At 39.2% G+C, this 576,716-nt stretch overlaps 3 protein-coding genes across 17 annotated transcripts; 2 read left to right on the forward strand and 1 right to left on the reverse strand.

The window, feature by feature from the left end:
- The first annotated feature begins 61,983 nt into the window (after positions 1-61,983).
- Positions 61,984-370,397, forward strand: FMNL2 (formin like 2). 7 transcript variants are annotated; one of them, XM_030325636.1, is made up of 28 exons: positions 61,984-62,489; positions 239,833-239,916; positions 264,965-265,045; positions 270,364-270,440; positions 280,421-280,504; positions 283,532-283,684; positions 302,615-302,723; positions 306,862-306,938; positions 308,662-308,755; positions 331,752-331,826; positions 336,776-336,886; positions 339,311-339,460; positions 341,939-342,040; positions 343,958-344,270; positions 344,610-344,822; positions 347,652-347,672; positions 349,836-349,960; positions 350,594-350,796; positions 352,591-352,825; positions 353,765-353,833; positions 354,011-354,091; positions 356,043-356,172; positions 358,478-358,641; positions 359,556-359,657; positions 361,863-361,961; positions 362,682-362,805; positions 364,746-364,871; positions 368,318-368,363. In XM_030325636.1, the coding sequence occupies exons 1-27, from the start codon at positions 62,373-62,375 to the stop codon at positions 364,835-364,837; spliced, it is 3,285 nt and encodes a 1,094-aa protein (XP_030181496.1). In that variant the 5' UTR covers positions 61,984-62,372; the 3' UTR covers positions 364,838-364,871; positions 368,318-368,363. The 7 variants fall into 7 exon arrangements, with proteins under 7 accessions (XP_030181496.1, XP_030181494.1, XP_030181499.1 ...); XM_030325635.1 differs by lacking the exon at positions 364,746-364,871 and adding an exon at positions 366,415-366,508 and having other exon boundaries at positions 61,986-62,489; positions 368,318-368,388; XM_030325634.1 differs by lacking the exon at positions 364,746-364,871 and having other exon boundaries at positions 61,985-62,489; positions 368,318-370,397.
- A 5,663-nt stretch (positions 370,398-376,060) lies between these two features.
- On the reverse strand, positions 376,061-429,833 carry PRPF40A (pre-mRNA processing factor 40 homolog A). 9 transcript variants are annotated; one of them, XM_030323542.1, is made up of 26 exons: positions 429,455-429,833; positions 428,153-428,284; positions 415,813-415,893; positions 414,390-414,420; positions 412,287-412,303; positions 398,549-398,659; positions 397,125-397,245; positions 396,837-396,890; positions 394,966-394,990; positions 393,910-394,284; positions 391,094-391,202; positions 390,616-390,680; positions 390,101-390,265; positions 389,243-389,351; positions 388,042-388,192; positions 387,160-387,293; positions 383,369-383,483; positions 383,105-383,208; positions 382,876-382,992; positions 382,418-382,555; positions 381,987-382,082; positions 379,769-379,855; positions 379,584-379,680; positions 379,431-379,492; positions 378,473-378,604; positions 376,061-377,111 (listed from the first exon to the last, which is right to left on the reverse strand). In XM_030323542.1, exons 1-26 carry the CDS (start codon positions 429,662-429,664, stop codon positions 377,019-377,021), a joined length of 2,931 nt encoding a protein of 976 aa, XP_030179402.1. In that variant the 5' UTR covers positions 429,665-429,833; the 3' UTR covers positions 376,061-377,018. The 9 variants fall into 9 exon arrangements, with proteins under 9 accessions (XP_030179402.1, XP_030179403.1, XP_030179410.1 ...); XM_030323543.2 differs by having other exon boundaries at positions 383,105-383,196; positions 429,455-429,811; XM_030323550.1 differs by lacking the exon at positions 429,455-429,833 and adding an exon at positions 429,193-429,341.
- Positions 429,834-430,243: 410 nt separating this feature from the next.
- ARL6IP6 (ADP ribosylation factor like GTPase 6 interacting protein 6) lies at positions 430,244-471,534 on the forward strand. Its single transcript, XM_030323551.2, has 4 exons — positions 430,244-431,279; positions 432,868-432,918; positions 443,982-444,114; positions 470,024-471,534. Exons 1-4 carry the CDS (start codon positions 430,880-430,882, stop codon positions 470,115-470,117), a joined length of 678 nt encoding a protein of 225 aa, XP_030179411.1. The 5' UTR covers positions 430,244-430,879; the 3' UTR covers positions 470,118-471,534.
- The last annotated feature ends 105,182 nt before the right edge of the window (positions 471,535-576,716 follow it).

Below are 576,716 nucleotides of genomic sequence, written 5' to 3' on the forward strand. Positions count from 1 at the left end.
AAATTCACCGTATGTGGCCAACAAAATGTGTTGGAAACAAAGGGGAAAGTTACTGATAAAATGTGATGAGGTTTTGAGACAGGGGCAATATTTTCTACTTAAATTTCAGAGACTTTATTCACAATCACCAGCAAACAAAGGAATATATAAAGTATACAGATTTGTTTTGGAGTATTTGGGAGATGGAAATAGTCCTTCTACTCCCGGTACCTGAGTTTTGTGATCAAACTTTATGCCTTACCACTCCCCTATCTGATCTTTATACCCTAGCAGGGCTAGTTTCCTAACTATTTTCTAAATTTATGATCTTCAGTGCAGGCTTCATGTCCTTGCTCATATATTCCTCAATGTTCTATTTTCTATCCTTTGACTAATCAACCTAAGTTCTTATCTGCTCTTTATTCTCCAACTAAGTCCTATCACCTTCAAGGAAAACTCCTCCAACTATTCTGGCCCGTATGAATAGTACCTTTTCTGATTTTCCACAGCTCTCATGTAGCCTCTTCTCATATCCTGATTCCAACAGTCCGCATACTGGCTGGAATCTACAATTCATTGGCACCTTTACACTGTCCCACATCCCATATGTCTTCCCTTTCTACCTGGTGCAAGTGACCTTCATGATCAACCACTATAATCACTCTCTTGAATATATTTCAACTGTACTTATGATGCTTACTTAGCAAAACCCCAGTCCAGGTCCGGCACTCTCTGCCTGTGGTACAACTGCGCTCACATAGCTGAGCATGACTAGAAAATGTCACCAGGCCAACAAGTCTCATTTGAATACATGAACACTAACCTTGAATGGGTTCTTAATACTGCCTGGCAATCCTTTTATATTTCCCTATTTGCATTCACTGTCCCATTCTCCTAGACAACTGTATCATGTTGTCATGTGATTATATATTGGCCTGTCCTCTGATTATTTAAAGAAACCTGTGTTTGCAAGGCTGTATATCACTTGAAGGCAAGAGCCCATTGTCAGAGGCCCCCTTTATATCCTTAATGATGGTAACCAAGCACAGGAACAGCGTCCTGTAAATGGGCCAAGGTCCTTGAAAAGCTCCCATCCCACCCTCAGGATATGGCAAGAAATTCTGAGAGGCTCAGAAGTTCAGCTAAAAGTAGAAGGCCTAGAGCCATTTGAAATTGCCCCTTACAGAGAATATTGATAGTGAGGGTGACAGGAGAGAGAAAAATGAGAGAGTACTTTATGTTCACTGGAGGTTGCCATCAAGGAGGCAAAAAAGCTAATTATCTGGACAACCGGCCATAGATTCAGACTGCCTGAGTTTGCTCCATTACAGTTGCTCTATTACTAACCAACCATGTGATCCTGGGTATGTTCTTTTTTTTTTATTATTAAAAAAATTTTTTAATGTTTATTTATTTTTTAGAAAGAGAGAGACAGAGTACAAGAGGGGGAGGGACAGAGAGAGAGGGAGACACAGAATCTGAAGCAGGCTCCAGGTTCTGTTAGCACAGAGCCCGATGTGGGGCTCGAATCCACAGACCACGAGATCATGACCTGAGCTGAAGTCAAAAGCTTAACCAACTGAGCCACCAGATGCCCCAATCCTGGGTATGTTCTTAATTGACCTTCATATCTATTTCCTCTTTGGCAATGAGACTAAAAGTAATACTTAGCACATAAAGTTTAGAAAGTTTTGGTGAGATACACATGTCAAGCACCCGCACATACATTTAAATGTCCAATAAATACTAACTATAATTTTCAGGAATCAGGGGGAGGCTGAACAGTTTTGCTTGAGCTTCTCCAGCTTAAAGGCAGTGTCAATCCTCTCATTCTGGTTACAATGAGCGTTAGTATATTATGGGGCATTAAGTTTTTGAGACCCTAGACACTTTGTTAACCTCTCTAACGCCAGCTTTCTCACTGTCACCCAGTTCATGGACCTTCAGTTAAAGAGGCCTGTGGGGCATATTTGAGCTATTTAACTCTTCACATCAGACCTGGGTCTTCCAGTTGGTACCACTAGCAGCTGGCCTAGGTGATAATAAAACTTGATGGAGTAAATTGGATTTTGAAGAAGGATATAGGAGTTGACCCTGGCTGCGATAGAAATTTATAGAATTCCCCTCACTTCACATTATGGTAATTTGAATGAACAAACATACAGACAACTTCTGATGAGCAGAGAGAACTCTACAATGGGCCAGTCAAAATCCCGGAAGATGACAGAGCTGACAACCTGAGCCAAAAAGAGCTTTGATGCTGTTTGGATTCAGTGTATGATAGTCCTCTCTGTGCATCTGATATGTCCTCCCCTTAACATCTATCAATCTCTTGTTAAGTTTTGTGCTAGGTGCAATGGAGAATATAAACCAATGCACAACATTGTCCTGTCTTCAAAAAACTCACAGCCTGGCTGGGTCAGAGACCCTCAAATTCACGCACTCGAAGTTGGGGATATGGCGTGGAGTCAGGTGTTAGACTATGAGATAGTGCTCAGAGAAGAAAGCAATCAGAGCCTACATGTGGCAGGAAGGATTACTAGCTGACCCTCATCCGTAATATTGCTATGTATGTATCTGTTTAGAAGTTTGTGTGTGAATGTCTGCAAAATTTAAGTGTTTGATCTAGAGATCTAATCTTCTGGTAAACACCGGCTAGGATAGCTTTCTGCTTTAAAAAGCAATATAGAGTCTCAAGGGTCCATCAATTTCACATGTATACAAAGTTCTTACCACTTTCTTCAATGCCAGACACACATACAAAGGCTAGACCATCCCATTATATGCCCCGGTTGAGAATACATTGATAATGTTGTCATATACTAAAGGGTAAACTCTAGCTGCTGCTCTGTGAGAGAATATAGAGAGAACAGTTGTATAAAATAAGGGAGAGAAATGAGTGGGGACGGGTGATCCAAGGACACACCCCTCACATACACCTTTCCTTTTGCTGCTTGTCTCTGCTGTAGCCCTTCGAGGTGGACTCAATGGAATCGGGTAGTGTTCGTATATGACAAAGTCTCCAGAATTCCTGCCTCCACGGAAAGTGAGGGAATAAGTGGTAGCTTGTGGGTACCCAAGCTTAATTCACTTCTTTAAATCATTTGTTCTTTTTCTATTCAGTCACTGCCTCTCTAGCCTCTTTAATGTTGAAATGTTATATTTGTCTGGGTAAAGATGGAAGGAACAAGTGATATTAATAACTAAAAGTGCACTGTAGAGAGAGGCAGTAATGAGACACATTGTCCTTATAACAGCATTCTTAAAAAACATGCCTGGCCTATAACTTCTGACTGAAGTCACTCATCTCAGTAGGTTTTTCCCTTCCCTATTAACTCTGCCACAGTCTGATAAACTAGTCCACACTACATTTTATGAGATTTCTTAAAGGAAAAAAAAAAAGCAAAACCTTCTTCTGTCCAATAAAAATTTTCCTAAAATTTAATACTGGATGAGGGAAAAGCCAATGACCCAATTAGCATTATTATATATTTGGGAAGAATCTGAGATCTGCATCTGGTTTGAATTAATTTGGAGCAGTTAATAATCATCATTTAACACTTATTTTCTCAAAGTCATGTCCCAGCAGTTACTAGTCCTAACCTCATCAAATGCAGATGATAATAATACTTGCTAATGTTTTGAGCTCTTATTATGTGCCAGTCACTTGCTGAGCAAGGAGCTCTAATTGTATTGCTGTTGATTTAAGTGAACAGGGGCTATGGGGCGCCTGGGTGGCGCAGTCGGTTAAGCGTCCGACTTCAGCCAGGTCACGATCTCGCGGTCCGTGAGTTCGAGCCCCGCGTCGGGCTCTGGGCTGATGGCTCAGAGCCTGGAGCCTGTTTCCGACTCTGTGTCTCCCTCTCTCTCTGCCCCTCCCCCGTTCATGCTCTGTCTCTCTCTGTCCCAAAAATAAATAAACGTTGAAAAAAAAAATTAAAAAAAAAAACAAAAACAGGGGCTTTAGGCCTCGTTGTGAATCAGCTCATCAAAGAGAGTTGACTGAAGTGGAGAATCACCAAAAAAAATGTTGCATATATCTCTTAAAACATTTTGTTTAATTAAAACATAGAAACTCATATTCATCTGCCAGTCTTTTGATGCTTACCAATAGCTTTTCTTTTAGTATAGGTCTGCTGCATGGAGTTTTGGATGTTTTTGTTTTGTTTGTTTACCTTTCATAAACAACACCCATAATTAAAGGTCTGTCGTTTCCACATTTATTTTCTTTTTTTTTTTTTTAATTTTTTTTTAACATTTATTTATTTTTGAGACAGAGAGAGACAGAGCATGAACGGGGGAGGGTCAGAGAGAGGGAGACACAGAATCTGAAACAGGCTCCAGGTTCCGAGCTGTCAGCACAGAGCCCGACGCGGGGCTCGAACTCACGGACCGCGAGATCATGACCAGAGTCAAAGTCAGCTGCTTAACCGACTGAGCCACCCAGGCGCCCCCACATTTATTTTCTTTAAAGAGCAGCAAGAACGTCGGCATACTTGGGAAGCATCTTAAATGCAGAATCCTTCCAGATTTTTAAGATTGTTCCCCAATCTTTTACAGTCATCCAATTCACATAGCAATTGCTTTCCTTTTTTTCCTTTTCTTTCTTTTTAATTTTTTAAAATTTCAGTATAATTAACGTATAGTGTTACATTAATTTCAGGTGTACAATATAGTGATGTAACAATTCTATTTCTCAGTGCTCATCATGATAAATGTATTCTTTTTTCAAGTTTATTTATTTATTTGGAGAGAGAGCACCAGTGGGGAGGGGCTGAGAGAGAGGGAGAGAAAGAGTCCTAAGCAGGCTCCATGCTCAGGGTGGAACCCAATGCAGGACTGATCCTATAACCATGAGATCACAACCTGAGCTGAAATCAAGAGTTGGTCACTTAACCAACTGAGCCACCCAGGTGCTGATAAGTGTACCTTTTTTTTTTTAATGTTTATTTATTTTTGAGAGACAGAGCACAAGCAGGGGAAGAGCAGAGAGAGAGGGAGGCACAGAATCTGAAGCAGCCTCCAGGATCACAGCCGTTGGCATAGAGCTGGATGGGGGGGCTGGAACTCACACACCAGGAGACCATGATCTGAGCTGAAGCACTTAACCAACTGAGCTACCCAGGCACTCCCCGATAAGTGTACTTTTAATCTTCACCTCCTCCAGTCATTGCCCCACCCACTCCCCTCTGGTAACATAGGTTTGTTCTCTTGTAGTTAAGAGTCTGTTTTTCTGTTCTCTTTTTTACCCTTTGTTTGTTTTGTTTCTTAGATTTCACATATGAATGAAATCATATGGTATTTGTTTTTCTCTGATTGAATTATTTCACTTAGCATTATACCCCTTGATCTGTCCATTTTTGTTGCAAATTTGGCAAATTTCATTCTTTTTTAAGGCTGAATAACATTCCATTGTACATATATACCACATCTTCTTTATCCATTCATCTATTGATGGATGGACACTTGGGCTGCTTCTACGATTTGGCTATTATAAATAATGTTGCAATTAATATAGGGATACATATATCTTTTTGAACTAGTGTTCTCTAGTTCAAATAGTGAATATTTGTTCTCTCAGTCCATGAGCATGAAATATCTTTCCATTTGTGTATATCATCTTCAATTCTTTCTTCAATTCTTTTAATCTTTTATAGGTTTCAGAGTACAGGTCTTTCACCTTGGTTAAGTTTATTCCTAGATATGTTATTATTTTTGGTGCAATTTAAATGGTATTGTTTTCTTAATTTCTCTTTCTGGTATTTTGTTAATAATGTATAGAAATGCATTGGACTTCAGTATACTGATTTTGCATCCTGCAACCTTACTGAATTCATTTATCAGTTCTAGTAGATTTTTGGTGGAGTCTCTAAGGTTTTCTATGTATCTGTCATATGCAAATAGTGAAAGTTTTACTTTTCCTTACCAATATGAATGCCTTTTATTTTTGTCCAATTGCTGTGGCAAGGACTTCCAGAACTATGCTGAATAAAAGTGGAGAGAGTGGACATCTCTTATCAGGAATTTTGTTTCTGATCTTAGGGGGAAAACTCTCATTTTTTTCCCCATTGAGTATAATGTTTACTGTGGGTTTTTATTTATTTATTTAGTTAGTTAGTTAATTAGTTAGTTAGTTTTAGTAATAGAACTTCCTTTTTTTTTCAATATATGAAATTTATTGTCAAATTGGTTTCCATACAACACCCAGTGCTCATCCCAAAAGTGCCCTCCTCAATACCCATCATCCACCCTCCCCTCCCTCCCACCCCCCATCAACCCTCAGTTTGTTCTCAGTTGTTTTTTTTTTTTTAATTTTTTTTTCAACATTTATTTATTTTTGGGACAGAGAGAGACAGAGCATGAACGGGGGAGGGGCAGAGAGAGAGGGAGACACAGAGTCGGAAACAGGCTCCAGGCTCTGAGCCATCAGCCCAGAGCCTGACGCGGGGCTCGAACTCACAGACCGCGAGATCGTGACCTGGCTGAAGTCAGACGCTTAACCGACTGCGCCACCCAGGCGCCCCTGTTCTCAGTTTTTAACAGTCTCTTATGCTTTGGCTCTCTCCCACTCTAACCTCTTTTTTTTTTTTTTTTCCTTCCCCTCCTCCATGGGTTTCTGTTAAGTTTCTCAGGATCCACATAAGAGTGAAAACATGGTATCTGTCTTTCTCTGTATGGCTTATTTCACTTAGCATCACACTCTCCAGTTCCATCCACGTTGCTACAAAGGGCCATATTTCGTTCTTTCTCATTGCCATGTAGTACTCCATTGTGTATATAAACCACAATTTCTTTATCCATTCATCCGTGATGGACATTTAGGCTCTTTCCATAATTTGGCTATTGTTGAGAATGCTGCTATAAACATTGGGGTACAAGTGCCCCTATGCATCAGTACTCCTGTATCCCTTGGGTAAATTCCTAGCAGTGCTATTGCTGGGTCATAGGGTAGGTCTATTTTTAATTTTATGAGGAACCTCCACACTGCTTTCCAGAGCGGCTGCACCAATTTGCATTCCCACCAACAGTGTGAGAGGGTTCCCGTTTCTCCACATCCTCGCCAGCATCTATAGTCTCCTGATTTGTTCATTTTGGCCACTCTGACTGGCGTGAGGTGATATCTGAGTGTGGTTTTGATTTGTATTTCCCTGATAAGGAGCGACGTTGAGCATCTTTTCATGTGCCTGTTGGCCATCCAGATGTCTTCTTTAGAGAAGTGTCTATTCATGTTTTCTGCCCATTTCTTCACTGGGTTATTTGTTTTTCGGGTGTGGAGTTTGGTGAGCTCTTTATAGATTTTGGATACTAGCCCTTTGTCCGATATGTCATTTGCAAATATCTTTTCCCATTCCGTTGGTTGCCATACTGTGGGTTTTTAATATATGGTATTTATTATGTTGAAGTATGCTTCCTTTAAAACAACTTTACTGGGGTTTTTTATCATGAATAATGTTGTACATTGTCAAGTGCTTTTTCTGCATCTATTGAAATGATCATATGCTTTTAATGCTTTCTCTTATTGATAGGATATATCACATTGATTGATTTGTTAATATTGAGCCACCCTTGCATCCCAATAATAAGTCCTACTTGATCATGGTGAATGATTTTTTTAATGTATCATTAAATACAATTTACTAATATTTTGTTGTGGATTTTTACATCTATGTTCACTAGAGATATTGGCCTGTGGTTCCCCTGACCCCTTTTTTTGTGGTGTCTTTATGTGCTTTTGGTATCAGGGTAATGCTGTGCTCATAGAATGAATCTGGAAGCTTTCCTTCCTCTTCTATTTTTTGGAATTGTTTGAAAACAATAGGTATTAACTCTTCTCTAAATGTTTGGTACAATTCACCTGTGAAGTCATCTGGTCCTAGACTTCTGTTTGTTGGGAGTTTTTTGATTACTGGTTCACTTTCATTGCTAGTAATCAGTCTATTCAAGTTATGTATTTTGTCCTGATTCAGTTTTGGGGGAATGTATGCATTTCTTCTAGGTTGTCCAGTTTGTTGGCATGTAATTTTTCATGATACTGTTTTATAATCCTTTGTATTTCTGTGGTGTCAGTTGTTATTTCTCCTCTTTCATTTCTGATTTTGTTTATTTGGGTCCTTTCCTCTCTCTCTCTCTCTCTTTCTTTCTTTCTCTTGATGACTCTGGCTAGAGGTTTATTAATTTTGTTGATCTTTTCTAAGAACCAGCTCCTGGATTTATTTATCTGTTCTATTGGTTTTTTTAGTTTCCATTTTGTTTATTCATGCTCTAATCTTTATTATTTCCTTCCGTCTGCTGGTTTTGAGTTTTGTTTGTTCTTTTTCTAGCTACTTTAGGTGTAAGGTTAGGTTGTTTATTTGAGATTTTTTTCTTGCTTGAGGTAGAGCTGTATTGCTATAAACTTCCCTATTAGAACAGCTTCTGTCTCATCCCAAAGATTTTGGACTGTTGTATTTTCATTTTCATTTGTCTCCATGTATTTTTTTATTTCCTCTTTGATTTCTTGGTTGACCCATTCATTATTTAGTAACATGTTACTTAACCTTTATGTATTTGTGTTCTTTCCAGATTATTTCTTGTGGTTGATTTCTACTTTTATAGCATTGTGGTTAGAAAAGATGTATGGTATGACTTAGATCTTTTTGAATGTATTGAGACTTGTTTTGTGGCCTAATAGGTGATCTATTCTGGAGAATTTTTCTCATGCATTGAAAAGAATACACATTCTGCCGTTTTAGGATAGGATGTTCAAGATACATCTATTGCATCCATCTGGTCCAGTGTGTCATTCAAAGCCACTGTTTCTGTGTTGATTTTCTGTTTGGATGATCTATCCACTGATGTAGGTGGGGTGTTAAAGTCCTCTACTATTATTGTATTACTATCAATTACTTTCTTTATGTTTGTTATTAGCTGTTTTATGTATGTGGGGACTCCCATTTAGATGCATAAATATTTATAATTGCTTTATCTTCTTGTTGGATTATTCCCTTTATGATTATATATTGCCTTTTTGTCTCTTATTACAGTCTTTATTTTAAAGTGTCTTTTGTCCAATATAAGTATTGCTATCCCAGCTTTCTTTTCACTTCCATTTGCATAATACACTCTTTTTCATCCCTTCACTTTCAATTTGCATGTGTCTTTAGGTCTGAAACAAGTCTCTTGTAGGCAGCATATAGATGAGTCTTGTTTTTTATCCATTCTGTCACCCTATGGTTTTCAAATGGAGCGTTTAGTCCATTTGCATTAAAGTAATAATTGATAGGTATGTACTTATTGCCATTTTGTTAATTTCTCTTTTGCTGTCTTCTCTCATAGTTTGCTGGATTTCTTTAGTGATGTACTTGGATTCCTTTCTCTTTATTTCCTGCATATTTATTACCAGGTTTTGATTTGAGGCTACCATTAGGTTTATATATAACATCTTATACATATAGCAGTCTGTATGAAATTGATGGTCACTTAAGTCTGAGCCCATTCTTTACTCCTGACCCTCCCCCTACCCACATTTTAGGTATATGGTGTCATATTTTACATCCTTTCACTTTGTGAATCTCTTGACTGATTTTTATAGACATACTTAATTATTGCTCTTGTGCTTATTTTTCTTACTCCTGCTTATGGTTTTTCCTTTCCACTCAGATCTCCCTTTAACATTTCTTGTGAGGCTGGTTTAGTAGTAATGAATTCTTTCAACTTTTGTTTGTCTGGGAAATTCTTTATCTCTCCTTCTATTCTATATGATAGCCTTGCTGGATAAAGTATTCTTAGTTGCAGGTCTTTTCCTTTCAGCACTTTGAATATATTATGCCATTCCCTTGTGGCCTACAAAGTTTCTGCTGAAAAATTAGCTGATAGCTTTATGGGATTTCCCTTGTGTGTAACTGTTTTCTTTTTTCTTGTTGTTCTTAAAATTCTCTATTTATCACTATTTTTTTGCCATTTAAATTACCATGTGCCTTGGTGTGGACTTCCTTTGGTTGATTTTGTTGGGGATTCTCTGTGCCTCCTGGATCAGGGTTTCTGATTCCTTCCTGAAATTTGGGGAATTTTGAGGTATTAATCCTTCAAATAAATTTTCTGCCTTCTTCACTGCCTTTTCTCTCCCTCTGGGATCCCTATAATATGAATGTTATTATCCTTGATGGTATCATTCAGTTCACTGAATCTATTTTTCTTTTTTTCTTTCTCCTATTTTGCTTGATTACTTTCCATTACTCTGTCCTCCAGATCACTGATCCATTCTTCTGCTTCCTCTAGTCTACTATTTATTCCATCCAGTATATATTTTTTAAAGTTTATTTATTTTGAGAGAGACAGTATGAGTGGGGGGAGGGGTAAAGAGAGAGGGAGAGAGAGAATCCTAAGCAGGCTCCACACTGTGAGCACAGAGCCCAACACAGGGCTCCAACTCATGAAACCATGAGATCATGACCTGAGCAGAAACCAAGAGTCTGATGCTCAACTGACTGAGCCACTCAGATGCCCCATCCATCCAGTATATTTTAAATTTCAGTTATTGAGTTCTTCACCTCTGATTGGTTCTTTTTTATGTTTTCTATCTCTTCAGTAAGGATATCACTGAGGTCCTCCAGTCTTTCCTCAAGTCCAGTGAGTATCTTTATGACCATTTCTTTCAATTCTCTACGAGGCATCCTACTTATCTCCATTTGGTTTAGCTCTCTTGCTGTGATTTTTGCCCTGTTCTTTCATTTGAGTCATATTCTTCTGTCTCCTCATTTTGTTTCATTCTCTCTGTCTGTTTCTATGTGTTAGCAAAGTCAGCTATATGTCCTGCTCCTGAAAGTAGTGGCCTTATGAAAAAGAGCTCCTGTAGTGCCCTGCAGTGCAATGCCCACTGTTCACCAGAACCTGGTGCTTCAGGGGTATCTCCTATGTGTGTTGCATGCACCCTACTGTTGTGGTTGAGCCATGTTTGCTTTCAGTCCAGTCATCTGCAATGCCTCTGTTTGCCTATTGTAGGAAGGTTTGTATCCCTGTGTTGTTAATGGACCAGTCTGGAGTCTCCCTGGGCTCAAGCTCAGTTGGACCACGTGTTTGGCAGAGATACAGTAGCATGGAACTGCATCTTGCCCCTCATATTTTTCCTTGAGAGGTTTTAGTGGGCAGACCCTGTGGTCAGATCAGATGTCTGCCCCCCCCAACACTGCAGGGGCTGCAGTTGAACTTGTATATGTGGTTATTTTCCCATCTTCCCAGGGCAGAAGTCACTTTGGAGTAGTGCTGCCCCCTGTCGGAGCTGCTTCCATACTGCCACACATGTGGTGGCACTTTGGTGGACTCCTGTCAAAGATGTGTTGGAGGGAGTGGGTCTGCAAGAGAACATGGGAGTTGGGTGTGTCATTAGCAAGCTAGGTAGAGAATGTTGGCGCTGCACTGGTTCTTGTGTCTGTGTATCTAGGCTGGGGAGGGAAATTGTGCCCACCAGGTCTTTTGTTATTGGAGAAGTCTACAGATCTTTGCCCCTCCAGTACATGTTCTGAAATTAGTAAATAGATTTCCTTCCCATATACCCTGGGCATTTTTAAAACTGCCGCTTCTGTGCTATACTTCAGCGGGGTTATTTGTTATACTGTCTCTTTAAGGGTGGGGACTCAGTTTCCTATTGCCCTCTAGATCTCCCAGTGTTGGGGCGCCTGGGTAGCTCAGTCAGTTAAGCCTCCAACTTCAGCTCAGGTCACAATCTCACGGTCCGTGAGTTCGAGCCCTGCGTCGGGCTCTGGGCTGATGGCTCAGAGCCTGGAGCCTGTTTCCGATTCTGTGTCTCCCTCTCTCTCTCTGCCCCTTCCCCGTTCATGCTCTGTCTCTCTCTGTCTCAAAAATAAATAAACGTTAAAAAAATTTTTTTTTTAGATCTCCCAGTGTTGAGCCCTACTGATTATAAGAGCTTATGAAGTTAAGCCCTTCTGGTTTTCAAAGCCAAATGTTATGGGAATTTGTCTTCTAAGTGTGGGTCTCCTGTGTCTGGTGTGCCTGGTGTAGGGTCTGCTCCTTTCCCTTCCTTGTGCTTTCAGTGTCCCTCACTCTCACCAACAGTCTTGCAGTTCCTGACAGTTTGGTTCCTGACCATGTCTCTGCCCTTCCGATCCTTTTGATGTGGCCTGCTGTCTACATTTAGTTGTGGACAGACTGTTCTTCCAGTCTTCAGGTCCTTTTCTCGGTTATTTACACTGTTGTGGGTGTTATCTAGGTGTGTCCATTGGACAAGGGGAGCTTAGATCCTCCTACTCTGCCAACTTCCCAGGAAGTCCCCCACATAACAATTACTTTTCAATGATTTGCCTTTCCTGAAATTTTTCAAAAGCATTCAACTTGATTACATGCATTTTTTACATTAAATTTTTTACAGTTTACATGTACTTTTTAATCTCTTTAATTAAATTAACTAATTGCAGTAAGTACAACAGTCATAAACAGGTTTGGGAATAAACACAATGACTTATTAAGAATTATAATTTTTAAAAAAAAATTTTTTTTTCAACATTTATTTATTTTTGGGACAGAGAGAGACAGAGCATGAACGGGGGAGGGGCAGAGAGAGAGGGAGACACAGAATCGGAAACAGGCTCCAGGCTCTGAGCCATCAGCCCATAGCCCGACCCGGGGCTCGAACTCACGGACCGCGAGATCGTGACCTGGCTGAAGTTGGACGCTTAACCGACTGCGCCACCCAGGCGCCCCAAGAATTATAATTTAATTGGTGGGGGCAGAAGTGTGCATGCATGCAAGAGAGTAGATTACTAGCTTCAGCCGATAACTCTGCAGTTACCCCAAGATCATTGAGAAGGGCAATTATTTAGCCTCTCTTAACCTTAGTTTCTTCATCTTCAAAATGAGGAAGATAGTCCCTACTTGTAGGATTGCTACTGGGATCAATGAAATAATTTATAACATACTGGCACACAGAAGGAGCTTAATAAATAGTGCCTCAGAGGAAAAAAGAGCCAATGAATTCCTCCCCTTTGTTCACCATTGTAATTATAACAGAGCTATTTTTCTTGCCTGAAGTGCCATTCCTCTGTCATGGTTCATCTTATTCCTAATTCCTACCTATTGCTTCATTTGGCTGGGTTATTCCATATTTATTCTTCCCTTTTAAATAACTTACCATATACACCACATTTTTTTGCAGTTCAATTCAATAAATGTCAAATTCTTACCATAAATAAGACTGTAGTCATAACTTCAAGAGATATAATGGAGAACAAGACACAGACTCTGTTTTCAACAATTTCCAGTCTAATTAGTGATATAAAAGATGTACATAGTTGGACTTCATTAAAATTAAAAACGTCTGTCAAAAGATGACATAAGTATTTAAAAAGGCAAGCCACAAACTGGGGATATGTTTTTTGTAGAATATATATCTGACAACGTTTACACCCAGAATATATAGAATTCCTACAAATCATTGAGGAAAATAAAGACTTGACTGAGTACTTCACAAAAGAGGATATATCCAATAAAAGTGTGCTTCACATCATTAGTCATCAAGGAAATTTAAATTAAAATCACAATGTGATACCACTTTGTATCCAACAAAATGGTTAATAAAATATTTAACTGAATATTTAATTCTTGAGGATATGAAGCTACTGGAGCTCTTTTCCACTGCTGGTCAGGGTATAAATCAGCACACCCCTTTTGGAAAACTGTTTAGCAGTATCCACTACACCTGAATGAACACTTACCCTATTACATATCAGTTCTACTCCACAGACACACTATCAAAAATATGTATCAAATATATGCACCAAAACATATGTACAAGAATGCTTATAACAGCATTATTTATAATATTAACAAACTAGAAACCACCCAAATACCCCTTTTAAAGACAAATTGTGATGTATTCATAACATAAAATGTAATATACAGCAATGAAAATTTAAAAAATTTTTGCCACACTTAAAAACATGGATGAATTTCAAAAATGCAATATTGCGTTAAGGCAGACATACATAAAAGAATCCAAACTGTATGATTCCATTCCATAAACTATAAAAGCAGTTAAACCTAATCTGTGGTGATTAGTTACCTTTGCAAGCAGCGACAAAGAAGGGAATTAAAGGAAGCTTCTAGGTTGCTGTGATATTGATCTGCATGGCTGTAACACAGATGTGTTAACTAGTAAAAGAATCATCAAGCCATTCACTTACAACTTGTGTACTTTTCTGTATGTATGTTATATATCTATAAGAATCTTTACCAAAAAGGGAAAAGAATTAGCTCTTCAGGGAGAAAAAAAAGATGAGCACAAGAGACAACATGAGAAGTGCCATAAAAAGATTACAAAGTGAAATGCTGTGGAGCAAGAGAGACTGTATCAAGATAGACAAAATCATGGAAGCTGAATTTAGTTTGCCTGGGAAGGACAAGGGTGAGATACAACAGGGCAAGAGTATTTCCACTGGGAGGCATAGGAAGCATGAAGATATAGTACATGTCCAGGGAACCACGAATATTCCAAGTTGGCTGGAGTATCACAAGAGGAATAATGGGGGAAAACAAAGTCTGAAAAATAGGTTACAATTCCATTGAGTGAGGCCTTGACAATCTGGTTCAGGAATATGCATTCTGTTCAATAGAAAATAGAGAGCCATTGAAAAATTTTGAGCAGTTTACACCTTTGTACAATCACACGAATGTAGTAGGAGAAAAATGTAGGAGCACAGGAAGTAGAAGCCAGGCCATCAGTTAGGAGTTTATCTCAAATGGACTTAAACCTTAGGACTTGAACAAAGTTGGAGGCAGTATGCATGGAAAGGAGATGTTGAGTGCAGGTGTTGACATAGACACTTCATAGAACTTGCAAAACTGATTGGACATTGGAGCAAGGGAGACAGAGTGGTCAAACACAGATACCCAAACAGTCTGTGCAGCAGGATAAGGGTGTATTCACTGTGAGAAAATGTTAAACTATTAAATCTTCTTATTTCCCAATGTTCTATTTCAAGCTTCAGATTTTCTAAGAGCAGAGCACATGTTATAATTTCTTATATTCCCAATTCTTAACCTGATGCCTTTCATATAAAAGTATTCATAAGGACATTTGTTTTTGATTGTTATCATGACAGGGACAGCATGTGGCCAAGACTTCCCCTCACTGCTTCTAGGTAGACTACAAGTTTGACTTTGCTTTCAGTTTTAGCATTGCCAAATTCAATAGTGCTCTGGCCCTACAAACTAGTTGAGCAGGAAAGTATTTCCAAAAACAATCCAAGAGTTATCACATGTCAAACACTCTTGAGTTAATACCAAAAGACATCTGGATATATGAGTCAGGATTGTTCTCCCCAAAAAGTTCTTTATTCAACCAATATGTATTAAATATCTTCTATGTGTCAGGCACTTTAAGGAACCCACAAGATTTGTAAAACTCTTTTTAAGTGGATTTATGGGGTTTCAGATTTTAGACATCAGAAACAAAGATGTCAATGGGTACCATTAATGACACTTGGTTGGCAGAATATCCTTAAGTAACCATATGTTCAGGCCCCAGGGACAATTTATATTTGTCCTACAGTCATCTTGGTTCACTGTTTTGTAAATATAATCCTTAGACTTTGTATTATTTTCTTTAACTTCAGCACCTGGGCTATTCATTAAGCCAGAAACTGACCTTCTAAAATACCCTCTGAAAAGCTGTGTTGAGTATTTGGTCTACAAAAACAACTTTGAATTGTTTCCTAAACAAGACTGTGGTTTTTGTTTTCTTTGGATCTTATGAGCTAGACCAGTGCTGTCCTAAAACATTCTGTACTGATGGCAGATGTTCATTTTGAGCTGGCCAGACAATAGCCTGTAGCTACTACTAAGCACTTAAAATGTGGCTAAGGTGACTAAGGAACTAAATTTTTATTTTATTTAAATTTAACTATATTTAATTTAAATTTTAAATAGCCACATGTGACTAGTGACTACCATATTGGACAGCACAGCCCAGGGTGTTAGTAGTTAGCTCTCTCAAGGGTGCTCAACCATCCTACAAACAACACAGCTTAATGTGGAGTATATTCTGTGCAGAAGATGCTGGCTTTCGTGTTTAGTATCATGCTGAAGTTTCTCAGGAACCTGGAGGAATAATAAGAACTTCTGTGTAGTTCATTGATTTGACTCCACAAGCAATTATTGGCCACTTCCTCAGTACTGGACCCAGTACTAGTAAAACGGTTCTTGTTTGGAGGAAGCCCACAAACTAGATAGAATCAAATAAGCAGATAATATACATTCAATGTGGAAAAGGTAGAAGAACACCGGAGGAGAATACTTCACCAAGGGCTTTCTGGTCAATCCTGAACTGAATCTTGAAGGCTCAGTATGAGTAAGCCAGGCAAAGGGGCAAGGGATAAAGATGGAAGGAGAAGAGTATTTAATTAAGGCAAAGGGAGAAGTATGGGCAAAGCTCAGTACTGAATCAACATTTTGTTGTTGCAATGAAAAGTACAAGGAGAAGAATGGCAAGAGATGAAGCTAGAAATGTAGACATGGACCCAGATTCAAGGGGTTGATTCATTTAACAAATATTTATTGAGGACATGCTATGTACCAGACATTATTTGAAGCTAAGTTCTGAGAACACAAAGATGATCTCATGACTTGTCCTCAGAAAGCCCAATATCCATTAAGGAATACAGAAACATACGCAACTCTACAAAATTGTGAGATACTACAATAGACTAAAAACAAGATGCTTTGAGGACACATAAAAGGGGTACATATCCAACATCGGTGTGGGGGAAAACCTTCCTCAAACATTCCCAAGAGTTACAAAAAGTCAAAATGAAAAGGCAGAGGTTGTAACTCTTGTTGGAGAGAGAGTTGGACAACTTTCCTTAGTGGCAGGATTGTGGAGTACAGAACAAATGGGTACATCCCAAACAACATTTCACTTAATTTTCACTTATATATGTAATGTATAAAAATTGTACTGCCCATTAATTCCTCTGGTATTTTGGATAATTCAATATCCCTGCTATAGACTGTGGAAGGAAAAAGAGATCTAGTAACTGATAGACAGTTGGGACTTTTGAAATAAAGTATCTTTTAGGTATCATCTCTTTATTTTCACCAAAAATTGCTCTATGACTTATGATTATGTTTGAAAATTAAACTACTAAGTTCTCTCATTTGTATATTGCTTCATCCAACATTTGCTGAGGGCTTTTTTTTAATTAGAGCTTTTTGAGGACCGAAACCCTATCATTCACCTCTTTTTCCCCAAGCATGGAGTCCAATATACAGAGTTCAAATAATATTTGTGGAAAAAAATGAACGAATAAGTGAAAGAATGCCAGGCAGGTACTAGATGTTACAAATATAAGAGTTCAATATAATGGCTTCCATTGACAAGCTCATGGTCCAAGAGGGAAACTGGAGACATACTTCCATCTAATGTAAAGTTGCATTTTTTAGAGTGTGTTTTATGGAACTTTGGTCTTGAGACATGATATAAGAAAAGATAAGTCCTGGGTCAATTAAGTATGTGGAAAGTCATGTGTAACATATCTCTTCTTTTATGGATTTGCAAATCACACTAAGATATAAAAAACCCTGAGAACTCCTGTGATAAAGAAACCTGTTTAGCCAACCATTTGCCAAACTAATGTGATCTATTCTTTTTGCATAATATCCATTAACATGCCACAGAGCTAATGTCCTAAAGAGAACATTTTGGGCATTTCTGATAAAACGTGATAAACACTTTTTTACACTTTTCAGAGATATCATAAATATATAATGATGTTATCTGTTTTTATGAATGCAATGTTTATTTAACATTTAAAATGCAATCAAAGTAATTCACCATAGTAACAAACTAAAAAGAAAAACATGTGATCATCTCACTATATGCAAAATAAGCATTTGACAAAATTCAGCACATTTTAATGATAAAATCTCCTGGCAAACTAGAAAAAGAAAGGAACTTCTTTAACCTGATAAAAGGCATCTATGGAAAACCTATAGCTAACATCTAGACCAAATGCTGATCTTGGTAATCACTTTATAATGCATATGCTTATGAAATCATCACATTGTACCCTTCCTATATTTTTCAATTATTCTTCAATAAAGCTTGGGGAAAAAAGACTAAGTGCTTTCCCACTAAGATCAAGAAGAAGACAAAGATATCTGATCTCACTGCTTCTATTCACCATTGCACTGGAGGTCCCCAATGGTCAATGAGGAAAGTAAAAGAAATAAAAGGTATCCAAATTGGAACGAAGAAGTAAAATTCTTTATTCACAGATGTCATGAAACTCTATGTTGAAAATCTGACAAAACCAACAAAAAAACCTTTTAGAACTAATAAATGACCTAAGCAAGATTGCAGGATGTGAGATCAATAAATAAAATTCAATTATATTTCTATATACTAGCAATAAAAACCAAGAACCAAGTGATAAAAATATCACTTACAATACCATCAAAACATAAAATACAGAAAGATAAATTTGACAAAGATATGCAAATTATAGAACATTGCTGAGAGAAATTAATGAAGAGAATAAGTGGAAAGATATACTCTGCTCAGAGATCAAATAGTCAATACTTTAAAAATATCAATTATTGGGGCGCCTGGGTGGCTCAGTCGGTTAAGCGGCCGACTTCGGCTCAGGTCATGATCTCGCAGTCCGTGAGTTCGAGCCTCGCATCAGGCTCTGTGCTGACCGCTCAGAGCCTGGAGCCTGTTTCAGATTCTGTGTCTCCCTCTCTCTCTGACCCTCCCCTGTTCATGCTCTGTCTCTCTCTGTCTCAAAAATAAATAAACATTAAAAAATTTAAAAAAATATATCAATTATCCCCCGTTTAATCTATATATTTGAGGCAATCCCAATCAAAATACCAGAATTTTCTTGAAGAAACTGACAGCTTGATTCTAAAATTCAAAAAGAAACACAAAAGACCAAGAATAGCACCTCTCCCCCCAAAACCTTTATAAAGCAGCAACAAAATCAGAGGACTTACAATGCCCAATCGCAAGATGTATTATAAAACAACAGTAATCAAGACATGGTATTGACATAAAATATTTGAATAGATCAATGGAATAGAGTATATAGAGTATAGAAATAGACTGACATATATAGTTAATTGACTTTTGACAAAGATGCAAAAACAGTTTAAAGGAGAAACATGTCTTTTCCACAAATGTTTCAGGGATAACTTGAAATCCATGTGTAAACAATCTAGTCCATACTTCATGCCACATATAAAAATTAATTCCAAATAGATCATAGGCCTAAACATAAAACCTGAAACTGAAATTTCTAGACAAACACACGGAAGAAATCTTTGAGATCTTGAGTTAGGCAAAGATTTCCTAGACACAACACTAAACGGAAAACATGATGAATGAGATTTCATCAGAATTAAGAATTTCTGCTCTTTGAAAGACACTGGTGAGAAAATTAAAAGATAAGCCACAGACGCTAGAAAATATTCACAAATCAGAAATCTGAAAAGACTAAAATCCAGAATGTATATGAGTATCTCAAAATTCAATAGTAAGAAAACTCAATTTTTTTTTCAATATATGAAATTTATTGTCAAATTGGTTTTCATACAACACCCAGTGCTCATCCCAAAAGGTGCCCTCCCCAATACCCATCACCCACCCTCCCCTCCCTCCCACCCCCCCATCAACCCTCAGTTTGTTCTCAGTTTTTAAGAATCTCTTATGCTTTGGCTCTCTCCCACTCTAACCTCTTTTTTTTTTTCCTTCCCCTCCTCCATGGGTTTCTGTTAAGTTTCTCAGGATCCACATAAGAGTGAAAACATATGGTATCTGTCTTTCTCTGTATGGCTTATTTCACTTAGCATCACACTCTCCAGTTCCATCCACGTTGCTACAGAGGGCCATATTTCGTTCTTTCTCATCGCCATGTAGTACTCCATTGTGTATATAAACCACAATTTCTTTATCCATTCATCAGTTGATGGACGTTTAGGTTCTTTACATACTTTGGCTATTGTTGAAAACTCAATTTTTTAAGTGACTAAAAGGTGTGAAGAAAACTTCATCAGACAAAATATGTGGACGATAAATACGTGGATGATAAAAAAAATGCTCAACATAATTTTTTACTAGGGTAACATAAATTAAAGCCACAATGACATACCACTGCATACCTTTTAGAATGGCAAAAATGAAAAAGCTGATCATACCAAGTGTTTTGAGGTTTTGGAGTGACTGGAAACTCTCATACACCACTGTTACAAACTCTTACCTACCACTTTGGAAAACAGTTTGACAGTTGCTTAAAAAGCCTATCTAGTCCAAAGAGATGGAGCCAACATACTTTTTCCTATTCCTTCCACTACGTGCAGCTATAACCCCTGCACATTATGTATAAAATAAACATAATAAAATTCTGAAAGGTAACAAGAAAACAGACTGGTTAGGAATCTTGGACCTGGTGTGGCAGTGAATTCCCTGGGTTATTTGTCTGTTTGTTTGTTTTTTCCTTCATATACCTGTTGCAAGAAACTTATAAACCAGAAAAGCCACTAAGTATGGTCAAAACAAAAACAAAAACAAAAATGCCTCAAGAAAGGCGTGATCACGCTAGCCAAAGAACAGGAGAGGGGTATCCTAACAAGACAAAAAAAAAAAAAAATTACATAATAACTGCTGTATTGCAGCCAAACACCACAGAAAAACTATGACCCTATCCATGACCATGTGGAAAACCTTGCCAGGCTGTAGTGAGGTACCCAAATGCCATTGCTGGGATGGTGTCAGGAGGCCAAGTATGGAACTGGGACTTTCATCTCTGCTGGATGGTAATGAGGTCCTTCTTCCTCTGCAATATCAGTAGAGACTCCTTAAGGAATCTGGACTTGTACCTCCACACAGAAGTGACAAGATACCCCTCTCCCTTTTCACTAGGTGATATCCAAAAAAGTCAAGGGCAAAGTTAGGACTTTCCTCATAGACCACAGTGGAGAGCTGGAACTACTACCCCATGTAGCAGTAATAAAATTGAGTGTGGAACGTGGATTTCTACCTTCATCTTCCAATAATGAAGCATTACCCTCTTGCCTTCTCCTACTGGATTAGTGTCAGAGGAAGTCAGCTAAAACAGAATATTTTACCCAGAGTCTCATAATATCCTAAATATTCATATTTCAATTGGAAATCACTACTCATATCAAGAACTAGGAAGGTCTCAAACTCAATGGAAAAAAACCTCAGTAGATGCCAACATTGAAATGAAATTGAGATGTTAGAATTATCTGACAAGGATTTTAATGTATCCATCATAAAAATGCTTCAACAAGCAATTATAAATACACTTGAAACAAAATGAAAATGTAGCATCTTTCTAAAGAATTAGAAGACATCAGCAAAGACATAGAAATATAAAGAAGAATCACATGAAAAATTTAGAACTAAAAAAATACAACAAACCGAATCAAAATGTCAGTGGGTGAGCTGAACAGCAAAAGAGAGGGGGCACAGGATGAAGATAGAACAATAGAAGTCACCCAAACTGCACAGCAGAGAGAAAATAGACTGAAATAAAGAGAGCTTTAGGCACCTACAAGATTATAACAAGAAATCTAACGTTCATGTTATTGGTATCTCAGAGGGAGAAGAGTACTATCCCAGTACTTGTTGTGGTTTCCACAGGACCTTCCCACCATGCAACTGAGATAATCAAACAATAGTTTCATGGACATTAAAGGATGCAGGAGATTAAAGCATAAAGTTGGGGTGTTCTCTTGCAAATGAGCACCAACATTCAAAAACTGAGCAGTGCCTTCTCAAATGTTTAACCCTATGAACAGCAAGGATGTAGGCCAGTGTTCCCCAAAGTCTGGGACATACACATAAGGACAGGCTGAAAAATAGGGGTTGGAAACTTTCCAAATTTAGCAAAAGATATAAGCCTACAGATTCAGGAATCTTGGTGAATTCCAAACAGGATAAATTCCAGGACATCCATACTAAGATGGAGTAGAATCAAACTGCTGAAAACAAAGAGAAAACAGAAACAAAATCTTGTGGTATTTGGTGGGTTATAGGACTACAGGAGGATAATGATATTTGTCTAACCCAGGAGGAAAATTATAAATGTATAATGCTTTGAGAACCTTCATGTAAATCTCCATATTCTCTTTCCAAGCTTCTACTATGGTTTTGAGGCATGTGATAGACACTGACCAGTGCTAATCATGACAAATGAAACTATTCATTGTAGAGATCACTCACTTAGAAGTAAAGGTCAATCTAAATGCAGCAAATTCAAAAAGTCTTTTTAATAATTTGTGCTTACCAGGGAAGGGATCAAAGACTTGGAACAGAACTGAACCTATTTTATTACATAACCCATTGCATATGAAGTATCTTCTAAAACAGTCCTTCTTCCTGGTAGTAATTGTTGGCATCATATTTCAGGCCACATGAATTTCTAATATTGACATATGAGCCATGAAAGCAGGCTTTTAAAAAATGAAGTGATACCTCTATGATATATGTGCTGAAGGCCATAGCTATCAGTTGCTTAACACTTACTGTGTAGGTAGAAACTGCTTTAAAAAGAGCATTATAAACGCTGGTTCTTTCTTTTTTTCTTTATCCCACCTCTGGTATTATTGGCAACAGTCGGATAATTGAATTCTTTATGGGAAAATTCTTGTTCTGTTACATGTTCTGGCTTTATTGATATGAAAATCTCAAAGGCTTTCCCTTACTGAGGCTTTGGCTGGATGGCTTCAACTCTGAGAAGATGCTTAATCATGAATGGCTGTGTCCAAATTCCATTGTTAATTTTGTGATTTTGCTGTGAGCCATGGTGGGGTTTTGCGGAACTGTCATGGGTTTTTGTTGTTGTTGTTTGTTGTTTGTTTGTTTGTTTGTTTTGCCCTTGAAACTGCTTCCAGGTTTTACTTCATTTGTCTGTAAAACATGGACTATGTCCATGACCTCCCATGCTTCGTAGCTTGGGATGATCACAATAACATCATGTATTTTATATAGACCATTATATATACATAGATATTTATTGTCTTCATACTCTTCAAGGCAGAGATTTTGTAATTTATCCAAGTAACACATTAAGTCAATGGCAGAGCCAAAATATGAGCTAGAATTTCTTCAATTGCACTGTTTTGCTCTTATCACAACCCTGAATTTGCAGACATTGCAAATAAGAATAAGGAAGAAAAGAAGAGGCAGCTTACTGGATTGAAGTAACAATGTTTTCCTAGTGACAAAGAAACTTCTAGTGAGAAAGAAATACAAGGTCCTGCCCACTCTCTAGCTTCATCTCTTGCATTCTTGCCAGTTGCTTTCTCACTGGCCTTCTTTCCATATTCTGGAAATAGATCAAGAATAGATCTGGAATAGATCAAGCTACTTTCCACAGCAGAACTTTCAAACAAACTATTTGCTTCAGGTGGATGCTCCTTTACTCCCTCAGCCTCCCTCACCTGACCTTTCATGTTTTTGTTGACTTGTCCCTAGTTCCCAATCTAAGTAAGACCCATGTCACATTTAACTCAAATATCCACCAGAGCAGAGCTAGAGACAAAGACTATTGTATAGTAGGAGTGAGAACAGGAGAGTAAAAGAGGGAGGGCATTACCGAATTGACCGCAGCTATGGGCGACTAGTTGCTTGGTCACAGAGGACTTTCTGGGAATCTTATGAAATGCATTTGGCCACTTAGCCATTGACTTCTGTGGGGCATTGGCTGAAAGAGGTTTGGCCAGTAGCTCAATGCTACATGAGGTTTAAAAGTGTCTAAATAACACTCTATTTTTAAGATAGTGCAATCTCGAAAACAGATGGGACTGCTGATCACTGGGATCTCCTATACCTTTGGGCCTCTCAGCCATAACTAAAGCTGTAGCACACGGATAGAACCAAGACCCGCAAGTTCTACAATCCTTTTACTTACCATACTACATATTGCTTGTGTTACACCTACCACATAACCCAGTGGTTCATGTTCCATTTGAATTTCCTCCAAATCACCAAAAGTAGTAGTCTCAGTAATTGTGATGCTATGGTTTATCAGCACACTACCAGCAGCAAGTTGCTCATTGCCCTCTAATTGGCAAGTCGATCTAGTTCCAAGTTCACATTCTTATCCTTGGTTTCCCTTCCACCCAAAGCACAGTCTAAGATAAAGACTTTTGGGGCACCTGGGTGGCTCAGTCGGTTAAGCATCCGACTTCAGCTCAAGTCATGATCTCACACTCCGTGAGTTCGAGCCCCGCATCGGGCTCTGTGCTGACAGCTCAGAGCCTGGAGCCTGTTTCAGATTCTGTCTCCCTCTCTCTCTGACCCTCCCCCGTTCATGCTCTGTCTCTCCCTGTCTCAAAAATAAATAAACATTAAAAAAAAAAGACTTTTATATGAATAAGGAACAATGGGATGCTGATGAATGTTTAACAACCAGCTCTCCAGAAAAAACATATATGTATATACATACATGTGCAAAAGTACTACAAATTTTTATGGACATAAATGATGCACAGTAATTCCTCCTTATCCGCGGTTTCACTTTCCCCAGTTTCAGTTGCCTGCAATCAACCATGGTCAGAAGTAGATGATCCTCCTTCTGACGTATTGTCAGGTCAACAGTAGTCTAACGCTACGTCACAGTGCCTACATCATTCACCTTGCTTCATCTCATTGTGTAGGCATTTTATCAACTCATGTCACAAGAAGAAGGGTGAGTACAGTACAGTAAGATATTTTGAGAGACCACATTCACTTACTTTTTCTTGCAATATATTGTTATAATTATTCTGTTTTATTGTTGTTTGATCTCTTACTGTGACTAATTTATAAATTAAACTTTATCATAGGTATATATATATATATATATATATATATATGAAAAAACATAGTAAATATAGGGTTTGGTAGTATCTGCAGTTTCTGGCATATCCCTGCAGATAAGGGGGGGCTACTGTATAGTACAAAATTCCCAATTTATGATAAAATGTACAGTTCTCTTTACAGTAAATTCCGTACAGCTTATTGACCCACAGAATGCTTTCATTGATTTTTGGTTATGGTTTTATATCCATAACCAAACTATGTTTGTAATTGACAAGAAAGTGCAGTTTCAATATGACTGTTGATTTATTTACACTAACAAGTAAAATAAAAGGGAAACTGGGAAGGTGTGTTCAATTTCATTCATTCATAAATTATGTGAATGACTTGCTGAATCAAGTGATAGTTTAGGACACAGTGTTATGTGCTATTCACAATGTAATTGCAGGAGACACAACACACTTCTAAGTTCAACCTACATTATTAACATTTTCTCCATCATTTCCTAAAGTCTAGACAATCAAAAAAAATCAAATTTTAATTTGTAGCGTTTGCCTATTTCTGTGATACAGATACTTCAGCTATGGCTAATATCAAGCTACTAACATAATGTCACTGAATATGCAGGTGGGAAGAGATGCAACATTACACACTGTTGAATAGTATTTCCACCAAACAGATACAATAATAGATGTCAATAACCTCAAGAGTACAGATAATAATAAGATGGAATAGAATAATTAGGAACCTTGAATATTTATTTGTTTTTAAACATAATTTAATTTTAAATTTGTATGAGTTAATTTTAAATAATGCCTGTGTTTACCACCAAATGGCAAAATTCCTGAGATTTGACAACTGGCTCTCGCCTCACACCGCTGGGGTAGGGGAGTGAATGGTGGAATGAGGGAGAGACAATACAAGGATGCATTACTGAGTTGAACACTGCTATGAATGACTGTGTACTCAGTCTCACAGGACCTTCTGAGAATTCTTTGAAATGTGTCTTGAAAGCTCCTGCCATCAGACTTCAGAAAGAGGGAAGCATTGATGCAGTGGCTCCCCACATGGCATTAATCCTCCCACACTCTTGGTTGCACATGCGTGAGTCTTCAGTGGATTCTCAAAGTCATGCTACACCATGAAAACTGAGAAGCTCCGGCTCAGGAGCCTGGACACCAGTAGCACAGGCCTCGTAGAGTTGCAGTCACCGTTGTACTTGCATGGAACTCATTGAAGCCTGCTTGGAACTAATTACCATAGCAGTCCCTGGAATAGGACATGAGGCCAGATGGATTTGAAGTAGCAGGTAGGCAGCACCTGATTAAATCTTTTACTCTCTCACACAACACAGCTCTTTCCTTTATTTTTTTTTTCATGGCACTCATTTATGTCAGTAGGTTTTTTTTTTTAATATTTGTTAATTTTGAGAGAGAGTGTGTGTAGGTGCACCCACACAGCCACACCCCCCACACCTCCCCCGCCCCCAACACACACATAAGCAAGGGAGGGGCAGAGAGAGAGGACAGAGAATCCCAAGCAGGCCTCGCACTGCCAGCACAGAGCCTGATGTGGGGCTCAACCCCATGAACCTGAGCCAAAATCAAGTGCTGGGGGCCCAGCCTACTGAGCCACCCAGGCACCCCTCAGTATTTTCTTTATTACAGTCATTCCACTGCTTGGCTATAAGTTCTGTGATGTCAGAACTCTCTCTTTGCCTTCTATGGCCCCCAGTACCTGGCACTTGCACTTTCCCCATTATAGGTGATGAATACATTTGTTGAGAAACAAATACATAAATAGGACATGACAGGAACTCTTCAGTCATCCTTTAACCTCTCCTTCCCTCCCACAGTTACCTTCCACCTTGATAAACAACAGCACAAAAATCAAGTTTTGGTATGTAGTAAACATTACTAAAGTTGGGAGTAATGAAAAGATGCAGCCACATCTGTTTCCTCCTCTGTCCATTTGGGCGGGGGGGTGGGGGGTGGGGTTCCCGTCATCAGGCTCCTCCCACTAATGGGAACGCAATTAACCTTTCTTCCAGTAGTTGGCTCCTTCTCCGCTCCCAGAAACACTAACATGCTCTGCCCAGCAACAGTGAATTTGCTTCCTGTCCCTGTCTCTAGAAGCACAGAAACCTCACCAGGAGGATTGAAATTCCCTTCTTTTCATTTTCTTCCCTCTTTCCCCAGTCTCCTCTTGGAAATGAGCAACACGGAGATTTATTTCCCCACTGATGTGAATTATGATACTTCCCCCAGTGAAAAAATTTCCAGAAGGAAAAAGCACCTATGGCTAGTTTGGGTTTGAATTGTCAAAATTTCCAGTCTTCATCACAAATGCCTAATACTTGGGAGAGTACTTCACACATAGCAGAAACCAATATCAATTCTGTTTACTTTTGCCAGTGTTTCTCAAACCTCAATCATTCCCATGCAATTTTCACATTTTTGACATATTTGTATGCCACCAGAAAGACTGCTTGTTTCACAGTTTCTTTCAATCATGTCACTTTTTTATTTAAATAAGTTTATTTAAGTGGTGAATTGTATATGCCTACCATAAATAGAGCTTTTTGAATTACCTGTTATAACTAGAAAGCAACCATAAAACATATTGTTATGGATTGAATGTGTGTCCCTCCAAAATTCGTTTTTTGAAGCTCTAACCATCAATGTGATGACCCTTGGAAGTGAGAACTTTGGGAAGTAACTGGATTTAGATGAGGTCATGAAAGTGGAGCCCCTATTATGGGACTGGTGTTCTTATAGGAAGAGGAACAGTCCAGAGCTCACGCTTTCTTGCTCACTAGAGTGCTCAAGCTTGTGTGCACATAGTCTCTCTTTCGTCTCTCTCTCCTTTCTCTCCCTCCCTCCTTCCCATGTGAGGATAAGTCTAGAAGGTACCCATCTGCAGACTAGGAAGATGGCCTGCCCCAAAACCTGGATCTGCCAGGACCTTGATCTTGGACTTCCCGGCCTCCAGAACTGTGAGAAATAAATGCCTGTTGTTGAAGCTCCCCCTGTTTGGGTATTTTGTTGTAGAGCCTGATCAGACTAAAACACATGTATATCATGGCAAGCAATTCATTAATCAAGTACTAGCTTGATAAATACCTGGTAAGTGCCTGGAGTGTGATGCCTGTTCTCTCATTGTTTAAAAAAATAGGTTAGCAAATGTGAGAAAAGTTTTTAAGAACATGGGAGATTTTTCTCTTGACATCATCAGAAAGATTAAAATAGAATTTAAAAGGGGGTGACTTCCCCACTATGGAGGCCTATGATTTGTAAAATTGTATTTGTGTACTCCCCCAAATTGTCTTATGCATGCATATGTCCCAGACTTTGGGAAACACTGGCCTATGTTCTTGCTGTCCCTAGGGGTAAACATTTGAGAAGGCACTGCTCAGTTTTTGAATGTTGGTGTTCATTTACAAGAGGACACTCCAACTTTACGTTTTAATCTCCTGCTTCCTTTAACGTCCATGAACCTATTGTTAGATTCTCTCAATTGCATAGTGGAAAGGTGCTGTTCTAAACCACAACACATACTGGCAGGGAGGGGGGCCTGTCCTTCCTTCAGGCTACATAAAGTGGGCAGATCCCTGAGTTCCCTAGCTTTGGTTGCTCTACCTATAAATGAGGTGTCACAATCAGTGGGAGAAATGAGGCAAAATGACAGGAAGGGGATGTAGAGATTGGTCCTACCCCATGTTCTGACTGATCTATGTCAAAGCTTTTAAAACGGCTACGTATAACCATGGGAAAGTGCGTTGTTGTGAACCTTATCTATCACTAGTATTGTAGCAGAAAAGCTGCTGAGAATACGGAACCAAATCATTATTCCCAAAATGTGACAGGCATTGTTTTGCGAACTGATTTGAGGTAGCACACACGTACAAACGTATCCGCAGTCGTAATAGTTCTGCATCAGTTTTTACAACTGCCTTGCTAATTATGGAATAGAGGAAGTTTCTATTTAAAATGAATGCACTTAAGGGGTGCCTGGCTGTCTCAGTTGGTAGAGCACGCAACTCTTGATCTTGGGGTTGTGAATCTGAGCCCCATGCTCGGTGTAGAGGTTACTTAAAAATAAAATCTCGGGTGCCTGGGTGGCTCAGTTGTTAAGTGTTTGACTTCGGCTCAAGTCACCATCTCATGATTCATGAGCTGGTGCCCTGCTTCAGGTGAGCACAAGCCTCACTCTGGGTAAGCTCGAGCCCACTTGGGGTGAACAGGACCCCCACTTCAGGTGAGCCCCTCTTCTCTTTCTCTTTCCCTCTCTCTCTCTGCTCCTCCTGGGATTCTCTCTTTCTCTGTCCCTCACTCACTTGCGCCCCCCCCCTCAAAAAAAATCTTAACAAGAATAAACAAATAAATAAAATTCATGCATTTAAGTAATACAGGTGAGTCAGTTTAAAGAAATACACTCCACTGATGAACTAGGCATGACATGTGAATATGACCAAATCTATGAGGTGGACCTCAAGCGGCTGAAGCTTAGGAAATGCCAGCTCAGTCTTTAAGACACTTTTCATCTAAAGCAGTAAAATTCTGTGCCTTAGTTTCCCCCAAAGTATAGTAGAAATTAAGACGCTCATCTATTTTCTAAGATGCTGTGAAAAGTAATTAATAAAAAATAAGGTTGCAAGGGCAGGAGGCTTATGGGAACTCTGTACTTTCTGCTCATTTTTGCTGTGAACCTAAATCTACTGTCACAGATAAAGTCTATTTTAAAAGAAACCAAGGGGTGCCTGGGTGGCTCAGTGGGTTAAGTGTCTGACTTCAGCTCAGGTCATGATCTCGTGGTCTGTGAGTTCGAGCCCCGCGTCGGGCTTTGTGCTGATAGTTCAGAGCCTGGAGCCTGTCTCCGATTCTGTGTCTCCCTCTCTCTCTGCCCCTCCTCCACTCACATTCTGTCTCTGTTTCTCAAAACTACATAAACATTTTAAAAAATCAAAATCAATAAATAATAAAAGAAACCAAAAAACAAAACCAAAAACCAAAAAGTGAATGGTAAAGCATTTCATGTTATAGGCACAGGAAACTTAGTAACAAACACTCTCCTACTGCAGTTACATGAATAACCCTTTGTTATATAGAGAAGATATGTGTTTTGACCTCTAAATATGCAATCTTAATGACTCACTCTTTACTGTATAATATTCCTCCTAGGTTACATAAGCAACGTATGTATGTATGTATGTATTTAGTGCTTCTTTTTTATTTTTTTTAAATATTTTTTTAATGTTTATTTATTTTTTATTTTTGAGACAGAGAGAGACAGAGCATGAACAGGGGAGGGTCAGAGAGAGAGGGAGACACAGAAACTAAAACAGGCTCTGGGGTCCGAGCTGTCAGCACAGAGCCCGACACGGGGCTTGAACTCATGGACTGCGAGATCATGACCTGAGCTGAAGTCGGATGCTCAACCGACTGAGCCACCCAGGCGCCCCAGTGCTTCTTTTTTAAAAAAATGTTTATTTATTTTTGAGAGAGAGACAATGACAGAGAGTGAGTGAAGGAGGGGCAGAGAGAGAGGGGGACACAGAATCCAAAGCCGGCTGCAGACTCTGAGCTGTTGGCACAGAGCTCCATGTGGGGCTTGAACTCACAAGAACTCACAAATGGTGAGATCATGACCTAAGCTGAAGTGGGACGCTTAACCGATGGAGCCACCCAGGCACCCCATTATTTATTTATTTCTAAAAAATGTTGATTTTTTTATTTTGAGGCAGGGGGGAGGTGGGGTTGGAAAGGGCAGAAAGAGAGGGAGAGAGAGAGAATCCTAAGTAGGCTCAGCTGTCAATGCAGAGCCCAACACGGGGCTTGCTCCCACAAACCATGAGATTATGACCTGCGCCAAAATCAAGAGTTGAACGCTTAACTGACTGGGCCACCCAGGCACCCCTACTATTTATATTTTCCAATGCCAGTGTTAACCATAAGAGCATGAACTCCTACACAGAATCACTGAAATTACACAGTTCTTATGTCATGGCTCCTACATGCATACGCATTTCATTCTTACCAGAATTCTAGAAAAGCTGCACAAAACTAATTCAACTGTTTCTATTTCACTTCATGATATTGGCATATTCTACCAACACACTACTTTGCCTTACTGGTGAGTAAGGAAGAGCTGAAAGGAACAGGATCTATGGGTTACCTTATCTTCCCCTTTCCTTCTATGTTGTCATTTCGAGTGTCAGTGGCTGGCTAACAGAGAAGTCCTATGAGGGAGAAAGGATGTGATAAGGTTCCTTGGTTTTCATGTTAGAATGCCATCACCTTCGGGTGCCTGGGTGTCTCAGTCGGTTACGTGTCAGACTTCGGCTCAGGTCATGAGCTCATGGTTTGAGGGTTCGTGCCCCATGTTGAGCTGTGCGCAGACAGTATAGAGTCTGCTTGGGATTCTCTCTCTCCTTCTCTCTCTGCCCCTCCCCCATTTTGTCTCTCTGTCTCTCAAAATGAATAATCTTCAAAAAAAACTAAAAATATAAATACTAAAATTCATGCTAATAATGAAGAAAACTTTTTTTACTTAGAATAACATTAAATAGCAAATAAAAATCATCACAAGTCAAAAGAGAGATCACAAAGAAAGGAAGAACCTTTATATTTCAGTACCTTTAACACTACTTTTTTTCCTCTTTTTGAGCAAAGGGTTCCACAAATGATGTAGGCTTCCCTGTTTGTGAGAATGGTGTATATATACAATCTTGGCTAAACACAGAAAGATAGTGTGGTTTCTAAAGATACTTTTCAGCCCAAATACTTCCTAATTCCTTGTACCTTAGGTAATTCTCATGGATCCTTAAAGGATCTTCTAGGCCTGCACTACTGAATGGGACATTTAGAGGCCTTCCCTGAGCATCTCTGCCCCAAGAGAAAGTTAACCAGTACCCCTCTGTGCTGCTACTGTACCCCCTACTCAATTTTCCTGTTGTACTTTGAATAAGATGTTATAATATGTTTATAGATGTGTTTTCTGTGATAGGCTTTGGGCTTCTTGAGGAGAAAGACTTAATTTATTTATGTCTGTAATCCCAGGAACCTGGCTCAGAATAAATACTCAGTAACTGTTTATTAATAAATCATTCAAATTATTTTTTAATTACTTATGTATAGAATAGATTAAGGAATGTCTCTAGAGTAGGTTATTTCTCCCCTGAAATATCTGTCCATTTGTGCCAGAGCAGCTCTGGACAAGCACAATACCAAAGAAAGTGTTACAGTGGGATTTGGATTCTAGTGTCTCCAAAACCGATATTCTTTTCACTATATGGCACTGTTTGCAGTCAGGGGAGAGCAGAATAGAAAAGCAGGAGACTGCCGATTGTGGTTCTACCCCTTGGCTAGAGCTTTCCATATGGCTCAGGGGCCCGACAGTGACCTCATCTGTCTTCAAGCCTGCCCTATATAACAAAATGGAGGGTTGGTTAGAGATATCTAAACCCCACACAGTGTTGAGTTGAGAGTCAACCCTATTTCAGTCAAATGTCTTACATTTGGAAAAGATGCTCATTTGTTAAAGTTATGTCAGCTATCAGAAATTTAGGTAAATCACGCACATAGTGTGACTTGCATGGGAAAATGCAAACGGTATCGGCGACAAAGATATCTTAGAGCAATCCAGGAGCTGTGGAGAATAGTCAGGTGGCCTCACGTTTTAGGGCGTTTGGACTTAAAGTTAGCAACAGTCAAGAAGGCATTTCTGAATGTCTTGTCACCACATAGATGATATGCTTCCTGTTAGTCTAAACCCGTGGTGGCAGAAATAAGAGCTGAGTGAGCTCTCAGTGGAAAGGGAAGGTAAAGGATGGGATTAGGCAGACCATCAGATCCCTATCTAAGATAATACAGAGTGAGGAAATCATGTTATAATCCAAGTTACCCAGTTAATAAACCAAATCATTATGCCCAAATCATTTTTGGCTTGACACACAGAAATAATTAAATCAAAAAATAAAAATAAAAAATAAAAATAATTAATTCATTCTTCCCTTCCGTCTGTGAGTGGTAGAAATGGATAAATCCTAACACTTTGCAGAGAGCTCTCTCTGATTTCTGTGTGTAGCTGTTCTCATGAGGCACAAATCATAACACCTTCTTGGAATCCTATAACCCCTGGTACAAATGAGCAGTAGCTTTTCTTTTTCTCTCCCCCTTTTTCTTGTTTCCTTCCATCTCACATCCTTAGCCTAAATATATTTACATAGATGCTATAAGCCAGGTTCACTTTTGTAAAGTAATTATGTATATTCCTTTAATGACAAAATATCTGGTTCTGACTGTCGTAAAAAGGAACGTCACTGGACTTGATAAATAATAAAACATCCACTGCAGCAAACATAACTTTTATTCTCAATGCTCCTTTCAAGGTAACAGCCTTGGGCATACTAATAGGCTCAAGTCAAGCAAAGCCAGGAAAATTCCATTGATGTAGCAGATAATTTGCCCCTGGCAAAATCCCAGGCCTAAGACCAGTGTTGACTTGGCAAATCAACCTGTATTTTTCAAGTGCTCGTTAACTGTAAGTCTTTTAAAAATTGCTTGGTTAGTGTATTTTAGATCACAACCTCCAGGTATAGGCTTAAGAGGACAGCACGAGAAATGGTAGCCATCATTAATGGTAACGCTTGGATCATCTTCATACTCAAAGTCTGTGGGGTGTGTGTGTGTGTGTGTGTGTGTGTGTGTGTGTGTGTGTGTGTTGTGTGATAGAGACAGAGAGACAGATAGGTAGGCAGGGGAGGGAGGCAGGGGAAGAGAGATAGCCAGTTACCATCCCACAGTTCACAAATGGACCAGTTGTCTTCACAGCAGCAGTGCAGCAAGGAGAAACCACCAGACTTGCTCTCAGGAGACTTGGGCTCTGGTTCTGCCTCTGCCACAGGATGTCAGGGAGTCTGTCAAATCCTGCCCCTTCTCTGGGACTCTGATGTAATGAAGAGTTTGAATAAAATATTTGAGTTTCCACCAGCATATAATATTCTGATCACTAATTCTGAAATTATTGAAGAGACTTCAGATTCTCTTCTTTCTGTGCCTAGTTCATCCCTCTCCAACAGGAGGTTCAAATTAGCATAAGGGAGCTTCCTTTGTCATTATTCCTCCTGCCTGTGCTTGCTCCTGCACCCCAATCTGATTCTGAATCTTCTGATTTCTCATATACGTAGACTATATTACAATGTACTTTGTTTCTGAGCCAAGAAACAATTTGCAGAAGCCTCTCTTCCCCAGTTAGGCCAGGCTTAGTGTGGCAGGATGTGCTTCTAGGCACCAAAACATGGTGCCCGGTACTAACCACGGGGCATGTTCACTGTGCTCCACGTTGCAAGTGCCCTAACATTCTCAAGCTTCTTACAACAGGCCCCTGAATTCCTTCTCTTGACTACCAAAAATTTGAAAAATTAAAGGAAAAATAGAGAAGAAACCATAAACCGTAATCCCATTACCCAGGCAACCACCCTCAAATTTTTGGTGTTTATCTGTAGCAAATTGTTGCAGCAAGGACCCCAAATGTATCCCCACCTCCCTGTAGGCGCAGCCTTGGGTTTTCCTTTCTCACCACCGACTCAGGGATTGGCCAATGGGACAATAGCTAATGTATCACAAGCAGAGACTTAGAAAATGCTTATAACTGTGCTTACCCTCTCTTGCTGCCCTTGCAATGTACTGCCATCCTATAAATCAGCCAACGCTAACTTTCTGAGTGACAAGAGATACATGCCTAGTTACCCCTGTCACATCAGCCAACACTCAGCTAATCCCCATAAGCAGAGCTGCCTAGGGGAGTGGCAGGTGAACACAGACACTTTAGTGAACCCAACCAAGACCAGCAGAAGAACCACCAGTAAGCCCAGTCCAGAGGTCAAATTCCCTGAATCCCAAGCTAGATAAATGGCTCTTCTCTAAACCAAGAAGTTCTATAGTCTGTTATGCAGCAAACGCTAACATAAAATAACCCTTTAATCTTTTCATATATAATAAAGTCAAGTATACCATACATAGTATTCTACACCAGCTTTTTTCCACATGATATTTCCCAAATCTTTAATAGTATTTTCCTTCTCACATAAATTCCACCAGAGTGAGGAATTATACTTCTTTTATGCAATGCTGTATTTCTAATACATAGAACATACTGCAAACATAGTCGGAACTCAATAAACATTTGTCGAATGAGTAATAGAGGATACGATTTTTTTTTTTTTGGTTGATTGAATAGTGTTATACAGAGTTAATCACCTTTGCCACATTCTGAGTTCTTGCTGCTCTCATAGAGTTGGTGTCTCAGTTTTCCACTCGCACTGGAATTCAGCTGTGTTCTTCCTATCACCTAGAAACTGGACTTTTGATCCTAGATCATAGCCAGGAGGAGGGCTTTGTTAAGCAACCTTCAAACTTTGGTTCAAATAGCATGTCCTGTGAGGGTGTACTTGTCCCTTATCAGGGTTTACATATTGTGTGATGCAGATCTCTACCATGGCAAGTACATGTCATTGTATTTAATTTATGACTCTATTTCTTCTACTGCTTTGTGAATTTCTGAGGGTAAAGACTCAGCTCCCAAAGTGCCTGGGACATGATAAGCACTCATTCAGCGCCTGTGGGACAAAGGAAAAAATTAATTCACACATTGCAAAGGACTTCTCTGACAGCAGTACACCTGCAATTTCACTCATTTTTTAAAAATGTTTATTTATTTTTGAGAGAGAGAGTGTGCACATGCACGTGAGGAGAGGAGGGGCAGAGAGAGAGAGAGAGAGAGAGAGAGAGAGAATCCCAAGCAAGCTCCATGCTGTCAGCCCAGAGCCTGATGCAGGGCTTGAACTCATGAACCCTGAGATCCAAACCAAGAATCGGACACTTAACCAACTAAGCCACCCAGGTGCTCCACAATTTCACTCTTTTTAAATAAGAAATGCACGTTTACTACAAACAATAAGTACATTAAGGATTATAATAACATTGTGCAAAAGCATACTTATATCCAAAAAAACCTTAAATAGGAAATACCACCATGGAGGACATTTCTTCTTTTTTCTTAAAATTTTTTTAACGTTTATTTAGTTTTGAGAGACAGAGAGACAGAGAGGGAGACACAGAATCTGAAACAAGCTCCAGGCTCTGAGCTGTCAGCACAGAACCCAAAGAGGGGCTTGAACCCACTAACCATGAGATCATGACCTAAGCCAAAGTTGGATGCTTAACCAACTGAGCCACCCAAGTCCCCCTCTATTTGGATCTTTTTAAAGACATGAGGAAATGAAACTCGGAAAGGGGGAAACAGAAGTGGGACATAGAAAGAGAGCCTAATACTCTAGTTTAAGTTTACAATGGTCCATTATCTGCCATCGATAGGAGGCAGACAATATCAGTTTGCATATTGGTTTAAACACAATTAAAACATAGAGGTTAAAGCCTGAACTCGGGCTAATGTCAAACAAAGGGGATACTAGGTCTGCCATTGATTAGAATTCTTTTTGGGATTCTTTGTTGAAGAGAAAATGCCGTGCTTTTGTGAAAACAACCATTCTGTGAAAAACTATCTAAGAATAGGACTTTGCCAAGGAATGTTAAGACTTGCATTATTCACGCACATGTACACATGTGAAATTCCAACACATTACTCTGATTGCTGTAATAAACTTAAAAGACTTTGGTTTAGACAAGAACGGGGCTTTGTTATAATAAGCATAAACTCTAATTAATTAATGTGTTGCAGTTCTCTCCTTTTAAAGGACATTGGCTTAAGTTCTGACTTCAACTGAGTATAATTCATACACGTGAACATTTTAATATACTCACCATATGTAAGTCTATGCCAACAACATTGTTGGTCATTCTTTAACTATCAGAGGGCCGAGACAACATTCTTTGAAACTCTCTTAGGCCATGGAAGCAGCATTTACTAAAAGTCAGCTTTGGTTCCAGCCAGGGTTTTATTTTTATTTTTTTTTAATTTTTAAATGTTTATTTATTTTTGAGACAGAGAGAGACAGAGCATGAGCGGGGAAGGGGAAGAGAGAGAGGGAGACATAGATCCGAAGCAGGATCCAGGCTCCAAGCTGTCAGCACAGAGCCTGACGCAGGGCTCGAACTCGTGAACTGGGAGATCATGACCTTAGCCGAAGTTGGATGCTCAACCAACTCAACCACCCACGGCCCCTGAGTTTTATTTTTATAGCATAAAAATGCTTTTATTGTATTTTAATTATTTATTTCAGTTACTCTTTGACATATTCAGTTCAAGTAAATTGGTAATTCTATTTAAAAAATAATAAATTAAATGGGTCCAGGAAACAGGAAACAAGAAAGGGATGGAGTTAGGAAAAGATTTTAGTTGTGAGAAAGAGATGAGTAAGACTTTCAAGTTTTTATCTGGAAATAAGTGTTAGTTAGAGCACTGTAAGTACCAAGATGCTAGCATTTGATCTTAGAGATTTTGATGCTGATTTCTAACTTTGTGCTCATTTTGACAAAACAACAGGACACAAAATTTTCAGTTAGCTCACTTTTTTTTTTAATTTGTCACTCAGGTTTAATAACTTAATATTTGGTATTGTTTGCTTCAGATTTTTTTTACACTTTTAAAAAATTGCAGTATAGTTGACACATAATGTTACATTAGTCTCAGGTGTACAATATAGTGATTCAGTAAGTCTATACATTAGGCTACACTCACCACAGTGTAGCTACATCTGTCACCATACAACACAATACCACTGCCTATATTCCCCCTGCTGTACCTTTATACCTGTGAGTTATTCATTCCGTAATTGGGAACCTGTATCCTCTACTCCCCTTCACCCATTTTGCTCATTCCTCTAACCCCCTCCTCTCTGGCAATAATCAGTTTGTTCTCTGTATTTATGGGTCTGTTTCTATTTTTTTTTCTTTTTTAAAATTTATTTTATTTTATCTTATTTGTTTAATTTACATCCAAGTTAGTTAGCATATAGTGCAACAGTGAGTGATTCCAGGAGTAGATTCCTTAGTGCCCCTTACCCATTTAGCCCATCCCCCTTTCCCCAACCCCTCTAGTAACCCTCAGTTTGTTCCCCATATTTAAGTCTCTTATGTTTTGTCCCCCTCCCTGTTTTTATATTATTTTTGCTTCCCTTCCCTTATGTTCATCTGTCTGTGTCTTAAAGTCCTCATATGAATGAAGTCATATGATATTTGTCTTTCTCTAATTTCGCTTAGCATAGTACCCTCTAGTTCCATCCACGTAGTTGCAAATAACAAGATTTCATTCTTTTTTGGTTGTCAAGTAATACTCCATTGTATATATATTATATATATATATATATATATATATATATAATATATATACACCACATCTTCTTTATCCATTCATCCATCGATGGACATTTGGGCTCTTTCCATACTTTGGCTATTGTTGATAGTGCTGCTATAAACATTGGGGTGCATGTGTCCCTTTGAAACTGTACACCTGTATCCCTTGGGTAAATACCTAGTAGTGCAATTGCTGGGTCCTAGGGTAGTTCTATTTTAGCTTTTTGAGGAACTTCCATACTGTTTTCCAGAGTGGCTGCACCAGCTTACATTCCCACCAATAATGCAAAAGAGATCCTCTTTCCCTGCATCCTCGCCAATATCTGTTGTTGCCTGAGTTGTTAATGTTAGCCATTCTGACAGGTGTGAGGTGTATCTCATTGTGGTTTTGATTTGTATTTCCCTGATGATGAGTGATGTTGAGCATTTTTTCATGTGTCAGCCATCTGGATGTCTCCTTTGGAAAAGTGTCTATTCATGTCTTTTGCCCATTTCTTCACTGGATTATTTGTTTTTTTGGGTGTCGAGTTTGAGAAGTTCTTTATAGATTTTGGATACTAACCCTTTATCTGATAGGTTGTTTGTAAATATCTTGTCCCATTCTGTTGGTTGCCTTTTAGTTTTGCTGATTGTTTCCTTCGCTGTGCAAAAGCTTTTTATTTTGATGAGGTACCAATAATTCATTTTTGCTTTTGTTTCCCTTGCCTCCGGAGACGTGTTGAGTATGAAATTGCTGCAAGCAAGATCAAAGAGGTTTTTGCTTTCTCCTTGAGGATTTTGATGGCTTCCTGTCTTACATTGAGGTCTTTCATCCATTTTGAGTTTATTTTTGGGTATGGTGTAAGAAAGTGGTCCAGGTTCATTCTTCTGCATGTTGCTGTCCAGTTTTCCCAGCACCACTTGCTGAAGAGACTGTCTTTATTCCACTGGATATTCTTTCCTGCTTTGTCAAAGATTAGTTGGCCATACGTTTGTGGGTCCATTTCTGGGTTCTCTATTCTGTTACATTGATTTGAGTGTCTGCTTTTTTGCCAATACCATACTGTCTTGATGATTATAGCTTTGTAATACAGCTTGAAGTCCATGTTTCTACTTTTTGTTTGTCCATTTGTTTTTTGTTGTTGTTTTTTAATTCCACATATAGATGAAATTACATGGTATTTGTCATTTCTCTGTCTGACTTGTTTCACTTAACATAATACCATCTGGGCCCACCTGTATTGTCACGGATGCCAAGATCTCGTTCTATCTTACAACTGAATAATATTTCATCTGATATATACATTACATCTTCTTTATTCATCTATCAATGGACACTTAGATTGTTTTCATATATCTTAGCTATTGTAAGTAATGTTGCAATAAACATTGGGCTGTGTATATACTTTTGAATTTGTGTTTTCATTCTCTTTGGGTAAATAAGCAGTAGTGGAATTACTGGATCATATGATGATTCTATTTTTAACTTTTTTTTTTTTTACAAGTCAAGAGAGCTCTATCAGATCCTTTTTGCCACGTTTTTTTCAGACCTTGTCATTTTTTAAATTTATTTATTTTTTAATTTTTTAATTAATTTTTTTTTTTACGTTTTATTTATTTTTGAGACAGGGAGAGACAGAGCATGAACAGGGGAGAGTCAGAGAGAGGGAGACACAGAATCTGAAACAGGCTCCAGGCTCTGAGCTGTCAGCACAGAGCCCGACGCGGGGCTCGAACTCACGGACCGCGAGATCATGACCTGAGCCGAAGTCTGCCGCCCAACCGACTGAGCCACCCAGGCGCCCCTATTTTTAACTTTTTGAGGAAATGTCATACTGTTTTCCACAGTGGCTGCACTACTTTACATTCCCACAATGTAAGAGTTCCTTTTTCTCTACATCCTGTCAACACTTGTTCTTTCTTGTTTTTCGATTCTAGCCATTCTGACTAGGTGTAAGTTAATACCTCATTGTGGTTTTGATTTGCATTTCCCTGATGATTAGTGATGTTGAGCATCTTTTCATGTGTCTTTTAGCCATCTGTATTTCTTCTTTGGAAAAATGTCTATTCAGGTTCTCTGGCCATTTTGTAATTGGATTTTTTTTCATGTTAAGTTGTATAAGTTATTTATATATTTTGGATACTAATGCCCTTATCAGTATATCATTTGCAAGCATCTTCTCCCATGAAGCTGAACTGGATTCCAGCCAGGATGTCCTGGGATGTTTCACGCAGGGGGTGCCCTTGCGAGGTGGCTAGACCCAAGGTGAGGCATGGACAAGGGGTTTTAGGGTACTTCATGCAGGGGGTGTCCTAGCAATTGCCGCCCAAGGCTTTTAATTGTTCCAGAAGAGTGTAGGGGAGTTGTTTCACCTCCTTTTCCTGGATTCAGGCAAGCAGCTCTAATGGTATCTAATTCATTTGTTTACATTTCCTCATAAAATTTCATTCAAAGACAAAAAAGGTTTTATGCCCTGGGTGCCAATAAGGATAAAGGTTTCAACAGAATCCTTCAAACAGCAACTCTGGCCTGTGGCTGCAGTCCCATGACCACAGGCTGCACCTGGAACCCTGGCTGTCCATTTTGTAAGCAAGAACCCTAGACTCACAAGAGGTTGAAGAAGAGAGGCTGGGTCAGAGCAGATGGCAGGGAGGCCAGGCTAGAGTCCTTTGGCTGTTCTTTCAGTACCAAGATTGGAAATAATGGGAAGCACCTGTACGGTAGACACTGTTAGTGATATAACATACATCTAGTAAAAACAAAAGGTATTACAATAACATTGTAAGGAAGCATATTTATATACAGAAAAAAAATTAATTAGGAAGTACCATCAAGGAGGAAATTTCCCCACTTCTGCCTTGCTAATAAAACTTTAGTTTAGTTCAGGGCATCAGTGTTCGCAGTCCCGGGCAAAAATAATAATGACTGATCTAAGTCATTCTTGGCAATCCTATTTTCTCCTTTCTCTGCCTTTTGGAGGGGGCAGACTTTATTTTTTAGGACAGTTTTGGGATTACAGCACAATTGAGCAGAAGGTGCAGAGACTTGCCATATACCCTCTGTCCCCACATACTTCCCACCACCCCAACTATTGACATCCCACACCACAGTGATACATTTTTTACATTCAATGAACCAACACTGATACATCATTATCACTCACAGTCTATAGTTTACATTAGGGCTCATGCTTGGTGCAGTGCATCCTATGGTTTTTGACAAATGCAGAAGGACATATATCCACCATTTAATATCATACAGAGTAGGTTTATTGCTCTAAAATCCTCTATGCTCTGAATACCCATCTTTCTGCCTCCTCCACATCCCTAGCAAGCAACTATTCTTTTACTGTCTCCATAGGTTTGCCTTTTTCAGAATGTCATATGGTTAGAATCATGTAGTTTGTGGCCTTTTCAGATTGGCTTGTTTCACTTAGTAATATGCATTTAAGTTCCCTCCATATCTTTTCATGGCTCAACAAGTCATTTCTTTAATTTTTAGGGTTTTTTTAGGTCATTTCTTTTAAATGCTGAATAACGCTCCATTATCTGGATATACCACAGTTTGTCCATCCGTTCATGTACTAAAGGGCATCCTGGTTGCTTCTAAGTTTTGGCAATTATGAATAAAGCTGCTATAAACATTCATGAGGTTTTTATGTGGATATAAATTTTCAATTCATTTGGGTAAATAACAATGAGCACTATTGCTGGATGGTATGGGCAGAGTATGCTCAGTTTTATAAGTAACTGTCTTCCAAAGCAGCTGTACCATTTTGTATTCCCACCAGCAATGAATGGGAGTTCATGTTGTTCCACATTCTACCAGCATTTAGTGTGGTCAGTCTTTTGGATTTAAACATTTTAATATGTCTATAGTAGTGTCTCATTGTTTTAATTTGCAATTCCCTAAGAAGATATGATGTTGAACATCTTTTCATATGCTTACTTGCCATCTGTATATCTTCTTTGGTGATGTATGTCTTAGAGTATATTGCCCATTTTTCTAATTGAGCAGTTCATTTTCTTATTGCTGAGTTTTAAGTCTTAGTGTATTTTGGACAGCTGTCCCTTACCAGATGTGTCTTTTGCAAGTGTTTTCCCCCAGTCTGTAGATTGTCCTATCAATCTCTTGACAGTATCTTTTTCAGAGCAGAAGTTTTTAATTTTAATGAAGTTAAATATCAAATATTTCTTTCATCGATTAATTTCTTTGGTATTGTATCTAAAAAGTTATTGCCATATCCAAGGTAATCTAGATTTTCTCCTATGTCATCTTCTAGGAGTTTTATACTTTTGCATTTGTTTTAAGTTTTACTTTTTTAAGTAATTTCTTCATCCAACTTGGGCTCAAACTCATGACCCTGAGATTAAGAGTCATGTGCTCTTCAGACTGAGCCAGCCAGGTGCCCCTCTACTTTTGCATTTTATATTTAAGTCTATAGTCCATGTTGAGTTAATTTCTATGAAGGGTGTAAAGTCTGTCTAGATTTATATTTTGCGTGTAGATGTCCAATTGTTATAGCATCATTTTTTGAAAAGATTATTTTTGCTCTGTTGTATTGCCTTTGCTTATTGTCAAATATCAGTTGACTATATTTATGTGGCTGTATTTCTGTGCTCTCAATTCTATTTCATCAAGTTGTTTATTTCTACTGATTTATTCTTTCACCCATATCACATTGTCATGACCATTGCAGCTTTATAGCAAATCTTGAAGTTGGGGAGTGTCAGTTCTCAAACTTTATTCTTCAATATGTGGTGGCTACTCTCATTCTTTTGCCTCTCCATATAAACTTTAGAACCAGTTTGTTAATGTTTACAAGATACCTTTCTGGGATTTTGATTGGGATTGTACTGTATCTATAAATCAAGTTGGGAAGAATTAATATCTTGACAATATTGAGTCTTCCTATCTATGAACGTGGAATATCTTTTCATTCATTTTCTCATCAAAGTTTTGTAATATTTTTTCAATTTTTTAAAATATTTATTTATTATTGAGAGACAGAAACAGAGTGTGAGCAGGGGAGGGGGAGATAAAGAGGGAGGCACAAAATCCAAAGCAGGCTCCAGGCTCCAGGCTCCCAGCTGTCAGCATGGAGCCTGATGTGGGACTTGAACTCATGAACCATGAGATTATGACCTAAGCTGAAGTCAGACACTTTACTGACAGAGCCACTGAGGCACCCCATGTAGTATTTTTTATTTTATTTTATTTTTTTTAGCGTTTATTTATTTTTGAGACAGAGAGAGACAAAGCATGAACGGGGGAGGGTCAGAGAGAGGGAGACACAGAATCCGAAACAGGCTCCAGGCTCTGAGCTGTCAGCACAGAGCCCAACACGGGGCTCAAACTCACGGACCGCGAGATCATGACCTGGGCCGAAGTCGGCCGCTCAACCGACTGAGCCACCCAGGCGCCCCACCCCATGTAGTATTTTTTAATACATAAAACTTATACATATTTTACTAGATGTATACCTAAATACTTAATTATTTATATCAAAATATTTTATTGGGGATGCTAATGTAAATATCTATATTTTAAATTTTATGTTCCACTTATTCATTGTTGGTATATAGGAAAGCAACTGACTTTTGTATATTAACTGATGTAAAATGCTGGGGTCTGGGAGCAAACAGTCAAGCAAGAATTCTTGAAATATCCTCAGTGCAAAAAAGGTGGGTTTTATTAAAGGACAGGGACGGGACCCATGGGCAGAAAGAGCTGCACTGGGGTTGTGAGGAGTGGCTGATTATGTACTGTAAGTTGGGAGGGGGCTAGAGGAAGCATAAGTCTTTAAGGAATTTGGTAGCAAGGTTTCCAGGACCTTGAGGGGTCATTTACTACTGTCTAGTTAAACCTTAGTGATGAGACCCATCAGATGTATATCAGTGGGCCATATGTTTGGAGGATGATTCCTAACATATATCTTGAGGTGGGTAGAGATGAAGTTTCCAAAGGGGGATGTTCATATGTTAAAGAAGACTTACAGGATCCTGGAGTTTGGGCTATTGTCAAGCTAATGTTAATATTGAGGCAGTTGTGTTACTGGAGGAAGGCCACTCTGCCTGTCTCAAGTACTTGACAATGGGCTGTAAGTTGTAAGGAAGTTTTTTTTTTTCTCCTATATTTATTTTGCCTTTGTTTTCCACATCATTAACCTAGTATCCTGAAACTGTATTATAATCTTTTATTAGTTCCTGGAGGGGTTTTTTTGTTGTTGTTGGTTCTTTCACATTTTCTGCATAGTCATGTCATCTACAAACAAAGACAGTTTTATTTCTTTCTTCCCAACATGTATGCCTTTCATTTCCTCCTCTTGTCTTACTGCATTAGCTATGACTTTTAGTATGATGTTGAAAAGGAGTGGTGAAAGAGGACAATCTTGCCTTGTTCCTGATCTTAGCAGGAAAGCTTCTTGTTTCTCATTATTAGGTATAATGTTAACTTTAGAGCTTTTATATATGATGATCTTTACCTAGTTGAGGAAGTTTCCCTCTGCTCCTAGTTTGCTGAATTTTTATCATGAATGAATGTTCAACGTAAAAAACAATTATTTTAATGTTTATTTATTTTTGAGAGAGGGAGAGACAGAGTGCAACAGGGGAGGGGCAGAAAGAGAGGGAGACAGAACCCAAAGAAGGCTCCAGGCTCCCAGCACAGAGCCTGATGCACGGCTTGAACTCACAAACCCTGAGATCATGAACCGAGCCAAAGACAGACACTTAACCAACTGAGCCACCCAGGTACCCTGGGTGAGTGTTCACTTTTGATAATGCTTTCTCCATTGATATGATAATGTGATTTTTATTCTTTAACCTATTGATGTGCTGTTTGCCCTAATTTATTTTCTTCCTTTTTAACAGCTGGTTGGTGGTGGGCCTTGTGACCCATTCTGTTCAACATGGCCCTAGGGGAAGTCTGCTGGGCTTGTGTAGGAGGATGTGTGAAAATACCACTGCCACTGCCCTTTCCTCTTTCGTTTGGTTTTGAATGTGGATGCAATAGCTGGAGATACAGCAGCTGTCTTGTTATCAAATGGAAGGAAAAAGTAAGGGGATCAAAGGTGGCTCAGTCGGTTAAGCATCCAACTCTTGACTTCAGCTCAGGTCATGATCTCACAGTTTTGTGGGTTCAAGCGCCAGGTCGACGGTGCAGAGCCTGCTTGGGATTCTCTGTCTCCTTCTTTTTTCTGCCTCTCTCCCACTTGTGCTGTCTCTGTCTCTGTCTCTCTCAAAATAAATAAACTTAAAAAAAAGTCAGTAGAATTGCAGAGACATTAACTGTGAAGTCATTATGGAATCTTGTGTGAACACTGACTTCTAAACTTCTTGTTATATGAGAAAAATAAACTTTGTTTAGCAACTATGGTTGGGTTTTATGTTATGTGCAGCCAAACCTACTTTCAACTGAAACTCATGTCATATCTATAACAAGACAAATGGAAGTCATCAAAGAAGACTACATTATTGCTTTGTTTCTGAAAGTGGTACTCTATATTTGTGCAAGACTGGCCATGAAGAAGCTGACAGGGTAGGAAGGAAAGTGTCTGAGTAACAGGAAAACAATAGAGCATCTGATTGCTAGGGAACTCCTGGGTGAGACCAATTCAGAATAGGAAGACTAACACATGGCCAAGAATAAGGCACATGTCTTGGGGAGGGCAGAAAGGTGTTTGAGAGGTCGCAGAATAAAGTGAAGAAGCAAAATGGTAGAGTAGAAAGTAGATGAGCCTAGGGACCAAAGAAATGGTAAATTAAGTCCTGGATCTGCCATTTCTTAGCTATATAATTTGGTCCAATTATACAAACACTATTAGCCTTATATTAGCCTATCTTTTCTGTAATATGGGAAGAAAACAGTATGCCTCACAGTCACTGCAAAGATTAAAAACAATGACATATTTGGAGTTCACAGTTATATCACATTTGCTCCATTTCTCTCTTCACATGTTCAATGTCAAAGTAAGTTTAGCGAAAAGATCAAGGTGACATCTGTTAGGAAAACAGACAGGAGGGAAACTTGAGTGTTAACGAGTTATGCTGATAGGAACTAAAGGTCTCTTAGAGTCAGCAATCCAAAGTGTCTACCTGGAGTCATCCAGCATTGAATGACTTGCAACTAGGGAGCATAAAGAGCTTTCAAACTTAACTGAATCAAGAAGTCAAAATTAATATTCCCAGAAAACAATAAGAAATCATTGGCTTCCTTGTACGCACTGCCTGTGAAAACAATCTGAACATCTAAGTACAGTCAATATTTGTTGAATTAATGATATGTTAAAACACTAAAACCTATTTAGTAGTCCCTATAACAATATTTACCTGGCTTATAAAACCGTTTTGGTATTTCCTTACAGTCATAATTGGAGAAAACTCTTATAGCTTTTACCTAGGAGGAGGTCTAAACCGAATTAAAGAACACCTTGAGAGTTTTGAACCAGTTTGATATGATATTTCATCGCAACCAATGTAAATTAAATTACATTATTTTAGGAAGAAGCAAAATCCAAAGGAGATTTAAGCAGTTTAACCCATGAAGGAATGAGGATTATACTAATTGAAGTTGGTATTATGGTCACATTTAGTGATAATTGCAAATATTTCCTTAGAGTAGGGAAGATTTCCCATGACTGGATTTCCTTCTAACATTAGATTTATTCATTCTTTGACCCAAGAAGCAATTAGTGATAATCTTCCAGGTGCTAAGCACAGAACTGGAAGTACTTGGAATATAAAACAAAAAACAACAACAACAAAAAACACCTTATGATTATAGTATCTGTTCTTACAGTACAATGGTCCCAAGCTCTGTATGCATAAGAATCACCTGGTAGCTTATTAAAAATGCATTCTAGGGGCACCTGGCTGACTCAGTCAGTGGAACATGCAACTCTTGATTTCAGGGTTGTGGGTTCGAGGCCCACATTGGGTGTAGAGATTACTTAAAAATAAAATATGAAAAAAAGTATACTTCTTGGACTTATCTTAGAAATTCAAATAGAATTTCGGGATGGAGCTAAAAATGTTTACTTTCATAAAGCACTCCAGATGATTCAAGGGCAGATGGACTGAGAATCACAATGTGAAGCACATTGTTCTACAGGTAGAATATATAAGCTAGTTGGAAAAAATAAGAAATATATATTTCAGGAGGTCAAGAACACAAGATGGCAGATTAGAATGAAAGGTGTCAAGACAGAGGCAGAAAATCAGAACAAGCTGGTTTAGGGAGCAGATGTACCTGATATTTTCTGGGAAGCTGCGATCATGAGTAGCTTAGAGCGAGACAAATAAACAGTCTCAATTAGAACATATAATAATCCTACAAATTAGGGCAAAGCAATAATTGAGACTAAGCAGAAAACAGAAGAACCAAGGGCAGTCAAGAATTACAGATTTTTTGGGGCGCCTGGGTGGCGCAGTCGGTTAAGCGTCCGACTTCAGCCAGGTCACGATCTCGCGGTCCGGGAGTTCGAGCCCCGCGTCAGGCTCTGGGCTGATGGCTCGGAGCCTGGAGCCTGTTTCCAATTCTGTGTCTCCCTCTCTCTCTGCCCCTCCTCCGTTCATGCTCTGTCTCTCTCTGTCCCAAAAATAAATAAACGTTGAAAAAAAAAATTTAAAAAAAAAATTACAGATTTTTTTTAAAAAAGACTAAAAATAGACTCTGATTTGGGTGATAGTCCTATTGAAAAAGTCCTTACAGGGGCGCCTGGGTGGCTCCATTGGTTGAGCAACTGACTCTTGATTTCAGCTGAGGTCATGATCTTACATTTCATGGGATTGGGTCCCACGTCAGGCTCTGAGCTGATGGCGTGGAGCCTGCTTGGGTTGCTTTTTCCCTCTCTGTGTGTCCCTCCTCCACTCATGCGTGCGTTCTCTCTCTCTCTCTCTCTCTCTCTCTCTCTCTTTCTCTCAAAATAAATAAACAAACATTTTAAAAAACTACTAAAACCCAAAGGTCCCTACAGGCCTCCCACTGGGAAAGAAAGCAGTTCTGGGGTGAGGCTTGCCAACAGGAACAGAGGAGTGGTACAGAGAAGAAAGTGAAGGATTGAAATGGAACCATGGAGCCTGCTCACTTTAGAAGAGCAAGAAGGAAAGCAGCCTGGGAAAGGGAAATATCCTCTGGCTTGAGTTTAAACTCCTTCAGTGTGGTAATGTCCATTTCACCAACTTAGCAACCAACCAGTAACTAAGACATGCTGATGGACAGAGGTGGCAGAGAAAACTGAGGAACAGCCACTTCTCTTAAATCCAACGGGCCAACTGGGATCTCGGTGAATAGTCTTCTTTGAAGGTAGATTTCAACATCACTCATCAGTTTCCTCATCCGCAAAATAGGAATAATACCAAATTCATCTAGTGGCAGTAAGTATTAAGGATGTAAACCACTTAGCTTCCTGCCTGGCCTACCACTTAGCTTCCCAGAAAGCCTGGCCTACAGTTAGCACTCAGGACAAACTGTTTATTTGTTATTATCTTTATTAACCCTGCTTTGGGTTTCCACTTTTCACCATGCTTGAGGTTTTCCTCAGGTTAAAATTGTAGTCAAGTGTCAACTTAATTTGGGGATATTTTTCTTTTCTTTTCTTTTCTTTTCTTTTCTTTTTTCTTTTCTTTTCTTTTTTTAAGTTTATTTGGTTTGAAGGGGGGAGAGAGAGAGAGAGACAGAGGGAGGGAGGGAGAGAGGATATGAGTGGGGGAGGGGCAGAGAGAGAGGGAGAGAAACAATCCCAAGCAGGTTCTGCTCTGCCAGTGGAAAGCCTGATACGGGGCTCAGACTCACTAACCACAAGATCACGACCTGAGCCAAAATCAGGAGTAGGATGCTTAACTGACTGAGCCACCCAGCGCCCCAGGATATTTTTCTAATAAACAGTGCCAAAGCTTTGTCACATCTTGTCTTTTGAATGCCGGTCCCTCTCCTGTAGCTTACTCTACAGGACCTCAGGTCTAGGGGTGCTTACTGGTTGACATTTATTGAGTTCTGTCCATGTGTTGAGTCCAGCATTCAGTGATTTGTATAATTTATCACAATTTGGGGCACCTGGGTGGCTCAGTCCGTTAAGCGTCGGACTTCAGCTCAGGTCATGATCTCACAGTTCGTGAATTTGAGTCCCGCATCAGGCTCTGTGCTGACATCTCAGAGCCTGGAAACTGCTTTGGATTCTGTGTCTTCCTCTCCCTCTGCCCCTCCCACTCTCACCCTCTCTCTCTCTCTCAAAAATAAATAAACATTAAAAATAAAGGTTTAAAAAAATTATCACAATATTCCTCACAAAAACCACTTGAAATAAATTCTACTACAATTACCTTGATTGTACAAAGAAACTGATTCTTAGAGAGTTTTGAAAACTGTTCAATTTACCAACTACGTTGTTGTTAAGTAGGATTTCCAGACTGATCTTTCTCCCCATTTCCACCTCTCCACTTTTACATCTGCTTCTTTTCTCTCTGCTTATCAGTCACCACTGTCATCAACCACATTTCAACTTTATAGCCCATGGCTTCAGCCACCTGAGAAAATGTAATCTGATATTTTTAGCCCCAAATCCAAAAATCACAAAGGAGGGAGAAATCCCACCTTTCAACAGGTCAACTGTGGCCAAGATACCCACAGAAGTATGGCAGCTCCAGGGATCTGGGTGGCTCAGTCCGTTAAGCATCTGACTTTGGTTATGATCTCAGGGTTTGTGAGTTCGAGCCCTGCATCAGGCTCTGTGCTGACAGCTCAGAGCCCGGAGCCTGCTTCGGATTCTGTGTCTCCCTCTTTCTCTCTCTCTCTCTCTCTGACCCTCCCCGGCTCTCACTCTGTCTCTCTCAAAAACAAACAAATGTTTTAAAAAAAATAAAAAAAAGAAGTATGGCAGCTCCTTTATTAATAATAGCATGAAATAGAGGGAAGAGCAGTTTGTCAAAGAGGGTGGTTTTCTAAAAAGGGGTGTTGGACAGCCAAAAAACACATGTCCACTGCATCAATCTGGGCTATGCATTCCCCACAACCTCACTGCATTTTTAATGTTTTGAACTTCCATTTTTAATCATTTGCCAGTGCAACAGAAACTTAAGAGAAAAAAATACAATGTTTTGGTGAGTTGCTTCTTTCTCAGAGATTTCAATTCAGTATTTTGAATGGTTTTTTAAGTAATTTTAACACCTTCCATTCCCTAAAACTGACAAAACAAAGAAACCAGGCAATGAGAACTGGACCTGAGACAAGTCTGTCTGGCCCCAATTGTAAGCACTTTTCTAATAGAGTTGGATAAGGTTAGCGGAGTTCAGTTCTCTTGAGGGAGGGTAAACTCTGCAGGTGTTTGTCACCAGTGATTACAGAGCAGGCAAAGGGCTTGATCCTTTGAGGGAGATCTTTAGCTCTACTAATTAGCCACCTAGCCCTCTCCCCTTCCTTCCACGAGCGAATTTCCCTTTGATCTTAATTGTGTACAGAAAATGATTGTGATTAGAATGATATAGTACAACAAACATTTGCTAGTAAAATAATTTGATAAAATCAAAATGCAAAATGGTGTAAGTAGCATTCAGTAGCTCTGGACAATTTTAGTTCTTCCATGCATAATGTAATCTTTGGCATCTATTCAGTCTATTTTTGCATATAAATGTGAGTTTGAGGGCAAGAAGAAAACAGCATACCCAAAATTCCTCCTCAAAATTTGGACACCTGACAAATCCTCTTCTGGATAAGTCACGGACAATTTATACAATGATGCTTTGTCCTCTCCCAAAACGTAAAAAGCACAACAAATACAAATATGAAAAAGTAGTGACATTCAAAAAAACTTTAAAAATTTGTGTAAATGTATTCTAAATGGAACAATCCCTCTGATTGAAATAATAGCTAATTCAATTTTTAGAGCAGTGTATATAATTATTCAATGGCTTTAAAATAACTTGGCATTGTTCCTTAAGCAGAGGCATTATTGCTTAATTGCAGATGAGTCATTTCCCAAGTCCCGAGTAATTAATCAGTGTTTCCTAAACTTGCCTAAAATAGGAACCATCTGGGGTTTTTGTTAAACATACAGATTCCCAGGCCCACCCTAGACCTACTGAATTAGAGTTTCTAGGGAAGGCACATGGGAATCTGCAAGTTCAATAAGCATCCCAGGTGGATCTTATCAGACAGGTTTGGGAAATAGTTTGGATTCCTTTGCCAGTGGCATTAAATTTTTCAATTACTATTGTACTGGGTCACCAGGATAGAGCTTTATCATTGGAAGAAAAGAAAGCACTCGTGGGCTGTAAACCAAAGCATGTTCTATTTTATATAAATATATTTTCCTGTTACCTAAAACGAGTACTATGTGTTTACGTATTTTCCCTCTACCCATTCGGGTACTCAGAAGTTGTTATTGCTTTATGAATAACCCCAAGATTAAATTCACGACCATCTTGAAGAAAAGAGCATAAGGAGGAAAATATGTCTTATTGAGACTCTCACCGTACATCAGGCATAATTTTGATAGCTGGTTTACATAAGTTATTTCCCTTAATCTTAACAGTTAATGGGTGGTGTAAGTATTTACTTTCATTTTATAAATGCAGAGGGGCACCTGGGTGGCTCAGTCGGTTAAGCGTCTGACTTCGGCTCAGGTCTTGATCTCGAGGTATGTGAGTTACAGCCCCGCTTTGGGCTCTGTAGCTCAGAGCCTGGAGCCTGCTTCAGATTCTGTGTCTCCTCCTCCCTCTGCCCTTCCCATGCTCATGCTCTGTCTCTCTCTGTCTCTCAATAATAAATAAACGTTAAAAAAATTAATAAATGCAGAAATTGAGGCTTGAAGAGATTAATGAATTTCCCCACGATCACCCAGTAAGCAAGAGAAGCTGGTGTCAAATCCACTTAGCACTTGCTCTTACCGTGATACTGGCCTTTAGTATTTAAATTGGAAGTCCAGGAATTCAAATTTCATCAGGCAGAATAATCATGGGTTTGTGAAAATTTCTTCTCTTAAGGTCAAAAAAGAGCAATTTTTTTATATATTTGGGCTGAGCCGGAGAGGGAGGAAAAGACAAACTTCTGAAAGTCTGATTGCCTCTTACAGGATGATAAGCCTCCTTTTTTCTTGCGATCAGAAAAAAATCTATGGTTCTTCCCTAAAAAGTAACTCTCCCAAAGGGCAAATGAGAAAAGCAAATAAAATTGTAAATCTAGATGTGCTCTATGTGTAGTATACATCTGTGGAACTAGATTTTACTCTATCCAACTCATTCTCTGTCTTATTCTCCCTGTGCCGTTTATTCTGGTTGAAATGGTTGCAGCCGGAAACAAAAATGCCCCCCTTTGGGCTTTCTTGTTTTAAAAAAACCTTTTTTAAAGGGTTTGTTTTCTCAGGCTTGGAAGCTGTTGAAAGGTGCCAGATGGATAGCCATGGACGCTGTGAGTTCTGTGTTTATCTGCAGAGCAGGCTGGTGTGGATGGGGCTCCCTGGGCTTCCCACGCAGCCGGGCTTAGGAACACTGGCCTCCTTGATGACAGTTAATATTAAGTTGGGAAGCTGGAGGACTCCCTGAAATAAAAGCAGACACTACAGGTCAGCAGCACATTCCTTCATTGTTGCCATTGTTGTTGGTATCACAGGCTAAGACCTGGCCATCCAATCATTTTTAAAGTAGGTTGTTAAGGAGGATTTTGGAGGAGGTAATCCAGTACAGGAATGCAGGAAGAAGGGAGAGAGTAGGTGACAGAGGGGAGAGTATGGCAAAAAATAGTCTGAACTTGACTTTTCACACCAGGCTATCCATGTTTTGTGATGCCTGTTTGCCTGCTTGCCTTTCTCTCCCTTCTTTTCTTACCTTCTTCCTTCCTTCTTTTCTCTTTCTCCTCTTTCTTTCTTTCTTTCTTTCTTTCTTCATGTATTTTTATTTCTATAGAGATATACCTTTTTAGTATATTAGCTTTTTTTACTCTTTTTATTTTCATTGTTTTGAAAAAAGTTTCAGTATGTTCTTTATGTATATATATGTGTGTATATATATATGTATATAAACAAGTGCATATTAAACTTATATAAGTGAAATTAAGTTTCTGTGTTACTATTTCCATATCATTCAAAAATGACCCAGATGGGAGTGCCTGGCTGGCTCAGTCAGTAGAGCATGGGTGACTCTTGATCTCGGAGTTGTGAGTTAAAGCTTCATGTTGGGAATACAGAGTACTTAAAAATAAAATCTTAGAAAAATAAAAAGACCCAGATGGATTTTTACCAAATTTGAAGATATGTTTATGTGACATGGTGTATACTGTGGGGCCTAAAGGAGGTGGAATTGCAGAGATAGAGTCAAATAAGAGCTGGGATTTGAAAGCCTACAAATAGTGGGGATGCCTGGGTGGCTCAGTTGGTTAAGTGTCCAAATCTTGATTCTGGCTCAGGTCATAACTCACAGCTCATGGGTTCGAGCCCCACATTGGGCTCTACTGACAACAGGGAGCTGGCTTGGGACTCTCTCTCTCGCTCGCTCTCTGCCCCTCTACCACTCGGTCTCTCTCTCTCTCTCTCTTTCTCTCCCTCAAAATAAAAAAAATAATGAATGTTAAAAAATAAATAAAATAAAAGCCTACAAATAGTTAATGATTCCTGGAACAATGTTGGAGATGATAGAACCTACTAAAATTTTTTAAATTATAAAGGTGGCATTATTTAATGAAGATATAGTTAAAATAAAATTCCTAATGCCTATTGAAACAAACCAACCCAAAAGAAGCAGATGATAGGTTTCTATCAAAATGGTGAACAGAATATATATCTATTTTTTCTCTCTTCCCCAAATCTTTTAGAGTGATGGAATAGAGCAGTGTTAAAAAAGAACAACCAGGGAGTAAAGTCAATGATATTGTAATAGTGCTGTATGGTGACAGATGGTAGTTACCCTTGCGGCCAGCATAGTGTAACATAGAACTTGCTGAATCACTAAGTTGTACACCTGAAACTAATGTACCATAGTGTGTCAACTATACTCAAAAACATTATAAAAAAGGAGACTAAAAAATAATAAATAAAGGGAAACAGGCAGACCTGGCAAAGAACTGGAACTTCTACTAGAAAGTTCTTCAACTAGAGCTTCTACCAAAATATCATCAGTGACGTTTAAATCTCCATGAGTAAGGAAACCAGAAAGAAAATGACACAATATCTGTGTTTAAACAGAAATCACAATTACAGGGACAGTAGATTTCTCATCACCAACGATGAGGGCTGGGAGATAATGGAAAGATGTCTTTAGATGGAGAGGGAAAAGAACTTTCAGCCTGACATTCTACAACCAAATAAACTATTCAAGAGTGCGGGCAAAAAAGGCGTGGTTAGATAATTTTGTCATTCACAAACTCTTACTGAAAGACACACTGAAGATTGTTCTTTAGGAAAATGAAATCTAAATCCAGAAGAAAAAAGGGGAATGAAAAAAGCAAATGAATTTCTAAGCATGTTGGTCAACCTAAGGATTGGCTATACTGGTAATATTACTACTACTAAAGGCTAATGTGAATAAATAAAGAGGAGTTAAAATAATAGACAATATTAACATGGGAGGCAGGAGGGGAGAGATTTGTTAAAGTTCCTAAGTTCCTTGAAGGATGAGGAGAGAGAAAATTATTGACTTGACTTTTATTTTTTGTAACAGCTTTACTGAGCTATGGCTAACCAACAACAGACTATACATATTTATAGTTTATACTTCGATAGATTTAACATATGTCTATGCTCATGAAATCAGCACTGTAATCAAGTTAATGAATATATCCATACCTCCAAAAGCATTGTCTGGTCCTTTGGAATTCTCCCTGTCTCTTTCTCCCAAACAAACATTAGTGTGCTTTCTGTCCATATAGACTAATTTGCATCTTCTAGAATTTTATATAAATAAAGTCATACAATATGTCCAGTTTTTTTGTCTGGCTTATTTCACTCAGCATAATTATTTTGAGAGTCAACCATGTTGCTTGTTTATTTTTGACAGAGAGAGAGAGAGAGAGAGAGAGAGCGCAAGTGGGAGAGAGGCAGAGAAAGAGGGAGACACAGAATCCAAAGCAGTCTCCAGGCTCTGAGCTGTCAGCACAGAGCCTGATGCGGGGCTCGAACTCATGAGATCATGACCTGAGCCCAAGTCAGACGCCTAACCGACCGAGGCCCCTGGGTGCCCCAGTAGTTCATACTTTTTTTTATTGCTGATTAGTATTCCATTCTGTGGATATACCAGTTTCATCTGTTGATGGACACTATCTGCTATGAACATTATGTAAAAGCCTTTGTATGGACATATGCTTTCATATTTCTTGGGTAAATATCTATGAGCAGAATGGCTAGATCACATGGTAGGCGTAAGGTTTAAATTAAAAAAAAAAACTCCAAAGTCTTGTCCAAAGTGGCAGTTTACAATCCCATCAGCGACATATGAGAGTTCTAGCTGTCCCACATCATTGCCAACATTTGGTATGGTCAGTCTTTTTAATTTTTGCCATTTTAATTGATGTGTAGTGGTATCTCATTGTGGGTTTAATTTGCATTGTTCTGTTAAGGCATGATGTTGAACAGCTTTTTACGTGCTTGAAGCTATGGATGTATTTCCATGTGTGAAGTGTTTGTTAAAATTTTTGTCCATTGTTTTCTTTTTATAGAGTTCTTTATGAACTAAGAATTAAGAATTCTTTATGTGTTCTGGGTACAGGTCCTTTATTGAATATACAATTTACTCACATTTTTCTCTTAGTCTGTGGTAGGTCTTGATTCTGTTAATCGTCTTTCAAAGAACAGATGTTGCAAAATTTGATGAAGTCTAATTTATCAAATTTTTTCTTGCTGTTTTTTCTAAAAAATCTTTTAGATTTTTCTATTTTCTTCCACATTTTCTTCTAGAAGCTTTTTAATTTTATGTTTTGCACTTGGGTCTCTTGTCTATTTTGAGTTGTTTATCAGATGGTGTGGGGTAGATACTGAAGTTCATTTTTCAAAAGTAGATATTTAGTTTCTCCACAACCACCATTTCAACCACTTGTTGAAAAGACTACGATTTCTCCCCAGAATTGTCAATACACTTTTGTCAAAATCCATTGTCAACGTATGTGTGAGTTTGTGTGTGTGTGTGTGTGTGTGTGTGTGTACTGTCCATTCTATTCCATCAATCTATCGGCCTATCTTGATATCAGTAATCAGTACCATACTCTCTTGATTACTGTACCTTTACAATAAGTCTTGAAATCAGGTAGAGTTAATCCTCCCATTTTGTTCTTTTTCAAAGTTGTTTTGGCTCTTCTAGGTCCTTTGCATTTCCACATGATTTTTAGAATTGGCTTGTCTATTTTTACAAAAAAGTCTGCTGGGATTTTGTTTTGTAATACGTGAAATCTATAGATCCATTCGGGGGAATTGGCATCTTAAAAATGTTGAGTCTTCTGACCAATGAACACAGTATACTGTAGTTTTCAGTGTACAGGTCTTGCATATCTTTTGCCATATTTATGCCTGGCAAAAGGAGAAATTTTATGTTTTATGTTTTTATATTTTTGATGTTATCATAAATGGTATTTTATAATTTAAATTTTGAAAGCTTCATTCTGTATAGTTATAGCATATAACATTTTTTCCACCCTACAATGCTATTAAAATACCACTGACTATATTCTCTATACCTTTCATCCCCATGAGTTATTCATTCCGTAACTGGAAATCTGAACCCATTTTGCCCGTCCCCATATTTTAATTTCATATATCAATCTTGTGTCCTGAAACCTTGCTAAACTCACGTATTAGTTCCAGTTACTAATTTATAGATTCCTTAAGAATTTCTACATAGAAGATCATGTCATTGTGAACAAAGGCAATTTACTTCGTTTTTTCAAAACTGGATGGCTTTTTGTTTGTTTGTTTTGTCTCTTATTACACTGGCTAGAACCTCCCACACAATGTTGAATTAAAATGCTAAGAACGGGGATACCTGGGTGGCTCAGTTCTTTATGCATCTGACTTCGGTTCAGGTCATGATCTTATGGTTCATGAGTTTGAGCCCCACATCGGGTTCTCTGATGTCAGTGTGGAGCCTGGTTTGAATCCTCTGTGTCTGTCTCTGCCCCTCCCATGCTTGTTCCCTCTCCCTCTCCCTCTCTCTCAAAAATAAATAAACATAAATAAATAAAATGGTGAGAACATATATTCTTCCCTTTTTCCTGATTTTAGGGGAAAGCATTTAGTCTTTCACCATTAATTATGATATTAGTAGTAGGTTTTTTGTACATGCCTTTTATCAAGTTGAGGAAGTTCCTTTCTGTTCAGACATCTGGAGTTCTTGCAGCTTTTTTTCCCCCAGTACTCTGTCCTGAGAACACTAGCCTTTTTAGGTTCTCTGGACTCTCACCCCTGCCTTCTCAAGTCAGGGACTCCGGTAGGCCCAGTCTGGGTTTCTTCTCTGTGCACCGTGATCTAGAAACTCTCCAGGAAGTGAACTGGGGTGATTGTAGGGTTCACTTCATTTTTTTCATTGCCTCCCAGAAGATAGAGTTGAATTCAGTCTTCTTTGTAAAACACTGGGAACAAGGCTGTTATGGAGGAATAAGATAGCTACAGTCAAAGATCATCTCTAAAGCTTCCCCAAATACTCTTTCTATCTCACATAACTCTTGAGGGACATCGTTTAATATATTTTGTCCTGTATTTTATTACTTTCAAATTCAGTCTGGTCCCTATTACTCTATCTTGATCAGAAACAGAAATCTCATTATGCTTCTAACTCTAAATGATAATTTTAGAGAACTACTTTTTAAAAGTTTATTTATTTATTTTGAGAGAAGAGGAGGGGCAGAGAGGGAGAGAGAGAATCCCAAGATGTGGGGCTCCATTTCATGAACTGTGAGGTCATTGGCCTGAGCCAAAATCAAGAGTCAGACAATTACCTGACTGAGCCACCCAGCTGCCCCAAGAGAACTATTTTTTTTTTTTTTTTTGAAGAAAGGATACTGGTTTGGGAATCAAAATACATAACTTGTAACTCTGTCACTTGTATAAACTAGGGAAAAATCACCTTGTTGAGCTTTAAATTCCTTGTTGTTGTATTGACAGGATGAAATAAGATCAAGCAAGTAAAAGTATTTTGTAGAATATGAAGTCCTATGCAAATATAAAGTCATATTCAAAGATGTGAAATGTGGGGGTAGGAGTTAGAAGATGTTGCTGTCTCCCCATTTCTTACTCATATCTATTCCATTTACCCTTTTATCTGAACCTTGATTCTATCCAGTTGAGGAAATGTGACCCTCCCCAGGTTTTATCTCAGTCTCCCAGGTCTTCCTGTAGCAAGGGATGACTGTCTCATTCAGTTCTGGAACATGAGGAATAACGGACTTCTGATCTCCTGATTAAAGGAACAGACCTCTGGGGCGCCTGGGTAGCTCAGTCGGTTAAGCGTCCGACTTCGCTCAGGTCATGATCTCACAGTCCGTGGGTTTGAGCCCCGCGTCGGGCTCTGTGCTGACCGCTCAGAGCCTGGAGCCTGCTTCAGATTCTGTGTCTCCCTCTCTCTCTGACCCTCCCCTCTTCATGCTCTGTCTCTCTCTGTCTCAAAAATAAATAAACATTAAAAAAAAAATTAAAAAAAAAAAAAAGGAACAGACCTCTGAACAGACCTGAAATCACCTCTTCCCCACTAGTTGTCCCGAGCACATCCTTGATTCATGGCACTCTAGTGGCAATTTTGTAAGTATGTAGGAAAGACCAAGCCATCACAGAAATACTGGTCCTAGCCTTCCTAAGTTGCTGCACTAACACTAGCATCCACCTTTTTCAGGATTTCAAGTTTAATGAGAATATATTATTGAAGCCATCATTACTTGGGTTTGGAAACTGAATAAACCATGTTTACACTTTGTTTAAAATCAATGGGAGTATCAGGTTCATAGTAAGCGCTCAATAAATATTTAAAAAAATAAATATAGATAGATAAATCTTTCAGGACTCTTGTGGATGTAAATTGACATAAAGCAATCACTCTAAAATCCCAGCTATCACTATTTCACAGTTTTGATTCAGGGCTATTGATGGCTTTGTTCATCGTAGGGTGCTTGTCTCATTTCTTATAATTACACACACAAGGAGAATCTTCTTACACCAGTGCCTTTTTAAGAAGTTAAGTGAACTTAGCTATAGAGCACCTCCTTACATTTAAAACTTGAGAAGATACCAATGAAACTCAGCTGACCTTGTAGGAGGAGTATTTGTTTTGAATGGAAGAGCTTCTTTGAAAGCAATTACACCATTATGGGGGAATTCCTGATCAAGCCATCCTTGGCATAACTTGCAAATGCCTAGTACATAGAATATAAAGTTCTAACACTTCATTTTCCATGGAAGGTGAATGGATAGTTTTAACAGTTAATTTTTTGCCAATATTTTGCAACAGCAGCTATAACAAGTCGCATGTCTTAATAATCAGAAAACGAAATACATATTTAAAAATGATCACCCTGGGCTGCCTGGGTGGCTCAGTCGGTTAAGTGTCCAACTTCAGCCTAGGTCGTGACCTCATGGTTCGTGAGTTCGAGCCCCACGTCCGGCTTTTTGCTGACAGCTTGGAGCCTGGAGCCTGCTTCGGATTCTGTGTCTCCTTTTCTCTCTCTCTGTTCCTCCCCCGCTTGTACCTAGACTCTCTCTCTCAAAAATAAATAAACATTTAAAAAAATAAATAAAAATGGTCAACCAATTTAAATTTTGTGGGGAGAGTTTAAGAGTGTTACAGTCAAAGAAATGTCTTCTTCCTCCTCCTCTGCGCCCTCCTCCAAATATTGTTTGATAGAAATTCTTACAGAAATTGTATAATGGAGTGTTTTGTTTATTTTTATGTTTAATAACACTCACAAATAATAACCAAATATTAAAGATTGCAAACCTTGAAGTGGCTGAGTTCTTTTGGTTCATGGATTTGCACACTTTGTCCTTTGGCTCCTCTCAAAGTGTGACATTATGAGAGAGACTAGATGTGATAAGACTTAAGGGGAGAAAAAGGTCCTGGTTACTGGCAGAAATATGGCCAGAGGGAGTCATAAATGTAATAAAAAAGGATTTCTCAAGTGCAGAAAAGAACTCTAGCTTCTCCGTGCAGACGGTCAACCCCCTGGGTGGGCTGATTTTGTGTCAATCAGATCCAAAGTATATGTCTAGAGATTGGAAAGAAAACAAATACGTTTGTGGGTCAGAAATGTTTCACTTGGTTTGAACTAACTGCTTTTCTTTCTCACTCATTTTCACTAGTTGGGGTCTGTGTATGTATCTATATTCCTGTTTTTCTTTCTTTGATGGGTAACATGCTTACCGTTAACTTTAATACAATATAGTTTTGAAATACAGGTTGCATCTATTCAGACTTTTCATTTGAATTTATTTATCCTCTCTTCCTTCTTTTTAAAAAGACCAGAAGTCATTTATTTAATAGATGATACCCACACACGAAGTATTTATGTGTGTATTTGCTCCATAGGCTTTTGGTAAAACCCATTTGTCAATTCAACAAATAGTCATTGAACATCTACTATGCTCAAGGTATCATGGGCTTTATAAAGCTAAATGAAAAATGGGGTCCTTGATGTTTAGTCTTGGTGTGTTACCTTCTCCAGAAGCAGTTGCTTTTTAACAATAGGGTAACAACCTTGGTTGCATATCAGAATGACCTGGGGAGCTTGTTAAAAATACACCTGTCCGTGCTCCAGCTCTCAGCTCCGGGAAATTCTGAATAGGCAGGGTCCAAGGTGTGTGGCGTTTCCACAACAAGCTCCCCAAGTGACTCTGATAAACCAGGATTAAGAAACACGGCTCCAAGCGCAGAAAGAACGAATTACAGTCGTTCAGCCACAAGTCAACCAGGTGGATGCCCTTGAAATCTACAACATGGGCACCTGGTTAAAGTCGTTTATAAGGTTGGTTCTATTTCCACTGCTTTAATGTCGGATAGTGATAATCTGGAAAGCATCCCAGAGATAAGGCTGGGTCCAATCTTCTTTGTAAAACACCTGGAACAAGGCTGCTATGGAGGAATAAGGTAGCTACAGCCAAACGCCACCTCCCAAGCCTCCCCAAATACTCTGTCCTCCTTTCTATCTCACATGAGATATGGTTATTTGTGTAAAATTTCTCCTGCACTACATTGTGAAGTATTCCGGAGCAGGAACAATCCTCTTTTTCTCCCACGAAGGAACCCGGTAACCCATACATAATAGCTATTGACCGGTGTTTTGAATCGAACGGAATCCTTCTCTTCCAACTTCTAGCGTCTGACCATATATACATATAACTATAATGGATATTTATAAAGAAAACCCATACAAGTACGTATTTGTTTAGAAAACATTTCAATCACACAAAAATGATTTACATAAGGAAGAAAGAACAATCAAATAAGCACCCACGGACCCACTCCCCAAATCATGAAGCAGGACGTTGCCAATACCTTTCAGGCCACCTGTTAAGCTAGAGCCTTTTGAACAGTAACAAGCTTCTGAAATTTAAATCAGAATGCTTGCGTTCAATCACCGGTTGATTGGATCATGCATTCACTTGTCAGGTGTGCCTTCTACGTCTCAGAACCCACGTAGACGAGGTGGTTATTTCTACCGTGGGAGTGCGGAGGGGTCTAAAGGGACGTAAGCTACAGCCAGAAGCGTGCACACTGCCTCTGCGGCAAACGGTCCTAACCCAGCTCGGCCCTCTCCGGAGCGGGCGGGGTTTGCTGTGCGGACACTTTGGGCAGAAACTACGCGTCCCGGCAGTCCGCGGGGCGAGTGGGCGGGGCCGGGCCGGGGGCGGGGGCCGGGCGAGGGGGGCATTGTGTCGGGAGCGCCGAGCCGCATTTGTCTGCTCGAGGTGCTTCGCGAGAGAGCGTTGTTTTCGCCGGCCGGGGGCTGCAAGTGTCAGCGGCGGCCGCGGCCCGGCGCAAGACCGAGTCCGAGGACGCACGCGCCAGCTGGCCGCGATCGCAGGCAGGGGGCGGCGTGCCAGAGGAGCAACATGCAGATAGGCGCCCGGCGCCCTGACGACCCCTCCCGAGGCAAAGAGGCCGGGGCGGCGCTGGGGCGGTGGAGAGCATGAGGGAGGCCGGGGGGCGGCTCGGCTCGGAGCGCTGCTAGGGAGCGGTGCGCGCTGCACACTCGCCGGGGCGCAGCCGAGAGCGGGGAGCCGGGCGGGTCGCGCCACGGGGCGGGAGCCGGCCGCCGGGAGCTGTTCTGATTTCCGAAGCGAACGCGAGGGGCCCGGAGCAGCCCCCGGCCCCGGCGTGCAGCCAACATGGGCAACGCGGGGAGCATGGATTCGCAGCAGACCGATTTCAGGGCGCACAACGTGCCTTTGAAGCTGCCGATGCCCGAGCCAGGTGAACTGGAAGAGCGATTTGCCATCGTGCTGGTGAGTGCGCGGCGGGGCTCCGGGCGGGGAGGCGCAGCTGACCCCCGCCCCCTCTTCTTCTCCCGGCGCCGGGAGCGAGCCTCCTGTCCCAAGGGGGAGGCGCCCACCTTCCCCATTGTGGCCTCCCCAGCCTTACTTTTATCCGCTCCCCTCCAGCCCCCGCGCTCAGCTCTCTCGGGGTCCCGGGATGGGGCCGGGGGCTCGGGGCGGGCTGCCTGGCCAGCCCAGAGCCCATTGTCTGGCGGGAGAAGCACCACGCAGCGCGTGTGCCGGGGAGGTGCGGCGTGGGCGTGAAGGGAAGGTGGCGCGGGCCGGGGAGAAGGGGGCGGCGTGCCGCTAAGGCTTTTTGTTAAAAACAACAACAACAACAACAAAAAAAAACAAAACCCCAAAGCCCCGCACCCCCCGAGTCCCTGCGGACCGTCCAGCGTGCGGGGTCCCTGGCAGACGGGTGCATGTGGCCGGCGGCGGGTGGCGCGCGAAGGCGAACTTGGAGGCGGACGTAGCGGCTTGGCCGAGGGGAGCTGGCCCGAAAGGGAAAGATAAGGAAACCCGCGGCAGTGCGGCGCCCCGGTCCCTAAGCTGGGAGGGGCGGGATCTGAAACCCGGGCGGGAGAGCAGCTTTGCCTCAGCTCGTTCCTTTTGGTCTTAAACCTTAGACCACAAGAATGTGCAGTTTTGCGGGGACGTGTTTCGAGCTGTTCTGACATCAGGGTCGACCCCTTCCCTCCCCCCCACCCCCAGTCCCCGGCACACACAGCAAAATCCCCGGCTCCCTCTTGAAGTCTGCTTTTAGCTTTTTAAATCCAAGACACTGAAGACTCCCTTCTTTCTCCCTTCTGCTGGGACTAAGTTTCTGAGCCCCTCCCAACCACAGCTTGTCAGTGCTGTGAGCTCCGGAGGGTGTGGCGGCCTCCCCCTCGACCCAGCCAGAGTCTGTACTACAGCTGGTCCCCAGACTTCCGATTTTTAGTGACCCAGCCTCCTTAAAGGGATGTTGGAAGGGAAACCGGCAAGATCCGACGCGTTCCTATTCCTTACACTTGTACATTTACCTTTTCTTAGCTAGTTACCTCTAAACTCTACGAGGCTAGGCAGCAAGAGAACCTTGTGCTCAAGGCAGTCAAATTTGCGTGTGCCTGCGGGTGTTTGGTGTGTAACCTCCTAACTTTGGGAAGGGTTCTGAGTCTGAACACCGGGACATTTAAATTTGCCTTTCTTCAGGCCTTTTAAAAGGGCAGGTTTGACAGGGGGTATAACGTTTTGGAGGCTAGGTTAGCTTTGTGCTCTTCGAGACAACAGAGGGCAAAAGCTTTTTTCACGCCACCCGGAAAGTCTGGTGTGGCAGTCGGGAGATAGATGAGGCCGCCTGTCTTGCTTTGCATCTTCTGTGATCTCCCACAGCTGCTCCCGTCGTTGTGCAAGATGGGACACACTGAAATGAAACAGCATAGGCTTAATTACTTCTCAAGGCAGCCTGGGTGCATACTTGACCTGTCTTTCCAGAGACAACGTTTTTATTAAAAATCCTCTTCCTTCCAGACAGATGGTTCTTACCTCCTAGCTCTGGGCTTTCTGTCTTTTCATCCTGTGGTGCTGTGTGTATGTACGTGTATACTGGAAATGGAAGGGCCAGTGACACAGGAAAACCAGATCACAATAATGCAATTAAGTTCTGCTCAATTGGGCTAGCGTGTTTTGCCTGAGATTTCAGTTATGCTGTTGATTAATAACACATGATATGAATTAATCTTTAGAAAAAATGTTTCATCATTAGCATGGTGGATTTGTGTTACTCAAGTCTAGCAGTCACAGACTTAGTATGTCACATTTATGATTCTGCATCACAAACTCCTTGGGGCAATGGTTGGTTGTTGTGGTTACTTTTACTCTACTGTGTGTCACACACAATTGCTGGATGTGGTTCTTAATTGTTGATGATATTTTAGTACCTCACAACAAAAAATGAAACCAAAAAATATCAGGCTGACCTTTTCGGAATAGAGACAAAGCTTTTGGAGAAGTCTCAGCTTGGGGACTGCCTTGTTGGTGATGCACTTGGACGTTAATGTGTTTATTGTAACTCCCCCTAGTCAGCTCTAGCTGCTATTTGGAAACCTACAAGAAGAATTAAAAGGTGTCCTCTTTATGCGCTAATGGAAGTCCAGAGTTAAGGTGATTTCTTTTAAGATAATTTTTTTTTCCCTGAAGTTATACATGTGATGCTCTCAACTTTGGTTTTCTTTGTGAATTGCTTAAGTAGTCAACTCAAACCATTTAATTCTAGAGATCAAGGTAGAAGGATAAATTTTAGGTGGCATATTTTAAAGTACATATGTGGAGAAAATTCTTTACCCTGTGACACAGGGAATCATATTGGCATTATTGATACTAGACTTATTTCCTTATATGATAAACATCATATATGTGATTTGGGAGGAAAACTGGATAGTAGTACTGTACAGGAAAGCATACAAGCACCTCATTGTAAGTAAGTATGGTTTACGTCAATAATTAATGAGACATTTCAGACATGGAAAACAATTACACTCTCAAGCTCTAGAATACTTAAAGCATTGGGAAGGAGTAAATAAAAATGAAAATGACAAGTCCATCTATTTCTGGAAAATCTTGAGACCAAACCTACTCAGAGACTGTTTCCTTACCCCTTCATCAGTCTAAGTTACATTGTATGACTCTAAAAAACTAATAGATATGAATGGAAAGAGGAAAGGAGTGAGAGATTGTGGAATTAAGATCAGTGGAGGGGTTAACTAAAAAAAAAGTAATTTTTATAGGAAAAGTTTTGAAATAGATTTGAATTCCTGAACTTCCTGTAATTAAAGACTAGTAAAAATTGGATCCAAATCTTAGGAGCTTAATCTTCCTAAGGAGAGTCTCTCTCCTTGAGCTTGTCTTCAGCACTGTCATAGTAGTTGTAAAATGTATTTCTGGGAAAACATTACTCCTTGTATACATGTAACTGTTTGCATCTTTGTACCTACCTTTCAGATAGGGCAGTAAAGTGATGTGCCTTTGTGCATATGTGTGTGATATTTTTGTTAAACTGTTCGATAGAAGTATTTCATAAACTCGGTCACCTACTTTTATTCCTTTAGGGTGTGTATGTCACATATTTTACAGGTAACATTGGTGTGTGTATTTTTTGGGTCCTACACATTTATAATTAAATATCCATGTGGCTCTTCATTGTATTAAACATTGCCTAAATGTTGGAAATATACGTACATACACATACACCCTCCTCTGCCCTTTATTTTCAAAGATGATGCTATGAAGTTTATTTTGGGGTGGGGTGAAGAATTGATGGTCTCTGTCCAAGAACACCTTTTTCTACATTAGACATTCTGTATCATTCACTAATTTTTGGCTTGAAGTCATTGTTTACAAATAAAATATGAGTTCCCTAATGCCTTTGTCAAGGAGCTGTCGCAAGGATTCGTTCTTTGAATGTCAGAGGAGAGGATAATTTTAAGCCCTCTATCCTAGCTGCTGTATCTCTGTGTGATATCAGATATCAGGCTGCTGTGCAAACAGATTCAAAAAGACGGATTAGAAAGTGATGGTTTAGGGCAGTATTATGTCTGTGAGAACTACTTGGGTGTGTGAATAATTTGAGTCGATTTCTTTCCAGTTTTTTTTCCTTCTTGCCCTGAGGTTGAACATAGTCATTCTGCTTTAGGAAGAAGTAGGAACGTTTTCTGAGTACCTATTATTAGCCCCTCCCCCCCCCCCCCCCATGCTTACATTATTCATTTAATCCTCACAATCATTCTGGAAATAAAATTACCTAAGTTGCCCACAGTCCTACAGATATGGAATAACTGATCTAGGATTTTTAATCCAGATTGGGCTTTCTGCCCCCTCTCCCCCACCCCATATTATACTTCCTGAGGCCTTTGAACTGGAAAGGGGGAAAATGCCTGGAGCTAGCAGTAAAGCTGTTTAAGAAAAAAAAAAGAAATCCCTAAATCTGATAAATGCAAGTTTCAACTGTAGAAAATAGACAAAAATGTCTTAGAAGTGACCGCTGTGAGGTGCGCTTGATGTTTTATTTTCAATGTCAAACATTTTGGCATCCTCACTATGCCGTTCCATTTTTCAGGCATGGAGTTAAATACTGATTTGGTCTGAAAGTGTGCTCTTTGGTTTTTTCTATCAAGGCAGACTTGAACTACCTTGGTTGGGAATTTAGGATTTCCAAATCAGAGGAGAGACAATCTGTCAGTGCCGTGCATATACTGTGAATGTAATTCCTTGTGAAAGGACAAGGAAAGTCAAGTTTTAACGTTTAAGTTTATTTCCCTTTGCAAGGTGTTGTTCTCTTTTAACCACTTCCAAGGAGAGCTCTTGCCATGCAGTCTGCTGAGCAGATGGATGGGTGAGAGTGTAGTTAGGTCATCGTCAGATGCTTGCTGACTTTTCTCACATCCTTTCTCCTATTACGGAAAGGAGGTAGAGAAGTTGGGCTGGGGGCAGGGTGGAGCATTGTAACTTTGAGCCATTCTAGCTCATCCTAGGTACTATCACTGAGCCACTTTATTTTACCAAAGTTGGGAATATATGCTTCTTATTGGGGTGCATTCCACCTCCCATAATGCCAGTATATTTGGATATCCAGTACAGAAATCAATCCGAGGTTATTATCTGAATACAAATGTTTGGCTCCAGTAAGAGACTGGCAGCAACACAAACTGATGACCTTTGGGAAGAAAAGGTATGCATGCCCTTAAGTCCTTAGGCGATAAGAATTACTTTTGCTGGTGGCCTCTCATTTAGCAAATAGAATTGGCCTGGGAGGCAGGAGACCTAGTTTCTAGGATTAATCTGCTGCACCAGGTTGAGCAAGTTAAAATCTTTCCCCTGGTCCTTGATTTTCTTCCTCTGTAAGTTGGAATAAAATTTGACACAACTATTAAGATAGGAGATTTTTTTAGATGATAGCACTTGAAAGTGTAAAATTTCCAGAATCTACCGTCCTGTGCTGCATCAGCTGACTTTGCATTTTGAAGAGCTTTGTGCAGGACTGTGTTTTAGCTGTATTCTGTGTGGTCTAGAGAGTAGAATTGCCAGGGTCATTGACTGAAAGCCACCTAAGCTTAAGGAAAAGTGTATTAACATTTAGAGTTGTCAAGGAAATGAACAGTGAGCTCTCCGTTAGAGTTGCTCACACAGAAGCTGTATGAAAAATGCTGGTGACTGGAAGTTCTTTGCAAACCCAAGACCTGGCTAGTGGCTATTGGCTTCAGTGGTGCCCTCTTTGAGGTTAGCCTGCTGTCGGCAGTTTCTAGACCTAGAATCCTAGCACCTGAGAGTGGGGAAGGATCCCCCCCCCCCCCCCCCCCCCCCCCCCCGCCGCATAGAGTCCTCCTGGGCTTAAGAAAAAAGTGTGGGCTCATGTTTGTTCTGGAAATTCATTTTACTTTACAGAAACTGTTGCTTGAAGGGCTTGGTCTTAGAAGTGTGCTCCTTTTTTTCATACTTAGGACTTGGGGCAAAAGGGCAAGGTGAAGTGGGCTTCTTTATGCTTACGGGTAACATGTGGCATGAAGATGGCTGATAGAAGCAGCGCTGATTCCAGATGATCCTTTCCACTTGGCAAGAGTGCTGGCAGTTGGAAGCCTCTTAGGAACAAAGCACTGACACCTTAGAAAAGAACAGACTGAATTGCTTAAGAGTGGGGGAGTGAGTTGCAAACTGTCTCTTCCCTTCTAGAATGGGGGTGTTTCTTCCCTTTCCCCACCACGAGAACTATGTCCCCAGGCTTTGGGGTCATGGTTTGTATAGAGAGGCTTCATGCACCTTGTTCGCTCTCATCTACTTGAATACTGCTGGCAGAGATAACTCCTGTCTTTTCTTTCCTTTAAGATAGTGCCTGCACAGACTGCAGGTGGTCTCCCCCTTTCCCAGTTACCCTGTCCTCTTTTCCCGGAGCTTTCAACCAAACACCAAGGAGTATGCAGTTTCCATTGGATATAATTTGGAAGCAGTGTCTAGGGAAGAGCTGGTAGGCCGGAGAGCTGTGATGCAGCGGAGGCCCACAAATGTGGGCCAGGATGGCTGGGAATTCCTACTCGAGGTTTAGTGGTATTTGTTGTAAACAGGAGAAGTGTACTTTCTGCTCACAGTCTTAATAAAAAAAACAAACTGAGTCACATCTTCGTGCCCACCACACACAAAACAAAAACCCATGACCAGTGGCATAGCTTACAGATAGTCACCTCATAACAAACTTTTTCTAGCTTTTAGGACACACCAAAGGTGTTCCTCAGATCACATTTTTGGTGTTCTTGTGCAGCCTGTAATGGGCTTTAGTGACTTGGAATTCACACATAGTCTACTTTGTTCTTTGAGGAGTTGCTGTTTGTAAGCCCCTCTGTCCGTTGCTACAAAAGCCGAAAGCTTTGAGGTGTTTAGATCCTGCTATAGCCGCAAGTAATCTCTCTCGACTGATTTCTGTGGGGTAAATGGTGCCCGTGCCTGGTTTATACTAAGAACTTGTTGGCTTTGGGAAAAGTGTCCGATTATTTACATTTTTGGCCCTGTGGCTCATGTTGGGCACTAAGGTATGCCTGTTACCTGAAGGTCCTGCCTTGAATTAAGGATTTGCTCTGGAACCTGACTTCTTTTCTGTGTTGTTCTTTTTTTCCCTTGGGAGTTGCATTGAACGCTTTAAGGCAGGATAATGAAGGGATTGACAAGCCGAAATGGTAGTCCTCAAACTTGGCTGTATATTGGCATCACCTGGGAGCCTCAAAAACCATAGATGCCTGGGTTGATAAATTGGGTGTAGTAGGAAAGGAATTGTTTTAGAAGTACCAAAAATTATGGGGAAATTAGGCTAAGTGGAGAAGAGGTAAAAAAACAAAAAAACAAAAAAACAAAAAAAAAACCCACACACACAAAATTTTCCCCCCAAAATCTTAAAGACCTTTGATTCAACTGAAAGCATCAAGATGAGAAATAAGAAATGGATCCAAGTCTGTTGAATTTTAGACTCATTTAACTATTTAAGAAATGATCATCAAATAATCATGATGAAAATTGACGGAGAAAGTTCTATATATTATAGCTCAAGAGTGAACAGTGGCCCTGAGGTGTACTTCTGGAGTAGGAAAATCAATAAATCAATTGTATTTTTGCTTAGGCCTCTATTCTCAAGCTTAATTGTTTGTTGGTTCAATGTAGGCCTTTTGCTTTGATCTCTGGTTTTACCACTTACAAAGACTTGATGAGCTTGGCTTCCCGGAGAGAAATTCAAATACACTTGTGAAATGTAAACAACATTCATTTATTAAGAATCCTATAATCAGGGCAAATTGGCATGCTTATATAAGCAATTAGCTTTGAGAATAGAAAGATAAATAGGATGGTAGGTCAAGAATGAGCTGATTGTTCTCCATGCAAGACTCTAGTTATTTCTTCAGTAGTTATAACATAAGCAAATAGACATTCCTCTTATTCATAATCTTTAGCATTTGTGGTTTGGGATTTGAGGACAGCGTATGTGGTTTTTTGAATTGAGAGGGTAGAAGCAATTATTGTCTCATTTTCATCTAGAAATATAAATAAATCATTCAAGGAAATGTAGGTAGTTTATAATCAGATAAAACTTTGCAGTAATTGGGAACAGGGCAAGAGAAGGTTTGGATTTAGATGGGAATATTAAAGAATGATAATGGAGTTATTTTTATTTTGGTGGGGAAGGTAAAGAAGATGACTTACAATGGCAGAAAGATGGAAAATAAGCTCATTTATTTACTTTTAGGGAGTGTGTGTGTGTGTAGAAGAAAGCATTAGGATAACTAATAGGAGACGTTGGTAGGACACAATTAGATTTGTTCCATGGCAACATTGCCCGGTGAGGTCAGTACTGCCCCACCTCATCTCTGTGGAAGCTGGGGAGCCTACTTGCAAAGGCTAAGAATCCGGTCAATCGGTTTTGTAGGTTAGTTTCACTTCTGGCCCTTTTAGTCCCCAGTATGGTCAGTCTTGTGGTTCTTCCGAGGAAGCTGTCTCTTTTTAGTGACAGTGGGCTATCTTGAATAATTGGGATTTGTTATCCCCGAGGACTTCTGCCTGGTGAACTTAGAAGTTCAAGTCAGTCCAAATGTCTTGGGACCGGGAAGCTATAAACTTGGAATTGGTGAGTCCTCGGGCCTTATCACACAATCCTTATTCCACTGCCAACGAATGGGGCCCTCCAGATGTGAACCAGTAGGGACTGTTTAGAACTATGTGGCCTCCTGGGTTTGTGGAACCATTAAGCTTGCCAGGTTCATTCTCTTCAGTGTCCTTTCTCAAAAGCAGTTTTGAGTGTCAGAGTTGTCGGCCTTGTGGAAAGCATTTGTTTGCTTTAGAAATTTCTAGATTGTGAATTTACCAGATCCTCATTTAATGGAGTACTTCTTTAACATTAGTATTTTTTAAAAATAGGTTTTCTTTTGTTAAATTTTTTTTTTTTTTTTTGAGAGAGTGCTTGGCATGCGTGAGTGCCAGGGGGTGGAATGGGGGGGGGGAGGGGAGAGCATCCCAAGCAGGCTCAACACTGTCAGCACAGAGCCTGATGATATGTGGCTCAATCCCATGAATTGTGAGATCATGACCTGAGCCAAAATCAAGAGTTAGACATGTAACTGACTGAGCCACCCACACACCCCTTGAAAACTTTTTTTGGTTGTTATGGAGGAGGATATCTCCAAATCAGCCTTTAGAAGATCTTTTTATTGAAGAAGAAGATACAAACAGAAATGGGCCCATATCATTAAGTATGCAGGTTGATGGATTTTCACAAACTGAATGCACTGTTGTAACTGGATCAGGAATCAGAATCTGTTTTCTGGTTTTTTTCTTCAAACGTGGTTCATCTTGGCTCCCTGCTGCCCAGCCACTGTCACTCACCTGAACTTAACTTTCTGCATGGTCAGACGTACGTGAAAGAGAGTAGACCACAGGATTGTGCCTTGCGGTCTTCTTGTAAGTGACTCTAACCATGAGGTTTCCACTACTTCCTTTGAGAGATTTCCTCAGCCCAAGTAGGCCTGACCGTTAGGAAATATTGACATTGTAGCATCTTCTTGTTGTTTGTGGTTATCTCCTCATTGATAACCCTAATGGTATTTCTTTTGTGTGTGTAGCATCTCTCTTTTTCATAATACTGAGAGGAGGACATTTTGATTTGTGTTCCTAGAGCAAAGCGTGAATGGGGAGCATTTGCACTGGGGTTTCACTACTTGGAATTCTGCACCCATAGATACAAATTTTGTTTATTCATTGTAAGCCTAAATTCTGGCCTTTAGCTTTTGCCATCTTCCTTGATTCCTTTGAAATATTGAAAGGTATCAGAGTGCAGATTTAATCTTGTGGCCCAGTTTTCCTGTCAAAGCCCTATCGTGTTATTCTAGACATTGGTGTGATTTGAGAGGCTCTTCAGCCATGTTTGTTGTTAGGGTTTCCCTTCCACACTCACCTCTGTAACTTCTGTATCCCTCCCAGAGCTGTCCTCGAAATCGTCCACAGTCTGGCCAGACCCCTCTCCTCTTCTGTCTCCTTGCTTGAACACTCCCTGCATACAGAACTTTCCCTCCATTATGCCTTTTCTCGCAGTGACTCTCCTGCATGGCAGGTGCTTCTTGGCTTCTCTCTTTCTAGGATTCTATCCAGCCTTCAAGGCTCTTCTGAAATCACTCCTCTTCCCAGTGTCCTTGTAGGCCAGCATCAGCTTGGAGGAGGTGGGAAAAACAGTTCTCCTCTTTTTGATCTTTTTATTGTATGAATAGTATGAATTATTTCTCTTACTCATCGGGCCCTTGATTAAATACCACCTTGTATGAGGTGTGATTGTAAAATAAAGGGATGCTTTTATGTGTAGCTTCGTAGCCATTCATTATACTCTTAGCCATCATTTATGTCTGTTTTATTTGCCAATTCACATTGTGGGCTCCTAGAAGACCAGGATCATATCTTACAGGCCCTGGCACTTTTCCTTATTCAGCACAGCGCTTGGTCCAGGGAAGAGTCTCAGCAGGCATTTACTGACTTGGCTAGAGAAGGATATGATATGGGCTGAAACAGGACGGGAACTGAGTAGCTGACCACACTGGGCTGACTGTTAATTGCACATAACTTGCCAGTTGTGTTGAAGTGACACTTTGTAACAGATTCTTACTCATCCTGGTATTCTCCTTATCACTCCTTTGTAGTAGGTGCCCAGGAATACTAAGCGTTCATAGTAAGTTGACATCATGCTTCACATGACTCCTTGTGGAAAACTGGTGAATTAAAAGAGGAGGAGGACAGTGAAATGGCCAACAAAATCTATTTTTTTTCACTGTCACCAAGCCATATCAGTCTGTCATGATGTACCATCATCGAGGGAGTAGTAGTAGCCCAGTAGTCTAGGGCTTTCTAAAAGCAAAATGTTCCTTATGATGCTTTATTTGGAGTCAGGCACGTTTAAGTGAGCAGTATTCCCTATTTGGGCAATTTGGTGCTTTGCTGTTTGTGAAATGCTTTCAAATTATCTTTTGTGATTCTATGAGTTCTTTTATTTTTTAAGTTTATTCATTTTTGAGAGAGTGCGAGCATGCAAGTGAGAGAGGGGCAGAGAGAGGGGCAGAGAGAGAGGGAGACAGACAGAATCTGAAGCAGGCTCCAGGCTCTGAGCTGTCAGCACAGAGCTCGATGTGGGGCTCGAACTCATGAACCATGAGATCATGACCTGACCCGAAGTTGGATGCTAAACCGACTGAGCTACCCAGGCGCCCCATGATTCTAAGAGTTCTCAGTAATTGAGGCAAATGTGGCATGAGGGTGTGTGGCTTGAAGTTCTACAAGAAGGTAGGGAGGTTTGTGATCCCATCTAGGTCCTTAGCACCAGAACTCCAGTGGGGTTCTTAGATTCCATTGTAAGATAAGCCACTCAAGTGCTTACTCATGTTCTGTCTTGTGCCTCATAACCATTATCTCTGATGCTCTCAGCAACCTTTGGAGGGAGATACCTTTTGAGGCAGTGGGGCTCAGAGTGATGTACCAAGTGATGGAGGCAGGATTGGAATCCAGGCCTGTCTCATGAAAGAACCTGCTGCTTTCTCCTGTACCACCCTGTATTTTCTGAATTAGCTGTGAGATGTCATTAAATTTGTGTTTTTGTTCTTCATTTTTCATATACCTTCTGGATTAAATGCATTAATTCATACTCTTGATGTAATTTGTGAGTCCCGTGTCCATATGGTTGTGGATACACTAAGCTCTAAGGGTTCAGAGGGAAAGTGCTGTTTCTGTATTTTGAATATTTAGCAAAAGTTTCCTTGGAATAGGAAGTAGAGGGATGCCAGCTTGGTTGTGCCCATCGTGAGGCTACGTTTTTATTCTACATTATGCAGTTGTGCCCATTTGTCATTGCTTAAGAAGGGATTGTACTTGAATCGGGAGTCCAAGAACATTTATTGAGCACTTACTATGTGCCATGTAGTGTTGTAGGATGCAAAGGTGCATGAGGTTGTCTGGTCATCTGTCCTCAAGGAGTTGATGATCTAGTGGTAGGGGAGGACAGTGGGTGGGTCGGGAGCTAGACATGAAAAGCGTATACACGTACGTAACCGTAGCTGTCCCGTTGCTGCAAATTGTTATATGGAGTATAAAATAGGAAAATGTAAGGTGGTGCCTTGTCTGTAAGATCTGAGGGCTGGGGAGTAGGCAGCCCAGCCCGCGTGTGAAGATCAGGTAGGAGCCCTCCAGCAGGAGTAGCAGCCAGGGCTCCTTTTGTTTCTTCCCTTTATGGCTCAGTATGGGGTTCCGCGGACCCTGGAGCAAACGAAGGGTGTAGCATGTGGATGTCTACTCGGCTTTAGACATTACCTATGGGGAAGCCTCACGGTGGAAGCCCAGGAGTCTATTTCCTTTGTCCTGACAGAGCTGTTTCTTGTAAATGGCGTTGTGCAGTCACAACTCTGCTGCTTGTTAAATTCAAATGACTTTTTTTTCCCCCACCTGACTTCTAACAAATGATCATTGCAATACTATCATTGTTCTAGACCCATGGGACATACCATTTAAGAATGGAATATTTGATTAGTATGAACAGTGCCCTTGTAAGTAAAGACCCTCTGAAGGCTGGTACTTGGAATGGCGCATTTTATCTGCTTGAAACCAAAGGTTGACCTGGGTCAGGTAAGGTATACAGAGAAATTGCATTTTTGCTGTAACTTGCTACTAGCTTATTGCTCAGATTCTTTTTTTTTTTTTAACTACTTTTTTGATATCTGATTTATTTTTAATTTTAAGGGCATCTAAGAGGTTTGATTCTGAAGTTAAAAATAAAAGTTGTACGTAGCTAAAATTATCCCTAAAATCTCCTGAGTTGCTGTGAAGGTACAGCATGCACAGTGCTGGGAGATACAAGCCTAGGACGTAATTGTTACACATGTTAAAGTTGGAGAAGCTGCAAAACTGTACATGCAGATGTCTGGGCATTCAGGCCATTCTGTCTTTCTCAAACCTCTGACCATGACTGGACAATGGGTGGAGAATGCTAACATCTTGCTTGCCTGTGGATTTACTCCATTCCTATCACAGGGATCCTTTAAGTCCATACTAGTGAATTTGTTTGTTTCTTTTTTTGGGAATTTAAGAGAATTTTAAGGCAGTTCTCAGGTTAAAGGTTGTTTTGATGCATGGATAGCAATAAAAACAATTTCCGGCACTTAATGTACATTTCTTTATTTATGGCAGTAAGCATGAAGGTAACTCAGGATCCCTGGAAGGTTGGTGTCACCCCTGTTTCATATGAGAAACTCAGAGGAGTTAAGGGACTTGCCTGAGGACACACATTTGTAAAAGACATTGAAGCTGAAAATCAACCACATTGACTCTAAAGCTGTTACTAACATACTGGTTTTTTTTTTTTTTTTTTTTTTTTTAAGTTTATTTGAGAGAGAGAGTTTGCCCGCACATGTTGGGGAGGGCCAGAGAGAGAGAGGGGGAGAGAGAATCCTAAGCAGGCTCCGCAGTGTCAGCACAGAACCTGATGCGGGGCTCCATCTCATGACTCTGAGATCATGACCTGAGCCGAGATCAAGAGTCGGACGCCTGAGTCAGGCACCCAGGCGCTCCTTTAACATACTGTTTTGATTCCCAATTGCAAACATATAAATATGATAAACAGCAATGTAACGGTTCAAAGTAAATTGAAAGCCCTGTGAGGGTAAGTTCATCTTTGTAGCCTGGATTAATTTTGTTGGTACCTACCCAGAGCCAACAGTAACTATATATACCCTTCAAAAAAGTTAAAGATAAAATAAGAACTGGATGAATAAGCCACTGTCCACTGTTGAAATAGTAAAGGCCAAGTAAGCTTGCAATCAAATTGGCTTTTTTCTAGTAACAGTTGTCCTCTGAAGCCTTTCTGAAGGCTCTCTTTCAGACAACTGTCTCTGAACCTTTGTATTTTTTTTTCCTTAATGTCCCTAGTAAAATGGCTGTGTTGTTACAGCTTGAAGCCTGTGTGGTAAGCCTTTTGATCAGCCCTCGGTGATAACCCACAGACTTGGGCTTCCTTGTGCTGGGAACAACCATTATCTTGTGTTAATTAGTGGGCTTTGTGTTGGGGGTTGCTTGTTTTTAATATACAAATTTCATGTAATCCCATTCACTTATTTACAAAATAATTTGCTCAAAGCCATACGCTCTTAAGATGCTGGGACACAAAAGTGAAAAAAGCATCATCTCTACCTTTGAGGAGTTGACTGCCTGGTGGAGGAAATAGATGTGAAAATGAAAATAGGACTTTTAAAGGCATTTATCATGCGTATAAGTGCTACATACATAATGCGCTATGGATGTACCGGTATATTAAAAGCAAAGTCTTAAAACATTTTAGGTAAGCTGATGAATCTGGACAAGTTAGTTTGGCTGAAAGGTGTAATTCATAAAGGCTAAACAAAATGAATTCTCTGTGACTGAATGCTTAAAGATTCAGGTGTGTTTGTGCAGATCATTTGGAAGGAACTGGTAAAAAGTCCTAATTCCCAGGGACAGATTTTCAGGTGGTGGACGATTCTGCCCCAAAGAGTAATGGACTGTGAGGCTTATTCCCCTGCCTTGCATGCGTCGGAAATGGAATCAGCTGCTTCATTTATGCTACACTCACTTTGCTAGAAAGCTTGCAGTCATATCTACAAAGCTTATCATGGGAAGCAATGGCATTGGATCGTTAGGACCCAGAATGGGCATTTAACTGAACTGTTGAAAAAAGTTTAACTTAAAAAAAAAATGCTTGTTTATGGATACAGTGTTTGGAATCCGACCTGAGTTGGAATCAGGATGTTGCTGCGCGTTAGTGGAGTGTCCTAAGTCCGGGTAGCCGTGCCTGTCGCATGAGCTCAAGCACTACCTCTTTGGCTTGCTGAGAATATTAAATGATGTTGCTTAGTACAGTCAAGTTGTGGCGTTCAGGTGGGCACTTCACAAAAAGTGGTGGTTCTGGTTATTTGGCACCTGTCATTATTTCACTTCGTTAAAGTGCTGACGTTAGGGGTTAGGCTGTGGACTCAGATGGAGCTTTAGTTAAACCATCATTGACGTCAAATTCAAAGAGGACCCAGAGTTGAACTGATGGTAGCTTGTGCTTTATTATTCTCCTCCTAAGATTGTACTTACTGAACTTTTATTTTATTTTTTTATGAATGTTTCCTGATCCATTGTATGCAGCCTCTACTTGGATATTTTATCTTGATCCCTGACTTCTATTTTGTGCTGTCTAGAAAAAAAGTCTGATGTTTCACTTGTTAAGCTTAAAAATAAGGCAGTCATTTTACTAGCAAAAAATGGGTTTATTTGGGAAATAGCCGAAAATTAAAATTTGGGACTATAGGCAAGTCCAACAAGCAACAAGGAGAGGAACATTTTATTTTATGGAGAAGGAGGAGGAAATTGGGTGGGGCTGTTTTGAATGAAAGTCCCATTAGAGAAAGGCAGTGTTTAAGGTAATGACAATTTCTCATGGGCTGAGTTGTCGAGATTGTGGATTTCTTGTAGGAGATGCAATGCGCATCTTTTCCTAATAGGTTCTGTAGTTGATTCCTTCCTGTTGACGGTTCTGTTGAGGTCTGTAATTGACAGTCTTCCTGTAATCGGTGTGGAATGGTACCTCCTGAGAACTCTCCTTCTCTCCTTTTCCAAGAACTCGGGAGTAGTGACGTTTCCCTTTGTTAATTTTTGCACATGGTGTTGGACTGTTCCATTTCAGAGCCTAATGGAAGTGTCAACATTTTCACAGTTGGAGTGGACAACCACCATGCAGTGTACAACTGTGACCCTTAAACAGCTAGTTCACATGAGAAAATACATTCAAGGTCATGACCATCTGGGCCCTGAAGGAACTGCTGTTGAGGTTTTGTTTGGCTCCAGCTCCATTCTGGGACGGATAGAGTCATTCGGACTTCATTCTGAATTCCAATAATGGCAAAAAGATTTGTGTGACTTGTGTATAGATGGCCTTCTGTTTGAACTGATTGAGATTATGAGCATTGTTTAATAAAAGCTTTGTCCTTGTTTCAGATCAAGAATACAATGCCATCTGATTTGATCTAGAAGCAAAGTAATAGTCACGATGGTTTGCATTCCCCCAATTACCCCTTGTTTTATTTTTTCTAGAAGGGTCCTCAGTTTATTTGGGTTACATCCTACAGAGTTAATCTTACTGAATCAGGTAGAGCTAAGCTTAGGAAATAGGCTCGTCTCACCTCAGATCAATACACTACTACCATCTAGAAATGAGGGTCTGAAATTTTCTAAAGATACCTTTTACACACTCTTTTTTTTTTTTTTTTTCTCATTTTCCAGTGAGGAAAATTGTTTCTTTTTCTCCCAGGTGATAAATGTCACTTTTGCCCTAAATTTTAAAGTGGGATTCTACTTTTAAAACTTAGATAAAAGAATATTTGATAGAACTGTCAGACTAGTACAAAATAAAATTCTCTCTGTTCTCACAGCCTTGAGGGTCTTTAAATCTCATTGGCTGAAGCTGCATGAGTGTTTCTGTTGGTGCCCCATTTCCACATCATGGAGCTTTAATTTTCGGATTTTAGTAATGAAGGTATGAACCCAATCTGTCAGGTTTCGTGTGCCGTTTACTATAGCCCTTAGCTTAGAATTGAATGAAAGGAAGTAATAAGCCAACTCTGAGAAGGTCCAGATGAAAAGGATTATAACGTGGTACAAAAATATTAGCATGCCCAGCCCTTCCATGTGACTCATTCCTTTCAGAGTATCCATTTTGACAGCTTTTTTGAATCACACATCAATCACGATGTTGGTATTTTTGGCGAGGTGGTAGACCTTACCCTGATGTTCACAATCATAACTGCCAAAAGTGAACAAAGAGGAGAATTCCAAGTGAAACATAACAGCATCACAAATATTTAGTTTTGTCTTGAGCAGAAAGAGAATCAGGAGTTAGATGATGTCCTTTACATTGCCCCAGGAAAGCCACTGCTTTATTCCGGTGAAACTAAGGCCCTGATGGGTCTTATCCAGCCTTCGACTGTAGGAACTATTTTAATTTTTTGTAAATTTCTTTTATTCTTTTAATGTTTATTTAAGAGAGTGAGACAGTGTATGCGCATATGAGGGGTGCGGAGCCTGACACAGGACTCTATCTCACGAACTGTGAGGTCATGACCTGAGCTGAAATCAAGAGTTGGATGCTTGACCAACTGAGGCACACAGGTGCTCCCCCCCGCCTTTTAAATTTCTTTTAGAGAGTTTGTGGGGCAGACGGGCAAGGGGCAGAGGATCTTAAGCAGGCTCCACGCTCCGCCTGGAGCCTGACACAGGGGTCCATCCCACAACCCTGGGATCACAACCCTAGGTGAAATCAAGAGTAGGACGCTCAACTGACTGAGCTGCCCAGGCATCCAGGATCTATTTTTATGTTAGTTTCCACTCCAGAGTTTCCCTTCTCCAACCTTCTCTCCTATCCTAGGAATAATTCATTTAGGGCTTAAGGTTTTTCCCTTGATGTCCTGGGGACTAAGCTTGCTCTGGGATCATTCTACCCTGTGCTGCATGTATTCCTTCTGGGAAGAAAATCCTATCACTTCAAAGGAGCAGCGGATACCCAGGGTGTATCTAGAAATAAAAATTTGACCCTTTGTCTCTGTCCTTTTCATCCCTCTCTCTTGCAGGCAGCCTTTCCTTCTGTGCAAACAGACCGTTGTAATAGTGGTAGTCTGTCATGCTGTTAGATGATTTGCATCACTGCTCCAAGTGGATGCTGTAATTTCATCCGGAAATCTCCTTTCATGCAACTGACTGCTGTAAAGTGCGCATGGGGCTTGCAGCACATGTCCTTCGATGCTGAGAAATAGCTTTGATGGACAAGGTCTTGAGAAAATAGTCCCAACATTGCAGAATATTTGGGTAAAACACCCACATACGTAAAGAAAAGAAAAAGTAGCAGATGACAGTTCAAGCTTCTCTGTCCTCATTTCCTTCTTTCCCTCTTCTAAGGAAAACTGTGCCGAATTGGCGTTCCTGTGCACATCTGGCACAAATAATTTACAGTTTGAGTTTATAGAAATGGTATCTCCACGTACATGTACTTTTGAATCTTTACGCATTGGGTTTGAGAAGTACTCCTGTTGATGCATGTAACTTTGGGTCCTTTAACTTGTAAGTCTTATTTGTTGAGTGAATGTACCGTAAATTATTTACATTGGGTCCTCATTATTTGTGGATCCTTGATTTGCAGGTTTGCTTATTCAATGAAATTTATCTGTAACCCCCAAATCAGTACTTGTGCTTTTGTGGTCATTCGTGGATCAAGGGTGGTGAAAAATTGCAGTCACCTGATGGACAACTTACCAGATGAAGCCAAATGAGGTGGCCCTCTGCTTTCTTGTTTCACCTCTCACTACAAGCAGTTGTCCTTTTTGCGTTTGATTTAGTGTCGTGTTTTTCACATTTTGGTGCTTCTTGTTGGTGATTTTGCTATGTAAAAGGGCAGAGTGCTCTAAGCAAAGTGCTGAAGTGCTCTCTATGTTCCTGAGCCCAAGAAGACTGAAATGTGCCTTGGGAAGAAAATACATGTGATAGATAAGCTTTGTTCAGGCGTGAGTTAGCTGTTGGCTGGGAGTTCAGTGTTCGTGAATCAACAATAGGTATTAAGTAAAGTGTCTTCAAACTGAAACACGCATGACAGTTGTATGTAATGTGACCAGAGGTTTGTGGAAACCTAACCCTGTATTTCTCACAGGAGCAATGCTTCAGTATTTGCGAAATGTTTCCAGAATAGGACCACTGTGAAGTAGGAGAACCAAGTTTCACCTTATTGATGGATATTTAAGTATTTTCTGCAGTTTTTAAATTGTTACAGTCCTTGTCTAATGTCAACCGATGCGTAGGTGTTGGTTTCTAAAGGTTATATACTTAAAAGTACTGTTGCTGAGACCTGGGTACGCCCACCTTCAAAGCGGAGTGACTATCATTGTAGTGCTTCCTGTGGTGGTTAATTTCCCCTAGTGGTGTTGATGCTAGTGAGTTCATCCCTTAGGCTACTCAGATCGTGCCTATGTATCAGTGAACTAACAAATATGTTTTAGTACCTACCCGGTGTTAGAGATTGAATAATAGCGGTGAGCTGTCATCCAGGAGTTTATAATCTATTTTTTGGTTATAAGATTTAGAAACATAAATTAAAAAACTGGCTGCCATCCATTTTAACCTTTATCTTTGAGATGAGTATAGATTGAGATTTTTTGGGGAATGGTTAATAATAGCAGCTAATATTTATGGACTTCCCTTTGTATTGGACTAGACATCTCTTCATGTATATCATCTTAGTAACAACCTAAGAGAGTAGATGGATGTTATTAGTCTTACTAAAGAGGGAACTGAGGTCCAAAGAAATTGATCAGCTTTGTCCAAAGTCACATAAATAACAAGTGACAGGATTTGGAGTTAGGCTCCCTGGTGCCTGAGCTTCCATTCATAACTGTTGTGCAGTATGTGCCTCAGTTTACCATTTAATTTCCTACATGTAGACATGGCCTAAGAGGTGATCGGTCTTTTACAGATAAAAAATACTTAAGGAAAGTTGGGGAATCATGTAGCAGGAAGTAGGTATGGGGTTGTGTACGTGTTTTATTTTAATTTTTTTAAAGCTTATTTATTTTGAGAAAGTGTGAGTTGGGTAGGGGCAGAGAAAGAGGGAGAATCTCAAGCGGGCTCCATGCTGTCTGCGCTGAGCCTGTGTGGGGCTCTAACTCACAAAACCGTGAGATCATGACCTAAGCTGAAATCCAGAGTCGGATTAACAGCTGAGCCACCCAGGCACCCCTGTATGTGCATTTTGAACCAGGTGTAGAGGTGAGGTGGGGCACACCAGAGGACCTTCTTGTCCTCTGCCAAGTCTGGCTTCAGTACTGATTATCAAATCCATCTTTTATACTGGTGAAAGGGATTCTTAATGTCTAGCTATTTTCATCACCATTTACAAGGCCATTGAGTAGTTTTGGAAGAAGGGGAAAATTTGTGTATTCTTTCTGTCCTTGTTTTATTTGCTCAGATGAGGGTTTTGCTACTTCTGCGAGACAGCGTTGAGAAACTTTACCACTTTTTGAGGGCTTTTCTATGGACCAACCAGTGTGTGAGCACTCTGTGTATAGTTCTGAGAGCCACGTTGTAATGCTGTAATAAGTTACTTGGTGTTGAGAAGGGTTTGAACTAGGTAGTTGACTCCATAGTCGACACTTTCCACTACTCTGCATTGACTCCCTTGGTAGAGATGGAGGGTGGGGTTGGCAGGGGTGGGGGGGGTGGAAGGAGCCTGAAGTAACTATCACTTAGGAGGGTGACATCCCTCCCTGGTAAGCTGCAGGCTGCCACTCCGTGGTAATTTCTCCTCAGAAAGGAGAAACTGCGAGTGAAGCATCGCATTGCAGAGGGTCTCGGATTCAGAGAGCCACCGATAGTGCCATTGGAGATAGCTTTGGAGATAGCTTACTTGTCCCCAGGAAGGTGAATGAGATGTTGGAGATGTTCACAGTGAGGTGTCTCAGAACAGTTGCCGCCTCGTTTCTTGGAATTGGTCACTTTTTTCTTATTAATACATGAGCTATACATTATCTTCTGAGAGCAAATATTCACGGCCACTCAGAACTAAGATTATTCTCTGAATCCATGTCTTTCAAACTCTTGATTGCAGCCTGTGCTAAAACACAGGTTACGTTCATGGCCCAGTATATACAGGGTCTATAAATCCAAATAAAAGATGCTCTTTCCTAAAACAATATTTATCTTTGCTAGGTGAATGGCACCCCATTTCCTACACCATTTTATTCTTCTAAAATATGGTTGACTTTTAGATGGAGAAGATGCACTTATGTGATTTAAATTCCAGAAATTATTTGTACTCTAGTATTGAAGCCACCTGGTTGGATATCATTTAAACTCCTTAGCTCATGAAGCCCAAACCAAAGAAATTGTTTACTCTTGAGATTTGATCATGAGATTATTCAGGTCTTTGATGAATTGCCAATGTCTATTCCTTGTGGTTATGCAGAGATTGGAAACATTTGTTTTATAAAAGTTTTGACTGCATAATAAACACTGGAGAATCAAGACTCAAGAGGATATTAAGAGAGCCTGTTGCAGCAGGTATGTTACTATATTTAGATCCATAGTCTCATTTTTTTTTTTTCTAGAAAAACATTCATCTGGGAAATATTGCACTTCCAAAGTAAAACACATTTTTTTTTTATTCTTTGATAACTTCTGATGTAGGTCTTCTGATGTATGATGTTTTGCACATGTGGGAATCTAGATCATAATAACACAACTTAATAAATTTTCATTTGAAATTTTGCTTGATATCTTCAACTTAATTTTTACTCAATGAAATAACTTCCACTGAAATAAGAAACCAAAATCACAGGGCAACCTTGTGCAGTGTCTGTTCTGAATTGTTTGTGGGTGACTTCTGGGGCTTTTTGCTTTGTTTCAAGTATACTTTTTAAAACTTTCTGATGACTTTGTAAGTAATTGTCCTCATTGTTTATGCCTGTATTTCTATCCACATCTGCTCCTCTTGACTTCAGTAGTAAAATATTATTACAGTGGGAGGTGGTTTGATATTTTGTTTCTGTGTGCCTAAATTTTACACCTGTAGACATCACAAAGCAGCACAGTTCTCAAAAAATTATTCCTTTTCCTGGGTTTATATTTCTGATTTACACTTGAACCAGGAGGGCTGGAATGCTTAAGCCCAGGGGCTTTAATCCCAGCCTTGCCATCCACAGTCCTGAGATCTCCTGTATTGTAACTTTATCATCTGCAAGTGGGAATAAATACTTCTCTTCCATCCCAGAGCATTGATGTGGGATAAATCCTGAAAGAGCTTTGATACAGGAACATTCTTCTATACGTAATAATATGGAAAGAGGCATTATGCTGAATTTCAAAGTCTTATGACATTAAAGTTACCAAATAGAAGACACCAATTTACACTCAGTGTGAATGCTAAACATATTTAAAAGTAATTTTTTCTACTAATGTGAGTAGTATATGCTCATTGTAGAAGATCAGAAAATGCATTTTAGAAACAAAATATCAATGTTTCTAATTCCATAGCCCTGAGACCAGCCCTGTTAACTATTTTGTTACGTATTCTGCCCGTATGATTTTATTTTCTCTCGTGTTCACGTCAGCAACATCTTTTCTTTAACTAGAATTTCTTGAGTGCTTGCAAACTGTTAAACTGATGGGTATTTTGCAGTTAATTGAACCAGTTCCTTGTGGTTTGAGTCTCAGGATGGTCTGTCTTTGGCTGCCTCTTCAGTTTCACCAAGATGAACATCCCTGTCTCTGAGTCTTGGCACACATTCTAAATCATTTCCGTAGGATCACGTTGAGTACAGTTTAAAGAGGCAGTTCGGAGTGATGAAAATAAAATGGGCATTAGGAGAATTAGGTTTGACTTTTACCTTCTAATTGTTACTGTAACCTTTAAATCACTTTCTTTCCTGGGCTTCATTTTGCTTCTTGGTTACAGGGGTAAAGTGAGCTAACTCGTGAGGGGATTTCATTCTGAGTGTAATCACTTGGGATATTTTACAGATGGGGAAACTCGGAGTGAAAGGTATGAGCGTCTCTTCTTCTTTTTTTTATTATTATTTTTTTTTTAATTTTTTTTTAACATTTATTTATTTTTGAGACAGAGCATGAACGGGGGAGGGGCAGAGAGAGAGGGAGACACAGAATCGGAAGCAGGCTCCAGGCTCTGAGCCATCAGCCCAGAGCCCGATGCGGGGCTCGAACTCACGGACCGCGAGATCGTGACCTGAGCCGAAGTCGGACGCTCAACCGACTGAGCCACCCAGGCGCCCCGAGCGTCCCTTCTTCTAATGAATACCGTGTTTGGTAGTTGACTCTGGTGGTGTTGAAGGCACTGAGCAGCCTGTGGTGCTTTAGAATAGACGTAGCTATCATCCTCGATATTCCTGGGTGATGATGAATGGTGTCTGTCGCTGAGCCGGTTCTGATTTCAGGAAACCCCTTCAGTGACAAAGTCCCACTAGATAAGTTATTGACTTCAATGTTTCCTTTAAAAGTCAGGCTCCTCACCTGATGGGCAGATAAAATTGGTCTGTCCATAAAATGGAATATTATTTGGCCACAAACAGGAATGAGGTACAGGGACAACCTGGATGAACTTAGAAAACATTATCTAAGCCCGAGAAGTTAGTCACAAAAGATCACATAACATGATTCCATTTATATGAGGTGCTTGTAACAGGCAAATCCATAGGGACGGGATGTTGATTTGTGGCTGCTTAGGGTGGGGGGACAGAGAGGCCCTGGGGGGGTTGGGGTGGGGGATGCTAAAAGCTACAGGTTTTCTTGCTCACATGATACAAATGTTCTGATTTGATTGTGGTGATGATTATACAAATCCTGGAATACACCAAAAACTATTGGATTGTATCCTTGAAATGGGTGAATTACGTTTCAATAAAGCTGTTACCAAAAACAAAACAAAATTCTAAAAACCTTTTGTTTCTAGATGTTTGACTTGTAGCTGAGTGAAAACTGATCATATCAAACTCCTCATGTGTTGTTACTTCATTTCCTGAGAATCTCCATTTGAATCTCAAGATAGGAAGATGACTGAATTACAAGACTCTTCTTTCCCATTTGGAATTTCTTTTGAGGACTTGTGTTAGTAAGATACCTCCTAATGTCAGCACTTTCTCATCTGTCTCCCTTGTTTGTTAGGGTTTCTGAATTGCTTTTGTGACACTCACTTTGGCTGCTCCTGAAAAGTCAGTATTTTGATAGCTTCAGTGGTGGCTTGAGTTTTGTATTTGATATCTCATAGATAAAACTGTGCATTAATTAATTTGCCATTGCAGAACCAGATAGGGAGGGGTTAATACTTTGTTCTTGATGCTTACATTGCAGTTCATAGCTTTGGGTTTTCTTGGTGAGATTGAGGAGTTGCCCATGAGGTAGTTGGCTGAGGAGCCCCAGACACTTGGTCTCTGTGAGGGCACTTCTTCCTCTTACCTGTATTAATTATGGGAAAGTGAGTTCAGCCAGGGACAGCAGAAGTAGGGGTAGGCATTGGGTCCCTTAGAAATTCAGACTGTGTTTGGTCATTTCAGTGAAATTTTCACATCCTTCAGGAATTTCTACCAGATCCATAAACGTTAAGGTTAAAATTCAGTCAACAGATATTGTTTGTTTTTCCTTACAAGGGCCTGCAAAACGTGCATGGAGTTCTTTAACAGTGAATTACCTAAGGGGTGAATGAAAGAAAATGCTGGCGGTTTTGTCTTATCCCTCTCTTGTTCTGCCATTGCATTTTGTCATGATATCAGCCAGAGAGAGTGAGGCTTTTAAACCAAAACATGGGTGAACCATAAAATGTATCTTGAGACAATCTAATGTAGCAATAGCAAATTTGGCAGAATTTCTGAAGCAGCCTCATGACTAGTATTTCCAATAAATCTGTTTAGATATGTTTGGGGTACTTTTCCTGGCGAAATGGTGAATTGTGCAACTAGGAGGGACTAAGTCAGATCTTGGAATTAGTTTGAGACTTTGATCTTACATAAATAAGTTTCGATCATGTTTCTGTTTAGTATCTAAAATCAGCTTCAAGAAAGTTTTTAGCTGGACTATTTTCTGTGTTGTTACTGAGAGGTCAGAATTGTCTCCTTGGTGAGTGAAATTTGTTAATAGTGGGTTCTTGAAAATTGAGACCTTTTTTTCTCATCTGGAACATCCTCCCTGTAAACTGTAAATAACATCTTGATTTAAGCTGTGAGGATTCAGAGAATTGAGATAACAAATGAAGTACAAGTATTTTTGAAGACTTTTCAGTACACATATGGTATTGCACACCTACTATGTGCCCAGCACATAACATGTGACTTGCTGGTTCATTCAGTGAAGATTTATTGGGGATTGATAATGTGCTGGGTACTATAGTGAAGTTACAGAGATGAAAAGGCAGTGTATTTATATATTCTTACTATAGCATTTACTGTATGTGTAAATGACAGTCCAGAGGTCGTATATGTTCTTTGAGGGCAGAGATTGACAATGAATTAGAAAAGAAACTGAAGAAGAGTTGACTCCTGAATTGGAGAGTGGGACATGAGTGGGATGGCTTGGAGTTGGGGAGAGAAGGGGAGCAGTTTGGGGGGAAGGTGTTCTAGGGAAAGGCCTAGAGGTAGTGGTGTGTTTGCAGGGACTGCATGTGGTTGATATGCCTAGAACAGAAGATGCCTGTAGAGGTGACAAGAGAAGTGATAAAAGTTATGTTTTAAGAATGTAATCTAGGAACAATCTTAGGGTGACTTACAGCGGATACAGTCAGAGTTAGAAAGCCCAGTCAAGTCTGCTCTCATAATCAGGCAATGAAGGACTGTGGAGATAGACAAGGTCTTGAAAGAAAGAAGGAAGGGGAGACCAGGAAGGTGGTGCCTTGGAAGAAAAGGGCAGGACTTGAATTCCTGCTGGTTCTTACCTAGCAGTCCTAAAGGGACTCCTTTGAGATTTTTATGAAATTTTTGGGTCTTTATATCAAGAGAGGTCCACGGATCTGTCTTCATGTAAAAATCAACACGTGGTCCAAAAACTCATTCATAGAGGTCTGTGGATCCCAGATTCAGAAGCCTTGATCCAGTAGAAGGGTGGAGAAAGGAATAACTCCCATGGGAATTTGACATGTTATTGGTACAGCCAATAGACTGAGCCAATTGCATAGAGTATCTTAGAGGATGAGGATATATTGAGAGTTTTAGAAGTATTGAAATTTCCTCATAAGCACAAGAACTGTGCACTTGCCTCTGTTACGTGTTTATTGAATACATACGCTGTGCTAGAGACTGCCTGATGCAGGGGTGAGGTTAATAAAGTGTACTGGACTAGATACAGGTCTATACACACAAATAATTCTAGTAGAACTGTGGCTTTACATGTAGTGTACCCTGGTTTAAATGCTCTGGGGTGGTTTTATTTTACTTGTTTGGTGTAGGAGGCTGCCCTCTTACTGAATATTGTCAGTCTTGACTTTAGGTAGTATGCTTTTATATTCTTTGATGAAAATGTAACTAATTGCTGGAGACTATTTAGAATAAGGATGGAAGAAAAGGGGATTATCACATCTAAGCAGGTCCTGTTTGTACACATCGAATGCCTTTGCACTCAAATGTTCCATATTTCAGTTGACAGAGTTCTTAAGCAATAATTTCTGTATCTGAGGCATCGCCGCTTGGAGAGTATCTTGGATTCCTCAAGATAATTTGTAAAACAGGTTGGAAGGGGATTGTGAAATCAGAGTCTGTCTTCCAGGTGTATGAGGTCATCTGTCTTGCTTCCTCTCTACCAGGTTGAAACCACACCTCAGGGCTCCAGGAACCTATGCATTTGGTTCAAAGAGATTTTGTATTCTGGTATTTCACAATTACTTTTCGGTGTCCTTTGTAATTTCCATCTTAAGTCTCATTGATGAGGAAGGTTTATATGATCTACTCGCTTTAGGCTAGCTTCTTGATCAATACCAATGGGTGTAGCTCCAGCAGTCCTTTGGAGAAATGCTCAGCTGAATTGACAGTCAGAACGAACAGTCCTGCCACTCTGGTCTAGCTCCTTGCCCTCAAAGTGTGGTGCCAGGATTAGGAACATCAGGGTCACCTGCAAACTCGTTACAAATGCAGATTTTCAATTCCTGTTCCTAATTTACTGACTGAATTTATATTTTACCAGGATCCTACAAGTGATTCATGTGCATGTTAATGTAACGTTTGAGACTTACTAGTTTACCTGCTGTACAGGAACCTGGGGGGGGGGTGTCTCAGAGCCCTTTTGCTGAAGTTTAAGCCTTTTCCCATTTGTTTTCTACTTAGAGGTAATGGGGGAACATCTGGTGATCATCTTTCATATATAAATTTTTGTGGAATTAAGGATGATTTGGGTGCCTTCTTAGCCTTCTCTTTTTAAGGTTAATAACTGAAATTTGTATAATATCTCCTCATAGAGAAGATTATCTTCTACATTTTTGCTTTTTAGAGAGAGAGGGAGGGAGGGGCAGAGAAAGAGAGAGAGAATCTTAAGCAGGCTTCACGCCCAGCCTGGAGCCCAATACAGGGCTTGATCTCATGACCCTGGGATCATGACCTGAGCCAAAAATCAGAGGTTGGACACTCAACCAACTGAATTACCCAGGCATCCCTGTTTCCTAGATGATTTTTTTTTTTTTTTTTTTAAAGCAGGCTTTACACCAAGCGTGGAGCCTGGTATGGGGCTTGAACTCACAACCCTGAGATCAAGACCTGAGCTGAAATCAAGAGTCAGATGCTTAACTGACCGAGCCACCCAGGTGCCCCTCCTAGATGACTTTTACAAAATATTTCTGAAATGGGCAAAATACTCTTATCAGGGTCTGGTTGCTGCTAAGTAAGCAAAAATAACTCCTGATCCATGTGTTTTATGTTCCTCCTTTTAAGGTCTAGAGGCTTTTGGCCTTATTTTCAGTTTCATTTTGAGAAGTTATTTTTTAAACATGAAAACAGCAGCTAATTCTTCCTTGAGGGAACTTGAGACCGAAAAAGTACTTCTTCTCCTCCTGTTTCTGAAGGGTGGAACAGGTTGACCAGTGGTCTTGGAGTCTCTCTTGGGTGGCATTTTAGGCTTATTGGAAAAAAAAAAAAGAGAGAGAGAGAGGAAAGAGTAACAGGAGAGAAGAAGGGAGGGAAGGGAATAATTCAAAGCAGAAGAACTATCAGTTGGTCAGATGGGAAAGGAGGAGTTTGATGTTGGTGGAGGCTTTATACATCTTTTGGTTTTTGGATTTGAAGAATTCCTTGAAGAATTAACATTTTTCTCCGTTTTTTTTTTTTTTTTTTTTAATATCAGAGCTTTATCCACCTCTTGTTTATGTAAAATTTGAGTTTTGGTGAAGGAAAAAAGGTCATAAAATACATCTGTGGTCAAAAATTTGTAAGGCATCAGGGATAATATCAAAGTTTTCCTTTTGCATATTCTCAGTCTGGGCATCTCTGAATTTAATGTAGTTTATAGCTCTGCATGAGATGCTCCTTAACTTTCTGCAGTAAAGCATCCAGTTGAGAAAGGGATGGCAGTCTAGGCAATATCTTTTAAAGTGATGCTTTAAATCATGCCTCCTGCCCCCTCCACCCCCCAAAGGGTATTTGTATAATTTGAAAACATTATAAGAGCTGGGGGAAACCTGGCACATTTGGGATTTACTTGAGCATCTTGTCACAAAGGGAGGAGATAGTAGTGGTTAATTCATTCATCACTTTCCCTCACATTTACATAGGGTTTCGAGTTCAGCATTCCCTCGTTGGATTATAATTTAATGAACGTGACCAGTTTTCTTCATCTTACTAAAGTCCAAATTAGTGCTTACAAAAGCCGTGAGGCTGTTTGGCAAAGAAGACTTGGACGAGTGCTTGCTCTGCAGTTAAGTTACAGTCTACTCATCTTAAGTATGGCTTTCATTGTTCAGTAATGACTATTTGCTTGAGGTCCTGCCTTTGATACTTCATTTTATTGAATTTGTTTGCATCCCTGGTAATCCTCAAAATTTGTAGGTCTGGGAAGGCTCTCTGTTGAAGGAGGTAGAGGTTCATTTGTGCAAACACTGCACGCCGATTGCCTAAGCCACTGAGACCTGCAATTTAGCCTTCCATGACTGGACATGTACCTAGTTAACATGAAAGCATTTCTCTTTTCCCCTCGGCAGACACATGGCGTCTGAGTTAGTGTGAAAGAATGCAAGGATGTGGGACCTCATGGCTGTTCTTACTGCTTCTGTGTTCCTTGGAAAACAGCCATTGCCCTGTTTTTTGAAGACGGGGGAAGCAGCTTATTTTCTAGGGATTCTATAAGAATCAATAAGTATTTCGTGAAAAGACATTTATGACAAATGATGAACCATTGTTTGGCAGTTTATGTGCATCTCCTTGGGTCTTTTTGATTTTATCGTTTTGTTGGTTCCTTGTTTGCTCAATTTTATGAGGTGGGGGGAGCGGGTAGAGCGATGAAGCCTGAGGGGAAGAAGGAGAGGCATTAGATGTTCTGGGATTTGAGTTGGTTTAACAAGGGAAAGTTCAGATGACTGCAGATTATTTGTGTACACCTAGTTTTTGCTTCATATCTCTTCAAATAATGTGAACTTTTGTTAGCATTAGGATGGACTATATGGATTGAGTTGGTTGGGGTGGATTTTCAGAAGTAACTTCCAGCACGTGTTGGTCCTGTGAAGAGATTGGCTTGAACCACCAGAAAGGACACAATTAAGAACAAACGGTGCTATACTCTTAGTTCTGGAAGGTTGAGTTAATCAGAAAAAAGTATATTCATCATCTCTTGCTGTGTGACAAATGACTTCACAAACTAGAGGCTTGAAATAATAGTAAACATTATCTCCGTTTCAGAGATTTCTATCTCCAGTTCCCAGGAATTTGAGTGGTTGTGCCTCAGGATATCTTGTGAGGTTGCAGGCCTGTGAAGGGGGTGCCAACATAGGAAGGCATGATTGGGGCTTGGGGATTCACTTCAAAGCATCTCATTTGACATGGTTGGTGAGTTGCTGTTGGCAGTTGCCAAGAATTCTCACTGTGTCTCAGTGAAGGTGTTTTCATGGACTGCTTGCTTGTCCCCACAACAAGGAAGTTGGATTTCCCCAAAGCAAGCAAGCAGTCTGAGAGGCAGGAAGATGGGAAACGCAATGTCTTTTACTCCCTAGTCTCAGAAGTCCTATACTATCACTTCTGTGATGTCCTATTGGTAACACAAGGCAGGCCTGTTCGTTATGAGTGGTAACTACACAAGGCATGAATAAGGCTCTTTGGGGCTCTCGGAGTCTTTTTAAAAAAATCTCAGATTTTTTTTTTTCCCCTTAGATGCTTTTCTCTTTCTAATGGTCAGATAACACAAATTTACAGCTTCCTTAAGCTCATACATGGAGTGGAATATATGGAAGACCAGAGTTCTCAGTTTGGTTAGGAGAACTCCTACACCTTAGGGTAAGGATTTTCTTAGGGCTAATGAAAATATTTAAATTAATAAAAATGAATATACTAATTGGCCTCTATTACTAGCCATGTGTATTACTGTTAAAATTTTTGAGCTCTGAGATAACTTTGTAGGGAGATGAATTATAATTAGAGGTCCACCAATGGAGAGTCTAATCTAGTATTTGAGGCAGATTTATTGTTCATAATCTCTTCATTATATGAGAGATTCTCTTGGAGACTTGGTCAGTTGCCTGCCCTAAGATAGCTTAAATAAACTCTGCACAGCATCCCTTGTGAATTCATACTTATTGTCTTGATAGTTGGAGGTTTTGGTTTATTTTTAGATTTTAAGTTTGGCATAGGATCCTATGGGAGAAAGTTCATTACTTTCGGTAATCTGTCATTACAGTTCATCTGACAGATGACCCATGTTTATTTTTGGGATGCCTTCTACATGTTCGTACAGAGTTTACATTCTGTACTTACTTGCCTTGATGAAGACCTTGACCTCCCTCATTGTGTTTTAACCTTGGCAAGATCTTTATGGCTGACCTTGCACTTCTCAGAACTTCTTTGTTGTTTCCTCTGGGCCTCCTGAATAGTGACCATTTAATAATAGCAGTTGAATGCAAGAGCTGTTCCTCTCAATGGATAGTAATTAGTTGTTACAGCCCATATTCCAGTCATCTGAGATGGGGCTGCTTTCTTTATTTTTATTGAAGACTATCTACCTCCTTTTGTTGTTGTTGGCTGATAAAATTTGACGAAGAGGGAAATGCTCATTTGAGGATAGGGCTATTCTGACTTTAAGGAGAGGTGGCTGGGACACAGAAGACGTGGGCACCGTTCCTACCTTATTGTGGCTGTGTTGGGCATATAAGAGAACATGGTGAAATCAAACAGCCTAGGATCCATATCAGGGATCAGGTTCTGGTTCCAGCCTTCACACTAACTAGTTGTGTGACATGGAACAAATCATTTCCCCTCAAAGGTGTAAACCAAGTTATCTTTATTGCTCTTTGCCCCTAAAGTTCTGTTAAAACTTGGCTGTTCTTCTAATAGATGACATTAAATGTTATGAGACCAGTCCAGTCTAATTCTTCAGCTTGAGGGTTTGAGAATCAGTCTCTTAAAAGAAGTTCTTTGGGCATTTAGTGGTGATGGGAAAAGTCTGGTCCCTCATGACAGGTATAATTAGTGGAAGATTTTCTCTATGAACAGTTTGGGAGAGCTTGACTTTGTTCCAGAATGTAGATAGAAGAGTAGAATTGAGTTTGTTGTTTCTGAAGCTCTTCAGCTCAGTGGGATTTTAAAGGAAATCCCTAGTTAGGATTATTTTTTAACTCTTAGAAATCTGGGATATGCAAGTTCAACCTAATTTATGAAGCATGATTTATCTCTGTACTGCTTTTTCACTGAAAACCAGGGCACAGGATTGGGTGAAGGTTTGTCTGCATTGGAGAAGTAGGCTAGGAGATGTTCTTGGCATACAAAATAGAATTTCCTAGGTGTTGTGATTGGTTGAAACTATGGTTGATCGGCAAAATTCTGGGCATATAGAGGATTTGCTTCTAGGTACTTTTCCCTTTCAGAGTGATGTTGAGCATAGAAAACATCTCAGTTATGTATGTAATAGTCATTAAATTAATAGTACATGAATGAATGAAGAGATTTAGTAACATTTATCATTAAGAGAGATAGGCTGCAAGGGGGAAATCTTTTACCCTAAATTCTGAAGATTGGAGTGGGGGATTAACAACTTTGAGGCCGGGGTATTGTTTTTTTCAAGTGCTAAAAGGGAGAGAAACTATCATGGTTGGCATATGGGTGACAGTTTCAGTCATCAGGGCTCTGTAATATATTCAACCATGCATTTGCAACAAAAATCACGTACTATGGTCTTTAGCACTTAGACTTTCTTCATCAGATAATACTTTGACAATGCCAGAAAACTGAGTGATGATCTTGTTTCAGTTGTCAATATTAGTTTAGAAGATGTGAGTTCTACCAATGGCTAATTTCAGTTGAGGTGTTTGAAAAAGAGGTAGATAACTGCAATGAAGGTCAGGTAGGCAACTGAAAAGTCTTAATTTTAATGGCTTTGCATTTATTACGTAGGTTGAATTAAGGCTGAATAACTTGAGGCAGAGCAATTGGAGACCGGTGAGAACATGCTTTGCAGTTGATTTTCTCTGGGCACCCCCTCACTGCCATTTGGTTAAACCTACTTTCCTTCTATTTGAATCGGGATTTAGGCCCATCTTTTCCCTTTGTCTCCAGATTCCATTCCACACTCTGCTCTGTACACCCCTCTTCTCACCAAGCCCACATTTATAGACTCTATCAGAGGCCCCCTTGCTCTTTAGTCCAGTTTTGGTTAGCCTGTTGAAATCAGAAAGCAGGGGGTGAATTGGCACCCGCTTTCTGTCCTGCTCCCGGCTGCTCTTGCCTTTAGGGCTTGACATGATCGCCTGTCTTCACTGTTGCTGTTGACTTGGAACTATAGTCTTCCATTGGTGGATATGAGATGTTAGTCAAGTTTTCAATATATACGTTTTTCATACAAACAGCTCAGTTATTTTTATTGTTTCTATAGTGAGTTAAGTCATTGGAGAGCTGAGTTTTACTGCTTTCTAGCACCCAAGAATAGTACTACCTATTTTTGTTAAAGAACTTTTTCAGGGAGGAAGAGCTTTGAGATTGTATCAGTTTGCAGTGAATGAGAAGTAGTATCCAGAGCACTGACCAGATGTTGGAGGCCAGACAATTCAAGTCAGGTCCACCATTCACTGCTGGCCAGCTTTGCTACCAGTAGTGGCTCTTTCAGACCCTGAAGGGATAGGCACATGCCCTGGAGCGGAACCCCATATAACCCTAAGTCTCATGCCTGAAGATGGGGGTTAGTAAGTGTTATAAGATCATGTGTATGCTTAGAACAGGCGTTGGCACGTGGTAAGTACTCAGTGACGGATTATGATCTAGTCTAATCCATTCATATTTGGGGAGGAAAAAGATAGTAGGTGGGAATGTCAAGTTTAATGCGGATAAGAGTTTATTAGAAGGTCTTTCTGACCTCTGTGTGGGTCATCTAAAGTTAAAGGTATATGTAGGACTTTGTTTTCTATCTCTGAATAAATCTTTAAACTCTAAGTTTCCTTATCTGCAAGTTGGAGATCCTCTTGGCTTTTCTTTGACCTTTGTGTTTTTTTAAGGTTTCAATGAGAAACAATTTGTGAAGTTTCAATCTGAATTTAGGGAAGACTTCTGGAAAACATCACCATTTGGCTTTCTACCAGTTTAACTACAACTGGGTTGGGTTCTACCCCTCTGGGCTCCTGCCATTACTTTGTTACGGTTATCTTAAGAGGTTGGCTTCTTTTTTTTTTTTTTAATTTTAAATAACTTTATTGAGATGTAATCTTTATACTGTAAAATTTGCCTCTTTAAAACTTTAATTCAGTGGTTTTGAGTATATACTGAGTTGTGTAACCATTGCCAGTGTTTAATTGTAGACTATTTTTATCACTCCATAAAGAAACCCCTTCCCCATTATCTGTCACTCTCTACTTCCTCCTAAGAACCACTCTTCTACTTTCTTTATAGATTTACTTCTTATGAGTATTTCATATCAGATGGTATGTGGCCTTCTGGGACTTGGCTTCTTCCACGTAGCACAAGCTTGTCAAGGTTCATCTGTGTTGTAACATGTATTCGTACTTCATCCCCTTTTAATGGCCGAATATATTCCATTATATGGATATACTCCATTCTCTTTATGCATTGATCAGCTGATGGATATTTGAATTGTTGTTTCTGCTTTTTGGTTATCATGAATGATGCCACTGTGAACATTGATTCACAAGTTTTTGTGTGGACATAGGTTTTCTTGGGACTTCTTCTTGTTTTGTTTCTAGCTGAGCCTTCCAGTGCCAGGATCATTTGAAGTCTGTATGTGTCTCTGGTACCATCAGAGGAGAGGAGGATTCCCCTGAAGTCAGGAGGATCTGTCCTGGGGAATTCTACAATCTGTCCTGGGGAATTCTACAATCCCACGGACTGGTGGGATGTGAGGAAGGTGTTTTGAGCTAGGAATGTCTGAGTGGACACACAGGCACAGCTGTGCAGTATGGCCTTTTGGGAGATGGGTCTGTCTCATCTGTAGGGGAAGAGCGATGTTAACTACTGAAAGTGTCTGCAGAAACTAGTGAGGATTAATGAGTGCACGTTGGCTGTTGTTTGCTCTTCCTTTGCTCTCCTCTCAGAGGTAGCCCCGCTGTAGGGTTTAATATAGTAAGATCTTTGAGGAAGCTAGAGAAAGGGAACTTGCATTGCTGTCTTGGGAATGGAGTATTGTCCTTTGCTTGGTTAGGACAAACGTAAATCTCCAGCATTCTAGGTGGAGAGTACCAGGTTTTTGAAACTTTGGGGAGCATGTGATCAGCCACGTTATTGAAAGTCTGAGGCTCAGAGGACTGAGACCTTGAGAAGGACACAGTATGGTCCTGTGAAAATCTGCTGTCTGGAGTTGCAGAGATCTGAGTTGGAATCTGGTTTTTGCCAATCTCTCTGAAGTTACTTGATAGGAAGAGGGATGGTTATTTGTCAGAATTGTAGGGAGGATGAAATAGGAGCTCAGTGTAAAGAACTTGTCACAGTGGCTGACACATAATAGATTATTTGTAAATATTAATTCCCTTTTTCATGTGGTTCATTGCTGAGCTTGTAGGCAAACTATCATCTTGGAGAGAGATTGGTGTGGAGGGCCAGTGTAACTTGTAACTGTTAGTATTTATTTGACCTTAGATGTGACTTCACTTCCCTTTCCTGGAACTTGAAGTTCTGTGATAGTATTAAAATTCTTTGGGGAGCCTGGGTGGCTCAATTGGTTGAGCATAACGACTCTTGATTTTGGCTCAGGTCATGATCCCAGGGTCGTGGGATCGGGCTCTGTGCTGAGTGTGGACCCTATTTATGATTCTGTCTCCCTCTGCCTCTCTCCCTCAAAAAAAAAAAAAAAAAAAAAAAAAATTAGATATGCACCTGGTCTTATTTTTAGAATTCTAGGTGTGACTCTGTCCTCTTTTAAAGGGTTCTTGTTGAATATTATGCATTTCTTTTACCTTCTATAGTTGTTTTCTCCAGTGTCATAGCCACCAACACCATATGTGGCTATTTGGATATAAATTAATTAAATGCAAAGAAAGCAACAAATTCAGTTTCTTAACTGCACTAGCCACATTTCAAGTACTCAAGATCTACAGATGGTAATAACCTCCATATTTGTCAGTATAGACATAGAACATTGCTTTCATCTTAGGAAGTTTTATTGCCCAGTACGGTTTCTCTTCTGTAGAAGCTACAGAAGTAGGAACTTCAATAGAAGCTCATTCTTAGATTCATTTGTATGAATCTCTGTGAGGCTAAAACTTATTCTCTCACTCTGGATTACCAAAATGGTTGGTACCTGCAGTACTGACCCATAGTAGTGTCTCTGTTCAGGTACTTGTTTCTCAAGTCTCCTTAAAGTTTCAAACTTAAAAGATACGAGATAAATTTAGCGTACATTTACCCTGTAAACAATCTCACCAGATCTCCAGACCTTCATCAAATCAGAGGGATTGATTTGTGTGCTTGGGTGAAAGTTTATATGCAAGCATGTTCTCAAGTAGGATCATTTAGAAAGAATGTGTTTGAATTGAGTTTGCTTCAAGTAGTACTTAACACATGAATATCCTTTTCTATTTATAGAAACATCTAAACTAACGAGATTTATACATCGTTTTTCAGAATTCTAGTACTTTTTTTAGTGCTGGAATGACTATATGTCCATATCCTAACATGGACTTATAGATATGTCATGCTTATCGCATTTGGATGTAAGTAACTGGATATTTGTAATATGTATTTGATTTTATGTTTTATGTTGTCTCTGTTTTTATTTTCTTCTCGGCATTGTATTGGTAGTGAGAAGATCTAATGTTTATTCCACCACTCCACACCCCTTTCTTGCTTTCTTATTAATTAAACATTGTCTTTGGGAGTTGCTGAGAATGTGGAATAACCACAGTGTGGTTTTGGCTTTGGAGGGGCTCCTAGTTCCTCATGTGTGAGTGAGGATGGTAATACATGGCCCATGTGCCTTCCTGCTCTGTCAGTGTATTTACCAAAATCTTAAGTGTGAGGTGCTGTGTAGACTGCTCATTGTTATACCAACATCAAGTATTATCCCTTTTTATTTTATTTTATTTTTTTAATACAATTGTCAGATTGGTTTCCATAGGACACCCAGTGCTCGTCCCAACAAGTGCCCTCCTCAATGCCCATCACCCACTTCCCTCTCTCCCCCACCCCCCCATCAACCCTCACTTCTCAGTATTTAAGAGTCTCATATGGTTTGCCTTTCTCTCTCTCTGTAACTTTTTTCCCCCTTTCCCCTCCCCCATGGTCTTCTATTAGGTTTCTCAAGATCCACATATGAGTGAAAACATATGGTATCTGTTTTTCTCTGACTGACTTATTTCACTTAGCGTAATACTCTCCAGTCCCATCCACGTTGCTGGAAATGGCCAGATTTCATTCTTTCTCCTTGCCAAGTAGTATTCCATTGTATATGTAAACCACATCTTCTTTATCCATTTATCAGTTGATGGACATTTAGGCTCTTTCCATAATTTGGCTATTGTTGAAAGCGCTGCTGTAAACATTGGGGTACAAGTGCCCCCATGCATCAGCACTCCTGTATCCCTTGGGTAGATTCCTAGCAGTGCTTTTGCTGGGTCATAGGGTAGTTCTATTTTTAATTTTTTGAGGAACCTCCATACTGTTCTCCAGAGCGACTGCACCAATTGGCGTTCCCACCAACAGTGCAAGAGCGTTCCCATTTCTCTACATCCTTGCCAGCATCTATAGTCTCCTGATTTGTTCATTTTAGCCACACTCTGACCGGCGTGAGGTGGAATCTCAGTGTGGCTTTGATTTGTATTTCCCTGATGAGGAGTGACATTGAGCATCTTTTCGTGTGTCTTTTGGCCATCTGGATGTCTTCTTTGGAAAAATGTCTATTCATGTCTTCCCATTTCTTCACTGGATTATTTGTTTTTTGGGTGTGGAGTTTGGTGAGTTTTTTTTATAGTTTTGTATACTAGCCCTTTATCTGATACACCATTTGCGAATATCTTCTCCCATTCCCTTGGTTGCCTTTTAGTTTTGTTGATTGTTTCCTTTGCAGTGCAAAAGCTTTCTGTCTTGATGAAGTCCCAGTTGTTCAGTTTTGCTTTGAATTCCCTTGCCTTTGGAAATGTGTCAAGTAAAAATTGCTGCGGCTGAGGTCAAATAGGTTTTTTCCTGCTTTCTCAAGGTTTTGATGGTTTCCTGTCTCACATTCGGGACCTTCATCCATTTTGAGCTTATTTTTGTGTATGGTAAAAGAAAGTGGTCTAGTTTCATTCTTCATTGCTGTCTAGTTCTCCCAGCACCATTTGTTAAAGAGACTGTTTTTTTTTTTCCATTGAATACTCTTTCCTGCTTTGTCAAAGATTAGTTGGCCATACATTTGTGGGTCCAATTCTGGGTTCTCTGAGTATTATCCCTTTTTGATGGGATAAGTGGAAGTGTGGGCTATTCATGAGATTTTTCATTGAGTTTTCTGGAGAGATTTTCAAGAGTGAGAAGAGTTGTGCCTTGGGGCCGATGAGATGGGAGAACCTATTCCAGGTGTTGAGATGTCTCGGGAAGGCTGGAATGGAACAGCCATGAGACCCACCCAGGCAGAAGACTGGAGGTGAAACCCAGCTATCTGTCCTTCTGCATTCTTGGAGGAAAAATGCAAACTTTATCAGCAGAGTGACATTGAGCCCTGCTGATGAAGAAGGGAGATTTGTTTAGAGACTGTTAAAGGTCTGTGTAGTGTGTCCATGTGCTAGGGATGAGCCATTTAAATCAGAAGCCACTGTCCTGTTTTGGGACAGGTGCTGGGATGTGGAAGCTAGGAACATAGTTGCAGCACTTTGTTGGTTTATTGGTTTATCGTTAGTGCTTCCACGTTGTTGGTGAACTCTGATAGATAGGACTGTCGGGTAGCCTGTTTGCAGTGACTTCCTTTAAAACTAGGATGGTTTGTAGTGAGGGAAATACATTTCCAAATGGTCTTACTTTGTCTTACTGGTCTCAGGGTTAGATATCTGGGCCATCCTGATGTATAGATTAGTGCTTGATTAAGTGAAGGGTCATATCGGAATAGGGTTAATACTCCATTGTTTGTTAAGCTCCTCATCCTTTAAATTTTTAAATTTGTATCTAGTGTTTTTAAGGATGTTAACATCATTTTTACTTCATTTTCCTTTTAAAACCCAACTATTTTAATTACCTGCTAAAGATGCAGTAGTACTAGAAGGGAATGCTTTGTCTCAGGTTTAAGAAATAATCTAGGGGCGCCTGGGTGGCTCAGTAGGTTGAACGTCTGACTCAACTCAGATCATGATCTGACGCTTGTGGGTTCGGGCCCCATGACTGGCTCTGTGCTGACAGCTCAAAGCCTGGAGCCTGCTTTGGATTCTGTGTCTCCCTCTCTCTGCCCCTCCCCCACTCACGCTCTGTCTGTCTCTCTCAAAATAAATAAACATGATTAAAAAAATTAAAAAAAAAAAAAGAAATAATCTATTCCCAGGACCATGTGGGTGCCGAATCCCTAGCTATGGTAAAGGGGATGCTAAAACAAAACAAAACAAAAAAACAAAAACTTGAAAGAGCAGTCTTAAATACTGGGAAGGATGGAGATACGGTGCATTCTGTCTTGACAGTTTTGAGTTGACTCTCTTCAATAGATAACAGGGCACACGGATGTGGGGAATGACACAGAACTGGTATAAAGGCAGTTGTTTGAAAGACCTCTTAACTGATCTAGTTGATAATTTCTCGAAGATGTCATAGTCCTAGAAAAAAGTAATGAAGTCTGTGAAGACGGTAGCTTTATGAAAATGTCTACAAGTATGTAAACTAGAAATAGATGCAGTCATATCGGAGGTAGGCCTACATGTGGACAAAAAGGTGAATCAAGGAAATGTTTCTGCTCCTACCCTTAGAACAGGAACCTAGTTAATGACACTAGTCACTCCCTATTTGCTATTTTTATGGCATTCATTGCCTTTTAATTATAGGGGCTGCCTTCTCCTGGGCTTTGAGCAGCCAAGAATAAGGCAGTTCATCTTTGTATCCCCAGCATTTAGCACGGTGCCTGGCACCTAGAAGGCTTTCAGTAAGTATGCATTGAATGAATGAACCATTTGTACGTGCAGAATCGGATCTCTGTGTTTCAGCCAAAGGAGCCATTGTCCACCTCGGTGAGTGTGCTGCTGGGAAAGTTTTGTGCTTGTGTGGTGATTGTAGCAGCCGAAGTCTTCTGTAAAATGTGAAAACACCTTCAAATGACTTCTCTGTGATCTTCACGAAGACAGCAATATCTTATCCATGCTCTACTACTTGTACATAGTAACTTCTACCTGTATCTAGTAACTTCTCAGAAATTCATGAGGTACTTGGAACCTTAGAATGTTTTACGACCCTGGTGTGGAGAAGCGGGAATGAGGTTGAAGGAGCTTCACACCCTGGGCTCTCCCCGCTCTGTGCTTTTACTCAGTTTTTTTTCCTTTCACCTGGAATGCCTACCCTCTTGCTTTCCTGTGGCTGTGCCCTAATAGATTGCTCTGGAGGTTATAGCCATCCTTCTGGGCTGAGCTTCTATCTCACTTGTGTTAAAGACTGTTTTGTTTTGTTTTTGTTTTTGTTTTTTTTAGTTTTTACTTGTGAAGAGAGAGCATGAGCAGGGGAGGGGTGGAGAGAGAAAGAATCCCAAGTAGGATCTGCATTGTCATCATAGAGCCCGATGTGGGGCTCAAACTCATGAACCATGAGATCATGACCTGAGCCAAAAACCAAGGTTCAGACACTTAACCGGCTGAGCCAACCAGGCACCCCTAAAAGACTGTATTTTGGATCAGTGGGGAAAATGTTTTTTTTTTTTTTTTTTTTCCCCTTCCCCTTATACCCAGTACAGTTGGTTTGCAGATGACTGTGTAATTTGTTTTACACAGTGTCTCTTATACTGTGGCGACTTTACGGTATCTGTGATACCACCCCAGTTTGAGAGCATGAAGGGTAGCAACAGGGAGATACTATTGGCATTGTCAGTTGCTAACTGTGCAGTTTGTTTATGGCTAATCACTAAGACTGAGCCTTAGTTTTTATAAGCAAAATGGAAACTTGGCCTGACCGAGTGGGAGAATGTATACAATGTTTAGGGGAGGCTCTCAGTAGGTGCTTAATAAGTACTTGAGATTCCTTCTTTTTGTTTCAAATGGAAAAGGAGGTAAAAGGAGCCTTAGGTGCTAATCTCAGGAAGCCTCACCAAAGGATATTGGTTGCTGCATATTTATTGTCATGGTTTGATAACACCTGATTTGTTTTTGGAATTGTTGTGGAATTTAAGCATGTGGGATTGATATTATAGACGATGATAGTTTCACAACAGTCTGGTAGCTTGAGAAGCAGAAATGACCTGAGAGCAAGAGACACGGAAACTCTCTGCTGTGGTATATTTCATAAATCTCAGACATGGTGTATTTCATAAAGTTTAGATTAGTGTCCAGGGCTGCCCCAAGGAGAGGAGTTTCATGATCCCTGAGATCATACGCATCCTTTGCCTTCTGCCTGTTTGCGGGAAGGGAAGCCAGATCTCCAAGCACACTCGCTCCTGGGGCAACAACGAGAGGAGGTCTTTGTTCACAGCAGAGATCTTATTTGAAGTTCTCTTCAGCAAAAAGAGCAGAATGGAAATGATTTCATATTCTTGCCCTTGGGGTTTCCACCCTGCGTGGGGTCACACGAGTTACAGCCTTTATTCTGGTTCTCGAAATGACAGTTGTTTCATTTTTTAAAACGCATCTCATGGTTTTGGGAAAGCGAGAACTGTTTCTGTGAACTTCCTGATTGGCTGTACTCAACACAGTTGCTGTGGCATTTTTGAAAAAGAAATTGCAATGCAGTGATGTTTCAAATGGGCCACGTTAAGAAACCATGTAACTCCTGATTATTTGGCATAGCAAGTAACAAAACATCTTTCCATACCAGTTTGAACTATTTAGTTCTATTTTTTTTTTTTGAAGCACTTAAAGTAAATGTGCTTATGGAAATGACTTATTTGATGGAAACACATACCCATGAGTGGTTCCCAAAGAGTTGACTCATCCTTAAGAGTGCTCCATTTTTGTATGGAGGTTTTTTTGTGCCAGCCAGTTGGGTTTATTTTTGTGGTAGGCTTAAATAGGATGCAAGGGGAGGTTGCCTTTAAGGAAAGTGTGTGTGCCTGTGCCTTTACTTCTTTCGGATGTCCTGAAGTGAATTATTCTGGATTCTCCAAAAGACATTCCAGGAAGCTTGGGTTAGTAAAGCATGAGCAGCATTTTTTGACCTTCAGCTGTGTTTTCTGGGTCCTAGGGTGAAAAGCCAAACTTAAACAGAGGCTAGAAGGGAGTCCATCCCCCTCCGCAGAGAGCCTGATGCCAGCAGAGGCTGGCTGGAGAGTTCCTGTAGGCTTCAACTCTGTGTTATTAAGCTCTTAAAAGTAGAAATGTGTTGAGGGGAGGACTAAGAGCAGAGAGAAGTAATAGTCTTAATTTCTGGGAGGAGAGATGCTGGTGTTAAGTTTCCTTTGCTTAGGAACCCTGGAAAGGGGCAAAGCAGGTGGGCACTGGAAATCTAGAGGAAGCTTTTTAGGAGGTGTAGACTCTTGAGAGCCAATACTTGTTTGGTGGTTTGGGTGGCAGTACTGTGGTAGGCTCTAAATTTGGGTTTTGTAACTTCCTCTTAGGATATTTCATTTTCTCTTTTGGAATTTGTTTCTTGCAGTTGATAATCATTTGCTCTTCATGCGGAATGTTACAAGCTTACTTACATAAACTCTGAGTGTAGTAAGTACTCCATAAGAACAAGCTGCTATTAATAATTGTATAATTATGATGATAGCATGTTACTATTAGTTATATTTCCAAAATGGTTGTAGTGGATTTGGTTTTCTTTCCTTGTGACATTACCATAAACACTATCCTTAGAAATCCAAGAAGCTTGTGGAAGAACTTGTAGCTGCTCCCAAACTTCTAGAAAATAAAATTAGGAAATTCTCTTCATCTTGGAGGGTCTTGATTACTTACGGTGAAGAAAAAAGCAGAAATCGTCATGCAGCTTGATCTCTAGCATCTGTTTTGTTTAGAGAATTTTGACATCATAAACCAGGAATTTGTAAAAACTGGTGTGTGTGTGTGTGTGTGCGTGTGTGTGCGCACGTGCGCGTGGGTGCGTGTCTGTCCTGCACCAGGGTAGCAACCGCGTGTTGTACAGATCTCAGCCTTTACATTTCTAGAGTTGTATAGTCAGAATTGTGTCTGGTAAAATCTCACTCTTGACCGGTATGCATTCACAATTGCCTTTTGACATGATAAAGTCATGGGACTATTGATTATCACTTACTGAGTGCTGACTTGGTGCTTACTTAATTTTCATAGCAGCTCTGCAAAGGAGGAGTTTTATCCCTCTTTTACAGATGAGGAAACTGAGATTCTGAGGAGTGAAGTCATTGGCTTCAAGTCTTGTGACAGATGAATAAGTAAGGGTACCCAGTTTGGAACCAAGGATTCCAGAGCTCCTTTTCTCTTTACTCTTTAAGTGGTGAAACTTACATGTAACCGATGCATTGTCTTCACCCTATAGTTTAGGTTACTGGTTTCTGTGGAGTCCAGTAGAAGTGGGGGCTGTTGAAGTAGGGCTCTGGCACTGGGGTACAGGCATCAGTATTGTTGACCATATGAGGACCAGGCCATGGGATGAGGTTGGGTAGAGGTCAGCTTGTGGAGAGGTATGATCTGGTAGAAGACTGACATTACTGAGTGGGAGCAGGGTTCTCTTGACCAGTGCCTGGTTCCCTAGGGCAGAAACAGAAGCTCTCCTTTAGGCTTAATGAGTGGGAGAGCCTCTTTCAAGCATCACACTGAAAGATAGACTCTTCTCTCCTTGGCTCAGGGAAGGCCGTCTTACTGGGTCCGTCGGGTTCTCTTTCAACCTGGGACATCTCGGTTCTTAGGAAGTTGTATCTGGATTTTGGAAAGCAAGAACTTCTGGTGGGCGGGTGGGTGGATGGGGGGCATTATGCCTTCAGCAAAGGTTGGCCTTCCCTGGTCTGGGGCCAAGACAGTGTTCTAAAATCTCTTAAACTCCCTGCTGCCCCCACCAAAGAAAGAAAAAAATAGCTGCACCTTAGGTTTCTTGTTTAAGGACACTCCTTTAATTCCTAGTCCTGAAACTCTAATCAGCGCATCTAATAAAGTAATCCACTTTAATGTGGATAATAGAAACATGTTAGAGGCAAAATTCTTTCATTATTATGATTTTTTAAAAACATTTATTTATTTATTTTTGAGAGCGAGAAAGAGAGCAAGCTGGGGAGGGGGTGGTAGAGAGAGAGGGAGAGAAATACCAAGCAGGCTCTGCGCTGCCAGTGCATGTGGGGCTCAAACTCATGAACTGCTAGGTCATGACCTGAGCAGAAATCAAGAGGTGGACACTTAACTTACTGAGCCACCCAGACGCCCCGAGGAAGAATTCTTTTTTAGCAGGAAACTCCAAAGGCCATACTCTAATTCCCTGGTGATCCTGGCAATGAGAATTTTAATCTGGAGGCTCCAGGGAGACACCCCTCCCCCCAGAGGGCCGGGTTGCTCCTGTGTTCTGATCCTGCCTGTTTGCTGCAAGAGTTAATGGTGACCCTAAACAATGAAGCATCTGTTTTTGGTGCCAAAGGCACACACATGTGCAGGAAGCCAAGTCTGCCCTGGGAATGAAGTGATCTGCTGGTGATGTCAGTCGGGAGGTACCTGCTCTTCCAGCGAGGGAAGATGAAATAGAATTGCATCCATAGAAGGCAGAAGGGAGGGAGGGAGGCTGGGGGTGGGAAATGAGCTCGGTGGGGTTTTCGAAGCCTTTGTGGCTTTGAAGCTCAGGCTGAGGCCTTTCACTCGTCTGTGTTCTCACAAATATGCTTCCAATAAAAACAATTTGAAAGGCAAAATATAAAATTCTTCCATTTTAAGAGCACCTTGCTGAGATCAGGGTAGTTGTTTAAACTGTGCTGTGATTGGAACCATACTCTGTGAATGTGTAATATGTTGTCAGGCCAGATGGTCTTATAATGTTCACTGTCCTGGTGAGTTTGTAGTAAGAAGACCCAAGGTGGGGAACCTTGTCTGGGAAAGGCAGGGGAAGCCCAAAATATACTGTTGTCTGTCTGAGGGGCAAACAAAGCATTCAGCTGCTTTGATGTCTGCAAAAGTTTACCATAGCAATCTGTCAGGATTCCTTGCTTTTTAATGTTAATTGGGGTCTTGGTCACGTGCTTTGTGGTCTGTCCAGGAAGCCTTTTCCTAAATGACTTATGAGAACTATCAAGATGGTTGCTCTGAAGGCCTAAATTATGTTCTTAGACTGTAGACTTTTTTTTTTTAAATGTTGACTTTCTGCTTCAGCAGGTTGGCTGCCCAACTGTAGTACAAGGCTGTCCGTCATGACTCAGTTTATCTTTCACCCTCCTGGACTTGCTGTCTTCTTCCTTAAGTCTAACTGGCATGTGCTCAGTGTTGCAGACAGCAGTCTGTGTTTCAGCATCTCAGAGGTAGAGGTCATAAGGTCCCCAGACATCTCTTGGGAGGGAATGTGCTTGCTTGTTAATGTAACAGAGAAGAAGTTAGGAATAGGAGTATCAGGAATGGTTCCATAGTTGGTGACAGTAGAAGGCAGGACAATTTTAGGGAGGCAAGGAAAATGAGATGAGCTTATCTTTCCACCTGCACACCTTGATGAGATTTATGGGAGGCACCATCATGGATGGTTATCTTGGAATTCCTTCACCAGTGGTCTCAATGAGATAGGAGTAATTTATGGAGTTCTATTCCCCACTCCCATCCTGGGTGCATGCTTTTGTCCTTGATCTGTAAGTGGGAGTGTCAGATGGATTTCATTGAATATAAAGCTCTTTTGAGCACCTCACATGTTGTCTCACTATAGCCTCCCTTTGGTCACTTCTGTGTTCTTTCCTTTTGCTGTGTTACTTCCTTGTTAAGGGATCTCTGCTGTTTGCTCCTCCTGTCTTTTCTCCCTTAGGTTACACTTTACTGGTTGATAAGTTCTGTGATTTTATTTTATTTAATTTTTTAAAGTTTGTTTATTTTGTCTGTGCGAATGGGAGAGGGGCAGAGACAGTCCCAAGCAGGCTCCATGCTTAGCTCAGCTTGGATCCCAACAGGGGGCTTGATCCCATGACCACAAGATCATGACCTGAACTGAAATTGAGAATCAAATGCTTAACCGACTGAGCCACCCAGGTGCCCTGATAAGTTACATGATTTTAAAATAACTCTTAACTTGGAGCATGTGGGTGGTTCAGTCAGTTAAGCATCCAACTTCAGCTCAGATTGTGATCTTATGGCTTGTGAATTTGAGCCCCACATTGGGCTCTCTGCTCTCAGCATAGAGCTCGCTTTAGATCCTCTGTCCCCCTCTGCTGCTCCCCTGCTGCTGCTTCTCTCTTAAAATGAATAAGTATTAAAAGTAAAATACCTCTTAACTTGGTAGGGTCAGTAAATGAGGTAAATGGTTTGGCCATTTATTCATTAAGTTATTCAACACATTTCAGGCTTTAGTTTATCACTTTTTATTTATCATCTCCTTTGCTAATAAGTATCTTATTTTGACTTTCATGCTATTGACCTTAAACATACCTGCTTATCCTTCTCTGTAGGACTTTGGTGACCCTCCTTTTCCACAGCAGTTTATTGTCTATCTGATCTAATATTACTGCTTTGAGGCTTGGGGACTTCTTACACAGAGGTGTTTTCCATTAACCTGGATAAACTCAGAAGTAAGTTCTCATAAATCACTGACTTTCAACATCTCCCCACACCCCATTTCTCTGTTCATTATTCTCCATGGTCTAATGAAGTCCATTCAGTAGTAATACAGAATGAAAAGTTTCTGGTTTCAGAGTGGATTTAATTCCTTTCAACAATAGATTGAGATAAGCTTTGCTTCAGGAGACTAGATGACTCTCCTGGACCAGGTTTGCTGCTCTTCTTCCTCATTCCTCCTCCTCCTCCTCCTCCACTGAGTGTCCAAGAAGCTTGAAAGAGGATTGGTTGACAAGAAAAGGTAATGAAGAAGGACTGGTTCCCAGATATTTCAAGAAAAAGTGTGGCTTGTCTTGGGCTTAAGCCCTTCTTTGGGAAATAGGAATGAGCTTTGTAGGAGACCACAACTATAGATGCCTTACAAGGTCTGGGTTACATACTAAAGCCCAGTCTGCTCTCTGTGAAGTCTGTGCGGTTTCCAAGCTCTCAGCGAAGTTTTAGTGGAACAGACCCCACTGTGGTTGAAAATGATTTGTATTATCTCTGTTGGATGAGTGGCTAGCCTAAGTTTCTGCCCCAGACAGATGCTTTGCTTAATGACGGGCACCAGCCCAGAGCCTTGCATCTTTAGACCTTTGATAAATGTTAAAATTTGATTGGGTGCCAAATTGTTGATGACTGAGTTGTGATTAGTTTAGCCCTAATACCTTGTAACTAAGAACTGTTACTCAGGCACAAAATGGGAAATTCTCTTATTCTGAAAATGTATGAAGTAAAGACAAGCCTAATGGAGGAAGATTGTGACTTACCCAGGGGAAGCCGGGTGTCCTGTTTATATTGCATTCAGTAGTAGAGGTTCAGTTTTTAATGTGTAAGTTTGAATTCCATGCTTGGTTGTTTTTTAAAGCGTTTTAATTGAGCCTGTCAAGTGGAGGTCTGAGTAACAGGGTAGAATGCACCATGTTAAATATGCTTCTCTGGAACACGGTGCACAGAATATAATGTGAGGAGCACATTGGAAAATTCCATGCTGGCCGTTCCACTTTCCCTTGGGATGGGTAGGAACAATCATGTGGACACCGTGTTGCTCCGTGCTGGGCCTGTTGAGAACCCAGTGGCTTCTCTGATGGCCATGTTCCCCTGGGCTCTCCTGTTCTTCTGGTCTGTGTGGAGAGCCCTGCCTGCTACCAGGTGTAAACTTCCTATTCTAGGGGGGCATGGACTGATTCCAGCCATCAACCAATGCTTTTAAAACCATTTTAAAACTAAATAAATACTAGTATCATAATTAAGAGATTCCTTAGTGTTTAATCTTAAAAGAAGTGCTTTTCTTTATGTATGTTCCTCATCTGCCTTTTGAGCTAGGTACAGGTACTGTGATCCTGGTAAGCCTAGAGATCCATGATTTCCATGATGAGCTTTGTAAATATTACTGTCTGTAAGTCCAAGAGCTACTTGAGGATCTTAGAGCTTCTTATATCACACCTGATTGTAGACCTTCAAGGGTAATTGTGTGTGTGTGTTTCAATGTTTGTGTCTTTATTTTTGAGTGAGAGAGCAAGCATAAGCTGGGGAGGGGCAGAGAGAGAGGGAAACATAGAATCTGAAGCAGGCTCCAGGCTCTGAGCTGTCAGCACAGAGCCCAATGTGGGGCTTGAACCTACGAACTGTGAGATCATAACCTGAGCTGAAGTTGGACCCTTAACCTACTGAGCCACCCAGGCATCCCGGTCTCTTAGTTTTTAAACTAAGACATTCTTGAACTTGCTTTCAAAGTTATTCTGGGTGTTTACCATCACGTTATCCTTCCTCATACTTGTCTTGGATGCCTGTGACTTTGTGCATTTTCTTTGAACAATTTTTTTTTCCTCTTATAGAGAAGCTTCTTTGTTCTGGTAATTAGGCTAGTATTTTAAGACTTGGGAAAACTCTGTTTTATCATCTTTTCTTAAGTGACCAAAATTCATAGATTCTAGTGGCATTTATTTTGCACCTCCTTGTAATGATTAGCACTGAAAAGCTGTAATGGAGATGAGCTCGCACAGAGGAGGAAAATGCCTGTGGGCTAGGATCAACTTACATATCTCAAGATATGTGAGCACAGAAGTGTTATCCTCACCCTTATTCTGCCTGAATTAGGAGGCTATCTATAATAACTGAATAATTCAAGTGCCTAATGTCACCACTGGTTTTTTTTTTTAATTCCTGATTTTTCTAATGGCATCAGAGGACCTTCTGATTGATAGTTTGTTCACAAGTCTTGAGCTCAAAGGAAGTTGTTGTCATTTTCAAAGAGATTCATGAAGTGAAGTGCTATTAGAACCAGTGAGGTAGATACTGAAAATTACTGAGGTAGTCACATTTCTGGATGTCGGGGACTATCTAGTTCTCATTTACAGAGCTCATGACTATGTTTTAAATGAAAACAATCACCTCAGTCTTCACTAAAAACAAGGATTGTTAAGAATATCAAAGTTCAGGGGTGCCTGGGTGGCTCAGTTCGTTGAGTGTCCGACTTCGGCTCAGGTCATGATCTCACGGTTTGTTGCTACGAGCCCTGCATTGGGCTCTCTGCTGTCAGTGCAGAGCCTGCTTGGGATCCTTTGTCCTCCGCTCTCTGCCCCTCCCCTGCTCATGTGCTCTCTCCCTCTCCCCCTCCCTCTCCCCTCCCCCTCCCCCTCATGTTTTAGTTTATGTTAAACTAAACATAAAAAAAAAAAATCAAAGTTAAGGTGGCCAGCAATAGGAGGCAATAAGTCACGAGTCAAGTGAAAGTGTTAATGTCCATGGCTTCTTTGGTTAGAGTCTAGATACTGTTTCCCAGCTGAGACAGAGCTGACAGGTGGTGTGAATGAAGGTTCACGGGTCATGAGGGAGGTACTTAGGTCTTTAACTCTGAATTCTTAGGTGCCTCTTAGAACTGATTTCCTCATTTGTAATGGCAAATTATAATGATTAAGGTAGTTCAGCTAAGGTATGAAAATATATGAAATATGTGAAAATATTGGAGACAAAGGAAGATAGGATATTGGTAACTTTCATACTCTGTTTGAAAGGATTGTTACCGTCCTTTCTTGGCTAAACTGAGGCATAAATAAATACACAGTGGCAACCACACTCTTGAATTGTATTTCTTCAGATTATTATCTCTTCCTGCAGCTTAAATAAAGCACAGATTACCAAACTCCCAGTCTAATTTACAGCATTATGTCTTGAGGACTTGTTGATAGAGGTGGAAGTCAGCATCTAAGTTAGATTCAGCCACTCATGCCTTTTGGGCGACTTCACTTTGAACCCTCAAAGTATGACTTAGAGAATGCCAAATAAACACCCTGGTAACTGGTAATGATCTTCTGGGAGATTCTGATAGAGTGTTCACAATGACCACAGGTAAAGAGACTTAATTTTTCAGAAAACAATTACTAAAAAAAACCCAAATGTACAAAATACTTGTGAAGGCAGTGAGTGTGCTTGAAATGTATAGAGGGACAAGTTGGGAGGAGCACAGTTCACCACACGTGTCTCGTGTACCAGGTTGGGAGGCGTGACTGGGGTGGAGAAAGGAAAGGAGAGGGTGTGAGAAGGCATGGTGGTAGGAGTAAGGCTGAGTGCTAGGGGTGGCCAGTGGGCTCTCTCAGTTGGCACCACGAGTCTTCGATATAGTGACTTGAAGCAAGGGCAGTTATCAGGTCTGTAGTGCCAGATCTCTGAGGGTCTCTGATGAGAAATAGTGAATTTAAAAGATCTACACAAAGGGCACCTGGGTGGCTCAGTCGGTTTAGTGCGTGACTCTAGATTTCAGTTCAGGTTACGATCTCATGGTTCGTGAGTTCAAGCCCCGCGTTGGGGCTCAGTGCTGACAATGCAGAGCCTGCTCGGGATTGTCTCTCACCCTTTGTTGTGCCCCTCCCCCACTCTCATGCATGCTCTCTCTCTCAAAACAAACATTAAAACATAAAAGGTACAGAAAAGTGGGAACTAGAAATTGATTCTTTTTAGCCCCACGGAGTCTGGAAAACACGAGTTTATTTACATCTTTGTGTTCATCAGCTCCTAGATTTAATTTGCCACTTACCTCTGCTATTCGAAATAACTTACTCTTTAATACGGTTGAAATGAGATCCTCTATTTAACTAAAACAGCAGTTATTTGTAGAACATATTAGTTGTGTGTAAACATTGTGGAAAATGTTTTCTTTTATAACTTGTTAGGGAAAACCCAAATGTTGGACTTTTCAAATCCCTGTTTTCTCATTTCCCATCATCAGAATTGTTTTGAGGTGACAAAAGCCACTTAGGTTCTGGTTTATTGGGTGATGGAGGGTGAGATCCCTTAAGCTTTTGAGATTTACTCCTTCCCACCAATTGTCAACAGTGGGAAATCACTTGTCATATTCCCCATTGGGTGGTAGGGAGAATAAGACGGTTATTCCTTTTCCCCTCCCTGGATGTGTTCTCTGCCCTCCTCTCGGGTGAGCAGTGGTGCTGTGTCCTCTATGTTTTTGATTAGATTGGCCAGTGGGGGACTTGACAGCTGAGGGTAGGAGAAGTAAGGTACCAGACGTCCTGACCCCTGCTGCCATTTGACTATGTCCCTTCAAGGAATCATTCTGCTTGGTGGGCACTCTTCCAGGGCTCTGGTGGCACTCTTTTTTCCCTTTTGTCTTCAGGTTGCTCTCTGCCCAGGTAGATAGCCCTTGTTGGTTCCCTTCACCATCCCTGCATCTTTGTAAGTAAGCCCTTTAATCAAGTCTCTTGTGTGGAACTATGTAGTAGTTGCTCCCATAGGAGACACTATTAATTAAAATTTTTTTCAATGTTTATTTCAGAGAGAGAGGGAGAGTGCACATGAGTGGGGAAGGGCCAGAGAGGGAGACAGAATGCGAAGTAGGCTTCAGGCTGTCAGCACAGTGCCCTTGAACCCACGAACCATGAGACCATGATCTGAGCCGAAGCTGATGCTCAAGCGACTGAGCCAGCCAAGTGCCCCAGTGTGTCACCATTTTAATATGAAGAAACATAGTGCATTAAATGTACTGGATTATAAGATATATCTTGATTGCACCTACATTAAAGTTTGAAAAAAGAGTTGAGTGAAACTTATTAAGCTGCTAATGGTTTTTCATTGTATTAATGATACTGTAATAATACCTTTGGATTCGAATTTGCCCATATTCCAGGTTCTGTCCTGAGAAGCAAGTTAGGGACATTTTTTAGACTTTTCTTTTTGCCAGATGGCTTTCTCAAGTGTGGGACCTTTTTAGAGTGTCACCACCAAAGTGTTACTCATTGTATCCATGACCGCATTGTGTTGACTTTTTCAAAAATCTTTTTTTTAAAGTTTATTTAGAGAGAGAGAATGTGAGTGGGGTAGGAACACACACACACACACACACACACACACACACACACACACACACACAGAATATTCCAAGCAGGCTCTGTGCTGTCAGTGCAGAGTCTGACACCAGGCTCGATCCCATAAACCATGAGATCGTGACCTGAGCTGAAATCAAGAGTTGGATGCTCAAGCGACTGAGCCACCCAGGTACCCTCAAAAATCTTTCTTAATTTGACACGTCACAGAGATTCCTTTAACCTGGCACAAAAGAGAACATTTTCTACGTTATTGTTGTATCTTTTTTCTAATTTAAAAAATCCCCTTTGCCTACTTCTTTATTGGGCTTCATTGTTTTTCTTATGCATAAGCTCTTTGTATAAGAGGTTAGAGGTCAGCTAAGTTTTTTTGGGAAGGGCCAAACTTATTATTTTAGGCTTTGTGGGCCATGCAGTTTCTGTCCCAACTACTCAGCCCTGCCATCGTAGGGTAAAAGCAGCCCCAGACAATAGGCAAGTGAGTAAGTGTGGCTGTTCTCCAATGTGGCCACTGAAATGGGGATTTCATATAGTTTTTACATGTCCTGAAATCTTCCTTTTGATTTTTTTCAACCACTTAGCTCGCAGATTGTGCAAAAATGGGGAGAAGGCTGGATTTGGCTTCTGGGTCACAGTGTGCCAACCCCTGTAACAGATAACTGATTTAATTGTTGACTGTCTTTCCCACTTCCCTTTTTAGAGCAACATTTTAGACTTGCGGAAGTTTAACCTTCCTACATAATCAAAAAATTTAAATTTTGATCATTTTTGTCATTTTAAAACTTAGGATGTCCTTGCTCAAGATTGAATCCAAAAATCTACAACTTGACTTTAGTTTTGGAAACTTACTTTTTTAGAGAACTAACTTTTACACATCTGGAATTTATTTTGGTGTATAGTTGGATCTGGAGGTCTAAATTTATTTTTTTCCAAGTAGCAAACCACGAGTGGATCATTTTTGAATACTCCTTATTAGTATTGGGTTCCCAGTGCTGCTTTGGAGGCTTTCGATCTCAGCCTTGCACCATGATAATGCCCCCACTTTTCACTTCTGTGCAAGAAGTATGGCACCAGCCTGTGACATCAGTTCCGCTTCTTGGCTTGTCTGTTTCCATTTCAGCTTTATAAGACAGTCCGTTGGAACCTTTGTAGGCATAGTAGATACATATGGAAGTAGTTCTCTAAAAAAGGCTTGTTTTATGTACACAAATATTATTAATGAAGCATGACAACCTGACTACACTAAGAAATATGCAGTTCGATTCATAGTTTATATTACAAATGTTGTTTTTTTGCCTTTGGGAAATAATGTATTTTAAATCTATCATCCATCCATCCACCCGTCTGTCCATCTATCCATGTGTCCATCTGTCTGTCTAGCTATCTATCACAGGTTTACCCTGTAAGGTTTGGCAGGAATTACCTTTTATGTAGTGGTTATAGGTGTGCTGAAGTGACTTGAAATACAAATCGAGGATGAGTGTAAACCCATTTTACTGAGATTTACAAAGCTAAATACGCGGGAATGGTGTGTTTACTCTTGAGAATTAAAACTTGCCTGTTCTCAGTTTAGTTGACTATGAAGAATAGATACAATTTTTTATTTTCTGATAGTAACAAGTTAGTCCTGCTGAACCAGAATGTTGTTAGAGTGCCATTGATGAATTTCACTTTGTGTTCTCACAAAGCTATATTTTTACAAAATCTTGAAGATTTCTTTCTAATTCTTTGGTTCACGGAGGAAAGACCGTGCTGCAGAAGCCCTCCTCCGATGAGACTGTATTTGCAGTTAGAAGGTTCTTTCAGGCTCAGGAATGTCTGTATGTTCAAGCGGGTTGCCATGGTGTTGTGTCACTCGAGGTGGCCAACCCCACACGAGAGTTAGAGATGAGTAGTTCTTGGGATACAGATTATGGAAAGTACAACTCGCCAAGATGTTCTAGGCAAGAGGTTGGATGAAATGTCTTAATCCAAAGAGGAAGAGTTATGTTCCAAGGTGCCTTGGGTTTAAATGAGATTCATTGCTTGATTATTCCCCAGATGGGCTGTTAGCTTCGCTTAGGAAACTAGTTCCAATTTTGTGTCTGCAGTGGTCCTCATGTACCATCTGGACTGGTCTCTTAAAATTAAAAGTTATGTTCGATATGATCTTTGGATTTGAAATTTGAAACCTGTTTTTGTGTTTACCCGGACTACAATGAAATAGTTGGAATTTTTGTTTAACATCCCCCACTCTGTATGAATTTGGAGAAAAGTAGGAATGAGTGAAAAATCAACAGGTTCAGATAAAATGAGAGGGCAGTGTGGAAATCTCCTTGAGTTCCTGTTTATAAGCCAAATTTATTTTTATAAGCCTTTAACAGAAGACAGCATGTTCTTATTTGGATAATTTGCCCAGGCTTTGTCCTCCTTTTTCATCTGTGCTTCAACCAAATACTCAACTGTGAGATGAATAGGAAAAATGAATTTGAGAAGTAACAAAACAAAACAAAAACACCTTGTTTTTTCTCAATGTAAAAGCAGAACAGTCATGTGGACGCTTGTGTTTTTAGTAATTCTCATGAGCTGCTGTCTTTCGACAGTCAGAAAGTTGTTGTTGAAGCATATTTGTCACTACAGAGAGTAAATGGGATTTTGAAGCCTTTAATGTGGTTCTGTAAATGTAAGCCTTGTTGTTTAATCAGGGCATTGCTGCAGAAATGAACTGTGCCTGCATTTCTCTCTCTTTCTCATTTCATTCGGTGTCTTAGATCTAGACTAAGCATTTGAACAGCCACCGCTAAGTATTTCCACATTGGAAAACTAGAAGAACTTGGCTGGATATAGTTCTGATTTTCACGGGAGGGAATTATTTTTCCTTTTTCTGCTTTAGAAGTCATATGCTATATACTTGCTATTAGGGCTGAACTGGCTTGAAAAGTCAAACAGGAATGAGTCTAGCTACTAAATTTAGAGAAGGGATTCATAATTTCTTGATTTTATACAGTGGACAGTATTGTCATTGACTGTTTCATTGTTTCGCTGCTTGCCAAATCTAGAGTGAAATCCAGAGCTGTTGCTCAGCCCTCTGTGGCTCTGGTAATTCATTTCTCCGTGTCCTGCTCATTGCTGCAGATGACTTGTCACCAAGGGTCCTGGCTTAGTGGCTCCTGCTGTGGGCAAATTTCTATATTTCAGAATTCACACATTGTCTTATCCCCCCTACCCAAACTAACAAGTATGTTTTTACTTAGGGCAAGCTTGAAAGTTCGAGTGTCATCAACATTTTCTTTTTTTCTTTTTTTTTTTCCCTCCCACGCTTTTTTTTTTTTTTTTTTTTTTTTTTTTTTTATTTTGGGTGGGGGGTGAAGAGGGACAGAGGGAGAGAGAGCAAGAATCTTAAGCAGGGTCCACACTCATTGTGGAGCCCCACGCAGGGCTCCATTCCATGACCCTGGGATCATGACCTGAGCCAAAATCCAAGAATTGAATGCTCAATCGACTGAGCCACCCACGTGCCCCTGTCATCCACATTTTCTAAGCTTCTTTTCAAGTATAGCTAAGCAAGATTTAAAATAGCTGGGAAGGGGTGCCTGGCTGGCTGAGTCCATAGAGCATGTGACTCGTGATCTCAGGGTTGTAAGTTAGATTCCTGATCTCAAGATTATAAATTTGAACCCCATGTTGGGTGTAGAGATTACTTAAAAAATAAAATCTTAAAAAAATAGCTGGGAAATTACTTTTTGTATTATTTTTTCTTTATTCTCATGTGACCTTTCCACTTACCATTTAGAGCAACAGTTGTCAGAGCATTACCTAGATTGCATCATTTTAAGAAACTGTGTTCCCCCATCTGCACACTACCCCCATCACTATTTCTGAAGTTCTCTAAATGCCTGTCTCGCTTAAGGAATCATAAGACCGTGGAGATGAAGTGCACTTGGCTTGTCGTTCCGTATTCCATGAATTTGTAGACTAAATATATTATTCTTTCTGTGGCTCATCCAGAAGACGTCGTCATCTTTTAAAATTGCAATTAGCATTGTTGTAAAATCGGCCAATGGAAGATGATATATTAAGGTTATGTATGTTTTGGATTTAACGTTGCTTTACTTAAGGATGTTAGAGTTGACCTAATCCTGCTTCACCTGGGATATGCAGGAAGGAAAATTGAGAATATATTTTTTTAAAAATAGTTAAATTATAAATGGAAGAATTTGGTAACTGGGTTTGAAGAATTTTGTTTAAAGTCACAAGCACAGATGGTTCACCTGGATAATTTGCAAGGAAACCAGATGGGCAGAATGCAGGGGGAGATTTAGGGAAATAGTCTGGATAATTCAGCTCCTTCCTCTTTCACTATCTGTGTCACTTAGAATAAATTGAGTTTTTTTGCATGTCAGAATTACCTGCTTGAATTGTATGTGAACTTTCCAGAGTAAACATCAAAAGGGAGAAGTTTAATTTTCCAGTATGACATAAGAAAATAAATAAACTGAGGCGTGCTGGGGAAAGTGGTGGAGCACTTCCAGGCTGTGAACCTCTGGTGATTTCCTGGCCATGTCTTGCAGCTTATAGTTTCCTTGTCCTTCCTTCCTCTCCCTGTTTCTCCTTTGCCTCCTTCTATTACTGCTTCCATTTATCAGTGTAAGGTCTTTGGAGAAAATACAACATCTGTAAATTTCTGATTCCTTGTGGTCCTTCCCTGAGAGCTGATAGAAAATCTCAGCCTATTTGTTCTCTAGCCATGAACTTGCCAGGGGGAGCCTGGTATTTATTCATTGTTGTATCCCAGGGCTACATGAATGGGGAGAACTGCACTTTATAGAGGCAGTGGGCTGAGGGGAAGGAACATAACATTTGTAGTCAGATTAGTTCTCTGACTCTGGGCAAAATGCTTAATTTCTCTGATCCTTATCTGTAAATCAGGAGTAATACCTAATTCAGAGAGATGAGGGAACTACAAGTTACATAGGGGGTAAAGAAAGTACTTTATATATTGTGGGTTGCACATGGTGGACCCTCAAAAAACGCTAATTTCTTTCTTGCTAGGCCTTAATTGTCCTCTTGGATGGCTGAATTAACATTCAGGTGGTGGTTTTTGAGCAATTAAAATGTAAGACTTTGAGCCTTAAGAGAGGGATAAAACATAAATGATAGGTAGCAGGTAGCATTTGGGTGCACAAGCACTGTTTTAAGCCATGGACGCATTTTCTCAAGTTTAATCTACTCTGCATGACTGAGATATGCATCATTATTATCCCCGGTTTCTGGATGAAGAAAGAACATGGAGAATTAATTTACTTGAGGCAAACAGCAAGTAAGTGGGGAGTTCGGCTGAGGCAAAAAGATAAACTAATGAATGTAATACGAGGCACGATATGGCACTTACTCTAAAAAAGTGAATCATCTGCAAAATGAAAAGATAACCTACCAAAGGGGAGAAAATATTTGCAAATCAGATATCTGACAAGGGCTTAATATCCAAAATAAAGAACTCAGTAGCAAAACCCCCAAACAATTCAGTTAAAATTGAGCAGATGATCTGAATAGATGATCTGAATAGAAAAAATAGATTTTTTTCAAAGAAGATCTGTATAGCTGGTCAATTGGTACATGAAAAGATGTTCAACATCACTGATCATCAGGGAAATGTGACCTAAGCCACAATGAGATACCACCTTACAGCTTTTAGAATAGCTGGTATCAAAAAGACAGTTAACAACCGTGTTGGCCAGGATGTGGAGAAACGGGAACCCTCTTACACTGTTTGTGGAATGTAAATTGGTGCAGCCATTACAGAAAACAGTATGGAGATTCCTCAGAAATTTAAAGATGGAACCACCATCTTGTGTGTATTTATCTAAAGAAGGTGAAATGCTAACTCGAAAAAAATACATGCACCCTCATGTTCACTGCAATACATTCATTGCAATAGCCAGGATATGGAAACCACCTAAGCGTCCATCATTGGATGAATGGATAAAGAAGATATGATGTGTGTATGCACACACACATAATGGAATATTACTCAGCCATAAAAAGGATATCATGGCATTTGCAACCATATGGATAGACCTTGAGGGCATGCTAAGTGGAACAAGTCAGAGAAAGACAAATAGTGTATGATCTCTTAAAGGGGAATTAAAAAAAACGAAACTAGTAAAGACAGAGAACAAACCGGTGGTTGCAGGGGTGGGGGCATGGGCAAGAATGGGTGAAAGGGATTAAGATGTACAAGCTTCCAGTTATAAATAAGTCATGGGGATGTAATGTACAGCATTGGTGACTTCAGTTAATATCGTATGTACATTTGAAAGTTAAGAAAGTAGGTCTTACAAGTTCATATCACAAGAAAAATATCTTATAGCTATGTGTAATAATGGATTTAACAAGATTTATTGTGATGATCATTTCACAAAATATATAAATATCGAATCATTATGTTGTACACCTGAAACTAATGTGTGTCAATTCGGTCTCAAAGTGAAAATGACCAATGATTGAAAAGAGAAGACCATTTTTTCTTTGGCATGGGTGGGAAAATGAGGAAGGGCTTTAGGGAGAAACTATCATTTCAGGTGGGTACAGAAGGTGTGGGTGTATTGTGGAGAAGTAGAGATGGGGCCAAGGAGGGAAGAAAGTGATGGTCACAGAGGTAGGAAAGCTTGGGAAGTGCCCGGGAGCAGCAGACTAGCTGACTGAGGAATACTGAATGTGTGATAACCAATCCCAGAAGCAGCTCCTGGGGCTTGGGGGCAAGGCTTCCCTTGCCTAAGTCTGTGTTGTAGCAGTGGTGGGGGCTGAACATTGACAGAAGTCCAATCTGAAGCCAGGTGACTACACCAAAGAAAAGTTGTGGAAGTGAAGGGCAGAGAAGTAGAAAGTGGCAGGACACTTGAGGTTGAGGACATGAGTGAGAATGTTTGAAGTAGTAATTGTAAGGGGAGCCTAGAGAATTCTCTGAGCCAACAGTAGTCTCCACTGTCTTTTTACTCTTTTTTATTTTTAAATGCTTATTTTTGAGAAAACGCAAGCAGGAGAGGGGCATAGAGCAAGAGGGAGACAGAGGATACAAAGCGAGCTCCGTGCTGGCAGTGGCGAGCTTGATGCAGGGCTCAAACTCAAAAACCTTGAGATTATGACCTGAGCCAAAGTCAGATGTTCAACCGACTGAGCCACCCAGGTGCCCCTTATATGTGTCTTTTTAATAGGTGCTGGTGATTCTGGACACGGGTGGGTGCAACTTATTAAATGTTATCTTTGAAGTACTGACCACCAGTAGGAGACCAGAGGTTCAAAAGTTAACTTGGAAACCTCGAATCCCAAATTCCAGTGTCCAGTTCAGAGTGGAAGAATCTAATAGGTTGTTGAATGGCTTTTGGGGGGCGGGAAGGGGGACATAGTGTCAAAATGGGGATTATGCTCGAGGAAGATGGATTTGACGTTTGTATGGGGATGCTTTGACTTTTTTTGAAAGGACCTTTAAGTTGGGTGCCTTTACATCTGGAAGTGGAATTCATAATTCTTTGCAATTGATTTGATTGGACAGTGGGAGATGAGGAAGGAGTAAAAAAAAAAAAAATGACTGTTTTTAATTGTTGCTTCATTTAATAGATACTTGCATGAATTCTATGTGGTAGACCGAGTGCTAGGTCCTATATATGTGGTGCTAAGCAACTGTGTATGTGTGGATCGGTGGGGAGGGATAGAGTGAAAAGTGGCTCTTTCCAGGTTTAAACCTGGGTTTGGGGAAAGTGGTGTAACATTTACTGAAGCAGGGCAGGTAATGAGGAGTTGGCTCCAAGGTCCTGATGATGACTTTTCTCTCAATGAGTTGATTTGCTATGATTGACCTCAGACTCATCAATTGTAAAATTAGACCTCTTGTGCAGAGGCTGGACATGGTCATGGATGGAGAGTGGATCAGAAAACAAGGGTCATGTAGAGATGCAAGGGAAGAGGGCAAAAGACAAGACCTTGAGAGCAAGGCTTAAACTTCAGGGGACGGAAGGGAGAAGCTGCAAGGAAGATTGAGGAGGAATCTGTGTAACTTACATTTTCCCACATGGATTTTTTGAAAGGCAGTTTTCAAGGTCTTTTAGTTTGTTTTGTTTTTGTTTTGTTTCACTTTGTTTTAGGGCTTTAGAACACGGTTTCTGAACCTCAACACTGTCTTGGCATTTTGGGCCAGATAATTTGTGCTGTGGGGGCTGTCCTGTGAATTAGAGGATGTTGGCGGTGTCTCTGGCCTCTACACACTAGGTGCCAGTGGGTATTCCTTCCTCCTCCCACTTGTGACAATCAAAAATGTCTGCAGACCTAGCCCTGTGTGCCCTGGGAACAGAGTCACCTGTATTTGAGAATCACTGCTTTAGAAGTGATGATTTTGTCATTGTCTCTAATTTTTTTTCATGTCTGTCCCTCCCAGACCACAGCCAGAGTGGAATTATGGGGCAATGACAACAAAAGGCTTGAACCTTTATTTGGAAGCAAGTGTTTTGTGACTCGGTTCCCTAGAAAGTTAGAGGGGAAAGCATTGGAAGTTGCACTGGGAAGCTGGTTCCTTACACAGGAGGCACAGACTTGTAGGACTCTTTGCTTTCAGCTCTTCAGTATGTCTGGGCCTGTGACATGACTGCGCTTCCAGACATCAGAGAGGAATGGAATGGGGGACTTTAGCTTTGGAAGTTTGGGGACTTTATCACTTTTAAAAGGATTATTATTTCACAGAAGTCCCTGTGTAGTTCTTCAGTGTTTTTAGGAAAAAACCATGCATTTAAATGTGTCCTAGCAAAAAAAACATAGATATGTGTGTCCTGATAAAGTTCCCTTAAAATTCACATTGAACATTTCCCTCCTCCCTCCACCAAATAAATTGACATGAGAAGTGTATACAGTTCCAGTGGTTTCTCTGTAACCAGCACAATACCTTTTCATTTAGTAGATGAACTGAATGGAAATCCTGGCTGTCTGTTATGCTGGAGGGCTTCTTCCCTTTTGATCTTGAAAGAGGAAAGAGAAGTGCTGGGAGGCAAAAAGCATTAGTTTAAATCTGTGCAAGATATCAAAGACCAAGCTCGTGACTATGTCTGCAGCATCTACGCTTTCACTTGAAACTTTTATTTTCAGGTGGCCTATGGATTTCGGTGTGCTTGTTAGGTCAGCAGATGGGGGGAGGGTATGGAATCAGGATGTTCCTCCCCTTCCTTGGAGTTCTCCAAGTGCTCCCCTCATGCCTTTGAACCTCAAATTGATTTCTGACAGGTGCTTGCTGAAAAAGTGGTTGCTGTTACCCGTTCGGTTTCCTGAGCTATTCATGGAGCTGGAGACATTGTCAGGAAAGAGAAGCACACAGAAAAAGAACTATTTCTAAGTAGTTTCAGTTTTGTGTTTAATCCCTCTAGAAGCCCGCAAATGCCAAGAGTTTGTTCTCATTTATAAATAGTGGTGAAACAAAAGCAAAGAGATGTGAATGCATGTGCTCTTACTCAGAGGGCGGGGCTAAGAAACCTAAGCAGGTTTTTGGGGAGCAGGTCTGGGGATCTGTTCTGTCTTTGAAAAGTACAGAAAGTGTCCATTTCACTTCTGATCACTGAATAAGATTGGGACTATCCCCTGAGTGTGGTCCAGCTATTAACAGAAGCAAATGCAGCCCCCAACAGAGTTTTTTGCCTTCAAGACCTTGGGTGGTGGTTACTAGTCCCCAAAAATAGTAGTGAGGGGTAGGAAGTGGTGAGGGAAGATAGGCAGTTGCCGCTGAAGTGAATCTGGCCAGATCCATCCATCTGTTCACTTTTACACCCTGCCCTCTCATTCCCTCCTCTTTTTTGTTTTCTTATTGTAGAACAATTTTAATTCTTAGAGAAACTGAGACAGTAGTACAGAGTGCCCATATCGTTGTACCCAGTTTCCACTATAATCCTACCTTAGTATGGTATGTTTGTCACAGTCAGTGAGCCAATACTGATGCATTATTATTAACTGAAATCCATACTTTATTCAGATTTCCTTAGTTTTTTGTGTTTTTTTTTAACCTCATCCAGAATATCATATTACACATTTAGTTATCATGTCTTTTTAGGGTCCTTTTGGTTGTGACAGTTTCTCAAAATTTCTTTGTTTTTGAGGACGTTGGGAGTTTTGAGGGGTGCTGGCCATCTTTTTTGTAGAATGGCCCTCAGTTGGGATTTGTCTGCTGTTTTTCTCTGATTAGACTAGGGTTATGGGTTTGTGGGAAGAAGACCTCATCATGTCCTATTAAGTACTGTTAGCATGAGTTGTCACTGTTGATATTGACTTTGCTCACCTGGCTGAGGTAGTGTTTTCCAGGCTTCTCCACTGTGATCTCTCTCTCTCTCTCTCTCTCTCTCTCTCTCTCTCTCTCTCACACACACACACACACACACACACACACACACACACACACACACACTCCCTCACTCCCTCACTCCCTCCCATTGCTTCTTTGCATACTGCACTCATAGGAAGGGAGTCACTTCCCAGCCCATAGCCCAGGAGTGGAGAGTTAGGCTCCACTGCCTTCAGATGGAGTATCGGTATAGGTCATTTGGACTTCTTCTATGAGGAAGATTGGTCTCTCCCCACCACCCCTCCTTTATTTAAGGTATTCTTTATGTCAATATGGACTCAGATATTTATTTTTTTCTTTGGGTTACAATCCAACACTATTCTATTCAAGTTGTTCCGGTTTTGGCCACTGAAAGCTCTTCATTTGGCTCCTATGTCCTTTCAGCATATTGTCTTCATTGTTTTATTTATTTGTTTTATGGAAGCTCTTCCTTATTTTCTGACATTACAGGTTTCTCTTTGACTTTTTCTCTGTAATGCTTTCTGCACAGCATGTAGTAGTGACGGGTTATGTTTTGGTCTCATCTCAGCCGAACGGTTTCCCTCATCTTGTGATTGTTTTCTCTAAAACAAATGTACCACAAGTCTTTAGCAAATAGAATTGTAAAAATCAGATGAACTGAAATGTTTTCAGTCAAACTAAAAAGCTCTGCTTTACAGCAAAGAGAAACCAACAAATTTAAAGGCAGCCAACTGAATGGGAGAAGATGTTTGCAAATAATATATCAGATAGGGGTTAATAGCCCCAAAATATAAAAATAAGTCCTACCGCTCAATACGTAAAACCCCCCAAATCCAATTAAAAAATGGACAGAGGTCTTGAATGGACATTTTTTCCAAAGAAGACCAACAGATGGTCTATTAGACACATAAAAAAGATGCTCAACGTCACTAATCATCAGGGAAGTGCAGATCAAAACCACAATGGGATACCACCTCACACCTGTCAGAATGGCTAGTGTGAAAAAAACAAGAAATAATGAGTATTGGTAAGGATGTGGAGAAAAGGGAACCCGCATGCACCATTGGTGAGAATGTAAATTCATACAGCCACTATGGAAAACAGTGTGGGGGTTCCTCAAAAAGATTAAAAATAGAAATACCATATGACCCAGCAATTACCCTTTTGGGTATTTACCCGAGGAAAACAAAACCATTAATTTGAAAAAATACATGCATCCCTATGTTTATTGCAGCTTTACTTACAATAGCCAAGATAGGGGAGCAACCTAAATGTCCATCAATAAGTGGGTAAAAAAGATGCGATAGGTCTACAAAGTGGAAAATAACTCAACCATAAAAAATGAGATCTTGCCACTTGTGACATGGGGGGAACTGCAGGGTGTTCTGCTAAGTGAAGTAAGTCAGACGGAAAAAGGCAAACACCATATGATTTCACCCTCATGTGGAATCTAAGGAACAAAGTTAACAACAACAAAAACCAGACTCCTAAACACAGAGAACAAACTGGTGGTGGCCACAGGGGAAGGGGAAGGGGGATGGACAAAATAGGTGACAGGGTTTAAGTATAAACTTCCAGGTATAAAATCAATAATTGATGAGGATGAAACACACAGCATGGGGAACATAGTACTATTGTAATAACTTTTATAGTGGTACGTGGTAACTACACGTGTGGTGGTAAGCATCTCACAATGCGTATAATAGTTGTATCACTATAGTATGCCTGGAACTTAGAATCTTGTATGACAACTATACTTCAATTAAAACCTGTAAAAGGGACGTGGAACTTCAGCATGTTATGAGGCTCTGCCTATTTTTTGACTTTGAAACACATCTTTAGGATTCTATCTTGGGCCTTCCCACGGCTCCAATATGTGCCTTTTGAATGAACCAGAGCTCATTCCGTGAATGCAACTCCTATATTGCATTGTCAGTTGTCTGACCAATTTAATGTATATCGGTTAACAGGTTTTTGCTTTCCTACAGAAACATTTTGGGTTAAGGTAATTTTCTTGTGTCCCCCTCCCCACATACAGGATAGCATTGGCTCACAAGTACTGACACCTACAGAGAAGCAACTTATGGAGAAAGTAGACACCAAACCGAGTGTAAATATGAAAAACAATGAGGGAACATAAATAAGCTTTCTGGTTACTGTCATCTCTTGTTTCTTCCTATTACCTCAACCCTTAAAATGATCTCCTTTATCGTAATCAAGTACTTGTGTTGTTAGGTTGCCAGTAATGGATGGATGAATGAGTGAATGCATGCTGGGAACCATGCAGAATTCTGATTTGGGAAGGGATTCAAAAGCTTTATCTTTTGGATAATTCATCTGAAAGATTTTGTAGACTCTAAATGGTGAATGTGGTGGTGGCATTAAACACAGCAAAGGGGGAATGGAAAACCTTATTTACATTGTTAAATCCAGTGGGGATTTGGGATGTGGTCAGCCACAGTCCTAGAGGAAGCACAGGAAGAGATTTGTAACTTTTAATGTTTATTTTATTTATTTTGAGAGAGAGCATGTGAAGGTGGGAGGAGCAGGGAGAGAGAGAGAGAGAGAGAGAGAGAGAGAGAGAGAATCCAAGTTAGGCTCCACGCTGTCTGTGCAGATGAGCTATGAGATCATGACCTGAGCCAAAATCAAGAATCAGAAGTTTACCAACTGAGCTACCCAAATGCCCCAGATCTGTACTTTTTATCTGTTTATAAATAAATCTATATCACATGTACATATTAAGATATTTTTTGTATAAAGAGGAAAAGGCGGTGAAATGTGACATTTTGTAACACATATTGCACTATGATGTGAGATGGAGAGCATTGGCATTGATGTTTCTCAAAGGGGTGAGTTTTGGAAGGTCAGGTGAGCAGTGAGCCCTCCATGGGATGGGCTTGAGGCTGTTACTCATCTTCTTTCTCTTTCATTTTTTTTTTGCATCTGTCAGGGGTTCTCACTGGTCTTTGTTCACTTTTCCTGCTTCTGAAGGGCATGGTGCATGCAGGACTCATTTGCATTCTGGCATGTTGAGGAGAAAAATGTCTGCTTGGGGACAAATGAGGAAATGGCTGGTGGTCTTGCTGGCATTGGAAGGCTGCTTGTCCACAGCATCTAGTTGCATGTGTGGACTCTCAGGTTCTAGAAGTGAGTTCTTCCACTTTTGTTGTTGTTGCCAAAATGAGGCTAGAAGGCTGGATTAGGAAGTGCTTGGGAAGCAAAGATTCTTCTGATATTCAAGGCTTCTCCCTTTCTGGTTTTTCTTCTGTCCTCTGTAGGAAGCCAATATGGTTCCTGTCCTCTTGCTGACCAATACCTAGAATGTTAACAGAATGACTCATGTTCCCAACATCCTGTCCGTGTTCTAGAGAAAGGGAACTGTTTGCCTTTGGAAAACACAAAGCTTACCTCTGTGGAAAACCCCCAAAACAACCATTGCTGTGACACAGTTCTTCTTAAATGATGTCTTGTGATTTGTTTGGTGTGACTTTTTTAAAAAACGTGAAAGTGTTAGGTTTTTCTGTGTGTGTACTGTGTGCACCAGGCGATGGAGAATTCAAGAACTCTGGATGTGGGAAGGACTTGGGAGACCATCTGGTCCAACTCCCTTTGCTCCCTCTTCTAGAAACAGGCCCAGGTGAAGTAAAGTGATTTGAGGTCAGGAAACTGGTCGGTGATCATCAGGACTGAATACTACCTGAGTCTCCTGCTTCCTGGTTCTGGGCCATGACTTTGTGGTTCATGGTGGGATTTTGAGTATCTCATTTGCCTCATGAGAGGTTCTGACTATGTAGAATGATCTTGATGTCACTGGGTGTTTACAACTTCATATAATCTAGTAAAATGGTTAAGGATACATGACATCATATATTAAGTTGTCCCTCAGAAGCTGAGGGGATGGAGAGAGATGAGAATTGTCCTGAGGGTTAGGACTTTCTGTCACACTTTAGCTTCCAGACAGCCTTTTAGCAAGTCTTCTCTCTTGGGACTGGACTCAGAAAGGTGCTGGATTTGATGATTTTTTTTGTTGTTGTTTCAAGGTCTGAAACATGATCTTGTGTTTCTATGAACATAGGTTGTATATCTTTTTTCCCACAGTGAAACAAAACATCTGCAAAGTGGGTAAATCGTTTTTCTTTAATTGCAGTGTGCTAGAACATGGGTTTTATATTATTTACACAGGTGTTGTTTTTCTTATGTTTGTTTTGAGAGAAAGGGTGCACGAGAGGGGGAGGGGCAGAGCGAGAGGGAGAGAGAGAATCCCAAGCAGGCTCCAAGCTGTCAGCACAGAGCTTGATGCGGGGCTAGATCCCACGAACTGTGAGATCGTGACCTGAGCCAAAACTGGGAGTTGGATGCTCAACTGACTGAGCCACCAGGTGCCCCATAGATGTTGTTTTTCTTGTCAAAGAGGGGGCTACCTCAGTTCTCAAAGTTACCCGCCGTGTTGACTAGCATTCTGAGAGAGGAGAGGCGTAGTCATGTAGGGCAGAGTTGGGGTTAGAACAGGCAGAAGAACCCTGGGAGAACAGGAGGCAATTAGTGTGGGAGTTATGGACCCATCATGTAATCTCACCCTTCTGGTGTCTTAAATGCTGTGCTTACTCATATTTGGCTGGTGCCATAAAGACAGTGGTGGCAGTTCCTTCTGAGCCCACACTATGGTCTTCTAGATGTGGACTTTGGTCATCGTACTAGAATCTGAACGGTGTTGGAGAGTGAATCACAGCTTTTGCCATTATTACCTCCATTTTACAGATGAGAAATTTGAGTCCTAGGGAACGTATGTACTTACCCCAAATCCTGTAGCTAGTGTAGGTGAGATCTCTAACCCACGTCTTTCTGACTTAGGGTGTGTGTTAGTACCTTCCAAGTGCTGTGTGCTGCCTGCCGGATTGTCAGTATTCCATGTGTCATTTGCCTTTTTTTCTTACTGATTAGGAGTTCACAGTTTCTAGTGCCTGGCATAGAACTCTGACAGAAACATTTTTATTAATGATTTAAAGGTAGTGAATGTAATGAACTGAAAGGAAAATGAAAGGCCAAGTCTGCTGAGTTACTCAGACGTATACTGGCTCTGTCAATCTGTAACCTTGGGCAAAAAAGTAACTTCTCCAAGAACCAATTTCGTCGCCTGAAAGAGTAGGGAAACTGGTATTTGCTGCACTGGGCTGTTGGGACATTGAACTTGTTGCGTAGTGCTTAGCCGGAAATAGGTAGTGAGTGGTCGCCATGATACTTAGGTTGATGTTTAAACTAATAAAAACCTGAAAGATTGCTTTGACTTTCTTTTTTTTTTTTTTTAAACCTCCTAAAGACAGAATGTATCATTTCCCCTAAATGCCTGCTCAGAGTTCTCAGTAATAGGATGGACATGTCATTGATGGAATTAGAGGGTTAAATGCTATCACATACCTTTTTTTCGTTGCCTCTTTCCTTTTCTTTCCCAAGTCATTTGGGAAGAACTCCTGCAGCCTGATGCCCTGTGGAGTGCTGGCTCCAGCTTGGCAGGCTGACTCCTGGCAGGGCCCCCCTTCAGGGAGCGGGATGGAACTTGTGTGGTGACCTCTCTCTTTTCTTCAAGCCCCTTTGCTCTGTTCACTTTTCTTAGCTCTGTGGAAAAGTTCCCAGAGCTTTACTTCTGCTCAGTTGTGGTCCAGTAGCCGGAAGTGGCCATTGCATTAAATGGAGAGAAACCTGCTTCTGCCCTTGTTTTTCAGCACTTTGGGATTGGAAGTTTGGTCTGCCACACTGGTCTGTTGGCTCCTGCTGCTGCTGTCACTGACTACCTCTTCCTTGTGCTTATAAGCCACTAACAGTACCCTTCTCGTGGGTTGGTGTCAGCTCATTCATCAGTTTCATCTAAGGAATAAATCTCCATCTCCTTTTCTTCAATTTCCTGGGAAAAATGGATTTTATAGGTAGACAAAATTTATCACGGTGATAAGAAATAAGACCAGTCATCAGTGCAGTAGCTGGAACAGCACAGGTACTCAGTCTGTGAGAGAAACTCTAGGTGACTATAGTTGTTGTGGCTCTACAAACACATTCAGTATTTTGAGAGACTGAGAGATCTGTCAAGGATGAGAGTTGTGGGGTGCCTGGGTGGTTCAGTCAGTTAAGCCTCCGACTTCGGCTCAGGTCATGATCTCATGAGTTCGAGCCCCATGTTGGGCTCTGTGCTGACAGCTCAGAGCCTGGGGCCTGCTTCAGATTCTGTCTCCCTCTCTCTCTGCCCCTTCTCCATTCATACTCTATCTCTCTCTCTCTCTCTCTCTCTCTCTCAAAAATAAATAAAACATTAAAAAAAATAAAGGATGACCGATTCAGTAACTTGAGTTGGAATTTTACTGTTCCATCTCTCTGAGTGACCCATGAGGATGGGAAAGTGCCAAGGAATAGCGGTTGGGTGAGTGGATTAGTGTAACTCCTAACTTGGAATAAGGGACATACTGGAAAATTAACAAAGAGCCTTGAATTAGCTGCTGCTTGTAGAATAATGAACACATGTTGAATAGTTGTGGTCGGTTATGATACATACCACTTGTTTCTGTCTTAAAAGAACTTTTTTTTTTTTTTTCAAATTTTATTTATTTTTGGGACAGAGAGAGACAGAGCATGAACGGGGGAGGGGCAGAGAGAGAGGGAGACACAGAATCGGAAACAGGCTCCAGGCTCCGAGCCATCAGCCCAGAGCCCGACGCGGGGCTCGAACTCACGGACCGCGAGATCGTGACCTGGCTGAAGTCGGACGCTTAACTGACTGCGCCACCCAGGCGCCCCAAAAGAACTTTTAAAAAAAGGCTTTATTTTATTTTTATTTATGCATCTTTGGGTGCACAAGCAGGGAAGAGGGGCAGAGGGAGAGTGAGAGACAATCTTAAGAGGGCTCCATGCTCAGCATGGAGCCGACATGGGGTTTGATCCCGTGACAGAGATCATGACCTGAGCTGAAATCAAGAGTTGGACACTTAACGGACTAAGCCACCCGTCACCCCTAAAAAAACAAAAACACACTGTAAACAGTGACTCTACCTTGTGTTCATCAGAGCCTAATGTTCGCTTCCATGTTTTTGTTGTGTTACTTTTTGTTGTGTTTTGTTTTGGTTTTTTGGTTGAGCGAGTAAGCTTTGCCACTTGGTTCGTAAAGCATCTCTGAATGTCAAGTCTCTGGGAAGTGAGAGTTGAAATGACAGTATCTAGAGCTTCACATTTGCTGGTAAACTGCTGGCTTAGCATTCTTCTCCTATTTGTTTTTCCCAGGCTGTAGACTCTCAATCAGAAATAAAATGCAACAATTGTGATTTTTGTGGTTTTTTTTTTTCTTGAAGTAGTTGGTTCTGACCGTCAGACTTGAGTGAAATGCTCGCTGTGCGTTGATTTCTTTTGTGTGTGTGTATGTGTGTGCATTGATTTCTAAAGCCAATCTTTAGCAGATACTGAAAAAAATTGGGAAATTTATTAGTTCAGAGAAAAGAAGTGTTTGCAGTTGGCTTCATAAAGTTTTCTGTGGCTTTGAGTTGTGAGTCCAGAGCTGTTGTTGGACACTATGCATCCTGTCCCTTCTTATCTCTTCATTTATTTTATTTTTTTAAATATCCATTTATTTTTGAGAGAGAGCGAGAGCGAGAGAGAGAGAGAGAGAGAGAGAGAGCGAGCGAGCGAGCATGAGTGGGGGAGGGGCAAAGAGAGAAGGAGACCCAGAATCCAGAATCTGAAGCAGGTTCCAAGCTCTGAACTGTCAGCACAGTCAGACACGGGGCTTGAACTCATGAACCGTGAGATCATGACCTGAGCCGAAGTTGGACGCTTAACCGACTGAGCCACCTCTTTGTTTATATAACAAGATACTTAGGTGGTCCAAAGAAATCAAAATGTGATCATTCCAGATGATTAACTGTTTTCTGCCCAAATCTAACTGCCTTGTGCATGGCTTACAAACACTCCCTCTCCAGGGGGCACCTGGGTGGCTCAGTTGGTTAAGTGTCTTTGGCTCAGGTCATGATCTCACAGTCCATGAGTTCAAGCATTGCTTTGGGTTCTGTGCTGACAGCTCAGAGCCTGGAGCCTGCTTTGGATTGTGTCTCCCTCTCTCGCTGCCCTCTCCCCCGCTCACACTCTGTCTCTCGGTCTCTCAAAAATAAACAAACATAAAAAAATTTTTTAAAAATTCACTCTGTGGAAGATTAGGAAAATGGCAGCTGGCAAAACCAATGTTGTATCAAGGTGATATAGTACCCCTTACTCACTAATTCTTTGTATATAGCATTGTGTTTCTTGAGTGAGGAGATAGAGAAGGTAAAATTGTGGCCCTTGCCATAGACTAAATTATGATCTGAGAGTTTTAGAAGCTTAAAGAAGAGGCAAAGAGCAAGGAGTGAGTTTTGCCAACTGTGGAGAAAGTGAAGGAGTGTGATGCAGTCATGGGAAAGGGTAGGGTGGTGGAAGGTTTTATCGTCAGTAATGTAAGCTTCCTATTTGATCTTGGATCTGGTTGAATATTAAATGAAGTGGGCGTCTACAGGGCTGCTAACGGTGACTGTGGGTGCCAGAAGGCATGGTGGAGTGGTCAGTTCAGCAGTGATGAAGACCCGGTTTATCACGATGCAGCTGCTGATACTGATGCTTTATCAAGCACTTAGCACATGCTGAGCACTTGTTTGCTTTTCCCCTTTAATCCTCGCACTGACCATTTTCAGATGGTAGTTTAGAGGTGTAAATCATTGGCTCACAATTATGCAGCCAGTTGGAGCTGAGATTTGAAATTGTGATGTAACACTGACCCCCCCCCCCCCATGAAGTCAAGGTTATCAACATGAAGAAGAATTAAACTAGAAGAATATTTCAGAGACAGAAGCCACAATGTTTAGTAACAAGTGTGTGAACTTGAGGCAAAATAAGGACAAAGATGATTAAAAAAAATTTTTTTTACATTAATTTATTTTTGAAAGACCACACAGGCAGGAGAGGGGCAGAGAGAGAAGGAGACAGAATCCGAAGCAGGCTCCAGGCTCTGAGCTGTCAGCGCAGAGCCCAACATGGGGCTCAAACTCACAAACTGCGACATCATGACCTGAGCTGAAGTCAGATGCTTAACCAACTGAGCCACCCAGGTGCCCCAGGAAAAAGATGATTTTTAACATTACAGTTCTGAAGGAAAGGCAAGATCATAGTGCTCGTGATGGGGTATAAAGAGTAAACAACAAAGTTCTGTCTTGGGCATGTTTCTGGACTCCTCTTCCTAGAGAACAGCCTTTTATCAGTGTTAATTTCATCTTCTGGCTTTCAGAAAACAGCTGTCACTCCAAGTGCTTGTTGTCAACATGGAACACAGGTTGTGAACATGCTGCTTTTGTGCCAAACTCCTGTCACATGAAGATGTTGACTGTAGCAGCAGACCAGTCCCCATTGCAGCGGAGCCCAGATTTGTGCATCACACCATCACGTTGTCCTCTGATTTAGCCAGTGATATTACTGGTGTCTCTTTCCTGCTGTGAAGTGATTGTGGTTGAGAAGACCCTCCTCTGGAAGGATTGCATTTATTCTAACTTCTCCAGATGAGCCTTTGGTCAGAGTTGACGCTGGGTGGATGCAGCATTCTGAAAGGCATTGTGGGAAGGGCTCCGGCATTCTCAGGCCTGACTGAGCAACATGTAGCTGATCAGATTTCTCCCTGACTTGGGAACAATGCTGACGAAATCTGGAGTTTGGTATTGTGGCTTCGTTAGTGAGTCTGTCAAGGGGCCCAAGCCTGTTTGACCACCGTCCCTCCCCACCATGTCTGTCTGTGCATGGCTGTTTGGATTCACCATGAATCTTTAAATGTTTTTATTTTCTTCATACAAGCTTATTTTCTTATTTTACTGGGTGAAGAAATCAGTCTTCCCCAATGAAGGATTTACTTGATTAAAAAGTCTCCCTTTAGAAGAGAATATTAATGTTGTGAGTAACGTGGCCTTACACGGCTGGCCACCTGCTTAGAGGCGTGCTTCTGCCTTTTGCCCTAAATTATTTCTTCCACCTGCTTGCTACAAAAACCACTGAGTGTGCTGGTAACTGTTAATTACCTCCATTTAAAGAAGAGCAAGCCACCTGCCTGCCAGGTAGTCTCTGGAATGCTTAAGGAAACACTCTTGTAAGGAAATATTTTCCTTTCCCACCCTGCTCACCCCCAGCAAGTATTTTTAATTAGGAGAAACACAGGAAGCCATCAGTTAGTTTGCATTTCCTTTCCTAAGAGACAGCCAGCCAAATATGCAGTCCTGAGAGAATTAGGTACAGGCAGTAAGTTTTTGATAAGAGTTGTGAAAAGAGAGAAATTCTGCGAAGGGAAAGTGAAATGATGTTCCCCAATAAAAGTCTGAACCAATAGCAGACATAATTGCTTGTGTGTTTGGGTGTGTGTGTCAGTAACGTGGTGAGGGTTTTACACACCATCAGGGGAAGAAGAACGTTGACATCACTTTAAGAATCTACCCATTGCCCACATTTGCTCATAATATCCATTGATTTAATTGACCAGACTCTCTTCACAGTTAACTCACTTTGGGCTACGTGGGTAAGCCAGCAGGATTATAGTTGAGCTCAGGTACTGAGGCCTGATCATGTGTTCACTTTACCAGCTAGGGCTTGGTGCTTTCCCTGCCCCCAGCTTCACCTCCATTTTACTCCAATGAAATCTCAGCAAATTCCTAGCACTCTGAATGGTGCAGGTTACGTCAGTAACTCTTGGGTAGCTGAGCACATGGTGGTACCCTTTTATTTGATGTCATAAAATAACCTTTGTACCTTTTGGATTCGAGCTTTTAATTGAACTTCTAGCTAATTCCCCGATGAACATTTCAAGTGAGCAGGGGTGTGTGTTAGCCCTAGTGTGTAGCTTGTGTGATCAGGGGAGGTGACCCCGTTGTGGTGGCCTCCACTCCCCAGCTGAGATCATAAAAGCACCCCAAGCGTTATTTGGAAGTCAAATGCTAGGTCACAGTCCTTTTGGGGGTTAAGCTCTTATGATTTCCTACCCAGGGATTCTTCCTCAGCCGGAATGCTAACTAAACTGCCATTTCCTGTACTGTGTTATCACTTATTAAATTTGTTCTTCTTTGTATAACCTGTACAGATGAGGCTGGTTCTTGATCTTCTGTGCTGTCTTTGAGCTCATGGCAAATGGCATTTGGAGCCCTGTGAAGGCTGACCTTGTGTATTGTTTTCATAAGGTAAACAAGGCACAGAAAGAACACCAAAAGATAGGCTTTTCCCCAAGGGTAGGAGGGGAAAAGGAAGATAGACAATTTGCAGTTTATATAAGAATCTCATTGGGGTGCCATTTACAGGAGAGTATTTTCTGATTCTGTCTTCAGTCTTATATCCTACCCTTTCTTTCCTCCATACTTGTTACATAATAGTTTTTTTAAAAAATTACAAACAAAATTTATGCTAGTCTTCTGTTAAATTGATTTTAACTTTTTCCTGGATTAACCTATTTTTAGAGCTTCTATTAATAAGAGACATATGTCTTTCTAAAGACAATAAAATTCATTTGGGGCAGGGGAAAGGCAAAAAGAATTTTTGGTTCTAGTCTGATACATATTCTACAACCAGATGGTTAGGGATTCAAAGATTTTTGATCTATCAAGCAGCAATTTTATAACAGGCATTTCTGACAGTTCAGTATTGATGAATATCAAAATAATTAAAGACTCCCATGGAATATTAAGCCTGTCCATTTCCTTCTGTCCTGCTTCCTTCTTCCACATCCATTTCCTGTGTCACCTCTTTCTCATTTCTGTAGTTTGTCCATGCTAATTCAAGTATTGATGTGTTTCTATTCTCCTTTTCTTCCTCCTTGTGCCCTCTGTGCAGAAGGCAAGACCGATGTTAACTGGTCTTGGTAATGTATTGAAGTTGTTTCCATTTTCAGAGAATGGAGGGGGAATAGTCTTCATCTCGGTATTTCTTCATCGATAGGTGAAAAGTTTTCTGTATAACACAGCAACCCTTCTCCCTAACAAAAAACTGGAGAGACCTTTTGGTAGGGAAAAATGGAGAAACTTGGATTGACCGAGGCAGAAAGTTACGAGAATACTTGTCTAACTAATAGCTGTGTTAAAGAAAAAATCATTTTTTACAAGTGAAGAAATTTATCTCTTAATATGGTAATGTTAAGGTAAATAGAGGTAAACTGAAATGGGCATTTATTTTCATAATCTGTCTCAAGCAAATGATCAAACATTTCTATTGCCATTTGTTTGAACCATATGAACCTGCCATTGTTACAGGTCAAAAATAGTTGAATAACAGGAATCTCAGGTGGTTCAACCCAGCAAACCTGATGAGGAAATGGAGACCCAGGAGGGTTAATCAGCTACCGATTGTACCCTCCCAACTTTCTGTCCTTGAGCTCAGTAAGCAATCAAAGTTCATTTGATTCTCTCTCTTCCTTTCTTTTTCCTCCTTCCTTCCTTTCCTTGAAGAATTAACAGATATAAAGGAATAAAGGATATCTTTGTAGGAGAGACTGTTGGAAAGTCAAAGTGACTGATATATTGGAGGGTGAGCGGCAGCAACAAAAACTACCTCTCAACACTAGGACAACAATTACGCCAACATTTAAAGACAAGGATACAATGGAGCCAGCCTCTATAGAAATGAGTGTATTTAGTCACTGGTCATTTGGTTGGATTGTCTGAGCCACATCATGTTGTCCTTGAGCACGGATTGTGCTATTTTTCATTGCATTCTTGACATGCTTAAAACAAGGCTGCTACAATCTACTGTAGTTGATTGATGCCGGGAACGGGAACGTTTGCTGCACCTAACAATAGCCCTTCTCCATGAAACACTCCATTGATACTTTTAGAACTCATTACTGCTAACCAAACAGTAGTGGTTTTATTACTGTACTAACGGAGCCTGGTACTTGGAGGCTGGGACTTGGGGGAGGGGTGAGGGCGGGACAAGGAATGTGGGCAGGGAAAAAGGACCCCTTTCCATGATCGGTAGTGTCCCCCAGAAAAGTTGTTAGGCAGGTTCCAATAACACAATGTGATAATTTAGATACAATGAAGGAATTAATATGCATGTGCAAGGATGCACTAAATGAATTATTCCTAGCTGGGAGGAACAAGGGCTCTCTCAGTAAAGAGTCAGCAAGACAGCAGAGTTTTCTATGGCCTTTCCAATAAAGTGATTTGCTTTCTTAAACAGTGCATGGAGGCAGACAAATGAGTTGTGAAAGATAGAGATACTGATGCACACAGGATTGTGCTTGAATTGGCAGGCTCCTCCTTGTGGGCACCAAGACAGACCCAAGTGACAACTTTTAGCCTCTTTTCGTATTTTTTGTAATGTACTTGCGTCTCTCCTTCTCTCCTTCTCTCCTTTGTTTTTATCTGTTATTCTAATTGAAGTAGTTTATTCACTTACCTTTTGTGAGGTTACTGATATTTGAGGTTTTATCTACCATCTTACAATTTGTTTTCTATGTAACCTGTTTTATGTTCTTTTCTCTCCTTGACTTTTTTTGGATTAAGCAAAAAATTGTGGTTCCATCTTTCCTGGTTATTGACTTACTAATTATTTTCCTTTTTTTTTTTCCATGGTTATCTCCAGGAGTACAGGATGTATCTTTGACTGCAGTCTAATACAGACTTTTCTTTTCTGTCTTTGTTTTCATACTGCTTGTATTTGGACAAGTTCATGGTTTTTAACGAACCTAACTGGCAGTAGAATAATTATGTCCATATTTCCTGCTTGAATCCCTCCCGCAGGAACTGTTATTTACTGGAATTGCTTATAGTAACTCTCATTAAAGCTCTCGTCCAGTGTCACCTGCCCTTGGAGATGCTCCAAGTGGATGTCCCCACTGCTGACTTGTTGGCTCTCTGGAATAAATATGGAAGCTTTCTAGTGTCCCCATGAAGACTCTCAGCTCTTCAACAACAAGGATGTTACTATCCCTTGTGCCATGACATCCAGTGCACAGCAGTCCATCAGGGGAAATCTGAATAACCAGGCTCACTTAAACCAGATACTAGGGCCCACCTTAGAGTCAGGGTGCATGCTGGAGGGCTTTAGCCCATTTTAGTAAGCTCTAATGTTAGAGCTCTACCAGTTGCTACCAGTCCCTTCTAGCTGTTTCAGTTGAATCAAGGTGGTTCTTGGCTTTCTTATCTCTGGTCATTCTGTTCCACGCACACATTAACTTTCAGCCGTAGTCACTCACTGATGGCCACCTGTAATGCTATTAAAATTTTTTTATGAAGTGACAGAACCCTTGAGTATCTATTTGCTGCCATTCCAGGGAAATAGGAGGAAAGTGCATGAAAATAATGTATAGAAAGATCCTTAAGTTTCTCTGGGACTTGTTGAGATTTGTGTGCCCGAAGCATATAAATATGATAAAATCCCAATACACAGTATCTCCCCACAGAGTCTTCTGTGTGTAGGCCACTAATATTTAGGTCATTTTAAGCTGTAATGAAGAAAACCCTTAGTAGAGGTGTAAGCCTTGTCTTCTGGTGCAGCTTTATGTCAGGTCTGTTATGTAATTGGTTTTCTTTAATAATCCCAGAGATGACTATATATAATATATATGAGTATCCACTTCTCAATGACAGAAGGCTTTTTTGAATCATGCAGGTTCTTTGCTTGGAGACAGTATACTCTCTGCAGAAACAGTTGGATTTGTCAAAATCTAAGTTCCCCATCCAGCTTTCCTAGTTTTTGAGTACCTGTGAATAAGCTGTATTCTTTCTTACCTGTGCAGTAGGGATAATACTCAGCTTATTTCCTAGGCTTCTTATAAGTCTAAAGTTCTATATTGGTTCCTAAAAGCAGTTTTAAACACTGTGAGTCACTCTGTAAATGCGTTTTGTGCATTTTCTCCCACTAGGTGTTTTCCATTTGGACAACTTAGGATATAGGCATACTTCCAATAGAGCTTGCTCACGTTTATTTTTGAAGTGGGTGGTGGAACATTGAAACCATTAACCAATACTGAGTTTTAAGAGAATCTCTTTCTCCCTTTTTTTCTTTTTTAATGTTTATTTTTGAGAGAGAGAGTAAGAGTGGGGGAAGGACAGAGAGAGAGAGGGAGACACAAAATCTGAAGCAGGCTTCAGGCTCTGAGCTGTTAGTACAGAGCCTGATGCAGGGCTCGAACTCATGAATGGTGAGATCATGACCTGAGCTGAAGCCGGACACTCAACTGACTGAGCCACCCAGGCGCCCCTCTCTCTCACTCAGCATAATTATGCTATACTTGGTAGCTTCTTCAAGGACATTAAGTTTGTTCCAATTTGAGCCAATTTGGGGCTCCATGATATATAATAGAAGTCAGAAGGGAGAGTTATTCTGCTGCCTTTAAGCACTGTAAACTTTCAGAGAGGAGTTTTCTCAAGATAAATTAGCAATAAGTTGTTTCCTTAGACAAAGGCACCCGGTTGATGTGAATTGACTCTCCAGAGAAATATTTACCACGGCTTCTTCTGCCAAAGTGAATGTGGTCACCAGGGGCAACAATATCCAGACAAGTGCAAGCCCTGAATTCAGATGCTCCTTCATGGGGCTGCCAGCTGGTCTGAAATTTGGAGTGCAGGAAATGGATGAGCAGTGTTGGCTTCCCTGGGTATTGGAAAAACCCCGTTTATCGGAGCATCTGCTAAGCATGGATGGAGGAAAACTCCTTGAGAGACTAGTAAGTAGAGGGATTGTTGTATAGACATACTGCTCAGACTGTTTCGTAGGAAACTTTTTTTTAATGTTTATTTTTGAGAGAGAGAGAGAGACCAAGCACAAGTAGGGGAGGAGCATAGAGAGAGAGAGACAGAATCAGAAGTAGGCTCCAGGCTCTGAGCCCTCCACACAGTGCCCGACGTGGGGCTCAAACTCGTGAACGGTGAGATCATGACTTGAGCTGAAGTTGGACGCTTAATGGACTGAGCCACCCAGATGCCCCCAGAGCTGTTCTCTTATCAGGATCCTAGGAGGGCTGGAGAGGGGTGGTGGGGGAGAGAAGGGCATCTCTCGGAGGAGGGTGTTTGGGGTACTTACCACATTTCTGGAATTGACTTGGAGGAGTGATGTTCACTTATTTTTTCAGAGCAAGATGAGTAGATAGTGACAGTAACTAGTGGCTAGCATTTTTAAAAAAATTTTTAAACGTTTATTTATTTTTGAGACAGAGAGAGACAGAGCATGAATGGGGGAGGGACAGAGAGAGAGGGAGACAGAATCGGAAGCAGGCTCCAGGCTCTGAGCTGTCAGCCCAGAGCCTGACGCGAGGCTCGAACTCACGGACCGCGAGATCGTGACCTGAGCTAAAGTTGGACGCTTAACCGACTGAGCCACCCAGGCGCCCCTAGTGGCTAGTATTTTTGTGTACAACTTTTATGAGGAATGTGAACCCATCTTGTAATTTCTGTAAGAAACTGCATCATTGTTTAGCCCTCACTGTAGGGAGTTGGCTACGTGTTTGGCCCAGCTTCTGTGAAATCACACGGGTTTCAGACACATGAAGCGAAAGACCACTTCTTCCCCCCTCTCAGCTGCAGCCTTTACAAACGTAGCGCAGTTGGAAGTGCCTGAATCCAGAGCTGTCTGTGTTGTCCTCTAGCCAAACCAACACTGTGACACTTCAGTGATTGGGAGGAGACTTTCAATGAGATTAGATTTTAGTTGCTATATTTAACATTTAATTATACTCTATCGGGATAAGTTTTAATTTCTCAAGCGTTACAGCCAAAGCACAAAAAAATGGGTCAAGTAAGCCAACAGAATTAAAAAAAAAAAATTCTGGGATCCATTGTATCGCAGGTAATTAATTAGAGCAGCGTGTGGTTATTGACATGTGTGAATGTTTCACGATCTAGAAAAATAGTCCCATTATCTCCTCGATTGAGAGTCTGCTTTTGAAAGGACTTGAAATAATGAGATTCAGGTACGAGTTGTCCTCTGTGGGTATCTGCAGTGAATTCCAATTCTGTGTTGATTTCCACGTTGCTAGTTTCCATGTTTCCCTGGTCTCACTGGGGAGTATAGAGTTGCCCGAGCAAACATAAGGTAGCATGGACAAATCGGACATGTGCTAGGTTCCCCAAGTTAAATATAGAAAATATATGCGTTTATCTGGAATCCAGATGATACAGGTCCCTTTTCTGCCCCTTGGGGGCCTGTGATTGAGAGGTGACTTCTTGAGGTTTGTATTGAACTTGGGTTTGTAGTCTCCAGATAAAAAAATGTCAAGGTTGTGGCTTAACCAGAAGATTTTGGGAGTTCTTTGAGTGGCATGGACACACACACAAAATCCCTTGGCTTTCTGTCAGCTGAATCTGCTGACTGGTTAGGCTCTTGGGGCAGGGGAGCAGCCTTGCTGTTTGGTTGGTACTGTGTGCTGACGGTGGGGCCCAGAGGGTTTGGGGTGATAGTCTAGGGCTTTGGGGGTGTTGGATGTGCAGACACACAGGTATGCCTGTGATCTGTGCACATATATTGAAGATAGGACCTTGGGGCTTAGAATTGAGGGGCTGGCTTTTAAGACAAAAAAGAGAAGAAGGAAAACAGGTCAGCACATGAGGTGTCTTCTCCTTTGCTCTGTTACAATCTTCGTTTGTGGCTCCAACCTATAACCTGGCCTTCCATGTGCCTCACTGAGTTAGTGCTAACCTCTCACTGACCCTGAACTGTTAGTTTGACCTGCTCCATGTGCTTCTCTGTGCACCAGTGAGGGTATGAGTTAACGCACCAGTTTTAAAAATTATAGCAGCTCTTGGCACAGTTGGAACCCAGAAAAGTCACTCATTATTCTATCACCTTTCACATGGTAATTTCCTTTTCTCTTAATTGATGTACATAGAAACTTTTTGCCACATTTATTCTTTTAATTGTGGTAAAATAAGGATTTTACCAATTTGAGCATTTTTAGGTATACACTTCAGTGGTATTTAGTACATGCACATTGTTCAGTCATCACCACTGTCTATCTCTAGGACTTTATGGCTCAATTTGAAACTCTCTCTGCATTAAGAAACACCTTCCCAACCCACTTCCCTCCAGCCCCTGGTAACCTCTATGCTACTTCTCAGTCTCCCTGAGAAAACTGAAAATTTGCCTATTCTGGGCACCTCATATAAGTGGAATATGTCCTTTTGTGTCTGGCTTTACTCAGCATCATATCTTTAAGGTTCATCCATGTGGTAGTTTATATCAGAATTGCATTTTTTTTTAAGGCTGAATGATATTTCATTGTATGTAGAGGCCACATTTTGTTCATCTACTGATAGACATTTGGGATGCTATTACCTTTTAGTGTTGTGAATAATGCTGTTGTAAACATTGGTGTGCACGTGTCTTCGTTTCTGCTTTCAGCTCTTCTGGAAATGTACCTAGAAATGGAATTGTTGGATCACGTGGTAATTCTGTGATTAACTTTGCACAGTGGCTGCACCATTTTATATTCTCATCAGCAGTGCACCGGGGTTCTGATTTCTTCATGTCCTTGCCAACACTTGTTATTTTCTGTGTGTGTGTGTGTGTGTGTGTGTGCGCGCGCGCGTTTTAAATAATAGCTATCCTAATAAGTGTGAAATGATCGCATTGTGATTTTGATTTGCATGTCTGCATAGATTTAAAGAAGTGTTTAAACAGAGCATACTTGTCTTGTGTCCTTGCTCAGTTAATATTTTATCATGTTCTCTTTTGCCTTTAGAATGACGTTTTTAATTGTGTCTTTCTGGGATCCATGTTGAAGTTGAAGTTTCTCTGAAGAATTAGATTTTGATCCAAGAAGGCATATGAGGCCTTTGCTACAGACAAGAAAAGGACGGAGTAAAACAGTGTGTCGATGCCCCTGAGAATATCCCAGCAGGAAACTGTAGGGCTTTCAGGGCCCCTTTTGGGCCTCTGAAGCACTTCACAGTGAACATGTGTGTTGGATGTTCCAGAGTATGGGCAAGAGTCTGATTGTGAGAGGCAAGTTTCTGGTTAGACTAAATGGATTAGACCAAGACCCCGCCAGGCAACAGAGACAGAGCAGAATCATCCAATTTATCATCCTTTCTCCAAGGCTGAGAGGCTACTAAGTAGTTTGGGAAAACTTTGAAGATGTAGGGAAAGCTTGAGGATAATTGAAAAACATGTCCCCTGCAGACCAGTTTGTTAAAAGCCCAATTTTACCAAAAGGCTAAGGCAGTGATTAACAAAGCCTTTGAAAAAGAATCTTAAAATACCCCATTAGGAGAGATGACAGGGTATGATTATAAACGCCAGAGTATTTAAAAGGGAATAATCCTGCAAAAATGAGTGCTTTGTGCGAAGAGTAATTTGGTCACCAAAAATTATAGAAACTTTCAGAAGATACTGAGAATGCTTGTAAACAAAATAGAACTTGGTAGAACGGAGTTGAAACATGCTTACTGTGGAGCTTCGTTTGTAAACATGATTGTTAAGACTAAAGCTGAATATTACTTTAAAATGGTAGTAGGAAAACACCCATACCTCTTTCCTAGGGACTACTTTTTAACTTGTAGTTTTGGAAAGAAGCATCTATTTGTGAGTATTGCTGGGGTAGGGGAGGGAACACCAAAAAACCAAAAAAACAACCATTAATCAGGTCCCTCCCAGAGAATGGAGATGTGTCCTATGAGGCAAAAGTGACCAGGACCACACATAAGCCTGGGTCATTAGGCATCAATGGTGAGCTCATCCATGCTTCAGGAAGGAGCTGATTAACCATCTCTGAGTCCAAAAATTGCTAGCCAGACACAGTCTACTCTGAGCTGCATGGTCATTCCAGCTGACTGGGTAGAGATTTGCAGATGAGAGCAAAGAGAGGAGTGAATTGAATGGACCCGAGGGACTTTATCCACATCTGTGGAATCCAGCTTCATGGAGGGGTTACAGGGGTGGCTTCCTTGAAGGCAATCCCTCTGTAAAGATACTTAGAAACACCGTGGTGAAAGGAATTTGACCAGGTTCCACTCTGCATCTCAGTTGTAGAGGAACGATGAACACAAGATTAGTGATAGCAGACCTGGGTTCCGGATGTGGGTTTGCCTGTTGTTTGCCTGAGATGTCTACTGTTGGATGATTAGTCATTCTGGAAGGTTTGTAGGCAACTGTCGGATGCATCACACGTGTGGGAACATTCTGGAATGGTAGAATACTGTAAGCATTGTTACTAGTAGGTCAAATAGTAAAACTGATAGGGAAGAGTAACTCCTCTGTCCTGCTCTGTCCTTAACTCATTTCCTCCTTTGGTATTACTTAGGGTTCTCTAATCAGTGGATGTAAAGCCCCCATTTAAAGTCTTTGGCTCTGAAGACCTCAGAATTGAATGAATGACTTCAGAGTTGGAAAAATAAATGATTGGCCTAATGTGGACCTTCTGATGGTTTGCCTAATCCCAAAGCCAGTAACATGAGGTACTTCGACTAGAGGAAAAATTAGTTCTCTTTCTTTTTCTGTGACAATGTTAAGGTTGCAGGTCAATACTAATGTGTCTGGGAAGCTTAGGAACAATTCTGAAATGTAGGTGTCTGCACACTGGCCCTGCAAAGAGGACGCGTATTGGAGTGGCCACTTAGTTTGTAAAATCTACAAACATGGCCAAGAGTAAATAGTTGATATGTTCAGACTCCCTCAACTCTTCCACATAGGGTTTCCTCCAAGTGCTTATCAAGGGACCCTGAATTCAGCTAGCAACTTATAGAAATGTAAGAGGACTCAATCCTCAAGCATGCTTTCCTGTTGTGAATCTCAGCTTCTGTGGAGCTCGTTTCCTTTTGTACTGAGTAAAGTGCAGTACAGAGAGAGTACCAGGGATTGATGTTGTAGGAATAATGTCACTGTAGATAAATAAAATTGCTCAGTTGCCTTGTTATTTTGCACTGTGATATCTTCATTTATATGTGTCCTGTTTAAATATAATTGCAACGTAATTGCTAAATACAGCGCTACTATGTTTGAGCATCTATCACGCGCCAAAGTACTAGGTGCTTGACACTTCCTGTTTCCATTCCTGAGTAACACCTATAAGGTAGGTGGTTTTCCTGATGAAGAAACTGGCTTGGACAAGTCCTATGAAACTGTTCTGGGCCACTGGTTGGGTTTGAAGTGAAATTTGCTTTGCAAACCTCACAATTCCTGAGTTGGTTAAGTCCTGTGCTGCCTCCCATATTTAGCGGAATAGGCTTAAGAAATTCAGGAAAAGTACTTTCTTGTTGAGGCATGTTTTCTTAGTCACAAGTGCTTAAATTGTTTTGTGCGTGTATGAAACATTGTTCCCGGAAGCTGAAATCTTCCTAGGGATTCTCTTGTTCCCATGTTTTACCAGTTGTTTAAGTCATGGATACCGGGTGTGAGGAAATCACATGTGTTTACGATGCCTTGCAAAGAGGCGCCAGGAAGAGGGGTTTGCATCTTGGATTCTCATCCCAACCTAGCTTAGAATTTTGATTTTCATTATTTTGACTAAATAGTTGATTGAGTTAGGTTGATCGGTGGTTGTCTCAATTTTTTTTAATGCTTTACTGAGGTATTACTTTTGCCACAACTCCCTCATTTTGATGTGTGTTAATGCTTCTGTAGTAGATTTACAGAGTTGTGACAGCATCACCACAGTCTAATTTTAGAACATTCCTGTTGCCCCCAAGAGAAATTTTGCTCTAGTTATCCAGTCTTTTAAGTTCTTCTTTATGGCATTATCCTCTGATTTGATAACAGGCTTTTTAGCTGATGGTGAAGAGGAAGAAAACATTTTGTTTGAATTTTGTCAAACATTTAATACAGTATTCATGCCAGGCACTGTTCTGAGTGCTTTGTGAAGATTAACTCACTTAATTCATTGATTCCTCATAACAGCCTTTGAGGTAGGTACTCTTTTTATATGAAGAGATATATAGAGAAGTGATGTGTCCTGACTAGTGGTGCAGTGCCAGTCATGGTAGACTCAGGAATCAGAACACGTCACTCTCAGTGTTCTAAAGCACCCATGAAATGGGAAAGAGTGGGGGAAGCAGTAGTTAGCCAGATGTGTGAAGTGAGTCAGAAGGAGTAAGCTAGTAGTGTGCAGGAAAGATTCCGGGTCTTGAGTGAAGCCCTGCTCTTGGATGCCTTAGTTTCGTGTTAAATAAGTTCTGACAAGTCCATCCTGGTAGCCTGCACGGCACTTCTTGTCATCCAGGATTCATTGCTATGTTCACTCTGCCTTTTGCCTTGGTGTTCCAGGAAGAGAAACATGCTTTCGTGGACTTATTTTGGTTTATATATTGGGCACCAAAGAGGTAGACTGTCGGGCTAGAGGTCCCTTACCTGAGAGGGGTATGTGTTTTGGTGGGGAGGATGGGGGCTGTGTTCTGGTCAAAAGGTCCTTGGCAAGGATCTGAGAAGCCTGACCTGGAATGATCTGTGACAGGAACTGGGCACAGTCCATTGCCCTGTGTCCTGTCCTTAGACTGGCCCCATTCTTATCGTGTACCTGGTTGTATGATGGCTTTGGGGGTCTTCCCATTAAACTTGTTTGCTTTGAAGCCTGGGACCTTGTCTTTGTTTAGAGAGATGGTCTCTTGTTCTTTCAGGGCACTAGAATTCTGGAGAGGCAAACCCATAAGGATGGTACAGTGCTTGAGTTCAGCTGCCCACCAAAAATTTCTTGGGAAAAGGGGAATCTGGAAAATGCGAACCATGGTAGTAATTCCATCCTAGCTTTTTTTTTTTTTTTTTAAATTTTTTTTTTTCTTCCAACGTTTTTATTTTTGGGACAGAGAGAGACAGAGCATGAACAGGGGAGGGGCAGAGAGAGAGGGAGACACAGAATCGGAAACAGGCTCCAGGTTCTGAGCAGTCAGCACAGAGCCCGACGCGGGGCTCGAACTCACGGACCGCGAGATCGTGACCTGGCTGAAGTCGGACGCTTAACCAACTGCGCCACCCAGGCGCCCCTCCATCCTAGCTTTGAAGGGGAAAGCTGTCACTCTAGTTTTTGCTTAGCATTTCTTTCTGTCCTTAGTGCACAGGAAGGTGGTAGAAATATTGAAGTAGCATGAATGAGACCATGCCCCTCCCATACTAGATATGTGTTCACATTTATATTTAGTAAATATTGATTAGTGGATTTTGTGGGAGGAAAACCTGACTATTGATTAATTTGTAATATACATGGGATTCAGTAATTGATGTATTGGCTCATTTCAAATATACTGGCTTCATGGTTTTTTTCAGACCTTTTATTCTGCCAGGTTATGGCCCATATCTTGCTTCTGGCAAATTATCATCCAGTTGAAGTTATACGAACTTACTGAAGATCACAGGAGGGTGCCCAAGAGGGAATCCGACAGTCTGTGGAATGCAGGGCAATCTGTCAGAACTGTTTGGATGTATTAAAAATTAGAAAATTGCTGGCTTTGAAACGTCACTGCTTTTTTCTTTCTTGCATGAACTTGTGTGGATTTGTTTTGGACTACAGACGTTGAAAGCAAAACTCAGACATAGGATCTATACTGACTGAGGCCCAGTGAGAACTTATGCCTTTAATAATTTATTTTGATCAGTGTTCAAAAAATTTTTTAACGTTTATTTATTTATTTTTGAGAGAGAGAGAGCACAGAGGGGAAGGGAGAGAGGGAGACACAGAATCCGCAGCAGACTCCCGACTCTGAGCTGTCAGCACAGAGATCGACAGGGGGCTCGAACCCTTGAACCATGATATCATGACCTGAGCCGAAGCTGGATGCTTAACCGACTGAGCCACCCAGGTGCCCATATATTGATGAGTTTTATAAGTAGAACAACAGCAACAGTATTTGGGTGCCTCTTTTGAGTGGGAGATGCTAAGAATATATGAAATGTAACAAAACCATTTCTCCTGATCTAATGAGTATAATGTAGCTTCTCTGTCTTGTATTAATCAGCTTCTTTCTGTTGGAGTCCTGGATGAGGTGTCAAGCTTAGTCTCTACTTGTAGAGATTAAGTAACTGATGATGACCTGACCTGGTAAACAGCCCTTTCGTCTGGATTTTGCAGCCTCTGCTCAGAGAGTGGTAGGATGCCATCCATGGTATTAGCTCAGGGTCAGTGTAGTTTTGGAGTCTGGATTGTTAACCTTTCTTAGTCTTCTCTGTGTGGACGGGGTGAGGGGTTGGGGTGGGAAGGAGATGGGGATGACTGGCCCGCTGCATGCCTTGTGGCTCTCAGTGGGTTTCTATTAGAACCACATTTGATCCAATGTTTGCTATAATCTTCAAGTGCTAGATGTTAAGTCTTGGCTTGACCTGTGAAACCGCATTGCTGAACTTTGGGAACCAGAAAAGGGAGGATTCAGGAGTTTGAAAGACGTCTTTTCACCAGATGATGTGGATTGGGTGATGGGTAGCTCTTTTGGGGACTCAGGACTTAGACTCCAGGCTTTGACCTTTTGCGTTTGCCCATGAGTGAAATATTTGTTTTTGTCCTTCATTTTTTAAGGGACATTCTTTGGCAAATAGAATGGATCAGGTGTCCAGGTTAAGAGACTTTCTTGGCATTTGCCCCTACATAGGTGCAGTTTCCAGTAGTGCAAAAGGCCAATATAAGCTTAAATTCAACTCACGCTTTCTTTGGATGTTTCCTTAGCTTTGTGTGACACATGGTCATGCCAATTAGTGTAAAGACCCCTAACGTTCTGACTTGTGCAGTGGTATTAGGTACCTCATGGATTGACATGTGGTTTAAATTAGATGAAACTAAAGCACTGATGATAGTTTTTGTTATTTGGTAGTCCCATAATTATTTCCTCCTGCCACATTCCTACAAAAGACTATTCACTGCATTTTCTACTTCTTGATTTTCGTGGACCTACCTTTCTGTGTACCCAGCTCATTCTGTCACATGGTCTCACACTCCTTGCTCAATAACCTAACTGCTTCACATATGTGTGTGTAAATATTTACATTTGTAAAATATCTTTCCAAATTTGTAGAGTTCAGGAATCTGGCCATTCCTTTCTGCCTCCTGCAGGGTCTGGTACAACAGGCATCGGCCAGACACCTACAAGGAACGTTGATCAAAGACGTGTTGGTGAGATTGGTGCTGAGTCTCTAATGTTTATTCACTTTTAACCTTTCAGGTGTCCCCCCCCCCCCTTGTAAATTAGAAGAGGTTTTCAAGCTGTAAGGAACTTTAAGCAAATCAAGTGCAATGTGCTCATTTTACATATGTATGCATGGAAGCCTAGAATAGTTTAGTCAGTTTTATAACATTCAGTAAGGAGTTAGATGAAGTGAGCAGTCCATTGTCCTACTTAATTTTCTGCAACTTCTTCAAAATCCAATATGGAGTTTTATAATAAAGTCAAGGACACCGGCCTGTGAGATCTTACTTCCTAGATGATGATGCCATATGCTACCTCAACAGTGGATCGGAGACAGAACTACTTGGGATTAAGTAACTGCACGGTTTCCCACTGTTCTGTGCTGTTGATTAATGCTAAATCGGACTTAAGGATTCCCGCTGCATGTGTTGAAAGTGTTGGTAAAATCTCTATAAATGACAGGTAGAATTATTACATATTTTTCTACAGCTCTTAAATTCCTTGACTTAATTGCCAGACAAAAACCAGAACTAAAAAACGATCAGGAATGCTTCTTAGATTTGTACGACTTCTATTCCTTTTTAATAACTGAAGTAAAATAACAAAAGTGCTTTATCTTAATATGCCAGAACCAGTTAGAGTTTAAGTCCCATTTATGCCAAGTATTTTATTGTGAAACATGTCCCCTAGTTACACCTGAATGGAGTTCTAGTTAGGTGATGTCTGTAATGTTGGGAAGAGATAGGAATCCCCCCTTAGGCTGAACATTCCAAGAAACAAATTGTGTGATCTTTGACAGAATATGCAGAGCGGTTTGCAAGACATTTTAGCGATGTTTTTTGGAGGATTCTGAGTTGATTGGTTGGACACACCCTCAATTAACATTTGGTTATACATTATGGAAGATGTATGGTAGGGGCCTGTCATGTCTGGGATGATGAAGGTGGGTTTTTTTTTTTTGTTTGTTTGTTTTTTGTTTTTTTTTAAATCCCTCATTGCCACCATGGAAAATTATTAAAGAGTTACGGCATCTGAGTAAATGGAGATGGGAGATAGAGAGGAAGGGAATAAGGAAAAGAAGTTCAGGGTGTTTTAGGCCACAGTGGACCTTGAGCTGTGTGAGTCATGGGGTACTTATTTTCATAGCTGTCTGTGGCTGAAACCCCACCAGAATAGCTGTAGGTGTTAGGAATAACAGTCTAGCAGGGTATTTGTGTATTGAGAAGACCTTTATTAGTGCTGCTAGTGGCACAGACAAGCAGCCAGTGGAAAGACACACAGACAGCAGCCCCTTCAGTATCTTGTATCACTTATTTTGTTCACCTTTAGCTCCAAAGGCAGTGTTACTGTACCCTCTGAGTGCTCAAGAATTGTTTGTGTAATCCTTGGTAATTCAACCCTCATTTCATCAAATAACAGGATGAACACATACTCAACCTTGATGTGAAATGTGTTCTTTGATCATCAGTGAAGACACTCTAGTTCTGATTTCATTGGTCTGAGGTGTGGGACTAAGAGACTGGATTTTTTTTTTAAAGCTCCCCAGATGATTTTGATAGGCAGCTGAGGTTGAGATGTGTCTTTCTTAGAAGACACGAAGAGGCTTACAGAGCAATGATATATTTTACCTATGCTCGCTGCTTGACAGTTTCAGAAAGGCTGTGTATAGCCTATTGCTATTGTTAATTTGAGTTACCATAAGGAAATAAACTTAAAGGTTGAGTTTATCATCTGTTCACATTTAGATAACTCCAAGAAACCTAGAAGGTATTTGTATGAAAAGTAAATTTTTAAGCACAGCTGAACCATCTGAGGAAACAAATAGTCAAGCACTTACAGCATACAGGGCTTGCTCTCTGTGTGCTGGTCCCCAGCTCTTCACTGCCCCCCCCCCCCCCCAGGCAGGTGGCTCATGTAATAGCAGACCTTGTGTTTTGTATTCCCAAACCTTCAGTGGACCTTTTCCTACCCCATAGGAGAGGATCATGCCAGTCTGGTTTGTTTCTCCTAGTCTGATGTTGGAATGATTGGGAACAGGAAATGATTCTGATTAGGCCCCAAACAAGCATAAAATGAAAACCAGTGCTCTAACCACGAACTTCTAAAATAAATTATGCAGAAGAATAAAGACAAGCAGGGAAAAGTTAGTTTAAAAACATTTGTTGTTTCACCTTCTATACCTTTTCTTTACTTTTCTTCCTTCTAGCAACATATCTCTCTTAAAAGGAGATTAAAACTTTCAAAGTAATGTGTGCAGTGAAAACATGTCAAAAGGTAGAAGATGAAATATAAGACTTTTACCCTCTTGATGTGTTTTCGAAATGCAAATTCCATTCCCCAGTATAACCAGGTAATCTCTGAAGTTTTTTTTTTTTATAAATCAGAGTTTTAGATTTTAGAGCAGGGCCCCTGGGACCAAATATGTGGGTAGTATATAGGTTACACTATGGATAACTCCCTGCGGTGTTGGGTGGTGCATACCCCCCCGGCCATATGATATGCTTGCTCTTTATAGAGTATACATACATTGCCTTCAAAGCAAAATGAAGTAGAATTGTACTTAATGTACTGTCCTGTCTCTTGTCTTTTTCACTTAATAGTGTATAATGGAAACTTTGCCTTTGTTTTTATTATTCATTTAAAAATTGTTAAAAGATGTTTGTTTATTTTTGAGACAGAGCATGAGCAGGGAAGGGGCAGAGAGAGAGGGAGACAGAGAATCTGAAGCAAGCTCCAGGCTCTGAGGTGTCAGCACAGAGCCCGATGCGGGGCTCAAACTCACGAACCATGAGATCATGACCTGAGCCGAAGTTGGACACTTAACCGACTCAGCCATCTAGTAAGAGTATTACTGTATTGCCATGTTGCCAAATTATTCTTTAAGAGGTACTGATTTACTTTCCTATCAGTGTGTGCAAGTACTTGTTTACTTGTTTCCCCCGTTCTCACCAACTTTGCATTTTACCAAATTTGAAAAATGTTTGCCTGTTGTTTGGTAAAATGTTTATTTCAAAAATGTTTTTAAGTGACTCCTATGTGCTAGGTTTTGTGTTTGGTGCTCGAAGACCATAGTAAATTGCAGGCCTGGTTCCTGATGTTATAGAAGTTCAGGGTTTGTATAAGTGAGGGACAAAAAATAAGCAAATCACAATTTACAATTACTTTGTGTATAAATTTATCATGGAAACAAAGGGGCAGCTGTAATAATCTGTTATGGTTTAATTTAAAGCTTAAAATGCCACAGAAATAGGCCTTGTTGCTGCAGTGTTTTTCTTCTCCTTTGTAATACATTTTCTGTTTGATTTCTTGTTGTATCTTCTAAGTAATCTATGTCTAGAATTCAAGAGCCTTTTCCTTTCACTCCAGATGCATTAAATATACAGTGGATGCCAACTCTTCAGACTCTCCTTTCAGAACATTTCTGAAATGATACCATTTTTCTTTTTTAGGGGCCTATTGTACAGTGCATTGTGAAGATGAGAAAGTTCTAGTAATTTGAAGTAAGAGTTGATAGAAAACCTTGTGTTTTAAATAAATGTTGTTTAATAACTCTGTAATGTGCGTATTGGTCTCAAATAATCGGTGACTTTGGATAGAAATAGCTTAGGTTGTGGGATAGCAAGAGTTCCTAGTTTTTACTGTGTGCCATATACACCTTAGTGCAATGTCTGATGTCCTTTTTCTGGTCTGTGTAGAGGTTTGCCTAACATTGTTGCATGAAAATGCTTAAAGCCTGAGGCTTTGTGCAGTATCCATCCAGATGTGCCCATGTAGGGCTGTTCTCTCTTGGGCTGATGCCCTTGCCTTAAATTGTGTGTAGACCTCTGCTTCCTTATTACTAGAGTCTGGTTCAGGGCCTTCTCTCAGAACTGGAGCATGAATTGGCAATAAATGTCCTGCCTGTAGCGATTTATTTTTCTTTTCTACACCATTTCAGAGATAGAAATTTTCTTGAAATTTGAAGGGAGAAAAGACTAAAAGCCTAACATTTCAATTTGCCAGCTATTGCTGACTTGTAATAAAGCACTGCTGTCAAATTAGTGTGGTTAGTGTTTGTGAACACATCCCTTAAATGACCCACTTCTCTCACTTCCTTCTCGTCGAATGCTCTTTGTAGTTCCCATCTTCAAGTTGCTTTCCATTTTGGTGGAATTCTTTCACTTTTAACTTCTAAGTTTTTTTAAGAACTTGATCTTCTCAAATTTGTGTCTAAATTGATACAGAACGTTAGGAATCCAAGACCTGACCTTGCTCCCGGGAGCCATGAGTGTTACATTAATCAGGTTAAAATTTCTATGCTGTAGTTTTCTTCTCTGTAAAAGGAAGATGTTGGACTAAAGAGTCACCATCTTTTTTTTTTTTTTTAAAGTAATCTCTTCACCCAACTTGGTGCTTGAACACACGATCCCAAGATCAAGAGTCTCAAGCTCTACTAACTGAACCAGCTGGGTAGCCCTCCATCTTTTTCATTCAGGTCAATAATTCCTTGCATATACTGCATCTACCTGTTGGTCATGAATTTAAAAAAAAAAAAATGTTCGAGCAGGTGTAGACTGTGAGCAGTCACTTCGGGATGTTTATTTTATCAAACAATTATCCCCTCACTTACAGAGTGAAACGGTATTCATTTTCCATGTGGAAGTTGAGAGATTATAATCTGAGTTTAGGAAATGTGTTTTCCTGTTAGTCTGCTTTAGAACTTGGGGCCAGGCGCTTCTTTGTGTCTTGGCAAACGGACTCGGTGTGTGCTGGGCCTTTTACATCTCTGTTAATGTTCTGGTAGGTCTAAATGAACACTGTACTGAATGTGTTTTACTAAAGTCATTTAGTTGGGATGAAAGTGAAATATCATTTTCTAATGGCCTTTTAGATGACATAGACTTAGGTCTATGGAGCTGGTTGAAGACAGGAACACTGCATGGAAAGTTAAAGTTAATTCACTTACTTTTGTATCTGTTAATCCCTTATCTTTCTTTAAAGTTTTGTTTCAGAATTTATTCAGGATATATTCCAGCAGATCCTGAGATTACAAGACCCTAATTTTTTCCCCGCCTTATTCATGGTTAAAAGTGGACCTGAAAAGTGCATTTCTTAGACTGCTTTTCCTCTGTTTTGAATGCTTGTGTTTTGCTTTGCAAAAAAGGCAGAGTGACTTTTGGGCTAAATGCTCAGCTGGTGTTTTGTTGCTTTCTGCAGAGATCTTGAAAATAATGGTTCTTTTAAGGTCAATCGTTATTTTCTTTATCATATGAAGAAAAAAATAAGACCTTTAGGAAGCACTGCTTTAAATGATCTTCCTTGAATATTAGTTCTCTGTTACTTCCTCCCAAAATGGAGGAAATAACCTCCTCTTATAGGCTCATTGTAAGATTCAATTGAGATAATGATGTGAAAACATTGAAACCCAGACCTAAGAGGAATTGAGTTAATCTAGGATTACTTATCAATGTCTCAGTAACTGAAAGTTTAAAATGTGTTTTGTCTACCAGCTTACTCCATGTGTGCAGTTAATCCAAGAGGCTCTGTTTTTCAGCAAATGGAGAAGGAGTCATTTCTTTAGGGATCATAGTATGGGATGAAACATTCTAGCTGCCACAGGAAACATGTTTTTTTTTTTTTTTGAAACCAATGCAATTTTGACTTAGTCACTTAAACAGCAAGTGACACTGTATTTAGCTTCAGGTACCATAATTTGTGTTAGCATTATGTAAAACTTATAGCACCTTGGCTAAAGTGTAGGAATTAATGTGCCATGTGCCTGTTTTAAGATTAAATCTGAACATTTTTAGTCTGAAAAGTATTCTGTTTTTGAGAAAAGATTCTCTCTTTGCATGAAAATTTATGAAATATGGTTTATGCTATTGTTATCAGTGTTTGGCTACTAGCTGTGTAAAAGGAAAATGGTGTCCTTGTATGCTGAGAGTGTGTGTGTGTGTGTGTGTGTGTGTGTGTGTGTGTGTGTGTGTGTGTTTGTGTGTGTTGACTCCTGAATCGGGACCGGTGGTTGCATTTTTTAAAGAGTCTCAGATGATTTGAGTCTTCACCTCCACTTTACTTGCATTCTGGTATGGCTTGTGTTGATTGAGCGTGTTAAAGCTTGACATCATGATTCAGTCATTTTCTGATTTTGCAATAATTCAAAGTGGAGCGGAAGCATCATGAGAAAATCATGCCAGTTTTCTTAAGGTCTGACACACCCATCTTAATTTACAGTCTTGTTCTAAGGATGCACCGGGAAATACACACATAGCCCAGTGAGACATCTGAAGGGACTTGGCTACCTCCTGTCCTTTTCCTGTCTCCTCCCTTTGTTTTCCAGATGCATCAGCAGATGGCTGTTCAAAGCTCTAAATTTGTACCTTGTGTGACCTTTAGCCTGGAGAAAGGCAAATCTCTTCTGAGGGTGCACTTCCAGGCCATTCCACAAAGCTCTCTTGTTAGTCGTCTTAAGTAAATTTGTTTTTGGATGTTCCTTTTGAGGTTTAAATAGAGTAGCCTTTCTTGGGACTATAACACATTTAAAGGTGAGTGAGACAGACCTGGAGAATGTTCCATGATAGTTTGAATCCTGTACTATGCTTGCACTGAAGGTTGGCTTTGAAAGAATTTTTTAGCCTTTGAATCGTGTTGTCAGGCTATACGGCTGAGGAGGTGTTATCTTTGGAATCCGGCAGTCCTGGGTTTGAGTTCTACTCTGGCTGTATGCTATCAGATCATACCTCCTTGAACTGTTAGTATTTGATGAGGTCCTGTACATACACAGCCCATCACTGATCGTGGACCTAACAGGTGCTTGATAAATGGTAAGTCACTTAATTTCCTGTCATAAGAAGTTATTCTTAAATCTCTGTATTCAAGGGCAGAAGGCTCTGGAACTAATGAAGGAAAGGGAAGTAGTGTGTTGCCAAGCGGAGAATCAGAAAGAGGATCATGTGAATAATTTTATTAGCTTTTTATCTATTGTATAATTCATTGCCTTAGGAGCTTTTCAGCTGTTAGTATTATAAGCAGAGGACGCAAGTTGTCTTGAAGAAGTGGCATGCCCTTGTTTGTGACAACTCATTTTATGGGCGAACTCATACAGGGTTAACATATGTCCATAGGCCAAAAGACCTAACATTGGTCGGTCATTATGGAGGAGAGAAAATAAACCCCACCTCCCTTGCCTTCCCACTGCCGGGCTGCAGGGTTAGCTTGAGAATGGGAAATCTTGTGTAGTGAGTTGACTCTTACTGTCCTGTAATAAGGATATCAAGGTTGGTTTGACAGTGAAGTTGAATGTTTCTGGGCATGCTGTTCGCTTGCAAGTTGAAAGAAGTTGGAAAAAAGGTACGTGGGGTTGTTGAGCATAATGGCCTAAGGGGCCTTGGGTAAAACGTCACCACATTAGGTCGGCTATGACTGTTTACATCAGAGAGTGGTAGAGAGAGCAGGGTCAGCATTTTGCTTCCCTCCTTACTGTATTCTTCTAGTCCTCTCCATTATTGGCCCTGCCCTTCCTTCCCTTTCCCTTTCCCTTTCCCTTTCCCTTTCCCTTTCCCTTTCCCTTTCCCTTTCCCTTTCCCTTTCCCTTTCCCTTTCCCTTTCCCTTTCCCTTTCCCTTTCCCTTTCCTTTCCCTTTCCCTTTCCCTTTCCCTTTCCCTTTCCCTTTCCCTTTCCCTTTCCCTTTCCCTTTCTTTCCTTCTATTTTATTTTTTTAATTTACATGCAAATTGGCCCTGCCCTTCTAAAGAAAAATCTGTGTGGACAGCAATGGGGGAAAATTAGTCTGATGTAGTCTGGAGAAAATTTGTGTCCCACCCTACTTTCTTCTAGTTTTGAAAAATCTCAAATGTAAGGCTAGACAATGAATTATTACTAACATGATAGAGGAAACTGGTACTATTAATGTCATGTAAGGAGAAAGCCCATTTTGAGTAGAAACAGAAGGACATTTATGAGGGAAAAGTTGGCTGGCTATGGCAAAACTGAGTCGTAGGAAATTTAACTATAATTATTCCATTGAATTTTTTAGACGTGCTCTTCGAACTGTTGGAGGTTGGCTTGTGATTAGCATAGTAGCCATTAACACCAGGACACTGTGACCTAGAGCAGCAGGGAAGGGAAAGGGTCAGATATGTAAATTGTGTGCAGACTATGTTGTATAGCAGGAAAGCATGCACAGTGAATTTCCACATTAGATCAGCCTCGTTTAAAATTTACAAATGCCAGGGGCTGTGGGTGGATGAAGGCATTAGGATTATATGTGATCTGGTGGCTCTTTGAAAACTGCATGTGTGGGGTTTGTGTTTCTAGTCGGAGCTAAATCTGAATTTGAGATTTTAATCCCCTTGAATCGAACTGGGTATATTATAAGAATTAGACATCTGATCTCCTGCATCTTCCCCAGTACACAGGAACTCTAGTGCTTCCTAAACTTCAACATAATCTGGATCCCAGCTGGCCTTTGATTTTAATTTGTGTGCAGTGATTAGGTGGCACCTTGGTGAAGGCGAGATTGTCCCACGAAACCAAAGAGCCCCTGCAGGACGTAAAAGTGGGTTTATTAACCTGCCTACCTTTTGCTTGCCCCACTGGCCTGGAAGTTGGCTTTAGGTAGCTGATTGGTGTGGTTTTGGCCATAATTAGGTAGGTAGGCTTTGCTCTTTTAAGTATTCGTGCCACTTTGAGAAAACATAAGCTGCCTATTCAGAGTTCCAGGGCCTGGAAGAGGGCGGGAAGTCTTTGGCTAGACCAGCTGCAGGATTAGCATTAATGTGATACTAATCCCTGGGACGGTGCCTCAGCACAGTGCCCCCACATGTTTGTTTTTCACGTCCAGAGTCCACAAACACACTCTCAGTAAAGCTGAATGGGCTCTACCATGCAGTATCTAGATTACATGGTTTATGGCTAAAGAGGTTTGGAGCGTTTGTGAGAGTCATGAGTATAGAGAGAAGATTAGAGATAAAGTCTAGAATGTGTTCTTATATTTAATGTCTCTGTGGAGCACCGGAATCCTGTGGCCTAGATTTCTCAGGTACCTGTATACACACACCATTCATTGCACTCTCCTCACATACCATTTAAGGATAAATGGGATGAGTTCTATAAAAATCTGTTGGAATTTGGTTGAAATTCTGCATCCAGCCAAGGTCATTGATTATATTTAGATATCCCATATTGGTTACACTTGGGCATCTTTTTCTGTTCCATCCTTTGGGCTTAGGATTTGTCATATGTAGTAATACCTGAGTACTGTTTTTGAAACAGTATCCTTTTGAAAGGATAGTGTCCTATACCAGTTAGTGGAAGGTAAGCTGCTATTGGATAGAACCTCAAGGAGACTGAATAGAAATGGCTAAAAAAAAAAACAAACCTTAACAAGGGATGGTACATGTATCCACAAAAATGGCAAATGAGGCGAAGGGATTTCAGTATTTGTTCCAGTATTTTTTCCCAGTATTTTTGTTTCATTCATGTAGGGAGTGAGAGATGCAGCTAATAGAATCATCAGGGGGGGGAAGAAATGAAAAGTAATTTAAGAAACTAAATTGGTAATTATGTCCTCTGCAAGTGGTTGTGATATCCTAGCATGTTGTTATTTGGTACCTTATTGGACTTAGGAGGACCCTGGCTATTCTGTGTCTGGAGGGTACAGAGGCCACCATCATCATGTGCCTCCTTGACCAGCCTGCATGCATGTTGTTCAGAGCCCCAAGATTGTTCCCTCCACCTTTTTTTTTTTTTTTCTTCTTCAGTCTTAACACAGTGTTAAGCTCTACAGGATATGTTCATAAAACCGTTGTCCCGGGGCACCTGGATGGCTCAGTTGGCTAAGCATCTGATTTCAGCTCAGGTCATGATCTCATGGTTTGTGGGTTCAAGGTCTGCATCAGGCTCTGTGCTGACAGCACAGAGCCTGGAGCCTGCTTTGCATTCTGTGTCTCCCTCTCTCTCTCTCTCTCTCTCTCTGACCCTCCCCCATTTTCTTACTTTCTCTCTCTCTCTCTCTCTCTCTCTCTCTCTCTCAAAAATAAACAAACATTAAAAAAAGAAAAAGTTGTCCTTACCACCAGAAGTCTTGTTTATTTCTCTCAATGTCATGCAGTACTGCAATCCCAGGCTTGATGAACTTGCCCCATTGGATTTCCTTGCTCTAGTATAAATCTAGTGTAAAAGTTAAGAACTAAATGCTTATCTGCTATACCAAACCTCAGAATTTCACTGGCCTAGTTTTTTTTTTTTTTTTTTTTTTTTTGTTTTTGAGTGTGGGGAGGAGTAGAGAGGGAGACAGGATCCAAAGCAGGCTGTGTGCTGTCAGCACAGAGCCTGATGTGGGGCTTGAACTCCAGGACATGAGATCATGAACTGAGCTGAAGTCAGACACTTAACCCAGTGAGCCACCCAGGAGCCCCTCATTGGCCTGTTTGAATCTTACTCATCTAACGGCTTCACACAATGTTCTTGGTAGGTGGGAGGGTTGCTAAATTTCCTTCTGTGTCTTACTATTCCTGTGGCTTAGGAATCCTCTGAATGTAGCAGATGGGGAAAAGAGGGTGGAGATACTCTACTTCCTTGCCATCTTTACCCAGAAGTGATGTGCATCACTTCCGTTGGTAAGAAACAGTCCCAGTATTCCACGTAGATGCAAAGGCCCTTGGGTGCAAAACCACGTGGTAAGTGACAGGTTGACAATATGCAGGGGAAGGAGGAATCTTGGTGGACAGTTAGTCCCCTTTGCCTACAACATTTATATATTCAAGAATCTAGATTGGATACTGTTTGGATATCTCGGGGCTAGGCATTAGGTTTGTCAACATGCATCCAGCATGAAGTCACGTTATAAACTTCTTGGGATATATTTTACCACCTGCCATGCCTGTTAGCATAGGCATATTGTACAGATGATTTGAGAGAGAGAATGAGAGCATACTGAGAGGAAATACTGTGGCTGCAAAGCAATGGAATAATGACAGCACACTTTGCAATGGAAAAGATGCTATAGCCCAGCAAAAGTGATGCTTCATGAAACCATTCCCAACTTGCAGCAGATTGCTGGATAGATTTAATGCTGTGGTTTTTGTTTTTGTTTTTTTTGAAAACCTTGATTATGCCTTTTTACCGGGTATCCGTTTGTCTGAAGCTGTGTTTGTAACCAAAGTGACAGTGAGAACAGCTGGGATACCATAATCCCTTAGTAAAAATCTCAGATTCAAACAACAGAAAGCAAAGTGACACAGCAGTCCCTTCTTGGCTATTCCTTGTCACACCTACACGAATTATATGGTTTGGTCTTTGAATATCATTGCCCTTTGACTGTTTCTTGGATTTATCTACTAAAAGAGGCCAATTTGGGTCCATTTACTCAGTGTTTTATCACTCATGCCTGTTGTGAAAGACATTAGAATGTGTGGAGGAAGAAAAAAAAAAAAAACAGCCCTTTATAAAATGTATACTTGAAACCAGAGAGATGCTTGCCTTAAATTTGGCTGTGATGCACAAAGGAGACTTAGATGAACATTTTGGAAGCTATTTGTAGTGAATTTTGCCCTTAAAGCCTGTCGTCTCTTAATGCCCAAATGAGAAGGCAGGGTACTCAAATGCTAGCGTTTGATCCATTAGAAAAGGGAAAATTTGCATAGAAGGTGGGAAATGTGTTCAAATGAGAACACAGACATTGGGGAAAATAAGAAGGCCTGTTCAACCCTGGGTTTAAACAGAGTAAGTAGGAAATGGTGTCATGCATTGTTGACTCATCCTTCTGGGAACAGGCATTCAGAAACCAAAAGCAATTGACTAGCTTCCCCTTGTTATCTAGAAGTATAAAAGGGTCACCAACCCAGATATGCGCCCGGGGCCATGCAGATCACTTCAGTGCATGATGCAGTTTTGAATTATGAGTGGCAAATGGGGAGATCAAGTTCCTGGAGGAAGCGGGAGAAAGTAGATATTGAAGCTTCACAGAAGCGCAGGACCAGTCTTGTCAGGTCTTCAGATTTTTGGAGAAGCTAGAAATGTGTGTGTGGGATGGTTTTGTTTTGTTTTGTTTTGGAGACATACACTGTGTAGGTTAGTGAAAAATTGTCAGCTTGTCTCAGTTGTCCTGAGAGCCACTTGTCTGTGGCTCCTATTTTAGTGGTAGGGGAAGGCATAATTGCTGTGGGCATGGGATAGACAGGGCTCTCTGGTTTAGCAACACATTCTTTGGGTAAACAATCAGGCTCAGTTTTTGCAGTCCTAGCCTCTGGGGGCTAATGCTGTTTGGAATCTACAAAGTTGTAGTGGCTATATGGGGAACCTGCTGTTACTTGATACTTTTTCATAAGCAGAAATTTTATTTCCTTTATAGAAATGCCATAATCGTCAGTTGCCCACACTTCTGTTTTTAGTATTTCGGTTTAGGAAATCGGCAACGATGGTTTCATTCCGGATTGAAAGCATTATCAGTTTATAATCTCCTCAGTACAGAAGGAAAGTAGAATACAAGCATTCAAGTTCTTGGCTGGTCCATAAAGTGGATGGAATTCAGTTTAATAAATTGTGTGTGTGTGTGTGTGTGTGTGTGTGTGTGTGTGTGTTGCCATAGCTAATTCCAGTGTGCTAGGTTTACTGTTTCTATCTCCTTAGGAGGTTTGGCTTTTAGGGAAAACATATTCTTGGTGCAGAAAAAAAGAAATAATCATGTAACAAATGGATATTGACAAAGATGAAATGTAACCAGAGAGAAACTCTGCTAGGGGTGCTATGTGCCTGTTTAAAAACTGCTGGTTTGATGATTGAAAATTAAACCAGCTACTCCTTAGAAAGTAAACATTGACAGTAACTCAAACCAAGGGTTGAATGTTGTGTTACGTTTAAGATTTTCTTTTTTAAATGTTTGTTTATTTTGAGAGAGAAAGAGAGAGAGAGAGAGAGAGAGAGAGAGAGAGAATCCCAAGCAGGCACTCCAGTGCTGTCAGCTCAGAGCTGGACAAGGGGCTGGATCTCACTCACTCACTATGAGATCATGAGCAGAGATCAAGAGTCAGATGCTTAATGACTGAACCACCCACATGGCCCAGGTTTAAGATTTATTTATTTGCTTTTCAGAGAAGACAAGTCTTATTGGGTATACGTGTGGTCTGATTTTTTTTTTTTTTTTTGTCGAGCCAAGTTTCATTTTACTTTACATATTGTGTGTAGTAAAGAAGAAAACAGCTTTTAACCCCCCCCCTTTTTTTTAAAGGGTGTTCGGTTGAATAATGCATGAAAGAGCTGGGCACCTGGGTGGCTCAGTCAATTGAGTTTCCAATTTGGATCCTTAATCCCCCCTCTGCCCCTCCTCCACTCAGGCTCTGTCTCAAAAATGAATAAACATTAAAAAATATAATGCATGAAAGTGACTCTGTAAGTTATTGGGTCTCTCTGAACCTTCATTTGTAAATTGGGAAGTTTTCCCTATTTTGCCGATTGCTCCTGAGTATTTTTTTTGTAATTTTTTTTAACGTTTATTCTTTTTGAGAGGACAGAGTGTGAGTGGGGGAGGGGCAGAGAGAGAGGGAGACAGAATCTGAAGCAGGCTGGAGGCTGTCAGCACAAAGCCCTGTGCAGGGCTTGAACTCGTGAATTGTGAGATCGTGACCTGAGCTGAAATTGGCCGCTCAACCCACGGAGCCACCCAGGTGCCCCGCCCCTGAATATTAAGTATTTACATAATGTGCCTGTTGCAATACATAATAAGGACTCATTCCTTTCTTCAGTGTCTTTGGGGTTAAAGATATCAGGGTACTCTGACTCCTAAGGAGGTTACCATAACTGACCCTAGCCAGGGAAAGAATATAGTTTAGACCTTTTTTCTTTTGGGTCATGTTTGACTTAGTTTTCCTTGGTGTGCTCTGATTATAATTCTTATGCAGCATTGACCCCTTTTCCTAAACTCCCCGGAAGTTACAGGCATATGATACAGCAGGTGTTTAGAGTGGATTTTCCATAAATAACTTGTTAAAATCACACCCTTTGTAGAATTGGACAGAAAAATCATCTTAACCATCAGCAGAAAGCAGATAATAAACTTGAAATACTACCAAGTGGCCCTCTCTACTGAGAACATCCAGAAAGAACCACAAACTGAGAAGTGGGCTTGAAACACCCTTCCATCAGCCTGCCTTCCCAGATGGAAGAGTTGGGGATTTATTGCATATTAATTTGTCATTTAAGCACCTATCTCTACTGTGAGGTTGCTTGCTTGTGGGTAGACTTGGAAAAGAGAAATGTTTGAGAAATGGGTGTGCTGTTACTTTATGCTTGCAAAAAACCAAAATCTTAACAATTGTTATTATGGTTGTAAATACTAACATATCCTGCTTCTTGACAAACAGTACTGATAAGGACAAGGGAAACAACATGACTTTGACTGTGTTTGGGGTCAGAAATTCTTCCTCTTTCCTTAGAAAAAAAAAAACAAAAAACAGTGTTTTCTTGGAACATGACCTTTGAAACTGCCTTCACACAGTTCAATCCTGTGACATTAGTTGGTTTCAGAAACCCTCCTTGATATGTATCCGTGGTTCACAACAGTGATTAACTTTGTGGTTAAAAAACAAAAAAGAATAAGTTGTTACCGTTAGAGCCAAGTGGAGAATGCTTGTTCAAGCTCTAAGTCTTCATGGGTGATTGTGCTTGTAGAAGACAGAGACAAGTTTTCCTTCTTTGCCTTTGAAGTGTTTTCTATAGACTTCTCCCACCCAAAATGGGAGACTACTTGTATGGGAATGATAAGGATGCTATCATGGAAGGGTTATTAAATTCTTGTTTACTTAAATCTGAAATATGGCTAAATCTTACTGTAAGATGTGGTTGAAATGTAAACCTCCACAGAATGGTGGGAATCAAAGAAAAACTGACATACCTTGCCTTTTTTAAAGAGAGAGATACAGGGAAGGCAAGATTCTTCCTCTTGAAGACTTTTTGGAAGTGTGATTATTGGGGTCTTAGTCAACAGCATTTATGGACTGTGTAATATATGCATAGCACTAAATGTGACTATAGGTAATAAATCTTTTAAGTTGGAATTGACCTTAGTTGTCATTTTATTGAACCTACTCTTGACCAAGGAAGAATTTACCAAAAATGACAGCTCAAAGACATTTACTTGGGCAATTAGAATTGCAGTCTAGAAGACACAGATTCAGGAAGAAACCTATACTGTGCACTGAGGAAGACAAATTGGAGGGCAGAGTTATGTAGGCAAAAGACTAGGGGGTAGTTCTCATTTAGGTCTTTTGTGTGAAGGAGAGAAAGGAATCTTAAGATCCTTTCCTAGCCTGCCTAGTTGAACTTCGGGTTCAGTGCAGCTATGTGCAATATTACACAGTGTTTACAGCCATCTCCTTGAGGTCAGTACAAAGATGGTATTAAAATATGATAGAGTCCGTTGAATATGCAGCAAGCATATGGGTAACCTGGTGTCCTCTGCCCCACTGCCCTGTGGGAGGGCACACGGAGGATACACATGAGGTCATATATATATATATTTTTTTAATGTGTAATTATTTATTTTGGGGGGGAGCACAAGTGGGGGAGGGGCAGGCAGAGAGGGAGAGAATCTCAAGCAGACTCCACACTGACAGCACTCTATCCCACACATTGTGAGATCACGACCTGAGCCATAATCAAGGGTTGGACACTTAACCAACAGAGCTACCCAGGTGTCCCACACGTGAGGTCATATTAGTGTTACTAGTCAACTGTTGCCAACTCCTTGTGCCTGCCTAGCCAGTAGGCAGGATCTCCGTCCTCTTGACGTCTCTCGTTTGTCCCTGCTGGCACTGTGATGGTTCACAAACAGTCCTGTCCTGTTCTCCTCCTCGGCCAAAGCCACCGGAGGCAGGTATCTGCCCTCTGCTTCTGGGAGGATGGAGAAGCCGCTCCGGAGTCTCATGGAATCCCTGTCTACCCAACTATTGAAGAACTGGTTTATACTGATACTTTTGTTCCTACGGCCTCAGAGTCTTACCTATTTAGAGAAACCAGTTTTACTTCCTACAGTCTGTGTTGCACAAAGTCCCTGGTGAGGACAGTAGCTTTAGCAGCTGCCTGTAGCCCCATCTGTTTTCCATGGACCTGGACCTGGCCTGCGTGGCCACACGGGACAGCAGTCACCATGCCCTTTACCCTTTTCTCCAATTCTCTGATTTCCCACTATGGAACCAAATCACGTACCACACACCCAGAGGCCAGAGTCAGAATCCCACTTTTAGGCCCCTCAGTACTAGAGAAGCCTTAGAGTCCATGGATTGTAAATTAAAGCTCAGTTTAAATGCTCTAGACCACCGCTGCCCAGGGGAACCTTCTGTGATGGTGGAGATTCGGTTTGTAGTCTGCACTGACCCATAGGGTAACTACTCGCTACCAGCAATGAACTGAATTGTTAATTCTATTTAATTTCAATTACTTTAAGTAGCCACATGGGGTTCGTGGCTACCGTGCTAAACAGGCGGTTCTGAAATTTTGGTGTACAGCAGAATCTTCTGGAGGGCTTGTTGAAGCGTAGATTGCTGGGCCCTGTTCCCACAGTTGATGATTCAGGAGGTCAGGGTTAGGACTTGAAAGTCTGCAGTTTCTGACAGGTTCCCAGGTGATGCTGCTGGTCTGCAGAAGACACGCTTTGAGAACTGCACTGTAGGCCTGTTTCTAGGATGTAATTTTCATGCTGATTAACATTGATAGACATACCATCACCTTGAGGGCCCTGGTTGGCTAGTTGCCAAGTAGCCTAGTACCCCTCCCCTCCCCCAAAACCCACACTAGATCCTTTTTCCAAGTCATCACAGCTGATCTTTCAAGCTGACTCATGATATTTTCTGAGCAGCTACAGTAGCTGAAACAGTGGCCTTCTGGGGAAATTCCAGCCTCCAAAAGACTTTGGTTTTCATTCCAGCTTTATTAATTTGTTCTCTAACCTTACAAGAAATAAGACCATGTGTGTGGTGTATGTAGAGTCTGAATAATTTTATCTTTGCCAAGTTCATACTTGGCATTATGTTGAATGATCTCTGCATCCATTCTGACTGGTTCTCTGGACAGGGCTCAGATGGACTGTGCCTAGGATCCTGTTTTTAACCAGGAGCTTTTTATTTAAAAAAATTTTTATTTATTTATTTTTTTTATTTAAAAAAAATTTTTTTTTCAACGTTTATTTATTTTTGGGACAGAGAGAGACAGAGCATGAACGGGGGAGGGGCAGAGAGAGAGGGAGACACAGAATCGGAAACAGGCTCCAGGCTCTGAGCCATCAGCCCAGAGCCCGACGCGGGGCTCGAACTCACGGACCGCGAGATCGTGACCTGGCTGAAGTCGGACGCTTAACCGACTGCGCCACCCAGGCGCCCCTAAAAAAAAAAAATTTTTTTTTAACGTTTTTATTTATTTTTGAGACAGGGAGAGACAGAGCATGAACAGGGGAGGGTCAGAGAGAGGGAGACACAGAATCTGAAGCAGGCTTCAGGCTCTGAGCTGTCAGCACAGAGCCCGACGCGGGGCTCGAACTCACGGACTGTGAGATCATGACCTGAGCCGGAGTCTGACGTTTAACTGTCTGAACCACCCAGGTGCCCCAGGAGGTTTTTATTTTAAGCAAAGGATAGTCAGTTTTTAATACCCAGGCTATCTAATAAAAAGTTTCTTGAATAATAAAGCATTATCTTGTGGGTGATTGCTTGTAACAAGGTCGTTGTCAGAATGCATGTCGAGGTATTTACAGATGAAATGCTCTTTGAGGTTCTCTTTAAAGTACTTGGATTGTAAAACATTGATGATTCTGGTAGGTACCTGGAGGTGTGGTATACTACTCTTTCTGCTTTTGTGATTCTTTGGATTTTACATAAGTTAAACATGGATCCTTTTAGAGAATTGAAATGGAGCATCTCTCTGTGAAGTACCAGGTGAAGAGTTGAAAATGCAAAGTAGTTTGGTGGTTTTGCTCTGGGGAATTCAGATGAACAAAGATTTTCATTCAAAGGATGATCTGAAGTAAATGGAAGAGAATTGCAGTTGTTTAAATGTAACGGATTACCAGCCGTCCTTAGTGAACAGTCTGCAGACGAGTGTGGTACTTCATGTGTGTTGTGGTATTTAAGTAGGGGCACACACTCCCTTGCTAATTTTCCTACATACTGTTACAGATCTCTCCTCTTACAAACATACATCCCCAACACAGCTCATGCTCACTTTGTAGTTTTCTGTGATTTGGAGAAGGCGAAGTTTAAAAAAGAAGAGGGTCTACGGCACCTGGGTGGCACAGTCGGTTAAGCGTCTGACTTTGGCTGACAGTACGGAGCCCGCTTCAGGTCCCCTGTCTTCCTCTCTATCTGCCCCCCCATTCCTAAAAATAAACATTAAACAAATGACAAAAAGAAAAAGGGGGGAATTCTGGAGAAGGAAAAGGTCATGATGAATCACATTGTATGATTCTGTAGGCAGCTAAGCCTGGTGGATGGCTAGGTTGAGAGTTTTCCAGTATAGTGATGATATTTACTCTGATAGAGAATGTAAGATTTTTTTAGACTTTTCATGATCTTTTAAAGGCTTTTAAAAGCCTTTAAAAAAAAATTTTTTTTTTTAACATTTATTTATTTTTGAGACAGAAGAGAGCGCATGAACAGGGGAGGGTCAGAGAAAGAGGGAGACACAGAATCTGAAACAGGATCCAGGCTCTGAGCTGTCAGCACAGAGCCCGATGGGGGGCTCGAACCCACGGACTGCGAGATCATGACCTGAGCCGAAGTCGGACGCTGAACCAGCTGAGCCACCCAGGCGCCCCTAAAGGCTGTTCTTAATAGGGGCACCTGGGTGGCTCAGTCAATTAAGTGTCCGACTTCAGCTCAGATCGCAACAGTTCGTTGAGTTCAAGTCCCATGTCAGGCTCAGTGCAGACAGCTCAGAGCTTGGAGCCTGCTTCAGATTCTGTGTTTCCCTCTCTCTCTGCCCCTTCCCCGCTTGCTCTTGTTCTCTCTCTCTCTCTCAAAAATAAACAAACATTAAAAAAGGATACTTGTGCAGTGTTAACAAGGCCCCCAGTCTTCATTTAGTTTTATTATTTACCTGTAATTTTATAGGGAATAAGTTTTGCAAAGGGGGTATCTTCATCAGTGTGATGATACATTGCCCCCAAGCCTGTTGGTTGTACTAATGGTTGTAGATGTGTTTCCAGACATGTTTTTTCCTACATCCATTGAATTCACTGAAACATACCTGGCTGCACCTGTGAGGGAGTTGCTTAAAATAAATATTTGGCAGCATAGATATTTGCACCTAGCATTTGGCACTTGAGAAAAAGGAATGACAAAAAGCCTGTTCTGTACTTGATTGTTTCTGCAGCCCTTGGTGTTTAAGTATTTATTGCTTTTATTTTAAAATTTTTGGATAATAGGATTTGTTTTAAGCTCCTTTAATAGAGCTGTTTCTAAGACTGTGTGCAGAGCATTAGCCGGCAAGTGTTTCTACCTGTTTGGGCTTTACATGTGAGTGAGAGAGAGAGAGAGGGAGTGTGTGTGTGTGTGTGTGTGTGTGTGTGTGTGTTTTAAAGGACATGGTACCTTTGACTCTTGAATGGAGTTTTAGTAATATTTGTACAAGAGTGACATAAAAGAGTCCTCTGGGGACATGAACTGTTGTCAGGACAAGCCTGGGCTGCTCCTCAGTCAAACCAATAACGCTGAGGGGCTTGCTCATAAAACTTTTTCCTTGACTGACCTTGGAAGAACAGGCCAAACATGGAGTGTCATTCTTAGAGTTTTTTTTTTTCTCTCCCGCACCCCCCATATTTATTTATCTCCTTCCTTCCTTCCTTCCTTCCTTCCTTCCTTCCTTCCTTCCTTCCTTCCTTCCTTCCTTCCTTCCTCTCTCTCTCTTTTTTCTTTTCCTTCCTTCCTTTCGTAATTTTAGTATGGTATAAATGGAAACCTTTTATAACTTCCTGAGAATGCTCTCTGAGCCAGGATGCATTCATCAAAGCATTTGTTGAACACCTGTGCATTAGGTTCTGTGATTCTCTTGAAGCCCTGCACCTTTTGTAGTAATGAATTTAAAAGTGGGTCAGTGACCACTTTGGGGCTAAGAAAAAATTTTTTGATAAAAAGAAAATCCTTGGGGAATGCTGCTTTGATAAGTCTGTGTTTGCCTGCTATAACTGATGAAATAAATGCATGTGCCTGAATCTTCTATATCTCTCATGCTCTTGTCCCTTGAAGAGTCCTTAGAATACAGAATTATTTGGTGCTTTTAAGCCTTGCACTTCAGCTTTGTGGAAACAAAACAAAACTGAAAGACTTGTGCCTGACAAAGGTGATGTTGAAGCCTGTAATTGGGTAAGGTGGTACTGAGTAGTCAAGGTCAACACTGAACTCATCAAGCACCAGCCAAGGGGGTGGGGGGAGGGGGGTATTGAGTGTTTCTCTTTTTGTAAATACCTTTGTGCCTCTTACTTGCTAGAAAGGAGTAGTACATGTCTATTTTGAGAACACTTATTTCTTTCCATCTTTCTTTCGTCTGTCTTTCTGCCTGTTTCCACTCTCTGGTTTCCCTCTCTTGAATTTTCCTCTTGGATTTTTATTGCATGAGGCCCCTTAGAAGTGTGACCTTCAAGGTTAATTTGTGTTCATATGCAGGCAACACACTGTGTTTGACTCCACTCATAGGTCTTGGGATAAAAGATCCTTTTCTAGGATTTTCCTACCATGTGATGGATTTCTGCAAAATTAACTAATAGTGTAATATTTCTCAGTTTTTTCTTGATTTCTCCCCTCCCAAATAACTTGTCATTTTAAGGCAGGACTTTGGGGCTTTCACCCTTATAAGGAAAGACCAATCAACTTTTTTCAAGGTAAATGCCTCTTTCAGACATTTAAAATTACCTGCTGTTAGCTTCTAGACAGGAGGGAAAACCATTCATTTTAGATCCATTCCATTTGAGAGGGATGGACTTCGGGGTTGTACAGAATAAATGGTCTTACTTAGGTCTTGTTTTCATTGCTTAGTAATGTAGTGCAAATGGATATATGTAAGCGTTGTGGCTTTTAAAACTAAAGGCAGTCATTAAAAAATCCAGAGGCTTTAAAATGAAATTTGCTTTTAGAAGAAGCTACTCTAATATGGTGTCAAAACTATTTGCTAAAACATTAATGTGGTCACAAGTTCTACATTTTCCCAGAGTGGTCTAATAAATTACGACCATCTTCATATGTTCCACCCCAGATATAAACTTCAGCTTATTCAAACAGATTTCAAGGGTGAGCCCCATCCCATTCCAGATGTCCCAAGTGCTGCTTATTTCCCCTTTCCTCCAAATTTAGAGCCTCTGTAGCTCTAGGTCTTTCTCAGGTACCCACAGAGAAATAATTTAATTCATGAAAAGAGCCCAAGATCAGTTTCAATCACTGCATGCCCAGGGAATTAAACCAATTTTAATATTTGCGCTGTCAAAACAATGACATAAATATACTATAGATAATGATACACATTTCAGAACCCAACACAAAAAAACCTGTATCAATCAGAACTTGTAGTTACATCAGATATTTTTCTCTGCTTTGTGTTAAGACACAAGAGCTAAAAGGAAAGAATTAACAAAACACAAGCTTACTTTTGAGTAATATAATGAAGTGGAGACATGATCAGCTTTAATTTTTACTTCTATAATAGTGTCTACAGTGAGAATTGATGTAACAGCCCCTTAAGGTACTACACGCTTTTCATGTGTTGTCATTACAGCTGGAAACTTGATTAATACATTTCTGCATTATATATAAGGATGAAAACAAAATATCTTTTATGCCTTTAACTAGGTTGATTACTCAAAATTCTTCTACAGTTTGTTAAAAAATGGTTAGTCTTCATTATTTATAACACACTCTACCACACACATATAAGAATCCCTACAGTTAGAGGTCAGAAAGCAGAGTCCTCTTTAGCTCTTCTCTCCCACCTCCCCTCTCCCACCTCCCCTCTCCCACCTCCCCTCTCCCACCTCCCCTCTCCCACCTCCCCTCTCCCACCTCCCCTCTCCCACCTCCCCTCTCCCACCTTCTAAGTCAGCCTCCTATCTCCTGTGTTGCCCAACTCCTGTCTCATTCCCATCCGCCCTGTTTCACTGTCTCCTGCCTGAGCTCTCACAGAGTCTCCTACCCAGACTCTTAGGTCTGCACTCCATCCATCCAAGTCATTGGCTGTTGTCCTCTCAAAAGACAAAAACATACGCAGAACAAGATCATGAGATTGGATCCCTGCTCTGTGTGTTCATTGCCTGGGGTGATGGTTTTCAAAGGTGTTTCTCAGATGTGGCAGGGTCATTGGACCTCCAGGTAGTATCCCCCCTACCCCCAGCCTCAGCTGGAATAGCTACACTTCTGTTTTGCCTTTTAACTTGGGGTAAGATTCTGTTGAACAAAATGTTTCAGGATTACAAAAAGAAAAGTTTGAAAACCATGGGATCAGATAACTGCTAAAGTGCTTTTGTCTTCCTCCGTGTTCTGCTGGAGATGCTAATTTTGACTTTTTAGCATGTTTTTTTTTCTTTTTTAATATTGCATTTTTTTAAAGTTTTTTTTAAAAAATTTTGAGGGACAGACAGCATGAGCAAGGGAGGGGCAGACACACACACACACACACACACACACACACACACACACCCGCCCGCCCGCCCGCCCACCCACCCAAGTAGGCTCTTTGTTGGCAGCACAGAGCCCGATGTGAGACTTGATCCCACGAACCATAAGATCATGACCTGAGTCGAAATCAAAAGTTGGATGCTTAAATGACTGAGCCACCCAGGTGCCCATTTTTTTTTTTAAAGAAGTTTTTATATTGTTCCAGGATACATGTGTTTATGTTCAAATCTCTCAGTTCTCCAGTTCATGGGTTTGTGTTTACTGAGTGCTTTTGTGACTAAAGTTTTTAGGTGTATTCATTTATTTAATCTGTACCTGATTGATAAAGGTGCTGTTATTTAGCACCATTTTAGGGGTGAGGAGACTGAGGCACAGAGGTTAACTGTCTTGCTCAAGGTTATACAGTTAGTAAGTGGCAGAGCCAGGATTCTGACCTCAGTGACTTTCTCCAGAGAACCCACACTCTTGGACACTAGTCTTGTAGAGCAAACTCGGTGCATGAACATAATGAGGAGGCTTTTAAAGACTTGATTGGAAGAAGCACAGCCATCAGACACTTTGAATTTGGGGCTCAGTATGCCCTTACGTTACTGTTAAGCCCAGGCTGGCTGGGGCCCTTGGAGAGTGGGTACAAGAATAGGAGCAGGGGAAATGGACCACGAAGCAGAGAAAAGAGACGCATCAGACCAGTGCCCCCAGCCCAAAAGGCTCTGGTCAGTAGGTTCTTGACCTTGTTTTGAAGTCTCTGGGACCATTCACTTGTCCTCTAAGCTGTTTACTCCTAAGTGTGTAAGTTGTTTTTTTGCTGTTTTGGTCACTGGAGGTGCTAGAATCTTCTGTCCTCTCCCCCTCCTGAGAGACGGCTGGGGGCTTGTGGATGGATTCTGAAGAAAAATCTCTGAATCGCTGCGATGAGGTTTTCAGGAGTGTGGCTTATTTAAAGTCTCAAAAGCAACAGCAGAAATGCTGGACAGAAGGTGGCCTCTATGCCTGAGGCCCCCGCCTCCTGCCTTGGGTAGCATTTCAAAACAACAAAAGCTTGTCTGTGTCTTTTCTCACACACAAAGTTTTGCTCCCCGGAATCATCACTGTGGGGGCTAGTCAGGGCTGCCACCTTATTTTTTGTGGGCAGAAGCCACTACGTAGTGGGTTGATGGAGCAAAAACTTCTTTACAAAGACAAATAAATGTGGGTTGGTAGGAATTTGTGCAGGAAAAAAAAAGGTCTTTTAAAAAATGCTTTTGTAATGGTACAAATGTGACTGCTCAGATCGTTCCCACATGGCTGCTTCAGAATATGTTCTCTCTCTCTCTCTGTCTCTCTTTTGGAGGTGAGGGGGCAGTTTAAATATGTGGGGGAAGTAACTGAGAACTCTTTGAGCTGGAGAGGATGGCCGGCCTGCTTTGGGCCCAGGGCTTCCTTTGCACACTTTGTCCAGGGCCAGGCTGGAGGGGTGCTATGCCAGGTGACGTGCAGTTAGTGGCTAATCTCACTTCTGGAAGCCGCAGGGCTAGGTTCTCAGCTTCTCTGTCCAAGTGTAAACCAGAGTTTAGCCTCAGTGTGGTGCAGGATTAGAAAGAAAATACGGCGGAATGAAAGGTCAGGAGTGGATTCTGGGGCCTGGCTGACCCCGTGCGATTGTGAACAGACACCTCAGCTAGGAGCAGAATTCTGCTAAGACATACCCCACATATATGTGTATTTAAAGGGAGCTTTCTGCATCGTGCCGGACATGTGAATTATTGGACATTATTAACACTTGGTGGGGAGGGCCCTTGTCCTCAGAGGAAGGGACAGTCCAGTTTGTGGATTGCCAGGATGCTTGTTTTTGTTCTTTTTCCTCCCCTGCTACCCTGCCTTCTGGCTGGTTTACTGCTTATTAGCCTCTTTGTTAGAGGAAGAAACAAACAAAAGGATTTTAAAATGCAACTTCTGGTTTTACTTCTGGCTTAGCACCTTTCAATAAAGGTTATTTGGGTGGGTTGGGAGTGCGGAAGGTAATGATCTAAATTATCTCTAAATTATCCGTTCGGGTTATCGATTAGTTTAGACTGCCTGCCCTCTGTCCCTTGCAAGTGTCTCTTTGCGTGTACAGCCATAACAAGCTGAAAGTGAAAGGGGAGATTCTTTGTAACAAAAGGACAAGGCGTTAGAGCCTGATTGTAAAGTATGCATGCCCAAAATGTGCTCCCATGTAGCCAAGAACATGGTTTCAAAAACATGAAAACGGAGGACTATGCAAGTGAAGAATCCTTTAGAAAGCTCCAATAGCTGAGATACTGGATGGCAGGACATGAACAAGTTCGTATTCGGATTGAGTTTGTCTCTGCAGTTGGGAAAAGATATGCAATAGACTGATAAAGACAGCTAATTTTCAGTATTTTCTTAATCCTTTTTTTGTCTTGTATTAAATTTAAGACTGTAAGACTTATCACTAGTTCTTGGAGACACGTAGGTGAAAATCCTCACACATCTAGCTGAAAATATCTCTCTTTGGGCGGGTGTAATATTTCACTTGAAAAGAACTGTTAAAATCCTGTGGGATCACAGGTGACAAATAGAGTGCAAAAGGCACAGCAAATCCGTGCTTTTGACTTAAGGCGTTCTCTGAGTCTATGGCTGGTTACAAACTGTGTTATTCCTGCTGCTGTCCGTCCATATTTGCTCAGTGCTGGCTTGCTGTGAAAGAATGTGGCATTAAGGGGATCCCAGGAGCTGCTCATTAAGCTCAGGCTCCCTGTCTTCAAGGGCCACTGAATGATTGGAACTTTAATCAACATGCATGAAGGAGGGACCTAGGGTAGCTGTTAATACCATTGAATTAATCAGAAAAAGGACCACAAAGAAGGGGGAAGAGGCGGTGATGAGTCCCCCTCCCCTTCACTCCCACAAAGCACTCACCACTTGTAGTTTTTTCTCCTGTGACATAAAAAGCAGTGTCCCTGGAGGAACTCTACATCTGATGCAGCCTCAGGGCAGGGAAAACCCTGTCCTGATACCTTCCTTTGGAGTAGAGAGCTGATAGAGAGGGTCTCCAGGCTTTTGTGGGGAGTCCCCTAGACCTACCAGGGCCTGGGGTGGAAGCTGTTGCTCAAGGGAAGGCCTGGTGATATTCAAAGCCCACCTCAAAGGTTGTCTCTTCAGAGGAGGATCCCTGCAATGGAAGGCACACCCCTTTTGTATCGATGGCCAGAAGGGAGGTCAGGGAAGGAGGGCGAGGGGAAACCATGCGCCAGAAGGCAGACAGAAGAGAGAAAAATGAAACAGATGGGGAAAGTGCACTTCAAAGGGATGCGAGTGGGGGTGGCCATTGAAAAGGGGGAGGGCCTCCGGGAGGGAAAGCAAACAAATAAGGAAATTGAATCAAATCAGATGAAGTCCTTTTAAGGAAAAGATGGTGTTAACAAAACAAATAAGTCTACTGGAGGAAAGTCCGAGCTAGTGTGAAGGAGAGAGGGAAGCTCAGATTTGAAAGCCAGGCTAGTGCTCTTAAGGAGGTTGGAGGCTGGGACATCTTTGAGCTGGGGGTCATGGAAGCTTATATATCATGTCATGCTTTTCTTCATTGATGATGCCTGGAAAATTCTATATATTAATACATTTAAATGTAAAGGTGGAACCTTAAATCCATGTTAAGAAGGGAAAGTTGTGAGAAGAGGGACCAGTTTTGTTCTCCTTTATTTGTGTTTCTTTGACACACTCCTATTTTAATCAGATTTTCTTTGCAACCGTCCTGTAAATAGTAGGAGGAAGACTTTGTTAGCCTCATTTACTAGAACCATAGATTTGGGATGCGAAGTTTGAAGAGGTACAATAAAGGAAATGGGTGCCTCGATCTCTTTGCTCACCTGTGCTGTGAATCAGAAGCAAAGAGTACAGAATGGTGCATTGTCTGTAAACTAGATTGTAGACACAGTGGTATGTTGATTTCAGCCAAGACCATTTATAGTAGGCCCATTAGTTTATTCTTGTTACAAAGAAATTAGGAAGAAGTGGTCTGTTTTGAAGGCATTTGCTAGTTGATGGTAGTTTCATTACTGGGATATTTTTGAGTGATAATGGATGCTTGCTGTGGCGATTGGGTTATGATCATGGACAGCCTTCAGGGCCAGAAGAATGGAGTTGGCTATTCATTTGGGACTAGTAAAAAATACTGAAATATCAAGTAAATATCTAAAATAGGCAAGTGATGGGAAAGCGTTGGATCAAAGTTGGATAAGGGTAAGAAAGAATCTTTGAGAGTAAGACTTGTCTGTCCCTTTATTGAGCACTTACTATAGGTTAGACACTGTGCTCAGATCTAGTAAAATAAAGCTGAATATAGCTTCATGGTGATTATTCGAGAATGGGGTGACAAACATAAACAGATGCTTTTAAACCTTACCATGATCGTAGTGACCTGGGTCGGCCTCAAGAAGACTTTGCATTGTTTCTGGAGATGAGTGACCTTGGGGGAGAGGTATATAAAGATGATTGATGTAGGATGAAGGCACACTAATTCTGCTAGTGCCTAACTGCCCCCTTTTCACCCTTGTGACTTTAAATCTCTGAAGCAAGTGACACAGAGTGGGGGGGGGGGGTCTGTGTACTACTTGTCGTGGGTGGACATAGGTCTGAGAGCAGTGTATAGTGCAGAAGGCCTCGGTAAGGAAAAAGGAACAGAAGATGTATGAGTTTTCTATTGCTGCAGTAACAAATTGCCACAAACTTAGCGGTTTAAAACCATACAGATTTATTATCTTCAAGTTGTGTAGGTCAGAAGCCTGACGAGTTCACTCACTGGGCTAAAATTGCGGTGTCGGCAGGCCTGTGATCCTTCTGGAGGCTCTGGGGAGGAACTGGTTTCCTTGCCTTTTCTTGTCCATACTCCTTGCCTCATGGCTCCGTTGCTCCATTTTGAAGCCAGGTACTGTCAGGCCAAGTCCTTCTCATGCTGTCATCTCTCTGATTTTCTGGCGATGGCCTTGAAAGGTTGAGCCCACCCGGATAACCTCAGGGTAATTTCCCTATCTCAGGGTCCTTAACTCTCATCATCTCTGTGAAATCCCCTTTGCCATGGATGGTAGTATATTTCCGTGTTCTGGGGATTAGGGTGCGCACATTTTTGTCTGCCAGAAAAGGACTGGGTTCTTACCGCCGTGTCTTTGGTTCTCTAACCCAGCAAAATGGGCCTCCAGATTTTCTTGCAAATGTTTACACCACAGCCATAATTGCCAGGCAGCTCTTTTTGACATGTCATTCCTTGACTCAGAAATACTCCTTGGCAAGGCATGCAAAGGAGGGTCCTTCGTCATTGCTTCTCATCCTGGTCTTGAGTGAGAACTATGTGTTCTGGTTGGATGTGTTGACTTGCCATTGCCCTCTGTCCTCTGTTCAGTTCTGCACGTTCCTGACTCCATGTCTTTGCCTGAGTAGTTGTGTCTGCCGGACCGAAACACTCTCTTCCCTTATTTCTGCCCATCCTTTCTATAAAATCTGAGACTTTGGTCATCTTTACTCCACATCTGCAGTTGATCATAATTAGCTAGTGCTATTATTTAACTTCTTTATGAATGCATTTGATCTTTCCCTCTAGACTAGCCATCCTAAGGTGGTTAAAAAGCAGAGTCCTGGATTCACCCTCAGAGAGATTGATTGAATGGTCTGGGATGGGGCCCAGGAGTTTGGCTTTTTAACAGACTCTGTGGGCGATGCTGAAACAGGCAGCCTACAGGCAACATGTGCTGGAAACTCCTGGAGTGGGAAGTGAATGATTTATCTGGACATAGTGATAGACATCATGCTGTCCTTGTAGGGGGAGATTATTATGTTTTTGAGAAACGAATGCCTGTTTTCTGCAGATGAATATTAAATCTAGAAAGAGAGTGTCTTGTGGGAAGTGTGAATTAGATAGAGTTAAGGGCACCAAACTGTGGACCATCTTTTTGGAGCTAGTGTTGAGTTGGAAAAGTTCAAATGCGGAAGAATAGCTAGTCTGTGCACTCCAGCAGAAGTGGGTAAGACAAATAGTGCAGTTGAGATTCGGGGATGACCTGTTTAGGATGGCAAAATTGCCATGCCTTCAGGTTTACTTTTTTATTGAACTTTGCTTTGTTTCAGGGGCCTGATGTGAAATATCAAAAACAGAAATTCTGTTTTGGAAAAGATCTGAAAGAGGGAAGATGGCTAATTCTTGGGAACATGCAGAGGGAATTCTGTACTTTTAGTGCATTCTCATAACAAGTTCTTCTTGACGATTGGAATGCAAAGACTACCCAAAAAATCTGAATTCCTACTGAATCAAGCATTTTTGGAATGAGGTCTTTCATGAATACGCCATGATTTTGATTTCTGCTTTTGTTAAAATTGGAATGGAGTCTTTGTTATTTTACATTATTTCCTAGACCCCTTAGAGGGCTTGGGTCCAAATGATTTATTGTATTTATTTATTATATGAAGTTGATTTTGCCTTTTCACATTTGGGGGGGGATCTTATTACATTAAATGAAACTATTACAAGGCTCATGAAGCAAAATAGTCTTTTGTTTCAATTTTGTACTTTTCATTAATTTTTCTGTCCACCTTATGGCAGAAAGAGAAAACATTAATTTTTATTAAAAGAAGAACCTTAAATAATTAGCTATTTTACAATTCCTGTAATAGGTTCTATCTATTGTAAAACATTAAAGGAAATTAATCTGGGCCAGAAGAGGAGGGTACTCAAATTAACACATGTTTCTGTAAGCTAGAAGCTGTCGCAGAGGTGATACAATTGAATTGGAAAGCACCAAAATTTCCTTTTGGTTTCCTAGTCACCAAACAAAACATATTGTTTTTAAAAATATTGCTTTTTTGTTGTTGTTGAAAGGAGAAGAGCTATTATAAGATGAAGTGTGCTAGGCACTTTAATAACCAGGCTTTGATTCAATTTAAGCCAGTTCTATGTGTACCTGTTAAATAAAAATAATTCTGTAAATTCAGTAAATTGTGAAAGTTCTTTTTTTTTAGTGAGCTTATTTGCATACTGGGTCATTTCATTTTCAGTTGATTGGTAAAGTTCTATGGCAATCTTAGATTCTGATTGAATTAAGTGGGACCGAAATACCATGCTCTGTGCATGTAAAGCTAAATTAAAATATTGATAATTAAAATATTTTTTAACATTTATTTATTTTTGAGAGACAGAGCACGTGTGGGGGAGGGGCAGAGAGGGAGAGGGAGACACAGAATCTGAAGCAGGCTCCAGGATCTGAGCTGTCAGCACAGGGCCTGATGTGGGGCCCGAACTCACCAACTGAGAGATCATGACCTTAACTGAAGTCTGACGCTTAACCGACTGAGCCACCCAGGCACCCCTAAAATATTGGTAATTTAATTATTTGGTTGTGAATGCTTGATCTTTCTTTCTTTCTTTTCTTTCTTTCTTCAGCAGCCATTATATATACAATGTCCTACCAGGTAAAATAAATTAAAAAGTTGGAGGAAGTTACTATTTGTCTCTACATACATTATTTCTTCTGTGTGGAAATCTACAGTTTGTTACAAAACTCAGTTAAAGTTTGTTCCAGTGTAACCAAACTTAGGAGCAATCAAAGTATTTTGGCCCTGGTATTGAATTATATTGAGTCAGTATTTGTTGAATATCTTTCCTGCCCACAATGCCTCTCTCTGTAGAGAATAAGAACAGAGTAATTATGTACATACATACACACACACTTTGCCTTCAGAGAATTGGTAATCTAGAACAGACCTGTACAATAGAAATATTATGAGAACCACACATCTTATTTAAATTTCCCAGTTGCCACATTAAAAGACAAAAAGGACAGGTGAAGTTCTTTTTAATCATATATTTTAAACCCTAGATTTTTAGGCTTTTATTTTTTATTAACATAAAAACACTTAGACTAAAATATCAAAAATATTTCAACATGCAATCAATATAAAACTCACTAATGAGATGCTTTACATTCTTTTAAAAATCAGTCTTCAAAATCTGGTGTGTGGTGTATTTATTTATAATTTTTTTTTTTTAACGTTTATTCATCATTGAGAGACAGAGCATGAGCAGGGGAGGGAGGGGCAGAGAGAGGGGGAGACACAGAATCCGAAGCAGGCTCCAGGCTCCAAACTGTCAGCACAGAGCCCGACGCAGGGCTTGAACTCACAAACCATGAGATCATGACCTGAGTCGAAGTCCGATGCCCAACCGACTGAGCCACCCAGCCACCCCTGGTGCGTGGTTTATTAAAACATATCTCAATTCGGTTGCTAAATTTTCATTGGAGGGTTCCTTGGCTGGCTCAGACGGTAGAGCCATGTGACTCTTGATCTCAGGGTAGGGAGTTTGAGCCCCATGTTGGGAGTAGAGTTTACTTAATTAAAAAAAAATTTTTTTTTCATTGGAAATACTAGATCTTTACTTAGGTTATAAAATGTAGAGTTGAAAAAGTAGATTCACATGTTGAATTTGTCCTAAACATACCTAAATGTTGTCCAGTAACTGAACTGAACATCTGTTTTTAAATTTGAATTGAAAATTAATAATACTAAGAATTTAGTTCCTCAGTCACTCTAACCACGTTTCAACTGCCAACAGCCATATGTGGCTGTATTGGACTGTACAGATTGAGATGTTGAGATGACATTTTGTACCTTCAATACTTAAATAATTGAAGATAGTATGTAAATACAAAATGCATTCCTATCCATTTGTATAGGATAATGAAGAGAAGTATGTACTAGAGCAGTTCTGTCCAATATAACTTTCTGGGATGAAAATATTGTACACTGGCCCGGCTTGGTAAGGTAACCGCTAGCCCATGCTTTTGAACACTTGAAAGACAGCAAGTTCAACTAGGAACTACATGTGACATTTAATTCAAATTCAGGTAGTCACATGGGGCTAGTGGCCAGGGTATTAGTGCCAAAGAAGAGTCTAATGGAGTAGCTACAATGTGAATTAGTGTAGGTGGTGAGCAGAGAGTAAGGCATTACCGAGTGGGGAAATAACATGCACCAGTGGTTCCCAAATATTGCTGCATGTTGGAATTACAGGGAGATCTTTACAAAAGACCTGTACTTCTCTGCCACATCCAAATATGCTGATTTAATTGGTGTGGGTGACCTAGTCCATAAGAGTTTTCAAAGCTCCCCAAGTGATTGTTATGTACAGCAAATTTGGAGACAGATCTGTGCTAGTATTATACATTCTCCACAAATGTAATTCCTCCCTATTCATATCATACATAATTTTGCTAGGAATAAACGCAAATAAAGAAGGAACCAAATGAATGCCTGGTATTTTCTACGTTCCTAAGATTGTCCGACATATACACTTATTTGATCATACAAAGGCCTGTGTATTGGATGGAACAAGACTGATTCCCATTTGGCTGATAAAATGACAGAGACTTAAAGGTTAGTTGGCTGAAGGTCACATCCATGGGGTGTCCTGGAGTCATGTTTTGAACCTGGATCTTGTGTTTTTGTCACCACATGCGCAGAGCAGTATAGAGTATCTAGCCTCCTCCAATTCGTGGCTTGTTTTCTTTCTTCATAATAGAGCCCTTGTGCTTAGATTTATAAAGAATGTTTCTTTTGATATTTAGGGAAAAAAATCTCATTAACAATTGGATATTTGTAGTTCAACAGATTCATGATCCTCTAAAGAGCACTGTGCTGGGGTGTTGGGAGATCTCTTTTCCTGGTGCAACACATGAGCTTGGTGACCTTGAGCCGGCTGGTTAGCCCTTTAGTAAGTACATCAGATTTCTAGTTGTTAGAACAGGAGTTCTCAAATCCACCTGTACCATAACTTTTAAAGGATTGCTGTGAAAAAAATGTCAACTGCCCTAGAGAAAAGATTGTTTATCCTTCTTCAGATGGTACTTGGAATACTTATGGAAGTAAAATGTGTGTTTTTGTTTTTGTTTTCCTTGACTGTGTTTAAATAATAAAGAGCACTATTTGTATGCCAGACTTGAACTAACTCAACCCTTAAACACCGGCCTCCTCCAGAGATTGGGCTTATTTCCCCTCTGACTGATAAAGAAGTTGAGGGTTCAGTGACTTGCCCAAAATCACACATCTTAGGAGAGGCAGAGCTGACATTAGAACCAACTTGGTTTTGTTCCAAAGCCTTTGTAATACCAACTCCAGAGAACTACGTCCTACCCCTTACGGCCTGAGTACAGTTTGCCCTCAGTAGGATGTTGACCTTGTTCTGTGGTAGCAAGAGGTGGCAGGATGGATTAGTGACTTTGAAGTTCTCCCAATCAGACTTAAAATAGTTGGTGGTGGTTTCCTCAGTCTCATATAAAATGTGAATAAAAGCATCTTTAGGAGATATTGCTATTTACATGGTTTAAACTTTAAGAGCAGTTAGTTTGCTCTATGCAAAGGCAGCTTTCCTTCAGCCTTTTCTAATACGGATTCTGGAGAAACTCGTACTATTCAGCCAGAATTTAATTCGAATTGAAATAGTTAATAACTAATGGAATGTTGTTTTCTCTTCTTCCTGGCTCCTGCCCCTTGGAGAAAAGTATTTTATTTTTATTTTTTATTATTTTTTCAGTGTTTATATATTTTTGAGAGAGAGCAAGCGAGAGAGCAAGAGAGAGCACACAAGCAGGGATGGGGCAGAGAGAGGAGAGAGAGTATCCAAAGTGGGCTCTGTGCTAACAGCAGACAGCCTGATGTGGGGCTCGAACTCACGAATGGTGAGATCATGACCTGAGCCAAAGTTGGACACTTAACTAACTGAGTCACCCAGGTTCCTCGGAGAAAAGCATTTGAAACCTAGAATAGATATTTGCCTTATTTCATGCTTAAAGTTCATATATGTCTTTCCCCCATTCTTTTGCTTTTCTGTTTGGCAACAAATAGAATGGATCCTTTTGTTATCCTTATCTCGTTTGGCTAGTGTAAAACGTGTTGTTCTTTTAGTTTTATCACTTTCCTACAAGCTTGATGAGGACTTTTTTTGTTTGTTTCCCATTCACCAGCTGTGACAATTCTCAAAGTTTCTGTAGCTCCTTGGGAAATGCATCTTTATCAACTGAACTTCATCTACTCCATTGAAATTGTTTGGGAGAACAGGGAGCAGGATACACCTAGAAGGTTTCTTCTGGCATTTGTTGATGAGCTTTCATAATTGGCATTTTACTGTCTTTGCCCCTAGAGGCTAACCTTGGATCTTCGTGTAGGCTTGATTGAGTGTAAGTTGAGTTAGCACAAGTGGAGTGGAAACAGGATCAGTCCATGAGGAGGGGTCTCACGCACAAAATCCTCTAGTTGGATGAATTAAAGCATTTCCCTCAGAGCCTCGCTGGGAACGCCTGTCCTGTTTCTTAGAGAAATAAGTTACTGAGCTCATGCGGTTGCTGTTGATGACTTTGATATTTGTGCTCAGTTCTGCGGGGAATACAAAAAGTTTCTCTTATGTCTGGCCTCAGGAAGCATACAGAATTGAGGTTGGGGGTGGGGACCTTATCTGTTAGACATGCATCTAGCTCCTCTCTGCTAGACACAAGATTTCCGAAGATTTGAAAATGCTTCTCTTTTGATTTACAGCTTAGTGGAGAACTCATCCATGGCTTGTAATGGTGTGATCAGTACTGCGATAGAAGCATGAATAAGAAAGTGAGGGCTCACAGCCCAGAGTGAGTGATGAACTTGCCAAGGGAATCAGGGAGACATGGCAGAGAGGTGGAGTTGAGCAGACTTTTGAAATGGTTTTTCCTCAGACTACTGGGATAGAGTGTTTTTGGAGACAAGAATACCATGTGCAAAGGTACTGAGGTGTGAAACAGCCTGGTGTGTTGGTGAATTACCACAGGTGTAGAGGAGAGCCTTAAGTACTATTTTGTGTGTTGGAGGCAGTACAATGGAGCCCCAGGGTAGGAGAGCTGTATTACCCAGACTTGGAAATACATTCCTGGGATGTTCCAGATTGGTGGGCTACATGGGCAAAATGGTTAAAGGGGGATAAAGGCCCAGGATGGGCAGGTATCATGGAGGGAAAGAGAGACATGGCTCCTTTACTGCCCTGAATGAGGTTTTGGATATTAGTCTCAGTGCAGTGCTCTCTTTGCATTGCTTTAGCTCCTATTTTTTTAAAAAAGACATATGTTACTCAAACCCCACTAATTATTCCAGATGATGACAATGGATCTATCCTCCCTGCTACCCAAACCGAACAGTTTGCATGAGTAGGGAACAAAGACTCAGCACTGTTGATGAGAAATACTTTTCTTTAAAGAGGCCTCAGTGGGAAAATGATGTCAGCACACTAATCTTAGTGCCCTTGGCCCCTAGACATCAGTGGTGTTGTGTACCTGGAGCAAAGGAATTGGGTTCTTTAGAATTTCCTTTCTGCATTGGCAATGTACAGGCATGATAGAATATCTTTGAAAAGGTGTCCGTTTATGGTGGAGATGAGAGTTTGTGATAGAAATCAGAATGATTGCTGGTAAAGGTTGCTAGATGGGGAATTAGGGTTTCTTTTTTTTTTTTTTAATTGTTTTAAACGTTTTTATTTATTTTTGAGACAGAGACAGAGCATGAGCAGGGGAGGGGCAGAGAGAGAAGGAGACACAGAACCAAACAGGCTCCAGGCTCTGAGCTGTCAGCACAGAGGCTGACACGGGGCTCGAACTCATGGACTGTGAGATCATGACCTGAGCTGAAGTTGGACACCCAACCGACTGAGCCACCCAGGTGCCCCGGGTTTATTTTCAAGAAACAACTTGATGTGTTGTGGAAAAAGCATGGGACAAGGATTTGGGGTCCCATCCTGCTTCTAACCTAACTAGTCTGAGGACCCTGGTCTCTGCAAGCCTTCATTTCCTAATGGGCAAACGAAGAAAATAATGTTGGAAGAAGCAAAAGAGCAATACACAAGCCTAGTCAACCACATAGCACCTTCCAGGTTGTGAGCTCTGCCTGAATCCTGTCATTTGGCACCTCCACCTGGCCTCTGCTTCCCGTCCTCTTGCCTGCCCTGAGGGAGAAAGTAGTCCTGGTGGGCCGGGCCTGGACCAGCCTCCAGGGGACTCCCTGTAGTTCCACCGACCACCTTCACTTTGAAGACAGCATTTTCATTACCTGTAAAACCTCATGTCTTGAGTTTATTTTCTCTCTACGGTTTTCTTAAACTGAGATGATTTCAAAGAAATGTGTGGAATTTTCGTTCTCCCTTCGCCCTTTATAGCCTATGTATCTCCAGTCACCCCTTCAGAATTTCTAATTAATGGCACGTCTAAATCTGGGCCACTTTATATTTGAGTCATCAAAATGGGAGTCTGGCCAGTAATTTGGTTTCAAGAAGTGTTGAGCCGAAGTCACCTCATGAAAGAAAAATGGCACAAGGCCATTCTGTTAACATGTGGCCTCCGGTTGTCCTTCGCTCTCATAAGGCCCCTGGGGTTTTAGTATTGAGGGGCGGGGAAGAGAAGGTGGTGGTGTGGACAGCCCTCTAGCTGTGGTATTCCTGAACTAATTACCTCTAAAGCATTATAAATTCTTACACATTTCCTCCTTTGTACTTTATAGAGCAAGTCTTGCTTTCTCAACCTGATCCAAAGAAAGACAACATCTGCGTTCTCCTGAAGTGTTTGTTATAAACCAGAGGCCAGCAGTAATCGTCAGATCTTTCTGTGGAGTTTGGTTGTGCTGTTGAGCCCGTGGCTTTTCTTCCTGAGGATCAGGCTGCAGGGGTTGGGTCCCTCAAAATTTTGATGGTGTGGAGGATTATTCCGTCTGTCTTCTTCCCTCCTCTTCCAGCCTGGGAAGCCTTACTTGTAGCCTCAGGGGCTGAGGGAGGCAGAGCTGCTCTGGCCGTGAGGGAAGCCACAGTGTTCTTGGACTTGCCTGCTTTTATTTCTCGCCTGGACTGACACCGCCTTACCTTAACCCCTGAGTAAGCCCAGTGCCCAGGCAGAATCTCTGTTCTCCTTCCTTGCTGGTTAATTTGGCTCTTTTGTCCCCAACGAGAATTGGAGTCCTGGGCCTTTGCTGGTTCCCTGTGTGCCCTAGCACCCCACTCCTTTTTCCTGGAAGTGCCAACACATTTCTGTATGTGCTGAACCTGTTCATCAGTAATTCTTGATGGATTGTCCTTCCTTTTGGCAAACTGAAATAAAACACAAAAATCTCAAAATAGAAGTAACCAGACTCCTCCAACTTAATAAATACCATATGTGCTTATACTTGGAATTCACTTTGTCCTGTTTGGTGAGTGGTACCTCTCTTGTGCTCCTGCCTCTTCCCTACCCACCCACCCCCCAATTTTCTGCAGATGGAAGGCTGACAGATCTTTTCCAACAGCTCACGCCTGTGTAGTTACGCTGCATCTATTTTGGATCTCACGAGCCCTGTTGGATAGCATATATACACTGTTAAAAGAGCCGTCTGTATATTGTTTGTGGAGGATGCTAACGGTATAGGATTGATTCTGCTTGGCATCTGCATAGTGAGCTCGCTGCGGGGTTTTTCCAGTGTGTGCCTGGCATGTGCTTGTGCACATGATAGGTTCTTGCCATGTGGTGCTTGACTTAGAGCAGGTCTGGTGAGAGGTTGTGCAAGCCAGTAGCATTGTCTTACCTAGTTCTTAATGTGGACGAGGCACTGTGCTCAGCTGTCTGCATTTGTGCACATTTGATCTCAAAATAACCTCATTTGGTGTAGGTATGGCTGTCGTCGTCATTGTCGTCATCATCATCCCATTTTCCCAATGTGGAACCCAAGACCCAGAGAGGGTAAGCTACTTGTCCAAGGTCCTGTGGCTAGTGGTCTGGATTTTCAACCCAATCAGTTGGGCCCCAGAGCCCATGTTCTCACTCAGATCTAAATTGCTATACCAAGTTACCATTTGAGGAACTCACTTAACCCCTGAATGAGAAAGTATAGACTAGTCATGGTTTTGATTTAACAGTGATATCTTTATTTGAGAGATTCTGAAGAATTCCGACTTCATTACCTCCCTTGAGGCCTATAATTAGAAACAACTTTCCCTCATACATAATGAGATTCCTGCCTGGCTTCCTCAAGAGGGAGTGTGCAGGAATCCAGAATCCGTATTGTCCGATACGGGAGCCACTTACCTCATGTGACTATGATGTGTTGAACTGTGGTTGGTATAACTGGTGGCAAACATTTTCATTTTATCTCATTTTAATTAATTTAAAATTAAAGATGGTTACTCACTTCAGTTAATGGAAAACTAAGTGTTCCGTATTTTTGGAACACCTTGTATGAGAATGTACTTTTTCAACTGTATGTTTTGTGAAATCTAAACATGAATCAAGTATATTGGATGGAAATTTAGCATCTGAATTGGGATGTGTTTTATGTTTAAAATACTCTCAGGATCTTAAAAACTAATTTTGCATTCTTTTTTGGATATTATCTCATTAATAACATACTGTCTACATGATGATATACCTTACTTAAACCAACCAACCTGATATAGTATCATTGAAATCATTTTCACTTCATTTTAATTTTTAATGCAGCTACTAGAAAAATTAATCCCATATGTGGCTCACATTGTAGTTCTATTTGACGATGCTCTTCTCGAGCCTAGATGTGAATGCCCCCCTATAGGATAATATTTTGCTAAAGCAGGTGCTCAAAAGATAATTAGTGAATGGGTTATTTGTTGGTAGAGCTGCCTAGAACAGATTCAGTAGGGAGGGCTAATGGAGGAAGCTCATTGCTTTTGTTGGAATTGGTATCTTATTTTCAGGATATAACTGAAGTAATAATGCATAATATTCTAGGCATAACATACATAATGTTTTATGACCTTTTGAATAAATTACCACTTTACATATCATGTGATAAAATGAAGGTAGAGAAAATTAGCATGAGTCCATTATTCTCTTGGTCAAGAGGAGTTTCCTGTTTCTGCTGTGAGCTGAATTACACTGTGGCCCTTGACTTGTTTTTCCTTCCCTTCGCTGGGATTTGGCAGTGAAGTGTATGAAGCCCTCGTGAGCGGCCTCCTGCCAGCTTCTGTCTTCTCCCCTGCTGCTCACCGTTTCTCTCATGATCGGAGAATCCCTGCACATACAAGCCGTTTTTGGCCTCCTCGGGATCCTGCGTGACACCCAGGAGGCAGGCAGTGTCCCTCGAATCACAGTGAAGGGTCCGTGTTGCCCTGGGAAGCAGCGCACCCTGCGTAGGGACACGAGATGTTGTACCACCACCCTCCCGCTGGCCATCTGCCTCCGACTCCTCTGTTCTGGCCTCCTGTTTAACGGTTCTTTTTCTCCATGCCCCTGTTGGTGTACTGCTGGGCTCGACCCTCCTTCCTCCTCTCATTTCTCCTGTATTCTCCACCCTTGCTGAGTTTCCCAGGCTCTTGGGACTTCGGTTCCCAGTGGCTCATCAGATGGGTGGCAGCGCTAAACCTCATGAGCCCTTGCACCCTTCTTGGCGTTGGGTCGGGGGAGGGCATCCATTTACAAGTCTGTGCTTAGTTGATCATGCAGTTAAAAGTCAAAATTCATGTTCTGATGTTTTTTTCTTTTTTTCCTAGTCAGCATCATTTTTTTTTTTTTTTTTTTTTAGTACCGTTAATGTCTTGGTTCTTTGTTTCCTCCATTGTAAAACGTGAGCATTTCACAAAGGAGCATTATATACAGCACTGGAGAGAAACTCAGTGACTGCAACTACATTTGGCTTCGTGCTGAATTTCGGATTAGCTACCTGCCTCGGCTTTGAAACAGTACATTAAACTGAGACACTGGCTTTACCAATGAGAGTTTATCCCCATTAAAGCTCTTTGAAATTGGATGTCTTATTTGTCTCTTTCCTTTCTCTTTTCTGCCCTCACCTCCTGTTTTGTTGTCTGTATTATTTAAACGTCTCAAACAGATTTGAATAGCTCTTACCTTTACAGATAGTCTTTTGCTTCTTCCCTCTTGTAGAGGATGAATGTTGAAGAGGCAGGTGATATTGGAGGCAGAATGGTGCCATGTTAAGGGCATATATTTAGAAAGTGGAGAGATCTGGGTTCTAGTTTCATTTCTGCCTATCCCGTCATGGTGTGAGTTGAGGATGTTCCTTAGCCTAAGATGATCTGTATCTCCCTTAGAGCTTGGCATGTTATGCAGCAGTTGCTCAGTAAATATTATTGGCCATTTTCTTAGAATGTCACTTGAAGATTTGGATGAAAGTATTTGAAAGCTTGCTATTTATGAAGTGTCAACCATGGTTGACAACAAAGACAATGTACATAGGTCTTAAAGAGAAGTTGGTAAAAATGAAAATATTGTCCATAATGGGGATAGAAGATTTCTTTTTCTAGGTGAGAAACTGTAGATAATATTCTACAAGAGAAAAATTGCCCACTCAATCTGTTTCCCCTTAGTGGCCATAATTAAAACATAGTCCTGCCAACAGAGGTTTCGAATGTAGTCTTCTCATATTTTTAGATTTCCTTTGCAGGTTGAATTCCAGACTGTACACAGGATCTGCATTGCACTATGGAATCAATGATTATAATGGTCAGAAACATTTCCAGTAAGGAATGAATCCTATGTTCTAGTTATTACATGGATGGGAGACCCAAGAATTCAGTTAGCTAATTTGACATCGAGTTAGAGAAAACTGTATCTAAAGGAGAGAGTACAATTCTCATTTGAGAATGGGAGCATAACCGGAGCTTGAGAGCTGTGTGTTCTTTTAATGAAGGCTGTTAATTTAACTGTTTTTTTTTTTTTTTTTTTTTTTTACAAAACGAAGGATTGGCTTCCCACTAACAGTTAACTGGCCTTGATCTTGATTTCTCATGGTATGACCAAACTGTTCTGTGGAAGTGTTAGAGAATATTTGGCTTCACATAAGAGACCTCCCTTTCATGTCTAAAGAGGCAAGGAATGTAATTTTCAGTTGCTTGGAAGATTTAATTTTCAAAGCTGTGCCATAAAAAGGAATAGAGCAGAAAAGTCCTGTAGGCTGTTGGTTTCTTAGTTTTATCTGAGTTGATTTGGCCTTGCATCTTTGCCCTTTGGACCGACCATCTGAACAGCCAGGGGATATCAGTTTAACTCCCTTGGCAATTTGGGACCATATTCTGTCTTTTGGCGAATGTAGTTACAAGTCACGTTTTTTACAAAACAAAGTGAGGCCGTTCAGCCCCTTATTTTGATCCTCTGAGGAGTGAGAGACTGTTTACATTGAGCAAGTAAGATATATTTATTCTTCTTGACAAAGCCAAATTATTTAGCAGAAAGCTCTTTAGTTTCCTGTACCTAGCACTTGACTGCAGGGTGCCTTAAAAAAGCAAGGGACCAAAAATAAGCAAAAGAATGAGCTCTCAGTACAATCCTTGTGGGGGTGGGGGGTCGGCGCCTCTGTATGGTTCTGCAGCAGCCCCACTCGGAGCTGGAGCCAACATTTGTTTCCTTGTGGTTAGATTTAGAAACTTTTAACCCTGCCTTCTTGTACTCCCTGAAATTTATAAATAGGAACCCTTTCTCATGCTGGATCACTTGGAGGCCTGTTAATAGTTCTGAAGGATGATGATATTTTGGGGAGTAGTGCTCTTTGCTCGCAATGTTGCCAGGATGTTTGAAACAGGGAGCCCACCTTGGTGGGTATTTTAACCCCATCGTTCTCAAATGTGGCTGCACAGTAGAAGCCTCTGGGGAGCCTTTGAAAACTCTCAACAGCAGGCTGTACCCTGTACTGAGCCCGTACTGACTGAATCACAATCTCAGGAGAGGGATCCAAGTGTGTTTCTTAAAGTCTCCCAGGGGATTTCAAAGCACTGAGAATAGGTGATCAGATCTGCTCTAAAGATTGGCTTGTGCACTACCCACAAGAAGAAATGATACGCTTCCTTTCAAATACAATGTGATGGTATAAGGTAATGTTCTTATCATACTATGGTCAAGCGGAGTGATTTCCTTGCTTTGATTAATTGGCGTTTTTAACATTATAGTAGCTGAGGCTTTATGACTCAGACATATCATAATCTTCCTTTATTGAAATAGAAACTTCCCAGTGGCATTTTGAAATGTCTTCAGGCACCTTCAGGGAAGTGCTTTCTAATTACTGGTGATAAAAGATCAACACCTTCTAAATTTTTTTTTTTTTTTTCAACGTTTATTTATTTTTGGGACAGAGAGAGACAGAGCATGAACGGGGGAGGGGCAGAGAGAGAGGGAGACACAGAATCGGAAACAGGCTCCAGGCTCTGAGCCATCAGCCCAGAGCCTGATGCGGGGCTCGAACTCACGCACTGCAAGATCGTGACCTGGCTGAAGTCGGACGCTTAACCGACTGCGCCACCCAGGCGCCCCAAGATCAACACCTTCTAAATGTCCAGTTGGTGTATGTGAAACCACTTCGGACACCCATGTCTCAATTTGTACTTTTCTGTACAGGTCCAAAACTCTGCATTTGTAATTCTGATTAAAAAGCTTCAAAAAAGAATTTTTCTTACCAGTTAATTAAAATTTACATCCAAGTTAGCATATAGTGCAGCTTTTCCCAACAAGTGTCCTCCCTTTAGCCCATCCCCCCACCCACAACCCCCTCCAGCAACCCTCAGTTTGTTCTCTGTATTTAAGAGTCTTTTACGTTTTGTCTCCCTCCCTGGTTTTATATTATTTTTGATTTCCTTCTCTTATGTTCATCTGTTTTGTATCTTAAATTCCGCATATGAATGAAGTCATATGATATTTGTCTTTCTCTGACTAATTTCTCTTAGCATAATACACTCTAGTTCCATCCACGTTGTTGCAAATGGCAAGATTTCATTCTTTTTTTAAAATTTTTTTTTCAACGTTTATTTATCTTAGAGAGTGTGAGTGTGGGAGGGGCAGAGAGAGAGGGAGACACAGAATCTGAAGCAGCCTCCAGACTCTGAGCTATCAGCACAGAGCCTGATGTGGGGCTCAAACTCCTGAACCTTAAGATCATGACCTGAGCTGAAGTCAGATGCTTAACTGACTGAGCCACCCAGGCGCCCCTTCATTCTTTTTGATTGCTGAATAATACTCCATTGTATGTTTGTGCGTATGTGTGTGTATACATACATACATACATACATACATACATACATACATACCACATCTTCTTTATCCAGTCATCTGTTGATGGACATTTGGCCTGTTTCCATACTTTGGCTATTGTTGATAGCGCTGCTGTAAACATTGGGGTGCATGTGCCCCTTCGAAACAACATACCTGTATCCCTTGGATAAATACCTAGTAGTGCAATTGCTGGGTCATAGGGTAGTTCTATTATTAATTTTTTGAGGAACCCCCATACTGTTTTCCAGAGTAGCTGCACCAGTCTGCATTCCCACCAGCAGTGCAAAAGGGTTCCTCTCTCTCCACATCCTCGCCAACATCTTTTGTTTCCTGCGTTGTTAATTTTAGCTATCCTGATTGGTGTGAGGTGGTATCTCATTGTGGTTTTGATTTGTGTTTCCCTGATGATGAGTGATATTGACCACTTTTTCATGTGTCAGCCATCTGGATGTCTCCTTTGGAAAAGTGTCTATTCATGTCTTTTGCCCATTTCTTCACTGGATTATTTGCTTTTTGGGTAAGAATTTTTCTTTTAAAACAACTCATTTGGTTGGCAGAGCTGGGCACAAGCTTACCTGGCATTCAATCTGACCCCAGCGAAAGTGAAAGCTACTGTACAATCTTGATTTATCCCACTTAATGTGAGCTTTTATGCTTTGCTGCTGTTTAGACTATGGGATGCTGCCCCCAGGCACCACTACAAATGTCAAACAGGACTTGGCACTATGTTGATTACCTTTCTAAATTCTGAAGAAACAGTTGTGAATTCTGAACTGTATTTGGCTCCAAGAGATTCACATAAGGGATTGTGGATCTGTGCTGTGTCATCATTGTGCCAAGTCTGGAATCCCCTTTGCAATTACACAGTTTGCCTGTTCATTATGGCTCTGCTACTGATAAACTGTGTAACCTTGGCAAGTTACTTAACCTTTCTGAGCCTTTGTTTTGCATCTGTAAGGTGACACAAGTTATATTATCTACTTTAAGAGCTCTTGTGAGGATTAAGAAGAATAGCGTACGTGGTGTTTTAAAAATAGAAGTTTAAGGAAGTTGTGAATATCACAGGTTTTTCCTTTGGGAACTATAATGGCACATGGCAAAGCCTCAAATACGGGTTCTTTCCAGGTGCAGGTTCACAATGTATTATAATGATACACAATGAAATGTCCCCCCCACCCCCCCCAAGCTGTGGGTCAAGCATTGGGTCTTGAAATCTATGTTATCATTTCTGATCTTGTGACTATGTAGGAAAGAAGTATAGTAATAAAAAGAATTTGTGTGTTGCCTAAAGTAAAGCTTTGCATATGATTTTTTTGTACATGTACATTTGTATATGTGTGTCCTGAGTCATGATCCTTGCATTGAGGGAGTAGCAAATGGGATTGAGGTGTCTCCAAATTATAGTTTGTGGTCTGCTCAGTGTTAATGTACCACGATGGTCCTTTCCACATATAATACATGGTGAATCAGAGAATTGAGAAAACTATGGGGAGGATAGGAGTCAAAGTTCTTTTTGCTTATAATATCCAAAAAATCAAAGCCAAAGATTGCATTTTTTCGACCATCTGAACGTTGCTTTCACTCATGATTTCATATTGCATATGCAGACCCTGTATTGAAAGGTCTCCATAGAAAATATTGACAATACTCTTCTGTTAGGAAAGTCTCAGTGTAAGAAAGGCACATACTGAATTTCTTGGACCATGAAATATTTGTGTATTTTATTGCACTTGGGACTTTTCTGCTCCTCAGGAGTTTGTGTTTAATCATAGGCCAAATTTACTTAAAACCAAACCAAGGAATTGCCTTTGCTCTTGTCCGATCTTGCTTTCCCAGCCATGGTGTTATCCAGTGGTCTTGTCCCCGTGCCACTGTGCTGTCACTTCAGGAAAAGCTATTGGCTTTTGTGATTCATGATGATTTTTTGTTTATTGACCCAAGAGAAGTTCTATCTCTAAATGTAAAGAATTTTAATTAAATGGAAAATGAGCTCAAGTAATTTTTTGTAACTAAGGGTCATTAATTACATAGTTAATGTACTTAATTAAATCAGAACTGATTTCATATACGTGTTTAGACTGACCTTTGTTGACAATGATTAATGATCATTAGATGGCTCTGAATGGACCTGTGGAACCATGGAGCTTTTCCTTGGTAGTTCTTGATCTGATGGCTGGGAAGTAGAGGAATACAGTATCATATAGCCATTTGTGAAAAGGTGTCTTTGTCTTTTTGAGGTTACTAAATTGATTACAGGGATTTTTGTCTTTTTTAGAGGCTTTATAACATAGAGGGTGAAGTAACAACTTGGAGCTTCACCCCTACAGCTTACTATCTTAAGTTCTAAGTGACTGTGAACAAGTCATTTAATCTCTTGAAACCTATTTGCTTATCTATAAAACAAGCAAACTGCATGTGCCCAGCTCACCTTGAATAATTGTGTGAAAATGAGTGAAATATGTGAAATCATTTTGAAAACTGGTAACTGCTATTCAGTTGATAGAATACTGGAAAATTTTTGAGATAGGATCTGTATCTGATTTATCTTTGTACCTATCAAATACAGGTAATAGATTGCTTTGTAGCAGTTAATTCTGGGATGTTTGTCTCTGAATGACTTTGAAGGCTGTGAGTTTTATTGCTTTCTGAAGTTTTTAGATGTGAATTTCGAGAGGATGAGGATAGCTGTCCCACCTCTTAGACTGAGGTCTTTGCACCAAAAATAAGACTTAATTCTGGATTTAGCACTTTGGGTGATTGTACATTTCTAGTAAGGATAGGGCATTTGCCATTGTTTCGGGGGGGGGGGGGGGGGGGGGGGAGTCCCATGATGCACTCTACCTTCTCTTTTGTAAACACAGTGACAATTCATTTAGAAATTTCTGCATTAAATGGTATTTTAAGGAGCCTGTGAGTGATGTCAACCATGTGGCCCCCTTTCAGAGTCTTAGGCAGCAGCTGGTTGAAAGGCCCCAAGCTTGCACCATTCTAGGAATGGCTGTACTTAAAAGACCAGCTGTATTTACTATTTGATGATATATTTTTATTAGCCATTTGTGTGTGTTTTCATTTTATTCTCCTATAGAGAAAAAAAAGTATCACCAATCTTTTGTAGAGAGATGGAGTTTGATTTGCACACAGTCATGCAGTTACTAAATAGCAAGATTCTACAAGAACTCACCAGTGTAGGCTGAACACCCTGTCTGATAAATGTTTCTGGGGTTTTAAAAAACTAAGAATTATGCTGACCATGTAGTCCTCACCTCTACAAAATAGAAGCTCACTGGAAGAGTTCTGGTTGGAGAGGTGAGTCCGTTGTCTGACTGATTTGGAGGCAGAATTTCCTATCTAGGAAGTTAAACTGTGTAACATCCTGTTTACCTTCTCAGTCTTCAACACAGGATTATAAACACCATTTAGTTCTCAAAACATAAAATGCCTTTGGTTAGAAACAAAAAATATGGAAACGCTTTTCTGAAAAGACAGGTCAGATAGCTTAAAAAACTCCGTTTAAAAGCTTGTCGTATTAATCGTATGAATTTGGTACACAGTCAGGAAAATAGTTTTGTTGGTTAACAGGAATATTAGTTCATTTAGCCATGTCAGATAGCTAGCTGCTTCTTTTAAAAAAAAAAAAAAAATTTTTTTTTTTTTTTTTTTAATTTGAGAGCGCGCAAGCAGGGAGAGGGAGGGAGGGAGAGAGAGAGAGAGAGAATGAATGAATGAATGAATGAATGAATGAATGAATGAATCAGTCTCAAGCAGGCTCCATGCTAAATGTGGAGCCTGATGTGGGGCTTGATCCCACAACACTGGGGTCATGACCTGAACCAAAATCAAGAGTTGGATGCTCAACTGACTGAGCCGCCCAGAAGCATGTAACTAGCTTCTTAACTTCACAAACGCTTATTAGAGAAGAGGCTACTTATCATTAGCCTTCACTTTTGGAACTAAAATTTTCCTTAGTAAATTCAGGGATGGGTAAGAGCTACAGGGATACCCATACCAACTGAGAAAATCTCTTAGCCATCTGTAAAATGGAGGGTGCTGGGATTAGATGACCCTTGAAAAATCTTACAGGAAAAAACCAAACCATGGTGTTTAGGTTCTGGTGCTGTGCTACCCCCTGACCCAGACTTGTGTTTTCATTCTTTGACTCCTTTCAGCCTTGCTTGCTATAGATCAGAGATCATGACAAGTCAGGATCTCAGGAAAAGCATTAAACATGACTGGAGTCCTGAGCAGATCATCTGTTGAAGATTTATTATTTAGGTTTTGACCTATTTGGAGCCTCTCAGGTTGTAGCCAACCCACATAGGTGAGATTCTTACATAATTTGACACTGACAAATTTAAAAAAACAGGAAAGTAGAAGATGGACATTTGAGTATAGGTTGGACAATAACAATATAAAAATGACTTTGGATTCTTTATAATTATGGTCTGACATGGTTCCAGTTAAGGTGTCTTTGGTTAAATGAAGTGATGCATGGTGTATATATACACACAAACTATATACATGTAAACATAGAAGGTTCTAAATATAATGTTCCAATGTTGTTTTACACCACATGTGATTTTTATCGAGACAGCGTGTCTGCTAAACCAAGCCTCGGCAAGACTTGAGCTCTTGCTTAACCTACTCTAAACACTATTGATAATTCACAATTGGTGGTTAAAAAAAAAAATTAAAAGAGCAGAACCTTGGTTTCCTAAATTAAAACATACACAGAGCCACAGTATATAAAACAGCTAAAAGCAAAACAGTTCTATTTTTCTGGGCTCCTTTGGGGCCTGCAGGGGAACTTTGGGACTTGGGGTTATATTGTCTGAAACTGAAATAGCTCTCAGTTATCAACACAAGGAGGTAAGATAGACTGAATAACAAAATTATAAAACACCATTCATGTATCGTAGTGGTGAAGTGGTTTTGTGTTTTGTACCGCAGGAGTTCTCTTCATTGAAAATCCTTTATGTTTAATGTTGAGCAGTCAGAGCAAATATCCATCCTAGCATGAGTGATGGAGCATGAGAGCTGAATTTCAGTACAGTTTATTGCCTTATATTTGCTGAAAAAAGTATGATGGAGACAAAGATGAGCTTTATTTTTTTTTTTTTAATTTTTTTTTCAACGTTTATTTTTTTATTTTTGGGACAGAGAGAGACAGAGCATGAACGGGGGAGGGGCAGAGAGAGAGAGAGGGAGACACAGAATCGGAAACAGGCTCCAGGCTCTGAGCCATCAGCCCAGAGCCCGACGCGGGGCTCGAACTCACGGACCGCGAGATCGTGACCTGGCTGAAGTCGGACGCTTAACCGACTGCGCCACCCAGGCGCCCCAAAGATGAGCTTTAGTAAAAAGTTTATATTGGCCAAGTTAAGTAGAAAGAAGAGATTAAAATTTGACAGCCTGGTGAATTTCAGAACAATATATTGAATACATATTGTATAAGCCTGAATATAAGGCAACCCCAAAATAAGACCGTATCCTATTTTCTCAAGAGGAAGATCCAAGACCAAAGTTTTGAATATACAAACTTCTTGGAATATAGAGAAAGTAATAGAAAGTATATTAATAGTTGCATGTTATATAAAATCTGCACTTTCCACTGTTTTCATGGACCTGTTTTATTTCTAAAAAGTTTATTTTGAGAGAGAGCATGCACATGTACAAGTGAGGGAGGGGCAAAGAGAAGGAGAAACAGAATCCCAAGCAGGCTCCATGCCATCAGCACAGAGCCCAGTGCGGGGATTCAAACTCATGAATCGGTGAGATCATGACCTGAGTTGAGATGGAGAGTCAGACACTTAACTGACTGAACCACCCGGGCGTCCCAGACCAGTTTTATTTAAACTCTTTACCTGTGCTTCAGCATCAGCTGCTCCATCCCTGGAACCACGTTTCACCTCCTCTTATAGTTCTAGAGCCCATCCTCTTCACTTCCACCTAATGTTTTAAAATACAGCATTTTTAGAGTCTAAATGATGTTACGTTTGTGTTAATCCCCTAACTTCAATGTTTTCAAAATTTAAATTACCTTTATGGTGCCAAAAACTAATTATTTGGAAAGAAGAAAAAGTGAGCATGTTGGGTTTTTGTTTTAGAACTGGCAGATTAATGGATCATGGTTGTTGTAGATTCTTTTCATGTCTTAATCCCCTCCTCTGCTAGGTGACTGATGTTGCATGAGAGTGTATTTCCTACTCCACTGATACTGGGCTTGGCCTTGTAACCTATTTGGCCAAGAGAATATAAATGAAAGCGAAGCAAGCAGTTGCCTTAAATGGAGTGCCTTAAATGTAATTGGGCTGTTGTGTTCCTAAGATTGTCATGAGGAAAAAAGGCCCCCACTCAGCAGCCTAGACCCCATAGTGCATCAGGGGTATGGCTGACCTGATCCAGACTCTGACCAGACAGGCTCAAATCTTTAGGATGTATCAGACTACAGCTACTTGTTGGCCTATCAGATCTAATTTGGCTACTATAATTCACAAGTCTAATACTAGTCTTGTTACTTATGTCTCAATTAGCGGAGTTAGAAGTTTCACTCAAGAAAATCTAGTTTGGTAAATTCCATATCAAAAGTAACTTTGGGGATGATGACTACTAAGGGCTGAATGGTTTATGCAGTAACCTAGGATTCTTGACTGTAGGCATTTTCAAGAATACACCATATACTGAAACCAGATGTATGCAGTAAAAATATTGCCAGACTTGAGTGCACTGTTCATTTTTCCAGTGAGACCTCCAAAGGGTCTATGAATAGAAGTCTGGTGTTTTCCTCTTAGATGACTCATTTTTGAGTATAGTAGGAACAAAATTTTGGCTCTTGTGTTAGGCACAGTTTCAAAGCCTCTCAATACATTTGCATTGAACTATGCATATATATGTACATATATACATATATATGCATATATATGAATACCTCCCATATTTGTAGGTTTTAAGCCTATATATATGTTTGTGCATAGCTGATTTGCCTGTGTGGCTGTTTAGATACATTTATTGCCTGTACTTTTCTATCGCTCTCTAAAGAAAAGTAAACACTACCTGTACAAAAAATTGATGTATATTTTTTAAAACGTCCTCAGAAGAATTTGAGATAAAGTATCTCTAGTTTTGTCTGCATTTATCTGTGGCCTACCCAGTTTACTGAAGAAATTAAGATCCCCAAGTAGGAAATGAAAAAAAATTTTTTTAACATTGTTTATTTTTGAGAGACAGAGCATGAGTGAGGTGGGGGTAGCAGAGAGAGAGGGAGACCAGAATCCGAAGCAGGCCTAGGCTCTGAGCTGTCAGCACAGAGCCACGGGGCTCAAACCCACAAACTGTGAGATCATGACATGAAGCGAAGTCAGACAGACGCTTAACTGACAACCACCAGGTGCCCCCCTCCAGTAGATAATTTAATTGAAAATAGCCAGTTTGTGGTATGTCTTCCTACAATACATTTAATTGGCCAAATTTTAACACCCCTCCATTCATAATCACCCATTTCGAGCCCCGCATTGGGCTCTGTGCTGACAGCTCAGAGCCTGGAGCCTGCTTCTGATTCTGTGTCTCCCTTTCTCTCTGTCCCTCCCCTGCTCATGCTCTGTCTCACTCTGTCTCAAAAATAAACATTAAAAAAAAAAAAGTACTTAAAAAAAAAGTGGCCCGTTTCCTTCCCCAGAGATTTTGATTTAATTAGTCTGTGATAGGGCACAGGAACTGGTATTTTTTTAAAGCTTCCCAGGTGATTCTGACTTGCAGTCAGAGGTGACAGCCACTGATAGAAATACAGCTTTCCTGCACATTGAATTATGTAAACTAAGAAATTCAGGTTAGAAATTTGTTTTACATGTACTGTTGTCCAGTTAGGTCATCTTCATTGTTCACATCAACCTGATAATGTCAGATCTTTCTAGGAAATTAGCATCATATTGAAGCAGCTTTATTTCCTGTTTTCAGTCTGCTTTGGAGCATTCTTGGTAGGCTAAAGGAGGAAAATTAGCTGCATAAAAATTCCTTAATGCTAGCCAGGGGATCACTGCCTTTCTTTATGACTCCATTTGGCCTTTGGGTAATTCTCAAAGTTGTCTCTTAAATCACACTGCCTCAGTCGATCTTACTGAAACTGATTTCACTTGTGGTGAGCTTTCCTTCACTGTGGGGAGGAGCCTTGTGGATTTGCTTAGGTGACCTCAGTTACACTGGTTACACCAGCACAGTAGAGCCTTGTTAAGGACTCAGGAGGCAGTATCTTACCTTTCTCTGCCAGATGCCTATGTAAATAGTCAATGACAGGTTGCTATAAAAGTTTCAAATGCATAAGTGAATACTAAGCTTTAAAAAGAAGAAACACAAAGCCTTAGCATGTGTGCCTGTTTTAGAAAAATTATTAAATCCACAGAACTAAAACCATATTTTCTTCTACCTTATAAATCTTTTCAGAAGAAGATAGGATTTTCTTTTTCCTCCAATTGATACTGATCGTTTGGCTATAGCCTAACTGCATGTATATGAATTTCTTTCCCTTCATAGCTGAAGCTGTGTATTTGTTACACAAATCAGCAGGACACATACTAGTGAGAATTAGTGCGATGGTGATGCTGAGAACCTTCCATGAGGACTCTCACCAGCTTGTGGGAGAGTTTATGATCCTTTTGTTAAGGCTAACTTTGATGTGTGAGGGGATGTGATTAAGAGTACAGATTCTTGGGGCGCCTGGGTGGCGCAGTCGGTTAAGCGTCCGACTTCAGCCAGGTCACGATCTCGCGGTCCGTGAGTTCGAGCCCCGCGTCAGGCTCTGGGCAGATGGCTCAGAGCCTGGAGCCTGTTTCCGATTCTGTGTCTCCCTCTCTCTCTGCCCCTCCCCAATTCATGCTCTGTCTCTCTCTGTCCCAAAAATAAATAAAAAAAAGTTGAAAAAAAAATTAAAAAAAAAAAGAGTACAGATTCTGGACTTGGACTTTTTGGATGTGAATTCTGGCTTTTCCACTTCATAGCTGAGTAATTTAGGCACCTCCCCCTCCCCCCTGCACTTCCTTGAAGCCTTATTTTCTTCACCTGCAAAATGGGAATGATCATGGTTACTATCTTATAAGGTGGTATTGATGGTTATATGAGGTGTTTCAAGCAGTTTCTGGCATTCTCTAACAGTTTAGTGATGCTACAACCCACCACTGTTAAAACTAGCATAGTTCCTACTGCTTTTCCTGGTCCTGCCCCAGTTAGTCCTCTGTTACCATATAATATAGCATCATGTAAACTGAGGTCATTGGTGAATTAGAGAAAAAGAATCAAGTATTCTTCTCTAGGCCCCTCTTGTGAGTTCTTTCCTGTGGTCTTCTGTTTCATAAGTCGGAAGCTCATCTCCCTCTAAGAGCCTCCCTAAAGCTGATTTTAGGACAGGAGTCTCTTTTGTTCTACTTTAAAAACAAGCAGTCCCCACCCCCATCTCAGGCATGCACAGTTTTGTATGTCAGCTATATTGAGTATATGAGGCTGTTAATATGAATCGTATAGTATAATCCTATAGCCATAGGAACTCCATAAAAATTGGACAATGTTCATGATACAATTCACTCACCAAAACAAAACCCACAAAAAGCCCCAAAACCTAAAACATCTTGGAGCGGCTGAAAACTGGAAGCTTCCTTCTCCAAGTTCATGTCTGTGTCACTGTAGTCACTGACTGGAAAGTCATCGTTTCCTTTAACCAGAGGAATGTGCTGAAACAGTAGTAGGTGTTGGTTAAAATTAGAATCAACTATTTTCATAACCAGAACTATAGACATGTTTTTTTTAAAAAGTGACAGAGCTCTACCAGTTTGTGCTTGTGAGTTCAAGAGGTTTTCAGTCCAGTTCAGCTAACTCCAATTGGATTCTGTCCGTGAATTTGGCACATGACATGCATGGCTGACTTCCTAAAGCCAGTGATGGAAGCTCAGAACTCTTCCCAGGGACAGGCTCTTCAGAATTGTCATCGGGAGCGGAACAGCAAATGGCATGGCATGCCTCTGTCCTCTTGTCTCAGTTGTGCCCTCCCTCCCTGATGCTCAGCCCCAGGGAAGGATTCAGCATTGACGTTATTTGCGTTTAATAGCTCATTACTGTGACCACGCTCTCCAGCTCTCCTTTAGTAGCAGAGTGCTTGCCAAGACTCGAGCACTGTAACTGTACATGTGTTTCTAGACTACTATATGAATTGTTCATCTCTTGAAGCTATTTATTTGTAGCTAATAGCTAGCATTTGATGTCTCTTGAGAAATGCATGCACAGACGGTTTCCATGGAGAGGGGAAAAAACGACCCACCATCGTGGCTCCTGTTTTTCTGTAAGGAAGATGCAGTTTGTATGAGCAAGACTCTTAAATGGTATTGGTACAGGCTGCAGGTGGTAGTCACTGGTGCTTAGTGTATCTGCAGAGATGGGGCCAGATAATGAACCCTCTAGATTGGTCAGTTGTCTTGAACCAAATTGTTGCCAAAAGCTCCCAAGTAACCAATTTCTAATGGCAATGGCTCCGATCACTTCACATGTGGTTTATTTTGGCCTCTTTCCCCTTCACATGCTGAATTATAACAGTGCCATTGGTGTGCAGCTCCAGAGTTTCTCAGTTTTTCCATCAGATACCTAACATTTACAAAATGACTTTAAATATTTGCCTCAGTCCAGGGTCTTGGCACCCAGCACCTTTTTTCTTGTTTACTTAATTTTGAAAGTCCGTGTTGCCATTTTCTCAATGAGCAAGCCTAATTGGAAAGAGAGAGAGCTCAATGGTTTAGGATTTGGGCTGTAAGCAGTGATGCAGAAGAGATTTTCTGAAGGAAAACAAGATGCTCTAGGGGAGTGGGGAGTCTCTGATGCATTAGTGCTTCATGTCTTGAGAAAAAGCTGGATGTGGTTTTGTAACAGCTTCTAGGTGTGAGATGTGGTCATTTTTAAGATTGCTCACGTGGTAGCACAGGTGGTATTTCATGTTTGTTACTTGTTGTTTTCAAAGAGGATTTTAAGTACCTTCATTTTGACTTTACTCTGTATTTGCTGATTAAGTTCTTACTAGCTTATCTTTTTAATTCAGGCAGAAGACACTGGGGGCAAAGCATCCAAAACTACCCTCTCAAACAATAACAGCAGCCCTGAGCTAGCAAGACCTCACTGATTGACCCCAAGAAAAGGATCCACCTGACCTTTACTGCCCACCTGTGTGTACCCACTGACCTTTGTCCCACATTTTCTTTATATAAACCTAGATTGCAGTACTTTGGAGACCATCTTTGAGAAGTCAGTCCACAGCCTTCCTGGAATGGCATCACTGAAATAAATTCTTTTCTGGTTTTACTATGACCCGTCTCTCTGTCTTCAGATTTTGTCAAGCAGCAAATGGCCGAACCTGGTCTGTTTGGGCCACCTGGGGCCAGGTGCTTTTGCGCCCCAGTGCCCTAGTTTTTATTTTTTAAATAAACTGATTCTAGAACTTAAAATAGTCTGATAATGGGCAGTTTTCAACTTGAAAATGATAGTGCGTGTGTTTTTGCAAATTTATGTGATGGTTGTTTGAAAACTGAAAATAGTTCCTTTATACAATAATGTCATAAATTAAAAAAAAACTAAGCATGTTTAACATAAATGTGGTAAGAGTACCTCATGAAGGGGAAATCCAGTGACTCTCTGAATAAGGATATTGTTCTCTGGTTGGGGGCGGGGTCCCTTTTTCCTAGCAATTATAGCAGAAGAGAGACTCCCCATCCCTCCCGCCCCTATCCTATGGGGAAGGAATAATTCGAGAGCAAGCTTAGTGGATTCATTGCCAAAGGAAAACTTTAAAAAATATCTATTTATTTGTCACACTCCATCCTGGTCTGTGCCAGGGACATGTGGGGAGCATGCAATTTTTGAAAACATATTTAGAGATAGGATTTTATTGTATAATTGGCAAACGTCTCATCTGTGGTAAGTTGCTTGATTTCATGGAAAGGGCCAAACATCGCTATCTTGAGGCCTGTGATAAATAGGTAGCAACAGATCATGCTGGTCCCCACGGTTACCAGGAACCCAGCTTAAGTGGATTGCTGTCCTGAATGCATTTGTGTCAGGATCTGCCTGTGTCACCTTTCAGCTCTTTAGTATTTACTCTCCTTGAATCAGCAAAAGAAATTGCTATAAAATTACTCGAATTTGCAGGATATTCCTCTGTCACACTGGATGCTTGTGTTTAATCACAAGACTCAAGCTTCTGGCTACCCTCTATTAATGGACAGCTCTATTAAGGAAGAGCTTTTTATAGTCTTAGCAATTATTAGATTCTTTCCAGAGCTCTTTACATAGTTGGGGCAGGTTAATAGAGAAATGGGGACTAGGTTCTAAGCATTTTAACTCAGAAATAAACTTTAGGGGTTATTATGAACTGCCCTGTACAATAAAACCTCAGTTAACTAGGATTACTCTGAGGAAGGGCAGTTTCTGGTTAATTGAATTTTCTTTCGAATTGAAGGTTAAACATGTAACCTTTTCTCAATCCTTAATAACTTTCTTTGGCTTTTGGAATTCAGATGTCAGGACTGTGAAAATAAGTTGATATTTCTTTGCATTAGTCCATTGTAAAAGTGCTTTGAAACATCCTTAGGAGTTATGAATTTTGTTATTCAGGCTTTACATTCTATAGGGATTTAAGAGGCTCAGGGAATGGCTGCTGAGTTCTGTAAGTTTTTTTTTTTTTTTTTCTCGTTTATTTTGAGAGAGAGCGGGTGAGCAAGGGAGGGGCAGAGAGAAAGGGAGAGAGAAGATCCCAAGCAGGCTCTGCACTTGGCAGCTCAGACAGAGCCCGATGCAGGGCTCGAACTCACAAACCGAGCCGTGAGATCATGACCTGAGCCAAAATCCAGAGTCAGACGTTTAACCGACTGAGCCTCCCAGGTGCCCATGTAAGTTGTATCTTTTGTGTTACTTGGTTTTCTTCCATCTTTCTGAGATTGAGAATGAAAAAGGAACCTCCCCACGCCAGTATCAGTAGGCCTAGTTAGTGATATAATCCTCTTATTTCAGGGCTTACAGATATTCTAGCAAAATATAATAAGTGGAATGAGTTGTCTGTAAACGGCTTATGATACTGATTTTTCTTCAGTGTGAATTAAAATCAAGTTGTATTTGCTTTAATAGGCTGTTGAGTTGACTGTTCTGCATAATCTTGACAATATGTGCATCTAACAAATATTTATTGAACATCTGCTCTGTGCTCTTGATATACCACATTAGGCAGCTTCAATGTCAGTCATGATGTCACAGCATAAATGTACCTACCACCTTCTGACAGCCTTTGCATAAATCTTAACCTTCTCAAAGTAAGGGAAACTTGTCCCTGACGGACTTTGTGGCAATAGCAGTTATGATTTCCTTGTTTGAAATTAGCGTTTGAAATATTGTTAAGCTTTCCAGCTTTTTTCTTTTGCACTCAGTACTTAAAAGAGATTTTATTCTAAATGTTAAAATACTGTAATTTTCATAAATCATAAATTATAGATATTTAAGGGCACAGAGAACTTGCCTGAATGTAGGTAGAGAGCTTAGGTGAAAGGACTCCTTTAATTTCATCCAAATTCAAATCTTGATTTCCAAATGTGATGTTAAGAGTTGGGTGTCTCCAAGTAAAGATCAAGTTTACATCCTCATCTGTAAATGATAACAATGAGAGCTAAGTTAGGAAATAAGGCAAAAATAATAGCTTATATTCAAATTTTGGCTTTAATAAAAATGGAACCACTTTCCAGTGGTTTCTCACCTTGGTTGTAGCCATGCAATGACTATCAAAAAATAAACTTGAAAACATACCACTCCCACCCCTCCTACCCCTATCTGCAGAAAATATAGCAAAGGTTAAGTTTTGGTAAGAGGTGGGTCGGGGGGGGGGGATGCATTATATTCTCCATACTTGTGTGTTTGAAATATACTAAAAATACTTTGAGATGAATCATTTCTTTTTTTTTTTTTTTTTTAATTTTTTTTTTTTCAACGTTTATTTATTTTTGGGACAGAGAGAGACAGAGCATGAACGGGGGAGGGGCAGAGAGAGAGGGAGACACAGAATCGGAAACAGGCTCCAGGCTCTGAGCCATCAGCCCAGGGCCTGACGCGGGGCTCGAACTCACGGACCGCGAGATCGTGACCTGGCTGAAGTCCGACGCTTAACCGACTGCGCCACCCAGGCGCCCCATGAATCATTTCTTTTATAATTCTTTTCTTTGTATCTGCAAAAGCATTTCATTTGAGTACTGTGAGATGAACGGACCCTATGCTGGGGCTTGTTGGGGTTTGTGATTTATAGATGTTAAAGTAAATTTGACTCTTTGAAGATGAAGCTATCTGCCTCTATCAGGTCTTTTTGAAGAGCTTGCCTGTGGGTGATAAGAGCAAGTGTCATCTTATTACTTGACAATTGAGGGCAAGAGAGAGGTCAGGCTGTTGGTGGAACTCTTAGAACTAGCAAGTCAGCAAATACACTTTTTAGCTGCTTAAGCCTAGTTTTATTGGCGCTGAAGCCTTGGTCACACCAGCAACACTCACAAATGTGCTATTTTTTCTTGTATGCTGGTCATAAAATGATCCTGAGATAGCCATAAATGATTTTACTTACTGTAGATGTACGTTGGATCCATGTACACACATAGACACATAACATGCCTATATTTCTTGAATCACAGTACTTCTTTGTAATTTATGTAGTTTGTCTCTAAAACCAGTAGCCACATATTAATGCCTGTAGGTTAAGTTAGGTTGGCTTGAGACATCCTGCACACTCCTAGCCCATGGTTTTTGTGTCCTATGGAGAAAGAGATGAGGGAGAGTGGCTATTGTGGAACTAGGTATAGGGCAAATCTATTTACAGTGCATACACTTAACGTGGGTTTATCTCTTTTCCTTCCCATGGAATGACAGAAAAGGAATAGATCCATAGGAAATAAGAAAGGAATCCTTAGAGGGTAAGAATTACTGAGGAGTTTTTGGAAAATAGATAGCAACTGGGGTCAGAAAAATGCTCTTATGATATAGCTTCCCATAAAGAGAAGATGAGGCCATTGGAAACGTGAGAAGTAGCTCCTTGTTGGAACCCCAGACAGTGTCTGAGTTCAGAGTCCACTGGACAGGGAGTATGTATGGCCATGCACTGGGTTGGAGACTGTAAAGGATGTCTGTGGAATGACAGAGTCAGGTGGCACCCTCCTCCCCACCCGGTACCTGGAGTGGTTGGTTGATACTTGTTACTGGGCTAAAACCATGAGAAGAGCTCTCTACCCAAAAGGAGCTTTGGCAGTGGGGAGAAGGAATAGCAGGGGTTTGCCCCATAGAAAGGAACAACAGAAATTGTGGAGGAAGGCAAAACAACACTGGAAAAAATTTCTGGCTGTCAGGGCAGATGGAAAGGGAAAAAGAAAGGGAAAGGCAGCACCCCAAAGGGAGGTAATGTTACACCTGGAGTAAGGCCTTTCTTACTTGGCAGTTCTGTCCCTCCTTCACCCCCCTTCTCTTCATGCCTTCTGAACTCTACTTGAGAAGAGTGTGTTTGACGCTTTCTCTTTCAGAGATGAGCCAGATGTAGAAATGCCTTAACTGGGGGAGGGTAGCCCTCATCCGCTACCTATACCAATAGGGGCTGTGACGTTTAAGGAAAATGAACGGTAGGAAAGAAGGGCCAAGATGGACAGAGCAGCTGACCCCATAGCAAACGGCATAGCTACGCGTTCCCTGTGCTTACAAGCATAGGACATAATGCTTGGAAGGACAGAGCAAAGGGCTTGGGGAAAGACGTGAGCTTCCACGGTTCACAGTATTTCATTTGGAGAGATAGAAATGCGAAGTGGGATCTCAGCTTCTCACCCCTGCGTGTTGATGTTACTTCATCGATTAGAGTGAGCATTTTGAACTTTGAAAAACTTCAAGTTTTTAAAAAATGGGTAGTTTGCATCTTGAGCATAGGAGATGGTGCCATGAAGACAGCCTGCCAAAGATTCCATTGTCAGAAAAGTTTGCGTGCCTGTGACAAAAACAATCTGTCAGTCAGAATAGAGTGAGAGTTTTAGTACTATTAACTGAAAGTGTTGCCACTAGGGAATACAAAAAACATGCCCTGTATGTTTCATGACAAACCACCAAGAATAGAACGTGTTCTAATGAGTATCGTGTGGCTGCTTACAAATTAGCAAAGAAAATGTGTAACGGGCCCTTTTAGTTCTCCCTAATTTAGGAGAACAGGTAATGAGATCTCTAGTTTTGCCTGTTTCTGGGGGAGATTTAAAAATTGCACTGAAGATGTTTTAAAGTCTGATTTTTGTCATGGCGGAAGTGATGAGGGAACTTGCAGAAGAGGGAAGCGGGGAGAGAGAAATAGGTGCAGTAGAGGTACACATAATCCCTCAGTGGGGAATGAGTGTAAAATGAAGGGTGACATAATGGTGGAGGTTGGGTTTGAGAAGGTGAGGGAGAATAAAATGCAGGTATAGTATTCATATTTTTTTCTTTGAAAATCAAAAACTTACACCCCCATGCTCGGGCAGGTTCTGTGAGGACTTGAGTTTGTTGCCCCAGTGGAGGTACCCGAACATCAACTTTCCTGGAAGTCCTTGGCCTTTGAGCTAACTTGTTCCCTGTTGTGTGTGAGGCAAGAGTTGAACAGCTGTGTTGCATGCGAAGGCTACGGATGCTTCTTTAGCTTTTGTGGTCCAAGTTGTACGTCTGTGTGTGTTTGATAAACTTAAAAGACTTGTTGACTTCATGCCATGGTGATGAGCTACAGCCTAAATGTGAGAATCTCATTTGGCCTCACCTAACACACGGGTATAATTATAGTTTCAGGAGACGGTCGATGGAGGTGAAAATAAATAACAAAAAGGAAAGTCATCAGGCTCCAAGCAAGTTGTTTATGGACTAGCGTGTGAACAGAACATCTGACTTAAAAAAGAAATTATAGATGGGTGGAGATGGAAAGGCAAATATGTTATGTAGCTGGCCAAGTAGTATTTGGCTGTGTCAAAAATGGAAAAAAAATACTCTTAAATGAGTTAAATTATTTGGTTTCATTTCATCTTGCTTACCATTTGCCTCAATGCTGCTGTTTCCCCGAGCCCGCTGTGTTACTCCATTGTGCTGTTTGTAGGGGAGCCCAGGGAGGCTTGGTGCTGTTTGTGCTTGCCTCCTGCTTGCTCTTGCTGGTGCTGTTTGAAAATCAGTAGTACAGGGAATGTGTTTTCATCTCCTCCCCACCCCCCACCCCTTATTGTTATGTGAAAAAAGCCTATAAAAATGAACATCTGGCAAAGGAAACCATCCTCATTTCAGGAGGAAGTTCCCCGGATTTATGATCTCCTGTTTCTGTTCAAGTATAGGTTGGAGACTAGCTGGGGAGAGAATTTTCTGCTGTTATTCAAGGGGCCGGGTGGGGTGGGGTGAGTCTCAGTGCTGGGGTTGCTGCCTGGGCCGGAAAAACATTTTGCATCAGCTGAGTGGCTTGCTGGCCTGCCAGGATGCTGTTGTTTTCTATCCTGATTCAGTTTTGTGGAAGGACAGTGGGTGTGATTGTTGGCTGGGAACGCTTGTCCTTTTGATCACTGACTGGAGTTAAGCTAAATTGGCTACAAGAAAATTCAGCCTCTTAAATCCCACCTACTAACCCCCCAAATTTTGCCTGTTTAACTCCTTTCCTTTAACTTTGTAAGATGTATTTTTAATTTATCTTCATAATGACTATTAAAGGTGGTCTTAAAAACGAACTCTGTGATACAATGAAATGATACTGGTCTAAGGTATATATTTCTACCTAATCACCGATAGACTTTGGAAAGAAATAAATTGATTACAAATTTTTTTGAACATTGTTCCTGAAGGGGTTTTGTGGACATTTGGTAAATCCTAGTTCAGGTATGTTCCTGTCTATTAAATTCATGGTCGTTGTATAATGACATCTCTTCGTTCTGTCTCCCAGCCCCTGCCTTGAACATTTTCCTTGCTTTATGTAATTTCTTGTTGGAGTAATCTCTATCGTCAAAAGCAACTGGGATAGATTAAGTCAAGGTTCACGGTCAGCCTGTAAAAACAAGAACTTCATTTTAAGATAGATTTTTGTAAGATCACTTTCTAAAATAGCATAGTATCAGAAGTATTTCAGTAATGCTTTTTAGTGCGGAAATTCAGTGTTTTTGGTTTTGTCATCCCAGTAATAGATTTGTCATCTCAATAATAGATCCATTCTGTTGTTACAGTTTTTGCTTTTATCAACTAGAGGATGATTTTAGTTCAAGTGCTTTGAAATTGCTAATTTTTTCTTCCATTTGTATCTAATGCTTTGTAAATGGGACACTCAAGTACCTTGTGGAATCAGGAGAACTTGTTTTTCCTTATCTTTCATCATTTTCCATATTTGTGTTGAATTAATTAGCTTTGATTCAGAGAGGAAGCTAACATTTTAAAAGATCCTCTTAGTATATATATTTTTTGGTTCCTTTTGACAAATTTGACAAATTTTTCTCAGGACCTAGGCAAATCAGGTATTGTTCCTTTCCTTTCCTTTTATTGAAACTTCCTAACTGAAATTTGTTTTCACCAAGAAACAGTTCTTATGGGTTGCTGATAAAAAGAAAATAGCTGACGTACTAGTAATTGTTCTGTTTTTCTTCCACCTCACTTTGTTGTGCAAGATGATTTCATTACCTCTCCCACAGTTTTCCTGCAGACATTGGCGACAAGGATCATATATCTAAAACTGCCCACTACACCAGCCATAATCGTGGGTGGAAATAGGAGATGTCTCTTTCCTAGCTTTACAGAATGTCTCCTCTCTAGTCCTGAGTTCAACAGGAGGGACGTTATGAAGCAGTTAATGATGAGCGTGAGCTGTGTTGGGAGAAGTCCTAGATGGTATGGTTTAGCCTGCAAGAGCAATGGGCGTTTAAAGAAATGAGAGACTCTTGAGTAAATGTGGAAAATGTTCTTGAGGAGGGGAAACGAGTTGAGCGTTCAAACCATTTTCTCACCAAGCTTGTCGTCATTTTAAATTTGGTGGTTGATAGGCTTCCAATTCAATATCTTCTTCCCCTTTGCAAAATGCCTCGAGATTCCTAAGGGAAGATACCAGAGTCTTAAAACTCAGCTGTCCTAACTTTCTGTAAGAACACGGTACTGTGGATAGAAAGAAACGAAGGTGTTGATGACATGAGTGGTGTCTGTCACTTTTAATTTGGGCTTGTAGAGTAGACAGCCTTTAGGGTCCTGCAGTTTTCTTCTGTCTGTCTGTCTTTGTCTTCTTTCCCAGAAAAATTCAATTCAGATAGTACCAAACCATTTGGCTTATATATGTTATTTGCTTGATAAGGACACACACTTGATTAAAAACAAAAGAAAATACGCATTGATGATTTATAAGAAAAGAAAGCCAACAGCATTTTCTGGTGGATCCCTTTACCCATCTGCCCCAGGAATGTATGCAGCCCTGGAAGAAGTCAGACTGAGGCCTCTGCAACACTGGATGATAAACAAGGGTCAGCCAAGTGTGAGGCACGAGGAAGGGACCATCTTCAGGAAGCTCTGAGCTTTTCCTTTTGTGGGGTGAATTGTTTGGCTCGCCCCAAATTATAAAAGGCGTTTGACCTCTATGTTCTTGTCCTTCTTGTTTAACCCTAGGATCTGACCCCAAATAACTAGAGACGAAGCTGACAAAGAGCAATCACATTCAGAAGGAGCTCGATTGTAAAACAAGGATTATAAACTGCACAAAGTGAGGTGGGAGCAAAATTCGTGGGGCAGCTACTACCATCATCATCATCGCCATCTGCAGTGTTTTCAGAGCTGATGTGTACTTGTTTTTTTTTTTTTCATGTTGCAGTAGTGTTTAACTTTGGCTTTAAAAATCACATAGAGCTAAAATAGAATTTATTAAGTTGCCGCTAGTCTTTCTCCTTCCAAAGAGCATGCGTATGTATTTGATCTAGGAATTGTCATTTTGGTTGTAATTAACAATTGTTTGAAGGTTGTTACAGTCGTGATGGTGGGTAGTTTTTTGCCCAGATTGTCACATGATGATTTCGGATTGCTTTTTATATTTGACTCAAAATGGAAAGTTGTGTGTGACAGCTCATTCCAATGCCCCTTGGCTATTGTCAAAGAAAGCCCTAGGATACCAGGCATTAGAAAAGTGACCTGGTATGCTTTGGGACTCTTGGTTGTGAAAGCACAACATCACGACCATGTGGATTTTATTCACTGGGCAGAAACTTAGTGTGTGCTTAATATGTGCTAAAAACTGTGTGTGGAAAGCAAGTAGAGTCCACATGGAAGCAAATGGAACTGTTGAGTCAGCACACGGGAGCCCTCCTGCAAAGTCAGCTTTTGTGCCTTTCCTCAACTGAATGAAGAGGAGGAGGAAGGTTGGTTTCAGGAATACATCTAACACCTGGAAATTCTGTCTTGAAACACCCTATTTGGCTCTGCTCCTATTACTCTGTACCTTACAAAGCCTGCACATGTAAAAGGAAGTTCAGGGTTCTTTTAGGAACAGCTCTGATTTAAAACAATACCAAGAGGCAACAAGAGAGCCATTCAGGGTTAAAGAATCCTTTGAGTTCCCCCGTAGTCTCAGATGATTTCTTCGATGCTGTAGGCACATAATCATCTTTTAGTGTTACTGTGTTTGTGTTCTGTGTAGATCACATTACCAGATGTGGGAATGGCATGTAGAGAAGATGTTGATGCCCTAAAGGCCTTTAATTTCCAGTTGAGGTCACAAGACACATGCACGTGCAGGTACATACACATAGCTAGCTGCAGGCAGCATGTAGTGCATGGCAATGGACTGGGATGCCTTATTTAGTGTTTTAAACTAGAGAGTAACATGGATAGCTATTCTGAAGCAATGTTAGCATTTCTTAGACTCTAATGCTAGCTATTTTCACCTTTCAGTGGGTAATAATAATTCCTCATATTTACCCTGGAGTCAAGCTTGTGGCTTAAAGATATGCCAAACCCACTGTGTGTGTCTTCCATCAGCTTGTTTTTTTGTAGATGACTTCAGGTTAAGAAAAAAAAATTTTTTAACTTTTCATTTTGAAAGAATTTCAGACTTACAAGTTGCAAACTAGTACTAAGAATACCCGTGTAACCTTTATTCAGCTTTCCCATGTGTTAACATTTTACATAACCATAGTGCAGTGATCAAAACAAGGATAGTAACAGTGATACGATACTATTAATACTTGTCCCACTAATGCACTGTTCCTGTTCCAGGATCTAGTTCAGGTTCCCACTTTGCATTTAGCTGTCATGGCCCCTCAGTTTCTTCTAATCTGGGACAGTTCCTTAGTCTTTGTTTTTGATGATGTAGATCATGTTGGAGAGGATTGGCCAGTTGTTTTGTAGAATATTGCTCAATTTGGGTGTGTGTGGATTGGGTTCAGGTGATGCATTTTTGGCAAGAATACCACAGCAGTGATGATGTGCACCTATGAGCGTATTATCTCAAGATGTACATGACATCCACGTGTCTTTCTACTTTGCTAACTTAGTTAGTTAAGGTGGTGTCTTCCAGGTTTCCTTGCTGTAAAGCTCCCATTTTTCCTTTTGAAACTAATAAATATCTTGTGGGAAGATCCTTTGCCACTCTGCAAGTATCTTGCTTCTTATACTACTTTGGCTCATTAATTTTAGCATCCTTCGATTCCCTGCCTGAAATAATTATTGCCGTGTCATTTGCCATGTAGTGATTTCTCTCTTCCCATCATCCTCCCTTCATTTATTGGTTGGAATTCTGTAAGGAAGAGCTGTGCCTTCTCCCCTTATTATTTATTAAATTATTTCTATTTGTTTGGACTAAATGGATATTTTTCTCTATGAGTTATAATATGTTACTATCATTTTTTGTGTGGCTCAAATTGTTCCAGATTTGGCCATTGAGAATCCCTTAAAGGAGTTTAGCTCTTGGGGCCTTTTGACATGTTCTATTAGTTTTTAGAGCAATTTCTTACCTTTTGACACCATAAGATAGATGTTCCAGGCTCATCTTGAATTTTCTTGTTCCAGAATGAGAATCAACCATTTCTTCAAGAAGCTCTAATCCCTTGTACTGGAGAAAGGTATATAGAAACCAAAGTCTGGGCACTAGGTGTGCTTATTGCTACCGAGACGTCAAGGCCATGTGAGCAGAGATGGAAATGCATATTTGTATACATGCGTGCACATATGTATTTCTATATGGAAAATCACAGGATTTATTCTGGCTTTCCCCTTGTTTGTAACTCCTTTCTCTGAAAGTAGGAAACCTGGCTCATTAGCCACAATATATTTACTCATTTATGCAATCCTAAACTACACATAAGGTAGTTTCAGAATGCTAACACATAACCCTGTGAGAAACGTCTTTACTAACTAGAATATTTGTGTCCAATTCTTTTAGCTTCAGCAGTAGAATATATAGTTGCAGTAGTGTTTTTCAGTTCTTCTCTACCCAATTTGGTGGGCTTTTGTCACTTATTTGTAATACAATTAGATTGATACCTGCCATATCCTGGTTGATTTTATTTCTTTATTTTTGGGCTATGTGAAATATTGCCATAGTTCTAAAACTTGTGATTATATGGAAAGTGTACTCACAAGGTGTCCTTTCCCCCTCAACCCTCTTACATCTTTTTCATTCTTCCATTGTTTCCACTTTATTCCCACTCTCTCTCGTCAGTGAATATTCCCGTTAATTCTTAGTTTATCCTTCCTGTGTTTATTTTTTTGCACAAGTCCATAAGAACATGTATTTTCTTAACTCTTTATTATATGAAAGGTGGTGTATTTTCTGTTGCTGCACAAAAATTACCACAAACTTAGCACCTGAACTAAAACAACATAATTTAGTATCTTAGTATCTCAGTTTCCGTGGGTAGAGATGTAGGGACTAGCTTAGCTGGGTCTTCTGGGTCTCAGTAAGCTGAAATCAGGGTGTTGTCTGGGGCTGCGATCTCATCTGAGATTTGGGGTCCTCTTCCAAGTTGACTGGTTGTTGGCAGAATTTGGTTCCCTGCAATTTGGGGAGCTGAAGCCCTCATCTCCTAGAAGGTGCCTATCATTTCATGCCATGTGGAGCTCTCTACAGTGTGCAGCTTGCCTTTTCAAGACTAATAGGAGAGTGTCTCTGCTGCTTTGAATTGCTCTTTTTTCCTCTGACTCTAGACTCTCTTTAAAGGGCTTACTTGAGTAGATCAGACTCAGCCAGAATGATCTCCCTTCACCTTTGCTATATAATGTAACTGAATCACAGGAGTGAAATTCTATCATATTCATAACTCCTGCCATGTTCCTGAGGAGGAGATTATATAGGGCATGTGCACCAGAGCAGGAATCTCGGGGGCTGTCTTACAATTCTGTTTTATCAGGTAGCATACTACAGGTATTGTTTTTCATTTTACACTTTAGAATGAGATATTATGAAAAAAAGAACTGTTGAATTTGCTGTGCTTCCCTTTGGAATATGTAGTCTTTGTTCTTTCATTTAAAATCTCTTTTTTTAGGGGCATCTGGGTGGCTCAGTAGGTTGAGCGTCCAGCTTCCGTTCCCTTCATGATGTCACGGTCTGTGAATTCAGGCCTCGCCTTAGGCTCTGTGCTGACAGCTTAGAGCCTGGAGCTGATTCAGATTCTGTGTCTGTCTGTCTGTCTGTCTCTCTCCCTCTCCCTCTCTCTGTCTCTACCACTCCTCCTCTCACACTGTGTCTCTCACTCTTTCTCAAAAATAAACATTAAAAAAATTAAAAGAGGGGTGCCTGGGTGGCTCACTCATTTGAGCTGCCGACTTCAGCTCAGGTCATGATCTCATAGCTCATGAGTTCGAGCCCCACGTCTGGCTGTGTGCTGACAGCTCAGAGCCTGGAGCCTGCTTTAGATTTGTGTCTCCCTCTGTCTCTGCCCCTGACCCACTCGCATTCTGTCTCTGTCTCTCTCAAAAGTAAATATTAAAAAAAAAATTTTAAAGAAATATTTGTAAAGTTGATTTTGAGTGAGAGAGGTAGAGTGAGTGGGGAAGGGGCACAGAGAGAGGGGGAGAGAGAGAATCCTAGGTAGGCTCTGCACTGTCATTCCGGAGCCCAGTGCGGGTCTTGAACCTGGACCAAAGTCAGATGCTTAACTGACTGAGCCACCCAGGCACCCCTTAAAGAATATTTTTTGATAGGAAGGTTTGAATTTCTGTTCTAGCGATTAGCTTTGTACTTAATCTTTTTAAAAAATACCCTCAGTCACTGGCTTCTTATTTATCCTTATATTATCTGGTTTTCCAGGGTATTCTTTAACTCTCACATATTTCCTATACAACAACCAATGAGTTTTATTTGTTTGTCTTTCACTTTCCCTTCTTACCTTTTCTAAGTTACATTTTTATGTTGTCACAACAGATAACATTATTACATTAGTCTTCTAGATTTGCATTTCATTTTTTGTCAAATTTTACTGATGGCGTGGTTTTTATGGGACTTATTTTTTCTTATTGTTTTGCTTCATTTTGGGGAAACATGTTACTGCTTTCTTACAGCAGTATTGTTTCCTTCCCCGCCCCTCCACTTCTTTTTCTTTAAAATCACTGGGATACTGAGTTCTTGGAATCATCAAAGAAAAAAGAATTGAAGACAGACAAATCTACCTGATTAGACACCTTACCATTCATGTGTATCATTGGAAGCATGGAAAATGGTCTCTACTTCCGAGTGAGAATTCGTTCTTATTTAACCTAATTAGTGAATGGGTTTGACATCTTCACAAACATAAAAGGCCTAAATGATGAATATATGGCTTTCTGAGAGACAGTAAGCATTAAGGAAAATGGCCCCTTAGTTACTTACAACCTGAGCTGGGTGGGAAGAACCAATGGCATTCTTTAAATAGGAAAACCGAGTCCATCAACAGCTTTTCGCACCTGGGAGTTTGGCAAGCTGCATTTCCTCTTAAGGCCGATTGTGGAGTGAGACTCTGCCTTTTGGAACAGTGTTAGTGAGGAGATGCGGATCCTAGAGGATCAATATCAGGATGTCTCTTCAGCTTGTTGGAATTCATGGCTAAAAAGCTGTTGAAGCTCCAGAAAAATGAAATGAATAAATCAATCAAAATTTATATTGATGTATTTCCCTAATGATAGTCTGGAATCCTGATAGTTCATCCTCCCTCTGCCAGCCTTTACCTTGTTGTTTTAAAGGTTAGTGGAGGGTTTAGGTTGTTGGGTCTCCTAATGTCTAGGACTTTATGTAACACAGCTCTAGAACTTTCCAGATCTGTGACTTAATAACCAAGGCTTTCTCAAATCTAAAAGAAATCACTAGGGGTGCCTGAGAGGCTCAGTCGGTTAAGTGTCGGATCTTGGTTTCGGCTCAGGTCATGATCTCATGCTTTGTGAGTTTGAGCCCTGAGTTGGGCTCCACACTGACGGTGCACAGCCTGCTTGGGATTCTCTCTCTTCTTTCTGCCCCTCCCCTGCTCGTGAGCTCACTCACTCTCTCTCAAAATAAATAAACTTAAAAAAAAAAATCTAAAATCACTAGAATGGAGAGGGATCTGGTATGGGCTTTCTCGGTGTGTATGTCTTTTAAGCCTGACTGGGTTCTAATCTATGAGAAAATTTGGGTGCGAATAGGTTTTATAACCAACAGATGGTTGACAGACATAGCCATCAGCCTTCCAGGCTTGTGATTCTAACAAAACTGTCTTCTGTGGGCACAAGCCTAGATAATGTGTGATCCACAAAAACATACTTGTGTGTGTATATTAGCTACCATCATTCTGAGTTATAAGTTCTTGTTTTTCTAATTTTGATTATCTGGCACTTTTGGTTCCCCTGGTAATGGTTTCTGGAGGATTAAATTGTGCTGTGTTGCCCCAAATCTGACTCTGGATTCACTAAATAACTCATCTGAATTTTCTCTCTCATGTTCCCTCCAGCCTGGAGGAAGTCTGTCTGCTTTCTCTTTTGCACAGTCGGGAGACAGAATGTTGACCTCTGAAGCAATGCTGGGTTTACTTTATTGGAGCTAACCTGGTGTTAATAAAAGCAGAGCCATGATTCAGACAGTGCTGACTTAGTGGGAGCAGGACAACTTGGGTGGGGGAATCTCTGAAGATAACATGTTATGGGCAACACCCAGAGGGAAATGGACAAACCATGATAAAGATCATGGGATATTTCTGTCCCACCAGGAAATGAGAGTGAAAAGTAAATTGTCCTCTCAAATAAACTTAGATTGAGAAATCCGTCTGATTTTCATTCCACAATATGACTTTTATCAAAATGAAAAACAAGACTGGCCCTTGACTGGGGGGTGAATGTATTATTCTTCTGTTACCCTCCTTATTTCTGCTTAGGCCCCCAGCACCTGATTTATTAAATGCTCTCCACTGTCTCCCCAAAACCTTCCCTCAGAAACTACCCCAGACCTGTTTGACTAACAGATAAACACATGTTAACTACTTCAACTAGATCCCCTGCCTTCCACCATACCCAGAGCCTTAGCAAGGGCTGCAAAACAGAGATCCAAATTTGGATGCCTTGGTCAGCGGGCAGGCACTACTCAGATTTAGCCTACAGTGGTGAGGCAGGCCGATGTTGCAAGGCCTGCCACTTTTTCAGAAGATGGCAGTTTGCATGGTTACATAAAATCTTCCGTGTCTTTGGTGACATCTCACAGTTTTAAGAATTTTGTGGACAGTATACATGACTCCTTAGGCACTTGGTGCCCCTCGAATCAAACCATGTAGGTCAGTACTTTCTAAACAGAGGTGCATGATGTGATAATATGCTTTCCTAACGTTACATGGATTTAGCTTAGGGTTACCTTTTTACTAGGAGATTTTTGTCCTTACTCTATTATTGGTGTAAGAATGTATTTGCTGTTATGAAATAACCTGTTAGGGAGCAGGGTGGTGAGGAGGAAGGTGGCTTTTGCCATATTCAGTTGAACTTGAAGGGTGACCTTCCTAAAAGACAAGTGAGAAACTAGATCCCCAGTATTTCTAAAAGACATGTCTTAAAAGTTAAAAGCATAATTTCTTGTTAGCCTATATCGAGTGCTCCAGGTGGGTCGATGGAAATGTAATGAGGGCTCCGTTCATTTAAGAATTACCTTGAATGAGCAGCCACCACGGAGGCTGCAACCCAAACCAGCCAGCTTGCCTGGTGCCTGAGAAGTGAGATTCCTTAGACTGTCCAGGGTTTTGAGTGAGAAGGTTTAAGGACTTATTTACATAAAAATGGGCAAATGGCCTGATGGTGTTCCTGGATTTAACAAGTCAGGTATTCATTTTCACTCCGCAGAAATTTGTGTAGTGCCCTCCACCCTTCTCCTTTTTGAGAAGCTAATTGGCAAGACTCCTTCATCCGGAAGGATGACTTCTGTATGGGTCTCGTGAATGTGCATCCTGTACTGTTTCTCTGATGGAGTCCTATGCACCCTGGAATTTAGATAATGACAACAAAGTATGGCATACACTTTGAATGTCATCCAAATGTTTTTCTAGTTCATTTAAATTTCATAATGTAACATAGTTCCCTGAAAGAGAAACTGGTAACCGAGTGTGTGGTAACAAGTATGGAAAGAAACATACGTCTAGTAATAGTTTTCCCTATTGCACACCACCATTTAAAAGTAGACCTGAGGGCGCCTGGGTGGCGCAGTCGGTTAAGCGTCCGACTTCAGCCAGGTCACGATCTCGCGGTCCGTGAGTTCGAGCCCCACATCGGGCTCTGGGCTGATGGCTCAGAGCCTGGAGCCTGTTTCCGATTCTGTGTCTCCCTCTCTCTCTGCCCCTCCCCCGTTCATGCTCTGTCTCTCTCTGTCCCAAAAATAAATAAACGTTGAAAAAAAAAAATAAATAAAAGTAGACCTGAGCACGATCTCGCGGTCCGTGAGTTCGAGCCCCGCGTCAGGCTCTGGGCTGATGGCTCGGAGCCTGGAGCCTGTTTCCGATTCTGTGTCTCCCTCTCTCTCTGCCCCTCCCCCGTTCATGCTCTGTCTCTCTCTGTCCCAAAAATAAATAAACGTTGAAAAAAAAAATTTTTAAAAGTAGACCTGAGGAGGGGTGCCTGGGTGGCTCTGTTGGTTAAGCGTCCAACTTCAGCTCAGGTCATGATCCTGCCATCTGTGAGTTTGAGCCCTGCGTTGGGCTCTGTGCTGACAGCTCAGAGCCTGGAGCCTGCTTTGGATTCTGTGTCTCCCTCTCTCTCTGCCCCTCCCTCACTCATGCTCTGTCTCTCAAAAATGAATAAATGTTTAAAAAAAAAAAAAAAAGAACAGTAGACCTGAGGAACTGTAAAATCAGCAAAGGCAAGAAAATATTGGTGCCTTAACTTTTTACCCTTTTGTGCCCCATTCTAGACTATGAGGTAATTTTTTCCTATGAAGGTGAATATTTGAATTATTTCCCAGGTTTGGGGGAATGTGGCAGTAGTGAGAATTTTGTTTGTCGCATATGCTTATCTGATTCTCATTCTGTACTCCAAAATGGGATGGATTGTTTTATCCTTGGAGCGCCCACTTGGACACAGCTCTACTGGAAACCTTAGTAGTGAAAACAGTAATTATTTATTGAATATTTTTTAATGGGCCACACACTGTGCTTTGTGATTCACAGATTATAACAGTTATTTTTCATAATGGCCCTATGAGTAGAGATAAAGGAGATGATGGTCTCCAAAGACAGGAGGAGACAACTTCCTTTATTTTACCCTGAGGAGAGTGGAAAAGGAGGCACAGATGTGTGTGGTAGGCTCGTCAGTTTCGTAGCAGGAAGTGGAGAGAGTCTGGTTGAAGGGTGTTCATTTCCTTTGTGAGGTAAAGGGGCTCCATTGAAGCAAGGGTGAAGAGACAGGATGGACATTGGAGGTTTGAAGAGCTTGGAAAAGGGTTGATGTAACCTGTGAGCAGCATGAGTTGACTTGAGAAATGGAGAAGGTTGTCTGGGTGGTGTCAAGGGACATTGGAGATTGGTCAACCAAAGAGAGGAAATGAGCCTGCTGGTATACTCTGTGCTCACCTGCTGACCCCGGGATGGGCAGAGTTGATGACCCAGAGTTTGTCTAGGCTTGGGGTTTGTCAGATGGCTGCCCGGAAAAGAGAGCTGGTGAGTGGGGCAAGAGACATCAGTGGGTTGCCAAGGACATTACTTACTGGGGCCATAGATTGTAGGTTGCAAAAGGAGGGAACTGCAGATAGGAATGAACTGATGGGAGTTCTTTACTAAGGATCAGACCTATTTGGGGAAGGTGGTGTAGCGCAGAAGGAAAAATCATTAAAATAGGAGCCAAGATGTTTCCTTGCCACGGAGTGTTTACCCTTGCTTCTGACAGGTGACCCGCTGGCACACTTTTCACTGTGAGGAATGATTTGTGCATTTGTGATTTGTAGTTCGCTGGCTCCTCCTACCCTCTGCAGAATGACTTATTAAAAATCTGTCCAGTCTGTCTCCCCATATGTTTCTCATTTTATGTTTTTTTCCCCCCCAAATACACGCTCGTGCTCAGAATCATGAGAAACAAGTCAATGGGCTATTTACTGAATTGTAAGCCTCTCTCTTATGCACTAAGGCACCTTTTTATCGGTTGATCTCAAGCATTATGTATATAAGGATTCCTCCAGAGATTTTGAGAGATATGGATTCCTGGGCTGGAATCCCACAGTCCCTGAGACAGTACCACGGGGCTGGAGCCTAGGAATAGGCATATTGGATATTAATTCTCTAGTGACTCTTGGAGAAATGTTGCTGTCATTCTCTTTCACCTTCATCTTCAGTCCTAAGTGTAGGAAGTACTCAAGTGTCTGAAAGCAAGGGCGAAACCACTGAATTAATTTGTCTGGAAACGCCATTGTATTTGAAGCACAGTTGTTTGGAAATTGAGTGAACATATCACGTGGTATTTCCCTTTATTTAGCTGAAATTATTTGTATTATTTCTGTCTTGGATGTTGTGGGAAGTCAGTGATGAATATGCTCATTCTTTAGCAGTCTGTGTTTTACTAAGCCAAAATTTTTTTTTTTTTAAACCTTAACGCATGGGAGGTTTTTTGAGGGGGGGGAGAGAAAACTTTTGCAATTTTGATTTTTAATGAACAGGAGACAGTGTGAAAACTATCCAGTCACTGAGATTCTTGGGGAAAAAAATATAGTGCCGGTATATAAGTAGGGGGTTTTTGTTTTTGTTTTGTATGAGCTTCTTGGGAAGAAAATATAGTGTTGGTATAGAAGGTTTTTTTTTTTTTTTTTTTTTTAAGGATTTGCCTTACGGCAAGTTGGAAGACTATAAGAAAAAAAATGGTAGAATTAGTGAAAAGATCCAACTGTAGCTATTTTTAAATGAAATATGACATATGAGAAACTTTTGAACAAATGAGAATTTAGAGTTCATGAATTGATATTTTTTGTGATGTTTTCTTCTAAGAGAAGCCTAGTTATTAGCTTACTATTATAATTATTAACAAAACATGCATATAGTATGCAAGGTACAGAGCTAACTCATCAGTCGTTTTGGCTGCTAGACCTGCTGATTCACTGCATCATTGATTACAGAGTCACAGGCCTGCAGGATTAAGAGAATATTTGGCATTAACTGGTCCCAGCCTGGTCTTTGAGTTTCTGCTATTAAGGTTTTCAAAAACAGAAATCAAGTATTAAAATTTTTATTTCTTGCTTAGCTCCAAATAGACATTCAAACGTTAATTTGCATGTAGTTGCCCTTTAAGTGAGGGTGGCTGTATAATTATCCTAATTGGAGTACTTTTGAGAATGAAAGAAGATGCTTTTCATAATGATGCCAGGACATCAGGCATTTAGAATAATAACTCTATCCTAAATCACCAAGGTCTGTCCAATGGTTTTGAAACTCTGTAGTTAGCCTGAAAGCTTTCTTTAGAAATTACAAGGCAAAAGATTTATTTAGACTGAAGTTTATTCATCAAGGTGGCTAGGATGCTAGCCATTATGTGACACTTGGTTTATACATGGAACCTCCAGGGAAATCTTTCCTGTTTCTTTTTTTTTTAAGGATAAAATTTCATTTGTCTACTTGAAAAATACACCTGTTTTTCTCAAACAGCCTCCTCTAATTCTTTAATTACTCATATATGGCTGAAGATGAAAGGTTAAAATGGTTTGTAAAGGTCCTTTTGTTTTAGAACACGTCCAGAAACCAGTAGGATCAGGGGTGATGGGTGGGCAAGGTGCACATATAATCTAGCTGAGAGGTTTCCATACTTTTCTCCGTTGGTAGTGCCCTTAGAATCTCAGTAGTTTTACATGGTGGCCCGAGGCCAAAAGGAATATCTAACTGCTCTAGTTAAATTTTCATGTGCAAACAACTTAAGTATTTACATCCTAATAACTTGGTGGCTATTTGAGAAAAACACTATATGTAAATTGAAAGAACAATACTTCCATTGTATTCTTTAAAAGAAATTACAATTATATGTAAATATGTGTGCACCTGTTGGGCACTGCATGCATTCTCAGACTTTGCATTCAGATGGAATACCACCAGCCTCATTTCCTGTTTGATTTTCATTTTCTCCTCTTACACTACCGTAGCAACTGCTGAAAAATCACCTTTGCAAAAGTAAGCTTTCCTGGAAAGGAATGTAATGTGACTTAGTGTAAAAACAGTGAAGTCCTTCAGGGTAGGGGTTTGGGTGGTATCAGTAGACTTAGAGTTTCTGTTGTTTCCTTCAGAAATGTAAAGTAATTCTACACTTTACCTGTGAGTTCACTGTAGTGTGTTGGGATGCCTTGGCACTCTGTTTGGGAACCACAAACGTAGATGTTTGTTAAGTTCATCCTTTGGCCTATTGCTAAATATGCGTTGTATTTATAGGACAGAAAATCTTAGGTAACTATGTGTTTGAGAGTCTCAAAGGAACTATGTTGTAGAAGTTGAGATGCTTCTTTCACCCCTTCCCCTTCTTGAGGTGGTTGTATTGGATTCTGGTACTCAGTAGCTAAAGTTTATTGAAGCCTTGTTATGTCACGAGCTCAATGCAGGACATTGCAGTGTTCACTCCCTTATTTTTAGTGGCCTTACTGTATAAAGGCTCTTTTATCAGGCTCGTCTGGAAATCCTCCTGGAGTAGCTTGTGGCCTCCTTTTAGGTGAGGAAAATGAAGTTCAAAAAGTTAAGTGACTTGCTAGTGAACCTACATACAGCAAGTAGTTGTAGTTCTGTGATATAAACTCAACTTGTTGTTTCTACTCTGAAGACTAGAATTTTGGTCCCCAGCCACCGACTTTGCTGGAGACCCCACACCACCATCGTTGTGTCTCCCGTAAAAGAGGTACGTGTTTCACGGTGACCCTACTTTACCTTTCAAGGAGGTTCCTTTTGTCCTCATTTTCAGGTGAAGGTAATGAGACTCAGAGAAATTTAGTTAACTTGCCAAAATGAACGGCTAGTAACTGGAATTTGAGCCCAGGCCTCGGTGATTCCAACCACAGAGCTTATCATTGTAGTTTATAGGGATGACCAGAAGACCTTGTAGAATCCTGGCGTTCTTTGAGAGTCATGTAAAAAAGATTGTTATGATAATATAGCTTTTGTGTTAATGTATTTTAATAAATCCCATTCATTTGAAAATCATGCATGGTATGTGTGGCACCTCTTTATTAAACAGTGTCTCCATTGCCCAATCATGTGTAATAACAGAGAATATATTGTGCTTACCATTTATAAATATATGTATAGAAGAGAGAAGGGGGGAATGAATGGGCCTGTTTGTCAGCGGACCAGCTGCCACACATGGAACATTGCCGCAGTTCTAAGCCAAGACCCCCGAGATAGGGAAGTGTGGGGGACTGGATTTCAGGATCAGGTTTTAAAGATTCATTTAAGAAGTAGAGTAAATACTGGGGCGCCTGGGTGGCTCAGTCGGTTGAGCAGCCGACTTCGGCTCAGGTCATGATCTCGCCGTCCGTGAGTTCGAGCCCCGCGTCCGGCTCTGTGCTGATAGCTCGGAGCCTGGAGCCTGTTTCGGATTCTGTGTCTCCCTCTCTCTGACCCTCCCCCATTCATGCTCTGTCTCTCTCTGTCTCAAAAATAAATAAACGTTAAAAAAAAATTAAAAAATAAAAAAGAAGTAGAGTAAGTACTAGATAGTAAGTACTAGGTAGTTTAAGGAGAAAACTTTAATATCCAACAGTGGTTCATTTAAATGTGGAATTGAATTACTCTCTAGAACAAGACGGTTCCAAATCAGGGGCACACTTGAAGCTGGCAAACTCTTTGGATGGAGGTTACTGGATAAATTGTATTGCATAATCCCTCAGGTCCTTAGGACTTGAACTTGAGGTTTCATATGCAGTAGGATAAATGGATTCATGTGAGTTGGGTTTGGTGTATTTCTTGAGTGAGGAGAGTGGAGTTGTTTAAGGATACAGAGATTAAATGGACACTTTTTGTGTTTTGGCGTTTTCCCCAACACTTAGAGCTCTCTTGGAGAAGCATAACACTGCTTTGTAGGAAACAGAAAAGTGTTTACATCCAGAACATACTGAGTGGGTGTACTGAGTTCAGCAGCCCAGGGTCATGTCCCCCAGGCCTACTGTTGTGGTTTAGTAAGCTGGGAAGCACAGGGAATCCATATAGTTAGATTCCATATCCCCTTCTCCCAGCCATTTGTCCATCTTGCTCTTGTTTGCCTGCTTTGTTGCTCCTTTTTCCTGTATACAGCTATGTCTAACACTTAAGATTGAATGTAGTGCACACCCTGGGGCCTGCTTCCCAGAAATTTGTTGTCTGTAAATGGAGGTGTTTGCTTTCCCTTCAAGGTGCTTTGTTGTTTTTGCTTTGCTTGGTATATTTGCAGACCATTCATCCTCATTTTAGACTGAGACCAGATCGTATGCTTAGGGGACACCTTATACCTAGAACACATCGCTGTCGTGTGAGACTGTAAAACCAGGAATAATTCACATGACGTGGAATATGAACCTTAATATTCTCCTAGAGAGAAACAACAAAGATCAAAAACCTCTGCCCTGAAAAAGGGATATCTCTTACCAAGGTGTCTGAGGGTTCGTGTTTCTTTTTTTTAAAAATTTTTTTTTCAATGTTTTTATTTATTTTTGGGACAGAGAGAGACAGAGCATGAACGGGGGAGGTGCAGAGAGAGAGGGAGACACAGAATCGGAAACAGGCTCCAGGCTCCGAGCCATCAGCCCAGAGCCTGACGCGGGGCTCGAACTCACGGACCGCGAGATCGTGACCTGGCTGAAGTCGGACGCTTAACCGACTGCGCCACCCAGGCGCCCCTGAGGGTTCGTGTTTCTACTACACGATTTAGTTCAGTTGTTTAGTAAATCATGTTATTTAATGTCATTGTTTTGTATTGCATGTAAAAAAAAAAATCTTAGTTACCACATATCAAACACCAGAAGGTTTCATTTTGCTGGTATTGTATTGGTATTTACTTAAACCAGGAATGTGTATTAAGTGTCTTACCTGTCTGTACATGTTGTAAATATTGTGGAAGAGATCGAAGTATGTCAGGGAGCTTTCCCTCACGTGAGCGAAACAGCCTACACATGTAAAATGGTGGGGCAACACACATGATCGTTTGGTCCCCAACACAAGTGCTTTGGGAGATGATTTATAACAAAGGCAACTCTAAGCATCATATATGGAAGGCCCAGGCTCTAGATGGAGTTGTAGATTTTGGTGGAGAAAGATGGAGGGGGATAGTAGGAGGGGCAAATATGGTATGAGCTGGAGGATGAGGGAATGTCATTCTGAACCTTTTAAATGTACCTAATTATTTATTAAAATTTTTTTTAACATTTATTTATTTTTGAGAGACAGTGCAAAACAGAGCATGAGCAGGGGAGGGGCAAAGAGAGAGGGAAGACACAGAATCTGAAGCAGGCTCTAGGCTGTGAGCTGTCAGCACAGAGCCTGATGCGGGGCTCGAACCCACGGACCATGAGATCATGACCTGAGCCAAAGTCAGATGCCTAACTGACTGAGCCACCCAGGCACCCCTAAATGCTTTTTTTAAATTTTAGATGATTGAAATAGGCATTGTTAATAATATTTAATAACTACCTGAAAATATATGTTGGCTATATTAGGGCTCTTGTGACCCTAATAATTTGTTTAAAAGAATACAGATCCAGCAATTGCACTATTAGGTATTTACCCAAAGGAAATAAAAATACGGATTTGCAGGGGTACTTGCACCCCAATGTTTATGGCAGCATTACCAACAATAGCCAAACTATGGAGAGAGCCCAAATGTCCATTGACTGATGAATGGATAAAGAAGATGTGGGGTGTGTGTGTGTGTGTGTGTGTGTGTGTGTGTGTGTGTAAAAGGTAATATTACTCAGCCATCAAAAAGAATGAAATCTTGCCATTTGCAATGACATGGATGAAACTAGACTTTATTATGCTAAGTGAAATAAATCAATCGGAGAAAGAAAGGGAAAGTGGGGAGGGGACAGGAGAAGAGATGGTAACAAACCACAAGAGACCCTTAATGATAGAGAACAAACCATGGAGGGAGGTGGGTGAGAGATGGGCTAGATGAGTGATGGATACTAAGGAGGGCGCTTATTTTGATGAGCATTGGTTGATGTATATACACAATGAATCACTGAATTCTATTCCTGAAACCAGGATCGCACTGTATGTTAACTAAAATTTAAATAAAAAAAAGGAAAAACAGCAAACTAATAAAAAAGAATACAAAAGACATAGTGGGGGGTATATCTTTACCAAAATATAGCTTGTGTGGCTGAGCTGATTCAGCACATAATTATTGTGCACCACCTGAATGTTGGGCACCTTACAAGGGGCTATAAAGAGGACTTCCCTCTGGGGACTCTGCAGTGTGGTAAGGACAGAAAGATAAATCAGTAAAAGAGAATAAGACCAGTGGTCCCTCAAGAGTTTGAGGTTGTTCAATAATTCTTTTTTTTGGTTGTTGAATAATTTTATTCTCAATGTCAGTTATTTTGGGAATTTTTCAGTTTTTGTGACATCTTAAGCAGTTAAGTGCTTTAAAAAAATTAAATATAAAAGTGTCACATTAAACCCCATGTGTGAACTAACTTGAGGTTGTTTGTTACCACAAAAATACCAGAGGCTCAAAATAGCATTTTTTTCTTAATTTAAAATCAGAAAAATATTTTAGCAATAAGGGCATTCAAATAATAATGCAAAACAATAAAATAAAGGGTATTTTTGCACACATATTATTTTAATTATGTATTAAAGTCTTCAAGGTTTTATGTTCTTTTTCAACTTAATAGGTTTGTTTTTGTTGTTTTGTTTTGTTTTGTTTTTTACAGGTTTTTAAAACTAACTGATAGTAAGAGGTACCTCATTTGGTGCTTTTTTATACCAGGATGTTATATACATAGAGACAGAAGTTGACTTGATGTTTTTTCCCCACAACTGTGTAGACAAAAGGCTAAGTAATAGACTAATTGGAGAGAAAACCAGGAGCAGAACCATGAGGACATGTTGCGTGTCAGAAGGCTGCCATCCAAGGACTCTGTCTTCCTGCCTGGCTTGGCTGGGCCTGTCTGTAGATGCTGTGGGTCTCCTGGAACAGAGTCCATCAAGATCGATAAGCGTATGTGCAGTGAAAGCTAGGGTTTGCCATTGTCAGTGTGTTAGTATGGGTAGTGTAGAGTTTTATTTCATACCGTGTCTTCATATGAACTAGTAGGTTTATTTTTAGATTTTTCAGTAATTTAATCTTAGGATATTACCTCGTTCCCCAAGGTTTTCCATTTCCTACTATAATTAAGTTCTGGCTTTTATCAATTTGAAACACAGCATATGAAATGGAAATCATGCCTTTCCTGACCATTGGCAGTGGGAAGCAGATATGAAAATTTTGGAATTTGTTGTGGAAAGAGGGAAGCCATACATTGGGGGAGCGAAAGCATTGTCAGCCAAAGTATTAGTTTTCTGTTGTTTCTGTAACAAATTACTATGAATTTAGTCACTTAAAACAACTCAGTTTATATTATGGTTGTGAGGGTTAGAAGTCTGACAAGGGTGTTAGTGAAAACCTAGTCCTTCAGCAGGGTTCCACTTCTAGAAGGTCTAGGGGAGAATCCATTTCTTTGCCTCTATCAGCTTCTAGAGGCTGCCTGCTCTCCTTGGTTTGTGGCCTCTTTCTTCCATCTTCAAAGCCAAACTTGGCTGGTGAAATTCTTCTCACATTGTGTCACTCTGATTTCTTCCCTCTGACTCTCTCTTGCCTTATTCATCTGTTTTTTTTTTCTTTAAACTATTTTTTCTTATTGTGCTAAAATATCCATAACATGAAGCTTATCATTTTAATCATTTTTAAAAATATTTATTCATTTACGTAGAGGGACAGAGAGAGCAGGGAAGGGGCAGAGAGAGAGGGAGAGGGAGAGAATCCCAAGCAGGCTCTGCACTATCAGCACGAGGCCTGACATGGGGATTGATCCCACGAACCATGAGATCATCACCTGAGCCAAAACCAAGAGTCGGATGTTTAACCGACCGAGCCACGCACATGCCCCTCATTTTAACCATTTTTAAATGTATAATTCCAGTAGAAATTCACAATGTCATATGATCACCACTACCTTTTTCCAAAATTCTTTATCACCTCATATATCTGTGCCTATTAGGCAATATTCCCCATTCTGCATTTTCCCCAGCCATGTAACTTCTAATCTATTTTTTGTCTTTATGGTTTAGCCTTTTCTAGATATTTCATATGGGTAGAGTCAGGTAATATTTGCCCTTAAGTGACTGGCCTCTTTCACCCAAGCATGTTTTCAAGGTTCAACCATGTTATAGTGTGTATCAGAACTTCATTTGTTTTTATGGCTGAATAATATTGTTGTATGTATATAACAAATATCGTTTATCCATTCACATTTTGATGGACATTTGCATTGTCTCTAATTTCGGCTTTTGTAAATTACGCTGTCATAAATCCTGGTGTACAGGTATCTGGTTAGTCTGTTTTTGATTCTTTTGAGTATATAACTAGGAGTGAAATTGTGGGATCAGCCATTAATTCTGTTCAAATTTTTTGAGAATTACCACAATGTTTCCATGGTGGCTGCACTATTTTACATTTCCAACAGCGATGTACAAAGATTCAAATTTCTCTACATCATCAACAAATATTTTCCATTTTAAAAATTCTTTTTCTACTGTAAAGACTTGCGATTACATTGGTTGATTTAGGTGGTATAGGATAATCTCCCAATCTCAACATCCTTTTTTTTTTTTTTCTTTAAGTTTATCTATTTTTTGAGAGAGTGTGTATGCATGCAAGTGGGGGAAGGGCAGAGAGCAAGAATCCCAAGCAGGCTCTGCACTGGCACCACGGAGCCTGATGTAGGGATTAAGCTCACAAATTGTGAGATCATGACCTGAGCTAAAGTCAAGTCGCTGAACAAACTGAGCCATCCAGGCGTTGCCCCGCCCATCTCAACATTTAAAAAAACAATTTTTTTAAAATGTTTGTTTATTTTTGAGAGAGAGAGAGAGAGAGAGAGAGAGACAGAGCATGAGCAGTGGAGGGGCAGAGGGAGAGAGAGGAAGACACAGAATCAGAAGCTAGCTCTAGGCTCTGAGCTGTCAGCACAGAGCCCGATGCAGGACCTGAACTCACAACCTGTGAGATTGTGACCTGAGCTTAACTCAGACGCTTCACTAACTGAGCCACCCAGGTGCCCTCACCCCCCCGCCCCGCCCCATCTCAACATTCTTAACTTAGTCATGTCTAAGGTAACCTCTTAATGTGTAAGGAAACATTCATAGGTTCTTGGGATTAGCTTGAGGACATCTTTGGGAGCCATTATTCTGCCTATGACAGCAAGTCTGTCCTAGAAGTCACAGCTGTGTACAAATGAGGAGCTATAGATTTCAGGCTGTAGTTTTTGGTCCTGGTTGTGGTAGAAATCTTCATTTTTAAGTCAACAGCATAATTTTTCACATGGTGTCTCAGAAGGTGTGATGTTAGTGGAACGTAAACTTGAATTATTTTCTTCCTTTGATGATACTCATCCTAAGATTGAAGAATTTGAGCCAGTAAGTTGGGCTAACCATGAATATGGAACCAGGTTCAGTAGTCTTTTCCAGAGTAATTGGGAAGGGGAGAAGGAGACTAACAATGACCCTAATGATCTATGAAGGGAAATTAAGGCATGTTGCTGGGAAAGTGTTGGGAGAGAATGAGGCCAAGGCATCAGAGGAATTGGACAGGATGAAAAAATAAGCTTGTTTCATGTCAGTAGGTGATAGAGATCACATTCTTAGGGCTTGATTGTAGTGGAATCTGGCTATCTAATGTGTTATAATTAGAGCTTGGTGTCTGTAATTCTCAAAATGTTTTTACTCTGAAGAATCATATGTCATAGAAAGTTAACAACATATCAGTGGAATATGAACCCTTTCTCTGGATTTTGATCCACTTTGGTCTGTGCCAGAAATCCCAGCACTTGAATACATTTGCCCTTATGTTGTCAAGTGGTTGCCCATGAAGTAATTTTTTAGCATCTTAAGTGTGGCCTCTTGTGTGACTCCCCCATCCCAGTATGCAAGTTTGTGCAGGTAGACATAGCTCTTGGCACAGTAGTTGGCGGACAATTGGTAAAGAACTGTTTGAATTCGAAAATATGTCTGGGACCTATCAGGCCTCAGGCTTCTAATGACAGATGTGATGTGTGAAAGAAGTTGAGTGTTGCTTTCCATTATTCCCTTCAAATTTGAATATGACTAGAATCTGTATTTCAGGAGTTGGCATGAAGGCCAGAGAGGAGGGATGTGTGATTTTGTTGGTATCTGTTGGGTATTGAATCACTTAAGCTGCAAAGTAGTAGTAGATAGGTGGCCTATAGGAAAACTTGGCTTAGACTACTATAGTTCTGCCTTTCTATTCTGATGGGCTTTCCCACCTAGCTTTACCCATGTTGATGATAATGGCCTTGCAATTAAATAGAAACACTATAAATATATATACGTGTGTGTGTGTGTGTGTGTATAGCAATACTTGTTTATTCCCATTTGCAAAGGGCAGTGAAAGTGTGACTAATTTAAAGTAGTAGACAATTTACATGAGGATTTGGGAAGTTTTTTGTGTTAGTGTTTACTGGTAAAAACATATTTTCTAGAGATTTGTAATTTTGCAAATAAAATGAGTTGTTCTATGAATACAAAGCCCTGAGTCAAGGAGGAATGATGGAGACAATGGCAAGTGCTGGTACTTATTATGATAGAAGAAAACCTGTGTAGTTGGGATATGACAGAGGCTTACTAAAGCAGAATAGTTATTCAAGCATTGTAGTCATATTCCTTAAACTGCTGATGATAATAAGAGTAACACTATCTAATATATATTGAGTACTTAGCATGTACAGGATTTTTTGCTAAATACTTGACCTGCATTATGTGATTTACTTTTCTAGAATATACACGTATGTGTGTACACACACACACACACACACACACACACAGTAGATGTAAGTGGGCCTCCTTTCATGATAATGGAAAAAGAGAAGCAGTTACAGAGCACCTGGGAGGTGGCTCAGTAGGTCTAGCATCCGAGTCTTGATTTTAGCTCAGGTCATGATTGCGTAGTCATGGGATCGAGCCCCCAGTTGGGCTCTGTGATGAGTATGGAGCCTGCTTGAGATTCTGTCTCTCCCTCTGCCCCTCTCCCACATGTACACACACACTCTCACTCTCTCTAAAATTAAAAAACAGTAATAGTCCTATTGGCCTGGATTCCAGGTTCTAATACTGATAATAACCACTTTCATGAATGTGGACCTTGCCTTTAGTTTTTTGAGAGTGTGTGGTTACCTATAAGAGACAGAATAGGACTAAAATACTACAAGCTTACCTTCTAGCCCCATACTTATTATAAAAATGCTGTGGAAGAGTTATTTGTATTTAGTTCAGTCCTTAGAAGAAAGCCTTCCAAGAAAACAGGTGTAACTAAAATCATGAATGGGAGGTTAGAGGTAGGTCTCATTGTCCCAGTTCCCCAGAAAGGACTGCTTTCTAGTCACATTTTATTTTGAAGATGAAACTAGATGAGGGAGCAGGCTGATTTCTCCTGTTGTAGGCTTTTCTGGCTGCAGCAAATGATATTAATACCCTCAGTGATTAAATACAAATAAAGTGACAGTGAAAGATGTCTGACTGATGATTCCTTGTGGAGACTGTTGGGCTGACTGCCTGAGTCCTGTGCCAGGAAAGATGCTGAATGTATTTTAGCAACATCCTCTAGGCTAGGAGGATACTGAAATTTACGGTGTCAGGTAGTTGCTTGGAACTGGAAGGAAATGGTTTGGAGGTTGGCTGAATAGAGGTGCCGGCCATGTATTGAATTTGCAGCCTCCCTCTGCTGCCCTAAGATGTTGCAGTTTTAAAGTGAACTCATGGGAGAATTGGTACATTACTTAGTGATGCACAGAGAAACCCTTTATCTTGAGGACCCCAAAGGCTTGCTTTTCCTAGATATTTCTTGGGCTGATGGATTCTCACTGCCTGTCAAGTAAAGTTGAAATTCTATGCTCTCATGTCGAGGACCTGGCCTTTCTAACTCACACTATCCCCTCCTTACCCTCTGGTTTATTCTGTATAGTGCACAGTCCTCTGCCTTTTCCTACATTCGTATGTCTGTTCACTCTCTCCCTTCACCTAAAGTAGTGAGAATAATAAGATCTAACCTATTTAGTGTCTTCCATGTAAACTTTGTGCTATATGTGTTATCCAACTTAATTTTTCTCAGACTCTATGAGGCAGGTAGTTCATTATTACCGTTGTCACCATGGCTTCTCGTGGTGATCACCACTAATCTTCAGGGAATTGAGGTTCAGTTTAAGTAATGTACCCAAGATTACAGTATTAATGAGTAGTGCAGTTAAGATGATGACCCAGGTGGCCCATCTCCAGAGGCCAAATATTAAAAACCATATTATGCCATAAAATGCCCTTCTTTACTGCCCTCCTCACACATCTAAGCCCATTTTCCTTTAACAAAATGACAAAAAGTATCAAATCAAATAAAAAAAGGTTTGATTATATTATGTAACCAGTTCTGTTTTGTATTAGTGTACTCATCTTGCCTTGTGCTTCTCTGAAGCCCGAGTTTACCTCATATTTGTATCTCGACCTTTGTTTGGTTTTTGTTGGGGCTTATTAAGTGTTTCCTGAGTTGCTAGAGTACCTGGCTACCTGTAGATTTGACCAACTAACCCTTTTGGGGGATTCTAGCTCATATTTTTTAAAGATATTGAAGACATGTTAAAATACCAATATTTTGGAATGTCTGGGTGGCTCAGTCAGTTAAGTGTCTGACTTGAGGTCGTGATCTCACAGTTTGTGGGTTCAAGCCCCACATCAGGCTCTGCACTGACAGTGCGGAGCCTGCTTGGGATTCTCTTATCTCTCCCCTCTCTCTGCCCCTCCCTGACTTGCACTCTCTCTCTCAAAATAAATAAACTCAAAAAAATCCTAGTATATGCTCGAAAATACTAATAGCTTAAACAATGTGCATTTTCATCTTAACTTTATATGTTTATGATCAAGTCTCTGGGTATTCAAGTAGAATTCTTGGATTGTTTCGTCGAGACAGGTCATGATATAGAAACACTTAAGTGTTATGGGAAGGGGGTGATCATACAGACATACTCTACTGAGTCCTGGCTTTGTCACCTATCTCCTGCAGGGAAGAGTTACTTAATCTCCTTGTCCTTCAGTTTTCTTCTGTGTTAAGTGGAGAAGATAATACCTACTTGTCAGGATTATAAAGCAGATTAAATTGGCTAATGCACGCAGAGAGCCAGAGTGCCTGAGAGACCATCAGTAAATGGTACATCTTGTTGTTTTTAACCCTCAGCTTTGATTCTGACCTATTTTAAATGACAGTTACTGGCTTCTTCAATTCGTGACTTTCATTTTCATTTGCTTTTGATTCAAATTGTGTGGCCTATGGTCACCAATAATAAGTGGTAGAGTCACAGTTATAATCGAGCCAGTACAACTCCAGAGCCCAACTAATAAATCCCTGCCCCATACTGTCTCCTTCGATCCCAGTCCAGCCTGTGCTGCCCAGTCATTTATGGCAATCCATCCCAATTCCTGCCCGTTTTTTTTGTAGGAAAAGGTAATGGTTCTGGGGAGGGGGAAATGAGGAGTTATTTGCATATAGAGCTTCAGTTTTGTAAGATGAAAGAGTTCTAGAGATCAGCACTAAATATAGTTCATACCTCTGAACTGTGGTTGGAATGTGGTTGGAAGGGCAAATTTTATATTAGGTGTATGCATGTTTTTACTGAAAATTAAAAAAAAATAATTGTTTCTTCTTTTCAGTTCCCCTGAAACTTCTGTACCTTTTATTGCTTAAGAACCCCTGAGCTGTTTCTCCTGTGACATGCTTTTCCTTGCTTCCATAGGAGACACTGCTTGTGAAGTCCATGTTCCTTTGTTTTTCTCTATGCAGGTGGCTATGGAATAAAAGAGCTTCTGTTTTTGAATCTGGTGACTTAATACTTGAAAGTTTTAATTTAGAGATTATGAGAACAAAGGTGTATTATGGTTACATAAGATGTATTTGATAGGGCTCACTTTCACTACTGTGTGTCTGCATATCACTGTGGGTTTCTCAACATGAGCCTCAAGGATATCAGGGAAAAAGAAGGATGTTGTGCAAGTTTTTCAGTGTTCCCATGAACCTAAGATAAGAGCTGATGTCAGAAAGTTATATTCCTAGGACATGGGATTATTAGGTTCAGAATGATTTGGGTACCTTCATTCTGTCTGTAAGTATGACTTCAGATGTATAGACTCTCATAGACTCTTTTTAACCATAATTAATGTCTCCATCGTTATTTTCCTTTGATTTCTCAAAAGGTTTTAAGATGTAAAGCCCACTTAAAAATAATATAAAATAGCAGAGTTAAGCAGAAAACCAGAATATAGACGATAAATGTAACTACAACTTGCGGTAGATAAATTGTTACAGTAGATGTTGATCTGAATTTACTGGCAATAAAAACAAAACAAAATGAAGTTCCGGTCCCATGATTTATTATGTGTGGCAGAAGAATGCCTACAACATGATTTTTCTTTTTAGGGAATTGTCACCAGAGTTGACCTTGAAGATTTTTTTCCCCATGAATTCTTTTTTGTAGGATAATTACTAATGAGTAATAGACATTATCATTGAGGTTTTATAATGAACAGAAGCACTCTTTACTGTATGACTTTAATAGCTGAAGCATAAATCCTCAGTCAGGGAAGATATTTTCAGACTGAATGGTATTACTGAGTTAGGTTGCATTTCATTTATTTAACAACCTTCCTAGTGCTTACTATTTGCTATATTTTGTGCTAGACACTGGGGATTAATGAGAGAAATTGTCCTTGAAACACTTAGTGCAGTGGGGAATTGAGGTGGGCAAACAGATTATTATAGTGTGCGAATTGCTGTAATGGAGACATGTGTACCAGGCCGTTGGAGCCCAAGAGGGTATGTCGTCTTGGAATTGTTGGGGGAAGGTTCTGATGATACATGGTATTTGAGCTGATTCTTAAATGTTTGCATGGTTGAAAGGAAGGAAAGCTACATGTCCGTACAGAAAAATGTTCTTGCATGCTCTAATTTATTTTAGCTAGGAACTTGTATGATTGAGAAATAATTAACAGCCACTAAACTTTTCAACTCAAATATCATATGTCTTCAGTGGATGCTTGGCGTGTACTTGAGTGCAGCAACTTCATGATTAAAATCTCTTCTGTTCCTAGAGTGCAAATATTCTGGCCCATGGTCAAAGCCCAGTAAATACTGGATGGTTAGATGGATGAAAGGAAGGAGAAGAGAGTCCTATGTCACAGATAACAGAAAGTATGGATGAGGTAGAGTTGTCCAAACATTTAGCTTGAACTATAGAGTCCTGCCTTGTGCAATGCAAAAGTAATGAGATCGTTCTAAAAAAGTTTTAAGGGCAGTTATTACCAGCTAATCACAACATCCTTGGACTCTAGCCAGGCCTCTGTGGAGTGTCTGCTTTTGAATAGAGCTGCTGCTACTTGGTCCCTGTAGAATTATTAAGATGTGCACTGTATGCCTCAGCAGTTCTGAGGACTGACCCATGGAAGAGGTTATTTCAGATGCATGGCGAATGATTGCCAAGTGCAGTACCGGTTTTGATGTGTTGACGCTGAGCATCTTTTCCAGATAATAACTAGTCAGCAAGCTCAAAAACACTTATCATGACTCTTCTCATTCAGAAAGATGTAGACCTTTTTCTCGACCTTCAGAATCATGTGTTTACTTGTTGCCTGACTGTTCTTCAGGATGTGTCAGAGCTATCTCAGACCTAAAAGGGGTCACTTAGAAGTCTTCTTCTTCACCACTTCCTCTAGACCTGTGCTGCCTTTTATGGTATGCTCCTTTCATTAAATGGACAGACCATTCATCTGGTGACTCAGGGTAGAAGCATAATATTAATTTGTGACATCTTCCCTGAGCCTTTATATCTAATCAAAAAATTGCAGTTAATATTTTTGACATCTATCCACCTTCCTTCATTTGAGTCATTGGCCTTGTCCAAGCCACAATCATACCTTTGAACTGTTGGCCTCTGCTTCCACTTTGGCTGTTTCTAATCAGTTCTCCACATACACATAGGATCGTCACTGTGAAACGTAACTTACTTATATCGTCTTATGCTTATGAGTCTTCAATGGTTTGCTGTTGTACTGTCGATAAAATAAAAGGTATTTATCCTGGCCTACGTGGCTGGGCATGATACACCCTTAACTTGGCTCTCCAGCTTTATCTTCCCCTCATTCCCTCTCTTACTCTGTCTCCACTCACAATGACTGTCTTTTGGCTTTTTGATGTGCCAAGCTGCTTCCTGACTTAGTGTCTTTTCCCCATTTCCTCTCCCCAGTATGCTGTTGTCCACTCTTGACCTGGCTCAGTCCTTCTCATTTTTTGTTAAATTAATTGTTACTTTTTCCTGAGTGGTCTTTTCAGATGGACCATTCTAAAGTGCCCTATGATAATCTCTGTCAAGACTTAACAGAGTTTAAGAAGATGAGTTCGTTTCATTTGTATCTCCCCCACCATGCTATGATGCTTGGTGGGGACCATATCTGTTTGCTTCCCCAGTGCACCATGCAGTACAGAGCTTGCATAAGGCTGATGCTTCAGAAACATTTGTTGAATGAAAGACTGTTCCATTAAAACAAAAGTTGATTTAGATAGAAAGGCAATAACAGGGACTCCATCTAACTCCCGTAGCAGTGTTTGCAAATTGATTCTACTTGAGTGTCTGGTAGAGTACTAACAGAAAGTCAGTTATTACCATGTTGCCTTGCTGAAAAGAAAAGGTGCATTTTTAGTGTTTATTTTTGGGAGCCTGACAGACTCAATTTAGGTTTTGTGGTGCTCATGTAAAGCTGTACAACTAGGAGCAAGTTAACCAAGTTCTCTGAGGTCTACTTTCCCATACATAAATTGGGGAAATTTATATCTCATGAGCTTGTTGCAAAGATTTGTATGAGCTTATGTGAAGTGCTTCATACAGTGCCTGACACCTTGGAGGAGTTCAGGCCTTCTTTTTCTTATCCCCTTTATATCTCAAGAGATTAATAAGGACTCAGAAAAACTCATTTAACTTACCTCATAATCTTACTGTTTTTATTTAATGCATAATTACACCCAAGAGTATTAATGTGGGGGTCAAAATCAGTTTAGGGGGAAATAATCCATCTCTAGGGTACAAATAAGCAATGATGGACTGGTTATTTAATGGCCAATAACATTGGTTCCCCTCAGAAAGGTAGACATGGAATTCTTCTTTGTCTTGTCCCAAGGGTGGTTCTTTAACCTAGTAAAGCTGTAATTACGCATAAATACAAGTAGTTATTTTTCTTTCTGGTTCAAGGAGATATTCTATGGAGATAGGTGATAGGAAAACATTTCCCCATTTTAGATATTTCTATGGAGAAGCCTTGGCAATACCATTGCAAACTTTGAAGTCCAAAACTCTTCTGTATATGTTATCAGCTTTGGGGGCAATTGAAAATAGTAGTATTCTGTTGGATTGGACTCAAATTAGTAGGTGGTCTGCATCTACCGTTTCCTTAGGCATCCCACTCTGGATGCCAAATTGAGCTTAAAGGAAAATGCTTGACTTATATCTTCAAAATTATAAAAGTTAATTCTCTATCATTAAGTCAGAGTAACTCACCCATCCTTGCCTCTATTAAATGTATTCCACTGAATGATATGAGACAGTAACTGTGGCACGTTGAATTGCTTCTCTATAGGCCATATTTTTCAGAGAGCTAGGGGCTCTAGCATTAAAAGTTGAAGACCTTTGGATGTGTCTACTCAAATACTGACCCAGGCAAGGATCTGCATTGTTAATTTAGGGATACGTATGATTTAGAGCATTGTTATGAGGGGATACATAGACAGTTAAGACGTAAAACATTAACTGACTACTTAGCTCAATTTAGAGCGTGGAAACTTTAGGGAGGCCAAAGGAGCGGATATGAATTCCTTCTGGAGCTCTCTCACTCTGCCCTGTTCTGTGGCCAAAGATCACACCTCATACCCAAGCCAAGTATCTTGAAAAAGTTTGTAATTGGTCATTTGGGATATTGGACTAAAAACATGTGAATGTGGGCGCAAATCCATGACCAACACTGCAAGAGGTGTGCTGTATTGACAGAAGGAGGTCTGTATGAGTTCCGATGTCTAGACATCTCCTTGAGCTCGTGGTCAGTGTCTCACTGCAAACCCAGCTTCATAACCAATATAGCTAACCCGAGAATCATGGTTGCTAATGTTAACACACGTCCTGAAGGAGTACATTCATCTCCCAGAGGTAACAAAAGCCACTTGCACTGGTTTCAGTTTTTTCTTTCTTTCTTTCTTTTTTTCTTTTTTAACATGCTCTTTTACTTAAAATAATCTATGAAAGTAAACATTGGTGTTGTCTGTCAATGGTTCTGGTCATTGAGTTGGTTTTTTTGTTTTTGCTTTTTTTTTTTTTTTTTTGGTGTTTTCTGTTGTGTGTTGGGTGCGGCTGCGGTGCTTTAAAAGGAAATTGGGGTCATATGTTCTCAATGACTGAGTAGAGTGGGAGCATACTATTAAATGAAGACATAATGTATTATTTTTGGTGAAATGCAAGTCTGATAGTTGAAAGCAGACCACCTCAGATCTCCTAGCATAGGACTTCAGGGATTCTCTAGTCCATTAAACTGATTTGGTGTTTAAATGACTTCTGTAGGTGTTTTGGTTTAATTAGATGCTAGGAATTGTATAGAAGTCCTGAAAGACCCACTATTGTATTCTTTGGTCTGCCTGTGAGTTAGCCACCCATTAGCAGCCTGCTGTGGAATGTGACCTATCTCTTTCCTTTTCTTTTTACAGAATGCTATGAACCTACCCCCTGACAAAGCCAGGTTACTGCGGCAGTACGATAATGAGAAAAAGTGGGAGCTGATTTGTGATCAGGTAAGACACAGTGATGCTTTTATCAAGAAACAATAAAAGAAGAAAAATCAATTTCCTCTCTAAATACGATAGACTGTTTCTATGATATGCATGGATTTCTGTTTTGTGACTTGTTGCCTTCATATTTCTTATGACCAAAGGTAAAGCTAGGTGCCTTTCTTTTCCTTTTCCTTTTCCTTTTTCTTTCTCTTCCTCTTTTTCTTTTTCCTTTTTCCTTTCCTTATTTATTTTTATTATTTTTGAGAGAGAGAGAGGGAGGGAGGGAGGGAGGGAGAATCCCATGCAGGCTTAGGTAGTGGGGTTTGTGCTCACCCAAAGCGGGGCTCCAGCTCACAAACCTTGAGATGATGACATGAGCTGAAGTCGGATGTATAACCAACTTAGCCACTCAGGCGCCCCAGTAGATTTTCTTCATAAGAGCTTTGTATTTAATTTTCAAAGCAGTCGTATGCATTCATATCCCTATTTGACAGATGGGGAAAACAGAGGAAAAAAAAAATCATTGCTGAAGGTGACCTAGCTGTTTAATGGTAAAATGGCCTAGGTGGTCTGATTCTGGAAAACATGCAGATTCAGGGAGTTTGTATGCTTACCCACTGCTCTTTGCTCCCTTCCTCACAAAGTGCTCAAGTATATGAATGAGCTACTGAGCAATAAATAAAAACTACAGGTGGTATCTGTTTCTCTGGCTTGCAGTTTGATAGGCTTTCCTGAGAGAGGGGGGTGGCGGTAGAGAGAGAGAGAGAGAGAGAGAGAGAGAGAGAGAGAGAGAGAGAGGAAGGAAGGCAGGTGGTTGTAACTTAGGTACCAAGCCTTGCCTGCCCACATTATCACTATGGTGAACTGCTATGTTAGATTAACCATCAGTAATTTAGAAAATTGTAGCAGCAGAAAGCTTTTAGTCACATATGGGTAACCCATTGGTGTGTCACACACCTAAACATCATTTCTCCTGTTTATATTTGTGAGGAGAAAGGTAAAAACTATGAGCTTAAAGCATTCATATGGTAAATGTCAGATATCGATGTTTATTGGTGGAATGTTTGTCTTGTTATCTACATGGACCATGTCAGATATTTATATTTGGTACCTAACCTATATCTATCTATGGCACCTAACCTCGTGGCCTCTCAAAATGTATTTGCTTTTAAAATTCCATTTATATGGTGGGGTGCCAGGCTGGCTTGGTCAGTAGAGCATGCAACTCTTGATCTCAGGGTTATGAGTTCAAGTCCCATGTTGGGTGTAGAGATTACTTAAAAGTAAAATGTAAAAAAAAAAATTCCATTTGTATGAAATGTCCTGAATAGAAAAATCCATAGAGAAAATAGACTACTGATTGCCATGAACTGGAAGGGAGAAGGGAGTGGCTATTCATGGGTGTGCAATTGTTTCTGTGTTTTCTGTTTTTGTTTTGTTTGGGTGTGATGGAAATGACACCAAGTTACTTGGTGGCGGGAATTATATTGTGGTGATAGTTGCATTGCCTTGGAAATAGAGTAAAATTGTACACCTCTTTAAGAGTGTGCATTTTATGGTGTATGAGTTATATCTCAAATAAAAATATATTTGCTTTTGCAACAAAGATAGGCTGAAAAGAGGGGAGGAGAATTTAAGAGAAATAACAATGTGCGTGTGGATCTTTTTGGGTCTTGATAAGAACAAACTAACTATAAAAAGACTTTTTTAAAGAAAATTGGAGAGTTTCTCCAAAGAAATTAGCAGATGATTCTAAGAAATTGTTGACTTGGTTAGGTTTGATTTTGGCATTGTGGTTGTATAAAGAATCTATCTTTATTTTTAAAGAAATGTGTCCTGATGTAGGAATGGAATATGACTGGAATATGGATATAAAATACTTCAGCAAAGGAAAACAAAAAAGGATTAAAATAAGGAAATGTGGGAAATTCTTGATGATTGTTCAGTCATGGTGTTGGGATATGTTGGGGTCTATTAAACTCTCAACTTGTGTGTATATTTGAAAATTTACAACATAAAATTAAAAAGTAAAGTATTTGTTTACATAATCTTCATTTTTTTCCTCAGTTGTAAAATGTAGTTAATGCTAACATTTTAAAGGAGGCAGCTCATTCGGTTAGGCATCTGATTCTTGATTTCAGCTCAGGTTGTGAGATCGAGCCCTGAATTGGGCTCTGTGCTGAGTGTGGAGCCTGCTTGGGATTGTCTTCCTCTGTCCCTCTCCTATGTGCATGCTTGCTCTTCCTCTCTCTCTCTCAAAAGTAAAAATAAATTTAAAAAAATTGGGGAAAAAAAGGGGGGGACACCTGGCTGTCTCAGTCAACAAGAGCATGAGACTCTCAATTTCAGGGTCCTGAGTTCAAGCCCCACATTGAGTCCCACAACTAATATTTTGAAATTATTTTGAAGATTGGAGGCAATATATGTACAATACATACATATATGGGCTAACATTTGTCACACCGTAGGTGCTTCATAAATGGTGTTGCTGCTTCTGCTGCTTCTGAGGGGCCCAGATATTAAATACTGGTACCATTATTATTTTTTGTAATCAACTTGTCTTCAAAAGATTCAAGGAAATTTACTGTATCGAATATATCATCCTATATTACCTAAATATGCTTGATGGTTTGCATGCATGTTGTTTGGTGCTATCAGCAAAAGCCATAGCTATAGATTTTCAGTCCAGGAAAATACCACGGCAAACCTTGTGTCTTATTTGTGAAGTCTTAAAACAATGGCTGTAGTGTGTTGTCATTGATACCTGGCACGTATTCTTTGTCCCCAAACACTATATGGAATCCAAATACGAATTTTATTTCTTTGTGAGCAAATAGTACAGATAAGTTATTATCATAAGATACCTGTTATAGGCAAAGTGTGCAGGGGGCACAAAGTGAAATGGGAGTATTACAGACATTTTATTCCAAAAGAAGTATGTGACCAAGAATATTGGAGGGCTAATGGAGAAGTTATTTCACGTTTCAGTTCCATGAAAAATTGTCACATGGACAATATGAGTCATGGAACTGGTCATGTTTCTCCTTTTTTTTTTTTTTTTTTCTCTTTCCTTTGCTGCTGGATTGCTCAGAGCCAAATTTGTGTCCTGCCCTTACCAAGTACACGTACCTTAGTGTTAAGCTTTTTGTTCACCAGCCTCATGTGTGGCTTCATCTAATGTTTTCTGGCCACATTATCCCTCCACACTGATCTCTTCCCTTAAAAACAACCTTTTAAGGAGTCCTAAACTTTCATAAGTTATCTTTTTGAACAAGATGAACGTAAAATATGATGGGGTTACTGGTGAACAAAAATTACATTGCTGTTGATTGCAAAGTTTCTACATGCTGTGGACATTGAGCAAATTGGTGCATTGAATATAATGTTTTTCTCTGAAGAAGCAAATAGGAAGGGTCCAGATAAAATACTTTATCATGATTTGGCCTAGGAAAGACCATCAAATTGGATATAATTCATCAACCTTTTTATACTTTCCTAGTTGTGTTAGTCTGTCACTTTGTTTTCTGTGTTGAAATATGCCCCCCCACCCCACCCCCAACCAAGAATGAGTTACTCAAGGGCATGGGCCTTGCATCATTTATTTGTGTATCTCTAGTACCGTGCTTAGTGCCTGAAGCATAATCACTGCTTACTGAAAGTATGCTGAGTGAAAGAAAAAATAGCTAAATGATACATTTGAGAGACAGTGGAGAAGAAAGGGGAGGCGGAAGAGAGAAGGTTGGTGGGAGAGGTGGCCTAGAAGTAATGGTTTGCTGTTTCTTTTTACCCTTTGCACATTCCTCTCCCTGTTGGTGTAATCTGCTTGTGATAAATGAAACTAAACATCACTGCCCAATTCTCAGAGCTCCTTAGAAGTGGGAAGGGTGCCTGCTGTAGATCTGAAGGAGTCTGTATGGGCATTTCTGCAAGGACACTCTGTCTCCACCTACCCATGGTCAGCTGCAAGTCCAGTTCTTTGCCTAATTCTAGGAGCAAAATAAACATTTAAAAAAAATGTGTATTCGTTTATTTTTGAGAGAGAGAGAGAATGTTCATGCATGTACACAAGCAGGGGAGGGGCAGAGAGGGAGACAGGATTCAAAGCAGGCTCTATGCTGTCAGCATGCAGAACCTGACTCAGGGCTCGAACTCAGGAACTGTGACATCGTGACGTGAGCTGAAGTTGGCTTAACTGACTGAGCCACCCAGGTGCCACCAAAATAAACATTTTTCTTTTTTTTTTTTTTCAACGTTTATTTATTTTTGGGACAGAGAGAGAGCATGAACGGGGGAGGGGCAGAGAGAGAGGGAGACACAGAATCGGAAACAGGCTCCAGGCTCTGAGCCGTCAGCACAGAGCCCGACGCGGGGCTCGAACTCACGGACCGCGAGATTGTGACCTGGCTGAAGTCGGACGCTTAACCGACTGCGCCACCCAGGCGCCCCAATAAACATTTTTCAAAATAAACATTTTTAAATCCCAAAAGCTGTGTGTGGTAACAGTGTTCTGGTGGTGTCCCATAGTCCTTTCCTAGGTGACTCCATAAATATAAAGTTGACCTGAACTTCTAGCGGGTCTCAATGGTTAAAGTAGCTTAAGAGAACTGTCTAACTCTGGTCCCGGTGGGGCTATGGAAGCCAAAGGAAGAGAGACTTCCTTGCTGGATTTTGGGTAGTGTGAAGCGCATTCCAGAGAACGTATTTCTCTGTTGGAGTAAGTGGGCAGGGTTCCCATGAGGGCTTCAATTTGAGGACACTGAGGCACGTTTTTGATAGCTTGAGGTGACCATGTGAGAATAAAAAGCCGGAAATGTTAGGTTGCTCTGACAACTGCAGATGAAAACCCAGAAGCTGCGTAGCAATGAGGGAGCTCTTTCAGTGGGCTCTACACCTACGAGGAGAGAAATCCCTTTGCTCTCGCTCCTGCCTCAGTTTTCAATGCTCCCTCAATGCAGGCCCTGACTGTACTGTTTGGGACTTGGGGTCCTGGCTACTTTCCAAAGCTTAGAGTAAAGGCTGCATTTCAGGAACTTTAGGATCTCAGATGAACCCAAGACTTTCAGGTCATTGTGTCTGGAAGAGTTGGTAGAAGGGTTGCATTTATTTCAAGCCATTTTTTTTTTTTTCCTACTGGAAAAGTTAGCATACACTTGTCCAAACAAAAGTATCTGTATTGGAGCATATGAAGTAAAGTGAAAAGACCTTTTGCTTTTCCCACCTGTTCTCGAATCAGTGATGAAACTGAGGTTTAAGAGCATTAATGACAAGGCCAACCCCAAGGCCCCCCTGGGCTCATTAGTGACATGAGAACACCGATTTCCAAACTCCAGCCATGAGTCCTTTGAATTAGTCCCTTTTACACTAGGGACCCAGACACGGTTCATGGAAGTGAAACTTGCACTTAGGTAAGTAGCTCCTGTGACTTGTCAGGGGATTTTCTTGGAGGAGTGGAGCTTAGTTCCTAAATGTGCCTCTGCTTAGTGATTAAGTGGAAGTGGTTAGTCAAGAATTCAGGACGTTGCAGATGACTAATGCTGATGGGTGTAGATTCCATGAATGTGTAATGCAGTCCTGAAATGTTAGCTGTGCCACACCTGGGCTTGGTTAGAAACTTGCCCTGTGGCTTTGCCGGTGTCAGTGGCATGATGTGTGAGTTATGGGGGTGGTTTGGCATGGCTCGACCTTGCCCCCTAATGGCTGGCGCTTGTTTTGCGTGGTAGCCTTAGTGAGAGATGGGGGTCTCCCCCTTCCTTCACTTGTATGGGATGATATGAGAGAAGGAGGTTAAAACCAACAAAAACAAAGGTGAGAGTGAAGAGGTGTCAGGAAATTATACCCACTTAGAGTCAGCTTCCTGTGTTAAGCACTTCAGGGAGGTTGGATTTCAGCCCTCAGGGCTTGGCAGGCAGCCTGATCAGGAAAGGGGAAAGCCCTGCTGCCACTCAGCCGGAGCAGAGCGGAGTCAGGCCAGTGGCACCGAGATATCCACTACAGCAAGAGTTGCTTTTTTGTCTTTTTTCAGCACAGCTGACCCACGTCATTTGAATATATTTAGTCATGAAGAATACAATTGTTTTTAAACCTTCCATTTGTATTTCCTAATACTGTTTCTTTCAGAAGACAAGAAAGTTACTCATTGGATAACTTGTATTGGTAGTTAAGCAAATTTGCTGCTAGAATATGATTTACTAAAAAATTAGAGAGCAATATATTGCTGATTTTTTTTTTTTTTTAACGTTCATGTTGTTGTAAGCTAGCTAGAGCTCTTGTCTGCCAGGTAAGCAAATATTACTAGATATGGATAAGTTAATTACTGTGGACCATCAGATTCTAGGTGATAAGGGCTTGTCCTTGGAGTGAGGGGTGATAAATGAATAGTAACATTGGTAGGAACAGGTTATAGCCCATTTGAGTATTGATGGCTGCCATGGTAGTCCTTTGAGCAAGCCTATGGATGGTGTATAGACCGTGGAGAAAGGAAGGGAAAGATAATGATGTAGCAGTAGCCTTCTTGCTCTACTGTCCCTGCTCCTTGCTCCCAGACTCCAGACTTTATCTGCCCTCAGCCCCTATCCCCAAGTTCCAGGCTTTGATTCTACATTTAGCCACACTAACTTCATTGTGGCTTTACCAGCTGTTGGGTTTAGCAGACAGCCATTTCTCCACCCGCTGCTCCTAATTCAGTCATCTGCCTAGCTGATGTTTTTACTATATTTAATATTGTTTGACGTTAAAATTGTTTGAATTTTTACCATATTTCCCTAACTGGAATGTTGAAATGCTATCTAATTTTAAATCATGACTAGGTTTTTGCAATCTGTGCAATCCTTTTAAAATTCTCTTTCAAGCCCTTAGTTGTCTGTTGTCATTTTGATATGTGGCCTTCCTCCTCGATGTGATCTTTGTTTTGGCTCTGCAGTAGTGGATTTTTTGTTTGGTATTTTGTTTTGTAGTTTTATCTTGTTAGAAAATACAGTGTGCATCTTATAAAAATGAGAATTTTCTCTTATAGCCAATAACGTCACAAATAAAATGAATAATTCCTTAAGACTCTGTATTGCCCAGTTCGTATTTCCCAATTTTCTGTAATGTTCTCTTCATATGGTTTGTTCAAATGAGGATCTAGTTCCGCATCGATCACACATTCCATCTGGCTATTCTTGAAATCTCCTTGAATCTAGAACGTGATGCCCTATAGTGAAGAAACGAGGCAAGCTGTCTTGTAGAGTGTTTTGTTTCCTGCACTTACCCAACTGTTTCTTAGAGATGCCTGAACTCCTGAATTTTCTGTTAACCAGAAGTTAGATGTAAAGGCATGATAGGTTGATGCTGAACATCTTTTTCTAGAACATCATAGGAGACAAATGATGTCTCATCATTAGATAGTACTGGTCTGTCCTATAATTTTCTTTTTTCCCTTGAGCCTAAAGGAATCTGTGGTATGTTGCTTTCACACGGTATATGTGTCTGGATACCTACCAGCCTTGTGCCAGGTGGGTGTAAAACCAACTGATACCTTATGCTGCATCACTTTCTGGAGGAAATGCACAAGGATGATTTTATAATTTCATTTCCCTCCTGTGGTAAGCCAGCAACTAGAGCCTTCAGCTGGGTTTTGGTTTACCCTGGAATATAATTATGCCTAGAAGTCTTTCCTTCCCTTTGCCATTTTTCAAAGTAAAGATTTAGTTTAAAAGATACCTCAAAAGGTGGCAAATGAGTTCCCTCTGGCTTTCTGTTAAGAGTATCCTTGTGAACTCGGATTTTCATAGTCCGTGTACTTCAGCCAATACAATATTATTTTGAAGCTCATGTTATCAGTACTTTGATGTATGAGGACACTTTCATGCTGGTTCCTGTGCCCTTTTGATGTGACTCTGTTAAGTCTTGAGAGCTTGTTTTACAAGCTTTGTACTTTACAAGTACAAAACCCATCTCTTAGGCTTAACTTGTACCTTCCTTGTCCTGGACCTAGAATAAGATGTTTCCCTAAGGAGCCCTATTTTTTTTAGTGTGGGGTGGTATTAGAGGGAAAAACATGAGAGCCTAGACCTTCAAAATATATGTAATAATTATGAGTTCATATTGATATTTCCAAGTCAATTTGAAATATTAATTTACTTAATTTCTTTGATTTTATAATTATCACTTTTATATTGCATTGTTGGAATCATAACATAAATTTGTCTTTTCTGTAATGTAAAAAATGTTTTAAAATAACATACCAATATCATTACTAACCAAAATATTAGTTACTAAAATTACTGAGTGGATACTTTTTTTTTTTTTTTTTTTTTTTGCAGTTTTGTGTCCCTACAATGTATCCTGTCAAAGATGCAGGAAGTACTCTGATTTAAGTCACTTGATAGAGATACCTTCTCTGTTATTAACTTCCAGTTAAAGTGACAAAAAGATGCTGTGTTAGTTTTCTGTGGCTGCCATAACACATCACTACAAACTTTGTGGCTTAAAGAAGCAGAAAAGTATTCTGTTGCAGTTCTAGAGAGGACAGAAGTCCAAACTCAAGATGTCAGCTGGATCATCTTCCCACCAAAGCTCTAGGGGAGAATCCTTCCTTGCCTCTCCCAGCTTCCAGTGGCTCTTAGGCATTCCTTGGCATGTGGCTGAATGTCTCCAGTCTCTGCCTCCATCTTTACATGGCCTTCCTTCTTTTCTCCCCTTATTTACTTCTCTTCTGTGTCTTAGAGGGACATTTATTATTGGATTGAAGGCCCACCTGGGTAGGCTAGGATGCTCACATTTCAAGGGCCTTAACTTTATTACATCTGCAAAGACCCTTTTTCCAAATACAGTTGCATTCACTTGTTTGGGCTTAGGGCCTAGACCTATCTTTCTGCAGGCCACAATTCAAACAGCTACATATACCACGATGTGTGATGATTTGCATAATCTTGTCATTCATATAACAATCCAAGTTGGTGCTGTTGACCTTCAGGGGTTACATTGTACACAGTTAATCACGGACCCAGGTGAAGGTGTTTTCAACATAGAGCTTCAGCTTTGCCTTGAGGTTGTCTCCAATCAAAGGAAGAACAAACAAGCAGGTGCATACCTGGGAGGTTTCCCAAACCAGGCTTGGAAGTAGCCTGAGTCATGTGCAGTTTTACTTCATTGGCCAGACCTGCAAAGGAGAATGGGAACTGTAGGCTGGCTAAATGTATGCACACCAAGAGAAAAATGCTTAGTAAAAGCAGGTCTCTGCCGTGGTTATCAATTTTGATAGTCTGATAGTTTCACTTGTCTTAGGCTATGTTTAGTATTAAAACTTGCTTTTATTGATGTATTCAGTAACTTATTCACTGAATACGTATTTAATGATAAAGAGAAGGGAATGAAGAGAGAAAACCGCGAGAGTATGGATCTGAGTTTTCCCAAAACAGGTGCCTCATGTAATACTTTCAGTCTGGAAAATCATTTGTGTCGAATGGTTTCTGGTATCAAAATAAATTGGTTCTGAGTTCCAGCAGTGTGCCGGACATGAACTGGCTATGGGACATGTCTTTTTGTCAGATTTAAAACAAACAAATGAACGAACCAACAAATTTTATCTTCGGGCGGTCTTCTGCTTGAGATTTTAAAGGGACTGTGTTCCTTATTGTGAAGTCTCCAAATCTGAAGAAAGGTACTGAGTTAGCCACTGTTAAAAAGAATGCAAGTTTTAGGACGCCTGAGCGACTTGGTCAGTTGAGTGCCCGACTCTTGATTTTGGCTCAGGTAGTGATTCCAGGGTCGTGGGATCGAGCTCCTGTCAGGCTCCAGCCCTGTGGCAGGCTCTGCACTGAGCATGGAGCTTGCTTAACTAAGTTTCTCTCTTTCCCTCTCTCCTTCTCTCCCTCTCTCCCTCCCTCTTCCTCTCCCTCCCCCCCCCCCAAATTAAAAAAAGAAGAAGCAGAAAGCAAGTTTCTTTCGGTTTACTTCCTGAAAGCAAAGTTTCTCCTCCATTGAGATCGACTCCGGGTGTCTGATTCTAAACCACTGGTGAAGCAGTCAGGGGAGCAGATGCCAGTTCTCTGTTGAGCGGCCTCACATGTAGCGTCTCCAGAGTTGTGGAAAATTGAACCTGAACCTAGAAGGGAGTTTACATCTTTTCTGCTACCAGAGGTTCTCTTTATCCTAGGCTTTTTGTAGTGGGGAAGAAAGATGCTGGCCTATTTCATGGGATTAAGAAGGGGGGCAGAAAATAGAAGGTAGAAGGGGTGAGTTACTCCTTTTGAAACTAATCCTTTTTGGCAGCTTGTTATAAATGCTTGGTTAGAAGTGCTGTTCAACATCAACAGCCAAAATAAGAAACCCAGGGTGTTCCGTCTGATTTCAAGCTTTTAGGTTATCTTCTGCCAGAATGAACATCATATTACCTGCCTTCTTGCCTGGTAATAAAAAGGAATTGTGAATCCTCCTCCCAACACCCCTTAAAATGACTGAGGTGCCCGAGTTGTCTTAGACAACTCCTTATGTTGTTTGAAGTGAACTTTGTTGTGTCAACATCTTTTGTAAACTTGGAAATGCCATTCTAGGAACTGAAGAGTCATACAGGCAATTAAATAACGCATATGGGTAGGCTGAGGTTGACCTTTGACACCATCTTTTAGAAAATAATTTAAGTGACTTATTAATTAAGGTGCATTAGCCAAGAATTTCTACTAGGTAACGTAAACACTGCATTGTTCTAACACCTGAACGGTAACTCATAATGTCTGCTATGGAAATATGTGTGTGTTCAACTTTCACAAGAAAAGAAAAGTGTGACCTAGCAAGTAGTTGAGCTGACCCTAAAAAAAAAAAAAAAGAAAAAAAAAACCCAAAATTTCTGTATGCTAAAAAGTACCATAATGGTTTGGAAAAGTTTTTTTTTTTTTTTTTTTTTTTTTTTTAAGTGCCAGTGGATGACCTAGATCACAGTGTGATTGTGGCTCTTTTTATCAATCCATTTGTTAATTAAAAGATTCATTGAGTATGTACTGAGAAGAGGGATGTGGTAGATGCTATGACCATAGTGCTTCAGAAAATTAAGTGCTAAATCTTTAAAAAAAAAAAAAAAGGTGGTGGGAGGGGATTGAAAAAGGTAAGGTATCATCTTAAAAGTAAATTCTGGAATGACTAGATATGTAACAGAACTTTCAGCCCATATGCTCTCTCCTACTCCTGTGTGTCATTCATGCAGATCTTGATGAACTTTTAACTAAGTGTTTTATTTATTTTTCAATATTTGTTTATTTTTGATAGTGGGGGAGGGTCAGAGAGAGAGAGGGAGATGGAGAATCCCAAGCAGGCTCCACACCATCAGCACAGAGCCTGATGTGGGGCTAGAACTCATGAACTGAGATCATGACCCAAGCCAAAATCAAGAGTTGGGTGCTTAACCAACTGAGACACCCAGGTGCCCCTTACGTGTTTTAAAAGAAGTTATTTTTTGAAGTCATGGGGGAATTGAGGTGTCTGTGGTTGTTTATCTCTGTTAGAGTAGTAAAACAGCATAATGATGATTTCACTGAAATACAGAAATATAAATTGGTTTTGATTTCTAATTAGACTTGGGTGCAGGGAGATAGGAAGAAAGTGAATTAGAAATAAGGCTCAGTTTGGGGTACCTGGGTGGCTCAGTCGGTTGGGCGTCCGACTTTGGCTCAGGTCATGATCTCACAGTTCATGGGTTTGAGCCCTGCATCGGGCTCTGTGCTGACCGAGTCTGGAGCCTGCTTCAGATTCTGTGTCTCCCTCTGTCTCTGCCCCTCCCCTGCTTGTGCTCTGTCTCTGTCTCTCAAAAATAAATAAATGTTAAAGAAATATGGCTCAGGTTTTGTAAGGAATGGAGAGCTGTATTAAGGGGGTGGAGACTGCGTATATTCTACGTCCACTTGGTAGACCAGACGATGCCTTGCAGTAGCATCTTCAGGTTCTAGAAATACCATCATTAGGGAGATGCTGGTTACCCTTAAGGCCACCACTAGTTATCTTCACAAGAGCCTTGACACAACTACTTGGCTTATATTTTCAGGTATAACTTTCCAAGTCCCATCTAAAACCCAGTGGACTGAACACTTGTAATAGATTGAGGACTATGTTCTGTATCTATCACATTCAGCAAATGTCCTCAACAGTGACCGGTTTCAGAGGAACTGCTTTTAGCTTCCACTCAGCCCAGGCTGTTCAAGCATTGTCTGAGAACTTGACCCTAATGACTAAAAAAAAAAAAAAAAAAAGATTAATTTTGACCATGTGATCACAGGTTGAAACTATTGTTGGCTTTAATCTTGTGATCTGAGGATGCCAAGAAAGACCTGAGGCTGATTATAGAGACATGAGGCTGGGTTTGTAGTGTTAAATTTGAAGTTATGGAAGATCTAAGGACAAACCATAAAATATCTAAGGGAAACTTGACTTTTAAGATTCAGTTTTCAGGTTGTTAGCACACATTGTTTGTTTTGTTTTGTTTTGTTTTGTTTTTTTGTTTTTTATCTTAGAAGGTAAATCCTGTATCTAGGAAACTGGGATATGTGGGGGGTGTGGGGAGGGTGGGGAGGGTTGGATGGAGATGGTGGATTAAATCTCATGAAATGACAGTGAAGATACAGTAATAGTTGGAGGTGTGGAGGTAATTGAGACCTAGGTGAAAAAAACTGTGACACAAATTCTAGAATTTTAAATTCTTTGAGTGATTTATGATGTAAATGTTTTGAAAAACTAAGAGGTTTATAGGACCCCCTCAGAGTGCTTTATTTCTTGCAAAAGTGTTAACTGATGAAGTTGATGGCATGTTTGCTTGTGGTTTTCTTTCTAGTTGGAGCAAGTAAAAAAACAAAATACCAAGGAAAACTTTTTAAAAGGAAAGCTGTGCTTGGTAATGAAGTAAATAAATGAATCTAAAGCAATTACTTTGAAATACTGTTTTTTGATCATCTTTACTGAGAGATCATCTTTACTGAGGTATAATTTACATATAGTAAAGTTCACCAGTTGTGTTTTCCAAAGTGGCTATACCATTTTACATTCCATCCAACGCTGTAATAGAGTTCCAGTTGTTCCAAATCCTTTACCAACCCTTGGATGTTGTCAGTCTTATTAATTCCACTCATTTTTATGGGTGTATATATGTGTGTATATATATATATATATATATATATATATATATATATATATATTGTAACACGTCACTTTGGTTTTAGTGATACCTCACTTTGGTTTTAATTTGCATTTCCCTGATGATGTTGAGCATTTTTTTACATGCTTGTTTGTTATTTGTGTGCCTTTGCTGAAGGATCTGTTCAGATCTTTTGCATATTTTTAAATATTGGATTGTTTTATTATTGAACTGTAGGTTTAAAAAAATATATGTTCTGGATACAAATCTTTATCGGACATATATCTTTGAAGTATATTCTCCTAGTTTATGTCTTGCCACTTTTCATAGTCCTAAAGTGTTTTTCAGGGACTAAAAGGTTTTCTGATGAAGCCGAATTTAGTTATCTTTTATTTAAGCGGTTCAAGTATTTTGTGGCTTGTCTAAGGAATTTTGCCCAAACTCAGGTCACAAAGGTGATCTCTTCTATGTTTTCTTCTAGAAATTTTAAGGTTTTGTTTTTATGTTTGGGTTTGTGATCGATTTTGAGTTAATTTTGGTACATAGGATGAGGTAAGGCTGGAGATTCACTTTTTGTGTCCCCCCATATGTATATCCAGCTGTTTAAGTACCATTTGTGGAAAAGACTGTTCTTTTTTCATCAACTACTGTGGTATCTTTGTAAGACCAATTGACCATAAGTTTGTGGTTCCTGTTTCTGTGCTCTCTGTTCTGTTCCACGGATCTTTGTTTCTATCCTTTGTCAATATGGCAGTTTTGATTACTGTCTTTAAAATCAGGTAGTGTGAATTCTCCAACTTGGCTCTTCTGTAGAATTATTTTGGCTATTCTAATTCCTTTGCATTTTTATATAAAGTTGACTATTAGCTTGTACATTTCTAAGAAAAACCCTCCAGGATTTTGACTGAGGTTGCATTGACTCTGTAGATGAATTTCAAGAGAACTGACATCATAACAGTATTGATTCTTCTGAATGATGAACATGGCATTGCTATTTATTTAAGTCTTCAGTATCTCACAGAAATGGTTTGAAGTCAGGTCTTGCATGTATTTTGCTATATTTATCCCTAAGTATATCATGATTTTTAGTGCTCTTGTAAGTGATAAATTAAAGAAAATAATTTACAACAGTCTTTTTCTTAGAGAAATACTATTTTTGAACAACCTCTTACTGCTTCATTGATACCCATGCAGAGAAAGGTGGTTTATGGTACGTCATTGCATTTTCAAAATAATGTCCTGTACTTGAAAACTATCTTCACGGCTTCTGTACTGTAAACAGCAGCCTTGGGTAAATGTTGAAGTTTACTATTCTGAGCTTGGTTCTTAAGTCTAGTCCTAAAGTAAATGGAGGCAGGTGGTAAGGGCATGATTAAGACCTAATGACTTGGCTTCCAATTTTCTGTCCTTAATGTTCTGTTCATAAGGATGCTTTCCTTGCATGTGTCAGACGCTTGTTGACTTCAGCGGAAGGCAGCTTCCTTCTCCTGGTCTTTCCACGCCATCTACTCTGAGGGTTCCCTTTTATAAATGATACCCTTTACAAATATTACAATTCACTCAGTGCAGCACACACCTCTTGAGATTCTCAGAACCATGTAACTGTATAACAATGTCGTTGTACACTTTAAATTGGGGCAAATGAAACTTCAGAGAATCCAGTTAGTATAAACTGTAGGCAGAAATCCTTAACATAAGAGTTTGCCATTCTTGGATAAAGAAGTGAGGTGTGTACGTACACACACACACACACACACACACACACACACACACACAAAATGGAATATTATTCAGCCATAAAAAAGAATGAAATCCTGCCATTTACAATAACCTGGATAGAGCTAGAGAGTGTTATGCTGAGCAAAAGAAGTCAGAGAAAGACAAATACCATGTGGTTTCACTCGTGGAATTCAAGAAACAAAACAGATGAGCAAAGGTGGGGAAAGAAGGTAGGCAAACCAAGAAACAGACTCTTAACTATAGAGAACTAACTGGAGGAGAGGTGGGTGGGAGATGGGAGGAATAGGTGACAAGGATTAAGGAGGGCAGTTGTGATGAGCATTGGGTGTTCTATGCAAGTTCTATCACTGAATTCTCTCCAAACTAGCGTTACACTGTATGTTAACTAAGTGGAAATTAAATAAAAACTTAGCAAACTTAAAAAAATTAAAAATAATTTGCCATTCTTTCAAATTCTTGAGTGATTGAGAAACATTAGTACTTTTATCTAAATCTTTAACTATCTAATCGTTTCTGCAAGAAATTAAAGGCTACTGTTGCTTCCCCCCTCCCCCCCTCTTCAGGACCAAAACTTTGTTACTTTTCTTTTCCTCCCCATGTTTTATTTGTATGATAAATGGTTAGCCCTGGACACTTTTTTTTTTTGTTGTTGTTGTTTTGTTTTTTAAATTTTTTTTTTTCAACGTTTATTTATTTTTGGGACAGAGAGAGAGCATGAACGGGGGAGGGCCAGAGAGAGAGGGAGACACAGAATCGGAAACAGGCTCCAGGCTCTGAGCCATCAGCCCAGAGCCCGACGCGGGGCCCGAACTCACGGACCACGAGATCGTGACCTGGCTGAAGTCGGACGCTTAACCGACTGCGCCACCCAGGCGCCCCAGCCCTGGACACTTTTAAAAGCGCTTCAGTATGTGAATCCTGTTTGAGAAGGCATCCTTAAATAAGGTTTCTGGAATATGTAGTATGTGGAAGAGAAAGGTTTTATTCTTCTCATTTTTCAGATGAAGAAACAATGAGGCTTGTTTATACTCCCCTGCAGTTTTTAGAGGAAGAGTACTCTCCAGGGATTTTGTAAGTTTCGTGAAATCATAGGTTGTAACTATAGTCTTATAATGTAAGTCTGTATCTTTAAACATAACTGAAAACATTCCAGAGTCTTTGCCTAACAGGAATATGCACATTCTGTTTGTAGACCGAGTAAAGAGAGGGATTCAAGTATCCAAAGGAGGAACTACAATCTAAAGCAATTAATAAGCTTTACTGTACAGAGGAGCCACTTGGGGAATTTAAGACTGGATTTTTGAGTATCTGGTGGATTGTGTCAGGAGAATGTTTGCAATTTAACAAGCATCCTCGATTGTTTTAAATGCTAGTTTTTGGTAGTAAATATTTTAAGAAATGCCAGTCTAAAAGAAGGGAAAGCTTTGGCCCATGAGGGGAGAGAATGAAGATGTGAAGATTATTTCTAAGGTTTTCCAGTATAAATCTAACCTTCCATCACTCTGTCCAGTTCTTACATCCTCAACTTACAACTACTTAACACCGCTACATGTCCAGCGCAGTCAGGGTTCAATCTTTGCTTAGGACAACATGAGATAATAAACTTTATTAGAAGTATGACCTGACTATCAAATTTAATTAAAACAATTTTTAAAGTGGGGAAAAAATGATGAACTATGAAAAGGATTAAATAAGTTCAATTAATATTATCTATTAAGGAATGAATTGTAGGATGTTTTGTTTAGGAAAGACCTGTTGAACTAGAAGAAACTTTTGCTAGTCTAAATAAAGGAAATTATTTGGAAAAGTCTCATTAAAAGTTATTTTCAGTCTGAGGGTTGTAATGGAACACTTGGAAAGTTGTCCTCTCCTCTCCGACCAGGAAAATGATTTCATATTCAGAGCTGAAGAATGCTTCAGGGCTCTCCAAGAAACTATGGCTGTGGAATGAATCTGACATGCTTATTTTTCAAGTTTAGTTTAGTGCAGAAATGGCCAGCTTTTAAAGTTGGCAGATGGAGAAAGAAGAGTTGTACAGTATTAACTGTATGTTGCTACACTATTTAAAACCCCTTATTAACTTCCTGTTGTCTCTCATATGTCTCTCACATGTCTCTTGTTGTCTCGTATGAGATGATTATTTGACATCCACCATTTTCTGTTCCAAGTTACATTTAGGTTCTTGTGCCATTATCTTTCATAAACTGTATTACTGGAACCCAGCTAAACCCGTGATGTTACCAGCACATTTCCCATGCTTCTCTACTTTTGTTTCCTTGTTACCCCCATCTGGAAAACTCCTCTGTCTCCTGCCTTTCACACTGACCCAGGGTATCTATATGCTGCCTGCCCTTTAAAACTCAATTCAAAAACCACTTTTTCCAGCGAAGTTCCTTTGATCTTCTCCGTTGGAAGAAGCCATACCTTTCTTTGAACTTCCAGAGGATCACATATGGCTCTTACCGTATTCAGGATTGTATTACAGCAATGTCTGTTGTGTCTCACAGATCAGATTTAATGCTTTGGAATGGAATTTGTTTCATTTTGTGCTTTAAAAAATTTTTTTTAAATGTTTATTTTTGAGAGAAACCAAGAGAGACAGAGACAGAGGATGAGCAGGGGAGGGGCAGAGAGAGAAGGAGACACAGAATCTGAGCTGTCAGCACAGAGCCCGACGTGGGGCTCGAACTCGTGAACCATGAGATCATGACCTGAGCTGAGGAGGGACGCTTAACCAACTAAGCCACCCAGGTGCCCCTCATTTTGTGCTTATTACACAGTGTCTTGCATAATGTGTTTTGGATGAATGAAATAATAAAAGGATCAAAAATTTTTTAAACTTGGTATTTTTCATGTTAGTGTCAGGAAAGAGAGACCTGCTTGTGATAGCAAGATTTAAGGTGTTCAGAGGCAGGGGCTTCCTTAGCAAAAAGTTTTCTTCCAGTGATAACCACAGGGACCCTTCTAAGTAGGAGTGCAGCTGACACTCATTGCCTCTGGTAGTGGTTACACAAAATTAGAGTCTCAACTTGCCTTCTTAATCGTCTATAATTGTGAGTAGCTAGAGTCTTAATAGTTTTTCCTTATTTTCTCTAAATTCTCCTCTTTCTTCATACCCGTACTTTCTGTAGGTGCGAGAGTCTGATAGCCTGTCTGAAGTTCCAGAATTTGTTTCTGTCTTTTTGGGGGAAAATGGAATAAGCATTTCCTTGGGGACTCTGGTACTCTTGATTTCTTGGGGGACGCTAGATCTCTTTGTGTAGACGTTGTTTTTAGTCATATAAATGGTTGGCCCTGTGAGAGCTGAGGTGTTATGAGTTACCTTAGTCCTTCCTGCTTAGGAGCCTTGATTCAGATCTTGGCACCCCTCTGCAACCCCCCACATCCACGCCATCACACACACATACATACGTGTGCTATTTCTTGGCCTCTGCTGTACTTTGTAACTCATTTCTGTCTATAAACAATATTAAAAAAATATTTTTTAAATGTTTGTTTATTCTTGAGAGACCGAGAGAGATAGTGTGAGCAGGGGAATAGGCAGAGAGAGAGGGAGACACAAAATTCGAAGCAGACTCCAGGCTCTGAGCTGTCGGCACAGAGCCCGGCATAGGACTTGAACTCACAAACCATGAGATCATAACCTGAGCCGAAGTCGGACACTTAACTGCCCAAGCTATCCAGATGCCCCTGTATACAATATGAATATGGTATTTTATTATGGTCTTTTTTTCTCCCTGTGTACTCACGTTAGCATTATCCCTTTTAGAGGGTAAACCCCTTGAGGACTTGGATTATTCCTGTCAACAGAGCTCTGAAGAGCACTTAGCACCAAGCTAAATGCTGCAAATTAGTACACACTAATGGCAATGATAGTGATTGTAATTATGGCTCATTTAGAGACCACAGTTTGCTGACTCAGCCTTGGGAAAGGGAGCCCAACTATTTTCAGCTTCTAGGAAGAAAAATCATTCAAGCGTAGTGAGCTTATGTGCATAAAAGCAAAGTCCTTTAAATTTTCACTATCTAAAAATTACTGTAGGAGCAGAATAATAAAACATTAATAATGGCATAATGATGATGACCTCTGATTCATCCCTAAGGGTGTTTAAGCAGTTTATGTAGCTCTGCTAATAGACTACCGAAATAGAGCCAATGACCCTGTGACGGTCCCAGACGTGGGGACAAACTCGGCAGTAAGTGTGTCCCCCCATGAGCCATTCATTTCCCAGAGATTGCCTCGAGTTTCAGATGTCTTGCTATAATGTCTTTCCTTTAACTTCAGAATATTAAGGTGTAAGATAAACTTGAATGAAATTCTGTTTGATTTTGGAGCTGCTTATCCAATTTGTGGAGTGGAAATGCTTCTGACATGCTTGTTGTAAGTCCAGCTGACACCAAATTAACCTCAATTAAGTAATTTCTCATGTAATTATACACATGGATAGAGAGGATGCAAAGGACCAGAAATGTTTTGTTAGATGAGCGGAGTGCCCAATTCCAGACTCTTAGGTAGAAAGGCTTTCAATGACAAACTTTATTAGGTTTAGATGGAGAAAGGAGGGCATGGAGGAAGATTCCAAAGAAACAGTTCAGCTGGTTAGAACCTAAGGCTGCCTATCTGTGTCTAATGAGAAAAGGCCATGTTGTAGCCTAGCTGATGAGTTCCGTTGACTGTGACTTCCTTAATTAACCCAGTATGTATATCCCTGCCCAGCCCCTTCACTGAGTTCCTTTAAGAATGGCCTGGTTTTCTGATTTGGGTTGCCTTAGTCTTGAACCTTAGTTATTAAGTGGAATCCAATAAATGCTTTGCCCTTTCCTTTTCTGCAGAGCAGGCCTCTGCATAGGCAAGGTAACCTTCCTGGTGGCCAGTGAGGGGAGGCAGGAGGCTAGCTAGCATAAGCATTAGTAGATTGAATTAGTGAGAAATGTGTAATTACGGAAGTCATTAGGAGATATACCAGGAGAGATACCATAGAGGTTTATCCACAAATGTCCTTTAGCTGTGACATTAGTTTGAGCTAATTTATATCTAGCACAGAACCCACTGGGTATGTGCCCTGTACAGAGTGTTGACAATCTGTTTACATGCTTTTAAACTTTAAAAACTTACCCCTAATTTATGAGAGACGTGACTTGTATAGGATTTTTAGAAGAAGTTTAATTTTTTGAACATTATTAAGTCTATGTGCCAAGTATTCTTCTTTGTACTGGAACTCAAATAGAACATGTTTCTACTCTTTTAAAAGCTTTTATTCTATCAAAAGCTAGATGAGCACATTTACTGTGATATAGTAGAGCAAGGATCAGAGAGTCAGAAAGCTTGAGTTTGAATCTTTGATCTGATGTGTGTGTGTGTGTGTGTGTGTGTGTGTGTGTGTGTGTGTGTGTGTCTGATTTAAGGCAGATAATTTATCTCTGAACTTCACTTCCCCCATCTATGAAATGGAGTTAATATCTACTTACCACATAGGGAGGCTTGAGTGCGATAAGAGGTTTAAAGAATATGATAAACTGTAAAGTGTTACTGAAAGATAAGTCAACAATCTTTTAGAAACAAAAAGCACTGCCCCAGATGGAAAGGTAATTGTCTTCTTGGGTTTGCATTAATAAAGTCGTTTATAGCAGGGAGAAGAAATTTTGAGATCATTACTGGAGAAATTTAACTCCTAGGTCTCTAATTTATTAAAATACTTGCAATTGACATAGCAGCTTAATGAGGATTCTGTGATTCTTGGATGTGAAGGTGACCTGGCTGTGACATCTGTCATCCCATTAATCCTTCACCACTCCTTGTGTGTCCCTCCCTAAGTTGTGCTCTTGGTCTAAGAAGAGCACCATCCTTGATAGAGGAGTGCCTTTCTTCAGTCAGAAGTGTATAAGTAGCTGCATTCCCTTGCTACAGCCTCCAAACAAGCTCTCAAAGTCCATTTGGAGTAGAACGTAGGGTGTCAAGCTTGCAAGACTCCAGACACATCCAAATGAGGCACTGCACATGGCAGTCTGCCTTTCCTTGGGGGAAAAAGATTCTCTGGTCCTAAGGTTTGTTCCCTCCCAGTGCATTTTGTGGCCTGGTGTCCTGAATGTTAAGAGGTAACTGTGCACTTTTTGCTTTGAATGCTTCTGGGGAATGATTAAAAAGCCCCAGAGCAATTGTTATTTCCCATCTAGAAACGTTTCATGCAGAAAGTTTGATCACACAAAGAGATAAATGGCAGGAGGTCAAGATGGTGGTCATGTTATATAATTGCACATTTTGAAGGAAATTTGGATTTTATTTTTTTATTATATATATTTTTTGTTTTAGAGAGCATGAGTAGGGGAGAGGGGCACTGGGAGAAAGAGAGAAGAGACTCTTAAGCAGGCTCCATGCTCCGTGCAGAGCCCACTGTGGGGCTTGATCCTATGACCCTCAGATCATGACTTGGACTGAAGTCAAGAGTGAGATGCTCAACTGATTGAGCCACCCAGGCACCCCCGAAATTAGTATTTTAAAAGCTCTTCCAAATGACATCAGTTCATATTGACAAATCACCATGATTAAAGAATACTTTTATCCCCAAGAATAATATTTCTGTATAATGGGACTCAAGTTATTAAGCTACTCGTGTCAGTGTGATGTTGGGCAAGGACGTAACTAGTTATTGAAAATCACTCATGGGATAAGCAGACCTGGAGGTGAGGATGATGGAAAATTGCCAGCCAAGGCGTTTTTGGCTTTCAGTGCAAAACCCCAAATTCTAATATATAGAGTAAAAAACTGTTAATTTAAATAAATACAATGCCAGTAATCCTTCCAATGTCCTTCAAAGTAAATGTGTTTTGGCGAGGTGCTGATATTCTCCAGAGTAGTTACCCAAATGTTTTTATTGTGCAAACAGCCATATTGAAGACACGGGGCAGGCGGGGGCAGGGGGAAGAGGTTTGGTGAGCCAGATGCTGGATGTGTAAATCAAATAGTAGCCCCTTTTGAGATTAGACAACTCCAGGTTTTAGGAAAATGACTGGGGCTTTCTTTGTATTCTTTCTCCATACCAGTTTTATTTAAATCCCTGGATGGAGGCTTGAATTTTCTGAGTAGTAGATACAATGTAGACCTCCTATGTTGTGAAGCGTCAGGCTTCTTTATGTTCTGTTGTGGTTTTCTTGTTTTGTTTTGGAAATAGATTAGTAAATTATTCAAACAAATGAAAACTGTGTAACAACAGCAAATTTTTGTAAGCGCATTGGAAAAAGTATGTATTAATTACAGACTTCTGTAATTTCAGGGGAATAATTAAAAGGAAATACTTACAGGATCAATAAATGCATATTTGATAAAGCCCCTCTGGATCATGACAGTCTTGAGCAGAAAATGGAGAAAGGTGCATTTATTGATTGTCAAAAATGGGATTCACTAATTGAGTGGATGACAATATGTTACATGTGCTAGTCAACCAGATCTTGTTGTTTTAAAGGAAAAAATACAGCTCTTCTGTTGTGAAGATATTATGTACAAGAACAATCATTAGACATCTCTCAGCAACTGTCCATAGATTTAAATGTCGGTCCTCAGGTAAATACCACATTGGTCAGAGTAAACTTAATGTTGAGTTTCCTGTATTCGGGACCTTATATTTAGAGGTAGGAGGTATTTGCTATAGCACAACGGAACACAGTTTGAGTTGTTACTGGCCATAGGAATTTTAAATTTGGATAATTGGATTGTATTATTAAAAAGAGTAAGTTTTTCTGATATCCTGATATATCTCTGGTATTATCTATTGTTATACATAAGGTTGGATATAGTAACTGGCTTCTAGATGGTTTATCAGTTCATTTTTTGGAGTTTTTTTGTGATTATTTTAGTCTTCAGCTGGGCTATTGTTAAAGCCCTGTGGCAGTTGGATCCTATCTGGCCCCTTAGCGAAGTGATGGTGATTTAAAAACAAACAAACAAAAAAAACAGAAAAAGAAAAAGGACTTTATACATAGACTATTGACACTAGAGATGTCAAATACCTGTGAATTGTTATTTAGAAGTTGCTCGCAGATTGGAAAATGGGGGGGGGGCAATAATTACAAACATTATGCTGATCTTTTTTGTTAACAGCTATGTTGAGAATCAGTTCATCTACTCTAAAACGTCTCCTGATCATCTTCTTAAATGTTTATTTATGTTGAGAAAGAGAATCCCAGGAGCCTGAAGTGGGGCTTGATCTCATGAACCATGAGATGATGACCTGAGCCAAAATCAAGAGTTGGATGCTTAATTGACTGAGCCACTAAGGTGTGCCCCTGATCATTTTTTTTTTTTTCAACGTTTATTTATTTTTGGGACAGAGAGAGACAGAGCATGAACGGGGGAGGGGCAGAGAGAGAGGGAGACACAGAATCGGAAACAGGCTCCAGGCTCCGAGCCATCAGCCCAGAGCCTGACGCGGGGCTCGAACCCACGGACCGCGAGATCGCGACCTGGCTGAAGTCGGACGCCTAACCGACTGCGCCACCCAGGCGCCCCCCGCCCCCCCGATCATTTTTAAATGGGAAATATGGACAGTTGTCTCACTACAAGTCCCTTCCATCTATTTTAAAGCATTTAAAATAACAATAAAATGTATGTTTTCACTAATGAGATGATCTTTTTGATAATAATGAGATGATCTTTAGAAAAGCTTTTCTATATCTATAAGCAAGAAGACTTGAGTGGACCAGGAAGGATGTTGTGGTTCCCTGTGTTGGAAATACACATGCTTGAACATGCTGGCCAGTTGTCAGTGTTGTGAAATACTAAAACTCCATTGTGGCATAAGCAATAATCAGGTTAAAAAGAATTACTAGAAAAGCATCTTTTCAGGTTGTCGTTGGAGGAGGCCCTGATAAGAATTGTTTTGATTTCATGATAAATCTTAGTTTTTCCTTTTAGTGCTGATTCATTTAAACTTTTTTGTGTGGGAAGGGTAGCATACGTCCAGAGAAAGTTGTGAAATCTAAGAACAACACAATATTCAACAACACAAGAATATCCTAAGTAGGATAATGTCAGCACCTGTATGACTACTACTTGGGTCAAGAGAGAGAACCTTGTGGCCTCTTCGGTCACTTGGAATTTCCCTTCCCCCACTTTGATCCCCTGTCATTTTTATGCTAATCATCTCTTCCTCCATCCCCTAGATGTATAGGTATGTATCAATAAAATCACCTATGTATATGTCCCTATTAAAATTTAATTTTGCCTGTTGTGTAAATCCATAGAAGTGAAGTCACATTCTTTTTGGCTCAACATCAGGTTTATAAGATCCATCCATATAGGAGAATATGGTACAGTTTGTTCATTTTCATTGGAATATAATGTACGATTATATGAACATAATACAAGCATTCATCCATTTTATAGTTTGTGGGCATTTGGGTTTTACCCAGTCTTTTACTGCTGCTTATTCTGCTTTGGACATTTACGGTCTGTAGTACCTGATAACACATGGGCATGAGTTTCTCAAAGTGTGCTTCCATCCATAGCATCTGTATACCGTTTGTTAGTAATGCAGATTCTCAGGACCCATCCCAGATCTGCATTCAAATCCTCCCTTGGAATATATATTATATATATTATATGCTTATCTTAGTGACCGTGCTTTTGCTACAAATATTTCCAGGTTTTCTAATTTGGAACTGCTTCGGGAACCCATTAATGATTATATACATGCCTATGTACTCATACAGAGATACACTCATTGAGTCTCTTAGCAATTGACCCATTCCTCATTTTTGAAACAAATTAGTTTCATCCAGTTTGAGTCAAGTTTTTGGTATTTTTGAAAAATAACGTTCAAAAGAACTATTTGCCAACATTGAAGATAGTCCAAAAAATATGCAGTAGACGGAAGACCTGCCCAAAGAGGACGTGAATACACGTTGCGTGAAGCATCATTCTAGAATGAGAGCAGCGGAGCACTGAAGACATAGTGGACTGACTCCACAATAGGGCAGACGTGGGCTCAAATCCACTGCTAACACTGACTAGTTGTGTCGACTGAGTTTCTCTAAGCTTCGGTTTTCTTCTTTGCAAAGGGAGGATAATAACATTTACTCTCAAGATTCAAAACCATCAGTACATCAAGATCATCTGCAGGGTCGCACTAGTAACTGTGAACGCATGTCAGCCGTGGATCAGCAGTATTAATCTGAGTGGGGTGGGTGGTCACACCTTCGTAGCGCTCATGCTTTTTACTTTTGTGCTTCCTGCAGGAACGATTCCAGGTGAAGAATCCTCCCCATACATACATTCAAAAGCTCAAAGGCTATCTGGATCCAGCTGTAACCAGGAAGGTAAGATGGATTTGTTTGCACTCTTTGCTGTCCCTTCCTCATTGGTGAGCGGGCACCTCCTGCACTGGAGGGGACTTTCCTTCCTCTGCATTATAGCCTCTGCTTGAGCCTCCAGCAAGACAGCCACCATGAGGAAACAAAGAAGAAAGCCATCCTTCTCATGTAAGGAGGTGTTAAAAAGTGCTTTCCTGAGGTGGGAGTCATGTACTTCGGATGGTTATTGAGTCACTGCCATTTCCAATCACACAGGGCTGCGAGTCGAGTCCAGAGGTGTTAGGGCCCCTCAGAAAGCAGGCTTAGCAAAGGGAATACTTGTCTTTCATGCTTTGGTGCATTTCCAGAGGCCTTGAAAAATCACTGTGGCTTTGTCATCCCAGCTGTGTGCTCATATCCTGTGTTGATGCTATTAGCAGCTTCCCCCGGGCCTAACCCTGCCCCTGGCCCCAAGAAGGTAGAGAGAGAATAGCTGATTCCGTTCTCAGCTGACTCTCTCCTTTTACAAACAAGCTGTGCTTTGTGCAGCCACACAATTGGTTTAAACTGATGCCTTGTGGTAAAGCATGTAGCCTGGCACAGCCCCGCGGGCTGGGATCGGTCCTGGGATGTCTCAGGGCAGAGCTGTCCTCGCTCAAGATGGGTACAGGCACTCTTCACCAGATAGCACTGGTTTTTTGGTTGACCTTCCACAACTCCTGCTTTCAAGGCTGCAGCAGCAATAACTTGAGCTGAATTCCCTCTGTTTCAGTGTGTGACTCATGAGAGAAGAAAGGCACACTTTTCCTAGTTGCCCACTGTTTCTAGGGCTCTTGTAATTCTTTTCAAATCTTTTTATCTTCTGCTTCCACTCTAAACATCTCCACCACCCCCATCCAAGAAAATCGAGCAAATGAGAACAGCTTTTACTTCCTTTTGGAAGTTTCCTGACCTTTTGTCCTGTGGTTAATATGAGACAAGCAGAAGAAATACAATCTAGGGGTGATGGACTGTAGACCTTTACTGTCAGCTAGATGCCATATGTGACTTGACTGTGGTGCAGACTCCTCTTCTAAGAATGTACCTGTCAAAGTATCATAATATCCCCACCCCACAAATATGGCTCACGCATGGTTCTTTTCTTAAAAGAGCCTCTGTCAGTCCCCCTGAATGAGTCTGTCCCCTCTTTCTTGTCTCCTTTTCCAAGGATATAGTAGCAGCCTTCAATTTCATCAGATTACAGAGGGTTAGATGAAGGCACCACCCCTCTTCCCCAACACAACCCAAAAAAAACCAGGAGAATTTTTTGGCTGTTTCTTTTTATAGGGGCAGCAAGATTGTGTTTCCTGATTAATTTTTAATTTTATTTATTTTTATTTTTTAGAGAGTGTGTGTGCCCATGCTAGTGGCGGAGGGGCAGAGAGAGAGGGAGGGAGAGAGTCTCAAGCAGGCTCCATGCCTAGTGCAGAGCCCAACACAGGGCTCGATGTCACGACCCTGGGATCATGACTTGAACCGAAATCATGAGTCAGACACTCAACTGACTTAGCCACTGAGGCGCCTTAAGATTCTGTTTTAGAAATAATTTCAGAAATTCCCCAACTTCGGGATGCCTGGGTGGCTCAGTCAGTTAAGCGTCTGACTTTGGCTCAGGTCATGACCTCATGGTTCGTGAGTTCGAGCCCCGCCTCGAGCTCTGTGCTGACAGTTTGGAGCCTGGAGCCTGCTTTGGATTCTGTGTCTCCCTCTCTGCCTCTCCCCCACTTACACTCTATCTCTGTCTCTCAAAAATTAAATGTTAAAACAAATTAAAAAAAAAAAAAAGAAATTCCCTAATTTATAAACCTTCAGGCGGTGGCCCAGACCCTAGGATTAGGAACCCTCATGTTGCTAAGTGAGGCAGAAACGTTGGTGTTTATGCGTAGACTGAGTGCTCCTCTCATTTACAGCAAGTTCCATTCCCAATTACCTCAACATTTCTCAGATTCTTAGGAAAAAGGAGAGGATAAGAACACTCCTCGAGAACGCTTCTCTGAGTCCATCCTCAAGTTCTGTAAGAAGGAGATGCTTGGAGAGAAAAGGTGGCTTTCTCCTGGAAAAGGCTCAGTTCTCTTCTGGAACCATTATTCCTGAGCTAAGCGAAGAATGTAAAACAAATAAGCTGTTTAGAGAGTGTTTTGCTCCATTGCAAATAACTTCATAAAGGACAAAGATGAGGTATCTGTGTGGGCTGACCTTCACTCCTGACCAGATACTGGACCATGTGTTCACCTGAGTGGCCTGCTTTGGTCTGTGCCTTGCCTTTCAAGATCAGTCATTCTGCTGAGAAGAAGATAAAATGGATATTGAATCAACCACCCTTGCACTTTCTGTCAGGAGCTGGCAGTAGGAAATGATCTTTTCCACTCAACTTAATGCTCATGCTTAAAGCCTGGAAAGAGGAAATTTTGCTTGGAATAAGGCACGGCTTGCAGTTAGAACAGGTTTGAGATTCTCAGCTGTACTACAGTGAGGAAAAGGGAAGATTTCAAATCGGGATTTTCAATTTTAGCCAAACAGTCTAGACTGAGTTGTCTTCCCTAACCTGTGTCTGGAGAGCTTAAATACTTTAACTCATTTATCTTTTGTTCACATTGAATAGAAGATACTTCATTTGCTGTCTTGTAAGAACATTTCTTAAGCATATTCTGTTTAGATTTTCTGCTAAATAGTTTTAAGGGAAATCGTGGAGGGCAGGGGAGGAAGAGCCTAAATTCTATATCTCTGTGACCAGGACTCTGCAAAATAGCCTCCTCATTGAATACCAGGTGGTGCTGGTGTGTGATTTGGGGAGGTGCATTCATAGGTCGCATGGGAAAAGACCATGAAGAAAGGGGTGTGGTTCTCTGCAGGGTGTGCAGTTGTGAAAGGAGACCTGTTGCGTGGATTTCCAGGGCTCCTCTGTGCGCTCATCCCTGGGCCTGCCTATAATGGAGAGGGCCAGGGGGAATGTTCCACACTACTCACTGATGGTACCTGGCTCCTTGTTGCTGCTCCCCACAAGCACATGGTTTTTGTGTGTGGTGTTTTGAAGCATTCTCAATACATTGTCGTGGCGCAGAGTGCTAACAGTCATTTCCTATGTGTTAGAGAGGTGGATGTCAAGGTTTCTCCATGGTCCCGAGTCCCGCTGACAGTTACACAGCCCTCGAGAGAATATAATACAGGGACAAAGTCAGTTTGGTTTTCTCTGTTACCATGCAGTTGTAAAACTGTAGTGCCTGCCATAGTAAATGCCTGAGAAATGTTATCTGCTACTGTTGTCGTTCCTGGTATCTCCTGGTGTTTTGATGGAGTTGCTCTGTTTTGATGTATGCCTCTTAGCCCTTCAGCAGATCCTCTTTATACCCTATTGTGTCCTCGGTGCTACACAGGGTGCCCTTGTGGCTGATGATGAGCTTTCCTTGAGGACCAGCAAAGGCCACGGGGAACGAGTCAGAACTGTGCACAAAGCAAAGCTGTGCACAAAGCAAAGGGAACGCTGAGTTGCTTTCTAAAAGGCCACATATGCAGATAGTCTGAGACTTGTGACTCTGACATGGGAATGGCCTCTCCAGAGCAGCCAGCAGGCCTGGGAATGGGTTCCTCAGCTGTGTGGCTGTAGACTCTGCCTCATCAGCGGTCCTCATTGCTGGAAAGCTCTTCAGGAGACACCGGGTTTGGATGTCCCTCCAACTGATACATAACTCTTCTGTCATTTCTTAGGCCTTTCTTGACAAAAGAGGGGAGTGGCTCTTTTTTCATTGTTTTGGGGATGTTTTAATTTCATCTATCTCAATATACCCAGATTCTAAAAACCAAGAAGGTCTTTGGAGTTCTTTAAGAATGGCAGTCAGAGGAAACCGTCAGATTGTTGGCTTCCTTGGGGCCCTGGTGAGAAGCAGGTGGGGGAAAGGAGAAGGTAACAGAAGTCCACCCTTGCTGAGCAGGCTTCCAGTCTTCACAGGGATACCAGGTCCTTCCTGTGGTATGGCAGGGCTTGGATCTGTCCACCGCACATCCTCCCTTTCCAGCCTTCCTCCATTCCTTCCTGTCCTTGGATGCCTTCATCTTTGGAACTGGATGAGCCTATTTCCACCACAGTTGTGGTAACAGAGGAGAAGGGTCCCTAATATCCTGAGCTAGAATTCTCACAGCCTTTTCTTGAAAACTGTGTACCATGCAGGTGGTTTGGATTTGTAGCACAGAGAGCATAGAACTCTTCTTAAAAGGCATGGTGTATCAAATGTCCTACTTCCAGAGTGGCCTAAGACTTTGGTTACTCTAAATAAATGTTTCAGTAGGAAATCGTGTTCCTGACAACGGATGTGCATTGCAACTCAGTGATACACGGGGATTATTTAGAGTTCAGAGGATAAAGAAGCATATGTTTACTAGCAGAGGGTGATTCATTGAAGAAAGAAAGACCTGAGGGGGTTCTAGAAGGATTGGTAGGGTTTTTATTGGCCAGGGAATGAGGAAGGACATTCCAAAAGTAGGAGGGACCTTCCAAATGAGGGCTCATAGGTAGAGGTAACTCTGAATGCTGACTTTTGGGAAATGTTACGCTCTATAGAAAATAACCTAACAGTCCTGAGATAGCTGCCTTAGAAAGACCACCTTGCAAGGGTGGCTCTTAGTTGGCACTTGGGAACTTGCATTTCAGGAGAGTTCATAACTTTCCCTGATAAGAAAGATTCGCTGTGCCTAAACTGTTCATGCCAACAATACAGCTTATGCTGACTGCCTTCTTTTTTCTTCCTGGGAGTCTGGACTTGTGGTATGTGCTAGGCAGAGAATGCCTAAGTGACCAGCTCTCAATAAAAACGCTGGCGGACAGCTTTTCTGGTGGACGGCATTTCACAAATACTATCATTTGTGACTCCTCTGGGAGAAGACTGTTGGAAGCTTGTATCTGTTTTCTTCTGGACTTGACCCCGTGCACCTTTCCCTTTGCTTAGTGTGCAATAAATCTTAGCCATAAGGACAACTGTATGCTGAGTTCTAGGAGGGAGTCTTAGGAAATCATTGAAACTGGGGGTGGGTGGGTAAGGGAACCCCAACACTTAGGTATTTTGGTGAATATTGTAGGGTAGGGAAAAATAATGTACTTACTCAAAGACACCTAGTATATATGATGTAAGTAATTTTTCAGTCCTTTTGCACAAGCTAATTTTCATGATGAGAATAATTTGTGTGCTTTGCAAAAGGAAATGCAAGAGAAGCCCACTTTAAGAGCAGAGATGTTTTCATTTTGTGCTAAACAAGCGGCAGTTATAGCAGTTGATGAAATCTTTTTTGTGAGATTATGTGTTCTTGAATTACAGAAATTCAGGCGACGTGTTCAAGAATCCACACAAGTGCTAAGAGAACTGGAAATTTCTTTAAGAACCAACCATATTGGGTAAGTGAGCCCATTTAACATTTTAGCTTGAAGGCTTTTGGACACTTTACCAAAAGACTGAATCATATCCAAAGAATTCAGTTTCCTTGTTGATCATTACAGATTAAGAGACTGAGGTTTAGATGGGCGGAGCTGTTGTTAGTACTTGAGCTGCTATCAGTAGAAGCAGGACAGACGGTCTTTGATTCGGATATTAATAACAATCCTAAAATTCTTTGCTTGGATGCAGTGATAGTGCTTGGTCTCTTGTGTGTGTAACAATTCCTGGCAAATCAGGAACTCGCAAACAAGTAATGTATCCTGGGATCCTGGAGGATCTCTCAGGGAAGTCTTGCACCTGGTTAGTTGAAGCTGCTTCATTGTGCTTTCTTCAGCTCCAGAAGGGACAAAAAACTGGAATGATGTCACCTGACGCCCCTCATTGCACTTAGGTGTTCTGAGTATTTCTGTCCTGCATCCCTAGACTTCAGGACCAGGAATGTAAATCCACTCCGGAAAATAAAGTTGGGAGAATCTCAACGCTAAGCATTTCTGGGAGTTTTGCATGCGACTTGCCTTTAGCGAGTACAACTGTATTGCATTCTCCCTTACTCCTAGAATGGCATAATTGTACAGTACCTTAGAATAAGAGGATTCATCTCCAAGGCAGAATGATATCAGATACGCTCTTTTGCAGCTTTAGTTCTTCGGACATACCTGTTTAACACCCAGCCAGTTATTTAGCCCCTCTGTGTTTTGATTCTTTAAATTTAACAGAGAGAAGATTATAGACTTTAGATCTTTCAGAATTTTTTCCTGCGACATTCCTTGCAAGTCTATTGGAAATGAAGTTTTGTATGCAGATTATTATGTAAAATAAATACACTCCAGCAATAATAGTTTACTTCTACTTCAGGCTGTGCTTTGGTATAAGCCATTCAAATGGTTCATTTCCACAGTTATTTCAGAATAAGCTTTTTAAAAAAAATTTTTTTTATGTTTTTATTTATGTTTGAGATACAGCGTGAGAGGGGGAGGGGCGGAGAGAGAGGGAAACTCAGAATCCAAAGCAGGCACCAGGCTCTGAGCTGTCAGCACAGAGCCGGGCACAGGGCTCAAACTCACGTACTGCGAGATCATGACCTGAGCTGAAGTCAGATACTTAACTGACTGAGCCACCCAGGCGCCCCAGAATAAGCTTTTTTAAATTGCAGATAATGCAGGGTTGATTTATAGGTGATGAAGCTTGGGTGAGAATGTTCATTTCCTAAAGGATAACTGCACATTTGTCACCTTGAGAATGAAGTATTTGGAAAATGAACTGATTTCTAAAGTTGATAATCACTTTGTCCAAGAAAATGGACTGTCAAGCAGTGGGTCATAGAATCATGGTATTAGAACTGGAAGAGAAGTTAAGGATTACCTAGTTCTTCATTTACAGATGAAAAACATTCAAGACCAGAGCAGGTGAGTAACTCCTATAAAGTCTATGGCTGTACAGCCAGGTGCTGTGGTTCAAAATGCCATGTTCTTTTTCTTACATAGTCTAATCTGACAGCTCTTTCCCTGAAAGGAAGTAAGGTAATCAGGGCCCTGGGATCAAAGCAATGAGGCTTGTCTTTTGGGGGTGAAAGTGGTGGTGATTTAATACAGTTGGGCATCCAAGCTTAGGAAACTCAAATACTTTCCAATATTTACAGATCAGGAACTAGATTCCATTTGGTGAGGTCCAACCCTGGACTGTTGGCACTTCCTCTTGACTGACAATGGTAGAATGAGCTGCAGCCAGGCTTTCTACAAATTGTCAAAGAGCATTGCTGAAATAATGTGAAATTGACCATCAAATACCAAAGCAAGACAATCCTTTCTGATACAAAGTTGGCTGAAGAGAAGAGCCTGGGTTGGGCTGGAGCCAGTGCAAATCTGCAAGCAATCCGAGTAGTTTGCTGTTTAGGATACTATAGGCATGTTGAAAGATTCTTACATTTCTTTCATCTTTAGCATCTGAAGTTTCCCTTTGTCTACCACCTATTGTGTGAGACTTTGTGAAAGCTTTGGCTCGAGCAGCAGAAAAATTCATGGCGGCTCATTTTCTGGTTGCATACAACCATTTTTTGGCTTCTCCTTATATGGAATGAAGCCATGCACCAGGGCTTTGACCTATCTTGACTGTCCTGAAAACCCAAACTTGAACTGGACTCTTCATTATGGAAACTAACTGGCTTGACCTCATTTGATTGGAAAGTCTTTTGAAGAATTACTCAGTAATGTGAAAATCACCAATTATTACAGTGAGGAATTCTTGGAATGCAATGTGCTATATAAGGTATTCATAGATTTTATTGCCCTTTATTGAGGTACCATAATAGAAGAATAATTGGGTGTCCATTGTCTTATAGAAAAAGAGATCTTGGTTCAGATTTTTGCTGTGCTCTTGATTAGTTATTAAATAAGTTATTTAGATAAGTTGCATAAGCTCTTTGTACTTACTCTGTGACCTAAGTTAACTTCTTATGTATAAAATGAGGATATTATTTACCAATATGAATGTTGTAAGGTTAAAAATTTTTTTTTTTCAACGTTTATTTATTTTTGGGACAGAGAGAGACAGAGCATGAACGGGGGAGGGGCAGAGAGAGAGGGAGACACAGAATCGGAAACAGGCTCCAGGCTCTGAGCCATCAGCCCAGAGCCCGACGCGGGGCTCGAACTCACAGACCGCAAGATCGTGACCTGGCTGAAGTCGGACGCTTAACTGACTGCGCCACCCAGGCGCCCCTGAATGTTGTAAGGTTAAATGAGATAACTTATGAAAGACCTAATATAGGCTCTAATACATAATAGTTACTCAAAATATGATAACTATTATTGTTAGGCTTATTGAAAATAATGTTTAATAATAATTCAATAATATTATTTTACCTCTAAGGAATTCCATGCAGAGATTGTTACTTTCTCTGTCTAAAATGACCCTGACACCTAGGAAATTGTGATTCCCAGAAATTAAAAGGAAGAATTACATTTAAAATCTACTTGTCTTGTAAAGGTTATTCTTGGCACATGCTTGTATTTTAAGCCTAAAGTCTGAGACTTTGCTGAGATAACATTCCAAGGTACAGCTTTGTCCAGCAAAGGGTTTGTTCTGAGTTGTGATATAAGCCTAAAACTGTATAAATGGAAGCAATCTTCTGAGAAAGAAAATTAATTTTCTTTGAGCCAAATTGAAGTAAGAATTGGACTAGAAGTAATCTTATTCACTTACTCTTAGGAACTATAATAATAGAGAAGAATTGGATTATGACTTATCCAAGCCCTTGAAATGACTTGAAATACCCTTGAAAGGAGCCAAGTACTGTGAGAACACTTTGGCTATGCAGTATGAGTAGGCAGAGATATCTGTGGTGGTATTTTGGATGTCAGGGCGATAAGATTCAGGTGGTGGTGGTGGTGGTGAGCTGGGTAGGTTTATGGGCTTTATTCCTGGCACTGAGGTATAGGTTCTGTCTCTTTGCAGGTACTTTATTGTAACAAAACTCTCCATTAAGAGAGAAAATTACTTTTCATCCTGAGTGCAAGAACATAGATGTTCTGAAAGATGCTCATTTCACTTTATCTCATTGGAGCTGCAAGAATGGGCATGCGGTCGTGGGAGGAATGTGTCAGTTGGCAGGGAGAAGATTTGTGGAAAGGGGAAGGAGCCCAGAAACTGCTCAGTGAAGGTCTTTTCTCCTGCAATTCCCAGAATCTTGGTGAACAGGGTCTGGCTGGGCCAGGCCAGTGAAAAGAGAGAGAAGAATAACTAAGGCTTTTAACAGGTGTACAGTTGATTTGGGGTATATGTATATATCAAACTGTGCTATGATTAATTCATTCTTAAGTGTTGATTCTTAGAAATCCTAAAGATTATGATCTTGTCATTTATTAAATATGTTCATTGTGTTATTTCTTTTCTTTCTTTTTTTTTTTTTTTTGTGTGTATGTTTATTTTTGAGAGAGAGTGGCAGAGCACAAGCGGGGGAGGGGCAGAGAGAGAAGGAGACACAGAATCTGAGGCAGGCTTCAGGCTCTGAGTTGTCAGCCCAGAGCCTGATGCGGGGCTTGAACCCACGAACTGTGAGATCATGACCTAAGCCGAAGTTGGATGCTTAACCGACTGAGCCACCCAGGCACCCCATCATTGTGTTATTTCTTATAAAATTCTTTTTATTATTGCCCTTTACCTCTGAGCCCCTGTTTATAGATGAGGAGAGTTAGAGTCAGTTACTAATTATCTTGCTTCAGTCCACACAATTGAGAAGCACTGAGATTTGAACCTTGATATGTCCAAACATAAAGTCCATTATCTGAACCAGCAGTTTTTAAATTTTTTTGATTTCAGGATTCCTTTACTCTTAAATTATTTTGAACCTTAATACGCTTTTGTTTGTGTGGGTTTTATCTCTTAATGTTTACCATATTGGAAATTTAACTGATGAATTTTCACTTTGCTTATTTAATAAAATTTAATTTTTATTTTAAAGTAAATATTTAATAAATACAAAGTTGTAAATACAAAATAATAAACATAGCACAAACAAGATATTTTGTGAGAAATATCTATTTTCCAAAGCAACAAGAAAAAAATAGTAACAGGAATGGCATTGATTTACATTTTTATAAATTTCTTTAATGTCTGATTAATAGAAGGCAGCTGGATTCTGACTTCTTTGTCTGCATTTGATTTGTGGTAATATGTTGTATATGTATGTGAAGATGTACATGAAGAAAAACCGGCCTTACACACACATATGCACTTGAAAAAAGGAGTTTTAAATAACCTGCAGATAATTGTGGATATTCTTCTTTCACAGTACACCATCCTTCAATGAGTGGTAATTTCTTTGTAGAATCTGAAAGAATATCAATGGGCTTTTGTACTTGGTTAAACTAAAATTCACTGTGGGTTTTTTTTTTTTTTTTAATGTTTATTTTGAAAGAGATAGCACGAGCTGGGGAGGGGTGGAGAGAGAGGGAGAAGGATCTGAAGTGGGCTTTGCACTGACAGCAGTGAGCCTGATGTGGGTCTTGAACTCAGGAACTGTGAGATCATGACCAGAGCCAAAGTCAGACCGTCAACCAACTCAGCCACCCAGGTGACCCCACTGTTCTATCTTGAAAATTGAATGGGTCGTTCCACCCAGGCATAATTTGGGTAACATCATGAATTGGTTATTTGGAAAATATGGTTTCACTGAGTTTTTCTGATCTCTCAAAGATCGAGACATTTTATTCTACAATATGAAAACATTCACATTCATTAATAATTATCAGTGTAATCTGAATATACTTTAAGGATTGGGGAGTTGTCAAGTTCGTGGTGGGGAATACAAGTGTTCCAGAATTTTTAGTTTTTTGTTTGAAACCTCATATTTTATAATGGACAACAAATCCTCTCAGTTGTTTTCCTTGAAACGATATGCTCACTTCATTCACTTTTGAGAAAATGTCTGCCAAATACCCAAGACAGAATAACTGTATTTGTTAGTCATTTTATGTTTCATGTAAAAAAAAAAAAAAAGTAAAAAATAAAGAACAACAAAAAAACCCAACAGCAACTTGTTCAGTTGGTGTCTCAAAAAAGTGCACAAGTGCTTTTCCTGGAGTCAGCTGTGGCACTTGGGGAAAGTAGGGGAGAGAGGTTTATGTGGGCTTTCCATTTTGTTAGATAGAAAATTAAAAAGATACAGACTCATGGCACAAGCTTTACTAAAATCAGTATTTTTTTTTTTATTGCTTCCTTAAGGACAGTTTAAAGTGAAGCTGACTTTTTTTCTCTCCCAAGTGCTCTGGGTGAAGAACACTAAATAGGTGTATTTTCTGCCAGTCGCAGTTTTCTCCACCATTTATTTTGTACCATCAGTGTGGGTGTCAGCACTGTGGCAAGCAATTACTATCTTAATATTTTTGTGAAAACAGTTTTAACTTCCCAAACCCTTCAGAGGGTCTCAGGGACCCCTAGTGATGTGTGGGCTGCACTAAGAACCGTTTGTGACACTGTCTTGAAGAATAGATTTGGCAGCTGATGGTTTATCTGAGTGATGCTTACCTTCTTTCTCTTGCTGCTTGTGATTTTTTTGCATGATTTTTCCTCAACTGCAGTTTCCGCCATGTATTAGGAGCACCTCCAAAAGGAGACTGGCAAAGGGAATTCACCACTGTCCCTTATCTTGTGATCTTGGGTCTGCTTTGTTTAATCTTAGAAATTTGGAGCCAAAAAGGTCCCTTGAGACTTCACTTTCTAGATCAGAACAATGAGTTTCTAAAGTTGGCCGGGTTCAGGGGTGGGGTGAGGAGAGTGGAAGCAGAGAGAAACGAGCAACTCTGAAACAACTTGAACCTGTCTATGATAAAACAGTAACTGTTGACATCTGCACATAGATTCCTTCCTTGAGTAAGAGTTTTTTTCAGAGCTCTTTTTCCTTATCATGGTCTCTTCCAGCTCCTGAGCAGCTGATTTGGAATTTGCCTAATTCAAATTTACAACATACGGTAATTACACTGAATCTGTGGGGGATACTCAGTGATGCATGCTATCAGAGTCAGAAATAATTCTTGTTTCCAGAACCTATAATCATCCAATTTGAAACGGTGTGCATGTTGGCAATATGTAAAACAAAACAAAAAAACTGTATATAATATGCACAGAAGTGAAAAATGGAAATAATTTTCTACAGGAACCCTAAATTTATGATATGCCATTGCAGGATCATGTACATGAATCTGCACAATAGGGCTTCCATTTTTTTTTTATGCCTTTAGGTTAAAGATACTGCTTTGAAATTTGCCCAGTTTTCATCTTTACCCATTTTGTTTGTATACTGTTTCCTCTCAGAAGTTCACTCTCACCTCTGTTCTCTCCTCCACAGTGTATCCCAAATGTAGAGGGGCTAGAAATTGATAAGAGAGGGGAAAAAGTGAAGACTGTTTTGTTTTTTTTCCCCTGTAAACGCATAGCCTTTTTGCTGAAATGACTTGGCTAACCTTGGATCGTTTGGCAAAGAGGATAAGGAGGTCAACCATGGTGGATTTAAAAAGTTCTTTTTTTAATTATTATTAAGTTTATTTATTTTGAGAGAGAACGTGTGTGTGTACGTACAAGCAGGGGGAGGGGCAGAGACAAGGAGAGACAGAATCCCAAGCAGGTTCCACATCATCATCGCAGAGCCTGATGCAGGGCTTGAACTCATGAACTGTGGGATCATGACCTGAGCCAAGATCGAGTCGGATGCTTAACCAACTGTGCCACCCAGGCCCCCCCACTGTGGTAGATTTTTATCTTACTCTTCCCTAAATCACCTAGGGTTGTCTGGGCCAGATCAAAGACCCAGGGAAGATCTCAGGGTTTAGAAAAAGAGATTAACCTTATGAAATTAAACCTCTCAGAGGCAGGAATTGTTACACTCTAGCCGACTTGTTAGGAACTGTGCAGTTTGTTCCTGCCTTTCACTGTGAAAATTGTTTTTAAGGCACTTATGCTCAAAATCAGCAACTGGGGCTGGAGGCATCCATAATAGCACTGGATTCAAGAAAGAGAAGCTAGCTAAATAGTCTTTATCCCTGCATGGAAATGTGTTCATATTAGTACTTTGAGTCAAGAGAATTGTGGCTCCTGCCATGCGTGGCTCCTTCCCTCCCTCCCTTCCCTCCCTCCCTCTATTTTATTTAAACATTTTCTTATCTGTGAGTCATTTGCCTCCCATTTAGTTTGTGGCTAAAATCCCTGAGTTGGAAGTGCTGGTGGTTAAGGCATTGATAGGTTCACAGGGTGTCCTGGACCATCTCTACTCTTTAGAGGCTATGTCTAGAAAATCAACCAGAAGGAACTACAATAGTTGTTGTTCTCAGCTCCTACACTGGAGTGTTTTTATGAGCCACTGAGATAGAAAGTGTAGAATTGAGATTGCTCTGTATCATCTGGAGTGTATGGTGACTCTTCATTCTAAAATGAAGACCTCCGTGCCCAGCCCCCGGGATTCCTGCTGCATGCCTGACATTGAGGGCCAGTTTCAATCAACCAGCCAGACCTCACAGGCCAGGCCACTGGAGAGGCCTCGGAGAAGCTAAGAGGCTTGAGTTTCCAGAGCAGCTAGTCAGCGGATTTCCATAGTGACTGCCAGCCTTGCTTTAGTGTCCTACCATTTATAAAAAGAAAATTTATTTACTATTTCTAGGCTTCTAATTATTTGCACTTAAAAATGTACAGTGCCTCCTGAGATCTAGCTGTAAAGGGAGAATAATTAAAATAAATCAACTGAAAGTATCCAGAGGCAGAAGCCAGGAGACGCTGTATGTGGTGGTTTTGAAGCCTGACGGGTGGCCAGCTCTTTTAGTTTTTGTCAGCTCTTTTTTTTTTTTTTAAACGTTTATTTATTTTTGAGACAGAGAGAGAGCATGAACGGGGGAGGGGCAGAGAGAGAGGGAGACACAGAATCGGAAGCAGGCTCCAGGCTCTGAGCCATCAGCCCAGAGCCCAATGCGGGGCTCAAACTCACAGACCTCGAGATCGTGACCTGAGCCGAAGTCGGATGCTTAACCGACTGAGCCACCCAGGTGCCCCTTGTCAGCTCTTAAGAGACCCAACGGGTGGTGGTCTTTTGCTTTCCTCTCTAGGTATCTTTTTGATATTATTTGCTTATATGTGGCTGTGTTAGGTGCATACATTTTGTGATAGCCTGCCTGAGACACTTGGGAGAAAATACGAGATAAGCTGCCTGCTTTTCCTACCTTGCTGCCTCCGGGGGCTACCTGTAGACCTGAGTTTGCATCATGGAGATGAGAGGAATACAACAAAGAATGAGCTTGAGGATAAAGGAAAAAGGCCCCAAACAGAATTTAAAAACAGGCATCCTGAGTCCATTAGCTTTTTTTTTTCTTCAGTCAAGACGAAGATTTTAAGGGATTTTTCATTCTTAACAATACACGTACGATTGTCGTCCTGTTGTTATAACAGCTTTCGAAACTAGTTTCTAGAGTAGCAATCGTGTCCAGAGCTGGTGGGCCTGTTTTTTGCTTGGTGTTTTTGGAGGAAGGAAACCAGTTTTGGAACGCATGTGGGTGATGGACCTCAAGTCCCATTTCTGTGATAGTAGCAGACTTTTTTACTTACTTGTCAGTACCTAGTGAAGGCTTATTAATCAGGTATCATGCATTCTTTGAAGATGAATGCCCTGGAGGAAATCCGTGGTAGCAAGTGTTTATCCTCAGTGCCTGAAGATTCTGTTTGACCACTCTGCTTCATCTCTAGGAGTTATGGCGAAGTGCAAATAAAAATCAGTAAAAATTCTCTCTGAACTGCATTCAAACCCACCATTTAAATGCAAGGTGATACTATTTAAAATGAATTAAAGAAAAACATGATCTGTCATGTCTTGGCTTTGATGATGGTATGCGGCGCCTGCAAGTTTTTAAGACGTTTTAACATTCATGGAAAAAATTAAGCAAATCATTAACCCTATTGAATTCCCAGAAGCCCCTAAATGCTGGTTTCTCATTGGCTAGTTCAGTGTTTTCTGTGGCCTAGTGTGCCAAGAAGGACTTGAATGTGGATTTGGAATCATGCCTGAACTTCACTGCTTATGTCGTCACGTTCTTAGCTTGCCGCGTTCCCTGTGTAGTCTTGGCTCCTTTAACAAGCAGGCTGTGGGTCAGTTGTGGTGGAAAAAAATACACTTAGCAGGTTCCTTTTTTAGAACACTTCCTACAGGTCACCTCAAGTCTCCTAAGCAGTAAAATGCAAGGGAGGCACATGTATACCTTTTGCCCCCTTTTCTTGCACGTTGAAATGCTGTGGTTTTTATGGTTACCATATTGAAAAGTACCTACTTCGTGTGATGGAGTCTAGGTCTGCCTCCGTTATTTCCTCGAAGTGAAAGTTTCTGGTGGAACAGTAACTGTGTTCACTGGGCTTTCTCATGGCAGAGCATGTGATGAACCTCTGTGATAATTGTTTTTATTTTTAACAGATGGGTCAGAGAGTTTCTGAATGAAGAAAACAGGGGTCTTGATGTTCTAGTGGAATATCTATCATTTGCGCAGTACGCGGTCACGTAAGTAAAACTTGGCTTTTGGCTTTTGAATTTCATGTGGTCACAGAAGATGCAAGAGAGTGGTAAAATTACATACCGCATTGAGGGGGAGAAACCCAGCAGCAGATGTGGTAAGGTTTAAGGAGGTTTGTTTCTACTCAAGTAGCTAAAAGCAAATCACGTAATTGTTATTAGAAATGCTTTCAAGGCAGAAGTAAAACGGGGGAATAAAAATCACCCTTGGAGGAGTCCTTATTTTTAAAAGAGGTAACTTTCTTCAGTGCTCAAGTTACATTACGTCCATATGGTAGAATACCCTAGAAGATACTGAAAGAGGTATGTGATATACTGTTGAGTGAATAACACATGACACAGAAGAGTGACTTTTTATTAGAAAACAAAACAAAAATATATACATTTGTACGTGCTAGCAAATGCAGAGAAAATAATTGCAGATGGGGATACCAAATCTAGTGGGACTGAGTGGGACTGAGGGGAGGGAGTAAACAGAGGCTTTGCTTTTTTACTTGATGGGTATTTGTGTTGTTTTGACTTCGCCTTCGTAAGGTGAGGGAGGAGAAAATTGGGGCAGAGCAGGAAAAAAAAATTAACTTATTTAACCTTGTTTTTTGTTAATTCATAAAATTTTCCCATTTGCGAGGCTTCTGGAAGGATTTACAACAGGAATGAGAAATGTACATTTGGATGAGACATTTTCTTCTCCACATTCCTTCCTTTAGTCAAAAAAAAGCAAAAAGATTGCAGTATCCACCGATAGACTCTCTCACACACACAGATTGAGGAAGTAATACTTAATAATTGTATTTACAATTTGTTTGGAAGACATTTTGACTTGGGTGATAGTGTTTTCCCCTCTCTCCATGCTGCCTTTAAAAGCAGTAATTTGTTTTTTTATATCGCATCATTCCAAAGAAGTCCTAAGACTGAACCAGCTGTTATCTTAGAACCCTCAGCACTTCCTTGAGAATGCTTGAGGAGAAAGCTGTAATTACTCCTACCTAACGGATGCAGAAATGACAGTATTAACTGAGACTAGCTTAATCAGTTTCAGGTTTGATAATTCTGGTGTATGATGTGAAGTAGAGTAAGAGACACCGATGGACAAGTTCTTAGCTTTTTAAGAAGTTGTCCTCTGAGGTATAACCCCACTTTCTATAGCCTATTCTTCCAAAGGGGGTTTCTTGTCTATGTCCATCATGTCAAAAACTGCTAACCTCTTTTTCACTTTATATTCTGTGACAAACACGATAATACTACCCTGCTGCATTGTTTAAAATCTGAAGGAATGGTTATGTAATTGAGGAAAAGCTAAGAAATTTCAGTGGAAATTTCAATGGAAAAGGATGGCACGCTATGTATGAAATGTTTGCTGTGATTAACCCTTTACCTGTATCACGATAGAGCCTGTGAACCAGTTTTCCCAAATGTACCCTCACTTAGGACCAGCAGGAAAAGGAGGTGCTACCACGAGGGGATCCTAGTTGTGGCATAAGATCAAACCCAGCAAAAGATCAGAACTCAGAGCTGTGGTTTCCTAGTCTCATTTTTTTGGCGTTGCCTTTACGTTCTCTGCTTGCTAGGTTTGGTTTGCTTTTGCCTTGTTTAGATAAGTTTTATATAGATACATAACTTACGTTCTTTCTTGAAACTAACGGGCTGAAAAGTTCCTTACTGTTCCTTGGCTTGTGACAGTTTCCTAGCCCAGGTAATGTGAACCAACAGGTTCATGTTCCATCCCTAAATAGGATGCTTAACTAAGGTGTGTGTTTCCTAATTCTGCTCTGTAAGGGGGGTGGGAAGGGTGAGCTGAGAGGAGTGGGAAGCTATGGAACAGCTGACCAGTGACTTGGGGGTTGCAGAGTGACTTGGCGAGAGTAACAGTGACACGGGTGATCTTGGGGTGCCCCCCTCAGCTTACCTTCTCCAGTATCAGTTGTAGACTTCTGTTTTTAGTTCTTAAGGATTTGATTACTCAATCCCACCTCTTTTCTGTTCAGCTCTGCTTCGTGCATCCAAAAGCATGACAAAATGGCCAGATCCATTCACTAATGATACATCAGTGGCTCATCCGAGTTTGCAGATGACAATTCTGACGGAATTCTAACAGAATAACTTTATTTTGGCCATCGTACTTTGATAAAAAGTCAAACTTTTTGACAAAAAGTCCTACTGTTTTTTTCCAATATGTATTGTTACTGTCTCTTCTGCAATAGCCTCTCGAATCTTCCATGTGATATTAAGTATAGCTGCCTTCTGTTTATTCTCTGATCAGGTGTTGCCGGGTGGAACTATGGGTAGAAACACTTGATGAAGTATTTTGTTGAGAAAGGAGAGCTACTAACTTTGGGAGGAGAAAATGCATACAACACAAAGGCCTGGCTGTTTAAAAATTTTGTTCCTAAAATTATGCAAAAATGAGCAACTTAACTCTCCATTTATTCTAACATGGTTAACATGAGTAATAACCTCAAAAAATGTCAGAGAGAAACAACAGTCCTACTTTAAAGAGCACCACATTGGGAAGAGATTCCAAAATCAAAGCAAATCCATAACTTTGCGAGTAATGTATCACATATGGTTGGAAAAGTACACTTGCCAACACACTAGGAGAAAATGCTCAGTGAAAATTGATGGGTAGGAATAAATTAGTCTAAGCCTACATATTGACTTGTTAAAGCAAAATGAAGACAGCTGTAAGATCTTTCCTTCCCCTTCCCCCATAGCAGTGTTAGCAGTTGGTAAATTAGTAAGCCTTGTAGTAAAATACAGATAACACATTACTATTTATTTCTGCGCTGTTGTTCAACTATTTTTTTTGCCTTGCCCAGTATTTGTCATTTTGTATTCTGCAAGTGAACACTGAGTCCGTGAAAATTCTTTTATGTTTCTTTTTCAGTTTTCTTTGTTTGCAAAGACTACCCATTGTAAGGTGCAAATGTATACTAGGAAGGAGCATGTTATGCACATCCCTGCATTTGTGTGACTGTGAACTTTTAAGGCTTCAGTGGCATTTCTCTTTTGTTTTAGTTTTGATTTTGAAAGCGTGGAAAGCACTGTGGAGAGCTCGGTGGACAAATCAAAGCCCTGGAGTAGGTCCATCGAGGATCTACACAGAGGAAGCAACCTGCCCTCCCCGGTGGGCAACAGTGTATCCCGCTCTGGAAGGCATTCTGCACTGCGGTGAGTTCCTTTAATCAGGAGGGAGGCATTGTGATAGGATATGCGGGGACAGCAGAGTTCCTGGCTTCTGGTGATGATCCTGGGCTACAGATTGCTGTAACTTCTCACGCAACCCTTGGATTTCTATTGATGCAAAGGAAAGTTTCTTCAGGAGTTTATAGGAGCATCAGTGGGACAGTATTCTGTAGCTTTAAATAGATTTCTGGGAACACCACACCTGCACTCAGCACAGAAAGTTCTGCCAAATGATGGAATGCAGTAGACTCCATCGGCAGCTTAAGTTTTCAAAACCAGGGAGATGCTGACTTTGTGATTTAGGCTGTGTGTTCTGGGTAGAGGCAGCACCTCTTGAGATTTGGGGTTCTCAAGAATTCCTTGTTGGCTCTTCATACTCTTCTCCCCTCCCTTCTTCCATTGGTAGCTCAGGTGTGTGCTCTGTGGGACGTGTTCTTAGTCCTAGGTGCACAATGCTGTAGTGATCCTTTTTATTAATGAAATGCCTTTAAGCAGTGCTTCTTTGGTTAGGTGTGCTCAGTTGCCAACCTTCTGTTTCCTCCTAAGAATTTGTTCTCTAGTCTTTCATGGTTGAAATACCACCATGCTAAGGAAGGATGGGTGCTGATCATCTCTACTGCTAACGGCTGGAATGTCACTGCGATTGATTATTCACTCATTTCCACATTCATTCACTGAAAAATATTTTTGAGCTTCTATAATTTGCCAGGCACTGTAGTTAGAGTTAAGGTACACGGATGGATAAATCAGAACCCTGTCTGTCAAGATGGAGATGACATCTAGTGCAAGTTCTTAAAGGTTGCTGTTTTGCAGAAGTTTAATAAAAATTTTTATTAATAAATGCCTCATTCCCAAATGTTGCTTATTCTTTGCAGCTTGAAAAATTTATGTCACTTATTTCAGACTTGATCTGGCAAGTGGATGTTTTTCCTGTCCATGTTTAAGATCCCCATGGATATTGGGTCATTGGTGGTGGGGTCCCATGTGTCAAGTTGTAAATCAGTGAAAATGTGGCTTTCAGACTTTTCGTAACTGGTAGCCTTTTATTTACCTTTTGTCCCTTTGACTTAGGTTTTGGTCATAGAAAGTTAATATCTCAATAATAAAGTTCAGTTTTGCTGAAGGATTTGACATTTGAATGAGATGCTTCCAATCAACCATTCAGATTTTCCACGTTTGAAGATGCCAAAAATAATAATGGGTTTTGAATGGTTCAATAATAATGAAGAGCAGTGTTTCAGTTCGTCTCGTGGTATTTGCAATAGGCCAAGAGCTATATAACTTGCTAGTCTACGTCAACTTTACATGTGGACAAGGCTGATTTGGAAGTTGAAGAAAGGCCAGTCATGCCTGAGGAATTCCCTAATGACCTTGGTACAGGAATGGAAATTCTTACCATTAGTGTAGATATAATTATATGTAAGGAATTTAATTGACAAAAGTACATTTTAATTCACTTTTTTATCATTTCCTACTTGGAATGTATCATATATTGGCTAGGTACCACCTTCACAGGATTCATTTTTCTGATTAATAATTCATTATGCCTAATTTTGAATTATTAAAGACTGTTCATTGAGAACACATTGTTTCTAGAAGAGTGGAAGAATCAGGAAAATATGGGAATATTTTAGGTATAAGGAGAATGGTAGTCCTGGACCCTGGAAGGCATTGTTTGACAGTTGGCTCAAGGTAGATCCTGTTAGAATTCATTTTAAATTGGAAAAAAGTGGACCAAAAGTATAGATAGACATGATGGAAATGCTGTTCTGGGAAAGTCAGCAAGTATATGACATGGATGGTTGGCAGATGTGCTAGAAGATGACCAGTTAAGAAACCAATATCACATTCTTCTGTCTTGTGTTTGAACAGTTTTAAACTGAGGAATGGAACATTTGAATTTCCTTTGACTCTTCCTTCGTGGGTTCTAGTAACTCCAGAAAATCAAGGTGGCAGTAACTTTTATGCTGCTTATTGACCTGAAGCGTAGACTTTTTTTTTTTTAACGTTTATTTTTATTTTAGACTTTTGTTTTTGAACAATGTATATTAATGATACTCTTGTGGTTCATGGATTTGTGCCTGGATTCTAATTCTGTATTTGGTCATTTGATAGCATCTGTGACTTAAAAAAACAAAACAAAACAAAACAGCAATCAGAAGTACAGGCATATGGTACATGTTGCTTTTCATATACCCAAAGATTGTTTACATTTTTTTTCTTTTCCTCCTCCTTCTTCTCTCCCCTTTCTTTCTCTGCTCCCCACACTTCCTTCACTTTTTGGCTTTCTTTTCGTTGCCCTTCTTTTTCATTCTTCCATCTCATTTCTGATTGTCTTCTCGTCCTCTGCTTTGTCCTTTCTCATCCTCCTGTCTCCTCTCCCTCCGGTTCCATTCATGTCTTACACCACCACCAGATTGGTTTCTCTGCCTGAGTATCTTCAGTTCAAATGCCACCAGAGCTGCTCCTCTCCCTGTTGCCTCTGGAGCAGCTTCAGTTTACACACTGATGATGAGGCTTCAAACCGGAAAATCTCGTAAGTCACGGGTGGACACGACACCCATGAGAGCTCGTAGCGCATGGTGGCAGGGTATTGCGACCGATCCCCAGGTTATAATATGATAACCTCATGGCTTACTACCATCACCCTGTGCTGGAACAAAGTCCACTGCTTTTTAAACTTTGGTGCACTCTGTTAGCATATTATGATTCCTCAGTTTAAGAATCTGACCCTTTAAGGTATATTGTGTTAATGTTACAGGTTTTTTGAAAAGAGTAGAAGGATATGAGTTCATGTACTGTAGCTTATTCTGGTAGCTTTGTTTGATAAGAGTGTCTTCTGTATCCAAATGCAGATTTTAGTTCCCTCATCTTAATCTCCAGATAAGAACATTGATTGAATAGAAATCTGACCCTATATCACTTGGCAAAAGGGGTTCAACTTGGAAGAAGAAAGGGGATTTCACAAAATTGACAACATTTTATAAATGGGGCTTGATGAAAGAAAAAAGGAAAAACACTGTTTTTACACAAAATTTTAATGTTGATGGACACTCTCCTCTTTGTATTCAGTTTTTAACTATTTAAAATGGAAGATTAAAAATTTTAGGATATGACATTCACCTTGAGTTATATTAACTGTTAGGTTTTATCTTATCAATTTGTCAACGTGGCCAGTGGTAAAAACATTGATATTGATGTGGTGGAGACCTGGGATTGTAAGCTTAGGGCCTAGTTTTCCTTCAGTTAAGATTTCTGTTAATGTGGCCATAGGTCTGGCTAAATTAAATGATGCTATATATGCACATGAGTACATGTTTGATTTTTGAAGACAAAGGTTGTATTAATTCAGATGTAAGAGAAAGTCATTTTTAATTTTTAAGAACAGTTACTTAGTGTCATTAGACTAAGCAGTGACATAGTAAATAGCTGTTTGGATTACTTTTTTAATGTTTATTTTTGAGAGAGACAGACAGCATGAGCAGGGAAAAGGCAGAGAGAGAGAGGGAGAAACAGAATCCCAAGCAGGCTCCAGGCTCTGAGCTGTCAGCCCAGAGCCTGACGTGGGGCTCAAACTCACAAACTGTGAGATCATGACTTTGAGCCAAAGTTAGACACTTAACTGACTGAGCCACCCAGGCACCCCTCTGTTTTGAGTTTTAAAAGAAATGGGTAGAATTCTAAGAGCTTGGAAGAAGGGGCCAGATTTTACCTGGGACTTTGGGTGATGGCCAGAGTTGATCTTCAGGGTGAGGAGAGTGCTTCAGGTAGAAGTAAAGTGAAGAGGCATGAGATGAGCAAAAGTGTATATCTGAGATCCGGCATGTTTGGGAAAGAGGGAAGAACCTGTCCTTTGTGATGGAGGTAGAGGGCTATTTAATGGAGACATTGGGTCATAGACAAACAAAGCTGGAAAGGGTTCGTTAGCAACTGCCTTGTAGGTAACCCCGACTGACCCTTCCCATTGTGGTAAGGGAACCAAGATCCACATTTCCTCTAAGATGTTAACTTCCATAAGTATTTCTTCCTAAGATCCCCCAGAACAAATTTCACATTTTTTCCTGAGATTATTATCAAAAGGAATGACATTTCCTGAGTAGTCATCAACTGAGTATTTACCATCTATTATCCTTAGTGGATTTACATGAAGAGCCGAAGAGTTCAAATTTAGATCGTTGTTGATAAACACTTTAGCACAGTTACCCCATTCCTGGCAGTGTTTTCCATGTCAGTAATTTTTAAAAATATTTAACAATAGGCACAAAGGTAATAGATGACATTGATAGGATTTTTATTGGGGGGGAAAACATATTGAGTGTCTACTGTGTGCCAGGCACTGTTCTAAGGCCCTTCAGTGATTTACTGTTCACCATGGCTTTATGGGATAGTGATGACTCTTATCCCTGCAAAGAAGCTGAGGTCTCTAGTGGTTAAGCAACTTTCCTGAGATCAAACAGTGAGTATAGGAGGCGGGATGTGAAGTGAGCTGGCCTGACTCCAACTTTTAAACCATGTTATCCTGCCTATTTATTCACAGGATGATTTTTTTCTCCCTCAGTAAATAGTCTCTGTTATATCAGGGTGTCCACCTGTCTTTATGTCGGTTGTACCCTGCAGGAAGGGCTTTTGCTGATCCTTCTCAGAAAATGTGCCTTTTTCTACTTCATGCAAAGATGCCAGAGGAGCTACTGGAGACCCTCATCAATATGCTGTCAACATAAATGATCAGTATAGCTTAGCTATTACAAACAAGTTACATAGAAACATGAAAAAGTAACTTCTAAACAAAGGACAAGAGTCAGACAAAAAGTTCTGCATTTATATGATTTCATTTTCGCCTACGTGCAGATGGGAAGGCATTGAAAAAGAGTTTATCAAATGAAAATAGTGACTGTTTTTCACCAAAGGCGAGATTATGAGTAAGCTTTTTTCAGATTTTTGTTTGTACGATGTTTTAGAACTGATGTAAAATACATGTAGTATATACCTATGAATCAGACGCCACCTAACAAAGAACCTTGAATTTTGGAGTTTGGGTTTTATCTGGTAGGCAGCAGAATGGGAAAACACATGAGGTAGTTGAACTTTTTGAGCACGTAGGGTCTAGTGAATGCACTGGGTGTTGATTGGAGGAACAGATAGCTGATGCTTGGACCTCTAAAGGAGGTACCTGAGAACTTAGAACATAGAGCAAAGGCCAAGTATGAAGATGTTCCAGAATTGACTTGGTGGTCAAAGTGGTAAAGAGAAAATTTTGTGTATGATTGATTAGAAGAGAAATAGAATCATTAGTAGAAACAGCAAAGTTGGAATCTGGAAGAGATCTCATATGTGGTTATTTGAACACTTTTTGTTGATGAGGCACTGAGCTAAGACCTTATTGTCCGAGGAGTTACCTAGTTCCTGCAGACCTATTTCCACGCATGGACCAATGGCCCATGTAGTTGATTCGGCTTTGTTGCAGTAAATACTTGTGTCCACAGCAGTATTCCTGATGTTATTTAAATATATGGGAACACCAACTCTGTACCAGTTTGCGTGAAAAGTAGGAGGTATTCTGGAAGAAGCTTTGAAGCTCTTACAAGTTCTTTTATTTCAATAGTAGAGCTTTACACCTTCGATTTTAATTGTTGGGGGAAGAAAATCATGTAACCTCTTAAACCATTATAGTATTAGATTAAAAAAAAAAAAGATCTCTTAATTGTATAATTAGAAGCTAAAGCAGTTTTTACCTTGATTCAGAACAAGAAGAACAGTGTTCTGTTCATTTTCTAGTTTATATAAATTAGGGATGTAATTTCTAAAATGATCGTTATTCTCTTTTCTCTTTCCTCTTCTGCCCTCAAGTTACGCAAAATCAACTCAGGTTTTTTTATAGTATTTTATAGTCTTCATTATTGAGAGTTGTAATCTGTATTTTGTTCTAGAAGTAGTTCTTCTCCTTGACTGCATGTATTAAAACTTTCCATATGGAAAGATACTGGAAAATCTAATCTATTTCCATAGAGTCCAACTTAAAGGGGGGAAAATTACAAATAAAAATAGGTTAAAAAAAATGTTTTCAAAGCCTGAGAGTTCTCTCTGTTCATCAGATAGTGGATACTGTTTGAAAGTTTCATTAACACTGAATTTAGAAGGAGAGAAAGAGAGGAAAGTAAAGAATAAAAGTAAAAAGGTAAGATAAAAAAGGCAAAAAAGAAAGAGTAAAGGAGGAGGAGAAAAAAATGAGATGTTTGTTAAAGGCAATACTCGAATGTTATTTCTGAGGGAAGAGAAATGTTCAAGATACTCCTTAACCTGATAGACTTTTGTTCTGAAGATCTAAGGTTCCAGAATGCAGTATCTATATAACTATCTATAAAATACTTTCTAAATTTGCAGACTTTATAAAAATAATCTGCAACTACAGACTTCCAATTTTACTTTTCAGCACAATTTGTAAGAGAAACAACTGAAGGTGTTGGGTTACTGTGTTTCAGGTTTTTGTATTGCTTTGTTTATTTGAAGTTGTAAATAAAGAAAAATGTACTTGGATTAAGAATGTACATTTCAGCTTTTCAGCTAGGAGCTGATATTAATGGCCCTGCTAGTGAAATTGATGATAGCTCTATAGCTTGTGGTGCACCATACAAGCAGATTTGTCAAGTGTTTTCCACTATGAGAAACATTTATCTCACTTGTTCCACCTCTTCATTGGGTCTTTTCTCCAATGGAAGACCAATTGAAAGAGGTTATGATCTGGAAGTCATCTGACCAATGCATTGTTGGGGATCTGTCTCACAGGTACTCTGTTACATATGATAGGGTCTGGGACCTCCCTCACATGTTATGATAGTAAAGAACTTGGCTCCATAGTGAGCGGACAGTCCATGTTAACCATATAGGGTTGAGGGGAAAATTTGAAGATGACGCAGGAACTTCCTACAGCTGTGGTCCAGGACCTTCATCAGCAAGACTCAACCACATACTTAACAGGTGAATGGTGCTTTGCCAAAGTGCTGAGGATACAGAAAGATACATAAACTATTTGTATAAGATTCATGGTTACTAAAGGACATTTTCATGCTTACATCATTAAATCTTAATGAATTTTGGGGGCGGGTATTCAAGGACTATTAGCCTGATTTTACAGATGAGGAAGCTGGGACTCAGAGAAGTTATCCATACCTAGTAAGTGACAGAGCCAGGGTTTATAATCAGTCTTCTGACTTCTGTGTCAGATGTCTTTATGATTTGATTGAGAAAACGTGTATGTGTGTGCTCCTGCACACTGACCTACGTTAAGTGTCATATGAGTATAACCAACACCAGTGTATGGAGGCCAGAGTGAACAGTAAAACCTAGGAAAGATTCATGATGTGGTCTGGATGTGAAAGAGCAGTGAGTAAGACTTGGAGGAGGGACTCTGAAAGGGGAGAAGGAGGGAGAGTGGTATGGGCAGTGGTTCAGTGGTAAGACCACATGGTTTGTTTAGGAAACAATGAATAGATGAGTCTGGCTGGAAGCAGTTTAGAAGCAGTTTATGTAATATTTTGAAGGCCAGGGTATGGAATTATCATTTTAGCTCATTGGCAATGATCTATTGAAGGTTTATGAAAAGCAGGGGTGATTTGGAACAAACATAGAAATATTTCTATTTAAAGGTCACAGGAGATAGATGGTTTCCTTGAACACTTTTCACGTAGGGATATATATGAATTAATTAGTAACTCAATGGCAAATACCTTTGTCAGAGGGAATGTAATGAAAGCTTAGAAGATTCAGACAAATAAGGCTCTCCATTCATATAGTGGGTTGGCAGGCTGTTTGCCCACTTACTCTGTTCGGAAAGCACGTATGGAGATCTTTTGATTCATAGGTTCTGTCTTGTCAGCTGGTCCTGTAGGAAGTCTAGGCAAACAGAAAATTTCAAAAAGTAATTAAAAAGGTCCATTAGGAGATTTGGGTATTTCTGACTCCCTCTGCCCTCCCCGCTGTTTCCTCTTCTCTCTTCACCTCCACTCTGAACTATCTGGATTCAACTGTTTGCACTCTGTTTCTTTTGGCTGTGGAGACCGTCAGAAAGTGCTTGTTTCACTTTTTTCAACATCATATATTTTATGAGGTTAATTGATAGAAGAAATATGCCCAAGTGATGTCATGTCTGAAGAGTAAGTGAGGAAACCTAAAACCCCAAATCTTGGTAAAGTTATATTAAGCCCAGACCTTGGAACCATAAAAGACTAGTAAAATTAGGTCAAATCGTGTGACATACCCAGTTGGCATTGCAGCCCTATTGGGTTGAAACCTTACCTTAGCTTCCAAGGAAGTTCTAATTACTGTTCTTTATTTATAGGTAGATATTAGTTTGGTATCTGAATAGTTAGACTGTGTGAAAATACTTTTTGTGAGAGAATATACCCTTTCTTTTTCCTGTTGCCATTAGGACTTCGATATTACAGACTTCACACATGTTGGCAAGAAAGGTCTACAGACTTTCGAAAAACATTTTTTTGCCAGACTCTGGGAAAGTCTGGTTTAGGTCAGTTCAGGAAACACTCATTCAAGGTTCCACAGTAATATGTTGTCTGTGGATAATACAAGGTCACAGGGAGAGACAGACATGTACACCAACCCACATACAAGAATATGTCTCCATGTCTAGAAGTAAGTATATGTTAAAACAGTAAATTCTGATCCGACTTACTTCAAGGTATCACTGGGTGAGCAGCAGCTTGTCTTGACTGAGTACTTGGTGCTTTGCAGATAGATCTCTGAACATATCTAGCATTGATCACATCCAGCTTTTGTTCAGAAGTAGTGTTCTTTCCCCTGTACTTCCAGAATTATCAGACATGCTGTGTGTCCTTCATTCTTAAGCTTATCACCTCTTTTTTTTTTAACATACCACTTTTATTATTTTTTTTTATTTTGTTAAGAACACTTAACATGAGACCTTATCCCCTTAACATTTTTAAGTGTACAATGCAGTATTGTTAACTATGGGCACAATGTATAGTAGCTCTCTAGAACTTATTTATCTTGTGTAACTGAAACTTCATTATCATTGATTAACAATTCCCAGTACACCCCTCCACCCAACCCCGGGCAGCCACCATTCTGTTCTCTGCTTCTAAGAGCATGACTGTCTTAGATACCTTATTTAAATAGGCTCATACAGCGTCTTTCCTAATGGGACTGGCTTATTTCACTTAGCAGGATATCCTCAAGGTTCATCCATATTGTTGCCCATTGCAGGATTTCCCTTTTTTTTTTAAAGACTAAATAATATTCCATTGTATATGCTTACATCTTACATTTCTTTTTTACTTTTTATTTTGATATAGTTTAAAAAATGTAATAATAGTACAGTGATCTGTCTTATGCTCTTTATACGGATTCAAGAATTAACATTTGTCCATTTATTCCTTGCACACTTGTTTTGTAAACATACACACCTTTAACCATTTGAAAGCATGTTACAGAATTGTGCCCTTTTACACCTAAATATTTTAGTGTAGATTTCCTAAGACAAGGATTCTCTTACATAACCATGGTACAATTCTCAAAATAAGAATGTTTTAATATGGACACTGTTTCTTAGTCCAATCTGTTAGTTTCATCTATTACCCTACTGTCTTTCATAACATTTTTTTTTCCCCAAACCCTGTCCAGGATCCAATGTAAGGATCATTTATTGTGCTTAGTAGTTGTGTCTGTGTAGTGTCCTTGAACTTGGAACAGTTCCTCATCCTTTCTGTGTCACGGCTTAATATTGTGTGTGTGTGTGTGAGAGAGAGAAAGAGAGAAATAATTTTTTATTGAGATAAAATTTTATAATGTGTAAGTTTCAAATGTACAACACTATTTGAAAAATTTGTATATTGCAATATGGTTGCCACAGTAGCATTTGCTAACACCTCTATCATGTCACATAATTCCTATTTCTTTTCTTCATGTATTCATCTGTTGATGGACATTTAGATTGTTTTTACATCTTGGCTATTATAAATAATGCTACAATGAATACAGGTGTGCAGATATCTCTTGCAGATTTTGATTTCCATTCTCTTGGATAAATACCCAGAAGTGAGGTTGCTGGATCTTACGGTAGTTCTATTTATAACTTTTTGAGAACTCCATACTGTTCTTCTTGGTGTCTGTATAATTTATATTCCCACAAACAATGAATAAGGACTTTAATTTCTCCACATCACTGCCAGCACATGTTATCTCTTGTTTTGTTTGTTTGTTTGTTTGTTTTTTGATAGTAGCTATCCTGACAGAGGTTAGCTGAGATCTCATTGTAGTTTCGATTTGTATTTTCCTGATGACTGGTGATGTTGAGGATCTTTTTAGATACTGTCAGTCATGTGTATGTCTTCTTTGGAGAAATGTCTATTCAAGTCCTTTGCCCATTCTTTAATTGGGTTATTGGTTTTTTGGGTTTTTTTGTTTTTGTTTTTGTTTTTTTCCTATTGAGTAGTGGAGTTCTTTGTATGTTTTAGGCATTAATGGTTTGTAACTATTTTCTTCCATTTTGTAGGTTACCTTTTAACTCTGTTTCCTTTCTGTGCAGAAGCTTTTTAGTTTGATGTAGTCCACCTTGTTTGTTAGATTCTTAAACATGAGACACTAGTTCACACTTAATGTAGCTTCCTTTTTAAACTCTTACAATGAGTCGTCGTTTAAGGGTGGCAAAACATGACTCCAACCAGAAGTCTAAGAAGCATTAACATGTAATTCAGGCTACTAACATGTGTCTGGCAAGAAAAACTCCTGTGTGTCTAACTTGTAGCCACGCAGATTCCAAGATCCTTACTTTCCTAGGTTTTCTTTGCTGGCCTTGTCATTCTTTTTTTGGAGTCAAAAATTCAGGTTTTACTTGCCTGGTCATTTCTTAACAGTATCAGTCAATGGATTGGAGCTCACTCATCAGTCATTCTGAAGAGCTTTTGAAGTAAATACTTTCTTGGGGTACCTGCATGGCTCAGTTGGTGGGGCTTGACCTCAAGACCTTGAGATCAAGAGTCACGTGCCCCACAGAGGCGCGCCTGGGTGGTTCAGTAGGTTAAGTGTCCAACTCTTGGTTTTGGCTCAGGTCATGATCTCGTGGTTCACAAATTTGAGCCTCACATGGGGCTCTGTGTTGACCATGTGGAGCCTGCTTGGGATTCTGTCTTTTTGCTCCTACCCTACTTGTGCATGCACACTGTCTCTCAAATACAAACTTAAAAAAAAAAAATCTGTTTCTTAAAAATAAATAGAATGAACCAAATACCCTCTTTCCCCATGGGACCTGCTGTCACTGCTCTGCAGGTTGACATGCTCACCACCTGCCTCTCAGCACATTCATTGCTGCGCATGAAGTAGGTGGTTCAGATGGCAGTTGTCACCGTAGTATTAAACAGGAAATGTTTGTATAGGTTTCTTAAAACATATCTAGAAATTGCTTGGTTTTTTAATGCTTATTACTCATACTAACTTTGACTTGTACCTTCTTATTTTGTATACATATATATAACTACTGGTGCATATAATTTTTTTTTTTTTTTTTTTTTAACTGGTGCATATAATTAATATAAATGGTTAGAGTCAGTTCTCTTGGGTTTTGGTCTTAAGTCGGTTTTGTAATCTGTTACTGTCCATATTCACAGAATTTTGTGAATTCCAATTGGCAGTTTTTCCAAGACAGTGTGTCTTCTTCAAATGCTAGGGTAACATTTAGGTTTGAGTTCAGTGCTTGACAGAATAGCAGACAGTTCTCAAAGCTGATGAAAAGGGTCTGAGAAATTTGGTGGTGTTAGTTTGCTACAAGGTTTTGGTCAAAATGACTTCTCAGAAGACAGGATTTCCTTAAAATTCTTGAGACCTCGAAAAAAAAAATGTCTAAATATTCATCTCCCATTTCTTTGTTCTATAAATGGTAGGAACTCCAAAAATTGGACGGGGAGCTGTTTTCTGCCTCTGGGAAATCATCTATTGTATCCAGGCATCCAGAGCCCCAGAGCACTGCTTGCCTGACGTGGGGAAGAAAGGTTCTCAGGACAGCCTACATTTAGGTACTGCGCTCCAGTGGTGCAGGCATTGGTTCACAGTCCCTCCATTAAATAGTTTATTCCCTCGTTTTTTCCTCTGGAATCTGAAGGAGTTCTCTCCAACCCTTACGTCTCCGGGAAGCTGTCCAGAGTCACCAGAGAGACCTGGAGACCTGATTGTTTTAGGACCTCATTAGACCTGCTCCCATTAACTTGAAGGAATAGTGACACATACTCAGAATGACTTCATTGGGCAGAAAATGATCTCTAAATGTCTGATATGGATGTCAGTGAAAATGAGGGAGTCAGGACTCTTTCAATGCAGTCATCCATAAAAACAATGAGGAAACTGGCTAAATATGCCAGAAACCATTTTTTTCCCCCAGAATTCCAGGAATTAGCTAGTCCTGCAGCAATCTGGGGAGCATGTATTTAGGAAAAATGACTCAATCTTGGTAGGAACAGCTGGCTTTGTGGCATTTCACTTACCCTGACCAAGCCCCCCGGCCCCTTCCCCAGTTCCACAGTAGCCTTGAAAACCAGGAGCTCCATAATCACAGGGAAAACCATCAGCCTGGCAGCCAGCAGGGGGGAAGAATGGAAATGAACTTCCTTCCAAGCCTCTTCCTCCTTGTCCTAGATTAAGCTCTGATGTATTTACTGTGAGATTTGAGAACTAGGGAAGATGCCGATTTTAAGCCTCTGTTAAGGGAACTTGTACCATTCGTTCTTGACAGAATTTGGGATCATTAGAGACAGGAGTAAGGTTCATAGGAGGAAACCAGGAGAAAACTAGTGCTGCCTCTCACTGGGGCCTTTTAAATATAACCACAGTGAACCAGAGGGATAGTCTTCAGTTGGCTCTGTTGAGTCTGTTTTATATGAAGTTTCGTAATAACTTGAGGAAGGAAATATTGTAGTAATTGGTTTCACTGTGTAGAATTCTATAATGGTACATGTACCAAGTCTATTAGATTACCACAGAAGCACCCACATCTCCTGCTGACTCACCCATTTAATCCTTGTAAAGCTCAGGTCTTTGTGGAAAGTTTTTTCAAAGAGCTAAACTAAGATGTGATCAGTGCTTGTGTAAGGTGCACATGGCTTAGCCTGAAGGCCCGCGGCATGAACCGGATGCAGGCTCCCTTATCTGCTGTTCTTTCAACTGTGGTATATGGAATCTTATTGACGTGTGTCAACGTGATTGTGCACCAGCACCTGTGCATACAACGTTTGGTTGTGGTGACTAGTTTCAAGCTGCCTGAGTTTTTAATTGGTAACTGATTATTGCTGGGATTTTCCAACTCAGCCTAAGGGAATCGGTGTAACTCATACATTTGGTGGAGTTTTGCATGGCACTAATCAGTTCCCTTCATCCTTTTTTCTGTGGAAACTGTTAATCATTGTATTCAGCCTTATTGGCATCCAGGTGGACATTTGGCACCAGGGAACAAGATTTTTTTCAAAGCCCAGTTTTTCTGATGATACTTTTTTTTTTTATTAAAAAATTTTTTTATGTTTATTTTTGAGAGAGAAAGAGAGACAGAGGATGAGTGGGGAAGGGGCAGAGAGAGAGGGAGACATAGAATCCAAAGCAGGCTCCAGGCTCCAAGCTGTCAGCACATGGCTCAAACCCATGGACCATGAGATCATGACGTGAGCTGAAGTCGGACGCTTAACCAACTGAGCCACCCAGGCACCCCTGATGATACTTGTTTTGTTACATGTGTTGTGGCGGAATTTGGGCTTCTCACAGAAATGTTACACTTTGCTTTTTGAGGGTAGAGCAGGACCAGCTCTCCACCTAAGAGACCTTTTGGGAAACATTCTGTAGGGTGATTGAAGTGGAAGAGGCATTATGATCACATCCTTAGTTAGCCCTCTGTGTTTATGGGGATCTAAACCTAGACCATCCATAAGTACTTGCTTTTGTGCAGCTTCCCCCTCCCCCCCTTCTTTATATGGAAAGTAACACGCAGCCTTAAAATATGAACAAAAATAATGAATCCAAGGATCACAAGGTGGGTATGTTTTACATCTGCACTGTTAATAGTTCTTGTTCAGTTGGGTTCACTGTCATGTCACCTTTATGAGGCTTTCCCTACACTTTGTCCATTCCTTTTAGATTTACTTCTTGAATTAGAGCCCTGTTGAAAAAAACCTCTGATCTGCCTAAAGACTGTTACCAGGAATAGGTCTGTATTAACTCAGTCAAATTGGGCTTGATTGAGGAAAGGTTGACTCTGTGGGGATTTTAAGTATGATACTTTGCAGAAAAAAATGTTCTCCTTTATGATGGGACTGTCGTCACTCTACCATCTTGGGCTGCGCAGGTGTGTGTACTGCTGAGTCTATTTTGTGCATTGTGATGTGCATGTGACAGAATGGTGGGCTGGGGGTGGAGCACTTCATACAGGGGCTGTCAATATACTCATCTGTTGCATCCTAAACTAAGTGATGAGCCCTCAAAGGCAAAAGCAGCATCTTTCATTGTCTTTCATTTTTCCTTAACACTTAGTAGAGTTTAGCATAAACAGGAGATGCTTAATAAAACCAGCTTTGGAGCTCAAACAAGAGATGTGGTTTGGTTTCCTGTGGCTGGTGGAGAACATCAGAGGCCAGTACTCTTATTTTATTTGTAAGTTTTTGTTTAAATTTCAGTTAGTTAACATACAGTGTAATGTTAGTTTCAGGTGTACAATATCTTGATTCACCATTTCTATACAATACCCAGTGCTCATCACAACAAATGTACTACTTCATCGAGGCCAGTACTTTTATAAATTTTAAAAACAAATTTTTTAATGTTTATGTTTGAGAGAGAGAGAGAGAGGGAGAGAGAGAGCGCGCACCAGAGTGTGAGCGGGGGAGAGGCAGAGGGAGACATAGAATCAGGAGCAGGCTCTAGGCTCTGAGTTGTTAGCACAGAGCCCGATGCGGGGCCTGAACCCGTGAACCATGAGATCATGACCCGACCCAAAGTTGGACACTCAACTGACTGAGCCATGCAGGCACCCCAGTACTTTTATAAATGAAAAAAAAAATAATAATGTTTATTTTTGAGCGAGAGAGACACAGACAGAGTGTGAGCGGGGGAGAGGCAGAGGGAGACACAGAACTGGAAACAGGCTCCAGGCTCTAAGTTGTCAGCACAGAGTCCGATGTGGGCCTGAACCCACAAACCGTGAGATCATGACCTGAGCCAAAGTCAGACACTCAACCAACTGAGCCATCCAGACACCCCAGTACTTTCATACATTTTTAAAAAGTGTTTGTTTTGAAAGAGAGAGAGAGAGAGAGAGAGAGAGAGAGACACTGACACTAAGTGGGGGAAGGGCAGAGAGAGAGGGAGAGAATCTCAAGCAGGCTCTGCACTGTCAGCGCAGAGCCCAACATGGGGCTCAAACCCACAAACTGTGAGATACATGACCTGTGCTGAAATCAAGAGTCAGATGCTTAACTGACTGAACCACCCAAGTACCCCAAGGCCAGTACTTTCAGATTGCTTACCTTGTCCCAGTGTCCTTGTTGTGGTTAAGTGGATCCAAGAAATTGTTATTCTTAACTCTTTTGGTATTTTAGCATCAACCGGTTAAACAGATCTGTTAAAACCAGCTGCACAGGGACAGTTTTTTTTGGGTATTCTATCAATATTGTACATTGGAGCTGAATTTCAGACTGTCCAAAAAGAAAAAAGTAACTCAGTTGATATTTAAGGCAAATGAACCAAATATCTACCTAAATAGGTAGTCAAATACCACAGAAAGTGCATGTTGGAGAGTAGATTAACGTACATGCGAACCCATGGCACAGCCCCTAACACCAAGCCTTAGAGATTCAATGTGATCCTAAATTATTTACGAATATTTTGTATTTACAGAGGTAAAGAGTTGTGACGTTTATCGGGGTGCATTTACTTAATGGGAGAAAATTCTTTCAGAATAACAATTCCAAAATAAATAGAGCAAGATTTCCTATTAAAACAAATCTTCACTTTTCTGATATGTGATAGAGGATAAAGATTTAAAAAGAAAACTGCTTAGCAAGTGCGTGGACCCGTGTGTTCTGAAAAAGATGCCTAGATGCTGCTGTTCCTTGCAAACTGAACCTTAGTCCTGCCTGGAGAAATAATTACTGGGAGTGGGGTAGATAATGCCTGTATGGACCCAGTGCTGTCAGGATGACTGATACGAACGTTTGACAAAGAACTTGCCAGCACAGATGGCTGTAGGCAGTAGCTTTTTCATATGATAACCCGACAGATTGTCCATGAGTTGTAACTTGTAAAATGACACTGCCCTGCATCTCTGTGAGGACACTTAAAGTCTCGTCTCTTGATTTTTACTTGCTGTGTGACTGTAGTTTCTTTGGGCTTGAGTTTTCTTAGCTGTATCAGGGAAGATTGGAATAAATGATAGCACGGATCTCTCTCAGCTTTCAGTGCTGATTGTTTTGGTTAGTGGTTGTACTGGTGATTTTTAAAAAACACAGTGATGCAGTGATTTTAAACACAACAGGTTCAAATGTTGCCTTTAATTCTTTAGTTTTCTATAAACCCAAAACGGGAGAAAAATAAATTGTAGATCAAGTGCCATATATTTTAGAAAAGAGCTAATCTCTATTTTTTAAACACAGAATATCAACAAATCAGATACACGTTTTTACTTATTGCCATATTTTTAAGCTCCTTAAGTATTGATGAGTATTTATGTACTGTTTACATTAAATGCTTTAAATATTGATCCAGAATGTGTATTTGAGATTACCTACCTACTACAGTGAATAGAAGCCTTTTGTGTTAACTTTGTAATTAGAATATTATAATTAATCTGTTTTTGCTAGTTTCTACCAATACAAGTAATGACAAAGACATATTCAACCGTTAGAGTTCTATTACAATCCTGAAGCTGAAGAACTGGATCAATAAGTAAAAGGAAGGAACTTGCTATGTTGCTTTACATCTCTTAGGAAACACCATTATAGGTGTATGTTTGGTCTACTTGGCAGAACCATTAAAATGTATATGGAAGTGATACAGAAACACACACTGACCTGTCCATCATCCTTAAAGAGTCCCTTGCTTTGGTCAGTGAATCTCCTGCAGTCGTGGCTGCACGTAAATATAATTTAGTAAAGGATGTTTGATTCCCTTGAAAGTCACCTTTTTTCTTTTTCCAACTTAATCACAGATAACTTCATTGTGCTCTGGTAGCCACTGCATTCAATTAAAAATGCCAACCGTCTCTCTCATCAGCTATGATATACTTGACAGGTGACGCCGATAAAGAAATGCAAAACAGGTTAAAATAAATTCAGAAAGAGGAGGGGAAAGAATTTCTGAAAGAGACCAGGAAGACCACAGACATTTGGGTCAGGTTGGCTGCATGGCTGTTATTTAAAGAGACACCAATGTCTGTGAGACCTCCATAAAGTGTGTTAGCAGACATGCTCAGGCTGGGGCTATGGTGAAGGGACACATTTTGCAAGTGTATTTTAGAGGTTGAAAGTGTCCTTACTATCACGCGAGTCTGAATTTGTTTCCTTAGCTTTGTTTTTGCATCTAGAAGTGAATTGTTAGGCCAACTTCCATGCTGCATTTTTATTTCTAAGTGTGAATAAAGCAGGAAAGCCCTTGAGTAAAGCATTCTTCTTAAGACTTCCATCAGCAAACTATTTTATCCATTCAGGTATATGGAGGCAAGTTGACGTATTGAAGTGCTTTTCACCAATTTATTTGGCTCATTAGTAGGCTTATGTGAAAAAAAAAAAAATCATCCTCTGTTTGATAGTTTTTGAATAGAAAGTGACTTAAAAGGGCTGCTCAGCTGGATAGCTTCAGACAGACCTGCCGGTTCAGTGTTCAACTCATAGCCTGCACCTGTGGGACTTTTGAAAGCAGTTAACGTTAATCATAACTTCCTCTAAATTTTTTAATTAGTTCAGGAAGAAGGAAGGCCTCGGGCTGATGTTTTATAGATCATTTCTGTCATTGACTCTATGGGAGAGTAGTTGACAATTTTTGAAATTGGCTTTTATGTTGGTCTTGGAGTTGCAGAGAAAGCTGTATTTGGGGGCACTGACTAAAAGCTCACATTGACGCTCTTGGCGTTGTTAACTTCTCCGCTAGCACTGTGTTTACCTTGCCGCTTCTTTACTACCTGCAGCCTCTGCTGAATCTCTAGACAGGGGAACTGAGGCTTAGCAATGTAGGATCTCTAGAATGAGTTTTAACATTGAAACCTCTTCACCGTGTGACATGCCAACACATTTCCATGTAAGCTTCAGCTTCCATACCGGGCTTTGGGTGAGGGATCAGGCTGTCGAGGCATTTGTATACTGTTAAGGTCTTGGGTACAGTTAAAGTCTAACATCACAAGCTGATATCAAAGCTGATAATGTGTGACCTTGCCTAGCCTTAAACTCCTGTAACAGGGACTCCTGAGAGCAGTAATGGGAAGGTGCAGTTAAACTGGGGGCAGATGACTGGCAGTCTAGGTGGTATAAGCTAAGGCTTCACCCCTTCGCTTGTTTGCAAATGCAGTCTGCATGCATGCTGTTTGAGATCACCTCTGCGAATCTAGCTTGGCTTCCTGATTGGGAGCCTGGGGTTGTTGGCGGATCTCCTGTGCAATCTGATGTGCTATATGCTGTGAGTGAAGTTGAGTTTCATTGTCCATGGTATCTGGCTTGATGCGATGGTGACCAGTACACAGAATCATGTAGGTTTTGCAGTCCCCGGAAATAGCTTTGTGGTGATGGATTTGTGGTGGTGGTTTCAGCCTGTAATCCTCACTTAGGTGCAGATAAAGATAGGGAACACTTTCCATTTTTTAAGTGGCTGTGTCTGTGCTGAGAAGGTAACCTGTAGTTTCATGGAAGTTTCCCTTTTTATTTGTAGATATAATACTTTGCCAAGCAGAAGAACCCTGAAAAATTCAAGATTAGTGAGTAAGAAAGACGACGTGCATGTCTGTATCATGTGTTTACGTGCCATCATGAATTACCAGGTATGTTTGTGTTCTGATTCTTTAAAAAATCTGAAAAATCTGTCAGATTCAGATCTTGTCCTCTCTGGTTTCTTTGTATTTCTCTTTGAAATAAATGTCAGGATTTAATGCAATTCAACTGAAAAAGGGTCTGGTTCATTTTAATGCTCAAGATTTAACTCACTGCCTTTATATTTTAGTTAGCATTCATCCTTTATGATGTACTTGGAGGGAAGATGTTTTCCTCCTACGGTCATAAACTTGTTTAGATGAGTTGGTGAATGTTTGTGACCACTTATGACAGAATAAGCCGCTGATTGTGGGCAATAATGGACCAACTTTAGAATGTTAGGAGTGAGGGATGCCTGGGTGGCTCAGTCAGTTGAGCATCCAACTCTTGATTTCGGCTCAGGTCACGAAATCGTGGTTTGTGGGTTTGAGCCCCACATAAGGCTCTGCGCTGACAGTGCGGAGCCTGCTTGGGGTTCTCTCTCCCTCTCCCTCTTCCCTTCCTCTGCTTGTGTGTGCATGTACTCTCTCTCTGTCTCTTTCTCTCCAAATAAATAAATAAACAAAAAATTAAAAAAAAAACATTAGGAGTGAATAGACTCTTAACATTGGTCAGTGGTCCTCAAAGGGTTATATGGTAAAAAGGTGAGAAGTTGCAGTTACTGTCTGTTGGGCTTAGTGGTTCTTAATCTTTAGAAGAAGTGCCTGGAGGATTCTTGTTGAAAGGGTAGATCCTCCTCCAGGTGATGGTGATGCAGGTTATCCCCAACATAACAGGGAGAGAGACAGCTTAACGTGTGAATTGGATTAACTTTAACAACAAAGTGGAAGTTGGTGCCCGATAGGGTTTAAGTTAGGTAAGTGGAACCAGGAGTAAGAATCAGAGAAACGTAATTCAAATATAAAAATAGGATTTGATATCCATGGGTAGGGATGCTAAAGGTGGGTCTAAGCAGAAGAGGAAGGTAAACATGTAGGTAGAAGGTATTAGAATTCAAGCCCAACATAAGGGTGCTGAATTGAAGAGGGAGAACGTGCATTTTATTTTTTCTGTCAGTCAATATTTTTTGAGCATTGCCAGAGAGACCCTCTTCTGGGCAGAGGGAATAAATGCTCCAGGGAACTTACTTTCTAATGAAAGGGGTGACAGGTGATAAATAAATTGGTAAAACACGTAGTTTTGGAAATAATAGTAATGATGATGAGATGAAACGAAAGCTCACACTTAGAGTGTTTCCTAAGAGGACCAGTGCTTTTAAGCCTGGTACTTAATTTAAAGCTTATAACAGTCCTATGACAGTAGTAATACTACTATCCCCATTTTACTGATAAGGAAACTGAGACACAGAGAAATTAAGTTTTACTTAATTAGCCAGCAAGTGGTAGAATCAGATTTAAATCCAGGGAGACGGGCTCCAGAGCAATGTTACTAATACTGTGAAAAAACTAGTCAGGAAATAAGAATGGGAAGTGATGACAGTGTGTGTTCAGTTTTAATGAGGCCAACTGGGAAAGTGTCCTGGAGAAGTAGCAGTTTTTCACAGTAGCAGTTTGAAGAAGGAAACAAGGTGAGAGATTTTAGGGAAAGAAGATTCTAGGTAGCAAAAAGGATGACTGCAAAGGCATGGGGCAGGAATAAGCCTGATGTGCTCGAAGCCCAAGAAGGAGGCCAGGTTGGCTGCATCCGAATATCAAAGCCCAAGAAGGAGGCCAGGTTGGTTGCATCAGAATAAGTTAGAAGGAGAAGAGAGGTAGATGAAATCTGAAGTTAACATGGGGTCCTGACTGTGGAGGGCTTTATAAGCCAGTGAAAGGATACAGTCTTTACTGTGAGTGGAAAGCTATTGAACAGTTCTGAGGGAAAATGTGACATGATCTGATACTTGATTTTAGCATGACATTCTAGCTTCTGTGTTTAGGATTGACCTTGGGGGCCAAAGACGAAAGGAGGTAGACCATTTAGAAGGTTGCTGCATTAGTTTTAGGTGAGTGTTGATGGTGGTATGGGCCAGGATTATGGGAGCAAAGATGATGACAGGTGGCCGGATTCTGGTTTTCTTTTCATGGTAAAGGCAACTTGGATATGTGGTAAGGAGTGGAGGGTGGCCTTGAAGTGTTTGTCTTGGGCCCTTACTAAGATGGGGGAGGCTACAGGATTTGGGAGACTAGATTAAGAACGAAGTTTCAGGGATGTTACCTTTAAGATGTCTGCAGTCGGGGCACTTGGGTGGCTCAGTCGGTTAAGTGTCCAACTTTGGCTCAGGTCATGATCTTGTGGTTCTTGAGTTCAAGCCTCTTGTCAGGCTCTGTGCTGACAGCTCAGAGCCTGGATCCCACTTCAGATTCTGTGTCTCCCTCTCTCTCTGTTCCTCCCCAACTCATGCTCTGTCTCGCTATCTCTCAAAAGTAAATAAAGAATAATAATAAAAATGTGTGTAGTCATCCACATAGAGATCTTAAGTAAGTGGTTGGTTATGTCAATCTGGAATTCAAGGCAGAAGTCTGAGCTGGAGTTAAAAATTTGGGATTTAATTGATGGTGTTTAAAGCCAGGGGAGTGCATGAGATCAACAGGGGTAGACAGAGAAGCAAAGAGATCCAAAATATGAACCCTGAGGCATTCTGTTTAAATGTCAGAGACATGAGGAAAAACTAGAGAGACTGAGGAGTAGACAGGGAGGTAGGAGCCAAGTAGGGGAAGTTTGAAGGAGAAAAGAGTGCTCAGCTGTGACCAATGCTGCTGCTGTGTCAAGATGAGCCCTGAGAATTGGCCATGGGCTTGGCAAAGTGTGGGTCATTGGCATTTCTGGGATGAACAGTTTCATTGGAGAGGTGGGGATGATATGCCTGATTAAAGTGATCGCAGGGTGCCTGGGTGCCTCAGTTGGTAAGTGTCCGACTTAGGTTTAGGTCATGATCTTGCGATTTGTGGGTTCCAACCCCACATCGAGCTCCACGCTGGCAGTGCGGAGCTTGCTTGGGATTCTCCCTCCCTCCCTCTCTCTCTGCCCCTCCCACTCTCTCTCTCTCTCAAAATAAATACATAAAAACTTAAGGTGATTGCAAGAGACGTCAGTAGGAGGAGACCATGAGTGCTTGGAGTTATGCTGTCCATGTTAGCAGAGAAACAAGGTAGCAGGTAGACACAGGTTGTAGGGTCAAGAGGGATTTTGCTGTTGTTGTTACCATTTAAGTTGAGTTTTTATGCTAAGGAATCAGGGAGAAATAATGATGAGGGCTGAGAGAATTGCTGGAGCCTAGGCTCTTCTTGGGAAGGGTATCAAAGACTTACCTGGAGGGAGTGGCCTTGGATTGGAGCCCGGGAGGGTTCCTCTTCAGGAAAAGGTGAGGAGGCAAGTGGTGGATCTGTGGGTGGATGGATATTGGGTTGGGAGCTTTTAGAAGATTTGTTTTTGTTTTTTTTTTTTCTGATGCCTTATATTTTCTCTCGGTAATGAGAAATAAAGTCATGAACTAAGAGTGAGCTTGGAGGAGAAGGAATGATCCTCAAATCAGAACCAAGAGTGATTCTGGAGCCTGTTGTTGAACTTGTTACTTCCTTTAATTAACATGCCTCAGGATAAGACAGGTCTTCCTAGGCTTTGGTCCTGATGGCCATTGCCCAGAGAAGGGATGAGAAGCAGTGGTTGTCAATCCTGACTGCATAGAGAAGTCAGCTTAAAAAATGTTCAGATCCTTGAGATTCAAAGTATATTGCATTGGTGTTTCAGTGGTAAAATTCTCGCCTGCCAAAGTATATTGACCTGAGGTGTATCCTGGAAAATCAGTGTTATGTTTTTTTTGCTTTGTTTTGTTTTGTTTTGTTTTTTTACTCTTCCTCTTCCACATGATCTTGATGAGCAGCCATATTGAGAATCACTGGACTGGAGCCTTTTCAGCATTTTAATAAAGGGAAACACATAGTTCAGTCATAAAGAATGAGAATATGGTCTCTTGATAATAGCATGATTCCTAAAATTTTTCATAGAGAAATACATTCAGGCACTGTTGTGCTAGAAACATAAATGCATTTGTGATGCTATAAATTACCTTAGGTAGAATTTTCAAGTTCTCCTTATTTTTTTTAAATCACTATGGACAGTCCCCCCTAAGCTGACTCTCTCTAATGCTCTATGTCACATTAATTTCAGTATGGTTTCAACATGGTCATGTCTCATCCACATGCTGTCAATGAGATCGCACTGAGCTTGAACAACAAGAATCCAAGGTAAGCTTACTTTGTAATTGTTCAAGTATAAATCTACCTAACGTAAGCAGAGGGCTGGTCAACATCTAGCCAGGTTAGAGTTTGGAAACTTTCAAATGTACCTCTTTGGATTAAGATTGCCAGTACACTCCTTGGCTGTGTAGAATTTTCTTCTCAGCGAAGTTACAGTTGTACATGTGGTGGAGTTGAGCACCTGGAGACATTACCCCTTCACTGTTCTCTTCAAGCTTTCACTTCTTTCTAGGCCTGGTTTTTAGCATCCTTGCAAATTTCGCCAGATCTGGTAGAGAGCATGAGTTTGCCTGGTTGTTAGAACTAGGGCCAGGAGAGCCTCCATACAGACTTAGCTACACCACTTACTGCTGAAAGCTAACTGCAACCACTCTTCCTTGTCTACACTTTACTTGGCAGCCTTTACATATGTAGTTTTTATTACCAGACAAAAAAAGAAACACAAAACAAAAATAACTGTGCACATGGATTGCTTCTTCTACTCCCTTGCCTCTAAAAGCCAGTGCCATATTATTCACATCCCATATTATCCCTAGAAGCCTGTTTTCATCAGTTTATTTTAGTTACTATAATGTGTTTTCCATTTTGGTGAGGGATTCCGCATTTCACAAGTCTTACTCCCTTCACCAGATACCTCTGCATGGACCATATATCGAAACACTGGTTAATGCCACCAAAAATTCTGATTTCAAATGAGATCCTTTCTGACATGGAATGAATTGCAAACTGTAAATTCCTATTTAAATGTTGAATATTATTTCAAACTTCCCCTAATTAATAGTTTTTGCAAATTTACAATTGCTTCCTAAGTTTATTAGGAAATCTGGGTTTTCTTGCTTCTTTGTCCCTGCCAACTATTACAGGGAAGCTGTTATTCATTTTTCTTAAACTAATTGACATTGTGGGTATCAGGCCGGTCTTTATTTAGTGGTTGGCAATAGCTTTTTTCCAGGAAAAAAAAAAAATACAGAAGTGATCTTATGAAAAAAACAATGCTCTTCTTGATGTTGTATTTGACAACTTAGACTGTATTGCCAAGGGTTTCTTTCTAAAAATACTTCAGATGGCATTTTATTTTTTTTCTTTAGTCAGAGAAAATATTCTTGTATTAGCACCGCTGTAATCCAGCTCCTTTCAGATCTCCTACATATAAAGAAGTGGTGACAAAAACTTGCATTGTCACAGGGGATCTTTATGGTGCCATCTGTCAATTAGCAGATTTGAAATAATAGGACATTAATTTCAGTAGATTTTGAATTTGGGAGGCAAATGTTACTTCTCTGACTCTAAAACCAAAGAAGGTATTTAACCAATGGGTTGTTTTTCTGAATATTCTCAAGTTCCCAATTGTCTTTAGCTTATCAATAAAACTTTTTCAAACATATCATACTGAGTCACCCACTGATAGAAGTGAAAGACTAATCTTCCCAGAATTAATTTTCATTATTGAGTCATTTTAATTCGAATGTTGGGAGTGGGAAACATTCCTTCCAACTTTGGTACCTCAGATAAATCACATACATAGAAGTTAGTAAAAGTTTAAAAATGTACTTTAATATAAATATACCTTAGTAAAAGTTTAAGAAACATACATGAACAAATTATTTTATTATCATAGCCATTTTGGAAGGAAAGGAGAGTTGATTCATCATGTTACTTCACTGATTTTTTTATTTTTTATTTTTTTGCTTGTTTCTTCTTGTTTCGACAGAACAAAAGCCCTTGTCTTAGAACTGTTGGCAGCTGTTTGTCTTGTCAGAGGCGGGCATGAAATCATTTTATCAGCATTTGACAACTTCAAGGAGGTAGGATACTTTGGAGTTCGCTCACACAAACATATTTGGACATCTTTGAACAGAATGATTTACATTTTCTGTGTGTGTGTTTTATTATGAGATATAATTGCATATATTAGTTTCAGGTGTACAATATTTGTATCTGTTGTGAAATGATCACCACAATAAGTGGTGATCACCATGGTTTACCTTTTTATTTATTTTGGGGCCTACGGGGTAGACTAGTTAATTTTCTAAGACGTCACTGAGGGAGAAGTAGTGAACTTAGTCTAAATATCTTAAATGGATGCATTAAACTTTCTTTGATGTCTCATTTCCAAGAAAAGTTAAAAACTATTTGCAGGATCTATTTCCATTTGGAGAACATGGAATTGCCAGTTTGCAAACAGTTTGCAAACATGTTTTGTTAAACGTCTGTGGTTTTCATTATGGTTGATACTTGAGCACCCACCGTGTACATTTTATGAACTCTTCAATCGTAGCTATTTTCCCCAAATCACATACATTATCATTGCCGTGCTGAATGCCACCAGAAACCTCTCAAATAAATACACACACTGATTTTAGCAGTTTGTAATCTTAACCAGGTGATCCTTTGCTAGGCAAATGGTAAACCCTGGGACTTGCATGGTTGAAAATGGAAACTAAAAGGGCTACAGAAGAAACAGTTGCACACAGATAATATGATACCAAGGATTGTGGCCCACGGTATCAAGACATCATGACTGAAATAATCACTGGGTGGTAGAGTGCAGGGTTACATGGCCCCAAAGAGTGCCTGTTGGCTCCCCTTGTATGTGCTTAACATCTGAGGCTACTTTGAGGTGGGATATTACAAAAATAAGTAAAGGCACTTGGAGCTCAGGCTTCAGTAAGACTGTCAGCCAAATTGTGGCTTATCCTGGCAGTCCCATTTGATTCCAGATGTTCCTGGATTAGAATCAGTTTTAAGAGGGACTTATAGACTCTTGCTCATCTTTTCCTGGGAGCCTCTGGAATAAAACCCTGCTAATATTTATTGAAGACCTACTCTATGGCAGGTGCTATGCCTAGGTGCACACATGTAATCACGTGGTTCTGTGAGAATATATGAGACAAGTATTAATGTCTACATGTTCTAGAAGACTAAACTGAAATTCTAAATACATTTTGTTTATCCGTGGTCACATAGCTAGATGAGTGGCAGAGCCAGGACCATGATTTGGTGCTCCTGATTCTGAACTTTTATTTTATTTTATTTTATTTTATTTTATTTTATTTTATTTTATTTTATTTTATTTTATTTTATTTTATTTTTTTAATTTAATTTTAATTTTTTTTTTTAACGTTTATTTATTTTTGAGACAGAGAGAGACAGAGCATGAACAGGGGAGGGTCAGAGAGAGAGGGAGACACAGAATCTGAAACAGGCTCCAGGCTCTGAGCTGTCAGCACAGAGCCTGACGCGGGGCTCAAACTCAGGGACCGCGAGATCATGACCTGAGCCAAAGTTGGACGCTTAACCGACTGAGCCACCCAGGCACCCCTGTTTTGACTTAGAATTTTAAAAGCTTTGACCAGAATCTGCCTCATTTCTGTAATTACTTATATAAGTGATGGTGTTTAAGATTGATTCTTCTTGGACAGGCATTTGCATGTTAGAGAAACAATGCCATGAGGGAAGAAAAGGGACAAGAGCCATGTTCTCTGTGTCCTCTTGGCATGCATTAACCTTAAGGAGGTGTCCATGTCAAAAGAGCATCAACCCCTTTATCTGTTCAGTCTTAGGGTGAAAAGCATATTTGTATTGATCCTTTTTTGTTTGTTTGTTTTTAATGTAATGCCATTGTCAGCCCAGAGTCTTTTAAATTTCTTCCTTTTCTCTTTTCTCCTATTTTATGTGAGGGAATTTATTTTCTCATACATCACAGTTAATAGTGTATTCTTTAATCATTTTGGCAAAAATGTCAGTGGAATCTTCTGGGTTTAGGGAGATGTGGGAGGCAGCTGTTCCTGATCAGGAAAAGTTGTACTTAGGATTTCAGATGCTTGTGCAGATAGGGTTTGGGTGACAGTAATCTGTATTGAGCTGATCATGGCAGAGAGAGAGTACCATAGCAGGTACTAGGTAGGATACTAGGGAGTAGGGCCAACAAAAAGTCTTTACCTTCAAGAAGATTGTTTTTAAAGCTTTTTTATCTCTTTTAGTAAGTTGGGATTCCATTCACTTCCTAAAGAAAAATGAAGGGATTTTCCCTGTTTTCACCAGGAGGACTGATGGAAAGTAGTCATGGGGTTCCACATCAGACATCAGTATCTTGTTTTGCAGATAAAGTAATGTGCAATAGAAAAGCCAGTCCCTTTGGGCTTTGATCATTGTTAAGGCACAGCCAAGCATACTGCTGCAATATGGTACCAGATTCTAAAGGGAAATTTAAAGACCATGTGTCTTAAGAATGTAGCAGGATGTTTTCCCTCTCTACTTCTTGAGCCAACAAATCCATTCTGTCTTATTTGACCACCACAAATTAATTCAAATGTAAATTAAAGGAAGGTATCTTTTAGCTTTTGATCGACTTTTATGTGTGATTCCTTAAATTTCTCACATTTCAATTGAAATTCACAATCTCAACAAGTTTGTTTTTCTGTGTTTTTGCCAAGAGTTTTGCCACATGTCTGAAGTATGTACTTTAGGAAAAGAGGAGGTGCTTCCAATTTAATGATTGCTGATGGCAGGAAGAATATTAACCCAAGGCCTTGCTTTTCATGGGAGTGCAGGTCCCATGAGTAAGCACATATATCACCTCAATGTATTTGATGATAAATGAATTCTTACTCGAAGCCTGGTTTATGACATCCCTGAAAATGTGAGTGTAAGGTGTACGTAAAGACTAAACCATTCAGTCAACCATGTACTCCTTGAATTCTTTTCTCTTAAAAAATTTTCCCCTAAATAAAAGGAATTAATACATCTGGTTTTGGTGTTGAAACATCTCCTCATGAAAATTTATGGTCCTGAATTGAAGACCAGGGTGAGAACAAGGAGACATCTCTTTTTCACTTACTGGCTAATTTAGCCATGTGGAGGGAGAGGGATGTATTACCATCTTGTCTGAATCGATACTTTCTTAGTTGCATTGCAATGTATGTTTTTGAACAGTTGGCCTACCCGACAGGGAGAAAAAATAAAACGTTTCGAAGCAAAGGTCGTTCTGTTGGTATTTGCATTAGTGCAGAGTCTTGTTTGCGTGAACCAGAAACTGACTCTAATGTACAGAAGAAAGGGTTGATTGGAAGGATGTTGAGAAAGGCACAGGGTTGACAAGGAGCCTAGAGAAACAGCCCTGGAAAATGGGCAAGCGTTTCTAAAATGTGGCTAGACCCAGGCTGTGTGCCCTTGAAGCCTAGCCACCATAAACACTTCTTGAGTTTCTCATCATGCTTTTTCTTCTCTCCCAAATACCATGGACCATAGCTAGTGATCCACTAGGCCATAAAAGTACACTTATGGGCAGGACGTGAACTAGCCCCAACTTTAGAGTTATAAGCACTATTTAATCCAGTTTCCCTTAGGAACCTTGAAGTCTTCTACCTAGACCTTACTCTTTCCAACTTTTCTTAGTCTTCCTACTTTTTTGCATTCTATTCTTTGATAAGTTTGACAAACTGCTTTTAAGAAAGTATCTCCAAAAGTCTGGCAAAAATGCTCCCGTTTGAAATTAGAGGGAAAGATGCTAAGGCCCACAGATTCTGTAATGGAATAGCCTGCTATGATACTAGTAATAAAACTCTTGGAGGGTTTTGAGCTACCAGCTCCCCCAGGCTGCTGGGAGGTGCACCTGGAATTCATCAGGATTCCAGAATGATTATAACTGTGTTCTCATCTGCTTCCAAAATGACAGCATCTGGCTTTAACAAATAAGCCTGAGGCCTGAGTTAGGTTATTAAAGACCTAACTCCTTTCCACTTCTGCCCTTCTAGTATAGAGAGGTGGAGCCTTGTGAAATGAGTCACTCAAGGCCACCAGTGCTCCAGTGCACAACACTCTTGGCAGTAGCCATTATTTTTTTGGCCTTTTTCTAGAAGGCTTCTTAAGAAAGCTGATGTGGTTTAGCTACCGGGCACTGGAAAGCACTCATGCTACACATTATTAAGTTGATTTAAGAAAGCCTGTCAAGTTTTATTTACAATGGGCCAAATTGGGCAGGAAGGAGAGCAGACATTTTGGTGTGCTTCCAGCATCCTTCTGAGTTTAATCCCGTCTAATCTAACCTCTTGAACATTTGAGGGTATAGGATTATAAATTCAGCACAAGACCATCCGGATAATTCCTTCACTGGTAAAAATTTTCAACTCGGAGGGAAGGGTACTTTGTTCTGTCTCTCAGTGAACTATAAGCAATGTATTTTCTCAGATCTCAAATGGGGAGCTACATTTCTAAAGCATGCATGTATTTCACTGTATGAGACAAGAATTACACTAATCTGATTTACTGAAAGTCTTCTCTGGCCGGTCCATCTTCCAGGGATCAGGAAGCAGAGTCACAGCAATTATTCTTTTGAACTATTTATTAACTGTTACAGTTATTGCTTGTGTATAATAAATTACCCCAAACATAGTCTTATTATGTTCATGGATTCTGTGGATCAGGAAATCAGGCAGGGATGATTGTCCCAGCTCCATCATGCCCAGGGCCTCATCAGGGAAGATCCCAATGACTAGGGGTAGGAATTCATTTGGAGGCTTCTTCATCAAGTATCTAGCTTCTGGGCTCTGATGACTCAAAGACTGAACTCAGTAGAGCCTGTCATGAGTTCTCCATGTAGAACTCCATGTGGCTGGAGGTTCTTAGAGCATGAGAGCTGGCTTTCAAGAGGAACTGTCCAGGAAGGAACATCTAGAAATCAGGTATTCAAAGAGATAGAAGTTGCAATATGTCTTCTGAGCTAGTGTCAGAGCCATCAGTGTCGTTTCCGCTGCATTCTGTTGACGATAAGTGAGTCACTAAGGCCAACGCAAATGCAAAGGGGAATCAATGATTTTACCTCTTGATGGTGGATTGTGAGGGTCACAGTGCGGGAGAACATGTGGGGTGGGAGAGCCTGCTGTGGTCATCTTTGGAAAATACAGTTCACCTCAGTAACTTCTTAAGAATTACCAACATATCTATAGTTGTTCTTGTGTTTTTTCTTTCTCCTCCTCTCAACCCAATACTCGGTTTCTCCTCAAGACCGAAAGCTTTATAAACTTTTTCACTGGAGTTAGAAAGGGTGGTTATTGCTTCTTTCAAGCAAGTTTACTATGGGCAAATCATATTTTGAGAACCTTTCTAGAGGAGAAAGGAGCCATTTACAGAGGATTTCTGAGTCCCTGGTAATGGACTAGTTATTTCTTTATCATCTATGTCTTTATCATCTCCTAAGGAAGTGAAGGCTGGTCTCCTGTTGATCATTAAGGGATGAGTCATGCTAACTTACTGGAAAATTTTTTCATGAATATTTGAGTGCCCCTTTATGTCAGATACATTGATAAACACTGGCAATAAGAAAATGAGTAAGACATGGGCCCTACACTTAAGGCGTTGAGGGGAAGCATCCCAGTCCAGTTAACAAAACAGAATAAATATTTTTGACAGTTAAACTACTAGACTTTATGAAGGTGAATGTCAGATGCTTTGTAAGAGGAATAACAGCTAACCAAGAGGAGGTGAAGGAAGGACGGCAGATGAGGTGGGAATTCCCAGAGGAGGCTTCCTATTGGAAAGGGTCCCTAAGCTGAATTTAGGATAAGAGTGAACTAGGTATATTAGTTTCTTATCACTGCTGTAATAAATTGCCACAAACATAGTGGCTTATAACAATGCATATTATCCTACAGTTCAGTTGGTCAGATGTGTAAAACGAGTCTATAGAGTGAGGTTCTTTTGGGTAATCCATTTCCTTACCCTTTGCGTTTCTAGAAGCTGCATATGTTCCTTGCCTTGTGGCCTTTTCTGACTCTGATCCTCTGGCCTCCTTCCTTTAGTGACCATTGTGATTATATTGGGTCCACTCAGATAATCCAGGATAATCTCTCCATCTCAAGATCCTTATCTTAATCATACCTGCAGAGTCCCTTGTATATGTAAGGTAAATATTTACAAGTACCAGGGATTAGGACATGGACATCTTTGTGGAGGACATTATTCAGCCTACCATGCCAGGTAAAGTTGTCCTTTTATACAGAGAAGGTAGCATCCTAACAAAGCTTCAAAGACTATAGTTGCTGTAGTTTGCTGTACTTTCCATTCTTAAAAGGAGCAGGGTGTGGGGAAGACAAAAGGTGGGATATGAAGTTAAGAGCAGATCAGGAAAGACCCCATTGCTTATTCCAGAGCCTTCATATTGCCCTGTAGCCTAAGGAAGCAAGAAACAGTGGTAGGAAATGTGTTCTCCAAACATTTGCTGTTTAGATCTACTCTTTCAGTAAAAAAAAAAAAAAAAAAAAAAAAAAAAAAAAAAAAAAAAAGAGTTATTCTTTGCTGCACGAGTCCATTGGCAGTGGGCTTAGCATGAGGTCACTTTGACAGAGCAGGGTGTGGTTAGGGTTTGAAATTGGTTTTAGAGATTTTGCCATTCCTATTTCTCATTCCTTGGATCTCTGTTGTATTCATTTACTCCTAATATCTACAAGACTTTCCTTTGGTGTGGGCCGGGAACAAAAGAACAAAAGTACAAGAAGGTAGTGGCACCTGGGGACAGAGAGATTATCGTAGTATCTGGGAGCATTTGTAGAAATGCTTTGCTTTTCAACTTTTTTAATTAGACCCTCCCTTCTCTCCACAAGCTCAGTGCAATGTACCCAATAGGGAGCCTCATGTTCTATTTCATTCATTGCAGCCACCTTAAAAAACAAAACAAAACAAAACAAAAACACGATATTGCCTCCTTTTTGTCTTTATTCATGTAAAAATGCCGTTTCCAAAATCTGGGCCCTTTGCCAGCTGTAAAATTGTAGGCCTATATGTCCCTTTGGATATTCTGGGAAGATAACAATGAAAGACCTCAGGAAAAAGCCAGTGAGAGCTGCGTGTTACTTTAAGACCTCATAGAATCTGCACCAGGGGCTGGCACAGGTCCCTAAACACAGCACTTTCACTTGAGAAGTGTTTCTTTGACATTTCAAGGTTGTTATGGTTGTAAGGCAGGTATGGATGATAAGAAGTACTCTGCTGCGAGTTGATGAGAGAGTTGGAATGAGAAGTCTTACAGCTTTGACAGCATCATCCGCAACTCCTCAAACCAGTAGAATGGGGAGCTTTTAGTTCCCGGTCAGGATTTGGTTGCCATTCTGGTATTTACTTCTGCAGAATAATGTTTGAGTCTATTTTAGGGACCCCTTGGTTGCTTTTTCCTGTGTGAAAGAACACCTCCCTATTCTTTTTCTCCTTCACTCCACCCTGACTTGTATAAAAAGGAGTTTTTTTGTCTTTATCTTGGTCTTTAAGTATGCTTGCATACTCTCTATTTGTCCTAGGTGCTTTTAAAAGCACGTTTATATTAAGTGAAAATAGAATTGTTTTAAAATGTCAAATCTGGATTATAGGTTATTTTTAGCGGTCATTAAGTTCAGTGCTAAGCAGTGGCTAAGCCTTCGACCCAGGGCTATATTAACCTTCTTATTAACTAGGCTGCTAGGTTTACATAGAACTGTTAAAATAATTATGAAAGTGCTATGCTAGATATGCCAACCAGGAAAAGGATAAATCATATATATATGTCTTAAGTATGTATATATGTGCGTATATAATATGCATGTGTGTATTATGAGTAACAGCATAAAGATGTATTTATGTAAAGTAACAGGTCCTAAAGGGAAACAAATGAAGGGGTTTGGAGTAGCCTTGATTTTCTGTGTGTGTGTGTGTGTGTGTGTGTGTGTGTGTGTGTGTGTGTGTCCTGTTGCTTGTAGTATTTGGGAAGTAACCTGCCTCATGTGGCTAAATGTCCCTATTGTGTACGGTAGATTTTTCCTTCTAGTAGTGTTTCTTTAATTTTCTAAAATTCTTAAAGTTCTGAATTGTGCATACAGTTTTTTTCCCTATTATAATTTAAACTAGTTGTAAGTTACTGCCATGAGTATGCTTATTGAGCTTGACTTCCTGTGTGAGTCAAGCTCAGATTTCATTTGAAATTTAAATACTTGTAAAACTTGAGCACCTTTTTAAATTTATTTGCGCTCCATAGTTAATACATAAGGGTTTTATTTGGTTGGTTTCTTTTAAACTAATCAACAGTCATCTTCAGAAAGAAAACACGAGCAGAGTTCGTGAATCAATTCCATTTTATTCCATGTTGTAAACATTAGCCAAAAGATTGTCAGGTGTACAAAAAAGGCATATACACATATAGAAATAGGAAGACTCCTATTTATTGTTTGCTGAATACCAACAGGCTACGATATATTACTTTAATAGGGTTCACCCTATGAAGTAGGAATAAAGAACAAGAGGTTTAGAGTAAATAGACCTACTGATATACTTTAGTAATGGCAACTTTGGGGTTTTTATCAGATCCATTGACCTACAAGGCACAGTCAATCTTACATAACATGTTTTCATCTACCATACACATGTTTATACAACACCCTCAATTTTCTACTACAAAACAAACCTAACTGGAACAGTTATAGATTGAGCAGCTTATTGGAGGGTTTTTAGTTATTAGTAAAATTCAGAACTAACTGGGCTATCTGTATAGGGCCCGAAAAGAGAGGATTGGTCTTGAGCAGCATTATAAAGGAAGGAAGAGATGTGTTTGGTGGGTGGAGGGAATTCTGGGAACAGAAGGGGAAAACAGCTTCGGTCTGTCCTGGAGTGGGGTAGGTCAGGATAACTGTGCTGCATGACAAGGAACCACGTCTGACCAGGGTCCATGATACAGAATAAATCGTGGCAGGACGCAGCCATGATTCAGCTTCTGAGGAGGGAAGAGCAGAGAGATTTGAAACCTGTGATAGAATCTCGACTGGAAGATAAAGTAGGAAGGAATAGAAAAAGGGAAAGAGAAGCAACTAATAGTTATAAAGCACTTTACTGTTTATAGTGTCTTTATATCTGTTCTCCTTGATTCTGTGGAAATCTGAGAAGGGCATTTTAGGTAATTCTGATAAATCTTAGAGTACTGATGCTCTGTATGAAGTGTGTGAGAGGGGAGAGGCTGGAGTTTGGAAGGTAAGTAGTTCAGGTATTAAGGGACTGGGCCCTGGATCAAGTTTCTGGCCATGACAATGGATATGAAGCCACAAAATCAGGACAGGATAATCCATTGAATTTGGGGACAGACATAAGAGGAGAATAAACATCTATTCAAATTATATACATTTAATTAAGAACAAAGTAGCACAGCCACAATAAACAGATATCTGGGATTTTTTTTTTTTTTCCGGAGAAGAGAATAGGCTTTGTTTTTTATTAAATTCATTCTCTTAGTGATGGTAAAATGTCCAATGTCAGATTCTTGGTTATGAACTAAAGATGAGGAGTGAGAGAACAGGTTTAAACAGAGATATTGGGGATTTGTGTGTGTGTGTGTGTGTGTGTGTGTGTGTGTGTGTAATCTAAATAGAGACAAGGATTGTAACTAAGGAGATGAATTCCCTGGGGCCTCAACCTAGAGGAGTAAGGAGGCCAGGCTAGAATGGACTGGAAGGATGCTCAGAAGAGACCAGCACAGGGCACAAAAGACAGTCAGGAGAGTTACAATATACCTGGTGGGTTTGGTATCTTGTGGTGCAAGTTCCTGCTTCAGATGACAGGTTAGTCACATGGTCTCTATGTCCCTTCCAATTCTACAGTTTCATATTTCTATATAAAATCTGGTTTGCACATGCCTATGTGTGTAGTATGTATTATGCATATATGTTCAAATGGTTCCATCTGAGAAAGGTTAAGTGCTTCTTGTATTACAGATATGAAAACAAAGTACCCAGATAATGAAATGTTTGGTACAAAAATTTACAAGCAAGAACAGATGTAACAGGTCTAAGGGCGGTTGGTAGGACTGAAACAAGCTTAAAATAAAAATAGAGCACTGTGATTTTAGACTATATTGGATTGTTAGTCCCTTGGAAATGGCCGGAAATGGCTGCATCGGTTTCTACACCCAAGTGTCATTAAAAAAAATCTGCAGTGTGTCAAAGAAACTTGCTGCTTCCCTATCCAGAAAGTGAACTGGATGTACTAGAGGTACATGGTACCTGCCACTCATAAGGACCTGTCTGTGAAAGCATCGCTTTCTTGGGCAGTGTTTGGAAGACTGAGCTTTTGAGCCATGATTCAGACTTTTCATTTACTGGCTCCTCCCTCACACCCAGACTCTGTTCTGCTCACTGTAGTCCTGCAGCCATTTCTCCACCTTAGTGGCACATGTGATTCCTGCCTAGTTCTTTCATTCTTTGTATCAATCTGCCAAGGATGTATAGTCCTGCTTAGTTTTCATTCACAACAATTGTCTCAAACGCAACTCAGAAGAAAATGGCTCCGTGGTTCCTGACTGTGGTCCAACAATCACTGTCAGTCACCCTTCATCATGAAGTTGAGCTCTCTGACGGAATTTTCCCCCCAGCTCTGCGTCACTGGAGAGTGGAAATGGCCAATTACAGTAACATGAGCTATGGCCCTGTTTTGTTTCAGCAGTATGGTTTTGGCCGTGGAAAATGAGAGCTCCTTCCCCACAAGTGTACCAGCAACACGTGTGGTATCCCGGGTTTACTGGTATACCGCTAAGAACAGCACCGAATTTGCCATTTTGAAGTATTTTCCAGGAATTAGGTGTAAAACTAGGAAGTAGTGTTTTCTGTGCAGTAGTTACCAAGGGCATGTTTAGTGCATTGTTAAAAGATAATCATCTTTTTGTTGCTTGCGTATTTGTCCTTTATTGTTTGATATTTTAGTGTATCATGCGTTCTAGGGCAAATCTGTTTACTTGGGTAGATTCACTGAGTTTGATTGTCCCAGAACTTTGGGGAATGCATGCCCTACAGACCATGTGGGAGAGAACGGTTTCATCTCTCTCATATTCTTGCTCAGAATTCAGCGCTCACTTGGCTTTGGGAGAAGAATATCTAGCTTTGTAATGAGCCTCCATGCTACAGAGGTAGGCACATCCCAGAGACAACGGAGAATGGTCGGGATCCACTGCTCTCTAACTTGTCTAATGCCAGGGATTGTACTTGTCCTTGTGTAACATAAGAACTAAAGACTTCTTCTTCTTTTTTTTGATCTTTTTCTACCTTGTAAACTGGTGGAAGGTTTCTTTCTGTCTAGGGAAATCTGCCCTGTCTGAAAGATGTGACTTCATCTTTGTGGAGACATGGCAGATGTCCTAGTCCTTTGTATGGTGTGATGGACTCCCCGACAATCTTGTAAGACATTTTACTATTAGAAACCCATTCATTTGCTTCTGCAGGTTTTGGGTTTTGAGAATTCATCATCTTTGTAGAAATAAAGAAGCTATTCTCTAGTAGTATAATTTAGTAGTTCTTAAACTTTTGGCCTCACAACCTCTTTTTACATTAAAATTTTTGTGTGTGTTTTTTTTTTTTTTTTTAATTTTTGAGAGAGAGAAAGCAAGCAGGGAAGGGCGGAGAGAGAGGGAGACACAGAATCCAAAGCAGGCTCCAGGCTCTGAGCAGTCAGCACAGAGCCTAACATGGGGCTCGAACCCATGAACTGTGAGATCATGACCTGAGCCGAAGTCGGACACTTAACCAACTGAGCCACCCAGGCGCCCACCCCCTCCAAAGTTTTTTTTTTAAAGTTTGAGCAATCTCTATATTCAGTTCAATGTGGGGCTTGAACTCACAATTCTGGGATCAAGAGTCACATGCTCTTCTAACTGAACCAGCTAGGCATCCCAACATTCTTAAAAATTATGAAGGATCCCCCAATTTTTTCTTTATGCAGGTTATGTATTGGTATTTACCCCATTAGAAAGGAAAGAAAAATTTTGATACTTATTCATTAAAAAGGACATGATAGAGGGGCGCCTGGGTGGCTCAGTTGATTAAGCATCTGACTCTTGATTTTTGCTCAGATCATGATCTCAGTTTGTGAGTTTGAGCCCCACATGGGGCTCTGTACTGACAGAGTGGTACCTGTTTGGGATTCTCTGTCTCTCCCTCCCTTTGCCCTTTCCCTGCTCATGCTCTCTCTCTCTCCCTCTCTATCTATCTCTATCTCTCCAAATAAATAAATAAAAACAAGAAAAAATAACATAATAGACTTATTACATGTTAATGTTATTAAAAAAATCTGTTTTTCAAAATTAAAAAAAAAATATCAATGACAGGGGCACCTGGGTGGCTCAATCAGTTAAAGGCTCAGGTCATGATCTTGCAGTTTGTGATTTCGAGCCCCGCGTTGGACTGCGTGCTGACAGCTCGTTGCCTGGAGCCTGCTTCAGATTCTGTGTCTCCCTTGCTCTCTGCCCCTCCCTAACTTCTGCTCTGTCTCTGTGTCTACATTAAAAAAAAAATTTTTTTAAATCCATGTCAGTAGTGGCTGTTTTAGTCATCTTGGGCTCCCATAACAAAATATCATACACTGAATGACTTAAACAACAGAAATGCATTTCCTCACAGTTAGGGAGATTGAAAGTCCTCATGCCAACATGGTTGGATTCTGGGGGGTCCTTGTCTGGCTTACAGATGGCTGCTTTCTTGCTGTATCCTCATATGGTCTTCCCTAGGTGTGTGTGTGTGTGTGTGTGTGTGTGTGTGTGTGTGTGTGTGTGTACACAGGTCTCTTTCTTTTCTCCTAAGGCCATCAATGTCATTGGATTAGGGACTCACCCTTATGACCTCATTTAACCTTACTTGCTATAAGCCCTATTTCCAAATACAGTTGAATTGAGGGTAGGACTTTGATATATGACTTTTGTGGAGACACAGTTTAGCACAGTCCAGTCCATAATAGTGCCATTACTTTAAATTTTTATACATCTTTTAAAAAAAATTTTTTTTAAATGTTTATTTTTGAGAGAGAGAGTGAGCGAGCAGGGGAAGGGGTAGAGACAGAGGGAGACACAGAATCCAAAGCAGCTCCAGGATCTGAACTGTCAGCCCAGAGCCCAATCCAGGGCTCAAACCCACAGATTGTGAGATCATGACCTGAGCTGAAGTCGGATACTCAACTGACTGAGCCACCCAGGCGCCCCTGTATTTTTATACATCTTCTAAAGTCTAGCTTAATATTCATGCCCCGTCTACCCCTGCATTCAGTTGTGTTGTTTTGGTGGAAGTAGTTGAAGAAAATTCAGCCTCACACAAATGTACAGATTGAAAAGGAAGTATTTTAATAGAATTTATAGTTAACAGTGGATATTTATGTTTTGAAGCTATACTATACAAACACTGGACAGGTAGTAGCTTCTTAAAGTAGAATCTGAAACTGTATTAATGAAATTCTTGTACTCTTGTTAACTTTAAAATTTATTTGCTTGTCTTGTACCTTGAATGACTGTAGTTTTGAAACAATATGCAGTAGTTAGTTGGGAAATACCAATTCACTGAATTATTCACATCTTCTAAATACTGACAGATTTCATCATGCAATATTTAAAAGAAATCACATTATTATCACCACCAAATTTATCAGAAAAATCTGTAAATATTGGAAAAGCTGCCAAACTTACGAGGAATAGAAGTTCTCCACAATTCTCAGTTTTGCTTGAAAGCTCAATTTTTGTCACTGGGAAGAAATATTGTCCGTTTCCTTCATCCATTTTCAAGAAAATTTCCTGCCACATTTTTAAGTCTGAATAACTGTAGTGTGTTAGTTATTCTTTTAAATAATGAAAAGATGGCTAGATCGTCTTGCAACTAGAATAATCACAGAAGCCCTTTTACTCAAGACACCCGTATTTTAGTAAATAGCAGAAGTGCTTTAGGCAGGCTTCCCATTTTGTCCTATAGAATACTAAACAGGTATATATTCACTGGTCAAGATGGAATAAAATTAATATTTTTTATTGCATCATCAAGGGTATTTTTTATTTAAGCTTTTAATTTTAATTCCAGGATAGTTAACATACAGTGTTAGAATAGTTTCAGGTGTACAATATATTGATTCAGCAGTTCTATACATTATTCAGTGCTCTCTATGATAAATGTACTCTTAATCCCCTTCACCTATTTCACCCCTCCCCCCACCCACCTCCCCTCTGGTAGCCATTTGTTTATTCTCTGTAGTTAAGAATCTGCTTCTTGGTTTCTCTGGTTTTTTCCTTTGTTTGTTTTGTTCTTAAATTTCACATTATGAGTGAAAACATTTCTCTGACTTACTTTGCTTAGCATTATAGTTTTTAGCTCCATCCATGTTGTTGCAAATGACAAGATTTCGTTCTTGTTATGGCTGAATAATACTCCATTACACATACACACACACGCCCCACATCTTCTTTATCCATTCATCTATTGATAGACACTTGGGCTGCTTCCACAATTTGGCAATTGTAAATGATGCTGCGATGAACACCGGGGTGCGTGTATCCCTTTGAATTAATGTTTTTGTATTCTTTGGGTAAATACCAAGTAGTGCGATTACTGGATCATGTGTTAATTCCATTTTTAACTTTTTGAGGAACCGCCATACTGTTTTCCACAGTGGCTGCACCACTTTGTATTGCCACCCGCAGTGTAAGAGGGTTCCTTTTTCTCCACATCCTCGCCAACACTTGTTGTTTCTTGTATTGTTGATTTTAGCCATTCTGACAGGAGTGAGGTGGTGTATCATTGCGGTTTTGATTTGTGTTTCCCTGATGGTAAATGATGATCATCTTTTCCTGTGTCTGTTGGTCATCTGTAGGTCTTCTTTGGAGGAATATCTGTTCCTGTCTTCTGCCCATCTTTAATTCAGTTTTTTGTTTTTTGAGTGTTGAATTGTATCAGTGCTTTAGGTGTTTTGAATATTAACCCTTTATCAGATATGTCCTTTTATCAAGGGTATTCTTAAGTGACCCTGGCTTTTTGTTTTAAATGGACACTGATGAATGCAATGATTACTGTAATACTTAGTGCCAATGCCTTGAGTTGTGCCCAGGCAGCAGTGGTTTTATTCACCCACCAATTGCTTCTGCACCACTTCTGCCTACTCTGTGAAAAAGGCACTAACACCTTAGTGTCATTGTAATAATAGTTCTGACCTCACAGACTCTGTGAAAGGGCCTCAGAAACGCTTGGACCCAGAACCATTACTTTAAGAACTGTTTCCCAAGTACACTGTCTGCTCTCTTGTTGGGCCAGGTGGAAGTGATTCCATTTAAATGAGAGTAGGGTCCCTCCTGATAGACATCCAGGATTAGGGCAGAGCACAGAAGAAACTGGAGGAGATGTGGAATGAGAGGAGGGAGCAGTGGACAAACCTCAGGCATTTGCCTGTTTGTGCACCGAGGTCTTTGATCTAGCAAACAAAGAGTCCTTGTCTTTAAGGGCTCTGAAGTCATCGCACATCTTTGTTAGATTTAGTTCAACTTGTGATTCGGAGTGAAGAGAGCATGGGTTGACATCTGCCTCCCAAGCAGGCCCCGAGATGTGTGGTGACAATGCCACGGGATTTAAACAACTCTTCTCCTGTGCTGTTGGTACAATTCAGTGAACATTCGATGACCGCTAGAAAGTGTCATTGTGTCCTCTCCCTTGCCTTGCTGGGCCAAATTGGGTATGCTCAAAGGAGGAATCTGTGAGGAGAAATGAATGGAAAAAAAAAAAAAAAAGGATAGTGTTACGCCTTCTCCTACTTTAGAGGAGTCTGATGGATCAGTCATCCCAGAGAAGACCGAAGGCCTTTGCTTGTCATTTAGTCCTCAGGTAGCTAGTTAAATACCAGTCTGTTTTGAGCTGCAGTGTATTCTGGTCTTCCTGTAGGAATAGAAGCCTTGAAAGAATCTCCATATGTTCTTACTGATGACCAAGAGATATGTCTTATATTGAAGCCAGAAAGAGTCAAGTCAGACATTAGGAATATTTCTGGAAGATGTCATTTATGAAGAACTGTATTGTGCAGCCTTACTCTCTAGAATGTAGTGAAGGTCATTTTTGTTCAGGGAAGTGGTAAAAAGGCATTTCTCATTTAAGATGTGGTGTTTCAACGAGTTATTCTTTGGGGACTTTACTAGCCCTTCCATCTGTGTCAGGACTCTTTCGGTACAGCAAAACACATATATGAAAAGTAGAGGGTCATCTGGATGTTTTGTGTGGCTCATGCCAAAACATCTGGATGTTTGAAACATCTGGAAAAGTGGCTGAAGTTTCCAGGAGGGTGATTAGCATTACGTGGATGAAACCTCTGGCTCCTAATCAGATATTTACCGGTTCAACATTGACAGAAATGTTGTATTAATTTATGGGGGAGGAGGGTTGAATAGACTGTAGAGTGCATTCCGTTGTGCAGCTTTCCATAGTTTTCTGGGGAGTGAAATAAGGTGTTTTAGTTGCAGAATGTTTCAATCTGATGAATATTTCTGCCTTTAAGTCCCGGGAGACATGAGAGCCAGCAGTAGGTCCAAGTGGTGTGCTTCTGACCCAGCAGCCGGGTGGTGTCAGTGTGTGAAACGTCCAGGTACCTGAGGGGAGAGAGGTTGTAGACCCCTGCAAGCACAGAACACCCCAGCAGAGTGGTCTTCTGTCAGGCCGTCATGGGCTCAAGTAATCCTCAGACCGGGGGCACTCTCAGTGGAAGGTAAAAGATGCTCTTCACCTAGGGCAAACTGTGAAACGACTGTTGACTTCATGCGGCCCTGAGAAGAAAACGGAACTTTTGTTCCTGGGCAGGCCCCGAGAAGGGTAGCATAATCAGTCATAATAGACCGTGCCTCCTAAGAGGTGCCTTCCTGCGGGGAGCCGTGTGGATCACAGGGGCCTATTGTGAGGGAGAAAAAGAAAGTATTGAAGCAGGCACCAGGCAAGCAGGGCAAGAAGGAAACGCTTAAGCAAGGGGCCTTTAATTTTTATGTAACTAACCCAGAAGCATGTTTTATAACCACCTCATAAGAGTCAGGCCTCAGTCTGGCTGCAGACTTTGTGTGGTGCCCTGGGAGCTGTTGCTGGGGAAGCCAAAGACAGTCATTGACCTTGAAGGGGGACGGAGAGGTGGCTGAAGGCCGGCAGTCTGTTGTTCATTTCAGCATCTGGCTGGCGAGAATACTCTTTATTACAGGCTTTTGTAAAACCATCTTTTCTTCGCTATTAGCCTTAAGGGAAATCCTCCCCTAACCCCTGTTCACCCTTAGAGACGCTTTAAAGCACTGCCTCTTTTGCATCCAGAGCCCCAGATTTATCCAAATGGTTTGGGACAGTGTTCAGAAATGTCTTTCACAGATGGAGAGCAGAGTTGAGTCGTTTTTTGGCACGAGTTGTGCTTTTGCTTCAGTTCTCCTTGAAGTGAAAATGTATGTTGTTTGTCCTGGGTGTGGCCCATTTTATCTGGGCAGGGCAGGATTTATCTGCTTTACACGAACCAGTGAGCGAGATGCTGTGAGATAGTGCCCTGGCCCTTATGTATGGTACACAGGACCTGTGTAGCTGAGTGCCTCCCTCTGAATTTGGTTTGTGTAGAGCTTCCAGGCTGGTCAATTTGGGAATATCATGTTATATGGCCATGCCTAGATTAGAATTTTAGAGCTTCAAGATAGCAAGTGAGGTTTTTGGGTTTTTTTTTTTTTTTCCTTCAAACTTTTATTAGCAATGAAAACCTTCAATGAAACTTTTTTCAATGAAATCTTATCAGGCAACTCAGTGCAATAAAGCAGAGCTGGATAAACCAGGATGGCAGTCCCAAGAACCTTTCTTACTTGTGTTTTTCCTTTGCCTGCCAAGCTCCCCCTTTGGGAGCCCCCCAAGTATTCCTCTGTCACCCTTAAGGCTTTCTAAAAGCAGCCTTGAAACAAGAAATACAACCTAAGGCTCTTGAATTAATGAATGTGAAAATGGAAGTCTAGAGAGGTTCACCAAGTTGTCCAAGCTCACAGCAGAGTGGTGGCAGAGCTGTGACTTATGACCCAGGTTTTAGGGTCCCCTGCTTAGTCCTATATCTGCCCTCATATCCCCTGACCCCATCAGTGTTAGAGCTTCAAGGTGCAAAGAGGAGTGGATGTTAGGCAGGACCTCAGGGATGGGTGGATGTTTAGTAAACTGAAGTCTGTGGTCCACGACCTGAGCCTGAGGGTTTTTGCTTTCTGTGGTGTTAATCAGGGCCAGGGTATTGATTCACATGAGACTGATTTATAAATGAAGGTGCCTGTTCAGTTTACAGCAGAGTAATGTTTTTCCAGGGCATATACTTTTATCTTCCTGCTGTCGGACTTAATTTTTGGTAGCTCTGGCTGCTAGTAGTGGAAGCCTAATTCCCGATGGAGTATTCTCTGCAGTCTCCTCTTCGGGGCCTATCTGTGGCTGCAATTTCTTCAATTTGCTCATCCCCCCACCTACTTCAGTGGCTTCTTATCACCGACACAGTAAGTTGGTGTTAAAGCTAGCGGGGGAATGAGAAATACCTTTGATTATATGAAAGTCAAGAAATGACAGATTTCAGTTGCCACAGAACAGTTTTTTTTACTTGAAAGTTCTCAGATCATACGTTGTCTGGCCTTTGTTGGCACATGGCAGATCTCTGCAGCAATATATAATGTTCAGTAATACATATGTGCGGATACGTTCCTGGCTCTTATGTACACTTTGGTGAAGTCCTTGCGTGCATCCCCATGAAGGCCAATCGATGTGTGGATTCTGAATGCAACTGAGAATTGGCATCTTGTTTCTTTTATCCTCTCCGTTTTCTAAAACCAGGTCAGTGTCAAAGGAAAGAAGAGACACGTTCAGCCATGGTTGTCCCATTTGAACCAAGTGTGTGGGGGTGGTCCAGATGTGAGCGGTATGAGCTGGGATGGCTTTCCTTTGATGCCGAACACAGCTTTACCAACCTCCCCCAAACATATCTTCCCATTTCCTGTGGGATTACGGTATACACTTGTTTAATGATTGCTGAAGTATTGTAGGAACAAATGTGAATCTGGTTTGCATGCTTCCTTTCCTTCAGTAGAAATAAAGGGGGCCTCTGGAATCCCTGCTGTTCCTATGGAACAGTGTCAGAAAATACCACCCTGAATTCATTAGTCGAGATTGGCAGCAGAACTGTCTACCTAAACCTCTCCAGAGAGGGGCTTGGTGAAGCTGACAGGAGAGGCCCTTCTGGGTCTCCCAGTGAGTGAGGAGAGTGGTCCATCAGATCATTCTTCCAAAGTTCCCTGAAGCTGGCATCTCTGCTGGCCATATGTCATTTTTGTGCATTGGGATTCTTTTCACCAAGCTTACAACAGCTATAAATTGGAAGATATTAAGTCAGTTGTTTTTGACAAAGGTATTTCTGTTTCCTAACACATATGTTCTTAGCATGGATTTATCTGTTGACAGGATGCTCTCTAAAGAAATGCTTATATTCAAAGCTCTTTTTTAAAAAAAATTTTTTTAAATTTAATTTTGAGACAGAGACAGAGCATGAGCAGGGGAGGGACAGAGAGAGAGGGAGACACAGAATCCAAAGCAGGCTCCAGGCTCTGAGCTGTCAGCACAGAGCCCAACACGGGGCTCAAACCCACAAACCATGAGATCATGACCTGAGCCGAAGTCGGATGCTCTACCGACTGAGCCACCCAGGCGCCCCTATTCAAAGCTCTTAATGTCTGTTTCAGTCCTGTCTACCAGGGTACTACATGGTTTTTGGGATCTTTACCCAGCACGAAATTAATCTAATATTGCTTGTCCTAGTTTCAATGCCTTTTAAAAAAAAAAAATTTTGTTAACAGGCTGTGAATCATTTTCTTGCTGCCCATATGTGCTTTCCTCAGCCATATAAAATCCCTTTTTTCTAATGCCTTGCACACAGTCTCTGATTTGGGAGTTACCTTATTATTCATTGTACCTATGCAGGGGCAGTGGGTAAATTCCTGCTTCATTCCCATGATACCCAGTTATGGTAACTGTATCTCCTTATTGTTAAGTCAGAGATTGAATGAGTTGGAGAATTAATGATCTAGTTACCTGGTTTACAATTGGTAGTCAGGCTTTAATCTGCTGGTCTATATTATATAAGCTACTGGTTCAATAGCCACGGATAGTTGTTAAAAGCACAGATTCCTAGTTCCATTGTGGAGATTTTCATTCAGTAGGTCTTGATTTAGATCCAGGAATCCACCATTTTTAGAAGTTCCATGGAAGACTGTGGTGCAGGCACATCAAGTATATGCCCAGTGTCATGATTGTGGTTTTCTAACAAGAACATTTTTCATCTGTTGTTGTCTCAGATACGAAGATAGTTTAAAGCATTCCAGGATTAAGTAATATATGTTTATCTGCACATTCTAGGCTGTGTTGGAGAAAGAACATCAGTCAGGCTGGCGCTTGGGGACCTGGTTCTAGCTTCTGCATTGACTTTTCATCAAATTATAGATGTATGATCTGTCTAAGTATCAGTCTCATTCATAAATAGAGGGCACCAGGTACTTTCCAGATTCCTGACATTCTTTGATTTGAATGGTTTTGCATGGAAGGAATTGTATTCATCATCACTGTTCATTGTTAGCTGTTGCTTCTTCTAGTTTATTGAGTGCTAGCTGCTCAACAGACCATTAGTCACAGCTTCTGGTAGCTGGTAGCTGTTCGCAGATTCAAGACAACTTCTCTTCCTTTCTCCTGCCACTACCAACCTCCCCAAAACAGATTGAAGTAAACCATTCCCCTGGGAAACAAGTTCTTATGTTGGGGTTTGTCTTAAAGAAAATTCAGGTTGTAATTCTGATCCTTTCCATATCCAGCCTTGGCAGTTTTCACCCACTGGGTCCTTTTTGCAGGCTAGGGAGTTTTGTCCCTTTGGGCACAAGATGTGGCTGATGTCATAGTCTAGGGAGCTGTGCTTGTAATGCCTCAATCCCCCGCCTCTTAACAAACCTTTTGCTTCCAGGAATTTGCTTCATATTCTCCAGAGGGGCTGGCTGAGATGAGTGGCAGAACAAAGTATCCCTTTAAATGTCTCTGCCTTTATGGAGTTGCATCAAAATGATCTGTAGTGTTTTTAAAATTGTGCACGTGCGTGTCACCCAGCACCCCCCGGTCCTATTGAATCAGGCTCTGTCAGTGGGATTGGATTTGTGCTTTTAAAGGCTTGACTTCCAGTGCTCCCTCTGGAGCCTTGTTGTCTTCCTCCGGACTGGGTTCATGCACTGTTTCTTCTGTAATTATTTTTTGTTAAGGCAGGTATAAATACGTGGAGAGTTGTTGTCTGAATACGGTAAAGTGTGGTGTGCATCTATTGAGACAATTAAGTTGCCTTGAGACTTAGAAGGCCCTCAGAGGCTGAAGGCTTAATGTTCCCGTCACATGGTTTGGACATGAATTACCACTAAAGATTTACCCGTAGCACCTGTCTACTGTGGGCTGATGGTTCTTTTTTCATCAACGTGATCATCCTTTCATTAAGTGTATCTTAACATAATTAGTCATTTGTCCTTTTTTCAGTGTAATTCAACAAATATTATTGAGAGCTTCCAACATGGTAAGCATTGTTTTAGATGCTGAAGGTAGTGTAGTGAACCAAACAGACAAAACTGCTGTCTTCTTGAATCTTCCTCTTCACTGAAATAAATATTTATGTGGGATTTAACATGACGGAATTAAGTGGCTGCATTATAACATTATGAAACACCATTTTGGGGGAATTTTTCAGGATCATCCTACATATATTTCTAAGATCACAAATAGAACCAAAAAACTGAGCTAAGCATGTGAAACCCGGATTAAATTCAAAATGTTAAGACTAGGGACTGTCTTACTAACACTACATGTAGCTCAAGGGTGTTCAGGTGCATACTTTCTGAAGGCAGAAAGAATAAGCCAGTGGGCTCCAAATACAGGTTGCTAAGGCCACTGGCAGAATTGAAGTTTATCCTTTAATTTTGGGAATAAGTCTCCAGAAAGTTCTTACTTGTTACGAATCTTTCCTTGACTCTGTATTTTTGACTCAATGTAGACCCAGATCCTTTGGAGCACTTGAGTTCGTAGTAATTTATCTTGCCCTTTTACCTGTTCGGTGAAAACATTAATTTGAGCTGAATGTTTCAGGCCTCTGGGCTGCTAATTTATAAGTTCCTGCAAATTTCTGTACTTTCCTTAAATGGGTTAGTAGAACTTCCCAAGTGTCTACTGTAGTACTAGATACTTTACTGCTGTGGTGTCTACTTCTGTGTTGTAGTTTATGTTAAAATCACTTGATTTAGATGTAATAGGAGCATTGTCAATCTGCTTTTCAAGGAACTTAAATACTGAATTGTCCAAATCTTTTAGTGTACCTGTTTTATTTATTTATTTTATTTTTTTTTATTTAAAAAAAAAATTTTTTTTTCAACGTTTATTTATTTTTGGGACAGAGAGAGACAGAGCATGAACGGGGGAGGGGCAGAGAGAGAGGGAGACACAGAATCGGAAACAGGCTCCAGGCTCTGAGCAGTCAGCACAGAGCCCGACGCAGGGCTCGAACTCACGGACCGCGAGATCGTGACCTGGCTGAAGTCGGACGCTTAACCGACTGCGCCACCCAGGCGCCCCAAGCGTACCTGTTTTAAAAGTGCTTTTGTAAAAAGGAAAATGGGGGGGGTCGGGGGGCGTTGTTACAGTTTTCCTCTTTTAAACCATAACATTTTGGGATTCTGCATGCAGGCTAAAAAATTGTTGGACTGCAAAAATAACCAATGAAAGGAAAACACATTTGACATAGATTTCAATATATCGGGGAACATTTAAAAGAAACTGAGGCTTAGCTTTAGGGCCTGGCTCATGTTGCTGTTTGTGAGTTAACCAGCTTAGAAGAGAAGGAAACAGTGTGTGAGAGAGGCAATAAAAAGATATTCTGGAAATAATTATTAATGCTAAAATTCCTGCCTCTAATTTTAGAATGCTTATGTTTGGAATTTCATATGCGTGATGAAAATGTGTATTTCAGGTTTGTGGAGAAAAACAGCGCTTTGAGAAGTTGATGGAACATTTCAGGAATGAAGACAATAACATAGATTTTATGGTGAGTTATTCCAGGACCACATTACAATCAATAAGGCAAGCTCAGTTTCTGCACTTTTTTCCTAAACCCATTTATGTTTATATATGATACATATGTGTGTGTATGCGCATATAAATGTTACAAAGGACAGAAAATTGAGTGTAATCTGCTATAGATTCGATCTAGAGTGTTCCTCACAATCTGTATTTTTCCCTTACAGTGTTTATTTCCATTTTTATTCCTCGTGCACATACTGTACTAAAGACCCAAAGTACTAATTATTTATAGCAAATAAAGGATGAAAGCATGCATTTGGGAAAAGGATGTTAACTGCTGGGACATATACCTGTGGTTGCCAGCGTTAGCTGTCAGTAAAGCTGCATCAGGATCCTGAAGATAGAAGTCAAGAATCTGGGATGCTTGGGTGGCTCAGTCAGTTAAGCATCCAACTCTTGGTTTCTGCTCAGGTCATGATCTCATGGTTCATGGGATCGAGTCCCGTGTCAGGCTCTGCGCTGACAGCATGGAGCCTGCTTGGGATTCTCTCTGTCTCTCTGTCTCTCTCTCTCTCTCTCTCTCTCTCTCTCTCTCTCTGGCCCTCTCCCGTCTCTGTCTTACACACACACACACACACACACACACACACACACACACTCTCTCTCCCTCCCTCCCTCCCTCCCCCCCCTCCCTCCCCCTTCCTCCCCCCCCCCCCCCCCCCCCGTCTCTCTCTCTCAAAATGAACTTGGGGGAAAAACAAACAAACAAAAAAAAACAGAAAACAAGAATCTTGCCCATTTTGCTTTTTGTATACCTCAGCCAGTGGCTTTGTCCAGACTATATTCTCAAAGACTAGAGTGCTTTGGTTTGTAGAATTGACTGTACATATCCCCCAAATTACTCTACAGGGGTGATTCCTGCCCTGGTAACTCTGTGAGGGCAGAGTTAGACTGCGGTTCTCCTGAGTGGGATAGTTCACATGTAAGGACGTGTGGTTCAGCAGTAGGACTATCCTCTTCAGGTTTGAACAGCAGTAGGAGGTTGAGAACTTCCAAATTCATACACTTAAACCTTAATCTTGGACTGAAGATAGACAGTTTTTGAGACAGACTTCCCGTGGGTGGATCCAGATTTGCAGGCTTTCTTTGACCTAATCCAGTTGACATACACAGCTCCTGCTCTGGGGAGGTCTCACCTGGGCTTTGTACCTCAGGTCACTTCTAGCCCGGAGCAGGTATACCAGTCAGTCTTTAACATTGTGAGTCTTCTAAAACTTATGCTTAGGGTGCCAGGCACACTTTTCATTTGAATTGCTTTAGTGGCTGTAAAACATGAAACATAATTTTGGAGATTTCTAACCCTTTTATGTGAATTTTTTTTCTGGGTCTTTACATTTTATATGCGTCCTAGCCCTCAGGCCTTTCTGAAAGTAGTGAGAATGATGAAATTGTTTATAGAGAAGTCTTGCTGTTCCATAAAGCATGTTATTTGCTGTTTAAAAAGGCAAAAAATGTGAGACAAGGAGTGCTGTTACACTGGCTTTTTAATTAAAAAAAAATTTTTTTTAAATTTATTTTTCAGAGAGAGAGAGGCAAAGTTCAAACAGGGAAGGGGCAGTGAGAGGGGGAGGCAGAGAATCCGAAGCAGGCTCCGGGCTCTGAGTAGTCAGCACAGAGCCTGATGCAGGCTCGAACCCACAAACTGTGAGATCATGACTGACCGAGCCACCCAGGCACCCTATACATTGGCTTTTTAATTTTGCTGTTAGGATTTTGGGGAGTGTTTAAGGCCCATGTTTGCACTAGTGATAAATATGTGAAGAAGTCGTGCCCTGGCTCACTGTAGCAGTTTCTTTCCTCTGCCTTCATACGGGCAACTTATTTGTTCCTGAAAGCTGAGGTTGCAAACTGGAGGCTCCCAGGCTGAGCCAGCCTATAGGCTTGTGAGTTTAGTCTGACAGTGATGTCCTTCCATTAAAAATTTGAAAGTTGTGCATACAAATATAGATTTCTAATTTTTTCAGTTAAAAATTTCTGCCAACACTAGGCCCCGTTTTTGCAGAGTATCAAGTGCTGGAGCGAAGTAGTCTGTCTGTCTTTCTTTCTTTCTTTCTTTCTTTCTTTCTTTCTTTCTTTCTTTCTTTCTTTCTTCATTCAATGTTTCCTTATTTTTGGGGGAGAGAGAGAGGGAGGTGGAGCGGGGGAGGGGCAGAAAGAGAGGGAGACATAGAATCAAAAGCAGGCTCCAGGTTCTGAGCTGTCAGCACAGAGCCCGATGCAGGGCTTGAACTCACCATCCCTGAGATCATGACCTGAGCCGAAGTCGGATGCTTAACCCACTGAGCTGCCCAAGCGCTGCTCCCCCCCCACCCCGCCCATTTTTAAGTCTAAAGATCCTCCTTCTAGTTTGCCGTGGTCCACACCATTTCTTACTGTATTACACGTGGTATATTTCACTCATTATCATACCTTGTGTATCCCTCTGCCATTTGAGTTTGTGCTGAAATTATATATAATTAAGCCCTTTAAAATGCCTGCACTTCTTAGAAATGAGAATATATTTCTTGTCATTTACTTATATGTACATGCATCAAGGAACCTAATTTAGAAACTGCTAATATACAGGTACAATGATCGATTCATCTGTCACCTAGCAAAATAGTTGCTTCTCAGGCATATCATAAAACTCAACAACTATTCAGAAGAGAAATGGAAAAATCCAACCATATTTTCCTCCAGAAAATGAGGCTTTTCTTAAACTGTCCTTGGGAATGCAGTTAAGTTGCACAACCTCCTTAACAACATATTCCTCATAAAATACAATATAAATTTTTCTAATGCAGCAGAAGGAAGAAGGAAAACAACCCTGACAATCTTTCTTTAGCTCATTTAACCATAGAACTTGAAGTCATTTTTTCAGTTAAATTGCAAAAGAATCTCCTTGAACCAAGAGAGTTGACATATCTTCCAAAGATAGCCAGTGTATAACATATACTCAAAGAAGAGTCTAACTCGATAGAAACAATTTGAAAAAAGATAAAAGAAACTGGGTTTGGAGGAGAGAGGAAGAAGGCAGTTTTCAGAGTAAATGTGAATCTGGGTCCCTCACTCACTTTACCTTTTTTCGCAGGCTGTGTTTACCCAAGAGGGAAAGGATTAGTAAGATATTTTTACCATAAATAAACTGTCACTATTTTTTTTTTTTAATCATTTTGCCTCCTTGTACAGACTGCATTTACCCATTGAGGGGTAGTATTAGTTAGGTATTTTCACCATAAATAAACTGTCACTATTTTTTTTTTTAAAGTTTTATATATTTACTGTGAGAGAGGGAGAGAGCAGGGAAGGGCCAGAGAGAGAGAGACACACACACACAGAGAATAGCCCAAATAGGCTTCATGTTGTCAACTTGGGGCCCGATGTGGGACTCAGGCTCATGAACCATGAGAGCATGACCTGAGCCAAAATCTAGAGTCAGATGCTTAACTGATTGAGCCACCCAGGTGGCCCTAAACTGTCAGCATTAAAAGCAAGATAGGGACTCTTGGTTGGCTCAGTTGGTAGAGCATGTGACTGTTGATCTTTGGGTTGTAAGTTTGAGCCCTACTTTGGGGACAGAGATTAGTTAAAAATAAAACCGTAAAAAAAAGGAAAAAAGAATAGATCTGTTCAACTTTGTTTTGTTCTTTACCAAACCAGGGACTGATTTTCTCTGTGGCAGGTCTCAGGGCCATTGATGCAGTTGTGGGGAGCTAGTAAATCGAGGGGTTTTATGGAATGGAAGCCGGTTGATTGTTTGAAACAGATGGGTCAAAGATCCTATTACGATCTTGTTGGTATGGTCAGGCCCATAGTGAAATTTTAGAAGTGATTATCCTGTGGTACGATTATAGGTGATTTTTTAAAATGTTCTTTTTTATAATAATTTTCACATTTTCTATAACATGCCTGTAATAACTTACACAGTTTGTTCTATATACCCACCCATAAGACTTTTTAAAAAGTTTTACTGACAGGTGTTTAACATAACATCTAACCTACCCATTGAAAGTGGACAATTCAACACATCTTTTGCATACTTGCAGGGTTGTGTGGCCGTCACTGCAGTCTAATTTAGAACACATTGTCATCCCAGAAAGACCCCGTCAGTAGTTACTGCCCATTTCCTATCCCCAGACCTAGGCAGCTGCTAATCTACTTTCTATCTCCACAGACTTGCCTGTTCTGGATACTTCATATGGATGGAATCATAACTTATATGGTCTTTTATGACAGACTGGTTTCATTTAGCATAATGTTTTCAAGTTCATCCACATTGTAAGATGCATCAGTACTTCATTGCCTTTTTGTTGTCACCTAATATTCCATTGTGTTGATAGGTTATATTTTTTAACCCATCACTTGATGGACATTGTGTTCTCTCCCCCCCCCCCCCACCACCACTTTCTGGGAAATAATGAATAATATAAAATAATATGATATATAGAATATATATTGGTTATACTAATATAAATATTAGTGAATAATGCCATTATGAACATTTGTGTATAAGTTTCTGGATGGACATGTATTTTCATTTCTCGTGGGTATATACCCAGGACAGGGTTGCTGGATCCTATGGTAACTCTGTCATTAATATTTTGTGGAATGGTCAAACTTTTCAAAGTGGCTGCACTGGTCTACATCTCTGGCAGCAGTGGATGAGGGTTCCACTTTTTCCACCTCCTTGCAGCTCTCGGTATGGTTTTCCATTTTGATCATGGTCACCCTAGTGGATGACGAGGGGTATTTTACTGTGGTATCTCTATGACTTTTGAATTTGAAATATTACAAAATATTTTTAAAGACCCAATGAAACGAAGGAAAAGGAGGTCGGTGAGTGAGTTTAGATTTGTGTAATTGAAAGCATATGCCTATGTTTAAACTGAGAAAACAAGTTTTCAGCCATCTAACCCACTGGCAATTTCATTGCAGGTGGCCTCTATGCAGTTTATTAATATTGTAGTCCATTCAGTAGAAGACATGAATTTCAGAGTTCACCTCCAGTATGAATTTACCAAGTTAGGCCTGGATGAATACTTGGATGTAAGTATAACTGTGACCTTTGACTCCAATGTAAGACTTGATTTATTGCCTACCTTCAAGATACACTTCCGCCGTGACTAAAGAACACTTCAAGCTCTGTACAGTCAAGTATCGTAGCACTAGTTAAAGGGAACCTGAGTGATGCAATTTGCCAGGGAAACTGGATTCTTGAAGACCTCCTGGGAGCTCAGTCTGTCTTCTGCCAGCAGCCTTTTAGTGTTGGAGTCAGACAACCTCTTGTAGCCTCTCACTGTAGCTCACCTCTGCTCTTGAACTCTGTCCGGACCAAGTCTCATTGCACCCTTCATCTGGGCTATTGGGCAATCTACGTTCTTGGTTACTCTGGGGACCCTATCTGGGCAGGGGAGGTCAAACCAAGACTGTTAAAGAGTGATGAATAAATGCTTAGAGTATAAAAAAGTCATGAGGAAATGGACACTAGAGACTTCCTCCTGTAGCTGTTAAATTCTGTTTAATGCATTTGTGGCTTTAGAAGTTCCACTTTTAAGTTCTCGGTTCGTGAAGAGATCTAAAGTTTCTCTTTTCTCTGCCTCCCCTGTGGAAGTGCTCAGCCAGTTCCCTATAGTTCTTCCTTCACCTAAGAAACAGCAAGTTTATGTGAAAATCATAAATGGACTTGAATAGCTGTGTGTGCACAGGATGCCCTCATGTCCTTTCACTCTTGAGCAGTTCTGTTTTCCCTTCTGTACACCAGTGGTCCCCTTGAACTTGAAAGGCTACTAGTGAGAGGGCAAGAATTGTTGAGCTCAATTTCAAATCTGTTTCTAGCCCTGAAGAAGAGATATAAGCACTTCCCTTGGACATCTCTGGATTTCAGCTGCCCATCTTCGTCAGGACTGAAGCCAGGGAATTACAGTTTACTGTGAGGCAGAATCATAGCATTGGTTACTCTCTGAGCTCATCAGCTGGCTTATCAGACCAGCCAGGCTGCCCTAGGGTATACTGGCCTAACGTTGTCTAAGGACTGTACTCAGGGAGAGTCTGATGGATTTTCATCAAAGAGTGGTTTGAATTGTTTTCTTATCTAAGTAATCACTAATATCTTTGACAGAATATGGTATTGAGAGGTTTTTCCTGCTCTGAGGTCAAGGTTTCTCTATCCTCTTTCCCTACATACCCTGGGAGTGGCAGTATTTGAGCAAAAATGGGGTGTATAGGTTGCTAATGGCATTCTGGGTTCCATTTTGTGATGGTCGTGCTGAGCTCCTTCAGGTCAAGGCTGCGATGGCGAATCGTAACACATTAGGCAGTGCCTGTTACTCATTGTGTACTTTGTGAAAAAACCTTCTGAGCTGCTTCCTCATTTCCCTTTGTAGGCTTCGTCCTTATTGAGATGTCTTTTTCAGTTTATACTCTTAAACTAAGGTGGAACATACTCTCTTTAGGGCACACTAAGTTGAAGAATTCCAGATTAGACCTAGGAGCAAATCCCTCTTAGAATTTATGTTGAGCCTAAGTCCTCTGAAAAGTTGAAGATTTTCCCCAAACTCTGTATTTCTTTAATTTTTGTGGTGTGTTGGTTCTGGACCCTCATAGAGGTGGTTAGAAGATTAATATTATAAGCACATAATAAATACTTCATTCGTTTACAGAAACCTAGCCTTGTTAGTGGCCATTGATTTGTTCAGTAAATATTTATTGGTGTCATCTGTATGCCAGTATTATCCTAGCCACTCATCTGTTCCCCCAGGGGAAGTCAGGACTTGTGTTACTTGTAAGGAAGATTCATAGGTTACCTTGACCTCTAATTTCACCTTAAAGCTGGTTGACTTCCTTTGGATGCCTGGGTCTGTAATGCAATGAGTGGCTTCCTGATCTGTGCTTTGGGAAGCCCAGAACTCCTTATGCTGGGGCAGTATCTTAAGGAAGTTATGATGGAAGGCAGATTCTAGCAACTTATGCTGAAATAAGCCCCCTGGCTACTTCACTCTCTACCCATGTCTTCTCCACCTCCCATCCAACCTAATCCTCATTGGAATTACCATCTCTGCCCAGGCAAATTACTGCTGCTACTGTAACCATCTCTTACACACAGATGCCTCTCAAATTTGTTACGTGGGACTGTTGCTCCTTCTGCAGCTGCTCTTAATTTTTCTGTAGTCCGATTTCACCTGTGTCAAGATGTATTGGTTTGGAATATGCCTACATGGGGACTATATCTTTGGGAAGGATTAGGAAGGAAACTTGTATATATTTGGAAGAGGGTGTTCATCGGAAAGTAATATGATTATACCTTCTTAGAAGAACACTCCATAATTGTCGTGAGGAGGATGCTACATCAAACCCTCTCTTGGCACAGACTGGACTGTTTGAAACAAACAAAAACCACATAGTCTGTTGTATCATTATGCTCTGTGTCCACAGCTGTGCTGACACCGCCTTCTCTTGTGTTTTGATTTTTAGAAACTGAAGCACACTGAGAGTGATAAGCTGCAGGTGCAGATTCAGGCTTACCTGGACAACGTATTTGACGTGGGAGCTCTGCTGGAAGATGCTGAAACCAAGAATGCAGCCTTGGAGAGGGTGGAAGAGCTGGAGGAGAACATTTCTCATGTAACTACATCTTGGGAAAGGAAAAACTGTCTTTGTGTAACTGGGTGCCAAGCAGAATGAGTGTTGGCTGTTACCGCAGAAAATGAAAGGATTTGGAGTATAGGGATGAACTGCAGCTTGAGATCGAGAGCTGTCAAAAGCCACCCGGGGTTCTTTCAAAGAAGGCATGTTTGTTACTTAAAACTAAAGGGAATCCATTGCCTTGCCTTAGCTCACCTGCTCAGTTTCTGCTGAGCCCAGATTTCCTGGCCATCTTACTTACCCCAGAGGGTGAGGTGATTGGCGCCATGTAGAGGGGAAATGAAACTTGAATATGTGAATTTGGGCTGATGTGAAGACCTTTCTACTCCTATTCTCTGAATACAAGTCATCTTCTACCACATGCATTCACACGGGCCCATGGAGGATGGGTTCTAGCGCTTTGTGCTAAAATAAGCCCTAGAGCGAATAGACCATTATCAGTGTCTTCCTCACCTCCCACCCAACCCAGTCCCTCAATGGAACTGCCATGGCTACACATTTCAATCTCTTTGGAAGTTTGGATTTATTTTTTCTTTAAAGTTTGTTTGTTTAGAAAGAGAGAGGAAAAAAACAAGTAGAAAGGAGCAGAGACAGAGGGGAGACAGAGGATCCAAAGCAGGCTCTGCACTGACAGTACAGAGCCCGACGTGGGGCTTGAACTCATGAAACGTGAGATCATGACCTGAGGTGAAGTCAGACGCTTAACTGACTGAGCCACCCAGGTGCCCCTGGAAGTTTGGTGTGACGTATCAGTAAGTTCTATTTCACTCCTGGTCTTCTGAATATAAGTCAGGTTCTGCTGAATGTGTCCATACAGGCCCGTGGACAGGATGGTCTTGTTTCTTCTTGATGGCCAGTCTTCTAGTCCTGCCTTATGGTTACTCACGTGCAGTAAAAATTCATTTCAGCTACAAGGATTTTCAAGGAAATTAGTGAGCGTTCCCTTAAATCTTCTTCTTTGAGGAGTGTCCTATCAGTGTTACATTAACTCTGTCTCAGGGCAGGGACTTATTTTGATTTGAGGGATTTATTTCACCACAGACTAAGTTGAATATAAGTCTAAAGGCCTTCAGAGGTTGTCCATTTATTCATCCATTAAGCAAATATTTGAATATTGTGAGAATGAACACAAAAATGGTGCTTCTTAAAGACCTAAGCATTGTGAGAACCAGATTTGTTTGTTAAATTCTGCTTGACAGTGTCCTTGGCTGTAATTGAATTGTCTCTTTTTAGAGCAATATTATTTTCCCATTTGAATGGTCCGATTATTTCCCTCTACACTTTCTTAGTTGAGAGTATTGTATGTGTGTGACGTCCTTCACCTTTGTCCCTCACTCTGAAAATGGGCATCCTCATGGCTGTGGTTAATCCAAGTTGGTGAGCCAGCCATTCCCTCCGCTCCCCCCCCCCCCTTTGTTAAGTGTTGTAGTGACCTGCTTGGCACCTGCTTAGGAAGGGCATTTATCGGCCTTGCCCTGAAAGATTCGTATCCTATTCTGAAACTGATCAGCATTTTAACCTCCACCCTTCCTCCTCACCTTGCCTCTCTGGTGTTCTTTACGTGTGATTGTTTTCAGTGAGATGTGGGAAATCAGAAGTAGCTCACTTTCAGAGGCTTGTGGGAAAAGTAATTAGTTAACACGTGGCTCACACTGTCTTCCTCTTGAAGCCTCAGCCAGCTGTCCATAACCATACTCACATAACCCACTTTTTTTTTGTTTTAATGTTTTATTTATTTTTGAGACAGAGACAGAGCATGAGCAGGGGAGGGGCAGAGAGAGAGGGAGACACAGAATCCGAAGCAGGCTCCAGGCTCCGAGCTGTCAGCACAGAGCCTGACAGGGTGGGGGCTCGAACCCACAAACCATGAGATCATGACCTGAGCCAAAGGCGGACACTTAACCGACTGAGCCTCACATAACCCACTTTTGAAGTAGGCTGCCTGTTTATTTGAACTGTCCCTCCAAATAACTTTTATTACTTGGGTTAGTTTGGGTCAAAACAAGCAGTACTATTTTTTAAGCTGGTGTTCTGTAATAACAGAACCAAGTTTTCTGGACTGATAAATTTCAAAAGCTTGTGCCTAATGGCCTTTTCTTAGTGAAGGAAAGGTGAACTTCCCCTCTTGCCTCACCTCCTGTTTCCCACCCTTGCAGGCTCACGTTGGTGAGCCCCTTCTGCCAGCCCCTGAGGAAATTGAGGGAGGTACACTGTGTGTGTTGAAACACTAAGGAACTGACATATGGGTTTTATTAAGGATCATATATAAATTATTAATTCCTATTAGAAACAAATAGGTATTCAGAATCGTATTATAAATATTAATGTTTCCAGAAAAACAGCTTGTAGAACACATGCAGGACTCTGGGCCCCAATAGAGCTCTACTTTCTGAGAACCGAGGACCTGATGAGAATGGTCGTGTGTTGTGACACAGCTTCTCTTTTATACCTTTATAGTTGTCTGAAAAGCTGCAAGACACAGAGAATGAAGCCATGTCCAAGATCGTGGAACTGGAAAAGCAGCTGATGCAGAGGAACAAGGAGCTAGATGTTGTTCGAGTGAGTGTGCTGACGGCAGCTGCCCCAGATGGGCATTGCAGGGAAGGTGCCCCAGCTTTAGTAGAATGTGGACTACATTCATGTCAGAGGAATGCATTGATGCAACGTATTTATTGGAATCATTTCAGAGGCGATACTCAGATGAAAAGTACACATAGTTAGGGATGGATACACATGTGTTTGCAATCAAATGTTGGGGGTTCAGTACTTCCTTATCACAGTTTTCGAGAGCAACAATATTTTCCCATCTGGACAAGTCTGACTTGATTCAGTGGATCACCCATTTGCTTGGAAATAAAAACACAGCACGGATTTAATTCATGCCACTTATTTATTTTTACTAGGACTTGGACTTCTTTGTATTTTTTTGCTTTGCTTCTACTTGGAACCAGATTTGGTGGTTGCCATGGAAACGGTGAAATCACAACACAGGCAAGATCTAATGTCATTCACCAAAAGAATTAAAAAAAAAAAAAAAAGAGAAAAGGCAAAGCAAAACCAATCCATTTTATTATCAGATGATCCCAGCTATTTTATTTGGCCTTAGCATTGTTTTACCTTACATGTCAGGTTTTTATGGAGTGCCATCCGTGTGTTTGGAATTGTGCAGAACATAAAGTCACCAAAATGCCTGGAGGGCTTTCAGGCAAATGGCTTGCCTCTACACCATCGTTGATGAAATGGCACATTTTACGCGATGCTTATCATGTCTGTGTGTGTTGCTTGATATTTTGACATGTCCTACAGTTAACTCTAGGAAATTTATTTTTTGGCACGCCATCGAGACAGAGTTGTAGCATATGGACTCAATTCAAGTCAGACTCTCAGATTATTAATAATAGACAGGGTGTGAAGAATGTTTCCCTGCCTGCTGGAGGTTTGTGGTGAGAGATCACATGTGCAAGACCCAGCAAGTAAGTTCCAGAAAATCCTTTCCCTGGAACCTGTGTGAGCCCCTTATGAAAGGAACGAGGACAGCCTTTAAGTTGAAAATTGTAACTTTTTTGTTTTCTGCTAAAAACCTAGACAGAAAAAAGTAATTAGTAGAGAGAAGCATTGGCCTGTTCTGTTAACTGCAAACCAAAAGGAAAAGGTTACAGTGATTGCTGTCCTAAGCTTGTAGGAGGGCATTGTGAAGGCCAGAGAAACCCATTCAAGAACAGTCAGCCCCTGGGCATTCATGAGTAGATTCTTCTATGCTTTGCAGATTTTTAATCCCAATCTGACTTCTATCCAAATCTGACTTAGGGACTTTTGTCTACTGTTAGCCGATACGTGTCTAGGAGTTACAAATGAATTTTAAAACAAGTAAAAAGGAAAACATTCTGCCCCACCAGAATATCGGGATATTCCAAAGTCAGCTATAAAATTATTTTTGGGTCATCTCTGCCTTGCTTGTCTCCACCTGCAGGGAAAATTGAGTTAGCTGTACTTATTAATGGAAAGAACTATATTGGTGATAACAATTACTAGAGTATATTGCATGCATTACCAGTGAACAATTGAGAATGTATAGGACTTTTATAGGAGGCTGAGTTGTATAGAATTCTTATGTGTATATCATTATCCTTCTTTTTAGTTTTTTTGGTTATTTTCTTAAAAAATTTTTTTTTAATGTTTGTTTAATTTTGAGGAAAAGATAGAGTGTGAGCAGGGGAGGGGCAGAGAGAGAGGGAGACACAGAACCAGAAGCAGGCTTCAGGCTCTGAGCTCCGAGCTGTAGGCGCAGAACCCAGTGTGGGGCTCGAACTCTCGAACTGTGAGATCATGACCTGAGCCAAAGTTGGATGCTCAACCAACTGAGCCACCCAGATGCCCCTTGTTTGGTTATTTTTTTGATCCTCAATTTGCCAATCTGATGGTAAGAGGTATGGATGTTGCATGAAGATAGACTGGTGACTGCGAACTCTTTTGCAGGAAATCTACAAAGATGCAAATACCCAGGTTCACACATTAAGGAAAATGGTCAAAGAAAAAGAAGAAGCCATTCAAAGACAGTCTACCCTGGAAAAAAAGATTCATGAACTGGAGAAACAAGGGACCATTAAAATTCAGAAGAAAGGGGATGGGGACATTGCCATTCTGCCAGTTGTGGCTTCTGGCACATTGTCCACAGGGTCAGAGGTGGCAGTGGGTAACTTTGTGGGACCAGCAATGGGGGTTGCCTCCTCGGGCGCCCTGCCCCCTCCTCCCCCACCACTACCTCCATCGTCAGACACACCTGAAGCAGGTGAGGAGCCTGGTAGGAGAATTGAGGGTAGTATTTGGGATATTTGTATTTCTTCTTTTATCCGCTGTCCATTTGTGCACTTTGCTTTTCTTGGCATTTTCTTTTACTCACTGATTTTAAAAACTTTATACATTTTGAGATTTAGGTTATAAAACTTCATTTTACATATGCTTCAGTATATTCTTTATTTCTCACTGAGTAGATTTTAGAGTCACTGAAAAAAATCCTGTGTCCTTTTCATGATTTTGATTTTGGATTCTTTTATGTGCATGTGACATCCAGCAGGTGAAACCATTCTCCTATTTTCAAAGGCAATTTGTGTCTTCTTTTTTTTGCTAGTGCAAAATGGCCCAGTAACGCCACCTATGCCACCACCGCCTCCACCCCCTCCTCCTCCCCCACCGCCTCCACCCCCTCCTCCTCCCCCTCCTCTCCCAGGTCCTGCAGCTGAGACTGTGCCAGCTCCTCCTTTACCTCCCCCACCTCCTCCCTCTGCACCCCCGCTGCCTGGGACGTCCTCACCCACAGTGGTTTTCAACTCAGGACTAGCAGGTAAGAGCTTGGAATGGAGTCCCGGGTACTTGTGCAAGAAATACTCATTTGTGTTATCCCTGGAGGCCTTAAAGCTGTTCTTTGGAAGTCCAAGTCTCGTGCAGTCCCATGTATCTCCTCTTAATATCATTCCTGCTAATGTAGCCAGTAAAGGGGAAGTTCTTCACAGGAGGCATTTTTCTCTGAGTAGCTGTTGTTATGCTCTCTCTAGCAGGGAGTTCTGATTTTCCAGTCTTCCCACCTTCCACTCTCCCCACTAGGAAAGAGAAGGAAAACTAGTTACCTTCTTAGGGATAAGTGCATTTTCATGGGTTCATCAAACACCTGTGGACATCTGTAGTAGTCAGAGCTCTGTTTTTGGAAGGTATTTGCAATGTTGTTTACAAAAGGAGAAAATGCCTTTCTGTGTGATTGCCTGATGTAGGTTTCCAGGCATTTCTCCTGTGCATTTGAAGATAGAATTCACTGGGGTGCCTGGGTGGCGCAGTCGGTTAAGCGTCCGACTTCAGCCAGGTCACGATCTCGCGGTCCGTGAGTTCGAGCCCCGCGTCAGGCTCCGGGCTGATGGCTTGGAGCCTGGAGCCTGTTCCCGATTCTGTGTCTCCCTCTCACTCTGCCCCTCCCCCGTTCATGCTCTGTCTCTCTCTGTCCCAAAAATAAATAAACATTGAAGATAGAATTCACTATAGTGGAGCTGAAGCTTCAAGGGAAGATGTTGCCAAAAGCAGTATCTGTGTGCCTTGAAATGCTTCCGCATAGCACATGCTGCCCTCCTGCTAGCCAGGGTAGAATGCGGCACCCCTCACCAGAAATAGGGTGTGTGGGGGGCGAGAAGAAGAGAGTCGTTCTAATGCCTTGAAATAGAAGTTCTGATTTCTGTCTGTTGGAAGTGACTTTTTACTATTTTCTAAAATACCACAGCGATTTTATCAGTCATGGAGCATTTCCCTGGCATTTTGAATTGCTCTGAGCTTTGCCATGTCGTGTCTGCGTGACATCAGATAATTCTGCTTCGTCCTCTACGTAGAGTCTGTCTCTTGGTGAGGTCTCTTATTTCTGATGCAGAACTACCACTCTTACACGAGTGGTAGTTCCCAGAGCATTTTGTCCGATGTCTACATGACCATCTTAGCTGTAAGAGATTTCCAGGCTGCCCACTCCATCCCTCAAGAGTGTCCCAGCAGCTAGCCATTAGGGCACATTCAACTGAGTGACCCAGAGCAACCTCCTTAATTCACATCGAAGCTGTGGTGTTTACTTCCACCCCAACCTCCACAGAATTGTCAGAGAAAGAAATAAGATGCTTGTTGAAAGTAATGTTCACAGTAATCCAGTGATTTAGTTCTACCTTTCAAGGTCTCCCCTATTTAGTACTTTCTTCTAGAACTTCTATTGCTTCTGAAGGACAAAATTTGAAGGTGTATCTTCATGGAACTGTTGGGTTTTGGAATGTAAGCAAACCAAAACCTCTTGAGAAGCCCCAGGAATCCATTCCATCAACAGGCTGCTCTCAGTGACTGAGTGTGAAAACCTGGAACTGGCATGTGCACCTGGCTCACTGATGAGGCTTTCCTTGTAGCGCCCGGAGACATGGCTGCTATGGGGTGTCTCCTTTGCTACTACTTCCTTTGTCCTTGGCAAAAACTCCGTGTGGCAGAGCCTCCACTCCCATTCGCTCGAGCTCTCCTCTAGAACTCACAACTGCTTTGGCGAAGCGAAAGAGCCATGAGGCTACAATGCACAGGTCCAGGGCTCCCTCCGGTAGAACGCTTGTCCTCTCTGGTTAATTTTTTTGCCTGGGTTCTTCTCGCTACTTAACTTTAAAAATTTGCAGGCTCTCTCAATTGCCTCAGCTTTAGAGTGTGGAACTCTCTGTTCACCTGATGACCACTGCTACCTTCAGGGTTCTGCAGTTGGACGTTGTCCCTTATGTGTCTTACACCATTTTTAGAGGACCGTGTGTGGGATTTACGAAACTTCTCTAAGTGCCGTAAGTGTCCATTGATGGACTACAAGATGTTCTGTTTTATAAGATTTAAGGATTATGAGATCATTATGGAGCACATTTTGTGAGGGGTGTTGCCAGTGTGTTGGGTAACTTTCTCCCTGGAATCAAGAGGCCAGACAGTCAGGATGTCCCAGTAGGGCCAAAAGACAGAGCTGGGATGATATACCAAGGGCTCCCGGAACCCAGAAGCCTGTGACATTGCTAGGCCCTGGGATCCATGGGCAATAGGATGGCCTATCTCTTCAACAAGGCAATGAGCAGGTGTGTGCTTGGTGGCTAAGACGGGACCTGAACGAGGTCCTCTAATTTTATCTAGTTTTCTTTGCATTTTAGAGAGAAAACATAGTGTGGAATGTATATTTGAAGGGTAAGGCTTCTTCCTCAAATCTTTGACGGAGCAGTCTGGCTCCCATTTCCTGCTTCGGTCATCTGTAACAGACTGCTGTGCTGTCTCTTTGGGAGAATGTGCTTTGGAAGTTCACGATGAGAATTTATACTTGGCTGATTATTTTTCATTAAAACATTTCTCATTTCTTCTGCAAGACCTAGCACAATTCAGTATGGCTGTTTGGGACCACTATAATGAAATCATTTTTTCCCCTTTTCTAAAAAGGATTACTTTTTAAAACAAAATAATAAGGGAGTCTTCAAGGCAGGTCCGAATGGAAATGAATTTTTGGCTCTGTGCTGCCTTGTGAAATGTGTCCAAGAAGCATGAAATTCTCTGCTAAAAGTGCGTGAATTGCTGAGTGGCTTGACTCTAACCATATCTAATTTTTTTTTTTTTTATATTTTCTTTGTTCTCTCTGCTTCCACAAAAGATGGGCCAATCAAGCTTTTCTGTAGGTTGCTCCTCACTGAGTGTTTTGAGTGTTTGCCATGTGTTCCTGTTGGTCACACTGTGCCTTGACATGTTTTCACTCCATCTTACACTGAACCATTGCATTTTGACCCTGTGTCTGTGGGAAGTCTCGCTGTTGGCTGACTGTTGTTCCAGGTTTGCTCGTGCATTTTAGTAGAATAGATGGTGGCTCGGCGAGCAGGCAGCCTGGATTTTATATGCCATATTCCTTTCCCCCTAAGAGAAAAGGAGTGGTTTTTTTGTTGTTGTTGTTGTTTTTTTGTTCTGTTTTGTTTTTCCCTTTTAGTTTAATTGTCATAGTTGGATCCAAGGCATCAATTCTAGGAGGATTTTAGATTTATTCTGGGGGAGAAAGGGTAGTTGCTCCACAGGACAAGGACAGGCTGCTAGGTGCTGTGTTTCCAGGCCTTTCCCACTGGTCTCCAGCTCTCTCCATGGAACACCTACCACCACGTGGAGCCACTGCCTTCAGCCTGAACCCTGCGAGCACTGTGTCTGTCATGGTCACCTGTAGGCCTCTCCTTCTACAATCCACCACCCCATTCCTGATTGGGAGTTAGGATCACCTTTCTGAAGATAACCTATTTTTGCCTGTGTTCTGATCTCAGGCTTATTTTTAATCTTGCTGAGGAGTTAGAAGTAGCGTGGCTACAGATGGAATGACTTTTAGCCAGTGTCCTGAGGCCTGCGGTATCCATGGATGGATGGTGGAGTCAAATGGCACCAACCCGCCAGCTCAGACTGTGGAAAGATCCCTGTACAGCTTTTCCTCTACTCTTGCTTTTTCTCCCTCCATATTGTTCAAAGGCCAGATTAGAGGAAGGTCTCTTTCTTTGTCCTGTGGAGGACATGGGTTTTCCTGGGCAGTGTAGACCTAAATGAAGGGCAGCGAGCAATCCAACACTTCTGGGGGTGGGGACTAAGGTGTCATGTCGTGGTAGAAAGGCCTGGCTTACAAAGGCAGTGTTTCTGTATTCCTGCATGCTTTTCTGTGGATTTATCAGATGACATTCCTGCTGTTTATATGGCTTTCGTAACTCTGGAGGAATGGCAGGCAGCCAGGTAAAAGCCCAGTGTACGTTGAGTTTATTTTGTTGTGCACTGCAGTTCTCTCCCGTGCTGATGATGGCAGATAGTGAAGCTCCCAAATAGTGTGGTGGGCGTCCCGGGATAGACTTAAGAGGGTACATGCGTCTAGCTAGATGGGTCTGGAAGACTGCTTTATGATGTGTCCTTAATTAATGGAGTTTTTAATGGGTTTCCTTTTTTTAGCTCATTTCCCCACAGTGAGAGGAGTCGGCAGTTCCTTACCTGACTCCTAGAAGATAGATCCCTTCCTCTCTATTAAGAGGTTTTCTGTGTTTTTTAATGGGTTCATTGATACCTTCTAGCTGCATCTAGCTGACTCCTGGGGAGCACTTGCTCCTTAAAAAAGGGGGAAGGGACTGTGGACAGTCTCAAAAAGCAGTACTAATCCTAATTTCTAAGCATCCCTTCTATCATCTTAAATATTTTCTGCTTGGGGCTGTTCATGGCTCTTGGTGTGGTTGGAATAACTCAGCCTGAATATAATCCCCATTGTCAACATTGTTCACAAGAATGTGTTGCTGCTTGACGTTACAGAAAGTCAGTCTTCTTGATGTCACATTCCTGGTGGTATAGACAGCCACTCCCTGCAGTCCCTGATCATCTTTTAAGATTGGTTTGGAAATGTATGTTCTAGAACTGAGAATTTAAGATTTCAAAATTTGACTCACATTCACCAGTGTCACTGAGTATTTGTCCTCTCTGCTGTCTACTAACATCATTAATAATTTTTGCTCCCCGGTACTTTGTCCTACACATTGTCCTAACATTGTGATTGTAATGCAGCAATCCATTTGCCTGCATTAAAAACAAAAAAAAACAAAACCCTGGCTCTTAGAAAACTTTCCTACAGTGTTGCATCAGTCAACCAAATGATAAACCTCAGATTACTCTTGCCAAAGCCATGTGTGATGTTTTCTGTGTTTAAAAACACTTGGGCACCTCTTGCCAGTGTTCCTGCAGTGTTTAAGTGGCATCTGCAAGGACTACTCTGATTGTTCTTGAGAGTCATGGGGTTTGGGTGGAATCTTAATTTGATCCTCTCTGACTTCTGTAGCTGTGAAAATTAAGAAGCCAATCAAGACGAAATTCAGAATGCCAGTTTTTAACTGGGTTGCCCTGAAGCCAAATCAGATCAATGGCACAGTCTTCAATGAAATTGATGATGAACGGATTCTGGAGGTATTTTTCTTGTTGGTTAGAAACTAGGGGCTGGCTCTCTGTGTGGCAAAGTTCAAATGGGTGCTCTGCTAACCTGGAAGTTTCAGCAATAAAATGCTAGTATTTTAAATGCCTTGATGGAAAGAAGAAAAGAAAATTCTCTAATATTAGAGAATAGGACAGTATTTTGCAAGATTGTTTCAAGACTGTGTTTAAAAGTTATGTTACTGTGGAGTGGTTTTGATGATCTTCAGTAGACGCCACAAAATATGTATCTGACACAAACCCTGCCCTTAATTTATAAAAGGGCATAAAAACCCTTTATTGAACTACAAGTGAATAAGAACTCAATAATTACACTCACTAGCTGTTTGATGGATCCTTTAGTCTGTGGTGGCCAGCTCTGCAAGGTAATTAGTGAAAGGCAGCTGAATTGGCCAGATGGAATCAGCTCTCTTCTTTAGACCTTCATGGCTGTCTGTGTGGCCTAAGTCATGCCATAGCACAAACAGGAAGATAGACCAAGCCTTGATCAAAGGCAAATACTGAGTAGAAAAAGTAAGTTCTTTGATGCTTAAGAAACTGTCAAAATGGTTACCTGAGTTAATTTTTAAATATAATCCAATTTGCCTGTTTCATCCCTTTTTACTCCAGGATTTAAATGTGGATGAATTTGAGGAAATATTTAAGACAAAAGCTCAAGGTCCTGCCATTGATCTTTCTTCAAGCAAACAGAAGATAACACAGAAGGGATCAAACAAAGTGACGTTACTGGAAGCAAATAGGGCCAAAAATCTAGCCATAACTTTGAGGAAAGCTGGAAAGACTGCTGACGAGATATGTAAAGCTATCCATGTGTAAGTTCAGGGCATTCTGGAAAGTTAGATTCTGATAAATTTATAGGATAAAACTGAAAATAAGCAAGTGATGAATTGGTAGGTAACAAATATTTCAGTAGCAGGGCAAGATCAAAGATAAAAGGTGGGGCAGTTCTTGATATCCACACACCAGAGATTCCCTTTGTTACGTACGTGTGACATCAGTGTTGAATGAAATGCTGCCACCAAAGGGGTGGGCCAGAAATACTCTTTGGGAGTGCCATCTTAGAGTGAAATTTATTTGAGAAGAATGACAAGTGGATTGTGGCATCACTTATCTACTTGGTCTGGTATCCTATATGCCTAGAGCAACGCTTACATACAAAGGATGGAGAATTACCCTAGCTAAGGAAAGGGAGAGACTGTCACTCTTCTCTGGAGCATCTGAATTCTCTCTAGATGTGTTGAATACAAATTTGATGGCATTTGTGGAATGATACAGTTCAGTGCCAAATGCAAATGGGATACAGATGCATCTTTTAATTCATAACAATAGGAATGTGATTCCTGTTTCTTTTAGCAACTTTCAGGAAATTTTAAACAAAGTTCAGTTCTTTTTTTTATCCTTGAACTGCAGAGAAGGCATTCGTTTTATTTGCTTTCTATTAGAGGAATCTTTCGGCCCTTCTTGTGGTTATGAGGATGTTCAACTATGATAAAGAACAAATGTTTTAGATGTGTTAGGAATGAGTTCATTGTAAATTTGTATTTCTTTTTTTTTTTTAATTTTTTTTAATGTTTATTTATTTTTGAGACAGAGAGAGACAGAGCATGAACAGGGGAGGGTCAGAGAGAGAGGGAGACACAGAATCCTAAACAGGCTCCAGGCTCTGAGCGGTCAGCACAGAGCCCAATGCAGGGCTCGAACTCGCGGACCGTGAGATCACGACCTGAGCCGAAGTCGGCCGCTTAACCGACTGAGCCACCCAGGCACCCCGTAAATTTGTATTTCATAAATTTCGGTGAGAGATTCATGGAGGAGTATATGACCCTCAGAAATCATTTGTTCCAATTTCATGTCCTCAGTCTGGATTGTAATCCAGTAATCTAGTGTATCTTATACTCTGTTCTGATTTTTGATGTTGAAACGTCATATGCATTCTGGTTTTTAACCTGCATATACCTTATTTGTCATGATAGTTAGATGTAATTATATTATTTTGCCAGACAAAGATTGTCCAGGGAAGAAATTAGAGGTTGTAGCAAATACTTGGTTTGTTCAAATTGAGCATACATCTAAAAAGATCTGGTTTACCTTCAAGGGATGTATGCATTTAAGCCACAGCATCCATTTTGTACAGGCATTTGGATACATTTTTTTCTAAAGAAGAAAAAAATACCCCAGACTGTTGGTTTAATTGAAATATATTAGAGTTTACCCGATATTTTGTAATTGTGTAATATTAATTTCCCTAATTAGCAATACTTCATAAGCCTTAAAAACCACTTACGTGTCCTTGAACCACTTAACCATCAGATGTTTTAGCCTGCCTTCTTGCTCTTCCTGCTGTCATTTACTGTTGATTTCTAGAGACTTAAAGCTATAGTAGTAGGCTAAAAACTGAACATGACTATTGTGATAAGGTGTGGGTTCTCAGAAAGCAGCTATTTGTTGGGCAGTCAGGAGCCAGCACCGATTGACATCTTCACAGTTCAGCTATAGGCATCGTCAACTCAGTGCATTGGTGGTTTATGGATAGGACTAAATGGTGGTGTGGTTGAAAGGGTAGGAGGTGTTCACTCTAACACTGACATGTCCACATCTGTCTTCAGATTTGACTTGAAGACATTGCCTGTAGACTTTGTAGAATGTTTGATGAGGTTCTTGCCAACTGAGAATGAGGTGAAAGTGTTCCGGCTCTATGAGCGGGAAAGGAAGCCCCTGGAGAACTTGTCAGATGAAGACCGGTTCATGATGCAGTTCAGTAAAATTGAGAGACTCATGCAGAAGATGACCATCATGGCCTTCATTGGGAACTTTGCGGAAAGCATTCAGATGCTGACTCCTGTGAGTGGACCAACTCTGGCAGGGGAGAGGGTCCAGAGAGATATAGAATCATTTTTTTCTTTTAAGTCTCTTCCAGAATTTGCACATAGCGTCATGGGCTCTAAAGACTCCTTCCCAGAACTTTCTAGATTGCACTTTTATTTTGGCAATTTTTTTTTTCACATTGTTTATGCCAAGTAATGTGAAAATAGTGGATTTCCATATTCCGTATTGCTATTCTCCTCCATAGAATGCCATTTTCTGTGTCTACGGATGTCCTCTGGGTTTCCACCTCAGTACATAGCTTTAATTGGAAGCATTGTAAATTTACCACAGGAGTCTTTTTCCTTGGAGATTTGTTATAGTACACTGTGGTGATGCAGAAATAAGAGCCAACCATCTCTTGTCCCTTTGTGTTAATCTGGTAGAGACTTATTAATATTATAAACATAAATATCATAAATAGTTCTTTCCCAGTTCTGTTTCTAAATAAACTTGTTAATTACCGACTATAGTAGCATGTCTGTTCAACACATGTTCTGAGAACTTCTGGAGGTTGATTATATTCCTTTGGTGTTTTGTTTTCATTCTTGGACAGCTCCATTCATTTAAAAACATATTGTCTTACATGATGTGAGGAGGTGGGCAGGGAATTGAGTTCTAGAAGATGCTGTGGATTCTGTGCTCTGAGTCCCATTGGTTACAGATTTTGTGATAAGTTCTGACATTTCTTCTTATTTCATATACTTAGAGAGAGCTTGCATGTAATGATATGGTTACCTAAGACCTAGCAGGACAAGTTAAATTTGTTATGTTGAAGAAAAATAGAATCTCAGCATATTTAAGGTCTAAATGCAGGTCTGTTTTCTTCTGTGTTAAATTTTTAGTTTCCAATTAGAGTTTCTTATTTTTAACATGTCTCTTTTTTTCACCCCCTTGCTTCCTTTGAATGGAATCTAGCAACTGCACTCAATTATAGCAGCATCTGTCTCTATAAAATCATCCCAAAAACTCAAGAAAATTCTGGAGGCAAGTAAAGTTTTCCTTGTATACACGTAGGGAAGAGCTGACTCCAGCCACATTCGTTGGCCTGGGAATACCTGGGATGCTGTTCTGATGGGCTTCTCTTTTCTCTCTCTCTCTCTCTCTCTCTCTCTCTCTCTCTCTCTCTCTCTCTCTCTCTCTCTCTTTTTTTTTCTTTTGCAGATTATCTTGGCCCTTGGAAACTATATGAATAGCAGTAAGCGAGGAGCAGTTTATGGATTTAAACTTCAGAGTTTAGATCTGGTGAGTGGACTGAAAGAACTATAAGAGCTATATAAGGGACAAAACAACCGGCAGAGATTAAGTCCCAGAGTGGAGTCTGCTCTTGGAAGTGGGGTAGGATGTTTTGATGAAGATTGCTATAAGTGGAGGATGAATGGGTACACATTTTCTGGCACGTCACTGGGCAGCAGGCGCTTAGAACTTTAAAAATACTCAAGCCCTATGACCCAGTGTTTCCATTTCTGGGACTCTTTCCTCAAGAATCTGAATTATGGATGCTATATTTAGTTTATAATTGCAAATAATTAGCAACAATGTAAAGATCCATCATTTTGGAAAATTATTAAATATAACAGTAGTTAATATGATGAACTCTTCTTTAACTCTTAGAATGTGAAGAATTTTCAAAGAAATAATTTTGTGGGGTGCCTGGGTGACTTGGTTAAGTGTCCGACTTCAGCCCAGGTCTTGATCTCGAGGCTTGTGAGTTTGAGCCCTGTGTCCGGCTTTGTGCTGACAGCTCAGAGTCTGGAGCCTGCTTCAGATTCTGGGTCTTCCTCTCTCTCTGCCCCTCCCCAACTTGTGTTCTCTCTATCTCTCTGTCTGTCTGTCTGTCTCTCTCAAAAATCAGTAGGGGTGCCCGGGTGGCTTAGTCGGTTAAACATCCAACTTTCACTCAGGTCATGATCTCATGGTCTGTGAGTTCACGCCCCATGTCAGCCTCTGTGCTGACAGCTCAGAGCCTGGAGCCTGCTTCACATTCTGTGTGTGTCTCTCTCTCTTTCTGCCCTTCCCCCATTTGTGCGTGCTCTCGCTCACTCTCTCTCTCTCTCTCTCTCAAAAATGAAAATAAACATAAAAAAGTAAACATTAAAAATTGTTTTAAAAAAATGTGTCTAGAAAAGAAAGGAGGGTATAAATTTCATGTACAGTTTGATTTCACCCACGCAAAAAATGCAGGAAAAAAACTGAATGGAAGTAGGTAAAGATATCAACAGAGGTTGGATAGAATTAGGGTTTTTGTTTCAAAGTGCTTCTTTTTACTTTTCTGTGTTTTCTAAATAAAAAAAAGAAGCGGGGGGGGGGGCGGCTTCTGGGTGTCTCAGTCAGTTGAGCATCCAACTTCCATTCAGGTCATGATCTCGTGGTTCATGGGTTCGGGCCCTGCATCGGGCTGACAGCTCGGCGCTTGGAGCCCTGCTTCAGATTCTGTGTCTCTTTGCCCCTCCCTCACTCATGCTTTGTCTCTCTTTCTCTCTCTTTCTCAAAAATAAATAAACATTAAAAAAAAATTCGCCTCTGGATGGAAAAGAGTATGCTGTTTTTCAGAGTTATCTAACATATGTGGGCAGTGATAACCTTCTCCCCCACGGCTGGGGCTAATGTGGCTTCCACATGAGAAGGTTGAGCTCTGCTCAGGCAGAGTCCTGAGCCCTGGGGAGACCTGGCTGTTTGGTAGCGAGTGTCTAGTTGGTCCCACTCCTGGCCCCAAGACGGTCATGTGTGGCAAGCCCAGCTGTTTCGGGTCACGGAGGCTGGGGAATGAGAGAGCTGGACTGAAAATGGGTAGACTGCATTGTGGGAGTCCTGCCACATAGGGAGTACCTGTGTACCACCAGCACCACACTCACTTCTCTGCCCCTTCTCTTTGGAAAGCACTCGGAATGGGGGCTTCCCACTTTTAAGTAAGGGAAAGTCGTATGGCAGATGTGGGGTGGGACGGTTTTGTGTGGGTAGAGATGTGTGAACAGTTTTTGGTGTTGGAGTCCTGCTGGCGTTGAGCATACCCCCTGGCGGAGAAGTCCTGCGGTCACTTACAAGTCAATTGGTTTAGGGGAGAACACGTCCAGGTTTGACCCTCCTGTGGTTCACTTTGGGGTACCGTCCTCCATTACTCTGAGTGGGAGGACTTCATCTGATGGACAAGTTTCTCATCCTCTTCTACCCTAACCCCTGTTCCTTTTGTTTTCAGCTCTTAGATACAAAGTCAACAGACCGAAAGCAAACACTGTTGCACTATATTTCAAATGTTGTAAAAGAAAAATATCACCAAGTGTCCCTGTTTTATAATGAGCTTCATTATGTGGAGAAAGCTGCTGCAGGTACTTGATTTCAGCTATTCATGGTACTCTTGGGTATCGAATGCCTTTAATCATGGATCATGGGGGAACCATTCCCTGCTAAACCACTCTTCGGAACTCCTCTGGAAAGGCAAGGTGATGAAAACATCAGAAGCTCTTTGCTGGGGTACCTGGGCCAGGGTGTTTCCCGCTCCTGGGAGCCATAATGAACAGGGACATAAGGGAGACCCTTCTGTGTCCTAAGAGTCCGGTCTCTGGACCCTGGGCAGCTTCTGTCTTCCATTCGTTGTCCTTCTTAGTCTCTTGTTGTCACTTGAAATATGAGAACGAAAATCAAGAAATCACCCCCCGCCTCTGCCAGTTTGATTTTGCGCTGTCCCAGTTGCTCAGGTGTGGTAGCTCAAGCATTGTGCCGTTAGCCTGAGTGGGAGCTAAATTATCAGTACTTTTGGCTGTTATTTTGCTATGGCAGTTTATGCATTTTTCTCATTTAAATCATCAGTGATTCTGAGCCAGCCAGGCTATGATAGGTATGTAATGGTATCCCCCATGTATACATGAGAAAACTGACATTTTAGAGGTTAACTGTCTTGCCCAAGGTCACCTGGGTAGAACATGAGCGAGACAGGACTAGAACCTGTGTCTTATATAGTGTACTGTCTAATGTGCAATGTCTTCTCCAAAGGCTGTTACGCTAGAAAAAGGAACAAGATGCAGATTAACCTCAGTGTTGGTTACATACTCTGATTCTCATTGTAGGATCTTGAACCCTGAGCAGCCAAGGTGTTTTTTATAAATTCATATTCCTGAGGTCTGCTTCAGACTTGGTGAATCGAATCTTTAAGGGCAAGATTTTTTTTGACTTCCTCAAAGTAAAATGGCTGCTCCTTTTGTTCTTACAATAGAGCATTCCATACTATTTCATACACGATGGGTCAGATTTTACTATGACAATTTACATGTCTGTTTCAACCTGTGGACTTATGGGTAATATCTTTATTTTTATGTATCTTTGTAATTCCCTTAGCCGCTAGCACATTGATGGGGGGAGTAAGTAAATGAGCGAATGAATGAATGAGATGATGTACTGTTACCTGGGGTAGGTACCGAGGATGCCCTAGTGGAGACTGAGATGCAGGTGGGAATGGTCCTTTGTGAAGGGCTGTGCAATGTGAGCCATAGCAGACCCACTGAGGGCACAGGGCTCACTTACGCAGTTACTGAGACTTCTCTTCTGGTGGAGTGATTTTCCTTTTTTCACGTTTCTCCGCCTAAATTAGGGATTGTTTAGCATCACAATTGTAACTAAGAAAAACGTTTTATAAAAATTTTTGTTTTGGCCGATTTGTTTGGCTCAAGTGAGATTCCCCAAAAGTGTCATTTGAAAAAAAAGTCAGAAAGTGGAGAGATTGAGGATCTCTGGCTGGATTGTTTTCTGTGTCCTCTCTCTGGTGGCCAGGTGAGCTGACAGAGATTCTTTATACCTTTGCTCCTTTGCTTATCCAGTGAACCTTTGAGTCCCTGCTGTGGACGTGGCCCTGTCCTAAGCATTGAGGAGTCAAAGTTGAATAAGACCGTGCGAGTCTAGCAAGGGAAAAACATAACTGGCCTGTTCTGTAATTCATCCATGTGCAGAGCGGAATCAGGCAGTAGGGAGCCAGAGGTGGGGCCTGGTCTTCTGCAGGAGGCTGCAGGAATGTACCTGCTCTGGGAGTGTGGCCACACTGCAGATGGAAGAAAGGTTCATTACATGAACATGAACCCTTCAGGAACAGAGTAGGGTTGATGGACCAGAAGAAGCTGTCGAAGGTTGCTTGGTTTCTAGGGGTCAGTCATAACTAAAGTTCAGCATTTAAATGCTACCCCCTGCTGGAGAGCCACAGAAATGTAAAAGAGGTCCAAATCTTGGGCCTGGCACAGTTACGGAACCTCTGAGTCTACAGACCAACCAACAGCTTATCATCACCTATAGGAGAAATGGAATAGTTGGGTATAATCCCAGGATTTGGGGTCCATGGTTATCTGAGCCCCACCTCTGCCACCTCCTAGCTGCACAATCTAGGGCCACATAACCTATTTATGCTGCCTTTTTTGTTGCTGGCAAATTGGGCTAATAGTGCAAATGAATTAGTGCATATATAGAAATTAATGCAGTGCCCGGAAGTGAGCACTAGTAAATTATTCATATTGTAAGATCTCTGCTCTGAAAGCTGGAAATCAGAGCTACGGCCCTTGAGTAACCCTAGGAATCCACTGAAAACTGGGCTTACCAGCCACACACACTGTGGTTTTGACATTCATGGGGACCCTGCTGTCTCTGCTTCAGTCTCCCTCGAGAATGTTTTGCTGGACGTCAAAGAGCTCCAGAGAGGCATGGACTTAACCAAGAGGGAGTACACCATGCACGACCACAACACGCTGCTGAAGGAGTTCATCCTCAACAATGAGGGGAAGCTGAAGAAGCTGCAGGATGATGCCAAGATTGCACAGGTAAGTACTTGTTCCCTGGACACTCATGAGGAAGTGACTGGGTGACTTAAGCCCACCTGGGTGCCAGTCCTGGCTTTGGGGGAAGATTGCCCTCTGTCTACCGAGGGTAGATTTTCTTACGGAACCGATGACTATTGGACCTGGAAGTGCCCTGTTCTGCTCATTGTCCTCTTCTAATTTGTAGTCTTCACCTCTTCTCTAGAGGCCCATCCCTCTCCCCTTGCCCTCCCCTGCCACTCCGAGGCTCCCTCTGTGTGAGTCCTGTATTCATTTTAGCCAACATGTGTCATTCCTGTGCTTAGCAAAACCCTGTTCCTGCCTAGGGTGTTGGGTTTCTGTAGGCCTTGACCTTGAAATCTTATACTACACTGGGGGTTAAGTGTATACATTTGAAAAACAGCCAAAACGGACTGTGCATGCCATCATAGAAGGGAAGGTGGAGCTTTGTGGGAACTCAGAAAGCAGACGTGGTGCAGTGGCTCCCAAACGAGGCTGTCTTGTGCCGGGAAACAGTTTAAGTGGAGACTGGAGCATCCCTAAGGTGGGAACACCATAAGGAGCATTGAAGCCGCGAGGTGGGATTGGGAGTCTGAGTGACTTCTAAGATCCCTTCTAAACCATTGGCCTTAGGAAGCTCTCAAAAGGGGTAGCTTCTTGTTTGTATGAAGGTGTGCACAAGTGCAGGGGGTCCCAGAGATGAATTCCTGTGTGGCACTATCACCTTCTTCTGGTCACCTTTGCCTGGGCTTTCGGAGGAAACAGGAGTCCCTAGAGAGTCGTGGGGAAATGAGAGGGACAGACGAGCTGTGGTGGCGGCTGGATCCTCCCTGCTGCTTTGCTGCTGCTCTTCCCCCACAGAGTCAAGTTCAGATGCTCGACTTTACGAAACTCAAGAGAAGTTTGTTTCTTTACAGGATGCTTTTGATGATGTGGTGAAGTATTTTGGAGAAAACCCCAAGACGACGCCACCCTCTGTCTTCTTTCCCGTCTTTGTCCGGTTTGTGAAAGCCTATAAGGTAAATAGGAGCATGGGGTCCTTTAAAGTCTTCCTTGGCATTATTTCTCAAATGGGTGTCCCCCCAGAGCTGTGCCGGAGTCTCTGCGGCTGTGCAGAGGCCTTCCCTGTCCTTTAGGCAGCTGATCTGGGAGGTCAGCGTGAGGCCGCGGTCTCCAGTTCTGTGGAGGTCCTCACCCGTGAGGCTTCCTTTCTCTACCCAGCCAGGACTGGGGCTCAGCCTGAAGGCAAAAGCTCTTGGCTGCCCTTTGGGGCAACTGAGACACTCCAGGACCATCACTTCCTTCCTGACCGTTCACTCCTGTGGGCAGAGTGAAGGACTTAGAAACTCCAGGCCTCCCGTGCAGTTGTGGGACAAGTCAAGGGAGCGGACTCAGGCCTCCGGCAAGGGCTCTGTAGCTGAGGTCAGAGACAGCCTGCTTGGGTGTGTCCTGCCCAGGCCTTTAGGTCATCCAGACCTTTCTCTAGTGTGGACTGAAAGATGGCACCAGGAAGGATAGTTACTGTCTGTTTCCCCATCTGGACCAATAATAGCCCTTCCTTTATTTATTTGTTTTTTTTAAAGTTTGTTTCTTTTGAGAGAGAGAGCATGAAGGGGGTATGGGTTAGGGGCAGAGAGCGAGGGGGGGAGAGAGAGAGAGAATCCCAAGCAGGCTCCACACTATCAGCACAGAGCCTGATGCAGGGCTCAAACTCACAAACTGTGAAATCATGACCTGAGCCAAAATCAAGAATCGGATGCTTAACTGACTGAGCCACCCAGGCGCTCAGTGGCCCTTCCTTTATTTTTTTTCCAACGTTTATTTATTTTTGGGACAGAGAGAGACAGAGCATGAACGGGGGAGGGGCAGAGAGAGAGGGAGACACAGAATCGGAAACAGGCTCCAGGCTCTGAGCCATCAGCCCAGAGCCCGACGCGGGGCTCGAACTCACGGACCGCGAGATCGTGACCTGGCTGAAGTCGGACGCTCAACCGACTGTGCCACCCAGGCGTCCCATGGCCCTTCCTTTAAATAGGATATTTGACCCAATCCAGGGCTATGGTTTTGAAAAATCATGTGACCCAAAGAGGTATGTGTTGGAAGAATTTGTTCCTAAGAAAGAAGGACCGGGAGGCGGGGTGGGGGGGAGGCGGGGTTGAGGGGGGCGTTAAGGGATGTTCTTATACTTAGGAGATACTGCAGACATTACACTCCAGGGTTGTCTACCCTATAACCTTGGTGGAAGAAGGAAGAGTATGATCGGAGGAGGAGAAAGAAGGTGGCAGGGTCATCATTTTTGAGAAACATCCTGTCGGATATAGTGGGTCACTCCTCTAGCTCCAGAACTATCCTTTGGCCTTTTACTGAAATTCGGAAGGTTACGTTATTTAGCCATCTTCTCTCAGCATGGCTTTGTGTAGCCGTGATAATCACAAGCTGTTGGCAAAAGGAAAAGTGGGGATGAACCCAAACACGGCAAAAAATCACTGGGAGCTGTGAGAGGTGAGAATGTCACCGGTCACCAGCTGCTGCTGACTGTGGTACCCTGGGTTTACTGGGCTGGTGATGCTAGTGTGCTGCAGAGATCACTCAAAGTGATTCTTGTGATGTGCTGGGACCACATTTAAGGGAGGCTGGCTTCAAAAGAGAGAATGCCCAAGAGGGCTGAGCTGAGCTGAGCCTGTTTGATTGCATGTCCCAAATTTATCAGACTAGTCACTCTGCCGCCCTTGGGGAGGAGTGAGCTGTGGGGAGAGACCTGAGAGTGTCAGTCAGGTGAGACCCTTGAAGGAAATAAGAGGCGAATGAATGGAGATTTCCCCCTAACCGCGGGCACAAGGAGAGGAATCTGAACTCCTGCTTTCAGAGAAACTGTAGGTAGGTGGACAGATTCTGGAAGCAAAATAAACTTATGTGACAATCACGGAGCAGAGCTGCCAGAAGTCCCACATCTGTGGGACTGAGACTGAGGAGCATTGTGAGTGGAGAAGGGGGTCATCAGGAAGGGATTTCTGGACCAGAATTGGAATTGCTAGGAGATGTCCTGTAGACCAACAGTGAAAGCCCGGATCAGAGCCCTGCATAGACTTAAGTGGTAGATCTTGTAAGCTTTCTGTTCACTCTGATTCCTGGCTTATCAAGATTGTCTAAGAGTGACTTTAAAAGAATCTTGATTGCCATCATTCCCACTGACGTAATCTTTGGGTTCTTTTGATTTGACCCAGCAAGCCGAAGAGGAAAATGAGCTGAGGAAAAAGCAGGAACAAGCACTCATGGAAAAACTCCTGGAGCAAGAAGCCCTGATGGAGCAGCAGGACCCAAAGGTGAGAAGTGCCTGACCCCTGAGACTGTCCTCCTGGGAGGGGAGGCCCTCGTGGTTCCTCGAAGCCAGCGGGAAAGAGGGGCAAAAAGCCGGATTTGCACAGGAGCCTTACAGCTTCCTTCTAGGGCTTGCAGACGTGGCACATGGATTTGTTACTCGCTACTTTGTTCAGCATACAGTGGAATGAGGTGAAGAGCATGTTTGTGTAGCATTTCCAAGTTTATGCAGATCAGGCACTTAAATCTCAGGTGGATATACAGTGAGGTCACACCAGATAACCTGATGAGTAACTGCTTAGTGTCCAGGGAAGGCTTCATGGGGTTGCCGTTGGTGCTGGCCATGAGAGCTGGAGGGCTTCGCTACAAGGCATGGGGAGGAGCATTCCCTGGAGGGAAGCAGCCTAGGTAAAGACCACAAAGGCTGGCAAATCAGAGTGTTCTTCATCATGGTCCTCTGCACCAAAGTTTAAGGAGTCCATGGTTAATACCAGCTGTCTCTTGTGGCTGCAGGATCCAGCCTTCCCACTGCTGCCAGCTGGAGTTTTGTGTGTGCTTCAGAGAAAGTTTGTTTTCGTCCCAGAAGCTTTCTGAGTTTTTCTGTGGGCAGAATGTTGGAATGGTGCCATTTGTGTTTTTGTCTGAGGCTGCTTATTCAATGATCACGCACATTTGGACCAGTGGTGCTGGTCCCACTAATCTCTGCCATTTTTTTTTCTGCTCAGTCTCCTTCCCACAAATCAAAGAGGCAGCAGCAAGAATTAATTGCAGAATTAAGAAGGCGACAAGTTAAAGATAACAGACATGTATATGAAGGGAAAGATGGCGCCATCGAAGACATTATCACAGGTAAAAGATATTTTCTCGTTGTGGCCCATAGAGACCCCACTGATCTTACCCCTAGTGAGCTACTCGCCCATTGTGCTGCTGCTTTTATCCAGGGTTTACAAGTTCTTCAGGTGACTTTATTCAGGTCCAGAATAAAGGGGAACTCCATGCTAGTGTTAGAAGCATATTTATAGTGGCTGTATACTGCCCGTCAAGGAGACCCAGCACTCTCTGAAAAATCTGTTTCTCATTATCATTGGAATGTTGCAGATTTCACCAGGCCCCGCCTTCTGATGGTTTTCCATTGTCTTTGATTTGTTAGCCTGCTCCATTTTCTATGTGGCCACTCCTACCCAAGTGCCTGGTTAAAATAAATACTATGGATAAAGCCCATGCAGGGTTGTGTACTAACCGGAGTCAATGCACATTGTTCCAGCAAGCTTTTTTACTCCTTCAACGTAACTGAGGACAGTAGGAAATAAGGAGCCGGTGCTTTCATTCTAATGGGCCAGCAGGCTGCTAGCCCACGGTTTTCAGTGAGTGGTGCCTAACCCAGCCTGGTCCTTGTCTGATTAAGTTGTAGCCTAATGCTGCTTGAATCCGTTCTGTAGAGATACTGCATTCTCTTACAGATCGGGAAAGTAATTTGAGCCACTACCTTATGACTGTGGCTACTAGTGACTTTCCTTTCTTGTCTGTTGCATATGAATACTGTTTATTAGCTTCCAAGAGACTTCAAACTTTTTTTTTGCTGTAGGAAATTTAGAAAATATGCCATGCAAAACTGTAGAGAATAGTATGATGAGTTCCCATATGCTCATCACCTATTAATAATTTTCAACTCATCGCCAGTCTTGTTACTTGTCTGCTTCTGCCTGCTCCCCATTTACCAACCTGTACGATTATTTTGAAGCAAAGCTAAGACATACAGTTTCATCTGGTTATATTTCTGTTGGCGTCTTCAAAAGATGAGGACTAGTAAATGAAGCAAACAAATACAGCCATAGTACCATTATCACACACCTCCAAAACTAACAACTTTTTAATATCAAATGTGCAGTCATTAGTCACATTTTCTCCATTGTCCTAATTTTTAAGAAATGTAACTTTCAGATTTTTGACTTCTCATTTTTTGTTAATAGCTCAGTCAGCATCGTAAATAGGGATCGATCCCAAACCACCAAAATCACAATTTTTTTCCCACAAGCTCAAACCCAAGGAAATAAAATAGGTAAATAAATCACTAACAGGAAGTCAATAAAGAGTGTCTGGCCAAGAGTAAAGCCGTCTCAGTCGTCAGTGGATAGGTAAGTGGCCGGTGAAGTGCCTCGGTATGGCGCACACGTAATCTGGACACGCATGTCTGCCAGTGTCTCATTGTTCACTCTGCAGTGACTTGCAGATGGCCCCTAGGGAAAGTCCCCATTGTTTAGCCCCCCTGTTGTTTCCCCCACACTGAGGGAGAAGCTCTGCTCTGAGCAAGACCAGGAACAGATCTTTTTGGGTAAGCACCTGCTAGCCTCTGTGCCGTAATAAGATTAACTGCAGGGAGAGGAGCATCGAGCCTCGCATATTAAGAACTTAGAGTTCCTTTTCCATCAGTCTGTTCTCCATGTCAGTGACACCTGGCTTGTAAACTGAGTGAAATGTCCAGTTTCTATTTGCCTGACCTAATCGTTCAGCCACCAATTGGAGGTGAATGAGTATCGGCTTACAGAGCAGGTTTTATTCTCATTAAAATACTTTCCACCCACCAAGCCCCAGACTGACTAACTCTGTTAGAGTTTATGAACTCACTTGGGTATATATTGCCTTTCCCTCCTTCCCTGGCCACCTCCCCCCTTCCCCCCCCCTCGCCTTCCCCAGGTATGATTAACAAAGCACTAACCATGTACTAATATGATAGATCTTGGCTCTTACTCTCTGCTGTTTGTCTTATTTGGCTATCATTTTCAATGCAGTGCTGAAGACTGTGCCCTTTACTGCTCGCACCGCCAAGCGTGGCTCTCGATTTTTCTGCGAACCTGTTCTCACTGAGGAATACCATTACTAAACTATTACTCTTTCTCACCTGATGCTCTTAAAAGGTTGCTACAGATTTTTTGACCTCTTATGCCCCTCTGTCTGTCTGTTAGGGCCACCCAATATACCAGCATGGAATTGCTGTCTCCACCATGTTATATTTTATGTTGCCTTCACACTGCATGGTTTTGCATCTCAGTCATTACTGCTTACTCACTGCCACTTTCAGTATGTCTAGGAATCCACACGGCTATGGTGGTCTGAGTCTGAGGGATTTGGATTAATAGAATTGCTTGCAGAAATTTTTAGAAAAACACTATAAATAGAGCACTACTTTGAGAATTAGTATTCGGATCAAGTAGGCTGTTACAAGTCTTTTGGGCTAGTGTCTTTGAACACAAAATGATAGTCATTAATAACAGTACCATACCTAACATTTATTGAGCACTTGCTATTTTGTCATGAATGTACAGATATTAAACCAGCCTCTTTTCTGTACTCACTTAACATGCTTTGATGAAATAGTGCTCAGGAATGCAGAGTGCTCTAAAGTTGAAAAATGATTTGCAGAAAAAAGTGTGAACTACACACAGTTGTAAATTGGGTCTTTCTTAACTCTCTTATACCATCTGTAGCCATCACCCACAGCATGATGGAGCTCATGGTATAAGCAAGTAGCCCTTTGGACCTAGAAATCTGTATAAGTTGATATAGGCAATCCATAGCTGTATATTCCACGTCTTCTCCTGAGTGTCATGCCCACATTCAGATATCACGTTGGAACAAGGCTGTGAGGCAGAAAGTGAAAACAAAGGCTTTAGGAGCTCTCCATAGTCTTTCCTCATTTGTGCTTCTTCACTGTCGCTCGGTTCCGTGTCAAATCCAGGGCATTTCTCTTGTGATGAGATCATATCTGGACCTGCATCTTTGGTCAGGATGGTGGCAACTAGAAACACTAATAGCAAAAACCTATTCTCGGAGAATGCCACTGTTCTTAGAATCAAAACAAAACAAAACCCCAGATTTTCAAGAAGTAACAGCCTGCCCTCAGTTCCTGATGGCTAGATAAGAGACAAACTTCTCTGCAGGGCCCAGTTGATTAGAAAATGGATAAGAGAAGCACATATTCTAATTGGAAATGAGCATTAGCTTCCTGTGCTGAGATTGACATGGAACGGGGTACCTGTTTTGATTGTGGCATTAGCTTGTCTGTGAATTGCGCTTGTTATGTATGTGCCTCTGTCACTGAGGATCTCAAAGGATGTGGTGTGTGGTTGCCCACCCTGCAGTGTACTTACCCGCCAGTGCTTATTAACAAGGCTAGACACTGTCATCTACTCAGCTAATGTTCCTGTCAGCTTTGCTGCTGGACTATCATTCTGGAGCCATATTTCAAAGCAGCTTGGATTTGGGTGGTCAGAGGGGATGGGTGGGAAGATCCTCTCTTTCCCTTGTTTTATCTAACACCTCTTGTATTAATGGCCTCCCACTCTCTTCCTCTGTTGGCTAACATGCCGGGTATGTTAAGCACTAAGTTGAATTGCTTTCCATTTTCATCCCATTTTTACTTAACCATCATTTTGTGTTTTTGTTTTTTTTTCTGTTTAGCCTTAAAGAAGAATAATATCACTAAATTTCCAAATGTTCACTCGAGGGTAAGGATTTCTTCTAGCACACCGGTGGTGGAGGATACACAGAGCTGGCAAGCATCACTTTTTACTTAGCTTCCTCCTCTCTCTGTATGCAGATCAGTGGTTTCAGTCTATGGCTGAGGGTGATACTGGTGAGAGTCTGACCAGGGAGAAGTCTTTGTAACCTCGCATTTCAGTGATGTGAGGCAGAGCCTCTCTGTTGGACTCTTTCTGGCCTGCTTCCATGTTGTTAAGTGTGATGGCTTGGGCAAGGGTATTTGCTGATGATTGTACCTGCTTTGGGTGCTAGGCTGTCCTTCTCCAACCCTTTTCTTGGCCTTCGAGTTAAGCAGTTAACCTCTTTTGATCTGAAGAAGTTGAGAGCACTTCCTGGCCGGGGAACATGATCTTTATGGCCTTTGAAGATGATGATCTTTAGAGCCAGTTGTTCAGAAGACTCAGGCATCACAGAGCTACAAGTCATCTAGCCAGAAGTGGAATTCTGAACTTCCCTTACCACTCTGGGCCAAGAAGCAGAAGCTTGAGTGGATTAAGGCATACAAAACTATTCTTCCCTTGAATTTAGAAGGGCAGGGTACCAAATTCCAAGGAGTCAGGAGCTTAGGTCTCAGCACTGACTCAGCTCCAGTTTGTTTTTGCCATGTGAAAATTTGGGCTCAGTGTTGCCAGGCCCTCCAGTTTTCCAAGGGAAATCAGAAACCTTGTTTTTTATATTAATTATTTAAAGATCAGGAAACTGTATTTAAAAATACAAGTTGGAGGCCAAACATTCTGTAGGCCAGATATGGCCCACTGGCTCCATTTTCAAGCTAAAGGGATAAACAAAGATTTGATCTGCTTTAATTCTGTTGTTTATGTTTCCCCTTCAAGATATAGAATGTTTCCTAACAGAAGTCAATAATATTAAGTTAATGAAAGGGAAATATATACTAATTAAATGAAACAGTGGGAAAAAGTATGAAGCCTGCCCTGCCCTATCAAAAGCAGCTTACCTGCGTGCTAGGCAAAGCATGTTTTCATATTAAAGAATACTTACATAGAATAAAATCCCTTGTTCATGCCACTTTATCCCATTAGAACAATGGCTTCTTGAGCCAATATGCAGTGATTGGTTCACTTATTCAACAAAGCTTTGTTGTTGTTGTTGTTTTAATGTTAGGCATTTTAAACATTCTCTTTAAACATTTTAAACAAACTGGAAAATTGAGGAGGGCCCGTTCAACTTCTTCCCTCCAATGAAAAACAGGAACTACCTATGGCAGGACAGAACATACAGAAATAGAGAATTATTTTGATTTAGTGATTATCTTTCTTTAATGGTTAATTGGGCATTATGTGTCTAATTCACGAAATAAAAAATGGACTTCAGCTAATATTGAATAAAAATTATGGTACCTCTGCAAAATAAGCATAGTGTCCTTCCTGGATTAAAATTTCAGGTAAGATAGGACAGGGCTTATTAGTTTTGCAGTTTAAGATTCATTTTAATTATTGTTGATACTCAGTTTCCAGAAAAAACAAAAACAAAAACAAAGAAAACTAAGCCACAGCTTTTTCCAATTGAAGAAACACTTCAAAATAAGACTCCAGCTAGACTCTCTGGCCAGTGACAGGAGCAGTTGCCTCTCCTCTGTATTTTTCTAAAAGTTCCAGAATCACACCAGTATTACATCCTGCTTTGTTTAAATATTGAGGGCAAAGTACATGTCCTTGGCTCAAATACTCAATGAATTTTGAAGGGCCTGTTAGCTGACTCTTCTACACAAGCTGCTTTGATTGGCTGCCAGCTGACTTTTGTCTTGCTTAGACACGTGATACTAAAGGTTGCAGTTCTCTTATTGGTAATCTTCTCTTTACAGATCTTAGAAACCAACCCTACAGACGAGCCGATGCGGTGAGGAGAAGTGTCAGGCGGCGCTTTGATGATCAGAACTTGCGTTCTGTTAATGGTGCCGAAATAACCATGTGAACCTGAGACCTGCCTGTATGAGTAGAGAGTGCGTGAATGAAACTCTCCACATGAACTTTATGTGATACCCTTTAACTGCAACCTTGAACATTGATAAAATATTCTAAGGGCTCAGATTTAGCAAACACATAGGAATTTAAAAATGACGGGCTCTCCTTTCAACCTTTGTTAACAAGTGCCTAAAAGTGGAAGTACCTGCTCAGATTAATCAAAGCAATAGGGTTTGATTTGATTAGGTATCTTTTTACACCAGTATATTATCCAATTTTTTAACCAAAATGTAAATTTCGTATTACATTCATTATCTGCCATTGTGATTGTCCCATGATGGCACACCCTGGTTTCCTGATAAGTTGTAAATAACGTGGATGTAATCTGCTCTGGGTTTCCTTTGCTGAGATGTCTTAAGGAATTTTGTGTTTTAGCCATACCCATCAACTTTGTATTTTAAAGGGCTTGCAACATGGAAGAAGGAAAAGGTCACATGACAGACTGCTGTCCATAAGCAAGCCCCAGCGAAGTACAAACAGGATGTATTGCAGTGGCACAGGATAAGTCCCTCAACTCTTATCTCGTTACACATTCTACTTCTGTGCTAGGGTTATGATGCCCTGTGAGAAAAGTTCACCGGTATGAATGCAAGGATATAGTGGCATACAGATTTGTGTAAGATTTATTTGCAGTACTGTGTTCTTCAGCTAGAGGCAGCTTTTAAAAAAAATAATGCAAATGTATTTATTAATTAGCACTAAAATTAACATCTCAGTAATCAGTATTAGGATTTCTGAGGACTATTATGGGCCAATCCTGAGAATAGAAATTGGTGCCTTGCTAGCCAGGGAGAAGCTCACTAGCTTTATCAACAAGCATTCAAGATTACTTCTGCTAGCTAGTAGTGTTTTAACCCAGCCTTATTCTGACAATCGCAAGTTTTTTTCCCCCTTCTTCTTCCTTTTATAAATTGGATATATTTTGCATTACATATCAAAGCTAAATTCTTGTATTTCCCACATTACTTTATGGGAAATTGCAATTAAATTGCTTGAAATATTCACATTGGGATTAAGCTTACATGATAGGTAATGGGACTAAATCAATGGCCAACTAAGCCACTGTTACTTTTCCTTCCTCTCTGGCAGGGCACTTGATCCATTCCAAAGTCAGAAACTGGACTAAAGCTAATTTGTACTTTCCATAATATACATTCTGCTTCTGGCTTACCTTCTTGGTACATTACATCAATATATTAATTGTAAAGTTTATTGTATAGTATTTAACCACTGAATCTTATTTTATGTTGTGCTTATGTGAGCTCCTTGGTGAAGGTCCCATTTTCCTTGGATAATGTGTAGTTATATGATCTCTTTTTAAATGTACAGATATTTTGCTATAAAATTGGTGCAGTTTTTTATGGTTTTTACACTTTAATTCCCACCTAAGCCTCTGGGTAATATTGTAAATATTGTTTAAAAATGCATCAGCCTGTGCTATACAATCTGAATGTTATTTTAACTTATAGGTTTTTTTTTTTAATATATATATTTAACTACAAGGACAGTTTAGGGATCAGTTACCACATTTCACTTTAGCATACCTATTTACAAAAAATTACTTTTAAAACTGCCACCTGCTAGCACATTTTCATAAATGTGTACTTTAAAAAGAACATGCTGAGATTTTGTCTGTTGACTCAACATTCATTTTGGTGAAAAAAGCAATTTGACCATGAGCTACAACACAAGTAGTCGGCCCTTTATCACAAGCAGCTGTTTTCCAAAGCTCAGTGCTAATGAGCATATATTAAAATAATTACCTATTTATTAATCTACAGATAGACAATAATGTTGGCATGTTCTTTTATTAATGGGCCTGCTTCTTAGCAATATTAGAAATGTTTTATAAAAAAGCAGTTCATGTTACTTTTCTGGTCTTTTCATGGCATATGAGCAAATAAACTATTTACACTACTATCCTGTAATATGTTGTGATCTTTCAGGGGCATACTTTGGCAGGGGGGTTACTAGTTCCATGGCTCAAACTCAAGATACAAACTCTTGATCACTTGCTATATGGAACACAGGAACCACATTTTCATAGTGAGGGATACATCTCCCAACCATTAATGATTCTGTTGCTTCCAGAGAAGCACTTTTGTTTGGTGAAGATATTGCCTCCCCCAGATTTGTTCAATGAGGATGTTGTGTGTATACAGACAGGTTATGTGTGGACTACAGAGGTAACCAGGTAACCTTGCAACTGACAACCACATCAAATGGTTTGGCCAGGTATGTACAAGCCTTTTGGCCTCCATTGCCCAAACATACTGTTATTTGTAGTGATAATTCCAAGTCCTCACAAAAACTTACGTGCAACATTCAGTATAACTTTTTAGGGAAGCAAGGAAATTTGATATATATTTTTTAATGTTTGAGAGTGAGTGTGAGTGGGGGAGGGGCAGAGAGAAAGAGAATCTGAAGCAGGTTCCTGGCTCTGAGCACACAGCCTGACACGGGCCGAACTCACAAACTTCGAGATCATGACCTGAGCTGAAGTCGGATGCTCAACTGACTGAGCAAGCCAGGCGCCCCTGAAATTTGATATTTTAGAAAACTGTCCGAGAGGCTTTAAAACAATTTTCTTACAGGGGCATGAGTTATTTAGTTGTATTAGGTTTTTGTTATCAACTCAGTGGTCTTCTCACTGCACCACAGTTATACAATGTAGTTGAAGCTTTATTTTTATAGAGAAGAAAAAGTTAAATTTCACTTAGTAAAATTCTCTAGTTTGTGCCTTCATGGTATTAGAAATAAGATTTTTTCATTAAAAAAAATTTTTTTTAATGTTTATTTGAGAGAGTGAGCCAGGGAGGGACAGAGAGGGAGACAGAATCTGAAGCAGGCTCCAGGCCCTGAGCTGTCAGCATACAGCCCAACGCGGGGTGCGAACCCACAAACTCTGAGATTATGACCTGAGCTGAAGTTGGATGCTCAACCGACTGAGCCACCCATGTACCCCAAGATCTTTTTTGTAAAGTAGGCTTCACGCCCAGCATGGAGCCCAGTGTGAGGCTTGAATTCATGACCCTGAGATCAGGACCTGAGCTGAGATCAAGAGTTGGATACTTAACCCACTGAGCCACCCAGGTGCCCCAGAAATAAGATTTTTAATATTATACAAATTTAGAACATTTTCAAACCCAAACCACAGCAGTAAGTTCAAATGAGGTAGATATGGTTAGGTGTAGGCCATTATATACCATTAGTAACACTTAAGTTTTAATGTTTATTCATCTTTGAGAGGGAGCACAAGTGGGGGAGGGGCAGAGAGAGAGAGGGCGACACAGAATCCCAGCAGGCTCCAGGCTCCCAGCACAGACTCAGGGCTCGAACTCATGAGCTGTGAGATCACGACCCGAGCCGAAGTCGGTTGCTCAACAGACTGAGCCACCCAAGTGCCCCTAACCACATTTAAAGATGCTTGCCCATAACTCAGAATTTAGTCTCCTGATTCCCCACTCCCAGTCCTCTAAAAGTCTAAATTCTAATCCACTAAAATTCACTGCAATGAATGTCCAAAGGGCCCTGCTGACTCAACAATGCTCAGCCCAGAACGGGACTTGATACATCACTGTGGTTCAACATACTGGATTTTGTGAAATTATCTTTTACATTGGAAGATATGCTTTTATAATAGCTTCACAATTCACATACCAATTAATGTGATAAAACTGCTCTTAGCCCTAAGATATTTTAAAAAATTTTATCAGAAGTGTCTGCAAAAACAATTGGGACGGTATATGAAAGGATTAATTTTTCTCTTAAAACTAATACCTGCTCTATTTTCAAGAAAAAAAATCTGAAACTTGAAAAAGTGCATCAAGTTGTTGACTGACTTTCTTTGGTCTAATTTTTATAGAGAAAATCAAGTCTGACACTGAGGAAACAATGTGGGCATCTAGCCTCTCACAGCACAAAACTGCTGCATATGAGGGGTGCTTAAGTGAAAAGTTGACACAAATCCAATTTACTTAGTAAAAAGATGTCATTTTTTTCTAATAAATTATATTTATTTACAAAAGTCTAATTTTATATAACTATTAAGGTTCTTTACATCAGAACAATATATAAACAGAAGAGAAAATCTGGTAATTACAAACACAGAAAATAGAAACCTGTTCCCCCTATTTTTACTCACCTTTCAGAACAAATCTTCAGTTTAGTTGTAGAGAGGTAGGCAAGAGACCAAACCTACCAAAGTTTCAGGCAGGGTCAAAATAAAAGAATATTTATAAATAGCACATTTTCGATACCCCAAGGAACAGCATAAAAGGGCATTAAGAAATGGCTTTTGGATTCTGATTAGGCAGCCACTCTGTTTCAGACTATCAATGAAAACTGGGGTGGGGAGTTGTTAGTTCCCCTAAATTGCAAACCGCAATAGGCCATTATACCTGGGGCAATTACCAGTCATTAACAATAACAAGATGGCCTTGAAGCATAGATCCTATGGAGTCACAAAAGCAGTTTTTATGTAGCAAGTCTGAAAAGCACAGAAAATCTACTTAAACTTAAGGAACTTAGGCCAAGGAGACAAGCTAAATAAAATGGAGAATGGAGTAATTGGAGCCCCATTTTTTCACTTCCCATACCTCACGCTTTGTTGGAAACAGCCTGAAATAATTAGTTCTCTGTTTAGAATTTAGGAATTTTGTTGTTTCCAGCATGGCCTTTAAAGACTAATTCTGATCTAGCTAAATTACTACTTTTGAACTACTATAACTTATGAATATGAAAACTATGTTTTAAATCACAAGGGATTTCCTTTCCTACTCAAAACCACATGGAAGTAACATGTTCTAACAAGCTTTTGGAAATTTCTGTAGTAAAAGTGACAAGGTACAATCACTAGAACTTGTCCTCAGTGCATTTCGATTATGTATGTGGCTGTAGTTGTGGTTTAGTATAGATTATTGCATGATGCTTTTTCAAGCATCTCCTATAATGCAGAGGCTGGGTACATGGATATTGGGTAAGTCTGTCAACTAAAATTTTACATCCATTCAATGTATGCCTACTGTGTGCCAGGCACTGTCTTAATCCACAGGATATAGCAGTTAATGAAACACAAATCCCTGTCTCCAAGGAACCTATCATTTAAGTCCAAACAACTGAAAAACTTAAGACCAAGGTAAGATTTAATAAAGGTAAGAATTATTAGACTGAAATATGCTATTAAGCCTATTTAGAACACAGTTCTGTGAAAAACTACTCATGACATTTTGCTTTTCCTTTATGTAGAGTACAGTTTTTCCTAGAAAATATGAAAGAATTAAAATTGTACCTGGTACTGAGATACATCCCCAAGGGGAAAAGCAGCAGCCTGATTTAAGATACAAGGAATTAATGTGCTTTGCCTTATGTTGCTTTTAGAAATGTTTATTTGGTTCCTTAGTTTTGTACTTTACATTTAAATTACATAATACTCTTAAATATTCTATAAAGCATTCGTCACTCCTCCCTGGGCACTATTTGATTAGAAACCGTTCTCTCTCTCAAATAGCATCTAAACTATAAAAAAAGAAAAATCTTTATAAGGCTACCCCTTTCTGGATGCAGAGAAAAGTGGCTGCCTAGTCAGCACTGAGTTGACCATTAACACTGGGAGAAAACCAGGATCATCTAGACAAATGCTTGGTAACACAGGACAAAGCCCCTTTGAAAAATGGTAATTATGGACCGTGTTTCCAGATAAACGTAGAGACATTTCAGCTTTTACATTTTCTTTACCAATGAATTTAGGCCTTACTCTAGGCCATTTTTATTTTATAGTTGTATGAATTGAGGCCCAATTAGCAAAAGTCAAGCTGTGACATTTTGATCATTTTCGAATTTACTGGGAGGCATAAAAAGTGAAGTTTTTATTGTTGAAAAACATGACTGATCTATATGCTGAAGCTCATATGGGTATTAATGAAATACTCTTGCTGTGTTAAACAAAAAAAAGGACCATTGCTTTTATTTAAAAGCATTATTTAAATAAATTTGGGAAAGTGTAAAGAATTCATCATACTGACTAAATTCACTTCATACAAATTCAATTTTCCCATATAGGAATTACTGGACTGCAAGAAAAAGAAAACATCAAATATTTGAGATTCTTAGACTATTATGTTATTAAATATATTAGTAAATTTAATCCAATAATTCATTAATATTGATGTTACAGAGGGAAGAAAAACCCTCATTTACCTAAGAGTCTGATGCTTAACTGAAAAGTATAAATTCCCCTCATCTGCAAATAAACATACTTCCCTGTTTGAACACACGTTCCATAAGGAGTTTGAACAAATCTGTTTAACAGAACCAATATTCTAAGACATTTCAGGTTGTAGCAGACTGAAAATTTAGAAACCTAATCTAGTAAATTAAAAATATTCACAAAGAACTCTTGCTATAACAAAAGTTTCCATCACCTGTGCCTTCAGGGTTATACAGTATCTTTTTGGTAACTAAATTCCATTTGATGGGTTTGTTAAAGTAAGCAAGGATTATAGTCACTTCAGTTATATCTCTTATAATAAGGATATTCTATTTTGAATTGCAATTTCAGTAGTTTTGTTTTTAGGTCAAATAATTTTCATGGATGAACTACAGAGAAACTTGAATTTGTATTAAAGGAATGTGAGGTGATAAGACAGTACCTCTAAGAAATACAGAAATCTATTTTGAGGACATGCTAAAACATATCAACAGGTTTTTATTTAAATAGAAAAATTAAAACTTAAAAAAACCATCATTCATGGAATTAAAATTTTACAGATTCTAAATTCTCTTGTGAAACACCACTAGTACTTCTGCCAATATGATATGCACTTTAAAGATTTTACCACTGACTTCCATGTCAAGTGTTTGACATGATTAGTGATATTAACTATCATTATGAGACATTTGAAAATTAAATCTAGGCAACTCCCTATTGCCAAGGTTGTTATATGTTTTGGTTCTAATATACAATAAGAGACCAACCCTCAAGTAAGCAACTTCATTACTTCACATATTCTAAGGATGTTCTCATTTTCCACAGTCCTGTCAGTTTTCACAGCACAAAAATGACTTGGCAGAGTAGAAACAACTTTCCCACCCCCTTTTTCTTGAGGCTTGAAACAGTGGGCAGGGATGGGAGAGTAGTCCTGGTCATTTCATTAGAATGGTGAAGGAAAAATAAGATGAACTTTTTGTTCTTCTAAATGCCAATTGAAATAGGATTGCTCCAAGTGTCCAAAATAAAAAAATACATAATGCCAAAGACTATGTGCTAATATTTACTTATTAAAAAAATCTCCTGCACTGAAGGAAAATAGTATAAATTACATTACCAACTTGCAAAAGTTAGCATGTAAAGAGTATTCTAGCTTCAAACCACTGCCTCTCTAAAGTTTTCTATAGGAAATTTGTAGATCAAAAACAAATTATAGGGGCTTCAAATGTACGGATTTATAATATTCTTAAATATTAAAAAGGTAAAGTAACCTAGCTATATGGGTAAGATGAAGCAAAATTTCAAGGATTTAGTATCTTGAAATGATAATACAATTTTCTTAGAGCTGAGTAGTTTAAGTAGAAATAAATACTAGTACACGCTAGAAGAGAAGGTTTAATAATTGATAAAAATGTACAAAAATATTCAAATCAGAAATGCTTTAGAATGTGTACCACGAAGTCAATACTTCTCAGTGAGTAGGGAAGATAAAAGACTTCCTCAATGAAAAAAAGCAAGAGAAAAGATTGGATTTAAAAAAAAAAAGACAACTGTTAAAGAAAATGTTTAAGTCAACATTGATTTTTGTTTCAGACAAGGATATTGCAACTATCACTTAAAGTTTGGTGGCACATTCTTTAGTAGGTCCTTAAGGCAAATATATTTAAACTAATTTACAATTTGATTTGATGTTATCTTTTTAAACATCACCTCAAAATAATGCCCTCACGACAGCCTTTTTAAAATGTACTCCGATGTTTCATAAAAAATAATGGTGGCTTTATTATAGTAGGTGCTCATTAGCACCACTATAGTTAAGGGTCTACCAGGTTTCCATTATGAACACCTATTTCTGAGTTCACCACAAAAGATCGTATCAGCTTTAACCAGTTGGGTAGTGCACAAAAAAGCAGTTTTGTCAGTTGCTGGTGCTTTTTTTGTACTACTAAATATCAAAAAATTTTTCGTTATATCTTCAAAATCCAACTTCTATAAAGTAAATCAAATCGCCTCATGACTTAGACTTCAGAACAAAGTAGAGACATCTGCAGTTATCAGTAAATTGCCACCTTTAATCCATCCTGCAGTGCCCTATGAAAGGGTCTCAGAAAGACAGTTATGACCGTATGAAAATATGATTCTTGATACAGAATCAAAAGTTATTTTCAATTTCCTTTGCTTTTATAAAGTCCACAATAACAATACTTAAATGCACTTTTTTTTTTTTCCTGTGATATAATTAAAACCCAGTGTTATTTCAATTGAACTTTAAAATAGAGTCCCTGGTCTGAATTAGACTTTAAATCATACTGTAAACATATATTTGGTATAATTTATTGATCATCATCCAGTTGCTCCAGAAGGGTCCTTCTGCGCTTTTCCAATTCCCCTTCACTCAGCTCACTGCCAGAAGTATCCCAATTCCCCTGAAAGACATTGTATACAATTACATTTAATGCCAGTGCTCAAAATATTAAGTAGTATTAAACCTTTTAAAACAAAAATCCAAAATTTATACGGATTCTTTTCCATAGCAACAAACCCATCACACCAGTTTAAGGACTGACCTCTTTTCCCAGAAGTCTACCAATGAGCTGCTCACTACTCCTTGGTTTATTAGGGGAGACAGAACAAACTTTTAACACTGGTTACTTTTCCTTCCTGTTACACTACTGAATATGAAACATCTTGTTTCCATTTAATGGGAGGAGGGGGGGGTTCATTACCTAAGGCACTATATTCCTTGCTAAGTTTGCAGATTCTAGGTCGCCTTATAAGGTGTTTTATATTACAGAAAAGTATTATGCTTTCAGGATACTATCCTCAGATAAACATTTAAGATTTATGAACAGGACAACACTAGGTTAAAAAGACTAAAAATTAGTATTTGTGAAAACCTTTAGAAAGTGGATAATTTACCTATTCTCCTTCCCTTCAGAGATTTCATTGAACTTACTACAAAGAAGAAACTATTGAGCTGCTTCACCAAGGATGTGCATTAGACTCACCAGGGCAGCTTTTTAAAATTTTTTAATGTTTATTTTTGAGACAGCATGCAAGTGAGGGAAGGGCAGAGCGAGGGGGGACAAAGGATCTAAAATGGGCTTTGTGCAGACAGCAGAGAGCCCAATGTGACTCAAACCCACGAGCCATGAGATCATGACCTGAGCCAAAGTTAGACGCTTAACTGACTGAGCCATCCAGATGCCCCACCAGGGCAGCTTTTAAAAAGAACTTCTGTTATCAACTGAATCAGAATATCCAGAGGGAGGAGCAGGGTATTTATCTACACAGTTTAAATTCTCCACAGGTGGATTCAGAGACATTATTCCTGCTGAGTCCATAGTATTTGTGGAAAGAATGGCAAGGCTAAGAAGGCTTATGTTATTGTGCTGTCATATATGTATACGCACACACATATATATGGGAAACTGAGCAACTATTTATGTAATTTGATATTAAAATGTTAAGTTAGCCTTGTAGTTATCTCCTATCCCTTTGCCCTCACCTCTTCCCTCACAATGATTACTCCTAAAAGTTACTGGAATACTACCTTTTGAAACTGGATTTGACAGTAACAACTGTGCACACCTGGAGGGAGAACCCCAGAACTGAGTCTCATATATTCCTTAAAAAATCTGACAGAAAATGTACAGTGGTACTTCTTAGAATTACAAAGACCGTATCCTTTCTTAGTGTGTTAAAATAATAATCATAGAAGATTTTCTTAGGAATATCCATTTTTATATTTTGAAAACACAAGTATGAAATAATTCTGAATGCTTACAGAATCCTTTCCAGTCTTTTTCTTAGGTGATTTGTGTTTTGATTCTGATCTTTGTCTAGTTCTGTCTTTTTCACTTTCTCGGTCTTTTTCTTTTTTATCCTTGTCTCGCTCAGCATCAGACTCTGGAGAGTCCTGTGTAAATGAAAAATAAAGTTAACATTTTGATGAAGATACCAATCATTTTTAAAATATCCCCCATATAGGTAACATATAAGAACATCCATGTATTATAGGGCATGTGTTCTTACTATGGTGAAATTTGGAGGGCCTTTTCTTTGGGAAGGATGACATTCTAATAAAGTAACATCATGAAAGAGTTTTACTAAATCAGAACAGAAGGCACACAAAATGGGATTTTATCTATTATTATATAAATGCAGACAAACATGACATTTTTTACCAATCCAGTAAAATGTTCAGATACGTACACAAGATGCTGTGATTAATCATCTATTAGGATGACTGTAATATAAAATTCTCTCCTCAAAACTGCAACTGACAAGTAGTATTTAAAGTATACCGTCACCACCTAAATAAGTGGTCCTTAATTAAATACGTGCAAATTTAAGTGAGCAGCATGAAGAAAAATAGCTCCTTAGGTATATCTTGATGCATATGTAAAATTAAGAATGAGGAGCAGAGGAAGCAGTCAAACATTTAAATCTGTGATTCTCACCATAGCTGCATCACATACATACACACTTGGGACTTTCTCTAAGATTACTTTAAAAAGCCAGAGTGGGAATCTTAACACTGTTGTGTGTGTATGTGTGTTTAAAGATTGCTAGAAGATTTCTAAGATAAAGATTAAGGTGAAGACAAACTATAAAATTCCTGAGTCAGGTGTCCACCTGAACTGTGCTGGACTGCACAGGACCAGACAGAAGAGTTCTGTCGCCACTGAACAAGTTAAGGGCTAATGCCTAGGTGTAGTATAAAAAATTAAAAACTTGCTTACAGATTTATGTCTCCTCTTCTTGCTTTTCTTCTTATGTTTTTTTGACTTCTTATAACTTCTCTCTAAGCAACAGGAAAAGAAAAAAAAATGTCAGAATATGAGGACATACATCCCAGTGCCAATGATTCTAATCAAGTTAAAAGATACACTTACCAGATTCAGCACTAGAAGAATGTTCTGAAGCAGACCGAGACTCTGATCGCTGTCTTTTTTTCTTTGAGTGGCTGTCATCATCATCTGAATCTGACCCCTACATAATTAATACACATAATTTCATTCATAATGTTGCTAACAAAAAGTTCAATACACTTAGGGTGCCATAATATTAACTTCCTTACCGATCTAGAGCGGGAACGTTTCCTGTGATGTTTTTTAGATTTTTTAGAATGTTTCTTGTTCTTTGAATGATGATGTTGACATTCATGCTACAAGCGTAGGAAGAATTTCAAAAGTTTACATTTACTTTAGACAGCAGATCATAAAGAATTTTGAAATGCTATACAAGTAATTATTAGAGTAAAAACCTCATTTGTTTTGAACAAATTTAGGACATACTTCCTTGCAACTGTGAAGAATTAGCAATGTTCTGTTTGATCTCAATCATCCTTCCTGTGCCCACTCGTTTCACCATCTAAACACGGCAAAGTATTAATAAAGAAAGTGTCCTTGGGGCGCCTGGGTGGCTCAGTTGGTTAAGCGACTGACCGACTTTGGCTCAGGTCATGATCTCACAGTTCATGAGTTCAAGCCCTGAGTCGGGTTCTGTGCTGACAGCTCAGAGCCTGGAGCCTGCTTCAGATTCTGTGTCTCCCCCTCTCTCTGCCCCTCCCATGCTCATGCTCTGTCTCTCTGTCAATAATAAACATTAAAAAAAATTTAAAAATAAAATAATCTGCAGAGCAGTCCACCTGCTTTCAACAAGGATGAAATAAAACAGCATTTAGATAGTTTTTCTGATGAATCTGGCTTTGTTCAGCAAGCTAGGCTTGGCACCATGAAAAAGAACTACCTCAGAGCCATCCTTGACCTAACATGAACGAGGTTAGTCTCAGAATAAAGCAAAATCTATTCCTTTTTCTCTGCACCCAAAGAGCATTCCCTTCTAGTCAAACTCAAGACCTCCAAAGGCAATCTAACTCAAACACCACATGAAATCAGAAAAGGAAATCTTGTCTTTGTGGATTTTAACTCACTTATTAATGCTGCAGTAAAAGCTTCTTGCCTCCAAACTTACCTATGGCTTTGAAAATAATTATGCTTCAGTTTACAAGTAAGTAAAATAAAAGATTTAGCTCAAAAGGGAAGATCCTTTTACTTTGGTCACTGAATGCTAATTCTTCCTCCTTTTGCAACTCAAAGGCTCAGATTACTGGGGTCCCAAAACTTATTCCAAAGTGACTGGCTCCTCCCTATGCAATCATCTTCAGCTCCATTTGAGAGCTCACCACTTTACTACCAGCATACATCACCAAAGAATCCTGTTCATGATTAGGAACTGGGGGACAATGCTAAGACACTAGCTACAGTAGAACTTCTCACAATCAATTCTATTGTAGCACTTGAGAATCTTGTTTGAATGACTCCGATGCCAGAAATTCTGACATTCTGAATTTCTTACAAGCTCCCAGGTAATGCAGATACTGCTGCTCTGAAACACACTTTGAACAGAAAAGATCTAGAGGCCTCTAGGACTAGATCGAAAGGCAGGTGAGAAATAAGAAGGGTGCACTGCTGTCAACATTGAAATTCATCAAGAACAAGAAATCCAAAGAAACAGTGAACAATTAAGTGACCTGCAGTACCCAATGACCACACCATTCAACACTCTAATGTTAAATAAATTCCAGCTTTCAGCATGTTATAAAGGATCACTTTACATAACTGCCAGGATAGGGCTGTTAAAAGCACTGACCCTAGAGTCAAACAGTCTGGGCTAGAATCCGTTCCCTGCAAATTACTTCTCTTTACCTCAGTTTGCTCATCTATAACTTCAAAGGGTTGTTGTGAGGACTAAGTTCATGTATGTAGTATTTGCAAAACCATTAGAACAATGCCTGGACCCACATAGGCACCAAATATGATTATTCAGCATTACTGGCCAATTTAGCATATTTACTATATATACATACCTACCTGAAATCTTCATCAAAATACTCTTATTCAGCTAATGGAGTAACTTACTACTTATTCCATAATTTTCCAGACTTCCCTGAACATTCAACACATCTAACATAGTGTAATATTGAAATGTGTGCTTAAAAAGCTGTTTAAGTTTTCTTTAGGTTTACCGCTCATTCTAGGAGGCTGCTAAATTGTTGCCACAGAAAATATGAAACAAATATAAACTGTCTCTAAAACAAATCTTTATAATGACATGAAAGCTTAGTTCCTTTGGCTTAAAGGCAGTTTCTATGGAAAAATCAATCCTTAACCATCTTAGCATTACCTAACATTTATATAGATGCAGTATAATTTAAGAAACATACTTTAATCTTTTTGTTTATAGTTTTATGTATTTTATAATAATTGATTCAATTATGAGAATACTAAAATTACCTCAAGCACATGCATAAAATCTTTAAATATTCGTTTCCTTTCAGACTCTAGAGTTATATCCTCAAATGCTGGCTCTTTTACAAATCTCTCCCGGATCTGAAAAATTCAGATATAAAATGAATACATAAATAACAAGAAAAGTATACCAACAAGATGAAAAAGAATCACAACATCAAGTGGTAACTGTGACAGCCTCATCCCCTCAAAATCTATTAGATTTCTTTTCTTCTGAAGTCCAAGCCATTTTTAATAAATATTCCTAAACACAGGGTCTGAGCTGACTTTATACTTTGAAAACATTCTGAATATATTTAATTTATATACTATAAATAACTTTTTTGTGGCTATAAAATGAGAAGGGAATTAAAAATATTTTTATCTTCAATTGTAAAGGAAATGAATCATGAGAAAAATTTTACAATTATACATACATCTTCCCAGACAGCATCCAATTCTATTGGAGGAGTAGCTTGTTTCAACATACTCTTAAACGCAGATTCTTTTCGTTTCATCTTCCGAGCCTCCTCTTTTTCTCGTTCACGTTCACGGGCTTCTGCTTTTTCTAGTAACTTTTAGAAAATCATATTTAATCAGTTACAATAGTACAGCTGAAATAATTCATTATTAATTTAAACATTCTCCCATTATATATAAGTTACAGGCCAATTTATAATACCAATTAATTTGAGCAAAGGAAACTTCATCCTTATTTATTTTCTTTTACTTTACTCTGAAAGACTACTACTCAGTGAAATCCTACTCATGCTCCCTTATTTCAGTAGCCTACAGCTTAAATACTTCTGGCTGAATATATTAAAAACTGTACTGAAGTAATGGTTTAGAACACAAGTAAAGCTGGTTGTTTTTCATAGAAAAGTTGAAAACTTACACTATTGAAAGCCAACTTAATATTTCCAGCATCTAATGTGGTTGATCTTTTAGTTGAACTGATTATGGCCACGAAGTCTTCAAAAGTAGTATTCACTTCAACTACAAATCCTTTATCCTAAGAAAGAGAAATCTTGTTAACACTAATAATACATATAAATCAAAGGAACACAGTATCAATTTTTAAAATATACTGCATATTGACAATAAATAGTAAGTGTACTGTTTACCTTTAAGATGTCTTTTATGATCTTCTTCTCATCATGATAACGTGCTTTAAGATCCTCAACATAAAACTTGAAAAGGTCAAGTGCAGTTGATCCTAATGAAAAAACTAAAGAAGTCAAAAGCTAGCTCTAACCAAAGAGCTGCAATTACTTTTTTGTTTATAAAACAAAATAAAGCACCCCTCCATTCCCCAACACAACCACTTGCTTCTCTGGCCCATTCCAACTACTGTCATAACCATAAATAGGGAAAGAAAACAATCTCACCCGGCTGACCAAGCATATTAGTGAATCTGATGTCGGAACTAATTGTTGGATACAATTCCATCCAAGATGACATAGAATGCAGTTGTCCATGTTCGTGCAGTTCATCTAAAAATATCTGGGGAGGGAAAACCCAACAACAAAAACCCATTATACTGAAAAATCATCTTCAAGGACCTTAGAAATATTACTGTAACATGAAAACACTTTTTTTATTAAAAAAATTTTTTTTTAATGTTTATTTATTTTTGAGAGAGAGAGAGAGAGAGAGAGAACGAGCGAGGGTAGGGCCGAGAGAGAGGAAGACCCAGAATGTGAAGCAGGCTTCAGGCTCCGAGCTGTCAGCAGAGCCCGATGTGGGGCTCGAACTCATAGACTGTGAGATCATGACTTGAGCAGAAGTAGACACTTAACTGACTGAGCCATCCAGGTGCCCCGAAAACACTTTAAAAACAATATTTGAAACTCTTGTACCAATGTATCCCAAATATGTTTAGGTTCAAAGAATACTTGCTCTCTCATGGAAGTAAAATCTGCTTTTAGGCAAAAAACTCTTTCGCACTTCAAAGAAAAGGGTCTTTGAAAGGCTACATTATTTTTCCAAGGTTCAGTTTATTGTCCTTTAAGATGGACATTTCAGTTTAAAATATATATATAAAAGTTAACTTGAAACATTATTTGTATCTAATGATGTGGCTAAAGAATGTGTATGCATGTTGCCTGTAAAATACACTTTTTGTTTTTAGACACAGTGCCCAGTGTATCCTAGGTAGTTTTGTTTTTTTAATTAACAAATGTGGGCCTGCCTCTAAAAGGATGTGTATTACTAAAGTGATACATACAGTAGTATGAAGAACCAAAATTCAACCCCATATCCCATATTTGATTTCAAAACCTATTTCTTCTCTTCCATGTCAATTTTATATCTCAAAATTAAATATATGCTTATTCCAATTTGTTCATTATTATTATTTTTTTTTTTTGATTTTCAGGGCAACATATTGAAAATTTTGTACTCAGCAATTTCCACATTTCCTGATTCCCCAAATCCATATGGAGTTTATAAACAATGTCTCCAAAGAACTATGCCCCACCCCCCTACAAAACAAATAAAAAAACTATGGTCCAAAATTCTGCTCCTGAAATTCCTACACCTACACTGTTCAATACAGTAGACCCAGGTCAAATGTAGCTTCTAAATACTTGAGATATGGCTACTCTCAATAGAGATATGCCATCAGTACATAACTGACAACGATTTTGAAGATTACCAAAAAATATCAATTTTTAAAAATACTGATTCCATGCTAATATTTTGGATATATTAAAGATTACTGAAATTAAAAAATAATACAAAAATCATATATGAGGCATACAAATTTTTACTGGCCACCAATGCCCTGAGGAAAACCAGACACCTCATCAATTACATTTTTCATCAAACAGGAATGGATGCAAAACCAATGTAACATGCTGACACCAGTTATAGAAACAGTAATCAGAAACCATAGCCATATTTTAGGCTTGACTAAAAGACCCACCTGGACTTTACATCAGGATTTCCCTTTTATATTCTCCAGTCCTAGTACTGACATAGTACATTCTATTTTCTATGACCCACATTTCCTTATTTTTATTGTATTATTATTTTATCATACAGGTCTCTTTTTTTAAACTACTGCAAACCCTTCATAAGAGGCATTAAAAGTTCAATGGTTGCAGAAGAATATTAAAAGACTTAAAAATATGTTCTTCCCTTCTTCCCAGGCACAAGGCTGCTCACTGAAAATGCAGGTTTTCCAGTATTATTTGTATCTAGTTGCAGCCATGTGACTAAATTCTTAGAAGCTGAATATGAAGAAGAGTAGAACTTCTACATCATCGGCTTTAAAAAAACAACTACAACAAACAAAAAACACACACAAAACCCAAAAAACAATTGCCCTTGCAACTTCTTCCAAGCTGAAATGTGATAAACTGGACAATATAGTCCTAATCATGCAAATAAGGCTAATGGGCTAGAGCAATTCTCAAAGCATGGGGCTATCACGTGGAAACCTGTTAGAACTGTAAATCCTCAGAATCCACCCAAGGCCTACTGACTCAAATTCCAGGGGTGAGGCTCAACAAATCTATGGTTTTAAGAGTCCTATAGGAAACCACTACAATAAAGGAACCCACTAAGAGGAATAAATGTTAAGTTTTTATGGAATGAGGACTAAAATAATGCTATTGGCCATGGCATTTAAGATGGCTGATGAGCTTTGGCATGACAGTAAGAGTTTATTTAAAAGCCCTCTAGGTGGGGTGCCTGGCTGTCTCAGTAGAGCATGTGATTCTTAATCTTGTGGTTTTGAGATGGAGCCCCACACTGAACACAGAGATTACTTAAAAAAAAAAAAAAAAAAAAAAAAAAAAAAAGGCCTTTGGGTGATTCAGACGCACACTAAGTTGTTAGAACTACTGCTTTAGGGAACAGCAATGTACCCTATGCTACACCACACTATTATCATTAAAGAAGAAATACACTTATTTAAGCCACTGTAACTTAGCATTATCTTAATACAGCATTTAATAGAAGAGATCCTATAGTTAAGACTGCAAAGATTCAAATTCTGGCTCCATTGTTCAGTTGTCGAATTTGGGTAAGTTCCTTCACCTCTATGAATTCATTTCCCTAACTATATAAATGGACATAACAAAAACAGTACCTACTCTTATAAGACTGTTATAAAAATTTAAGTGACTGGGGTTTCTGGGTGGTTCAGCCAGTTGAGCATCTGCCTTCAGCTCAGGTCATGATCCATGGTTCATGGGTTCAAGACACGCAGCTCAGAGCCTAGAGCCTGCTTCGGATTCTATGTCTCCCTCTCTCTCTGCCCCTCCCCGGTTCATGCTCTCTCAAAAATAAACACTACAAAAAATTTTAAGAAATTTAAGTGATTATCAATTTAAAAGGCATATCAGTAAGCAATCAATTAATGCTAACTGCTATTAAGACAATTACTGAGGAGCGCCTCAGTGGCTCAATCGGTTAAGCGTCCAACTTCAGCTCAGGTCATGATCTTGAGGTTCACGAGTTTGAGCCCTGCATCAGGCTCTGGTGCTGTTGGCTCAGAGCCTGGAGCCTGCTTTGGATTCTGCATCTCCCTCTCTCTCTGCCCCACCCCTCCTCCGCTTGTGTCTCTCTCTCAAAAATAAACATTAAAAAAATTTTTTTAAAGATAATTATTGAAATAGGTAATCTGGTGAAATATGGAACGCAAAAACTCATTACTCCATCTTATTCCCTATTAATGAGAGGATAAAAGTGGTATTTGGAGGTGAAAATGAGCCACTAGTCTATATAAAGGCTATACAATTTCAGTTTCTATGCACAGAATTATGGCCCATCCTCAAACTGTATACCCCACTGCATTCCTTCCCTACTGTTCTCTAGACACTAAAAATCAACTAACACTAATGAGTCATCACACCTATTTTGTTTTCAGTCTTCTCTCATGCTACTCCTCTTTCCCAAGTGAAATCTTAATCAGTTTATCAGTGCTCACCTTAAACAACAAATCTGCTACAGGCTTTTATGTTCCCCTGGCCTAAAATGGCTGCTTTCCTTAGGTGGATTCAAAACTAATTGTAGCACCTGAGATAAATGTGTACCAATCATCAACAAAGCCTAAGTCAAAAGCCTAAGTTAATGATCTGGGATCAGGAGGTCTCAAATTTGTTTCTATCATTGTTCAAGCTCACTAACCATATTATGAAATTAAGCTAGAAAAGAGAATTTTGTAAATTACCTGAAAAGATTCTCTATTTTTACGCTGTCGTCTCCTTTCCCTTAGCAAACTCTTTTGTTTTTCTTCTTCTTCTTCCTTTTCTAAAGCTCGGATGTGTTCTTCAAAGCAAATTAATGCATCTTCTTTATCCATGTCTAGAGTTTTTTGAGTTAAAAAGAAATTAAAATGTCCAATATCAGTAAGATACACAATTTACATTAACTTCTTACAAATCCCAAATTCGCCTTTCCAAAACACTGTACTTAAAACTTGAATATGACTTGTCATCTAAATAAGAAATGTTTAGAAAAAATTCCTAAACACCCTCATTAAAAGATACCTTGAAGTTGAGGGTGAAATGAAGACCATGCACATGACATAATTAAGGAAAATAAAATGGTTACTGTAAAATTTGTCAGCAACATTAGAATTACCCAAAGAGCTTTTAGGCCTTACCCCAAACCTACTGAAGCAGGTTATTCGAAGGGTAATCCAGAAAGGTGTAATTTAAAAAGCAACTATGTAGTCACAAAAAGATAGAATGTGGGGAAGCTTAGTATAGGATATTGCTAACACATTTTTTGCTGTTTGCAAATCTCTAAAGCCATTACCTCAAGGAGACAGTGTGAGTGAAATTGCAGTAATTAATCTGGTTCTTACTAAGTCACATAGAAAAGGTAAAAAATATTTCAGGTTTGATCTAGCACATATATATTTCAAGGATTATCTAATAAAGCTAATATTTTCTTCCTAAATAATGAAACTCAACTAGATTCTATTTGGTAACCAACAAACACTGTATCAGGAATGGACAAACATCTGTTCAGTCAGTGATCTCTAATAAAAGTGAGAATTCTTTGCTGTTGGGACTTTTAAAAAACTTTCTCCCGTCATTATTCTTACTCTGCAATTCCTCATCTTCTGCAAAGGTTGGATTATCCATCAGATACTGCTGTGCTTCAGACCACGTAGTAGAGTATGTTACATTAGCCATGTTGTCAAGTATGTTTTTTAAGGCTTCCCAATTTCTCTTTCGTAACTGCTTTGCTTGCTCCTAAATCAAAAGTATGAATACATATTTTGAGGTTCAAACAAAGTATGGTATCTGAAGTACAATCATTGAGGGCTTGTTTATTACAATCTGATGTCCCAATTTCATGTTACCCATTTATTTTAAATATCAACACTACCTTTCAAGTGCCCTTGTCAAAATGCTTAGCTTGGTAATTGCTTGCCTTCTATTTGTTTTTTGGGGTTTTTTTTGCCTCTCTTCTAAGAAGCTGGAATCTGGAAACTGTATCTCCCCAACAACTCTATAAATCTCTCTTCCTATAACTATGCATTATAGACAAAGTCTAAAACTAAAGTTACTATAGACAAGACACACAGTAGGTAAATATTACAGTCTTTACCTTCAGTTATGTTCAAATTCTTGTTAATACATTTCTATAAATTTCTTAAGAGTGAATAATATACAACAATGCGTAATAAAACAGATACGAAGTGCTTTAAAACACTATCCTATAAGCACATTTTAGTGGTAACAATTATATATCACTGCTGTTCCTATAAAAGAAACATATAGATTATAAACAAAATTACTGAGTATTTTAAAAACTTAATGAATTTTAAAAAAAAGGTATCTTTCAAAGTGGGCATAAGACAGCCAATTCATAATAGTTCAAGTAATAGTCGGATAAACCTGTACCTACTATGTCCACATCAGTAACTACCATTATAGGAACTATTTTTTTTTTTTAAAGCTTATTTATTTTTGAAAGAGCATGAGCGTGCGCATGAGTGGGGTAGGGGCAGAGAGCTCTAACTGAGCCGAGCTGTCAGCACAGAGCCTGACTCAAGGCTTAATCCCATGAACTGTGAGATCATGACCTGAACCAAAATCAAGAGTCGGATGCCCAACCAAATGAGCACCCAGGCATCCCAGGAGCTCTCCATTTTTAAACCTAACTTCTAATAAAGAGATCTGCAACACCACATAAATTGAATAAACAAAAAAATGGACAGGTTATAAAGTAACTCCTAATCAGAACGAAGAAACAACTTGTTTTATCTAGAAATATGAATAGCAAGGAGTGAATAATACCTTTTCTTTTTTTGAAAGAAAGAATAAAACATCTTCATAGATTTCAAGACGATCACGTTCTGATATTGCATTCCAGACTTCCATCTCTCCAAACATTTGCTCTGCTTTTCTAGTAAAAAAAAAAAAAAAAAAAAAAATAGATGTTACTCTATATTGCTCAATAAAAATTAATTTGAGGCCAATTTTATGGTAAGTTTAAAACCACCCGATGAGCATTCTTTTCCACTCTAACTTCATGAGTATATTATACACAGGAAAGCTTCTGGATAATTAACAAAAAAAAAAACAAAAGAGGCCTCCATTCCTCCCTAGAAATGAAGTGGATAATTCTAACTGAGCCATGTTTTGTAGTCAAAACTGTATTTCTTAGGGTAGCTACATGGGTAGCTTAGGGTGGCTACATGGACACTAACTGTCCATGTAACTAAATTATAGACATCAAAGAGTTGCCAGAAGTTTGGTTAATACATGAGATAGAGGACTATTTAAAAAAATGAAGAGTTCCTCACTAACAACTTTCTTGAAGACAGAGGAAAATAAGGAAGCATATATGGAAAATGAACTGAACAACTTACTGCAAATATGTTAAATCTCAATTTTTATAATAAGTAGAAAGAAGTGAAGCTTTAATTATTATACTCAGTCTACCTCCCCTTTTTAGTGCCTAATTAATAACTCAGTATGAAGTTAAATTCTACATTTAATTACTGATTTATCTTGTATCTTATGAAATTGCCACATTCAGTCATTTAGCTTTATTTAATGAGCATCTGCTTGGGATTAGTTACGGCATTTGGCAAAACATCTGACACAGTAACAATGCAGTAAACATACATTATGCATTTCTAAAAATCTTACTTGTATCTGGTTGTGGAAGTCATTTTCTCATGATTTTCAAGAAAACGCTGAAAGGATTCCTTAGCTTCTTTGTATTTCGATCTTGCTTCTTCTTTTTCTTCTTTCTCTGTCTGGACTTTGTAAGCATTAAAGGCCTGCTTTTTTTCACTCAACTTTGCTAAAGCACTGAATAGAAAAATAATATATAAGAGTAAATGAAGGCAGGATGATCAAATGTCAATGCTTTGGGAAAATAAATTCATTCACAAATTAAGAAAATTTCAGTAAGATATTAAAAATTAAGAAATGATTATAGAAAATAATTTCTACTTTAAAAAGATTCTAGTTTTCTCTGTGGCAGGGTGCTCAAAAATGTATGACAAGTTTTTTGGCTTTTTTTGGTTCATATCTGACATAGAACAATTGTTCTTGATATCCAAAATTACAGAAGACCATGAAAGTGAAAAGTTATACTATTTTACACAATTTTGAATTTGCTAGGGTTGGAAAAGTAAATAAGAAACTTCAAGTGTTACCTGTATCGTGGATCATTAATGATCATTTTCATAGCTTGTTCCCATGAAGCATTAGATGGTACTCGCTGAAAACCATTTAATGACAAAATTAGAACTTTGCACGAGTATAATAAAAGTCATACAACAGGAAATAAAACACAATACTCACTGCAAACATCAAGCACTTCCCTTTGCACAAGTTTAAAAGAGGTCTAATAACTTCATATTGAACCAAGACAAACCTTGGTATTATACAGACTAAAAAGAAAACTTAAAACTGATACTTAAACAGAGCATGAATAATTTTTAAGACTATTGATTAAAAGGTAAGCAATTTTTGTAAATAAAAAACATTATATCAAATATGGAGGTGGAATGTGCTGTGTATTACACTGTACATGATAGTTTTTTTTGGTGAAGATCAGTTCCACAAAAATATTCTTCAAAAAAGATTAAATTATTAGACAATAATTATATGTGACATAAAAATGTTTAATACCTTTTCTTTTAATAATTCTTTAAATGCTTGCTTTGCCTCCTCCTTTGTATTCCAAGTATAGGTCTTTTTTGCTGGTTGGCTTTCCTCCTCTTCTTTTTTGGGAGTAAAACTAGAGCGAAATTTAAACATGGTACTTATAATTTAAATATACATTTGCTTCACTAAGAAAAACAATGTTGTAATTATTTAAGCGTCTGTATTGAGATTAAAGTTTACAATTTTAGAAATAATATATTAGAACAATAAATTTGGTTAAGCGTCCAACTTCAGCTCAGGTCATGATGTCATGGTTCGTGAGTTTGGGCCCTGTGTCAGGCTCTCTGATGTCAGTGCCGAGCCTGCTCTGGATCCTTTCTCCCCCTCTCTCTCTGCCTCTCCCCTGCTCACACACTCAAAAATTAATGAACATTAAAAAAACACACACACAAAAACAAAAAAAAACTTATCCAGTGCCTTCATATCAGTGTCTTAATAACTAAATATTTGGCTGTGTACAAATATAAAAAAACATGTCGAGGATCAATAAAATCAGAGGGCAAACTACGCCTTATGTGCCAAATCTAGACCACTTCCTGTTTCTGTAAATATATAGCTTTACTCACGAGCTTGTATAGTGTTTATGCCTTATTGTGTGCTACCACAGCAGAACTGCATCACTGTGACAGACTTTATGATCCACAAAACCAGAAGTATTTACTCTTCGATAAGTTACGAAAAAAATATGCCAAACACTGACCTCAAACAAAAAGAATTAACGTACCCAAGAATTACCAATTGTACTAGTATGGGGATCTTTATGAAATGCAAAGGCCATATAATTCTAACGTGTTCTTCCATATAAAGGGAAAAAATGCAGAGAAAACAAAAACAACTAAGTAGAATGCTTACGGGAAGATACTAGAACAAATACTAACAACAACAAAAAATATATTCACACTCTCTCAATCAAGTAACCTTACTTTGGGAAGTTCATTTAAAACTGTCAGAAACAGTATAAAGAGCTCAAACATTAAATGGTCTATACTGCAGTAATTAGATTATACTGACTTAGGAACTATAAGAAAATACTAGAAAGAAAATAAGCAGGAAATAACTGTCCCTAAAATTATGAAAAAATAAATTATGGAAAAATAAAGTATAAGAGATATAAAAAATATCAATCCTGGGGCACCTGGGTGGCTCAGTTGGCTGGGCGTCCGACTCTTGATTTTGGATCAGGTTTTGGATTTCATCTTGATTTTGGATCAGATTTGGATCTCATTGTTCTGGGATCGAGCCCCACATCAGGCTCTGTGCTGAGTGTGGAACCTGCTTAAGAGTTTATCTCCCACTGCTCATCCCCCACTTGCGCTTGCTCTCTCAAACATTAATAAAATATTAAAACAAAAAATAATACCCCAAAACCTAAATATCTATCAGAACACTGAAAATTATATTTATGTAAATATAATATGCCATCATCCAACATGATGGAGTATATGTCTTTACAATGTAGAAGACGTTAGATAGGTGCATAAAATAGATAATGCCCACATTTTTAAATGCACAGAAAATGGGCAGGAGGGACACCTGGCTGGCTCAGTCGGAAGAGCATGCAACTCTTGATCTCGGGGTTGTGAAGTGGAGCCCCATGTTGGCTGCAGAGAGTATTAAAAAAATAAAATTTAACAGACAAAGATGAAAAAAAAAAGGGAAAAGAATATAAATAAAATGTTAATTACTCTTTTATGCCTTAAATATACCTTACAGAGTCCTTTTTCAACTTCTAAACATCAGAAAAAATTATAAAGTTATTTTCACTTTGGGAAATGTTCTTGTAAATATTCATGATATATACAGTTGGGAGATGAAATCAATGTATTTAAATATTAAGATGGATGATCATGTTTGGAACTTGACATCATGGTTAACATTATTTTATGAGGACATCATCAAAGTCAAGAAGCATAGTACTTTTTGTATCTGTATAATAAAGCACAGCCATATGAAATTTTACCAGATTATAGCGAACACAAGTACATGTAAACTATAAATTGACAGATGCAGCTGTTTTGCCTTATTAAAAAGTTGTACCGATTTAATTACAAAAACAGTTTTCCAATATCCTACTGAATCTTTATTTTTGCTTACTTAATTTTTGCTTCTGTTTGTACACCAAACCATAGCACTTCCTTGCAGGGCTGTGCTAATCCATATTTGACTATCACATAATATGGAAAATCAGGGGCGCCTGGGTGGCTCAACTGGTTAAGTGTCCAATTTCGGCTCAGGTCATGATCTCACAGTTCGTGGGTTCGAGCCCCATCTCGGGCTGTATACTGACAGCCCAGAGCCTGGAGCCTGCTTCAAATTCTGTATCTCCCTCTCTCTATGCCCCTCCCCTGCTCTCACTCTGTCTCTCAAAAATGAACATTAAAAAAATAAAGAGAGAAAATCAATAATACTAATCCTGTCTTTAAAATTTTATTTTATTAATATGGACTTTTGGCATTAATTCTGATCTAAAATTAAAGATTACTGCACATTATTGATATATCGTGATTACTAAGGTGCCTGGTAATTAAGAACTCCCTTTAAATTTGTGTCGCACCCTATATCTATAAATTCTGCTTCCTAAAACTTTTGAGGATTAGTTTTCCAACAGATTAAGAGCATGACCCCACAAAATTCAGCCATGAAAAGGATTCATTATCTAAAAGCTCATGTTTTGATGCTCAACAACCTTTTCAACACTTAATGGCCACCAAGTAAACTGGCGATTTCTAGTACTAATGAAGTCTGGTACTGATTTGCAAAAAAGAAGTCACTAAACTTACTCAGCTACTGCTTCCTGCTTAGCTGTTTCTTCTCCAGTATTACTGGATACTTCCATACTCTGATCCTGAACAGCAGGAGTACTAGTAAGTTGTGCTTGTTCTTCAGTTGAAATTGTTACTGTATTTTCGTTATCTACAACAGTAGCAACAATCGAAGTAACCTCAGGCTCAGGAACAACTGGAACAGTTCCACCCACAGTATTAGAAGCAGAGGTGGAAGCACTGGCATTGGCTGCAGCAGCAGCGGCAGCAGCTGCCGCTGCGGCTGCAACAACAGCGGCTGCAGCTTCTGCGGCAGCCATGGTGCTCATTGTGGTCGGAATTTCGGTTGTAGGAACTGGGGCTGTTGATGTTGTGGTGCACTCTTCTTGCTTACTATATGTTAAAAAAAACAAAAACAAAATTGGTCATCTCATTAAGTCATACATCAGAAAGCCTAACAACACTAATTTTTATCATAAAATCAAATGAATAAGAGAAACCATAAAAGGGAAAAAAGGCTGTATGCCAAACTATTAAGCTATCTAAAAAGACTGAAACCAAAGAATGAAACTGGATTACTCTGAGCAAACATTCGGGATAATTTATGACAGGGACTCACGAACACTATGAATTTCCAAAAGTCCATTAACTGTTTTCATTTACAAAACACCCTACTATCAGACTGCATTACAACATAAAATTTGGCCTATATCATAAATTTCTATAAGAACTTTAAATTTTATCCATTTTACATACTAAAAAAAGGAAGAGATATATAATACTTTATCCATTACCAAATTGATAAATCAAACCAAATCCTGGACTTTTCTATAACACAGTCTCCTTAATTCATAAAGGATGCAGTCCAAATTCAAACAATCACTGTCTAAGGAAAGTGTCATTTGTGTGTCTTCATTAAGTATCCCTTCCCCTTCCCCCAAATCCTCCAAAGACATCCAACCACCAGACCTAACATACTAAATACTATTTATTGTATAAAGCAAAGAATTAAACTAAGAATGTTATAGGAGATACCAAATTTGTAAATTGCACTGATATCCAAAAATTGCTTACCTGGTTTCTTCAGCTTTGATCATTGCTATTAAAGAGAAAAAAGAAAGTTACATGACATGGTTTTTAAATACAGTCACTGAAAACAAACTTTAAAGGGAGATAAGGAGAAGTTTCATACAATAAGATTTAATTTACCATCCACAAATACATCAACTTTTTCAGAGCAAATGCTTGCTCCAAAGTTCCAGGGTAGCAATTAAAGAATGAAGACAAATTTAAACGACAGCAGTTTTTAGGAAAGTTTCTCTGCACACTGCTACTTTCCCAAAGGCTGCTGGCTACTGCAAAAACTCCCTGAAAATATCTGTATAATTCTGGAATAAAACAGTATTTTTCTCAGAGATAAAACTATGTTTTGTTTTTTTTTTCAAAGATAACTATATTCAAAACGAGACCAAATTCATGTTATGAAATTCCAGCACATATATACTAGCACTGACAGGTAGATAAATAGTTATGCACACCAACTATTTGTAGTAGGGTTATATCAAAAATGAGCTTGGTATTTCTTACATGAATAAAATGGGATTCTACCTATCTGCAGTATTATTATTATTATTATTATTAGCCAATGCTAGTGTGTAAGTTTAAATTGGGCTTTAAAGATTTGCATTCAATATTTTAGCTTTTATTCCAATTAACTTTTTCTTTATGGGTAACAAAAATATTCAGCTTCAGTAGAGAATGAGGCCCTCCACATAAATGATAACAAAGCTGAACTTAATTAAAGTATTTTAAAAATTTATTTCCCTTTAATGAAAATGATTTCTGAAAATACGTTTAGGATGGCTGACAAAACATACTAAAGGAGTCATCACCGCTAATATTAATGTTTTTTGGATACAATGATGATCTAAACCAATTATGTAACACAGGAAAAATGTAAATAGACTTAAGACCACAGTACCTTTAAAAAAATTTTATTGTCTTTACTTTTAGATGTCATTCTGTAGACATCTTTATTCTACACTGTATTCTACACTGTAGACTAATTATTAGCCCCATTTCTAAAATCTATTGCTTCTAAGTTGATAGTTTATGACACCAGATTCTACTAGAAGTGAGAGTAAAAGAATTAAATTTTCAATTCTTACTCTAATCTCTGCTACTTGAAGAACTAGGTTTTATATTAGGTAGTATTTCCAGACTTTCAGGGGTATTCTGAATAGCTGAGGATAATGAAAAACTCTCCCTTTGCAAGTAAAGCATGACATTTTGTTTAATTCTCCCATTAACACACATAAAGGCTATTTTAATTTTTTTTTTTTTTTTTTTTTTTACTGTTTATTTTTGAGAGGTAGAGAGACAGAGCATAAGCAGGGGAGCGGCAGAGAGAGGGAGACACAGAATCCGAAGCAGGCTCCAGGCTCTGAGCTGCCAGAAGAGAGCCCGATGCGAGACTCGAACCCACAAACTGCGAGATCATGACCTGAGCCGAAGTCAGACGCCCAACTGACTGAGCCACCCAGGTGCCCCATATAAAGGCTATTTTAAAATGTGCCAAAATAAAATCAGCATTAAATGTATAGTCTGACAATACATTAAAAAGATTTAAACTGATTAAGACTCAAGGTTCTTTGCTATCTGCTACATGAGTTAAGCCACCTATTGTATGTATGTACCAACACTCACAGCTGTATTTAGAAATACTGTACATGATGTCCTTATTCAATTTTCCAATAGTATATTAATGGCTTTAAAAATAAAAGTATTTTAAAAGCTCCAAGCTCATTTATAATATAACCCTTAAATGAATTCTTTGAATTAGAGATTTCTCACTGCAGATTTTTCCAATCATGGTTAGTGAACATTAGTAACATACTCTAAAAATGTTAAATAATGACAGAAAATGAATTATCAAAGCAGCTCACCATGCAGGTTTGATTTTGTAATAAGACTTCCAGCAACAATGGTATTCTGGTATCCTAGTTTCAGTGGAATCAAATCAAATAAAAATCTATTTAAAATCTATAGAACTGATATCTAGAGCAACAAGAAAATAAGAGCCCATAAAACTGTTATACCATTTAAAACGTTCTAATCATTTAATTTTTAAAAATAAGACCTGTGTTTGAACAATACTATTTATGAAGGATTGCTTCACTGTGAATGACAATATGTAAAAAATGAACATTAAAAGTTATATTTTCCTGTGTTACCTTCAAGATCCTCAAGTTCTTTAGGTTTGGCCCAGCGGGATTCTTTTGTTTGAGAATTATAATAGTAAGGCTTTCCAGAGTCAGATTTGTATTCCTTCCAGGGACATTTAGATAAAAGTTGCTGAAGGAAAATAAAAATCTTCAGTTAACAGTAATATATTTAGCATCACTCATCATTCACATCACTGTTTCACTAAATATTATCAATCTGTACAAATCAAACGCTTGTGAGATGATAAGCTACCAAATGTAGAATACTTACCAGGTGATGTTATTTGAAATGTTTATCTTTACAATAATACTGCAACATTCATATTATTTCAGATTTATGCTGTTACTTAAGGAAACTCACTTAAGATAATACACCTAATTAAGGGGCAGAAGCAAGATTCAAAACCAGGTCTATATAAATTTCAGATCGTATTTGCTCTTGCCATTTATACCCCACCATAGGTAAAATTTATCATACATATTTCAGAGACTTCTCAAATACAAATTAAAGTAGGAAAAACATAAATGCTAGGAAAAAAGCAAAATCTGGTTTAGCCTGCTTACATGTCAGTTTTATGGCTAATAATTTATTAAACCTATACGAACTCTCTTATGTAAAGAAACAAAGTATGATATACTTAAAACCTAATACAGAAAACTGGTTAGGGTGGCATGAGAATGCTATTGAAAACTTAACTTTAGACAGTGTCTTAGTAATATTTAATGATGAAATAATTGTCTACATTAGTACTGGGATTAAAAAAATAATTATAGTATCTGCCAACCTTCCATCCCAAGTGTTGCTACACACTGCATATTAGTGTGGTGGCCTGGAAAATATTTTTATCTGCTCAAATTCCTCAATTTAGAGGGAGAAAAAAATATATGCTGCCAACTAGGAAAAATCTCTAAGTATGGCTTGAAATGCCAAGTCAATTCTTACTTAGGACTCTTAATTAGTTCCTAATTAAACCACATGCTATAATGCTTACTTAGTTTATTCCTTCAATGTACCTTCCACATCTATACATTCTGAACAAAACTTGCAACATAAAATGAAATTTACATGCTTTTCAGGGGCTTTCTCCACAGAGACAGATAATTTTCAGCTCTAAGAGAAGGAAGCACTTGTATTTGTAATTTAATTCCATCTCCATTACCCCCAACCTCACTGGAAATTTTAAAAAATTCATTGCAAGACATCTGCGATCACCTAAGTTTGCTATAAAGAGGAAAACAATTTAAAATGTGAATTTAAAGAGTAAAGGGCAAGCAGAGAGAGAGTCTTATTGCTCTTCCAATTTATTCTTTAAATCAATCTTTCCCAATCTGATGCCACCCAACCAATAAGCATTCCTGAGCAGGGGCCAAAATCAGTAAAAAAAGGACTAATCTATTTAACAATCCCTAATCTCCAAGCCTCAAACTTGTACCTCAGCAGGTGTTTTCAGATCATCCGGTTTCTCCCAAGTAGACTGTTTTGTTTCAGTATTGTAGTAGTAAGTCCTTCCATCAGGTGATTTATGTTCGGTCCACATTGATTTCTAAAGAAAAAAATTACAAAAAGATTCAAATTTTTTAACAGTGCTATGACAGTGAATATTAGTTTTCATTAGTTTCATTAATAATATACAAAGAAATTAAAAGTACAAAATGGACGATTTTTGACAGTTTAAATCACTTAGAATAACACATCATTGCAAGTGGGGAGTTAACTACAAAATAGACCATTTTAAAGTACTTCAAAAGTAGTATGGCTCTACTGAGGTTTTAGAATCTCTAGATTCTACCCAGTCTCTCAGAAGTATAAGGATATGACTGTTTCACCTAGAAACAGTAACTTTGTAACTGTTGTAACGTATATAGCACATAATATAATCTTTCAGCAATACAACCTATGCCTTGTAGATAAAATATATGAAGTAGATGCTAATGTAGTATATAGGTGGATTGATCACGAGCTCAATAACTTTATTTGCATCAAGCTGGACAAAGTTCTAAACTGACATGCCATAAAGACAGCTGTCAAAATTAGAAAGGATAGGTTTTTAGATGACAATCAGAATTTAACAATCAAGGTGAAATTTAACAGGGATAAAATGTGAATCCAAATGCCTCAACACAATAGAGGTGAGAAAATTTTATGTGATACTAGTTTGATACAGAATAGAACTTCATTCTTGGGTCCAAAAGAACTACTAAGAGCATATTAAAAGTTGCTAGTAAAACCTCAGCCATCAATAGACATGATGCCTCAAATTAAGGCTGGTTAAGAGTTTTACAGGGTTCCCATTAAGTATGCATTTAAAATAATCACAAAAGGGGCAGGAAGAAACTTTGAGAGGTGACTGGTGTCTGCGGTCTTGGTGGTGATAGTTTCTCAGGTGTATGTATTCCTCAAATCATCTAGTTGTACACGTTAAATACATAGTTTAATATGTCAATCATATCATAATAAAGAGGGTTTAAAAGTAATTTTACAAGGAATCATTAAGGAATTACTGGATGAGATCAAAGGTACTAAGTCCAGTTCCAGGTACCAGATCATTTAGATAGTAATGAACTGAAGTATGATTGAAAGAAGATTAGAGATGTCCTATATCACATTTCTTCGAATCTAAGACAAAACATTACTGTACATACCTCTAAGAAAGAAGTAAAATCATCTTCAAACTATTCCATGCTTTTTAACCCTGAGATTTTGTTAACCTTTTGAAAGATGTATTCTTATTCAGACACTGATTTTATAACAATTCCATTTTTTGAAAAGAAAAATAGGCAAATAAAATAGTTAAGCTATTCCTTAAACTTCACATTGAAACCATTTTTTTGTACAAGAGCTGCTGATGTCCATTAAATTTCACACCGTATCACCCTCTATGCTATAAAAAAATATTGGTAATGGAGCATTTATTAAAACAAAAACAAAAAACTAAGTCACCAGTACTAGTTCTTAATGATCTTCTGAACTTATTTAAAGCTGACCTACCTTTCTTTTTTCCTTATCAACTTTATTGAGAAATAGAATACACCTACTTTTGATTTCGGCTTTGGGAATGTGGCTCAACATACATTATTTCATTGCTTTTTCTGCTCTCTCACCACAATCATTTTATTCCTAGCTGATAAGAGTGCTGTGCCATTATTTCTAGAATTTTCTTTCAAACCACTGACACTTATTCTTCTGATGTTGGCACTTTTGTTGTTCAGTCATGCACAACAAAGCCATAATTGCTGCCTGGAGAATGGAGATCATAGGACACTATGTAGATTATAGGATGCATCTTAATTACAGACATGTTCAATGGTCAAAGCAAATATGCTAAGTGATTTTTTTTTCTTAGCACTTTTATTTTTTTTATATATATATATATGAAATTTATTGACAAATTGGTTTCCATACAACACCCAGTGCTCATCCCAAAAGGTGCCCTCCTCAATACCCATCCCCCACCCTCCCCTCCCTCCCACCCCCCATCAACCCTCAGTTTGTTCTCAGTTTTTAACAGTCTCTTATGCTTTGGCTCTCTCCCACTCTAACCTCTTTTTTTTTTTTTTTTCCTTCCCCTCCCCCATGGGTTCCTGTTAAGTTTCTCAGGATCCACATAAGAGTGAAACCATATGGTATCTGTCTTTCTCTGTATGGCTTATTTCACTTTATGCTAAGTGATTTAAGAAACATTTGCAAAATGTGGGAATGGAGAACAAGAAAAGATGACTCAAGGAGAGAAATTAATGTCATTTAGAACACAAGTAGATGAGGGAAGATGATTATTTTCTGGAACTTCTGAGGAACTAGAGTTAATGTGAAGGGATTATAAACAGTCATTAGAATCCAAAGAAAAAAAAAAAAATCGGGGCGCCTGGGTGGCGCAGTCGGTTAAGCGTCCGACTTCAGCCAGGTCACGATCTCGCGGTCTGTGAGTTCGAGCCCCGCGTCAGGCTCTGGGCTGATGGCTCGGAGCCTGGAGCCTGTTTCCGATTCTGTGTCTCCCTCTCTCTCTGCCCCTCACCCGTTCATGCTCTGTTTCTCTCTGTCCCAAAAATAAATAAAAAAACGTTGAAAAAAAATTAAAAAAAAAAATTGATAAAATTTGAGCGGTTTGGTAACGAAATGTTTGGCCTTTTCTATATAAATTCGTTAAGTCATCTGACATGACTGCAAAATGGCTTTCTGCACGGTGTAGGATAGTTAAGATAGTTCAAAAGGTATATTAAATTCTTTAACTTGTTCTAGCACTTCATGCAGAGTATGACAAATACAATCTCTCTGGAGCAAACAAGACTGCACTAAAGGGAAATTGACCTAAGTTCCAAAATTATATTTAAACTTCCCAAGTCACATCTGCTAAAGATCATCAAGGAAAAGAAGTTCACCAGAAACAAATTTATGAAAAAATGGAATGAAAAAGGGTGCCAAATAATAGGGAAAAACAGGAGACAGATATACAAACCACTAAAACAAACAGTAAACAATTTAGTATTCATTAGCTACTACTTTATTCAAGTCTTACAGCTACACTACAAGCAATATGAACACTATCCTCATTTTTCAAAGAAGAAAACCAAGACTTAGGAGGGTTAATATAACTTGTTCATAGTGATTCAGTTAGTAAATAATAAAACTAGAACAATTCAGTCATATTTCCTTCTAAAGACCACATCTACTCACGCTGAAATGTTTTGTCAGGGATATTATATTCAGAACAGTCTGTCAACAAGGACAGATAAATTCCTGATCTCCTAATGAGTAAGAAGCACTGTATCAATTTTCAGTTAATTCTTTTAATAACCTTGCCAAGGTAGATACAATTTATTATTTCCACTTTATAGAAGAGAAAACGGAACACAACAAAATACAAGAATATGCTCAAGGTAACACAGCTAGCTAGTGAGTTCATTAGAACACTGGGCCCACATACTGAGGTCCTATGAAACAAGTCTCTAACACTTTGCATCAATAGAAACAATCTATACCAATGCCTTAACTAATATACCAAATCCACTTATAGAAGTCAATTCTGGGGTAAGGAAAATGATTTATCTGATAAGCTTTTGCTCCTTTTCCTTAAATGCATCTAATCTGCAACTTGAAGTAAAACTGTATCTCGCCTCTGGCCAAAACTAGGACTAATATTTTAAAAGAAAAATTTAAAAACAAATGTATCCTGAATGTTGAATATAAGATGAAGAATGGCATAAAATATCAATGGGTATATAGATAACTTTCTTCATAGGATAAAACATGACCTCTGCAAATAGTTGTTAAGTACTGAGTACAGTCTATTCAAAAAACATTTTCCTAAAAATTACCATTTTTTTTTAAAAGAAAGACCTCTCCAGACCAATACACCAATGATGCCTATCAAATATTTAGACTGCCTTTGCATAATTGGAGAAAACCTAATAAACATGTAGATGTGTAGTATTCTGAATGGCCCCAAACCAGGACATTACTTTTAACCTTAAGGTTAGCTGCTTTGAGGGCTTGTAAGAGATACTAAGATAATCCTTGCATTGGAGCTTTATTCTGCACTTTTGTCACAGATGACAGCCTTCCCAAAATTATTTTATTACTGACAGTTACTGTATTGTTAAAAAACTGTCAAGACAAATGGCAGGTCTGGGGAATCAACCAAAAGTTGACATTTTTACAAATGATAAACTAGAAGGATAAATATGAAGAAGAAATTAAAAAAACTATCATTCTTAATATACAAATATCTACTACAATCATTAAGATGATCTAATGGAAAAATAAACATCGCCATTAACAAAACTCAATGCAGATAAGTAGATATTCAACTTCATTAGTAAATCAAGGAAGCATACATTACGTGAAAACTTTCTGTTCATCAGATAAATCACAGACTTAGTATACAATGTTAAAGGGTGTGAAGAAAAGTGCACTGTCATGCTAGTGTTGGGAATGGAATTAGTATTGTTTTTCTGAATGGCAATTTGCTAGTTCTCATCAAAATTCAAAATGCAAGCAATCTCTTAATGCTGATATTTTATTCACAAAATCCCATTTATATAGTTGCAAAGATGTACAAGAATGTCCTCTACAGGATTACTTGTAATGTCAAAAAATTTGAGATTATTCAGTATCCACACTCATAGGAAAACAGTTCAATTAGGGTCCATCGTATTGTGGACTTATGGAGATCTGTTTAGAAAATGTCGAAGATACAGTGTGAAACAGAGTAAAACGTTGTGATATAGAAGCAAAACATACACAGAAAATATTTAAAAGGAAGACTGGGTAAAGGGAAAAAATGCACATATATAATTATCAAGAGAACTAAAAGATTCCAAAAAGCTAGTCAACAATTAGGTTCTGAATAAATTCAATAAACATATAAATAATTATATGCACATGAGATACGCATTTATACATACATAGATACTTCTGTAAACTATAAGTCCAACTGAACAAAACCAAAAGCAAGTGACTAAATCTAACATTAAATAGACAGGAAAGTCCTCTCAACTACTCTAAATAAGGAAAAGGAGAAAAACCCAAAATATAAGATCAGAATTAAGGAACAACATAACCACAAACAGATGACTTACAATCAATTCCCCAAATCTAAAGGAAATTATTTCCTCACAAACGACTACAATTTACCCTAGAAGAAAACACATCATACATGAATATTCCAATTACCATAAAAGAACCCAACTGGACAATTTCATAAAACACCACATCATAAACTTTAAAAAAAACAGAGACGTCCAATATACTTCAGATAATCAGAAAAGATGAAAAGTTCCTTACTAATAACAAAACTCAAGAGAAAGGTATCAAAAAAGAAAAGCAGGTAATGTTACTTATGAATGTTATTTTTAAATGTAAAAATTTAAATATAACATTAACCCATTAGCCAAAAGAATCCTGCATTGTATATATTCGGACAAAGTAGAACTTATTGTAGAAGTGCCAGGTGGTTTGATATTGGGAAATCTATAAAGAAGAAATTATTTCTGTTAACAAATTGAAAAAAGAAAACACCACATGAGCACACCAACAGACTTGGTCAAATCACATCTTGAAAATTATGACCATTCAGAAGTATTAAAAAAAACAAACACACTTAACAAAAACACCTGAATGATAAAGGCCAACTTATCAAACACCAATAAAAATTACTGTAAAGCCACTTCCATTAAAATCATGAACAAAATGCGAGTCTGCCACCACTGTGTTTTAACAAATACATTATGGCAATAAAATGAAATAAATAATTGGTATAAATATTTGGGAAAGAGATATATTCTCTTTACTGCTAAAGATTCAAATAAAATCTAGTTAAAATGAAAAAAAAAGTATTCTAATTTTCTAGGAAAATAAAAAAGTATTCCAATATTCCACTTGGCTGTAAGGTAAATATACAAAAATCTTTGAACTAACAATAACTAGCTTGAAATAAAAACACAAAAATATCCTATTCACAATATAACAAATTTTTAGAAGGTAAAATTAATGAAAATAGCTATGATAGCACTTTATCGCACCTAAACAGAATTTAAAGCAAAAACCAAAATGAAACCAGAGGGACTTCTGTATGGGTAAAAAGCAACACACCAAACTTAGCATGCATTTACCAATTTAGTCTTGAAATCACAGCAACAATAAAAAAATACAGGGAGAAAAATATGAGATCTTTTCAAGTTAAAGATTTTAAGACACTCCCCCCTTAGGTAGATCAAACAGATGAAAGATACGCCAAGACAAAAGAATCACAAATTAACCTTAAATTAAAAGCACACAAAATATTCCAAAAATCTAATCTTAAAATGAACACAAATGAAGGTTTAGTACAATGCAAACAACAACTCATAGACTGCTTTCTAAAGATTATATGCAAAAAAGTATACTTCATTAAAAAAAAAAGGAAAAAAAAATGTCACCCAAAGACATGATCCATGAAAGAAAAGAAGTAACTGTCAGAGACTTCATTAAAAATTTCTGTTCTGCCAAAGTCACAGTAAAGAGAATGAAAAGACAAGCCAAAACCTGGGAGAAAATATCTGCAAAGGGCACAGGTGATAAAAATTAAAAAAACAAACAAACAAAAAAACCACCTGTTAACCAGAATATACAACCCTCTCCCCCCCAACCCCCGCTTTTTGTTTTTTAAAGTTTATTTATTTTGAGAGAGACAGAGAGAGCACGAATGGGGGAGGTGCAGGGAGGGAGAGATCCCAAGCAGGCTCCATGCTGCCAGCGCAGAGCCTGATGCAGGGCTTGAATTCACGAATCTGTGAGATCATGACCTGAGCCAAAACCAAGAGTCAGACACTTAACTGACTGAGCCACCCAGGCACCCCAGAATACACAGAGACCCCTTAAAACTTAGCATTAAGAATACAAACAACCCAATCAAGAAATGGTCAAAGATCTGAACAGATACCTCACCAAAAAAGACATACAGGGGATAAAGAAGCCTATGACAAGATTCTTAACACTGTACATTATTACAAATTAAAATTAACTCCCATTTATTACTGGTGAGACTTCAAAACAGCATAGCCACTTTGGAAGAGAGTTTGGGAGTTTCTTTCTTTTTTTTTTTTTTTTTCAACGTTTTTATTTATTTTTGGGACAGACAGAGACAGAGCATGAACGGGGGAGGGACAGAGAGAGAGGGAGACACAGAATCGGAAACAGGCTCCAGGCTCCGAGCCATCAGCCCAGAGCCTGACGCGGGGCTCGAACTCACGGACCGTGAGATCGTGACCTGGCTGAAGTCGGACGCTTAACCGACTGCGCCACCCAGGCGCCCCGGGAGTTTCTTAAAAAACTAAATACATTAAAAATTTTTTTTTTAATGTTTATTTTTGAGAAAGAGAAAGATAGTGAGCAAGTGCACACAAGAGAGGGGGACAGAAGATCCAAAGTGGGCTCTGTGATGTGGGGCTCTAACTCACAAACCATGAGATCACGACCTGAGTCGAAGTCGAACACTCTGCTGACAGAGCCACCCAGGTGCCCCAAAAACCAAATACATTTTTACCATATGATCAAGCAAGTATGCTCCTTGGTTATTTATCCAAATAGCTGAAAACTTATGTCCACACAAAGGCCTACTAATTAATGTTTGTAATAGTTTTAATGATTGCCAAAACATGGAAGCAAAACTAAGATGTCTTTCAGTAGATGAATGAATAAACTTGTGGCAAGTCCAAACAATGAAGTATCATTCACTATTATTATTGTTACTATTGTATTATTCAGTCCCCAAAAGAAAAAAGGTATTAAGCCATGAAAAAAAAAGCATATTAAATGCATTTAAGTGAATGAAGCCAGTGAAGAGGGTATATACTGTATGATTCTAACCATATGATACTCAGAAAAAGTAAAACTATATAGGCAATAAAGAGATCAGTCGTTGCCAGGGGTAAGGGGTGGAAATTTTTAAGGTAGTGAAACTACTCTGTATGCACTGTCGTGACAGATACAACTCATAGAATGCAGAACACTGAGACTAAACTCTAATGTAAATTGGACTGTGGGTAATAAAGATGTGTCAATGTAGGATCATCAATTGTAACAAATGTAACACTCTGGTGGGAGATGCTGATATGCATCTGTATGCAAGTAAGGGGAGGGGGTATTAAGAAACTCTCTACTTTGTGTTCAATTTTGCTAAGAACCTATAATCGCTCTACAAAACAAGTCTATTTAAAACAATCCCAAACCTAGAAACCAAGAAAAACATACCACTTAATACCCTTTTAACAAAGAAGTCAAATGAAGGAAAAAGAAAAGATACTGGGAGCTGAGTGAAATGAAAACTATGTCAAATCTTAAGCAACACAGCTATAGCACTATAAAAAATAAGAATGTGTAACAACCATGAGTTAAGTACTCAAGAAACTAGAAAAAAGGCAACAGAGTAACCAAGAAGGAAATAAAGATGACCTCAGAATAAGCTGAATGGTTGTCCCCTCCAAAATACAAAGTAAAAGCAATGATAGGATTTCTAACTCTATGCTAAATAATTAAATCTCAACAAAGTAGGTATCTGTAAAAACATAAATTAGAAGAAAATTAAAAGTGAAATAGCTCAACCACCACCAGAGAAATTGAAATGGTAATCCAAAATCTCTATCCTCAAAAAATATTAGGCCCAGTTAGTTTTTAGTTGTGTTCTATCAAGCTGTTAAGAAATAAGTTATGCATCATTTATATAAGTTGTTCTAAGGATCAGAAAGAAAAGGGTTACTACCCAGATAGAAACAACCTAAGTAAGATATTAGCGAACTGAATTCAGAAGGAATAAATACACAGGTTCACGTATATATATTCTTAACACCCTTAATGAATAACTAGGATTCACTTTAGTAATGCTAAGATGAGATATCAGAAAATATATCTGTACACTTGCACTTTAACAGACTATAGAAGAAATACCATGACCATCTCAACTATGAGTTTTAAAATCCAGTTCATAATGACCTCTCTCTCAGCAAACCAGGAAAAGAAAGCATCAACTTAATAAGGGTCATACATCAAAAAGCTGCAGTAAACATATTAAATAGAGAAATTCAATACATATTTGCTTTGAGAGAGAAAACAAGATAAAGATGACAGTTTATCACTGCTACTACTCACCATAGTACTAGAGGTTCTGGCTGACACAATACAAGTTGAAATATTAGATATGATGATTAGAAAAACTCATTATTTGAGGAAGATAGTGTAACACACACAGAAAACCCAAAAAGCAACAAGAGTTCAGCAAACCTCCTGGATAAAGTATAGGAGAAAGATTCAAAATAGCACCAAATCTTATAAAACATCTATAAATTAACAGAATGAGGGACAGACAAGCCTTCAATAGGAAAAACTTAAAGCCGTATTACAAAACAGACAAAAAAACTGACTACCATGTTCACTGATATGACTTAATATTGTAAATATGCCCCACAATCTATAAATTCAATGCAACGCCAATCAAAATACCAAAATTATCTTTTTGGACAACCTGACAAACTGATTAAAAAATTTAGATAGTATAAAGTCATTTATAGAAAAAAAGATTATATATAAAAAACCTAAAGACTTCACCAAAAAACCTGTTAGAAAGAAATTCAGTAACATTGCAGGGTACAAAAATCTGTTGCATTTCTAAACACGAACAAAGTTAAGAAAAATTAAGAAAAAAAAAATTCCATTTATGAATGCACCAAAAATAGTAAAATGTCTAGGAAAAAATGTAAGCAAGGAGGTGAAAGACCTGTACGCTGAAAACTGGATACTGATGAAAATAACTGAAGACTAAATAAATGGAAAAGATGTTCCATATGCTCATGGATTGAAAACTGATATTGTTCAAATGTCCATACTACATAAAGCAATCTATAGAATCAATGTAATCCCTATCAAAATTCCAATGACACTTTAAAAAAAGATAGAACACACTGTCCTAAAATTTGGATGGAACCACAAAAAGACTGAATAGCTAAAAAGTAATCCGAAGAACAAAGCTGGAGGCATCATGCTCTCTGCTCTCAAACTGTATTACCAAGGTACTGTAATCAAAATAGTATATAGTACTGGCATAAACACAGATATCTAGACAGTATAACAGAATCAAGATCTCAGAAATAAACTTACGTATGGTTGATTTACGACAAAGGAGGCAAAAATATACAAGAAAAGGACAGCTGCATGCAAAATAAAACTAACTAGTTAGATTAGTATTTTCCATCATGCATAAAAATCAACCCAAAATGGATTTAGGCTCGAATGTAAGACCTGAAGCCCTAAAACTCCTAGAAAAAAGGCGGCAAAGCTCCTTGATCATCACTCTTGGCAATCATTTTTTTTGGATCTGATTCCACAGCAAACATAACAAAAGCAAAATATACAAGTGGACTACATCAAACTAAAAACCTCTGGCACAACAAAGGAAATCAACAAAATGAAAAAGCAACCTACTGAATGAGAGAAAAATATTTGCAAAACATGCATATGATAAAGGGCTAACATCCAAAACCTATAAAGACCTCATACAACTTAACAGCAAAAAAACCAAAACAAAACAAAAAAACCCTAAAAATCTGATTAAAAAACAGGCAGAAGATCTGAATAGACATTTTTCCAGAGTAGATATACAGATGACCAAAAGACTTATGAAAAGATGCTCAACATCACTATCAGGGAAATGCAAATCAAAACTACAATGTGATATCACCTTACATTTGTTAGAATGCTTATTCTCAAAAAGAGATAATAAATGTTAGCCATGTTGTGGGGAAAAGGAAATCCTCATGCACCACTGGTGGGAATGTAAATGCTGTAGCCCCTACAGAAAATAGTATGAAGGCTCTTCAAAAAATTAAAAGTAGAACTACCATACTATTCAGCTGTTCCACTTCTGGGCATTTATTCAAAGAACACAAAATCATTAACTCGAAAAGATTTATGTACCCCTTGGTTCACTGCAGCATTATTATTTACAACAGCCAAGATATGGAAATAACTAAATGTCCCTAGATGGATGAATGGATAAAGATGTGGTACACGCACAAAAATACTATTCAGCTATAAAAAGGATGAAATCTTGCCATTTGCAACAACAAAGACGGGCCTTGAAGGCATTATGCTAAGTAAGAGAAGTCAGAGGGAGAAAAACAAATACCTTAAGATCTCACTTACATGCAGAATCTAAAAAACCCAAACTCAGATACAGAGAACAGATTACGTGTGGAGGTTCAAAATCGGTGGAGGGGGTAAACAGGCACAAATCTCCACTTATTTTAAAATAAGTAGGTTATGGAGATGTAATGCACAACATGGTAATTACTATTAATACTGTGTTGTATATTTGAAGATTAAGAGAGTACATCTTAAAAGTCCTCATCACAAGAACAAAAGATCTGTAACCAGGTATAATGACAGATGTTAACTAGATGTATTGTGATCGTTTCAAAATGGATACAAATATCAAATTATTATGTTGTAAAAAAATAAACATAAAGAATATAAAGAAATAAGAACAAGAAAAAACACCCAAAAAATCTACACAAAAATTTCCTGAACTTTTCCCAATACATGCATTTCTGAGGACATGTATCCAAGTGATCACCTATTCAGGAGGGTAGATGGGAGTGAAGATGAAGAATAAAGTGAAAAAATGTGAGGAATCCTCTCAGGATCAATGACAATGACTATCATCTGAAGAATTCAAGTAACTCAAATTTGTGTACCTGAAATCTAATAAGAATTAAAGCAAAAAGAAGTTTTCAAATATACAGTTATTTTTAGATGCGAAAATTTAATAGAAAAGTAGAAAATGTCAATTCTCCCAAAACTGAAATGAATTAAATATAATCCCAGATAAAAACACAATTTTGTCTTTTGAGTGTGTGTGGGTATGCGTATACTTACAGATTATTTTTGGAGGGGGATACAAGAATTCATGTACTAACATCCAAAACCATTTAAGGAAATAATGAAAAGAGAAACCATGAAGACTTGCCTTACTAAATATTAAAGTTATTTTAACTGGAAAACGTGAGAAATTGGATGAAAAACAAATACATACAGCCAATGCAGAAGAAAACTCAGAAACAGATGTCAGAGTATGTACAAATTTAATATATGATAGAAAAGATTCTTCCAATTGAGGGAAAAAGGGGTTTCACAGACAATGGACACAACCAAAACATTAATGGTGGTGGTCCCCTCAAGGTGGAAAAATTTAGGGTGAAATTTACTTTCTTCTTTTTAACTTACGTTTGCTTCTTAATCCCTCAAATGAGCCTGCATTATTTAAATCAATAGGAAAAACATGCAGCAATCACTAGTCAAAAATACAAAAAGGCACTTACAATGGAAGAATACAACATGGACATTTAAAAACCATTCAACTTTAAAAAACACAAGATACAAGAAACTTTAAAACATTTAAATACAGTTCACAATTAAAAATCTTCCCCCCATATTTAAAATATTAACACATTTATAATCAAGTCACAGCTTTCTGTACTTCCTCAACCATAATATGAGGATAACAGCTACCTCTCAGGACTATTTTGATTAAATGAGATCATACATATGAAGTCTTCTTTCCATTGATCTTTAAGGAATTAAAAAACACAAAAATCTAAGAAAACCTTGAGGCCAAAAGCTATGGCTTTTATCAAGAAGGATAAAATAGGAATCTTTTTTTTTTCTTTTTTTTTTTAACGTTTATTTATTTTTTTTGGGACAGAGAGAGACAGAGCATGAACGGGGGAGGGGCAGAGAGAGAGGGAGACACAGAATCGGAAACAGGCTCCAGGCTCCGAGCCATCAGCCCAGAGCCTGACGCGGGGCTCGAACTCACGGACCGCGAGATCGTGACCTGGCTGAAGTCGGACGCTTAACCGACTGCGCCACCCAGGCGCCCCAAAATAGGAATCTTTAAGTAAGGCTTTCAAGCTTATTTTCCCAAACATCATAAAAATATGTAACAGAACACCACATACCAAAATATTAACAAAAATAACTGTAACTACTATCTTAAAATCAAGTATGGAGAAAAAGAAATGCAGCATAGAGGTATCATTCTCTCCTTTCCTAAGGGAGGGAAAAGTCAAGCAATTCTGAATATCGTATTGGTCTTTCTGACACAATTAGGGAAGGTACAAGCAAAAAAGTATTTTAAAATTCTGTGTATTAGGAAAAGTTTATGTAAGACTTATAGTAATAAACAAGGGCACACAAATGTTTGTATACGAAAGCACGTTCTAATATAAACCTTATGTGAAAATTATTGGTTAATTACTGTGTTCCTACTAGTTCTGTTTCCCTTCTAATCGTACCAGGGAAATTAAAATCTTTGTAAAATCTGGTATGTAGCTGATTCCTTTTTTTCTCATTAAGTCCCATCAAAATTAGATTTTAAGGTAAATCATTCAATTTTTTTTTTTTAAGTAGGCTTCATGCCCAACATGGGGTCTGAACTCACACCCTTAGGATTAAGACCTGAGCTGACATCAAGGGTCAAACACTTAACTGAGCTACCCAGGTGCCCCTCAAACAATTTTTCAACCTTTGCCATAGAAAAGAAAGAAAAAAAGATTCAACTTTAGTAGATAAACTTTAAAACAGAAATAAGGATCAATGTAGGCTAAAGAAGTATAATGAAATAAATATATTCCAGAGGTACTTACTGCACCAGACGCTGTACCTTTAAAAAAAAAAAAAGAATATTTACAATGTGATAAATCATACTCTCCTTGAGTGAACAGTTTTAAAGTATTTGTTCATACTATTTCTTCTGCCTTATCCTAGCACACTAAATATAAGGCTGTTCCATGTGACCTATGTGCATGCTCTCTTTTCCACAAAACAAATACTACAGCCTAAAGCATTTTCAGAATAAAGTGGCACTGTGGACCTGCAAAATGAAAACTCACTTGGATCCAGTTTGAGAAGTATTCACAACCTCTGCCTTTTGTTTCTCGTCTTGCTGTTATAGGTGTTTATCTTGACTAATTCCTTTCTCTACTACAGTACTGAAATATAATACGTCAGACTTCAGATTCTATGCTTTAGATTTCTGGCAACTTCCACTATATAAATTCCATACTTGTGGTGTACAATACAGTATCCAGTAGCTACCACATGTCTGCTTAGGTTAAAATTTTTAATAAACATTAAATAAAATAAAAAAATTCAGTTCTTTTGCACTAGCCAATTTCATGGACTCAGTAATCACATGTGGCTATTGACTACTGTATTCAACAGTACATATTACAGAACATTTCCATCACTGCAGAAAGGTCTATTAGATGGTACTATCCTATATTATTATCAAAACCCCTTTAGACATAAGGGGAAATCCCCATTAGTCACCAAGTTCAAATGAATAAGCTTTAACTTTAGAAACTAGTAATTTAAAACTACGTGTAAAAAAGAAAGTATATGTAAAAAGAGAATAAAACAAAGTAAACACACACAAATATATATACTGAGAACAATCAAAGGAAGCTACTATGGATATCACTGGTAGAGCTAAGGCATTTAAAAAGTAATTAAGAAGAAATTTTATGAGTCTGTTTCTGACTTACACAGGAAACAAATTGTTGGTTACCAAAGAGGGGAGGGCAAAATAGGCAAACAGGATTAAGAGATACAAACTTCCAGTTGTAAAATAAGGCAATGGAATGAACAGCACAGGAAGTATAGTCAATAATATTATAGTAACTCTGGATGGTGACAAATGGTAACTAGACTTACTATGGGGATCATTTTGTAACGTATTAAAATATCGAATCAAAATGTTCTACAACTAAAACTAATAGAATATTGTATATAACTTATACTTCAGTTAAAAAAAATTTTTTTTAAGGTGATTTTCCAGGACTATTTAGGCTAATAGTAACAGTAATCAGCTCTATATATCTAAACAGGCAAAATACTATACTATGTATTTCAGAACATCATGTCAGCTTAAATAAATTTGTGAAGTATCTTAAAAAGACCAATTATGCCCCATATAAACCTGCAGAAAAGCACAACATAGTGCATTTTAAATGTTTCAAACCATGTTTAAAACAAGAAATGTTTTGGCATAATCATGGAATAAGGCTCAGCATCTGTAAAACCAATTTATCTGGAACATTATTTATTCATGGATAATTGAGGCATTACTATTATATATGGAAAGTACACTAGGTGAAACAAACAGTTATTGATAACTGGCTGGTTTACCACAAGGTTTACAAACTCCAATGGCTACAAGGACGAAGTAGTCCAGAAGGCCAATGAGAGTTGGCCTTCATATCTAAAGGAAGGAGTTACTACCTCATTCCACAATGTTTGCGGAGTACAAGTATGGGCTCAACCAGAATTTCTCATTCAAATATTCTCTGATTACCTACTGTGTTCATAAGGACCACTGTCAACAATGAATATTCAGATAATCCCATTTTTCAAGATAAATTCAAATCTTTGTGTAAAAAGATACATTTAATTCTTACATAGGGCCCACAGACTTTAAATGTTGTCAACTAATTATAAAACTTAAAAACATTTGGGTAAAGAGTAACTGTAGACCAAACCTGGTCCCAGGACTCCAGATCTAGTAATTTTTTATGGATTAAATTATGAATGCTACCCCTGTTTCCCACGGCTTAAAAAAAAAAAAAGAAAAAATAATCAGGAGTTAATCATAAAGCCCCAAGAGACACTGCTTTTATTACTTATTATAATAAAACGATAGCTACTGTTCAAGTGAAGTTTAATATTTAAACCATAAATGGCATACATACCAGCTGCTACATCCATATTATTTACTCCTGGCTGTAAGAAAAAAAATGAAATTAGTAATATTCACCTGTTTAAACTATATTTCATATATGTTCCTCATAAAGCACAATCAGTCCCCTTTATGTATAATTCTCAAGCCACTGATTCAAAGTTTCTCAGTAAGTTTCAGTGGTATTAGTTCCCTGAGCTTGCTATAAACTGTAAAAGCACCAATAACTTGGGGCTACTGAAGCACTTCAATCTAAGTGTTTTATTTATGTGATCATCACTTACATATAGTCCCACAACCCTTTACCCACAATTCTGAAACAGAAAAAGCTCTAAAAACCAAGTTTTTTCAAGTTTCAAATCAACACTCATTAGAGTGGCAAAATCTGCCCTGAATGACACGAGCTCTTTGTCTTTATTCATCCCACTCCAGACAGAATACCCCTAAGATACTGCTACAGAAACATTGTGTTCGAAATTATAAGGCACTGTCCAAACACCCTGAGGGAAACCTTTATATGATATATAGAGTACACAAAGTACAATTTTACAATATTAAACAACTTAAGAATATATTTGGCCCAAGGGTTTTGGATAAGACCTTTGCAAATTTACCACCCCAGTGGAGTATGCCACATCTACTCATTACAACCACTAGGCTACCAGGTAATAAATAAGTTATGCTCATATGAATATAATAATGATATACATACTGCTATACAATTCAATAAGGGTGAAAAGGCTGTCAAGCATTTTCTAAGTAATGTGCCATCACTGAAGTCTCATGTAAGATAAATTTCGAATAAAACCTTCTGATTTCTAAATCTAGGATCGAGTACTAAATCCCACTACATCAATTTTTAATTAACACTCCATAAAGCAAATGTCTACTCTTTAAGATTAAAATGCTACCAGACCAGGGGCAGGGTGGCTCAGTGGACTAAGTATCTGACTCTTGATTTTGGCTTAGTTCATGATCTCATAGTTGTCAGATCAAGCCCCATGTTGGGCTCTGGTCTGGGCAGGGAGCCTGCTTAAGATGTTCTCTCTCCTTGTCTGCCCCTGCCCTTTTTGGGCACAACTGCTTGCATGCATGTGCGCTCTCTCTCTCCCGTCCCCCCTCGGCCCCCCAAAATGCAACCAAACCAATAAAATGCTTCTACTGGATAGGTTATACTTCTTATTCTACTCTTGTTTAACATAGATTAAAAACTAAAGATTACACATAAGTACAGGAAAAAATGTGAATGTCTATCACTGAAGAACCTAAAAAAATAAAAGCCCACTCTAATTCCCATTTTGTGTTACAGTACTCAAGACATACTTAAAAAGCTAACATGACAGCCTATAAAAAATTATATATAGCATGTTACGTCATATATAAAAGTGGTAAAGCAGTCAAAACATCACAGAAAATAATCACTTTTACTGGATTACCGGTAAGGCAGGCTGCATGGAAGCTTGAGACATATGAGACATCATCATTCCAGGCATTACTGAAGACATCATTCCAGGCATCTAGAATAAAAGTAAAAAAAGGTTACTACATAAAACCAAAGCATTTAACAGGACTTTAAGAATCTATCTGGTTATCAAAGTTAATATGTACACCTCAAGATTTAAACTCAATTAACACTATTATTACATGAATAGTATGCTTAGTAAGTGCTTGTTGAATGAATGAAGTATTTTATCAATGAGCTATTTTAATATTTGCCATAATTTATATGTATAGTTAAAATTATTTTAACAAATAAACTTAAAAGTTTGCACTTTTATTTCCAATGTAAATTTGAGAATATTAACGTCCTTTTAATTTTAACTCCTCACTCATGTTTTTCTCCCTTCTTTGGAGACAAAAATTTTTTCTATTTCTCACCTTTGACTTTTAATATCTGTAGTAAATAAATTTTACAGTAATCTGGCTCTTTAAAAAATTCTAGATCAAAGGTACTTAAAATTCAATGACTATAAAAAATATGTAAAAAACCCCAAACTTCAGACATAAATCACCTATGCCCTCTCTTGAAAAGAAAAACTTAATAAAGCACATAAATGATATCTGAAGAAAGAAAATACTAGTTTTGGAGGTTAATCTAGCCTACCAATGTCTGCCATCCAAAACTATGAATGAATCTTTACTACCAAAAATGAATTAGAAAAACATGTGGATTAACATAAATTTCCAAGGGATTTTGACCCAACAGTCATCCATATTAGTATAATCCCACATTATAACTTTGACTGTAATAGGAAAAAATCTAAGGAAAACATGGAGGGGGATAAAAATCGTATATAATAATCATAGGTACTGGAACACAGTAAGTAGGTATTTAGTTTCAAATTAAATGAAAATTGGGAGAAATAGGAAATACAAACAAGTATATTGGTCAACAGGAACATATAAAGTCTACTAAAGGTAATAACACTTGTATACTGAATTTTATTATTTGAGAAAATCAACTCAGAGCAAAACGAGTTAAAGTACCATTAAAATGAAGTATCATTGTATTAATGGATTAAAAAACAAACAAAAAGGGTTTCTGTTCCTTAAAATACCCGATAAATTGCTTAAACATCATGAAACAAGAACCTGACAGAAAACATGTGACCAGTACTTGGAATATATGGTGAAATTAACAGTTGGAAAAAAAAAAAAAAAAAAAAAGGTTCAGAATTTGAAAACAAAAGTATAAGCTTCCACTACCCAGGCTAAAAGAATTAGAGAAATAATTATACATTAAGAGAAAAAAACAGAGCAATCAAATGAGAACTAGGCTTGTTCCCTCCTTGCCCTACTCCCAACAATATATACTCACACCTAATTTTACTTTAGGCTAATAGCAATGTAGTTTTGCATTCTTAAAGTACTAAATAACTGATTACGAGAGGAAGCATACTGGGAAACAGAGAGAAACAGCCTGGTACTTAAAATGGTCTATATATAAAATCCAAAGCTGTCAACATATCGAAAAATTAGAATTCTAAGCTAAATTGAAAAGCTGAACTTTGAAAACTTGGGAAAGAAGTATTTTCTCATAACAACTAAAGACATTAAGTGGGGTAAAATCTCCATCATGTAACAGAACACTTCCACATGGTAGCAGTACAAATGAATCTAATTTCAATTTGAAATACTCTTGACTTCAGAAGACAGTGATCAAATCCCATTTAAAAACCAAGGGACAAAAATCCTTACATATAACAAAAGTTGACTAGAACAGGCCAGTGACACTTAAAGCAAACAATATTTGAAAACCATTAAACAGTCTGACAAAGTTCTCAATTGTTTTTCTTCCCACACTTCAAATCTTAAAACAGCTAGAAAATTTGCGTTTAGACTAAAACTCATGGAATTGGATTATAGAGATTTAGTGTTAAATAAAAAGCTAAATTCTCCCTCAACATCTCTGTGAATTCTGAGGGGCAGCAACTAGTTAGGCTTGTTCAACTGGACAAACACTGGAAAGATTCTTAAATTACGTACAACTGAGCATCTGAAAGTAAATAGATTATTAATGTAATTTTAGACAAAAACTGTGATATTTTAAATATGAAGTTAAAGAACAAAAACATAAATACAAAATATACTACATTCTTATGAAAAGCTATTTTAAGTATTAGACAAAATAAAAACTCTTCCAGACACCTGAGCATCACAAAAAGCCTGTTCCCCGAAGCCTAAAGAATCTACTTTGTGGAAATGTTACGATTTCCTTTTTTAAACATTAATTTTAGGATACACATAATATGGGGATATATGTTTCAACTCATCTGGATTCTTCCAGAGGATTTGTGTTAACTTAGGCCAGTCATTGGCAGCACCATCAACATGATACCATTTAAAATTTCTAAGTTATCAATATTTTGTTTTATACAAACTGATCCAGGTTGCAAGCTTATGAGACTTCTGGTTCAAACCCTCAGAAGTGACTTTTCCCTCCCTCGGCCCAATAACCAAAGTTGAGGCATTCAGAAGTTACTTTGTTGTCCCTCTGCAGGTTTACTTCTTGCTTCACATGAAGGGACTAAACAGCCCCTTGGTCTCCCAGCTTTATCTGAAGAGTATTTTAGCCTTCTCATTAGGTTTTTTTCCTAAGGGCACATCATATAATGGAGTATCTTACCACTAATAGCATCTTAAGTTCAATGAAAATAGGATGTTGACTCAAAATAGTTGAAGGAAAAATTCTTAATACAGTTGCTACAATGATGCCACTATGAATTCCATCAGCCAGATCATTCTTGAAGCTACAAAGCAGTAGTTCATATAAGCTTAATGAAAAGTACACTAGAAAATCACAGTCATGTAGAGCTTCACAAATTTCAATTTAAGCTACTTTTGAGAATATATTATTATAATTACAAAATTTTAGTTATTAGGAAACAGAAGAAAATGGAATGGTAGAACACATACATGTGAGCCATAAGTTAAATTGTCTAAAATATTAAATATCTGAATTTTATGGACACTTTGACACTTCTTAAAACCATAATTAATTCAGATATTCTACTTGGCATACTTTATTCATAAATGGCCAACCATTTGTGTATATATACTATATAAAAATTTTTCTATGCGTATTTCTATTCTTTTAATAACAAGTTTAATCATTTATCACAATGTCCTCAGAAGAAATACCAGCGTGAAAAAAAAAAAAAAACAAGTAGAAACTGGGGAGCACTGCACAATCTGCTCATTCTTAGCATCCCAATTTGGGAAGTTCCTAATGTTAGATAAAATCAAGCCTGTTTCATTCTTTACCAGATATTTTTAAAATTAAAGGTAAAGTAATAAAAGCAATTCCATCGACGCTACAACACATTAGTTGCTCAAAATGTAAACTAAATTAGCCCAGTTGTTTTATGATATCAAAACAAAGTGAAGATCTTCACGTGGGCACTTCAAAAGTTCTTTTCTTCATTATTATTTCCTGAAGTTTTTCCTGCTGGAAAGAAATCACACAACCTAAGCTATTTTTGTCTAAAAATTAACTTTTTAAATCTTGTTGATTATTCAAAACCATTCCTTCTGCAAACCTGAAGTTGTAAATTGATTATCTAAAAAGTTAGATTGCTGTTTTTAAAAAGTATACTTTAATGTTTATTCATTTTTGAGAGAGAGAGACAGAGTGCAAGCGGGGCAGGAGCAGAGAGAGAGGGAGACATAGAATCCGAAGCAGGCTCCCAGGCAGGAGCAGAGAGAGAGGGAGACACAGAATCCGAAGCAGGCTCCCGGCTCTGAGCTGTCAGCACAGAGCTCGACGCGGATCTCAAACTCACAAGCTGTGAGATCATGACCTGAGCTGAAGTCGGGTGTCTAACCGACTGAGCCACTCAAGCACCCCATAAAAAATTAGACTGCCTTTTTATTTGGTTCCTCTTAAATGTGGTGTTAAGGTCAAATTCCACAAATAAGTACACAGAGGGTATTAAGTCTTATACTTAAAAACCATGATCCTTTATACCACTAACTTACCTTATGAATGAATGCAAAAAATTAATCAGTGAAAAACTGTAAAAACTACATCTCTGAATGTAAGCAGATATTCATTTGATTAGAAATAAATACAAATACTTCTGTTTAAAAAGTATATCCTTAACAACCCAAAATAATAACTAGCTGCATTTTGGGACAATTATTTAACTTAAATCCTCTTCATCTACAATTATATATAAATTCAAGACATTTGTCATTTTCTGAGATTACATTTAGATAAACAAAAAATAGACTACATTTGCACAAACTGGAATAGAACCTTACCATTCATGACGTTTCATTAATTTTAGGATACACATAATATAGATATGTATGTTTCAACCCATCTGAATTTTTGTGAGATGATTTGTGTCAACTTAGGCCAGTCACTTGGCAGCACCATCAGTATGAAACCATTAAAAGTCTAATAATTTAATTGCCAGGATTTAGGTTGCTAAATTCTCTCAACCTGGATAGTTTAGAATTGCTGAAGTATACACTATTCCTTCAGAATCTAAGGAGGTTAGCTTAATGACATAATCTCCTACTGCTATACAAGGAAGCAGTCTAGTATAGCTATGAAGTATAGTCTAGAGTGAGACTACCAGAATTCCTATACCAGCATGGCCATTTACCAGCTGTGTGATCTTGGGCTAATTTACATAACCTATCTGGGCCTCAATTTTCTCCTTATAACCTGGGGAAAATAGCACTCATCTATTAAGACTGCTATAGGGATCAAATGGAACAATGCATGGAAGGTGCACAGAACAGTGCTCTATAAATACAGCTGTTTTATTACAACTGCTCTCCTTCAAGTAAGATCATCAAAGTTTCTCTTATATTGCCCAGTCTCTCATCTATTCCCTAACTATTAGATCGGCACCTCGGTTCTTTAAAGATACCTAGTAAATAATGTAAAATCATCATCTTTGCCAGGAATCAACATGTGTAATAAGGCAATCCATTTTGAGCATCAAATTTAGTGCTGGCTCTGCAATGTCACTGGACAAATCACTTCATTCACGGAGCCTTACTACTGCCATCTATAAATCAGACATTCATCCCGTAGCCAACTCACTTTTCAGAGTCAAAAGGATCAAATCTCTCAAAGTTATATACAAAGATGGTGCTAGTATTACAATCCTAATACAGATTAGGCATCACCACCCTATTTCCTAAAACCTTAAAAGAAAATTATGTGCAAAAGGGCAAGTGAATAGTTTACATTGTTAACTGATACTTAGCCCACTATCTCTTACTAAACTCCAAACTTAAATGAGGGCAAAGAAAATATAAAGAAAACTACTGGGTATGGATATATGACACAAAAACTTAAAAACAGAGTTGAATGAAAATAAACTAATTTTAATTTTTAAAAAGCTCTAAACACAGACTAGGGATACAAACAAACTGTGATGTCTCAAATCATACAGAATTATATTTTAAAACTTCCTTTAAAAAGTCACCCAAGCCTTCTTTCAAACATAAACCATCTGGTATTCAAGTATAGAGGGACATACAACTGTTACTATCTCCTACCCCTTTAAACTAGATTCAGTTTTGTAACTAGTTAACTTAGTCCTTTAAAGTAGATTTAACCTAGAGTCCTTTAAACTAGATTCAGTTTTGTAACTAGTTAAATTATTACAGATTGTTTATATGAAACTTTATTTTTTAGTTTTCTCTCAATTGTGGGCATCTTTACAACACAGAGCACATCTCATTTGTGTACATATTATTGGTGCAGAGGACAGGTACACAGACACAGCAGAAACTCAACCTGTATTAGTCAACTTTATGACCAATTCTTATTTCTGTATAGGAGAGAGAAATTTTCCATTGTATTTAACAAATATATGCTAACAAATACATAATGACCTCAAAATTACTGGAAAAAAAATCACCTTTCAGAGAATTAACTATTTTCTTGTATCACATGGCCAAAGAAACTATACCAAGTCTATGTTTCTGAACAGAAACTTAATATTCATTCATGAATCAAAAGATAATTTAAAAAAATCTTAACCTCAACAGAAGATGAGGACCTAACAAGTAAAAAATTATGTTTGTATTGTAATGAGAACATTTTTTTTAAGTCTAAGATAAATGAGTTTTAAGCGGGGGCGGGGGAGGGATCAAAGCTGAAGATAAAGCAAACTATCTGTCAACTCAAAACAGTCCTCACTTGCTGGCAGGTTTACTCTTTTTTTTTTTTTTTTTCGACGTTTTTTATTTATTTTTTGGGACAGAGAGAGACAGAGCATGAACGGGGGAGGGGCAGAGAGAGAGGGAGACACAGAATCGGAAACAGGCTCCAGGCTCTGAGCCATCAGCCCAGAGCCTGACGCGGGGCTCGAACTCACGGACCGTGAGATCGTGACCTGGCTGAAGTCGGATGCTTAACCGACTGCGCCACCCAGGCGCCCCTACTCTTTTAACAGACATAGCAGGATCACCCAGATTTGGAGAAGATTCAGGTTTCCACTTTCGGTGTACTGTACACCAAGTAAAAAAAGAAGCAATTAGAAGCAGGTTTTCTTTCAAACCCATCATGCAAAACATCATTATCTTTAGTAACCACTAACCACAATTTATTTTTCTTTAATAAGCAAAAGAAATGTATGATTACTTGACCAGAGAAAGAAAACAAATATAAGATTCATCTCCACAAAACTTCCAAATGTCTGGAGTAACACGACAGCCATCAGTTAGAAGATGAGAAAATCAAGCATGTGAGGAATGCCTGTAAGTATTCAGTACAGGATATATAGATTCATTTTAACATCACAGCCAGAAGACTTAAATGCTTATTGACTAAAAGTAATATGAAGGTATGGTAAAAGAAAGAAAGAATGAAAGACTAACAACTTCCATATGAGACAGTCATCTACTCATTCTTACTTTCATAAACCTTCAACTTAGCTCTGTTATTTCTCTACATAAAAACCAAACATCCTAGTACAGAGTTATAGGACATATACACACAGCTACCAAATCTTTACCTAGCTATTGATATACAATTTCATGATTCTAAGTCATGTCACAGATCTTTCTAACAAACCCAATTAAAAGTCAACCTGTTAACCTGTTGAGATTTGTTCTCTTTTTTTTAATCCTGTTACTCAATGAATACATTTGTTGCACTCTACAATGATTCATTCATGTCTGTTAATACTAATTTGGATGTTGCCTTTTCCTCCTAAAGACCAGACTAAATGAATAAACAGCCCCAATAATAGCATTTCTCACAAAATGCTAATTCCATGCAACGTTAATTCCATGCAATGTGCTAGACAAAGCAAAATAAACACATAACAGGGAGGTAAAGAAGGCTGGGGAGGTGGGGGAGCAGAAGATGGTAAAATAAAACCAAGAAACACTGAGAAAAATGGTTTCAGAAGGCTTCTGCAAGACTTCTCAACATCTTCAGAATACTCTGCCCTTGAATGTCAAAGGCAGAAGAGGGGTACAGTTCATTTTTCCACACTTATAGTCTTCTTAGAGCTCTCCAAATATTCTCCATACTTACAAACACTACTCTAAGGGTTTTGAATAGGTAAGTTCATATTAACTGAAATACTATCTAAAGAAAATAATATCGTTAGTAAATTCATCAAAATCTAACCACATACACACAGCCGAGAAGTTATACAAACACATTAGTTCTAGCTCAATCTATTTTTTAAAAAAATTACTTGCCTGGATAACGTAAATGCATACAGAAAGTTAGTGAGATTCAACAATCATGAGCAAATAACTTAAAAAAAAAAAAAAAAGGCTTTTTGTCACTTACTAACATTCAATTCAATGGCATGGATTCTCTAAATACCCAAAAGTAAAGGTAATTCAAAACCAATAGGAACAATTGGTCAAATCAGCCAGAAAAACCTAAGACACCCAACACTTTGGATTTCTCTGGAAGGCCTATATTCCAAATCATTTTCCCTTAGGGTATGGAAAAATTAACGTCTTAAAACGATCAATAAATCATACTGATAGAAATATATTTGCTTATAATTTAAAATAAAAGGAAATAAATATTTTTGCTTTATTCACCAAACAAAAATTATTTACTTCATTTTATCTTCCATTTTTATCAAATGAAAAAGCAACTGTAGAGAGGCATACACTAAGAAGTGGTAACAATGTAAAGTCACAAGTAACCAATGAAAATAGTCACATGTAACAACTACTATCTTCAAGGCCTATAATGTAGGAAAGAGTATGTTTTTGTTTCATTCATTCAACAAGTATTTTACTGAGCACCCATGCTGTGCCAAGAACTGTGCTCAGCACCTGTGGACTTCTTAAAAAGTAGAAAACACAGGTCCTGCCCTCTAAGAGCTTACAGTCTATTACTTGCTGGAAAGACAGAGCAATTAAACCATTAAACAAAACAAATCAAAACTAAATCCCCAAATAACCAAAATAGTAAGAGTTGTGGGCAGATTTCATAGGATTTTATTTTAATATTTTGAAGGGGAGGTGTATGCTGGACAAAGTTATTGCTGAGGATCTTTGAGAGAAAGCAGAACTTGAAATGGTAGAACTTAGGTAAGAAAAGTTCATGGTGGTAGTGAGCTGTGGCCAGGAGGGCATGAACATCATGAGCTCAGTCATGAACTGATTCAATCACCCAAGATATAAAAAGACCAGCCTGGTTTCAAATTAGGGAGTGTGAAGACATGCAGCTCAGAATCATGCACTGAACTGTACTATGGGAGAGTCTTGGAAGTTAAATTGTGAAATTTAGACATTATACAGGTACAGAAAAACACTGGAGGTTCTTGGGCAAGGAGACAACATGCTGAAATCTAAAAGAATTTGAGGGGGCAGCTTAAAGCAAAAACAAACAGAAAACAAAACAAAAAAGCAACAACAAAAACAAAAAAACCCTAAAAGTTAAAAGCATCTTGGGCATGAGAGTGTAACTGCTTGGGTCCAGATGGCAGCAGGAATAGACTCAAGATCTGTTAAAGCTCGTCTTACTCAATTTAAGGACAAGAAAATCAAACTCATTTGTAAAAAGCAATGATTCATTTATCAATTTATTGAATAGAGCCCAAAAAGTAATGAATAATTAGAATTAGGGAGGCACTAATAAAAGTATTGTTACTTCCACATCAACCCATAATATCTCATACATATCACCTACTCTTCTTATCAAATGATCTGAATTGAACCATAGGTTGTTAGAGCTGAAAAAGTTAAGTCTTTTACTCTACTTTTCTCATTAAAAGAAAGATAAAAAATTAAAAAAAGAAAAAAAGAGCCAGCTAGAAGGACTTTCAGTGAAGGCAAAATCACCTGTGATAAAGGAAGGACTTGCATGTCCTTTGTGTACAAAGAACAACAAAAATTAGATGTGAAAACATTTCAAAAGCAAAACATTACTTACTATATAAGTAGAAGATGGCCTCACATATAATCACATCTTAAGGCAAATCTCTACTGCAAATTTTTGAGTACTGCCAGCAAGCAGGGAAATTATTTATAATGGTTTTTTTAACCAGTGATAAACCATTATTTAATTTCCATATTATTTAAAGGTTACACAACTTTCAAGGTCCCTTCCAGCTGTTAAGATTCTATAATCCTGTAAAAGCAGAAGAACAACTTTCCCACATGAAGTTAACATACAGTAAGAGGCAAATTTAACCTATACAACAGATAACTGATATAAACTTGAAAGAAATGCACTTTTTAGTACTAATAGATTAAGCCTGAATTCTAAAAGGGGCACTGTAGGTTATCTCCTGAATAAAAACAAATAAAAAAACTCTTTAAGAAAACCATAATACTCCTTTAACCTGTAACTTGATGCATCAAAAAAATTACGACTTCTGGCTCCATACGTGGGTATTCTGTCCAGTCAGCATACTATTTTACAAACAAGTTTTAAAATTTCACGTCATGTTCACTAACATTCCAAAGACCAGAATCATTTAGCAAGTAAGACTGGCACCAATTTTCATCTTCAGCTGGTCCCAGAATGAGGTATTAATGTGAACTAGGCAATATACATGAAGGTTCCATAACCTTCAGTCCCAAAGTCTAAATCTGTAAATTGACTTTTTAAAATTGAATGGCAGAACCCTACCAACTTTGTGTCACCACACTGAACTACATAGGCACCCTACTGTTTCTCATTATCTTCTGACCATTAATATCTCTAAGTGGGAAGACAGAAGAGATGATATGCAGAAAAAAGATCAATTTTGCTAATTAGCAACTTTTATCTTTAAGGTAGTTGCTTACAGGGCTTTAAATTAGATTTCTAGATTACTTGAGAATTTAAATTATCCATGCCCTCCTAGTCTGTTACCAAAGCTCAAATAAGAATTAGTTTTACTAATTTGGGTCCCATATAAGTTAGATATTAAGAAGAAAAAAAGAAACAATCTAATTTTAAGGAAAAGCAATGGAGTTTCTTTTGGGACCCTCAGAGCTGGACTCTTAAGTCATCCATTCATTCATGATCCTAACAAGAGCCAAGAGGGAGACAGACTTTTAAACTTCTAAATAGTCAGGTACACTTACAGATACATAGCATACACTGGTCTAGGGAAAAAGAAAACCACAAGGTAAAATTCAAAGGATTTGAACAGACGTGTACCAGATAGCAAGTAACCTTACTAGGAAGATGGTCACTGATACAGCTAAAGAGAAAGGGCCATAAAGCAAACTGTGACCAGCTTATGTCAATGAGATACACAAAAGTACTTAAAAAAATAAATAAAATCTGCATTTTACTAGAAATGACTAGCTGGTGTCTTGGTCTGGTAGTGCAATAGCACCATTACAGCAAGGGTAAGCAGGTCAATCCCTTGCAAAACTTACCTTGATTGGCCCAATGGAAACAGAAGGCCCCAGAAAAGAGAGAAGCATCTGGCAGTAGCAAATTGTTTTATTTTATCTTTCTGTGGAAAGAAACTAATTTTAAATAAGAACCAGAGCATTTAAAGAATAAATATTTTTTAAAGCTCATTATCTAGTTAGAGCAGCTCTACTAAGAAAACCAGAAGAGCTCCTTGCTGCTTACAGATAGAGAGAAACAGAAGAGGAATCAGAATTGTTTCTCCATCACCTAAGGGAGTTTTAAATCTTGTGTTATTCTAGAATCACAAAATAAATGGTTCTTTTATTAAAAAAACAAACAAACAAAAATCCTCCCAGCAGAATTTTGGGGGCCTGGTGTCTTTGAGTAAAAATTTTTATACAAACTTAAGGGCTATATTCCAAATAAAGAAGAAAGCCACTTGACATTAAGCCCTTCTACTCCTAAGGTTAAGTTAAAAAGAGAAAGACACAGAGCAAACTCCTTTCTCCACTATAATTTCACCAAAAAATTAAAATATCAAGGCTCAAGTGATTATCAGCATAAACAGTATTAATTAGCAGAAAGACCATACCTAATTGGCTTTCCAAAATATTTTATCAACCTAAATTTTTGATGATTTATAGATACTAAAATGGAAAGAACTGAACCAACAAAGAATATATGTATCACAGAACCTGACAGGGGGCATAAAATTACTCATGGTAACTGAACCTGTTACCTTTCTTGGATGCTTCTCTAGGAACTCAGTTCTACTGAATTCACTGAGTCAGCATTAAAACCTTTTGATCCAAATCATTCCCACAAAATATCCGTTTACAATTTATACTGGAAATGAAAGGGACAGCTCAAAAGCAGGAGTGCAGAAGCAATAAGCATTTAAAACAAAACAAAACAAAACAGTGTAAGTGGAAAATGAACCACCTATTTGGCACTGTCCTAATGAAGAATTAAATTAGAGTAGAACCTTCCTATTCTATTCCCAACACGGGCGCGCGCACGCACACACACACACACAGAAGAGAATGCTATTTCAGGAATCAACTTTATTCTAAGCCAAGACCTAAACAATTCTGTTTTTTTAGACTCTGTGCATTTACATGGTCCACGGACATAAATTATGTTGACCTATAATATTCACTACTCAAGCATTAACTTCAATTGACATAATAGGAAAAAGAAAGTTATTAAATTAAAAAGACTACATATACAGCTACTTAATAAAAGAACTGAATTCTGTTGTTGGTAGAAAATAAATCTTTTATACAGAAGGCTTCTCCTTACATTCAAAATTTGATTAGTGTCATCACTCAACATTTGACTTATTTGACATTATTTTGGCATAAGCTAATCCTTAAACAGCTGCAAGTATTCACCCGGATTTTGAAATCTTGACACAATGATACCACAGGCAAAAATAAACAAATAAATACAAAATAAAACAAAAACATTCTTACTTGTCCCATTGGCGGCCCTCCCATAGGGGGCATCATTTGCGGCATCATTCCATGAGGTACAGGAGGCATATTGGCTCTCTGACCCATAGGGTGCATTCCCATTGGGGCATAATGCATGCCAGGGTGCCCCATCTGAAAAATAGGGACAATTTAAAAATTAGCAAGTAACAATAAATGCTTCTCAAAAATCTGATTTCAACAAATTGGTTATGTGCAGCGGCATATTAGGCCAATGTGTAATTCAATTACTGGATTAACTTACACTTTCTTAAACAAACAAAATGCACTCTACATACCAGTACTTATAAAGAACTTGAAACTAAACAAATTACAGAACAAAATGGAAAGAATTAAAATAAATACCGGACAGCTAAAGCATAGGTTTTCTCTTTTCTTTCTTTCCTTCCTTTTTTTTTTTTTTTTTTTTTAAAGCACACTGCTTACTAGCTGGCTTGCTAAACTCAGGGAACACGCATGTGAAAGCCAATTTAAAAACTGTTACGGGTGAAAAACCACAACTTTGTTCTAGTTCACACAGATAGAAGATAGCTAACTTATGTCAGAACACTAATTATCTTTAAATTTATTTTTAAGTTGATCTTAAATTCTGAAATGAGAATCTACCAAATTAAATTAACTAAGGTAAGAACTCGTCTTACCAAAAAAGAACACATTACGTGTACCCATGGGCACTTAACTCCTAACATATAAACATATTATTTCCTAACAGAATCTTTAACACAAGTAGAATTACTTCTGCCAAAAAAAATTTTTTTTCCAAAGACTAAGGTCTGTCATTCACAGACCCTAAAGACAACCAACCAAAACATCCATTTTAATTCGCTTTTAAAAGACAACTATTTCTTTACCTGTGTGCCCATTGTTCCGGGTCTTAAAAACAGGTAGTTATCCCCTGCCAATTTTCCCAACTGTACCCCCTGCAGACACCACTACCATTGGTGAAAGCAGATTTTACCAGCCGCTTTTAAAATCTACAACATCAAGTCTCCGCCTCCCCCTTCCTGCTACAGCCGGCCTACCTCTCCAAGAGGCTCACCGCGCCCAAGGCCCAGCACCTCCACCGCGCATCTGTCTAGGCCAAGCCCAATGGGAACTTCCAGGGACCCACATCCTTCCCTTTGTGCATCCCCGCTCTCCAATTCTCTTCCTCGTTACATATCCCACCATCTCGAGCTCTTCCTCCGTCCGCTCTTATCTTCTTCTCCTTCTGGAAAAAGCTTCCTGCCTCTCTGACTCCGTTTTTCATTGTGCCGCTTTCCCCCTGCTCCACCGATCCCTTACCGAGGGCCGTCTCCTCAGGAAGCCGTCAGCAGAGACCCAAGAGCTGGAGCAGAGGCTTGAGCCGGACAATCTCCGCTCCCCGTCCCCGGGACCCCGCGAAGGAGGATGGTTCTCCATTTCACTCACCATGAGGCCTCCACGCTCAGCTCCCGTCCCCGGCCTCATCGTCGGGCTCAGACTGCTCCGCCGGCGGCCACTGCCGCTACACATACCAACAAGAAGCGATCTGAGTGGCTGGCGTCCGCTGGGGCCAAAGGTTAAAGGCTGCCCTGCGCTACGGGGCGGGATCAGCGGGGCCAATAAGCTGACAGGCTTCCCCGCTGTCCAATCAGAGTGCGCTGTCGACACGCAGCTCTTCGGCGATTCGCCCCCAGCCTCAGCCTCACTTGGCGTCGCCTGCATGGAGGGGGGGGAGGGGGACGGAGGAAGTTTCTGCGCCTCCTCCGGGAAAACTCCACCAACTTTCCCCGGGGAAGAGAAGACAACCTTGTCCCAGCTTCCCGAGCTTAGACCGCCTCACCCCGTAGGGGGTGGGGCAGTGGGGGCCTGCCACCTTCACCCACTCCGCCCGAGTTCCGTACGCCCCACAAACCTGAGGCTGCCCGCGGTGGGGTGGGGTGGGGTGGGGGTGGGGGTGGGGTAAGCAGCTTCTAGCGTTAGCGGTGGCCGGGGCCGGACGCGCGCGGGGGCGCGCGCGGTGCTCGAGACGGAGGGGAGGGGGCGGGAAGAGGAGGGGGGGGGCTCCTTAGAAGAGGGTTAAAACTCCGTACGCACCAGCAGCTGAGCCCACTCCGGGGTGGAGGGGGCGGGAGAGAGGCGTGTCGAGCAGCGTGGAGGGAAGTTGTGATAGGGGCGGGGAGAACAATGCAAAAGAAAAAGAGGGAAGGGCAGTCTGGACGAGAGGAGAGCGTTTGGGCGGTGAGCTGCCGTTAAAGAGGGAAGCCAGAGAAGAGTAGGTGCTTACGGCGGAAGAAGGGAGAAAGCAAATCGGTTCGGAAATGTGAATCAGAAAGGTATGGGAGGGCGCTAGGACCGAGCGTCGAGAAGATGCAGCTTTGGGGACTGCCGGGGCGCGCGGTTGCCTAGAGGTGACGCGACGGTGGCGGAGGTCTCTGGCCGGGACGAAGCACTGCAGGGAGAGGAGACTTGGCTACCCTCAGCCTCGGGTCGCCTCTCCCTGTGCGCTTCCCCGCTTCCCTTCCTTCCTACTAGCCGGGGATCGTGCTCTGGCCCCGGGGCACCCACCCTTTCCTTAGGCTCCACAGCACCTTCTCCGCCCCGTTGCGCACTCCCGGACACCCCTGCGCATCAGTGCCAGGTGGTGGAGGCTGGGGGGGGGGCCTGGCCGCTGATTGGCTGCTGCGAGCGCGGGGCGGGGCGGGTGGTAGTCTCTCGACGTCCGCTGGTCCCCTCGTCTTTCCCGCCATGTCGTTTGTGGAGAGCGGGCGGCGCTCCGCTCCTCTGCGCCGACGCCTCGGCACCCCTGTTCCGTTTGCCCGGCCGGCTTTTACCGCCTTCACTCAGGGGGACAGTTGGGGTGAAGGTGAAGGGGACGAGGAGGACGGATGCGACCAAGTGGCCCGCGACCTGCGGGCGGAGTTTTCAGCCGGGGCGTCGTCGGAGCCTAGAAAGGGCTCGCTACTCCAGCGGGACAGGGACGGGTCGCCGGTTCTGCCCGATAAGCGCAATGGCATTTTCTCAACGGTTGCGGGCGGACGAGCCCAGGCCCGGCGGTGGCCTGTCCAGATCCTCTCAATTCTCTGTTCGCTGCTGTTCGCCATCCTCCTCGCCTTCCTCCTCGCCATCGCCTACTTGATCGTAAAAGGTACTGAAGCTCGGCCTTGAAAGTCTCTCCAGAGTGAAGTTGAGCCTGTCTGTGGCTCTTGCCTTCCATCTCTCTCCTCCCCATCAGAGGCCAGCAGTCGGGTAGCGGCTTTCACCCAGAGTCCTCATTGGCACCTTTCTTTGCTCTTTCTCTGTTTTTTTCTTAAGGGTGGAGGACCTTGGTCCAAGCTTAGGAGACCCGTTATAAGGAGGGGCCTTGATTAAATGGGTACTCTGGAATAAACAGTGGAGTCAGTGAACACTTGGGGTGAAATGTTGGCAAAATTAAGCAGTATGTATGTAGGACGGTAATCCTTAAAAGACGGTAAGAAGTGTGCGACTAAAATAGGCTAAATATGTTCAAAGACTTGGTTTAATCGACAAATGGTTCAAGGTGTGCTAAACACTGATTCTTTTGTACACTCACCGAATTCCTGAAAGACCAGGATTTCCATCCCACAGCCTAACGTTCTACCTTTGTAGATAATTAGCTCTCTTAATTTTGTGTTAGGTCTTCAATTGAGTGTAAAGTTCTTATAGGAGCTAGATAATTTATTATTTTTCTGGTTATTAGTTTTATTTTCCTTTGTCTGAAGTTTAAATACAGGGCTGATCGTAATAGAAAGATGTGCCATGAAAGATTTTTCAAAATTTATACAGTTGTATTATATGGCTGGAATATTTTATATTACAGTCGAAAGAATCAGACCAAAGTTTAAATCTCAGTTCTCACTGTGTGTGACTTTGGCCAAGGTATTGACATAGAAAAGTTAGTTAAAACAAAAACACTTTAGTTCTCTGAGAACTTTAGTTCCGAGAAGCACCCAACACGGTGTCACTCAAGTATTAGTTTTACTTCACTCAACAGAACTATATTGGCTTAACTCCAGTTGTAATTTTTCGTCATTGCTTCCAAGCCCTTATTGGGCTGCAGGTGGCATCTAACAACTTATGCTTGATTTTCATACACAAGACAGATGAGCAAGTTAACACGAACCTCTGTACAATGGTATTGGGTGTAAACTGTCAACATTAAATATGTGGCTGCCAGTGTTTCATTCCTCTTTCACTCCTCCTCCCTTTTTTTCACTGTAACTCGCAGAGTTTTGTACGTTATTTCTCTTATGCTGTGAGAGCTCCCCTTTATGTTATAAAGTCGCAAAACTTGGTAAGTCGAGTCCATTGTGGAAGACATTGAGTTGTGCTTATTTTTGAGAGTGGAAGAAAGGAACCTGATATGCGTGTAATTTGTATTACATAGAATATTTTCAGGGGCATCTGGCTGGCTCATTTGGAAGAGCATGACCTCGAGGTTGTGAGTTCAAACCCCACATTGGGTGTAGAGATTACTTAAATACGTAAACTTTAAAAATATATATATATTTTCACAGTAACACTAAAGTTGACTCAAATACCTTATTTGCTGACTGAAGGTAAAGTAGCTAGTAAATGAAATCAGAACTTAGGCCCAGTTGATTATGACTCCAGAGCATTTTCCACAACTCCACAATATCTTTCCAGCCTTTGAGCTATCGTTCAGATTGTAAAATCATCTTTTTTATGCAAGCCCCTTTTTTTGTATTTTACAGAGTTACATGCTGAAAATTTGAAGACTGAAGACGTAGACACTGGGCTACTAGGTATAGACTTAACTGTCACTTAATTTGCTTTTGACTTCATTTTTATTTTTTCAGATCGTGTTTATACAAAATTTTAGATAAAATGCTTGATGTATTATTCCCTTGTGTGATTCAGTGTTAATTTATTTGCGTTTGTGTGTGGCAGATTTTGTTAGATTTTCTTTTTATGTATGTTTGGTGTATGTATACACTACCCACACTAGGAATACAATTTGAACATAACTGTATGTGATGAAGATCCAGAGACTATTTAACATTTTCTAATTCCCTTCTGGAAGAGTCTCCCTATATACCTCTTCCCAGGAATTAAAAACAAACGTATAAACTAAGCAAAAATGACACCGTAAGCAGACCTCAGGAGAAAGTTAAATTCAAATCTCCATTATAAGCAACTTGTTTTTTAAAAAAAAGTAGAAAGCATTGGGCATATGTGTACAGGTTAGTGATGACGAAGAGACTTGAGTTTCTGTGTAATGTCTGTAGAATGCTATAAGATACAGATTACTAATGAAAGTTTTGAGGGCTGTTTATCTTGTATTTATTTCTTTATGCCAAAACAATTTTGAAATGTTCAGAACTTTAACTTTTTAGTGTATTTTTCTCCTGTTTGCTGTAATTTATTTGATCACTCTGAATTGGACCAAAAAAGTGGTTGAGATCCTATCCTTCATGTTACCTCCCTCCCAATTTTAGCTAAACTATTTAATGTGTCTTCAAGACTAATGCCCTCACAAGGATACAAAATAGAGTCTGCCTGATTTTGCAGAAGGGGAAACCTTTATCTTCAAATTATAGAAACAAATTAGTTGCTAGATGTCCCATGAAAACTTGTCTATGGTCTTTTCAACTTCTTGCATGAGAAAATGTACTTTCCGATGATTCACTTTATCAATGTATGTTGTTACACTGTTTCATGTCTAAAAACAGCCAAGATTATAAGGATTTTTGTAGCATTTATTGATCTATCAACTCAATACATAGAATCTCAGTTGTTTAAATTCTCAGTTTAAAAATTGACAAGATTTCATGGGGTAACTGGGTGACTCAGTCAGTTAAGCGTCCGACTTCAGTTCAGGGCATGATCTTAACAATTCATGAATTTGAGCCCCGCTTTGGGCACTGTGCTGAGTGCTCAGAGCCTGGAGCCTGCTTCGGATTCTGTGTCTTTCTCTCTGCGCCTCCCCCCACTCGTGCTCAGTCTCTCAAAATAAATGAAAAAAAAATTTTAAGTTGACAAGATTTCATTCACATTTATGAAAAGCATAGGTGGCACTTGTCATCTGAAGGAACGGCTTGTTCAGTATCAAAAGGATATAATAGGGCTTTGTCATTGCCCTACTTTTCCACTTCCAGTTAGTCTGGTATTGCTTTTAGATGTGCCTGATAGATATATAATAATTGTGACAGCATATATGAAGATCATTAAGTCTTTGCTAATGCCATGAATACACTTTGGAGATTCAGGAACAATCTCAGGAATGAGGGGAGAAACTGCTGTATCTTTTTTTTTTTTTTTAATGTTTGTTTATTTTTGAGAGGGAGAGAGCGAGAGAGAGAGAGAGAGAGACCGGCACGAGTGGAGGAGGGGCAGAGAGAGAAGGAGACACAGAATCCGAAGCAGGCTCCAGGCTGTGTCAGCACAGAGCCTAAAGCGGGGCTTGAACTCAGGAAACGTGAGATCATTACCTGAGTGGAAGTCAGACGTTTAACCCACTGAGCCACCAGGTGCTCCTGCAAATTTTTTTTTATTTCAATTTAGGCCTAGTCTGAGATTGGCATAGATTGGCATAGATCTGCTCATTAAGAGCAGATTTAGCAGCAGTTCTCCTGTTAGTATGTGTAATAATCACCTAGACTTTGTTTTAAAAAGTGCCTCTAGATTTTGTTTCAGCTCCAGGTGGAGGCTGAGAATCTTCATTTTTAACAGGTGATTTTGCTGTACCAACCATTAGAGAAATACTTTTGCAGGGCGAGAATCTCACTTTTTTAAATTGTGGTTTTTTGTTTTTGTTTTTTTTTTTTTAAAGATTGTATTTTTAAGTAATCTCTATACTCAATATGGGCCCAGACTTACCACCCCAAGATCAAGAGTCGCATGCTCTACCAGCTGAACCAGCCAGGTGCCTCTAAAAGTATACTTAAGAGCGGTTAAAAGGGTTGAAAGTCCTTGCAAGTTGTCTAGTGACAGTAATAAATAATACATATGCACACAAGCCTCTTTAGAAACCTGACTTTGAATGAATCTAAGACACTGCCATTCTCTTGCCATCTTTGTCTGAAAGAAATCTTCATGGGAAGCCCTGTTTATAATTTAAATATAAAAAGGTTCATGATGAGCATGATGTCTGGGCATTTGGGGGGTTAATTTATCCTAATAGCTAGTAGGATTAGGGAGGGTATCATTGTTTGTCTTTATTGGTGAGGTATTCCAGCCAGGGAGGTATGATTGCCAATATCACCTGGTTTTAGAACTCATCTCCCTGATCTTCCTAGGTGGCATTCGAAGGGCTTTCCTTTTGTATAATTGTCCTTTACACCATCTCCTACAATAAGCCTGTTTTTCAGGGAGATTAATAAAACTTAAGTTTACTTAGTTAAATCACATTCTAGTCCTTCCTCCTGAAGGTTATTCTCAGGCCAAATTGATTGCACTAATATACAACATATGAGTTGTTTCATTTTTGTACATTGGCTTTTGTATCTCACATTTTCCAAGTTTTATCACTCTTCACACACTTAGTTCTATTTCCAATTTTTGCATTTTTTTTCATAGTCTTACTGTAGGGTGTGATAAAAGGACCTTTTATTTGAGGCAAATCTGAAGTAAGTACATAAGTAAAACAGAAGGATTTGCCTTTACCAGAAAATGCTTAATCTTTTTTTTTTTGTTTTGTTTTGTTTTGTTTTACATTTGTTTATTTTGGGAGGGAGAGAGAGAGAGAGATGAGAAGAAGCAGTGCGGAGCCCAGCATGGGGCTTGAACTCACAAAATGTGAGATCATGACCTGAGCTGAAATCAAGATTCGGATGCTTAACTGAGCCACCCGGAAGCCCCAGACTAGTACTTTTTTTTTTTTAGGACTAGTACTTTTTTTTTTTTTTTTCAACATTTATTTATTTTTGGGACAGAGAGAGACAGAGCATGAACGGGGGAGGGGCAGAGAGAGAGGGAGACACAGAATCGGAAACAGTCTCCAGGCTCTGAGCCATCAGCCCAGAGCCTGACGCGGGGCTCGAACTCCCGGACCGCGAGATCGTGACCTGGCTGAAGTCGGACGCTTAACCGACTGCGCCACCCAGGCGCCCCTAGGACTAGTACTTTTAATATACATGCTGTAAGTAGTTCTGTACAGGAATTATAATCAACTTCATGGAGTTCCTTCAGTTTGAAAAGCTTCTGATCTTTTGTGCCTGTCATTCTTTGACATCTATTTAATAGTTAACATTAAGTCCCTCTTGTGGCTAAGACCAAATTCCTAGCATATTGCAGTACCAAGGGCTATTCTTGTTTTTGAGCCGCTCATTTAGTTCTGTTTTATGATTGAGATGTTTCTAGCTTCTGAACATTTCCGGAGATGACTGACATAATTCAATCAAGGATGAAGCCAGTTCATTTGAAGAGTATCATTTATTCTGCAGAGTGATGAAGTGAAACTCTGCCATCATAATTTCATGATACAGAACATTAGAAAATGGTAAAAATTGCTAAGGGAAATGGTGTGTTGGGTGACCCATTCTCTTAGAAAGGCACAAATTGAAAACAACTCACTCAGTTTCTTCCTTACAGTGAAAAATGATTGAAACTGTGAATTGAACTTTTTTTTAGTGAATGTATGAACCTTGTAATTTGAGGCCACTGTATATTAAGGATATGATATATTGCTATCTGCAACTGTGTGGGGCAAATTCACAAATAATGTTATCCTCTTCTGTGGCAGTTTTTGTAAAATTGTGTGTGTTGCTTACTTATATTAAATAAAGAATGATCACTAAGGTAACAAAAGAGAGAAAAATGAAAGCCCAAAATGACTAGAAGGATATAACCAAAATTTTAGATAATTTACCTGGGTTTTGGAATTATAGGTTCTATTTTCTTTCTTTCTTTCTTTCTTTCTTTCTTTCTTTCTTTCTTTCTTTCTTTCTTTCTTTCTCAATACAGTAATGAATGACTGTAACTCTCAATAAGAAAAACTATGTTTAAGAAAAGCAAAAATTTAAGTTTAGGAAATAATACATTGAGCATTAATAAAAATACTATTGAACTTTTACAGTATGCCAAAACTTTAATTTTTTAGATGTGTTATTTCACCTAGTATTACCGACTGTCCTGCATTCATCAATATAAATATCTTCTCAACCAAAATTCACGACAGTGTATATTAGAATTTTTATGTTATGAGATAGTGTAGGCACAATAGCAAGGCAGAAACACTATGAATTATTAGGGGGAATTATCATTATGCAGCTAACTTATTAGTCATAAAAATCATTACAGGTCTCCCTAATACCTAGAAGCAGTAATGACAAGGAGACACTGGGACTTCTAAATCTCAAGAAATTGATCTGGGGGGATGTTTCTTAGGCTAATGAAGTCAAACTTTAGCTGGCATCAGAATCAGCTGAAAGACTTGTTAAAACTCATTTATTGGGCTTTACCTGTTCTAGAGTTTCTGATTTGGTAGGTGTGGGAATGGAGCCCACGAATTTGCATTTTTTTAAGTTCATTTTTATTTATTTTGAAAGAGAGAATGGAGAAGGGACAGAGACAGAGAGAATCCCAAGCAGGCTCCAGCACAGAGCTTGATGTGGGGGCATGATCTCAAAAACTGTGGGATCATGCTCTGAGCCAAAGTCAGACACTTAACTGAGCCACCCAGGCACCCTGAAGTTGCATTTTTAATAAGTTTCTAGGTGATATTTATGCTGCTGGTTCATGAGAGCCACTGGTTTAATGTTTCCCAAACCAGACTTATCAACAACAAAACCCTGCAGATTTTCTTTTTTTGAACTTAAAAGATTTCAAAATCTGCAGATTTTTTAAATTTACAAGATCCTTATCTACTCAAAGTCACTAAATTGGCTGCATACTTTAATGTTTCATATAACATCAGGGCCCCATTTTTCCAGTTTCATGAGCAGTTCTATTTGTAAAGATTGATATTTTGTGACTTTAATTCTTTCTTGGGGCATCTTCAGAGACTAAAGGGAAAATTGAGTTAAATTTTTTGATAGAATAAAGGTTATTTAACCTTGAAGTTACCATATTGGTCTTTTGGATCCTTTTATTAATCTAAGGTACATTATGAAATTTTTGTGATCTTTTCTATATCTCAATTTTGCTCTTTCATTATATTAGGAATAATCTTAATAGTACTTACCAGTTACTTTTTAACTTTGCTAAAAATAAATTATGATGGAATCCTCTAGAACAAACAGTGGCCTGCAGACCAATCTGACCTACCTGTTTTTTGTAAATTAATTTTGTTATAGCCTAGCTTTGTCCTTTCCTTTATATATTGTCTGGCTGTTTTCATGTTACAATAGCAGAGTTTAGTAGTTGTAACAGACCTTATAGCAAGTAAAACTCAAGATACTATTCTGACCCTTTTCAAAAAAATAGAGTATTCTCATTCAGTTAGTCATTCAACAGAAAGGGCTTCAGGCAGAAATACAAACCGTCCTCTTTGCTAAATGATGTATTTTATTTTTCGTATTTTGTGATATTTGCCCTTATTTCATAGTGTTTGTAAATGGACAAATGCTGAAGGCAGCTATGTATAAAAAGGTGATTGGAAAGAAATTTTAAAAATTCACTGGGTTGATGATTCAAATTGTTTATAATTCTAAAAATGGAAATGTTTTGCGAATTATGGAGCAAAGTAGACGGTTGGCCTCTCTTTGCCATGTGTTTTGTGTTTTGGTGATGCAGGTGCAAAAAGAAAAAGCAAAACTAATGATAAGCTGAAACCACTTAAAGGTGCATCTGAAGTCTGGAATCAGTATTTATAAGATAATTATGTTCCAGATTCATGCATGAAATTAGTAATCAGTTACTTGCACTTAAGAGTATATGGCCATTTCTAGGGTGTATATTTTTAAAACCAAGGAAATTCAGAATGAAACTTTGGATTTGTTGTATTTATATTTTATTAAAATTTCTAACATAGTTTTTTCATGGTCTTTTTAGTCTTCTGTAAATTGTTCATCAAATGACTTAAAATAAGGAAAGAAAGAAAAAAAAGATAAGGGAAAGGGTATTTTGGACCTTAGATGATAGTAATAACTATTTTGCCTATTATACTAAAGATTATATGCTTCCAAGAGTAATATAGGCTTAACAAGATATGACGAGTTAGTTATATAAAGATGAGTGGTCAATCCGTGGGGTTGCATTGTACTTTTCCCTCTACTTTTGTGTATGTTTGAAATTGTCCATGATAAAAGAAGTTTTCTAAAAGTTTCCCATGTGAATTGGATGATTTAACATGGTTGGAAACTACAGATGTTACTTAATTTTTCAAGTTTTTGTCACTTCATCTTTCAGAATGTTTCCTTCCACTTTCCTTGCCTTTTTCAGCAGGAATGGGAGTGAAATTGCTACATGCTGAGCTGCAGGTGAACAGGCAGTTGGATAGAGACCTTTATCAGGTGGCACTGGAAGGGGAGGAAAGAATGCTTTCATCTGCTCCTGTATTTGGAAATAATAAGTTTGAAGATCAAAGGCTATCTAGCTTTCTGTCTTAACATGCAGAGACACACGTTGGTTAAGGGATTTGAAGACTTGAGCTGTCGGTAGACTGTGTTGAATTTTAGAGAAAATACTAAATTATTTAAAATGTTTTCGCCCTCCTAAGTTAGAAAACTATAGAATCTGATAAAGTTGCAAAACTTTGCTTAACATTTAAAAATAGTTGATTAATTTTAGGTATGAGTACATCTAAGGTTTTATTAGTAACCAGCTATAGTTTTTACAACTTTTAAAATTACCTAAATACTAATTTTAATTTTTAATTTCATAAGTTATAGAAATAATATAGCCTCACTTGGAAAGAAATTCCAACAATTAAAGCAAAGATTCCCACTAATGTACTTGTATATTTTTTCAGATCTTTTTCTATTCATTTATATGTACAGGATCATTCAAAATGTGGTTTTGTCATTGTCATAGAAAGAACATAATTGCAATCATGCAGCTTTATTAAAATGTCTTGGAGATTAATCTGTATCTTTATATATAGTTCTACCTCATTCTTTTTTGTTACTGCACTGTAGTATTTCATAGTATACCATTTTATCTAAAATTTTCAAATTGTCAGAAGCTCTGAAATAGGACTTGGACATTATCAGCATGCTGTGACATTTACTCATTCATTGTTTGCTTATGGCACAAATAAGTTTTTATGAAGAATGTATTTGCATAACAGTGTTTTAATAAATTTTTCCCAATATCGGATCACGGGAGGTGTTTTGTTTGTTTGTTTTTCTAGTTGTTTCTGTTTACATTATAATGTGCAAACTATTGCCTTCACATATCTGATTTCATAAAGCTTCTGAAAGTCACCTCATCCCTGTAAGCCCGAAAGTGCTAAATAAAATATTTAAAACATACAATCATCTTTCTTTGTTGGCAGCTTTTATAGAAATACAGAACTGCCAGCATATTTTTAGAGTAGTAACTGCACTTTGACGCCAAAATCATTTATTTTAAAAAGTGAACCAAAACAAAATATACCATGAGATAAGTGAATATAAAACTCCAGCAAAAAGATGGGGATAGGAATTTTCCACCTACCCCCATCTTTGCTTTAGGTAAAAACATTGAAGCCCAGACGTTTCAGTTGGTGGAAAGATGAATTTCCATCAACTGATGAAAATTGAACTATAGATAAGAACAAAGGATGTATGTATTTATTTAAAGGCCTATATCCTTTGATACACCAGTTCTTTGGAAATTTGTTACAGATATCCTTGTATAACTGTATAGTTTAAGGATATTACTTGCAACATAGTTTTTAATAGTGGAATAATAAAAATATGTAATAGAACTGTAGCTATGTGTACTGATATGAAAGGTCTCCGACATTGTTATGTGAGAAAAGCAAAGTGCAGGACAGCTTTTCTGGTGAGAATCCTATTTGTGGAAAATGGAATCTACATGTATTGTATATTGTACATAACTAGCTCCATATATGTATTTACATTACCTAGAAAACTATAACTTAGAAAAGATGCACAACTTAGCTGATTGCTTTTAGGAGTGGAATTGGTGAATTGAGGTAGGAAGACTCTAACTTAGTTTTTATATGCTTTTGTACTTTTTAAAAATTATGTTAACTTTTGGTAAAATGGGTTTACGTAACATTAGTTGTCAAGTTTTTAGCATGAGGGGTTCTCGAGGAAGGGACTTGCTGCAGATTTAGTTGTGTAGTTACCAACTTGTGTGGATTTTCTGCTTGTTCATAAACAAATTGAGTCATTTTCTGAAGTATAAGCACTTGTAGACCATAATATTGCAATGTACTTTTTTAGGCATATCATTATGAATTGGCTTTTGTCAGTGATGTAACTCTTGATTCGTTCAAAGTGAATATAAAGTAAAACTACGCAAGGTGAGGTAAGCACTTAGGTTGTAGAATAGTGGTCAGTTTTGAAAACTGAAGAATATTCTTATATTAATTTTGACGAGTGTTCTATTTGAGTGAAAAGGCTTGATGGGCTTTATAGAGAGCCTCACATTTTATTGCTTTTTTACCTGTTATTTTGTGTCTTTCTCACATTTTTTAGATATTTAGAAGTTTCCATTATTCTACAACAGTCCCCAGATAGTTGAATTTTCATAATTACTGTCTTTGTTCTGCAGACTTTATGTATTGTAAGATGTTAAACTTAGTGTAAACCTGTCAGTTGTTTTATCCCCTTTAGCAGTATTCATCTAAATAATAACAAATAATAGCTATTTGGCAGAATAACCATCCTTAAGTTGTAGCTGTGTGTACAGCTATAAGTAATCTTATAATTTTTATTTTGGTCTTCTATCTCACTGGGTTGGCAGGAAGATTGTACCTCAGTCTTTGCTAAGATTCTGTCTACCCAGTCCTAGGTTCAGTTAAGGTTCTAAAGTCTGACACTGTGCCAGGACATTGGGGTGGGATGCAATCTAGTCCTCAAAGCATTTGCTCAAATGAGTTACTGCAGAAGCATCTTGCTTTCTGGTCAGGATGGCCTTTCAGATGTAGCACTTTTTTTTTTTTTTAATCTTTTTATTTATTTTTGAGAGAGAGAGAGTGAGTGTGAGCGGAGGAGGAACAGAGAGAGAGGGAGGCACAGAATCTGAAGCAGGCTCCAGGCTGTGTTCTGTCAGCACAGAGCCCAACACCAGGCTCTAACTCGGAAACCTCCAGTTCATGACCTGAGCCGAAGTCGGACAGTTAACCAACTGAGCCACCCAGGTGCTCCTCAGATGTAGCACTTTTGTAGCCACATGACCATCTGCTGTTTCTGTGCCCCACTTAGGAGAGAGACATCTGCAGGCTTGGCTCTGGATCCATCTGCCAAGCTGCTGTATATAGCTACAATCCCTCTGTGGTGGTGTGTGGCCCCTTCTCCTGGCTCTGCCAGGAAGTGCCAGCAGTACTATCCCCTGTCCGTACACGCACACACACCACTTTCTTCAAACCAGGAGAGTCTTCCTCACCTGTGCATAAAGCCCTCACTCTCTTTCTCCCCGTTCTACACAAAGGTTTTGTCTATACCCGATCAACTCATCTTTGGTGTCTATTCAAGACATTTTGTGTTTGTCTACCCTCTTACTTATATTTATCCTCCTAGTTCCCTGAATCATTTTGCAACATAAAAACCAAAGAGACACTGAGGCTGTTTCTCTTTGTCACATCTTTCTGTGGCAGTGAACACACAGTTCCTTATCTCCTTAAAAGAGGGTAAAGGAAAGGGAACTAGTGAGAAAAGATTAAGGTTAATCTTTCAAAAATACTTTGCCACAGTATTTCTTAATACTTCATTTCTCTGAGTTTGTCTTTTAGCAGTTTTATCGGACTGTTACCGGACTTCGTATGGTTTATAAACAGTCCAGTGCACGTATTTCTTAACCGCTTCTTGCCAGAAGGCATCTTAGTTGTGCATTTTGTGCAGCCAGGAAATAGTAGTTCATATATCATTCTCAACCATAGTCTTCACAGCCTTTCCTCCCTCCCTATACTACCTCAGTAGGTACAGCCCGGGACACACAATCAGTAGTGGTAGCTTAATAAACTCTCTTAAGGAGGCAGTTTGAGTATGTGTCTAAAAACCTTCAAATTAATTTATTCCCTCTACTGTTGCTTTGTTCATTCCCCCCATTCTTCCATTTCTCAACCTTTTCCCCCTTCCTTGAGTTGAAGATAATACCATGCTTTTGACTTAAGAATTCTTTGAGAAAATCTTCCAGTCTTCCCCTCTGAAAATAAAATTTAGGATCCCAACTCATTTGTAAATTGTGAGTTAACTTTTGTCCATATACTGAGAAAATTGAATCAGCTAAGTTAATAATGTTTATAGGAAAGGTATAAAGAGTATACACTGTAAAATTCTTATGTCAAAAGTGCATAGTATGGAAAGAAAGGAAACACTTATTGTAGGTAATAAAAGATAGCAAGCTGTGATTCATAGAGTTAAATGAAAAATGTCAAGACATTTTAACAGTGAAGTATTTTAACTATTTCTATAGTCCAATTTTGTAAAACTGAAGATGTATTAAGTTGAATTTGTACTCTTTTCCACATATTAAATGATAATTGAAATACCAAACTATTAAATTATTTACATTTTTAATTATTTTATAGTTTATTCAATTATAATTTAAATATTGAATGATATGACTTCTAATTGTGCTTTAGTATTTTACACTTTACATGGTTTAGCTTGTACTAAGCTCAAATCTCTTGTATCACCTACATGCAATTCAGAAGTTCAGAAATACACATGATCTTCTGAACATGAAGATACTGGTTTAATTTAAATTGCTTTGCTGTTAATAATTAAAGTTTTCTTCCTCTTTTCCCATTAAGGATTCTGGACTCTACTTATAATCTCTCTATCTGCCGGATTCTCCTGTTGTAGCTTTTCTTGGACAGTGACTTATTTTGACTCTTTTGAACCAGGAATGTTTCCTCCTACTCCTCTTTCACCTGCCAGGTTCAAGTAAGTATTCCTGTTTCTTTTTTAACCCGTTCCAACCCTGTTGAAATGCTAAAATATATAGAAGCAAGAGGCTGCTTATTTGTAAGATAACATGTTGAGTTCCCAGTCTCTATAAAATATAAATGACTTTAAAGTTTCCAGATTGGCTCAGCCTTTAGATAAATGGAGACTCTTTTAAACTCCTTACCTAGATAATGCAGTGGTTTTTTAAAAAATGAAATTCAAGAGTTGATCTATGAAGTAAGAAATTTTGATGGATGTTTGTCCTCTCGGGCTAGAATTTCATTTAAACAGTTTATGAAAGCTAAATTTATATCAGCACAGTGAGAGTTTTACTAGATGCATCTATAAATGGTCAGATTTATATCAACTTAAGTTGGATTGGACTTTTCCCCAGATTTCAGTTTTCTGTAATAATTACCAAGCATTTATGGCACCCAATTTAAATGTCTAGATCAGATTAAGTGCATTTCATAGTGGAACAATATTATATTTCTTTGGTCTGTGTTTTCTATAGTTCAAAGACTTTCACAAAATTCAGTTCTAACCTAGTTTTAATCTAGTTGATTTATGTCAAGAAAGCTCGGGTATTAAATACTATAAATTTCCAAATATGAGTTTCTAAGATGTCTAGTGTATTCTACAAACTGAGGGGTTGGGGAAAAGGTGAAGAGTAGAAAATAAACTCTGGTTTAAAATTCATGTGTTATCAGAGTATTATGGTTGTTATTGTTGCTGTTATAACTACCAGCACCAGTTTACTTTATGGACAGTTTGTAGAGATCAAATAAAATGTATTTGAGAGACTCTGTAAATAGGAAGTTTTATACTAATGATTTTTATTTATTAAATGCTTATTTTAGAGAGAGAGACTGAGAGAACGTGAGTGGGGGAGGGACAGAGAAAGAAGGGGACAGAGGATCCAAGCTCTGTGCTGAGAGCACACAGCCCAGCATGGGGCTCAGACTCACACACCATAAGATCATGACCTGAGCTGAAGTCAGATGCTTAACTGACTAAGCTTCCTGCCCTTACTAATGATATTTATTAGTAATTGTTATTACCAGCTTTCTTTATTAGTAAGCTCATATTTTTCTGTCTTATAAATCTGTCTTTAAAACTTGTGGCTTTACTTCAGATGAAATTTGTTTGTGTATCTTAAATGTCTTAATAAATCCCTATCTGTACATGAAACATAAATCATACTTGGCAATACATTATATGTGTGTTCAAAGTGGATAATGAGTAATAATTAAATTGAATAAGTTGTTCCTAATAGTGCAATGCCATCCCATAGTTTACATGACTACCATTCATTTGCAAAGTTTATTTTCCTGTGTGATACTGTGTTCAATTCAAATTCATATTCTTGATGCTTGATGACATTAATTACTTGGTAATAAGAGGTATGCGTCTAATGTCAATAATATAATGAGACTCCTTTTATAAGCCACCAAAAAACATCTTATTTTTGCCTTTTATTTCTTTATATCACACTTCCCTCTGGATTTTCAGCCTTACATTTGTAGCTATTTAGTAGATCTTGTAGCCTGGATATCAGAAAACACCTTGCACTTAAAATTACTTACACTCTAGCTTGTCTTAAAGACATCACTCTCCATCCAGTTATCAAGGCTTGAAACCCGTATTCACTGTATTTATCCTTTGCCAAGTCTAGCCATTCCTGTTTTTTGAAATGTTACTGGAATACTTTGTCTTTGCACCCTCAGTGTTTTTGCCCTTTTTAAGGCCTTAGCCTGTGCACTTCACTCCTTGGTCTCCTCTACTCCAAGCTTTCACTCTTCATATTCGTCCTGTATTTTGTTACCTCTGTAAAAACAGATCTCTGTCGCAGCTCTTCCCTTGCTTAAAAGTCTTCAGTGACTTTCCCATTGCCTTCAAAATGATGTCCAACTCCCAAGTACAGCATAACAGTCTGTCCTCAAATGATCCTTCCTTACTTTTCCAACTTTATCTTCAGCTATTTCTCCAGCGCACCCTTTTCTGTAGCCATATATCAGATTACCCTGGCATTCCCTAAATAAACTGTACTTTTGAGATGTCATGACTTTACTCTTACTGTTTTCTCTTCCTGAAATACTATTTTCCCTCACAGATTCTCTTTTACCCATACAAGAATTCACAGGCCTCATAGATGATAGAAGCTTTTGGAGTTACAGAAAAGCATTTCAGTGTTCTCTGAAATACCTGGAATGCTCAGAGGATTTAGTTTCTTAAAAAGTATCTTTGCTTTTTTTATTAAACTAGAACCAGTAACAATGGACCTCAGTTTTCAGTGTTATTAGTCATTCGATTTTAATATGAGATAGTGCCAGATTAGAGACTTAGATGGTATGTTTGTTAACACAGTCCTAAAAACCACAGTTTTGAAATATACATTGTATGTACATATGTATATATTTAAATTCCTTTTCTCATGTATGTTAGGTAATTTTATATATGCTAAATCAGCTATTAAATATATCAAGACCATGACTGAAAATGTAATTTAATATTATCATGTGTTGATACAGATAAGGCATATAATAAATTTAGTGATAGGGGATTGCATATTAACAGAAACCACATACCAAAAAACGCATATAATTCAATGATAATTGGTGAAACGGGGTTTTATAGTGAAAACCCTGCCCTCTAGTGCTTGTGGAAAATAATGCAATTACTGTGCTTCAGAAATGTCAGAATAAGTTTATTCTCTGTGTCACCAGTAGAGTGAGAACTTGTACAGGGAAACAACTTTTCTCCTTTGAGAAAGTTTAAATCTTCACACTCTATTTTCTTAGAAATCAGATTAATGTATTTCATTAATTTGCAATATCACACTTTTATACAAATATCTTTGTAACAGGCTCTGTATTCCTTTATAACTTAAGCAATGATGTTAATATAAATATTTTTCCTGATTGTATGAAAGTACAAGTCCTTAGTTGAAAATTCAAAGACAAAGGCCCCCAGAGGCCCCGCCTCCTAATTCCATCACATTGGGGGCTAAAGTTTGTAACATAAATGGAGAAGAGAATGTGGATGGGGGTACAAACATAGTCCATAGCACATATAATTTAGAAATTTTCGCTTTTACATAAGCACAAGACTTTAGGAAATACAAGATAAAGAATTTTGCAAGGGATATTTTTAGACAGGTATTTAATAGACTTCAAAAGGCATATTTTAAAATAATGCCTTTATTTATTTTTTTAAGTTTATTTTCAGAGAGAGAGGGGGAGAGAGAATCCCAAGCAGGCTCCGAGCCGTGAGTGCAGAGCCTGATGCGAGGCTCAATCCCATGAACTGTGAGATCATGACCTAAGCCAAAATCAAGAATTGGATGCTTAACTGACTGAGCCACCCAGGCGTCACTCAAAAGGCATATTTTGAGGGGTGCCTGGGTGGCTCAGTCCGTTGAGCACCCAACTTCAGCTCAGGTCATGATCTCATGGTTTGTGGGTTCAAGCCCCGCATCAGGCTCTGTGCTGACAGCTCAGAGCCTGGAGCCTGCTTTGGATGCTGTGTCTCGCTCTCCCTCTGCCTCTCCCCCACTCATGCTCGCTCTCTCTGTCTCTCAAAAATGAATAAATGTTAAAAAAAAATTTATTTTGAAGGCATATTTTGAAGAAAGATTGTTATACTGACTTTGCAAACTTTGCTGAGTTAAAAGGTATACTGCAATGTTACACACACAGAGTTGTTTATTAGAAAACAATCATTTTCTTTGTGTATTTGGATCAATTATACTTTTCAATTATTTTCTTCTGAAAATATGTTACTATGTTAAATAATGAGGCAGTAAGTTTAGATTCTTTGAAGTATCTATATAGGTTTTCCCCACTTCTTGCTACTTTATAATTAATTTTTACTGTTCTATGCTACTTAATCAACATCTCCAGTTCACTTCACATTAGTTTTCATCATTCATTCATTCAGTTTGCTCAGTGGTTTCCAACCAGGCAAATATGACAGTGTGTATGTAAACAGTATTTCATATGTGATTATCCAATTTAATTACAGTTTGTAGGAGTTAATGCATCTAGGTATGTGACCTACCCATGCAAAGATACTGCATTTATTTGAGTTCTCCTGATTGGAAAGGAAGTTAGATATGGATAGATGTGCCTTAAAGCTGCAATTTTCCTAACAGTGAATGAATGTTCTAGGATTGCTAGGGAAATAATAAAGATTATGAGGGAACCAAGTCCCTGCTAAGCCACCCTTAGGTATTATCATTAGTTCAGGCACTTCATTTTTTAACAGATGAAGAAATTGAGGCCTGGGGAATTTAAGCAAGTTGCACAAAGTCAAATAATTTGCATGTAACATAGCTAACGCCTGACTCTATGTTTAGTGTTCTTTGCCATACTAGCTAAGCCCACCTACTTTGAATTATGAAATGAATCAAAAGGAGGTAGTTCACTAATTGAAACAGCTTCATCTTATTGGCAGTTGAAGTACTCATTGGAGCTTTTGCTTTGTGGCAGTTTTGCCCATGTGATACAGCCAAATCCAATCAAAACCTGTTCTTAACTTCTCACTGTCTTTGTTCTCCATTGTTTTTTCTTGAGTGACCAGTGTTCTCCACTTTAGACTACTCTGCACATTTCACATTACCTGTGCCCCATCTAGTGGTGCAATGATGTAGCTGCATCATTGGTTTATAGTTATTCAGCATGCTAAATATAAAAACCATTTAATGAATTGTTGGGGCACCTGGGTAGCTCAGTTGAGCATCAGACTTTGGCTCAGGTCATAATCTCGTGGTTCATGAGAGTTTGAGCCTCACATTGGGCTCTGGGATGACAGCTCAGAGCATGGAGCCTGCATCGGATTCTATGTCTCCCTTTCTCTCTGCCCCTTTCCAGGTCACGCCCCGTGTGTGTGTGTGTGTGTGCGTGTGTGTGTGTGTGTGTGTGTGTCTCTCTCTCTCTCTCAAAAATAAATAAACATTAAAAAAAAATTAAAAATAAAACATTTAATTATTAAAATGTCCCACCTAGGATAGAAATGTTACTATATAGTCTAGAAATAAATTTAGAGGAAAAATGATAATGTAAGTGATGGATTTAACAAACATCACAGTGTAGAAAGCTCATTGGTTTTGTAATTATGAAATAAAATATTTAATAACAGTAATATGAAAAATAGTGAAAAAAGTCATTAAATTTGTCCGACAGTAATTTAGTTAAGAGTCAGGGGTCAAGGGCCAACATTCTTTTTTTTTTTTAAACTTTATTTATTTTAAGAGAGCCTGAGTGCTAGTGGGGGAGGGGGAGAGAGAGAGAGGGAGAGAGAATTCCAAGCCAGCTATGCACTATCAGCATGAAGCCCAGTGTGTGGCTTGAACCCATGAACTGCAAGATCATGACCTGAGGCAAAACCAAGAACCAGATGTTTAACCATCTGAACCACCCAGGTACCACTGAAAGGCCAACATTCTTTTTTTTTTTTTTTCAACGTGTATTTATTTATTTTGAGAGTGAGCACCTGTTGTGTAAGCAGGGGAGGGGCAGAGAAAGAGGGAGAGAGAGAATCCCAAGCAAGCCCTGCACTGTCAGCATGGAATGGGCCAACATTCTTAAGTTAAAAGTGTTATTTCAGGGGCGCCTGGGTGGCGCAGTCGGTTAAGCGTCCGACTTCAGCCAGGTCACGATCTCGCGGTCCGTGAGTTCGAGCCCCGCGTCGGGCTCTGGGCTGATGGCTCGGAGCCTGGAGCCTGTTTCCGATTCTGTGTCTCCCTCTCTCTCTGCCCCTCCCCCGTTCATGCTCTGTCTCTCTCTGTCCCAAAAATAAATAAAAATGTTAAAAAAAAAAAAAATAAAAGTGTTATTTCATTGCAATCAATAATGTTAATTAACAAAAATCTTATTGTTGGCATGAAAAAATGCACAGATAAAAATTAAAATTTAACAGCATGTGACTGTAACTTACAAGCCAACAAGTTAAACTTTGTAGGAATAGGATTATTATTTTGTGGTAGAAATAACCACAGAGACTTATTTTCAAGGAGAAAAAAAATCAATACGTACGTGTAAAGTTATTAAGGATGGGCTAACTGTGTTATAGAAATCAAATATTACTGGAAATTTCTAACCTCATGATGGTCAAAGGTGGTATGAAGTAAGATTTCTGGTGAATTGGCTAGCTGAGTCCAAAGTCTGGATTATTGAATCTCTTGTTGAGAACCTACTTTTAAATAATTTTTCTTCTTGTTGAGAAATATTGTGTAAATAACATTTTATGCATTCAGAATATTGTAGATTTTGGAGAAAGTATCAGTTCTTCATAAATCTATATCATCTTGAATCTTGTAAGTCAAGATGAGTCTTTGTGAGGATAGAATGAATTGGTTGTAATTATGGCTTATTTGATGTGGGGTTCATGGTCAAAAAGTAGGGACACTTTGAATTATTGGTATTATGTAATGATTTCTAAGAATGTGCCAGCAAAAAGAGTAGTGTCTTTTCACTAAAGCTGCTTTAAATATCATCTATAGAATTTGGCATTATTTCATAGTTAATACACAAACCAGGGACTATATGTTACCTTCTGGAACTGTTAGTCGTTTTTGTCAAGATGACTGTAAGTTATCCACCTTGTTACATCATTTTCCCATCACAAATGATATTTGGTAAATATCAAGATAGTTTGAAAAATCACATGCTTTTAATTTAATTAAAAATTAACTTATTTGGGGGCACCTGAGTGGCTCAGTCTGTTAAGCATCTGACTTCGGCTCAGGTCATGATCTCACGGTTGGTGGGTTCTAGCCCCGCATCAGACTTTGCTGACAGCTGAGAGCCTGGAGCCTGCTTTGGATTCTGTGTCTCCCTCTCTTCCTGCCCCTCCCCTGTTCACACTCTATGTCTTCTTCTGTCTCTCAAAAATAAACATTAAAAAAATGTTTTAATTAATTTATTTCTACAAAGTCTTCTTTTTTTTTTAAAGTATATTAACTTACAGTGCTATTTGGAATCTGCAAAGTAAATTAGAAGTAAGAAAAAAAAAGGAACAGTTGGTTTTTGTTTGAATTGCTTTCTGATAAACTGTTTTTGGTCATTGTTTTACCAAAAGAACACATGATCTGTTACTTATTTTCTATGTATGGTGTCCTGGATATAACTAGATGCTGAAATACTTAAATTTTCATTATGTTTGTATATGAGTATGTGTTGTTGTAGATGTGAAGCAGACAATGAGTAAAATATTCCTCCAGGATTGACATTGCTGTATTATAATATTCTTTCTCTATTCAAAACTAGATTTATTGGGGCGCCTGGGTGGCGCAGTCGGTTAAGCGTCCGACTTCACCCAGGTCACGATCTCGCGGTCCGTGAGTTCGAGCCCCGCGTCAGGCTCTGGGCTGATGGCTCAGAGCCTGGAGCCTGCTTCCGATTCTGTGTCTCCCTCTCTCTCTGCCCCTCCCCCGTTCATGCTCTGTCTCTCTCTGTCCCAAAAATAAATAAACGTTGAAAAAAAAAATAAAAAAAAAAAAAAACTAGATTTATTTTTCTGTTATTAAAGAGTTTTCTCTAACTTCTTGTTCTTCTTGTCCTTGGGGGCTTTAATTCTTGGGGGTTAAGATATGGACAAATAGAACAGTAAAAATCATAATAGAAATGAGATTATGAGTCTTGGGCAGTAGTAGAAGTCTTAGAGGTAAAGAGAAGTGGGTGATTTAGTATTTAAATTAGAAGTTCCTTTTCCAACCACACTTAATTGAGTACAGTAAGTTTACTCTTCTTTCATACAGATTTTGGAGAGCTTGCTTCTTTGTTGAGTCAGATTCTTTATTGCCTTGGACTAATGAAACATGTCAGATGGCTAATTGCAATAGGAGAGAAAAGCTAGTGACAAAAGAGATAGATCAAGAACTTGGCCTTGATATTTGAATATTACTAAGTTTCATTATCTAGGCACTATTTGGAGTCATCCCTATGATCACTATTAATGAATATATTGATGGTCCTGCACTGTGGCTTCTTGAGGTGAAGAGTTAAAGTCATGCGTGTCTTATAAAATATATTCCATTACTGTTTTGAATGGATACTTAAATAGACGTAACAAAGTCCATAAGAAATCATATTAACTATTCTTGGTTTCCTTGTAATATAGCAATGAGTATTTGCTTTGTACATGTTTGCTATGGGTTTTGCTTATGGTAATTTACAATGTTTTATGTATCGGCTACTGAAAAGGCAAGTATCCATATGCATAGAACATCACTGATGAGAATTACCTAATACTTGCCAGTTTTGTTCTTGGAACTTTTTATGTGTCAACAGTCTTTGTAAATTATAAGAGGCAGCCTGGTATATGAAAGGGCTTACTGGCAGGAGAACTTTTGAGCAAGTCAGTCAGTGTCTCTAAGCCTTAATTTCCTCCTCTCTAAAATGAGATAAAAACAGTCATATCTGTCCTCATAGGCAATGAATGTAAGTTTACTGATTAAAGCAACAGATACATTAGGTGAAAAAGCAGTCATGGTGCCAGAGTATTTCTTTTCTTAATTGAGATCCTTCAAGCTGAATGTGGACTTGGCCTGCTACTGGCTGCCAATTATATTGTTTTTGGTAATTTTTATTTATTTTGAGATTTTATCCCTTCCATTCTTTTCTTCCCTTTTTATTCTTTTGATATAGGTACTCTTTCTTTCATGAAATAATGCTGATATTAGATGGTAATGGTTTTCTTTTTTTTCCTTATGTTTATTTTTGAGAGAGAGAGCACGTGTACAGAGCGGGAGAAGGGCAGAGAGTGAGGGGGACAGAAGATCTGAACTGGGCTCTTTTCTGACAGCAGAAAGCCTGATGTGGGGCTCAAACTCACAAACTGTGAGATCATGACCTGAGCCAAAGTCGGACTCTCAACCAACTGAGCCACCCAGGTGGCCGTAGATGGTAATGGTTTTCAGACACAGTTCTTGGCAAAATAAATTGGCAAAACATGGTGTCATTTACTTCCTTTTTTCAAAAAAAATTTTTGAAACTGACTCATGAAGTCTAAAAGCTTGGGAATCCCGTTATTCTTTATCTTTTGTACTATTTTCCCAGCTTTTTATGGAATATGGACTTTGTTTAATCAAGATAGTGCTTAGCACAGATGGATGTTTGAGGGCATTTTTCTACCTCAACACACTGGTAAATAAAGTTAAAATGTCTGACATTCAGTTTGCAGCCAAGTAGACTGCTATATATGTATATAAGTAAAATAAACTGTCACTTAATATGTACTTCATCCAACCAGATTATACTTGTATTTCCCTTAGACTGATTTTCAAGGAATTGTAGTACAATTAGAGATTTTTAAATGTATATATATGAAATTTCATTTTAAAGAACTTTTCTCATCTTTAGGATCTTTCAGTGCTCATAGGTCATTACATTAGTTATTATTGCACTGGCAAAGCATAGGATTGGGACTCAACTAAAATTTCCAGTTGGTAAAATTCTAGATAAAAGACTTTACTGTATATATGGAGGCATACTTACTGCAGAATGGAGATCCAGAAGGGATTAAAGACCTCATGCAGACCATCCTTATGCTATAGAAGTGGAAGTAGGACCATAGAAGTTGGCAGTATGGCTAGGAAACTAAAATGCTAAAGAGAATAAAGTCTTTTTAAAAATGAAGAAACCCTAGGGGCACCTGGGTGGCTCAGTCTGTTAAGCATCTGACTTTGGCTTAGGTCATGATCTCATGGTTTATGTGTTCAAGCCCTGCATCGGGCTCTGTCCTGACAGCTCAGAGCCTGGAGCCTGCTTTGGATTCTGTATCCCCCACTCTCTGCCCCTTCCCCACGTTCTCTCTCTCTCTCTCAAAAATAAATAAACATGAAAAAAAATATTTAAAAATTTAAAAAAAAATGAGGAAACCCTTAAAGTTGAAATTCTAAATTCTCTTATAACATAGTTTACTAATGTGTAGATTGATAAATGAGCAAATTTTTCCTTTAAGATGGTAGATATTTTATTAACTGATATTTATAATGCAAAACATTAGATTAATTACAAGGGTAATGGGGCAATGGAGCAAATGCTCAAAATGTGCACCATCACCTCCTATGTATTTTTAAGAATGATACGTTACAGTTCAACATTAAGTATTTCCTCATTTTTTAACATCTTTTAAGTGTTTATCTAGATAATTGTTACCTTAGAATTATCATGAAATCTTGAAGTACATACACAGTCATGTTTCTAATGACTTTATATTTTATTTCATTATTTTTTTTTAATGTTTGTTTATTTATTTTGAGGGAGAGAGAGAATCCCAAGCAGGCTCAGCATCAGAGCAGAGCCTGATGTGGGGCTCAGTATCGTGAACCATGATATCATGACCTGAGCTGAAATTGAGAGTTGGATGCTTAACAGACTGAGCCACCCAGGTCTCCCTAATGACTTTATATTTTAAAAGCATTTTGTATTTTTCAGTAATTTAGAAAATTATTGGGACAGTGATTGTATCTTAAAATTTCTCCTTACTGATTTTTTATTGCGATTATAGAATTCTTAAAAACTCATCATAAAACACAGAATTATATAATTTTGAAGGTAAAAGGCTTTCAGAGTCTGATTTTAAATAACCCTGAAATATAACTAGTGTTAACAGGCTAGTTTACCTCCATATTTACAAAAAAAAATCTATACACATGCAAATATTTTCTTTTTTTACAAAACCATAATCATACAACACATGTTATTGTTTTTGTTTAATTTTTTTAACGTTTATTCATTTTTTTTTAAACTGAGTTGAATCCTCAGCAGCTTTTTGTTTTGTTTTTTTAAGTTTATTTATTTTTCAGACAGAGAGAGACAGAGCGTGAATGGGGGAGGGGCAGAGAGAGAGGGAGGCACAGAATCTGAAGCAGGCTCCAGGCTCTGAACTGGCAGCACAGAGCTCGATGCGGGGCTCAAACTCGCGGAGTGAGAGATCATGACCTGAGCTGAAGTCGGACACTTAACCGACTGAGCCACCCAGGCGCCCCTAGCACATGTTATTTTTATAATTATTTCTGTATTAGTAAAATCTTGTGACTATATACGAATGTGAATATGTGTGTATATGGTTTATATTTGTGTATGCATTTGAAATATATCACTCTACCCAGATATAACTATACTTTAAAATCTGGTAAACTAACTAATAGGATATTTTAATTTGTTGGGATGAGCACTTGGGTGTTGTTATGGAAACCAATTTTACAATAAGTTATATTTTAAAAAAAAGTTTTAATTTTATTCTTTGATGCTTCATTCCAAAAATATTTTGCCATCTTTTATACTAATAGGTTATTTTGAATGTATGTATGTGTACACACTTATACACCCAGTGTGTAGCCACTATGCTAGCAAGGTAAATATATAATAGGAAGAGAGAAATAAGAGAAATTTTTCTTCCCATGTAGTCTTTTGCTTGATTTCTTGAGTTCCCTGTCATACAATATTTTAAAGAAGTCATAAAATCTATTTAGAACATGATACCATAAACAAGTTTTATAATTATTCGTTCAACTTATTTCTTTAAAATTACAATAAATTTGAACTTTTGGTATAGAAAGTAATCGGGATAGACTTCTGAAGGTCTGGTTAGAAATCTCCTTGCTAATTTATAGATTTCCAAATAGAGACCATCAGTATTTACTTTGAAGCTTTTAGAATCACCAGAAGATCTCGCTGAAAATCGAGATTTTGATTCATTATGTCTGGGGTGGGATCTGAAATTCTGAGTTTCTAAGAAATTCACAGGCATTGCTTATATATTGCTGGTCTGTGGACTACACTTTGAATATGGATTAGACTTTTAAGACAAGTCAGCGCACTTTCTGTCAGGGGCCATTTTTAGCTTTGTGGATCATATGGTCTGAAATCAGGTAGTGCTTACAAAAGATTTTTAATTTGGGCATAAAAAGTATATATATTAGGTGGGGTAGGCTTGTCTATTCACATAGTTCCATTCTAATTGGTTAGTTTAATAGCCTTAAGGATATGACACCCATTTCTAAAAATTAGATCTCAATTTTGGAACACAAAGAACTACTTCATACCTAATTGATAAACTTATTAACTCTTACTGTATATCTGAGTTTTAATGAATGAATAATGACACTAAAGTAGCAATGAAAGTTCAACTAAAGGCTACCTATTTGCAGGAAAGTTTACCATGAGGTTATTTAAAATTATTAAAAAAAAAATAAAATGACTGTAAAGCCCATTGTGTTTATTTCACTTCTCCTTTTATATCGTGAATCCAAAGTGACTTCCTTGCCAAGCCTGGGAAATGTGTTTCGGGGTTAAGAATGGAGTAGGAGACATAATTTAGTGGCAAGGAAAATAATTTTAATTCAAACTTAAAAAAGGAACCCCAAAGTAAATAAGATTTTGTATTTTCAGTTGTCATGAACTGTAGGAAAAACTAGCTTCCTTTTACCAGGTCATGTGTAAAGGAAAAAGTTTGAAGTGCCTGTTCTATAAAATTGCAAAGTTGTAGAGGTCAAAAGAAAGCTCAAGTAGGAGAGAGAGCCCGGAGCAAAGCTAGTGAAATGTTAAAATAGCAGAAGACCTCAAATTCATTCTAAAATAGGCCAAGGCCTGTGGTGTTCCATATGAAGAGGATAATGAGGCATAGTTGAGTCATCCAAACTAAAATCTGAGTAACTAGAGTTAACAGCCCTCATAGTCTGAACTAGAATCTCAGCTAGCACTATCTATCCATCCATCCATACATCCATTTTCTACCCCCCACCCCTGCCGTGGTTATTCCAAATCTGTATCACATCACACTCTTCAGTGGATTCCATGTCAAGTCACCAAAAGTTCATTATGAGTGAGCTTCCTGCTTCTTTCATTCCCCTCTCATGATTACAAACTTACTTTACATACATTACTATTATCCCACCCATTCTCAGCAAATGGAGTGTTCTTCCTCCTACCCAAACTTAATTTTACTTCCTTTCTCTAGATCTCATGCCCTGTCCACCCCTGCATGTCCATTTTTCATATACTTCAGCCTTTCTCTTGTATCTAATCTTCTTAGAGTATTTCTAAAACATTCAAGTGTCTCCTATGTTAGAGAAAAAAAAAATCCTCACGTCCAGTTTTCTTCTCCACATCTAGGCGTCTTGGGAAACTAGAGAAGAGGTAAGCCCTATATCCGCAGTGACTGCAGTTGCTACCACAGGTGTCTTGTAGGCACCCCTATCCTAAATTTTTTTCTCCTTGAATTGACTGCAGTCCTCCTGATTATAAACTTTAATGTTCATTTTTCAATCCATTATTTGAAATGGCTTATGATTGCTCTTCAGAATGCTTTTCTTTGTTAATTTCTGTGACACCACTACCTCCTATTTTTCTTTCCAGCTTTCTGATCACTGCTACTCACTTGTGGAATCACTTTTTTTTCAGCTACTACTAATTGGCTGAAGACTTCCTAGTCTATCTGGCCCATCTTGAGCCTCTTTTCCTGGGAAACCTCCCCTTTGGTTTTTATTTGTATTTCTTATTGCTTGCTGGGAATTTTTACCTCAGTGTCCTGCAGGTGTTTTCACTACAGTGTATCTAAAACTGCCTTCATTATTTTCCACTGCCTACCATCCTGTTTCTTTTCTTGGGTTCCATATCATGGTGAATATTTTATCTAGCCAGTAACTCAAGTGAGAAACCTGGCATTGCCTTCAGCTCTTCCTTCTCTTAGTAACTCCCACCAGTCAAGGGCACAAAATAAAGGCTGGCATTTATTGTGTGTGTGCTCAATAAATGCTAGGCACTGCAACAAGTATTATTAATAGTATCTCAGTCTTCACAGAAACACTAAGGAGAGGAACTGTTATTCTCATTTTCAAGATGAAGAATTAGATTTTCAGGTAGGTTAAAGTAGTTTTATAAAGTAGTAGAGCCATGGTTAAATTCCACTTGAAAGAGAGTTGACTTTCCAGGTCCTTCAGCCTAACCATACCAAACCATTAACCATCTCCTGCACTGTCCATTGTCTCTTATTTCGATATATGTTGCTATTTCTTTAGACTTCTTAACCTCCTTGGGGTGCCTGGGTGGCTCAGTGGGTTATGCATCCGATTCTTGATTTCAGCTCAGGTCATGATCTCATAGTTTGTGGGATCGAGCCCTGTGCATTGGGCTCTACACTGACAGCTCAGAGCTTGCTTGATTTTCTCTCTCCTCTGCCTCTCCTCCCAGCTCATGCATGCACTCTTTCTCTCTCTCAAAATAAATAAACCTTTTTTTTAAAAAAGAACTCTCAATTTCCTCATACTCAGTTTTAGATCAGGCATTAACCCTTCTTGAAAATCTCTCCCCTGCTACAAGCTGATGGTTCCTTTCTGTTCAGTAATGTCTGTAAAACTTTTAACACTGAGGACACTGTGTCATTAGGCTCTGGCGTTTGAGGGCAATACTGAGGGAAGTACTGGTTCTTGCTAGTTTCTCTATCTCCCATATGTAACACCTGATACACATAATTCATTATGTAATTTTTGTTGAAGTAAAAGAATAGAGAATTGAGAAAATTATAAAATAAAGAACTTTAGAGTATAAAGTAAGGGGTGAATGTATGTTGTGTTTTCCTTAATGAGAGCATTTGCTAAGGGAAGGAAGCGGTCTTTTTGAAATTCTAACACTTATGTCCTAAATACCATTGGTAAAGTTAGTTGGAATACACACAGTTTTATTCTCCAGCAATTTCTAATAAGTAATTCTTAGGACAAAGAGTACAAAAGAAGTTGTATCATTTTGTGTTTCTGAAAGAAACATAAAAGGAAATGCTTTGCAAGTAATTGAAATGTTGGTTGCTTAGTTTCTTTCAGATTTTGGGTTTGGCTAAGAACTTTTGATTCCAGATAAAGAACTGACAGTTATTCCAACCAAAGCTCACATAGCTTAAAATTCTTCGGGAATTGGAGATTTCTTTTCTAGGAATAGAATGAAAAATGAAAGGCTCAGATATGTGAAAGGGGAATAGTACCAACTAGCTCATCCTGTCTCCAACTGAGCCAGACACAGAAACAAATAGCCAGTTGGTTCTTTTTTTTTTCTCAGTTTATTTATTTATTTTGAGAGAGAAAGAGAATCCCAAGCGATCTCTTTACTGTCAGTATGGAACCCGACACTGAAGCTTGAACTCACAAATTGAGAGATCATGACCTGAGCCAAAATTAGGTGTTGGGCACTTATCCGACTGAGCCGCTCACATGCCCTCAGTTGGTTCTTATTGTAGGCCCTTGATAATAACTTCGTATTCTGGCAAGCACAGAGAGCTTTCTGCTTAGATCAAAATCCGTCAGCAATGAAGTTATTTCATATGGGAGGAGTTGTGTCATAAAAGTGTGTCTTTAAAAAAATTTTTTTTGATCTTTATTTTTGAGAGAGAGAAAGAGTGCAAGTGGGGGAGGAACAGAGAGAGAGAGGGAGACACAGAATCTGAAGCAGGCTCCAAGTTTTGAGCTGTTAGCACAGAGCCTGAGGCAGGGTTTGAACTCACTAACTGTGAGTTCATGACCAGAGCTGAAGTTGAATACTTAACCGACTGAGTCACCCAGGCGCCCCCGTAGAAGTGTTTCTTAAATGTGGAAATATATATGAGGGAAAATAAATATTGGAATTTATGATATAGGATGTGATATGATATAGGCGTGAAGACTTCAAGAGAGAGTAGTCTGGTGTGTAGTACAGAGATTTAGTTCAGAGTCAACCAACACTGGAGTAAAAACAATCAACAACACAAAACAAGAAAAAAGACCTGCTTGGAGCACCTGGGTGGCTCAGTTGGTCAAGTGTCCAACGATCTCACGGTTCGTGAGTTTGAGCCCCGGGTCAGTCTCTGTGCTGACAGCTTGCAGCCTGGAGCCTGCTTCAGATTCTGTGTCTCCCTGTTTCTCTACCCCTACCCAGCTTGCTCGCTCACTCTCTCAAAAATAAATAAATAAATAAAAATTAAAAAATAAAATAGACCTACTTTGAATCTGTTGGTCTCTTAAATGAACAAAGGCAATTTATTTGAAATTTTGGCAATGGCTTATTCAGTACCTGAATTTGTGGTTTCCTTTAATTGCTAGAATCATTGAGTTCATTTGAATCTTAAGTTTTATATGTATTCCATTCCTATAAAATGTAAATAATTAAAATATAATTCTTATATACTTTATTCATTTTATAAGTTACTATTAAATGCCAATGTAAATATACTGCTAGAAAGTACATTTCCAGACTACAAAATCTGGATATAAATATTGGAAGTCTAAGTTCTCTAGTGAATTATAAAGGAAAGTGATTATGAATTTGTAGGAAGAGGATAATACCAAGCAGAAATGCACATATACATATACAAGCCCATAATTCTTCAGTTTCTTTCTTATCTACCTCCTGGGTCTGTTTGTATAATCTTATTTTTTGTTTCTTTGTTTTGGCTTTGGGTTGGGTCTAGTTGTAGGTGTTTTGCTTAAAAGAAGAGAGAATGAAATGGAATGTAAAGAATTTTTTAAAATCTCATCTGCAGCTAGCTTTCTTTACTCTATAGTGGCTAACATTTATTGATTATTTGCTATGTGCCAGACAACTGATTCTTAGCTGTATAAGGGAAGATTCTATTTTTGTTTCCATTTTGGAGAATTGAGTGTTAGGTCAATTTTTCTACCTTCATACCCCTTCTAAATGACCCAGCTGGCATTCAAATGCATCTAAGTACAGAGCTCCAATACTTAAACATTAACAGGAACCAAGTAAGTACGTTGTTGCAGGATTCTTTATTATTGGAGAGGAATTCTTTAGAACCAGAACCAAATAGTATCTTTTTTATATTTAATCTTTTAGGATATGGAAATAGTTCCATTATAATGAACTTACCTTTATAACCATATTTTTCTAATATCTTTTATTATTACTGAATAATATTTCTCATTTCCATTTTGATTTTAGAAATTTGTTGCAGTAGAACTTTATCCCAACACAATACACATTTAATAACTTTTTTTTTTTTTTTAATTTACATCCAAGTTAGTTAGCATATAGTGCAACAGTGATTTCAGGAGTAGATTCTTTAATGCCCTTTACCCATTTAGCCCATCCCCACTCCCACAACCCCTCCAGTAACCCTCTATTTGTTCTCCATATTTAAGAGTCTCTTATATTTTGTCCCCTTCCCTATTTTTATATTATTTTTTCTTCCCTTCCCTTGTGTTCATCTATTCTGTGTCCTCATATGAATGAAGTCATATGATTTTGGTCTTTCTCTGACTAATTTTGCTTAGCATAATACCCTCTAGTTCCATCCACGTAGTTGCAAATGGAAGATTTCATTCTTTTTTGGTTGTCGAGTAATATTCCGGTGTGTGTGTGTGTGTGTGTGTGTGTGTACCACATCTTCTTTATCCATTCATCCGTTGATAGACATTTGGGCTCTTTCCATGCTTTGGCTATTGTTGATAGTGCTGCTATAAACATTGGGGTGCATGTGCCCCTTCGAAACAGCACACCTGAATCCCTTGGATAAATACCTAGTAGTGCAATTGATGGGTCGTAGGGTAGTTCTATTTTTAGTTTTTTGAGGAACCTCCATACTGTTTTCCAGAGTGGCTGCACCAGCTTGCATTCCCACCAAGAATGCAAAAGAGATCCTCTTTCTCCGCATTCTCGCCAACATCTGTTGTTGCCTGAGTTGTTAATATTAGTCATTCTCACAGGTGTGAGGTGGTATTTCATTGTGGTTATGATTTGTATTTCTCTGACAATGAGTGAGGTTGGGTATTTTTTCATGTGTCAGTTGGCCATCTGGATGTCTTCTTTGGAGAAGTGTCTATTCATATGTTTTTCCCATTTCTTCACTGTATTATTTGTTTTTAGGATGTTGAGTTTGATAAGTTCTTTATAGATTTTGGATACTAACCCTTTATGGATATGTTGTTTGCAAATATCTTCTCTCATTCTGTTGGCTGCCTTTTAGCACATGTAGTAATTCTAACATTTCCTGTAAGAAACATTCTGGTTTTGTCAATAAGTTCTATTTTCTACTTATTTTTAAATTTTAAAATTATTTTGAATTCTTATGTTAGAGATGTCATCTGTTAATTCTCATTATATTTTGGGTCTCCTTGATTGACTCTTTGGAATTAAAATATTTATGTAGTTCTACTCCCTACATCATTGTTTTAGTTGAAGTACAGGTAATGTTGATCACTAACCTATTTTAATAGGTAGAACAAAAACCTATGTAATCTCTTTCAAGTATTTTTACCTTGTCCCTGCTACTTTTAATAGTTACAGAAATTTAGAACTGGAAGGGACCTTAAGTTAATCTGGTCCAGCCCTTCACCTGATAAATAGGAAATCTTAAGTGTGAGTTCACTTCTCCTGGTTCTGTCCTTTGTCCTTTACAGTGGTACCTCTTTTGTCTGTTGGTCCATTGCCACACTAAAAGCTTGGGTCAAAATTTACATTGTTAAGAAAACTTGACCTTGTTAACTGTATTGTTTGCTCTACTCAAATATTTTATATACAGTTGACACAAAAGCATTTTGAACAAGAGGGTATTTTAGGAAAATTAATCTGGTATAGTATGTTTAGGTATATGAGAGAATATGAGTAGCTTGGAAGGAATTTCACCTTGAATTCATTTTCACATTCATAATTGAAATAATAATTGTAGCAGATCTCTAAAAAGCAGTCCTGTCGTTTTCAAAAGTTCTTTCAGCCTATTACAGAGACCTTGTGAATACTGAAATAAAATGGAAGGTTTTCAGAGTTAGACATTTCCATTATATCGTACTGTGAGACGATAGGATTTGTTTTCTGTGTGTGTAGTGTGGGTGTATGTGTGTTTTCCACCTATTCAGTAGTATCGTCCAAATTAGAAATCCATATGGCATGACAAAATCAAATCAGCTTGACACCCACTTTTATGGGTTTGACAGTATTAATATTAACTAATGCTGACGTTTTACTTATTCTGGATAGAAACTTTTTTATTTTATATCTGATCAAGTTTCCCATAATATACTTTATTATATAGGATTTTAAAACCACAGTTATTATGCCTTATTGTTCTAAAATACACAATAGAGGAAAGGGCTACCCCTTCCTAAAAATTTTTTTTAATTTTTAAGTAATCTCTACACCCAGTGTGGGGCTCGAACTCACATCCCTGAGATCAAGAGTCACCTATTCCAGCTACTGGGTCAGCTGGGTGCCCCCGGAAAGTGCTACCCTTCATCAGGCTTATCATTCTTCTGAAATGTGATCTTTTTCTTTTCCTTACCTTTCTCTTCATGAAATCATAGAAGAACTAATGAGCAAAAATTGTATATACTCTACCCAACCTTCTCAAGGCCCCGCCCCCACCCCTATGTTTTATTACTATTTGCCTACCAGTGTGTGATTGCTTCAGATTATGAAAATAAAAGGTCATGAATGGCTTAGAACAGTAAAAAACATTTTGGGATCCTTAGTAGACTTCATGATAAAACTGAATGAAACAGCATATAATAGATGCTTTGGACCAGTAGGGTTTTTATTTTTATTCTGCTCAAGACCAGTAAGTGCCTTGTCTTACATATCCAGGCAAATTAAAATTAAGAATTTGTCATAGACTTCAAGTACTGCTTGAGCCTCACACTGAGAGTGAGCCTATCGAGAACCTACAAACACTGGAATTGCAGGCATTTCCCCCTTTTAATCGAAAAACATGACATTAGTCTTATTATTTTTTTCTTAATATTCAGAAAACTTGTGGGAATTACACAATAAAACCAAAGAACTGAAAAGATACTGCCTAAAATCACCAATTCTTTTTATTCCATGTAAATGTAAATATAATGACAGCTCTTTTAAAGTGATAATAAACTGAGTCTTGATTTCTCTACACTGGTAAATGAAAATCCATGATTAGGAATAAGCAAGAAGGAACTTGAAATAATTGTCAGTTTTGTTCCATCTAAGTTCTTAAAAATGCCTATTGGTAAAATGCAAAATCTCCATGCATATATTTAGTCACCTCTTCCCCCAGCCCCTGTATACTTACTCTTACAAACAGATCTGGTTTGGGATGCTGAAGTCTTTTCCGGTGTCTTTTTATTTCTGATTCTATTTCCTTCTTTTTTTAAACTACTTTGTTTTTATGTTACAACTTTTCTGATTTCTCAGAATTTTTCTTTGCTCCTTTTGCACATTTACTGTGTCAGGTGAGCTTAGTATCAAAGTGTCAGTTTCCCACCAAAGTAATTTCGTTGAGCTACTACTGAGATTGCATTGAATTCATGGTTTCTTTTCAAAGTAATTGATATCTTTACAGTATTGAGTATTCCTAGATTATGGTAGATATTTCTCTTCACTCAGATACTCTTTTAATGTCTTTGAATAAAGTTTTATTTTTTTTTAATTTTTTTAATGTTTATTTATTTTTGAAAGAGAGAGAGCATGAGCAAGGAGGGGGGGGGGCTGTAGAGAAAGAGAGGGAGATACAGAATCCAAAGCATGCTCCAGGCTCTGAGCTGTCAGCACAGAGACTGACATGGGGCTTGAACTCACGAACTGTGAGATCATGACCTGAGCAGAAGTCGGATGCTTAACCAACTGAGCCACCCAAGCGCCCCATAAAGTTTTGTTTTTAATTGCAGTGTGATTCACATAACATAAAACTCACCATTTTAAAGTGTGTAACTCAGTGATGTTTAGTATATTCTCTATCTTATACAATCATTATCACTCTCCAATTCCAGAATATTTCCATCACTCCAAAATGAAAACCCCATACTTATGATCAGTTACTTTTCTATTATCCCCTCCTCCAGACCCTGGAAACTCCTAGGCTAGTTTTTGTTTTGTAGATTTGTCTATCTGGGCATTTCATGTGAATAGAATCATACAAGTCCTAGAATGTGGTCTTTAATGTCTGACTTCTTTTACTTAGCATACTGGTTTTAAAGTTCATCCATGCTATAGCATGTATCAGTACTTTCCTTTTTATGGCTGTATTATATTCCATTGTATGAATATGCCACATTTTATCAGTTGATGGACATTTGCTTAGCTTCTACTTTTTAGCTCTTATGAATAATGCTTCTGTGAACTTTCAAGTGCACGTTTTTGTGTAAAAACATGTTTTCAGTTCTTGAGTATACACCTGGAATGGAATTGCTGGATCATATAGTAACTCAACTCTTTGAAGAACTATCAAACTCTTGTATAGTAGCTATATCATTTTATGTTTGTACCAGCAATGAGTCAAATTTCTGACTTCTCCATCCTCACCAATACTTGTTGTTTTCTTTCTTTTCTTTTTTTGTGTTATAACCATCTTTGTGGGTATGAAGTATTCACTCGTTGTGGTTTTGATTTGCATTTCTATAGTGAGTAATGATGTCTAGCATCCTTTCATGTGCTTGTTGGCCAATGTATATCTTCTTTGCAGAACTGTCTATTCAAATGCTTTGCCCTTTTTAAAATTGGAGTATTTGCCCTTTTTTTTTGAGTCCTAAGAATTTATTTATATCTTAGATAGTAGATCCTTAGTAGGTATATGATTTGCAAGGGGCACCTGGGTCGATTAGTTGGTTAAGCATCCGACTCTTGATTTTGGCTCAGGTCATGATCTCATGGTCATGAGATTGAGCCCCACATTGGGCTCCACGCTGGGCATGGAACCTGCCTGAGATTCCCTCTCCTTTTCCCTCTCCCTCCCTTCAGCCCCTCCCCTGCTTGCTTGCTCTCTTTCTCTCAAAAAACAAAACATGATTTGCAAATATTTTCTTCTTTCCCTTGGATTGTCTTTTCACTTTCTTGATAGTGTCCTTTGAAGCAGAGAAGGTTTTAATATGATGAAGTTCAGTTTATTTTTTCTTGAGTTTCTTATCTAAGAAACCATTGCATAATTCAAGGTTGAAAAAATTTATACCTTTCCTTCCTCTTAAGAGTTTTAATTATTTCATGTAGATCTGGTCCATTTTGAGGTAATTTTTGTATAATGTATGAGTTAAAGGATCAAATTCATTCTTTTGCATCCATTTGTCCCAGCACCATTTGTTGAAAAGACTATTCTTTCCCTCTTAAGTGGTCTTGATACCCTTGTTGAAATTTAACTGTCTATAGATCTATGGTTTATTTCTGGACTGTTAATTCTATTCCATTTGTCTATATGTTTATCCTTATGCCAGTATCATGCCATTTGATTACTGTAACAAGTTTTGAAATTGGGAAGTGTGAGTTCTCCAGCATTGTTCTTTTTCAGTATTGTTTTGACAATTTGGGGTCTCTTATTGCCATACAAATTTTGGGATCAACTTGTTCCGTATCTGCAGAAAAAGGCAGTTGGAAAGGAAAATTGAGGAATTTCATTGACCTTATAGATCAATTTAGGGAGTATTGCCATTTTCAAAATGTTGTTTTCAATTCCATGAACACGGGATGTCTTTTATTTATTTAGATCTTCTTAAGTGAAGTTTTATTTTTATCTTCATATGAGTCTTGCACATTATTGTTAGTTGTGCTTCTGAGTTTTTGTAGTCTTCAATATAAGGATATTTTAGCATTAAATATTTTTTTGGCTTTGTAAGTTTTTATTTTAATTCCAGTTAGTTTAACATACAGTGTTATATTAGTTTTAGGTGTATAGCATATTTTTTTTTTTTAGTTCACTAATCCTGCTATATAGGAAAGTTTTGATTTCATCAGAGATAAACAAACAGACCCAAAGAATAGAATAGAAAGCTTAAAAACACCCACACATAGATGCTTATGTGACTTAGGACAAAGGTACCATGGGAATTTAATGAGGGGGGAAAAGATGGTCTTTTCAATAAATTGTGCTGAAACAATTGGACTTCCAAAAGGTATAACATGAGCATTCGCCACTACCTTATACCACATAAAAAGTTAATTTGAGTTGAATTATAGATCAAAATGTCAAAGGAGAACAATACAACTTCCCTAAAAATGGATTATTTTCATAACCGTAGTCAAAGATTTATCGAAAAGGCCACAAAAAATACTAGTCATTTAAAAAAAAAAAAAAGGACTGTATTTAAATTAAGAACTTGTTCATCAGTGGATCTTATTAAAGAGTGAAAGGACAAGCCATAAACAGGAGAAGATATTTATGACACATATTGTTGACAAAGGACTTTATAAACCAATAGAAAAATGAGCAAAAAGATAAACAGGAACTTCAAAAAAGAGGATATTTGAATGAGCAGTAAGTATGTTTGTCATCAGAAAAATAAATATTCAAACCTCAACAACATAATCTGTAGACCCATTAAAGTGTAAAACACTGATGATGCTAAATGTTGGTGGCAGTGTGGAGCTACTGAAACTCTCAGATATTGCTGGTAGAAGTGTACAGTAGTCATCTACTTTGAGAAAATGTTTGATGTTTTTACTAAAGCCAAATTTACATCTCCCTTATAACCTAGCAATTCCATTCCTAGGATATATACCCATGAGAAATGAGTGCAGATGTCTCACACCCACCAGAGATGTGTAGCATCATATTCATAGTATCCCTATGTATAGAAGCCTCATATTGGAAACAATCCAAATGCTCTGTAGTAGAACGGATACATTTTGTTATTTTTATACAGCGGGGTACTAAACTGCAGTACAAAAGAACACATGCTAATGCTACATACAACAACATGGATGAATCTCACAGACACAATATTGAGGGAAAGAATCCAGACACAGAAGAAGACATACTATATGAGGGCATGTAAGATGAACAGGTGAAACCAGGCATCATGGTAACAAATGGTTATAGCGGTTATCTCAGGATTTGGGGGAAGGAAGAGGAACAAAGAAGCTTTCTGTGGTACTGGAAACGTTTTGTATTTGATCTGGGTGGTTGGTACATGAAGGTGTAACATGATAAAGATTCATTGATCTGTATGCATGTCAGGCATTTGCACTTCACTGTGTGTGTGTATACTTTAATTTTAAAAGTAACATGCATATATAGAGAGAGATTGAATAAAATAGGCACCATACTTAGGCCCAATTTTTCAATTCAAAACTTGCCCTTTACAAGAGATGAAGGATGTTGACAAAGGGCAACCAAGATACCGTCAGTTTTTTACAGGACTTCACAAGTAAGTCATAGGAGAGGAAACCTGCGGGCAGGGGTTGTCTTTCTTTCCGGAGAGAAGAAAATCATGGTGAGTATTTTGAAAAGGAGTTTTAAAGCAAGTGATTACTCAAAGATTTTAAGTCTATTGCCTAGCAGTACATGCGTGACAATTGCTACTGTTTCTAGTGGGGAGGGATATGGTGCGTTTGAGATGGTAGAAAGAGAATCTGCTCTGGAGCATTTCTTCATTGCCATTAAAATTCCTTGCTTTGCCTGTTCTGTAAAGGTCACTGAACATTCGAGCATGTATAGCTCAGTAAAATTCATTTATACCAACATTGTAAGTTTTTATAATTTCCTAAAGTTTGGTAAACTATTTCAGAGGTTTTCCTATTTTTATGGGAGTGCAGGGTCAAAAACTAGTGAAAGAGAACAATTACCTCCTGAAATTCTGTTCCATGATTAACTTCATTTTGTTAGTATGAATTTAAATGTTCATGGGTCATTAATATTCTTTAAATAATGAATGACAATGCTGATAGTTTAATTTTATGATTAGCTTTCTGTTCACTAATCAGTATGTATTTGAAGGAATATTTTTTAGAAGTAAAGCATCTAGAATATCTATTTCATTTTACCATGTAGTAGGTTAGTGCAGCTAAGTAGATTAACCCTTAATGTCCATGAGAAGTATCTTAAACTAGTTCCAAGGTGAGTAAGTTGAGTGGAAAGTGTAATGATAATAACAACAGCTATCAGGAAGTATCAGGGCCTTCAGTAGTCTTAGATGAATGCAAAGGTGATGTTCTTTGAAGAGTGTATCTTCTTTGCTCCCTACCACAGATCTTGTAAGACTAGAATCCTTCAAATGTTACTTCAGATCCAAGTACCTCTCTGTCTTTGACCTGTTCTTAGGAAAGGAGGTGAGGAAATAGACATGGTGACCCTCAGTCCAGAGCTCCTACTACTAATGATTTTGGGCTCTTATTCCTGCTAGTGCACCTCCCTATATGTCCTCGATTTGGATTGCTCCACTGAGGAAAAGATCTTCTGCCTCTGACACTAATTGGACATTAGCTTCTATTCTTTTTATCATGTCTCATCTTTATGAGGATAAGCAAAGAGTATTATTGCAATAGTTAATGGAAGAAATCTTAAAGAAAATGTAAAATTACTGTGAAATAGAGGAATCAAATGTCAGGGGAAATCTGTACACATAAGCAAGCTGGCACTGAGTAGTCGTAAAACATGAGACGTGCCTTTCCTGATACTTAGGAACTCATTGAAGGCCACTTCAATTAAGTAACCTATTGAGAACTGAAATGTCTATAAAAGACATAATCTGATTTATGACTCACATATGGAAAGTGCTGTTTTTAGTGCTTATAAAGAGTAGAGTTTCTTCACGTAATCCAAAGATGGAACAAACAGGACAGATACCTGAAATAATATGTATTTTTAGTTCTAAACAAGAGAACAAGGAAACAGTGCTAATTAATGAAAGAGCATGTTTGTAATGTAACAAGATTTAAACCTAGAATTAGGTTATGATACACTCAGTGACTATGAGGCACAGTAAAGAAGTATAAGGGATTAAAAAGATTTTGCTCTAAGTAATGACACTGAAAAACTGTATTTGATAAATAGGACAGTTTTGGCAGAGAACTTAAGGTCACTCTATTTATTAATCCTACAAATGTCTAATATTATTTTTTAACGTGTATTAATGTGTAAAATATTAGGGAAACATTTTTACGTTGTAAGCATTTTCAGTGAAAACTGATGGTGTTTCTGTTATTCCAAATTACATTTTCCTTTTTTCTTTTTTTTTTCCCCCTAGGAAACTGACTGGACACTCTTTCCACATGGGCTATAGCATGGCAATTTTGAATGGCATTGTAGCTGCTTTTACTGTAGCATGGTGCCTCATGTAAACCTACACCGAAGCAATATTTTTGGCAAAACCTAGTCATGATTGCTTTGTAATCACAGGGAAGAACATCATTTGCCTACTCAGAAGACCAAGAAACCTGCTGTTCGTTATGTGGTTCAGATATGTATCATATCATCGACATTATGGAGGACCATCTTTTGTTGTTGTTTTTTAAAGGAGGACCTTCATAACCATCATTCTAGAGCTTAGGCATTGAGAATATCTGAGTATTAAGTTTCAAGTAATTTCTTAAAAGTGTAAGATGTTTACCTCATCTTTTTACTTTTGTATGTGTTGTCCTTATAAATTATAGAAAACATTTTAATGGAGATCAAACATAAAAACTTGAATACAGGGCAATGCTTACCTTGCTATCTATAATACTACATTTTTGCTAAGAAGTACTAGTAGTACTGTTTAACTGAAATGGAAATACTTCTTATTTATTCATTAAATGAGGAAAGCAAACAATGCCTACTACTTTGACATTTTATAGAAGCTACTTTTAAATCAGAATATTTAGTTTTCAGTAGTCATATAATCAGTAGAAGGGTGCATTTATATTTTTTAATGGGGTATAGTTCCTTACGCGGTTTTTGGGTTTTTTTTTTTTTTACATATTTTCTACTACATACTGAATTTGTATGTTTTTAAAATTGTTACATTAGACAAATGTAAATGTTATTTTTTAGTTGGTGCAAACCTAATACCTACAATTTTAAATGAGTATTTTGTCTTTTAAAAAAAGCAAAACAAAAAAAAAACAAAAACAAAAAAAACCCACCAAAAAAGACAAACTGCACTGATCTGAGTTTAAAATTAAATAAACCTATTTTAGCAAAAAAGGACTGAAAAAAAAGTAAGTTACTTAAGCCATTAAAATATTAAGAAATTTGAATTGTTCACTATTTCTGTTTCCAGTTGCGATATTTGTCTTGGTGTATATATGGTTACTCCAACAGAACTGATATTATTTTGTTTTTAATAAATATAAATCTGAAATTTTTATATTTAGAAATGCTTGAACTACTTTGTTTTTAATCTCAAAATTCTAGTTACCAAAATAGAAAGAAGATATTTTGATACAATGTATATATGTATAAGTTTTTTATATATAGTTTCATAATTTTCCTATTTAAATGTTCTATAATTGTGGTGTTAGTTTTTGTTTTCATAGCAATTAAGCTTAATTGTTCCCACTTCCTTTCTAAATACCTGTTTAGAAAGTCGCTCCAATTTGTAGAAAGACCATTTAAAATGCTATTTTCTCTGGCCATGGAACAACTTATCTTAGGAAAGCATCGTGTAGCAAAACTACTTTATTCAGGCTAAATGGGAAATGAATATGTGCAGTATGTTCCTGTTATCTGCTAAGTGTTGTTACTGAGTAAATGATTTGATATTTCTAAAAGTCTTAACACTTTTTTACTACTCAAAAACGTTTCATTGGAAATAACAAATTGTGCTTCAATTTATCTGAAGTGTTTACATTAATATGGGGGGAGATGTGTGTGTGTGTGTGTGTGTGTGTGTGTGTGTGTGTGTGTACACTTACATACATATACAAATCCCATGGCTTAAAGTATTCCTTCTAAAGTGGTTGTTGAAATGAATTTCTTTTCACTCCCTGCCTTCCTCCTCATACCCTCCCAGTTCTTCCTAAGTTGTAACAAAATTAGTTTTTCTTTTCTCCACCCTTCAAAGCCCTCTCCCTCAAATTTGGATAGTCCTTCCAGATCTTTGTGTCATATGACTAGGAAAAATATTACAGTACATCTTCTATATATAGGTATCTTAAAGATACTACATTTATATATAATATAAATACATATAGATATATATCTATAAGATATTTCTTTTGGAGCGCTATTTCTGCTGGCCTAGCACTTCTTTTTCTTGGGAAGTTCCTGTCTCCAGTCCATCATAAGGTCCAAATATAAATCATCCTTCTTCCATAGCAGAGTGATTGGCTAAGGATAGGTACATAACCAAAGCTGGGACGGTCCTAGTTTTTCATCTCTCTTGGCCTCTGTGATCACAACAAGCGTGCCAGCAAGGTTGGATTTCAATGAAAAACCCTCTTCCTGCTTTATAGAGGATGTCTTCTCATTGTATCCTCACATGGTAGAGAGAGGGCTAGCTGTCTTCCTCTTACACTAATTTCATCATGGGGCCTCCACCCTAATGACCTAATTACCTCCCATAGGCAGGTAATTTAGAAATGCTGTTTTTTGGAGGATTAGAGTTTCAACAAATGAATTTAGGGAGGGGACAAACCTGCAGCCCATAAAAATATCCAGTCTCAAAAGTAGGTTCTTTGAAAGATAGGTTTCTAGTAACAACATTTTAAGAGGTTTTCTGTATTTGTTCATTTTCCCATTTCTGTTCATGTTCCTGATTGTATCAGGACCTTATATTGCTAACAGCAGAAACCATCTGACTACCTTGAGAAAAAGGGAGTTTATTGGAAGGATATCCAGTGGCTCTCAGAACTGGTGGGCAGACACCAGGACATACTAGTGGTGGAAAGTACAGGAAGAGGAAGCAAAGAGTCTGCTTGATAGTGGGAGCAGCCTGGTCAGGATGATATAATGAATCCTTCCTGTCATTTTTCTTATTCCTTGCAAGATTAGCTCAGGGTTCAGAGTCCTTGGAGAGAGTGCCCAGTTGGCCAAGATTGGGTCATGTGCCTATTCTTTTGGCTTCTGTAATTGAAGGTAACATCTGGAACTCTTCTGGGATGGGTGAATGTGTAATCATCAAAAAAGACAAATGTTCACTACAGTTCACTCTTGGCTATTCAGTTTCCACACACATTCCATTCCTTTTATACTTCAATTTCCAAAAATACTCGTACCCAACAGTGCAGCTATTGTTTACTGTATTCATGGCCAAGGCCTTTGGATTATGTTCATTTTTCAAGTTTTGCTACATTCTCATTGATGTTATGCAAATCATGCTAATTAAACAGTCGTTTTAGTACTAACACAGACAACAGAAAGAGATGGGAAATTTGTTCAAATACATGTTACATATGACAGCAAGGAAATACAGGTGGAAGTTATTGTCTTACTTAACTGCCTTAGACTTTACTTTTTCTGCATCTATTCTTTTATTTTTGTTTTGGCTACTGCCTTGAACAACTATGTTTCTTCCCTGAGAGACTGACCAAATTTAGACAGGTCTAAGCTCTTGTTTCTTTTATCACTATATTTGGCAACGTAAGAATACCCCTCAGAGAATCTTCAGTTTTCCTTTCATACTCTTCCCTGCTCTTATTTGTGAAGCAACTGTATCATAAGGTTAAAACCCCAACTAACATGGCAACCCTCTTTTTTTTTTTTTTTTTCAAGATTACCTGGTGGCATAAAGAATCCAAAATTACCATGTGGCTGTGTGAATTTCCGGTTACTTTCAACTAGTTTCTTTCAACTAACTCCTAAGTACTAAAATCTATAAAAACAGAGTATGGAGTCAGAGGAACAAAAAGCAGATGTTTTATTAGAGGATAATTGGGTGAAATAGAGGCTTCTTAGTTCTTGGAGCTAATACAGGAATGGGAGAAGTAGCATTAAAAATCAGTTGTTGAATATAAACACACACTGCATTGGGAGTGTTGTCTTTTAGCTGGCTTCATAACTAAGTCTTCAAGCACTTTATCTTATGTCTCCTGTGTAATAAGTTCCTTGGCCAGAACAATGTGTGGGAATTCATGATAATGTATAATTATTTAGTAAATCCATAAATGGTGGTGCTGCCAGAAATGTCAAGGGCAAAAAAAGCAAAAAACCCATATTGTGTATCAATGAGGACAAAACTAAAACATTACCTCTTCTAATGAAATGAGTTGGTTACCAGGGAGCTGGCTGACGCCCAAGATATGTTACCAGAAGTGCTCTAGGCAAAAGGGAAGTGGGGAAAGTAGAGAAGGTGAGGGAGGGGAGGAGGCAGTTGCCAGAAAAGCCTCTGAAAGTGCAGTTCTGTTTGTACACCATCCTTGCTATCTTGGCACTTTGTTAATACTCCCATTTAGCACTGGCTTGACAAGATAGTAACATTTACAGAAAAGGGTATCTTGTTACCTAATTATTCAGGGCCTCTCTCACAGTGAGGGCTTTGCTCTGAGCGTTAACATAGCTCAGAAACTTGCTCACATTCTGGGTCCATTTTAAGAAATCCACCTATATACCCCTTCCAACCTTTCTTAAGTTGGCACCAATCCTTTTCCAAGCACCCAAGAATCCAGCCAAACCCCAAGTTCACTTTCCATGAATATTCATAATCTTATTTCATACCATATCCCTTCAAGCCAAGGAGACAAAATGAACTGCTCAAGTCCCTAGGAGGACTGACTGTCCTCTCCTTTGCTGCCAACCATGAACAGGGGATTTAATGCTCCCCACCACCTCCTTTGTGGCTGGTAGTAACATAATACACAGAACCACCTATAAGTCAAGCTTGAATTTTTTTCCAACATCAAGTTATCTATACGGAGTTCTTGTGAGGTGATAGTTGTGAATTGAATGAAAAGAGGCAGCATGGCAGAAGAGCATACTGGGAATGTGATCACACAACTTACTTATGCCTTTAGGACTGGCTCAGGACACTTTTCTGGATGATAGAACTCAAAGGATTCACTTAGGTCAGTGATCCTCATCTGAAGGCAATTTTGCTTCTCAGGGGTAAAATACAACAATTTAATGAAATATTTAGAGACATTTTTGATTGTCACAATTGTGGAGTGCTACTGGCGACTAGTTGATAAACCAGAGATGCAGCTAAACATCTATAATACTCAGGGTACCTCCCCACAATAGAAAGTAATTTGGGCCCAAATATCAATAGTGCCAAGATTGAGAATCCCTGATTTATATTTATTATGTCTAGATAATATCCTGTTTAGAATGGACAGCCAGGATCAAGGTTACCTGGAGTTCCAAGATCAGGTGTTCATTCTCCAAAAGACCAGATAGAATATGCTGTTTCTCAAGATGAGAGAGTTACTAGCCTGAGAGGACTTGTCTCTGTGCCAGTACCCATTTGGACCTCTGGCTGGCAAGGTCTGTCACAGACACTAGTCATTAACTACAGTGACCTTGTATATTATTAACGTTTCTCACATACTACTACTTCTGGTCAAACAATTCAGTTCACTTAAAAAAAAAAAAATGCTTCCACAAAGGTTATATACAACAATGCTGTTGTTGAATTGGAAACTGAAACCAGACCACATTTGGCCATTTCAAGTACCTTAAAGCCCTGCGTACTGTCAAAATGGGTGGTAAGGTACTGAGTGTAGTGGTTGATAATCCACCAAGGGGAAATCAAGTTACTGCTACACAATGAGTATGGGCAAAAGCCCACAGGCTCTGAGTTGCTTCCTTCTTAGACTCTCAAGTTAGAATATTTTAAATAGTCTTAACACAGGGGCTTAAATTCCTCAGGAATAAGGTTTTAGTCACCCCACTGGATAAAAAACCTACACCCATTAAGAATTCTGGCTGAAAGTCAAGGGAACATGGAATGGGATTGGATAAACTAAGTCGTGAATACTATCTAGGGTCTCATGACCAGTTTCAAAAACAGAGCTATATAGCCTCTACCTATATTCCTTTCTATGGCATGTGTGTTTTTAAACCAAATTTAGCTTTACTTTTTTGTTTCTTCCATTGTTATGTATAGGATTTTTGACATTGGCTGATCTAATGTGCATAGATTGCAGAATATTGTGATGGGATTAATATAGAACTGGGGAGGAATGGACGTTCCTGAGGTCCTGGATATGGAACTGAATATAGTAACCTGAGACTTGATTGTCTTTCTGTGAGGAAGAGTGCATTCTTAGTTGAATGAGAGATGACTATTTTGTTAAGTGGGATGATGTTTTGAAGAAGTATAATCATGGGAAATTGTGTATGGGATTAGGTGTTCGGGATTCCTTGTTAGGTGTTTGTGGGAGGGAAGACTGCATTACATTAGAGAAGGCTAAGAGATTAGATATTTTCTTTCTCCCAAACTGATTGCTTGGTGCCACCACTTCTCCCAAACCTTGGTGCCACCACTTGTATGCTCCTGGCAGAGTTTTGAGTTGTGAATGAATGACACAGTAACAGAAAGCTTAGAATGTATTCGCTGTTGTACCATTCTTTGGCAGTGGCAGTGGTTTCTAGGGTGTTCAGCCGTGATTGGGCCACTAATAGAATTCTAACTAGGCTGTTTTGAAGCTTCTCTTAGCTATAATCTCTGCTACCACGCTTTCCTTGATTTCTGTCATTTTATGATCCTAGTTTTTGGCCTTTCAATTCTGTAAGATACTCCCTAATCTTAGAATAAAATTACTTTCTTATCTAGCTAAAATTAGATTCTGATGTTTAAGATCAAGAACTAAGAATTCACAATGCCTGGGTGGCTCAGTTGGTTAAGCGTTGGACTCTTGATTTTGGCTCAGGTCATGATCTCGCGGTTTGTGAGTTGGAGCCCCACGTAGGCCTCTGTGCTGACAGCATGGAGCCTGCTTGGGATTCTCTCTCTCCTCTCCCTGCCCCTCCCCTGCTCACACGCACACACTCTCTCTCTCAAAATAAATAAGTAAACTTAAAAAAAAAAAAAAAAAGCTAAGAATTCATTGCATATCAACTTTTCACCACTACATGTCCACAAAACTTCTTTGAAAAACTTTGTCCTACCATGATTTCTGCCACCTGGACTCATTGCTTTTACTACTAATTTTAAAAACTATAGGGGTGCCTGGGTGGCGCAGTCGGTTGAGCGTCCGACTTCAGCCAGGTCACGATCTCCCGGTCCGTGAGTTCGAGCCCCGTGTCAGGCTCTGGGCTGATGGCTCAGAGCCTGGAGCCTGTTTCCGATTCTGTGTTTCCCTCTCTCTCTCTGCCCCCCCCACCCCCGTTTATGCTCTGTCTCTCTCTGTCCCAAAAATAAATAAACGTTGAAAAAAAACTTAAAAAAAAAAAACAACAAAAAAACTATCATATACTATCCAGCCTTTCTATTTTGTAATGACTCATCTTCCTAAAGACTCTTTTAGACTGTTTTTTAATGTACACAATACTTAGGCTGAAGCTTACAACAGGTGCTCAGTAATTGTGACATTTATTGAACATTTAATCTGCATCGAATTACAAATTTGTGTAAGGAAAAATGAAAAATAATTTTGGAAGAAGTAACCTCAGATCTTGTGTATCTTATATAGACACTAAGAAAACTTCCTATAAACATGTGTTTCCTACACTTGTACAAATACCGTTTTGTAAAATACTGAAATTTTTCAGAAATATAAAGGTAAAAGGAATGTATAATTGTGACTTTTAAAATAAAACCTATTCTTGGATTTCTTTTAGATCTGACCATTTGCAGTGCCATTGGATTTAGCAGATAAGTGGTACAAATAAAGGACAATCTAAATGTAATTTATTTAGATTTTCATAAATTAATATATCAGAACCAGCCTCCATAGTAAAGTGGTCTTACGTATAGAATTACTGGGATAAAGACCTAAGTTATACAAAACTATAAGTCATTGCTCTGAGTAAAAAAGTATCCAACAATGGAAGATGGTTTGTCAAACATCAGAGCTTAGGATGGTAATTTTTACTTATAATCTGAAGAAGTTGTGTTCAACAAAACTTCCAAATTCACAATGACACTAAACTCTCATATATACTGAAATTTAGAAGAAACTGTGTAAGAATATCCCAGGAAGACATACAAAAGGGCAGAACAATGACAGTTGATAGTGGACAACTTGACAACATTATGGGGGAAAAGTGCAAATGTGTATGTAAGGGACCGCTAGGAAAAGTGTTACAAACAAATTGAAATACATACTTTGAGTTAAAGTTCTGACCTCTGCTACACAAGAAAAAGTCAGAAATGTTTCAAATCCATGCTGAAAAAATGGACCCAAATTGAGTGTAAGAAGTCCTCAGTTTGAAATTTTTAAGCTTAAAAGTGTGTGTGTGGGGGGCGGGGGGGTACTCACAAGTATTTTATTTTTTTATTTCTATTTTCTAAAGTTTTTTTTGAGACTGCGCATGCACATGAGTTGGGGAGAGACAGAGTGGGAGAGAGTGAAGCAGGTTCCACTCTGTCAGTACAGAGCCTGATGTGGGGCTTGATCCCACAACTGTGAGATGACTTGAGCCAAAATCAAGAGTTGGAAGCTTAACTGATTGAGACATCCAGGTGCCCTGCTATAATATACTTTACAAACTTATCGTTTGGTTTCACTGTTCATATACCATGGAGGGTGGTTTGTTACATTTTTTGCATTACCTATATCCTTAAGATTTATGTTTTAAATACCAAGAAATTTCTAATTGTTTAAGATTTTAATTGTTAGATTGGGGGAGTATCTGCCTGTTTTGCATAGCAATAAACTACTAAAATTATTTAAATTTCTTATCTAAGATTTTTTTTCTAGGAAAAACTAAGGTGTTTTTTGTTTGTTTGTTTTTCCACTGATTTTATTTCTGAGACTCTTCTACAAAGTAGAAATGTAGTTCTTATTGGGGAACAAATAGAAACTATTAATGGTTTTTATTTATAAAATATACATCCATGATTCTTTTTTGTGTCTGTAGACTTCTACTTGCCATGAGGTGAAGTATAAAAATTTGTTTTTGTTTTTTTTAACTTTGAGAGAGAGCATGAGCTCTAGCGGGGGAGGGGCAGAGAGAGAGGTAGAGAGAGACTCCCTAGCATCATCAGTATAGAGCCCAATGTGGGGTTTGGTCCCAGACCATGGGATCATGACCTGAGCTGAAATCAAGAGTCGAATGCTCAACTGCCTGATCCACCCAAGCACTTCAAGAAAGGTTTTTAAGAATTTTTCTGAGATTCACTCTAGTAAATCCTTCAATTTAAAGCTATTATATCAGTTTTATGAAATATTTCTTATTGGATGCCTATATGACACTTAAAAGTATGATTCTCATTTTAATTGTTTCTCCAAACCTGAACACAAATGGAAATTTGCTCACTCTGAAGGTGCTCAAACTGATAAAATAAATGTCGTGCACTCTATATTTTATATCACTATGAACTTGCAGCCCCCAACAGTGTAAGCATTAGTTGTATTTGATGTAAAATGGAAAATTATACTCTCATTACACTTTCAGATTCAGCATACTGACTTTCACCTTAGGCAGATTTGTACAGCACTAAGAATTATAAATGATTATAACTTGCCTAGAAGTAGTAATTACTTTCTCAGTATCTAGCTAAAATACAGATATATAAAGTCCTATCTTTTTGATACATAAATTGTGCTGACAGAATTTAAAATGGTAGTTTAAAAAAAAAAAGGCTAAGCTTTTCAGTAGTAAAGCCAACACCTACAAAAGTTTTATGTGTGCGTGGGGGTGTGTGTGAGGATTTTTGTTTTTAATTTTGAACGGTTCTTAGGAATTCATATCTTCCCTGACATGTTATACCAAACTGATTATCCAGATCGATTCTGAGGCCGACCCAAAGCCACTAAGTGGTTGGCCTTGCAGTCTTCTCTAAAGACGAAGAAAATATGATTTCAGTGAGTCTAAGATGGGCCCATCCCAGCAGTTAATTCTGTGTAAGCAAGTGTAAAACAAATGTTGATTTCTGGGAACAGAGGGAGAAACTGGGAGTATGGTGCTGGAAGAGGTGTCAAGGCAACAGTATTATTAAATTTTGTTGGAAAGAAAAGGCTGCCAGGATAAATGTCAGCAATTTCCATCTCATTCACTGCTCTTTCACAGTGGTACCACAAAACAACTCTTGGTTACTTTCCAGAATTTTTACCCACAAGATTAATTGTATATATCTCTGAGGCATTCTACTTTGAAAACTGCAGTACTCATTCATGGTCTTACAAATCTTTACCAAAGCTATCTAGATTTTTAGCCCATACTATCTATATGTAGAAACTCTAGAAGTTTGCAATACACAAAGGAATTTTTTCCCTCAAAAACTATCACATCTGAGTTCTAAGGATCCTTTATGATTTTTTATATATTGGGAATTTGCACACATCCATTTAAATTCTATTTCTTTATGATTTAATAAGCCACTAGTGGGGTGCCTAGGTGGTTCAGTCGGTTAAGTGTCTGACTCTTGATTTCTTCTTAGGTCATGATCTCCCAGTTATGGGATCAAGGGCCACGTTGGGCTCTGAACCAAGAGTGCGGAGCCTGCTTGGGATTCTCTCTCCCTGTATTTGTCTCTCTCCCGTTCATTCCCTTTCACTCTCTCTCTCTCTCTCTCTCTTTCTCTCTCTCTCTCTCTCTCTCTCTCTCTCAAAATAAATAAACTTAAAAGGGGGGGGTACCTGGGTGGCTCAGTCAATTAAGCTCCAACACTTGATTTCGGTGCAGGTCATGATCTCATGGCTCATGAGATCGAGCTCTGCGTTGGGGCTGTACTAACAGTGCAGAGCCTTCTTGGGATTCTGTCTGTCCTCTCTGCCCCTTCCCTGCTTGCATGTGCATGCATGCATGTGGGCTCTCTCTCAAATAAATAGTTATAGCAAAGCTGTTATAGCAAAGCTCATATTATAATGTACTATGTTTATTCATATATTCCTATATTAAGGCATATTTTTCTGATAAAAAGAAAAAATATGTAGTAAATGGCTGATGTTAATACCATGAAGCTAGAGGGGTATAGGAAGTGCTAAAACTGTAGTTTAAGACATGCTCCTTCCTGGTTGAATATCTGAAGGCTTGGTTGGAACAATTCAATGAATGACTAATAAAACCTTCAGTTTGGCAATATATTAAAAGCTTTGATCCCCCAGTTTCACTTCTAGGGTTTTCCCCTAAATAAGTAATATAAAATAGAGAAATCTCTGTACGTCAGAGATATCCTTCATAGCAAATAAGTTGTAGGAAATAATGGAAGCAAACTAAAAGATCAATAACGTATAGTACAGAAACAGTGGAATATTGCACAGTATTAAAAGATGGATATTAAGAGGAGCAACGGGAAGTATTGTTATAATCTTAAAAAGCAGGACACAGTTGTATAAAACTGAGTTTCAACTATGTAAAATAACTGCACAGAAAGAAGATATGAAGGAGATTAATTGAAATACTGTCAAGTTTTCTCTGAGCAGTGAAATTATAGGTGTTCATGTTTATGGATTTCTACATTTTGTAAAGTTTCAATAAATGTATATAATTTCATAATTAGAAAATATAAGACTTTAAAAAATAAGAAGAGTAGTTAGCTATGTATAGTTTTTGTGAGGATAAATAAGAGACTAAATGTGAAATTCTCAGGATATGCTAAGTATTGCCTTCTAAACATAAATAAGAGAAGGGGTAGGTTCCCTGTCTATCAGTCAGGGTTGCTTGTATCATTGACAGGGGACAGTCACAAAAATTCTTGCATGCTACATGGAATCAAATCCTGTCCCTCTAATTATACACATTTTCAGGGATATTAATTGAAGAATTGTTTTAATAGTGAATAGCAGGAAACAACCTAAATGATCACAACAGAAGATTGATTAAATATATTTTGTTCATTTATACAAAGGAATACTAGGCAGTCATTAAAAATGAGATATGTAGCCATTAAAAATGAAGATGTCCATGATACAGCTTTAAGTGAAAGTTAACTGTGAAACAGAATTAGTGTATAATCCTCACTTTATCAAAGACAAGATCAGGAAAAAATTCTTATATTTTATAGGTCTGATATAATAGTCTCAAGGAAGTATACGGGTGACATGACAGAATCTCTGATAAAAATCTCTCTAAAAATCAGAAACACTCTGGCTCAAGTGCCCATCTGTATTTAAGATTTTAACATTTAAATCAACATAATCTAGATATCTTTACCTTTAGTAGTACAAGACACCAGCAATTTATATTAAGATTAAAGTATCTACTCAACATCACTCATCATCAGGGAAATACAAATAAAAAACCACGATCAGATACCACTTCACACCTGTCAGAATGGCTAAAATTAATGACACAGAAAACAAGGATTGGCAAGGATCAGTGTTCTTATCCAGTATAAATTGTTGCAGTTCTGCTTTTATTATTTTTAATTTTTAATTTTCTGATGAAGTCACCTTTATTGTGAATCTTTCCTATTTTGGTAGGAAAAGCATTAGTGGATTGTAAAACCCATCACTTGTTCTGGAGCTATGTGGCATTCAGCAAATCATTTGAATTTCAGATTTCTGAGCTAAGAAGTAATTGATATAAGCCTACATGATCTTTGAGGTCCTGTTTCATATCAGTTTGGGTCCTCTGAGAATCAATGTCAAGAAAGAATTACGAGTGCAAGAAATTTATTAGGGTAAATGCCTGTGAAAGGTAAAGGGGTGAGGGAGCTCCTAGGAGTAAGCAGAGAAAATGATACTGTCTGAGAGGAAGAGGAGAAAGGAAGGAGGTTTAGTTAGTAATCCTTAGACTTTAGTGCAGCTCTGACAAAATCCCAGAGAGTCCCAGAACAAAGGTTACCCATTAGAAGAGTCCTGCTGCGGGCTGGCTTCAGCACCCTACTGCGTCATCAGCTGTGGGCAGCCCCAGAAGAGTGTAGTCTCAGCATGACCAGTGTTTTAGATCCCAAAGTTAACTGGTGGGAATCAGGTAACGACAACTCTTACACGTTCTATCTTGAAGGAAGATCTGAATGGCATACCTCTAGAACTGTCACAATACCCATATCTCTAATTCGTAGATTATGACCGGTATGGACTGCATGTTTGTGTCTTCCTTTCCCCCAAATTCCTGTGTTGAAGCTCTAACCCTCAATGTAATGATGGTATTAGGAGGTAGGCTCTTTGGAAGGTAGTTAGGTTTGGATAAAGTCTTGAGGGTGGGGCCTTCATGATGAGATTGGTGTGTCATTTTTATTTTAATTAAAAAAAAATTTTTAACGTTGAGGCTTCTGGGTGGCTCAGTTGGTTGAGCTTCCGACTTTGGCTCAGGTCATGATCTCATGGTTCGTGGGTTTGAGCCCCACTTTGGGCTCTGTGCTGGTGGCTCAGAGCCCAGAACCTGCTTCGGATTCTGTGTCTCCCTCTCTCTCTCTCTCTCTCTCTCTCTGCCCCGCCCCCACTCATGCTCTGTCTCTCAAAAATAAAAATTAATTTAAAAAATTTAATGTTTATTTATTTTTGAGGGAGAGAGAGAGACAGAGCTTGGGGCTTGAACTCATGGACAGTGAGATCATGACCTGATCTGAAGTCAGATGCTTAATCGACTGAGCCACCCAGGCTCCCCAGTCTTTCTTTTTTATAAGAAAGAAACCAGAGCCCCCTCAGTCATGTGAGGATAAAATGAGAAGGTGGCTCTCGGCAAACAAGGAAGAGGGCCCTCACTAGACACTGAATCTGCTGTCACCTTGATCTCACACTTCCTAGACTCCAGAATTGTGAGAAATTTTGTTCTTTAAGCCACCCGGTCTATGGTATCTTGTTATATAGCAGCTCAAACTAAGACAAAAGTAATTCCTCATTTTCATTAAAGAGAGAGAGGGAGAGGGAGGGAGGAATGAGGAGGGAGGGAGAGGATTTTCCTCAGTTTCAGTCAGTTTCATGGATTTGAGAGCCAGAGGCCAGGTTTGCTAGGAAGCAGTGTCTTGAGTGTCCCTGCTTGCTTCAACTTGCTCCCCAGCGTGTGATGCAGATTTAGTTTTCCGCTCCCTCATGCTCTCTCTGTGTGTCCTCTCACTCTGAACCTCCATCCACCGCAGTGATACAGTAGACAGTCATGCAAGGGTGGTAGCACCACTGCGGGCTCTCCTTTTGGAAAGCAGTGCTTCTTAACCTTGGCTGTACATGGAGCCATCTACGGACCTTCAAAAGTGCCCAATGCTCAGAGCGTGCCCTGGCTCAAGTAAATCAGAATCTCTGGGTGTGGAGCCAGACATAAATATGTTTTAAGACCCTTCAGGTGGTCCAATGGGCAGAGGAGGTTAGAAGCACTGCTTCAAAGGATCTTAGCCCAGGGAAACGAAGAAACAGGCTAAATTAGTAGAAACACTTTCTTTTCAAAGAAACATCTAACTGTTCTTCTTAACTTGCTTTTTGAGGTAGAAATAAAGGACATTAGTTTTATGCAAAAAAGGCAACACATAAAAGTAAGTTCAAACAAATTTTCCTCACTGTCATTCCAGAATTTGCTATACAAAGTATTCATAACTCAATTCTTGTTTTCTTACCATGCTAAATTATTATTTACTACTGTTTTGGGTTCAAGGGGAAGTTATGTTTCAATAATAATGAAAAAAAGAAATTTTTTTTTTAATCCTTTGAGACAGAGTTAGTTGATTTCTATAATGCTTTTGTGAAGTTGGGGCCATACTCATGGTGGAAGAGTTGAGTTGAAGTGGTTTTCCAACAACATTGGGCAGTTTTAGATGCAACTTGTTTGTTCAGTTTTTATCCTACCCAGCACAAAATCACTGCTTTCAGGAAATATGTCTGTTGCTCTGAATTTAGTAAAACAGGTATTTATTGTGGGCTTACTATGTGGTGGGTACTGGGGTTGGGATCAGTGATATAAAGATGAATAGAAGAGGTTGAGTCTATTAAAGTGGAAGTAGTTAATCATAACTTTGAAAGAATCAGATACATACTGACATATGTTCAAAGTTATTCATGATAATGATGTTAGGTGTTTGTAGTTTATTTATTTAAGGATTTTATTTAAAAGTGTGTGTGTGTAAGCATATTAAAATTTTATTTTTCTTATTTTTTTTAATGTTTATTTTTAAGAGAGAGACATCTAGACAGAGCACGAGTGGGGGAGGGGCAGAGAGAGAGGGAGACACAGAATCCAAAGCAGACTCTAGGCTCTGAGCTGTCAGCCCAGAGCCTGATGCTGGGCTCGAACTCACGGACTGCAAGATCATGACCTGAGCCAAAGTCGGACACCCAACTGAGTGAGCCACCCAGGCACCCCAGCGTACTAAAGTTTTAAAAGAATTCATAGAAAACAGTGGTTAGTAGTGAGTGATTGAAGCAAGCAGAAGGAGTCTTTCATACTTTTATGCAACTTTAAAAAAAATAGTACCATTTTAAGTGACTATAGACATGGAGTTTTCTGGTGTTTTTGAAATTAAGAAGGTCTCCATAAGAAAGAAGAAGTCTATTTCCTCAGGGAATTGAGGCATAATTTTAAGATGTTTTAAAAGGATTTTGCCAATAAATCAGAGGTGTTTTCCTGGCTTCCCAGTAATAAAAGAAACTGGAAAAAGTATAATTTAATAGCCCTTATCCTTTCCTGGTAGCCTGCTTTGTTTTGAAACAATGACCTGCCCTGTAAAAAAAAAATTGTTATTTTCTTTACAATACAAACATATGAAACAAATTTGTAGCAATCAAAGAACAAGCATTTCTCTCAGGTCACTTGTTGCAAATTGAACTCAAAGACAGCAAACATCTTTTTAACAGACACCTTATCACGATTCCGACAGAGAAATAGAACCAGTGGAAGATATATATATCTCATATATAAGCCTATTCCTTGCAGTCTTTTTATATATATTATTATAATTTGTCATATAACATATACAGATGTGTACTTTATATATATATATATATGCATATCTATATCTATATATCTATATCTATATCTGTATCTATATGAAGTATATGCACACACACATAGAGATTTATGACAAGTAATTGGTTTATGCCATTGTGAAGGCTGACTGGACAAGTTCAAATCTTTAGAGAGGACTGGAAACTCTTGAGAAGGAAGTGACACTACAGTCTGTTAACAGAATTTCTTCTTCGTAAGGGAAAACTCAGTCTGGCTCTTCAAGCCTTTCAACTGATTGGATTAGGCCCACCCAGAATGTCAAGGATAATCTCCTTTACTTAAAGTCAACTGATCTAGATGTCAGTCATATCTACAAAATATCCTTACAGCAATACCTAGGTTAGTGTTTGATTGAATAACTGGGTTCTATAGCCTAGGCAAGTTGACACATTAAATTGACATCATGGTCCACCCTTTGTCAATTTGGCACCTGTACACATCCCCGTAAATGATACTTAATCTCCAAATAAAGACAATAACAAAGTCATACTTCTCTCTAACGTGACTGAACAATCCTGCATACAAGTTAAAATGCACTAACCTTTTCCCTAAATGAGGATGCAGTCTTACAGTGAACTTCACTGTTCTCCTTGATATTCTATAACTTAAATATTACAATATAAAGTTAACAAGTATTAACAAATATTATGTTAAATGATAAAAGAATAAGAAAGGGATAAAATAATATGTTCTTGTTTCCTATATATATATATATTCATATATATATATATTCATATATATTGAATATTCATATTCATATATATATATGAAATACTCCTAACTATTACAATCCTTCCAGGAGTGGTTGTATGATATTTATAATTACCTTCTTGCACTATCCATTCCATATCCCTTTGTCCTCAGTAAGCATTCAGATAATTGTGGGTTTTTTGCCTAGTTGGATGACCCAAATGTTTATTCTTGAAGATGATGGGCCGTCCATTAGAAGTCCTGCCTGAGTTACATTGTTGTAGTTTTCCATTGACATTAAACACCACACACAGTTGTACTAAGAGACACCCTAAGGAATCTCTTGCATTTTACGCCTAATTTTACCTCCACTTTGTGGTAGCAGCCCAATATCCCTTTGGTAATCAGGATCAATCACTCCAGCCAATATGGTAGCAACCCTCTTTTCCTGTTGATTCAGAAGTATGGGGAGCTAAAGTGGCTGGGTGGCAGTCTTAACTTGTAGTTCAACAAAATCATTATTGGACAGAAGCATCCTTACCATTGAGATTAAGACCTTAAAACCAGAAGAACATGAGGTCACAGGAGCAAGAAACAAACATTTTGCCAGTGGATTACTAGAGTAATAGTGAGTAGTGCTCTCCCATTTCCACCCTTTGATTCCTGGACCCATGACATTTAGATAGGGGAGAAACAGCACCTTATATTGAATGCTAATCAAAGCATGTGTAGCCTCCTAGGGAACCTTTGCTCCTGTCCTGCATGGTATTGCCACCTAGATGGCACTGTAACTGAGTCTTCAAAAGTTCTTTTCACCCTCTTATGAAGCCAGCTGCTTCAGGATGATGGCAAGACCAATAAATTCCATGAGTATGTGCCCACTGCTACACTTTATTTGCTGTGAAGTGAATATATTGATTAGAAACAGTGCTGTGTGGATGATGGATAAAGGCATTCTGAAAGTGCATGGACAGTAGTTTTGGAAAACGATGGTATGCAGGGAAGGTAAATTTGTATCCAGAGTAAGTGTCTGTTCCAGTAAGAACAAAATGCTGCCTATTTACTGATGGACATGTCAACTTTCCACTAGTTAACTGGCTGATCACTCTAGGGAATGGTGCCGTATTAAAGACCTAGTGTTGGTTTCTGCTGCTGGCAGATTGGGTACTCAGCAGTGGCTGTAGCCAGGTCAAGGCTTGGTGAATGGCAGTCCATGTGGCTTGAGTCTGTGCATAACCTCCATTCCATTCCTGCCAAAATGGCTACTTTATTCATGAGCCCATTGGGGAATGACAGTACTGGCTGAGGAAAGAGAATGACTGGTAGGCACAGAATGGGTCACCCTTTTCAATGGGTTATTAAAAATTTTTTCTTCTGGACTCTGCTAGTGTGGGAAAGCAGGTCTTATTTGACAAATCCACCTAACATCCCAATGTCCCTAAGCCTTTCATTCCTTCCTCTATAGTATACCAAGGCAATTCTGCCATTTTAACTTTATTTAGTGTAGCACACATTTTGGTCCACGTTTCAGTCAACCAAACAAACAGAGTCCTATCTAACCCCTCAAGCTAAATCATTGAGTCCAGAAACTCTGCTTAAGGGGCCCATAGCAGTCAATTTGGTATGATCCAACTTTATATTCTCTCCAACATTTTTCCACACCCTAATATCCACTCTCCAGATTTCTGTCTTTATAAATTAGAAATGTCATGTACTTCTTTTGTTGTATAGAGAAACTATTCTTGTGTTACACTTAAATCTTATCCTTTAGGGCTTTTGGGGATTTGAGCCTACTTTTAGGTGTGGAAGCAAAGAGAGTGACAGTGGTAGATCCTGAGGAGAATCAACAGTGTCTTGTAAGACAACTATCTCAGAAGAGGCTATCATAGGTTCTTCAGGCAAAACAAGGTTAACCTCCACAGACAGGGTGGAAGGGTTGCTTCTACTAGCAGAATTTCAGGGTTCTATGTCCCCAACTTCATGGGGATCTTCCCACATGTCTCCATTCCGATTATCAGGATCCTATTCCTTTGCAATCAATGCATTCACTTTCACAGAAGACTCTGGGCAAGGTTGAACATTCAATTTGCATTCTAATTCATCCACTGGCAGGATAAAACTCTGGTTTGTTTTTCAGAAATCTCAGCCTTGCAGCTATTGGAGATGAGGTTTTCTTTCGGATCAAAGGTAGCAACTTTCAGGTCATTTATGCAGAGGTTGAGTCAGGAGTTTGAAGCCCTAAGCTTATCCTTTTCCTGCCCACTTTCTCCAATGCAACTGGGAACAACCAGCAAATATTATTATACTCTTCAGTTTGACTAAATGTTCTAAGGTATCAAATACATGGTTGCTGAAAACTTCAACTTATATAAATATTTCATTGGGAGTAGCCAATGGTGATATTTTGCATTGATATTGGCACATCACACTATAGACTACAAATACCCTCTTTACTACTGAATAACCTTAGTATTAAAATCTAGTCTGATTTTAGACTAGTTCAAGAAAACCCTGAACCAAATCAGAAAACTCATCCTTAAGTCTTGTTCCTCTAGAAGTACTTCAGATACCAAAATCTGTATCAGTCAGAGTTCCACCAGAGAAACAGCTATTTATTCTCTAGAGTGCATAATTACCTTGTTTTGTTTTGTTTTGTTAGTTTCTATGCATTTCTCACTAATTCAACCTTAATCTCTTCTCAATATATTCTGATACACAGACATTCTATTTGTCAAAAGAATGTCTCCTGAACCTTTGGACTTGTTCCAATCTCTGCCTGGGATACAGTTGTCACCTTGGACTCTCTCATCATAATCATTGTAGGGATTTACTCTGCTTTTCCCTTTAAGTTGGATATCTTATTTATTTTCCCCCATGTTCCCTTTTCTTGTTTTATTCCTCACTTTGGTAGAGCACATTTTCCAGTAACTTCCTGAGGAAGGATGCTTGGGAAATAACTGATATTTTAGAACATACAGGTCTAAAAATGTCTACAACCTCCTTACACCAACTGATACCTGACCAAAGGTTGAAAATCTTTTTCTTCTCAGAACTTTGAAGGTTTTGTTCCATTATTTTGTGGATTCTAGTGTTGATATGGAAAACTCCTGAGCCTTTGTATTTTATCTGTGCCTCACTCTCCATTCTAGAAACATTTGAGTTTCTTCTTGTAGCCGTGCTCTGAAATTCCTTGATACTGTGTGTTTCATATTAAACTCCTTTTTTTTTTTTTTTTCTACTTTGCTGCGTGCCGAATGGAGACTTTCAGTCTGGACACTCACATCCTTCAGTTATGAAAAGTCTTCCTGAATAAGTTCATTGTTATTTTCTTCCTTCTGCTTTCTCTGTTCTTCCTTTCTAGAATCCTTATTATTTGGACATTGATTCTCCTGCTGTAGTCCTCTAGTTATCTTATATTTTCTGTTTACCATCTCTTTGTCTTTTGGCTCTATTTTTTGGAAGATTTTCTCATTTTATCTTCCAAAAGTATAGTTAAGTTTAAGAAAATTTCTTCTATCATATTTTTAATCTTCAAGTTTAAAAATTATTTGAATGTCCCCTTTTTAAATTAGCATTCTATTTTTATTATATGTATGTGATGTTATTTTCTCTTTCCTCTTAAGTTCTTTATATCCCTTTTTTTTTCCTTTTCTTCAGCATACGTAGTCTCTATTTCTTCTAAGTTGCTTTTTTCCTTTGCTTGTTTTGTCTTCTTTCTTTTTTATGGAAGCTCTCCAGCTGCTAGGTAATCCTTGGCTTTCTCTTCATACTGAGGAGTAAGGTAGTAAAAAGCTACCTTGGCTATATACCCGAGAGATTTCAAAACATATGCCCATATACAGTTTGTACACAAAAGTTCATAATAGGCAAAAAGTGGAATAGCATTCTTCATAATAGCCAAAACCACACCTGATGAGTGGGTGAGCAAATGTGGTATACCCATAAAATGGAATATTATTCAGCCATAGAAACAAAAGAAGTACTGACACGTGCTATAATATGTATGGACTTTGAAAACAGTATGCTAAGTTAAATAAGCCAGATACAAAAGATCATATCTATATATATTTTTTAATTTGTATGATTCCATTTATATACAATGGCCAGAACAGGCAAATCCATGATGACAGAAAGCAGATTAGTGGTTGCCAGCATTGCAGGAGAGAGAGCAATGGGAAGAGACGCTAATGGGTACAAGATTTCCTTTGGGGGTGAGGAAAATATTCTGCAAATAGTGATGGTGGCACAAGTTGTGAATATAGTAAAAACTACTGAATTATACATTGTTTTTTAAAAAACCGCCTAGAAGTTATGAGTGTGTGTGTGGTTTGTCAAATATAGGTTCACTGTATAGTGATCTGGCTGGGTCATTTCATTAAGGAAACTCCAACCAAAATCAGTATTTTTAGGTCTTTCCTCTTGGGCTAGTCAAATTCTGAAGATAATTCTCCCATCTCCTGCCTGAAGGATATAGGCTTGTTTGCTAGCATTGTAGATTCAAATGAGAGAAAATGGCTACAAATCTCAACATTGAATATATCAACCTTCAGTTAATCATCCCTTTTCTTCACTATAACCCTGCCCCAACTCTGCCTGGTGTCCCTGAGTCTAGAAACCTCTTTAAGCTCTCTCCAGACAATAAGATTTCAGTCTCCTGCCAAGTTTATGGAGGGTGGTGGGTGGGAGGTAATCTGATTGTGTGATGGGAGAGATTTCTTAGATAGAGTCTTAAATAACTTTTTGGTTTTTACTTCCACTTTTACCCTACCTGCACAGGTTCCTAGTGTTCCCAGTTCTGAAGCTTTTGATGGTTCTATTATATCAATCTTGTTGCCTCTGAGCTTTCTCCTGTTTGCTTAAACTCACCTTTCTCCAGTATGCTAAGTTAATTACTTCTGGTCCATCTGCTTCCCTATTTCCATCATTTTGTTGCTGCATTTCCCCTTCTGTTCTTGTCTGGGTAAATACATTAACAACGAAACAAAACAAAACAAAACAAAACAAAACAAAACAAAAAAGCAACAACTAAGCAAACAAATTCAAAAACTTCTTTACTGTCATTTTAGTGGGAATTTGGGAGACAACAAAAGTAAATGCATTTGTTTAATCTAGCATCTTTACCTAGAAGCCATTGATAGGATTTGTAAGGATGAGCTATCTTACATTCCTGGGATAATCTCTGTTGGTCATGATATTGCATGATTGGTTAAATAATATTTAACCTGGTATATTTTTACCTCATTTCATAAGTAAAGTTCTCCTAAAATGTTTCCTCTGTTACCTATGAATGGTTTTGGTATTACTATCATTCTAGTCTCATATAATTAATCAGGGAACACTTCTTTCTTTTTTTATTCCATGAGTTTGTTTACAGGAGTTGTTCTTTCCTCGAAGATTTGGTAACAGTTAATTGTAAAAGCGTCCAGAGATGGTGCCTATGATTTGCCTTTACTCTATCACTTTTGCCTAAAACTCTTGATTGCTATGAACTTTGATATTCGTGGATTCAATAATATCTTAAAGTTATTACCCTAAAATTTACATTTCATGGTACAGTTATATTACTATAAAACCAGAAGACATTGAACTCAGTCTTAGCTGACTCTAGAATATATTCTAAGAACTTGCACTGAAAATGTATTTCTTTAATGGTGTTAAGATTACAATGAATAGCCCTAAAATAATTAAATTAGCCACTTCAAAAATTAATTACATAGAATTTAACACTATTGCTTCCAGATGATTTCATACATGTGAGTTTTGTCTTCCCAGCTAAATTGTAAGCAACCTAATTCTAAGGACCATGTTTTATACATCTTTGTATCCTTTGTAGTACTAGGAATTGTGTTGGACAGATCAATATATCATGTAAACACTTTTGACTAATTTTGGCATATATCTTACCATCTACATCTTTCCTAATGAATGAATGTAGGAAAAAATTGAGTTTATCAAGGATTCTGGCTAGTTAAGTTCTAATGATTGATTAAATTTATTTTAAAAAATTATGCATTAATCATATAATAAGTGATTAAATTTCTTTTGAAATTGTTGCCCAGTTTTACACAAGGTCCTTTGACTTTTTATCATTTGATCTTAATGACTAGCTTAGGCTGCTCATAAAAGTAATGACCCATTCATTTACTTAATTCATCTCAATAATTAATGCAGTTCATTGAACCCAGTGGTTCAGCTGGTGTGATTGATATTGAAAGCAAATGTAGTTGAAATAAGTATGACAATCATTCAAGAACCTTGTTTGTCTACTGCAGTGTTGTGACCCCTAGAATAAGAGTTTATGGGGAGCCCTCTTAGTTGTCTGAGACATCCAAACTAGTATGATATTGGCTACTCTATGCTCATTTCAGCCAGAATAGTTCATCTCTCTTGCTTAGTGACATTCCCCATTAGGTGTTGTTTGAACAAAAGCTTTCTGACTAAAAACCCAACAATTTTTTTAAGTAAGCTCTAGGCCCAATGTGGGGTTGAACTCACAACCCCAAGATAGTCACATGCTCTACCCACTGAGCCATCCAGACACCCCTGGCTAAAAACAAATTTTGAAAACCACCCATCAGTTGATGAATAAATGTGATCAGTCTTCTTAATTCTCCATTGCACTATCATTCATTCATTCATACATTTATTTAATTTATTCAAGAAATGTTTTTTGAGCACATATATATGCTGAATACTAACATAGACTACGAAGACAAGCCCCTGCCCTCCAGAGTACCAATAGCTAGTTGTTCTGGACCAATCATTTATTATTATTCATTATTTCTAGTGAGAGAAAATAAAAAGACAATTTTCAAGGATTCCCTCTTGTACTCTTATTCCAGTTTACACAATTTCCTTTCCCTTGTCTTCTAGATAAACAAATAAGTGAGAATAATTAAGTTTTAACAAGTTTGCATCATATTAAACTGAAAAAATATGATTAATATTCAGAATATGGTTAAGAGGGGTGCCTGGATGGCTCAGTCAGTTAACCGTCAGACTTTTGATTTCAGCTCAGGTCATGATCTCATGGTTCATGAAATCAAGCCCCGCATCAGGCTCTGTGCTGGCAGCATGGAGCCTGCTTGTGATTCTCTCTGTCTCTGTCTCTCTGTCTCTTTGTCTCTGCCTCTCCTCTACTCATGCTCTCAGTCTCTCTCTTTCTCTTTCAAAATAAATAAGCATTAGAAAAAAAAAAAGAATTTGGTTGAGAGACCATAAAATGTCTTTCTGTGAAACTGAAATTGGTCTCTAACTCTGTCTTACCAAATTCTCCAGAGCCCAACTGCTACTGGAACAGCACACGTGGGGGTCCAGAATGTGCCACCTAGAAATTGTTACAGGGCTTTATCCTCTCTGAGTCCAGTGAGAGCTCTAAGACTAACATGGCACACTCCATGCTGAGATCCTGTAGAGAGCTGCCTGAAGGACCCTTGACTTTCAAGGGGAGAGTCAACTGGTGATGGTCCAGGGAACAGGAGAAACAATGGTGGGCTGGTTCTTTTTCACCTTGAGCTGGAAGAGTGGAGAACAGAAAGCAGAGGAATTTCATCCTGATGATTTGAAAGAAGACTGGTGACTTCTGTTGCCACACTGCCAGCCTCACTTAAGGTATCAATCACACCAGAGTCCCAATGAGCAAATGAAGAAAATACAGCACATCTAAGCAGGCCTAATAATAGAAAGGGATAAACGAATGGAACAATCAGAATAGGCCTGTAATGACATAGAGATGCTAGATGATCTCGAGAACAACTTGAACAAAACAATAATTAGAACCCTTAAGGTTTCAAGTAAAACACAAATTAGACTTCCTAGAAATAGGAAAACATGATTTTGAGATAAAAAATTCAACATGTGACTTAGAGGATGGCTATTAGTATAATCAGGGAAGAGACATACATATTTTCATGTGAAAAAATACATTGAATATCTACTATGTGCCTGACAGTATGTCAAGTCCTAGAGGTGAGTGGCAACAAGAAAATTATGGCTTTCCTTTCCTGGATCCAAAATATTTGAGAATAACAGAAAGAGTGATCAGGAAGGATCATTCTGAAAAAGTGACATGGTAATGCATATGATTAAAATTTTAAAGAGAATGATGCTCATAATAATAAAAAAAGAAGTAACATGGACAAGATTATTCGTCTCTTTGAAGTTACCTGATTGAGATGAACTTTAAATATTCCACTTAATGCTGTTGAATGCTTACCAAGGAACTAGGTAGTCTTCAGAAATCTACCAAGAAGAGCAAAGTATAAATAATAGTATAAAGGCTATGAAACAATTGATTTAATATGACAAAGGATATGTCATAATGGTAGTGCAGTAAGTTGATAGCAACTGATAGATATATCTTGTGCTTGCTAAGCAGTACATTTATTGTCTCATTCATGCCTATAAAGTGGCCTCTATACCTTCTCCATCTGATGCATAAAAAAAGCAGAGGTGACAGAGTGGCTATTTGTCCACAAAGCTAGGAAGTAGCCAAGTCAGGATTCAAACATAGCTTTTACTGATCACAGTGAATTCATTTCCACTACCCTGAGAGTCACATTCTCATGTGTCTGCTACAGTTCTGGGAGAAGAGAGATCTGATGAGGAGTCCTATTTCTGGAAAAAAAAGTATTCCTTGTGCCTGCAAAGCAGTTCATTAAACAGATTGTTGTACGTTGCTTAAAATGCCCCTTTTCGTCATTCAGTTCTCTTGTCTTTAATTCTGGACTCTCCATCAATAAATTGGTTTCTGATCATGAAAACCATGTGTTTTGCTTAGTGAATTTAGGTCTTGTGAATATGACTGCTGGCTTTTCTGACAAATAGACTTCCTTTTGTAATCTCTTCTGGCTTCTCAGGAATTTGGTTAGTATGCATCAACTGCTCAGACCCAATCATGGTTTTTAAAATGCAATTTCTTTTCCTGTTTCTACTTTTAAAAACAAATGATGTATGCCCTATGAAACTCATTTCCAGTAGTCATCTCATGGACTTTTATTATATATTTATCTGCAATAAAGAAATTATCTTCCAGGAGTGGGTACCTTCAGATGAAATCAATAGGGCCTATACATTCAGCACTGATACTATAAATATTTTTTTTAAGCATAGTAAAATAAACATGCACAGAACATCAGTTTATTATGTGAACTCCAGTAAAAATTTTACAAGAGAAGCAAATAAGGTTTAATTCGTGTTAGACAAATGATGAAGGAAAACAATTTAGATACAAAGAAACTTATTTAACACTTCATGAAGCAGAGGGCGTCCTTTCAGAAAGTGTTGAATTGGGTGGAAGGCAGAAAACCTTTATCAGATAAAAAATAACAAGGAAGAGCAAACAGAAAATATCTGATCAGCTGGAGCCATGTAGTAAACCTTGTTTGGGGTGAGATGGTGCATACCTGGCTTGGCATTTGGGGACTTGGCTGTCTGAATATGCTGTATCTGGTCAAGAAGAGCATTTACAGGGACACAGAAGTTTCCTAAATTTTGGTTTGAGGACCTGCCACCTTGGTCAGGAGCCCCTCCATTTTGGGCCTACAGTTATTTCAACAGGAGTAACTTCTTTCTCTCCGGGTGTCTCCTGTGTTTACATGAGTATACATGTTAATAAACTTGTTTTTCTCTTATTAATCTTTTTTTAAATGTTTTTATTTATTTTTAAAAGTCGGGGGAGGGACAGGGAGAGGGGAACAGAGGATCTGAAGTGGGCTCTGTACTGACAGCAGAGAGCCCAATGTGGGCCTTGAACTCACGAACTGTCAGATCATGACCTGAGCTGAAGTTGGACACTTAACTGACTGAGCCACCCAGGACCCTAATCTGTCTTTTTTTTTACAGGGGTCTTGATAAGACCTCAGAAGGGTAGAGGGAAAATTATTTTTCCTCCCTTACATCATCAAGCTTTTCAGAAAATGTCCAATCAATTTCCTGATATGATAATTAATGAGGAGGAGCTGTCTTTTCTCTTTCATTTAAAAAGTAGAATTTATGAACTTAACAAATTATATTTTAAAAAAGTGCAATTTATGGGAATGATATGAGGATTAACATTTATAAAGTACTTTTTGAGATGAAGCAGCACTGTGATTGTTCAACAGAGTGTAGAGTTATTGGATAGTAAGATTAATCTCTTGTAAATCTCCTTAAGTAATTAAGATGGTTATGACAAAGGACTTGATCAGAAGCCCCGAAAAGGCATGATGTGCTCATCAATGTGCACTATCAGGCTTGGCAGTATTTCAGAAAAGTCTGCAAAGTAGCACTCCTCCTGTGTGTCTCCTGCCAGTGTAGCTTATTCCCGGTATAAAACCTTGGTAAGACTCATGGGCAGCTATTATCCATGCCTATCTAATTGTTCTTTTTAGCAAGATGTCACATTGCAAAAAATAGGCCTGCTCCACAGAACAATGTCAATTTTTACCGAATATTTAATGGGGATTGTTCCAGAGAGTCTGGGTTATGTACATACCACAGTAATACTTAGTAAGATCTCTATATTACATCTGATCTGTTCCCAAAGGCTCTTTCTGGCTGACAGTATTTTCAGGTCCACGCCCTAATCTCTCCATGGCCCCCAAAACCTGTTTTCTGGAGTCCTTCAGCTCTGTCCACACCTCACTTTGCGAGACAAAGCATATTGGCTAACCGGGCTTTTGCCCCTAAGAAATCAATTCAGGTTAGGGACTATCTCTGGTTACTCAACTTTGTCCTTGAAGTTTTAGTCAGTACCCCAGGAAGCAAAGTATTTATACTCAAAAAGTGTGTGGGTGAGGGTGGGGGAGGAAAGAGAGGAGCAATTCTGCTATTAAACAAGATTTTCCTCTTTTTCTCCAAGTGCTAATTTCTCTATCTTTAAACTTAGCTAGTACCCAGAGTCAATCAATTAAACAGAAGATCTGATTGGAGATAGATGATATCATAAGGAAGTATAAAATTACAGTGCCTAAATTTCATCACCATTCAGTGTGTCCCAATGAAGACCTTTAATCTAAAATAGTTTGTGAGCAGAGTTAAATTCAAGAAATTGCAATTGACCAATAGTCAATCATTTCTATCATTTTAGAAAAAAATGATAATAAGCACCTGTGTGGGTAATAAAATAAATATATTTTAAAAATGTGATTACACAGTAACAAAACAATATTAACACAGGCCTAAGAACAAAGGAATAAAAATTGAGTAAAAAGTGACATGGGAAAGTTGTTTAAAATAAGTAAGCAGATATACTTACCTTTGGGAGGATTTCACATTAAATTCAAAATATTTAGAGAGGTAACGAAGCAAAGAAGATAAAGTTTATAATTTAGATACTTATGTTTTGTGTGAACTCAGTTTGAAACGAATGTAAGTAAAATATAAAATGCAGAAAAAGTATAATGCTTGTTAAAAGATAAACTGAAGCATATTAAAGCATATTAAAATTATTAAGAGTTTATTTGGGCACAAGTTTATTTACATTGGGCAGTGTCAGAAAGGAAATGGTTTGGAGTGCTCCCCTGACAGGAGACAGGGAAAAGACCTATACAGAAAAGGTACAGAAACAAAGAAAGGAAATGATTTGATTGGCTATAGCTCAAAGCCTGGTTGGCTATTTGTGACTGGTTGTTCTTAGGTTTGGACTTTTGTAACCTTGAGGCATTTGTGGGCTTAAGTTTTGGTTTGCTTACATAGGCCACGGGAACATTAGAGCCACTTCAGTCTAGTGGCATCCTTGTTTAATATACTGAACACTATAAAACAGATCATAAAATTAAATTAAGAAAATATTTATAAAGATAACTCATCAAGTGATATAATCTTCAATATTTAAGACGGGCACAATAAAACACTTCAGAATAAGTATTCGAGAGTTATTATCCAGAGATAATTATGAAAGGAGAGAGATCACTGAGCTCTCACCTCTATGTGGCTCTCCGATGTGAAGACCACATGACTGCCACCAGTGATACAGGTTATTATTGCCTTCGGTTGGATGATTCTCCTAATTGTTGAGAATTTTAACTGTTGGCAATTCTGTTGTTCAAACAGTGCTGAAGTGTTTTAAAAGCAATGAATCGACATGCTTTGTGTATATTTTCTAAATCTTTAAGCAGGTCTTCAAATATTGAGATAGTAGGGGGAAATTGTGCTTCCTTACTATAGCTATAAGAAATAAGCAGTATAGGGAACTATATAGTTCCCTACTCTACATTGTCTGGAGCACATCCTTCCAGGTTACCTGCTACAGATTCTATGGGAGCTATTTTACAGCTCTGAAACTTGGAGATAACTAATAGCAATGTGAAATAATTTTTGTCTATAGACATACAACCTTTCTTCTATAGAGGTTCCATTGAATTTCCTTCCCTCTCTGAGGATTTAAACTAGGTTTGCATCTGTTTGCACACTTATTTCACATTCCTTGTCTAGAAATGTGTCTGTTTTTTGAATTCTCCTTTGAACTGATTATAACATCTTACCCATTCATCCATTCATGGGTTAAAGAAAAGCTTTAATATGTGTTTATTTTTATATCTGTATGAAAATTACAATTTTACTTATCAAAAAACCCAAAAAACAAAACAAACAAAAAAAAAAAACCACCTAACAACAACAACAAAAGAAAACACCAAGCTTGTCCTTTAACATTCCTTAGGAAACAAGCATCTTTCTACATCCAATTAGTTGAAATGAGTGACCAGAACATCTATCTCAGTGGCATGCTGTATCTTCCCACACTAATTAAACATATTCTCTGCTTAGTGAGTGTGTTAAAGAAATTTCTGCTCTAATTAGTTTCTCACTAATCAATCATTTTCAGTCTGATTATCTGCTCTGTGGAGGATGCAGGGAGGTAGGGTTTACCCAAGGGTAATCTCTGTAACAGCATCCTAATGATTCTTCATTGTGACTGTTTTTCCTTTTTTATCGGGCTGATGCTATTCTGTGAAATATGTGACTGAGACTCCCGGTAATCTCATAGCTGCTAACTGTGAGACCACAAACCTCCTTTGTTTTATCTACTCTCATACTTCTGACACCAAATATCTGTGGGGGTTTTACCCACACCAACCAATTCTCCAATTCTCTGTGGACATCAACTGGGTATCTCCTCACTTTAACTCAGTTCTGACAGTAACTGCCTGGAGGTAATGCAGATCCCACAGGTGAAGGACTCAGTTCCATGAAACTGCTTCCTCCTACATCAGACACCAATCATAAGTCCAGGTTGTCACCTGTGCTCCTGGTGACTTGCTATAAATTGAAGGTTCCCCACAATTCCTTCCTCAGATTCGATAATTTGCTAGAGTGGCTCACAGAACTCAGGAAAGCAGTTTATTTACCACTTATAAAAGATACAACTTGAGAACAATCAAGTAGAAGGGATGCAGAGGGGGAAGGGGTGTGGAGCGTCCATGCTCTCTGTGAGCACAGGACGCTCCTAGCATCTTGATGTATTCAACAACTTGGAAGTTTTCTGAATCCCTTTGCTTAGGGTTTCTATGGAGGGTCCATCACATAGGCGTGGTTGATTCAGTCTCTGGCCCTCTCCCCTTCCCAACGATCAGGGGAAGGGCTGAAAATTCCAACCCTCTAACACCTGGATGGCTCCCCTGGCAACCAGCAACCCCCCCCCCCATTCTTAGGGCTTTCCAAAGTTACTTCATTAAACAAAAACTCAGATGTGGTTGAGAGGGGGCTTGTTATGAATAACAAAAGACTCTCCTTTCACCTTTATCACCCGGAGCTATATCAAGAATGGAACAAAGACCTAATATTATAACAAAAGATTCTCCTTTAGTTCATCACTTAGGAAACGACAAGGATTTTGTGAGCTCTGACCAGGAGGTAGAAGACCAAATATGTATTTCTTATGATATCACAAAATTAGAGTTTTCTTTCCTGAATGATGGGAAAAAATGTGGTGTGTATTAGTCAAGCAAATAAGTCTTCGTGCAGGATGCATTTGTTAAGCACCTAGTTTATGCTGAGGTCTCCGCAAAATGCTATAATATATAAATGACACACTTTTCTCCAACTTTTCCATCCAATTGGCAAGAGGAAATTAAAGAACAAGAAAATAGGAATCAATAAAAGGCTAAATTGGTGAACATTAACAAGGAAGTAGAAGTTCAGAGAAATAAGTAATCAGCATGCACTGGAGTATTAAGGGAGGGCTTCTTGGAAGAGGTAATACTTACACTGGTATTGAAGGATGATCTGAAATTAGAAATTTGTGTCAGGGGTGGGGGTTTAACATTGTAAACAAGAGTTTTTAGCCTGGGATCCATGCTTTAACTTAAGGAAATCCCTGAATTTGTTTCTCAAATTTGGGCACATTTGCACTTGTGTAATTTTCTCACGAGTGGGTCCATAATTTTTATCAGTTTCTCCAAGGGGTCTGTGATCATTCAAAAGTAAAAAACAAAAACAAAAACAAAACAAAACAAAAAAACCCCATGACTTAAAACTATATTTAAGAACCAGGGACCTTCAATCTTGGTCTTCTCCTGGGAAGTGGCAAAATGTTACATTAAATGTAATTTCAGCACTTACAGTAATGAAATACCAGAAAGCAGTCTCTAGCATGCAGTGTGATAAAGCATTGATAGGTGGAATAAAGGGCCAGACACATTCCTGCCTGCAGCAGCAGGACAGAAGCCACTTTCCTCCAATTTTCTGTATTATCATCTGTTTTCTAGACACATGTAAGGGTCTTTCATTTGGGTTTTCTAACTTAAACTGGATACTGTGTGTGTGTGTGTGTGTGTGTGTGTGTGTGTGTGTGTGTAGTTTCACTCATATGCTGAAAAAGTGAAGTTTCTAGGAAAACAGATAAACCTGATAAATTAAAATATGATAGATTTTTTTTCTTCTCAAACTTAAGCATGCTTATACTTTACTCCTATGCAACTCTCTCTCTCTCTCTCTCTCTCTCTCTCTCTCACACACACACACACACACACACACACTGAACACAAAAAGACATAAAAGTAAGGCAATTTGTACACAAATTATTTCTCTTTATTTCCTACATCTCCAGTCTTGAAGGTAGAAATAACACCTTTCCTTTTCCTTTTTCCTTAGAATTTTGTGTCTAATTTAAAGACGTGCTTAGTAAATATAGAATTCTTAACTAAGATGCAATTTCTATTTTAAAAAGAGTGTGAAAAAAATAGAATCCATTACTTAGAACTCTTTACCCAATTACTTTTGCTCTGTCACAGTTTCTAAGGGTGCCAGCTGTGTTTTCCTTGTGGTAAAGGCAGGCAATTTGACTAAATTAAAGAATGTTTGCAATTGATGTGTACAGAGCTGTCCTTGAAGTGTACATGGTATTTTCAAGATGATAGACTCTAATAAATGTTTTATCTTTTCAGTGTTAGGACTATAAAATTCTGTCCCTTTTCTTTCTTAGTCATGATAAGAAACTAACAACCATACAAAATTTTATGTAATATCTGTATTGCTTTCTTGTAATGCAGGCTGCCATTACAAAGTACCCCAACCTGGTGACTTAAAATAGCAAAAATTTATTGTCTCACAGTTTTGGAAGTTGAAGTATGAGATAAGGTGTTGGCAGGTTTGGTTTTTCCCAATGGTTATGAAGGAGAATCTGATCCATGCCTCTCTTAGCTTCTGGTGGTTTGCTGGTATTAAAAGATAACCTGAGGGGTGCCTGCGTTGGCTCAGTTGGCTCAGCGACTGGCTTTTGGTTTCTGCTCAGGTCATGATCGCATGGTTTGTGAGACTGAGCCCTGAAATGAGCTCTGTGCTGACAGCATGGAACCTGCTTGGGATTCTTTCTCCTCCTTTCTGTCTCTCCCCTACTCGTGGCCCAGTGAAGAGCACTGGATTGCCCCACAGCTAGGCACTTACTGTGCCATATAGAGTATGCCCATGAGAAGAATTGTGTCATTATCACCGGAGCAGCAACGACCACACCTGGCTGCTAGATATTAAAGTCAAGGCCTGCTCTGGGTACACTTGAGTGAGGTCAGAAGGCAAGATGTTGGGTACAGCTTCTGTGTTTTCTTCTTTTCTCCTTCCATCTCCTTCCTTCCCTAGGTTAAGTGGGATAGGGAAGGGATAGTCTCCATTCTTGAAAATAGCTGTGTTTAGAATCAGCCCTATGGGGGCGCATGGGTGGCTCAATTGGTTAAGCTTCTGACTCTTGATTTCCACTTGGGTCATGATCTCATGGTTCATGAGATCAAGCCCCACGTGGGGTTCTGTGCTGACAGCATGAAACCTGAGGGTATTCTCTCCCTCTCTCTTTGTCTATTTTCTGCTCTCTCTCTCTCTCTCTCTCTCTCTCAGAATAAATAAACATTAAAAAAAAAAAGAAGAAGAACAAGAAGAATCAACCCTAGGTAGAGAGGGCACTTTGCCTATGCCATCAATAGTGTACCTGACTTTTCCAAATTGAAATCAGACATGCAGAAGTATATCCAGAATGTAATACTAAAATAATATGTGTAGTCAAGTTTATGAAATCAGTCTCACTGTTATTCATTTATTCAGTCATATATTCATTCAGCAGTCATTGACAACCTGTGTAAAGTAAGGGTTGAGGCCAAGGGCTTGGGAGTCAGAAATATAGGTGAGTTCCAATTAGGATTCTATTATTAACTAATTATGTGACCTGGAAAAACTTCTTTAATGTTTTTGTTTGATATTTTTTTAAACCTCAGTTTCCTCATCTGTGTATATTTGGAATAATAACACTGTCAGTATGTATTATATTAAGATACACCCCCCCCCAAATCGCAGTAGCCTGAAAGAACAAAAGTTTGTTGTTTGCTCATGTCCATTCTCGCTGACTGGATTCTCTACACCATATCACTTGTCCTCCAAATGACAGAGGAGCCAATATCAGGAACATTTTCCATCACTGTGGGAGAGGGAAAAAGAGCTCTGGAGGGTTCTTGGCAGCAGTGCTGTGGCTTGGAAACAGTTCTGCTCATAATTCATTGGCCAGAAACAGTCACTACCATCTAATCACAAGGGGGTCAGGAACGGAGATCCTATGTTGGAGAGCTATAAGACCTAGTGAACAATATAAGGGCTATCACTAATACCCTTCTATAGGGTGACAAGAAGGATTTCATGTGTGTGTGTGTGAGAGAGTTTGTAAATATATAGTGCCTATTACAATGGCAGGTACATGATAGGCAATAATATAGCTATTATTATTCTAGTACATTATGACTATAAGTCCCCTACTACATTCCAGGCACTGAGCTAGGTATTGGGAAGTCACAGGCTGTCAATTAAACTCTAACCCAGGATAAGGAGTGAGAAAGTTGTTACTACTGAAGAGGGCTATTGTTGGTTATCTTGAATGAACAAACTAATAAATTCATTTTATGCATTGGTCCCAAGGCAAATGAGCTACAGCAGTGTCCAAATATGTCTCATTTAACCCTAACACCAACCTATCAGGATTATTTATACCTATTCACAGAAAGGGAATGGAAGCCTAGAAGGACTGTGTGACCTGCTTGAAGCCATACTGCCAGCAAAGGTCAAAGAGGTTTCTCTGAGGACAATACTGGAAAATGCCCTGAGGACTAGTATGCGGGTACCTACTGGGTGATATTTGGGAGCCTGGGGTTGGGGTGGAATTAGTAGATTTGATAGATATGAATACATTGTTTTAATTATGGATTTAAGTTGGTATTGGTATGAATTATTTGGTATTCAATTTTTTCAGTGTAAAAGTAGGATAATGTTAATAACCATTTCATAGGATGTAATTTGATTATAGTTATAAGCTTTTAAAATAATACTGTCCACACAGTAAACTTTCCAAAATGTTAGCTATCATTAGTTTTCCTTCAAGTGCAATTAATTTAATTGGTAATAAGGTAGTGCATTTGAAGTAGGTAAAAATAACTGTTTTTTTCTGTAATCTCTGGGCCTGGGTGCTGCTTCGTCCCTACAGGGAAGAGAAGGCTTTTCTGTAAACCTAGAAGAATTACCGTAGAAGTCCATCCAGCATGTAGACCTCTCCTCTGCTTAAAGTCCTAAGCCAACTGAAGCCATTTGCTCCTATCCACTGTGCTTAGCCTTGATCTCTTTCAGGGCCTAGCAACACATCACTTCTCAGAAGGAGCAGATTACCCAAGAAATTGTAAAGTTGCCTGTCTTGTGACTCCTGCCCAGTCTAGAGTTAGGATGAAATCTAGGCATGGTATCAATAAAGCATGTGTGAGTGTAAGCTCCTCAGGAGACAGGCAGTATATGGTATTTGTTGAGCCTAGACTCTGGAACCAGACCTGCCTACTTGGCTCTTTGCTACTACTACTTGTTGACATTGCTTCTGGACCTTGTTTTCTTCAATGGCGGCATGGGTGTGACACTGAGTTGTGTAAAGCACTTAGAATACTGTCTGGCACGTAACAAGCACTTGACAGCTGTGGCTCCCCTGATGCAGATGGAATCCTAACCCAGCTATTTAAAAAAAAAAAAAAAAAACTTATTTATTTTGAGAGAGAGAGGAGGTGGGGAGGGGCAGCAAGAGGGAGAGAGAGAATCCCAAGCAGGTTCCACACTGTCAGCTCAGAGCCTGATGCAGGCCTTGATCCCAGGAACTGTGAGATCATGACCTGAGCTGAAATCAAGCATCAGAAGCTTAATGGACTGAGCCACCCAGGAGCCCCTAACCCAGGTGTTGATTGAGCATCTACTGTGTGAACAAGTCCAGGGTTGTCTCTGCTCTTACACAGCTCCCACCTACGACTGGCTCCAAGTCCAAAGTCTTTCACTATTATACCTCAGTTCTGATGCAGCAGGAGAAAGAGATTCTGTAAGAACTAAAAATCACTTATGTGATTTTAACTAGTATGTCTTACATTTTATTAGTTTTCCTCATTGTGAAAGTGTCAAACAATAAAGAAACATTTAGGATGTAATGTCAAAGCCCCTCTCTTTTCCCCTTGCTCTCAGTCCTGTCAGATTCTACCCCACTTCAGGGGGCTCACTGGTAACAATTCATTGTTTATACTTCCCATCTTCCTTCTCTACCTTTACACACATGTATATGTATGTATGCATATGTGTATATACACATCTATATCTTAAAAGAAAGAAGTCATTCTTCATGCAACATATTGTCTATTTTTTACTTTATTTTCACTTAAGTATATGTGTCAGACATTTACTCATGTTGATACATGTAGATATAGTCCATTTTATGACTGTGACATAAAGTTTTCATCACTCCCTATGAACATTTAATTTCTCACAAAAAATTGTTTTTACAAACAGTGCTGTAGTGAACATTTTTTTAGTGCACATGAGAAGATTTATTTAGATTAGAAACTTAGAAGTGAAATTGTTGGGTCTAAGGGTGTGTTCATTTACAAAGTTTTGTAGATGTTAATAATTACCTTTCAAAAGTGCTTCACCAATTTTTACCTCTATGAATAGTATATAATAATGCATATTTCTTTGTATCCTCTCCACAACTTCCTGTTATCAATATTTTAAATGTTTATTAATCTAAAGAAAATAAATACAATTTCTATGGCTGCTTTGGTATGTATTTCCCTGATCACTCATGAAACAAAATATTTTTTATGTTTATTGAATATTTGTACATTATTTTTGTGAACTGATTGTTCATATATTTTGCCAATTTTTCTGTTGGATTGTTGATATATTTTTTTAATGTTTATTTTTGAGACACAGTGAGAGCACGCTCAAGGAAGGGGCAGACAGAAAGGGAGACAGAGGATCCAAAGTAAATTCTGTGCTGACAGCAGAGAGCCCTGATGTAGGGCTCCAACACGTGAACCCTAAGATCATGACCTGAGCTGAAGTCAGATGCTTAACCATTGAGCCACCCAGATGCCCTGATATTTTTCTTATTGTCTGTAGGAGCACTTTAACTATTGTAACGGCAATCATTTGTTGTATATGTTGAGAGTATTTTCTGTCTCTTTCTCCTCTTTAATATTATATATGGTATCTTTTACTAATATAGAATTTAAAATTTTACAAATTCAGTTTGGTCAGTCTTTTCTTTTGTGGCTTCTGGATTTTGTATGTCAATTAGGAATCTTACCCATCCAAATAAAATTAATCCTCTGTGTGTGTTTTTTTTTGTTGTTGTTGTTTTTAAAATTTTTTTTATTTTTCTATTTTTAATTTTATTTTGTATTTTTAAGTGCCCCTCACCCATTTAGCCCCTCCCACAACCCCTCCAGTAACCCTCTGTTTGTTCTCCATATTTATGAGTCTCCTCTGTTTTGTCCCCCTCCCTGTTTTTATATTATTTTTGTTTCCCTTCCCTTATGTTCATCTATTTTCTCTCTTAAAGTCCTCATATGAGTGAAGGCATATGATTTTTGTCTTTCTCTGATTGACTAATTTCACTTAGCATAATACCTTCCAGTTCCATCCACGTAGTTTCAAATGGCAAGATTTCATTCTTTTTGATTGCCATGTAATACTCCATTGTATATATATACCACATCTTCTTTATCCATTCATCCATCAATGGACATTTGGGCTCTTTCCATACTTTGGCTATTGTTGGTAGTGCTGCTCTAAACATTGGGGTGCATGTGCCCCTTCGAAACAGTACACCTGTATCCCATGGATAAATAATTAGTAGTGCAATTGCTGGGTCATAGGGTAGTTCTATTTTTCATTTTTTGAGGAACCTCCATACTGTTTTCCAGAGTGGCTGCACCAGTTTGCATTCCCACTAACAGTGAAATAGAGATCCTCTCTCTCCGCATCCTTGCCAACATCTGTTGTTGCCTGAGTTGTTAATGTTAGCCCTTCTGACAAGTGTGAGTTGGTGTCTCATTTGGTTTTGATTTGTATTTCCCTGATGATGAGCGATGTTGAGATTTTTTTCATGTGTTGGTTAGCCATTTGGATGTCTTCTTTGGAGAAGTGTCTATTCATTTGTTTTGCCAATTTCTTCACTGGATTATTTGTTTTTTGTGTGTTGAGTTTGATAAGTTCTTTATAGATTTTGGATACTAACCCTTTATCTGATATGTCATTTGCAAATATCTTCTCCCATTCTGTCAGTTGCCTTTTAGTTTTGCTGATTATTTTCTTTGCTGTGCAGAAGATTTTTATTTTGGTGTGGCCCCCATAGTTCATTTTTGCTTTTGCTTCCCTTGCCTCTGGAAATGTGTTGAATAAGAAGTTGCTGCAGCCAAGAGCAAAGAGGTTTTTGCCTGCTTTCTCCTTGAGGATTTTGATGGCTTCCTGTCATACATTTAGGTCTTTCATCCATTTTGAGTTTATTTTTGTGTGTGGTATAATAAAGTGGTCCAGGTTCATTTTTCTGCATGTCACTGTCCAGTTTTCCCAGCACCACTTGCTGAAGAGACCGTCTGTATTCCATTGGATATTCTTTCCTGCTTTGTCAAAGATTAGTTGGCCATATGTTTGTGGGTCCATTTCTGGGTTCTCTATTCTGTTCCATTGATCTGAGTGTCCATTTTTGTGCCATTATAAGTGGAATTTTTACATAGGATCTGAGGCAATTATCTAATTTTATCTTTTCCTAAAGGAGTAGTCAGTTGTTCCAATTCCAGTTTTTTTGTTTGTTTCCTTTTGTTCATTTGCTTGTTTTTTTAATATGAAATTTATTGTCAAATTGGTTTCCATACAACACCCAGTGCTCATCCCAACAGGTGCCCTCCTCAATACCCATCACCCACCCTCCCCTCCCTCCCACCCCTCCGTCAACCCTCAGTTTGTTCTCAGTTTTTAAGAGTCTCTTATGGTTTGGCTTCCTCCCTCTCTAACATTTTTTTTCCTCCTTCCCCTCCCCCATGGTCTTCTATTAAGTTTCTCAGGATCCACATAACAGTGAAAACATATGGTATCTGTCTTTCTCTGTATGACTTATTTCACTTAGCATAACACTATCCAGTTCCATCCACATTGCTACAAAAGGTCATATCTCATTCTTTCTCATTGCCACATAGTATTCCATTGTGTATATAAACCACAATTTCTTTTTTCTTTTTTTTTCTTTTTTATTTTTGAGACAGAGAGAGACAGAGCATGAATGGGGGAGGGTCAGAGAGAGGGAGACACAGAATCCGAAACAGGCTCCAGGCTCTGAGCTGTCAGCACAGAGCCCAACGTGGGGCTCGAACTCACGGACCGCGAGATCATGACCTGAGCCAAAGTCGGCCGCTTAACTGACTGAGCCACTCAGGCGCCCCCACGATTTCTTTATCCATTCATCAGTTGATGGACATTTAGGCTCTTTCCATAATTTGGCTATTGTTGAGAGTGCTGCTATAAACATTGGGGTACAAGTGCCCCTATGCATCAGCACTCCTGCATCCCTTGGGAAAATTCCTAGCAGTGCTATTGCTGGGTCATAGGGTAGATCTATTTTTAGTTTTTGAGGAATCTCCACACTGTTTTCCGGAGCGGCTGCACCAGTTTGCATTCCCACCAACAGTGCAAGAGGGTTCCCATTTCTCCACATCCTCTCCAGCATCTATATTCTCCTGATTTTAGCCACTCTGACTGGCATGAGGTGGTATCTCAGTGTGGTTTTGATTTGCATTTCCCTGATGAGGAGCGACATTGAGCATCTTCTCATGTGCCTCTTGGCCATCTTGATTTCTTCTTCAGAGAAGTGTCTATTCATGTTTTCTGCCCATTTCTTCACTGGATTATTTGTTTTTTGGGTGTGGAGTTTGGTGAGTTATTTAGAGATTTTGGATGCTAGCCCTTTGTCTGATATGTCATTTGCAAATATTTTTTTCCCATTCCGTTGGTTGCCTTTTAGTTTTGTTGATTGTTTCCTTTGCCGTGCAGAAGCTTTTTATCTTCATGAGGCCCCAAGAGTTCATTTTTGCTTTTAAGTCCCTTGCCTTTGGAGATGCGTCAAGTAAGAAATTGCTGCAGCTGAGGTCAGAGAGGTTTTTGCCTGCTTTCTCCTCTAGGGTTTTGATGGTTTCCTGTCTCACATTCAGGTCCTTCATCCATTTTGAGTTTATTTTTGTGAGTGGTGTAAGAAAGTGGTCTAGTTTCATTCTTCTGCATGTTGTTGTCCAGTTCTCCCATCACCATTTGTTAAAGAGACTTTTTTCCATTGGATATTCTTTCCTGCTTTGTCAAAGATTAGTGGGCCATACTTTTGTGAACCCAATTCTGGAATCTCTATTCTATTCCATTGGTCTGTGTGTCTGTTTTTGTGTCAATACCATGCTGTCTTGATGGTGACAGCTTTGTAGCAAAGGCTAAAGTCTCAGATTGTGATGCCTCCTGCTTTGGTCTTCTTCAAAATTACTTTGGCTATTCGGGGTCTTTTGTGGTTCCATACAAATTTTAGGATTGCTTGTTCTAGCTTCAAGAAGAATGCTGGTGCAATTTTGATTGGGATTGTATTAGATGTGTAGATAGCTTTGGGTAGTATTGACTTTTAACAATATTTATTCTTCCAATCCATGAGCACGGAATGTTTTTCCATTTCTTTATATCTTCTTCAGTTTCCGTCGTAAGCTTTATATAGTGTATAGAAAGCTATAGTATATACAGATCTTTTACATCTTTGGTTAGGTTTATTCCTAGGTATTTTATGCTTCTTGGTGCAATTGTGAATGGGATCAGTTTCTTTACTTTTCTTTCTGTTGGTTCATTATTAGTGTATAAGAATGCAACTGATTTTTGAACATTGATTTTGTATCCTGCAACGTTGCTGAATTCATGTATCAGTTCTAGTAGACTTTTGGTGGAGTCTGTCAGGTGTTCCATGTACAATATCATGTCATCTGCAAAAAGTGAAAGCTTGACTTCATCTTTGCAAATTTTGATGCCTTTGGTTTCCTTTTTTTGTCTGATTGCTGATGCTAGAACTTCCAACACTATGTTAAACAACAGCATTGAGAGTGGACATCCCTGTCATGTTCCTGATCTCAGGGAGAAAGCTCTCAGTTTTTCCCCATTGAGGATGATATTAGCTGTGGACTTTCCATAAATGGCTTTTATGATGTTTAAGTATGTTCCTTCTATCCCAACTTTCTTGAGGGTTTTTATTAAGAAAGGATCCTGAATTTTATCAAATGCTTTTTCTGCATTGATTGACAGGATCATATGGTTCTTATCTTTTCTTTTATTAATGTGATGCATCACATTGATTGATTTGCGAATGTTGAACCAGCCCTGCAGCCCAGGAATGAATCCCACTTGATCATAGTGTGTAATTCTTTTTCTATGCTGTTGAATTCGATTTGCTAGTATTTTATTGAGAATTTTTGCATCCATATTCATCAGGGATATTGTCCTATAGTTCTCTTTTTTTTTGCTGGGTCTCTGGTTTAGGAATCAAAGTAATGCTGGCTTCATAGAATGAGTGTAGAAGTTTTTCTTCCCTTTCTATTTTTTGGAATAGCTTGAGAAGGATAGGTATTATCTATGCTTTAAACGTCTGGTAGAATTCCCCTGGGAAGCCATCTGGTCCTGGACTCTTATCTGTTGGGAGATTTTTGATAACTGATTCAATTTCTTCTCTGATCATGGGTCTGTTCAGGCTTTCTATTTCCTCCTGATTGAGTTTTGGAAGCGTGTGGGTGTTTAGGAATTTGTCCATTTCTTCCAGTTTGTCCAGTTTGTTGACATATAATTTTTTATAGTATTCCCTGATAATTGCTTGTATTTCTGAGGGATTGGGTGTAATAATTCCATTTTCATTCATGAATTTATCTATTTAGGTCATCTTCCTTTTCTTTTTGAGAAGCCTGGCTAGAGGTTTATCAATTTTATTTTTTCAAAAAACCAACTCTTGGTTTCATTGATCTGCTCTACAGTTTTTTAGATTCTATATTGTTTATTTCTGCTCTGATCTTTATTATTTCTCTTCTTCTGCTGGATTTAGGCTGCCTTTGCTGTTCTGCTTCTATTTCCTTTAGGTGTGCTGTTAGATTTTGTATTTGGGATTTTTCTTGTTTCTTGAGATAGGCCTGGATTGCAATGTATTTTCCTCTCAGGACTGCCTTTGCTTCATCCCAAAGCATTTGTAGTGTTGTATTTTCATCTTCATTTGTTTCCATATATTTTTTAATTTCTTCTCTAATTGCCTGGTTGACCCATTCATTCTTTAGTAGGGTGTTCTTTAACCTCCATGCTTTTGGAGGTTTTCCAGACTTTTTCCTGTGGTTGATTTCATGTTTCATAGCATTGTGGCCTGAAAGTGTGCATGGTATGATCTCAATTCTTGTATACTTATGAAGGGCTGTTTTGTGACCCAGTGTGTGATCTATCTTGGAGAATGTTCCATGTGCACTCAAGAAGAAAGTATATTCTGTTGCTTCGGGATGCAGAGTTCTAAATATATCTGTCAAGTACATCTGATCCAATGTATCATTCAGGGCCCTTGTTTCTTTATTTATCCTGTGTCTAGATGATCTATCCATTGTTGTAAGTGGAGTATTAAAGTCCCCTGCAATTACCACATTCTTATCAATAAGGTTGCTTATGTTTGTGATTAATTGTTTTATATATTTGGGGGCTCCTGTATTCGGCACATAGACATTCATAATTGTTAGCTTTTCCTGATGGATAGACCCTGTAATTATTGCATAATGCCCTTCTTCATCTCTTGTTACAGCCTTTAATTTAAAGTCTAGTTTGTCTGATATAAGTATGGCTACTCCAGCTTTCTTTTGAGTTCCAGTAGCATGATAGATCTCCATCTCCTCACTTTCAATCTGAAGGTCTAAAATGAGTCTCTTGTAGACAGCAAATAGATGGGTCTTGTTTTTTTATCCGTTCTGATACCCTATGTCTTTTGGTTGGAGCATTTAGTCCATTTACATTCAGTGTTATTATAGAAAGATATGGGTTTAGAGTCACTGTGATGTCTGTAGGTTTCATGCTTGTAGTGATGCCTCTGGTACTTTGTGGTCCTTGCAACATTTCACTCACAGAATCCCCCTTAGGATCTCTTGTAGGGCTGGTTTAGTGGTGACGAATTCCTTCAGTTTTTGTTTGTTTGGGAAGACCTTTATCTCTCCTTCTATTCTGAATGACAGAGTTGCTGGATAAAGGATTCTTGGCTGCATATTTTTTCTGTTCATCACATTGAAGATTTCCTGCCATTCCTTTCCGGCCTATCAAGTTTCAGTAGATAGGTCTGCCCCCAGTCTTATGGGTCTCCCTTTGTAAGTTAGAGCCTGTTTATCCCTAGCTGCTTTCAGAATTTTCTCTTTACCCTTGTATTTTGCCAGTTTCACTATGAAGTGTTGTGCAGAAGATCAATTCAAGTGGCCCCTGTCTGGGCTACTTGCACTTGTGCCTTTTGGATTTCAATGCCTTTTTCCTTCCCCAGATCAGGGAAGTTCTCAGCTATGATTTGTTCAAGTACCCCTTCAGCCCCTTTCTCTCGTTCTTCCTCTTCTGGAATTCCTATGATTCGGATATTGTTGTGTTTAATTGCATCACTTAGTTCTCTAATTCTCCCCTCATACTCCTGGATTTTTTTATCTCTCTTTTTCTCAGCTTCCCCCCTTTCCATAATTTTATCTTCTAATTCACCTTTTCTCTCCTCTGCCTCTTCAGTCAGTGCTATGGCTGCCTCCATTTTATTTTGCACCTCATTCTTTAGCTCCTCATGCCTATTTCTTAGTCCCTTGATCTCTGTAGCAATAGATTCCCTCCTGTCCTCTATGCTTTTTTCAAGCCCAGTGATTAATTTTATGACTATTACTCTAAATTCTTGTTCCGTTATATTGCTTAAATCATTTTTGATCAGTTCATTAGCTGTCACTACTTCCTGGAGTTTCTTTTGAGGAAGATTCTTCCATTTCGTCATTTTGAATAGTCCCTGGAGTGGCGCGGAACTGCAGGGCTCTTCCTCTGTGCTGTCTAGAGTAACCTGCGTTGGTGGGCGGGTCCACAGTCAGGCCTGATGTCTGCCTTAGCCCACCGCTGGGGCCACAGTCAGACTGGTGTGTACCTTATCTTCCCCTCTCCCAGGGGCAGGACTCACTGTGGAGTGGTGTGGCCCCTGTATGGGCTACTTGCACACTGCCAGGCTTGTGGTGCTGCTTCTATGGGATCTGGCATATTAGCCGGGGTGGATCCACCAGGTGCACAGGGATGGGAGGGGCAGACTCAGCTCACTTTGTCTTCGGTGGTCCCCTTCGGTTGGGGGGTGCCCTGCAGCACCGGGAGGGAGGCCGACCCATCAGAGGGATGGATCCACAGAAGCACAGTGTTGGGTGTTTGTGTGGTGCAAGCAAATTCGGTGATGGGAACTGGTTCCCTTTGGGATTTCGGCTGGAGGGTGGGAGAGGGAGATGGCGCTTGCCAGTGACTTTGTTCCCCTGCCGAGCTGAGCTCTGTCTTACAGGGCTCAACAACTGTCCCTCCTGGGGTCCTCTCACCCTTCCGCTCTCCGAGCAGAGCTGTTGACTTATAACATTCCAGATGTTAAGTCCCGCTGGCTGTCAGAACTCACGCAGTCTGGCCCCTCCGCTTTTGCAAGCCAGACTTGGGGGCTCTGCCTTGCCGGGTGGGCTGCCCTCCACAGCCCCAGCTCCCTCCCGCCAGTCCGTGTGGCACGCACCACCTCTCCGCCCTTCCTGCCCTCTTCCGTGGGCCTCTTGTCTATGCTTGGCTCTGGAGAGTCTGTTCTGCTAGTCTTCTGGTGGTTTTCTGGGTTATTTAGGCAGATGTGGGTGGAATCTAAGGTATCAGCAGGATGAGGTGAGCCCAGTGTTCTCCTATGCTGCCATCTTCCAGTTCTGTTTGTTTGTTTTAATGTTTATTTATTTTTGAGAGAGAGAGACAGAGTGCGAGTGGGGGAGGGGCAGAGAGAGAGAGAAAGAATCTAAGGCAGGCTCCAGGCTCTGAGGTGTGCGCATAGAGCCCGACGTGGGGCTCGAAATCACAAACTGCGAGATCATGACCTGCGCCAAATTTGGAAGCTTAACCAACTGAGCCACCCAGTCAGCCCTCCCCACCCATTTCAGTTTTTGATTTGCAAATTCTGCTATAGTTATACACACATGATTTTCTAGACAGGTTTTTTTTTTTTTTTTTTGTAATTATAGTATTCTGTTGGCATTGCTACACTGTTTTAATAACTATGGCTTCATTGCATGCCTTTATAGCCGTTAGGACCAATCGCTGTCTTCATTCTTCTGTTTCAAAATCTTTTTGGCTACACTTGTATGAATTGACAACTTTGGAATTTGATTTTGAAGTCCTACAAACTATTCTATTGGGATTGCCCCAATTATATTGATGAATTGGAGAAGAATTCACTTCTTTATACTGTTGAATTTTTCACATTCAGGCACATGATCTGTCTTTTATTTATTTAGGTTTACTTTTCTGTCCTGCAGTGCAGTTTTATAGTTTGCTTTATGTCACTTTTACATATTTCATTTTTAAGACTAATTCAGCTTCACTTTTTAAATTTTTTTGTTTTCTTATTAATTTTTTAATTTTTTTAATGTTTATTTTTGAGAGAGAGAGACAGAGCATGAGGTGAGAAGGGGCAGGCAGGGAGGGAGACAGAATTTGAAGCAGGTCTAGGCTCTGAGCTGTCAGCACAGAGTCCGATGCAGGGCTCAAACTTACAAACCATGAGATCATGACCTGAGCCAAAGTCGGTGCTTACCCGACTGAGCCACCCAGGCACCCCTCAGCTTTACTGAGGTATAATTATCAGATGAAATTGAAAGATATTTAAAGTGTGCATGGTGGTAATTTGATATATGTATGCATTGTGAAAGAGTTTTCCTCATCTAGTTCATTTACATACCCATCACCTCGCATATTTTTGTTTATTTATTCTTTTTGGTGGAAACATTTAAGTTCTAGTCTTTTAGCAAATTTTAATTACACAGTAGTGTCACGGTTATAGTCACCATGTTTTACATTAGATCCTCAGAACTTATTCATCTTATAGCTGAGAGTTTGTATCCTTTTACCAAATTCTCACTATTTCCACATCCCCCAAGTCCCCGGCAATCATTTATCTACTCTGTTCCTTTGAGTTTGACTTTTTTTTTTTTTTTTTTTTTTTTAAAGATGCCACATGTAAGCGATACCATGCAGTGTTTGTCTCTGGCTTATTTTACTTAGCATCATGCCCATTGTGTTGTCACAAATGGTGGGATTTACTTTTTTCTCATGGCTGAATAACATTCTATTATATATGTGTACCACATTTTCTTTATCCATTCATCAGTTGAGGGACAGTTGAGGGACAGTATTGTAAATACTACTGCAATGAACATGGGGCTGCAGATATCCTCTCAATGTCCTGTTTTCATTTCCTTTGGATACTTACCCAGAGGTGGGACTGTTGGATAATGTGGTAGTTCTATTTCTAATTGTTTAAATAACCCCCATACTGTTTTTCATAGGGACTGCCCCAATTTACATTCTCATTAACAGTGGACAATGGTTTTCTTTCCATGTCTTTGCCAGTGCTTGTTATCTCTTGTTCTTTTGCTGATGACCATTCTAACAGATGTGAGGTGATATCTTCGTGTGGTTTACTTTGCATTTCCTTAAATAATTAGTGACTTTAAGTACATTTTCATGTATCTCTTGGCCATCTGCATGTTTTCTTTAGAAAAATTTCTATTCAGTTCCTCTGCCCATTTTTTAATCAGATTTTTTTTTTGTTATTGAGTTTTGTGAGTTCTTCATTTTAGATATTAATCTCTTGTCAGATATATGCTTTGCAAATGTTTCCTCCTTACATATTTCTTTTTAGTATTGTTCCCATGTATTTATGAGTTAGTTGCTATTAGAATGAATGTTTCAATTACAATTTCTGATCTAATATTTCTGATATATAAACTTTATTTTTGTTGTTGAATTTGTATTGCTTGGCTTACTAAATTTTCACATTGGTTTTAATAATTTTTCATTTGATTCATTTGGGTGTTCTAAGAAAAAATTGTGGAATTTACAAAAACCAACAGTTTTCCATATAGCCAGTCTTACTGGAAGAATAAGAATATTTACTACAAAAAGATTTTAAAACAGGCAAGTGGTTACAGAGGTGAAGGGGGCCCATGAAAAACCATACCAGGAACACAGAGATAACCCAGGGGTCAATAACAGCAGGAAGCCACAACCACTAGACTGAAGAGATAAAGGGAAGAGGCAGTGTTAGTAGACCTTGGGGACCAGGGTAACCCCAAAGACACTGGAAGCGTGGTGCACCTGTCTGGTGGGAGCAGGAGTCAGTCATGCAGGAGACATAGCTGCTGCCAGAGAAGCTGTAGGAGGCCAAGAGGAAGTGGGAGAAATACCTTGTCCTCTCCTCCCTCCCAGCCCCACCCCGCCCTGGCCCAGTCTCCCACCAGTGGCCTCTCAGTTTTGAACACAGGTAGGCCTAGAATTGGCTCACTTTCTTATATTTATGCTTCTTGATCCTTTTTCTTCTTTTGCTGTATTGGTGAGGACCTGAAGCATAATATTGAGGAGTGCTGGGGAGGTCAGGTTTCCATGCTTATTCTTAATTTTAGTAAGATTATTTCTAATGTTTCCATCTTAAATAAGATGCTTATAATTGCTCATAATTTCTCTATTAAATTTTTATTTTTATTATTATTATTTTTTAAGTGTTTATTTATTTATTTTGAGACAGAGAGAACGCACAAGTGGGGGAAGGGTAGAGAGAGAGAGAATCCCAAGCAGGGTCCACCCTATCACTGCAGGGCCTGATATGGGACTCGATCTCACAAACCATGAGATCATGACCTGAACTGAGATCGAGTCAGACACTTAACCAACTGAGCCACCCAGGTGCCCCTTTATTAAATTTTTAAAAAGAAAATCTTTTGTTGAGCATATACTGATATGTATATATTAATTTATTCTGTTCATATAGTGAATTTAGTGTAGTGAAATCTTACACTAACAGATTTGATATTGGTGAATCGGCCTTCCATTGTTTGGAAACACTTTACTTAATCAGAGTGTATCATTCTTTTTAGTAAAATACTATGCCAGATTTGTTAACATCTTATTTTGGTCTTTTATACATATGTTCATAGCTGTCATGAACCTAGAGGATGATGCTAACCTTGAGAATGGGTTAAGACTCTTTCCATCTTTCCTATGCCCTGTATATATGGTATAAAGTTTTCATGATTACGTGTTTGGAAGAACTCCCACTTAAAATCTGGTGTCTGATGACCTTTTAAGTGATAGAGTATTCATAACCCTCTCAAGTTCTTCTACTATGACTCTTTCCTTCTTTAGTCAACTGCTCAAAGTCACTTTAACAAAACTTTGTCTAGGTGGTAGGATAGCTGGGGAAGCCACAGGCATCTTGGTCTCTGACAGCTGGCTAGGTGCCTTGTGCATTTGAGGAGGGTTGCGTTAACCAGGATGCTTTTTCCGAGATTGATGATTTGCTTCTCCAGAAGAAATATGTACCTCTCTAAGTGTCAATGATGTAAAGAAAGATTTTTAACCAGTAAGCCATTTATTCCATCATTTCAGGAAGGAGTGTGCCTAATTGAAGCTCACAAGGAGGAAAACAGTGGTACCGACTTAGACGAAGAAGTGTTTGGGGACGGTATCCCAGCAGTCTTTTCATGATATTAGTTGGAATGGCAAATGAGTCATTTCCAGGGTAAGCTATTTCAACTAATTTAATCCATTTTAAGACCAGAGGTCCTTTTACTTGCATTCTTCACTGGTATTGGAAAAAGGATTTATTCCTTTTCTCACACTCCTTACTGTGAAGCAAGAAACCTAGAAATGTTTTTAATTTAAAGTTGACTGTATATAGATTATGAAATTATGAAGGCCAACGTGGGATACTATGAGGCAAGTATGGAGAATGATAGTTTTCTTGAAACCCCTGACTCTGTTGATACAAAGGCAATTAGGTTAAAATTAACATCCAGGGCAGCCTTAAGAGAAAAAAGTAGTGAATTTCTGGATTGGTCTGGGCTATTATATTTACGCAAGCATGACCATTGGGAAGGTTAGTTTTGTTCTAATGGAGTTTTGGGTTGCTTGTGTATTTGTGAACTACCCACTCCCTCCGTAAGATAAGTCACTGCATTCTCTGTGTTTCTACCACTTTTACTTCATTGCATTTTCACCATTTTCCAGGTCCCCACCTGACTGCAGGTGCTCATTCTTACTCTCACCCCAGATGCTGCAGGTGCTGGGGCACCAGAGCAATTCTCCTGGTAAGCCACACTAACAGGAAAGAAGTAAGAAAGAGCTGTTTTGTTCCAGGCACTGTGCCAGGTGTTTTTGTACATTAACTGAGACTGATTGCCCCAACAATGGTCTCTCAAACTTTAAAGATGAATCATGTAATTTAGTATTTTTAATTTGATTCCTGATACGTAAATTTAAGATCTGCTAACTTGGCTACAAGAGCTCAGCTTCTCTAGTTACACAAACTTTGATTTGACTATGTTTTTGCTGCTTACTATATATGTTGCATTGACAAGTGTACTAACCATTTTAAATTGGTCTTATATATTAATAACAATATTAATAATAAATGAGAATAAATGTGCATATCAAGGGCTTAGCACAATACCTAAAACAGTCAGTAATCAAACAATGTCAGTTATTATTACTGAGTTAAAAGACTTGGATTTTTGTCTTAAGTAGCGTGTAACTTTGGACAACTTACATACAGATCTTCCTCAACTTACGATGGGGTTATGTCCCAATAAGCCCATCATAAGTTGAAAATATCATAAGCTATCATAAATATCATAAGAAAATTCATTGAATACACTTAACAAACTGAATCATAGCTTAGACTGACTTACCTTAAATGTGCTTTGAATCCTTACCTTAGCCTACAGTTTGGCAAAATCATTCAGCACAAAGCCTATTTTATAATTAAGCATTGAATATCTCATGTAAGTTATTAAATACTAGTATAGTACTAGAAGTGAAAAGCAGAATGGCTAACTGGGTGCAGAATGGTTGTAAGTGTATCAATTATTCACCCTCGTGATCACATGGCTGACTGGGAGCCATGGCTCACTCTGCTGCCCAGCACCAGGAGACAGTACTATACTGCATATTAGTGCTGGTTGGGAAGAGATCAAAATTTAAAGTACATTTTCTATCTATCAAAGACATGCCATTTTTACACCACTGTAAAGTTGAAAAATCGTTAAATTAAACCATAGGGTTTGGACCTATGGTTTGGGTGAGGGTGAGGACCAGCTATAATTGTTTGTGCTGATATTTAAATATCCCCCAAATACATTTATGTTTTATTTATTTTTATAATTTTGTGATGTGTTTTTACCTCTTAACAATTCTTTAAACAATTTTGTCCATTGTTAAAAAGAGAAACTGAGACAGATTAGTGCATTGTCCATGATCACACAGTTAATCAATAGATTTGAACATAAGTTCTCTAATATTAGCTCCTGATTCTTTTGTCTTTCTATCACAGTGGTTCTCACGTGAAGGAGTTGAACATACAATGGTCCCTTTTGTCACTAAAATGATGGCATCAAGTGTTTCACTCTTGGGGCAGCTCTAAAGGAATTGGGTGCCCAGGGTGAATCAGGTCTCAAGTGGTCAAAACAACAAAGCAAATGAAGAAGTACAATACTGAAGATGGCTAACTACAAAAAATGCAGGCTGTGTGAGGAAAATTATTAGGTCAGTGAATCCCTTTGTGAGGTGCTCAGTTACCTTCAACTATGGGATTAAAGCCCAAACTGCAGCCACCTATGTGAATCTGTTCCCCCATCCCCCTGCCACCACTCTCCCACAGTAAAGATATTCAAAGGGAGACAGCTGGGCAGGGGTGGGATTGGGGAGGGGGACTCAGTCGACTGGTGAGACCAAAAGTGGATTCAAATCCACTTTCTGAACAGCGGTTTTGAGAGACATGACATCTCAGTTGTCCCAGGGTGTCTCCCTCTATGTGCACAGCTATCAGAAACCTGGCAATGGAATGAGCATGAGTCTACCAAATTGGAATGTCTTCACGTTAATTTTGGGCTATGTGTCTGTGCAAGTGTAACAGGATGTTGAGTGGGGTTTTTCTCTCTTTCTTAGATCCTTCTGCATCCAAGTTTTGTTTTCCAGCATTTTTGGAGGGTATCAAAAAGGTGTGACTGAGCCCAGAATTTAGAGAAAGAGCAGGAGCTGTGGAGCTGCTGGCTAAAAACTAGGATGTCCAGGGTTGATGACCAAAGATAGGAAACACAGCATATTCTACAATGAGCTGCCAACAGTTAGGGCCAGTCTCCTGCCTACCAGGCTCACAACCAGGGGACAGTGTAGAATCAATAGCACCACTATCCATCTACCTTCCCCACATCTCCCAACCCAACGTAAAAAAGAGGATGGGAGAGATGGGGCAGGGCATGTCCTTTTAGGACATTCAATAAGAGTGGTTTATTTTCCCTTCCTTTTTTTTTTAAGTTCATTTATTTCGAGAGAGAACAGGGAAGGGACAGAGAGAGAGGGAGAGAGACAGAATCCCAAGCAGGCTCCACACTGTCAGCACAGAGCCCAACATGGGGCTTGATCTCACAACCATGAGCTCATGACCTGAACCGAAATCAAAAGTCAGACGCTTAAATGACTGAGCCCCTATTTTCCCTTCCTTCTTGTGGGAGCAATGATCTCTCCTCTCCAAAGCCAAGGGATGGGATCTCCTCAAGAGTCACCCATGTTTGCCGGGGGTATCCTCCAAGCAGGTAGTCTGGCATTTCGTTATCCACAGAATGCTTAATGAGCTGTAGACCCTGCAAGCACAACTTGAATGTTTTCAGAGTTGTTATGGAGAGAAAGTTCTTGAAGAGTGTCCTGTGAAACTAGGAATTCCCTTGTATTATATGGTGATTATGAAATTTTTGCCCAAACTGGGACACTTTTGAAAGTGAAAGGGGACGTTATTTATAATCTCTGGAAAACAGATGTAAAATAAGACTCCCCAGGTCAACCAGGATGTCTGCTTATTGTATCATCACAGAGAGTATGATATATGCATACTAATTAGTTTTAATCTACTAATCCTATGGGTGGTTAGTTAATATTTGAAGTTCTCTTAATTGGACATGCACACTTTGAAAGTAGCTAGTTAGCATTTGAATGATGGGTGAATCAGAGATCCACTCTCTTAAGGCACACTGACTTCAGTTATCTTTGTTAATTAGCAAATGAATATTAGAAAATTTTCATTAGTGAAATCAGTGATGCTCAAGATGTGTGAATAGACCAGTAATATTGTACAGCCATTTCCCCCTTGTATGAAAAGAATGTAAGTGCTCAGGGAATTCAAGAGCCTACACTATTTGGAACAACCCCCTTGGTGTAGGACTGCAAAGAAATTGGGAGACTGTTTTCAGTTTCCTATTGGAAGATTTTGTTACCTGACTCTGACCAGAAGGCTAAATGAATACCATTGTACCTGCTTCAAGAGAACTTTCATGCATGGTTGGACAGAAACTGAGGATTTTATTAAACCTCCAGTACATATTGTAAGACTATTTTGTTGCCCTTTACATGCTTGCCAGTACGGGTAGCAAATTTATTGTAGCATACCATGTGGTAGCAAGGTTGAGGGGAAGGACCTACACAGTTCTTACCTATCTCTAACTGCAGAACTATAGATATCTTCCAGGAAGATTCAAATTGGTTTAGACCAGTGTGAAAAACTTGCCATTTTCAGCCTCTTCTTCACTGTGGAAAACTGGAAATTCTTGACATCAGTCTTCAGAGATTTGAGATATGTAAGAACCTAGAGACTAGTGCCCAGTGAGGCCTGGAGATTTCTGACAAAGGGAGACCAATGGAGTAACATATGGTTCCAGAAGTAATTGTGCTATAGTACGTCTAAGAAGCAGAGGGGAGGCACTAACCCAGACATCCAGTCCTTAGTCCTTGGAGGGTGTGGAAAGAGGACTTCAATGAATGACCCAGAAATTACAGGAGGGGTAGGATCTCTGGGTGGGTAGAGAAGGGATTTACCCATTATGGAGGGGGCCAGAGTGAAGTTTTACACTATTTCAAGAAAAAAAAAACACATGTAGTCTTTATGCAGCAACTACCACATAAGCTAAGGTCTTCAGCACTACCCAGCAGAACAAGAGCAAAGTGGGAAACCCCTTCCTAATACTGACAAGTAGTCTCCCATGACCTCTGCCTCCTTAACCTTCCTCCCCCACTATGGGTGATGGGTCCTAGAAGAGGGAGAGGGAATAAATGTTCAGAGCCTATTTTTTTCCTCCTGACTCCAAGCTCTCAGAAACAAAGAAATGGGTATTTTACCAACGGTTTTGTAGGCCAACCAGCAGTTTTATGATGTATGAAGAGAAGAAAGTTGATCAAATTTAAATTATTCATCTATGTTCTTTCCTCAAATTCTTCCTTCATTTGTCCTAGAAGAAGTCTCCCCTCACTCTTCCTTTATGTATGGTTTTAATTACTAATTTCAACGAGACTGCTACTATCCATTAGGAGATATCTGTGGGAGTGTTTTTCCACTGTTACTATGGAGGAAGAACACTACTGGCTGTGATGAGCTGGAGCCAAAGAAGCTAAATGTTCTTCAATGTGTAGCAAAGTCCAACACAACAAATTGTACCATGTCTTCCATGACCCTTGAATGTCCTGCTGGATATTCACATAAGTGAGAAATCCTGTCATTATCTGAACCTAGAGCTCACCTACAGTGTGTGTGCATGTGTGTTTTGCATGGTTTGTTTGTTTTTTTATAATTTTTTTAACGTTTATTTGTTAGTGAGAGACAGCGAGACACAGAGTGTGAGCAGGGGAGGGGGCAGAGAGAGAGGGGGAGACACAGAATCCAAAGCAGGCTCCAGGCTCTGAGCTGTCAGCACAGAGCCCAACGCGGGGCTCGAACTCACGAATCGTGAGATCGTGACCTGAGCTGAAGTCAGTCACCTAACCAACTGAGCCACCCAGGCACCCCTGCGTGGTTTTAATATATGCCAGATTTTTCAGGAATGCAACCACTGTGGAAATCAAAAGAAGTTGGTGGCTTGTTTTGTCTTAGAGGGTGTTTGTCATTTCATAAAATCACACCATTAATGGCTGTAACACAGTTATTTGAATGGCCAGTGACCTCCCAATATCAGTGCATTTGTAGCTATTCCAATTGCAGTAATTCCATCATAGGTGCAAGCATCTGACTACCTCATTATGTGTCCTAGTGTAGTCAAGGCTGAGCAGTTATATATTCAAATAACTCTTATGTTATTGTTCCTTCTATAATTATGGTTGTCAGGTTTAGCAAATAAAAATATGGGAAGACCAGTTAAATTTAAATTTCGTATAAACAATGATTTTTTTAGTATAAGTGTGTCCTAAGTATTGCCCCTTTATCTAGCAACCCTACTTATAGTACTTTTAAGGCATTTTATCAAATTGCAAATGTTCATAGATAGGAAATATCCAATAATTTAATTTCTGGAGATCTTATCCAATATTTATCATAAGAAGGGGCCAATGGAGCTTAATAGAATTTAAAACCACTGGTTTCATGCAAAACAGATGTAGCAAGGGAGGAATTACTTATTATCTACAAGGATACTTCTTGGGCAGAGGGTCTCACATTTACTATCCCCATCTCTATGCATTCAAATCATTAAATAAATATTATCTCAATCTAAAAAAAATCTTCCTTGGAAAAAATCGTGCTGCTAAGAAACAGACTTTCTTCATTTTGTTACATCTAACTCTAGATTAAATCAAACTACATGCTCTGTTTATGGAGAGGAGGGTGTATGCAGCATTGATCACCTAAAACAATTCAAATATTATAAAATTTCTATTGTAAATATTAATAAGTACATTTTCTCTCCTCAAACTTAGTAGTCATTTGTATTGCTTTCCAGACACTAATATACCTTTTTTATATCTTTTAAAATAGAAGTATAGTTTTATGTATAGTTTTAATTCCTGCAACTTTAATACCTGATTAAAATATTGCTACCAAAATGGGTAAAATAATATTTTAAGGTAGTATGCCCTATTGAGAACAATCAAAGATTGAATTATGGCTTTTTGATTAGATTCTGGGAAAATATGTAGACTATAAGCATCAGAATGCCTTCAGCTAAGCTTTATAAGGCTCAGGATGAATCACCAAGTAATTTAGAAAGGACAGAGATATTTTATGGTTCAGAAAACTGCAGAAGAATAAATAAATAAGAAGGAAATAATAATCATTAGGAGAAGCAGAGGCTTATCTGGAGTTGCTGGAGCCAGGAACATCTTCCAGTGCTGCCACCAAAACACATTATTTCTCTGCTTAAAACTCCTTGGGTACTTAGCACTGAACTCAGAATAAAGTTGAAAATTTTCTACAAGTTCCTGCATGACCTGTTTCCTGCTTCTTTCTCCAGCCTCACCTCACACATCTGCTCCAGCCTTGTTGGACTCTGTTCACTCAGGTCTTTTTCCTTAGGATCCTGCCATTTGAACATACTGTTCCTTCTCTTGGAAATCTCCATACTTCTCACCCTTTGCCTGTCTAAACTATTGTTTAGGTCTCAATCTAAATGTATTTCCCCAGGGAAGCTTCCCACTTTCCCTGGATTAGCTTCAGGACCCTCAATATATGCTTCATAACACCTCATTTAATCCACTTGAAATTATTTAATTTAATGCATGTAATTATGTATACAAATTGTCTTAGATCAGTGTGCAGCACCTGTCATTTTCAGCCTCATTCCCACTATGGAGAAGAGAGAGATGTTTGACCTTAGTCTCTTCAGATTTGTCGGAACCCCAAATCCTTGAATGTATCTGTATACCTTACAGCTTTGTTAGGTCTGGGGTTTTATCTGTCTTCTTTACTATTATATATTTTTTTAAGATTTTATTTTTAAGTAATCTCCCCAACATGGGGCTTGAACTTACAACACTGAGATCAAGAGTTGTATGCTCTACTCACTGAGCCAGCCAGGTTCCCCCCTCATCTATTGACTGACAAAATAGATGCTTAATATATGAGTTTTGACTAACGTCGTAGTATTGTTGAGTGTCATTTTTGAGATTAAATAATAAGAATATATATTTTTCATATAGTTTAGAAGTGTAGCGTTCATATTTCTTTAGTTTGCTTGGTATTACACGAAGATATGTATTTTAAAAGATTGATTCATTTACTTAATAAATATTAAGACAGGTCTTAGCATGTGTGGGGCACAATGCTAGACACTGGGGATATAACAATGAACGAAGCAGGCAGGCATGATCGCTGCTTAAAGGAATTTTGACAGAAAGTAAACAGATACATGCATTTCATTATTTAATTGTAATGCTGAGAGCATTATGAGGTACAGATTAGGGTGGTAAAAGAGACTGACAGGGGGCTGCTATAGACCAAATTTGTCACCCCACATTTATATGTTGAAACTTAATGATGCCCAATGTGATAGTATTTGGAGGTGGGGCCTTTGAGCTTGACCCTCATGAATGGGGTTAATGCTCTATGAAAGAGACCCCAGAGAGCTCCCTTGCCCCCTCCACTATGTGAAGTTATTGTGAAGTGAGCTCTCACCAGGTACCAAATCTGCTGGCACCTGAATCTTAGACTTCCCAGCATTTAGAAGTATGAGAAATAAATTTCTGATGTTTTTAAGCCATCTAGTCTAGTCACTGGTATTTTTGTTAAAGCATCCCAAACAGCCTAAGACAGGGGTCTTATGCAAGCAGTAACATTTCAGCTGTGATTTGAAGCAGTCTGGTGGGAGTTGTTGTGTGAAGTACCTTAGAGAAGAAGGAAGAGTATATGAGGCAGTTTTCAGAGGAGAAATAGGATGGCCTTGCTGGAGGCAGAACCCAGGTGTCAGCTGGTTCACAAGCTCCCCAGGTGATTCTGATGTGGACCCAGAGACTTTCTACTCAAAATGAGGTCTTTGTGCTGTGGTATCAGCACCACCAGGAACTTGTTGGTCCTTCCCTCAGTCTCCATCAGAATCTGCAAAACAAAATCTTCAGGTGATTCATATGTATGTTACAGTTTGACAAGCACTGGCTAGAAGAGCTAAAAGAAGAGTGCACTGAGAACAGTGCACAGAGAATAAGGAGAAATATGACTGGATGAGGCTGGTGGAGTAAGCAGAGCTCAGATGATGTAGGGTGAAGAACAGTGTCTCCAAAGAGGAGAGATGCTCCTCAATGAGTGTGAAGAAGCAGCTCATTGGAGTTCGGAAACAAAATATTAGTGTTTCTATCTATGTATCTATGTAGCTGTGTATGTATGTATGTATGTATGTATGTATCATTTATCTAGCTTTCATCTATTTTTTAATCCAAAATGATGAGAAAATATATCCACCATGTTTTTTTGATTGTTCCATAGAGGGAGAATGCTCCTGGTTTTGGTGAGTTAGAGCCAAAGAAGCTTCATGTCCTGTAATGTGTGCCAAAGCCTCCCACAACAAAGCATCCTGAGTGTTCTTCATGGCCCTTATATTTTATTATAATGGTGGATGCATGTCGTTATACATTTGTCCAAACTCATAGCATTTACAATACCAAGAGTGAACCCTAATGTAAACTATGAACTTTGGGTGATTTTGATGTGTCAGTGTCGGTTCATCAATTATAACAAGTGTACCACTGTGGTGAGGGATGTTGATAATGAAGGAGGCTATCCATATATGGGGCAGAGCGTACATGGGAAACCTCTATAGCTTCCTCTCAAGATATGAACCTAACACTTCTCTAAAAGATCTATTAAAAATGAGAAAATATGAGAATATGATAGCACTTCTTCCTCAGTCCTGTCCATGCATCACATGTTTCCTAGTTGTGTATAAGTACATGAGATATTTGGATGTAAGCTTCCCCAAGGCAGAGGTAACAGAGACACCCTCACATGTTTGCTGGCTTTTAGAAAAATGTGGTATGATGTGTGCTGTGTGCTCAGTTAAGTGAATGTAAAAATTATATCCTCAGTTTTTACTTAACTAACTACCACGAAGTTGGATATCCACAATGGTGTAAATACAGGGTTAGCAAACCCTTTCTCCTTCTGAATAAGAACTTGCCCTTTTATTAACTTTCCAGTACTTCCCTTAGAGGTTTTATAAAGATATGTCACGCAGGTTGCTTGGCAACATTGCTTATTGGCAAAAATGACTGAGTGAAAGGCTGCAACTAGACTGGGGGAACTATATATTCCTAATGGAGACACTATAGCCTTTGGCTAAGTGGTGATCTTGGATCCACAGTATGTCCCTGTGGGAACCCCAGATCTATGGTTACGGAGTTGCTGCAAGAGACACTGACTATCAGGACAGATTCTGAAACAACCCAATGTGGAGGATTTCCTAGTCCTGAATCTGAGCTGTCACATAGGGAGATCAGAGGCCACCCTTTGGAGTGCAGCAAGAACTGCTCAAGGACTCTGACAGAAGAAGAACACTTAGCTCTGCTTAACTCTGTTCTCTGGCAAGCTGTAACTCCTAGCCTACGTCCTTTTGAATGTGTGACCTGTGATAGTCCAGGAATATGAATATTTAGTAGAGCCTTAAGAAGACCCCCCCTAGTAAACACTGCAAAGGCCTCAGAAGATTCTTGTAGAGGGCCACCTGGCTGGCTCAGTTGGTTAAATGCCCGACTCTTGGTTTCAGCTTAGGTCATGATCTCACGGTTCATGAGATGGAGCCCTGCATGGGCCTCTGGGCTGACAGCGCAGAGCCTGCTTGGGACTCTCTCTCCCTCTCTCTCAGCCTTTCCCCACCAATCAACATAAATAGGTAAACTTAAAAAAAAGATTCCTGCTAAAAAAACTCTGCTGATGAGAACCATGCTAATAATACAAACACAGGCAAACAAGAAGAAAATGAATGTGTTAATACTCTGACTCCTTATACAAGCTCTCCATCAGCCACATTACAAGGTAAAACATTGGCAGTCTAATCAGATCTAGCAAGCAGTCAGCAAAAAAGATTAGGATTATCAAGAAGACTCTTTGAAATAGGAATTTATATCCAACATCACTAATGATGTATGCTTTCAGATACATGGTTACATATTGACTTGCATTGTGCTTTGAGCTATTCTGAGATGTAAACAGTGTATATTATGCTGTGAAATTGTAGCTAGTGGCATGATGTCAGCAAACATTTAAGAGCTAAGTTTCTGGAATTTCACTAGAAATAACTTTTTATGTACTGGCAAAAGAGCTTTGATGCCATTAATAAATAAAACATAATTAAAATTTTTTGTTTTATTTTATTTAAAAATTATCTGTCTTTGCATATTTTCAATTTTTTTAAGGTTGACTCATTTTTGAGAGAGAGACAGAGACAGAATGTGAGCAGGGGATGGACAGAGAGACAGGGAGACACAGAATCTGAAGCAAGCTCCAGACTCTGAGCTGTCAGCACAGAGCCTGATGCAGGGCTTGAACCCATGAACTGTGAGGTCATGACCTGAGTGGAAGTCGGATGCTTAACCGACTGAGCCACCCAGGTGCCCCAATCTTTGCATATTTTCTAAGCATATAATACATAGTATAGTAAAACTGGCTTACATTTCAATAATATCTATCTATCTATCTATCTATCTATCTATCTATCTATCTATCTATAGATACATGCTGAATTTTTTCCCCAGTGTACATGGATAAAGATATTTGGAGACCACTGCTATGAATGATAATCTCCTCTGGCTACTGTTAGAATCACTTTTTTCAAAATTTCAGAATGTTTGGGCTCCTTGCTAGACATGTAGTGTTAATTTCTGGGAGTGAAATTCAAGGACTAATAGTTTGAAAAGTGGCACAGGTAATTCTGTGAATTACCAGGGCTGAGAATCATAGTCTAGAGACAAGGGAAGACTTTTTCAAAATACGCTTAGTTCCAGACCACCTGCAGCAGGATTACCAGGGGGAGGGTGCTCACTGAATCAGGACTGTGTTGGTACTCTGAATTTGGCACTGTGCTAAGACTTTTGCTCATTATTATATTTTAAACTCTTAAATACCTAGAATGTAGATGTAATTCCCATTTTACACAAGAGAATCCTGAAGATCAGAGAGGAGAAGGGACACACAAGATAAGGGTCATACAAGTTCAGGTGGGGACAGGGAATCTGAGTAGTTTACAAGCTCTACAGAAAAGTGGTAACCTACCAGAATTTGAAGAGCATTAGTACAGAGCAGAGAAGTGGCCCTCCCCACTGGTCACCTTCATATTAAGCAATTCTAAAGCAGTTGCCAGGAGCTATTATGCCAGAGAAAAATTACCTTTCTGTCCTTAAACATTCGCAGCAATTATAGGAGTTCATCAGTATGAAATATATTCACATTAAAGAGTCTCTGGGTTAGCATTTATATTATTTTGATAATTCCTTTATTACAATATAGTAGTCATTCACAGGGAAAGCACAGAACAATAGCTGCCTTCTGTTATTTCACATGATTCATACAAGCAGAATAAATATAAGTAAAGTGCAATTTTTAAAATTTGAGTATAATCGAGGTTGACAGAAGCTAATTAAGTAGGACGTATGCAGAAAGGCTCTTAATTAGCCTTTAAAAAATTGTCACTTATCTTGTGACTTCCACTCTTAAGAAAGGATCCAGAGGAAATGGCAAAAGCACATGTGTATTGAAGAAGGCTGTGACTCAGACCATCTGGGCACAAAGGCAGTTGTTAAAAACACAGGAGAATGGTTAAGGCAGAATGACTCTGACCTTGTGTTCAAGAATTGTTGTCTGACTAAATAGAGGAGAGACTTAATATAATAATTTCCCCTGCTGGGATTAGCTAAATTCATGTCATCATGTTGGGAAATAATCAGTTTGAAAAGAAATAAAGTAAGGCAGATGGTTTCTGACAATATGTCCCCAAAGCCATGTGTACATCACGAAATGTGTGGTGTGCACATAGATACAGAGATATATTTGTCTATGCCTACTTAAATTCAGGTTGTGTTGCAGATGGCAGTGTTGTTTGCCTTTTTAGATGAGTAAGGGCAGCAAGCCTACGGCCTTTGGATGTGAAAGGACAGTAGACAAGTTTTGTTTGACCTCACAATATTGGCAATACAGTGGTTCAATAATTTTGACATCCCTATCAACAGGTAACTGTGGAAAAATTCCACATAAAACTCCAGATTTCTATTTCACATCCATTATGGGAAGATGTGGCAACATTTGATCTTTATTCCTACGTGGCATTCATACTGTCTTTTATACTCAGATTATTTTACGTTTACCTACATTTAATTTGTGAGGCCTATCCTGGAGAGATAAAGAGATGAGATGTGAGAGGGATAAATGTATCATGTCCTTATTTTATGCTTGGTACCATGCTAAGACTTATATACTCCTTATTTTATTTAAAATTGTCAAAGTACATTTCCTAAATGAGAATACTGAGATTCTCATTAGAGAGGATAAGTAACTCTACCAAGATCACATAGTTTATGGCAGAGGCAGGAGCAAATCATGGTCTATTTCTGCTCTTTCTACGACTGTATGATCATAACTAGAGTGAGGACAGCATCCTCAGACTCTTGAACTCATCTACTTGCCTTCCTGTACTGACTTCTGTTGGCAGTGAGTTTTGTTTTTAGATAGACTTCTGCTGCATCAGGCCTATGAATATCAGAGGAAACAAATCAACAAACATTTATTAGCAGCTGTTATATGAAAGTCAATGAACTAGGTTACATGTCTTAGACATGGCTTCAGTTTATACTGGAGTTAAGGCATTGAGAAAAATACACAAATAACAATGGTATAGTTGTTACCACAAATATACAACTATGTATAGTATATGGGATGTATCATGATTATGGTAGAAAGAAAGTGCAATAAAAGATGAGAGAAGGAAGAGATCTTTTAGGATGTGTAGCATGAACTCTTGAGTAAACTGTGTGGTTATTGTCTATCATCAATAACCTTTTATTTTGCTTTCTTCCTATGTTTTCAGGTCGCTTATATGATGTATACATATGTATGTATGTGCATATATATATTTTCCAAATGTGTGTGTATAGATATAGATTAAGATGTATTTGTTCATACATACTAAATATATGAAATGGGCCAGGAAAGTAATCTAGAACTCTTATTGCAGAATCACACAAGTGAGAGTCTAGACCCTTGCTTTTAATAGCAGTCAAATGCTGGTACAATAAACATTGAGAGGTGACATAGAATAAAGGCTCAGACTTTGGACCACACTCTTTGGGTTTAAATTCCAACTATGCCGTTTATTAGCTATACAACCTCGGGCAAACTACTTAATTTCTCTGTGCCTCAGTTTGCTTGTCTGTATATAGGGATACGAAATGCCTTCCATGGTTATTGTGGGAATTAACGTGAGTTAATATATGGAAATTACTTAGAATAATGCCTTCCTCATAATAAATACTGTTATCATAGTTGGCTATTGTTATTATTATTATGACAATAAAGTAATACAGTGATTTTTCAATACTCAGAAACATGTTTAATGATATCCATTTTTTTTGGTGTCCTTCCATTTAATAACATAAATAATCACCTATTCAGAAACTGCTGTTCTTAAGTCATTGCACCTTTCCCTCTAACTTCTGAGTTTGATGTAAGGCCTGACTGTTTCATAATCAGCACCACTAGGAAAATTCTAAGAAAGTAGGAGAAGAGGAAAAAGAGTAGATTTTAAGCAGCATTTGTAGTTTGTGATGCATGAACCTAATGAAAAACCACCCTGGGTCTCATTCCGTCAATTATTCTGGGAGCTGAAGTACTGCAATGTCAGGGGGAGACACCAAACATGTTCCGTGGCTCAGTGTAGAAAGTTATTCTTTCTCTTCAGCTCCTTATTTAGGTCATGAAGAATCAGGAAGGAAAAATCAGGGATATATGAGAACACAGTTAAAGTGTTTGATTTCTTTGTAGAGAATTTTTTATTTTATTTTATGGGAAAATATAGATTTTGCACTAAAAGTGACCTTAGATATTCTGAAACTTGATTTATATGTAGGAAATGCTATATGTTGACATTATAATAAACACCAAATCCCTAAATTTATCTTTTAAACTACTTCAATGATGTAAATATTCAACAAATATTAAGAAATTTATCAGAACAATAGAACGGTGTGGAGCAGCACTTTCAAGTGCACAATTATTTGCATTCAAAATAAAGAAAATATTCATCCTCTGAAAAAGTTTACTCACACCACTCTGCAGTCAGTTGCCTTTGCAACTCTTGCCCCTAGTCAACTACTTGACTGCTTTCTGAAATTATGGATTAGTTTTGCCTGTACTAGAACTTCATACAAATGGAATAATACAATATCCTTTTCTAAGCATGGCTTTGTATGCTTATTGGTGGTCATTTGTATATCTTATTTTATGTAGCGTCTATTCTAATCTTTTGCCCATTTTTTGAGTTGTCTTCTTAATGAGTTATAAGAGTTCTCTAAATATTCTGGATACAAATCCTTTGTCAGCTATATGTATTGCAAATATTTTTTCCCAGTTTGCATCTTGTCTTTTTATTTTATTAATGCTATTTGTGTTTTTTTTAAATTAAATATTTATTTTTGAGAGAGTGAGAGAGAGAATGAGAGAGAGAGAGAGAGAGAGAGAGAGAGAGAGAGAAAGAATGAGTGGGGGCGGGGCAGAGAGAGAGGGAGACACAGAATGTGAAGCAGGCTCCAGGCTCTGAACTGTCAGCACAGAACTCTACGTGGGGCTGAAACTCGTGAACTATGTGATCATGACCTGAGTTGAAGTCAGATGCTTAACCGACTGAGCCACCCAGGTGCCCCTATTAATGCTATTTTGAAGAACACAACTTTTGGATTTGGATGGTGTTAGGCTGAACCTGTATTCACTTTTATGACCTAGCTTCTGAAGTTATCTAATGCCATCTCTGTTGTATTCTGTTAGTAGAAGCCCTTGTAAAGCCCTGCTGAAGTTCAAGGGTATGAGTTGTAGACTCCATCTCTTGATGGGGGAGAGGTAGGTTCTGAAAGAGCATATGGAGTAAGAATTATTGTACCAATTTTATAAAATACAATCTGCTAATATCTTTTCAAAAAGTCCATATCATCAAAATAGTTAAATTTACTAGCATGAAGGTGTTCATGATAACCTCTTAGTAGTTTTATAATATTAGGAGGATCTCTATTATTGTCCCTTCTTTCATTCTAATGGATAATTTGTGTCTTCTTTGTTTTTCATGATTAGACTAGCTAGAGCTTTATAAAATTTATTCAGTTTTTCAAAGAACCAGCTTATGATCTCAGTGAAGGTCTCTTTTTATTTTATGGATTTACATTTTTATCTTTATAATTTTAAAAAAATTCTTACTCTAGATTTTTATATATTCCTCTTATTTTTGCTTATTAAGCTAGAAATTTAGATTTTTTTTTTTTTTTTTAAGTAGGCTTCACACCCAGTGTGGGGCTTGAACTCATGACCCTGAGATCAAGAGTCACATTCCCTACTGACTGAGCCGGTGAGGCACCCCTATTCTTTTTTTAATATAAATATTTAAGTGTATAAATATTATCCTTTGCACTTATATAAATGCATCTCATAAGTTCTGATATGCTCTGTTTTTATTATCATTCAGTTAAAATGTAGTATTTCCCATTGAGATCTTCTTTGACTCAAATTACAGATATTTTGTTGAATTTCCAAATAATTGAGAATTTTATATATTTTTTTACTATTGATTAGTTTTATTATTTAGGAAAAATTCATATAATATAAAATTAACTATTTTTAGGGTCTGAGACCTGATCTTTATAAGCACACTATAAAACATCAAAGCCAAAAACTGAATAAATGGAAAAAATAGTACTTATTGGTTATAGAAAAATAAATTCTACAATAAAATTCTTCATATGGACCCAATGATAAATCAAATATTTTCCCTTTTCGTAGCAGTTGATAAATTATAGTGTAATAAAGACTTAAAAATAGGCAAAGTTGGGGCGCCTGGGTGGCTCAGTCGGTTAAGCATCCGATTTCAGCTCAGGTCATGATCTCGCGGTCCGTGAGTTTGAGCCCCACGTCGGGCTCTGTGCTGACAGCTCAGAGCCTGGAGCCTGTTTCAGATTCTGTGCCTCCCTCTCTCTCTGCCCCTCCCCTGTTCATGCTCTGTCTCTCTCTGTCTCAAAAATAAATAAACGTTATAAAAAAATAATTAAAAAAATAGGCAAAGTTAAATATATCCTTAATGATTTAAAGAAAAAATTCATTTACACAGGGTTTAATTAATGCCTAGAATCATGTTACTTGATGTTTAAAGATGCTTCGTCTAAACTAAGCAGAAGAAACCAGTTTTTCGCTGGATTATAATTTTTCTTTGCAGTTTTATTGAGAAATAATTGGCATGCATCACTGTATAGGTTTAAGGCATACAGAATGATGGTTCTATTTCCACATACTGTGAAATGATGACCACAATAGGTTCAGCTAACATCCATCTTCTCATATTGACAGAATACAAAGAAAAGAAAGAAAAAAAGAAGAAAGGGGAAAACATTCTCATTGTGATGAGAACTGATAGGATTTACTCTCCTAACAACTTTCCTGTGCAGCGATGTTAGCTATGGTTACCATGCTGTACATTCTATCCCTGCTAATTATTTACCTTATAACTGAAAGTTGGCATATTTTGCTACCTTCCTCCAAATTCCTTTTTCCCCACCCTCTGCCTCTGATAACACAAGTCTGACCTCTTTATCTGAGAGTTCCTCCCCCCACCCCGAACACATAAGTGAGATCATAAAGTATTTGTTTTTCTCTGTCTGACGTATATCACTTACCATAATGATTTCAAGGTCTATCCATGTTGTAAAAAATAATATGATTTCCTCCTTTTTAAGGTTGAATAATATTCTGTTGAATATATGTGCCACAATTTCTTTATTTACTCATCCATTGATGTACATTTAGGTTGTTTCTATGTCTAGGCTATTGTAAATAATGCTGCTATGAAATGGGGATAACAGATGTCTTTTTGAGTTTAGTGTTTTTATTTCCTTTGGATATATTCTCAGTGTAGAATTGCTGGATCATATGGTAGTTCTATTTTTAAGTTTTTCAGGATTCTCCATACTGCTTTTCATAGCAGCTGCACCAGTTCACAATCCCACCAACAATGCACAAAGGTTCCCTTTTGTCCACATCCACATCAGAATTTGTTGTTGTTGTTGTTGTTGTTGTTGTTTGTCTTCTTGGTGATGGCTATTCTAGGAGGAATGAGGTGATGTCTCAATTTGGTTTTAATTTGCATTTCCCTCATGACTAGTAATATTTAGTGTCTTTTAATGTACCTGTTGGCCTTTTGTATATCTTCTTTGCAGAAATGTCTATTCATGTCCTTTGCTCATTTTTAATTGGTTTATTTGGCTTTTTGCAATTGAGTTGTAGGAGTTCTTTATATATTTTAGGTATTAATTTCATATCCAATGTATGGTTGCAAATATTTTTTCCTATTCTGTTGGTTGTTTTTCACTTTGTTGATGGTTTCTTTTGCTGTGCAGAAGCTTTTTAGTTTGATGTAGTCTTACTTTATTTTTTATTTTGTTACTTGCGCTTTATTACTATATCCAAAAAATCATTGCCATAGAGCTTTAGTTTTATATTTTCTTCTAGAAATTTCAGGGTTTCAGGTATTACATTTAAATTTTCAACTTATTTCTTGTTAGTTTTAAAAAAATTTTTTTTGTGTGTGTGTGTGTGTGTGACATTTATTCACCTTGAGAGACAGAGCTGTCAGCACAGGGCCTGACGCGGGGTTGAACCCGTGAACCATGAGATCATGACTTGAGCTGAAGTTGGCTGCTTAACCAACTGAGCCTCCCAGGAGCCCCTATTTCTGTTTTTTGTTTGTTTGTTTGTTTTGAGTAGTGTAAGTTATGACTCCAGTTTTATTCTTTTACTTGTGAATATCTGATTATCCCATCACTATTTATTAAAAAGACTGTCTTTTCTCCATTGAGTATTCTTGACTTTATTCAAATATTAGTGGACTGTATATGCCTGGTTTTATTTCTGGGCTCTTGATTCTGTTTCATTGACCTATTTATTTTTATGTCAGTACTATACTGTTTTGATGACTATAGCTTTATAGTAAAACTTGAAATCAGGAAATACGATGCTTCCTGCTTTGTTCTTCTTTCTCAGAATTTCTTTCGCTATTTGAGTTCTTTTATGGTTCTATATAAATTTTAGGAGTTTATTTCTTCCTTTGTAAAAAATGCAATTGGAATTTTGATAGAGATTGCATTGAATCTCTAGATGTCTTTTGGTAGTGTTGACATTTTATCAGTGTTAATTCTTTCAGTCCACGAACACTGGCTATCTTTCCATTTATTTTTGTCTTTTTCACTTCTTTCATCAGTTTCTTGTAGTTTTCAGAGTAGAGATCTTTCACCTCCTTAGTTAAATTTATTCCAAAGTATTTTATTGTTTTTGATGCTATTGTAAATGTGGTTGATTTATTTCATTTTCAGAAAACTGACTGTATTTAGAAATGCTACTGATTTTTGTAAGTTAATTCAATTTTATTGAATTCATTCGTGGGTTTTTGGTTGGGTCTTTAGGATTTTCTATATGTAAAATTATGTCATTGGCAAACAGAGACAGTTTTATTTCTGTCTTTTTGATTCTGATATCTTTTATTTCTTTTTCTTGCCTGATTGCTCTAGGTAGGACTATTAGTACTATGTTAAGTAAGAGTGATGAGTTGGCACCATTGTCTTATTCCTGACCTGAGAGGAAAAACTTTCAACCTTTTACCACTGGGTATGATGTTAGTTGTGTGCTTGTCATATATGGCTTTTCTTATGTTGGAAATTTCTTCTATGCCTTAATTTGTTAAGGGATTTTAATTACGAATGGATGTTGAATTTTGTCAAATGCCTTTTCTTTGTTTATTGAGATGATCATCTGATTCTTTTTTTTTCTATTAATGTGATATATCACATTGATTGATTTGCATATGTTGAACCATTCTTTCATTCCAAGGATAAATCCCACTTGATAGTGGTGTATGATCCTTTTAATGTGCTGCTGAATTTAGTCTACTAGTATTTGAGAATTTTTTGCATCTATATTTATCAGAAATATTTGCTGATAGTTTTCTAGTAGTGTTCTTTTCTAGTTTTTCTACCTGGATAATGTTGGCCTTTAACATGAGTTTAGGACTGTTCCCTCTTCTTAAATTTTTCAGAAGAGTTTGAGAAGGATTGTCATTAGTTCTTCTTTAAATGTTTGGTAAAATTCACCAGTGAAGCCATGAAATCCTGGGCTTTTCTACATTGAGAGGTTTTTGATTACAGATTCAATCTCCTTTCTAGTAATTGATCTGTGTAGATTTTGTTTCTTTCTGATTCAGTTTTGGTAAATTGTATGTGTATAGGAATTTTTTTCATTTTTCCTAGTTTGTCCAGTTTGTTAACATATAGCTGTTCATAGTACCCTCTTATAATCCTTTGAATGTCTATAGTATCAGTTGTAATGTCCTCTTTTTCATTTATAGTTTTGTTGATTTGGATCCTTTCTCTCTCTTCCTTGGTTAGTCTAGCTAAAGGTTTGTGAATTCTGTTGGTCTTTTCAAAGAACCAGGTTTTCATTTGGTTAATATTTTCTGTTGCTTTTCTGTTCCCTATTTCATTTATTTTTGTTGTAATCTTTATTATTTACTTTCTTCTGCTAACTTTGAGGTCAGTTTATTCTTCTTTTTCTACATCCATAAGGCATAGAGTTGGGTTATTTACTTCGGATCTTTCTTGCTTCTTAATGTAGGCATTTTTTGCTAAGACCTTCCCTCTTAGAACTGCTTTTGCTGCATCCCATAAGTTCTAGTATGTTGGGTTTCCATTTTCATTTGTCTCAAGAAGAGTTTTATTTCCCCTTTAATTTCTTCTTTGATCCATTGGTTGTTTAGGAGAAAATTAATCATTTTTAAGTGTAAAATTCACTTAGTACATTGAGAATGTTGTACAGCCATCACTTCTTTCTAGTTCCAAAACATTTTCATCACTCATAAAGTAACTGTGTACCCTTTAAGTAATCACTCCCCATTCCCTCCTCTTCCTGGCACCTACAATCACTAATGTCTTTATATCTCTATGGATTTGCCTGTTTTGAATATTTAATATGAAAATTGAATCATATAATATGAAACCTTTAAGTCTGGCTTTTTTCACTTAGCGTATTTTCATAGTTCAGCCATGCTGTAGCATGTATTAGTACTTTTTTTCTTTCTATGGCTGAATAATATTCCACTTATGAATATACCACATTTTGTTTATTCATTCATCAGTTGAAGGACATTTGGTTGCTTCCAACTTTTAGCTATTGTGAATAATGCTGCTATAAACAGTGTGTACAAGTTTTTTTATTTGAATACCTGTTTTCAGTTCTTTGGGGCATATATCTAGGACCACTCCTAGGCCATATGGTAATTCTATGTTTAACTTTTTGAGGACTACAAAGCTGTTTTCCACAATGGCTGCACCATTTACATTGTAACCAGCAATGTACAGGGTTCCATTTTTTTTTTTTTCCATGCTTGTCAACACCTATCTTCTATTTTTTGGTTATAGCCATCTAAGTAGATGTGAAGTGATATCTCATTATGGTTTTGGTTTGTATTTCCCTAATGACTAATGATATCAGACATCTTTTCGTGTATCTGTTGGCCATTTAGTATCTTCCTGGGGAAAAAAAAGGTTTATTTAAGTCTTTTGCTCATTTTAAAATTGCGGTTGTCTGTTGTTGAGTTGTAAGAGTCCTTTATATATTTTTGATACTAAACCCTTATGAGATATATGATTCGTAAATATTTTCTCCTATTCTATGGATTGTTTTTTTTCTCACTTTATTGATAATGTCTTTGGATGCACAAAAGCTTTTAATTTTGTTTAAGTTCAACTTATCTGTTTTTTATTTTCTTTTGTTGCTTGTGCTTTTGGTGTCATATGAAATATTCTGTTGTCAAATCTGTAGTTATTAAGATTTACTATATGTTCTTGTTGAAAAGACTGTTTTTTCCCCATTGTATGGTCTTAGAACCTCAGTTGAAAATCAATTGGCCACAGGTATATGGGTTTATTTCTGGGGTCTGAATTCTATGTCATTGGTGTATATGACTGTTGTTATGCCAGCATTACTATGTTTTTATTACTGTAGAGATAGGCAGGATTTGCTTTTCATTTTTGCCCCCAAAAGACCATTGGGATTTCAATAAGAATTGCTTTGGATCTGCAGATAGCTTTAGGTATTATCATCTTAATAATATTAAGTCTTCCAATCCATGAACATGGATGTCTTTCCATTTATTTAAATTTCCTTTAATTTCTTTCAGTATGTAGTTTCTAGTGTACAAGTCTTGCAACTTCTTGATGAAATTTATTCTAGAGCATTGGTATTTTTTATACTACTATAAATGGAATTTTCTTAATTTCCTTTTTGGATTGTTTATTGTATAGAAATACAACTGATATTTGCATGTTGATCTGTACCCTGCAACTTGGATGAATTTGTTTATTAGCTCTCATAGTTTTTTTGTGAATTCTTTAAGATGTTTTATATATGAAATTATATCATGTGTCCATAGAGATAACTTTACTTATTAATTTCCAAATTGGATGCCTTTTATTTCTTTTTGGAGGAAAAAATCACTCAGTTAATACTTCCAGTATGATGTTGAATAGAACTGGCAAATTGGGAGCCCTGTCTTTTGCTGATCTTAGAGGGTAAATATTTTACTCTTTCATCAGTAAGTATAATGTTAGCTATAGTTTTTTTCATAAATGCCATTGTGTTAAGGGAGTTTCCTTCTATTCTTAATTTGTTGAGTGATTTATGTAATTTTTTTAAAAATTTAATTCTATAATTGGAAAACATACCTTTACTACCTTCCAAGTTTATTGCGGTTTCTTTCACGACCTATGGCCATTTTGGTGACCTGTCATGTGTACTTTATTTTATTATTTTTTTAAGTTTATTTATTTTTTTAGTAATCTCTACACCCAATGTGGGTCTTGAACTCATGACTCCAAGATTAAGAGTCACACGCTCTTCCAACTGAACCAGTCAGATGTCCCTATCATGGGTATTTTATTTTATTTATTTATTTTTTTAATTTTTTTTTTTCAACGTTTATTTATTTTTGGGACAGAGAGACACAGAGCATGAACGGGGGAGGGGCAGAAAGAGAGGGAGACACAGAATCGGAAACAGGCTCCAGGCTCCGAGCCATCAGCCCAGAGCCTGACGCGGGGCTCGAACTCACGGACCGCGAGATCGTGACCTGGCTGAAGTCGGACCCTTAACCGACTGCGCCACCCAGGCGCCCCTATCATGGGTATTTTAAAAGAATGTCTGCTCTGCAATTGTTGGGAGTAGTATTCTTCAGCTGTCAATTAAACCAAATTGCTTAATAGTCTTGTTCAAATTTTTTTGTATTGCTAACTTTCTTTATACTTGTTTTATCAACTATGAGGCAGGAATGTTGAGATTTTCAACTATAATTATAGATTTATCTATTCCTCCTGTCATTTCTGTCAGTTTTTCTCTATGTATTTTGAAGGTCTATAATTATGTGCAGACACATTTAGAGTCATTGTGCCTTCTTGATAAATTAACTCTTTAATCATTATGGAGCAACCCTCTTTATCTTTAATTTTGTGTCTTAAAGCCCAATTTGCTGATGCTAATGGAATCACTCTAATTTTCTCATGATTAGGGTAAAATAGTATATTGTTTATGATCCTTTTACTTTTAACATGTATCTTTATATTTAAAATGAGCTTATTATGGATAATGTAAATTTGAATATTGCTTTTTAAAAACCTGCTGGGCAATCTCTGCCTTTTAATGGAATATTCACCCATTTACATTTATTATATATATCAATGTGGTTGGATATAAGTCTTTGATCTTATTACCATTCTATATTTACCCATTCTACATTTTGTTTCTTGTATCTTCTTTTCCTAACTTCTTTTGGATTAATTGAATATTTTCTAACATTCCATTTTATCTCCACTATTGGCTTATTAGCTGTACCTCTTTGTTCTACTTTGTTTTTTTAGTAGTTACTTATAGTAATAGTATGTACCTAAGATTTATGATATTTTGAACTTATCACACTTTACCTTCAATAATATACCATGTCACATATTATGTAAGAATCTCACAAAGGTACAATTTAATTTCCCCTCTTCCACTCTTTTGTGTTATTTTTTTGTTACATTTCTCTTCTACATGTATTATAAACTACACAGTAATTTGTTTTAGTATTGTTATAGTATTTGTTATAATTATTTCTACTAAAATCAGTAATCTTTTATAAACTAAAAACTGAGAAAAATATATTGCAATATGATAATATATCAGATTAATATATTGTATAGTTTAAGTTTATATAATGTTATATATCAATTGTATCTCAATTAAAATGAGAAATATAAATTTTATTTTTGATCACATATTTATCATTTTCAGCACTCTTTATTGCTTTTTGTATATCATGTTTCCACATGGTATTATTCCCCTACTATCCAAACCCTTTTTGTAGTACAGATGCTGACTTGATATTTTCTTCTGCTTAAAAAAATTTTTTTTTAATGTTTATTTATTCTTTGAGAGACAGAGAGAGACAGAGCATGAGCAGGAGAGGGGCAGAGAGAGAGAGGGAGACACAGAATCTGAAGCAGGCTCCAGGCTCTGAGCTGTTAGTACAGAGCCTGACGCGGGGCTTGAACCCACAAAGCATAACCTGAGATTATGACCTGAGCCGAAGTTGGATGCTTAACCGACTGAGCCACCCAGGCGCTCCTCTTCTGCTTTTATTTGCATGAAAATGAAATGTTTTCCTTTATTTTTGAAGGATATTCTCATTGTATATAGAATGCATGTCGACACGGTTTTGTTCATTTTTGTTTTTTCATCACTTTAAATTTGTCATTACATTATCTTCTTTCTTGCATATTTTCTGATGAAGTCCATGTCACTCTTTTCTTTGCTTCTCCATGTTGCTTGTGCCCCTTCTACTGCTTTTGTCCTCTCAGCTTTATTGAGGTATAATTGACGAGTGAAAATTGTATACACCACATACACAAAAAATTGCAACTATGTGATGTGATGGATGTGTTAACTAAGCTTACTATAGTAATCATTTCTCAATGTATATGTGTATCAAATCATCATGTGTACATCTTAAACTTATACAGTTATGTCAATTATATTTCACTAATGGCAGGAAAAAACCTAAAGGAAAACAATCCAATATTCTAATTCTTTTCTTTTAATGTTTATTTATTTTTGAGGGGAGAGAGAGAGAGAGACAGAGCATGAGCAGGGGAGGGGCAGAGAGAGGGAGACACAAAATCTGAAGCAAGCTCCAGGCTCTGAGTTGTCAGCACAGACCCTGACGCGGGGCTCAAACTCACAGAGTGTGAGATCATGACTTGAGCCAAAGTCGGACGCCCAACTGACTGAGCCACCCAGTCGCCCCTCTAATGGCCTTTTGTATGTCTGATAAAAAGCTTCTAAGTGTAGGGTTTTAGATTCTGCCAACCAGAAATCTGCCAGGGCACATGGAAAGTTTCTAAAGATATGGAGGGGAGGAGGATGTACTCACAGATTTGCTTAACATCTCTTACTTTATATAATACATAAAAAATAAATACCAGCTGTGTTAAATACTGATTGTTTACAATTTTTTAGAGAGAGAGAGATAACGAGGAGGATAGAAGGGCAGAGAGAGAGAGAGAGAGAGAGAGAATCTTAAGCAGACTCCACACTCATCATGGAGCCCAACATGGGCCTCTGTCCCATGACCCTGGGATCATGACTGGAGTTGAAATCAAGAGTCGATTGCTTGACTGACTGAGCCATCTGTCACCCCTACTGATTTAAAAAAAAAAAATAAGAACCTTATATGAAAATTAGTAAAATCCATTTTAGGGAGACATTTTAACCATGAAATCGAAGTCAAAATGCAGTTTAAAAAGGTAGACATGGGCACCTGGGTGGCTCAGCTGGTTAAGCTTCTGACTTCGGCTCAGGTCATGATCTCAGGGTTCGTGGGTTTGAGCCCTGCGTCGGGCTCTGTGCTGACAGCTCAGAGCTTGGAACTTGCTTTGGATTTGGAGTGTCCCTCTCTCTGCACCTCCCCTGCTCATGCTCTGTCTCCCTCTCTCTCTTAAAAATAAATAAATTAAAAAAAAAGAAAAGTAGACATATGATTACATTATAAAGTTGTAGGACAAAAATTTCATATATGAAATTAAAAGGCAAATGGGGCACTGTGAAAAATATGCCTTCTATAAGATGGACAAAAGATAAATATCTATAATTGCTAAAGAACTCTTATAACAAATGACAAACACTCCAATGGAAGAATTTTTAAAAGTTGTGAATAAGTAGTTCACAGAAGAGCAAATCCAAAATGACTAATAAGCATATGAAAGAGTTTTTTTTATGAATTTATTTTTATTTTTAAAATGTTTTATTTATTTTTCTTGAGAAAGAGAAAGTGTGCACGTGAGTAGGGTGGGGCACATAGAAAGGCAGACAGAGAATCTCAAGCAGGCTCTGTAAATATACAGTGGCAGCGAGATCCCATGAACTGTGAAATCATGACTTGAGCCAAAATCAAGAGTTGGATGCTTAACTGACTGGGACCTGATTTAAGAGTTTTTAAATCTTAGTGATAATCAGGGAAATGCAAATTAACCAATGAGTTCTCATTTGCCAACAATTGATTGAATTGGTAAAAATTAAAAAGACCCACTGCTGGCAAGAATGTGAGGAAGAGCACTCTCATGTATTTCTCCTGGGAATGTGGGTTGTTACAGCCTTTTTGGAAAACAATCTGGTAGTATCTATAATTAGTAAAAATACACATATAATTTTACTCGCTAATCCTACTCCAGTGTGTAAGATAGAGCTCCAGTGTGTAAGGATATATGTGTGTACAACCTGCCCTTCTGAGTGTTTATTGCAACATTTTTCTGGAAGTAAGTTAGTGTAGTCATGAATATACATATGACTATGCTTATAAATATGTATATGAATATACATATGGAACATACATATGAATATAGATACACAATTCATAGGATAGAATAGTATGTAAACAATAAAAATAATATGTTAGTTATTTGTACTAGTTGCTTGAAGGGAGTTGCATTATGTATTTTTAAGTAGGAAATGGAAGATATATATATACACACACACACATATATATATAATGTATATTTACCATAGATACTTATATATTTATACTTATATATAAGATATATATTAAATTGCATACGCTTATGTGAACATGGACAAGGAATTAAGATCACACTAGGTTGTGAAAAATCATTTCCTGGTGGAGGAAGAATGAAGAAGTAGAATGTAAAAGATGGAGGAGAAAAAAAAGGGACTAGGGAAGATTCCCACACTAATAAAAACAACATGTGTTACAGAATTTCATTTATGTAGAATTTCATATGTGTGTATGTGTACCTTTGTATACACATGCATAAAGAAATGTTGGTCATTGATATTAAGGCAGGTGATAAAATATTTCATGATTATCTCAAGGTGTTGAATTTCAGGTGATTTTTACTCTCAGTATTTTTGCAAATGTGACACAGGTGGTAAGTGAAAGAGCCAGGATTCAGTGTGTTTGACCAACTGTATTTGGCCCGAAAGTCCGCACACTGTTTCACACAGTACACCTCTTCCCATGGGACTACAGCTCTGGTCGGATGAGCAAGACAGACATATTAGTAGAAGCCCATTTACCACAACAGGTGAACAAAACTGGGGCCTGCATGGAGGAAGGAGGCAGGAGTCCACCTATCAGAACTGGGATGTCAAAAGCCCATGAGAGTGCCGGGCAGAACCACTTAACTACATCCTGCTGGAGGTCAGGCCTTGTCCAGACATGGTTCTACAGCATAGCTGCTCCCAGGATCCACCTGGGAAAGTTGTAAATATACAAATGCCTGTCTCCTTCCCCCAGTTTGTATTTATTTGGTCTCATTCTGGGTACAGGGTGTTAAATGGCACCACAGGTATTTCTAGTATATAGCCAGGGTGGAAGAAAGATAAGTCTATGGCTTGAGTGTACCGCCCCCCCCCCCCATTCATGTGTTGAAACCTAACCCCCAAGGTGACAAAGTAGGGACTTTGGGAGGCAAATAGGTCATGAGGGGCACTCTCATTAATGCAATGATTAATAAAGTCCTTATAAAAGAGGTTTAAGAGTGCTCTCTTACCCCTTCTACCATGTGAGGAGGACACAGTGAGAAGTCAGCATCCTGCAACCCAGAAGAGAGTTCTCACCAGACTCTGACCATGCTGGCATTCCGATCTTGGACTTTCAGTCTCCAGAACTATAAGAAATAAATTTCTGTTGTTTATGAAGTACTCAGTCTGTGGTACTGTGTTATAGCAGCCTGAACAGACCGAGACAGACAATAAACAAGCAAACAAACCAAGGGACAAGAGAGCTGGTTTTCTATAACTGTAACCAAGTGCAAGATGACATGGCAGGGCAGTGGCACTCAAACCTTGGTGTGCATCAGGACCCCCTGGAGGCGTTGCAAAATGCAGATTGCTGAGCCCATTGCCAGAATATTCTGATTCCCCAGGTCTGGGGCCTGGGCTTGAGAATTTGCATTTCTAACAAATTCCTCGATGCTGCTGAGCCTCCTGAGTGGAGCCACACTTTGAGAACCTTTGACCTTGAGGTTGTAGTGAGATCAGATCTGAGGCCAAGTGGCTGCAGTGGTGAGGAGAGTGGGCTGCTGAGACTGGGAACCAGGCAGGGCCTGATGACATGGTTTACCTTTCTAAATTCTTCTCACTTTATCAGTCATCGACCTGCCAACTCCTGTCAAAGCAAGACAACCTCACCTACTTCGAAAGAGAGATTTGAGCATCATTAGCTGTAATGAGATTTCATACTAATAAGACTTTATTGCTACACATAAAATATATACTGTTGCTGGTATGCCACAAAGCAGTCTGTCCTAAATGAGAGGAACTCAACTTTGCCTGGCAGAATAAGTGCAGGCGATACATTTTGTATAGCAGTATCTTTCATTTTTATGTTTTTTGTTGACATTCTCATTTTCTGAACTCAACAGTACATCATTAGTGTGGTTTCTGGGTAATTTTCATAAAGTGGTAAGAATATAATACGTTTGAGACAACTGGATTAATTGACCCAGAGTATCTTCTCAGCATCCCTGGTAAATAAGTAATTATATCAGTTCTACTGATGGGACCTCAGTGACTTGAAAGGGAAAGAGGGGCTGCATGACTCAGCACACATGCTAGTGGTTAGGGACTGTGTATTCCTTCTGGAATCAGTTTCCTTCCTTCCTTCCTTCCTTCCTTCCTTCCTTCCTTCCTTCCTTCCTTCCTTCTTCCTCCCTCCCTCTTCCTTCCTTCCCTCCTTCTTCCTTCCTTCCTTCCTTCCTTCCTTCCTCCCTCCCTCCCTCCCTCCCTCCCTCTTCCTTCCTTCCCTCCTCCTTCCTTCCTTCCCTCTTCCTTCCTTCCTTCCTTCCTTCCTTCCTTCCTTCCTCCCTCTCTCCCTTCCTTTTCCATCCTACTTTAACCTATTTTATGATTGATCCAAGGATGCAAAAATTACTTGCTGTGTATATTCCCCATCAGCCTGCTACAGTTTCTTAATTCCTACCATGTTGGACATTCTCTTAGGTCATCCTAGATAATGGAGTTTTAATGTTGGGATAAGGAAATAAAGTATTTTTAACCTCAGTTTTAAAAATTCATCTTTAGTAAAGACTATAATAAAATCATAGAAAACAATTTTCAGTGGTATCCAATAGGATATTTTGACTAAAGAATTTGAAATAAGATTAATCCTCTGACCCGAAATAAGTTAGACAAGATATATGAAACAATGATTTTTAAGGTATTGGTCATTAGGCAATGAAAAAAAAGTAGTTTGTGAGAGATGAAAAACAAATAAAGTGAGCCCTATGATTGTCCCAGCTTGCTGTGTTGAGAGTTTCTAGGCTGTGGCAGAGAGGGTGAATCCAGATGGAGCCTGGAAGACACTCCAAGGTGATGAAATGGGGCTGAAAATCCAGAGAGATAAAGGCAGTGAGAGTTCCCAAGAAGAGGTACCAGAAAATAGTCATGCAGAGGTCAACAGGGTACTGCTCAGCATCTATATATGAGGAAACTATCTGAGACCCAGGAAAGACCACTGAAACAATTAGAGGGAAAAGTGCTGGGGCCTCTCTTTGCACTCATTAGAGCCTGTTCCTATATTTCTATGTCTCCACCCCGACCCCCAATACACACTGGAGAGAATATTCTTGGGTAGATGGTCTTTCCCCTTGATTCTCTCTAAGATCTCTGTCTCCTTTGAGGAAAAGTTTCCATGGCATTTCATTGGAGCCCAAGCCAACTAATACCCTGAATTTCCAGTGTGACTATAGGTTGTAGTGTCTACAGCTATATTAAATACAGAGACAGTCTTACTTCTCTGAATCCCTTCTCTGCTGAAGTTGGGGAATGGATGCTTTAGCAGACTGTTGGAAAGTGCAGGATCTGATCAGCCTTAGTAACAGTTTTTTAGATCTGTCTCCTCAGGCAAGGGAAACAAAGGCAAAAATAAAGTGTTGAGACTACACCAAAATAAAGAACTTTTGCACAATGTAGGAAACCAGCAAAAGAAAAAGACAACCTACTGAATGGGAGAATATATTTGCAAGTGATATATCTGACAAGGGGTTAATTCCAAAAATATGTGAAGGACTTGTATAACTCATAATCCTCAGAGAAATGCATGTCAAAACCACAAGGAGGTATCACCTCACACCACTCAAAATGGCAAGAAAGAACAAGTGTTGACAAGGATGTGGGGAAAAAGGAACCCTCATGCGCTGTTGGTAGGAATTCAAATTGGTGTAGCCACTATGGAAAACAGTGTGGAGGCTCCTCAACATATTAAAATTAGAAATACCATATGACTCAGTAATTTCACTACTGTGTATTTACCCAAAGAAAATGAAAACACTAATTCAAAAATAGATGTGCACTTCTGTGTTTTTTGCAGCATTATTTACAATAGTCAAGGTATGGAAGCAACCTATGTGTCCACTGATAGATGAATGTATAAAGGTGTGGTATATATACACAATGGAATATTACTCAACCATAAAAAGAGTGAGATTTTGCTATTTGTGACAACATGAATAGATCCAGAGGATATAAAGCTAAGTGAAATAAGTCAAAGAAAGACAAATGCCATACGATTTCACTTCTAAGTGGAATCTGAATAACAAAACAAATGAAGAAACAAACAAACAAACAAAAGCAGACATGGGCCCATAAATACAGAAAACAAACTGGTGGTTCCCAAAGAGGAGGAGTTTGGGGGGGGATGGGAAAAATGGATGAAGGGGCTTGGAAGGTACAGGCTTTCAGTTATGGAATGAATAAGTCATGGGGATGAAAGGTACAGCATAGGGAATGTCGCCAATGGTATTATAATAGGGTTGTATGGTAATGGATGGTAGCTATACTTGTGATGCTACTCATAGCATAATGTATAGAGTTGTCAAATCACTATGTTGTACACTTGAAACTAATGTAATATTGTGTATCAACTATACTTCAATTAAAAAAAAAGGTCTGGACTAGGTGGCAGGGATTGGTGTCTGACTCTTCCTCTGGATAGCTTTATGATTCTGGGCAACTAAGTAACCTCTAATCCTCAGTTTCTTCAAGATATAAAATGGAAGTTACAATTATAGAATCTTCTTTATAGGATAACCTTAGAGGATTAAATGATAATATGTGAAGCACAGTGCTGGTTACATGGCTGAGGGTATCTCCAAAGTCTGAATTCTTGGCAGACCCCAGATCTGCCATAGAGACTGTATTTTGCTAGATATCCAGGGGGCAGTTTACAGGTTGGTCATAGCTACTGTCATTGGAGCCTTTGCTCTGCAGAGGTAGTCAATTAGTGGTCATGGGTGCCAACCAGGATGCAAGCTTGTTCCCCAGAACTAATTTGTCCCTGTTCCTAGGGCCTGAGTTCCAGGAGCTCTGTCTGTGGTAGCCAAGATTACTCTAAATGTTGGTTTCTTCTCCATGGTCTTCCATTAGCCTTAGCAGTGAGGAGAATTGGGAGGTGTTCTTAAGAACTTCTAGGTAGTTCAAGTGTTGATAGTATAAATAGCTCCAATAACTTCCTCCAATTCAGCCTCTGTGACTGATTGTTCTGGATTATAATTACGTTTCTTTCTGCATTGCTCTTTAGCCTCTTTAGTCATATAACCATTTTTATGCCATGGACCCTTTTGGTAGTCGGGAGAAGCCTATAGAATAATGCTATAAAATATACGAAATAAAATACCTATGGTTCTAAAGGAAACAAATTACATTGAAATACAGTTACCAATTTTAAAGATTGCAGTTTTTATTCTCCTTTAGTAACACATTAAATAACAAAATATAGCAGAAAATTTAATAACTACCCTAGTTTTGTAGTAGCAATAAATATAAACAATGTTTTTGGATATCTGCAATAACTGTAATATACTATGAAAACATCCATGATTTCTATTGTCGACAAAGTCACAGATATTTTTCGTTTGCTTGGTTTGTTGACTACATTCATAATGGAAGTGCATGCTAAATAACCAATCAAATATTTGTGCCAATAAAGATATAATTTTTCCCCCATCCAGTTCATTTAACTCTGAATTCTTAAGGGGTTAAAGACCTCTGCTTTGCTCAAAGTACATATGTAGAGGTTTTTTTTCTCCTTCATATAGATACATGGCCAAAATTCAGATGAATTTTAGAAGTCCTGACATTCCCTCAGTTTCAAATGTGCTATTAAGCATTTTAAATAGAAGCAAGTGTTTGTACAAGGCCACTGGGTGTTAAAATGGATGTTAGATATCCAAGTAACTGATTGTTGTATCAGGTTTGATACAACAGGTGTATCTGAAGTATCAGGTGTGTCATGGGGAGTGTTTGTTGCCCATAGAAATTGTTCTCTCTTCTCTTTCTCCCTTTCCCCCCTTCTCCTTCCTCTCAACCATTGCCTTCCCTCCTTCAGGAGAACCCCCTCCTTCTTCTAGTGAAAATGCCTAAAGTATCGGGAATCATGTCTTTTAATGACTAGGTCACAGGCTTTTCTTGCACTGTGCCTTGTAAGATGTACAGTCTACAATGGGCTTTCAGTCAGCTTTTTGATGGGCTGTATATGAAGGCTGTGAAAATGAAATCCAGGCCCTTATATGTTAGAATAGTGGCTTTCATTTTTTTCCACCCAAGACCCAGGGTAATAAATACATTTTATATCATTCCCCAATACACAGACACACACTTTATATACTTGCAGATAGCATACATCCCTGCATACTTACAACTGAAACAGTGTTCCAAAATGATACCTAAGTGTGATGCATTCTGATATTTTCTATCCTATCCTATCCTATCCTATCCTATTGAAAATCACAGATTCTGAGGATCTGAAACTAAATGCATTAAATTGCAAAAACACTATAATTCTCCTTTTACAAAATGAATATTGTTGCTCCCAAGTGGGAAAAGGGAGCTGGATAGAAAATCTAGTATTTCTTCTATCCCATTAAGCTCAGGCTCTCTTCTTTACAATCTGTCTCTGCCTTACCTAAGCATTTAGAAGGTTATTATGACTTCCTTGACAAAGAGTCTGTGCTTTTTCCAAAATTACATTTTGATTACACTCCTTGGTCTTCCATGCCTCTCGGTGGTAAGTGGCTCTTCAGATGTATTTGTTTTGGTTTCACTGTGGACTCCTTATGCCTTTGTCCCTTTGTTGTTTTATGCCAGTTGGCCTGTCTCACAGCTTCCAAGATGGAAAAGCCACTTGTCTTAGGATGCCATGACGAATCCTTCATGGATTGGGGTAATACTTCTTTTGAGCCACTTCCCTCAAGTCACATCATCCTCATGGAAACAATTACCCTGCTGATGCTGTGTGGCTATGTGTCACACGAGGACTGCATTGGGCAGGCAGCTGCTGCCATATGGATTGTACCTGAGGAGGTTCTCTGACTTAGGGATGAATGGATGATAGTGGCTTTCAAATGAAGAAGTGATGACAATGTCAAGGGCATTCTTCCCATTCATGTCAATGAGTTAATTGCTATTGGGGTGTCCCTGAGTTGGGCATTGAGGCTGTCTGCCCCTATAAATTGTGGAATAACTGTTTCCTGTTACCTACTCATAGAATATTTAACACTGTGGTTAACCTTATGAGGCTCTCCAAATATATACAGAGCACAAAAGAGAAGAAGACTGATAAGGCACAGTGGTTTTTTCACAAGTAATTTTGCCTCTTTTTCTTTTCTTTTCTTTTCTTTTCATTTCTCTTTTCTTTTCCTTTCTTTCCTTTCCTTTCCTTCCCTTTCCTTTACTTTCCTTTTTATTTCCATTGTGAGATTTCATTTTTTTTTGGACTGTTATGATTCATTTAGATTCTTTCTCAACTCAGTGAAAAAATAACAGCTGTAATATGCCACATAATCAATTTATCTGTAAAGTCATCACCCATATAATTTGATTTTAATTAAAAAATGCTCTCTGAACTTTCCTTTTTCTATTTAGCTTAACAGCCACTGAAATATTTAAAAATCTAATCATCTCCTTTAACAGAGAAAACTATGTTTTTAGTGATATTTTTGTATATTAGGGGATTCATAGGGTTTTGAGTCTCTTTCTCCTGGTCATTGGATTGAACCTGGCAGAAATCTGTATTGAGTATGTATATTGCACTCATCCAATTGTTAATCAGTAATTTGCTTCCCAGGCCAATATAGCTAACTATGTATAGGAAACATGCAACTACAGTGTAATAGCCTGGTGCTTATGGCATTATTAATGGATGGGATCCACTAGAGAGCCAAGGATTAGTTGCTGTAATTATTGTTATCAGTACTCTATTGTTTATTTAGAGAGTCCTAAGTCAGGATCTGAGCTATTAGCTGCAAAATCATGAGCTAACCTGTGCGTATTGTAACCTGAAGACAGACATTGTGAGTAAAAACAAATATTTTCATCTTGAGTGTAGCAGCTGGGAAGGAAGATAAATACCAGCAAGGCAAAGACCCTTTATTTCACTGTGTAGAAGGAAAGTTTTGGTTAGAGCCCTGCATGGCAGGATCCTTGGGGTCTGCTCAGACTTTATCTCTGGAGTCTGTGCTACACTGAATGATTCCTAGGTCCTGCTCACATAGATCTGCACAAGTACGTAGATGCCTTGAGAGGGACAAGCTACTTCTGGGTTGGCTGCTGACAACGTGTCACAACTATTCAGAGCGTCCTTGAGGGATTTAGAGAAGAAGGAAGCTGAGGAAAGTTGGAATCCTAGTTGATGTCACTGGTTAAACTCCTGCATACCTAGCTAATGTTGCAGGTTGGTTCTCAGGAAGCAGATGCTGGGATGGAATTTGGTGTGCAGGGTATTTATTTAGGATTAAGGCCCTTGGAAGGGAGGCAAGTTGGAAAGAAGCAAGATTGGGCAGAGGTAGAAGTTGATGTGTGATACAGGCTTGACTAAGCTATGGCCAACACCAGGGGGCGCCCTGGAGCACATCCCACGCATCAGTATCGCCTGTTGGGCTGAAATTGCTGAACCTTTTTTTTTCTTTTTAAGTTTTATTAAAAAATTATTTTTTAAATGTTTTATTTATTTTTAAGACAGAGAGAGACAAAGCGAGAGTGAGGTGGGGCAGAAAAAGAAGGAGACACAGAATCCAAAGCAGGCTCCAGGCTCTGAGTGGAAAGCACAGAGTCTGACACAGGGTTTGAACCCATGAACCATGAGATCATGACCTGAACTGAAGTCGGTCATTTACCCGACTGAGCCACCCAGGGGCCCCTGAAGTTGCTGAATCTTTAAAGTCAATCAGGGTGTTGGCTATCTTCAGGGTATGTCTTTGAGTAAGATGATTCTCTGCAGCTTATGCAAACCCTAAAGGAGCTAGCTGACAGGTGACCCCTGGAAGGGAAGCTGGGTGGCACATCTGTATGTCTACCAGCTGGTTAGTGACCCAGTTGAAATCGAGCTTGAGTTCTGCTGATTCCAAAGCTGATGATGTTCCTTCCTCCTTTCATTCAATTAATAAATATTAATTGAAGAAGACATTCTTAGTGACAAGCACTGTTTTATGTATTGAGGATTCAGCATTGGGGGGAAAAGAAAAAGAAGGGGAGAAAAATCCTTGCCCTTAGGGAATTACTTTTTAGTACGGAGTATAAACTGTAACAAAGAAATACAATACATAGCATATTGGATGATGATAGGTGCTGTGGTTAAAATAAAACATGAAAGATGGTGAGGACTGTGGGAGTGGGTGTGTAGGAGGGAAAGATAGGATAGAGGGTTTTGCTAATAAAAGCAAAATAGTCAAGAGAAGCACTCACAAGGAAGACATTTGAACAGTGACCCAAAGAGGAGAGGGGCATATCTTGTGGCTGCGTGAGAAATCATGCCAAGCACAGGAAACAAACGGTGCAAAGGGCTGAGGTGGGAGCATGCCCAATATTCTTGCCATAACAATGCTAGGGTGTTGTGCTTAGCTTAACACGTAGCATAAGCTTTGCACAGAACGCAGTTTTTAAACTTACTTCATTTGTATACCACTATGATAATTTTTGTAATATTCATTCATCTGTACTATTATTTAATTAGATTTATTTAATGCATTTTTCACATTTAAGTACATTTATTTTAGAAGGAGACTTTTGTTTTGTGGAAATAAATGAAGACCACCCAAATGAGAACAAGCAGACTACTCTGAGCTCACTACAGCAAGGGAGTCAGCCACCAACACTTGCGTTTGGCAGAGACCCAAAGGCAGGAAGTACAGTGGGAAAGTGGAAGAAATGGAAAGCTTCAGGTAGGCCTTGCCTGGAGGCTAGTTGCACAGGGAATCTGTTAGTGGGCTAATGGAAGCAGGGCATCCTATGTGGTTGACTAGGGATGCATATTTAACTTTCTTTGGTTGGTCCTAAGTTGGAAATGGGGGCAAACACTAGGGAAGCTCTCAGTTAATAATACAGTTCTGACCATTTTGAGCCCATTGTTTACAGGGGTTATTGTTTGGCTTTCTGGACTGATTGAGAGAGATAACAATCAACTTGTAGACAGTATGTTGGGTCCTTGGACTAGTTACCATAGATAATGGTTTGGCTTCCTGGGCTGGTTGCTATAGACTGTGGGTTAGAGTTTTATTTTTCTATATGGTTTCCATTTGTATAGTCAGTCTCTCAGTGTTGTTGTTTTTTTTGTTCCCTCACTCCCTCAGTCTCTCAGTTTTATGTCCTTAAAAAATACAAAGTTGGTATCATTAAAATGTGTTCATATGTATGTAGGCTAGTATCATGATATGTTACTTATACTTCCAACATAATTACATATAAGTAACTGCAGAAACAAATACACATACATATAACTATTAAAATAAGAGTGTTTTCCATTTGACACCGGAAATAATTTCACACACCATCTGGGGTACATCAAGAGAGATGTGTATCACAGTTTGGGAAAGAATGAATTATAGATATTCAATATATATTTTGTTTTAAATTATCAGCCTGTGTGGTAACCAGTATTTCCTAAATTATGATTGTATTCCCATTGAGTTTTAAAATGTTTCTGTTTTAATACTTTCTAATCACTACCATATTACTAATTTAGTCCTTAGAATTCGTCTGAGAAGATTTGTTCTAATTAATTGATGTTATTTTCCCTAAGATCATGGAGGTTTTGATGCATTAGAGAAATGTGATGGGTTAATACTCTGGCAGTCTTAGAGAGGTTGCCTTAGGGCTTTGGTGCTGGGTATGAGAGATAAAAAGTGACAAATGCAGATTTTTCACAGGTTGTGGGAACTCAGATCCATGTTCCTTGGACCATATTCTTCAACCTAGGATAGGAAGTATCATTTTTCCATCACTAATTTGCCTCATCTTCACTAACACATCCTCTGTGCATGTTTATCTAATGTGCTTATTCATTTGGTTTAATGCCATTTTGTGTTTATCTTCCCCAATTGACTGTGAAATCCTTGAGGGTGGCTAGAATTAGTCTTCCACCTGCTTGAGCTCCTACCTATTAGTCCCGACTTTGCCAAATAGAAGATGCTCAATAAATGTCAATTAAATGAATTGGCAAACAGATCTTCAAGGACCTTTTCATGTATATATTTTTAAGGACCTTTTTATATTGTGCGTACTGTTTTCTTGAGCCTTGTGGAAGTAAGGACCAGTGAGGTCTGTACCATTCTCCCTGTAGAATTTCACCAGCAAATTGGTTCCCATTATATGCTTGATGAGCAGGTAAAAAGAGAGCGAAGCGTGGAGGAGAACCAAGCCTTACTCCTTGGTGCCCAAGCTCATGATTTAACATTATGCTTCATAGACATTTGGCCAAATGAAACCCATTCTGTGCGCTCTGCCTGATGAATAACCCCTGTCTTCAACTGTGGAGGTTTGCTTTTTCAAAGATAAGAAATTAGGCATTTGATGGAAAATGTAGGGTATCCCCTTGGCACTCCTTTTTCTATATCATTGTTGCATTCAGGATCAAAAAAGACACGCTATACTTCTTGTCTTTTCTCTAGATATTCATATTTCTGATGGTTGAAGGTGGTCACACTAACCGTATATTTTGAATAACCTAAAAATATGTGTTTCTCTAAGAATTGTGAAATGTATTTAATTTAATGATTTTTCAGTGGTTTATATTTTCTCATATGAAAGTTATTATTTTAAGGGATTCTCTCAAAGAGTGCAAGTTTAATTTTTCACAAAGTTTTAATAAGAAAAACTCCATCAAAGTGACAATCTGAACTTGTTCAGAGGAAGAGACTTGTGTCATCCTTGCTTATCTCAGCTTATCAAGGTCTAGAAGTAGGATTTTCCTCTTTTTCAAGAAATAATTAGGTATAGACAGGCTTGGTCAATCATGCCAGCTTGCTGGCTAGTGATGGGTGTTACAACCCGCAAGACACCAGAATGGCACAATAGTTTAGGGAAAACCTGGTTTCCTTTTAGATATTTGATTATGTTACTTGTTATGATGTCTGCTATTTACTTCAAAATACCTCCACATTGCAGTGTGTTTTATGTGAGTTTAAGCTGTGTTCTAAGGGGGAGGGTGGCAAGTTAGCATTTAATCAGAGTGGCTACTCTCTCTAGGTGGCTACGGCAAGCACTGTGTCTACCTCTGGTCGACACTAGACATTTGGCTAATAAGCATTATGAAAGTTAGAAATAAGTTTTCATAGATGAAATTAGTGTGTGGTTAATCAGCATAATGGATTGAACAGTCCCTCATGAGAGAAGTCAGTGGTATTTATTTAGGATTATGTGACTTATTTTAGAGACAATTGCCACTATTGCATGAAGAGGGTACAAGAAAACTACCAAGTATTATAGCTTTGGGCATGGAACCTGAGCGGTCCTGCTCTTTTGACCATCCACTGGCTGAATCAGGACCACCCAGATTATCTAGGATAATATTCTTTGTTTAAAGTCAACTAATTGTAGACTTTAATCAGCATTACCTAGACTAGTGTTTAATTGAAAAACTGGGGACTGTAGCCTAGCCAAGTTGACACATCAGAAAGACCATCATGTCCCCTTTTGGTTTGACAAGTAGCCAAGGCAGGCTTGGTGCCAGTCATTCCTGTCTGGGACTCCTGGGTGGTCTAATTATAAAAGGGCACTTATTGTGCTTAGTCTCAGGGTAACCGTTTGGTCTCTTTCATTATTTTTTTTTGTTTATATTCATGAAAAAATATAATGTTTTAAAAGAGATTATTTTAAATAGCTTATCTTAACATTAGTGCTTTTTCCTCTTTAAAAAACTGTTTGGATTTTCAAAATGGGCTTCTGCAGTTCAATTCTCTGATACAAAGAGGCTTTTCTCTCCAAATACATTTGGCTGAGCATGTACCACTCTTCTCTATTCTCTTCAGAGCAGTGCTGGCATCTTGGAGTGAATGGGAGTGGGGCAGTATGGGTTTAGAGTCTCATGGAATCTCGTAAAATTACATGGAGTCCAAGCTCCAAATCTTTCTTATGAGCTCTGAAACCCTGGGCAAATTACTTAGTCTATTTGAATCCTTGATTTTTTCATCTATAATAAAGAGGCAGTAACAATAATTCCCTGTAAGAACTGTTATGAAGATCAGAGGCAGTTTTTGGAAAGTAGTAGACTTTCCAAAGTCTACTTTGGAAAGAGCGGTGGACTCTTAATACATGAATATAATCATCATTTAACCAACAACTGTAACTTCTGCTATACTAACTATACTATACTAACTGCTCTAATTAATACCCCAAACAAACAAATAAGCAAAAAACCAGAACACCAAGAGGAAGGAAAGCCTGGTGTTAATACCTCCAATGTAAATATTATCCATATAAAAATGTCAAAATTATAATATTGATAAAGACCAAAGGACATTTATTATCCAATTTGTAGTAATAAACTCTTCATGGTATTGAATATTCTTTATACTTTCTTTTGAGTTGAGGAATGCATATTTATGACATTTTCTAGCTTTTATTATTTTTTTAATTTTATTTTTTATTTTTTAAAATTTACATCCAAATTAGTTAGCATATAGTGCAACAATGATTTCAGGAGTATATTCCTTAGTGCCCCTTACCCATGTAACCCATCCCTCCTCCCACAACCCTTCCAGCAACCCTCAGTTTGTTCTCCATATTTATGAGTCTCTTCTGTTTTGTCCCCCTTCCTGATTTTATATGATTTTTGTTTCCCTTCCCTTATATTCATCTGTTTTGTCTCTCAAAGTCCTCATATGATTTTTGTCTTTCTCTGACTAATTTCACTTAGCATAATACCCTCTAGTTCCATCCATGTAGTTGCAAATGGCAAGATTTCATTCTTTTTGATTGCCAACTAATACTCCATTGTATATATATACCACATCTTCTTTATCCATTCATCCATTGATGGACATTTGGGCTCTTTCCATACTTTGGCTATTGTTGATAGTGCTGCTATAAACATGGGGGTACATGTGTCCCTTCAAAACAGCACACTTGTATCCCTTGGATAAATGCCTAGTAGTGCAATTGCTGGGTCCTAGGGTAGTTCTATTTTTAGTTTTTTGAGGAACCTCCATACTGTTTTCCAGAGTGGCTGCACCAGCTTGCATTCCCACCAACAATGCAAAAAAAATCGTCTTTCTCTGCATCCTCACCAACATCTATTGTTGCCTGAGTTGTTAATGTTAGTCATTCTGACAGGTAGTAAGGTGGTATCTCATTGTGGTTTTGATTTGTATTTCCCTGATGATGAGTGATGTTGAGCATTTTTTCATGTGTCTGTTGGCCATCTGGATGTCTTCTTTGGAGAAGTGTCTATTCATGTCTTTAGTCCATTTTTTCACTGGATTATTTGTTTTTTGGGTGTTGAGTTTGGTAAATTCTTTATAGATTTTGGATACTAACCCTTTATCTGATATGTCATTTGCAAATATCTTCTCCTATTCTGTTGGCTGCCTTTTAGTTTTTCTGATTGTTTCCTTCGCTGTGCAGAAGCTTTTTATTTTGATGAGGTCCCAGTAGTTCATTTTTGCTTTTGTTTCCCTTGCCTCTGGAGACGTGTTGAGTAAGATGTTGCTGCGGGCAAGATCAAAGAGATTTTTGTCTGCTTTCTCCTTGAGGATTTTGATGGCTCCTGTCTTACATTGAAGTTTTTCTTCCATTTTGAGTTTATTTTTGTGTATGGTGTAAGAAGGTGGTCCAGGTCCATTCTTCTGCATGTTGCTGTCCTGTTTTCCCAGCACCACTTGCTGAAGAGACTGTCTTTATTCCATTGGATATTCTTTCCTGCTTTGTCAAAGATTATTTGGCCATATGTTTGTGGGTCCATTTCTGGGTTCTCTATTCTGTTCCATTGATCTGAGTGTCTGGTCTTGTGCCAGTACCATACTGTCTTGATGACAGCTTTGTAGTATGGCTTGAAGTCTGGTCTGTGATGCCTCCTGCTTTGGTTTTCTTTTTCAAGATTACTTTGGCTATTCGGGGTCTTTTCTGGTTCCATACAAATTTTAGGATTATTTGTTCTAGCTCTGTGAAGAATGCTGGTGTTATTTTGATAGGGATTGCAATGAATATGTAGATTGCTTTGGGTAGTATCGACATTTTAACAATATTTGTTCTTCCTATCCAGGAGCATGGAATCTTTTTCCATTTTTTCGTGTCTTCTTCAATTTCTTTCATAAGCTTTCTATAGTTTTCAGTGTATAGATTTTTCACCTCTTTGGTTAGATTTATTCCTAGGTATTTTATGGTTTTTGGTGCAACTGTAAATGGGATTGATTCCTTGATTTGTCTTTCTGTTGCTGCATTGTTGGTATATAGGAATGCAACTGATTTCTGTGCATTGATTTTATATCCTGCAACTTTGTTGAATTCATGAATCAATTCTAGCAGTTTTTGGTGGAGTCTTTTGGGTTTTCCATATACAGTATCATGTCATCTGCGAAGAGTGAAAGTTTGACCTCCTCCTGGCTGATTTGGATGCTTTTTATTTCTTTGTGTTGTCTGATTTCTGAGGCTAAGGCTTCCAATACTATGTTGAATAACTGGCGAGAGTGGACATCCCTGTCTTGTTCCTGACTTTAAGGGGAAACCTCTCAGTTTTTTCCCCATTGAGGATGATATTACTGTTGGGTCGTTCATATATGGCTTTTATGATCTCGAGTTATGCTCCTTCTATCCCTACTTTCTTGAGGGTTTTTATCAAGAAAGGATGCTGTATTTTGTCAAATGCTTTCTCTGCATCTAATGAGAGGATCATATGGTTCTTGTCCTTTCTTTCATTGATGTGATGAATCATGTTAATTGTTTTGCAGATATTGAATCAGCCCTGCATCCCCAGTATAAATCCCACTTGGTTGTGGTGAATAATTTTTTTAATGTATGGTTGGATCCGGTTGGGTAATATCTTGTTAAGGTTTTTTGCATCCATATTCATCAGGGAAATTGGTTGATAGTTCTCCTTTTTAGTGTGGTGTCTGTCTGGTTTTGGAATCAAGGTAATGCTGGCTTCATATAAAGAGTTTGGAAATTTTCTTTCCACTTCTATTTTTTGGAACAGTTTCAAGAGCATAGGTGTTAACTCTTCCTTAAATGTTTGGTAGAATTCCCCTGGAAAGCCATCTGGCCCTGGACTCTTGTGTTTTGGTAGATTTTTGATTACTAATTCGATTTCCTCACTGGTTATGGGTCTGTTCAAATTTTCTATTTTTTTCTGTTTCCATTTTGGTAGTGTATATGTTTCTAGGAATTTGTCCATTTCTTCCAGATTACCCATTTTATTGGCATATAATTGCTCATAATATTCTCTTATTATTATTTGTATTTCTGTTGTGTTGGTTGTGATCTCTTCTCTTTCATTCTTGATTTTATTTACTTGGGTCCTTTCCTTTTTCTTTTTGATCAAACTGGCTAGTGGTTTACCAATTTTGTTAATTCTTTCAAAGAACCAGCTTCTGGTTTCATTGATCTGTTCTACAGTTTGTTTGTTTGTTTGTTTGTTTTTTTTGGTTTTGATAGCATTAATTTCTGCTCTACTCTTTATTTTTTCTTGTCTTCTGCTGGTTTTGGGTTTTATTTTCTGTTCTTTTTCCAGATCCTTAAGGCGTAAGGTTAGGTTGTGTATCTGAGATCTTTCTTCCTTCTTTAGGAAGGCTTGGATTGCTATATACTTTCCTTTTATGACTGACTTTGCTGCATCCCAGAGGTTTTGGGTTGTGGTGTTATCATTTTCATTGGCTTCCATATACTTTTTAATTTCCTCTTTAACTTCTTGGTTAGCCCATTCATTCTTTAGTAGGATGTTCTTTAGTCTCCAAGTATTTGTTACCTTTCCAAATTTTTTCTTGTGGTTGATTTCGAGTTTCATAGTGTTGTGGTCTGAAAATATGCACGGTATGATCTCTATCTTTTTGTACTTACTTAAGGCTGATTTGTGTCCCAGTATATGGTCTATTGTGGAGAACATTCCATGTGCACCGGAGAAGAATGTATATTCTGCTGCTTTAGGATGGAATGTTCTGAATATATCTGTTAAGTCCATCTGGTCCAGTGTGAACTTCACAGGCATTGTTTCCTTGTTGATTTTCTGATCAGATGATCTGTCCATTGTTGTGAGTGGGGTGTTTAAGTCTCCCACTATTATGGTATTACTATCAATGAGTTTCTTTATGTTTGTGATTAATTGATTTATATATTTGGGTGGTTCCACATTTGGCACATAAATGTTTACCATTGTTAGGTCTTCTTGGTCTATAGACCCCTTCATTATGATATAATGCCCTTCTGCATCTCTTGATACAGTCTTTATTTTAAAGTCTAGATTGTCTGATATAAGTACGGCTATTCCGGCTTTCTTTTGTTGACCATTAGCATGATAGATGGTTCTCCATCTCCTTATTTTCAATCTGAAGGTGTCTTTAGGTCTAAAGTGGGTCTCTTGTAAACAGCATATAGATGGATCTTATTTTCTTATCCATTCTGTTACCTATGTCTTTTGATTGGAGCATTGAGTCCATTGACATTTAGAGTGAGTACTGAAAGATATGAATTTATTGCCATTATGATGCTTGTAGAGTTGGAGTTTCTGGTGGTGTTCTCAGGTCCTTTCTAATCTTTTGTTGCTTTTGGTATATATATATATATATATATATATATATATATATACACACACACCAGTATATGTGTGTGTGTGTGTGTATTCATATGTATATAGATCCATATATATATATATCCATATATATATTCATATATATATATCCATACATATATATATATATATATTCATGTTTTCTCCCCTCAGAAAGTCCCCCTTAAAATTTCTTGCAGGGCTGGTTTAGTGGTCACAAACTCCTTTAATTTGTGTTTGTTTGGGAAACTTTTTATCTCTCCTTCTATTTTGAATGACAGCCTTGCTGGATAAAGAATTCTTGGCTGCATATTTTTCTGATTCAGCACACTGAATATATCCTGCCACTCCTTTCTGGCCTGCCAAGTTGCTGTGGATAGGTCTGCTGCAAACCTGATCTGTCTTCCCTTGTATGTTAGGGACTTTTTTCTCCTTGCTTCTAGTCTTTATTATTGATCTCAAAAAATGTCAGTCTTAAAAAATATCTCAGAGCCTGGATTTCACCTGATAAGCTGCTTTTACTACACCATTACAAGTTTGTTTTCTTTTATTTACTAAATATAACCAGATTTTTGCTAATGTAATCTATATTTTATCTTAACGTTAAACAAATGAGAGACAGTAACATGAGTCAGGGCTTTTACAATTGGTAAAATACAATTCCTCTTCCCTTAAGTATTTTAATTTCTTATTTTCTTGGGGTGTCTGAGTGGCTTAGTTGGTTCAGCATCCAACTTCCACTCCGGTTGTGCATGATCTCACAGTTTGTGAGTTCAAGGTCTGCATTGGGCTCTCTACTGTCTGTGCAGAACCTGCTTCAGATCCTCTGTCCGCCCCCCCCCCCCCACTAGCATTCTGTCTCAAAAATAAATTAAAAAAAAATTAAAATATTCTGATTTTCTTTAAATCTAATATATTCTATGCTTTATGTCCTAAGAAATATGTACATGAGTTTTTTGATTAGTGGCAGTAGGAAAAACCAATTGACAAGATAATATCACACTCTTTGAAACAGGCATGATCTTGTATCTCAAAATATTTTGACTTGAAGAGAAACACACAATAAATTTAATGATTTAAGATGCATTGCCACACTATTGGATTTGGTGATGAATCTTCCAGACAGGGACGGTTAGAGATAAAGTTAGATATTAGAAATGTATCTTGCTGACTCTTGTTTTCCCTGATTTTCTACCTTCCTAACCATTGTTATTATCACATAGTCCTTGGGTTGGTTATGTCAGACTGTTCCAGGCCTCACAACTTTCTTGCCCACCTTGCCTCAACGACCAAAATGCCTTCACTGCATGACTATTCCCATAGGTTCCTCTTCTCAACCAAATTAAGGGTTATCCCTCCCCCCCTTCTTTCCTCCTTATTTTGGACAAATATTGATTTCTTTAGGCTCACAGTAGCAGACACTATACTAAGTCCTGGAGATATGGAGATGAAAAGGCATGGTTAGCCTTTAGCAAATTCACAAACAGTGAGGAAGTAGATAGCGAAAACAAAATACAACAATTTCTATAGTGGCTATCTGTGTAAGGTGCAGAATTCATGGATCTTCAGGAAATTGGTTAATCCCAAGGAGGTGTTGCTTGAGCTAATTCTTAGAGGAAGTTATCTAAATCAATTTGGCTGCTATAATAAAGTATCACAGACTGGATGGCTTATAAACCATGTACATTTATTTCTCACAGTTCTGGAGCCTGGAGTCTGAGATTTAGGTGTCAGCATGGTTAAGTTCCAGTGAAGGCTCTGTTCTGGGTTGCAGACTGCTAACCTGTCTGTGATGGAGAGCAGAGAGGAAAAAAGCTCTCCTGTAACTCTTACAAGGGTACTAATCCCACTTACAAGGGCTCCAGTCCTAATTATCATGACCTCCTCCAGTCCTAAATATTTCATCAAAGCCTCACTTCCTTATACCATCACTTTGGGTAGGAGATAGAGTTGCAACATTCGAATTATAGGGAAGCTGCCAACAAGTCAGACTCCCATAAGAATTCAGCAAATGGGTGAAGGGTAATTTGTCTGGCATGTGATAGAGGAGGAAAAGATAAAACTTGAGGATAGAAAAAGGAAGAGAAATTGGCATTTCATCCTTCTGATGGGGCTATTTAGCAATTTTAAAGCAATAATGTCAAAGTACTCATATTTAATGTGGAAGCTCAGTTAGGGGTGATCAAGAATAGAGGTAAAAAGTCCATGTTAAAGGTTTCGGCAGTAATTTGCATTCAGGATAAAGGAGAGAGGTGGGTATTAATCAATAAATTCATTTATCTTTCAACAAATGCTTACTGAGTATATAAGATGTGCCAGGCATGGGAGCTACAGAAATGAATATGAGTTATCCCTTCTACTCACAATGCTCATAGGCCAGTTTGAAATTAGATGCATAAACAGACTCTTCATACTGTGTTTCAGATTGTCTCCTTTGGGGATTCAATGTGTTATATATGAAAGAATCTTTGGATCAGACTGTCTGGGGTTCAAATCCTCCTTCTACAACTTTTTACTTGAAAGACGTTGGGCAAGTTACTTGCCCTCATCAGTAATATGGTTGGTTTTGATGAAGGTGAGAGGAGAAAATGAATGCAAAGGACTCAGAATGGTGCTGTACATAATGCTATCAGCTCTCAGTGCCCCATTTAAAGCAAAAGGAAGAAAGAGACAAGAGGGCAGGAACCGAGCAGGGGATGGGATATGAGGCCATTGCATACTATATGTAGGATTTACAACTTGCCAGGGAGGCCAACCGCAAGACAGTGTTGCATTAAGGAAGTTTCTGTCCTTCCCTCCTTATTTCTTTTTGGCTCCTGAAATAGTAGCAATCTGAGAGGAAGGGTCAGGTATGTCCAAAACAGAAGTTGCTATAATTTGTCTGCCGTGACATGGACTGTCCCCTCTTCTTGATTTCTCCACTCCCAAAGTTGGTGACCTTTGACTTCAGTGATATCCAGTCCTCTCTACTGCATACAGTCGTGCTTGACACAGGAGCTGATGAACTATATACTTCAGGTCAGAGAGTGAGTTGATGGGTACAGGAGGCTAGTATTAAAATATAAAGTGGAAAATAGAAAGCAGAAAGGACCAATGTTCAAGAGATAATGAAATGGTAAGATAATAACATTTATTTCAGGAGGAAGGCTTTGGAGTGGCCACTCTCAGCACTTTACATATTAAAGGATTAGTAATCGATGATTTTCAAAATGGTCCTGGTATTAGCAGAATGAGAAGCAGTTGAGCACAAAATGGTCTGCAGGTGAATAGTGCTCATCTGATAAGTGCCTCTGGTCTGGGGACAATCCATAATCATTGCCCTTCAAATATGGGTCTCACATTAAAGAAAGAAATTCTATATAAAACAATACCAGGCCTCCCACCCGAGGATGGATAAGATCTGAAAGACAGTTCTTTTTGGAGATTGCAATCTAGGAAGTCAAGAATGTCTCCTCCAGAGTTGCCATGGCAACATCTCCCTCTTATGACACAAAGGAAGATAGAGGTCATGTTGGTGGGCTGGTTAAATGTTGCTCTGATCATGTCTTTTATTTCCATGGGGGAAAAGAGAAAAAGGCAATAGACAGGAAGAAAAAAATAAGAGTAGAAAATAAAATAAAAGAGATAAAGGTATTCCTGTGAGTGATTTTCCAAATAGATTTTGTTATTGAAGGATTTATATTAATTCAATTGGATTTAAAGTCTAATAAGAATCCAAAATGAAATCTCTGACACTTGAAGGTATAATCAATGTTCAAGTACAAGATGACGCAACGGCTACTTTTGTATTGAGGAGAGGGACTTTAAACTAGATGGTGAGGAAGAGAGGAGGCTACAAAAGCCATCACTTAAGACTTAGACCAAGTGAAGAAACAGTTTTTTTTTAAATTAATACAGCTTCTTCTGATGATTTCAACTTACTTTTTAAACCCACACTTTAGAATTATAGAAAACCTCTGTTAAATTAGAGAATGGGGTCATAGCAGGTCCAATGAAGAAAATAGAACCACAGAGGTAAATTTAACAGAATTCAATATAAGTGAAATAGTTGCCAGAGTATCAGAAAAGCAAAAATAAATAAATACATTAAAAATTAAAAAATTAAAAAATAAAGGGGACATGATGTTCTACATATTTTACAGATACACACACATACACACACACACACAGAGTGAAGGGGACAGAGAGGAAATCTAGAGATTAGCAAAAACAGGACTTGGGGCATGTGGCAAAAGGGGAAGGTACAGGTATAGGACTCTCCAGGGGCCTGGCAGTTGGTAGGAACAGTAATCATGGGAAGGGCAGACTGGCAGGAGCAAGGACCTCAGAAGAGATCAGCTGCTGCTGTAAATGCCATCCAAATCAAAGAGGGATTGGGAAGAGAGAGTGAGCCGGTTTTCTTTCCTCCTTCCACCTTCCAATCTTTAGTTTTCTGGTATTTAAGCAGTGTCTCCTGATGGCCAAACCTAACAAACAGTTTTCGAGGGAGTCTGGAAAGTTCAGTTGCACAGATCAGCCTCCTATGATGTAGAGCAGAGGAAGGGTGCCAAACGGATCTTAGAGACAGGCAAATAAGTCAGCATAGGGAGTGTGGGAATGTGAGAGGAGGCTAGCATTATAGACTAGTGAAAAATCTGAACTATACAATACTTGGGAAGAAATGCTAATTCATTATTTCACAGTGTGTACCGTATTAGACATTTTGTTTAAGGAACTTGGATTTGAAGGGTGCTGCTTCCTGCAGTATATAATCAAAGACAATATCACTCAAGTTAGGGAAGCTCTCTTTAGTATCAAAATGAGATTCACCAGGATAATAAACTTGGAAAATAAAATGAATTTCTTCCCTGAATAATTAATTGCACATCTAAGTTATTGCAAATAAATATACACAAGCTCTAATTTAGTTTTAAGAACTTATCAGAAAAGTGATTGCAGTTGAGCTACAAGAAAAAACTAATAGAATGTTGATATTAACTGTATATAGAATCCCAGAATATCAGGGTCAGGAGATCAGCTTCAACCTGTATGATTATCTCCATTTCCCAGCCTCTCCTTGAACTATTCTATAGATGGATGTATTCCTGAGGCAATGTATGCCATTTACAGACTGCTCTGTGTCAAAACCAGAGCCAGACAAAAGTTAAAGCGGTGAAGGGCAATTTTATTTAGGAACTATTGCAATAGGAAAAAGAGAATGCAGTATACAATGGTGCTCTATTTCTAACATGACCAGGACAAATGGGTACGATAGCCAAGGAGCAGGATAGGGTTCAGTGGATAGAAACTTACTAAGAGGAAACATCAAGGATAGGGGGATTCTGGCTAAACTGACTTGATAGAATTCTTGCTGAAGGCAGGCTAGGGTGATGAGATGTTGAGGGTGTTGGACCAGGAATTTGATTAGCTATCATGTGTGGGGGATTTTCACTAAATTGACCCAGCAGTATTTTTGGTAAAATTGGCTAAATGGGCCAAGGTTGGGTCTAGTCAGGAAAGAGCTTTAGAGGAGCCTGACCAAAGTTTGATCAAGGACAGAATCTTGTCATCTGTTAGCAAAAATTTCATTATGCAGAACCAAAATCTACCTTCTGGAGTTTTCCTCCATCATTCTGAATTCTGCTGTCTACGCTCACCCAAAGCAAGAATAATTTCTTTGCTCTGCAATATTCTTTTATATGTGAAAAGACAGAAGACAAACACTCCTGACCTTAACTTTTCAGGCTAAACATCTCTAGATTCCTCACAAATTCCTTCTGTTAGCATTCCACTGACTATTCTGGTTGGTTTTTCTACTATGCTTATTAATGTTGTATACTTGAGACAAACCTGAATCTCACCTATTTAGAGGTTTTCTCACATTCACTAATGACTGAGAGGTTCAATCCCTGTTGCTCAGGGTAATTTGTAACTCTTACTTCAACCAGATTGGTTATATATGTGTTAGTCTTCTCTGTTAGATTGTATGTGAAGATCAGGGATAGTGCCTCGACCATTTATTTTATCTTACCTTCCACAGTACTCAGGATAATGTGTGTATATACAGCATAGCAGAAGGTAGCATGTAGAAGGAAGCAACTAACAATCCACTGAAGGTCTTGATTTCATGCTCTACCCACAACTCTTGTGTCCTTCCATAGCCTTTCCTCATGTTGTGCCCTCCTACCTGGAATGGTCTCTCCCTCTTAGCTTTATGGAGAACTCCTTCTCCTTCAAGATTCAGCTCAAATAGCACTTATCCTTCCTAGCTGTCCTTGGCCTTCCCTACTCTAGAAGTCTGACCCTCCAAAAGCAGGGCTCAGTGTTTTATTTTGGTTTGTTTTAATATGAAATTTAGGATGATATTTATTCTACTGAGTTCTTGAAGGGTTAAATAAAATAGTGTTGAGAGCTTTGCCCAAAGCCTGGCATGTGGTAAGCACTCTATTTTTGTCTATCATCATGGCATTTATATCCTTGTATTTTAGTTTTGTAGGCATCTGTCTACCTGCTAGGTCTTTTTTTAAAAATAATTTTTAAAAAAATGTTTATTTATTTTTGAGAGAGAGACACACACAGAGTGCAAGCGGGGGGGGGGGGGGGGGGAGCAGAGACAGAGAGGGAGACACAGAATCCAAAGCAGGCTCCAGGCTCTGAGCTGTCAGCACAGAGCCCTACGTGGGACTCAAAATGGGGAACAGCGAGATCATGACCTGAGCCGAAGTAGGACTCTGAACCAACTGAGCCACCCAGGCGCCCCCTCTACCTACTAGGTTTTAAGTGAATGTTACTTTTGTATCCCCAAGATAAATCTAAAAACATTCACTGAATAAGATATTTTTGTTTTTATTATACAACTACTTCCATCATGCTGAATACTTTACATCTCCACTATCCAGTCTGGTAGCCACTACCCACATATGGCTAGTTATATTTAAAATAATTAAAGTTAAATACAATTAAAATTCATTTCTTCAGTCAAACAATATTCATATATGGCTAATGGTTACTGTATTGAGCAGTGCAGATTTAGAACATTTCCATCATCACAGCAAGTTCTTTTAGACAATTCCACTGTAGATTGTAATAGCACTGCTCCAAACTCAACATATTTCTAGCTTGATGAGCGATCTCCGCCATCATTCTGGATTCTGTATTTCTAACAGCCCAACTGTGGTTCATTTGCACAAAATTTGGGGCAGCCATATCATACAACTAATTCATGTCAAATCCACAATCAGTTAAAGTCCCAAGGACTTTGATATTTTTCTTTAGGTGCTTTCATAATATTTTGAAAATATTGATTATATCCAAGGTTAGCAACTTTTTTGGTGAAGGGTCAGACAGTAAATACTTTAGGCTTTGGAGGCAGTACAGTCTTTGCTGCAACTATTCAACACTGCAGTGGCAGCATGAAGGCAGCTGTAGACTCTATGTAATGGAATGGGCGTGGCTGTTCTATTGCAAACAGGCTGTGGACAGTAGTTTGCAACCCCTGATCTATTTTCAAAGACTCTGCTGCTTCTGCTGTAGTGATAAAGCCAGTCCTCCCCACACCCCTCCTTCTTCTTCCATTTAGATCAAAATAAGTCTATCTCTAAACACTCTTCTTTTTTGTCAGATTGAAGAGAATTAAATCTCAGTTGGTATTGGAGACCCCTTTTCTCAAAGATTTAATCAGAATTCCGAAGGTGGATACAATCCTCAAAGAGTGTTAAGAGGAGCTAACACAAAATGCTTATTGTATGTCAGGCATTGTGTAAACATGTTACATCAATTAGCTCATTTAAACCTCACAATGACCTACTTCACTGATGAGCAAACTGAGGTACAGACAAGTTGGGTGGCTTGCCCAAGGTCGCACCACCTATAGGTGACTCAAACCTAGACAGTCTCCCTGATCAGTCCCCACACCACATACTTTGCTTCAAGGCAATGCCTGTGCCCTCACCCCAACCTTCGACCTCCAAACTCTTTTTTTAATCAGAAAGCTCTTTCTTTCTCCTCTTGTTGCTCCCAGAGGCCCTCCTCCAACCCATCTCCCCTGTTTTACAAGAGACAGGAGGAGCAGCTGTCTTGTAGCAGTATCGTTTGCTCTGAAAAAATCAATTCTTGTTGGTAAGGTCACTGGACATAGCCTCCGTCCTTTTACTTTCTTGTCAGCAGCATTGACACGGTGGTCACTCTTTCCTTCCTGAAATCTCAGGGCATCACAACTGGCTTTTCTCCCACCTCTGAGGCCAGTCTTTCTCAGTCTCTTTTGAAACTTTCTTTCTGACTTTTAAAGACTGGTCTTTTCCAGACTCACTTTTCTTCTCACTCTACCCACTCTCTGGGTGACCTCTTAACCCTAGCGCTGTAATACTATTTGCATGAAGATGGTTCCCACATCTTTATTTCCAGAACTGCTGGAGAACCAGTCTTGCCAACCACTTAAGCAACTTATCCACCTGGGTGTCCATTTGTGTGTAGAACACATACAGCTCAGCACTTCTCAAACAGAAATAATTATTTTACTTCTTAAGCCTACTGTTTCTCTTATATTTCCTTCTGTGGAATAGTAGATTTCCAAGCTAGAAATCTGTGTGTCATCTTATTTCTCCTCTGACAGGCATACCAATGACAGAGTCCTGGAAATTTCACATTACTTCAGGGATCACTTTCAAATCCACTACTTCTCAGTCTCCAAAACTGCCACTTGCCTGCTTGATGCTCACCTGTATTCCTGCAACCATCTCACAGTTGGCTTTCTTCCAAAAACCTGGTTCCTCTTCCAGTGACTAGTCCTCATGATGCATCCTGAGTGGTTTCCTGGTATACAAATGGAACCTCATTATCTTCCTGCTTCAGTGAAATCTTCAGTGGTTCCCTGCTGCTGTTATATATATATACATATATATACATATATATGTATATATATATAATTTATTATCAAATTGGTTTCCATACAACACCCAGTGCTCATCCCAACAGATGTCCTCCTCAATGCCCATCACCCACTTTCCCATCTCCCCTCCCCGCACCGTCAACCCTCAGTTTGTTCTCAGTATTTAAGTCTCTTATGGTTTGCATCCCTCCCTCTCTGTAATTTTCCCCCCTTCCCCTCCCCCATAGTTCTCTGTTAAGTTTCCCAGGATCTGGCTACAAATGGCCAGATTTCATTCTTTCTCATTGCCAACTAGTATTCCATTGTATATATAAACCACATCTTTATCCATTCATCAGTTGATGGACATTTAGGCTCTTTCCATAACTTGGCTATTGTTGAAAGTGCTGCTATAAACATTGAGGTACAAGTACCCCTATGCATCAGCACTCCTGTATCCCTTGGGTAAATTCCTAGCAGTGCTACTGCTGATTTGTTCATTTTAGACACTCTGACTGGCATGAGGTGGTATCACAATGTGGTTTTGATTTGTATTTCCCTGATGAGGAGTGACGTTGAGCATCTTTTCACGTGCCTGTTGGCCATCTGGATATCTTCTTTAGAAAAGTGTCTATTCATGCCTTCTGCCCATTTCTTCACTGGATTATATGTTTTCTTTGGGTGTGGAGTTTGGTGAGTTCTTTATAGGTTTTGGATACTAGCCCTTTATCCGATATGTCAGTTGCAAATATCTTTTCCCATTCTGTCGGTTGCCTTTTAGTTTTGTTGATTGTTTCCTTTGCAATGCAGAAGCTTTTTATCTTCATGAGGTCCCAATAGTTCATTTCTGCTTTTAATTCCCTTACCTTCGGAGATGTGTCAAATAAGAAATTGCTGCGGCTGAGGTCCCTGCTGCTCTTAGAATTAAGTGTGAATTTCTTCATTTGGCCTCCAGGACCCTTAATGAACCTGTCCTCACTTACCTCTCCAGCACATCACCATGTGTTCCTCCCTGCCCTGTGCTCTGCCTGTACTGAACCACTAGCTCTGCCCTTGGAGCCTTTGCACACACTTTTTTTCAGCTCAAACACATTTCTGTCACCTTTTGGCCTCCTGGCTAACTCCTGCCCATGCCATGGGTTATTCTGGGGATGTAAACCTGGGCTTGGATGTTGGTTCCTGTACAGAGCCTTCTGTGACTTCTGAGGAGCCTTCCATAGTCCCCTGAACCAGGGTTAGGTGCCTCCTGTCTGCTCTCACAGCACCCTGTACCTAGTCCTCTTTAGCATCTGCTACTAGGTTGAAATTGCCATAGGTTGAATGTCTTTGCCATAGACTAAGCTCTGTGAAAGTGGGGCAGTTTGATCTTTTCTGTTATTGTAGCTCTAATGCCTTGCACAGTACCCAGTAGAAGCTTTATAAATATTTATTGATTAAAAGAAATGATCGGGGAAAGGAAGTTAGGAAAATGGGCTTTGGAGTAAAAAAAAAACCTTGTGCTTAAGTCCCATTTTTGCTAATACTAATCATATGACCAGTGCCACTTACTAGCTATATGATCTATGTTGGCCTCTTAAAACCTCAGTTTTCTCATCTGGAACGTAAGAAAAATAATGAAGCCAAATACAGAGGGTTATTTTCATGCTTCATGTAAAACAATTAGCCCTGTGACTGGAACATTGCTCAGTAAATGTCACTATCAGTAGTACTGTCCTTGCAAGGCACATGAAGTCTAGAACGAGACTGTCTGGATTCAAATCTTGGCTTTGCCCCCTACTAGCCATGGACCTTGGACAAATTGTTTAACCTCTCTGTGCTTCATTTTCCAAATCTTTAAAATGGGGATATAACAGAATATGCATCAAGGGATTGATGTGAGGGCTAAATGAGTGAATGGATGTGACATGCTCAGAAGAGTGCATTTGGCAAAGATTCTCTTCCTGAGCAACTTTGAGTAGGGCTCTTCTGAGCCCTCTGCTTGACTAAACCTTATTCTTGGGCTTCAGTCTCCGTGCTTGTAGAGTCTAGTTTTATTAAGACTTCTGCTCAGTCGGTTTAGCTAGATTACCCCACCCTTCACATCTGATCATTCTTGATATCTGATCAAATTCCTCATCCTTCACCATCTCCAGGTGATGCCCTGTTGCCCTGGCCTGCCAACAGCAAACATCCTGTTAGGTATCCCTTTCACTCTTCTCCTTGGCTTTACATTCCCACTCTTTCCTTATTGTATTGGGAATTGAGCCCAGTTCTTTAGGGAGATCTTTTTCTTCCTTTTGGAAGAGTCCTGAATAAAAATCTGTTTTTACTGCTTTAACTATTGCCAGGCTCTGCTATTTCTTTGACAGGGTGGTAATAATAAATTATTATTATTTCCTGTATGAAAAGGAAACTGCTTTTTCTGAAGGGGGGAGTAAAGTTTAATTTTAAGTCCTAGCCTCTTTCTAGGAGGGTAAGAAAGATAATAGGGGATGATAGTGTATTCCAGATGAAAAGTAAAACACTGTCACTCTTTTAGACATTGGAACCATTCAGTGCTTAGAGCGGATGATCATAAAAACCCAGATGTTTTTCACAAAGCAGATTAAAGATGGATTTGTGACTAAACCTTCACTTTTTCAGGAATTTTCTGGTTATTATGCATTTAAAAATGATGTGTTTTTCAAAGCTCTGGTATCACATGGCTAAAATTATTTATAAGTAAGTTCACTGGCTGTGGAATCATTTCTGCTGTTTTATATGATCAAAGAAGATGCTGATAGGTTGCTTTTAATATGTGATTTTTCAAATTTATAGTAACACTTTTTGTTTCTGAATTTCCACTGCCCTTGTCCTTCATGGCATCAAGAAACATACGCATCTCAGTTCTAGTCCTTTATCTTGACTCTCAGAGAAACAGAATTTTCATGTCAGTTTTGGAAGTTCTCAAGAAATGTGCTTTTTGTAAGAGGCTAAGACCTTGGGGTGATTTAATATAATAATGAACAGATACAGGAGGAAGTCATATAACAATGCCTCGGTTCTGTAAATAGCAAATAACTTTTTTACAGTTAGAACCAGCATGGTTTTTGATGATCAGCAGTGAATAAGCAGGGAACCTGAGACATGCTGAGTCTTCTAGGTGAGGATGAGTGGGGAAGCCAAGGAGGGCACAGTCTCTAAAAACCTGGATAAGCCCCAAATTCTAAGATGCTAGCCTGGAGGAAAACAGTCCCTCGGAGAAGGAATTGTCATTGAAATTAGGTTAAACTTATGTAAATACAGTGACTCTATTTTTATCTCCTTACAGTAATTGAACCTGTTTTTTCTCTGATAAGATTTCCTTTCCACCTTTTTCTTTTTTTAAATTATTTTTGTTCTGGGGGGTGGGAGGGAGGGAGGGGAGGGTGGGTGATGGGTATTGAGGAGGGCACCTTTTGGGATGAGCACTGGGTGTTGTATGGAAACCAATTTGTCAATAAATTTCATATATATAAAAAAATAATAAAAAAATAAATTATTTTTGTTGTCTAACATTTATTCATTTTTTTTTAATTTTTTTTTTCAACGTTTATTTATTTTTGGGACAGAGAGAGACAGAGCATGAACGGGGAAGGGGCAGAGAGAGAGGGAGACACAGAGTCGGAAACAGGCTCCAGGCTCTGAGCCATCAGCCCAGAGCCTGACGCGGGGCTCGAACTCACGGACCGCGAGATCGTGACCTGGCTGAAGTCGGACGCTCAACCGACTGCGCCACCCAGGCGCCCCATAACATTTATTCATTTTTGAAAGGCAGAGAGAGACAGAGCACGAATGGGGAGGGGCAGAGAGTGAGGGAGACACAGAAACAGAAGTAGGCTCCAGGCTCCGAGCTATCAGCACAGAGCCCGATGCGGGGCTCGAACTCACGGACCGCGAGATCATGACCGGAGCCGAAGTCGGCCACTTAACCAACTGAGCCACCCAGGCACCCCTCCACCTTTTTCTAATAGAAGAAGATACTTGTTAGGCAACAACTCTCTGTGGGTCTCTTGCATTTCTGCATGTCTTGTGAGTAGAGGCACTGACTGCCTTTGTTCTAGACTATCTTTTCAAGGATATTTGTACAGAAAACAGCTGTGGAAGATACTGTGTCTCCCTTCAGAACAAGTGTGGCCATGTTTACTCCAAGTTTCAGCTTCCCAAAGCTCGGGGTTCCTCTCCCTATGTTCAACCCACTGAGTATACAGGTATTGCCCTTTTCCTAACTCCATGAGCGAACTGGTTTCCCAAAATGACACAGAAAATGCTGGAACTCTGGCTATATATGGCCTGTGTCTTCTACTAACACCCATGAAGCTATAGCAAACTAATCTGCTACTTACAAGTAGGGTTAAATCTCAGAACCTTCAAAATTCTTGATAATGATATTCTTACATTCTGTTCTCAGAGAGTTTTATATCTTCTTTACCCTCTATTAGTAATTTCTTATTTTGAAGTCCCTTTATACCATTTTTCTCTTATTTCTTGTCTCAGTCACCTATAAACAACATATAGATGTTCTCCTGTCACTAATGATTTCCTGGGTCACCTATCTCCCTCTCTGTTTTCCTCATTACCCATCCTGAGGCTTGGGACTTCCTTGGGACTATCTTTATATTTCCTTCCCAAATTCTCAGATGCTTCAGTTCCAGTGGCTTCCATTTTTGAAAATTATTTAATTGCCTGGTTTGACCTTGCACCTCATCAGTCAAAACTGCTTTGCCTGTAAGTGCCCAAATTCTGAAATTTCCTTCTCTGACCACAACCTCTTGTCATTTTCTGCTTCCGCTCCATCCCTCATCCTTAACTTGCACCTTGTCCTCATCTTTTCTTTCAGTCCTTTGATAGACTTCTCTAAATTCTCCCATTACTTAGTGTTAGTTATGTATTGAGGAAATACTGTGTTATGCAAACATTTATTTCTCAATAAATTATGGGAGCGGGCACTATATTATTATCTTGATTCTACAGATTAAAATTTCGAGGCTTAGAGATGAAGTAAAATTCCCAAGGCTATAGAGGGAGCAGGTTATAGAGCCTGCTAGATAAGGGCTGATAAATTCCAGGTCCCTACATGATTTCTGGCTTCACCACCCATTGTGTAATGATGAATTTATTTTTAAGTTTATTTAGTTATTTTGAGGGGAAGAGAGACAGGGAGAGAAGGAGAATCCCAAGCAGATTCTGTACTGTCAGTGTAGAGTGATGCAGGGCTCAAACCCACGAACTGGGAGATCATGACCTGAGCCAAAGTCAAGAGTCAGGCTGCTTAACCGACTGAGCAACCAAGGTGCCCCTGGAGTGATGAATTTTTAACTCCTATAGACTACCCTCTAGAATATTAGAATATTGTATATTGCCACATAAAGTTAAAAATCTGGGTATGTGGATTTATACAGTCCATGCTATTTTCTTAATCAGAGCCTTTCAGCTACCCACCAACTTTGATCACATGTTGTAACTTTCTGTAGTATTTCTCACAGTGATTGTTCAAAATCTTCTTTACATTCTCCAAGCCTCAAATCCTATTCCAGCCACTCTTGTTGGAAACCACTCAGTAGAAACTCTTTCAATTCATTCCACGGAGATTCTCTCTCTCTCTCTTTTTTATTCCTTTCTTTCAGGATCTAATATCTTCCAAGTTTAGGACTTCCCTCTGTGGTCATGGCCCTGTCTCTTCCAGGATATCACTGCATTAATTGTGTTCCTTCTCTTGCTTCTTCAGTCATAAATAATCCTCTCTTTAATGCCATGTTAGAAAATTACTCCTATAACTTCCAAGGCTTTATTTACATTTTAATTTCTTGCTTTTGGCTTTCACTCCCTTCACTCACGGAAGT

This window comes from Lynx canadensis, chromosome C1 (genome assembly GCF_007474595.2).
Source record: "Lynx canadensis isolate LIC74 chromosome C1, mLynCan4.pri.v2, whole genome shotgun sequence".
NCBI classification, from domain to species: Eukaryota; Metazoa; Chordata; class Mammalia; order Carnivora; family Felidae; genus Lynx; species Lynx canadensis.

What these genes read in the sequence shown, in the direction of transcription:
- FMNL2 (XM_030325634.1), top strand. Translation starts at nt 62,373, where the DNA reads ATGGGCAACGCGGGGAGCATGGATTCGCAGCAGACCGATTTCAGGGCG. An exon ending in GTGCCATCATGAATTACCAG is followed by an intron (nt 302,724 to 306,861) that starts GTATGTTTGTGT and finishes CATTAATTTCAG; the next exon opens with TATGGTTTCAACATGGTCAT. An exon ending in TGGAGGAGAACATTTCTCAT is followed by an intron (nt 339,461 to 341,938) that starts GTAACTACATCT and finishes ATACCTTTATAG; the next exon opens with TTGTCTGAAAAGCTGCAAGA.
- PRPF40A (XM_030323542.1), bottom strand. Translation starts at nt 429,664, where the DNA reads ATGTGTAGCGGCAGTGGCCGCCGGCGGAGCAGTCTGAGCCCGACGATG. An exon ending in TCATAAAAGACATCTTAAAG is followed by an intron (nt 382,993 to 383,104) that starts GTAAACAGTACA and finishes TCTCTTTCTTAG; the next exon opens with GATAAAGGATTTGTAGTTGA. An exon ending in TGGATGCTGTCTGGGAAGAT is followed by an intron (nt 382,083 to 382,417) that starts GTATGTATAATT and finishes TGAATTTTTCAG; the next exon opens with ATCCGGGAGAGATTTGTAAA.
- ARL6IP6 (XM_030323551.2), top strand. Translation starts at nt 430,880, where the DNA reads ATGTCGTTTGTGGAGAGCGGGCGGCGCTCCGCTCCTCTGCGCCGACGC. An exon ending in CGCCTACTTGATCGTAAAAG is followed by an intron (nt 431,280 to 432,867) that starts GTACTGAAGCTC and finishes TGTATTTTACAG; the next exon opens with AGTTACATGCTGAAAATTTG. An exon ending in CGTAGACACTGGGCTACTAG is followed by an intron (nt 432,919 to 443,981) that starts GTATAGACTTAA and finishes TTTCCCATTAAG; the next exon opens with GATTCTGGACTCTACTTATA.